Source organism: Monodelphis domestica, chromosome 5, assembly GCF_027887165.1.
Source record: "Monodelphis domestica isolate mMonDom1 chromosome 5, mMonDom1.pri, whole genome shotgun sequence".
NCBI classification, from domain to species: Eukaryota; Metazoa; Chordata; class Mammalia; order Didelphimorphia; family Didelphidae; genus Monodelphis; species Monodelphis domestica.
The window spans coordinates 252336133-252837935 of NC_077231.1; the positions used below are offsets into that span (position 1 = coordinate 252336133).

At 37.0% G+C, this 501803-nt stretch overlaps 3 protein-coding genes and 1 non-coding gene across 13 annotated transcripts; 1 reads left to right on the plus strand and 3 right to left on the minus strand.

Moving 5' to 3' along the window:
• Window positions 1-31322: 31322 nt before the first annotated feature.
• Window positions 31323-85650, plus strand: ITGB1 (integrin subunit beta 1). 2 transcript variants are annotated; one of them, XM_007504765.3, is made up of 17 exons: window positions 31329-31544; window positions 54222-54291; window positions 64201-64286; window positions 66709-66931; window positions 67743-67913; window positions 68668-68906; window positions 70673-70828; window positions 72148-72243; window positions 72669-72758; window positions 73761-73901; window positions 73991-74190; window positions 76054-76292; window positions 76500-76722; window positions 77263-77495; window positions 78642-78808; window positions 79490-79570; window positions 84360-85650. In XM_007504765.3, exons 2-16 carry the CDS (start codon window positions 54222-54224, stop codon window positions 79562-79564), a joined length of 2409 nt encoding a protein of 802 aa, XP_007504827.1. In that variant the 5' UTR covers window positions 31329-31544; the 3' UTR covers window positions 79565-79570; window positions 84360-85650. The 2 variants fall into 2 exon arrangements, with proteins under 2 accessions (XP_001366567.1, XP_007504827.1); XM_001366530.5 differs by lacking the exon at window positions 79490-79570 and having other exon boundaries at window positions 31323-31544.
• An 8351-nt stretch (window positions 85651-94001) lies between these two features.
• LOC103102612 (uncharacterized) lies at window positions 94002-166244 on the minus strand. 6 transcript variants are annotated; one of them, XM_007504768.3, is made up of 13 exons: window positions 165937-166242; window positions 162017-162259; window positions 139593-139638; window positions 138569-138625; window positions 133413-133478; window positions 127277-127348; window positions 114444-114530; window positions 113506-113619; window positions 110075-110185; window positions 109236-109373; window positions 98106-98204; window positions 96291-96346; window positions 94002-94175 (listed from the first exon to the last, which is right to left on the minus strand). In XM_007504768.3, exons 1-13 carry the CDS (start codon window positions 165976-165978, stop codon window positions 94098-94100), a joined length of 1209 nt encoding a protein of 402 aa, XP_007504830.1. In that variant the 5' UTR covers window positions 165979-166242; the 3' UTR covers window positions 94002-94097. The 6 variants fall into 6 exon arrangements, with proteins under 6 accessions (XP_007504830.1, XP_007504829.1, XP_016281797.1 ...); XM_007504767.3 differs by having other exon boundaries at window positions 138569-138622; window positions 162017-162270; XM_016426311.2 differs by having other exon boundaries at window positions 162017-162270.
• Window positions 166245-167227: 983 nt separating this feature from the next.
• Window positions 167228-167329, minus strand: LOC130454865 (U6 spliceosomal RNA). Its single transcript, XR_008912652.1, has one exon. It is a non-coding gene; the product is annotated as a U6 spliceosomal RNA (small nuclear RNA).
• An 11501-nt stretch (window positions 167330-178830) lies between these two features.
• On the minus strand, window positions 178831-470577 carry CCDC7 (coiled-coil domain containing 7). 4 transcript variants are annotated; one of them, XM_007504770.3, is made up of 18 exons: window positions 470347-470575; window positions 463123-463427; window positions 462504-462593; window positions 314925-315011; window positions 312967-312987; window positions 312034-312066; window positions 308227-308396; window positions 301803-301858; window positions 286422-286496; window positions 275084-275159; window positions 261916-261946; window positions 252693-252791; window positions 246774-246874; window positions 234372-234441; window positions 219594-219659; window positions 218729-218899; window positions 181875-181903; window positions 178831-178965 (listed from the first exon to the last, which is right to left on the minus strand). In XM_007504770.3, exons 2-16 carry the CDS (start codon window positions 463336-463338, stop codon window positions 218744-218746), a joined length of 1347 nt encoding a protein of 448 aa, XP_007504832.2. In that variant the 5' UTR covers window positions 463339-463427; window positions 470347-470575; the 3' UTR covers window positions 178831-178965; window positions 181875-181903; window positions 218729-218743. The 4 variants fall into 4 exon arrangements, 2 of the variants coding, with proteins under 2 accessions (XP_007504832.2, XP_007504836.2); XR_008912401.1 differs by lacking the exons at window positions 178831-178965; window positions 181875-181903 and adding an exon at window positions 222536-222594 and having other exon boundaries at window positions 218728-218899; window positions 470347-470576; XR_008912402.1 differs by lacking the exons at window positions 178831-178965; window positions 181875-181903; window positions 246774-246874 and having other exon boundaries at window positions 218728-218899; window positions 470347-470577.
• Window positions 470578-501803: the final 31226 nt, after the last annotated feature.

Genomic DNA, 501803 nt, shown 5'->3' on the forward strand with positions numbered 1-501803 from the left:
GCAAAAACTAAAAAGAGAAATCCCATTCAAAATGACCTTAGACAAAATAAAGTACCTAGGAATCTATCTCCCGAGACAAACACAGGAACTATATGAACACAACTACAAAACACTCGCCACACAACTAAAACTAGACTTGAGCAATTGGAAAAACATTAACTGCTCATGGGTAGGACGAGCCAATAATAAAAATGAACATCCTACCCAAACTTATGTATCTATTTAGTGCCATACCCATTGCACTTCCAAAAAATTTCTTTACTGATTTAGAAAAAAAAATAACAAAGTTCATTTGGAAGAACAAAGGATCAAGGATATCCAGGGAAATCATGAAAAAAAAAATACAAAGGAAGGGGGCCTTGCAGTCCCAAATCTCAGACTATATTATAAAACAGGGTCATCAAAATAATTTGGTACTGGCTAAGAGACAGAAAGGAGGATCAGTGAAATAGACTTGGGGCAAGTGACCTTAGCAAGACAGTATATGATAAACCCAAAGATCCCAGCTTTTGGGACAAAAATCCACTATTCGATAAAAACTGCTGGGAAAATTGGAAGACAATGTGGGAGAGATTAGGTTTGGATCAACACCTCACACCCTACACCAAGATAAATTCAAAATGGGTGAATGACTTGAACATAAAGAAGGAAACTATAAGTAAATTAGGCAAACACAGAATAGTATACATGTCAGACCTTTGGGAAGGGAAAGACTTTAAAACCAAGCAAGACATAGAAAGAGTCACAAAATGTAAAATAAATAATTTTGACTACATCAAATTAAAAAGTTTTTGTACAAACAAAACCAATGTAACTAAAATCAGAAGGGAAGCAACAAATTGGGAAACAATCTTCATAAAAACCTCTGACAAAGGTTTAATTACTCAAATTTACAAAGACCTAAATCAATTGTACAAAAAAATCAAGCCATTCTCCAATTGATAAATGGGCAAGGTACATGAATAGGCAATTTTCAGATAAAGAAATCAAAACTATTAATAAGCACATGAAGAAGTGTTCTAAATCTCTTATAATCAGAGAGATGCAAATCAAAACAACTCTGAGGTATCACCTCACACCTAGCAGATTGGCTAACAAGACAGCAAAGGAAAATAATGTATGCTGGAGGGGATGTGGTAAAGTAGGGACATTAATTCATTGTTGGTGGAGTTGTGAATTGATCCAACCATTCTGGAGGGCAATTTGGAACTATGCCCAAAGGGCAATAAAAGACTGTCTGCCCTTTGATCCAGCCATAGCACTACTGGGTTTGTACCCCAAAGAGATAATAAGGAAAAAGACTTGTACAAGAATATTCATAGCTGCTCATTTTGTGGAGGAAAAAAATTGGAAAATGAGGGGATGCCCATCAATTGGGGAATGATTGAACAAATTGTGGTATATATTGGTGATGAAATACTATTGTGTTAAAAGGAATAATAAAGTGGAGGAATTCCATGGAGTCTGGAACAACCTCCAGGAAGTAATGCAGAGGGAGAGGAGCAGAACCAGGAGAACATTATACACAGAGATTGATACACTGTGGTACAATCGAATGTAATGGACTTCTCCATTGGTGTCAATGCAATGTCCCTGAACAATCTACAGGGATCTAGGAGAAAAACACTATCCACAAGCAAAGGACAAACTGTGGGAGTAAAAACACTGAGGAAAAGCAACTGCTTGACTGCAGGGGTTGATGGAACATGTCTGAGGAAAGACTCTAAATGAACATTCTAATGCAAATACAAACAACATGGAATGGCACGTCAGATATAGGAGAGGTGAAGGTGGGGAGGAGGAAAAGAAAATGATCTTTGTCTCCAATGAATAATGTTTCGAAATGATCAAATAAAAAAAAGAAATAAAAATAAATAAAAAAGAAATTCAACACTTAATTCTGTTGTCTAAGCAACCAACTAACATGTTTATATTGTAGCATCAGAGTACATAATAAACTGAAAATGTGTGGGTAGCAGATTTAGTTCAAATGTTGATATTGCTTAATTTTTTATGGAGAACTGACCTATCAGCCACCTGCAGTAGATAATACTATGTCCACTTTACTGATCAGGAAGCTGTGGCTCCCCAGAGGTTGCTTAGACTCACAGAAGTGGTTCTGAGCCAGGGTTCAAAGCTAGGTCACCTTACCCTAAGGCCTTTCCTTTTCAACAAAGTATAAAGTAGTAGTTTTGCTCTACTTTGTAAATGACAAATAGAATGAAAGAGGAGAGGAGGGAGACAGAGAGAGGCAGAAAAAAATAGAGAAGAGAGGTGGGGGAAATAGAAGAAAGGATGGGAAGGAGAAGGGGGAGAAAGAAAGTTAAAAGAAGAGGGAGAGGGGGGAGGAAGGAAATGGGGGGAGAGAGAAAAGGAAGGAAACAGGGGGAGAGAGTAGAAGGGAAGGAGAGATGGGAAGAGAGAGAGAGGAAAGGAAGGAGAAGGGGAAGAGAGAGTGAAAGAAAAGGAAAGAGAGAAAGGGAGACAGGAAAGGAAGGAGAGAAGGAGAGAGAAAGGGAGGAATTAAGGGGAAAGGGGAGAGAGAATAGAAGGGAAGAAGAGAAGGGGGAGAGAGAGAGAGGAAAGGAAGAGGAGGGGAGAGAGAGTGGAAGGGAAGGAGAGAAGGGGAAAGAAAGGAAAGAGAGAAGGGGAGAAAGAGAAGAAGAAGGAGAGGGAAAGGGAGACAAAGGGGAGGGAATGAGATAGGAGAGAAACTAGGAGGGAAAGAAAAAGGGAAAGAGAGGGAGGTGGGGCAAAAGAGAAGAGAGATTTACCATCCTTAAATTACAAAAATAGTGTCATGGTCTAAATGAATGCCAACAGCCTCAAACATGTAACCTTCAAAATGCAGTGACTATGGAATACTGACAACAACCATTTCCTTCCTCTGCTTTTATATAACATACTGACTGTTTTGCCACAAGCCATGTTAATATTTAAGCAAGGTAGTTCTGATGTATACTGAAGTGCTGTTTCTGATTAGTCATCCTGCCTAAAAAGCTACAGCCTCCAGTGTATCCCATCTTTTTAGTCAGTGATGTCATTAAGTATTTCTTATAACATCTCAAAAAGCTTGCACTCATCTCTGTCTCCCTATGGCAACCAAACCATTACTCTTGTATTAACCCAAGGAAAAGAAAAATTGAATTTGTCAAAAACCACTTAAAATACCAAAGGGCTTGATAGCTCTAAAAATCCTCAAACTAGTGCATGTATATAAGACACTTCGAAACTTATAATTAGTAAGTCTTCAATTTCCTCACAACAACCCAATGGGGTGATATGGGGAATTTAGTATTACCTCTATTTTGCAGATAAGGAAACTGAGGCTTTAAGCAGTCAAGTCTCTTTCCCAATAACCCACAGCCACTAAACCCCATGGATTGTATCCATGCTTCTGACATCCCAGACTCTGTCCACTGTAGACATGGTACCTCTTGGGTTATCCAGTTTTTAAAACTGGAAGGAAGTCATTCTCTTAAAGCCAAATTGATCTTCCCCTTTGTTCAAAACCTTTAAGGAAAGAAATTTGATGTATATTGTTATTATTACAGAGTTAAGTCAGAAGAACCTGACCTCAATGGGATTTGGAGAAGTCACCTCCATGTACTAAGTCTCAAAAAGGGAGTCAGAGTGAGAGATAGAAACTGGGGACAGTCAGAAACGGATCTCCCACAGAGCCCCTATGTCAGACTTAAAGAGGCAAAGATCAGAAACATGTTGCTGTTGCTTGTGCCCACAACCAAAAGGGGTCTGGAGAGGATGGAGCCACATGATCGTCCTGAGCAACCAGAGAAAATTCATTTCCTTGGTTCTGTCCTCACCTGAAGGCAAAATAGCTAATAATGCCCCTCTCTACTAGTACACTCAAGGCCCCTAGGTGACACTTTGGATAGGGAACCAGTGCTAGAGTTAGAAAGAACTGAGTTCAAATCTTGTCTCAGATATTTCCTAGAAAACACTTCACCCTCTTTGCCTCGGTTTCCTAATCTGTAAAATGAGGTGGAGAAGGAATGGCAAAGCACTCCAGAATTTTTGCCAGACATGACTGAAATGTCTGAACAGCAACCAGTACGCCCTCATCCAGTATATGGAGAAAAACACTAGATTGTATGGCAAGGTAAGCTTCTGCTGTTCTGGCCCCTACTCTTGTCTTCCCCAAATTTCTACAGTATTATCTATTCTAATGATTCTTTCTCTTATTTTTTCACTGTTTTTTTTGTATCTTCTTCATTATAATTAAGTATATTCTGTTTCCTTCACTATAGTCCTACTACAATGTTTCATCATGGTTGGAAGATAACCCTGCGTCCTCAAAGGTTATGCCCACAAGTGTAAGTCTTGACAGGTCCTATCAAACCAGAAAGATTTTGAATTCAGGGCTGGCAGATAGCTTAATGAAATTTAGGGAGGTTTATTAACAAGTGTATTTTTTGACCACAGTAACTCAAGAAGAACTATATAATCAGTTATTATGGGGATGGAATCTATTTAGGTAGAGGAATACCCATACTGGTGATATTTTGAATTCAAAAGCTGATTCCATTCATGCCCCTTTTTTTCAATGGATATGGGTTCCAAGATATATTACATCTAATTTTGATGTTTACCTGTTATGCCACAGAATGAAAAAAATAGCACTTATCTAGATATTAATATTTTACATGTTTGAAGCCTGCTATTCAGGAACCATTCAGTCCTTTCTTCTTCAAACTCAATTAATTCTAGTTGCTTTAATCTTTGCTCCTTGGTTTCATTGTCCAATCCTTTAATCATTTTTGTGGCTCTCCTCTAAACTCTCTCCAAATTCACCAAATCCTATTAATTTAGAAGCAATTGAGAGTGCAAAATCTGCCCTTTTTTTAAGACCTGCAATTTCATTGGCAAAAGAAATGCCCCATTGGGAAATTTCCTTCATCGATGCAGATGGTCAACTTGATTGTAACTTAGACTTAAAGAGTTTTGTCTGGGAGCTTTGGGAGGTTACATGAGTCATTCATTATAACAGCTAGGCTGTGCCTCAGGGAGGGTTGAATGCTGGTCTTCTTAACTGCCTCTCAGTGTTTCTATATGGGTCTACCCAGTCCCATGTATAATTGAATGATCTGAAGAAGATAATAACTTCTCAGTGCTGAGAGCACTGGGGAAGCCCCCAGTGCCACTCAAAAGCCTTAATCATGTCCAAGAATCATAGTTCCAAATCTCTGTTTTCTAAGATGTATAGGCTGGAATATCCTCTCTAGAATTATAATATTCTGACTTCCCAGACCAAAACAGATCTTTCTGGCAACCAGCTCTCACATATGTCAGGCACTATTTATTTCACTATGTAAATTAGGTTAATATCTAGTGATATGGTAGTATTGTGATGAACTTGAAATTGGGAAGACATGAGTTCAAATCTTATCTCAGAAACTTCCCTGAAGAAATCACATTTCACCACTGTTTGCCTCAGACTCCTTATCTGCAAATCAGGAATAATAATAATAATAGTACCTACCACACAGAGTTGTTATACAGGGTTAAATAAAATGTCAAGTGATTTGCAAATCTTAAAGAGCTATAAAAATACTAGCTATAATTGTTATTACTTTTATTATTTTATTAATATAATTATTACTTATTTTATTAGCATTAGTATTGTCATCCTCCATTGGCATATAAGCTTTGTAAGGGAAAGAACCATCTTGCTTTTAAAAATATGTATCTCCAGCACTTAGCAAAGTGCTTAAAATATCACTTAACAAATGTTTTTTCATTCATTAATTAATTCAAGAAAAAGGACAGTTTCTTTAATAATTCAAGCTCATTGAAAAGGATAAAAAATGTTTCAATGAAACCAAAGGAAATTTCATTTTGTTTGACATATTAGGAGCATTTTGCTAAGGATATACTCTACTTGGGCCGAAGTTGGAGTAGTCTGATCTGCCTACAGGGTCATAGGAGTCCTACCTGGAGTTATCATTTCATTGGTCTCTCTCAAATTGCTCTGGAGGAGAGCTAGGGAAAAGAAGAGCAAGGATGGACACAAAAGAGACCCCCTACTCCTGAGTAGGTTTTAAGGAATGAGTGAATGATGAATGGAATCCCTACGGAGATTAGACAGTCTTAGTCACACTCCTTCTTGAGACTCCAGGACCTCTAAACCCCAATAATTATTACAGAAGGTATTCTTGCAAGTCTAATGGACGATACTCTTATCTAGACATGCCACCATCTTTTTTCTTTTTCTTTTTAAAATTTATTTCATTCTAGGTTGCTGGTTCATGACCATTTGGGCTCTCCTGTAGCTTATTATAATCATAACACATTTTCTATAGCACTTCAAAGTTAATAAGGTACTTTTCCCACAACAGCCCTTGGAGGGAGGGAGGATAGATATTATTCTATACTTCAAAACCAGTGACAACTTAGGGAAACCAGATGGCTCAGTGAATAGAAAGCTGGGCCTAGAGATAGAAGATCCTGGGTTCAAATCTGGATTTTGATACTTCCTGGTTGTGTGACTCTGGACAAGTCTCTTAAACCCAATTGCCTAACTCTTCCCACTCTCCTACCTTGGAACCAATATTTAGTATCAATTCTAAGGCAGAAGGTACAGATTTAAAAAACATAAACAAAAATGACAACTTAAAATTATCTCAGAAATATGAGGTAACTTCAAATACCTTCCATACCCCTCCACACACACACACGAAATCTCTTTATTGAGATATGTTTGGGAAGTAATGGAAGGAATACTAAATGAAATGAAACTTTGCATTCAAATCTGTTTTGCCATTTAGCTATCTCTTGAATGTTACTAATCTTCTTCAGACCTCAGTGTTTTCAGGTATAAAATGAAACCCAGTGATTAGAATGTTTTACTTGGAGTCAGGAGAAGACAAGTTCAAATCCTGCCTCTTCCATTCCAAATGATAGTTGAGCCCTTCAAACTCTTCACCATAAGGGATAGCTGCCCTGAAACATGCTAAGGATCCTGTCGCTGCACCTTTAAGATATCTAGGTCTTTCCATCAATCTTATTGACACACTCTCCTATATATGTTTTCCCCCCCAATTAAAGTGTGAGCTCCATAAAAATAAGATCTTTTAAATTTATTTTCCAAGTGCTTAGCACAGTGGTTGGCACATACAAAGTTCTTAATGTTTTTTCATTCATTAATTTATGAGAGAGAGAGAGAGAGAGAGAGAGAGAGAGAGAGAGAGAGAGAGAGAGAGAGAGAGAGGAGAGACTGAAAAGAGAGAGAGAGCAAGTGAGAGAGAAGAATAAGAAAAAAGAGAGAGAGAAAAGAGAGAGGAAGAGAGGAGAGAGAGCGAGAGAGGAGAGAGAGAGCGAGAGAGAGAGAGAGAGAGAGAGAGAGAGAGAGAGAGAGAGAGAAAGAGAGAGAGAGAGAGGAGAGACTGAAAAGAGAGAGAGAGAGCAAGTGAGAGAGAAGAATAAGAGAAAGAGAGGGAGAGAGGAGAGAGATCGAGAGAGGAGAGAGAGAGAGAATGGGGGGAGAGAGAGAGAGAGAGAGAGAGAGAGAGAGAGAGAGAGAGAGAGAGAGAGAGAGAGAGAGAGAGAGAGAGAGAGAGAGAAAGGGAGAGAGAGTAGTGCTGAAAAGGAAATAAAAAGGTTCATTCCTCATTTATTCATTTACTTACACATTTGTTAATTCGAATCCATTAACTATGAAAACCATTATCCCCTGAATTCAAAAATGGTGCCTGCCCATGACTCCAACATTCCCATTTCTGTTTGAACAGCCAAGAAGGCAATGTGCAATGGCCAATAAATTCATTTGCTCTTTACATTGAACTATCTGTGTTCAATTCATGGCTTTCCTAAAACCTGTGTAACTCTGAGTCATTTAATTGCTTTAAGTCACAGTTTCCTCATCTGTAACTTGATGAGGTGGGACTACAATGCAATCACTGGCTCATTCCAACAAGTTTAAAGCCTCCCAGACATTTCTTTATTTGTTACCTGGCATTTATCTAGTATTTAAGGCAGATGGCTCATCATGTACTATCTTCTACATGTACTGTCTACTTCATCCAAAGGCTCACTCAGTGGACCTCCATTTAAGGAGGGCACCCAGGCCACCCATCTCATCATTTCTCACCTGGCTATATGTACTCCAGACCCTTCCATCATGTCTCCTCAGATTGGGTGCCTCCCCCAACCCTCCTTTTTAAGTTCATTTTTATGAGTTATCTTGTCTCATTACAACGTAAGCTTCTTGAGGGAAGGGACTATGTTTCTTTTTGCTATATTCCCAATATTTATATTTATGTTATATAACATATATTTATTATAGGATTATGTATTGTTTTAACTTTTTAATATGCATTATTTAATATTATATCTTTACTATATAATTATATATTGTTAACTATTATATGTTAATACTATATAAATATCATACTATTATATATTTATATTTTTATTCCTAAAGTTTAGCACAGGGTCTAGCACACAGAAGGTGCTTCATTTATGTGGATTGATTGATTCAGTGTCTCTTCAAAATAAACCACCTCAGATATGTCAATCACTTTTGCTTCGGGCCTCTTGGTCATATGGTCACACATGAAGATTTAGCACACTGAAAAATATAAGTTCATTAAGGGCAGAAATCATCTCACTTTTGTATTTATAGCCAAAATGCCTACTATATGAGTGCTTAATAAATACTTTTTATTCATTTATTTATTTATTCATTTTTATTCATTATTCATTATTTATTCATTCATTCATTCATTCATTGTTCTTGACTTTAGCCATTTCCATTTATATGGGTTAAGGGAAGGGGATAAACATTTATTACAATGTGCCAAGCACTGTATACACTGTACTAGGAACTGTACAAATATTGTCTCATTTGATTCACACAACAACCCTGTAAGGTAAGTTCTATTATTATCTTCATTTTTCAGTTGAGGAAACTAAGGCAGCCAAAGTAAGTGACTTCCCCAGGGTCACACAGTTAGCAAGTGATTGAGATTGGATTTGAACTCAGGTTTTCCTGATTCTAGGACCCACTCCACTCCCTACTTGCCTTATATATATGTACTAACTCCTTTTCTGATTTCATCCACTTGTATTGTTGTGATTTTTTAAAATAAATTTTGAAATCCTAAAGATGATTAAAATTCTTAGTTTAGAGTATTTAAATATTATAGTCACTAACTACAGAGTGAAGAAAGCTATGTATTAATGCAATAACTCTTATGATTATAGGAAAGCTAATATATATTTATTCAATATGCATTTATTAAGCACTGATTTAGTATGAGAATCATAATACTTGCTGGGGACAGAAAGAGAAAAAAGAAATAGTTCTTTCTCTCAAGAAGCTTTCGTTCTATTTTAACTTTTTTTGATTTACATTTTGATGCAATTTTCAATGAGTTGTTGGGTTAACAAGATTTTATTTCTAAATACTGTTAAATTACTAACCACTGATTCAAATTCTTTGAATATTAGAAAAAATGTTGATCATATCTCCCAGCAATCAACACCAAATTTAGTTCCTGAAATAAATATTACATTGACAATAAATTCTGCTTAGACATATAATGCCTTGAGTATGATCTTATTTTAGTAATTATATGGCCTTCATAAACTCATACAAATAGACATGTTATCAAATACAGTAACAAAAAGAGACAGCATATTTTAACTGAAAATAACACTTAATTAATAGAAACTTACTGCAGTTTTTTGTCAAATTGTTAAAGGCATTCAGATTCATAATTTTTGGGAAATGAGACTTCTTGGAATATCACAATGTGTTCTTGCATTAGTCATCTCCTTCCGTCTATATTTACATTTCTCCATTGTATCATTCTCTGATTAATTCTTTTCTGACTCAAACAACTTGAAGCATTTGTTTCTGGACAATGTCCAGTACTAGATATTTACATTTAAAGTGACTACAGAACAGCTACATTGCTTAAAATTCTTTAACAGCCAAGACTAGGCTCGTGCTTTTAACTGTTTTGAGTAACCTGATGATTCAGGTCAGTAAAATAGCTGGTTAAACCAGTCCAGTGGATTATTTTCATGATCTGACCTTTTATTTGACTGCACTGAACAAATATACTGACTCTTTTATTCTCAGAAAGGCACAGATTTGCCAGGCCTTAGATGACTTTGTGGATGTTTGCAAGTGATACTCAACTATTGTTCATTAGAATTTTCTAACATGTGACATTTCACTCAATAGTTATTAAGATTATGTAATGAGATCAGAATCATTCAGATCTCCATCAGATCACTGATTAAACCCAGAAGAAGTAGCTAAATAATATTTTCTCTTACTTCCAATGACAAATGAGCATTTTAAGGATTTTATGTTTTGTCCCAATTACAAAAGTGAACATTTTGCTTAAATTACCTAAAACTCTTAAATAATAACTTCTAAAATGCAACTATTTTAGCTCTTAATATTTCATATTCTAAAACTTCTACTTCAATAAAAACAGATTTTTTTGTTTTTTTTTTGTTTTATTCAGCCCTTCCTTCCCCTTCCCACACCATAAAAGGCAACATCCAGCAAAATATATAGTTTTCATCTTTTTGTGTTTCCATTTCTCAGTTCATTCTCTGGAGGTGAACATTCACAAGTTATTCTTCAAATATTAAATCTGTAGCTCTCTATAATGTTCTCTTGGTTCTATTCATTTTGCTTTTCATTATCTCATGTAATTCTTTTCAGGTTTTTAAAAAAATTAATCTGCTCATCATTTCTTGTGGCACAGTAGTATTCCATCACTATCATATACCACAATTTGTTTAGCCATCCCCCAATTGTTTTAAGAGAGGCATTTCTACTTCCGAGTCAAGATACTGATATTATAAGAAAAAAGTCTGGGTAATATTTTAAAATTAGAAGTGCTATGGACCAATCATAGAAGAGAAGGAAGAGTGTGGGGAAAAAAATATGAGGTATAAACTCTTCAGATCATCCTACACACTATGCAAAGCACCACATAAAACCAAAAAAGAAAAAGCTGTGAAAGTCAAATTTCCACCCACTTAGTAACAGTAACGAGACCTGAGAAGCAGTGAGTAATTGTGTTCTAAGGGAAAACAAACAAACAGTTTATGACATCAGTCTACAATATCTAGAAACATTAGCTTGGAGTTCTGCCTACTGAATGCCAATGTAAAATCCTGTATGAATATAATCTACAATTTGTAAAGAATTCAACCAAACTCCAAGCATCCTGAAAAGTACTTTTACAAAATTATACACAAGGGATTATTTTTGACTATTATATGATAAAACTACAATAATTTCTTATTATAATTACAGGTTTTCAATTCTTAGAATATAAAATGAATGTGTGAAATTGAAGATTCTGCATTTTGTTTGAAGTTTTCTTTATAATTTTGAAAAAAAAACATACATATCAAACTTCAGCCTTGTGGTTTTAGTAGAAATGCTTTGTGCTTTTTTCTTTCTACCTACTACAAAGCAAATAACATAATGAAAATTTCAAAATAACAGAAAGATTTTTAATTCCCCCATGGTGACTCTCTTTTCTCCATCAATATATAAAATGTCATTCCTGGCAATATGGAATCTTAATAGACCAGACGATATAAGGGCTTATGTTATAACAACACAGAACTAGAATTCAATTAGCTATCACTCAACCCTTTCTCCTCTTTCAAATGTCTAATCTCATCTGAGACATTTAGCCGCAGTACCCTGGGCAAATATTCCAATAACTGAGCTTCAGTTTAGTCATCTGTAAAATAGTGATGGGCAACTAGGTTGCACAGTGGTTAGAGTACCCATCCTGGAGTTAGAAAGACCTGAGTTCAAATCCAGAAAGTCACTTAATCCTGTTTGTCTCCATTTCCTCATCTTTCCAATGAGCTGGAGATGGAAATGGCAAACCACTCCAGTTTCTTTGCCAAGAAAACCCCAAATGGAGTCACAAAGAATTGGACATGACTTATCAACAGAACAACAACACCAAGTTGGTAATAATAATAATAATAATAACTCACATTTTCATTGCACTTTAGGGTCTAGAAAGTGCTTTAAAATATCTGAGACTATAGGGCATAATACAGTCCTAGAAGGTTTGGATTCTAGTCTTGCCTTTTTTACACATAGTGTCTCTGTAACCCTGGACAATGATTTGACCTTCAGTGCTCTACAGAATTCTCAAATATGCCAACTGTCAGTGAAGATGCTCACCTACAATGCAAAGGGAGTCCTCCCACCCAGAGTTCTCTATGTTAATAAAATCAAAGGCACTCTTCTTTTCCCTCTACAATATGGAGCCTTTCTAGACCAAAAAAAAAAAATGTCAAGGTTCAAAGGAAAAAAAAAACCTATGTGAAGAGTTGTAAGCCCTTAAGTACAGGGTCTTTGCCTTAAATCATCTTTATCTCCAGTGTTTAGCTTTGTACCTTGTGTATAATCAGCATCTGAAAAATATCTGCTGCACTGAATTGAACTGAATGTATTTTTATACTCTAAAGCACAAAAAAATGGTATTGTTTGTTACCTCTTTCCTCCTGAATATCATTTGATGAACTTAACTGTTCTTTCTCTAACTCCTGACATGAACTGGAACTTGAAAGCCAAGTCAGCGCAACAGCAGCTTTTATAGTTGCAAAGATACCAAGAAACCCAGTTTGCTCAAGTTACTCAAAATTAGCTAAATGAGCAGAGAAATATTAGTTTATAAGCACTAACCACAACCTTTCAGCAAGGCCATCATTTCCTGTACTCAGTGACTCTGATTTCTAATAATAACTCCAGTGCTATTCTGCTGCTTATGTCTGGCATACTCCTCATTCTTATTTGGGAAGGCATGCTGACTTCTACAGCTAAAGAAACTGAGAGTCAGAAGAGCTGCCTGAAAATGCTAGTCCCTCTGGGCTGCTGGAAAGGATCCACATCTGACCATGATCAAGGAATGCTTGTGCCCAGGGTAGGCAACACCCTACAGACTAAAGAGGAGAAAAAGAATGGGGAGGCTATTTGTGGAAAGAAGGAAGCTTAGATATTTGGAGTGGTTTAACTACATGTTGCTCATATTTACAGCCAGAATCCCAACAGTAGCATACAATTAGAGATGGAAAAGGTCTAGTGATGGCCAAGGCTATACCAGGATCTTCTCCTGTGGTTTTTCCCAACTTACTCTTAAATTACTAGAGGAATGATGATTTTAACCATGCCTTGGTGCAGGTTGGCCAGTGTACTTCAAACTTGATGCATGATGGGACGGTGCCAGGCTTAGAGTGACCTCATACTCCACAAAGGTCAACAATTTAAGAGCAAAAACCAAAGGTTTTTTTTTTCCTCCAGCAAACTTAATTTTGAGTATTCCATTGATTATAATGGTATGCTAAAGGTATAATTAAATAGATATTTCCCTATAAGTAAAAATTTCAGGAGGTGTTCCTTTACTTCAAGGGTTCTTAATCTGAGATCTATGAACTTAAAAAATATTCTGATACTTATTTTCAGTATTATTAGTTTTCTTTGTAATCTTGTCTGAGTAGATGGGCTAAACCAGGTTGGGGATAATCTACAGTCCTCAAACCCATAGATGAATTAAGGGAGTGGCTACCCCAAGCTTCTGAAGGTTTCCCCTGGCAGAAAAGGCAGATGAGAACAATTTGTTCCAAATGTCATGAAGGCAGCTGAAGCAGGCACTATGGAATGCTTAGAGCTTAATCTGACATCAGTGATGCCAAAGTCATCCACTGCATCCCAGACCTTTTTTCTTGTCATTAGACTTTGAAGACTGGAAGAAAGAGAGACTGACAAGTTTGTCCAACTTTACTTCACTAAAATTCAATTCAAACATCCCTCAAGACATCACCCTGTGCCATCATTGGTCCTCTTTGGAACAGGGCAGCTGAGTGACTCAGTGGAAAGAGAGCCAGACCTAGAGACAGGAGGTCTTGGCTTCCAATCTCACTTCAGACATTTTTTAGCTGTGTGACTCTGGGCAAGTCACTTACTCCCCATTGCTAGCCCTTACCACTCTCCTGCCTTGGAACCAACACACAGCTTTGATTCTAAGAAAGAAGATAAGAGTTTAAAAAGAAAAGTAAGGAAGAGCAACAACACCACCTTTTACCTAAATTATAACAAAAACCTCTTTGCTGGTTTCCCTGCTTTCGTTTCTCCCTTCCTGAATCCATCCTCCACAAAGCTAATAAAATTGATATTCCTAAAAGCAAGATCTGATTGTCTTCCCTCCTTACTAAAAAATCTTCAATAGCTCCTCTGTGCTGTTGAAAGTCCTAGCCAATATGGCTCCCATCTACCCTTCCAGTCATTTTATTGTGTTCTTTTTCCCATATTCTCTATTCTATTCAGTGGCCAATTTCCTGTTCTCCTTGAATAACATTCCATTGCCTACCTCAATACCTCTGTTTATGTCTGGAATGTGCCAACTCTTCACCTCTGGCCCTAAGAATTTCTAGTTTCCTTCAGATCCCAGCTCTTGGTGCCACTTGGGCAAAAAGGCTTTCGTAATTCCATCAGTTGTAAACATTCTCTCTCAAAATTATTTTGTACTATGTGCCTTATCACATAGTAGGTAAGAATTGCTTGTTGACTGACTGTATTTGCTTTTCTATGTCCACTTTGTGTGTCCCCAGTAGAAGGTAATGGTCTGTTTTTGTTTTTTGTACCCCTGACATCTAGCACAATGCCTTCTTAGGCATCTGATAAACTTTTCCTGAATGGTTGTTGAATGGATAGTGAAGAAGCAGAGGCAGTGAATACAGATGACTACATACATAAGTGAATCCTTCAGAATATTTCAGTGAGAAGAAAGAAATAATATGAGGGTTCAAAGGAAGCTTTTGTTAGGTTTATGGAGACCCTGAACACTTTTATAGAAAAGGAAGGAATTAGTAGATAGGGAGAGAATGGGGATAGTAGAACTTTAGAGAGAGAGAAAAAAAAAGACTAGTTGGGGCTGACTTCCTTTTTCTGCAATTGTATTGTCTGTTTCTCTTTGGCTATGAGTTCCAGAAACTCTAGGTGGTATTCCCCCAACCACTGTCAATGCCAGGACATTGTATATAGTATAACTTCAGGATCAATATAGTCCTGCATGGTTAGCTCAGCAAAGGAACTGATGAGAAAAGCAGAGAAATTTGATACTAAGGTCAATGCAGAATAGAAAAAATGGGATGGAAGGAGAAAGGGAAAGAGCAGTTTAATGGCTCAGCTGAGTTCCAAGGTTCCTAATGGATATCCTTACTCTGGCTTTGGTTTGATAACACTAAGGGTTTTCTTTTCTCTTTTCTCTCCCTTAGTGTCGTGATATTTTGCCATGTTGAAATGACACTTTTCCAGTGCCATAAAAATATGGCAGGAAAGACAAGCTGGAAGTATACCAAGGAAAGTTTGAGTTTCCAGAATCATAGAGGAGGGAGCTGATCATGATGTGCTACTCATCCAGGAGCTATACATAAGAGGTCAATCAGCATGCCTACAATGTACCCCAGTTCCTGTGTGGCCACCCGGTACTAATGATTATGTCATTTCCTCTCTGATTCTCTTACCTACCCTCAAGAGGAGCAGGCAGCTAAAAAACCAGATTGGATGTCATCCAGAGAAAATGGAGAAGATGGAGGTTTATGGACAATATAAAAGTAAGGGCTGAAAAAACAGTTGAGCTTCTTGGAACTGCTGCTTTTTCCCAGGTAGACTTTTGTTCACTATACTATGTATCAAGGAGGAATCTAGAAGTCCCCAAACTCTTAGCCTAGAAAGATTTAGTGATTCCCTAGTTTTCTTTAGCTGGGAGGTGAAAGCCTCAGGCTGGAGCCTGTTCCTGTGAGAATCCACAATCCACTTCAGTTGGGGACTAAGCCCAAAGGGAAGTCCAGTGACTGACTATAGGTAGTGTGGAAGCTGAAGGTCTCTAGTTCATCCTTGATCCTAGGAGGGAGGGTGTGATATACTTGGAGAGACTTCTGGAGAGGAAGAGTCACTGGCCTTGGGCTTGAGCTTAGTCAACATCTGAAGTGGATTGTGGATTCTCAAAGGAACAGGCTCCAACCTGAGGCTTTCACCTGGGAGCTAAAGAAAACTGGGGAATCACTAAATCTTTCTAGGCTAAGAGTTTGGGGACTTCTAGATTCCTTGCTGACACACACATGCATTCTGAATGATTTGTTAATATAGCAGAGAGGTTTCAAATCATGGAAGATGAGAGAAAACCCTGCAATAACAGAAAAAGGCTATGATGGGGGAAATTGTAGCATCAAAACCATTATCATGCTTATAACCCTTGTTTGTTCTCCTTAACTCTCAATAAATTGATGTTCAACAAATTAGAGGGATTGTTTAAAGACAGCATCCAGGTTCTTAAGAAAAGGAATAGTTTGTGTTTAAATTCATTAGCCTTTCACCGAATTATAAGGACCCCTAAGACTCCACAAAACACAACCTTCATACTCCAGTTAAATCTTCTACAAGTAGCACCCTGCCCCCCCCCGCCCCCCCCCCCCCCCCCCCGCCACTGCTGTAGGGCTAGTGATCTAACTATGTTGCAATGAGCAGAAGATAAGGGATCCTTTCTTCAATGTTTGTCCAGGGTTCACATAGCACTAAGCTAAGATGCTGGTGTTGGGCAATGTATGTGGGAAAACATGGTTTCACTACTTCAGGTCAGAGGATCCCAGCCTCATAAATTTTTAGATGATCTCAAGTTCTTCCTCTTTTTTTTCCTTTTAAATGCTGCTACTTTCCAGGGTAAAAATAGGAAAATATTTTCTTCAATGAAAAAATAGTTACCTAGATCCTGGCTTTCTTCCCCAGTTTGGCCACCCTGGCTGGAGATTCTCTTCCCACTTTGCCTACTACATTCTAGTACACAGTAACAGTTTTGGTATGGGACCAAACTTTACTACAAAGTGAGGAAATTTCATGGTATCAATTTTACTCAATTGAGGTATATAAATACAGTTTCAGACTATTCAGTCAGATTAACTCAGGTTTAAAGCATTTTAACTGCATCATTGTGCAATTACCACAAGTACTAGTTTAAGGATTTTTGTTTGTTTGATTTTGCTTTTTAACCCTTATCTTCAGTCTTAGAATCAATACTGTGTATTGGTTCCAAGGCAGAACAGTGAAGGCTAGGCAATAGGGATTATGTGACTTGCCCAGGGTCCATAAGTAAGAAGTGTCTGAGTTCATATTTGCTCACACCATTAAGCCACCTAGCTGCCCCAGTTTAGGTTTAAGAATTATGGCTCTCCTATGCTAGTAATGGCAAACCTTTTAGAGACCAAGTACCCAAACTACAACCCTCATGATGCATGTGAGCTCCCTGCCTTATCCCAGGGAGGGAGGAATCACTCCCATTGGACTGCTGGGCAGAGGAATGGGTGATGTGAGAAATGTCCTCAGGTGTGATGGAGAAGGGGAGGTGAGCAGCCCCTTCCAGCATGCGTGCCATAGGTTTGCCAGCATGGTCTTATGCTAATCATTCTCTTCTGAGGTGTCACCTACCATCACCTCTTATTCCTTTAGAATATCCTATTTAGAAGCCCTGATTCTGATCCTGTGAAGTTCTTTCTTTAGATCAATATTCCCTCTAAATCAAAGTAAGCATATACAAATTAAGAATTTCATATTGAAATTGTGTGGATAGAATTTGCTCCCCAGGACTCTCCTATCCAGCATCCCATTTGTGTGTTTACACTACATTCATACATAGGGAGAATAAGTTTTGATCTGACCCCATCTCTCTCTCTCTCTCTCTCTCTCTCTCTCTCTCTCTCTCTCTCTCTCTCTCTCTCTCTCTCTCTCTCTCTCTCTCTCTCCCCCCCCCCTTGGAGGCAACAGTAGAGTCAGCCAGCCATGTGTAGAATCACATGGACAGAGTTAGGTTAGATTAGGCTTCAATCTGCTTTCTCTATCTTTAGTGATTATTAATAAAACTCTAGGGAAAAATAAGAACCTGGAATTTAAACATTACAAAATAAAATATAATTTCCAGCAAAGTCAATTTTGCATTGCAAGGCGAGAAGACTATTGGATTTAGAGTAAACAGAATTATGATCAGATCCTTCTCTGGCATATATTACCTGTGGGATCTTGAATGAATTACTTAACCTCTCTGAGATTTATTTTCCTAATTGCATAATAAGTGAGTTAGTAAATAATCTCTGAATTAGTAGATTATTTGGTTCTAAATCTGATGGTCCTAGGATATATTTCACTATTGTTGTATTGCATGGTAACTGATTATTGTGTAATTTATATATAGAAATAAATTTGGTTTTGTGGGTCATGATCCCATCAATGTGGGAGAGCTCCCTTTGTAGAAATTCTCTCCATCAGGGTTGTGGAAAAATTGGAACACTGATACACAACTGGTGGATCTGTGAATTGATCCAGCCATTCTGGAAGGTAATTTGGAACTATGCCCAAAGGGCTATAAAAGACTGCCTGCCTTTTGATCCAGCCATACCATTACTAAGTTTGTACCCCAAAAAGATAATAAGGGAAAATACATGTACAAAAATATTTATAGCTGTGTTCTTTGTGGTGGCAAAAAATTGGAAAATGAAGGGATGCTCCATGATTGGGGAATGGCTGAATAAATTGTGGTACCTGTTGGTGATGGAATACTATTGTGTGGTAAGGAATGATGAACTGGAGAAATTCTATGTGAACTGGAACGACCTCTAGGAATTGATGCATAGCGAAAGGAGCAGAACCAGGAGAGGACTATACACAGAAATGGATATATTATGGCACAATAGAATGTAATGGACTTCTCTACTAGCAGCAGTGCAAGGACCCAGAACAATTCTGAGGGACTTATAAGAATGTTATCCACATCCAGAGAAAGAACTGTGGGAATAGGAACACAGAAGAAAAATAACTACTTGATCACATGGTTCAATGGGTATATGATTGAGGATTTGGACTTTAAATTATCACTCTATTGCAAATAGTAATAATATGAAAACAGGTTTTGAACAATGATACATGTATAGTCCAGTATAATTGCATGTCAGCTCCAGGAGAGGGGAGGGAAGAGGGGAGGAAAAGAACATGAATCATGTAACCATGAAAAAATATTCTTAATTAATGAATTTTAAAAAAATAAAATAAAATAGAAAAAACCTGTATAAAAAATAAATTCTCTCCACCAATGCAAAGGCAATAGATCTACAACTTAGGAATGAATGAAAAACCTTTATTAAGAACTTGTTATGAGCCAAGCACTGGGCTAAGTGATGAGGATACAAATACAAGAAGCAAAACAGTCCTTGCCCTCAAGGAGATTAGGAGAAAGCAATACATAGAGAGGAGTGGTGACCAAAGAAGCATGTTTTGGTTGGAAAAGTCACAAGCTGGTGAGAGAAGACACAGGACAGCAGACTGAGATATCCTTTCCAAGAACAGTATGCTGATGAGTTGCTTTTCCCAAACTGGAGGTAAAGGGGTAAGGCAGAGTGGCAGGAAGCTGATATCCATAGGCAGGGGATGAAGGTAGGAAAAGAACAGCATGGTGTGACTGGGTTAAGTTAGATGTGGGGGCCTTTCATCACTTAGAAACCCAAGGACTCAGAATCAGGGCTGGAATGCTCCAAATATGAGTCAGAGACAGCACCTAGCCTGCCTGAGGTCATGAAAGGTTAAATGACTTACCTGTGAATACATAGCAGTTATGTGTCAGAGGCAAGACTAAGACTTAATGTCTTCTTGAGTCCGTGGCCCTGCCCTCTATCCACTATTTCCCATAAATGAATAAAGATTATATGAATTATATAAATGAAAAGAATTAATATTACTTTAATATATTCAAACCAAATACTTACTGGTATTAAATAAGAAAAGGAGTGGGCCCCATCAAGATATAAAAATCTTTTCTGTACTATAATAATCTTATTAAGGTAGGCTTAAGAAGTTTTCTTTTCCTGTAGTCTAGCACTAAGGAAATAGAAATTTGTTGGGGGAAGGGTTTGGGGAAGGAGATAAAAATTCATTTTGGAACACTGGTCACTGTGGAGAAAGAGCAAAGGATGGAGAGGTGTTCATTGGGAGAATTTATTTTTTTTTAATTAGTTAATTTAGGATATTTTTCCATGGTTACAACAATCATTTTCTTTCCCTCCCCTCCTTCCACCCTCCTCCCATAGCCAATGTGCAATTCCACTGGGTTTCACATGTGTCCTTGATCAAAATCTATTTCCATATTATTGATAATTGCACTGGAGTGATCACTTAGAGTCTACATCCCCAATCATATCCCCTCAACCTATGTAATCAAGCAGTTGTTTTTCTTCTGTGTTTCTACTTCTACAGTTCTTCCTCTGGATGTGGATAGTGTTCTTTCTCATATATCCCTCCAAATTGTTCTGGATCATTGCATTGCTACTAGTAGAGAAGTCCATTATATTCAATTGTATCAGTGGGAGGGTTTAAACAAAGAATATTAAAACACTAAGTGGTGGGGAATGGTGATTGGAGTAGTCATAGAGGAGGGATATAGAGGGCAGAGGGGAAATTTGTAGATGGGAAAAGAATGATACTTTACTTTAAAATTTTACTTGGGACTTTACTTTTGCCTTTCAGTGGGAAGGAGTATATTGAGTGTGTTGTGGCAATCAAGGAGCTTATGCTCCATATATCTGTACCTTATGTCTTTTGGGTCTTAAGTAATTTCTTCTAAAATAAACAATTATCTTATACCTGCTATTCATATGGTGAATTGAGTGTCTTTTCTAGAAAAGATCTAATTCCCTAAAAGAGAATGAATAATAATAAAATATTTTAAAGGAATTAATATTATCTACATTTGTAGGAAAACCCTAAGCTTTGTTTTAGAGATTTCCCAGTAGTTACTCAAAAGTGAAGCATTAAAAGCCAGTGAAAGAAAATTCTGAAGCCTCTCTTAGGACTCAGTTTTCCTCAGGTTGAACTCACATCCATGGGACATCAAATTTGGGATACATATCTACGATTTAACTTATTGTGTCCTATCACCTCCCAATCCCCATTCTCACATCCTTCTTTCTCTGCTCTAATTGGGAGGAAAGGAATGTAGGATAAAGCATGTAGGATAAAGAATATGCCAATGATCTCTGGATCTGCAATGATGCTGAAAATATGCCCTTGGAATTCTAGTAAAATGAAACTAGGTCCAAAGTAGTTTACCCTTTCCTGTCATTTAGCATAATTAGACTTCCCACTACCTCCCTTTTCTGATGACAGTGGAGAATCTTTTTCAGGTGTGGGCTTAATTAGTAATTGAAGTTTCTTCCAACTCCAAATTCTATGATTCCCTCTTTAGTATAATCCTGATATTCTAACCTCTTCACTTTGAAATCATCATCTTTGTTCTCCCCTGCATATTTCTCCCATCAGTTTGTTTTATTCCCTGGTGTTTCATGTCAATCATCCATATGATGATATTTTCCTACATCACTTTGCAGCTCCTTAATATCTTCATCAAAATAAAATTGTATTTCCAAAGTTACTTCTAACAGTCCATTTTTTAAAAAAATAGATACATACACTTAATTAGCCTAATTTTTAAAAATAAATTTAAATTTAAAAAGAAAACTCAGATTTCTATCTAGGATTCTCTCTCCCAAATTCATAATCACCTTTTTGTGATGGAATTTTTTTCATTATGGTACAATGAAGAAATTTAAATTGTGCTGGGTTGTCTACACAGAAAAGAAAAGGTAGTAGGAAAGGATTAGGTCCCTGGGACACATGAGACAAAAGAAAAAGAGTTGGAAAATGCAAAGAAGTGCTCCTACAGAGCTAGTTTCAATTCAATTCAATAAATATATATTAACCACCTACCACATGGGGATACAAAGTCAAGAATACAAAGTCTTTGGTCTCATGGATTGGACTGAGAAGAGAAAGCATCTATGCAAGTAGGTAAATAAAAAGGATATACAAAGTAATTCAAAATGGGGAGAATGACAATAACTGGGTCAGAAAAGGTTTTGTGCAGGAGGGGGCACCTGATTTGGGCTTTGAAGGAAGGTAGGGATTCTATAAGGTCAAAGTCAGAATGATGTGCATTCCAGATACTTGTGCAGTGGTAGAGAGGGAAAATGGAAAGTCATTGTAGGAAACAACCAGCAAGCCAGTTTAACTGGAACAGATAGGTTGTATGAAGGGGACTAAAGTGAAATAAGATAGGAAAGGTAGGTGACAGTTAGATTGTGGAAGACTTTAAATAGTCTGGGAATTTTGTATTTTATTTATGAGGCAATGGGGAACCATTACATATATTTTTCTGTGTATGTGTTTGTGTGTGTGTACGTGTGTGTGCATGCATGTATACATGAGGGCTTGCATATATGCACACACGTAGAAAATCATGTGACTAGAACACAAAGTTTGCTAACATTCAACTCCTATTGGACATTATGGCTAACTTGGCCCACTAGTGGATTATATAGTCTTCTATGGGCAAAGAATGACTCTCCATTTAAATATCAAACATGCAAATGCAGAACATAGAATATGGAGCATTCAAAATGCTGTTTAACATTTTTATCAATGACTTGGATAAAGATGTATATGGTAAGCCTGTCAAATCTGCCAATGATAAGGCTGGGAGAGGGGTAATTAACACTCTAGAAAATAGAATCAAGATCCCTAAAGATCTTGACAGGCCAAAGCATTGGGCAGGAGATGAATTCCATAGGGATAAATGGAAAGTCTTATCTTGAGGCACAAAAAATCAGCTTGACAAACTCAAGATGGGAGAGTGTGGCTAGATAATAGATGATATTAAAATGACTTCAAGTTCAACATGAGTCAACAGTATACCCTGGCAGCCAAAAAAGCTAATGAGATCTTAAGTTACATTAAGAGAGGTGTAGCTTCCAAGAACACAGAGGTGGTACTGTTCTTTGTCCTTGTTGGACTTCCTCTGGGGTATAAAATTCAGGTCTTGGAACCACAGTCTAAGTCGGATATTGATGAGCTGGAAAGTGTCCAGAGAAGGGTCATACTATGGCAAAGAGTGTTCAATCCCTGACATATAGTCAGTCTATAAACATTTATTCTTTTATTTTATTTATTTAGAGTTAGGGTTATTTATTTATAAATGTGTCTGGCACTATGTACAAATAAGAAAAAGACAGTCTCTGTTGTAAACAAACTTATGATCTAATGAGGGAAGACCACACAAAAGGAAGTTGTAAAGGAGGGGTTGGGGAATACTGGGGAAGAAGGTACCCTCCATGTAGCTGTATGGTAGAACCCAGTCCAAGGAGTACATGTGATAGGAAATGAAGAGTTGATGGCCTGGGAACTCTCTTTAAATGGAAGCTTTGGGGAATTCTTTGCTCTTTCTTCTAGCCTTCCAATCCAAGGGGCAGAAGGTGCTGAGGATAGTGATGAGATGAGAATTATCAAAGCTTTTATAATCTCTAAGAATGATGACTCTCCTGGTGATGAGGTTTCCTGGAAGCACAATCAAGGTGGAATCCAGTCCAAAGAGTACATGTAATGGGAAATGAAGAATTTGATAGATGTAAGCCATGTTATCCTGAAGAAAAGATGACATCTGTCTTCAACTATTTTAAGTAGTCTCATGTGAAAGAGGGATCAGACTTTTACTGTTGGCTATCAAGGGCAAAATTAGGAGCAATGAACGAGTATTTTAAAGAAGCTAATGCTCTTCTTGACTTTCTTACTTCGATGACCTTTATTTACTGGTTATATGTCTGTTAATGGCACCATCTTTCACTTTGCTGCATGTAGTCAATATAGTGGTCATCTCTGATTCCTCATAGCATCCTTCCCTTCATAATCCATTCAGTTATCCAGTCTTGTTAATTCAACTTCCACATTATCTCTTGCATCCATTCCCTGCTTCTACATGGCCAGCCTTTCTTTTCAATTTCCCAACTGTAATCTATCCTTCACAGTACTGCCAAATTACCACAGTATTACCAGATTACACAGTATTACCAATCTTCCCAGTGGACAAATAAGATCAAGTCACTGTGCCACTCAAAAAAACAAAAAAAACAAAAAACCAACAAGCCATTGATGTCTATGATTTGCATGCCAACTTCAGTCCAAATTCTTATTCTAGTACTTGTTGCTTTCCAGGCTTGTACTTTTTACTCTTTTCAAATGTTACTCCTCTTCACATGTTATACTATATTTATCTATACTAGTTCACAATCTACAATTATTACCTTATCTTTCCCTCTTCTGTGCTCTTTACCTGTCCATTTCTTCCATTAATGATCTCAGCTGCAACAGTAATTGCCACCATGGAATCTGGTGACTCCTGATAACTCAACTTTCTAACCTCTGGGGGAAAAAAAAGATTATCTCTGGTGTAGGAGTAGATGAAAAGTACATATTTGTACATGCACATATTCAGATCCACTAGTATAGACACTTAGACCTACTGATTAGCTCAGTTAGAACAAGTACTTTCCCTCCCTCCCCCTATAACTACATTTGTTGGTCTAATTAAAAGGAATAAAAAAAAGCAAGGAAAGTTTTTATATAATTTTTAGAGTGATCTAATGAACACTGATTAAAAACATTTTAAACAACTCAAAAGTTAACACAGCAGTTTTGGGTAAAGTGTGAAAAATTAAACTTAGAAATACAAAGATAAATTTAAGGGAAGAAGAATTTTGTGTCTGATCTTATGGTCAGATATGATATATTAACTCCTCCTTTCTTCATGCTTAGTTGTAGCCTCAAAGTTTACAAAATGCACAGAATATTAAGAGAGACACTGTGGCATAATGGAAAGAACTCTGGCCCTGAATTTAGAAGAGAGTGTTCTTTCTTCTATAAATAAAAATCTAATAAAGATCTAAATAACTAGGAAAATATTAATTGCTCATAGGTAGGCTGAGCCAATATAATTTTAAAAATTACAACTACCTTAATTAATTTACTCATTTAGTACTACACCAAACTACTAAAAGATTATTTTATAGAGCTGGAAAAAATAATCACAAATTTCATCTGGAAGAATAAAAGGTCAAGAATCTCAAGGAAATCAATGAAAAATAAAAGGGAAGGGGGAAGGGCCTAGCAGTACCAAAGCTTAAATTATACCACAAAGCTTAAACTATACTACAATCATTAAAACAATTTGGAACTGGTTAAGAAACAGAAAGGTTGATCATTGGAACAGATTGTATATACAATATAATATATGGAAACAAATTAGCACAGTAGACTGGTGTCTAATACACTCAAAGTTCCCAACCAATGGGGCAAATATTCACTTTCCAGCAAAAACTGTCAGGACAACTAGAAAGCAGTCTGGTAGCAACAAGGCATAGACCATCATCTAGTGAATATACCAAGATAACTTCCAAATAGGTACATGACAAACATAAAAAGTAGCATCATAAATAAATTAAGAAAGGAAGAAAGAAATGATCTAACATCATTTCTATGGGCAAGTGGAAAAGGTCATGATTAAATAAAGGATAAGAGAGGATCACAGAAGGTAAAATGAACAATTTTGAGGACACAAAATTAAAGTTTTTGCAAAACAAAACCAATCTTGCTAAAAGAAGAGAAGCAGGTAAATAAAAATACGTGCAACAAGTTTCTCTGATAAAGGACTCATTCCTAAGCTATATATAGATTCAAATTTATGAGCTATATCCCAGTTGATAAATGGTCAAAGGAAATGGTTGGTCATTTGCAGAGGATGAAATCCAAGCTATCAATAGTCACATGAATAAAATGTTCTAAAACAATACTTAGAAAAATGTAAATTAAAAAAACTCTGAGGTTTGACCTTATACTCATCAGCTTTGCAAAGTCAACAAAAGAAAAATGATGAATTCTGGAGGGACTGTGGGGAAAAAAGGTATATTAGTGCACTGTTGGTAGTTAAGAACTGGTCCATGTATTCTGGAAACCAATTTGGAACCATACTCCCGAAGTACAAAACTGAAGAATACCCTGTGACTCTACTAAGTCTATACCTAAAGGGATCAGATAGAGCAAAGAACTCATTTGTACTGTGAAAGACAACTACTGTACTATAAGAAACTGTGAAAAGAACAATTTCAGAGAAACATAAATTTGTATCAATTTAAAAGGATGATTTCAGAGAAAATTGTAAAAATGTATTCAATGAGATGAGAAGAATGGGCAAAATAACAATAACATTGTATAAATAACTTGGAAAAACTCAGGAATTCTGATCAAAACAACAACTAACCCTAGTTCCAAAGGACTCATGATGAAACAGCCTAACCACCCCCTAACAGAGAGGTGATGGGCTCTGCAAATGGAGACTTATTTTATGAGGATATGACTAACAAAAGAATTTGTTTTGCTTGATTATACAAGTTTGTAACAGGAGGTTTGGAGGGTTTGTTTTTTGGCTTTCGTAATGGGGGAGGGGTAAAGAGAATGGTCAAAGGGAGATATCTTCCTGAAAATAAAATTTAATAATTAAAAAAAAAGGACTGTGTATCAGTCCTTGTCTGCCATGATAGCCATGTAACTTTGGGCAAGTCACTTAACCTCTACTAATTTCAGTTTGTCCTTTATAAAGTGGGTATAATATTTGCACTACCTTCTCCACAGTACAACTTTAAGCAACAAATGAATATATATTAGCTTCACATAGTTCCATCACCAAACATAGCATTCCTAATAAAAAAAATCTTGCAAATTGTAATAAGGGATTATTTGAATGATAAATGATAACTAAAGATCAGACCTGCCCATCTCCTCCCTTCCTCCCTCTTTCCCTTCAACCTCTGGTTACCTCCCTCCTTCCTTTTTGTCCCTTCTTGTCCCTCCTCCCTTCCTCCCTCCTATTTCCCGTTTATTCTTCAGTTGGTCTCTCTCAATCAACTCAGAGTGATGTATCAAATAAATCACTCTTTTCACTACTCTAAGGTAAGTAAGGGATTTGTTGGAGAGAAAAGTAAAGATAAGAAAATGGAGTGAAAGAGGGTTTGGGGTTTCCCTAATACTAGGATAGTTCCTAGGTAGGAGGATGGTACAATATAGTTCAGATTGGGAAAATGGGTTAACAGGTCTGGAAATTCAGTCACTGTAACACAGCAGAGAAATCAGAGAGAGATGAACTTTGTCCTTCTTACTTTCTGTCACCCAAACCAAGAGACCCCTTCTCCTTTATGTCTCCAAGGCCAAAAGAGACCCCTTCTTCCTTTCTGTCTCAAAGGCCAAGAGACTCCTTCTTCCTTTCTGTCTCAAAGGCCAAGAGACAAAAATCTTGCAAATGCAACAAAGAACTTAAGTTAAAATACTGATGGTTGAGCAAAAATCTATTACCAATTCTGTACAAAAGTTGCATAAAGGGAACGAACTGATTATAGGGCAGCAGAATTATTTGCTTGTATGAAGGGTAGTAATACATATATATATATATATACATACAGATATGGGGTTCAGTAAATGAATCCATCTATACACCCACATTTGCATATATGTATATGTGTATATATATGTATATACATATATATACATATATATATATATAAAAGTTCTCTTAGATATCTCAACTGTTTTCAAGGGTGCAAATGATTACCAAATTTAAATATTCAGCCTTAATTTCTCTTCAGAACTGCCTACTAGATATCTTCTCTTGGATGTCCTATATTTGTCTCAAAATCAGTATGTCCAATATAGAATTTATTCTTCTCTTTCTCAAATCTATTCATCTTGTAAACTTCCTAATTTCTGTTCGGGAAACATACTGATAGTCATCCAGATTCTAACCATAGTCATCTTTGACCCTTTCATCTCCTTCATATTGAGTCACATACCAAATCAGCTGACTTTGAACAAGGATGGACTCCTATTTCCTCATTATTTCCTCATGTTGAGTCCTCAGATCCCTTCAAAGTCCTGAAAACATGCCACATCCTCCATGAGGCCTTTCCTAATCCTGTCTTCCTATTCCCTGCTCCCATTGGTGCCTTCCCTTCCAAAATTACTTTTTATATGCTTGACTCTCTACATATTGTCTCACCCAACAGAAGGTAAACTCCACAATGTCAGATAACTGGAGCTGTTTCTTTTTTGTCTTTGCATTCAGGTTGCCTTAAACTTAACAAGTGCCTGCTGAATAAAGCAACTACTGATTCTACCTCCACAAAAATCTTTCTGATATATCACTTTCTCTTCAGCTACAGGTCCATTACTCTAATTAGGACCATATTATCTCATCAGGCTATTGCAACATTCTCCTAATTGGTCTCCATGTTTCTAGTCTTTCCTTTCAATCCATTTTAAACATTGCTGCTAAAATGATCTTAAAACACATCTGATCATGCCACTTCCTTGCTCAAATTCTCTATTTGTTCCTCATTGCCTTAGAAGAAAATCTAAATTTCTTAGTTTGGCATTTAAGGCCTTCCACAGTATTCCCCACTTACTTTTCTAACTTTATATCATAGTACTCCCCTTCCTGAATTCTCTGTTTCTTGAACCCCTTTTCATACTTTATTCATACTTATCATGCCCTTTTCCATATCTGTAATTTATGCTTCTCATCTCTCCTTCTCAGAATCCCTTTCTTCTTTTCTTCACAGCTCAAGTTGGTTGCCATCTTTCTCTGTGATATCTTCTCCCAATGCCTTCTTCCATGTTACTGTTTGTTCTCCTCAGTTTTCTTTGTCCTAGACTTATTTGTGTAAATGCGGAGTCTCCAAAGCAGTATGTCAGTTTCTTTAGACCAATGCCTTTCACATTTTTGCCCTTTTTATCCCCAAGGCCTTTCATACAGTAGGCCCTTAAAATGCTTGATTGAACTGAAAGTCCTAGTAGCAGGTCTTGAGTAAATCAATGGTAACATTCTGGTGAAAAGAATATAAAGCACTGGATATTTTTGTTTTTCTAGCATTCAATGATAATTTACTCAACTCATAATTTGAAAGATGAAAATCTTCTGGATTCTGAAAGGTCACTTGACATTCAAGAATCCAAGATATAGAGGAATTTGAATTTACTTACTTGTCAAATAGCAACAACTAACCCAAGGCTGAACACAAGTTAATAATTTCCAATTTTTGGTTGAACATCAATTAAATAAAATATTATACTGAATGTCACATGTCAGTTGAGCAGGAATCAAAAAAGCTTTCTGTACATGTCTAGCTAAAAGGTTCAATCTAGTTTCAGAACTGAATCAACTATAAGATTTTCCCATCATGTAAAGGGAATCCTTTCCTCCCAAGGTCAAGAACTTCCCCCTAGCCCATTAGCAACCTGGAACCAGGAATTTCAGTTCAGGTCAGAGACTTTGATTGGTTCCTGAGATGTGTTAGACCTGTAAAGAGGGGAAGGACATGATGTGGAGAAGGAAGACAATAAAAATAAGACTGCAGATGAGGCTGGAGATTTTTAGCTGGGTGCTTGTCTGTGATTCTGTGTTGGTGACTGGGGCAGAAGACACTTTTGTGGGCTGGTTAAGATTAGAGTGGCAGGCTAGGAACTATTTTTTCTATTTCCTTCCCTCATTTCTTTTTATATATTAAAATTAAAATGTTAAAAACTTTGTGACATAAGGGTTATTTTTTATAAATGGTGACCACAATAATTTTTTAAACTATTATATTTCCAAACAAATTTCTAAATATTACATTTAGCATATCATATATGGTATAATATTAATTTTCAATATTACACTATGCTGTTGTTTCTAATTTTATATGAGTATAATCATCTCTAAATCAAAGGATCTATGTTCTGATGACTTTACCAGTAGGTCAAATTTGGAAATGTCATTTATTCTCTTCTAATAATAGCTACATTTGTTAAGTTAAGGTTTGCAAAACACCTTGAATACATTATCACAACTTTGTCCTAACACTAGTGTGATGCTTGAAAATATTAAATGCCTTGCACAGTAGAAATAAGATTTGAACCTATATCTTTTCTAACACCAAGTATAGGACTCCATCCATTGCACCACTGCTAATTCCAAGTAGGAAAAGTATTTCTCAACACCTAAGGGCAAAGGAATAGACTTAATTCTTGTCTTTCCAGTAAAATTTCCATTTTTTGATGCATTTAAACAAATACAGCTTTATTTATTTTTGAAGGCTTGGATTAAACCAGGCTACAAAGCATACAGTCATGTGCCCACCTTTCCATCGGAAGTATATTCTTAGAGTTTGCAGTTTTTTAGGTTACTGTTGCACATAAAGGCCACAGCTTTCCAAATAGCAGTATCTTCAGTTCAACCAGATGGTATCATGCCTAGGCAATATTTTGAATAACTGTGTCTCTGTATAATCTTGGCACAGGTTTCAGTCCCTTTATCTAAAACATACCCTGCCTATCCAGAAGTTTCATAATGAATAGTATTTCCTTTATTTTAATTTCTGTTATTTTTAATAAACGTAGTACCTCTTTTATTTTCGGAACCCTTAACTTCTCTCTTAAGATTCAGTATTTGTGCACTGGTTCCAAGGCGGAAGAGTGATAAAGGCTAGGCAATGGAGGTTAAGTGACTTGCCCAGGGTCACCAAGAATGGCAGTGTCTTAAGTCATAGAGAACCCAGAACCTCCCCCTCTCTAGGCCTGGCTCTCTGTCAACTGGGCCACTTCACTGCCCCTACCTAAGTGTTCTAAAAAATTTCTTTGACCCAAGAGCGGCTGGGCAGATCACTCATTGGGATACAGATCTTTCTTTCTTTCTTCCCCCCCACCCCACCTTGGGGTCAATGAAGTGCTTGCATTCTGAAAAGAAAAAACAAAAAAACAAACAACAACAACAAAAACATCACCTACTATTCTAATAGAAGGCGCCAGAGTTTCATCATCCTGTAGAGTTAGTGGGACCCTAGAAGATTACTTGGTTTAACCCAAGTCAGTGCCTTTATTTACCCAGATTAAAGGTCACTCTCCAGTCTCTTCCCTCTCTTTTTAAAAAATATTCCAGGCCCTCCCGGCAGCTGACTCCTAATTCACAAGCTGCTGGCCCAGAAGCCAGCTCTGGCTCTGCCTAGGGCGGAATCCCGGCCGACTTTGGCAGGTGAGTAAACTGAGGCTGGGAGCCTCGTAGCGGCCGCTCCCTCCGGGTCCTGGGGCCACTTCCTTTGTCCGCCCCTTCCTCCCCCGCAGTCTCCTCTTCACACAACTCCTCAGCCGCCAACGGAGCGGCTGACGCGACCCGGGAGGAATGCGTTTCCGGAGGGAGCGCGGGGCTGGGTTCGAAGACGGGGCGGGGAGAGAAGGGGGGGGAACGGAGGGGAGCGGGAGGGGTAGGAGAGGAAAGGAGAAGAATGGGGATTGGTTGGTTAGAGGAGGAGGGCGGTGGCCCAGAGGAGGGGCCCCGCGCGGCCGCCGCCGCCGCCGCCGCTCCTGAGGGGGAGGCGGCCGAGGGAGTGACTCGCCCCTCCTCCCTCCCTGGAGGAGGAGCCGCAGCCAGAGCTGGAGCTGCCGCCACCGCCCGCCCGCCCTCCGGGAGAGCCGGGGAAGCAACTCGGAGCGGCCGCGGCAGCAAGAGAGCCAGGCCGGGCCCGGAGCACGCGGCCCGCTGCCCAAGCGCGCGCGTCCCGTACAGCCCCGCGCGGACGGCTGCGAGGTGATTAGACGCCCCGGGGTCTAGGGGACTCGGAGGAGCGTGAGGTGGCCGGGGCTGGTCCAAGGAAGAGGCAGCCCCGGCCCGGCCCCGCTCTTTGTGTTGGGAGGGAGCAGTGGGGGTGGGGACTGCGGGCGTCGTCCGCTTACGGCTAGGAATTCCTGCCTCGGGGCGGGAGGGGACCCGGCGTGCGCTCGTCCTGCTCTGGCCCCGCTGGTCAGGCTCTACTGTCGCCTGCTTGGCCTTCACCCTCCTCCGCGTGTGCGCCCCCTCCCCCACTTGGTTCCTGCTCTTTTCCTTCCTCCCAGCTTTTTCTTCTCCAGCTCCACATCATCTTTTCCCTTTCTTTCTCCCCCACCATCTCTTTCCCACCTTCTCCCACTTTTCCTTCACTTTTTCCCTAACTTCCCCTCTTCTACTTATTTATCACCTTCCATTCTTTTCTTCTACTTATTCACCATCTTCCCCCTATTTCTCGGCACCTTCCCCTCTTCTCCCCCCTTCTCTTCTTTTTCTTTACTCTTCCACTGTCTTTTCTTCTACTTTTCCCTGGCTTTCTGCCTTTCTCTACTTATCCCTCTTTCCCTTTGCTTTTCCCTCTATTTCCAATCTTTTTCTTTTTTCTACACCCATCCATACACTAGCCTTCCTGTTTTTTCCTCTTCCTCTTTCTTCACCTTGGACTGAGAGAACTCTTGTCTAAACCACTATGTACCCTGCCTAGGGGGCGAAGGGGGCAGTTATGTGTGATTAGCCTCAGGGTAGGAAGACCGGAATCTTCTCACCCTTTCCTTGTGGAGGGATGGTTCACCAGGCCTGCCTGAGTTGTGGGTGTCACTTTCGTGGAGTTGTAGTCTGGAGATGTAGAATCTGGTTCCCGATTATCTATCTATCTATCATGAAGCTTACCATTTATAGATCCTTTTGCATTTTAAGTTCTAAAGTTCTACTACTTATTGATATAATTGGACATTTAAAGTAGAGTTTAGGGATATGCTTGGGGGAGAGCTGAAAAGGATTTGAGGGTCTTTTAAATTCTTGATCTTTCTCAGAACTTGGTGATTTTACAGCCTTTGAAGCTTAAGCAGCCTTAAATCTTCTTGCTATACTTTTCGTTGTTTTCTACTTTTATGATTTAGAAATTTTGAGCAAATGTTTTATTTACGGGAATAATTGACAATATAGTATTATTTTTAACCATGGGCCCTGGTTTTAGGTATGTATTAATGGGTACAGGACTAAACCTAACAAAAAAGTTGATAGATACTGAACATGGATCATCTAAGCAACAGTTTGGGCATATTTTCCCCTATTAAGATTTGTATATGTAATAGCAAACTTTGCTGAATTATAGACAAATATATACATACTTTTGTACTTATAATGCATTACTATACCCAAGATTTCATAACACTTAAAGTTTATTTTGGTTATGGTCTCTTGATTTCATCAGCATGGGGACACTCTCCTCTGAAGCAAATCAGCAAACTTCTCTTTAACTTAAGAGTTATTCTATGGGCACTGAGACTGTTGAGGGACTTACCTGTGGTTGTTGAGCCAGTATGTATCTGAGGCTGCATTTGAACCCAGGTATTCCTGACTCCAAAGTTGGCCCAGGCCACTGTGTTATTTATTCTATCCTGCCTTTCCAAAATTAAATTGTATGGGAAATGATAGACTTAACTGCTATAAACTAGCTGTGACTTGGGTCTCAATTTATTCATCTATAAAGTTGGGTTGTGATCTCTAAGCTTCCTTCAAACTTTGTGATATTCTTTGGTCTTATTTGTATACAAGTCTTTTTTGATCTTCTCATCCACCCCTCAGACCACCACCCCCAAAATTATAAATGACTTAAAATTGGGAGCTGCTTAGTTGAATTCTCAAGGTAATCTATTCATTTATTGTATCATAACCAAAATTGGATACTTAAAATTCTCAAAATTTGTCACTCTTTTGAGTCCCCAATTGTACTGTTAGTACTGTTAGTATTTTGAAGTATTATAGTATAACTAGTGATGTTTTCCTGAATACATTTTATGAACTAAATGTTTTGAGGAAGGCTGGATTATTAGTCTTTATTGTGTTTCACAAAATGATATATTTCTAAGGAATTTTTACTGGCATTTATTTTTCTGTGAAAAAGTATTAACCAAGGCACTCTTGGGCACTAGGAATACAATTAGCTCCCAACTTTAATCAGCAAGCAGCTCCCAACTTTAAAAAGTTTATAGACTGAGAAGTGAGGTATAGAAGGAGATGGATATGTACAAATCGTTAGAACAGAAAGCTGGAAGGAATCTTAGAGATCAGGAAGTCCAATTTGAGAGCCAGCATTAGTGACTTGTCCAAGGTCACACAGGGGTTTATAGCAGAGATAGTCCTCCTGACTCTGAGCTCAGCTTCTTATTCTTCAAAATGTGGCCACTTAAATACTTTTAAATGAATGACTTAAGTTTAAAGTGCCAAGTTAACAAGTACAGATGATTAAAATCCATCATTTTTACTGTGTGCTTAGGTCACTTTGGGATTCTAAGTAAGCCAATTTCTGTAAGACTTTAAGCTCCTATAGAAATGTTTGGTTTTATTAGATTATAAAGCAACATATAGAAAAGCAAAAACAATTTTAATTTCATTTAATTAGAGATTATATAGAATAAATTTGATTTAGACTTACCAAAATATAAATGACACAAGACTTCTAAAAATATAGAAATATTGTTAATACTTTATGAAGATGAAAATATAAGGGATTTGTTTCCTTCACTCAATTACACACTTTTGATTTCCTTTGACAGTTTCCCCCAAAAAGTTTAGTACATCAGAAATAACATGAGAATAAATAACTATGAAGATCATTTAGTTTAATAATTTTAATAGTCATGTAGCTTTCTTCATTCCCTTCTCCTACAATTAATGTTGAAATAAAATTAAGAGAAAAAAAAAGTACTTCCTTTTCTTTGTTCCTAGAAGGGTAGGAGTTAAAAAGACAACCCACTTGTTTTATTGAGACAACTGAATCTGCTGCTCTGAATGCTAATTTATAGATATTTGCCCTCTAAGGATTGATCTGAAATCATGAACTGATTTCTCAATGTGTCCAAACAAGTCCAAAAATGGAAATAACTTTATACTTGGTGATCTGAATCATCTTAAAATTTGGATCTTGAAGTAAAAGATTTCATCTCTCAGCTTAATTCATTTAGTATTTTCTTTAGATTTACCCCTTGACTTCTGTTTGAAATATAATTAGCATTTATATTTTTAGCTAATTGTTGTTTTGTAGAAAACTGGCAAGTTGGGGGCAGCTGGGTGGCTAAGAGAGCCAGCCCTAGAAATAAAGGTTCTGGATTCAGATCAGGCCCCAGACATTTCATAGCTGTGTGACTCTGGGCAAGTCACTTAACCCCTAATGTTTAGTCCTTCCTACTCTTCTGCCTTGGAACTAATACACAGTATTGATTCTAAGACCGAAGGTAAGCAGTTTTTTTAAAAGAAAAAAAAAAACTGGCTGGCTTTCAAAATTAGAACTAAATAAAATATTTTCACTTTACAGTAGCTTTACATCCATTCAACTCCAATTTAATGTTGAGACAGTATTCCTTATTAAAAATACAATATTGGAGGGTAAGATTTGCTTTGTCTCTAATAGCCATTCCTATATAGGGATGAGATGAGTTTTTTAGCTTCTGAGACAGTAAAAACCAAAGGGGAGAAAAAAATCATTTCTTAGGACAGTGTTCTCCCAAGTCAAATCAAAGTCTAAATTTAACAGCCAAAGAAAACAAAAAAAGTATATAAAACAGAAGTACCTTTTAGATACATTATATGTAGAAAAAATGAATATAAATATTTTGAGCCATCCACCAAGTGGGCTTATGTAGCCCTAATGTCTACTTTCAACATGCATATATACATAGATTTCAAAGGAATTCCAAATGAAACATTGAAATTCAAGTTCTTAAAATTTTTATTTGAAAAATTGATACAGATTTCAAGAAAATTACAGTACCTATTTAATTCTCTTCCCTCTAGGGAACTTTGTCATCTTTGTTTATTTGATTATATGTGATCATATAAAACTGATGTCATTTTGAAACTTTTCCTCTTTTTTTCCCCTCCTCATAAAAATCTCCACATTTCTTTTCTTTAGGAAAATTATGAATTCCATATCTTCTTTCATCCATTTCCTAGTTATTGGGCATTTTGATTGTTTCCAGTACAAATTTTAAAAATCTCTGAATGTTTATGTATGTAATCTTTTTTCTTCTAATTTCTTCTAATATTCTTACATGCATGACCTCATTTGTTTTGTGTACTATAGTAATTAATTATATAAAATTGAGAAAAGTTAGGAGAGTGTACCAGAAAACAAAAAATTTTGGAGACTTAATTTCATCTATTATATTCCCAAACTCAGTTTATCAGGGAAAGAATTTGTATGAGAGGCAAGATCACTCCTCCACCTCCAAACATGCAGCAAAACCAAATGTTCCACTGGTTGTAAGGCATTTTGTAGAAAGAATTAACTCTTTTGATCTATAGACTTTTTTTTCCCCTTAGTGTAAGATAAAGGAAACTCGCCTCTCTTTATTAAATAGCTTTGTTTTGATCTTGGTGATTCTTAATGAAATTATTAATCCTCACAGTAATCAGAAAGAAGTTTTTGAGTACATGCAGTATAGTCACATTGTACAATTATCTATGCTGGTCAGTTGAAAGGAATAATAAAAACTAAAGTTAGACTTAGTGTTTCTATAATGCCATGGTATCAGGGCAACAAGCATTTCTTAAGCAAGTATCATGTGAAGAAAAAATAAGTATTCTATTTATTTTGAATTTGTTTCACTTCAGAAGAGAATAAACTGCTTTCCATAATTAAATCTATAAAGTGAAAAACATGTATTACATACTTATTCTATGGTAGGCATTCTGCTCAGGTTACAAATATTAGCAAGCAAGACAGTGGCTATTCTCAAAGAGCTTGCATTTTAATTCTTACAACCTTTGTCATTCCTAGATTCCAAATAATTTATACTAGCACTCTTATACTACATTAACTTTTAAAGTATTAATTATATATTTAATGCTTTCTCAGACTTTAGAAAGAACATTTCCTAAGAACTTGGGGATTCGAGTTAGTATCTTGGGTTTTATAAAGCATTTTGCTCACAACAACCTCAAGAAAGGTGTAACCCAAGTAGTATTATCATTTTGCTTTGGAAAAAAACTGAGAAGAGATGTAAAGTGTTTCCACCTACCTAGCTAGCTTTGTTGACCAGATCTCAGGTCCTTCTGCTCCAAGACTGATGCTCTTTCTACTCTACCACATTTCCTCAGAAACCATGTTGATTATGATCTAACTTTTAAAACCCTTTAGTAATTGAAAAATAAAGCAACATATAGGACACATTTGATGTTTTTAGTCTGTAGAAAGAAGTTAAACCTGAGATGAATATCTGAAAAATAAAAGCACTAGAGAACATGCCAGCAGACTTGAAAGGTCAGTGCTTTCAATTCTTGCCTTAGACAAATTTTGTTTTATTAGTCAATTTCAGGAGCAGTCCTTTTGGGCAAAATAGTATCACCTATTATAAGCTTAAGTCAAAACCCTTTTAATTAATAGCAATTGATTTGACAACATATATGTTTAAAATGGATGATTATATTTTCACCCAGTATACTTCCTTAGCTTGCTATGTGTATTAGACATTTTAATTTGGTCCTGTCTTGAAATCCACAGGGGAAGTGTATATGATTTTAAAGTTTCACTTTTTGTAAAAATAGGTCATAACATATTTTTGAAACAATATATATAATTGGGAACATAAAGAATTAATTTGAAATATGCCACTTCTTTAGGAAGATGAAAATAGGATGTTCCTGAAGCTAGCTCATGCTTTAAAAAAATTTTTTTTCTCCTCTCCCCATCCTATTCCTTCTTTATTCTCCAAAGCTTTTGCTTGAAACTGCCCACTCCATTCAGATCTCAGGACCAGACCAGAATGAGTGTCTTCTCCTAAATTGCATATTTCTAATTTCCTATCAGTTTCATCTCTAGCATTCTCAGCTGTTAGTATCATCTTATTCTTATATCTCACTCTTCTGAGAAATCATGGTCCTATTCTTAATTACAGAGCTCTGTACTACACCATAATCAGTGAGGGGGAATGGTCAGAATAATCTGGGCATAGGTTTTTTTCTAATATATAAATGTCTTTTATCTTTTACATGCCTGAGGCAGGGTTTGAGAATTTGTCTCCTTATGAATTACAGTCCTCTAGAAGTATTGATTGTTTACCGAAACATGTATACTGTGACTTCTTTTATTGATTTATGATCTCATCAGTATGCTTATTCCCTCCACTGATATAGATAACAATCCATAGGTACTTTTTCATCCTATAGAGCAGATTTTTGTCCATATTTTCCATGGATCAATAGGCTGACATTAGATGCTAAAGAGCTTCTTCTGGCTCTTTGTATTATTTATCACAGAATAAAGACCTACAGACCATAGAAAGCTCAATTTTCTGGCAAAAAGCAAGTACTTTTTGATTAAAAATAATGATGGTGAGAGGTAGAGCTAAGATGGTACTGCTAAAAAGTACAGCACAAAACTCCTTTAAACAGCTCTAGAAAATATGCCAGACCAGATCCTAATAGAGAAATATAAGAAAAAGTTACAGTGATTTATTTTTGCAGTCCAGGTCATTATCAGAAGAAATAGTAAAGTGAATAGCTTCAAGAAACCTGTGAAGACTTGTTTGAACTGAGAGAAAGGTGGTCAGACCTAGGAGAACAGTTTATACAAAGAAAACAATGTGGTATGGTCAATGACTGAAAGATCTAGGAACTTTGATCATTGTTAATGACCACCTGTGATTTCAGAATACTCATGATGAAACATATTGCTCCTTGATATAGGTGAAAGATTGAAAGATTGCAAAGTGTGGTGGCTTTTTTTATGACATAGTCAATATGAAAATTGCTTTACTATATATGTTGGTAACAGGATTTTTTCCCCACTCAGTTGGAGAGCAGGGTCAGGGAGGAGAGATTTTGTTGCTATTTAAAAACTAGTATATGTCAGCTTACAGTCTAGCTGGGAAGAAAAAACAACATACACATAAGGAATGGCTTTTAATATAGGCATGATTTAAGGAAAATCTTCATGATAATTGGAAATGTCCAAAAGTGGAAAGGCCTGCCGTGGGAGGTAGCAGGTTCTTTCAAGGAGGTCGTCAGCCAAAAGCTGTGGCTAATTATTTCTCAGGTATATTATAATAGAAATTATTCTTGTTTCAGAATTGGTTAAGACTTGGTGGCTCCTTGGGTCTCTTTCAAGTCTGAATCTCTAAAACTCTTGGATGCACTCTATTTTTAATAAGTTAACACTAACATTCAGTTTTTATTGCATTCATTTGTATAGTCAGTGATTATGTATTTTTTTTGCTGTTGTTCTGCTTTTTTGATTCAGATACCTAAAATTTAGCTAATAAGTTGACACTAATATTCAGTTTTTATTGCGTTCATTTGTATAGTCAGTGATTATGTATATTTTTTGTTGTTGTTCTGCTTATTTGACTCAGATACCTAAAATTTAGCTAGTATGTGTCATAGTTTCCACTGTAAGTTTGCTGAAATATATTTGTGATCTCATCAGTGTGAATGTCCTTTCAGTGATACAGAAGGTATCCATGCCTGCCCATCAATGACCTTCTCAGTTCACCTGGGGGTACAATGATCCTAGAGTGATAGTAGCTTTTTTTTTTTTCTTCATTCTTCTGATATCGTAAGGATACTAATGGAACATATGAATTGTTCTCTCTTTTTCTCACTGTGTGACCAAGTCCCACATTCTTGTTGATCATATATCTTTTCATATATTCTTTTTACACTGGTTCTTCCTTGTTGGTTGTGTTTTGTCACCTATTCATCTTTATTGCATACCTCTCAATTTTAATTTCTTAGAGATCATAATGTTGAGTGAATCAGAGCCATATAGCAATTTAATATTGAAAAGATGGGCCTTTGTTTTAAGAAGTTTGAGGCTATTAGAACAAATTAACAAACCAACCAGCCAACCACAATTTTAGTCAATATAATAGTATATCATGGACATAGGCATTATAAAGGTGAAAAACCTTTCCACTTTGGGTATCATCCATGTCAGATATATAATGAACTAATTTTTCAACATCCTCACAATTGTTGCTTTCAGCTTAGTGTTCTTCTAGATTCACTTCCTTTAATCTTCCTGCATTTCTCATCTTGATTCTAACTGGTTTTTATCCCATTTACACCCTTCTATTTTAATAAGCAATACTAATAATCTACCAACCTCTGTGAAATTTTATAAGTAAGTTTTTAGTATGTATTTTCTATAATTTCTATACCTTTTCACTTTGTTACAAGTTGCCTGCTTTCTGTTGAGGCACTTTTTAAGATTTTGGTCTACCCTTATGAAATTGTTATGTTTGTTATAAATTCCATATTATATTGTCAATAGTATCTATAAATAGGACAGATTGCAGTTGTTTTAACTGTATACTGTTTTCCTAGGTAGCTCCTGGATAAAGGCCTTTTTGTTCTTTGCCCAGGGACACACATATAACTAATGGAATAGTTAGGATTAAACTTCGACTTTGTAACTCCAAATTCAGCATTCATTCTGCTTTCTCATGATGTCTTTTCTAATTTTCTTTTTTGTTCTAGTTTTGTATTAATTTTGACTTTTTTCTCTAATAAGTCAGTGGTCTGACTGTACACAGAAAGCCGATTCAGGAATGATACCTGTAGGAATTGTTTTCTTTCTGTAAAAATCAATTTCGTTTTTTTTGGATACTCACCATGATTGATACTATTTGTTTCTGTTTTTTTCCCCTCACAGAAAAACTCATAATGTATAGACATTTGGTTTCTGTAATCTACAAGTTCTTATCATGCCTTATTCCTACTTGATATTTTTCTCCATCTTTATTCTCATCTGTGCAATGAAATCCCCCAGAATTAATGTTGATTTAAGGATTTTATTGCATTCTTCACAGAATTTCTTTACCTCTTAATCATTTACAATAGATCTTGGTATATAAGCTACAATTATTTTCATAGTGGTATTTTTGTCAATACTTTATGGGTACTACAATGTGAAATGTTCCTTTTTGCCTTTGGACACATGATAAAACCAACTGCTGACTCCTTTGCCTTAAAAGGGGAATATCACCTCAGGTGTCTCCTAATTTTGTTTACAGTTCTTGACACAGTATGGCTGCCCACTGGTCTTTGGGGAGAGATCACATATTTAGAATACCAATAACTAAGTTAATATTTAGTTAAGTCACCAGGAATTTATTAAGCTATATGCCAGGTACTATGCTAAGGAAAGGGGCTACAAAGAAAGGCAAAAATAATCACTATCCTCAGGGAACTTAGTGAGCTAGGTGTCATAATGGATAGAGTGTTAGGCCTGGAGTCAGAAAGACTCATCTTACTGAGTTCAAATCCAGCCTCAGACTCCTACTACTTGTGACTTTGGGCAAGTCACAACCCAGTTTGTCTCAGTTTCCTCATCTGCAAAATGAGCTTGAGAGGAAAAACCTCAAAATCAAGTCACAAAGATTCAGACATTACTGAACAACAAGGAACTTGCATTCTAAGGGAGAAGACAATCTATAAATAATTAAGTATATATAAAATATATACAGAGTAGATAGAAAGTTATCTTAAAAGGTATATATAAGATGGTCATAGAAACGATGATTCTTAGTATTCATTTTCCCCTTTGGGAATCAGCATGGTATAGTGGAAAGGACCCTGCTTGGCTTTGACATCAGAGCATCCGAATTCAAGTCCCACCACTGATGCCTGTGTCGTAGGGCAAGTTATTACCTCCTTGGGCCTTAGTATCTACCTATAAAGGAGAGATTTGAACTAGACGGTCTCTGAAATTCATTCCCGCTCTAGATCTGTGGTCCTCTAAATCCTGCCTGCCATCATCATTCCAGAAGGGAAGGTGTCTGCATAGCATGGAGGGCCATTTTTTATTTTTCCTTTTTTTTTTCATGGATTAACAAATAATTCATCATAAAGTATCTATGCTACTGCTATTGAGCCTCTATATGCTTAGCCAGAAAAATAATATGAATATGGAATATTCTCCCCTACAATCAGATAAATGTGATGAGGGATGGAGAAGGTAAGAAATCAGAGTAAAGGGGGACTTTTAAAAAAATATTTTTCCTACCTGACAGTTGTATGATAGTGGTTAAAAGTTGTTATTGTAGCTCCCGTATCAATAGACTCTCCTGGGATAACTAGGTGGCTCAGTAGATTGAGAGCCAGGCCTAAATATAGGAGGTCCTGGGTTCAAATGTGACCTCAAACAATTCTAGCTATGTGACCCTAGGCAGTTCACTTAATATCCATTTCCTAGCACTTATGGTACTTCTGCCTTAGAATTAATATCTAAATATTGATTCTAAGACAGAAGGTAAGAATTTGGTGGGGGGGGGGGTTAAGAATATTCTATAGACCATTTTTGATTTTTGTATTTAATACTAATGTAGAGTTGATTGCACCCCTAAATGATTTTCAGGGGACATGTTTGTGACCATGGGGGAAAACCTCAAAAAGAGAGCTGTGCAGTAGGTTAGAAAAGGATGAGAGTCCATTTAGGAGCAAATAGTGACAGTAGCACCCTAGCCCCTGTGACCCTCTTTCTCCCAAACCTTCTGAAATCTCTTGTCCTTGCCCTGCTACAGCCCTTGCTATTAATGCAGCAGTAATGATTCAGGTGTCACAAGTTGGAACTATGCATTCATTTCCCCATTGGAATATTATGCATGGTGGTTTGGCACTAAAATACTCTTTCTAAAGTACTATAGCTATACAGCTGTTTCCCTTTGATAGAAATGTACTTCCCTTCACCTCTTCCCCAAACCATTCCATCCTTGCCTGTCCTTTAAATTCCAATTTAATTGCTATCCATTCCAGGAATTTTCTTTTTCTTTACTAATTTCCCTAATGATCATGACCTTCTCTTTTTACTTTGCACCTCTTTTATATACTTAACTATCTTGTTATTTTTGCATATATTTAATATGTCTCTGGATAGCATAGATAGATTTGTGAATTGGCCTAAAAGCCTCATATATATATATATATATATATATATACATATATATATATATATATATATGTGTGTGTGTGTATATATATATATACACACACACACATATAGTATTATTTCTTTGTAAAAATTATGACTTCCAAATCTTATTTTTAAATTTTTGGAAACCATTTTTTTTTTTTAGAAATTGAAGACTAGCTATATGATGTGGTCTACAAGTCAGCACATGAGAGCCTAGACTCAGAAAATTAACCTGAATTAGAGATATTTAAAAAGATAATAGATGACTTTTTTTAAAAATAAGATTTAGAGCTGGTAAGGAACTGAGAGTAGTTCCATGTCTTGCCTAAAACCATGTCCTCTTGTAGCAAATTCAGAATTTTTCTGACCATGCTGTATTTCTGATGTTAGGAAAGGGAGGCTATTGTAATATAGTGGAAAGAATGCTGGTCTGAAAATTGATCCTGGTTCATTGTTGGACCTTGGCTAAGTCACTTTCCCTCTTGGAGCCTCAATGACATCTGTAGGTTTCAGTGACATCTGGGAGAGAGTTGGAACTGTTGACTTTTAGGCCCTTCCAGATCTAATCACCAGTGAAGGATAAAGGAAACTTATCTACATCTTTCAGTTAGTTTAGGAAGACCTGTTAGAGGTGGGTTTTCTGAAGCTCTTAAATTTTCTGGACTTCTTATTCCTGAGAATTTCACAGGGACCTAAGATGTATGATCCTGTAAGGGAAAGGACTTCATGATTCTCTCATAAATCAAGCAAGAAAACCTTGCTGTTAAAGGGGTGGGGAGGTGGGAATAGTAGCTTTGAATAAACTCTGCACATAGTTGGTTTACAATGACTTTCCATCTTTTGTTGCTTTTCTAGGTTTAAATATAGGAGACATAAAGCCCTTGACCAAAATTTGTTTGGCTCTTTGGGCAAGGATTAAGAGCTGAGACCATAAAAAAATACCTATAATTTCAAAGGTGCAATCTGACTTTATATTACCTAGATGAGAAAAGCTAGATCTAGAAAAGTGAAATTTAGAATGGTTTAAAAAATTGTTCAACATCAATATCTAGGATTTGAGTTCCTGTTTAACTCCACATCCACTTGTTTCCTTTTGATGACAGTATTCGAAAAGGCCACAAGATGATGACGACAAGCCTTAAAAGTAAAAAGAGTAACACTTTTCTTAAAATGATTTGTGATTATATACTTAACACTCTCAGCAAATAAAAATAAATACTTAATCCCAGGTAAAATCATAAGATAAAAAATGTTTCAATAACATAATTATAGAAACTTAATACAGATACAAATTATTTGTCATGTGTGCTGATTCATTCCTTTTCTATTTCCTCATAACATTTTGTTATATATACATATTCATTTAAGAGTATATGTGCTTACCTGTAAATCAACTATAACTGCTGGATTTTCTCAGAGCAGGGGTTTTTGAGGGGGAGAGAAGAGGGAGTGGAGAAACAAGTTACTAGTAAAAATGAAGGAGGGGGGAAGAATTTCAAGGCTGATGTTTCCATAGGTTACATAGAAATAAAAAAACTGAATTTGAAAAATATTGAAAATAAGTTTTTTAAATTTTGCATTATGGGGCAATACTCTCTAATACTTGGAACATAGTAGACCCTTAATAAATGTTTATTGATAGATATACCACCACTTAACTGCCTGGTAGGTAAAGATCTGTTGACAGAACTGAGGATGAGAAGAGAGGGCTTGGAAGGAAGACAAGTACTTTTGAAAGACTGTCATGTGAAAGACAAATAATACTTAAAATAGACGAAAGTTAAAAGAGAAATAGAAGTGTGATGAAAGAAAAAAGACTTTCCTTTTTTTTAAGAACTATTCAGTAGTGGAATGGTATGAGAGAAATAGATATGCTCTTACTGTTTACCTGTTTGTTGGGTGTGTTATAGTGGGTAATTCTTTTCTAGAATGGTTGAATTAGATGGTGACTGAGGTCTTTTCCAGCTCTGTGATTTTGTGATTATCCCACTTGTTTTTAAGACTTTTTACATTACAACAATTCTGTGTGGAGGACAGGGAAGAAATTTCAGTCCCCACTTTGACTTTCAAGACTCTTCTTTTATTGAACAGGTTCCAATCTGCATTTAGAGAGGAGTTCCCTCACTGAGAATTCCCTAAACCAATAAAATCATAGGTCTGTACCAAAATAAAATCTTTTATGCCCTTGTCTAAATGTAAGTTGTGGTTGGTAATAGATCATAACCTAATTTAAAGCCTACCTTGCAACTCTGAAAAAATCAACAATTTTTAGGGGGGGTATTTGATTTGAGGGTATTTGTGAACATCTTTTAGCATTTCTTAAAACCCCTACCTTCTGCCTTCTGTCCTGGGGTCAGTTCTAAGACAGAAGAGTAGGAAGGGCTAGGCAAAATTGGGGTTGAGTTGACTTGCCCACAGTCACACAGCTAGGAAGTGACTTGAGGTCAAATTTGAACTTGGGTCCTCCTAACTCCCAAGTGTAGAGCCCTATCCATTCTGCTACCTCTTATTTATTTAGCTTTCTATTACATTGCATATTCTAGTAGCAAATATCTTGTTTAATTTTTATCTTCTCCTTAGCCCCCAGTACAACATGTTCTATAATAGTAAGCACTTAAGAAATCTTTGTTATAAGTATTATAAAAGTTGACATTCTAACTACTTTTTGTAACATTGTTTCAATGGAGAAAAGTGGATATTTATACCTACTAGTAAGCTGCCAATCTCCTCCTAGCATTAAAAAAAAAAATCCACAAATGAAAAAAAAAGCAGGGTATCTCCTTTTTCCATAATTTCCTGGCCTTTCTTGAGGCATTTATTCATCAGCTTAGGAGGAAAAATTATTTGCGAGCCTGCTTATTCTGGACTAATATTTTAAATTAATTGGTTAGGTAATTCTATCTCTTGAGTGGAGAGAAGAGCAGAAAAGAGTTCTGAATGTGGCCAAATTTGAGAAGTTCGGGGAGGTTATAGTTGAACCATGTCTTCATAGTATAGCTTACTTTTTTGTTTATAGTAATCTTATTAGATACAAATATTGACTACTTCCATCAAAAAGTTATCTATTCTAGTTTATTAATGTAACAAAGATACTGGTCCTCCTAGAACGTTTCCCCCCTCCTATAAATGCAAGGCCTTAAACCTAAAGAGTATTGTTGGCAAATTGTTCTGGGGAATTTGGAGGAAAAACACTTTTTTTTTTAAGCCAATCATATCATTCTTAGATAGTAGTCATCCCTGCCTGGGGAATTTGGATGTTTATTAATGTTGTTTAGTAATTTTTCAGTTGTGTCCAACTCCTGGATACCCCATTTGGTGTTTTCTTGGCAAAGACACTAGAGTAGTTTGCCATTTCCTTCTCCACCTCATTTTACAGATGTGGAAACTGAGGCAAACAGAGATAAGTGATTTGCCCAAAGTCACACCACTAATAAATATCTAAGGCTGGATTTGAACACTGGTCTTCCTGACTCCAGGCCTGGTATTCTGTTCACTTTGCTACCTCATCACTTACTTAGATCAGACCTGCTATGGCAGTGATGGCAAACCTTTTAGAGACAGTTTCAGGCCCCGCACCCTTGCCGCCCCCCAGACCAAGTGCCAGGCTGGACCCCTCCTGCCAAGTGCACCCTGCTCCCTTCCTCCCTTACCCCCTATGGGAAGGAGGAAGCACTTTCATTGGGCTGCTGGGGGAGGGGAAAGTGAGGAATGTCTTCAGGAGTGTTGAGAGGAGGAGGAGGAGGGGCTGGATCCCACAGCTCCCCTCCAGTTCTGCCTCCTGTGAGCCACCCACCTGACCTTTTGTGAACCCCCATTGGGCTGCTGGGCAGAGGGGCAGGGAGCAGCTTTGCCTGAGTCCCTCTGCCTTTCTAGTAACAAACTGGGGAGGGGAAGCCACATGCCCACAGAGAGCACTTTGCATGCCATCTAGGTTCCCCATCACTGTATGAGATATATATATATATAACAACTACATAGTAGTTATCCAGCTTTAGGTCATACCACTGTACCACATGCTTCCCCTTTCCCTCCTTGCTCTCAGAATGATAAAAATCATAACCATTCCTAGAAAGGACATATCAGTCCATTGTTCTAAGACTCACAAACCCTTTACTTCCCAGACCAAATCTTCTTTTCCCCTTTTGAGATAAACTCCTTGAAGGAGAAAAAGACTCTTGCTTTTTGTATTTGTATTTTCAGGTCTCTGCACAGATTTATATATAATACTTTTTCATTCATTCATTCATTCTATCAGTCATTCTTAAAGACAAATTCAAATAAATTCTTGAATGGAGTTGAATGGATGCAGAAAGAATGCTAATGCTTAAAAATTATCTTTCATTGGAAATAAATGGATGCAAAGCTATCTAGGACATCAACTGTGAATAATCACTAACATTCAGGGGAAAATGTAAATCATTTAACATAGTATAGTACCTAATTGGCTCATTAGAATTGTGTGTTGATTGATTTGAGTTTCTTTTGCTCTTCTATTTAAGTTTTTATGAAAATCGGTGTTTTTAGGAGACATCCATTTTCTTTAAACAAGAAAAGCTTTTTTATTTAGCTTTTGCAAAAACAAAAGTTCCTCCCCACAAGTATCTTATATTTTACTGGGGGAGAAATAGAGTTTATATAAAATAAATGCACAATGGCTGGGAATGGATCCCTCACAACTGGGAGGATCTGGAAAATCCTTATGAAGAAGGGAACACTTGTTGAGGCTTGAAAGGAGAATTTCAAGAGACATACAAGAAGAAAAAGCATTTCTATCATGGGATTCCACCTCTCCCTGCAAAGTAATTGAGGCAGGAGATAGAATGTTGCATGGGGTGTGGGGATAGCAATGAGATCTCTTTGATTGGACTTTAGAGTGTATGAGGAGTATATATGTAATCTGCCTAGAAAGAAAGGCTGGAGGCATATTTTGAAGGGTTTTAACTGCCAAGCAGAAGTTTTATTTTGTTCTAAAGGCAAGGGGGAGCTACCAAAGAATCTTCAGTGGTGAAGTGATGTGATCATACCTGCTCTTTAGGAAGACCAGTTTGGTGGCATGGAGTGTGGATTTTTATGGGGAAATTGGGTACATGGAAACCAATGAAGAAGCTATCACAAGACCAGGGGATGGATATAGGAGCCGAGACTTGGCAACTGATTTAGAAGGGACTTTTTCCTCCCTCTAGTCCAGCCCATATTGTATATTTCCCCATTACAATGCATGCAACAGATGATCTTTCAATTTTTTCCTTAAGACTTTTAGTAATGGAATACCCACTATCTCCCAAGATTGACTAGTGTATAGTTCAATGTTAAGTGATGTGGGTTTTTTTTTTTGTTTTTGTTTTTGTTTTTTATATGCTTCTATTTTCACCCACTGGGATAAAACAAAACAAATAAAATCCCTCTTTTATATGGGAGCCATTTAAGTACTTGAAGCTACTTTTTCCCTTTCCTATTAAAGATTCCTAGGCCCTTCAACATATCCTCATATATGGTGTCCAGAATAGAATAGAGTACTCAAGATATTATGTGGTCAAAGCAAGTTTAACTTTGACACTATGTGCTATGCTTCTCAGAGTTGCCTGAGATCTCATTAGCATTTTTGACTGCCATGTTACACTTCACTTGAAACTTGCTAACGTCCCTAAATATTTTTTTATTTAATTATTGTGTAGCCATACCTTCCGTCTTGTGCTTGGCTGTCAAGATCATATTTGTCTCAGAGGTTGATAGAATATCTTCTTTCTCTGTTTTGTTTTGTTTTTTGCAATTTATGTAACATTAGGATTAATTATTCTTTAAAGATTTGATAGAATTTACTTGTAGCACCATTTGGAGCTAGGTTTGTTCTCCCCCTACCCCCCAGGGTGGGGAGGTGGGATAGAGATCCTTTATGTCTTGTTGAATTTCTTTTTCTAAGATTGTTATTTAAATTTTCTTGTTCTAAAAAATAATAAATGTTCTTGTTCTATTAATACAGATTATGTTTCTGAAAATTTTCATCTATTTCACTTAAGTTCCTAGTTTTATTGGCATGTAGTTGGGCATCAATTTTTAATAATTTCTTTTGTTTTTCATCTCTCTTTAAATATCTTTAAAAATATGCTTGTCTACTTATGTGCTCAATTATTGAGCTATTCTTTTTGTAGATGAAAATATAGAGATATGAACTGTCCCCTAATGATTGTTTTGGCTACATCCCAAAACTTTTTGATAAATTGTATCAATATTGTCATTTACTTTGAAGTTTTCTTTGTTTCTCTGATTTGTTCTTTGGCCCACATATTCTTTAGTATTATGTTATTTAGTCTCCATTTTTAAGTTTGAATCTTTCAAATGGCCTCTATGGATTTTTTAAAATTGCTATTAACAATAAGGTCATATTTAATATTTCTTTCCCTTTATATTTCTTATGAGTGTTTTAGTGTCCAAGCACAAAGATACCATCCTAAACTGAGAAATATACACATTTCTTTTGATTCTATTTTGGTAGTTTCCACACATAGCTAACTTTTAAAAACATTCGATTCAGAACCTCAACTTCATTCTGTATCTTGTTGGATTTGTCTAAATAAGAATGGAGAATATTTAAAAATCTGACTATTAATAGTTTTGTTTTCTCCCTGTATATTCATTAGCTTTTTACTATACCATTTGTACATATAGCTATTTTAAGTTTTAATATTATTTCATTAGCTGTGTTGACTTTAAGCAAAACAATGGTTTCTTATCTTTTCAGGGTTATCTTTACTTTTTTGTTTGATATTATAATTGCCACCCTGGCCTTTTAAAATGGACAAATTGTTTTTCTTAATTTGGCCTACTTACATAAAAGTGTATTATATTACAAAATTACATTAAATAATTTCACCAGGAGACCTGGGGAAATCTACAGTTCAAAATCCTAATAAAAGAAGGGTTTCCTAGTGGCATTAAAGGGCTTTCCCAATATTCCTTGTACTGGCTATGTTCTATCCTCAAATGCTTCTTTAGCAGTGTAGTTATTAGGACATTTCCTAATATTCTGTTTGTGAGCATTTCCTCCTTCAGTAGTAGGATGGGGAACCGAAATCCTCAATGATTCCTTTGCTGTTTCCTCCTTATTAACATTTATCTATTACTATAGATAACAGAACTTCCATGGGAAATTGAATGAGTATAGGAATCCTAGGGTTTACTGCTGAGAAGACCTAAGAGATAGACTTATCTATATAGCCCAACCCATCTCATTTTATAGATGAGAACGCTTGTGTGAGTTTCTCAAAGTCACATAAGTTGGACAAAATTAGACATTTAACTTCTTATTTCTAATGACTACCACGGTCTTCTAACAGCTTAACATTCTTTGGTAATAGCCTGCATTTATATAGTGGTTTACATAGCATTTGCTGAGTAGGGTTATGTGAAATTATGAAGTATTATCCTTTCCATTTTACAGATAGAGAAACTGAAGGTCACAAAGAGCAAGTGACGTGCTGTGGTTATGCAGCAGTTCAAACTGCTGGGTCTGGAAGGGGACTGATTTTTTCCTCTTCTAAGTTGTCCTGTCTCCTATCATTTCAACCCTCTGCTTCAGAATAAAAATTAAAAGGATTGCCGTTCTTTACACACAATTGGCCAGAAAGATAATTCTTTCTTTCTATCTATCAGCAAACTAACCAACCATAAGAAGTCAGGTTATTCTTAGCTTTTCTCAGCTGTTGCCACTAAGGAAGATCCTGCCTTCACTGGCAGGGATTTCAATGTTTAAGCCTTTTCTTGGAATATTTGAGGACTCTGCAAAGCTGATTTCAAAGAGCTAATTTTTCACTATATACTAGGGAGAGAGAGGCACTGGATGTTGAGTAATACATTTTCTATTACTTAAAAAGCTTTCCTTTAGTTGCATTCACTGGAACCTGAAGAGAGAAAAGGAGTTATACAGAAGAAACACTGGCCACTCCATATATGGATCAAATATTTGTTCTGTTTGCTTTAGGTGGAAGCACGGTCAGGAACACCATCCATCACAGCATTTCATTTCCTCAGGAACTTTCATGGTCCAGGGCCATTTTATCATAGCTTAAGAACTGTTGTCACATTTTTTTATGGATTGCGTTCATAGCCTAAAAGAATCTTATACACATCAGAACTTTCAGGCAGTCCTTAAAAGGTGAGCTTTTGGCTAGTCATATCTAAGAAATGACCATCAGTAGTACTCTGTAACTTAACAGTGCTAAGATACTCTGCTTTTATTGGTGCCCCTGGCCATGTTATAGTATAGGCTCCTTGTGAGTAGGGATCTTTTCATTTATTGGATTCAGATCTCCAGTGCACAGTACATGGCACTTAATAAATCTTGTCAGGGGATTTATGAAGGAAAGACTTGCCTTAGGAGCTCAAAAGTGTCTGAACAGCAAGAATCTGAATTTAGTTGAACAAAAGCAAAACTTTTTATAATCTTGGAGAAACAATCTAAGGGTGGGAGGAGTAGACGCAGACAATAGGGGGTACGCTACAGAGCATAGTTGACTTTTCATCTAATTAGTGACAAATTGCTGAGGCCTAGTAGGCACTGGGGGAACCCCCCAGGCTCTTCAGATAAAGGTAAAATATTAATGGATCATCAGAAATTACATAAGCAAATAAATAAGCCTTTCATCATCCTGCCTGGGGTGGGGTGAAGAGCAGTCCTTCTATAATACCTGAGTTTTCCAGAGCCCTTTGTCTGATGTTAAATTTGTAGAAAGAGCCTAGTGGAAAGATCATTAATTCTGGAGGGAAAGGACCTGGGTTCAAATCCCACTTGTGACAGTTATTGTCCATGTAACTTTGGATATGTAATAATTAGAGCATTTATATAGCACCTACTGTGTGGTGGGCATTATGCTCTGAGCTTTACAAATATCATCTCATGTTCTTCATGACCACTCTGGGAGTTAAAAGCTGAGGGAAATTGCTTGCCCAGAGTTATACAGCTAACAGGTATCTAAGATTGGATTTTCCTTCTGGTCCAGCACTCTAACCATTGTGTCACCCAGCTACCTGATTGACTTTTGTCACCTTGAGCTTCAGTTTCCACATCTAAAAAATGAGAAGGCTGGATATTAGGATGTCTGAGGTCCCTCACAATTTTGTGCCTCTCCTGTTATATTCTACACAGTAACAAAATAGGAGGCCTAGAATCAATTAGGTGTAAGTTCCTTACCCCCAGTATTTCCTTTTTGTGCTTCTAGAACATGAATTGTAGTCAGGATGTCAGGAATAGCCGAGGCAGATATCCTCGGCTAAGGAGAAACAATATTTACAAAGATAAGGAATCATTAGGTAGTCTTCAGCGAGTAGGACAGAAGGATTCTCATTTGGTGGAAGAATCAGGATTCCAAATATGCTTAGTACTGAGGAGACTCAGCTAATAATTGTGGTTCCCAAACAATCAGGGCCACAACTGAAGGCTAGTCAGGGCCCACCTGCAGTTTGGAGTCCTTGCTTGTCATTTTAGCATTGCAGATAAGCTGTAGCTCCATGGGAGATATCTCTGAACCTAGAGTATCTAGAATAACAGTGCAGTAAGGCATCCCTAGGAAGAGGACACATTTCACCATGAGAGTCCAGGAAGTGGCTGCATGTGAGATGATTTTGTAGTGTAACCTCATGGGTAACTGAGGCTTGGGTATAGCAGGTGAGTTGTTATAGGAGTCTTGATGGCTTTGTCAAAAGCACAGGGCAAGTTGATAGTCTCATACATGGCAATTCCCTGCCCTTATTGGGAAAAAGACTAAGAAACATTCAAATCCAGAGGTGGTATGGTAGTTGTAAATCTGCCAAGATGAAGACAAGTATTCTGGATTGCAGAGGGAACATAGCCACAGGAACAGGTGCCATACCATTCAAGAATGAGTAACTTTAGACCGTAGAGTCACAAATAGAATGAAATGATTTTATGACAATGCCATTAAGTTAAGAAAGGGGCCCTTTGCCTTAACAGTCACCTCATACTTCTCTGGCTTTTATGAAGTAATCTAATTCTAGTTATTAGTATGACCAGGGAAGAAATACCAAAATTGAAATGGTATTCAACCCAGCCACAGTCCACTGTATTTATGATGTTCAGTGAATGAAAGACTCCAGGATATTTAGAGGACAAGAGAGAAAAAACAAGATACTTTGAACCAATTTCAAGAGAATGTGCCATAGCTTTGGACTCCTTGGAAATGATACAGCTAACAGATTCCCGCTATGTATAGCAACCAAGGCATGGGGAATCTCTTTTTAAACAATCAGATATTTATATATGTCACCACAGAGTCTCAAACAAAACAAGTTATTTACAAGCAGTTAACGATAGCTATAAATTAAGCAATCTTTCCATCTGTAACTTGTAGAAAAGATTGTCACCCATAAGTGAGTTTGACTTTGAGCACACCCTGATAATCATTATAAAATCCAAAAAAATACATAGGATAAAATAAAATAAAAAGTTAGCACTTTATCGAGAATAGAGAATAGGATATTTTAGTCAACTTTTTATTCAAGCTTAGCATATAATATGCATTACCAATTTTCAAAGAATTAGAACTACAGAAGATCATTTCATCTATTTTGAATGCATTCAGAAGTTACTTTAGTATTTTATAGTGCCTCAAAATCATCAGTTGGTGTATCAGTTAAAGTTTTATGGATACTAGGAATAAAGGTAATTGGGTAGTATCCTCTTATATAACCTTGACAGTACTTATATGAATTAAGCTTGTTATCAGCTTAATTGCCATTTTGCTCCCATAAAAATAGAGGAGTGAAATATTTTAGTTATTTAGGTTCTGAAGTTAGTGCAATATATTTAGTCTAGATTGTAATAAGCCCTCTTTTTTTTCTTTCATATCATTTACTGACCTCTTCTCTCCCCCAGAATTGAAAGGCTTGAAATACCAGGCAATTTGAAATCTTTTTGGAATGTTATATTCATTTCTGATATTAAAGCTTGCCTACTTAGGGTTGCATTTTCAAATAATTCAGCTGTTTTCAGTTAATCCATCCCATAGTATGATGTGGTTCTGAGATTTGTGATCACTACATTATAGAGAGGAAGAATTTGGTCATCTTTAAGCCTGACTTCTTTTCCATGCTGTTAACCCTATTTTAACTAGTGAATTTTAACAAGTAACAAATTACTTTCCTGTCTAGGTGTTTGTTTATTCTTCAGTTAAAAATGTTTAGAATCTGAATGTATTCCATGTATTTGTAGAGGCACAAGATAGCTTTTTATAGCCTTCAAAATTGTGATATGGAGAGCAGTCAACAATTTTCTATTTAAATATTTTTAAGGTTATAAAATGTCAGCTCTGCATTCCTCACAAATTTGTTCTCTTATTGAAACAATAAGAAACACTAGTTCATATAACTTGGAACTAGTTAAGTAAGTCTTCTCTTGACTTTTTTGGAAGAACAAAATCATAGAAATCATTGAGGAAGATATAGGAGATGTTAAAAATTGATTTTGTCATTTTAGTCCATTCAACTACTTACATGCTCTTCATTTTATTTTCCAGATGAGTTTACAACTAATTTTCTGGGTTGGACTGGTCAGTTGCTCAATTTATCAAGTATTCGGCCAAACAGGTAAATTAACCTATTCTTTGTTTCACTCTAATGATGAATACTAGGATTTGGCTAGCAATATTGCTTTTTTGGAAACCTTCCTTGTGCTCCTATATAATCAGCACATATGATTCCCCACTGATGGCTCTGCATATGCACTCTCAGGTTCTTTCTCCTTTTTAATTCTCTCCTTTCTGCTCATCAGCTCTGAAACCTCCCCTTTGCCTGATTTGTTAATTGTTCCTGTCAGCTTCCCAATTCAGCCAGACTTTTATTACCTGGGATCTTCTCACATAACGTTCTGAGGGACTTGAATATTTCAGTCTCTTCCTTTCTCTTTAACAGCACAATATATTGCATAGTATGCTGTCTCTGGAGTTCGAGGATTTGGGTTCAAATCCCATTCTGATGCCACCTGTGAGACTTAGGTCAAGTCATAGAACCTGTGGGGCTACAATTTTCTCACTTGTATGTTAAAGGTGTCTTCCAGCTCTTGAATTCATGATTACATGGCCCCAGCTTACCCAGAATATGAACTCCTACTAGGCCAGTCATTGTTTCATTAATCCAGTGTACTCTCCTGGCTCTATCCTAAACTAACTCATCACAGCATTTCCTAATTTAACCCAGCCCAAACCTAGAGGCAGCATACTGTAATAGAAAGCATACTACCCCTTGAAATGTATGTACACAAGAAAGTAAAAAACCTAAGCACATACTTTGTGCCAGGCACTGCTCTAAGTACTGAGAATACAAATACAAGCAGAAAAACAGTCCTGCTTACAAGCAGCTTACATTCTACTAGCAAATAGTTGAAGGAGGAGCAGGGAGAAATAAAGGTTCCCAGAAGAGGCAAGACTTTATTCTAAAGAGAATTGAAGATATTCAGAGAGAAAAAATGATGTTTATATGACGAAGTATGTTTGTTTAACCCATTGGAATTCTTTGAAGGGGCAATGGATACAAGTCTTTCATCAGAGGCTTTTTAAAAAATTAATTTATCAGAGAAGGGACTGAGCGGCACTATTTATTATGCATGGGAAAAAGTACCATAAGATTGATAGCATCATAAATTTAGAACTGGAAAAGATCTCAGAAATGTATCTTACATAATATATCTGCTGATGAAATGTATCTACCCATTTAATCAGACCCCCTCCTTTTTATAAATAATGGATGGAGTGTGAGACTTGGAATCAGGAATACCTGAGTTCCAGTCCTGTCTTAGATACTTACTGTGTGACTTTGGGAGTCATTTAACCTGTCTTCCTTACTTTACTCATCTCTAAAGTAATAATAACAATAGCCTATAAAATCTAAAATTATATCTCTTAATAAAAATATATTTTATGAGGTTTATTAAATGATCATTAGAAATCAAGGAATAAAGAGGATACAAAATAAAAACCATGTGCCCATGGCTGGTTAGCTAATTTTTAAATCCCCACTCACCACCATCACTGCTGATTGCTGCATTATCCCCCAAAAAGAGAGCGTCTGGGAGTCATTACCGCCAGTTAAATACCAATAACATGATCTTGCCAACATGGAGGCGCAGGAGAGATTATAGGGAATTTGGGGCAATACTAAGGACTTCTGGGGAATGAAGGTTCAAAATTTCAATTTATACAATTCCCCCTGAGACCCACGGAAGACTAGTCTCTCTGGTGGGTCTTGTAAACATAACAACTTTGAAATTATAATAATTTGCGGATAAGAGGAAAAGTGAACAAAGCAATGATTGCTAGACGTATTGATAAAAAGTCAACTAGTTAGGGGGGCAGTCCCCTTCGGCATAAGAGTATACATACAAAACAAATGCATTTAAACCCCACACAGTTCAAATCACCACATCCCAAAGTTCACTCTGGATCTTCTGGTGCAGGGTGTTGTCTGTGCAAGCATCTTAATGGTGTCTTCTCCAAACAGTTCAATTTCTGGATTCAGAGAGGTAGCATGTTTCTTATCCTAAAATTATTCTCAAAAAAGAATTTTAGCTTTGCAATTTAGCATAATTATACATTCCCTCCTGAAGAGGGTGTTGAAAAGCACAGGGATCACTTAGGAATGCATGGCTGAGTTATGAGGTTGTATGAATCAACTGGCAAGAGAAATAAAAAATATCAAAAAAAATCCAAATAAAAAAGAGAAAAGTTAACTTCTGGATGAAATATAGACTATCAAAGTCTTATGTGTAATAATGTTAAGTAAAAGAGAAATAAATTTATAACAAGTCCTTAAATCAGGGCCCAATTAAAGTAATGTCTATCCCACAACTCTGTAGGACAAAATGTAGTAATATTTCACTTACCCATTTGCAGCCAAGACTACAAGAAGTTGCCATACTATAAGAGAGAAAAAAGGACTAAAGGGCTGATAGGGAAGTGTCATTTCCTGGTCTAATTTTACCTTCATTCTCAGGGATAGGGGGAGCCAGGACGATAGCCAAACTCTGGTACTTGTCTGTGACTATTTCATAAAGAGTGTGGATACAAGGAGCCCTACGTCTTAACATATGTCAAGTGTCGCAACCTGGAGTCTCACAAGCTCTTTTGTGTTGACTTAGAAGTTCATCAATCCCACATGGATTGTTTTCTTTTTTTACCTGTGTGCTCTTTTTTTGGCATTGTTCAGGTTAAATTCTGTGCTTCTGTGGCACTGTATAGTGGCTCTTTTGTTCCCTTCTCCTGGAATCAGACAGTATCATTAAGCAACATCCTATGAACTTTTTTTTTTAAACCCAATGACATAATTTTTATAGTCTAAAGATTTTGGGGTATGCATTGACATTAGGGTAAATGTATCTTAAACTTGCATTACTGTAAAATCAAAAAGACATAAAGAAAATCTTCTCAATACTGGTGACATGTGCTTCAAATACAAAAAGGAGAGGAAAAAATAAAAAACTGAAATATTATATTGCACATGTAAGCAAAAGCAATAATAAAAGTTTTAAAAATTAAAAGAAATATGTATAGCTTATAATCAGGGACTGTCAGCCATATGCGAGTACAAAATGATTTTCATTATAAAATGATAATACAGAAGATAATGCACATTCAAAGAAGTCCCGAAACTTCACAATAGTGCAGTTAATTACAATAGCAAACAAAGCCACATTCATATTTTACATGAGTTTGCTGTATGACATTTAAAGAAAATGGATACTTGTCACAAGTTTTTCAGGTATAGCAATGTTTCAACCTTGGCTGAGATATTTTTTAAAAATTCTATTACTGCCATCATTACAAAAATGTGTCAGGAGTCTAGGAAAAAACAAACCTCTGTGCTGTTGTTGTTGAGTCTAAAAATGTCATCAAGAATCTAGAGATTATCCTAGTGAAAGGGTAAAGTGAGCTAAGGAATTATAAATGAGAGATGCTCCTCTCTATGGTATGAGACTGTAATGTCCTATCGGGAGGTGAGGATTATAATTGTACTTCACTTCAGCTACTAAAATGGGTCTTACCTCCTGTTAGAGGCAGGCAAATGATCAGTTATTGAAAAAAAAACCTAAAATCCATGTTTGAAAACCCCTTATAGTCAATTTGAGATATTTAGCTCATTAAATTTTCCAAAAGTTATTATATAATTGTAACCAGTTTTGATGAAGTCCATCCATCCTCTATGTGACAATTTACAAAGTCAAAATAGGAAAAAAATAAAGCTGTTTTTATATGGGCTTATTCAATAAGAACTGTTCAGTATAGTCATAGGGGAAAGGTAACAAAATATAACAGTAGTTAAAACCCAGTACATCAAAATGATTCAGTGTAACAGAATAGTATTGAATACATTTATATATGAACTTAAAACAACAAAATTAAATCTTAAAACAATCAGCAAAATACAATAAAATGCAGAGGCTTTTATAAAACATTGGAGTTTGAAAAGGCCTCAAAATTTAACCTCCAGTTTCTTTAAAGTTCCTTTTTCTATCCTTCAGGTTCCTTTTGTCAGTGCTCTGGGATTCTCCATAGTGGGAGAACATGGGTTTGAGGAATCCCAAACTGGATGAATCGTAGAGACTGGGCAGACCCAAATAGCAAAGAGTTGCAGGGATTTGAATTTCTCCCCTGAATCTCTGGCAAGAGAAGTAAAAGGATCAGTGCGTTCATGAATGGTAGAAACTATTTGAAATAGGTATTGCACTGCTCTTTCATAGAGTACGCCATGCTTGTAATCAACTTCCTGTTTGGAAGTGTATCTTCCTTCTTCTCCACCCCCCAGACCCCCCAGATCCTCTGCCACATGGAGGCTAATTGTTGCCTAAGGAAAGAACACCCCAGTTTTTTACCATCTGTCCTGACTCCTAGCTTCACAGTGGCAACAGTCAGCAACAGCGGTAGGGGTCAGGGTCCAGTCAGAGGTCCATTTTAGGAACAAAGCCACAGATCAGGAGGAGGATTGCTGGAGGCCAGGGGCTGGGGCCGGGGCCAGACCAGCTGAGTGATCAGGGTCGGGGTCTGGAGGAATCAGTATCTGCAACACCAGAATCAGCAGCAAGGAATTGAGGAACTCAAGCAGGTGGGCAAGAGTCCTCAAACTGAAAATAGCCAGGCCCATAAGGAGGGCAACTGGGCAAAAAGCGGGGATAGAAAAAAGGCAACAGTTCCAAAGAAAATTTGAGATCTCTCGCAGTTTGCGAGGGTGGGTGGGTAGGGTGGGTGAAAAACCTTGGCAGGAGAAACATGGCTTAAAAAAATTATCTAGACTATCTTAAAATTTTTTTTTGAGAGTAATTCTTGTCCTTTCTGGTCACTAAACTTTAAAAATTAAAATTAATGTGCAATAATAAAAATAATATATTTTAAGGGATTTATTAAATATCATTAGAAATCAAGGAATAAAGAGGATACAAAATAAAAACTATATGTGCCCATGGCTGGTTAGCCATTTTTAAAATCCCCACTCACCACCATCACTGCTGATTGCTATATCATCCCAAAAAAAGAGAGCATCTGGGCATCGTTACCGCCAGTTAAATACCAATAACTTGATCTTGCCAACGTGTAGACGCAGGAGAGATTATAGGGAATTTGGGGAAATACTAAGAACTTCTGGGAAATGAAGTCAAAGGTTCAAAATCTCCATTTATACAGGCCTCACCTTCCAAGGTTGTTGTCAGACTAAAATGAGAATGTTTAAAGTACTTTGTGAACCTTGAAGCATTATGTAAATACTAGCTATTATTAGATGAGGAAATTGAGGCTCAGGGAAATTTAATGACTTTTTCAGGGTCAAATCTGAACCAAGATCTTCCTATTTCCATTGTACCATATTGACTAGTCAGAGGGCCTAGTTTCTAATTTTGCTTCTGATGTGTATTCCCTAGGGGGCTAAATTATGAAACTCAAGAAATAAAGGGTACAAGTTAAGTGGATTTTTTTTTTGTGGATGAACATTAGGGAACAACAGGATTGCATGTAGTATCAGTGTTAGAATAACTTAGTTTTAGCTTTTTAATGACTTTTTAGTCCAATATCTCTTCCCAGTATAGATATCCTTTTAGCATTATCCCTAACAGCCCTATTCACATTTGCAGCACTTAATGCCTGGGAACCCACTGCTTAGAAAGGAAATCTATTCCCACTATTGAATAGCTCTACTTAGAAATTTCCTTCTCCAATTTAGCCAAAATCTGCCTAGTGTGGTCCCAAGCCCACCTCTAAAGCAGAAGAATTGTCTGTTTTAAACAGAATGAATCCACTTCTTTTTATCAAACATCAAATAGCTTTTCGACATCCCTCATAGTTGCTTTAGACACAACTAATTTCTTTAAATATTTCCTTATTACATAAGTTTAAAACCTACAGGCTTCATGGTTGCCCTCTTGGGGATACATTCTACTTTGTCATTGTTTCTTCTGCCCCTGTTAAAGTCTAGTGGAATTGGACCTGATTGCCCAGATATAATCGAATGAACATATTTTTATTTCATATTTTTATATATAACTTCCACATTAGTTACTAGTTACTTTCTGTCTAAAGATTTAGTCAACTTCAATTTGTGTGATACAATTCAGTACTCACCATATCCAGTCCTCTCTTAATTATAAGTACACACGAGTTATTGGTGCCTTTTCTTTTTGCATTATGATCTTTTATGGATGACCTTCCCTTGTGACAAATATAACCTGTGAACAGAAAACTGATTACATCTGACAACATATGCAATATTTTGTTTCTATAATCTCCCTTTTTCTAAGAGGAAGCAATTAACATTTCATTTTCTGTTTTCCAGGTCCAAGGTTCTATTGACTTTATCTTGTATCAATTCATATATATATATATATATATATATATATATATATATATATATATATATATATCTTCAATTCATTCCCTCTTATGCCAACCATTTTACTCTGAATTGCTCATATTTTGTCATCATAGTCATATGCCACAATTTGTACACCCAGTCCTCAATCATTTTTCTGGGTTTTTTGCTATCACAAAAAGTGTTGCTGTGAGTACTTTAGCACTTAGGCACCTGTATTTCTTCCATCATTGACCTTTTTAAGGGTCTATAGCCATTCTTCTGGGGATATGTATTCATTAGGTAGGACAACTACTTCAATATAAACAACTCTTCAATGTCTTAATCCTAAATAAAATTTTTCCCTCTCCTCCCCAAGCCAACTTTCTCACTAAATCTGGCTCATTGGGTTGGGAGGATCTAAAGTCTTAAAAGAATTTCTCTACCTCTTGAGACACTGGGACAAGTAACATCACATATTTTCAAGATTGTCTTTTTGCTTCTGTTCCTAATGATGAAGAGGTGAAGAAGTATCCTATGAAATAATATCCTTTTTCTTCCTCTTTGGATACACAATAAAACCAGTTCTCTCACTTCCTTTATATGTCACAGAAACAAACCTATAAAACTTTTTCTATGTGTTTGTTTTTCTCAAGTATTGACAAGATCCCTCTGTTTCATATTTAATTTTTTTTAATGTATCTAGACCCAGTAAGACAAAAACTGGCTTTAATGGTTCTACTTTAGCCCAGGGACTCTTAGGTATGTGTTTAGGTCATACAGAATTTCCTGACATATAACTGCTGAGATACCTTTGTTAAGTAATTCCCCAGTTATCCATGTGAAACAAGTTGAAAAGTGCTGCCCAAAGTCAAACTGCACAGGGTCCATATTGAAATAGAATTTAGGAGAAATGGTGATGTCTTATGTATGCCTCTTTGCAAGCGAAGCCTCAGAGTATCAAAAGACCTCTTAAGTAAATGACCACTTATGAGATCAGCCTCACCATTCATTCAGAAAGGGGAATAAAAAAAGATAAAATGGGTCACTTACTGTGAAAAGGGAATGCAACCTGGCTGAGGATTAAATAGAAAGAATAAAGTAGAGCAGATAGCATTTGGGAAATTATAAAGCACTATTCTCAGAGTGGTCTCATACCACTTCCCTACACAATCCTTTTAACACCAATATTTTTCTGTGTAAAGATTAAAATTAATATCTGATACTCCAAGTATTTTAATACTATTTATTAAAATCAACTTAGAGCAAAAGGAAAGTAAGGCCAGAGAAAGAAAAAGCTGCTCCCTTCCTCCACGCCTGTCCAAGCCAGGGAGCTTCCAGGGGAGAGCACCAGTGTGGAGGAAGCCAAAACTGAATACCAAATTAACCAGTGACACACATATGGGAAAAGAGGATTGTGGGAAATGTAGTTTGGGGTACAAATTCTAAATCAATACATATGATAATTCTTGCCATACGAGTTAAAAATCATGGAGTAACACAGTCTGAAAAATCTGATGAAAGAAACTTGGTGGTTATAAGTATTATATTGCCAGCAGTTATTTACTTAGCAGAAGTAGCAAAGATGTCATCCAGGAAATGTAAGTTCAGGAAAGCAAGTGGTCTGATTGTGTAGAAAACATGAAGCGTAACCCATGAAGGCCCAAGGGTTTTTCAGATATCAGGAATGATTGGAAGAAGTTCTTCACCACATTGACTTAACCCTTTCTAGAGGATTTGTGGGATATCATGAATAAGAATGACAGAGTAAGAAGGAAGAAATGATTTCTATTTCTATCATTGAAAGTAATCCCCCGCATTAATAAAATTAGTAAAGGGAGCATACATTCCATTAATGGCACTACCTGCATAAATTCATGGAGATCGGAAGCAGTATGCTGGTAGTCCAACTTAGTTGATGTAGTATGTGAAAAAAGGGGGTGGAAGTTGGGATAATGCAAAATGTGGTAGGTTGGAATAATGTTGTAAAGCCTAAAAGACCAAGCTAAGGAATGTATGACTTATTCTGAAAGTTTTTGATCAGATCTAACCTCTGTCTGCCTCAATTTCTTTAGCTTCAACACCCACTTCCTACAGTTATTGTGAGAGTCAAATGAACTATATTTGTAAAGTGCTTAGCACAATGCCTGGCACATAGAGGGTGCTATATAAAATCTTATTCCCTTATCTTTCCCCATCCCTCTTTATAGTAGCCAAATCTTGGAAACTAAGAGGGTGCCCACCTATCATAGAATTGCTAAATCATTCGTGGTATGTCAATGTAACTGTGTATTTTTGTGCCATAAGAAATGGACCGTTTGAGGAAATTGGGAGGATCTTTAATTTGGTGCAGAGTAAAGTGAGCAATTTATACAATAACAATATTACAGAGAAAAACAAATTTGAATTCTAAAACTCAGATTAGTATAAATGTAATCCACAAGTCTCGAGGTCTAAAACTTAATCACACCACCCACCTCCTTTCAAAGAGGTGATGGACTAAAAATCCAGAATGAGAAATGAATTCATGGACATGGCTGAATTATGAGGATTTGGGGTACATTTTTTAAGTTTTTACTTGGAAGCTATGTAAGGAAGAGATAATAAACAGAGTGCCTGTTGATTTTTAAGGGCTTGTTCTCTGTATATTCCCTATCATTCATTTCCTCTCTCCTCCCCTTTTGCCCTGGATAAATCCTCCAGGCCTGGACTACAGAAGGAGCAGCTTGAAATGTCTCATGCAGGTTGTCAACATGGGTCCCTATACAGAGACAGGACTTGTTCCTGCTGTGTCTCAGTTACTTGTTCTTCTCTTAGCATTGGTACACAGGCTGATCCCCCTGTTCCTAGTGCCTTCCTAAGCTGTCTTCTTTTCCTTCTGTGAATCAATGTAATGCCAGAATCCGATTTTTTTTCAGAGTTGGAAGAGTAGGGGGAAATGGTCTGGGCAAAACCTCTTTAACATTGGGGATCCCTAACCAGAGACAGAAAGCAACGTCTCTCTTCCTTTTTCCTTGCCCTGCCTCCATTCTCTTAGCATGCACATTTTTCACAATGTGGCTGAAGAGTCTTCATTGGAATCAGGGAACAAGCAAGGAATGTGGTACAGGAGGAGGTTCCAGCATGGACCCAGGCACAGGCCTTCTGCTCCTTTGGTGCTTCTCTATTACCTGTGACTGGAGACTGATGGGAGATATGTGCCAAGTGCTTTAAGGATTGGCATCTTCTACTTTTTGTTCATAAAAATTTTATATTGTCCTAGATTTCACTTTTTTGGTTCTGTGGTTTGTAATTGTTCAATTTCTAACATACAATTTCTTCTTTTGGGGAGGGGGAAGAGTAAGGGAATTGAGAGTCAGTGGGATCTGGGGAGAGTTTCTAGTTCAGTGTCTCATGACATTCATCCATGTGAACTAATTTCACCTTCTTAAAAGATCATGGGATCATAGATCTTGAGCTGAAGGAAAATTTAGAGACTACCTAGTCTAGCTCCCTTATTTTATAGATGAGAAAAATGAGGCCCAGAGAATAAACATCAGAGAGGTGGAATTTGAACCCAGATCTTCTTACTCTAGCACCATGTCTTTCTACTATCCCATGTATAATCTAACATTATTATATTTCATGATATTTTAACTTAAAATAACTTGGGTTTGATTTGATTTTGGACAGGTGGAAATGATTGCTTAAAAGCAAATGCAAAATCATGTGGAGAATGTATACAAGCAGGACCAAATTGTGGATGGTGCACAAATTCTGTAAGTAGTGTGAATTGGACATAATTTTTTACATTAATTATGATACCTTAGTATATATTTATTATGCCACTTTTAAAAATATTTTATTTTGCTTCATTTGGAGAAGAGGGAGATTCTTGCCATCCTATTCCATGAGTAAAGATTGGATAGCTCTTGATTCCCAGGTTTATTATTCATAGCTTTTCTTATAATTATGTGCCTCATAAATGACATTCTTTCCCTGAATCCCCTATTGAATATCCCTCCTATTCTTCAAAATATTTCATATCCATTACCTTACCTACCCTTCTAACTCCCAACTGGGCCTGAAATAATTACCTATAAAAATATGTATCCATATCTGGTCAATTATTAAAGTTTTCATAGAGCATTTTGTTTGGATCTCTGTCTGCTCTGCTCCACTTTTTATCTTGCTTTTTATCTTTACTTTGTATATGGCATATCTCACTGAGATAAAGAGAAGTACCTTCTCTTGTTTATCCTTCTATTGCTAACACCTAACACAAATGTTTTGCACAGAGTGGATGTTTGATAAATGTTTATTGCATTTTAACTTACCTAAGATAATGGGAGCAAATATCCCAAGTAGCACAAAACTTGAGATTCTTTTCTATTTAACTTAGAAATGCCCTAGAAATTTTGATTTTGTTATTAATGAATGTTCTTAATTACATTTGATTTGACTTAATTAAAAGCTAATTTTCATTTTCTGAGTATTCAACAATTAATTATGAGGGAGTCAGGCCAAAAATGGGGTGAAGCAATAGAGGGAACAAAGGTTGGTTATAAATAGACCATACACAGTGGATCACACCAAATTGCATGGTTTGATTGACATAAACATAGATACCTAAAGAACTGGAAGTATTTCTCACCATCAGCTCCACTTGGCTAAACTGGAGAATACTGTAATTTTCTCTAATTAGTCACCTCAGCATGTTTATAAGCATGAAGTTTGATTTTCTCCACTTTCCTGACTGTACTATACTGTTTCTGAAGGAGCAGTCCTTATTCTCTAAACCTCCAGCTATTCTAGGCATGTAGAGTTGGAAGCTGCCCAGAACCCTGTTCTCTTTAGGAGCAGTTATGCCAACCAACTGTTGGTATTCAGAGTGATGGTGGAAAGACTCAACATACCTAACAGTTTTATCCAGTCTCTTTACAGTGTGGACTATCTGTAGAACAAGAGAAACTATAGTTGGGGATTATCTCTACCAAACTATTTCTGAAGTAATTCACAGTTGGCTGTTGCACATGGTATTAAATAGTTCAATATCATTTCGAGGAAGAACGGTTCAAGATATTTTTATATGAGCCCTGTATACAGTCATAACCCTTTTGTTTATTGGTCAGTGTTTTGAAAAGCTTCTTTTACTAGTATACTTTTCTGTTGTGGAGGATAGTTTGAGTGTAATAATATCTAGAAGAGTAGAGGTTTGATTTAGCTTTTAGATCTTTTGTTCCTTTAATTATGCAAATATTCTTTAAACCATCTCTTATGTCAAATGCTATTTATATTCAAAGTTTCCCCCCCATACTGTCTAGCTTGAAAAAAATTGCCTATTTTGCCTATGGTGTCTACCTCACTGTACCTTATGCAATATGATAGATCCTATGAATCTCTAACAAATATTAATTAATGATCATCATCATAGCTATTATTTATGTAGTGCCAACTGTGTTCCAGGCACTGTGCTAAGTGCTTACACTTTACCTCATTTGATCCCTTCAACTCCTGGGACAGAAGATACTGGTATTTTCATTTTATAGTTGAGGAAACTGAGGCAAACAAATTAAATGACTTGCTGAGATTACACAGCCAGTAAATGACCAAAGCCAGAATTAAACTCAGATCTTTCTGACTCAGACTCTTTCTACTGCACCACCTCGCTGCCCCTATGAATTGTTATGTATTAGGAAGCAATGAATCAAAGATTCATTTAAGTTCCATATTTCTAGAAAAAGAAAATATGATTGTTAAAACACACAAACCAATCTTTTGTCATAGTGTCAGTATGTCTCATTTCACACCTGTAGTTCATTGCTTCTCTGCTAAGAGGGAAATGAGCCTCTTCATCAGTCCCTTGAAGCCAAGATGTCATCAGTACATTGACTTGAGTTTTGATGTCTTTCTGTTGCATTTCTTTATGTTATAGTGGGCATGTCTATTCTCTTAGTTCTGCTTACTTATCTCCTTTTCAGTTCACTAAGACCTCCCAAAGTTTTCCTAATTTTTGATTTTCATTCAGATTATTTTCTCCCTCCACCAAAAGTAAAAGCACTCATGTGAGCAGGAGAAGCTTGTTTAAAAGCCAGAAAATTAAATTAATACTTAGAGTGTGTTGAATCTTTTGTTTAATGAATAGTATTGCAGCTTGTGATTTTCACCATCATTTCTTATTTATATTTACATTTGATTTAGTCATTTTTACAAGAAGGAATGCCTACTTCTGCCCGGTGTGATGATTTAGAGGCATTAGAAAAAAAAGGCTGTCGTCCACAAGATATAGAAAATCCTCGAGGCTACAAAGATATCCGAAAAAATAAAAATGTGACAAATCGCAGTAAGGATACAGCAGAAAAACTCCAGCCTGAAGATATTACCCAGATCCAACCACAACAGCTAACCTTGAAGTTACGCTCAGGTCTGTGAGTCTTTAATTCCAGTATCATTAAAACTCTCATTGCAATTTCATAGGTGTCATTGAGGACTGATTTTCTTATTTTTATTTTTTTAACTGTTACCTTCCATCTTAAAATAAATACTGTGTATTGGTTCCAAGGCAGAAGAGTGTTAAGGGTTAGGCAGTGGGAGTGGGGGGTGGTTAAGTATCTTGCCCAGAGTCACACAGCTTAGAAAATGCCTGAGGCCAGATTTGCCCAGCTCTAGGCCAAGGACTGATTTTCATAAAGTGAGTTGGCATTCATTGAAGGGCAAAGAACATATTGAATTTAGGAATTGTTATTTTTAGCAGATTCACTAAAGAGATATCAATAGCTCCTTAATTTAATACTATAAAAAAGCTCATCAGTAGAGATTTTCTCCAGTGAAATAGATCACCTCTCCTGTGGAAGCATTATGGAGAAGGTATAGAAATGAGCAAATCGGTCTTCCTTCAGGGAGCTTATAGTCACTAAGAAAGTCATTATTTTAAACATTGTCACTTTGTCACCATAAAATTGATAAGATAATAGGGACATTTTTAGGAACCAAAGTGATATGAAGTCAATACTTGCATCTATTATTGTCTTGTAATCCTTTTTTCTAGTACTATAAAGGAATACTTAGTTTTTTAAATATCTGTATCCATCAATGACAGTATTAAAATGATAAACTGTTAGTAGAAATGGTGATAATTAAAGAAGAAATGAATGTAATAGTGATTTTTTTTTATTGATATACTTTGGGCTTCTAGTAATTTATTTGATTTCTTTTTTTAACATTTGTCTTATCAGGAGAACCACAAACATTCACATTAAAATTCAAGAGAGCTGAAGACTATCCTATTGACCTCTATTATCTTATGGATCTTTCTTACTCTATGAAAGATGACTTGGAAAATGTCAAGAGTCTTGGAACAGATCTAATGAATGAAATGAAGAGAATCACATCAGATTTCCGAATTGGTAAGTGTGTTGGAAAAATGCAAATGAATAAATTCTACTACATAGAATACATGCTCATTTTCACAGCACATCTTCAAAATCTTAGAAATGAACAGATAAATACTTTCTTTCCCCAAGACATACCCAAATCCCCTTTACCGTGTCTCTTGATATCCAAATTCTCATTTCAAACCTAGACTTCCATTTCACAGCAGTCTTATTTCTGATTTGTCCATGTTTTTCACTTCACAGATATAAAACTTCATGTCTTTCTCGCCCTTATGCTCTTGACAATACTACTGGAGCAGCAGGGACCATATGTTAAAATTGGCCTGCAACTTTTAGAAACCCCCCACAATAGCTGTTTGAAAAGACTTAACTTTTTTTTTTTTAATTGAGGAAATGTTATTCTTTCCAAATAATCCTTTTTGCTTATAAATCTAACAGGTGTGGGGGTGGGGCTAACCTGAGAAAATTTGGAAATAGCTCTTCGTTTCTTGATTTTATTCATATAACAAGCATTATTGATGCACACTAAATCGAAATGAGGCTCTTCATGATGAGAGCATTTCCCAGACTTTCTTCAGTCACCTTTTCAAAATGGTTAGAATTCTCAAAATATCAGACATTTCCATATGGTAAAGTGCAAATGCATATTTCATAGCCAGCATGCTGGGAAAACAAAGGGTTTTTTAGGTGTGGCATGTTGACTTTAGTATAACTTATTACTGGTAATTTTAAGTTTTATACCCACAAATTATCATTTTTCCAATAGGATTTGGTTCCTTTGTGGAGAAAACAGTGATGCCATATATTAGTACAACACCAGCTAAACTCAGGAATCCTTGCACGGGTGACCAAAATTGCACCAGTCCATTTAGCTACAAAAATGTGCTCCCCCTTACAGATAAAGGGGAAGTATTTAATGACCTTGTAGGAAAACAGCACATTTCTGGCAATTTGGATTCTCCAGAAGGAGGATTTGATGCAATCATGCAGGTTGCGGTTTGTGGAGTAAGTAATTAATCCTTTGCAATTGGTTATTATCCTATTATCAGTCAGTAGGAATAATAAACATAACGATATCATACTTTAGCTTCCAGAGTTGTATAGTTTAATGCTATATAGATAATGTGTGAGAAAAGCATTATTATAATAATAATTATGATTATTGTAATGCCACATAATGGGAGGGTGTATCCCCCATTACATAGTGTTTCAAAAATCTGTTTTTCAGTGATTTTGAAACAATAGAGGAACCCAGCCAGGGATCCTGATTCTTGAGCTCATGTCCTCTTCCTCCTTTTTTTTTTTTTTAATAATTAGCCCAGGTGTCCTGATATTGTGATACTCCTTCCTTTCTGGCTTTTCAGCATCAAAGGAGTTTTGGAAGGACAAAAGATTTGGGACTTATATCCCTAAGAATAATTTTTGGTTTTCTTTCTGTGCTACTGTACATTATCATAGATGAGAATACAAAATAATCTTTGTACCCAATATCTTAGTAAACCAAGAAATTTTTATTTTATTATGCTGTGAGTGCATGTTTGTTTGGTAATATGTTGAGGTGGTTTTTTGTTTTGTTTTTACCAAGTATGGTTTATGTTTTTTTATTTTAATTTATTCTAGAAGATTAGTTTTTCTATTGCCATGTACTCATTGGTAGTAAACTATATTCAGCATTTGGGAGTATATATTGGGCAAGGAATTAACAACAGAATCAGAGTTGACCCTAGGCAAAATTATGAAGTATATGAAGTTTCCCTTTAAAACATTCCTTTTTTCTTCCCTTCATCCTCTAGTCTCACTTTCATTACTACTTCCTCTACGAAACCAGCATGTTCTCCTTCCAGCTCTCAGTCAGCTAAGTGTTAATAGCTCATTAAGATGAAGTAATTTATTCTTTGTGACCCCATTCAGGACTATTTGTATTTTAAAGTGAGACTCTTTGATACTAATTTCTTTTGGGGTGATAAGATACAGAAATGCTGTGGCTGCAAAGCTAAAAATGGAGAACATTTACAGTATCTTTAAGAGTTGTGAGGAACTTCAGCAGTTATGGATTCACTTCCTTTAATCCACACTGGTGACTGTCCCTATCTCCTATTCTCTTCCCAAGGAACACTACTATCTGGCGGATAATTCCCCCCCCAATCCCTAGGCTTAGGAGAGTTAAAGAATTACCTAATAAGTACAGTTTTCACCTTCAAGGAGTTCACACTCTTAATTTTCTAATTGGAAAATAAGCCAAGACAAATTTATTCAGCAGATCAAGAAAAGTATGTGAATGGAATAATTAAATCTGTAAAGAAGCCCTGAATCAGTAATTATACTGGTAGGTTAGAGCATAAAGTAGAGTTCATCAAAAAAGAGATTCCTAGAATATGGTGATTTTTTAAATTACAAGCTCTAAAAAGAGTATAATATGGTGGCAGTGTAAGCAGAGGAGGAAATGTGAATTATAGTTTGAGAATGGAACATGAGGGAGACATAAGAAGGCCTGATTAACTAAAGGTTCAGGATAATTCACAATCAGAGATCAAGAAAATTGCTACAGGGTTAGGTAATGAGGTGTTAAAGAGAGAGTTCCTGCTTGATGCTCTTAGGCATTTTTGGTAGGCTTCTTTTAAATATTAGAGAATAGGAAAAGCACCCAAGACAATGGATAGAGAAAGAGCATCATAGAGATTAAAAAAGAAGCTGTACTGAAAGTTTAAACATGTACATTGAGTTACTTTTTATTTTGTCTTTAAAATTCCCTTTTTTTTTTCCTTTTTAAGTCATTAATTGGCTGGAGAAATGTTACGCGACTATTGGTTTTTTCCACTGACGCTGGGTTTCACTTTGCTGGAGATGGTAAACTTGGTGGAATTGTTTTACCAAATGATGGACGTTGTCACCTAGAAAATAATGTGTATACAATGAGCCATTATTATGTAAGTGCTTAATTCCATACTTACTAGATTTGTTGACATTACATTAAAAGAATGTGTTGATACTACCTACAAGTATTGTGGGCATCTAAATTGTGGGTTTTTCAGGGTTTGGGGTTTTATTATTTTGGTAATTATGGGGCCTAACCTCCATACACAGGAAAACTAGTATGACTGTTTTTAAAGATGTGGCTTTGTATCCACTTCCACCCAGACAGAGTTTGGGTAAAGAAGATGCTTGCTGCTTCTCCTCCACTTTCATTTATTCTCATGCAGATCACTGTCATGTGGATTGTAAAAGATGGGATTTTCCTTTTCCTTTTTCAACTCTGCCTACAATTTGCCAATTTTTTTGGACAGTATGTTTTACTACAATATCGATTTACATTATACTTTCACCTCCTTTTTCTTTGGCTCTTGCTAGCTCCTGTTTAAGACATACTTCTTGAGAACCCAGTGTATCTTATCTATTTTTGCCACATTTTTAATGGACCATTTGAGTCTTCATGTACTTCTTGTTCCTGCATACTGTGAATCATTCATTGCCTCCTCAGATTTGGAAAGCCTCCTCAGAGTCAACATCTGCTTTATTAACTTTTCATGTGATATAGAACAACCTTTTAAAAGATATTTGTTTTTCTATTATGACCATAAGAAATGAAAGTCTCCAACCTTTGGTTCATTATGATATAGCCATTCATTTCTTTAGATAGTTTCTATGAATATATTTCTCATCAGATAATGGTCCATACTCCCCAAAACTTTATACTCCTGGAGGAAATGTTTCTTCTGAAGAATGCTGTAATTATCACTATTGGTATTTCAAAAGATCTGTTATTTTTCTTTGATAGGACTACTCCCTTCGTTGACATATATCACAGCTCCTCTGTATCTTAGTAGATGGTTTCAAAGGTTCCTGTGACCAAAACAATACCTTTTAGTGATGCCCCTCTTAGGTTAGTCTTGGAATGAGAGGCATACGATGGTTGTCAGGTCTAAGCCTTTCTAGCTTGGTATAGGCCCTGCTAGGAACTTTTATTCCATTGGCACTTAGCCTTTGAGGACCCGAGGTTACTACATACCACAATAAAACTTTGGAGGACAAATTTAGTGGAAAGGTGCTATCTCATCCAGTCCAAATTAATACAAAGGTTGTGAACTTTGGAGTTAATTGGAAATTTGAGTTGGGTAGGATCCTAACAGATTGTGACTAACACATGTTATATTTCTGGTACTTTGGAATATATACTAAAGTAGAGAATATTATAGAATTACCTACAATGAGCTGACACTTTACCAAATATCGATCCTTTATTTTCTAGGATTATCCTTCTATTGCTCACCTTGTCCAAAAACTCAGTGAAAATAACATTCAGACAATTTTTGCAGTTACAGAAGAATTTCAGGCTGTTTACAAGGTAAGTATAAATTTGCTTTATATATGTTAAAATAAGCTATATATATATATATATATATATATATAACAATGAAAGTCAAGGTCTATATATATATATATATATATATATATATATATATATATATATATATATATAGACCTTGACTTTCATTGTTTAATGAAAAAGTAAAAATAAGTGTAAGTTAAACTGTAGGAAAGTACTCTCAAGGCAGATTGGGGAAAGTTGCTGATGTTTTAATCAACTTTTCAAAAATTCTCCCAAATATTTAGGCTTATAAATATCTTGAGTTCATCCTAGGATTTATATTTAGTATTCCAAAATTTATTATGTATTCAAAACAGGTGTTAAGAGATTTTTAATATGTTGGTATAATAAATGGCCTTGTGCTTTACACATATTTAATATTTTAAATTCTCTCTGTTAAGGAGCTGAAGAATTTGATCCCCAAGTCAGCAGTCGGAACATTGTCTGCAAATTCCAGCAATGTAATTCAGTTGATCATTGATGCATACAAGGTAAGTAAATGAAATTACCTTGTTCTCATATCTCTTTACAGTATGTTATTTTGATAAAAAAGGATTATCAGTCGTTTCTTGGGTACAATTTAGCAAGCCTAGAGATAGTGTGGAAATTTATCCTTAGCCTAATGCTAGCAACAACAACAAAAAAAAATTAGAGAAATAGGCCTTGTTTAGAGTTGTTCCTGCAAAACCATATGAATATTTCAAGATTTGTCTTCTGCCATCAAGAAAATTATAAGAAAATAGAACCTTTTATTCATGTTCTAGCTTCACCCCAATGGATACCTTGCCTTAGCTTGAGATAAATTTCACTTCCTGACTCCATGAGGCCATGAAAGGAATCTTTGCCCAGCTCTCCTTTGCTATTTACGGAGGATAGAGCTTCCCTTTAAAAAAAAAAATCATTGTATATGTTTCACCTAAACCTTTTGTTTTTGTCATTGGAAGAGGGAAGCTTCAAAATGGGGGGGTGGGGAGTGGGATGTTCTCCCTTTATGGTTCTGTTCCACATCCTAGTTCAATGTATTTTTAAGACCATAATAAACATGGTCGCTTAACAGATAACTTGTTGGTTGATTAATTCATAATCAGTGACAGAAAGCAACAATAAAATAAAAATATATTCTTTTAAGAAATCCAACTAAGTTGGATTTCTTTTTTCTTTTTTTTTTTAAACTCATACTTTCTGTCTTAAAATAAAGACTAAGTATCAGTTCCTAGTCGGAAGAGTGGCAAGAGCTAGGCAGTGGGGGTTACCTGACTTGCCCAGGGTCACACAGCTTAGAAAGTGTCAGAGTTCAGATCTGAGTCCAGGACCTCCTGTCTCCTGACCTGGTGCTCTTTCTGCTGAGCTACCCAGCTGCCTCTTGGATTTCATTTCAAAATGAGTTACGGAAGAGGACTTTTTATGAATTTAATAGTTTGAGATTTTTTTTCAATTAATACAGATTAGAATTCTTTTTTGTTTTGTTTGGCTAAAATTCATCTTTATTTTAGTCCCTTTCTTCAGAAGTCATTTTGGAAAATGGCAAATTGCCGGAGGGAGTAACCATAAATTACAAATCTTACTGTAAGAATGGAGTGAATGGGACAGGAGAAAATGGAAGAAAATGTTCCAATATTTCCATTGGTGATGAGGTGGGTGAAGATCACTTAAGTTTGGGCATTGGGTCGTAGATGAGGCAAACACACAGCAATGATATAACTCTTCATTCTTTATCTTACAGGTTCAGTTTGAGATTAGTGTAACTTCCAACAAATGTCCTAAGAAGGACACAGAAACCTTCAAAATTAAGCCTTTAGGTTTCACTGAAGAAGTAGAGATTACACTCCAGTTCATCTGTGAATGTGAGTGCCAGAGTGAAGGCCTTCCAAACAGTCCAGAATGTCATGAGGGAAATGGTACATTTGAATGTGGTGCCTGCCGGTAAGCAGGGGCCCTGGTCAGGGTGAGGTTTGGGGGGATGTGTATGCATGTTTCTCGAGAGGCAGAGAATATTACATTTTTATCTTTGTTGTATATCTAGCACTTTGCATGTAATTGCTGCTTAATCTCTGCTTGTTGAACTGAAATTGTCTGTTGAATTATTACTTGTAAAGCTTTAATAGCTCTCTATGTTTACCTATTTCCAAAGCACATAAACAAAAAGCCCACAGTGACAACTTTATAATAGTTTAATTGGCAGGAAGAAATACTGCTACATATAGACTAATTAAGCAATAAAGCCCTATGTTATAGTTTTAATTTCTTTCCCAGCTTTTTAAAAAATTTATTTCCTTCAAAACAAAAAGCTATGTGAGAAAATGAAGATTTATTTTGGGTTAGAATTAGCATTTTATCTCATTAAATAAGTTAAATTTTTTAAGCCAAATAAATTTATAAACTTAATGGTAGCCCCTATTAATGAGAAGGAAGCAGTCATTTTCTTTTGAATTTCATTTTCATTCTTATCAGGCGCTTTTCAAATGAAAAAAGTAAAACTCTTAGGAAAATATGCATACTCTGAAATCAGCTTTATTCTTAAAACATTAGAAGTAGGAAGCATCAGTAAATCAGTAAGCATTTTTTAAGTGCCTAATAGGAGGCAGCCACTGTGTTAGGTGCTGGAGATACAATACAATGAATGAAATAATCTCTATTCATAAAGATCTTATTACATTCTAATGAGGAAAATGACAAATACATATTTAAGAATGTAAAGAGAGGGCAGCTCAGTGGATTAAGAGCCAGGCCTAGAGACTGGAGTTCTTGGGTTCAAATCTGGCCTCAAACACTTTCTGGCTATGTGACTCTGGATAAGTGTAAAAATTAAAATTAGTAGTCGGTGGACTCCCAGGAAATATAGTTCTTTTTTAGGGTAACAGATTTTCAATTATACACAAGTCACTTAACTTCCATGGCCTTGCCCTTACCACTCTTCTGCCTTAGAAGCAATATACAATATTGATTCTAAGATGGAAGGTAAGGGTTAAAAAAAAAAAAAACTTAAAGAGAAATCAGAATAGTCTGGAAGGTGGGGGTACCACTAACAATTAAGAGGATGAGAAAAATTTTCATGCAAAATGTGATGCTTCAGCTACTCTTGAAGGAAGTCAAGAGTCTCTGGTAGGCACAGGGGAGGAGGGAGAGCATCTTAGAGAGAGAGATTCTCCAGGACAAAGGTATAAGATTGAGATGGAGTGCTGTCTTTGAGGAACAGAGAGAAGGTCCATTTGACTAGACCACTATTTTTATTTTAATTTACTAATATGTTGAAAAAAATAAGAAAGAAAAAATTTACTCTAAAAATATATATTATATCTTTTATAATCCTAAATATATTATAAATACACTTTGAAATTTCAGAAATAAAGCATCTTGTTACCGATGACCTATGGGTATTATAAATTTATTATTTATTATAATTATACTACTTATTATAATAGCAAGCAGTCACTTAAACATAAATTTGTCTCACTTGGGAAATTTTCTCTTTCATTCTCATGCTTTCCACTATATTGTAATCAAACTTTGAGCATCAGTAGCCTAAATATATACATTGCTTGATTATGTTTTCAGACTGAATTTAAAATGCTCATACATTCTAAGTTCAATTTCCTTCAGGACCTAGAGTAAAGACTTGTGTTCCTTTATAAGACTAGCCTAAATATAGAGAGGACCTTTGCTTTCCATAGTCAGTGCTGGTGTTATTTCCTACCCTCATCAGAACTTCTACATGATTCATTCTGAATAGATTTTTTAGACCTTTTATTTCATGAAGTTTAATCATGATGATCACTCTTCCTTTAGGTGCAACGAAGGACGTGTTGGGAGACATTGTGAGTGCAGCACAGATGAAGTAAATAGTGAAGACATGGATGCTTATTGCAGGAAAGAAAATAGCTCTGAAATCTGCAGCAACAATGGCGAGTGTGTCTGTGGACAGTGTGTGTGTAGGAAGAGGGACAATACAAATGAGATTTATTCTGGCAAATTCTGTGAATGCGACAATTTCAACTGTGATAGATCCAACGGATTAATCTGTGGAGGTAAGAAGTTCTGAGATGATGCTCTGTCTTTCTTCATTTTGGGAGGGGGAGAATAGAAGTCTTCAGCTTGGGAGAGAAGTAGGAGGTTCTTGAATGAAGGCTGCTTTCATAAATACCTAACCTGCTGATAGTGGCATGGATAGAGATTTTTTAAGTGCTTTTGCAATTGTGATATTATTATGTGAAATATAAAATTTTGAATTTCAGGAAATGGTGTTTGCAAGTGCCGAGTGTGTGAATGTAACCCCAATTTCACTGGTAGTGCCTGTGACTGCTCTTTGGATACATCTTCATGTATGGCATCAAATGGGCAGATCTGCAATGGCCGAGGAGTATGCGTTTGTGGCTCCTGTAAATGCACTGATCCAAAATTCCAAGGGGCAACTTGTGAGATGTGTCAGACTTGCCTTGGTGTCTGTGCTGAGCACAAGTGAGTGTTTCTTCATAACTTGTTTCTCCTTGCATTCTGTCACATGCTAAGTGTGACACGCTGAAGTTATAAATATGACTTAAAATGTTAGATCTATAGAAGACCAATCTAGAATGTTCAAAGTATTTTCCTTCTTAAATTATTTCCCTCTAATAGAAGCATAAAGTCACAGAATGATAATGCAACATTTTGGTTCTATTTCCTTTTCAATCAAAGCAACTACATAAGTTGAGTTTAACTCTTTACTTATACATAAGCTCAAAACCTTTGAAGATAGAGCCAGGTGATCATGTCTACTAACAATCTAGCAGCTAGACCACCAATGATTCCCTTTTTAAAATATGGATCATTGACTTCCTTTTAGACAAATGTTGCTTAGCCCGTCAAAGAATCTACCTTTGGATGTTTCAGAACCTACCTGTTCTAGTGTTCCCTTTCTGATTAAACTATTTTTAAAATTTTTAAGTTTTAAATGAATTATTTTTGCATGTTTGAAAAATTATTTCAAACACAAAATGTTACAAATTTGTGTCTTTACAGAGAATGTGTTCAGTGCAGAGCTTTTGACAAAGGAGAAAAAAAAGACACATGTTTAAAAGACTGTCCATACTTCAACATTACCAAAGTAAAAAGTCGAGAAGACTTACCACAGCCTGGCCAGCGGGAGGCCCTATCCCACTGTAAGGAGAAAGATGTTGATGACTGCTGGTTCTATTTTACATATTCAGTCAATGGAAACAATGAAGTTGTTGTTCATGTAGTGGAGACACCAGGTAGGAATCTTATGGTTTCAGAAGTTTCCTCCTAATTTCCTCCCATGTTCCATTCATATTTTCCCAATATCAGATTTCTCAGAATTCAGAATAGATTCCCAAAACCTAACTTGAAGAGAGTTTGTAAAAATATGTTGAACAATGTACAATTTAAAATAAGTTGTACTTAATTTACAAAATAACAGAAAACAATATTACAGATTAAGCAGGAAAAGAAAATCTTATGTACAATATATTTGGACCAAAAGGGAGGAGGAAAAAAACAGTTCAGCAAAACCAGCCAATATATCAAGTAAGTTTGCTCAGGATATGCAATTGTCTACATCCATAGTACCCTAGCTCTCCAAAGACAAAAAGGAGGGACATTTTGTTAACCCATCATAAGTCCTTAGAATTACTCAGCATTCAACTTTTACCCTTTTTCCCCCATTTATGGTGTTTTAATCTTTTTGTTTTCTTGGATTTGCTTATTTCTGCATCAATTCATGTGTCTTTTCTTGCCACTGAATTCTTCAAATTCATTGTTTCTTATATAGAACATCTTAAATTCACATGCCATAGTTTAACTATTCCCCAAATGATCTAGTCCAATCATAAAAGACCAAAAGGGATCAATATTTTCCACTCAGACCAGTAGGTAAATATCTTTTCCATCCATTTCTACCATAAGTTCCACTTGAATGAATGAAGCAAGCATCAGCTCTTTAGTAACTATCTGCACATATGGCTAAATACTAGGGATACAAATAGAAAAGTAAGCTGATCCTTGTTATTTGTTATAGATAAAATGCTCACATTTATAGGTTATTAGATACAAAGGAAATCTTTCATATTCAACCACTTTAGTGTTCAAACCTCATTCTTACAGATTCTCATCCCAAGAAAGGGAGATTAAGATTCAGAGAACAAAGGAAAAGTTTCATCAAGCAATTGAATACTACTGAAAATTTTTCCATGGAATGGCACAAATTTCCTTAGCCTAAGAGAACATAATAAAATTTAAGGATGAACCATTTGGAGAATTTTCTATTACAGATTTGTCTTTTTGTGTAAAAAATTTTCAGTAGCTTTTCATGTCACAGTATAACATTCCTGACTTTTCACTGGTTGGTTCTCTTTGTGTCCACCCTTCTTTTCTCCTTGTAGAGTGTCCCACTGGTCCAGACATCATTCCCATTGTAGCTGGAGTGGTTGCAGGAATTGTGCTGATCGGCCTTGCATTATTGTTAATATGGAAGTTGCTGATGATAATTCATGACAGGAGGGAGTTCGCTAAATTTGAAAAGGAGAAAATGAATGCAAAATGGGACACGGTGAGTTGAAAAACCAGAAAAGCAATGCTATTCATAAAGTGAATCTTAAAATCTCTAAAATTATACTTCACACACAACTTTAATTATTCCAAAATATCTTTTTATTCCTTAAAAAATAGAGAACATTAAAGACAATTTATATTTAGAAGTGACTAGATAATATGTCTGATTATAAAATGAAAGTATGTCTTCTGATTTTATATTGTGCTATATAATGGCATCTATTTCAAAAATTGCCTAATCCTAACTAAGCATATTAAAATTAAAAAGGATGAATGTGTGTTGGGAGTCCATTGTTCTTAGAGATCTATCTTTTCTGGGGGAGGAAAAAAGCCAAATCATTGAAATTGTTTTTTTGATGCAGACTTATGTTCAAGAAAACTCTTATGTGTTTAAAGGTCTGGGGCCAGTGTGCCTGTTTGATCATTCGGGATTCAGAACCTTGGGGAGGGAGATTTGAATGGACATCTGGCTAAACTTCTTTCTCTGGAATATGCAGCTTTCAGCTGTAGAGTTTATGATGTAATTTGCATTTCACTAATGTTAGAGGGGTTTTTTTTTAATGTTCCCTTTCTGTGTGTCTCCATAGATAATGAAACCTTTCATTTTTGTGGTATTTGAGATTGTTGCTTCATTTTCTTATTGTTGAAATCATTAGAAATTGACTTTTTTCCACTTCAGCAAGAAAATCCGATTTACAAGAGTCCTATAAATAATTTCAAGAATCCAAACTATGGACGTAAAGCTGGTCTCTAAATTTCCGTTCGTATTTTCTTCCATTTCTGCCTTTTCTCTGCATGTGAAGTTGATTCCTTTCATTGCCCTGTGTGTCCTCTCATCACTCTCAAGGCCTTCGCCAGAGTGGCTTTAACAGTCCTGCTGCTTTTTTCTTGCCCTTTTTGTAAGGCATGTGTGCCAGTAAGTTCTCACAGGCTTTATTCCTACTTGCAATTTATAATTTAAGGTCCAACAATATTAACTTATTTCATTGAAACCATAGGGTTTAGAAGGAACCTTCATGTAGTTCTAGTCCCTCACTTTATAGATAGGGGCAGCCAGATGACATAGTAGATAGACTGCTGGACCTGGAATCGGGAAGACGTAAATTCAAATCTGCCCTTAGAAACATACCAGATACATACCAGACCCTATCAAGTCCTTTAATCATTGTTTAATTCACTTCCCTCTTCTATAAAATGGGAATAATAATAGCACCTACTTTCCATAGTTGTTGTGAGGATCTCATGAGATAATATTTGTAAAGTGCTTAAAGCATTGTACCAAACATATAAATGTTAACTGTTATTATTACATAGAAATCAAGAATGAGGGTTATGACTTGTCCAAAATCACACAACCAATAAATAGTAGCGTCCAGATTTGAACCCAGGCCTTCTAAATCCAAATGTATTGAATTTCTTTCCACCATTATTACATCAAAGTCTTCAATCAGAAAAAAAAAAAAGGCCTGAAATCTTTTAATGTTGTCTCTTTACAGCTTAGAAAAATTTTAGTGCTTTCACCTTTGAGTTTGACAGATTAACTGAGGTGACAATATAAAATGTAAGAAGACTGAAAAAGTGATTGGGGCAGTGAGGGGAGATGATGCTGGTCTAATTATAGGGTTTTGAATGCCAAACAGAACATAAGGATTTAAATTTTATCTTGGATGTGACTGGCAATCACTATGGTTAATTGAAGATAAGTTCATAAGACATGGTTCACTTGCACTTTAGGAAGATCACAGTCAGCTGAATGGAGAATGAACCTTGGTGGGGAGAACCTGTTGCAACCAGCAAGTTATTATTCCATAAGAGTAGTAGCAGGATCTGGGGTGAAAAGGGGGCCATAGGCATATTGTCCTTGACAATAAGTTGGTTATGTATGGTGAGAGAGAGGGGGATGTTGTCCAAGATGATACCTAGATTTTAGGCCTGGAAAAATGGTGGTTCCTTTGACAGTAACAGGGAAGTTTTGAAAGGGAAAAGTGTTTGAGAGGAAAGATAATGAGTTCAGTTTTCTTATTTAATCTTTATAATTCTAGTGCTTTCATCTTTGAGTTTGACTTTTTTTAAAAAAGATTAAATTGAAAACCTTCAGTTGGAAATGCTTAGAAAGGAACTTTTATTAAAATAATTTGAAATTGTGTTTGTATGTGCTTAAGATGAATCTCATTTGACACATTCTTTCGACACAGGCACTATTAATTCTGGGAGGTAAGTCAAGTGGTAGTTAATCTCAGCTTATAGTTATAGAGAAATAGGACACTGAGGAGTTGTGTTACAAAGTCAAATTAATAAATGTACAAGAACTAGAATCAGAAATGAAACTCAGACCTCGTGGCTACTGGTTTTGGGGTCCCTTGTTACTGCCTATTTGATAGGACAGGCAGATAAACTACAGTGCTAACTATAGAGATAAACCTTTCCTTCTCGTGTATAATATAGATAGTACTTCGTTCCTTTCAAAGTTATTGTTACATAGGATCTTAAGATGGGAGCTTATTTAGACTTTGAAGGCTTTCTTGTGCCTTTCCCACCTTGATGCCCCTATTTTACAACTAAATTAGCAGGGATTTGGAGAAAAGAAGTAATCTGCCAGTGGAAACATAAGTAGTAAAGAGCAGAGCTGAGATTTGACCCAGATTTTCTTATTCCTGAGCCAGGATTTTTTCCATTTTACACACTGCCTCTTGGGCAAATACAGATAAAGTATTTCTTTGTATAGTGTTAGACCTTGCTGAGAATATGTAACTAGATCAGAAAAATTTGATGGGGTAGCCACTGAAATAGTTTTCATATTTGTACATACTGAGTTAAAGTCTTTTTCAACGGACACATCAAAGTATTGACCTGTTAAAAATAATTCTTTCTTAGGCATTTCTTAAGTTCTTGAGCCAGTTTCTGAATTTTTCAAATTATTAAGTTAATCTTGGTAGTAGAGAACTTGTAAATTCATAAATTTTAATGCAATTTTTTATGAAATACTTCTGTTAATAGACTTTTCAAAAGGTCTTCCTTTCATAGAATCTTTTAACTTTGGACACCTTGATGCCCATGCTCATACAGATATCCATGTTCATGTGCAGATACAAATTGAATTTAGTTTAGTGAAATGTTAGTTTAATGAAAAAAAGGAGTATCAGGCTGGGATTTAGGAAAACCAAGTCCTAGTTACTAACCAATTCTTTTACTTGGGGTAAATCACTGAATTTCTTCAGACCTTGAATTTTGAATTTTCAGATCAGGTTCAGAGCTAGAAGGGGCTAGATTTAGAATGATTTGAGGAAATAACAAATAATTTTATTCATAACCGTGTAGTCATGATGCACATTAGGACAAAGTAGAAGTCATTCTTTCCCTTAAAATATTCAGTCTATAGAACTTAAGAACCCTTTGGTTTTCTTGAATCATTCATGAAATCTTAACAAGTTACTTTAACAAGATACTCCCTAGTTGCCATTTCTCAGAGAAATAGAAGCAACAGTAGAAACTAGAAGGGAGCATCACACAGCTAAAGAGAAAACGGTATTCTAAAGCACTCTGGAAATATGGGACCAGACTGACAAGGAAGCAAGTGTTCAGTGTTTTGGGGGAATTATATCGCATCAGGAGAACTATGTAGTGTGAAGATTCAGTGTTAATTAACCAAGACACAAACTCCTTGGACTTGGATGGAGTTGAGAGAGGACTAAGTACTTCCCTGGATAGACTATATTTAGGTAGGAAAATAATGTAAATCAACCCAGATAACTTATATAACTGCCCTTTACTTACCCATTAAAAAAAAAATCCACAAAGATGACGTTTCATTTAGGATGAGAATCTTTATTTCTGAACATTACCAAGAATCTTTGATCTAATTATTGTGATATTAATGCCTCACTCCCCATTCCTACACCTCCTTCCTTTCTACCTAACAGAAACTAGTCTGGGTTATTTTTAGTGGGTTTTTTTTTTTTAATTAAAACCAGGCCTAATGATTCCATTTGGACAGGCATGTGCTCCTAGTTTAATTTTACCTGCTAACTTTGCATGTTAGGGGTTTTTTTTGCTCATTTGGCTTTACCTTCAAATTATGCAATGAAATGTTTGACTATGCAATGAATTTTTCTCATGAGGTAAGGTTTTCCATTTGAGTCTATCAATATCCAAACATTTCACTTTTTATAAGAAGTTATTTGTTAAATTGCCAATATATGGAAATCATAAATAGAAGGCATCTTCTTCCCTTGTTTGTAAGTACATAATATAATAACAATAATAAAATTATTAGAAATGGGCTGAGAGTACCAATAAAATCAATTCTTTGCTTTATAGTCTGCTATTTTAAAAAGCTAGTGTATTCATACTGCTGAACTGTATTTTTTCTTGGTTTCAACTTGGTAACTCATGATATAGGTGGCTTACTATGTAGGTTTTGAAAGTGTACTATATATGTGGTTTTAGATCTCTTTATCAGGATATTAAATAATACATTGCCATATTACAATGAAACACTTAAAGGAAATGAGTTTATGAAGGATATGATTATTATTTTATTTACCATGTAATAATTCAGTGGTACATTACTTACTGAATCAGGCCTTATGATTTTATGGTAGATTTACCTCCAGATCTCCTGAACTCTGGCCATATTGAAGAACCCTCACACACACACTCTCTCCCAAAAGGACCATTCTTACAGGATGGATGGGGGACCAATGATAGCTTTACATGTCTTTCTGTTTGGTCACTCACTAAATGTTAATTGGATACTTAAGATTAGTTAGATTATTCTCTGTCCAGTAGTAGAGTTAGTAGCCATACAGTCAGCTAAACTGCAGGACAGCCATACTTTCTTTAAGTCATGCCTAAAAAAAAAGTGGCTCCAGAGGACATACAAGTAGGAGGCCTTACTCAGGATAAAAAACTTAAATCTGCCTCTCAGGAAGTCATGAATGAAGTCTGAACAGATTTGAAATAGCATTAGTATCAGGATGCTTTTTAAAAAATGAATCGATTTTTAAAAAAATATCACAATGCCCCTTTTGAGTCCCAGCTCCATCCTAACACCACCACCAATGGAACTCTCACCTGAAATAAAGGAAAATTAAGGCAACTCAAACATGAGAGTCATAGAATGCACCATTCCATTTTCCTGTCTGCCCCTCTACTGAGAGGAAGCATGTGTATTTCCTATTAATTCTCTGAAATCAAAATTTGTCATTGCATTAATCTGAATTCTGATATCTTTTTGCATTTTCCTTTATGTTTTTTGTAATCCTTGCGTATTGTTCTCTTAGTTCTTTTGTACTGTATCAGTTTGTGCTTCTTACCAAGTTTCTTTGAATTCTTCACATTTGTTCATTCCATTTTATACCTTGAGAACCTTTTTTGTTCAATCAACAGAGAAAAGCTTTGGGCTTATTGTAATCTTTTCATTAGTGCTTATTCATGATTAAGGAATAACTCCAAAGGCAAAGTGGATAGAGTAATTTGTAGTTTTCCTATAATTTTGTCAAACAGCTTACTTTTACAATAACACTAATTATTTCTTTCTTTCTTTTTAGGGTGAAAATCCAATTTACAAGAGTGCAGTAACAACTGTGGTCAACCCCAAGTATGAGGGCAAATGAGCACGCTTATGCAAGTCCATAACAGTGTCTGCAGGGGCAGTTTTTATAGTCACAGTAAATAGCTTTAGGGCCATACCGCAGTGGTTTTACTAACTCATTACATATAGTTGTTTCCTATGCAGGTTTTGAAAATGTACAGTATGTATAATTTTTTGCAAATAGAGTTAAAATCAGTGCCAGGGACTGACAGAAAACTTGAGAATAGGATCTTTATCCTAGTCAGCTAAGGTCACATTGTGCCTTTTTGACCTTTTCCCTCCTGAACTATTGGTATGTAGAACTTTTGAAATATGATCCTGAAATGAACATGATGAGAGGGAAATGGTTAAAGTAATCAGCATGATGAGATCTATCCATTAAGTATTAAAATGGAATTTTAGCTTTACAAAAGTATCAGGGCTTGAGTTTGCGAATACATTGAATCCAAAGTAATTGCTTAGCTATTAGCTTAGTTAGAAATACTGCTTTTAAATGTATCTTACTGAGATTTGCCTACAAGGCACCTCTGATTGATTACATTGCTCAAACTTGAGCAGGTTGAAGATTAAATGTATAAAAATAGTTTTTACAGTATTTGATTAGTATTTTCCTACTATCTACAGAAGAACTAAAAAATGCGTAATGATTGAAAATATTAAGAAAGGGAAAAATAGCTTTAAAAGAAAATCCTCATGCTGTTTTCAAGAACTATTGGTGCCTAATAACTTTTAAGCCTTTATTTGTAAATTCAAGCCAGGGCCTATAATACTGCAAACTATCCTGCAAAGCAGTCCTTGAAAAATATTATTTACATAAAGGCCTTAATTCGTGTGGTGTCTGCTGACTGGGGACTTTTTAGTTTTAAATGCTTTTGTTTTGTTTTGTTTTGTTTTATTGAAAGCCTGGTGCTTTTGGTCACCATTTCTAGTCTTTTAATGTATTTGATTACCATTTTTTGTAAAATTTCGTATTGACACTTTTTTTGCCACTTGAGCTGTAAATTCTGCCTTTTCAGCAAACAGAAAGTTTTACTGTAATGCACAGGACGATCATTGCTCTTCTCTTTATTTTCAATAAGTGCCATAACAGAGCGTTGTACATTTGCCTCTGGCCATTTGAATTGCCCATCTTGTTCCCTACTAGTCACATTCTTGTTTTAAGTGCCTTTTTGTTTTAACAGTTGTTCACTTTTTACAATGCTATTATTGAAGTTATTTATTGAATAAAAATGCTTAAAATACCCAAACCAGATTTGATCTCTTTGTATTTTATGTTCTCTCGTCCCCACCCAACAACTTTTGACAAGTTGAACATAGAACGGGGTAGAGGGGGGATGTTAATTCCTTAAGGATGCAGATTTATGTTCTGGAAATGCTGGTGCTAGTGTTCTACAAAATAATGAGTCTCTGACTTGTTGCTTCATAAGCGTTGTATAGGCCTGGGGTAGGAAACTAAGGGTTTTGCTCACAGCTGGAAAGAATAGCTTCTTATAGAGCTACTAGAACAATCCTAATAACCCTTTGCAAGGTATACAGATTTGGAGCAGGTTGAGAAAGAGAGGAAATGGGGAGGGAACCCTGGAGATATTGAAGATAGAAAACCAAAAGGTGCTTGGAAATGGTGAGCCCATGTATCCAGGGATATTATAGAAGGCATTCCTAGCATTGAAAGGGAAACATGATTAAAACGATGTCTAAAGTTCTTTCCAGTTGTAAGATTCTATAGGGCAGCTGTTCTGTATCCAGTTGTGTTATGTTACAAGGCGTAGTGTTTATCAAGTGGCACGAGAAGTCCCATAAGTCGGAGTTAAGTATTCTTTCCATCTCATAGGTTGAATACTACTATCAGGTAGAAGATGTAACAATATTATAAAGTCCTTTCCTGCTATGTTACCAATCAGTTTTCCCCAATTATTTTGTTAAATAATAAATTTTCCCCCAGTTTTTATGTATAGGCTTATCAACACGAATCTTTATACATTTGATTGGCTATCCAATTTGTTTGGTGTTAAGTTTTTTTTCCCTCTAATGCAAATGGTCTTGGTGCTTTATATTATGGGAGATAAATTGCACCTCACAAATTGATATTTCATCTCCTTGTTTTCCTATATAAATTTTATGCTTTTGTTTAATTCTTAAATCTCTTTGGTTTTTAATTTTTCACTAAGACATATTAGTTTGGAAAATAGTGTCAGGTTTACTTGACCCATGAATATTGAATGTTTTTCAGGCTTCAGTTTTCCTGGTTTAATTGATATAATTTTATACATGTCTTTATATAGATCCTGTACATTCTTATAGGTTAATTCCTGAGTATTTATTAATTTCTATTATAGTTTTATTGTTAAAAAAGAATGTAGATTATTTTATGGGTTAATCATATACTACTCTTGTCTTCCTTGATTTTTTTTGCTTTAGGTTATTGTGTTCTCTAGGTAAACTATCCAGTCATCTATAAACAACAACATTTTAATCCTTTCTTTCCCATATTAATCTAACAAAATTACTCTATTTTAACTATATTTGCTAGAATTTCCAGTACTAGGTCAAATAAAAATGTAAGTTGAGGAATTCTTGTTTTGTTCTTATTGAAGATGCTTCCAAATTTTTTCCACTGTATATTATCACATTGATTCTTGACTTAGGGTAGATAACCTTTTAGTATGTTGAAGAAAAAAAATCTTATTGTTGGGGTTTTTTCAGACTATAGCATAATTAAATGTCGAATTTTATCCTTTTCTGCATATCAGTTGATACATTTTTCAGCTTTTTGGATTATGAATTTTAACCTGTAACATGTCTTTGACATAATTAGGCATGGTAGGTTTCTCTTGGCTAATACAAAATCATTTTCTTAATAAAGCTGCCCAGCTTCATGTGCTAGGGCATCCTTCGGGCAGGGCTTTGTGTCTTGGGGACGGGTCCTGGAGTGGGGGTGGATCAGCCTCAGCGGTGCTACCCCATCAGCCCTTGTATCTCAGCAGGGCGGGTGGGCGTGGGTGAGGGCTGGGTGTGCACGAAGATACCTCGCCCTGATTCTCACTTCATGGCCACGTTCCTGTTTCTGTATGGCACAAGAAGAGTTCTTGCATGTAAATACAAGCGAATGCGGTCAGTCCTCCCTTTCAGGGCACACACTTTAAGGGATTGGAAAATTGTACAACTTAATTTTTTAAAAAAGCTAGCTTTTGATACGCTCACAGCTGCTTTGGGGGGTGCCTGTCCATCAAGTATACATAAACAGAGCAGGTGATATTGTTGCCCATGTTCAGGAGCTTCAAAGGATTTGGAGGGACACTTAGGACACTCACTGCCTTAGAGATCCCTGTGACATCTGAGGCAGCACGGTGGAATCTCTGACGGCTACAGGGAACAGGTTTGTTAGTCCTGGAAATTTGTGTCCTTTTCAGATGTTGCCTCACTTGTTGTAGTAAAGCCTTTGCCAAGCTTTCCACCGGGAGAGAGGGTTACGCACTCGTACAGATCATGCCCCGCTTGGGAGACAACAGATTTAACTTTTAAGTATCAATCTGAATTTTTTAATACACGTTTGACTGTTACATTGCCTCCTGGGGTTCGAGATCGGATCTTTTCTTATTTTTCCCCTTTCTCATTGGTTTGATTTTAAAACGTGTTTATGGCCTTTCGGCTGTTCGATACCGAGGGATCAGATTACAGTGCCGAACACCCCACAACCCTGCATACCCCAAGGCGGAGAGGACTGAAAGCTGCCATGCCCTAAGGGCCATCCCGATTCCAAATGGACTGAAGAGGACAGCCATAGAGGATGCCCCCCAAATCGCTGTAAAACCCTGGTGCCCAAATGGGGAAACGCTCCGAATGGCTCCTTGTCAATGTGCCTCACAATCATTTTTTAAGGTTAAGAAACAGCCCTCTTTGTGCCCCCTCCTGGTGACACATTCTACTACATATGGGATGATTCAAGAATTGAGGGAATTGTGTGAATTTAATATAAAACGTATCCCGATTTGATCGGAAAACCCCTTTCCCAGGCACGCAGTCAGGACGCCAGCAAGGGTACCCGGTGGGAGTCCTGGCTTCCGGAAGGGGCTGGATGTCGGGACTCGGGATCTAGACGGCAGTGAAGCCTGGCCAATCAGAGGCAGGAGTGACGCCCTTGGCCTTAGCAGGAAGGGGCCAGGGCAGTGTCTCGCGTCTTTTCCCTCGGGACCCTCGATCCAGAGGGCTTAATGCTCTGAGCTGGAGCTGAGGAAGCATGGCACGGCTTGGAGGTTAGTTAGAGGTGTTTGGTGTTCTCTCTCACCTTTACTAATACAGAATTATAAATATACAGTCTCCAAGGACTTTTTATCATTACATAAGAGGAATGCAAAGCAAACCAACCCTGAGGTAAAACCTCACGCCCTGCAAAATGGCAAAAAAAAAAAACCCAAATGGCAATATTCAATGCTAGAGCATTATGGAATGCTACACACTAATACATTGTTGGTGGAACAGTGAAATGGCACAACCATTTTGTAAAATAATGAGGAATTATACAATGAATGTCCATATACTGAACCAGACTCCATTTCTAAGCTTATTCCCCAAGAAAACCTTTGGGGGGAAAAAAGTCCTTTTATACTCAAAATATTTACAGTAGCTAAAAATTTGACAGCTAAGAACTGGAAACAAGAAAGATGCTCTCACCTGGGGAATGGCCAAATGTAATGGAGTTCTGCTGTGTTCTGTAGGAAACAATGTGTGATGACCTCAGAGAAGCATGGAAGCTCCATGCAAGGAAGTAAATACACAAGAACTACAGTAATAATGTAAATGGAAAGAATGCAAGAAAGCAAAGTCCAACCAGGACACCCCCAGCCTAACCCTTCCTGAAGAAGAGAGGACCACAGGGGTGAGCCATATTTTCACACGGTTTTGAACATTTTTTTTATCAGTTGTGTTGTTTTTTCCTTTCTGGAAATACCATTTGTTATAAGAGATAGATCTCTGGAAAGAAGGGAAAAGGATACTTGGGATAATTATTTTGTAAGAAATAGGAGACACCAAAAAACTTAATTTTTAAAACGTTAATCTTTTACTACTCCACTATATTGAAATGCCACCCCTGGCTCTACGTCCCAACAAGTTACGGTGTTAAGAAAAGAACTATCTGTACAAAAATATACGTAGCCTTATTTGTAAAACGTCATCTTTGTGGATTTTTTTTTTTAATGGGTAAGTAAAGGGCAGTTATATAAGTTATCTGGGTTGATTTACATTATTTTCCTACCTAAATATAGTCTATCCAGGGAAGTACTTAGTCCTCTCTCAACTCCATCCAAGTCCAAGGAGTTTGTGTCTTGGTTAATTAACACTGAATCTTCACACTACATAGTTCTCCTGATGCGATATAATTCCCCCAAAACACTGAACACTTGCTTCCTTGTCAGTCTGGTCCCATATTTCCAGAGTGCTTTAGAATACCGTTTTCTCTTTAGCTGTGTGATGCTCCCTTCTAGTTTCTACTGTTGCTTCTATTTCTCTGAGAAATGGCAACTAGGGAGTATCTTGTTAAAGTAACTTGTTAAGATTTCATGAATGATTCAAGAAAACCAAAGGGTTCTTAAGTTCTATAGACTGAATATTTTAAGGGAAAGAATGACTTCTACTTTGTCCTAATGTGCATCATGACTACACGGTTATGAATAAAATTATTTGTTATTTCCTCAAATCATTCTAAATCTAGCCCCTTCTAGCTCTGAACCTGATCTGAAAATTCAAAATTCAAGGTCTGAAGAAATTCAGTGATTTACCCCAAGTAAAAGAATTGGTTAGTAACTAGGACTTGGTTTTCCTAAATCCCAGCCTGATACTCCTTTTTTTCATTAAACTAACATTTCACTAAACTAAATTCAATTTGTATCTGCACATGAACATGGATATCTGTATGAGCATGGGCATCAAGGTGTCCAAAGTTAAAAGATTCTATGAAAGGAAGACCTTTTGAAAAGTCTATTAACAGAAGTATTTCATAAAAAATTGCATTAAAATTTATGAATTTACAAGTTCTCTACTACCAAGATTAACTTAATAATTTGAAAAATTCAGAAACTTTATTTACTTAATTAATTTAGAATATTTTCCCAAGGTTACATGATTCATGTTCTTTCCCTCCCCACACCCTCCCGCTGCCATAGCCAAGGGCAATTCCACTGGATTTTACATGTCATTGATCAAGACCTATTTCCATGTTGTTGATGTTTGCACTAGGGTGATCACTTAGAGTCTACATCCCCAATCATATCCCCCTCAACCCATGTGATCAAGCAGTTGATTTTTTTTCTGTGTTTCTGCTCCCACAGTTCTTCCTCTTGATTGGATAGAGTTCTTTCTCATAAGTCCACAAAGATAGCAGCTATAAATATTCTTGTAGTGGCAAAAATTTGGAATATGAGGAGGTGTCCCTCGATTGGGGAATGTCTGAACAAATTGTGGTATTTGCTGGTGATGGAGTACTATTGTGCTGAAAGGAATAATGAACTGGAGGAATTCCATGTGAACTAGAACGACCTCCAGGAATTGAGGCAGAATGAAAGAGCAGAACCAGGAGAACATTATACACAGAGAGCATAGCTATAAATATTCTTGTATAAACCCAGTGGAATTGTGCATCAGATATGGGAGGGGGTTGGGAGAGGGGAGGGAAAGAACATGATTTTTGTAATCCTGGAAAAATGCTCTAAATTAATCAATTAAATAAAATTTAAAAAACAATATATAAAAATAAATAAATAATAAAGTCTTTTAACTTACTATCTCTTTGGGGTACAAACCCAGCAGTGCTAAGGCTGTATCAAAGGGCAGACAGTCTTTTATTGCCCTTTGGTCATAGTTCCAAATTGCCCTCCAGAATGGTTGGATCCATTCACAACTCCACCAGCAATGAATTAATGTCCCCACTTTGCCACATCCCCTCTGACATTTATTACTTTCCTTTGCTGTCATATTGGCCAATCTGCTAGGTGTTTTGATTTGCATTTCTCTAATTATAAGAGATTTAGAACACTCATGTTCTTATTAATAGTTTTGATTTCTTTGGCTGAAAACTGCCTGTTCATGTCCCTTGTCCATTTATCAATTGGAGAATGGCGATTTTTTTGTACAACTGATTTAACTCATTATAAATTTGAGAAATTAGATTGTCAAAGGTTTTTGTTATAAAAGTTTTTTTCCCAATTTGTTGCTTCCATAAAAGCTAGCTGGTTTTGTAGAACTGTCTGCTAAGGAATCACTCTTCTGAAGGAAGGAAGTAGTCTTAAAAATTCAAGAAGTGACTTAAACTGTATCCTGAGCCAATTTCTCAAGCTCAGCAGAGATAGTCCTAATAGAATCTATTACTGTCATCATCCCAAAAGTGGACATAGCATCCCAGAAAAATCTCTTCTCTTGTAGATAAAGTGACCTCCATGAATGCCACCAAGTCCCCAGATTCCTTACCCTGGGCTTGTCTAGGGGGCCAATAAAATGATTACACCAGTGGGGTAATAGGCCAAACCACAACTCCCATATTATAACCTTGGGGAAGAGAAGAGCAAGTTAAAGAGTTACAAACATAGAATTGCCCAGGTATCAACAAACTCCATAAGAAATTAGTCCAGCCGAGATGAAGCAGTTACTTTCATGCAACAGAAAAAACGGAGAAACGGAAAGAAAAAAAAGCAAAATAAAAGGCAAGATAATGTCCTACAATGTGGTCACCAAGCTATTATAATTAAAAATCCCTGGAGATTGTATATTTATAACTAACAGTAAAAGTTAGAGAGATCCTCTGGCCACCCTAATTTAAAAAACAAACAAAACTGCCCACTTCTTTGGCTCCAGCTCCCAGGCAAGGCTCCAGCCAAGGGTAGCCAAGCTCAGCCAGTCAGATGAAGCCAATGCCAGCTGAGAAGTACATTCTCCAGAGGAGGGAGAGAACAAGCTCTGGTCCTAAAAGAAAAAGCCCTCATGCTTCTCCATTGCTTTTAAAGCCAAGCTTTTCCCTATTGTATTGATGTTGGGGGAGGAGAGAATAAGGTGTAAGAAGTTTGGACAATGAGGCAGGGGCCAGGTTATGAAAGGCTTTGAAGCCAAGCAGAACATTTTTTTTTCTGGATACAATAGGAAGTCACTGAATTTTATTGAATAAAGGGATGACATGATGGAATCTGAACTTTTTTTAAAAATGACTTTTGAGGGCTGAAAGGAGGATGGATTGAAGCAGGGAGAGACTTGAGGCTGGTAGATTCACCAGCAGCCAATGCAACAGTCCAAGTGAAAGTAGAATGGAGGTAGTGCCAGAGAGAAGGGAAGATATTCTTGAGAGGCTGCAAAGATGAAATCTTAACAAGTCTTGGCAACAAATTGGATTAGGGCTTAGGGGACAAGAGAGGGGGAGAGAGAGAGAGAGAGAGTCCAATTTGACTTGTAGGTTGCAAACCTCAAGAACTGAACAAGGTAAAGGTGAATTATTTTGGATATATTAAACTTAAAACATTACCTGACACCCAGTTTGAGATTGGAGGCAGCAGAGGATTAGAACAGGATAGGTAAATTTGAGAATCATCAGCATTGAGATGGGGATGAAAACCATGGGAGCTAATGAGATCATTAGTGAAGGAGGGAGAGAGGGAGAGGGAGAGAGAGAGAAAGGACACCTATGGTTAAAGGGTTTGATTTGGGTGGTCACCATGCTGTGTCCTCACATGACATTCCCTCTCTTCTCTGAGCCTTTGTAAAAGCTATTTGCCATGCCTGGAACATGTTCCCTGCCTCACCTCCACCTCTTAGAATCCTTTGTTTACTTAGCAACTTGAGCAGATTCTTTGTGATCATTAATGTCCCCACTTTGCCACATCCCCTCCAACATTCGTTACTTTACTTTGCTGTCATGTTAGTCAATCTGCTAGGTGTGCGGTGGTACGTCAGGGTTGTTTTGATGTGCATTTCTCCAATTATAAGAGATTTAGAATGCTTTTTCATGTGTTTCTTTTCTTCATTGGTAGTTTTGATTTTTTTATCTGAAAATTGCCTATTCGTGTCCCTTGCCCATTCATCAATTGGGAAATGGCTTAATTTTTTATACAATTGATTTAGATCCTTACATATTTTAAGTTATTAGAAGCTTTCTCATTTTAAAATATATTCTTGTTTTTTCTTAATGATAATCCCTATTATCTAAAACTAGTTAATATGATATTCCCTGAACTGATTATCCATGAACTCTTATCAAATAAAGTCATGTGTTTTGTAATTCTACTAAGTTTGGGAGTATGTTCTGCAAACATATACATGGAGAATTTAATAAGTATTATATGAATGGAATTGGGCTTCAAATTTGCAGAAATATATAATACAAAATTATAATATAAAACACAATACAAAAAAAGGAAATAGCCCTAAAAATGCAATTCAAGCTTGATTTGATCAATAACTTGACAATGAAAATAGTGGCACTTCTGAAAATATGTTTTGAAATAGAAAAGGTAAACTGATAGGCAGGTTAGGTCCCCAGCTTGTTTCTTGCATCTTGGCTTATAAGTCCTCTCTCTCTCTCCATGCCTCTACCACAGTTTTTACAAATTTTGTTTCACAATCACATTTAACAGATTTTATTTAGTAATTTATACTGCAAGAGAAAAATAACAATCTTGGTAATATAATTACATAAGTTAATATCAATAAAGTAACATCATTTGAATGTTTTATTAAATGTAGTACGTCTTGGCTTTTGTGGCATGAAAATTTTTTCTGGAAGTAAATTGCCATCCTGAAAATAAAGCAACAAATAGTTATGGTTTTTGAAAATTCACATTCTGGAGCTAACTTTTTACAAAAGTTTAAATATATTATAACTCCTTGGGTAAATGCACTGGTAAATTGGGCGGTGTTTCAGGGGATTTTGCAAATCCTCATAAATGAACTTCTACTTTCAACACTACATAGGTCTGTCCTTTTAAAAGCTACAAACTAAATATTCCTGTCAGATGTCAATGCTATTAGATGGGAACTTGACTAATTTGACTCTATAGATAATCATCTGATAAATAAGAGCTATCGAATATATAGAACTGGTCAGTAACTCCTTTAAGGTCCTATGAACAAGTAAAAAGGTAAGCAGAGTTCCTGCAGAGCCCCAGCAGTCTACTTCCTTCTGATATCCTCTTGGCCAGGCTCATTGGCAAACCGTATCACGTTGCATAATCATCTAATTAATGTAGATCATTCTTTTCCTTGTTGGACTGAAAGGACTTAGTATTATTTAATAATCTTGTCTTAAAAAAAAAAACGCAACCCTTACCTCCCATCTTAGAATTGATTCTGTATATTGGTTCTAAGGCAGAAGAGTGGTAAGGGTTAGGCAGTGGGCGTGAAGTGACTTGTCAGAGTCACAAAGCCAGTCAGTGTCTGAGGCCACATCTGAACCCAAGACCTCCCATCTCCAAGCCTGGCTCTTTATCCACTGAGCCACCTAGTTATCCCTTTTCCATTCTCTTTTACTATTTCCCAGAGATATGGAATAATCTTGGGCTATTCAACTGTCTTTTCCTTAACATTTTTGGCATTTCTAGAGGATGGTTAGTTAATACTTAGTTTCGTTAATGAATTTCCTTCATAAAGAGCTCCAGATAAAATCTGACTTCTAAATGTTGAGGGTATTTTTTATGGAAATAGAAACACCTTTGTGTTTACTGATATCCAAATTTTCCTTAAACTAAAAGCCAGACTAGCTGGACTTTGGGGTTGGGAGTGGTGGGGTTGCCTCTAACCACCAAGTGTTTTGTCTTTTTTTTTTCTTACCTTTAATCTTCACATGTTGAACATTCTTGGCCTCCCTCTCTAAATACTCTCAAATGTTTGCATAAATAAGAAGCATTTCTGCAAGACCTGCTATGGATGCAAGGAAAGTTGCCCCAAAGTCATTGAGAAGAGTCAAGTCCTATCAGTGCGGTATCAGAAACCAAGAGACAGGCAGAGGTTGTGCCAGCAAATCCATATGAGAAACCTGTCACATGGCCAATGGGCCACTTCCGTCCCCACCATCCACCTGGAGTTCATTGCACTATGCTATCCTAAAAAGTAAAGAATGAGTGCCTGGAGACAGAAGGACCTAGCCGGATGACCCTGGTCAAGTCACTTCACCTCCACTGCCTAGTCCTTACTGCTCTTCTGCCCTAGCATCAATACTAAGATGGAAGATAAGGTGTTTGTTTTTTAAATAATAAAAAAAAGAATAGTTAGAATTTAAGCCTTCACTTCTTCCCTTGTTAGATCATAGAAGGCATCAATTATCTTCCAAGGCTACATCTATACCGTGTTCTGCCCTATGGTGTAACACTGCTATACTAAATGATGACAATGGATAGATACACAGTCACAATCTTTACATAATTATAATTGTTTGGGACCTAAATAAATCTTGAAAACATAACTGTTGAATATCTAAGAGAATGTAAGTCCAGAAAACCTAGCTGGGGTTTATCATTAAACTATCCAAATCCAATTGGCATTAAAAATCTGAGTGATTTATATTTCATTGATCCTTTGTATCTTTTACAGAAAAACAGCTAAAGGGAAAACTGCCTTAAAAACTTGACTAAATTTTTTTAATTCTTTGCAAAAATCAAGTGAGGGGGATAGGGGGCATCTGGGTGGCTCAGTGGATGGAGAGTCAGGCCTAGAGAGGAGAGGTCCTGAGTTCAAATTTGGCCTCAGACACTTCCCAGCTGTGTGACCCTGGGCAAGTCACTTGACCCCCTCATTGCCTAGCCCTTACTGCTCTTCTTCCTTGGAGCCAATACACAGTATTAACTCTTAAGATGGAAGGTAAGGGTTCAAAAAAAATCAAGTGAGGGGTTTTCACAAATAATTAGTATATGCTCACCTGCATTGTAGGCACTGGTTGTGAAACAGTCCAAGCATTGACCACACACATAAACCCTGTGAAAAGAACATTTTTCATTTCTTCTGTAACAATATAATTTTGACATCTCAGAAACAAAGCTAAAAGGAAAGCAATTCTAAGCTTTAATACTAAATTATAGGAGCAGCCAAGTGGTACAGTGGACCTGAGCCTGGAGTCAAGATCAGAATGAAATCCTATCCCAGACCTTAGCTAACTAGGTGACGGGAAGGCACTCAACCTCTCTCAGCCTCAGTCTCATCCCCAGTAAACTGGGATTATAATAGCATTTCCCTACCAGAGTTGCACATATAAAAGTGTCTGTAGGACACTTTGCAAATGTAAAAGTGCTATAGAAATGCTAACCATCATCATCCTGCTCTGTGACTAGTAGACCTACAGGATAATGGAAAGAGCTTTGTCTCTGGAAATAGGACTTTCACTTTGCTGGACCTCAGTTTTCTCATTTGTAAAAGAGGGAGGGAAGGATGCCACTAGGCACACCTTTGGATCTAGAGCTGAGATTCTAAATTCTTCTTATTTGATAATATGAACATGGAAGAACTGTAGAATTTTAGAGCTGGGAAGAAACTTAGAGATCTGTATTTCTTCTCTGTACATTCTGTATGGAGACTGGAGCATAGGTCTAAGCCTATAACGGAGCTCAGAGGTCATGGAAGCCAATCTCCTTATTTTGAAGTTGAGTAACTGGAGACTCCTGGAGATCACAGTCACTTGCCCAAAGTTACACCTGTAGTTCACATCCAAAGGAGGATTTGAAAATCCAAGTCCTCTGACTCCAGAGCTCCAGCTCTCTCCACAGAGGCATACTGCCTCACTTCATTTATCTATAAATATCTTATTCCCATAGTAGAATGTAAGTTTCTTATGGGCAGAAACTGTCTCACTTATGTGATAATATCCCTAGAGCTTAGAATATAGTTGATGTTTAATAAATAAATGTTCATCGATTGATGGTTTGACTGGCTCTCCTTCCAAAGGACACATTTCTTTTGGTGGTTCCTCTATTCTTCCAGGGTCTCCCACAAGAAACTTGGGATCAATTTGGTTCCTCCTTCTTGTTTCTGACATCCATAACCTACACCAAGTGCTCTCATTTATTCTCTTGAAATATCTCTTAGTTCTTCCACTCCACTTTTATGTCTTCCACCCTACTGCAGGTTATTTCAACAGTCTCCTAAGTGGCCTTCCTACCTGTTCTGCCCTTCTCTTTTCTCCTCTTCCTTTACATGATGCTTAAATCTTTTCCTTCTTCTGTCCTTTTTTTATTGCCTTGATAGGACCCATCTATTTTGTTTTGTTTTAATCCCAGTGACACTAACCTCCATGCACAGTAAGACACTGGAATAGGACTTTGTGGAGGGCATCCACATTTGAATGAATAAGGTACAGAATGTGGGAATTCCCTAAAGATAAGGGATTATTGTCTTTTATGAGTAAAACTATTCTAATACAGTAAGGAAATTTGTTACTTGTTTTCTAATTTAAAACTATAAGACGCCAAGAAAATAGTTAACTTTTAATTGTTAAATTTCCCAGTTGTTTGATGCTATGTTCTGCCAAATAAGAAATAATTCTGCCAAATTTATATGATTCAATAAAAAAGGGTCATAGAGGCCTGGAAAAAATATACAACCTAGATGAAAATAAGTTGAACCCAGTATTAATATTTCAAATTTCAGGCCTTAGTCTTTCCTAATTTATATTTTTCACAGCATACTTACCAGAAATATATGATGCAGTATTTTGTTAATACAGTAAATTAAATGTAATTACCTGAGCATAGTTCCTTTTTTCTAATGAAGGGACTGGTTGTGGGAGAAAAATCACTCTCTTGCTGACTCTGAAACTTGTATAATTCACTTTCCTTTTCTGCTTATATTAAAAAATGAGCAGAATATCACATTAAAAGAGAAAGAAATTAAACCAATAACTTGGAAGAATGCTCAAATGATACTTTAATGGCTTTGAAATTAATAGTTCCCTTTTTACTATTTTGAACATATCTCATACTTTTATTTCTTTCATCTGCAGTAATTGCAATGCTAAAGAATTATATTGATGATCATTTTAAAAATAGCACAAAGCCAAAATATAACTACACATGATGGCAACATTGCCACACAAGTTTCAGCCACTGAATGTTTACTAAATAAATTAAGCAATCAACAAATTGTGGCCCCAAATACCTTACTCAGTCCTGTGCCATGGGCTAGAAATGGGGATGAAGAAGGCTGCATGATCCCATAGAAAGGCACTGACAGCAATTTTAAAAAAAATAAACTTGCAGAGTAGTTCAGAATTTGTTAATAAAAGTATTTCAGCCAGATACAATTTTTAAAACTTATCAATGGAAATTTGACTAGACTCTTAGTACATTCAGATACCCAATGGCTCCTAATAAAGAAGACTACTTGCAACTTAGTATATTATTTAGATACTGTTCATTCATTTGTGATTTGTCCAGTTGTTTTTCCTCCTCACCTTAGGAGAATATTGTTTGGCTGCTTCACTGCAAATAACTGATACCTCTATCAGAGAATGTGATAATGGTGGGCGGGGGCATGGAGGAGGAGGAACCCTTAATTAGAGGCAGAATAATAGAAGAGAAAGCAGGAGCACATATGACCTATAGTAGCAAATAACAAAGATAATTTTGGCTGCTTTCGGTCAAGATGGCGGTTTAGAAGCAGCAGAAGTTCAGACCTCTGAAAACCCTTCCTTACTGATCACAAACTGAATGCTCCTAGGGGACTGAAATTCAAACTCAACAACAGGACAGAGTCGGGGAACCCTCCTTCTGGATTCAAATCAAAAGGTATGCCCCTCCCAAAAGCCAGAATCCTAGATCATTTGGGTCTAAAGGGAAGGCAGAAGGAAGGTCTCAGGACCCCTCCTCCACACCCAGAGCACTGAGCCTCCAGCAACAGCGGGAACCTCAGGGCCTGCAAAGGTGCTATTCTGAAGGGCACACCTTGAAAGCAACCTGGGCCAGTCTCAGGGCATCCAACACAGACAGCAGAGAAGCAGCCTGAGAGAGATGAGGGGGAGCATGTAGCCCCCTGGCTGGGTCCTTCCATCCGAGTCTCACTGAAGGTTTTTGCCTCGGGGCACATCCAGACTGACCCAGCTGAACCCAATCCCATCAGGAGCCCTATGATCTCAAGGAGGCCAGGACCCCTCCCCCCTTAAGAGTGCAGGGACCTCTGAAAGGACAGGAACCACAGGGCCTGCAAAAGCACTGAGGTACCTTTTGGACAGTGCTGTGCCAGGCTCAGAGCATGGAAGTAAGGCAGCAGAGAAGCAACTGGAGGGAAGTGAAAGCAGTAACACCCGAAACGTAGGCAGGCAGGGGAGGGCAGACCCTGGGCTTCCCCGGGAAGACAGCACAGCTGTGGAGAATGGACAATTTGCCTGGGGCTAAAGCCTCGGACCATCAGACAGATACACTAAGAGCCAGTCCTCCTCACTCAGATTTCTGACTGGAAAGGGGAAGAAAAACCATAGAGATGGCAAACAGTACAGAAGTGCAAAAGCCTCCAAACACCAAGAAAAGCAAAAGAAGGGGGTGACTTTGGAAACATTTTATGGAGCAAAAATACAAAATACAGAGGAAATAGAAGAGGAAACACAAACAAATAGTTCAAAACCTTCCAAAGGAAATGGAAATTCTCCACAAACTCTTGAAGAATTTAAATCGGAAATTATCAAAAAGATGGAAACCTTCTGGCAGGATAAATGGGAAACAATGCAAAAGGAATTCAGCAATCTGAGAGACCAAAAATATGCAAATACAGAAACAGCTTGAAGCCTCAAAAAACAGGCCAGACCAAACTGAAAAGGAAAACAGTCTTTAAAGGTCAGAATCAGGCAACTGAAAGACAATGATCTTGCAAAAGAGCAAGAATTAATAAAGCAAAGTCAAAAGACTAAAGAATTAGAAGATAATATAAAATATCTCACTGACAAGGTGACAGACCTGGAAAAGAGAGGAAGGAGAGACAATCTGAGAATAATTGGTCTACCATAAAAACCAGAAATAAACAGTAATCTTGATATCATAATACATGAAATCATCAAAGAAAACTGCCCAGAGATTCTAGAACATGGGGACAAAATATGCATTGAAAGAGTTTACAGAACACCCTCTACATTAATCCCCAAAAGACAACTCCCAGGAATGTAATTACCAAATTCCAAAGCTTCCAAGCAAAAGAAAAAATCTAACAAGAAGCCAGAAAAAGACAATTTAGATGTAAAAGAACACCAATCAGGGTCACACAGGACCTAGCAATTTCCACTCTGAATGACCGTAAGGCATGGAACATGATATTCAGAAAAGCAAGAGAGCTGAGTCTTCAACCAAGAATCAGCTATCCATCAAAACTGAATATATACTTCCAGGGGAAAGTATGGGCATTAAATAACATACAAGATTTCCAAGTATTTGTAAAGAAAAGACCAGAGCTCTGTGGAAAGTTTGACATTCAAACACAAAGATCAAGAGAAACATGAAAAGAAAAATAAGGAAAGAGAAAAGGAGAAAAATGTTATCTTTTTCTTTTATTCAAACTCTCTTCTATAAGGACTACATTTATATCAATTTATATATATTAATATGTGGGGAAAATATAATGTGTAACTCAAAAATTGTATGCATCTTAGAGTAATAGGAAGAATCACGCATAGGGAAACTTTGGATCATCAAGATGATATGGAGAAATGAGGGGAGATAGAAAGAAAAATGGAAAGGGGAATCGTTGATGTTACTTAGATATACTCCAAGAAATAGGGAAAAAAAACTAAATAGAATAATCTTTCTCACACAAAGATACACATGGGAAAGGGAGGGGAAGAATTCTCCTATAAGAAAGAGAGGAAGAGAGTTTTTACTTAAATCTTACTCTCAGTGAAATCAACTCTGGGAGGGAAGAACATCCAGATCCATTGGGATCTTGAATTTTATTTTATCCAACAGGGTAAGGGAGAAGGGAAAACCAAGGGGGTTAAGGGGGAAGGGAATACAAAAACGGAGGGAAGGAGAGAGGGGAGGGGAAGGGAACAAAAAGGGAGGGGCTAGAAAGGGAAACATATCAAGGGAGAGGACTAGGGGGACTGATTTAAAGTAAATCACTGGTTTAAAAGGTTATAGCTAAAGAAGAAAGGTCAGAGTTAGGGGAGGATATCAAAATGCCAGAGAATTCACAAGTGACAATCATAACTTTGAATGTGAATGGGATGAACTCACCCATAAAATGTAGATGAATAGCAGAATGGATTAGAATCCAAAACCCTGCTATATGTTGTCTTCAAGAAACACACATGAGGCTGGTATACACTCACAAGGTCAGAATTAAAAGATGGAGTAAGACCTTCTGGGTCTCAACTGATAGAACGAAGGCAGGAGTTGCAATCATGATATCAGACAAAGCCAAAGCAAAAATAGACCTGATTAAAAGGGATAGGGAAGGTAAATATATATTTTTTAAAAGGGACTTTAGATAATGAGGAAATATCATTAATCAACATTTATGCACCAAATAGTATAGCACCCAAATTTCTAATGGAGAAACTAGGAGAATTGAAGGAGGAAATAGTAAAACCATGTTAGTGCGAGATTTGAACCAACCACTATCAAATTTATATTAAATCAAATAAAAAAAATAAATAAGAAAGAGGTAAAAGAAGTGAATGAAATCTTAGAAAAATTAGAGTTAATAGACATATGGAGAAAAATAAATAGGGACAAAAAGGAATACACCTTCTCAGCACCACATGGCACATTCACAAAGATTGACCATACACTAGGCCACAGAAAACATGGCATACAAATGCAGAAAAGCAGAAATAATAAATACAGCCTTTTCAGATCATAAGGCAATAAAAATAATGATCAGTAAGGGTACATGGAGAACCAAATCAAAAATTAATTGGAAATTAAATAATATGACATTCCAAAATCAGTTAGTTAGAGAACAAATCATAGAAACAATTAATAATTTCATCGAGGAAAATGACAATGGTGAGACGTCCTTTCAACCCTTATGGGATGCAGCCAAAGCAGTAATCAGAGGGAAATTCATATCTCTCAGTGCATATATTAACAAACTAGGGAGGGCAGAGATCAATGAATTGGAAATGCAAATCAAAAAACTTGAAAGCAAACAAATTAAAACCCCCCAGAAGAAACCAAACTAGAGATCCTAAAAATTAAGGGAGAAATTAATAAATCGAAAGGGATAGAACTATTGAACTAATAAATAAGACTAGAAGCTGGTTCTTTGAAAAAACAAACAAAATAGTCAAAGTAATGGTCAATCTAATTAAAAAAAACGAAAGAAGAAAAGTAAATTAACACCATCAAAGATGAAAAGGGGGTCATCACCTCCAATGAAGAGGAAATTAAGGCAATCATTAAAAACTTTATTGCCCAACATAATGGCAATAAGTATATCAATCTAGGCAATATGGATGAATATTTACAAAAATATAAATTGCCTAGACTAACAGAAGAAGAAATAATATATTTTATTATTAATATTATATTAATTTATATATTATTATTATATTATATGTATTATATAATAAATAAATAAAATATTATATAATAAATAATATTAAATAATCCCATATCAGAAAATGAAATCCAACAGGCCATCAAAGAACTCCCTAAGAAAAAATCCCCAGGGCCTGATGGATTCACAAGTGAATTCTATCAAACATTCAAAGAACACCTAATCCCAATACCATAGAAACGATTTGACATAATAAGCAAAGAGGGAGTTCTACCAAATTCCTTTTATGACACAAACATGGTACTGATTCCAAAGCCAGGCAGGTCAAAAACAGAGAAAGAAAATTATAGACCAATCTCCCTAATGAATATAGATGCAAAAATCTTAAATAGGATACTAGCAAAAAGACTCCAGCAAGTGATCTGAAGGATTATTCACTATGACCAGGTAGAATTCATACCAAGATGGTTCAATATTAGGAAAACCATCCACATAATTGACCATATCAACAAGCAAACCTACAAAAATCACATGATTATTTCAATAGATGCAGAAAAAGCCTTTGATAAAATACAACACCCATTCCTATTAAAAACACTAGAAAGCATAGGAAAAGAAGGGTCGTTCCTAGAAATAATAAACAGTATATATCTAAAACTATCAGCTAATATCATCTGCAATGGGGATAAACTAGATGCATTCCCAATAAGATCAGGAGTGAAAAAAGGATGCCCATTATCACCTCTATTATTTGACATTGTACTAGAAACACTAGCAGTAGCAATTAGAGAAGAAAAAGACATTGAAGCAAGACTTAGAAAGAGTCACAAAATGTAAAATAAATAATTTTGACTACATCAAATTAAAAAGTTTTTGTACAAACAAAACCAATGTAACTAAAATCAGAAGGGAAGCAACAAATTGGGAAAGAATCTTTATAAAAACCTCTGACAGAAAAAACACTATCCATAAGTAGAGGACAAACTCAGGGAGTAGAAACACCGAGGAAAAGCAACTGCCTGACTATAATGGCTGAGGGGACATGACAGAGGAGAGACTCTAAACAAACACTCTAATTGCAAATACTAACAACATGGCAATGGGTTTGAATCAAGAACACATGTGATACCAGTGGAATCATGCGTCGGCCACGGGGGGTGGGAGGGAGGAAAAGAAAATGATCTTTGTCTTTAATGAAAAATGCATGGAAATGATCAAATAAAATACTATAAAATTAAAAAATATATATATATTAAGGATTACTTTCACCAACCAAAAAAAAAAAACCTCTGACAAAGGTTTAATTACTCAAATTTACAAAGAGCTAAATCAATTGTACAAAAAATCAAGACATTCTCCAATTGATAAATGGGCAAGGGACATGAATGGGAAGTTTTTCAGATAAAGAAATCAAAACCATTAAAATAAGCACATGAAAAAGTGTTCTAAATCTCTTATAATCAGAGAGATGCAAATCAAAACAACTCTGAGGTATCACCTCACACCTAGCAGATTGGCTAACATAACAGCAAAGGAAAGTAATGAATGCTGGAGGGGATGAGGCAAAGTAGGGACATTAATTCATTGCTGGTAGAGTTGTGAACTGATCCAGCCATTCTGGAGGGCAATTTGAAACTATGCCCAAAGGGCGATAAGAGACTCTGCCTTTGATCCAGTCATAGCCCTGCTAGGTTTGTACCCCAAAGAGATAATAAGGAAAAAGACTTGTACAAGAATATTCATGGCTGTGCTCTTTGTGGTGGCTAAGAATTGGAAAATGAGGCGATGCCCTTCAATTGGAAAATGGCTGAACTAATTGTGGTATATGTTGGTGATGGAATACTATTGTGCTAAAACGAATAATAAAATGGAGGAATTCCATGGAGACTGGAACAACCTCCAGGAAGTGATGCAGAGCGAGAGGTTCAGAACCAGGAAAACATTGTACACAGAGACTGAAACACTGTGGTACAATCAAACGTAATGGACTTCTCCATTAGTGTCAATGCAATGTCTCTGAACAATCTGCAGGGATCTAGGAGAAAAAACACTAAGCACAAGCAGAGGACAAACTGTGGGAGTAAAAACACCGAGGAAATGCAACTGCTTGACTACAGGAGTTGAGGGGATATGATCGAGGAGAGACTCTAAATGAACACCCTAATGCAAATACCAACAACATGGAAATGGTTTCGAATCAAGGACACACGTGATACCCAGTGGAATCGCGCGTCAGCTGTGGGAGGCGTCTTGGGGGGGGGGGTGGAGGAAAAGAAAATGATCTTTTTTTCCAATGAATAATGTTTGAAAATGACCAAATAAAATAATGTTTAAAAGGAAAAAAATAACAAAGATAATTTTGTATCTGGGATGCATTAAAGTGGTGTTTCGATATCAGGTTTATTTTCTCAATTGTGTTCTACTTAGGCTAACATTAAATCAAGTTCATTTCCTCATGACACTGCCTGCATAGTAGCCAGATGCAATCTAGGGTTTTGTTAGGTGTTAAAGGATAAGCCAACCTAGAATGAAGAACTGGGCAGCACAGGTAAGCCATCTGATCAAAAGCCAACATTCATTCATTCTGTTATCATTTCTCTGTAGAGTTGAACTGTTGGTGAACAGTTAAAACCAATTTGTAATTGGCAAAATGAATTTTTTTAGATGATCTCAGTTTAAATGATCTGTACCACCCTAATGCTGGTTTTTAAGACCATTTGAATCTTAGAAAATTTTTCTCAGAGCAAGAATGGTGTACATTCTGATTAGCTTACCAAGCCAGTCCACAGAGTCTGTTTAACCCATAATGTAGATGTGTCACATATAATACAATTGGTACCATAGAACAAAACAGTTCTACACACAGTGTTTCTCCACAGTGTTTCCAGTGGAAAGTGAATTTAGAGACCTATTGAAATGCCCAAAATACATATCCCAATGCGGTGAGAGATCTTCAGTGACTTCCCTCCCACTTAGTTACTGGTGACCTGCATTTTGATGGAGGGTTTCAAGGATTGGGAAAGAAGATGGCAGAGAAGGGGAAGAAATCCCAAAGGGCAGGAGCAATAGGTCAAAGAGAATTTCTGCCTGAAGTGGTCATTCAGATAGAATGACAGTATTTAGAACCAAAAGGAACCATAGAGATCTAGAAAGGATGCATGCGGATGTGTATTACCGTTAGTCATGGGAAAGGAGATTGATCAATATTCTTTAGTGATATTAGTCTGTAGTTTTATAGTTCTCTCTCCCCCCCACCCTTTCTATGTCTCTTTCTCTTTGTGTGTGTCTCTGTCTCTCTCTGTCTGTCTCTCTCTTTCTCTCTGTCTCTCTCTTTGTGTGTGTGTCTGTCTCTCTGTCTCTCCCCCTCTCTCTCTCACCTTTTCTTTCTCCCTTTCTCCCTCCCTCCCTCTCCCCTCCTCTCTCTGTCTCTCTCTCTGTCTCTGTCTCTCCCTCTCTCTCTGTGTCTGTCTCTCTCTCTGTCTCTCTGTCTCTCTCTGTCTGTCTCTCTGTCTGTCTCTCTCTCTGTCTTTCTCTTTGTGTGTGTCTCTGTCTGTCTCTATCTCTGTCTCTCTCTCACCTTCTCTCTCTCCCTTTCTCCCTCCCTCCCTCCCTCTCTCTCTCTCTCTCTCTCTCTCTCTCTCTCTCTCTCTCTCTCTCTCTCTCTCTGTCTCTCTCTGTCTCTCTCTGTCTCTCTCTCTCTGTCTCTCCCTCTGTCTCTCTCCTTCTCTCTCTCCCTCTCCCTCCCTCTCTCTCCCTCTCTCTCTCTGTCTCTCTGTCTCTGTCTTTCTCTTTGTGTGTCTCTGTCTGTCTCTGTCTCTCTCTCTCCCCATCCCTCCCCCCCCCACAGAGAAACTATCTAATACTTTGCATTTGAGAGTACAAGTGAATTTAACTTAGCTGACAAGCACACTAATATAGGAAATATTGTTCTTGAATATTCAAACAGTGTGTATTAAATAAAACATTCCATTGTAAGGGTCATGAGAATATCTACATTAAATTATTAGGAATTGTTTTATTAGGGTAAAATAAGATTTGAGATTTGCTAAGTATGTGACAGGAGTCCAAATCCTGTCAGGCTGACAGACTGCCTGAGATGGAACCTTAGCTAAGATCTTGCTTAGGAATTCTGGGAGGGGAATTGGAAAAGTTCTCTTAAAAAGCAATTGTCATTCAGAGAGGGGGCTAAACTTTGGCTCCTGGAAATTCCTTGAACCAGAGGGATAGTTGTGGAAAGAGGAGGAAGGTGGAAGCAAATCTGGGTTTCGCTCCTCTCTGGTTACAGAGTTGAGAGCCTGGCCTCGGCCTCTTCAGGCCTGAAACCACTAAGCCAGAACTTTGACGGACTAGAAGTTGAAAACCTAACTGAAGAGCGTCAAGGAGGCAGGACTGAATAACATATAATAACAATAAAAAGAAGAAGAAGTAGGCTCAGGTCGTTAGAAATTGGGTGAGTTAGTAATAAGGAGACAGAGCAGGCCTGGTTTTTGCCAGACCGAAGCCCCTGAGGGACCATGAGTGTGGGTGGTTGGAGGTAGTAACCCACTCGCTTTTAGGAATCTTTCCTGCTTTTATCTTTCTGTTAAACTTTGTAATCCGTATAACCTTAACTGTCTCCACAGTTGTGTCAGTCAAAATCCCCTGGAAGGTCCTCTGTTCTTTCCAGCCTCTATCAACTGTGTTACAAAGTTAAGACAACAGACCCTTCTTACTAACAAATAGACACAATCCCAAAATATCTACAACAGTTTCCTTCTGTTAAATTTAAATTTGTTCCATTTCCAACCCCTCTTCCCAGAGAAAGGATGCATGTAATTCAGAGGCAGATAGGCCTATGGTTTGTGCTCTTCAGTAGGACAGAGATTGAGGAAGATAGGAAATGAGACTCTCCTGCCATTGTTAGCTCATCTCCACCTTGACTCTCCAAATCATCCTTCCTTTTCTGTATTTCCTTTTTTCCTCTAACCCCAAGGATTGGTTTGTCTGCCTCCAGTCAGGTCTGCCTCCTCCTCTGCTCCTCCAGGGAGCCACCAAAATCCTTTTACTCTCCTATCTCTGAAGCTGCCACACAGAATTTTCTAATCTTTTCTAAATTTTTGACATCTGTGAAGATTAAATTTAACTTTCCCCTGATTGTGAATATGAAATTAATTAACTCTCCCCTGATTGTGAAGATTAAATTGTAACCCCTGCCTATTTTTAGATTTAATCACCAAAAGTGTAAACACCCTACTTAAAGTTGAGTGGGAAGATCTGCCCATTTTTAGATTGAATCCCCAGAAGTATAAATACTCCCATTCACACTTGATTGGAGGAGTCTGTGACCCATGTGTACAATAGTGGGTGATGAATCAGAATCGACTGACTGCCTCCTGGGCCATCCTAAAGCAGGACTTCAACTGTGATTGGTAGATGTAGAATTAGGGGAAGGCACAGGAAGTGATGCAAGAGAAACTGTCTTTAAAAGGGAGTGACACCTTGCTGAAGGAGTTCTACTGACAATTCTTTCTTTCTTTGGAGTGGAGGCTGGTGGAGAATCTGCTGACTAGACATGGTGAGTGAAAGGCTGACTCCCTTCATATTGGATTTTCTGAAGAGACTAGCCTCAGGAGAATCTTTCCCAGGTCCTAGGCTTTGCTGAGGCCTAAGGACTTTGTCTCCCTGCCTGGGTTGAGCCAGGGGCTGGGAGTAAATTACTTAGTGCCTAGGCTAGATCTCTTTCGCTGTTCTCTCTGATTTTCTTATTTCACTCTTTCTATATTTTGTAAATAAATTGTAAATAAATTTCTTTGGAATTAATATAAATTCCTAGTGACCCTATTTTTAAATATATCCATTCCAACACTTTTATATATAACTCCTTTTCCTCCTTATACAGCTAACCTGTTGAGAAACTGAAAGGGAGTTGAAACATTTTCTGTGCGCATTTTTTGGATGGGTATGGGAAGACAAAGGTTAATACAGTTCTAAAAAGTGGATCTGATTGTATAGATCATCTGCTTTTCAGGGGGAAAAACAGACTTACAGGTGCCAGGTGACACCTGTTTTGTACCCTGCGACCAGGGTAGCAGGAGTTTTTGAGGAAAGGGATAAGTGCTAAGAGATTGGGAGAGGGGGAGGGAGAGGTATTGAGGGGTCCTAGGCAGAAGCAGATTCCATAAAGATGGAGAAAAATCTCTAGCATGTTCCCCTGTGATGGCCATTCCAAAGAGCCACCGTAAGTCAGGTGGACATATGCTATATTTATATTCTTCCATACTCTGTCAACCAGAGAAATGAGGATGTGACATTAAGGCTTGTTCACCTGGAAGCTAACTTTTGGTTTCTCTTTAATTAAATTCCTTTCTACAATACCTCAATAAATCATTAAAATGTTATATTCCTTAATTACCTGCAAATTGTTTAGTTACTGAAAGAAAATTCCTGGTCCTGCGGCAGTTTCTGTCTGGAGGAGGCATTTTGGCCTGTAGCTCTAACCCAAAACTTGTCAAGGAGGAAGGCTGCTTTTTTCCCATTTGGAAAACTGGCTCTACAGATTCCAATAGAAAAACAGATGAAAGAAAGCATTCAATTTTTTAGTGACACAGCTAATTTATTTTATCTAAAAAGCTACGGAAGGGATGGTGGGAGGGGAGGAGGAAAAGAAAATTATCTTTGTTTCCAATGAATAATGTGTGAAAATGACCAAATAAAATAATGTTAAAAAAAGGAGTGTTGGGCACTAAGAGAAAAGGGGGATGTTGGCAAAGCAGATTTCCCCCCTTGGACCTGCCCACCTGTGTAAAGACAAAGACTGACTAGCCAGGAGCTCACTGGTTGGAAGAGAATTGGGACTATTTAGGGTTCCCAGCTGGCTCTGCATCTTCCACCCAAGGGAGCAGGTCAGGGGAAGAGAGGACAGAGCCACAAGCAGTAGAGGAGTACATAAGAAGAGCTGACAGGAGGTAGGAAAATCTGGGCCCCGTGAAACTACTCCCCTTTCCTTTTTGATTCCACAGAGTTCCTGGGGCTTATTTTCCCTTGGTGATAGAGAAAGTGCTTATCAACTAGACTGCATTATGGAAGTCTCCCAAGTAATATGGCATAAAATCAAATGCCTGTCAGAATTTATAGAAATAAAAAACTGAAAATACATAGGATGCATAGGACAATTCTCCAGTCCTAGAGCATGTATCACAAGTTTACAAATGTTCTGTTCTATCCACAGCTGTTTTAATATATAATATTTACCTTTCTTATGAAATGAAGAGAAAGTGGTCTTTTGTGCTGGATACATAGGTGGAGCAGAGGTGTGCTTGTTCTGACCTTCCCTTCCATTTCTAAACAAATCCTTAGTGACAGCTAAAGAAGAAAAGCAAAGTCACCTGCAATCGTCCCCTCATTGGCTCCATCCACTCATAACTTTCTTGGCATTTTCTCTGTCATTCTCACTTATACTCTCTATCTGCTCAATCCCAACATTTTACATGAACTCTCCTGGTCTTCCTGGTCTATTGAGCCTTTGCCAGAATATCCTTATTATGACCTAGTGGAAACTTCATCAAAACTACATAGGAGGGGGAAGCTACTGGGTGGCTCAGTGGATTGAGGGCCATACCTAAAGATGGAAGTTCCTTGGATCAAATTTGACCTCAGACATTCCTAGCTGGGTGACCCTGGGCAAGTCACTTAACCCCCATTCCCTAGCCCTTACTGCTCTTCTGCTTTGGAACCAATACATAGGATTGACTCTAAAATGGAATGTCAGAGATTTAAAAAAAACTGCACTGGAGACATTTTAGTTTGATTCTTCCCTCTGGCATGTGCCATAGCTAGTCACAGAAGAGGAGGAGGAAAGCAATGCCTCTAAAATCTACCTCTCAGGATTGATCTGAGAAGATAATGCCCATAAATCCTATGTTAATGTCATGAGGCTGGACTTGGAGTCAGGAACGCCTGAGTTCAAATCCCACCTCAGACATTGGCTCTGAATAAGTCACTTGACCTGTCTCAGTTTCAGATCCATCATTTGTAAAATGGGGATAATCATAGAATCTATATCTATACAGGGTTGTCATGAGGATCAAATGAGATGTATTCAAGTGCCCTATAAAACTTAGAGCACTATCTAAATGCTAGATAATGATAATATTATGTCCACTTTTATTATCTCATCCTCTTTTAGGAACTGGCAGTATCTAAGAGTGTTTATGCCTTAGGAACTACTAAAGAGAGCCTTAGCTGAGCCTGTAAGTCAATCAATTTACATTTATAAATAAAATAAATATATTAAGTACCTAGTCTGTGACTATGCTAAACCCCAGGGATACAAATAACAATCCCTCAAGGAGTTCACCAGCTAAAGGAGGAAGACAATATACAAAAGGGGGTAAGGGAGAAAGTCCTCAGCCAGGAGCATGATGGAGAATTCCAGAGAGGTCCAAAAAGCTGAATAGCTCATGGGAAATGGATTAGAGGGAGGAATCCTGGGCTGGATGGCTAGAACTATGACACCCTGTAGAGGGGAAGTAACTACCTCCTTATTAAGAGGATATAGAGGAAGGATAGTAAAATTCTTGGAGTCAGGACATGGATTGTCTTATATAAAGAATAGCAGGAGAGTGTCACTGGACAGCATCATATGTGGGAGTGAGGTAGAAGGAGGCTGGAAAGGTGGGAGGCAGCCACACAGTGAAGGGCTTTGAACACCAGAGGATTTTATATTGATCCCCCAAATGATAGGAAGTCAGTGGAATTTTTTGGGAAGGGGGGTTACAGGATCAGTTTTGCACTCGAAGAAGACCAATCTGACTGCTGAGTGGAAGTGAGACGAGTCGGGGAAGACTTAAGTCGGGGAGTGGAACTAATAGATTATTGCAATAGTTCAGAAGTGAGGCAATTAAGAGCCTACATCAGGATGGGGCCAATGTCAGAGGAGAGAAGGGGGCATAGAATTGACAAGATTCAGAATCAAGGATTGTATCTAGGCTAGGAGCACTGGGAGAATAACAGTGCCCTTATACAGAGGCATGTAAGAAGAGAGGGTTTGGTGGCTCTTGGGATGTCTGGGCTCCATCTGGGATATCCATCTGGGATAACTTTAAAACAACTTCTTTTTTTTATCCTTTAATAAATCTATATTATTTCCAAAGTGATAAACAAATATAATTCAATACCTTAAAAAGCCTTGCCTTCATTGGTGCTAGTACTTGCTAGACCAATACAGATTGATCCTCTCTTTGCTTTATTAGCTAACCATCATGAATTGCTAATTGTCTAAACAAATAAATTTATCACAATTTATCATAATTTTTACTGTATATGTTTTAAACTTTGTATTTTTATATGGATTTGGCTTATTTGAGTTTGTTACATTTGTTTCACTGCCAATTGGTTCCTCCACTACCTCCAAACATGCTAATGTCTCCCTCATTCACAAAAAAATTCTCATGCAATCCTTCCATCCCCACTGATGGTAATGCTATGTCTCATCTGCCCTTTGTGGATAAACTTCTTGGGAAGACTATCTACAATAAATGCCTCCATTTTCTTACTTCTCACTCTCTTAATCCCCTAAAATCCAGCTTCCAATTTCATCATTTAGCCAAAAGTGCTCATTTCAAAGTTATCAATGATTTCCTCGTCAAATCCATTGACTTTTTCTCAATCCTCACTCTTCTGACCTCTTTGTAGCCTTTTGACCCTGTTGATACCCCTTTTGTCCTTCATACACATTTCTCTCTAGATTTGGGGACAGCACTCTTTCCTGGTCTTCTTCCCTATCTGATCACTCCTTCACAATCTTTTTTGCAGATCACCATCCAAGTCACAATCTACAATGGTAAATGTTCCACTGGGCTCTGTCCTAGCCCCTCTTCTTTTCTCCTTCTATACTACTTCACTTGATCATGTCATTAATTCTAATGGGTTTAATTATCTCATGGTTCTCATACCTACTTTGCAAGTTCTCTCCAATGTACCCTTTTCTCGCTTCTGAAACTGCTAGCCTCCTGGTGCAGGCTCTCCTCACCTCACACCTGGACTATTGCAATAGCCTGATGGTTGGCCTGCCTGCCACAAGGCTTTCCCAACTCCAGTCCATCCTCCATTCAGCTGCCAAAGACTTTCTAAATTGTGAGTCCTATCATGTACTACCTCTCCCTTTGTCTCCCACTCAGTAAACTCCATTGGCTCTCTAGCACTTCCAGGACCAAATACAAAATCTTCTGTTCATCATTCAAAGCCCTTAATAACATTCATCTCCCTTTCTCAATTCTATTCTTAAAATTTACACCCTTCCACAGATTCTTTCATCCAAAAATCTGGCTTCTTTGGTATTCCATAAAGAAGACAATCTCTGGGTTCCCAGCATTTTCTTTGGCTGTCTTTCATACCAGAATGTTCTCCCTCCCTAACTCTGCCTCTCCAGCATCCTTTAAGTACCAACTAAAATCCCACCTTCTATAGGAAGTCTTTCTGATAGGAAGTCTTTCCCATTTACCAGTTTATAGCTTATTTGCATATATTTGTTGCTTGTTGTTTCTTCCATTAGTTTGAGAACTCCTCAAGGGCAGGGACTTTCTTTCTGCCTTGTTTTTTTTCTATATCCTCAGGTCTTAGCACAGTACCTGACTAAATAGATGCTTAATAAGTGCTTAGTGACTGACAGTGTCTTTTCTTACCAGATACTTTATTTTGTTGAAGAGATGCTTGGGAAGGTGTTGGTGAAACATCCATCCATGCTGGAGTTGGACTGACTTCTTTTGTGTCGTCTAATAAATCATCTATATTTATCTCTAAAGAGATTTTTTAAATTTTTTAAGATTTAAAAATTCAATCTTTTTCAAACTTTGCTGGGCTAGTATAGATTTAGTCCCACCTTGCCTTATCGGACACCTTTTATGAGTTACTGTTGCATAAGCAATTATTTCAATCATAATTTATCAATGTTACATCTGGAGATGTTCTATACTTTGTCTTCCTGGATGAATTTAATTTCTTTTATTTGTATTACATTTGTTATTGTATATTTCTGATCATCTCTATATCTGTAGATGTTCTAGAGAAATAATCTTGCCAATTTATCATTGAAACATATGAATCACAACATTTGCTGAAGATCAGCAGTTGTCACAAAATCCTAATGTCTGAAGAGACCAATAACTAGTCATCCTGTAGATATCACACTTCCCTCTATATTAGAATATGTTTGTCTGAAGTAAAACAACCTATTAGTAGTTTTTCTGTTATTATGTCATGCTATTATGGAAGGAGAAAGTCCAGACATGGGAAGTAATAGTTTCACTCTATTCTAACCTAGTTAGAGTTCAGTTCCTATTTTAACAGGGTATTTGAAACCATGCCAATTAAAGCACACTTGAAAGAATTGAGGCTATTGGCATCAGGAAAAGAGGACTTGGTGGCTATATCATAATTGCTATCACGTATTTGAAAGACTGTTTTATGGAACAGGATTTAAGTATTCTGTGTGGTCCAGAGAGCAGACCTACAGCCAGTGGGTACAATTTATGGGTTGGCAAACATGGTTAACTTCTAGGTCTTTTTCTATCACTGTCACGTATAAAATTTCAGAATCCTACCACTATAATTCCCTACTTACCAACTACTTTGTCTAAGGCTAATTGTTGTATTAGACTTGTAATTGACAGAGACACATCAGAAAGTCTTGAGGGTTTTCCTTTATTGGCTGTGATGAAGAAGAAAAAAGAAAATTGGTATAGTCACAGATGAAACAAAATTACTTGCTAATTATCTACTAACCTTTAACTTACATGTGAAAGCATGTATGTATGCAAATATCTGGCCTTTTGTTGTGTGTCCCCCCTGTGCCTACTTGTTTAATTTCTTTGAATATGTCAGCTCTCTATTTGGGGATATATGTTCAAATACACACATACATATATACGTCTATATATTACAGTGTCCCTTCCTCTCAAATTATTCAGTATTTAATTACTTTGTACAATTTTCATTTATTTACTTTGTTTTTATATTAACATTACATTTATGTATACTATGTATACTTATAAATATATTATAAGGGCATTTGTCATCTTCTCTATTAGAATATAGGACCCTTGTGAATAGAGCCTGTTTCATTCCTTGTATTTTTTCCCCAGTACCTAGTACAATGTCTGGCATATAGCAGAGGCGTAATAAATGCTTTTAATGTTTGTTAATTAATAGGGAAGTGAGAGGAATATTTTCTTTGCAGTATATTCAGCAGCATGAACAATTCTCACCATCTCTCTAAGTTTTCAGATTCTTAAAGACTATGTATAAAACGAAATCAGAACATCACAAAGTGGCATAATACTCCTGGTTTGCTCATTTAGATATTGTACTGAATTCAACATATGTACAGTGCTGAACCCTCTTACCTTACTTTCCACATCCTAAAAGAATATGAAGGTATAATAACAACCTGGAGAAAATGTCAATAAAAACTAAACAAGATTTGTTGGCATTCCATTTCTTTATTTTTCAACATCTATTTTATTTTTATTGATTCCTTTAGTTTGAAGATATTCAAGACAAAAATTAGATAAAAGACTATCCATTTGTAAAGCTAAGATCACATCCTATTGAATCAATTTCAAATAATTATTAAATATGTATGCTAATATTGTAATTACTGCTGATGATGTAGTCTTGGATAATTGTATTTGTCTGACCTTTTAACTTCAAAACTAGATCCAAAAGATTTGTCAATGATCTTACCCATGTCCGACCTACAAAATTACATATATTTTCTTCAATAGGTAAAAAAATTTAGCATGTATTTTTATTTTTTTTTAAATATATTTTATTTGATCATTTCCAAGCATTATTCGTTAAAGACATAGATAATTTTCTTTTCCTGCCCCCCCCACCCCCCATAGCCAACGCGTAAGTCCACTGGGCATTAGATGTTTTCTTGATTTGAACCCATTGCTTTGTTGATAGTATTTGCATTAGAGTGTTCATTTAGAGTCCATCCTCTGTCATGTCCCCTCAACCTCTGTATTCAGGCAGTTGCTTTTTCTCGGCGTTTCCACTCCCATAGTTTATCCTTTCCTTATGAATGGTGTTTTTTTCTCCTGGATCCCTGCAAGTTGTTCAGGGACATTACACCGCCACTAATGGAGAAGTCCATTACGTTCGATGATACCACAGTGTATTAGTCTCTGTGTACAATGTTCTCCTGGTTCTGCTCCTCTCGCTCTGCATCACTTCCTGGAGGTTGTTCCAGTCTCCATGGAACTTCTCCACTTTATTATTCCTTTTAGCACAATAGTATTCCATCACCAACATATACCACAGTTTGTTCAGCCATTCCCCAATTGATGGGCATCCCCTCGTTTTCCAGTTTTGGGCCACCACAAAGAGCGCAGCTATGAATATTTTTGTACAAGTCTTTGTGTCCATTATCTCTTTGGGGTACAGACCCAGCAGTGCTATGGCTGGGTCAAAGGGTAGATATTCTTTTGTTGCTCTTTGGGCATAGTTCCAAATTGCCCTCCAGAATGGTTGGATCATTTCACAGCTCCACCAGCAATGAATTAATGTCCCTATTTTGCCACATCCCCTCCAACATTCATTACTCTCCTTTGCTGTCATGTTAACCAATCTGCTAGGTGTGAGGTGATACCTCAGAGTTGTTTTGATTTGCATCTCTCTGATTATAAGAGATGTAGAACACTTCTTCATGTGCTTGTTAATAGTTTTGATTTCTTTATCTGAGAACTGCCTATCCATTTCCCTTGCCCATTTATCAATTGGAGAATGGCTTGATTTTTTGTACAATTGATTTAGCTCATTATAAATATGAGTAATTAAACCTTTGTCAGAGGTTTCTATGAAGATTTTTTCCCAATTTGTTGTTTCCCTTCTGATTTTAGTTACATTGGTTTTGTTTGTACAAAAGCTTTTTAGTTTGATGTAGTCAAAATTATTTATTTTACATTTTGTGATTCTTTCTATATCTTGCTTGGTTTTAAAGCCTTTCCCCTCCCAAAGGTCTGACATGTATACTATTCTATGTTTACCCAATTTACTTATGGTTTCCTTCTTTATGTTTAAGTCACTCACCCATTTTGAATTTATCTTGGTGTAGGGTGTGAGGTGTTGATCTATTCCTAGTCTCTCCCACACTGTCTTCCAATTTTCCCAGCAGTTTTTATCGAATAGTGGATTTTTGTCCCAAAAGCTGGGATCTTTGGGTTTATCGTATACTGTCTTGCTGAGGTCGCTTTCCCCCAGTCTATTCCACTGATCTTCCTTTCTGTTTCTTAGCCAGTACCAAATTGTTTTGATGACTGCTGCTTTGTAATATAGTTTTAGGTCAGGGACTGCAAGGCCCCCATCATGTGTGTTTTTTTTCATTATTTCCCTGGATATCCTTGATCTTTTGTTCTTCCAAATGAACTTTGTTATAGTTTTTTCTAAATCAGTGAAGAAGTATTTTGGTAGTTCAATGGGTATGGCACTAAATAGATAAATAAGTTTGGGTAGGATGGTCATTTTTATTATATTGGCTCGTCCTATCCATGAGCAGTTAATGTTTTTCCATTTGTTCAAGTCTAGTTTTAGTTGTGTGGAGAGTGTTTTGTAGTTGTGTTCATATAGTTCCTGTGTTTGTCTTGGGAGATAGATTCCTAGGTATTTTATTTTGTCTAAGGTGATTTTGAATGGGATTTCTCTTTCTAGTTCTTGCTGCTGAGCTGTGTTGGAGATATATAGAAAAGCTGATGATTTATGTGGGTTTATTTTGTATCCTGCAACTTTGCTAAAGTTGTTGATTATTTCAATTAGCTTTTTGGTTGAATCTCTAGGATTCTTCAAGTAGACCATCATGTCATCCGCAAAGAGTGATAACTTGGTCTCCTCCTTGCCTATTTTGATGCCTTCAATTCCTTTATCTTCTCTAATTGCTACTGCTAGTGTTTCTAGTACAATGTCAAATAGTAGAGGTGATAATGGGCATCCTTGTTTCACTCCTGATCTTATTGGGAATGCATCTAGTTTATCCCCATTGCAGATGATATTAGCTGTTGGTTTTAGATATATACTGTTTATTATTTTTAGGAATGACCCTTCTATTCCTATGCTTTCTAGTGTTTTTAATAGGAATGGGTGTTGTATTTTATCAAAGGCTTTTTCTGCATCTATTGAGATAATCATGTGGTTCTTGCTAGTTTGCTTGTTGATGTGGTCAATTATGTGGATGGTTTTCCTAATGTTGAACCAGCCCTGCATCCCTGGTATGAATCCTACTTGATCATGGTGAATGATCCTTCTGATCACTTGCTGGAGTCTTTTTGCTAGTATCCTATTTAAGATTTTTGCATCTATATTCATTAGGGAGATTGGCCTATAGTTTTCTTTCTCTGTTTTTGACCTGCCTGGTTTTGGAATCAGTACCATGTTTGTGTCGTAAAAGGAGTTTGGTAGAACTCCCTCTTTGCTTATTATGTCAAATAGTTTGTGTAGTATTGGGATTAACTGTTCTCTGAATGTTTGATAGAATTCACAGGTGAATCCATCAGGCCCTGGGGATTTTTTCTTAGGAAGTTCTTTGATGGCTTGTTGGATTTCAATTTCTGATATGGGATTATTTAGGAATTCTATTTCCTCTTCTGTTAGTCTAGGCAGTTTGTATTTTTGTATATATTCATCCATTTCTCCTAAATTGGTGTATTTATTGCCATATAATTGGGCAAAGTAATTTCTAATGATTGCCTTAATTTCCTCTTCATCAGAGGTGCTGTCCCCCTTTTCATCTTTAATGCTGTGAATTTGCTTTTCTTCCTTCCTTTTTTTAATTAGATTGACCAGTACCTTGTCTATTTTGTTTGTTTTTTCAAAGTACCAGCTTCTTGTCTCATTTATTAAATCAATAGTTCTATCACTTTCGATTTTATTAATTTCTCCCTTAATTTTTAGGATTTCTAATTTGGTTTTCTGCTGGGGGTTTTTAATTTGATCGCTTTCCAGTTTTTTCATTTGCATTTCCAATTGATTGATCTCTGCTCTCCCTTGTTTGTTAATATAAGCATTCAGGGATATGAATTTACCTCTGATTACTGCTTTGGCTGCATCCCAAAAGGTTTGAAAGGATGTTTCGCCATTGTCATTTTCCTCGATGAAATTATTAATTGTTTCTATGATTTCTTCTTTAACTAAACGGTTTTGGAGTATCATATTGTTTAATTTCCAATTGGTTTTAGATTTGGTTTTCCATGTACCATTACTAATCATTATTTTTATTGCCTTGTGATCTGAGAAGGCTGCATTCATTATTTCTGCTTTTCTGCATTTGTGTGCTATGTTTCTGTGACCTAATGTATGGTCAATTTTTGTGAATGTGCCATGTGGTGCTGAGAAGAAGGTGTATTCCTCTTTATCCCTATTTATTTTTCTCCACATGTCTATCAATTCTAATTTTTCTAAGATTTCATTCACCTCTCTTACCTCTTTCTTATTTATTTTTTGATTTGATTTATCTAAATTTGATAATGGTTGGTTTAAGTCTCCCACTAGTATGGTTTTATTGTCTATTTCTTCCTTCAATTCTCCTAGTTTCTCCATTAGAAATTTGGGTGCTATATTATTTGGTGCATACATATTGATTAATGATATTTCCTCATTGTCTATAGTCCCTTTTAACAAAATATAATTACCTTCCCTATCCCTTTTGATCAGGTCTATTTTTGCATTGGCTTTATCGGATATCATGATTACCACTCCTGCCTTCTTTCTATCAGTTGAAGCCCAGAAGGTCTTACTCCATCCTTTAATTCTGACCTTGTGGGTGTCAACCCGCCTCATGTGTGTTTCTTGAAGACAACATATGGTAGGGTTTTGGATTCTAATCCATTCTGCTATTCGTCTACGTTTTATGGGTGAGTTCATCCCATTCACGTTCAAAGTTATGATTGTCATTTGTGGACTCCCTGGCATTTTGATTGCCTTCCCTAATTCTAACCTATTCTTCTTCGGCTCTACCTTTTAGTCCAGTGATTTACTTTGAAACAGTCCCCCTTGTCCCCTCCCTTGATGTTTCCCTTTTTAGTCCCTCCCTTTTTGTTCCCTCCCCTTCCCCCCTCTCTTTCCCTCCCTTTTTGTTCTCCCTCTCCCCCTCCCCCCCTTGGTTTTCCCTTCTCCTTACCCTTGTTGGGTAAGATAGAATTCAAGATCCCAATGGATCTGGATGTTTTTCCCTCTCAGAGTTGATTTCCCTGAGATTGAGGTTTAAGTAAATCCCCCCCCCCCTCTCTTCCTCTCCTTCTTATAGGAGTTTTCTTCCCCTCCCCTTCCCATATGAATCTTTGTGTGAGAATGATTATTCTATTTGGTCTTTCTTTACCCCCTATTTATACATTACATTTTCCCCACATATTAGTATACATAGGTTGATATAAATGTAGTCCTTATAGAAGAGAGTTTGAGTAAAAGAAGAAGATAACATTTTCCCCTTTCCTTAATATTTACCTTTTCAGGTATTCCTTGCTCTTTGATTTTCGGTATCAAACTTTCCACAGAGCTCTGGTCTTTTCTTTGCAAAAAGTTGGAAGTCTTCTATTTTGTTGAATGCCCATACTTTCCCTTGGAAGTATATAGTCAGTTTTGCTGGGTAGCTGATTCTTGGTTGGAGACCCAGCTCTCTTGCCTTTCTGAAGATCATGTTCCATGCCTTACGATCATTCAGCGTAGAACTTGCAAGGTCTTGTGTGACCCTGATTGGCATTCCTTTATATCTAAATTGTCTTTTTCTGGCTTCCTGTAGGATTTTTTCTTTTGTTTGATAGCTTTGGAATTTGGCAATTACATTCCTGGGAGTTGTCTTTTGGGGGTTTAGTGTAGAAGGTGTTCTGTGAGCTCTGTCAGTGGCTGTATTGCCCCCTTGTTCTAGAATCTCTGGGCAATTTTCTTTGATTATATCTTGTATCACCATGTCCAGTTTGGTGTTTATTTCTGGCTTTTCTGGGAGTCCAATTATTCTTAAATTATCCCTTCTCCCCCTATTTTCCAGATCTATCACCTTGTCGGTGAGATATTTTATGTTCTCTTCTAATTTCTTGGTATTTTGGCTTTGCTTTATTGATTCTTGCTCTTTTACATGATCGTTGTCTTCCAGCTGCCTGATTCTGGCCTTTAAAGCCTGGTTTTCTTTTACAGTTTGGTCAAACTGGTTTTGTAGATGCGTGAATTTCTTTTGCATTATTTCCAACTTTTCCTCCCAGAAGGCTTCCATCTTTTTGGTCATTTCTGATTCAAATTCTTCATAGGTTTGTGGAGAGTTTCCATTTCCTTTGGAAGGTTTTGGAGCATTTTCTTTTATATTATCTTCTATCTGCTCTGTATTTTGTATTTTGGCTCCATAGAATGTGTCCAAAGTCGCCCCTTTCTTCTTATTTTTCTTGGTATTTTGGGGCTTCTGTGCTTCTGTGGAGTTTTCCATCTCTGAATGTGGAGGATTGGCTTTTCTTGTCTCTGTCTGGTGTTCAGAGGCTTTAGTCCTGGGCAGATGGTTCTATGACTTTCCCTGGGTTAAACTGAATATGCCTCACTGGAACTGGAATGGAAGGGTCGGACCATGTTGCTTTCCGGAAGTTGCCTTCAGAATCGCTGGCCGTGAGGCTGTTTCGTTGGCCTGCGGGGGGATGGGCTGCGGCTAACCCAAGCTCCGAGAGCACAGACTTTCACTGAGACTTGGATAGCAGGATCCAGCCCGTGAGGCTGTCTTGCCCGCCCTGAGGGTTGCTGTTGTTTTGACCAGCTCTCTGCAGCGGAGGCCCCAGGCAGTAACTTTCACCCTGACCGACCAGCTCTTTGCAGCGGAGGCCCCAGGCAGTAACTTTCACCGGGACTGTAGAAGGCCCTGAGGGTTCTGCTCTCTGAGCCCAGCTGGCAGGGCTGCGGCTTCCCAGAGCCTTGGACTCTGCGCTCCTACCCCTGAGGTCCGAGGGATCTCGGGTTCTGGCTTTTGAGGGGAGCCGTACCTTTTGAACCGGGTCCACGTCCAGGAGGAGGGTTCCCAGGGTCTGTGCTGTTGATCGTTTTGAATTTCGTCGCCTTAGGAGCTTATAGTTTGAGATCGGTCGGGAAGGTTTTTCCGGAGATCTGAACTTGAGCTTTCTCTAAGCCGCCATCTTAACCGGAAGTCTTAGCATGTATTTTTATAAGAATTTTGGGGAAAGGATGAAATACTTATTTTCTTGTTGCATTAATTTGTTTAATTCCTCTTCTGAAAATATGTGAAAGTCTGACAAAATCCCCCCTAGTTTTGGGGGGAGATAGGAGTAGAAAAATCATGATCAATGTGCCATTAAAAATGAACATATCAAATTTGACAAGAAAGTAGGAATCATTCTAATTATAATCATATGTAAAATAGTAATATTTATTATTTTCTTCCAAAGTTTCCTAGGCTATCAAGGGTAAAGCAAACCCATAGCATCATTAATGTAAGATAAAATATTCAGTTGTGATTTATGGATGCAGAGATAGCCATACTTGAGAAAGAAGCACTATGTCAAGTTGCCTTCTGTTTTCTAAAGATCTTCCAAATCAAAGGAAAATATTATAGTTTAATAAAAAATAAGATTGGTATACTTATTTACACACCAAAGAACAAATTTCTACTGAGTATATAGTTTTAAACCATTTATTTGGCCTTCAACCTCAACCATTTCTTCAACTATAAGAGAAATGCAGTATTATTCAATTCAATGGGGGGGGTATGGTCTAAACACATCTTCTATGAAAACTGTAGAGGATTAGATATCCCCTCCCCCTGCCATTTATTAATCTATTTATTTTTTCAAAAATCAATATTCAACTACCCAGCAGCCATGTTCCTTCTAATATTTTCAAGTTGTAAATACATGATAGTGTATGAATTTTATGAATCACCTAAAAAACAACTACTCTTGGTATATTATGCTTTTCTTTCAAGGTTTCCCAGGCTATCAAAGCCAAAGCAAATCTATGGGAATAGTATTGTAAGAAAGATTTTTCACATGTGATCTATGGACTCAAAGAAAGTTGTACTTTTCCCATTATATAATTTCCTTCTTTCTGTCTAAGAATATTCTAAACCAAAAGAAAATATTATGGTTTAACAACAAATAAAATTGGGACTTATTTACACACCAAAGAACAAATTTCTTCTGCTTGAAATATTTTAAACCATTTAGAATTTATTTATATCATATTTACTAACTGAGTCAGGTTAGATATCTTGTCCTTCTAACCCTGGCTTTCTTTGCCATTCAGTTTTAACCATTTTCTCCTCTACAAGAAATATTCACTCAGTTAACTGAACAGGAAAAAAATCCTTTTAAAATACATATACTGTGAAAACCATGGAGAAGGACAAAATGTTTCCTTGCTCATGTATCAATTGGTTATTTTTTCTTGAAAATCTGTAACTGAGAACTCAGTCCTGAATCTCCTTATATTTCTAAATCATGAAATGATTATATTCTATGAATCATGATACATTAGCACAGAGCTAAGAACTATGAGAGGACAAGATAAATCTATACAATTATGAAGTGAATTTTTTCTTTTTTATTCAACTTTATTTCTTTTTAGTTCCAGATTTTTCTCCTTCCCTCCTTCTATCCCCTGCTCCATTTAGAAGGTAAGAAATACAAAAGCCATTACAAATATGAAGTCATGCAAAAAAAAATCAGCATTATCCATGTTCCCTGAGAGAGAGAGAAAGAGAGAGAGAGAGAGAGAGAGAGAGAGAGAGAGGGAGAGAGGGAGAGAAAGGGAGAGAGAGAGAATATACCTTACTCTGTCACTACTTTGAGTCCATCTGTTCTCTGTCTGCAGAGGGATAGCATTTTTTTTTATCATTGAATCCTAAGGAACTGTGGTGGGTCATCGTATTGATTAGTTACTAAGTCTTTCACAGCTGAATAACTTTACAATATTGCTGTCATTATGTAAATTCTTCTTCTAGTTCTACTCACTTTACATCAGTTCATATAAATCTCCCCCAGTTTTTCCTGAAAAGAACTCCTTCATCATTTCTTATAGTACAATAGTATTCCATCCCATTAATATGCCATAATTTATTCAGCCATTCCCCAATTGATGAACATCTCTTCAGTTTCCAATTTTTGCAACCACAAACGATGAGTCTTTTTCAACTTTCTTTGATCTTTTTGGAGAATAGACTTGGTAGTAATATTGCTGGGTTAAAGAATATGCACAGTTTTATAGCAGGTTGGACATAGTCTTAAATAGTTCTCCTGAGTGTTTGGGCCAATTCACAACTCTTTCAACAGTATTTTCCCACATCTCCTCTAGCATTTGTCATTTTCCTTAGACAATTTGATTAGTATGTGGTCGTATCTCAGAGTTATTTTAATTTGTATTTAATTATAAGTAAATTGGAGCCATTTTCATATTATTACTATTAAGATTTCTTCCTCTGAAAACTGCCTGTTCATATCCTTTGGTCATTTATCAATTGGAGAATGGATCTAATTCTTATATAATTTTGGTTTAATTCCCTTTATATTTGAGAACTGAGACTTTTATCAGAGAAACTTGCTTAAATTTTTTCCTCCTATTTTCTTGTATTTCTTCTAATTTTAGCTGCTTTAATTTTGTTCAGATAGATAGCTCTAATGCAGTTTGTGGAATGGATTTCATTACTTTGAAGTCGTGATTGGGAAACCAACCTATTTGAAAATTCCATTTTTTTGTCTTAAAGTCAAGGGCAAAGTGTAATGGTTTGTTGTTTTTTTTTAATCAAGCACATAAATATTTATAAACCAAAGGAGAAACTCCCATACATATATACTAAATATAATATTTAAAATAAATGATTGGTGAATATTATCCTGATCACTAAATATCACTTGAGCTGTGAACCTTATTTGACCTTGATCTAGGATCTTTGACTAATTCTAGAACCACAGTCTTCCCATCAACCCTTCACCAACTACAAAATTAGAAGTTTATAGTCTATTTGACAAGAGAAAAATAATTTTAAAATCTATCCTGTCATTTTTTAAATATATAGAAACATTCTTTCCTTATTTTTAAATTGTACATCTATGATAATGAGGTAAGTAGCTTGACAACAAAGTAATGAAGATTTTCACGGGTAGCTTGAAAAATGAATCTGATTAAGACCAACATCTGAGGGACAGTCACATTATTTTCTCATCTCGGGAAATTTTCCATCAAGCTAAACCTTAAAGATTAAAATTTATATTTATGAATCAAAGAACTGCTAGATTTTACAATACTTAAAAGATATTTCTTCATTTTTAGTGCTGTCATCTTAGACAAATTCATGTTTGGCCTTTATGTAGCTCTATGGAAGTAATTTGTAGACCTCCAGAGGACGAACTTCTGTCTTTGACTTCATCCTTTGCCTCAATTACAAATGAGATGATTTTGGTTCACCCAGTAGAGAGAAACTATTTTTAACATGACTACTCTGGAAAAGGCTGAGACATTTATTTCTTCATTTTATTAGTTTGCTTTTCCCATCTGAAAATATGTAACTGGTCCCCAATTAGATGCATTTTCCCTTTTTCAAAGTTATGAGTCTTTATGATGAAAGATACCATGGAATATTGGGTAGTCTTGGAATAGGAAAAACTTTGGTTCAATTCCTGCCTCTGCCAACTATTGACTGAATGGGGGAGGGAGGAAGGAGAATAAGCATTTATTAAGTACCTCCAATGTACCAGTATTCTAAGTACTTTAAAAATATTACTTCACTTGATTTTCCCAACAGGACACTGAAGTAGATGCTATTATCATCCCTATTTTACAACTGAGGAAACTGAGGCAGACAGAGGATAGGTGAATTGCTAGGATCATGAAACTAGTAAATGCCTGAGGCTGGATTTTGACTTATCTTTTGGACTCTAAGCTTGGCACTCTGTCCCTAGGTCACCTGTATGCTTGGAACCATTTAGCCCTGCCTATGAACCACCATCTAGATGATTTTCTGAGATTCTGAGTTCTACAATAACTATCATTCTGCCTTATTAGCTTCCTCACCTGGGGTTGTCTACATTTATGAAATCACAAATCTGGACAAAAAGAAAAGTACTGATGGTTATTTTATATGATGGAGTATGTAAAGTTTGACAACAATGTTAATAAGGATCATTTTTTGTGCATAGCTCAGTCTGATAAGTTTGAGGGACATATTGTTCTTGTTGTTTAGTTGTGTCTGCCTCTTTGTGACCCCATTTGGGGTTTTCTTGTGTGAAGATTGGATTTAGCTAATTCCTGATTGTAACAATGAAGATACTTAGTTTAACAAAATCAGGAATGTCTTGGGAACTTTAAATTACTCCACCCTGCTTAGATGTACTTTAGGGGAAGATAAAGTTGTAATCTCCTGATTGAACAATGAAGGTATTTAACTCTTAACTTATAGTGAAGCTAGAACTTTAAGTTAAGTCTGTTTTAAGATCTTAATACAAAAAGGTGTAAAGTAACTATACAGGTTAAATTAATCACAAAAAGGTCAAGTAACTAACAAAAGGTAAACTTAACAAAGAAGTGTTAATTAACTTTAAAGATATAATCTAATCAAAAGAAGATGAGAACTAAAAGTATGGGCAGTCCTGGAGAAAAACCTTTGATGTGATTGTTAGGCGTGAAAATTTAGAGGAGGAGACACAAGGGTGAAAGATCTATATATTTGGATCACTTCCTCTCTCTGGCACCTTTTGCGGCAGAGAATTGGCTGATACCAGTGTGCTGGGCCTTTAGGCATCTTAGCATGGCTACAAGCTATTGTCTGGTTTGGTGGTGAGTTTCTGGCTGAGTTTCCCTCCTTTACTTTTCCAACTTTATCCCCTTAGAATCCTCTAATCTTCTTCAGAGACCTAGAGACAGGAATTTTAAACTCCCCCTGGCACAGGCCAGGCAGGAGAAATCCTATATCCTCTTCCCTCCTTCTACTTAATTTCCTTCCCTCTATATTAATTAAATTACCATAAATTTCTAGACTGACTTGTGTATTTTATTTGGGATTTCCCCTGGTGGCCAATTGAATCTAGATTTTAAGTCACAACCCTAAAATTATCTTCATACTTGGCAAAAATACCAGAACAGTTTGCCATTTCTTTCTCTAGATCATTTTACTTCAAATGAGGAACTGAGGTAAACAAATTTAAGTTATTTGACCAGAGTCACACAGATGATAAATCTCTGAGGACAAATTTGAACTCAGAAAAATGAGTCTTCCTGACTCCAGGATCACCACTTTATCCACTGTGCCACCTAGCTCGTCTGAATAACATAAATGCTTTCCATTTTTCTATTTTTTTCTGGGCTATCAAAAGACCAGGAAAAACTTTACAGAGAAAAGTGTAATATGGCTCTGACACATTTATAAAATATAAAATCGATTTTCTTTTAATATAATTTGAAAATATTAACTAATGTTATACTTACTGAATAGATCATCCCAGCTTCGACATGGACCAGGTAGAACAATTTTCTTTTCAATCTCATCTTCTTCATACACTAAAAAAAAATTATATATTTTTTTCAATTCAATAATGAAAACCTATTTAAACAGGACTACTGTGAGAATTGTAGAAATGAATGAGAGATTTCTCTATTTCCCGTGTTGAATTAATTTATCTATTTTCTCTTTTGAAAACCTAAAATTTGATACCATTCTGATCATTTTTATGTGAATAGATGACTACATTGTAAGCAGGTTGATGATGAAGAGTGAGCATAAAAGAAGAATTTTCATGTGTCTGATGAAATCATATACCAAATGATGGGGAACTTTCTTTTTTAGGAAAAGTATATCTAGACATCTGTTGGAGTTCTATCCCTGCTCCAAAGCAAGGTAACTAATAACCTTTGGCCCTTCCTCATTACTAACTTCATTCTTCAAAATAAGAAGGGAACTAAGCAAACCAATTATTCTGGACCTGATTCTAACCAAGATCTGGTTGCTAAAAAACAATGATAGAGATAACTAGAGCAGAAGTAACCACTCTAACCCTGGATTTCATAATAGATGTGAGGAAAACATACTCTAATAATTTACCATATTTTTAAAATAATATGTTCCCAAGAGTTCAGAAAAACTTTCTAAAATTATTAATTTAAAATTTATTTTAAATAATTTTAAAATTTAAAAAGTAGAATTGGCCAATGAAAAAAAAGGAATACAAAGGTAAACTAAAGAAAATAATTTCTTAAAAATTAGACTTGGGCAAGTGGAAGATAATGACTCCATGAGACATCAAGAAATAATAAAGCCGGGGAGAATTGGAGTGGTGGTGGGCAAAGTCCATCAATTTTCATTAAAATTAATTCAAAGAGGGGGCAGGAAGGTGGCTTACTGGATTGAAAACTAATCCTTAGAGACAGGAGGTTGTGGGTTCAAATCTGGCCTTATATACTTCCTAGCTGTGTGTCCCGGAGCAAGCCACTTAACTAACCCCCATTGCATAGTCCTTACCACTGTTCTGCCTTAGAACCAATAAACACAATTGATTCTAAGGAGTAAAGAGTTTTGTTTTTTTTTAAATATTGGTTCAAAGAGGAAAAAATACATCTACACATTTAGCTGGGTTTGGTAATCTCTCTTACCCAGTAGGGAAGTAGTAGAAAGAGATGAGAAAAGGAGGGAAAGGGAGGACATGATAAAAGGGAGGACAGATTAAAGGAGGCAGAAGCAAAACAGACACATCTGAAGGAAGGTCAGGGTAAAAAGAGAGAGAAAAGAAGAAATAGAAGAAAAAAGGATGGAGGGAAATATATAATTAGTAATCATAACTGTGAATGTGAATGAGATTAACTCATCCATAAAATGGAAGCAGATAGCACAATGAATTAGAAACCAGAATCTAACAACATGTTGTTTTAAAGAAATACAGTTGAAATAGGAAGATAATAAAATAAACCCACATAAATCATTGGCATTTCTATGCATTACCAATAAAACCAAGCAGCAAGAGATAGAAAAAGAAGTTCTATATTAAATTAACAATAGATAACATAAAATATTTGGGAGTCCACCTGCCAGGATAAACCCAGAAACTGCATGAACTTAATTATAAAACAATTTTCATACAAACAAGGTCAGATCTAAACAACTAGAAAAATATTGATTGCTCATGGCTAAGCTGATAAAATATAATAAAAATGACAATTTTGCCTAAATTAATCTATTCAATGCTCTACTAGTTAAACTGCCAAAAATTATTTTATAGAGCTAGAAAAAAATAGTAATAAAACATGTATGAAGAACAAAAGGTCAAGAATATCAAAGGAATCAATATGAAGGAAAGTAGCCTAGAAGTGCCAGATCTCAAATCATATTACAAAGTGATAATCATCAAAACAATCTGGGACTGGCTAAGAAATAGAATGGTGAATTAGTGGAATAGATCAGGTACCTAGCACTATACCTAGTAATAAACAACCATAGTAATTTATTGTTTGATTTATTAATAAATAAACCAAGCTTCTGGGACAAGAATTTACCATGTGATATAAACCGTTGGGAAAATTGGAAAATGTTATGGCAGAGACTGGGGATAGCACAACATCTGACACCATAGACATGGATAATGTCAACATGGATACATGATTTAGATATAAAGGTGATATCAAAAGCAAATTAGGGGAACATGGAATAGTTTGCCTATCAGCTCTATGGATAAGGGAAGCATTTTTGATCAAACAAAAGAGATAGAACATTATAGGATATAAAATGTATAATTTTTATTATATTAATTTTTTTGTACAAACCCTCTCCCTCCTCCAATACAACCAAGATTAGAAGGAAAGCAGAGATCTGGGGATGAGGGGGGAGGGAATTTTACAGCAACTCTTTCGATAAAGGTTTTGTCTCTCAAATATATAGAGAACTAACTCAAGTTAACAAAATTATGTCATTATCTTATTTATAAATGATCAAAGAAATTTTCCAAACTATATATACTTGCAAAAAAATGTTCTAAATCATTATTTTAAAAAATCTTTACATTGTGTCTTAGAATTAATTCTAAGTATTAGTTCTGGATTCAGCAATTGAGGTTAGGTGATTTGCTCAGGGTCACACTGCTAGAAAGTATCTGAGGCTGGATTTGAACCAAGGGCTTCCATTTCTAGGACTGGCTCTCTATCCAGCTAGCTGCCCTCTAAATCACTCTTGATTAAAGACATGCAAATCAAAACAACTCTGAGGCACCATCTCACACCTATTAGATTAGTCAATATGACAGAAAAGGAAAATGATAAATGTTGGAGGGGATGTGAGAAAATTGGGACACTACTGCATTGTTGGTAGAGTTATGATCTAATCCAACTAGACTGGAGAGCAATTTTGATCTATGCCTAAAAGGCTCTAAAACTGTGCGTACCCTTTGATCCAGCAATACTATTACCAGGTCTATATCCCAAAGAGATTTTTTTTTAAAGAGGTGGGAGTAAAAGGACCTATTTGGACAAAAATATTTATACCAAGTCTTTTTTTTGATAGCAAAGATTTGGAAATTGGGAGGTTGTCTATTAGTTGGAGAATGGCTAAACAAATTGTGTTATGTGATATATGGAATATTATTGTACTATAAGAAATGACAAGTATGATGATTTTGGAGAAACATGGAAAGACTTTCATGAACTGATGCAAAATGAAGTGAACAGAACCAGAAAGACATTATACACAGTAACAGCAAAATATTTTTGATGAATAACTGTGAATGTGACCTAATTATTAGTGATCCAAGACAATACCAGAGACTCATGATTAAAAATGTCATCTGCCTCTAGAGAAAGAAGTGATGCCAACTGAATGCAGACTGAAATATACTATATTTCACTTTCTTAATTTTCTTTTCTATATTTCTTCCACAAAATGACTAATATGTAAAATATTTTACATGATTGCACATGAAAAATATATATCAGATTGCTTATTATCTCAGAAATGGGAGAGGGGTGAGAGGGATGGAGGAAAAAAAGAAGGGTAGAAAGGACAGAATTAATTTGGAACTCAAATTTTAAACAATGAATGTTAAAATTATTTTTACATGTAAATGGAGAAAAACAAAAAAAAATATTTTAACAAAGAGACAGAAAGACTTCACCCAGATTAAAAATAAGGGACTAGAGAAGAATTTGTTTCAGCTGAAGTAAAAAAGGAAAGGAGTAGAATGAACTCAGACAAAGCAGAAGCAAAAAAGACCTAATTAAAGAGATAATCGGGGAAATATGTTTTGTTAAAAGGTACTATCCATGATGAATATTAAAAAGAGATGTATAGCAAATTTTTCTCACAATGGTCTTTTTCTCAAATATATAAGGACCTAAGTCAAATTTACTTTTTAAAAAGGCATTCCCTGAAATAAGTGGTCAAAGATATAAACAGGTGGTTTTTGGAAGAAGAAATAAAAGTTATCTATCATCATATGAAAAACATTCTCTAAATACTATTGTTTAGAGATGTACAAATTAAACAACTCTTATACCTATCAAAAATGATATATTCTGGAAGGAGTGTGGAAAAAACGAGACGCAAAAATGGAGAACAATTTGGAACTGCACATTCACTTAGATCCAGCAATACTACTAGTAGGTCTGTATCCCAAAGAGATAAAAAAATAAGGACTTATATGTACAAAAATATTTATAGCAGTATTTTTTATGGCAGCAAAGAATTGGAAATAGAGAGGATGTCTATTAATTTGGGAATGATTGAATAAGCTGTGGCGTATGATTGCCATGGAATACTGCGGTGCTACAAGAAATGATGAGGGCAGCGATTTCAGAAAAACCTGGAAATACTTACATGAACTGAAGCAAAGTGAAGTGACCAGAGCCAGGAGATTATTGTTCCCAGTAAGAACAATATTGTTATGTTGATCCACTCTCATCAATACAATGATCTAAGATAATTCTGAAAGATTCGTGATGAAATATACTATTTATCTCCAGAGACAGAGACTTGATCAACTTCGAGTGTAAACTGAAATATAACTGTCTTACTTTATTTTTCTTGGTTTTGTGACAACTAATATGGAACTGTTTTACATGATTTCACATGTATAACTGATATAATAGTGCTTGCCTTCTCAATGGGTTGGAGAGGGGCTGGAAAGAGAATTTATAACAAAAAAATTAAAGAATATATAATTATTTTTGAAGCTATATGAAAAGTTCACTCAAAAGGATAGAAAATTCTCAAAAATGAAATTGTGTACAAAAAGAAAAACAATTTTGATGAGGAAAAAGAAACTGATAAGATTGCCCAGAGAATTTACTGACTGATGTGTTATTAAAAGATGTGTAAGTAGAAGATGAAGGAAAGGTCAGGTAATGGAAAATGATTTTTTTAAAAGTGTGATAATCTTGGGAACATAGTCAGGAGTGGTGAAACTAATGTTAAACTATAATTATCTCTGAAGGCTAAGGACAACAGTTTGATTTCCCACCTCATCCCCTCCAAGTTATTATGAAGAAAGGAGGGACATAACAAAAGGGAGAGGACTGTGGCTTATGGTGGGTGGAACAATGATAACACACAATGAAAAGAAGGCAAAATCACTCAACTTGCACTGAACTGCTGTTTTTTATGCTATGCAAGTTGTGGGCAAAACATCAGATGATTATAATGGGCTTAACATGAATAAATAATGCAATATGACATCTGCCCTTTTCCCAAACCTACTTTCCAAGGTGGTTATAAGATCGATTGAGTTAATGTTTGTATATTGCTTAGCCCAGAACCTGACATTTGTAGGTGTTTATTCCTGCACTACCATGTTTGGTTCTGAGCTGCCACATTTTAGGAATAACATTGTAAAACTGTGGAGTATCCAGAAGTGAAGTCCAGGAAAGTGATGGGCCTCAAAATAATCAGTTGGAAAAAAAAAAGGAGATAAAGACCAAAGAAGAGGTTTATATACATGACAGCTTTCCTGATCAATGGAAGAGAGATCCAACTTGCTCTGCTTAATGCCAGAGGATTACCAGGAACAACAGTAGAAACTTAAAGAAGCAAATTAAAAACTGATATAAGGAAAAAGCAGCAAGGTGGCTCAGTGGAGAGAGCCAGGCCTGGCGATGGGAGATCCTGTGTTCAAATGTGGCCTCAGACACTTCCTAGCTGGATGACCCTGGGCAAATTACTTAAACATCATTGTCTGGCCCTTACTGTGCTTCTGCCTTGGGACCAATATTTATTATTGATTCTAAGACATATGGCAAGGGTTAAAAAAATCTTATATAAGGAAAATTTTCCTAACTATTAGAAATCTCCAAAAGCCAAATGAGGTATTTGAGTAAAGGTGGAATGATCGCATATACATGTCATAGATGAGATTGTTATCTAGATGGTCTCTAAAACCCCTTCTAGTTTTGAAATTTTGTCAGTCCATCATTTAATCTTTTTATTATAATTTAATTTAATCTCATTCATTCACAATTTTTATTCTGATATTCAAAATCAGAGGCAAAACAAAGGTTAAACATTGTTGACTCATCAAAAAGATATAAAAAAATCTCTTGGTTAACATAATATTAATACATAATTTAAAGACTTTTAATGTTATTTACTTACAACTGATAATTTCTATTTGTTCATCTTCGTTTGCTTGAGCTTCCTTTGGTCTGTTTGGCACCAATCCTAGGTGTGTAAGAGAAAGACTTTCATCAATAACTTTAACAATTTCCTGATCTATAAAATTAACAATGTTAATTTATACTTATATAGCACTTCAGAATTTGGAAAAAAAAATTTACAAACATGATCTCACTTGATTTTTACAACAATGCTATGAAGTAAACACTACAAAATTTATTATTTTCATTTTATACTCAGGAAAACTGAGACTCAGAGAGGCACTTACTTAGAGAGGAACAGAGACAGCTGGGATTTGCCCAGAATCACACAGCTAATTAAGCTGAGGAAGGATCTTAACTCAGGTTTTCCTGGCTCACACCCATGATTCTGTCCACTATACATTATTGTCTCATCCTTAGAGAACAGGATCTTTTAGTTTATTTATTAGGGAAAAGTTAATACCTACTGCAAAAACTCCAGAAAAGAACAAAAAAGCATTTCTTTCCTTGTTTATTAAACAATCTTCCACTTCTAAAATATGTAACTGCATTTCCAGCAAGATTTGTTCCCTCTACTTAAAAAAAAAAACATTCCTTACCAGTGCAATCTTTTTATCTCTGAGATTCTATCATAATCCAATTTAGTCCAAATGTATACTAAATACCTGTTATATGTAATTTCATAAATTGACTGTTCCAAACATAGTGATTCTATTAGGCACAATTAACATATCTAGCAGAGAAAAAATTTAAATACACATATTGTGGAAACTCTGGAAAAAGATGCTTTTTCTCTCTTTTATATATTTAGGGGTTTTTTAAATTCCTAAACTACATAAATGGTTGCTCAGCAAGGTTCTTCTTAGTTCTACTAATTCATGGGTGACCAACCATACTACAATAGCAACAAGCAATTAAAACTTATCTGTAAAATATGGGAATTGGGACCGAGAGAAGCAAGATGGCTCAATGAGAAGACTAGGTCCCCTTTACCACCTTAAGAAAGCAGGAAATGAGCAAATGTAAAAGAATAGTAATTAAAATAAGGGACCTCTTAATAATTAAATCCTCCCTCTGGGGAAAAACTCCCCATAGAAACTAAAGAAATAAAGGTGCTTCATATAAGTATGGTGAAGAAATGCTGTTCTTTAGTCATTTCCAACTCTTCATGGCCCCATTTGGAGTTTTCTTAACAAAGATATTGAAGTGGTTTTCCATTTTCTTCTCCAGCTTGTTTTACAGATGAATTAACTGAGACAGAGTTAAGTCACTTGCCCACAGTCACACAGCTAATAAGTGTCTAAATAAGGATGGATTTGAACTCTGGTTTTCTTGATTCCAGGCCCAATACTCTATCTACTGAGCCATCAAGCTACCCATAGAGTGAATAAATACTTCAGTGTAAAAGATGTCCAGGGCAAATCTCTAAAGAAAGAGAATAATTCTTAAGTAATCATTATTAGAAATGCAGAAAAAAAGAAAAGAATAGCTTGAAGAATATCTAAAATTGGAATACATAATTAAAGACTTGTAGGAAGAGATAAGAAATGGAATTAGAATTTTTAATTAAAAAGTTTAAAAGAATTGATGGCTTCAAACAGAAGCTAGAAATTTTTAATAAAGAAATGGATACCCTACAGAAAAAAATGAGGAAGTTGGATCTCAAAAAATGCAATGATACAATAAGAATTATTAGAGCAAAATCAAAGATACAAATTTAGAAGCACAATGCTGCTTCTAAAGTCATAAGATCAAAGATCAAAGGTTTAGAACTAAAAGGAACCTTTAAAATCCATTTAGTCTGTGAAAGGAAATTCTTGGTTCTCTTTGCTTATTCTGAATTTACACTTGTAAAAAAGGAAATCATTTATTCTCTTTGCATAGTTGGAATTAACACTTTCGTTAAAAATAATTTAAATACCCCTACTGAGTACCTCATTAGATTGTGATGACAGGATTAACTCTCCTTTGTCTTCCTTTTGATTGAATCAACACAAGCTTGAACTAGGTGGAGGAGCTTACAAACTACTTAGTGAATTCACACCCTCAGAAACTCAATCAACCAGGAACTGTGAACCCTTTTGATGAGAATTCACACCTCCAGAAGGTGTGAATTGGATCCCACAGACACAGCCCCCCTGGGCAGTGCTGGGCAATTTGGAAGCTGTGATTGGCCCCTGTGAAGAGGGCGGAAGGGACAAGAAACCAATAGAAAAGGCCCTGAATTTCTGAGGCTGGGAGGTTGGTTTCAATAAGGAAGTCAGCTTCAAGAAGAAAGTCCACTTAGGGAAGAAAGTTGACCTCAGGAATCATTTTCAGACCTGCCTCTTGGAAGGAATGTGGGTGAATGGAAAGCTGGCTTTCCCTTCCTGTCTTCTGGACAGAGTTTAATTCCAGTTGAAGATCAACAAGGCCTGGCTGTGTCAACCAGAACAATATTTAGTTAGATAGGCTAATGTCTTTTCTACCCTTTTGTATTTCCCTACTCTTACTCTTTCCACCTCTTTTGTTAATAAAAGCTATTAAAGGTCATTTTGACTTTGAGCAACAACATTTTAAATCTGTGACCAAAATTATGATTTATAATTTTCATATATTTTAGTCAAACTAATAATTTTTAATCCATACAAGTCCAATTTCCTCATTTTCCCTGTGAGAAAACTCTATTCCAGGGAGGATAAGTAGCTGGCCTGAGGTCACACAAGTAGTATCAGTAGGAGGATTTGAACCTAGGTTATCTGACTCTAGAACAAATGTATTTTCCACTGTATTCCAGGACTCAGAAATTTTAAGATTCCCTGTCTTCTCTCAAGAACCTGATGAAATAAAATATTCATATTTAAGGAAGTCAAGAAAGAAAATTCCCTATTAGCTGAAGAGCCAGTTAAGCAATGTCCAGAGCAGTACTGTAGGTGTGAGTTGCTCCAATATGCTCTGGTCACACATATACCCCAAATTTATTTCTGTTTCTGTTCATGTGCATGCTTTGCCACACTTAGAGTGTGGCATTTCATTAGTGGCACACTTAGTGTGCCATTTCATTAAATGCCTTTGTTTCAAGTTAATTCTATCTTCTAGCTCATTGTCATACTGTGTAAGCAAGCCTTGGCTAACACCACATTCCTCAGCTTCCTCTCTGCTCTGATTGGAAGGCTGAGGAATAGAATACCAAATTCCTCCCAGTGCCTCAGAAGTTATTGCTTTTCTACCATATGTTCTTTCTTATGCATTGCTTCTTTGAGAAGACATTTGGTAGATATATTTGTTGCACTCATTCCAACTCAAACTTTCCCCCAAGAAATATGGAGGTTATACTCACCTCCATACTGTATTCATTCCACTCATACTCTTTATTCTTTCTCTACATCATCTCAGATACAGAGAGGATGGGTTTCCCTATGATTTAGCAAAACATATGAAATATTTTTTACATGAACTTTTTTGCTTGTCTCCACCACAATTTCCTCATTACAAATAAGGAAATTATCAATTTCCCTATTACAGATAAGGAAACCATTTCCCCAGTTACCAGATGCAAAAGTCTGGAATAATTTTTAACTTTCTTTCCTTCATTTTCTACACTTGACAGAACACTCAATCATCTTTTTTTGCCCAGTTCTTTCTGTTTTGACTTTGCTTTTTCCTATTTTCACTTCTACCACAAGTTTTAAAAGTGTTCTTCACTTTATGCTGCATTACTGCTGCAACATCCTAGTAGGGACCCTAGCTCTGAAATCTCTCCATTCAAATCTGCCCTAACAAAACTGTTATGATATCCTTCCCAAAATTATATTTTCCATGTTATGTCACTGATCAAGAATCTAAGGGGGTCCCTACATTTTCATCTCAAATCCAAATCTCTCATGGTTTAGCATTAAATATTTTGTTTTATTTGTTGTTCAGGTTTTTTTTTTTTAATTGTGTCTGACTCCTCCTGATTCCATTTGAGTCTTTCTCAGCAAAGATACTGAAGTGGTTTACCATTTCCTTCTCCAGTTCATTTTTAGATAATGAAATCGAGGAAAACAGGGTTAAGTGACCTACCCAGGGTCTTGAACTCTGGAATATAAGTTGCTCTGAGAACTATGGTGCTCACTTAGCTGCCTATCCAGTCTATACTTCCAACTCTTCTCCCTTCTAATCTCTTTATAATCTTATCAAACCCATTTCCTGATAACTTCCTTGTATTTGCCATCCTTGGCATGTGATTTGCTCTCTCTCTTTGTCTGTGACATTTTCTTTACCTGGAATCCCCTTCCTCCATCTCTCTGCCAATCCTAATTCCCTAATTTCTTTCAAATCAGGTTCAAAAGGCTCTCCCAAGGAACTGAACTATCTCTACTTATATCATTATTCTTGAGCTCTTCAGTATTCTATTCTACTTGTATACACTATTATTTACTTTATGATATGTTGTTTTCTAAGTGTTCTTGGACCATTTTACAATGCATTTTTTAATTTCTAAAACTAGATGTAATATCATCAAGGGCAGGAACCTTCCTATTCTTCTTGTATCCCTTCTCATCCCTCCCATTCACCAGCCCCCTCAAGACTAGACTTAGTCACAGAATTGTCCCATAATATTATCACATGCCTAGTACTTAATCCAAAAGGAGAATAGATAGTAGTCCAGGGAAGAAAGCAGAAAGGATTAAATAGTTTTGAAATGCAGACAAGGAATGAGTGTATTTTCATGTGCCTAGTATAGAGAGAATCCTGATGATTCAGTGGATAGAGTGCTGGACCTGAAGTCAGAAAGACATTTTCCTGAGTTCAAATTTGATAGCTGTGTGACCCTGGGGAAGCCACTTAACCCTGTTTTCCTTAATTTATTTAACTACAAAATGATCTGAAGAAGGAAATTGTAAACTGTTCCAGTATTTTTACCAAGAAAATCCCAAATGGTGTCACAAAGTGTCAGATACAACTGAGATGACTAAATAAAAGTGCACACAGATGACATTGTGTAATGACATATAATGACAAGTTCTTTAGGTTGAAGGTTTGTCCATATGAAGAAGAGACTCTGATGTGGATGTGTTATATGCTAATTCATCACAAAGAATAACATTTTGGAAAGGTGAACCATATTCTAAAATTGTTTGCAAAAATACATCAATTATCAAATTTCCACTACTTTAGCATGATTCTTACTGGGTTCTGTATAAGTCTGCTCAATCTTGTTTTGCAGAGCAGCCAAATAAGTTGCTACTTTAAAAAAAAAGAAAGAAAGCAATTAATAGGTACTTACTACATATGTGTATGTTTATATAATACATGTATATATTATCTTATTCAAATATATCCAGAATTTAAATTAACCACTGATAAAAGAAAAGGACAAACAATGAGTTGCCAAAAGACAGGCATCCAAAAATGATTCCATGAAGTATAGATTTAAACATTTATCCCCTTAAGATATTAGGTTTGTCTTAAGTATACAATACTGTACTGGTCTCTTACTCTTAAAATGAAAATGGTATAAAAATGCAAAATAGATCACATATTACATAACCATTAACACTAAATCAATCTGTCAGATCAATTTTTAGAACCTATTCTTAACCATTTTGCATACATCACCTTCAAATCTCACAAATTTCCTTTTTCACACATATCTATTTTCACAAAGCTATTCTAAATAGATGTATCCATCTGTACATTCAGAAAGGTTAGGTGTATAATGATCCTTTTAAATGAACAGAAAAGATGACAAGAAAATGGTACAGCCCCAGAAATAGTGGTTTCAATAGGAATATGAATCTTCACACCTTTTTTCCCTTGCTCAAGTTAACTATTTTAAACTAATCATTATTGCTAATCTTCATAACTGATGGAGAGATAACCTGATTACAGACTGTGTTCAGTTTTATAGTGGGTATAGTATTAAATATTAAAATTATTTCAATTCAACATTTATTATGTGCAAAATAATTATTAGAGATAGAATCTATTTCACATTTCTTCAACATTCTACTTATTCAGTTCTCTTGTCAGGAAATCTTAATTTTATTTAATGTGTGCTTAAATAGAAAGAAAAAGATATACATATACACATATATAAATCCAAGCATTAACTAGTTAATAAATCATTCATTGCCAGAATGCTCTCCCATCTAACTTTACATTTCCTTTGTGGGCAGGATTCACATTGTAAAGCAGAGAGAAATGTGATTACCTTGAAGTTCATTTTCTTTGGGGCAAGGCCATGCTGGAATACGAGGCTTTAGTATAAAAAAAATTAATAATTTCTAATTAGACATGCCAAATAATATTAACTAATTCTATATTATATGGAGAAATGGTACATAAAAGATATAAATTTAAATATTGCATATTTTATACTTTAAATTAACATATACTTTAAATTAACAATATAATAATACAAAAATGACATAAAATCTAGTGCTACCTATAATGCTTCAATTTTCTTTTTGAAAAAGTCTTACCTTCTGTCTTGCAGTTGATACAAATATTGGTTTCAAGTCAGAATAGTGGTAAGGGCTAGATAATTAGGTTTGACTTGCCCAGGGTCTCATAGTGTTAGGGGATGGTTAAAAGGAGGGGTTAAACAAGCTATATATATATATATATATATATATATATATATATATATATATATACATATATATATATGTATATATATATATATATAAAATAAAAGTTTATTTAACTAAAAGGAGAAGGGAAGGGAAGGGAATCAGGGACTACCTTACTTCTAACCCCACTACAGATATTAAAACTCTAAACTATCTAAATTATCCTAAACTAACTAATTAAAAGAGTAATTCAAGTTAGAGAGGGATTTGTAGGGGGCAAAGACAACAGGGGCCCAAAGAAATCTCACAACCAAGAATCTTTTGCTCCATACAGCAGTTCCAGATGTCACCAGCACCAGTAGAAATCCACTTTCTCTGTAGCATCAACAGTAGGAACAGGAAGAAATATCAAGACAGCCAAAGAAAAGAAACCACTGGTTTTCTGGGTCCACCCCAGAAATATCAGACAGTTATCCTCTGGTTTATCCTGACAGCAAGGAAAAATCTCCATCCTATGGAATTCACCAACTGTCAGCAACTCCCTCAGTCTCTAGTCCCTGCTCCTGGGAATTCTAAGTAGAATGATGGCCCTGCCTGTCATAGCCCTGTGAGTTCTCTTTGCTTCTTGCTTTGTGCAAATTGCTTCTTGCTTTTTGCAAAGCGAATCCTTTATAACAATAGGTAGGAAATATCTGAGGCCAGATTTGAACCCAGGTCCTTCTGACTCCAGGCCTGGCATTCTTGCCCTGAGCCACTGAGCTGCCCCCTATTGCTTCAATTTTCAGAGTCCATCCATTATCTTAATTGATATTTTCAAAAGTCCAATGATGTAGGCAGGACAGTCATGGTAATCTTTGCTTTGATGGTCAGGAAACTAAGACTCAAAGAGGTTAAATAACCTGCCCAAAATTACCTAGCTCAGTGGCAGAGCCAGTATAAGCCCCAAGACCCAATTGCTCTTTGCTAAGCAAAGGAGGGGGTGGAGTCAGCACGTCTGGCTGGCATAAAAGCTGGTGCTGAAGACAGCCTCTCCTGGCTCTTCTGCCATATTACCATTTCACCTTGAGTAAGTTATAACTTTAAAAACTGATGTGCTTGATTTAGCAAAGTACTCTGGGGTGTTTGGCATTTTTATAAATTATTTGAATAAAACCCTAAGGGTCATTATTATCATATCTGCAGGTGATACAAAGCTAGTGAAATATGTATATTAAATAATGGGTATAAACTATAAATATATTAAAAAATATAACTAAGTAACAGTTTAATTTAGGTTAGGGGAAGGGAATTGGGATGATTTATCTAAAACCCCAAAAACCTATCTAGTAATTTTTTACCTACAAATCTACTTCATACAACTATTAAATTAACCCCTTTAGTTAATATAATATAATATATGTATATGTATATGTATATGTATAATATAAAATTGGGAAGGACTTGAAGGTAGCAGGAACAAGAGTCATAGGAAAGTTTCACTGACAGTTGTCCTCTGGAGTCTTGAGAAGCTCTGTTGGAAAACACTCTCAGCATCAACAGGATTCACAAGTTTAGGCTGGATCACAGGGAAAAGCCACAGGATAGAGGGTATCTAGCTATTTAGGTCCATCCTAGAAAGACTAGTCTCAGACTCAGCTCCTGGCTGCTTAACTGTTTCTCCCTGAACAGAAACTGTCTCTGCCCTCTTCAGCATTCCAGAATCTTTTTTCTGTCCTGCAAGATTTCCTGCTCTGGCTTTGCAGCAAGGAGCTAATCCCTATATCCTTATAACACTAGGACAGGTAGTTAATGCACTGGATTACAGTTGGGCAGGTCCAAAAAAGATTTCAAATGATTAACACAATGGACTGAATTGAATATGACATTTAATATGGATAAATGTAAAGACCTACAATTGGTTTCAGAATTCAACCATGCATGTACACAGAGGAGGTAGAACTGGAAAACAGTTCTCATACCATCTGAAGATTTTGATGTTATATAAGTAAAATAAGACATAATTGGGTGGTATAGTGGAAAGAGTGCTGGGCATCACAATGGATAGTGCACTGAGCTCCACAGTGGATAGAGAGCTGGGTTCAGAGACATTAAGACCTGAGTTCAAATCTAGCCTGAGGTGTTTACTATGTCACCTTGTACAAGTCCCTTAATTTCAGTGTGCTTTGCTTTTCTCACCTTTACAATGGAAATAAGAATAACACATACCTTTCAGGGTTGTTGCAAAGATTAAATGAATTATATTTGTAAAGCACATAGCACAATATCTGGCACACAGAAGGTACTATATACTTATTCTTTTCCCTTTTTCCTCCATCCCATATGAATTAACAGCATGACATGGCAGCCAAAGATGTAAGTTTTATACAAGGCTGTGTTAAGAAGGATATACTATCCAGAATGAGGGTAGTAATAGTTCCGATATACTTTGGTCTAACCACATCTGCATGCTGAATCCAGTTCTGGGTACCATATTTTAGTAAGGAAATCAATGAACCAGAGCACATCTAAAAGAATATGATAGTGCAAGGACCAGTGAATGTAGCATACTAGGATCAGTTGAAGGAAAAGAAGAGAAAGAAATATAACAGTTCTGGCTTCAGAGAGCAGACTGAGGGGGCCAAGGCTAGACTTCAGAAAAACAGGTTGCCATTTGGTATATAGAAAAATTTTCAAATGAGAATTGTCCAAAAGGAGAAGGGGCTGCCTTGGGAGGTAACGGGTTCTCCTCCGTGGAGGTCTTCAAACAGAGGGTAGACAACCAATTAGTTATGTCAAAGAGAAAGTTCTTGGGTTTTCAGTTCAGTGCAAATTGGATTGACCAAAGAATTTCTGAATGCTCTAATAATTCTTAGATTGTGAGATGCTGTTTGGGACTTAGTGAGCTAGGTTATCTCTCCCAGTTCTGTCATTCTCTGTTCTCCAAACTGAGACTCATACCTCAGTAGGATATGCTCCTCCTAACTGATTTCCTGTCATCACATTCCTTCTTTGCCCTTGGCACTAGCCAACTTTGTTTCACTCTCTGTTTTCATAATCTCCCCAACTCCAGCCAAATGGAGGTCTTTTGGTAGGTGATATCATCACAGATTCACAAACTATGAACCCAAAGAATCCATACAGTTCAGTGAGGCCAACCTCCACTATGACTATAGATTACTATAATAGAATAGCTCTATTCTTCTCTCATTTAGGCAACCATAATTGGGAAAGTTGTGCCTCCAAAAGATGTGAAGCTGCTCATGAAACCTCTTCCAGTCCCCAAAGGAAAATCAATCAGTCTATCAGCCTATATGTTTCTGCTCCTCAATTTGAACTTTTTGACTACCAGCTGCTTCTGATTTAAGAGACTTCATGAAAATGGAAATTTATGGAAATATTGTGGCTATGATCATTCATAATTAGAATCCATTTCCTCTTATCAAAAGCATTTGGGGATTCAGAACGATATCAAAATTTTTTTCACCACTTGAATTTCTTCATTCTCAGTCATTTTAGATGTCAAGTGGACTAATCATTTAGTGGCACCCAGGGAAGATCGTGATTTACTCTTCCTATTGCAAGCAGTATAATTTGGGGCTTTTTGCTTTTATGTCACTGTCAGCTACCAACTCCTGCTAGTCTCTAAGTTAATGCCCTAATTCCCAAAGTTATAGAAGGTCTTTAGTACTCCTAGAGATGGAAACTTTACCACCACGCCAGTCCTATGACTTCATCATTAACTCAGTTTCATGGTTCCAGATCCCAAAGGTTTAAGGACATTCTCTAACTTGGCCCAAGAATCTGAAGATCTAGAAGTTCTCAAAGAAGAAACTACAGAAAATTGTTCTGGCCTTTCATTTACCTTCTTTACTGGAACTCAAGTGTTATTAAGAGAAAAAAAGGGAGAAGACTATGCCTCTGTCATGATTACCAGATCCTCAATGTAATAATTATTGGGGGCTATTATTTCTGGCCCTTGATTCCTGTTTAGACTTTCTGACTCTGATTATTATATTTATCAATCTTGGCTTATGGGGAACATACAACTTATTCATTAATAGCATAATGAATGATGTAATAATACTTTTAAGACTGGGCATGAGCTCTTTGAACATGTGGTGATATGTTTAGGTCATCTAATGCCTTCATGGTGTTTTAGAAGTTCACAAATTGAATCTTTTAGGATTTACTTGAACATGGAGTGGTGTTCTGGACAACACATTTGGATAGTTGAAATTGTCCTCGGGTGCCTGCCACTATTTTTGAGGTCCTGTGGCAACATCACCTTTGCCAAACTTGAATAGTACCAGTTTAGGAGAGAGCATACAGTGTTTCTGAGGGTATGTTATTGGTCACCAAGAAACAAAGATGTATTCACACAAGATAGAGGCTTTGCTACAATAGAAGACCACTAAGGGTAGAATATATGTCATGATTCCTGGGTTTTGCATCTCCATTTTTTTTTGCCTTAATAATACCTCTCTTTAACCTAACCCAAGCACCAAAATTGTTCTATAATCTCTGAATTTTAATGAAAGGGTAAGCTGAGGCAGACTTATCTAAAGAAAGTTATATTTTATTAATGGTGTCACCAAACATTAATAAAATAGATCTCTTGACCCATTAAATAGCCAAAAGACCCAGATTTGAGAGTGTAATACATTTCAGAAAACAAATCACATCATTGGTCATGAGAATGGTAATATCATGAATTTAAGAAATTATGGTTAATTACATTAAGGAAGAGACATATAGTTCATTTGGGCATCAGACCCATTTTTTTTGTGAATATATAGGATCTAGCTGCATCTTGAGGTCATGGATACCAGAGAGTAGCACTAGACAAAATGGCTCCTGGCCATAAGGGAAAGCCAACTGAAATTTAATAGAATGAAGGCTTAAGATGGATCAAAGTCAACTTAAACTGGTGCCCAAGGATGGCACAAAAATATCATTCAGTTCCTCAGAATCTGAAGTTGTATGAAGTAACAAACCTCCCTTACTAGCAATCCTGATTTATAGACGTTGCCAAGATAATAGTTCCCATGCTCTGAGTTTCTCTTTGGTTATCTGTGTTTATGGGAAAGCTATAATTCATACATCCAGCCACTTTGGGGCTTCTGAACTACTTTGCCCAGATACAAAGAGAATGACTGTGCCTGTTAAATGGAACACAGAATATTATTTCAGAATAGAATCACTTACAGAGTGGAATAAAACAAAATGCAGAATAGAATAACAATTGAATATAAAATACCAAATCAAAATACTCCTTTTGGTTCATCATAAGCCGGTTATATCCCTGAAACAAGTTCAGAGACAAAAGGCTATAACCTAAGGAGTTACAGGACAAAATTTATAATTTTTAAATTCATAATTGTGAATAGAATCAATAAAAGATACAGGATCAACCTTAATCTTCTCAGTTCCATTGAAAACCTGTGGCACAGCCTACCTTTTAAATAACCCAAACAGAATTTTACAACTTCCTCTATCTTAGTTTGCCAAAATTCCCATCACAATATGTTCTTTATCTTGGAGACTGATGTATTTGATATCAATTTGGGAGCAAATTATTTTCCCGTCAACATGACTAACTGTCTACTTCTTCCAAATATTATCATCAACAGAAATAAACTAACACCTGGGAAAAGGATATCTTTAGTCAAGACTTTATTCAAGATTAAAAAACAATAGGACAACTGGAATCCCATACAAACTTCTCCCAAATAAATTCTATAAAATAAGTATAATTCTCCTAGTAATAACTCACAGGGTTCTGATGAGGCTCAAATGAGATACAGTATATTTAACAGTGGCCATCCCAAGTAGCCTATGTGGGGGATAGACCTGTGTCCTGTGGTTCTTTTAATAAAAAGGATGTACAATAAGATGGTTCTGAATGGTCCCCAGGTCATTCACTCTCCTCTAACTTTCAGAGAATCAAACAGATTGGCAGGATGAGCCTCTGACTCAAGAGAGGCTACTTGTGCACTCACAACATTTTCTCTCTCTTTTGACAATATGTTTTGGTATTTACAGTTCTCTTTTGGACTCTCAATGGAGGAAGAGTCATTCTCTACTTCCATTCTCCCTGGAAACTAGGGTGATTGCTCTTACATAGAAACAGAAGCATATGGAGGGAGGGGGGAATCAAGATGGTGGCTTAGAAGCAGCAGAAGTTCAGACCTCTGAAAACCCTTCCTTACTGATCACAAACTGACTGCTCTTAGGAGACTGAAAATCAAACCTAACAACAAGACAGAGCCAAGTAACCCTCCTACTGGACTCAATCCAAAAGGTATACCCCTTCCCCAAGCTAGAATCCAAGAACACTCTTGTTTAAGAGGAAGGCAGAAGGAAGGTCCCAGGACCTGTCCACCCCCCCCCCCCCAGAGCACTAAGCCTCCAGTGGCAGCAGGAACCTCTGGGCGGGCAAAGGCACTGGTCTGGAGGGTGTACCTTGTGGGCAGGGCTATTCCAGGCTCAGAGCATTGAAACAGATGGTGGGGAAGGAGCAGGAGAGGGAGCACAGAGATGGCAGCCTGAACAGAACTATGAAGACCCTCCATATTACTCTAGCCTTCCAGGAGGTTTTGGCCTCAGGGCACATCCAGCCTAACCCAGCTGAACTTAATCCCATCTAAAGCCTCCAGAGGATGGGGAAGCTCAAACTCCAACACTCCTCCCCCACAGGTCAAAGAGGGGAGATTGACAGAAACCCCCAAAACCAAAAAAAAATGAGAGGAGTAAGAGCACAGAAAAATATGGGGAGCAAAGAAGGGATAAATATGAGCAAACAACAGAAAAAGAAGAAAGAAATTACAATAGACAGCTTCTATACACGTAACAAGCAAAGACCGAATGAAACAGAGGGGGAGGGATCAGCAAAGGAAAAATCAGAAATCACAGTGAATTGGATATAGGCTTTGCAAGAACTCAAAATGCAATTCAAAACTCAATTAAGAAAGCCTGAAGACAATTGGGAAAAGAACTTAAAAACTAAGATAAGTCATCTGGAAACAGAAAATAGTGTCTTGAAAGCCAAAATCAACCAGCTGGAAAATGAGGCAAAGGAGATGAAAGATGAGGCAAAGAGGATGAAAGATGACCCCCAAAGAAAATCATACCAGAAGGAGAAGGATGACCAAAAAGACAGGGATGAAATCCAGTCTTTAAGAACCAGAATACAACAACTAGAATTAAGTGACTTCAAAAGGCAGCAGGACATTATAAAACAAAACCAAAAGAAAGAAAAAATTGAGGAAAATATGAAACATCTCATTCACAAAACAGAAGATTTAGAAAATCGTTCAAGGAGAGACAATTTAAGAATCATTGGTCTACCAGAAGAACATGACAAAAGAAAAAGCCTGGACATAATACTACAGGAAATTATTCAAGAAAACTGCCCCAATATTCTAGAACAAGAGGGAAAAGTGGAGATGAAAGAATCCACAGATCACCTCCTGTACTTAATCCCCAACTGACAACACACAGGAATGTTATAGCCAAATTCAAGAACTGTTAGACCAAAGAAAAAAATATTACAAGCTGCCAAGAAAAAGTCATTCAGATACCATGGAACCACAGTGAGGATAATGAAGGATCTGGCTTCATCTACACTGAAGGACTGAAAGGCATGGAATATGATATTCCAGAAAGCAAGGGAACTAGGTTTCCAACCAAGAATCAACTATCCAGCAAAACTGATTATTCTTACAGGAGAAAGTATGATCATTCAACAAAATAGAAGAATGCCAAGAATTCGTAAAGACCAGACCTGAACAGAAAATTTGATGTCCAAGCACAGAACTCAAGAGAACCATCAAAAGGTAATTTAAAAAGAGGGGAAAAATTTTTTTAAGAGACTCAATAAGTTAAAATGATATGTATCCCTATAAGAAAAGAGGTCATTGGAAATTCTTAAAAACTGTTGTTATCAGTACGGGTAAACATGGCTGCAATCTAGATGTGACTCGCTTCCCCTCCCTGACACCGGACAAAATAGACTACCTCAAAAGAGCATAAAAATCACCTTTGGAAGAATGGAGGAACTCCCCAGTACCCCACAGAAACAAAGGTACATGGGGTTTGAACATTTTCACACTATAAGGAGGAGGAAAAGTTTGCACAAAAACTTGAACTGAGCCGCCCCTCCCCCCCCAAACCAGAGTAAGCTATCAGAGCATTCACTGGGACAGCGAGTGAGTGAGGAGCTTCTCTGTCTGGGGGGGGGGGAGGGCGCACCAGGGTCCTTGGGATCTAAAGACTGCAAGGAAACAACCTCTCAGGGTGGTTTCATGGGAAAATCCTGCGCTGAGCAAAGGGGCGGCCACTCTGAGAGGCTGCGCTGAGCAAAGGGGAGGCGGCGCTGAGAGGCTATGCTGAGCAAAGGGGTGTTGAGAGGCTGCGCTGAGCAAAGGGGCGCTGAGAGGCTGTGCTGAGCAAAGGGGCGACCGTGCTGAGAGGCTGTGCTGAGCAAAGGGGCGGCTGCGCTGAGAGGCTGAGCTGAACAAAGGGGCACTGAGAGGCTGGGCTGAGCAAAGGGGTGATGAGCTGAGAGGCTGCACTGAGCAAAGGGGTGACCACGCTGAGAGGCTGAACTGAGCAAAGGGGTGTCCACCCTGAGAGGCTGCACTGAGCAAAGGGACAGCAGCACTGAACAAAGGGGCGCTGAGAGGCTGTGCTGAGCAAAGGGGCAGCCACGCTGAGAGGCTGTGCTGAGCAAAGGGGCTGCCATGCTGACCACAGGGGCCCACGCTCTAAGAAACCTCAGAGGCTGGGAAGAACTAGTCTGAGGCAACCTAAATTCACAGAAAACCCGCCCACATCACCCAGACCCCGGACCAAAAAAAGAAAGTGGAATAAAACCACCAAAGGGATGGCTCACATGTCCCAAAACCAAGCCTCCAAGAAGAAAGGGGGGGGGACTATTGAAAACTTTTATGGAGGGAGTACCCAAGGAAAAGAAGAGAATGAGGATGAAATACAAACAAAATCAGGACATGCCTCCCAAAATGGAAAATATCCACAAGCTCTGGAAGGTCTCAAACTGGATCTTACCCAAAAGATGGAAACCTTTTGGGAAAAAAATGGGAGAAAGAGATCAGCAGTCTGATAGACAAGACTTCACAATTGGAGAAGGAGCTGGAAGCATCTAATAGAAGGGCAGACAAAGCTGAAAAGCAAAACCAGTCCCTAATGACCAGAATTAAGCAAATGGAAGAAAGTGAGATGACAAAACAGCAAGAATCAATAAAGCAAAGCCAAAAAATTAATGAATTAGAAGAAAACATGAAATATCTCACTGAAAAGGTCACAGACTTGGAAAACAGAGGAAGAAGAGACAACCTCAGAATTATTGGTCTCCCCGAAAAACCAGAGATAAACAAAAACCTCTATGCTATTCTACAGGAGATTATAGAAGAAAATTGCCCACATGGTCTGGAGCAAGGGGGCAAAATAGAAATAGAAAGGGTTCATAGAACACCCTCTATATTAAATCCCCAAAAGACAACCCCCAGGAATGTAATCGCCAAATTAAAGAGCTTCCAAGAAAAGGAGAAAATCCTACAAGAAGCTAAGAAGAGGAGCTTCAGATATAGGGGGGCTCCCATAAGGATCACACAGGACTTAGTGGTTAACACACTAAGAGACCACAACGCATGGAACACAATATTTAGAAAGGCAAGAGAGCTGGGTCTCCAACCAAAAATCAACAACTACCCAGCAAAACTGACTATATAATTCGAGGGGAAAGTATGGGCATTCAACAAAATAGAAGATTTCCAAGCATTTGCTAAGAAAAGACCAGAACTTAGTGGAAAATTTGACATTCAATCACAGAAAGCAAGAGAAACATGAAAAGGTAAATATGAAAGAAAGGGGAAAGGAGATAAATCTTATCTTTTTCTTTAAATCAAACTCTTGTCTATAAGGATTACATTTATATCAAATTATATATATTAATATGTGGGGAAAATGTATTGTTTAACTCTCAAAAATTGTATGCATCATAAGAGTAGTTAGAAGAATCATGCATAGGGAAAGATTGGGGCATCAAGAAGATTTGCTGAAAGGGGGGGCAAAGAAAGAAAAAGGGGGGTCGTCAATAATACTAACATTTACTTCAAGAAATAGGGGGCGGGGACTAAATAGAATAATCTTCCCCATACAAAGATACACATGGGAAGGGGAGGGGAAGAACTCTCATATGAGAAGGAGAGGAAGAGAGCGTGAAGTGGTATTACTTAAACCTTACTCTCAGCGAAATTAAATCTGAGAGGAAAGAATATCTAGATCCAGTGGGATCCTGAATTCTATCTTATCCAACAGGGTAAGAAAGAAAGGAAAATCAAGGAGGGGGGGAGTATAAAAGGGGAGGGAAGGGGAGGAGGGAGGCGAAGGGAGCATAAAAATGGAGGGGCTAGAAAGGGAAGCATATCAAGGGAGGGGACTAGGGGGACTGACCTAAAGTAAATCACTGGGTCAAAAGGATATAGCTAAAGAAGAAAGGTCAGAACTAGGGGAAGTTATCAAAATGCCAGGGAATCCACAATTGAAATCATAACTTTGAATGTAAATGGGATAAACTCACCCATAAAACGTAGACAAATAGAAGATTGGATTAGAACCCAAAACCCTACCATTTGTTGTCTTCAAGAAACACATATGAGGCGGGTTGATACAAGGTTAGAATTAAAGGATGGAGTAAAACCTTTTGGACCTCAACTGATAGAAAGAAGGCAGGAGTTGCAATCATGATATCGGACAAAACCAAAGCAAAAATAGACTTGATCAAAAGGGATAAGGAAGGTAAATATATTCTGTTAAAAGTGAGTATAGAAAATGAGGAAATGTCACTAATCAACATGTATGCACCAAATGGTATAACATCCAAATTTTTAATGGAGAAACTAGGATAATTGAAGGAGGAAATAGACAGTAAAACCATATTAGTGGGAGACTTAAGCCAACCACTATCAAATTTAGATAAATCAAACCAAAAAATAAATAAGAAAGAGGTAAAAGAGGTGAATGAAATCTTAGAAAAATTAGAGTTAATAGACATATGGAGAAAAATAAATAGGGACAAAAAGGAATACACCTTCTTATCAGCACCACATGGCACATTCACAAAAATGTCACAGAAACATGGCACTCAAATGCAGAAAAGCAGAAATAATAAATGCAACCTTTTTAGATCATAAAGCAGTAAAAATATTGATCGGAAAGGGTACATGGAGAGCCAAATAAAAAATTAATTGGAAATTAAATAATATTATACTCCAAAATCGGTTAGTTAGAGAAGAAATCATAGAAACAATTAATAATTTCATTGAGGAAAATGACAATGGTGAGACATCCTTTCAAACCTTATGGGATGCAGCCAAGGCAGTACTTAGAGGAAAATGCATATCCCTGAGTGCATATATTAACAAACTAGGAAGGGCAGAGATCAATGAATTGGAAATGCAAATCAAAAAACTTGAGAATGAACAAATTAAAAACCCCGAGAAGAAAACCAAACTAGAGATCCTAAAAATTAAGGGAGAAATTAATAAAATCGAAAGTGATAAAACTATTGAGCTAATAAAAAAGACTAGAAGCTGGTACTTTGAAAAAAACAGACAAAATAGAGAAAGTACTGGTCAATCTAATTAAAAAAAGGAAATAAGAAAGGCAAATTAACAGCATCAAGGATGAAAAGGGGGACCTCACCTCCAATGAAGAGGAAATTAAGGCAATCATTAAAAATTACTTTGCCCATATATGGCAATAAATATACCAACCTAGGTGATATGGATGAATATCTACAAAAATATAAATTGCCTAGACTAACAGAAGAAGAAATAGATTTCTTAAATAGTCCCATATCAGAAACAGAAATCCAACAGGCCATCAAAGAACTTCCTAAGAAAAAATCCCCAGGGCCTGATGGATCCACAAATGAATTCTATCAAACATTCAAAGAACAACTAACCCCAATACTATACAAACTCTTCGACATAATAAACAAAGAGGGAGTTCTACCAAATTCCTTTTATGACACAAACATGGTACTAATTCCAAAACCAGGCAGGCCAAAAACAGAGAAAGAAAATTATAGACCAATCTCCCTAATGAATATAGATGCAAAAATCTTAAATAGGATACTAGCAAAAAGACTCCAGCAAGTGATCAGAAGAGTCATTCACCATGATCAAGTAGGATTTATACCAGGGATGCAGGGCTGGTTCAATATTAGGAAAACCATCCACATAATTGACCACATCAACAAGCAAATCAACAAAGATCACATGATTATTTCAATAGACGCAGAAAAAGCCTTTAATAAAATACAACACACATTCCTATTAAAAACACTAGAAAGCATAGGAATAGAAGGGTCGTTCCTAAAAATAATAAATAGTATATATCTAAAACCATTCCCATTAAGATCAGGAGTGAAACAAGGATGCCCATTATCACCTCTACTATTTGACATTGTACTAGAAACACTAGCAGTAGCAATTAGAGAAGAAAAAGAAATTGAAGGCATTAAAATAGGCAATGAGGAGACCAAGTAATCACTCTTTGCGGATGACATGATGGTCTACTTAAAGAATCCTAGAGATTCAACCAAAAAGCTAATCGAAATAATCAACAACTTTAGCAAAGTTGCAGGATACAAAATAAACCCACATAAGTCATCAGCATTTCTATATATTTCCAACACAGCTCAGCAGCAAGAACTAGAAAGAAAAATCCCATTCAATATTACCTTAGACAAAATAAAATACTTAGGAATCTATTTCCCGAGACAAACACGGGAACTTTATGAACACAACTACAAAACACTCTCCACACAACTAAAACTAGACTTAAACAATTGGACAAACATTAACGGCTCATGGGTAGGATGAGTAAATATAACAAAAATTACCATCCTACCCAAACTCATCTATCTATTTAGTGCCATACCCATGGAACTTCCAAAAAATTTTTTTACTGATCTAGAAAAAACCATAATAAAGTTCATTTGGAAGAACAAAGGATCAAGGATATCCAGGGAAATAGTGAAAAAAAAATACAAAGGAAGGGGGCCTTGCAGTCCCAGATCTCAGACTATATAATAAAATAGCAGTCATCAAAACAATTTGGTACTGGCTAAGAGACAGAAAGGAGGATCAGTGGAATAGACTCGAGGTAAGTGACCTCAGCAAGGCAGTATATGACAAACCCATAGATCCCAACTTTTGGGACAAAAATCCATTATTTCATAAAAACTGCTGGGAAAATTAGAGGACAGTGTGGGAAAGATTAGGTTTAGATCAACAGCTCACACCCTACACCAAGATAAATTCAAAATGTGTGAATGACTTGAACATAAAGAAGGAAACTATAAGAAAATTAGGCAAACACAGAATAGTATACATGTCAGACCTTTGGGAAGGGAGAGGCTTTAAAACCAAGCAAGACTTAGAAAGAGTCACAAAATGCAAAATAAATAATCTGGAATACATCAAATTAAAAAGTTTTTGTACAAACAAAACCAATGTAACTAAAATCAGAAGGGAAGCAACAAATTGGGAAACAATCTTCATAAAAACCTCTGACAAAGGTTTAATTACTCAAATTTACAAAGAGCTACATCAATTGTACAAAAAAATCTAACCATTCTCCAATTGATAAATGGGCAAGGGACATGAACAGGCAGTTCTCAGCCAAAGAAATCAAAACTATTAATAAGGACATGAGAAAGTGCTCTATATCTCTTATAATCAGAGAGATGCAAATCAAAACAACCCTGAGGTATCACCTCACACCTAGCAGATTGGCTAACATGACAGCTATGGAAAGTAATGAATGCTGGAGGGGATGTGGCAAAGTAGGGACATTAATTCATTGCTGGTGGAGTTGTGAATTGATCCAACCATTCTGGAGGGCAATTTGGAACTATGCCCAAAAGGTGATAAAAGACTATCTGCCCTTTGATCCAGCTATAGCACTGCTGGGTTTGTACCCCAAAGAGACAATAAGTAAAAAGACTTGTTCAAGAATATTCATAGCTGCGCTCTTTGTGGTGGCTAAAAATTGGAAAATGAGGGGATGCCTTTCAATTGGGGAATGGCTGAACACATTGTGGTATATGTTGGTGATGGAATACTATTGTGTTAAAAGGAATAATAAAGTAGGGGAATTCCATGGAGACTGGAACGACCTCCAAGAAGTGATGCAGAGCGAAAGGAGCAGAACCAGGAAAGCATTATACACAGAGACTGATACACTGTGGTACAATCGAAGGTAATGGACTTCTCCATTAGTGTCAATGCCATGTCCCTGAACAATCTGCAGGGATCTAAAAAACACTATCCACAAGCAGAGGATAAACTATGGGAGTAAAAACACCAAGGAAAAGCAACTGCTTCACTACAGGGGGGAAGGGGATATGACTGAGGAGAGACTCTAAATGAACACTCTAATGCAAATACCAACAACATGGAAATGGGTTCGAACCAAGAACACATGTGATACCCAGTGGAATCGTACGTCGGCTATGGGTGAGGGGGTGGGAAGGATGGGGGAGGAAAAGAAAATGATCTTTGTTTCCAATGAATAATGTTTGGAAATGACCAAATAAAATAATGTTTAAAGTGAAAAAAAAAAACCTGTTGTTATCACCTGGGCAGCTAGACGAAGTACACTTAGGGGGAACAGTGATATACTGTATAGGATGAAATAACAAGACATAAATAGGCATATAGATATATGCATGCATAAATACATATACGTGTGTGTGTGTATATATATCTGTATATATATATATATATATGAGCTAAAAAGATGTGAATACTAAAAGAAATGGAGAAAGAAACAAAAGGGGGTAAATTTATATGTCACAAAGAAGCTCATGGCGGGAGGGGGAAAACATCAATACACTGGAATGGTAAAGAGGTTGGAGACAGGAAATTCTCACATCATACATGCATTGAAATTTACCCAAAGAGGGAAGAACAATCCAATCCATTGGGGCAGAGAATAGATTTGCGTCCTATAGGGGAGTAGAAGGGTAACAAATGGACTGGTGGGGAGTGAAGCAGTATAAGGGAGGGAGAGAGTGGGGGGTAGTTTTTAAAATACTGCAAAGAAAATAAGGGGGAGGAATAAGAAGGGAGGGGGATAGAAGGGGAAGTAAAATAAGGGAGGGAACTAGGGGGACTGATTGAAAACAAACATTGGTGTAGAAGAAAATAGTGAAAAAAGAAAAGGCAGGACTAGGAGTAGAAATCAAAATGCTGGGAAATATACAGCTGGTAATCATAACTCTGAATGTGAATGGAATGAACTCACCCATAAACTGCAAGCAAATAGCAGAGTGGATTAGAATCCAAAACCCTACCATATGCTATCTGCAAGAAACACACATGAGAAAGTTAGATACGCATAGGGTGAAAGTAAGAGGATGGAGCCAAATCTATATGTGTAGGGTGTGGCAAAGTTGGGACATTAATGCATTGCTGGTGGAGTTATGAATTGATCCAACCATTCTGGAGGGCAATTTGGAACTATGCCCAAAGGGCACTGAAGGACTGTCTGCTCTTTGATCTAGCCATAGCACTTCTGGGTTTGTACCCCAAAGAGATAATAAGTAAAAAGACATGTACAAGAATATTCATAGCTGTGCTCTTTGTGGTGGTAAAAAATTGGAAAATGAGGAGATGCTCTTCAAATGGGGAATGGCTGAACAAATTGTGGTATATGTTGGTGATGGAATACTACTGTGCTCAAAGGAATAATAAAGTGAAGGAATCCATGGGAACTAGAATGACCTCCAGGAATTGATGCAGAGTGAGAGGAGCAGAACCAGGAAAACATTGTACACAGAGACTGATAGACTGTGGTACAACCGAATGTAATGGACTTCTACATTCATGGCAATGCAATGACCCTGAACAACTTGGAGGAATCTATGAGAAAAACCACTATCCACATTCAGAGAAAACTCTGTGGGAGTAAAAACACAGAAGAAAAACAACTGCTTGAATACATGGGTTGAAGGGATATGGTTGGGAATGTAGACTCTAAATGAACATCCTACTGCAAACAACAACATGGAAATAGGTTCTGATCAAGGATACAAGTAATACCCAATGAAATTGTGCATCAGCATCAGAAGGGTGGGAGGAGGGTAGGGCGGGAAATAAAGTGAATATTGTAACCAATAAAATAAAATGAAGTATGTTTAAAAATAAAGAAAAGAAACAGAAGCCTATGCTTGTCTTAAGTGAGCCTGAAACTGGATCTCTTTTGTTTTGTAATTCTTTTCCTGAACACACAAGAATGAACAGTAATTCTGAAGTGTGGGGGCCACCATGAGAATGTTTAGGAGTTCCTGAGTTTCTCAGTATTCACTGTTCTGAAAGAGGTGCTTCCCTGTAGCTACAACTTCTTAGAGAAGTGATCAGCAATAGGAGAATATGTCATTTGTGTGAGGCTTAAATGAGGTTATGCCAATAAGATGCAAACTCAGCAAGATACCATTTTGGAAATTTTTCAAGAATAGTGCTAGTATCAGTCTTTCCAAAGACCAGCATAATTAAATATGAAGGAACTTATCAGTAGTTTACTGGACACTAGATCATGAATTCTTTGGCCATGGCAATCCATGAAACAATGAAAAATACAAAAGACCTCCCAGTGTAATATAGCCCTCTTCTACTTATGCAGCGATGAAAACAGAATAAAAGAAAACATAAGGTGTTAAGAATCATAGTTTTTAGACCATCTATAAAGATTAACCATTTGTTGTCTAAATGTCTAGTGATCAAGTGGATATAATTTTAAAAGGTCTATATCATATCAATCTTGGTATTCTCACAATAAATGAAATCAGAAAACAATAGTAATTTGCAATGAAGAGGAAAAATGGCTCATGGATTTTTCCTGGTGAAGCAAATAAAAGAGATGGTGGACTTGGTATGCCCAAAGACAACATGAAACATAATTTTGTGGGAAACTTGGGCACCTTGTTTTGTAGTACTCATTATGAGCATTTGAAAAAGACCACCGGGGAGATAGAGTTCATGTACTATCTGTTACCAAGAGAGGAGGACGAAAAAAATGTAACAAACTCTTCCTTTTTACTCAGTGTTGTTCAATTTTCTCAGAAGTGATCAACTTTTCATGACCCCATTTGGGATTTTCTTTGTAAAGATACTGGAGTGGTTTGCCATTTCCTTGCCATTCCTCCAGTTGTTTGTATATGAGGAACTAGTAAGTATTTGAGGCCAGATTTGAATTCATGAAGATGAGTCTTCCTGACTCTAGACCCCAAACTCTATCCACTGCATCTCCTATACTTATATTAATTTGGTGACTTCACTAAAATGGTAGGAATAGAGGATTATAGAAAATATATTAGAAAATATGTCTCAGCACCAATAAGTGAAAATGGCCTTCCAGAAGTTTTATATACTTATAAATCAAGCATATGCCCCCTTCCCAATCAATGTTATTGCCAGAAAAAAAGGAAGTTGAGACAAAGCATTGTGTATCTTGGGTATATCTTATTTGCACATAGTTTGTATATTGTCTCCCCTATTCGATTCTGACTTCCTTGAAAATAGAACTTGTGTTTTGCTTGGTTCCCCATCACTTAGGACAGTGCCTGGCACATAGTAGGCAATTAATAAATGCTTTATAATTGATTGATTGTATTAATAACCAACAATCTATATGTTTTCTTTCCCAGTTGTACGAAATCGTTATAAAAAATAATCAACACAGTTGTAGAGGGAATCTTTTCTGTAAAATATATCAATGTGTTCTTTTTAGATATTAGTCACTCTCAAAATAAATACCTCCTTGCTTTGAACCCCCTCTTGTAAAAAGAAATAAACAAAAAACAACAAGCTGACAAGATGATTATATCTGCCAGTACATGCACCTTTTGCCCTTTCAGTTATACTCCTTTATACTATTATAAGGAAAAGTTAAGTTAAGGAGGAAAGTGTGTAAGTTTGCAAAGGGGAGTGACATGAGACCAGCAGAAAATATTCTGGAACTTTGAAGGAAGGGTTAGACTGGAACTGAGGGAGTAGGAGTCCTTTTCTCTGGAGATATCTGCAGGTCATGGCTGTTTTTCCTTAGATCCTATCCTTGTTCCTGTCCTGCTTGCTGTCTTGTGTGCTGTGTTCCATTGAGCAGAACCTGGAGATCCTGACCAACTGTCTGCAGAGATTGTGAGACCAGGTCTAGGTCCTTTTTGAATCCAGGACCTTCCCTAGGCCCTATCAGGCTTACACAGACCAGTACCTTAATACCATCTAAGGGGGGGGGGGGTTAGTTGTAGCTTATCAAGAACAGGGACTGGGGATTTTTAGGAAGTGAGGAAAGAATTAGTGTAGAACAACCACTCTGAAGAATCTCTGTCAAGAGACATTAGATCCTTGAGGTATTAGTTAGAAAATTAGCTTTAGGGTTATCCCATACACTTATAACCTTTTCAATTTAATTAAACCTACTTTCCCATTTTACTGAGTGGTCTGTGTGTAATCTCAGACCAGGCTCTATCCTGGTCAGAGTGTCTGTTACCCTTTCAACCCCACAGTCAACCAACTGACACTGGCCCAATTTAATCCATCACCCAAGCCCCCTCCCATCTACAATACTAACAAGAAAGGGAAATTAATTTCAATATCTGGCCTCCAGGACCAGGATTGTTTATTGTAATTAGCTATCTTTTATTGTTATTTCTGCTTACATTATTGTAGTCTTTGTGTATGTTGTTCTCTTAGTTCTACTTTCTTTATATGAACCAGTTAACACAAATTTACCAGCGTTTTCAAAGGTATCCTTAATGAAGGTATAAGAAGAAAATAAGAGGTGAGTTTTTCCCAAATAAAATTGAAGTACAATTGACCAAAAAATATGGAATATACAAGATCTCACTGTTCTTATTTTGTAAGTTTGTTGACTATGAGAAAGCATTTGATTACACTGACCATAATACCATGTTAAAGATTCTCCTCCATCAAAATTAAGTATGAAAAGTGAGACTTTTTCTCTCAAAGGAGATAAGTGGATATCTTATTCATACTTACTCACAAATAAGTAAATATAGGATATGTACAAGACAAATTTATAAAATTATTGTACTGGGAGATATTAATTGGGAAGGACTGAAAGGTCACTTGAAGTGGCAACTGAACTGAGTCATGAAGGGAGCTAGAAGTTGCAAGAGTTGAAGGTAAGGGAACATCAATGGCCACTTTGGTTCTAGAGTCCAGTGATTAGTGTTATCAAGTGAGGCATAAAACCAAGAGATCTGTACCCACCAAAGGTTACTGACATGAAGGATGTATAGAACGAAGTCCAAGTCAGAGAGGGATTTCCCTATATATGGCAGCATCCTGCTGGCTCCCTTTTGTAGATGATCTTGTTCTAACTGCACCATGTATCATAATACTATAACTCCTCCTAACTGAGATCCACAATCACACAAGAATTCAGCCTAACATCTACAGAAGTAAATGAAGCAAATTTGTTATCCAGATTGTGATGCTATGGTTAGAAAACTGACTGAGCTATCAGTATAATATCACTTAGATAGATAACTATAAATGGATAAATTATCTGGGCCCTGAATTAAATCTGGAGAGAGCAGATTGGGTTAGATTGGGAAATTGCATAGTGCTTTTCAGTAATTCCATGCTAGTGCAAAAATCTGTTTTTTAAATACCAATATTCTTCCAGTGATACTACATGGCTTTGAATTATGGAATACTACAGCATCCAAAGAATTCAAGATAACTTAATGAATGGTGGACTTGAATAAGCTATAGTATAGTAGCAAAGAAGAATCACCCACCAGAAATAATATTAAATACACTATCAAAGAGAAGTATGAATACAGTCATACCTAAAAAGAACAAGAGATAACAGATGAACAGACAGGAAAGAGCTGGCAAGTTAATATTGTGGGTTTTTTCCAGCTCCCTGTATCTCCAAAACTCATTTCGGGGGCTCTGCCAAGGAAACCTCAGAACAATGGTGAAGAAGCTGGGCTGTGAAATGCAATACATTCCTAAGAACCTCTTTTTGGGAAGGAAAACAAGATCATTATCCTCCCTTTTCTTGGCCTTTATTATGTGTATCATATAATAAGAACTTCCATTAGACAAAAAGAAGCAAAAACCCCTGGCTTCCATGTTTTCTTTTAAGGGGAAAACTCTACTGTTACCTCTCTGTACAGTTATCATCAATAGCTCTTTTGCCCCAGGCTGATAATGAATTTTAATTTCACTCCCACCTTCCCATAGGTACATTAAGAATAATAGCTCTTGACTTCTTGTGAGACATAGGAGACACTAGCACAGGACCATCCAGCATGACAATCCTGCATCAAAGAAGGCACTGCTCTCTATGAGCAAAGCAGAATTGCCATAGTTCAAAAGAAACATGAGATCTGCACATTTAGAGACATCCCCAGTCCAAATGTTTATATAGATTATTTGTGCCTAACTAGAGTGGAGCCTTCCAAGCTTGTATTACTCTGATCTGCCACAGACACACTCTACATTGGCCCCAATATAGTGATGCCATTTTGGTCCTCTTCAAATATGAAGGTCAACAATTACTACTAATTGTACTTGATGATTTACAAAGAGCTTTATGTACATTATAGAATTAGATTTTTGAAATGCAGCCATCAAGTAGGTGGCATAAGTATTAAGTATTTTTAAAATGATGAAACTGAGGCACAAACCAGTTCAGTTATGTCCCCAAGGTCACACAGTTGGTACATGGCAGACTGGGTCCTCCAAACCCAATTTTCCTTCTTAAATATCTTCTGAAATGATAACATACCTGCTGTATTGGAGATGACTGTTTAAAATGGATCTGTTCAATAACTTTTGAAACACTTTGTTTCAATATGTATGTAACAATATGTTTGAAACATTGTTAAATACATTAATAATACATTAGTTTGAATGTTATCTAAAGTATTTCATACTGGTTACGTTTTTCTTTGATGGGCATAATAGACTAGTATTCCCTTGGATAGGATTGGACCAGGGACTTCCCATACATACCCTAACCTTCAAAGTTATTATTAGGTTTGTTACATATTGAAATATTACCTCATATCTTTAGACCCAGGGCATTCCTTTGAATACCTTTAACATATAATTGGAATGTGAAAAGGGGAAGTTTTTTTATTCACTTAGATTATGAAGCTATAAAAGTTATAAAATTAAATATATTTATATATTTATTCAAGATGTCTAAGTGGCTTATAATCCATCCTTAAGTGAGCATTCTAATGATAAAATGTTCTAATAGCTGTTTTCAGTCCTTCAGTTGTATCTGACTCTTTGTGACCCCCTGGCAGGTTTCCTTGGCAAAGATACTGGAGTGATTCTCCATTTCCATCTCCAGTGGTTTAAAGCAAACAGAGGTTAAGACATCACACAGCTAGTGAGTTTCTGAGGTGGATTTGAACTCAGGACTTCCTAATTCTAGACCCAGTGCTCTATCCATTGAGCCACCTAACTGCCTCCATTCTAATACTTAGAGCTAACCAGAAGTGGAATGGACTAAGGAAGGAAGCGTTCTTCTCATCGCCTAAAGGCCCCCCAGCAGCAAAGCTCTGGGATAGCCATAGCTCAGCTAAAATCAGACATGTAGCCCATTCCTCACCCAAGGTCCAAAACCCCTCCTTTTCCACTCCTCCTGCCATAACTGAATGTTCTTCCAAAAACTACTGATACAAGTATTCTCTGGGAATCTGGGTTAGATGGTTATATACTGACATACTGATTTATCAGTCTATAGAAAACTCTGTCTAGATTCGATGAGGTAAACCTTTGTACCAAACTTATAAATCATTTACATTCATTGTGTAAGTGGAAACTTGTGCAAAATCCCCAGCTTGCTTCCCCCCATATAAAAGTACATGTAACTTCCAATAAAGTGCTGTTGATTGCGCCTCTAGCCCTCCTGACCCTGCACAGGTGTTTCGTCTCATCCTTCCTACCACACCTCATTCTTCTTACCCCTCTGGGACATCTTGACATGGAGGATGTGTATACCATACCTTAGATGACTTGCTCTTAGCCACTTTTAGTCCAGGAAGACGTACAACGACTGGAATTTCAAATGCAGATAGCCTCTGCATTTTATCACTTTTGTTCAGGGATCTTTTCCCCCTTTTTTTCCTTTTACTAGAATGTTCTTTTTTTCCTTTGGTGGATAATTTATCATTTTTCTTCTCAGGGACTGTCTGGGATGCCTCTCCTGTCATTGGTGATGATTTTAGTTCTTTATATGCATCTTTACTCTGTAAGAGAGCTAAGCCAGTAAGGACAATCTTGTCTTTCATTTGAGATTTAGAATTACAAAACATCTAGTATTAAATAAGAAAACATGAATACATTCTTATTTGAAATTGAAGAAAAATTTTCAATCAATTATCAAAAAGAATGCTAATTAAGCATTCTTGCTTTTAAAATCTCTTAATCACAGGGAAAACATGGATGCTTCCTGAAAAAAGATTACCATAGTAGCATATAATAATATCCAAAATTGAGAGCAAATAATTCTTAAGTAAAACACTCTGCCTGTGTAAAGATATGAGTTCCAAAGAATCATGGATGGGAACACTGCCCAATGAAGGGCTGAGATAGGAATTGGAGCATGCAGGAGGATACAACTGCCTTTTATTCAGATTTCTTCCTTCAACTCTTTTTCCATATTTCAGTTTAGAGTGAAATCTCTACCCTACCTCTCCCAAGATGTTATGCAAAGACTCAGCTTCTCAAAGTCAGCTCCCAAGCTCTGAGTTTACTTTTCCCAGAATCAGTTCTCTTTCCCCATATTATTCAGGCCCCATCCGCCCCTCTAGATATCACAGATACAGTTTCCAGGTTTATAGCAATTCCAATCTTTAGTCAGAGGAGAGAGCATTCCAAACTATTCTATACAGAAGCTGTCATCCTCTCAGCTGAGAATGTTGCCTCATATTTTACTGGAAAATAACTGAATTCATTCACTGAAATCTCCTTCACTTCTCTTCCTTTTTTTCATATAACCTAGGTACCTTATGCCACTATTTCTTCCTTCACTCTTGTCTCACATGAAAAAATGGCTCATCTCTTTGCCAAGGCAAATCCCTCTACATGCACAAGTGATCTCATTCTATCCCATATTCTGCCAAAGATTTCCCCTTTTATCATCCCCACTCTTATTTATCTTCAATCTCTCCCTGTCTACTTCCTTACTGCCTACAAACATGTCCTTGGTGGGGGCAACTGGGTGGCTCAGTGGATTGAGAACCAGGCCTAGAGACAGGAGATCCTAGGTTCAAATCTGGCCTCAGACACTTCCTGTGTGACCGTGAGCAAGTCACTTGACCCCCATTGCCTAGCCCTTACCCCTCTTCTGCCTTGGAACCAGTACAGAGTATTGATTCTAAGATGGAAGGTAAGGGTTTAAAAACAAAAACAAAAAAAACAAAAAAAAATGCCCTTGACTCCTCTGAAAGACACTCTCACTTAATCTATCCATTCACTCTAGTGATCATCTCATATCTCTCCTGTGGTGGAACTCTTTGAGAAGCCTAACTTTAATAGCTGCCTCCAGTTTCCTTTCCTCTCATTTTCTTCTTATTCTCTACAGTCCAATTCTCTACAATCCAACCTCATCATTTAATTGAAACTTCTCTCAAACTAATTGCCAAATTGAGTGAGTTTTCCATTCTCATCCTACATGGTCTTTCTGTACCCTTTGACTCTATCAATAACCCAACATCGCTCTTCTCTTTAATAGTCTTTCCCTAAATTTTTGTGACATTGTTCTCTCCTGGTTCTCCTCCAATATAACTGACCACTCCTCAGTCTCCTTTGCTGAAGACTCATCCAAGGTACACCAAATAATCCGGGGTGTCTTGTGCAACTCTATACTAGGCCCTGTTTTCTCCTTTGTTTAATACTATTATACCTGGTGATCATCATCTCAATGCTGATAATTCCCAAATCTACTTATCCATCCCAAATACTCCGCTATCATCCAGTCTTGAATCTCCAATTGCTTATTAGCAATTCAGTTAGATGTCCTACAAACATCCTAAACATCAATGTCCAAAACTGAACTCTCCAAACTCTCTGCTCAGATTTCTTTATTAATGTCAAGGACACCACCATTCTCTTAGCCAAATAGGTTCATCATAGCCTAAGATTTATCCTTCACATTTCACTGCCTCCCATATTCCCAACTCATATCCAATTTGTTGTCAGGGTCTATCGATTTTTCCTTCATAATATCTCTTGTATATGCCCCCTTCTTTCCTCTGACACTACCACCCAAGTGTAGACCTTTATGATCTCACACATGGATTACTAAAATAGGTTTCTGGTTGGTCTCCCTCCCTTATTCTTCCCTATCTCAGAATATCAAATTAATCTTCCTAAAGCATAGATCTGACCATGTTATTCCTCCATTCAATAAACTCTAATGGCTCCCAATTACCTTTAAGATTAAATATAAAATACTCTTTTATTCATAGCCCATCATATCCTGGTCTCTACATTTCTAGGATTCCTACATTTCACTGTAACATGCCCCTCAAACCCCCATCCCCAAGTACTATGTGATCCAGGTACATCAGCCTCCTTGTTAAATCTTGCAAAAGACACCCAATCTCCAGACTCTGGGCATTTTGATTGGCTATTTCCTATTGCCCAAAATATTCTCACTGCTTATCTTTAACTCCTGGCTTACTCTATAGGAAGTTTTTCTTTGTCCCCTTAAGTCCAAAGCCCCACTTCTGTTATTTATCCTGTATATAAGCTGTTTGGATATTGTTGTTTGCATATTTTCTCTCCCATTAGACTCTTCAAAGGCAGAATCTTTTACCTTTCTTCGTATGTGCATTGCTAAGCACAGTGCTTGGCATATAGTTAATACTTTCAAAATGTTTGTTGGCTAATTAACTTAGTTCTCTGATTTTAATCAACTATTGCTCTGATATTATCCACTAGCTAATTAAACTTAATGTTGCACCAATGCAGATGCTATATTTTATGTTTACATTTAATAAAATCAGGTTGAATTTTAATATTTACCCCTGGTCAGCAACCAGGTTTGCCTCTTTAGGGACCACCAAAATGAGAGTGGAAGAGAACCTCTTAGGAGATTGTATAGGGATAGTAGGAAGCCCCAGAGCCATTTGTGATATCTTAAAAATGAATTTAATGACAAAGGGTAGAAAAGTAGTTAAATATCTTAAATGATTCTTCCTCGTTATGACAGCTGGCCCCTAACTCTGACATCTGACTTTGTGGTTTTATCAATTATTTTGAGGCTAAAAGGGTTTTTTAAATTTAATTTTATTTATAAGTTCAGAAATATTCATCTTATAGTTAAAAGGTTTAGGATAGGCTTTAAAATGATAAAGGAGAAAGACTTCTTCCCAGGTTCTCCATAGAAACAATATCCCTAGTACACAAAAATGGTAGGATGATAAGGAAAGAAATAAAGGAAGAAAACAACCACCAAAAAAAAGAGACAAAAATTTAAATCTCCTGGATAAGGTGAGAATAGGAATTGCTGAGGTTGCTTTTCATTAGAGTCCCATTAGATTCTAAAGCTGTTATTGAGCTGCCCTAAAGGCCACAATAGATCTGTTATTTCTAGCATGGCATATTACCTCCACTTCTGTCTGCAACCTGGGCAGGGACATCTCTTCCCTTCTGTCCTTTCTTTCATTCCCTGCTTGTTAGGGATTTGGGGGCTCCAAAATCTTAGGTGGATCCTTCCCTCACTCTATATTCTACTCTGACCCACACCAAGCTTGTTAATCTTGAGTACCAAGTGAGAAATTCCTACAAACCCTTTCACCCAATGGGGCCAATTAGACCTTGGAAACTCTGTATAGAGAATTTCCCCTTTCTCCCTAACTCCAACCTTTTTGCCTTAGAACAATAAAACAAGCTCACACTCACACCCATGTATACCCACCTTCATAGTTCCAGCATCTTCCTGGTTTAATATAGTTTCCATCTATAGTCTTACCATCACCATCACTCATTTCCCCAGTTTCATCACCTCCCAGAATTCATATCATCCAAAGTGAAGCTTAGAATAGTGACTGAGTTGACTGCTGATTGTCTACTACCACAGTTACAGAATCCAGAGGTCAAGTGGCTAACAATGTTCTTTCTCTAGTATCTTGCTAGTTATCTTATCCTAAGCATCCCTCAAGTCAGCCTTCAGAGTAAGTAACTGGGCATAGGAAGTGAGTGTGTTTATGGAAGAATTTTCTTCTATGAAACACTATAGCCTGCACCTGGCAACCAGTGCTTTCCTTTCTTAGGTCATGAATGTGTATCTCTTGTTCCTAGAGAGGGTCCAGGAACATGGTTCTTGTTTTCTAGGCTCTTGAGAGTGGGATTTCTCTGAAGAGTCTTGATGGTCTATATGTCTCAAAATTAATTTCTTAACTCATCTGAATATGAGGGGTTGACGGGTAGAATGGGAATTGTCCACAACCTAAACTTCCATTAGTAGTTTTCTGGAATGTCATGTCTCTGAAGATCTACTCATATCTACTAGTGAAATCATTCATTATCAGTAAGAAAGAGAACCTGTCACAGAAGCCTTCTTTCTTATGAATTTTCCCATTAATCCCTCCCATTTTCAAAATTGCAGACACAAGCCCTAACCTGACTCCCTCAAAACTCTCATAACTAGTATTTTTCAGTCAATTTAAAATTGTTCATGCTAACAGGAAGCATTATTTTAGAAATTAATTAAAAAACAAATTAAATAATATACACTTTGTCTATATAATTTTATTTGGGGGTAGGTAGTAGAGGGGAGGGAAAGCCCAAGGGAAATTTAGGTGATCTAAAATCAAAAAAGATCAATAAAATTTATTTTTTTAAGATGTAAGGTGGGCAGCTGGGTAGCTCAGTGGATTGAGAGCCAGGCCTAGAGACAGAAGGTCCTAGGTTCAAATCTGACCTCAGCCACTTCCTAGCTGTGTGACCCTGGGCAAGTCACTTGACCCCTATTGCCTAGCCCTTACCACTCCCACTCCTCAGCCTTGGAACCAATACACAGTATTGATTCCAAAATGGAAGGCAAGGGTTTCTTAAAAAAAAAAAGTTAATGCTTTTTAGGGAACAAAAATTTATCTTCACCAATACAAGATGGGAAGCATTTAGTTGTAATTATCTACATATTAATATACAAGAAAAAATGGTCATAATGGAAAAGATAATGAAGTCCATAATTAGGCACTATTTTTTAAAATACAGAATGCTTCACAAATTTGCATGTCATCTTTGTATAGGGGTCATGTGAATCTTCTCTGTATCATACCAATTTTATAAGTGCTGCCAAAGGAAGCATAATTAGGTAGTATTTTAACAGTTTATGCCTGGCAATGAATTCCCAGTTTCCAAGAGAAATGTGTAAAGGAGAGTAAAAATTATAGGAAGTATTTGTTAATTTTGTTAGTTGCCCCAGTATTTAGATCATTATACTTAAAACTGGTCAGATTGTTTTCTGGAGTGTTGTGTTCAGCTTTGGAAGATTCAATAACAACCCAGAAAAAGACAATTAAAGGGCTGAAAGGGGAAATGATTAAAATAATTACTATTTTTTTTATCCTGTTAGAAAATCGAGGCTCTACTTAAACTCTTCAAATATGTGTTTAATTCTTATATGTTAAACAGCTGTTTTCCATCATTCTTGACAATGAACCCAAAAAGAATGAGTTAAATTACACGATTAAGAAAGTATGTTAGACATAAGGAAAATTTCCAAACAATAAGAATCATTACACATTCAAATGGATACTTTAAGTAGATGGTAGAATCTCCTCTAGAGTCTTTGAAAAAATGACAGATTTTCATTTGTATGGTGATCCTTGCCTAAGTTGGGAAGCCTCTAAAGGTACCATGTCATCCTATTACTATATGTGTTTCTAAGCCCTTTCTATTTCAACTATCCCAAGAACCCACATAAAGTGAAATCTCTGGTGGCCTTGATAAAAATAATATTTGGCAAGTTATAAAAATAGATGTGAAAACTATGCTAATACAGGTTCAAAACTGTTCAGATACTTTTGATAGATGTAATCAAAAGTATCTTCAGTGATGAAGTGAAGCTCATATGTGAATTTCCCTTCAGGGCCAGGCGCAAGAATGCTAAAGAGATTCTTACTATAAAAAATAAAATATTTGCTGAAATATATAAGGATAACAAGGATTTTTAATTCTAAGGGATTCTAAATCCACCGAAATAAACTCCCTGGTTCCACAAGGAACCGCTTCTCCTGTGTTTCACAGGCTACACTAATCCTCCCTGATCTGACTAACCCAAATTTATGCTATTCTAAATAAAACTACCACTATTATACTTATAATTCTTCACTTTGCTTTACAGTTATAAAATAACAAAGGCTAGCTGATTGAGCTTCAACAAGAATCACAGAGTCAGAGTCCAAACCAAAGACCAGATCTTTGTTTGGTCTTCTCAGATATAAACCAATTTATGAAAACAGAAATAGATAGTTAATAGTGTTTCCCAAGCTGGAAAAAGAAAACACTAAGCTCCTTCAGGTCTTTCCCTCAGACAGAGAGAAAGACAAAGATATTACCTCCTCTAGCACTGATAATCTCTGAGTGTGTGTCTCTGCCAACTGCCAGAGACCAACTCCCAACTGCCAGAGAGAGTAACTGACACAGAAAAATGGTTATAACTGTCAACATTTGAAATTAACATACTCTCTCAGTTCTGCTTCAAACTCCACTTCTTTCTCAAGCCAGTCACTCTACTTCTTTTCTCTTAATTAATAAAATAATACTTATTTTCTAATGGCATCCTTATAATTTCCCCCTTCGAGCACATGGAGAGATAAAAATTCTTGTATCTATACAACAATTTATACAACCAAAAAAGTTGTATTTATAGCTCATGGTCTTAGCAGAATCCCATGATGATTGCACAGCTTGCTCGAAGCTCTGGTGTTCTTGCCATGCACTCAGGGGGGTTGGTGTGTTTTGCCTAGTTGTCCTGTTGAGCATAACTTTAATCATCTTTGTAATCAAGCGATTCAAAATGTGACAAACACCCAAGTTAAGGTTATGTTTGTCTATAGTTGAAATATGTTTCTTTCTGACTGTATAATACTTATTGAATTAAAGTTACCAGTATTGGGGGAAAAAAATCTCTCCATATGCTCGCTATTCTATGTAATTCTAAAGCTATACCTAACCTTATTATTATATTTCCTAAAAATAGTCTTGATTTAACACTTATCTTATCCTATTCTTATTGCTACACTTTATCTATGCTAACCTGTACTAAGGATATAATTGAAGGAAAAGAAAATTTCAATGAAAACAAATAACCAATGAAAACACATTTGTACAAATGCAAGTGCAAAACATACAATTCAAAATGCAAAATGCAAACTTTTGAAAAACTTTTGAAACAATAAAATACAGTTACAAAATTTAAGTTATGTTTTACAAAAAAACTAAAGTTTATCTAAAATAATAACTATGGAAAACTCAAGCGAACTTCATTTTACAAATCCTATTTGAACAATTCAAATGAAACTTTTTACTATGCTAAGACCTTATCCTAGTGCTAATACAGAAAAACAAAACTAACTACATTAAAACTCAAAATCAACTTACTATACTAATAAAATAAAAACTTTGTAATAATTTAACTATACATGCATCTATATAAATATAGAGATCTGCACAATATCTACACCTATGTATATATTATGCATAACCTATTTATATGTTGCAAAAGGAAAATAAACTTCCCTCTTAAGATAGTCTAAGAAAACCTTAAAGATTTTCTATAGAAAGATATGTATGTTTTCTTGATTTTTATCTCCTAGCAATACATAAAGTCTTCCTGTGAGATAAGATCTTATTATTTTAATGTATACAATTATTATTATTTTCCTAAGGTGATTTATTTGTATTTATTTCAATGGATACTCATCACCTGATTATGATGTTGCAGAGTTTGTGAGAAATGTGTCCTATATGAGTATGTAATTTTGTAGTGAATACTAACCAAATCTTTAAATCCTCTGCTACTGTCTTCTGTCTGTGTTGTTACTATGTAGTGTTTATTTGCAACTATAGTGAAAATGTGTGATGTTAGAATGGCACAAAAAAATCTTACAGTTCATGTTCATAATCAGTCTGTGTTCCTCTTCTGTGCTGATTTTTTTTTGCAATGTCTTGTTTACAGTTCAATCATCCTTTCTGCTGTTATCTATGTTTCTTCTATGTTGTCTTCTCCTTTGTCTTGATCTTGAACTGTCTCCATTTCATTCTTCTTCTTAAATAATTTCTTCTTCTGATTTCTTTTTGAGTGCAGTTGTGTTTTCTGATGTAATAATCTCTTCTGTTGTTGCTGCTTTTTTTCAAATGTGAGCAATGCAGCCACGTTTCTTTCTTTAATACACGAATACCTGAAGGTGTTGCCAAAATAACGTGGAAAGGTCCTACCCATGATGGTTATGTTGCACTATTTCTATTAAAGTTTTTTATGTAAACTGAATCCCCAGGTTTTATCATATGAAGTGCATAATCTAATGGATCCCCTTGAGTTAAAATTCCCATTTTTGTAATACTTTAACCTTGTTTTGTAACTCTGTGATGTATTCAGCAAGTGCAAGATCTCCTCCAAGCATAGAAACATAAGTTGTTTTAAAACTTTTTACCTGCAATGGTGAATGTCCAAATAACATTTCCTATGGTGAGATATGCACATCTTCCTTGGACTAGTGCGCAGATAGAACAGTCATAGAGACAAAATCTCTGGCCACTTCAAATGAGTTTCCACGCATAATTTCCCAATCATAGTTTTGATTTTTCTGTTTAGTCTCTCCACCTGACCAGAATTATGAGGGTGATATGGGACATGAAATTTTGATTTTTCTGTTTAGTCTCTCCACCTGACCAGAATTATGAGGGGGGTATGGGACATGAAATTTTGTCATTATACCCAGATTCTCATAAACTTGTTTTAGAACAGAATGTAAAATGGCTGCCTTTGTCAGAATCTCTTCTTAGTGGTATACCATGTCTTGGAATTATGTCTTTCAACAAGATTTTGGCTACAAAGCTTGATGTGTTGTTATTAGATGGAAAAGCTGCTGGCCATCTAGTTAGTTGGTCCACTATTATTAGACAACATTTAAATTGTCCTGATTTAGGCATGTTGTTATAATCTATTTGTTTTTTTTTTTCATTTGAATTAGTTTATTGAGTCAATTTAGAACATTATTCCTTGGTTACAATAATCACATTATTTCCCTCCCTCCCCTCCACCTACCCTTCCTGCAGCCAATGCACAATTTCATTGGGTATTACTTGTATACTTAATCAGAACCTATTTCCATGTTATTGTTTGCACTAGGATGTTCATTTAGAGTATACATCCCCAACCATATTACTTCGATCCATGTTTTCAAGCAGTTGTTTTTCTTCTGTGTTTTTACTCCCACAGAGTACTCTCTGAATGTGGATAGTGTTTTTTCTCATAGATTCCTCCAAGTTGTTTAGGGTCATTACATTGCCACGAATGTAGAAGTCCATTACATTCGGTTGTACCACAGTCTATCAGTCTCTGGTTACAATGTTTTCTTGGTTCTTCTCCTCTCACTCTGCATCAATTCCTAGAGGTCATTCTAGTTCCCATGGATTCCTCCACTTTATTATTCCTTTGAGCACAATAGTATTCCATCACCAAAATATACCACAATTTGTTCAGCCATTCTCCATTTGAAGGGCAGCCCCTCATTTTCCAATTTTTTGCCACCACAAAGAGCACAGCTATGAATATTTTTGTAGATTTTTTTTCCTTATTATCTCTTTGGGGTACAAACCCAGAAGTGCTATGGCTGGATCAAAAGGTAGACAGTCTTTTATTGCCCTTTGGGCGTATTTCCAAATTGCCCTCCAGAATGGTTGCATCCATTCACAACCCCACCAGCAATGCATTAATGTCACGACTTTGCCACATGCCTTCCAACATTAATTACTTTCCTTTGCTGTCATGTTATCCAATCTGCTAGGTGTGGGATGATACCTCAGAGTTGTTTTGATTTGCATTTCTCTGATTATAAGAGATTTAGAGCATTTTTCATGTGCTTATTTATAATTTTGATTTCTTTAACTGAAAATTGTCTTCATGTCCCTTGCCCATTTATCAATTGGAGAATGGCTTGATTTTTTGTACAATTGATTTAGTTCTTTATAAATTTGAGTAATTAGACCTTTGTCAGAGGTTTTTGTAATGAGGATTGTTTCCCAATTTGTTGCTTCCCTTCTAATTTTGAATGCATTAGTTTTGTTTGTACAAAATCTTTTTAATTTAATATAATCAAAATTATTGATTTTACATTTTGTGATTTTTTCCAGCTCTTGCTTGGTTTTAAAGTCGTTACTTTCCCAAAGATCTGACAAGTATACTATTCTATGTTCACCTAATTTGCTTATAGTTTCCTTCTTTATATTCAGGTCATTCACCCATTCTGAGTTTATCTCAGTGTAGGGTGTGAGATGTTGATCCAAACCTAATCTCTCCCATATTGTCTTCCAATTTTCCCAGCAGTTTTTATCAAATAGTGGGTTTTGGTCCCCAAAACTGGGATCTTTGGGCTTCTCATAGACTGTCTTGCTGAGGTCATTTACCCAATTCTATTCCACTGATTCTCCTTTCTGTCTCTTAGCCAGTAACAACTTGTTTTGATAAACACCGCTTTCTACTATAGTTTGAGATCTGGGACTGCAAGTCCTCCTTCCTTTGCATTTTTTTCATGCTTTCCCTGGATACCCTTGATCTTTTGTTCTTCCAAATGAAATTTGTTATGATTTTTTCCTAATTCAGTAAAAAAGTTTTTTGGTAGTTCAATTGGTATGGCACTAAATAAGTCGATTACTTTGGGCAGGATTGTTGTTTTTATTATGTTAGCTCGTCCCACCCATGAGCAATCAATGCTTTTCCAATTGTTTAGATCTAGTTTTAATTGTGTGGAGAGTGTTTTGTAGTTGTGTTCATATAGTTCCCGTATTTGTCTCAACAGATAGATTGCTAAGTATTTTATATTGTCTAGGATGATTTTAAATGGAATTTCTCTTTCTAATTCTTGCTGCTGAAATGGGTTGGAGATACATAGAAATACTAATGACTTATGCGGGTTTATTTTGTATTCTGCAACTTTGCTAAAGTTGATTGTTTCGACTAGCTTTTTGGTTGATTCTCTAAGCTTCTTTAAGTAAACCATCATATCATCCACAAAGAGTGATAGCTTCGTCTCCTCAGTGCCAATTCTAATACTTTCAATTTCTTTTTCTTCTCTAATTGCTACTGCTAGTGTTTCTAGTACAATGTTAAATAATAGAGGAGATAATGGGCATCCTTGTTTCACTCCTGATCTTATTGGAAAGGCTTCTAGGCTATCCCTATTGCAGATGATGTTTGCTGATGGTTTTAGATATATACTGTTTATTATTTTTAGGAAAGGCCCTTCTATTCCTATACTTTCTAGTGTTTTCAACAGGAATGGGTGCTGTATTCTCTCAAAGACTTTTTCTGCATCTATTGAGATAATCATGTGATTTTTATCTGTTTGCTTGTTAATATGGTCAATTATGTGAATGGTTTTCCTAATATTGAACCATCCTTGCATTCCTGGTATGAATCCTACCTGGTCACAGTGAATAACACTTGTGATGACTTGCTGGAGTCTTTTTGCTAGTATCCTATTTAAGATTTTTGCATCTATATTCATTAGGGAGAATAGTTTATAGTTTCCTTTCTTTGTTTTTGACCTGCCTAGCTTTGGGATCAGTACCATATTTGTGTCATAAAAGAAATTTGGTAGAACTCCTTCTTTGCTTATTCTTTCAAATAGTTTGTATAATATTGGGATTAGTTGTTCATTGAATGTTTGATAGAATTCATTTGTGGATCCATCTGGACCTGGGGATTTCTTCTTAGGGAGTTCTTTGAAGGCTTGTTCAATTTCTTTTTCTGATATGGTGTTTAGGTCATTTATTTCTTCCTCTATTAGTTTAGACAATTTATATTTTTGTAAGTCCATCCATATCACCTAGATTTCCATAGTTGTTGCCATATAATTGGGCATAATAGTTTTTAATGCTTGTCTTAATTTCCTCTTTATTAGAGGTGAGGTCTCCCTTTCATCTTGGATACTGTCAATTTGGTTTTCTTCTTTGCTTTTTTAAATTAGACTTACCAGAACTTTGCCTATTTTGTTTGTTTTTTCAAAATACCAGCTTCTAGTCTTATTTATTAAATCAATAGTTCTTTGACTTTCAATTTTATTAATTTCTCCTTTGATTTTTAGGATCTCTAATTTAGTCTTCATCTGAGGATTTTTAATTTGTTCACTTGCTAGTTTTTTTTATTTGCATTCCCAATTCATTGATCTCTGCCTTTCTTAATTTGTTAATATATGAACTCAAGGATATAAATTTGCCCCGGAGTACTGCTTTGGCTGCATCCCATAGGTTTTGAAAGGATGCCTCATCATTGTCATTTTCTTCAATGAAATTATTGTTTCTACAATTTGTTCTTTAACCAGTTTTGGGGAATCATATTGTTTAATTTCCAATTAATTTCTAATTTACCTCTCCATGTACCCTTACTAATTATTATTTTCATTATATTGTGATCTGAGGTTACATTTATTATTTATGCTCTTTTATACTTTTTTGCAATGTTTTTATGCCCTAATACACGATCAATCCTTGTGAATGTACCATGTGCTGCTGAAAAGGTGAATTCCTTTTTGTCCCTATTTATTTTTCTACACATATCTACTAAGTCTAATTTTTCTAAAATTTCATTCACTTCTCTTACCTCTTTCTTATTTATTTATTAATTTATTGGTTTGATTTATCTAGTTTGGATAGAGGAAGGTTCAGGTCTCCCACTAGTATAGTTTTTCTATCTATTTCATCCTTGAGCTCCACTAGTTTCTCCTTTAGAAATTTAGATGCTATGCCATTATTGGTGCATACATGTCGAGTACTGATATTTATTTCCTCATTGTCTATACTATCTTTTATCAGGATGTAATTACCTTCCCCATCTCTTTTAACTAAATTTATTTTTACTTTGGCTTTGTCAGATATCATGATTGTGACTCCTGCCTTCTTTTTTATCAGTTGATGCCCAATAGATTTGGCTCCATCCTCTTACTTTCACCCTATGCATATCTACCTTCCTCGTGTGTGTTTCTTGCAGACAGCATATGGTAGGGTTTTGGATTCTAATCCACTGCTATTCGTTTGCATTTTCTGGGTGAGTTTATTCCATTCACATTCAGAGTTATGATTATTAGTTGTGTATTTTCCAGCATTTTGATTTCTACTCCTTGTCCTGCCTTTTGTTCTTTCACTATTTCCTTCTACACCAATGTTTGTTTATAATCAGTCCCCCTAGTTCCCACACTTAGTTTACTTCCCTTTCTACCCCCTACCTTCTTATCCCCCCCTTATTTTCCCTGTAGTCTTTCTAAAACTACCTCTCCTACCCTCTCCCTCCCTTGTACTGCTTCCCTCTCCATTAGTCCATTTGTTACCCTTCTACTCCCCTATGGGATGCAAATCTATTCTCTGCCCCACTGGATTGGATTGTTCTTCCCCCTTTGTGTCAATTTCAATGCACGTAAGAGTTGAGTATTTCCTATCTCCAACCTCTTTACCCTTCCAGTGTATTGATGTTCTCCCCCCTCCCACTATGAACTTTGTGACATATAAATTTACACCCATTTGTTTCTTTTCCCATTTTTTTAGTATTAACCTCTTTTTAGCTCTAGTATATATATATATATGTATATATATATATGTATATATACATGTATATGTATTTATGCATACACATATCTATATACCTATTTATGTATTGTCCTTTCATCCTATACAGTTTGTCACTATTCCCTCTAAATGTAATTCTTCTAGCTGCCCAGGTGATGACAACACTTTTAAGAGTTACCAATGGGGAAAAAAAAGTTACCAATGACCTCTTTTCTTATAGGGATACATATCATTTTAACTTATTGAATCTCTTAAAAAGGGTGGGTTGTTTTTCTTTTTTCCCTCTTTTTTAAATTACCTTTTCATGATTCTCTTGAGTTCTGTGCTTGGGCATCGAATTTTCTGTCTAGGTCTGGTATTTTCTTTACAAATTCTTGGAATTCTTCTATTTTGTTGAAGGACCATACTTTCCCCTGTAAGAATATAGTTAGTTTTGCTCGGTAGTTGATTCTTGGTTATAAACCTAGTTCCCTTGCTTTCCGAAATATCATATTCCATGCCTTTTCGTCCGTCAGTGTGGATGCAGCCAGATCCTGCACTATCCTTCCCATGGTTCCATGGTATATGAATGACTTCTTCTTGGCAGCTTGTAATATTTACTTTGGTCTGATAGTTCTTGAATTTGGCTATAACATTCCTGCGTGTTGTCAGTTGGGAATTAAGTACAGGAGGTGATCTGTGGATTCTTTTAATCTCCACTTTTCCCTCTTGTTCTAGAATATTGGAGCAATTTTATTGAATGATTTCCTGTAGTATTATGCCCAGGCTTTTTCTTTTGTCATGGCCTTTTGGTAGACCAATGATTCTTAAATTGTCTCTCCTTGAACAATTTTCTAAATCCTCTATTTTGTAAATGAGATTCTTCACGTTTTCTTCAATTTTTTCATTCTTTTTGTTTTTTTTAATAGTGTCCTGCTGCCTTGTGAGGTCACTTAATTCTGGTTGTTGTATTCTGGTTCTTAAAGACTGGATATCATCCCTGGCTTTTTGGTCATCCTTCTCCTTCTGGACTGATTTTCTTTGGAGGTCGTCTTTCAACTTCTTTGCCTCATCTTTCATCTCCTTTGCCTCATTTTCCAGCTGGTTGATTTTGGCTTTCAAGACACTATTTTCTTGTTTTAGTTCAAGTGCCTCTGTTTCCAGATGACTTATCTTAGTTTTTAAGTTCTTTTCCCAATTGTCTTCAGCCTCTCTTTTGTTTTGAATTACATTTTGAGTTCTTCCAAAGCCTATATCCAATTTGCTGGGAATTCTGATTTATCATTTGCTGATCCCTCTCTCTCTGTTCTGTTTGCTGAATAGAAGCTGTCTATTGTAATTTCTTTCTTCTTTTTCTGTTGTTTGCTCATATTTACCCCTTTTTTGCTCCCCATATTTGTCTGTGCTCTTGCTCCTCTCATTTTTTTGGTTTTGCGGGCTTCTGTTAGTCTCCTCTCTTGGAGCTTTAACAGAGGATCTCTCGATGCAGTTTGTGGGGGAGGGTTGTTGGAGTTTCAGCTTCCCTGTCCTCTGGAGGCTTTTGATTGGATTAAAGCCCAGCAGTCACTGAAGGAGGGGTTTTGGAGCCTGGGATTCCCTGAGTTCTGAAGACTTTTGATGGGATTAAGTTCAGCTGGGTTTGGTTGGGTTGCTCTGAGGCCAAAACCTCCTGGAAGGCTGGAGCAATATGGTGGATCTCCATGGCTCTGACCAGGCTGCCAGCTCTATACTTCCTCTCGAGCTCCTTCCTCGCTATCTGTGTTTGACACTCTGAGCTTGGCACAACCCTGCCCACAAGGTACACCCTCCAGACCAGTGCCTTTGCCCACCCTGAGGTTCCCACTGCCACTGGGTTCTTAGCGCCCTAGGTGGGGAGGGGGAGGGGTCCTGGGACCTTCTTTCTGCCTTATCCTTAAACCCTAGTGATCTTGGATTCCAGCTTTTGGGGGGGCATACCTTTTGAATTGAGTCCAGCAGGTGGGTTCCTTGGTTCTGTTTTGTTGTTAGGTTTGATTTTCAGTCCCCTTGGAGCATTCAGTTTGTGATCGGTAAGGAACGGTATTCAGAGGTTTGAACTTCTTCTCCTTCTAGGCCACCATCTTGACTCTGCTGTTATAATCTATTTGTAAATGCTCAAATGGTGTGTGAGCTAATGGATGACCACCAAAAGCCTTTTGCTTAAATATGCTTTGGTTAAATTGTGCACATACAGAGCAAGCTGAGCAGATTTTATTTGCCACAGTGCTAATTCCCAGAGCTAACCAACTTCTTTTAATAGTATACTTGTGTCCCAAAATGACGCTTTTTGTGTATTGCTTGGCAGATGTAAGAGTAAAATGCTTTCGGAAGAATTGGTTTCCCACTGACACTATCCAAATTCCATTTTCATTTCTAGCTCCAAAATTTTGTTCCTACTTCTAAACCTCTTTGTCATTGTATGCTTTTTCTAAATCTGTGGTATCTATAACTGATTCATAATGCAAGCTGGAGCATTTTGTGCAGAATATCGTGCAGCCACATCCACCCTATGATTTCCTCTAGTAACTAAGTTTTGTCCTAAAGCATGTCCTTTAGAGTGAATCACTGCCTGACAGTAATTCTTGAATAATTTCTACATGAGCAATTATTTTCCCACTAGATGTTAAAAACCCTCACTGAAGCCAGAGAGAGTAACTGACACAGAAAAAAGGTTATAACTGTCAACATTTGAAATTAACATGCTCTCTCAGCTCTGCTTCAAACTCCAATTCGTTCTCAAGCCAGTCACTCTACTTCTTATCTCTAAACTATGTAAAGAATGAAGCAGGGTAGGACTTAAACATTTATCTAACACCAGAAGTATCTTTTGTTAGGAGACATGAAAGGGTCACTATCTGCATTCATGGGACGAGTTCCTCCACAACAATGAATTCAAGGATTCTTGAAGTATTGGAGTCCTGAAATACCCTCTGCCACATGTATCCTTGGTATATTATAACATAATTTGAGTTTGATTAAATCTCTGCCACCAACTCTTCCCTATGGCCAAAGAAATTGCTATATGTTGTAAAGTTTAAACAAATGTACTTTATTGTACAGCACATCATGCATCTTTCAGGTGGGGCTCTCTCCTTCTTTCCCTTCCATTCTCTGCAGGTTTGGAAGATTTTCCAAAGTATTTCAGAAATCCTATTAGGATCTAAGAAGTAACCCAAAATAAATTTTGATAAATAATATTGTCATTGTACTTAAGTTTTCTGAAATTTTATCTTATTTAGTAATATTCAATTGCTTTTCTCAAGGGCCAAAAATGAATGCTACCTAGGAATTCTGAAATAATCTACCTGAATGAGACTAATCAGCATAAACTTAATAAAGTATTACCTGCATATGTTTGTATGAAATGCTATGGTTCCTTTTATATCTGGTATCCTTCACTGTATCCCCTACTTCTCATTTTTCTGCATTCCAGCTTTCTCCCATTTGCCCCAAATCTATCACTTCCAATAAAATATCCAGTTGTGACTTAAAATTCTACAGAAATTTTGAGTGCTGGCAAAGGTAGTAACTTATAGTCTTAGCAACCTCTTTACCATCTTCTGCATGAAGACATTTCCAAGCATTCATATGGTATTAATCTCACTATAATCTGATACTGTCTTGCAATGACTTCATGATGAAATTCAGGAGACTGACTATGTTGAACCCATTTTTACATGAACATATTGCATAGGGCATTTTTAAAACACTTTTGCAATAGCTGCTGTACTACATGTTTTGGTAATTCCAATTGCCAGTCACCTAGCTTGAAAGACCAAATGCCTAACATATTTAATAGTATCAATTTTCATTTTTAAAATGGCATCTCTACACAAGCAATTCATCATGTTCTGAAGTGCTGCAGTCTATCTTTATGGAAAATCCATGTATATTATATATAGAAATACTAAGTGTTAAAGTAATTCTCCTTCTCAAATCAGTCATTGACATCTACTACAGTGATAAATTGGCATCTATACAAATTCTTTTCCTTCAACAGATTATCTCCCTTAGTTTCAAAGCCAATACTTCACTGTGGTTACAGAAGAAACTGGCTTAAGTTGTAAGTGATGCAATACTATGAGGTCAACGTGAACACTCAGTATTATGTTATATTTATTTAATTCATGCAATAGGTAAATGTGTACATGACTACTGAATAACATTATTTCTACTAGCTATGAATTTTTTTCTTTATCTTTCTGCCTGTTCATTTTAAGGATGACACAGAATCAAGGTAATAAAGAAAGAAATGACAAATAATGCATTCATAAAATAAGCTTCATTACAATGAATGAATGAATGAATCCAAGTCTAATTTTTTGAGACCAGAATAGCATCTAATTTATTAAACATAAATTATATTTAAGGAACTGAGTAGAACACTTCATAAATTCTGACCTTAATTAGTAGAATGATCATCCCTTTATTCTTGAAAACCTAACCAGACCAGTACTTTTGGAACTCTTTTACAGATGAGTATTGTACATAGAAATGAATATTCCTTAGTATATTTTTTGTTTTCCTGATATCTTATCCACCAGTGTAGTAATTATAAAGCTAAAAAACTCTTAAATCCCCTAAAAATAATGCATAAATGCTTAGGATATATCAGTACTTAATCATCCAAGACATTTGGGATAACATTTGGGAACACTGACACAGAGAATATTTGTGGAAATCAAACCTCTCAGTGGCAAGATTTCCTGATCCTCTGATATAATCAGCTTGGTAACTTAGAAGTGTAAAAGGGATGACATTTTTATAGGTTCATAAACCAGTAGGCATCTCCTAGGTAAAATTTACTCACCAATGCAAAAAAGGATTATAAGTGAAAAGTCTGAATTGTTCAGTTGTATTGGGTGAGGAGATAAAGGGTAAAAAGGGTAATGAAGTGTAGGGGTATAAGCTATGTGGGGTTGTATATCAATGAGAGTTTAAATATTTTGGGAGGTGGAGTTTGAAAATAAATAAAAAGCAAAAATTCACAAAACAGATATTGATCTTGAGAGAAAGATTAAGAGGGTATCGATAAATAACAATATGCATAGGAGAGATTACAATCATCACTGAGTTCTTTGGTTCACCAAAGTGTATTTTCCTAGTTATTCTTCTTGGCAAGCAGTTCGAAGAGATATTTTGAATTCAATTAAACCTCTCCAATTTCTTTTTAAATCTTAGTTTTTACATGACCATTACACTTTGATTTTAGTAAGAAATAAAGAAGCTGCTTCTCCTTAATATTATTGCTTTTAAAATTTAACTGGTTTTTATTGGGAAATGAGGGGATGCCCTCCGATTGGGGAATGACTGAACAAATTGTAGTATATGTTGGTGATGGAATACTATTGTGCTCAAAGGAATAATAAACTGGAGGAATTCCATGTGAACTGGAAGGACCTCCAGGAACTGATGCAGAGGGAAAGGAGCAGAACCAGGAGAACATTATACACAGAGACTGATACACTGTGGTACAATTGAATGTAATGGACTTATTTACTAGCAACAATGCAATGCTTGGACAATTATGAGAGACTTATGAGAAAGAACGCTATCAACATTCAGAGGAAGAACTATGGGAAGAGAAACACAGAAGAAAAACAACTGCTTGATCACATGGGTTGATGAGGATATGATTGGGGATAAAGACTCTATATGATCACCCTAGTACAAATATCAATTATATGGAAATAGGTCTTGGTCAATGTCACATGTAAAACCCAGTGGAATTGTGTGTAAGGGAGGGAGCTGTGGTGAGGAGAGGAAAAGAACATGAATCTTGTAACCATGGAAAAATATTCAAAATTAATTAATTAATTAAATAAAAATTTCCAAAACTTGGGGAAAAAATAAAATTTAACTGGTTTTTAAGTCTTCACATATTTACCTTCTTTGATTAAGAAAAAAATTGATCTCCCTCCACAAGTAAATGACTGTGGCAAGGTATAATTCAGGACATTTTTAAAGGCTTGATCAGGATGACTATTGCCTTCCTTTAAGTTTGATGGAAAAACAGAAGAATTTGTGAGGGAAAAAATGAGAAGGCTAATGAATAATACTTTTTTTTACCTTTCTCCTGTTGTTTAGGTCTTTCCATCCTACAAAAAAGACAATAATACTACAGTGAATTTTTAAAAAATATACATGATAAACATCATTTTTTTCTTAATTTACATCAACTTATTTGGAAGAATCTAGAATTTGTAACATTTTTCATTTAATATCGCAATTATCATATATATATATATATATATATATAACTCAGAGAATTTTCAAACTAAAAAGACTCCTAGAGATAATATTCATCTATTTTACTGATTATACAGATGGAGAAATTGTTCCAGGAAAGGTTTCTAAGTTCCCACAGCTAATTCAGGTACAAGGGAAGAATAGGACCTATACTTCCTAACTTCAAAGTCAGAATCATTTTATGTATACCAAATTGTTTCACCACAAATTATGTGATATAGGAATGTGGATGTATACTGTCAGATTCTTTTATTGTATAATCTAATGATTCACTCAGGGGAAAAACAAAAATCCAGCATTGTCATCAGTTGACAAATCTTTCAGGAATCAGACTCCCTGCAACACCGAAAGTGAAAGCAAATCAAATTTAGATCAAATTTCTCTTTTGAACTACTTTGCTTCCCCCTTCAGCACTAATTGCCTCAGGCCCACATGATATTTAAGTCCAAGAGAGTACAATTATGCTTGATGGCTAACATATCCCTGAAAGCTAACTCTAATATTATATGGATCACCCTCTAGTTTCTTTTAGCAAATGAGGGAGCCAGGTAGAATTGTTGACGTTTGTCTTGTATTCCTGCAGCTATATTCAGATCACTTGTTTAGAAGACTGACTCTTCATGACCCGGTTTGAAGTTTTCCTGGAAAAGAATGGAGTAGTCTGCCATTTCCTTATCCAATTCATTTCATAAATGAGGAAACTGAGACAAACAGAATTTTTCCGAGGGTCACACAGTAAGAATCTATGGCCAGATTTGAACTCAGGAAGATGTTTTCCTGACTTCAGGCTTGATGCTCTATCCACTGTGCCAGCTACCTGCCCAGTGAGTCAGATCACTACAATCACAGAATTAATTAAAAGGTATGGAGAAAATAACAGTCCGTTTTGCTTACTGTTTATTGATTATTAAGAAATTTGGCTTGGTAAAACAAAACAGAACTCTAGAGATTCTCAAATCAAAAATCTCACATATGTACGTTAAAGTTATATCAGATTTTTGAGCAGCCTGGTAGCAGAGTAGATAGAGCACCAGACTGGAGTCAGGAGGACCTGAGTTCAATCTGACATTAGATATTTCCTAATTGTGGGTCTCTGGGCAAATCATTTACTCCTCTTCCCATCTCACCCCCAGTTGCCTAGCTCTTACCACTCTTCTGTCATAGAATTGATACGAAGGCAGAAAGTAAAGATTTTTTTCAGGGCATAAGTGTAAAGATACCTTTGTCATTAAGACTCTATGGCTTAATTATTGGTATGAAGAAAGGCATAAAACAAGGTGACATGTTCACTAGTATTATGGAAGATGCCATGTACAAGGTCCCCATGGGGAAAAAAAAAAAGATTTTCCATTGTTGATGGGAGTCTCAAGATGCTCTGATTTATAGGTTATATATAGCATACCCTCTACTTTAAGTCAGCACATTATAGAGCTGCATCAATGAGATCCAGGATTATTCAAACTGTCTGAAAAAAAGAACTAGTATTGTGTCCAGACTGTGACAGGTGCCTATTCTTTCATATTTTGCCATAAGATCATGTACCCTTTTGTGAGCAACATATTTTAGGAAAGGCATGTGGCACATGCAGAGGAAGATGGTCAGGAGACTGAGAGAACTGGGGCCCATCGTATATGGGAATATTTATCCTGGGAAAATAAAAGAATTAAGAAGGCATGTTTGTTGACTTTGTCAGAGATGATATGGAGGAGATTCTAGAAGTATAAACTACTTCATGGATGGGGGTGGCACTTTTTCATTTTTGCCTCTTTATTTCCAATCATAACATATTACTTTGAACACAGTAAGTCATTAATAAATGTTGATTATTGATTGTTGAAGTAAGGTTCTGAAGGAAGCAGGGCAGAGGAAGAGAGATTAATCATATCAAGTTGTTGGATTGCCTCTTCACTGGTCAACAGAAAGAAGAAAGGCATAGGTGATGGTACTGAGAAGTTTTAAGACTGGAGAAAGAGAATTAAGGGAACTATAATCATACAGCTTCCATCTTCTAATTAAAATATAAGGCTAAATCATTTGGTTGGGATCTAAGAAGAGAAGAAAACTTTTGGAAATGTCACTGAAATATGGGATAATGAGGCAATTATTTGATAAAACTTGGCAACAAATTAGATTTTGGCTTACATGGGCCAGGAACTGGGGATGCTTGGTTGTACTTGCTAGCTATATGGCCTTGCCTACAAGTGATCTAGACCCATAGAGAAAGAAAAAATAAGTAACTTGTGGTCTCTTGGAGGTACAGAAACATGCCTCATCTGAGATTACATAGAGGAAGTGACAGAGTTAGGAATGGACCTAGACTCTCTCCAAATCCAACACTCTTTCCATGGTATAACACTGCCTCAGTTACTATGAAAATCTGTAAGACAGGTGAGGAAGTACCTACTTCACTGTCATGAGAGGTAAGAGGATAAATGGCAAGATATTTATTTCCTAAAGTACAGCTCTCTAGAATTCCTAAAATTTTGACACAATGCATTTCTCAAAATCTGCATGGGACATTCTTAGGATGTAAGTGTCAGTGGTGTGGGAAGGAAATCACTTTAAAAGACTGATATATATTAATTTAAGGTTGCCAAGGAATTCAGCTATGTAATTCCTAAATGAAAACTCAAGTCAGCAGTCAACCTTTTATGGAGTTTAATTACAAACAGGAGGAAGAAAGGTATTAGAGAGAGGGAGAGAGAAAGGGGAGAGAAGGGAATAGGGCTTAAATACCCCTTCTGTTTAGGCTGGGCAAAAAGGCCCAAGCCCTTAGATAGCTGAGGCAAAGAAAAGAGATCAGTCCCTATCACTCATGTGACCAAAATGGAGAAACAGTCTCAGGGGCCTCCACCTCCAGCTTCCTTCCGAGCAAGCTTCTCAGAGCACCACCTCTCAGAGCAAAAACTCTCCAACCACCTCCCCACCCACCCCCTGTCCTCAGACCCCACTATCTTTAAGGAAACCATCCAAGTTCCCTCCCCTCAGTTCTCACATCTACCAATCACTGTCCATGTCTTCCCTGTGCCAATGGTGGCTCTACCTTAACCCAGGACCGCCCAGAGGTCTGTGGCTTTGCACATGTCTGTTGAAGGTCATATTCTCAAATAATTAAATCTTGATCCTTTGCTGCAGCCCTTCCTAAATCCTGTTACCCTGAGTAGGGTGGAGATTGGAATAATTAAATTTTGATCTATGCTGCAGCCCTTTCCATTGTCAGCAAAAGGTTTCTGTCCTAAAGTAATCTTAAGAAGGGAGGAGGAGGAACCTCCCTTGCCAATGGGGTTCACATTCCAATAGAGTTCCCACTATCAGTATGAAATTTTCTAAGTATGGAATTTCCCAATGGTGAAATTTCCAACATTTATAAGTCTAAGAAATTTTAAGGTTTACAATGGTTGTGGCCAAAACATAGGAATTTAAGCAAAATATAGCATCAGCAGAATAATGGCTACCAGTATATATCATTTACTTTTATAAATGATAATAGATTTCCTTGAAGGTAGGGACTATTCCTATTTTTTCCCTTTGTAACCCAAGAATTTAGCACAATGCCTTGCACATAGTGCATATTTTAGAAGTATTGAATTGAGTATCTCTATATGTATGTGTATATACACATGATTTATACATGTATATGCATGTGTGTATATATACTATAATTTAGCATATAGTGTTATATAGTAGAGCACACAGTATATATAGTATTTATAAATTTAGGACCAAAGCATTTCAAAGTGAAGCCTCTCTTTCTGTTTAGTGTAAAATAAATTTCTATTGCAGGACTTACTTGAATTGTAGTTTCCCAGTTGCGGTGATGTTTAGAAATTTCATTGTGATGCCTTATATTTTCTATTATTTGATAGTAAAATATACAATTGTGAATTTAAGTATTAAATCCCTTGCTTTAGCATTTTTTTTTCATCTCTAAATCATTCTTAGGGGAGAAGAGGTATCATTGGGGAATGCCCTCCAGGAAATATGGCTCTATCTCAACTTCTGCCTTCTCCTATTATAGTTAAGTAATCCCTGGGTCCTGAGAAAAAAGGGGTACTTTCACCCTTGATGAAGGGTAGGTGATGAAGTGAGGAAATAAAGTTGGAATGTCACAGCTTGACCATTACCAAACTATATATCCACCATGTGTGAACTCTGCCCACCAGAGTTCCAAAGTATTAAACTTTACCTCTCACCAAATAGCACATGAAATTTTTTTATCCTGTTCTACTCATCCCTATATTCCAGATTTTCAAATTCCCTGAACTCTCAAACTCCTGAACTGCTAGTAGATGAGAGAATCTTACTCTTAAATCTCTAATCTCTAAATGATTATTCCCTTTCAGTCTCTCTTCTCCCAGGTTTATGGAACATCCTCTAGAAAGAACAAATTTTTAGTCTTTATGATTAGGTTTTGGGTAAAGTTGCAATATTCCATTCAAGTCTCTTGCTTTTTGGTAGGGAAATCAAAACATTTGATCATTTGGGGGTCTTTTCCACATTTTATCTTTGGCTCTTTGACCCAAAGTATAAAAGTGAGCTCAAGGCCTTTTGAGGCTATAGGTAAAATGCAAGAATGTGTCTAGGCTGGAAAAAAGACACAAATGGTTTTTCCCTCTGAGCTTAGTTTTATCTCTCTGCTGTTTTCACTGATCAGTTGTCTATGTGGAAAAACAGATGTAAGGATTAAATTTATGGCTGGAATAAATATGAGAATGTGGTTGCCAATTTTAAAAATTAATATAGCTCAAGTCAAAATGTCTTTTTAGCAGCTTTATTTACAAAAAGAGAGAAAGAGTAAAAGTAGGGAAATGTAAAATGAGGGTAAAGAAGATATCTAACCTAACACACTAAATATTTGCTCTGGTGCCTGGCTCATTTTCACTCACCCAATCTGAAGTCCAAAGGGAGAAGATCCAAAAGCAGTCTTATAAGAAGCAGTTCAAGTCACCAGTCCTGGGTCCTTTATGCTGAAGATTCAGGCTGAAGACCAAAGTCCACTTCTTGGACAGGAAGTTCATCATCTTTTATAGTCCCCTTTTTTACATCACTTCCTGTCCCTTCCTTCACTTTATGGGGACCAACTGCAGTCTTTAAATTTTCTTAACACTGCCCAGGGTGCAGTCAGTCACTAATGGAGGTCTATCTCACTTTAGTAAGTGGTTTGTGAACCTCCCCTACTTATGGTTAAGTAGGGGTGTCATTGCTTTTCATTGCTTAAATTTAAAAGTAGACAAGGGGAGAGTCAATCCCATCTTCACACAGAAGAAGATGGAAGTTGTAAAACCTGGGAATCTAATACCTCAGAGCCATTTTGTGGTTCCTGGGAAAATAGGCTTCAGAAGTAAAAATTAGGAGGTATAAAGAACATTCATCATATTCTAGGGTGAGATCACACAGAGAGACCCAGCCCCTAGTCCAGAAAGTTTAATTGCAACAAGACATTATATTGAAACTGAAGGTACTAACTACTATGACTCTATTTGCTCTAAATATCTTGAGTTATCACTTACTGGAAATGAGAGGCCACATAGACAAGGCTCTTAAGGTAACAAGACAGGTAACTCAATAAGGACAAGGGGAAAAAATGAAACTTTCTCTCCCAACCGTCACCACAGTATTATTGTTGGTCCTATGCCTGAAGATGGCTGTTTTTCTAAAGTAGTCTTTAAAAGCCTCTTGCTTGTGCTTGTGTGCTTTTAGGTGAAAAAATATGCTTCAGTCCACTCAGAGTTTATTAGTTCTCTTTCTCTGGAAATGGAGAGCATTTTTCTTCATGAGTCTTTTGGAACTGCCTTGGCCTGTTGTCTTGACCAAAGTGGATAAATTATTCACAGTCCATCATCATATGATACTACAGTTACTTTGGATGGTGTTCTGCTCCTGCTCACTTTGCTATGTTCCTAGAAGTTTTCCCAGTTTTTTTCTGAAACCATCCGGCTCATCATTTCTTATAACACAATGGTATTCCATCACAATTATATACCACCATTTGTTCCATCATTCCCTAAATGGGGGAGGGTATCTCCTCAATTTCCAATTCTTTGCCACCACAAAAAAATGGCTATACAACTTGAAACTATACTCAAAGGACTCTAAAACTGTGTATATCCTTTGGTCCCTCAAGACCATTACTATATCTGTGTCCCAAAGAAATTTTTAAAAAAGGAGAAAGGACCTATTTGTTCAAAAATATTTATTACAGTTCCATTTGTGATAACAAAAAAGTAGAAATTGAATAGATAATTTCTTGAATTATGATGTGTAGGCTCTTTTTTGGATCATGACTTTCAAGTAGTACAAAAAAATTTAAATTATTTCTCTTTGATTTGTTTTCCAGATTATTTGTTTTTAAATTAAGATACTTCAAATTTTCTTCTATTTTTTCATCCTTTAACTCTATTTTATTGTTGCTTGATAGCACATAGAATCATTAGCTTCCACTTTCCCAATTCTAATTTTTTAAAAGATTATTTTTTTCTTCAATGAGGTCTCATATGTCTTTTTCCGTCTGGCCAATTCTGTTTTTTAAGAAGGTATTTTCTTCAGTATTTTTGTGCCTCTTTTAAGGAACTGTTAATTCTTTGTACATAATTTTCTTGCCTTGCTCACATTTATTTTCCCAGTTTGTCCTCTACCACACTTGACTTTTTTTTAAACCCTTACCTTCCTTCTTGGAATCAATACTGTGTATTGGTTCCAAGGCAGAAGAGTGGTAAGGGCTAGGCAATGGGGGTCAAGTGACTTGCCCAGGGTCACACAGCTGGGAAGTATCTGAGGCCAGATTTGAACCAAGACCTCCCATCTCTAGGCCTGGCTCTAAATCCACTGAGCCACCCAGCTGCCCCCACTTACTTGACTTTTAAAATAATTTATTGTTCTTTTTTTTATTCATTCCATGAATTCCTATTGGTTTGTGTCCAATTTGCATTTTTCTTTGAAGCTTTGCTTATGGATGTTCCCATGTTGTTGTCTTGTGAGTTTGCATCTTGAGCTTCCCTGTCACCATAGTTTCTCTTTATGGTTGGGTTCTTTTTGTTGTTGTTGGCTTATTTCTTAGCCTGTTTCTTGATTTTGAACTTCATTTTAAAGTTAGGCTCTACTCTTACTTGGTGAGGGGTAGTACTGGTGGGGTGTCACTGTCCCAATCTTTAGGCTTTTCTGCCTTGCTTCCCTAGAATATCTAGTTCTATGGCTCAGTAAGTTTTTGATGCTTCCAAGTTTTGTGATCCAAGGAGGACTATGGTCACTCCTCTCCTAGTCTTATTCTGGTCCATACCCAGGAAGGGCCCTTTCTCACTTGCAACATAAGGTGTTTTTATTCTTTTCTCTGCCCTGGGACTGTGCCCAAGGAATTTTTTTGAATTTTTTGAGACTATAAGTGCAACTCAGAACTGGATAATGTGCAAAAGAGTTTTCATATGGGGCTTAGTACTACACTGTGCTAAAACAGGTATCCTCTATATGTCTTTCTGACCATATGTTAATCTCCTTACTATCTCAGAGCAGTAAGAGTTCCTGATACTGTTGCTGCTGCCATTACCATTTCCAAGGTCCCCAATTGATATTACTTCCATCCTGTGCTCCGAAACAGCACCCTGGCCCAGTACCAAAAACCATTCCTTCCAACCTCCAAAGTTGTCAGACCTTTTGTTTGCTATGCTACTCTGGAATTAGCATGATATTTTGAAGTTGTTTGGAGGATAATGTTGGTAGAGTTTGGCTTGACTTATTCTTGTATTATGCTATCTTGGCTCAGCCTTTCTATATTCGGCTTCAGGTTTTTTAAATAGATTTGTTAACTAAAAGAACATTGTAGAGTCCACTCACAATTAAGAGATATCCAAGGACTTCAGATGAAGCCATAATCTGAAAACCAAGAGAAGTTCACATGCCTAGTGGTACTGGTTCTGGTAGCAGGCAATAAAAGTTGCATGCCTATCAAAGCAACAACTGGCACAGATAGAAAGTAATTATCAGGAACTAAACTCTTGTTTTGACTTAAAGACCAAAACATTAGTGGAAGCTCATTTAAACTCTGATTTTAGTGAATTTGGTCCACAGAGGCCCTTGAATCTGAGGTAGCCTTCCTCAGAATCTAAGACAGTAATATCTACCAACAGGAAGGAACCACAATCCACAAGTACCAAAACAAATAAGCTGCAACAGAAAAAGCTTTGACCCTGGATAATTTCTATGGAAAAAAGCAAAATACAGAAGCAACAGCAGAGAGTGGCAAGCAAGAATATAAATCCAAACTTTCCCCCCAAAATGGAAACTGGTCACAAGCTCTTGAGGAACTCAAAAAGGAGTTCAAGAAGCAAGTAAGAAAGATGGAAGAAAATGGGAAGAAAAGTGGGGGAAAGAAATGTAAATAATTAAAAAAGAAAATAACAGTTTAAAAGGCAAAATTTCCCACATGGAAAAAGAAGCACAGAAATCAAATGAAGTAATAAGCAAATTGGATACCAGAACTGACTTGCTGGGAGTCATGAAAAGCAGGATAGACCAAAGCAAAAAGTAAAATCAAAAGATCATAGCTAAAAAACTAGTCTTTAAAGACTGGAATTGGGCAAGTAGAAGCCAATGATCTCAGAAGATACCAAAAATTAAGCAAAGACAAAAGAATGACAAAAAAGAAGGAAACATGAAATATCTCATTGAAAAGACAACTAACCTAAAAAACACATCTAGGAGAGAAAATTTGAGAATCACTGGTCTACCCAAAAGTCTGGGGAAAAATAAAAGCATTGATATAATATTACAAGAAATTATCCAAGAATTATTCTTGAATAAAAGGACAAAATAGACATTGAAAGAGTCCATAGATCATCCTCTACATTTAGTCCTCAAAAGATAACCCCTAGGAATGTAATTGCCAAGTTCAAAAGTTTCCAAGCCAAGGAGAAAATATTGGAAGCAGCCAGAAAGAGACAATTCAGATATCAAGGAGTCCTAGTCAGGATTCCATACTAAAGGACCACCCACAAGACTTGGAATATGATATTCAGGAAGGCAAGAGAATTGGGTCTACAACCAAGAATCATCTACCCATCAACAGTAAGGTGAAATTGATTATATTTCTATAAGGGGAAATGATATCTGTAACTCAAAAATTGTTTTCATTATCAGAGTGAATAGAAGGATTATTCATAGGTAGAGGTTGGGGTACTAAGTTGTTTAAGATGATATGTAAAAAAAGGGATGGAATAGAAGATGGAAGCAAGAGAAACTTGAAGGAAGAAGAAAAACAGGACAAATAATACCACATAAAGGGGCACATGGGGGGGGGGTTGGAGGGAGAATACTATTATAAGAAGGAAAGGAAGAGAGTGGTAATAAGTAATACTTAAACCTTATTCCCAGTGGAATTAGTTCTGAGACCAAAGAGCAGCCAGGTCTATTAGGGTAAAGAATTCTATCTTACCCTACAGGGAAATTGAGAGGGAAAACCAAGGTGGGGAGTGAGGCAGGGAGCATTAAAGGAGAAGGAAAGGTAAGGTGAGGGGGCATTTAATAGACCTTAAAGAAAAATAAGAACGGAAATAAGAAGGGAGGAATGGGAAGGAAAGAAAAATCAGGGTGAGGAATAGGGGGGACTGATTAAAAATGGGAGTAGGAAAAAACACTGGGAGAGGTCTATAGAGATTGAGGCAGAAATGACAGTTGGAAACTGAACAAGGACTTCTGAAAAATTCTCCTGAGGAGCAGAGTCTTTGGTGCTGACACACACAAGGGACTGGAAGGAGGAACTGTTTCTGTGGGCCATTTTCAAAGACACCTGGGGAGATTTCTGACACTGACAGAAATTTTAACACCACGGGTTCCTATTTAAAACATTGCTGGGTCCTGTCAAGAAAACTTATTTTTCTTAAGGCTTTCATTGCATGAACTATTGAGATACTGAACTCAAATTGGTGAGCAGCACTCTCTCCCCTCTCCTGGCTATGAGAAAACCTTGTACTTCAGTAAATAGTTTTATTTAGAAAAGATTTAGGGTGACCTACATTCCCTCTAACCTTTATCCTTTGCCCCAATCAACAATTAAATCAAATAATCAGTCAGATAGTGAATTCAATCTCATTTATTTACAACTAGAGAGTAAGCCCATTGGCAGACTCCATCTTGTCAGTTTTCAAGAAGACATGAGGGGGAGGCTTGTGAGTGCCCCAAAGCAGTGTATATCTGAATTGAGGTCTCCTTGTAGAGGAGACTTCCCTGCTGCCCTTGAGGGCTGGCATGGCCATCAAGGGGCATGCTTAGGGGAGATATCCATTTTTGTCTCCCTCAAGTAATCAAGGAACTCTGAGAGGAAGTAGTGAGGAAGCTATTTCATCATCCCTTTCCTCATTGTCTTCAATCCTTATTTCTCCATCTAAGGAGTGTGGGTCCCCCCAAATTACAACAGCTGTAGAAGGAAATAGTGAAAGAAGAAAGAACAGGACGAAAAGAGGAAATCAAAATGATGGGGAATACACAGGTGGGGAATCATAACTCTGAATGGGAATGGAATAAACTCACCCTTAAAATGTAAACAAATAAGAGAGTGGATTAGAAAATAAAATCCTACCATATATTGTCTACAAGGAATACACAAGGCAAGTAGATACATATGATAAAATTAAGAGGCTGGAGCAAAATTTATTGTACTTCAACTGAGAAAAAGAATGCAGGAGTCACAATCATGATATTTGACAAAGTCAAAGTAAATATAGATCTGAATAAAAGAGATAGGGAAAGTAATTACATCCTGGTAAAAGGCAGTATAGACAATGAGGAAATATCAGTACTCAATGTGTATGCTCCAAATGGCACTAAATCTATAATTTTAAAGGTGAAACTACTAGAGCTTAAGGAACAAATAGATAGTAAAACTATACTAGTTGGAGACTTGAACCTTCCTCTATCAGATTTAGATAAATCAAACTAAAAATAAATAAGAAAGAGGTAAAAGATATGAATGAAGTCTTAGAAAAAAGAGTAAATAGATATATGGAGAAAAAGAAATAGAACAAAAAGGAATATATCTTCTTTTCAGCATCATATAGTACATTCAGAAAGATTGACCAAGTACTAGGACCGAAAAACATTGCAAACAAATACAAAAAAGCAGAAATAATAAATGCAATGTTTTCAGACCATAATGCAATAAAATTATAATTAGTTAGGGTACATGGAGAGGCAAATCAAAAATTAATTGGAAACTAAATAATTTGATTCTCAAAAATTGGGTGGTCAAAGAATGAATCATAGAAACAATTAATGACTTCATTGAAGAGAATGACAATGAGGAAACTACATATCAAAATCTATGGGAAGTAGTTAAAGCAGTACTCATTGGAAAAAGTACATCCCATCATGCATATATCAAAAAATCAGAGAAGGAAGAGGTCAATGAATTGGGCATGCAAATTAAAAAACTAGAAAGGGAACAAATTAAAAATCCCCAGATAAAAACTAAATTGGAATTCTTAAAATCAAATGAGGAATTAATAAAATTGAAAGTAAAAGAACTATTGAACTAATAAATGAGACTAGGAGCTGGTACATTGAAAAAACAAATAAAATGAATAAAGCACGAATTCATCTAATTTAAAAAAGGAAAGAAAAAATCAAATTAACAGTATGACCTCACCTCTAATGAAGAGAAAATTAAGGTAATCATTAAGAACTATTTTGCCAAACTATACAGTAATAAATGTGGCAATCTAGGTGAAATGGATGAATATTGATAAAAACATGAATTGCCTAGATTAACAAAAGAGGAAATTGATTCCTTAAACAATTTTATCTCAGAAAAATAAATTGAACAAGTCATCATCAAGGAACTCCCTAAGAAAAATTCCCCAGGGCCAGATGGATTCACAAATGAATTCTATCAACTATTTAAAGAACAACTAATCTCAAAACTATACAAACTGTTTGACAAAATAAGCAAAGAAGGACTATTAAAAAATAAACAAACAGCTAGGGAGTCAAGATTGTGGCATAGAGGCAGCAAAAGTTCAGACCTCCGAAAACCCTTCCTTACTGATTACAAACTAAATGCTCCTAGGGGACTGAAAAAAGGCAGGACTAGGAGTAGAAATCAAAATCCTTGGAAATATACAGTTGGTAATCATGACTCTGAATGTGAGTGGAATGAACTCACCCATAAAACGCAAGTGAATAGCAGAGTGGGTTAGAAACCAAAACCCTAACACACATGAAGAAGGTAGACACACTGTAAACCTTAAAATTTCTTAGACTTATGAATGTTGGAAATCTCACCATTGGGAAATTTCATACTTGGAAAAAATTTCCAACTGATAGTAAGAACTCTATTGGAATGTGAAATCCCTTGGCATGGGAGGATCCTTCTCCTCCCTATTTAAGACTACTTTAGGACAGAAACCTTTTGCTAAACAATGAAAAGGGTTTTGACCTATGCTTAAGCATAGAACAGGAAGTTCTTTGAGTCATGATTGATTTTAGAATTGATACAATAGAGATACTTGGAATGACAGAACCAGGTCTTGGAACATACAATCTCTACCCTACTCAGAGTAACAGGATTTAGGAAGGGCTGCAGCAAAGATTAAGATTTAATTATTTGAGAATATGACCTTCAACAGACATGTGCAAAGGAAACAGACCTCTGTTTGTGACCCTGGGCAAGTCACCTAACCCCCACCCTTACTACTCTTCTGCCTTAGAACCAATACACAGTGTCTATACATGTCAGAGGTCAGATTTGAACTCATGAAGATGAGTCTCCCTGATTCGAAGCCCACTCATTGCTCTAACCACTGTGTAACCTAGCCACCTTAAATATATGTCTGATTCTGTTCAGTGGTTGTTGTTCATTCATCATCAATTGTGTCTCTTTGTGGCCCCATTTTGGTGTTTTGCCATTTCCTTCTCCAGCTCATTTGACAGACATGGAAACTGAGGCAAATAGGGTGAAGTGATTTGCCCAAGGTCACACAGTCAGTAATTGCCTTAGACTGGATTTAAATGCAGGAAGATGAACCTTTCTGACACCATGTCCAGGGCTTTGTGCACTATGGGGCAAGCTAGCTGCCCTTTTGGTGATCCTGAGCTTAACTTAAATCAATTCACTATTTTAGGACTCAGATCTCACCTTTGAAAAGAGAGAGCCTTGGAAAATGCCCCTTTGGATTAAAAGATCTTTATGTTTCCTCCTAGCTCTAGAATTCTGATAGGATTATTATAAAATATTCTTTATCTGTTAACCAAACCAATTCCCCCTCAGGACCTCCAGGAGATACATTTTTTGTTTGTCTAGTTCTGCTGCCCAGGGATGTGAGGAGGATAAAACGAGACAAAGGGCTTTACAAACCTCCTTCGGGTTGCTTTTTCTCCTAGAAGAATTTAAAGCAAGATTATTTTTTTTCTTTTTTTGGCCAGATATGTAATGTTAGTGGAATGGGGAATTTCAGATGAGAACCTCCCTCCACCAATGCAGATCGATGCCTTCTATGTCATTTCAAGTCTTTGGGAGCTGCTTAGAGGCACTGAGTAGTTAAGTGACTGACATTCCCAGGTCACCAGCTGGGATCTGTCATGCTATCAAGGAGCATTTACCAAGTGCTATGTGTCAGCTGCTATCCTCAACAAACTGAGGATGCAAAGATAAGAGGAACAGTCCCTGCCCTCAAGGAGCTCTCTCTCTCTCTCTCTCTCTCTCTCTCTCTCTCTCTCTCTCTCTCTCTCTCTCTCTCTCTCTCTCTCTCTCTCTCTCTCTCTCTGTCTCTGCCTCTCTCTCTCTCTCTCTCTCTCTCTCTCTCTCATCTGTCTTTTTCTGTCTCTGTTTCTTTCCCTACCCACCCACCCCCAATTAGGGTCACATAGTTAGGAAGTCTGAACAATGGAAAGGGCTTTGACCTATGCTTAAGCATAGAACAGGAAGTTCTTTGAGTCATGACTGATTTTAGAATTGATACAATAGAGATACTTGGAATGACAGAGCCAGGTCTTGGAAAAGACAATCTCCACCCTACTTAGAGTAACAGGATTTAGGAAGGGCTGCAGCAAAGATCAAGATTTAATTATTTGAGAATATGACCTTCAACAGACATGTGCAAAGCCACAGACCTCTGGGTGGTCCTGGGTTAAACTAGAGTCACCATTGGCACAGGGGAGACATCAACAGAGATTGGTAGATGTGAGAATTGAGGGGAGGGAATTTAGATGGTTTCCTTAAAGATAGCGGGGTCTGAGGACAGAGAGGAGGAGAGTTTTTTGCTCTGAGGAGGTTTTGCTCAAGGAGGTTTTGCTCTGAGAGGTTTTGCTCTGAAGGAGTCTGAGAGGAGAGAGGTCCTGGAGGGAGAGCTCCTGGAGAGGTCTTGAAGGAGGCTGTGGAAGGAGAACTCAGGAGGAGTCAGGAGGAGGTTTTGCTCTGAGCAAGGTGGCTCTGAAGGAGAACTGAGGAGCTTGCTCTGTTGGAGGACCAGGAGAGAAGGCTGGCTCTGAAGGAGGAGAATTCTCTGGAAACATTTCTTAAAAGGAGGCTCTTTTGAAGGTGGAGCCTGAGGTTGGCATGAGAAGCCTTACCTAGAGAGATCTTGGGTGAGTGATAAAACCAACTGACTGATTTATTCATTCTTATTCCTTTCTTACTTTCTCTCTTTTTCTATTGATTAATCAGTGTATTATAAATTAAATTTCTCTATAAAACCCAGTTGGCTTGGGCATATTCATAAATTGGGAATATATTCCCTGGCAACCATCTTATATTTATATAAAACCAAGACACAGTAGAAAACATATTTCAGAGGTCATAATTGTTATATATTTCCCTTGCTCCCAAAACATTTTAATTATCACAACATATAGGGTAAAAGTAAGAGGATGGAGTTAAATATATTGGGAATCAACTGATAAAAGAAGGCAGGGGTCTCAATCATGATCTAGTCAAAAGAAATAGGGAAGGTATTCTAATAAAAGGCAGTATATACAATGAGGAAATATCAGTACTCAACATGTCCACACCAAATGGCATAGTATCCAAATTTCTAAAAGAGAAACTAGTGGAGCTCAAGGATGAAATAGATAGAAAAACTATATTAGTGGGAGACCTGAACCTTCCTCTATCCAAACTAGATAAATCAAACCAAAAATAAATAAATAAGAAAGAGGTAAGAGAAGTGAATGAAATCTCAGAAAAATTAGAGTTAGCAGATATGTGGAGAAAAATTAATGGGGACAAAAAGGAATACACCTTCTTTTCAGCAGCACATGGTACATTCACAAAAATTGACAATGTATTAGGGCATAAAACATTGCAAAGAAGTGCAAAAGAGCAGAAATAATAAATGTAACCTTCTCAGATAACAATGCAATAGAAATAATAATTAGTAAGGGTACATGGAGAGGCTGATCAAAAATTAATTAGAAATTAAACAATATGATTCTCCAAAATTGGTTAAAGAACAAATCATAGAAACAATAACTTCATAGAAGAAAATGACAATGATGAGACATCCTTTCAAAATCTATGGGATACAGCCAAAGCATTACTCAGGGGGAAATTCATATCCATGAGTTCATATATTAACAAATTAGAGAGGACAGAGGTCAATGAATTGGTCATGCAAATTAAAAAAAAACTAGAAAGTGAACAAATTAAAAATCTTCAGATGAAGACTGAATTAGAGATCCTAAAAATCAAAAGAGAAATGAATAATACTTAAAGTCAAAGAAGTTTTGATTTAATAAATAAGACTAGGAGCTGGTATTTTGAAAAAAAAAAAGCAAATAAAATAGACAAAGTACTGGTTAATCTAATTTTAAAAAGGAAAGAAGAAAACCAAATGGAGAGCATCCAAGATGAAAAGGAATACCTCACTTCTAATGAAGAGGAAATTAAAGCAATCATTAAAGATTATTATACCCAATTATATGGCAATAAATATGGCAATCTAGGTAACATGGATGAATATTTACAAAAATATAAATTGCCTAGAATAACAGAGGAAGACATAGAATATCTAAACAACCCCACATCAGAAAAAGAAAACCTCTGACAAAGGTCTAATTACTCAAATTTATAAAGAACTAAATCAATTGTACAAAAAATCAAGCCATTCTCCAATTGATAAATGGGCAAGGGATATGAATAGGCAATTTTCAGATAAAGAAATCAAAACTATTAATAAGTACATGAAAAAGTGTTCTACATCTCTTATAATCAGAGAGATGCAAATCAAAACAACTCTGAGGTATCACCTCACACCTAGCAGATTGGCTAACATGACAGCAAAGGAAAGTAATGAATGCTGGAGGGGATGTGGCAAAATCAGGACATTAATGCATTGCTGGTGGAGTTGGGAATTGATCCAGACATTCTGGAGGGTAATTTGGAACTATGCCTAAAGGACGATAAAAGACTCTCTGCCGTTTGATCCAGCCCTAGCACTGCTGGGTTTATACCCCAAAGAGATAATATGGAAAAAGACTTGAACAAAAATATTCATAGCTGCACTCTTTGTGGTGGCAAAAAAATGGAAAATGAGGGGATGCCCTTCAATTGGGGAATAGCTGAACAAATTGTGGTATATGTTGGTTATGGGATTCTATTGTGCTCAAAGGAATAATACACTGGAGGAATTCCATGTGAACTATCTAGACCTCCAGGAATTGATGCAGAGTGAAAGGAGTAGAATCAGGAGAACATTGTACACAGAGACTGATACACTGTGGTACATTCAAATGTTTCTTCTCCATTAGTGGCAATGCAGTGATCCTGAACAACATGGAGGGATCTACAAGAAAGAACACTATCCACATTCAGAGGAAAAACTGTGGGAGTGTGGGAGTAGAAACACAGAAGAAAAGCAATTGCTTAATTACATGGGTCGAGCAGATATGATTGGGGATGCAGACTCTAAATGATCATCCTAGTGCATACACCAACAACATGGAAATAGGGTTTGATCAAGGACATATGTAATACCCCGTGGAATTGTGCATTAGCTACGGGATGGAAAAGATGGAAAGAATATGATTCTTGTACCAAGGAATAATGTTCTAAATTGACTAAATAAATGACTTACAATGAAAAAAATAAGCAAAGAAGGAGTTTTACCAAAATGCTTTTATGACACAAATATGGTACTGATTCGAAAGCCAGTTAGATCAAAAACAGAGAAAGAAAACTACAGACCAATCTCCTTAATGAACATAGATGCAAAATCTTAAATAGAATACTAGCAAAAAGACCCCGGCAAGTTATCATGAGGATTATTCACTATGATCAGATGGGATTTATATCAGGAATGCAAGGATGGTTTAGGAAAACCATCTACATAATTGACCATATCCACAAGCAAACCAACAGAAATCACTTGATTATCTCAATAAATGCAGAAAAAGCCTTTGACAAAATACAACACTAATTCCTACTGAAATCACTAGAAAGTATAGGAATAGGTGGGCCTTTCCTACAAATAACAAACAGTATATATTTAAAAGCATCAGCAAGTATTTCTGCAATGGGGATAAGTTAGAAGCCTTCCCAATAAATCAGGAGTGAAGCATGGATGCTCATGATCACCTCTATTATTTAACATTGTAGTACTAGAAATGCTAGCAGTAGCAATTAGAGAAGAAAAAGAAATTGAAGGGATTTAAGTAGGCAATGAAGTGTGCATTATGATAAAATCCAAGATTTAAAAATTTTTTGTTCAAGAAAGATCTTCAAGGAAAGAAGTTGCTAACTCCTAAAATCCAGAGGATGAACTATTTGCAGAAAGATGCCTGAAAAACCTACACCACATCAAGAAGATGCAGAATGAACTTTGGGTGTGGTTGATTGAACTGAAGGTTGATTGAACATTTATTTTGAATGTATACTCTTATGACAAAAGGGGACTGCCCCCAATTGGTTTTTGTCAATGTGCCCAGCAAAATATTGGTTTTGCTGTCTCTCTTCTACTCCCTTCTTATCTCTTACTATTGTAGTTTCCTCTTAGAAGGTGAAATTTTGCATGCACCTGTAGTTAGAAGATTTAGAGGTACAATATGATTATATTTAGTGATCAATTGGGTAAACTAGTCTCCCAATCATCATCAGGGGGGATTGTGAATTTTAGATTTACTCCACCCTGCTTAGTCTTTAGAATTCTAGCAACCAGGAATGTAAACACCCACACTTAAGGATTAACTGTGGGGGAGAATGGTCTATGACTCACATGTGCTAGATAGTGACAAATCAAAAACAACTGACTGACTCCCTGGGCTGTTCAAAGCCAAGTTTAAGCCGCCATTGGTACATGTGAGACACAGGATGTGATGTAAATAACTGCCTTTATATTTTGTGTCACTTCCTGTGAGAGAGACTTTTGCGATCTTTGGAGGTGGTACTTGATTTGGAGGAGCTCTGGAACATGGGACCTCAGACTGCTTCCCTGAGATGTCTACATGGTGAGTGTTCAAGACTGACTTCCTTGGCCCCTCATCTTGGAAGAGGCCTCATGGCTGTAAAATGAGCTAGATTTAATCTGGGAGGCACTTAGGCTGAGGTCTCTGAACTCTCCCTGGCTCAAACCAAGCCAGAGCAGACCTTCCCTTTCTCTCTCTCTCTCTCCCTCATTTTTAATGTCATCCTTCTATTGTAAATAAGTCACCATTAAATTCCATTCTGGCTGAGTATTTCATTGGGATTTAGAATTTAAATCCCTGGTGATGACGAAAAAATATATTCAGTCTCAACCCTAAAATTTACCCTTAACAGTAGACCAAATTATCACTCTTTGCAGATGATACAATGGTCTACTTAAAGAATCCTAAAGAATCAACTAAAAGCTAGGTGGAATGATCAACACCTTTAGCAAAGTTGCAAGATACAAAATAAACCCACATAAATCATCAGCATTTCTTTTTTTATTTTAATTTTTAATTTCAAACAAACATTCTTCCTTGGTTACAAAAATCATTTTCTTCTGCTCCCTCTCCTTCCCCCATCCCTCCCATAGCTGACATGCAGTTTGACTGAGTATCGCATGTGTTCTTGATCAGAACTTCTTTACATGTTGTTGGTATTTGTAATAGGATGTTCATTTTGAGTATATTTCCCCATTCATATACTCTTCGACCCATGTCATTAAGCAGTAGTTTTTCTTTAGTGTTTTTACTCCCACAGTTTTTCCTCTAGATATGGATAGTGTTTTTTCTCCTGTAGCCATCTGGGATGTTCAGGATCGATGCATTACCACCAACTGAGGAGTCCATTACCTTAGATTGTACCACAGTGTATCAGTCTCTGTGTACAATGTTTTCCTGGTTCTGCTCCTCTCACTCTGCATCACTTCCTGGAGGTTATTCCAGTCCCCATGGAATTCCTCTACTTTATTATTCTTTTGAGCACAATAGTATTCCATCACCAACAGAGACTACAATCTCTTCAGCCATTCTCTCATTGAAGGGAATCCCCTCATTTTCCAATTTTTTTTGCCACCACAAACAGCGCACCTATGAATATTCCTATACAATTCTTTTTCCTTATTATCTATTTGGAATACAGACACAGCAATGCTATGGCTGGATCAAAGGGCTGGATTTCTTTTATTGCCCTTTAGGCATAGTTCCAGATTGCTCTCCAGATTGGTTGGATCAATTCACAACTCCACCAGCAATGAATTAATGTCCCAACTTTGCCAAATCCCCTCCAGCATTCATTACTTTCCATAGCTGTCATGTTAGCCAATCTGCTAGGTGTGAGGTGGTACCTCAGAGTTGTTTTGATTTGCATCTCTCTGATTATAAGAGATTTAGAGCATTTTTTCATGGGCTTATTAATGGTTTTGATTTCTTTAACTGAAAATTGCCTATTCATATCCCTTACCCATTTATCAATTGGGGAATGGCTTGATTTTTTGTACAATTGGTTAACCTCTTTATAAATTTAAGTAATTAGACCTTTGTCAGAGGTTTTTGTTATGAAGATTGTTTCCCAGTTTGCTATTTCCCTTCTGATTTTGGTTACGTTGATTTTACTTCTACAGAAACTTTTTAATTTGATGTAGTCAAAATTATTTATTTTATATTTTGTGAATCTTTCTAAGTCTTGCTTGGTTTTGAAATCTTTACATTCCCAAATATCTGACACGTATACTATTCTGTGTTCACCTAATTTACTCAGTTTCCTTCTTTATGTTCAGGCATTTATCTTGGTGTAGGGTAGAGGTGTTGACCCAAACCTAATCTCTCCCACACGGTCTTTCAATTTTCCCAGCAGTTTTTATCAAATAGTGAATTTTTGTCCCAAAAGCTGGGGTCCCTTATTACAAGTCTATTCCACTGATCCTCCTTTCTGTCTGTTAGCTAGTACCATATTGATTTGATGACCACTGCTTTATAGTATAGTTTGAGATTCCTTCACACTTTTTTTCATTATTTCCCTGCATATCCTTGAACTTTTGTTCTTCCAAATGAACGTTGTTATGGTTTTTTCTAATTCAGTAAAAAACTTTTTTGGAAGTTCAATGGTTATGGCACTAAATAAATAAGTTTGGGCCAGATATTCATTTTTATTATGTTAGCTCATCCTACCCATGAGCAGTTAATGTTTTTCCAATTGCTCAGATCTAGTTTTAATTGTGTGGAAAGTGTTTTGTAGTTGTGTTCATATAGTTGCTGTGTTTGTCTCTGGAGATAGATTCCTAAGTATTTTAAATTGTCTAAGGTGATTTTGAATGGGATTTCTCTTTCTAATTCCTGCTTCTGCTCTGTGTTGGAAATATATAGAAATGCTGATGACTTATGTGGGTTTATTTTGTATCCTGCTACTTTGCTAAAGTTATTGGTTATTTCGACTACCTTTTTAGTTGAATCTCTAGGATTTTTTTAAGTAGATCATCATATAATCCACAAAGAGTGATAGCTTGCTTGGTCTCCTCATTGCCAATTTCAATACCTTCAATTTCTTTTTCTTCTCTAATTGCTACTGCTAGTGTTTCTAGTACAATGTTAAATAATAGAGGTGATAATGGGCATCCTTGTTTCACTCCTGATCTTATTGGGAATGCATCTAGTTTATCCCCATTGCAGATGATATTAGCTGATGGTTTTAGATATATACTGTTTATTATATTTAGGAACGACCCTTCTATTCCTATGCTTTCTAGTGTTTTTAATAGAAACGGGTGTTTTATTTTATCAAAGGCTTTTTCTGCATCTATTGAGATAATCATGTAATTTTTGTTGGTTTGCATGTTGATATGGTCAATTATGTGGATGGTTTTCCTAATATTGAACCATCCTTGCATTCCTGGTATAAATCCTACTTGATCATAGTGAATGACCCTCCTGATTACCTGCTGGAGTCTTTTTTGCTAGCATCCTATTTAAGATTTTTGCATCTATGTTCATTAAGGATATTGGTCTATAGTTTTCTTTCTCCATTTTTGACTTGCCTGGCTTTGGAATCAGTACCATGTTTGTGTCATAAAAGGAATTTGGTAGAACTCCCTCTTTACTTATTATGTCAAATAGTTTGTATAGTATTGGGATTAGCTGTTCTTTAAATGTTTGATAGAATTCATTTGTGAATTCATCAGGCCCTGGGGATTTTTTCTTAGGCAGTTCTTTGATGGCCTGTTGGATTTCTTTTTCTGATATGGGATTATTTAAGAAAACTATTTCTTCTTCTGTTAGTCTAGGCAATTTATATTTTTGTCAATATTCATTCATGTCACCTAGATTGGTGTATTTATTGCCATATAATTGAGCAAAGTAGTTTTTAATGATTGCCTTAATTTCCTCTTCATTGGAGACAAGGTCCCCCTTTTCATCTATGACACTGTTAATTTGCTTTTTTTTCCTTTTTTTTAATTAGATTGACCGTTACTTTGTCTACTTTGTTTGTTTTTTTCAAAATACCAGATTCTAGTATTATTTATAAGTTCAATAGTTCTATCACTTATAATTTTATTAATTTCTCCCTTAATTTTTAGGATCTCTAATTTGGTTTTCTTCTGGGGGTTTTTAATTTGTTCTCTTTCAAGTTTTTTTTGATTTGCATGTCCAGTTCAGTGATCTCTGTCCTCCCTAATATGTTAATATAGGCACTCAAGGATATGAATTTTCCTCTGAGTACTGCTTTGGCTACATCCCATATGGTTTGAAAGGATGTCTCACCATTGTCATTTTCTTCAATGAAATTATTAATTGTTTCTATGATTTGTTCTCTAACCGATTTTGGAGTGTCACATTATTTAATTTCCAATTGATTTTTAATTTGGCTCTCTGTGTACCCTTACTGATCATTATTTTTGGTGCCTTATGATCTGAAAATATTGCATTTATTATTTCTGCTTTTATGCATTTGTATGTCATGTTTTTATGACCTAGTGTATGTTCAATCTTTCTGAATGTGGCATGTGCTGCTGAAAAGGTGTATTCCTTTTTGTCCCTATTTATTTTTCTCCATATATCTATTAACTCTAATTTTTCTAAGATTTTATTCATATCTTATACCTCTTTCTCATTTATTTTTTTATTTGATTTATCTAAATTTGATAGTGTTTGGTTCAGGTCTCCCAGTAGTATAGTTTTATTATCTATTTCCTCCTTCAATTCTCCTAGTTTCTCCATTAGAAATTTGGGTGCTAAACAATTTAGTGCATACATGTTGATTAGAAATATTTCCTTGGGTTAATCTGACTTCCGGTCAAGATGGCGGTGTAGAAGCAGCGAAAGTTCAGACCTCAGAAACCCTTCCTTACCAATCGCAAACAGAGTGCTCCTAGGCCACCGAAATTCAAGCTGAACAACAGGATAGACCTGGGGAAACCTCCTCCTGTACCTGGATCAAAAGGTACCGTACCCCAAAAGCCAGAACCCTAGATCACTCGGATCTAAGGGGTAGACAGAAAGAAGGTCCCAGGACCCATCCCCCCCAAACCAGAGTGCTGAGCCCAGGGCAGCAGTGGGAACCTCAGGGCTCTGAGGACTCACCTTGAAAGCAACCTGAGCCAGTCTCTGGGGTGCCCAACACAGACAGCAGGGAAACATAGAGAGAAGGGGGAAGCCTGTAACCCCCTGGCTGGGTCCTTCCATCTGAGTCTCAAGGGAGGTCCCAGCTTTAGGGCACCATCTGAACCCAATCTCATCAGGAGCTCTCAGAGCTACTGAAAGAACAGAAAACTCAGGGCTGGCAAAGGGGTTGCTCCGAAGAGCTTACCTTGAAAGTAACCTGGGCCAGTTTCCGGGCTTTCAACACAGACTGTGGAAGAGGAGGTTGCTGCTTTTTTTTTTCTTCCTTTTTTTGGCTCTGGGATCATTTGGTCCACACCACCTGAACCTAATCCCATCAGGAGCCCTCAGAGCTTCTGAAAGAACAAAAACCTCAGGGCTAGTGAAGGGCTTAACTTGAAAACACCCGGGCCAGTCTCCAGGCATTCAACACAGACTGTGGAGGAGGAGGCTTATTGCATCAGGGCTCATTTGGCCCAAACCAGGTGAACCTAATCCCATCAGGAGCCTTCTGGGCCAAGGCAAGCCACGACCCCTCGCCCCTTAGAGAGCAGGGTCTTCTTTCTGAAAAAACAGAAACCAAGAGGCAAAGTCAAGATGGCAGCCTAGAAGGAGCATAGACCTGGCAGCCTGGCCAGAGCTTTGGAGATCCTCCATATCTGCTCCAGCCGTCCAGGAAGTTTAAAACTCAGAGTAAACCCAGCCCAACTAAGCTGAACTCAATCCCATCAAAAGTCTCCAGAACACAGGAAAGCCCAGGCTCCTCACCCATCCTCATTGACTGCTGGACTTTAAGCCAATCAAAAGCCTCCAGAGGACAGAAAAGCTCAAACCCCCAACAACCATCCCCCAGAGATTACACCAAGAGATCCTCTGTTAAAGCTCCAAGAGGGGAGACTGATAGAAGTCCCCCAAAAGAAACAAAAAAAAATGAGAGGAAAAAGAGCACAGACAAATACGGATAGGAAAGAAGGGGTGAATTTGAACAAACAACAGAAACAGAAGAAAGAAACTACAATAGACAGCTACTACTCACCAAATGGAACAGAGGGGTAGAGATCAGCAAACGATAAACCAGAAATCCCAGCGAATTGGATACAGGCTGTGGAAGAACTCAAAACACAACTAAGAGAGGCTGAAGACAATTGGGAAAAGAACTTAAAAATTAAGATAAGTCATCTGGAAACAGAGGCACTTGAACTAAAACAAGAAAATAGTGTCCTGAAAGCCAAAATCATCCAGCTGGAAAATGAGGCAAAGGAGATGAAAGATGAGGCAAAGGAGATGAAAGACGAGGTAAAGAGGATGAAAGATGATCTTCAAAGAAAATCAGACCAGAAGGAAAAAGACAACCAAAAAGCCAGAGATGAAATCCAATCTTTAAGAACCAGAGTAAAACAACTAGAATCAAGTGACCTCACAAGGCAGCAGGACACTATAAAACAAAACAAAGAGAATGAAAAAGTTGAGGAAAATGTGAAGCATCTCATTCACAAAACAGACGATTTAGAAAATCATTCAAGAAGAGACAACTTAAGAATAATTGGACTACCAGAAGACCACGACAAAAGAAAAAGCCCGTTCATAATACTAGAGGATATTATCCAGGAAAACTGTCCCGAGATCCTAGAACAAGAGGGGAAAGTAGAGATTGAAAGAATCCACAAATCACTCCCTGTATTTAATCCCCAATGGACAACACCAAGAAATGTTATAGCCAAATTAAAAAACAATCAGATGAAAGAACAGGTATTACAAGCTGCCAAGAAGAAGCCATTCAGATACCATGGAAACACAGTGAGGATAACACAGGATCTGTCTGCATCCACACTGAAGGACCGAAAGGCATGGAATATGATATTCCAGAAAGCAAGGGAACTAGGCCTACAGCCAAGAATAAAATACCCATCAAAACTGACTATATTCTTGCAGGGGAAAGTATGGTCATTTAACACAACAGAAGAGTTCCAAGCATTCATAAATAAAAGACCAGACCTGAACAGAAAATTTGAAGTCCAACCACAGAACTCAAGAGAATCATCAAAAGGTAATTAAAAAAGAGGGGAAAAACAAAAACAACAACAACAACAAAATTTTTAAGAGACTCAATAAGTTAAAATGATGTGTATCCCTATAAGAAAAGAGGTCATTGGCAACTCTTAAAAACTGTTGCTATCACCTAAGCAGCTAGAAGAACTACACTCAGAGGGAACAGTGACAAACTGTATAGGATGAAAGGACAAAACATAAATAGTTATATAGATATAGGCATGCATAAATACATATACATATCTATGTATATATATATATATACATATATATATATACATGACTAAAGCTAAAAAAGAAAAGAAATGGGAAAAGAAACAAATGGGGGTAAACTTATATGTCACAAAGAAGCTCATGGCGGGAGGGGGGAGAACATCGATACACTGGAAGGGTAAAGAGGTTGGAGATAGGAAATACTCAACTCTTATGTACTTTGAAACTGACCCAAAGAGGGAAGAACAATCCAATCCATTGGGGAAGAGAATATATTTGCGCCCTATAGGGGAGTAGAAGGGTAAAAAACAGACTGGTGGGGAGGGAAGCAGTACAAGGGAGGGAGAGGGTGGGGGAGAAATTTTAAAAAGACTACAGGGGAAAATAAGGGAGGGAATAAGAAGGGAGGGGGGTAGAAAGGGAAGTACAAGGGGGGACTGATTTAAAGTAAATCACTGGACTAAAAGGTAGAGCTGAAGAAGAAAGGTTAGAATTAGGGAAGGATATCAAAATGCCAGGGAGTCCACCAGTGACAGTCATAACGTTGAACGTGAATGGGATGAACTCACCCATAAAACGTAGATGAATACCAGAATGGATTAGAATCCAAAACCCTACCATATGTTGTCTCCAAGAAACACACATGAGACGGGTAGACACCCACAAGGTCAGAATTAAAGGATGGAGTAAGACCTTCTGGGCCTCAACTGACAGAAAGAAGGCAGGAGTGGCAATCATGATATCTGATAAAGCCAAAGCAAAAATAGACATGATTAAAAAGGATAGGGAAGGTAATCATATTTTGTTAAAAGCGACTTTAGATAATGAGGAAATATCACTAATCAACATGTATGCACCAAATAATATAGCACCCAAATTTCTAATGGAGAAACTAGGAGAACTGAAGGAAGAAATAGACAGTAAAACCATATTAGTGGGAGACTTGAACCAACCATTATCAAATTTAGATAAATCAAATCAAAAAATAAATAAGAAAGAGGTAAAAGAAGTGAATGAAATCTTAGAAAAATTATAATTAATAGACATATGGAGAAAAATAAATAGGGATAAAAAAGAATATGCCTTCTTCTCAGCAGCACACGGCACATTCACAAAGATTGACCATACATTAGGTCACAGAAACATGGCACACAAATGCAGAAAAGCAGAAATAAATAATAAATGCAGCCTTTTTAGACCACAAGGCAATAAAAATAATGATCAGCAATGGTATATGGAAAACTAAATCAAAAACTAATTGGAAACTAAACAATATGATACTCCAAAATCTTTTAGTTAGAGAAGAAATCATAGAAACAATTAATAATTTCATCGAGGAAAATAACAATGGCGAGACATCCTTTCAAACCTTTTGGGATGCAGCCAAAGCTGTAATCAGAGGTAAATTCATATCCCTGAGTGCATATATTAATAAACTAGGGAGAGCAGAGATCAATCAATTGGAAATGCAAATAAAAAAACTCGAAAGCGATCAAATTAAAAACCCCCAGCAGAAAACTAAACTAGAAATCCTAAAAATTAAGGGAGAAATTAATAAAATTGAAAGTGATAGAATTATTGATTTAATAAATAAGACAAGAAGCTGGTACTTTGAAAAAACAAACAAAATAGAGAAAGTACTGGTCAATCTAATTTAAAAAAAGGAAGGAAGAAAAGCAAATTAACAGCATCAAAGATGAAAAGGGGGACATCACCTCTGATGAAGAGGAAATTAAGGCAATCATTAAAAATTACTTTGCCCAATTATATGGCAATAAATACACCAATTTAAGTGATATGGATGAATATATACAAAAATACAAACTGCCTAGACTAACAGAAGAAGAAATAGAATTCTTAAATAATCCCATATCAGAAAATGAAATCCAACAGGCCATCAAAGAACTTCCTAAGAAAAAATCCCCAGGGCCTGATGGATTCACCAGTGAATTCTATCAAACATTCAGAGAACAGTTAATCCCAATACTATACAAACTATTTGACATAATAAGCAAAGAGGGAGTTCTACCAAACTCCTTTTATGACACAAGCATGGTACTGATTCCAAAACCAGGCAGGTCAAAAACAGAGAAAGAAAACTATAGACCAATCTCCCTAATGAATATAGATGCAAAAATCTTAAATAGGACACTAGCAAAAAGACTCCAGCAAGTGATCAGAAGGGTCATCCACCATGATCAAGTAGGATTTATACCAGGGATGCAGAGCTGGTCCAATATTAGGAAAACCATCCACATAATTGACCACATTAACAAACAAACCAACAAGAACCACATGATTATCTCAATAGATGCAGAAAAAGCCTTTGATAAAATACAACACCCATTCCTATTAAAAACACTAGAAAGCAAAGGAATAGAAGGGTCACTCCTAAAAATAATAAACAGTATATATCTAAAACCATCAGCTAATATCATCTGCAATGGGGATAAATTAAATCCATTCCCATTAAGATCAGGAGTGAAACAAGGATGCCCATTATCACCTCTATTATTTGACATTGTATTAGAAACACTAGCAGTAGCAATTAGAGAAGAAAAAGAAATTGAAGGCATTAAAATAGGCAAGGAGGAGACCAAATTATCGTTCTTTGCAGATGACATGATGGTCTACTTAAAGAATCCTAGAGATTCAACCAAAAAGCTAATCGAAATAATCAACAACTTTAGCAAAGTTGCAAGATACAAAATAAACCCACATAAGTCATCAGCATTTCTATATAATTCCAACACAGCTCAGCAGCAAGAACTAGAAAGAAAAATCCCATTCAAAATCACCTTAGACAAAATAAAATACCTAGGAATCTATCTCCCAAGACAAACACAGGAACTATATGAACACAACTACAAAACACTTTCCACACAACTAAAACTAGACTTGAGCAATTGGAAAAACATTAACTGCTCATGGATAGGACGAGCCAATATAATAAAAATGACCATCCTACCCAAACTTATTTATCTATTTAGTGCCATACCCATGGAACTCCCAAAAAATTTCTTTACTGATTTAGAAAAAACCATAACAAAGTTCATTTGGAATAACAAAAGATCAAGGATATCCAGGGAAATAATGAAAAAAAAAACACAAATGAGGGGGGCCTTGCAGTCCCAGACGTCAAACTATATTACAAAGCAGTAGTCATCAAAACAATTTGGTACTGGCTAAGAGACAGAAAGGAGGATCAGTGGAATAGATTGGGGGCAAGTGACCTCAGCAAGACAGTATACGATAAACCCCAAAATCCCAGGTTCTGGGACAAAAATCCACTATTCGATAAAAACTGCTGGGAAAATTGGAAGACAGTGTGGGAGAGATTAGGAATTGATCAACACCTCACACCCTATACCAAGATCAATTCAAAATGGGTGAATGACTTAAACATAAAGAAGGAAACCATAAGTAAATTGGGTAAACACAGAATAGTATACATGTCAGACCTTTGGGAGGGGAAAGACTTTAAAACCAAGCAAGACATAGAAAGAATCTCAAAATGTAAAATAAATAATTTCGACTACATCAAATTAAAAAGCTTTTGTACAAACAAAACCAATGTAACTAAAATCAGAAGGAAAACAACAAATTGGGAAAAAATCTTCATAAAAACCTCTGACAAAGGTTTAATTACTCAAATTTATAAAGAGCTGAATCAATTGTACAAAAAATCAAGCCATTCCCCAATTGATAAATGGGCAAGGGACATGGATAGGCAGTTCTCAGATAAAGAAATCAAAACTATTAATAAGCACATGAAGAAGTGTTCTAAATCTCTTATAATCAGAGAGATGCAAATCAAAACAACTCTGAGGTATCACCTCAAACCTAGCAGATTGGCTAACATGACAGCTATGGAAAGTAATGAATGCTGGAGGGGATGTGGCAAAGTAGGGACATTAATTCATTGCTGGTGGAGTTGTGAATTGATGCAACCATTCTGGAGGGCAATTTGGAACTATGCCCAAAGGGCGATAAAAGAATGTCTACCCTTTGATCCAGCCATAGCACTGCTGGGTCTGTACCCCAAAGAGATAATGGACAAAAAGACTTGTCCCCACTCCGAGGGGTGGGGGGAGGAAAAGGAAATGATCATTGTCTTTAATGAATTATAATGCATGGAAATGATCAAATAAAATACTATAAAATAAAAAAAAATATTTCCTTATTGTCTATACTCCGTTTTATCAGGATGTATTTACCTTCCCTATCCCTTTTAGTCAGGTCTATTTTTTTCTTTGGCTTTGTCAGATATCATGATTGCAACTCCTGCCTTCTTTCTGTCAGTTGAGGCCCAATAAGTCTTGCTCCATCCTTTAATTCTGACTTGGGAGTATCTACCCTCCTCATGTGTGTTTCTTGAAGACAAAATATGGTAGGATTTTGGATTCTAATCCAGTCTGCGATTCGTCTACGTTTCATGGGTGAGTTCATTCCATTCATGGTCAAAGTTATGATTGTCACTTATGAATTCCCTGGCATTTTGATATCCTCCCCTAATTCTGACCTTTCTTCTTTTGTTATATCTTTTAAACCAGTGGTTTACTTTTAATCAGTTCCCCTAGTCCCCTCCCTTGATATGCTTCCCATTCTGGCCCCTCACTTTTCCCTTCTTGTTCTTTTTTGTTTTTTTTAGGGTCTGTTAATTTCCCTCCCCTACCTCTCCCTCTCTTTTTTACTTCCTCCCTCAACCACCACCCCTTATTTTTCCCTTCTTCCTTACCCCGTTGGATAAGATAGAATTCAAGAACCCAATGGATCTAGATGCTCTTCCCTCTCAGAGTTGATTTCACTGAGAGTAAGGTTGAAGTAATACCAATTAGCACTCTCTTCGTCTCCTTATAAGAGAATTCTTCCCTTCCCCTTCCCATGTGTATCTTTCTGCGACAAAGATTATTCTATTTAATGTATTTCTATTTCTTCAAGTACATCTTGGTACCATCATCGATTCCCCCCTCCCTTTTTCTTTCTTTCTTTTTTTTCTTTATATCATCTTAATGCCCCAATCTGTCCTGTGAATGATTCTTCTAATTATTATAATGCAGGTAAATTTTGAGAGTTACACATAAACTTTCCCCTATATATTAATATATATATATATATATATATATATATATATATACATATATATATATATAAAGTCCTTATAGAAAAGAGCTTGAATAAAAGAAAAAAATGTTTTTTCTCCTTTTCCCTTTCTTTCATATTTACCTTTTCATATTTCTCTTGTTCTTTCTGTTTGGATGTCAAACTTTCCACTGAGTTCTGGTCTTTTCTTTACAAATACTTGGAAATCTTCTATTTTGTTGAATGCCCATACTTTCCCCTGGAAGTTTATAGTCAGTTTTGATGAATAGGTGATTCTTGGTTGAAGACCCAGTTCTCTTGTCTTTCTGAATATCATGTTCCAGGCCTTGTGGTCTTTTAGTGTGGATGCTGCCAGGTCTTGTGTGATCCAAATTGGTGCTCCTCTGTATCTGAATTGTTTCTTTTTGGCTTCTTATAAGACTTTCTCCTTAGCTGGGAAGCTGTTGAATTTGGCAATTACATTCCTGGGAGTTGTCTTTTGGGGATTTATTATAGAGGGGGTTCTATAAACTCTTTCAATTTCTATTTTTCCCCTTTGTTCAAGTGCTTCAGGGCAATTTTCTTTGATGATTTCTTGTAGTATGGTGTCAAGATTTTTGTTTATCTCTGGTTTTTCAGGTAGACCAATGATTCTCAAATTGCCTCTCCTTCCTCTGTTTTCCTTGTCTGTCACCCTGTCAGTGAGATATTTTATTTTTTCTTCTAATTTGTTCATCTTTTGACTTTGCTTTATTAATCCTTGCTATTTTGCAAAGTCATTCTCTTTCAGTTGTCTAATTCTGGTCTTTAAAGACTGGTTTTCCTTTTCAGTTTGATCTTCCCTGTTTTTTGAGGCTCCCAGCTGTTTCTCCAATTGGGAGTTCTTGTCTATCAGACTGTTGAACTCTCTGAATTTTTTCCCATTTTTCTTGCCAGAAGGTTTCTATCTTTTGGATAAGCTCCAATTTGAGTTCTTCCAGAGGTTGTGGACAATTTCCATTTTTATGGGAAGGTTTTGTTTGAATTTCATCCTCTTTTTCCTCTGTAGTCTGGGTTTTCCCTATGTAAACGTTTTCAAGAGCCACTTTCTTCCTATTCTTCTTGGAGGGTTGGTCTTGTGAGCAATGAGCCACCCCTTTGGCAGTTTTCCCTTTCCTATTTAGTCAGAAATCTGAGTGAGATGGGCAGGTTTTCTGGGGAGTTATGTGGGGCTTTTGCCTCAAGAATGCTCTGGAGACTCTGTAGCCTCCACAGTTTGCTTCAGTGTCCATAGTCTGTGCTCTCCACTGTGCAGGGGTCTCCTGTGTAACTGCTCTCGGGAGTAGATCCCTGGCAGTCCTTGTCAGTTCCCAAGGACCCTGGGGTGCCCCCCACTCACTACAGAGAGGAGTGGGGTTCTCGTCTCAGGTATGTTCTGGAGTCTTCGCAGCCTCTGCGATTTGCTAAAGAGCCTGCTGTCTGTGTTCTCCAGTGCACAGGGGTCTCTTGTGTAACTGTTCTCAGGGGAAGATCCTTGACAGTCCTATTCAGTTCCCAAGGATCCTGGTGTGCCCCCCAACTCACTCCAGGGACATCTCTCACTCACTTGCTGTCTCTGGTGGGTGCACTGGTCCCAACTCTGGTTCCATAGGTGAGGTGGGGGAGGGTATCTCAGTTCACGGTTGGGTGTGAGCTTTTTTCCTTCTTATAGTGTGGAAATGCTCAACCCCATGTACTTTCAGTGCTGCACCCTACTGTAGAGTCTCTCTGTTTTTCCAAAGATGGTTTTTATTTTCTTTTTAAGGTCGTCTATTTCATTGGGTGCTGAGGAGAGGAAGCAATTCAGATCTAGCTTGCTGCCATGTTTACCCGGAAGTCCCCTAATCATCATCAGCATTTCTATACATTTCCAACACAACCCAGCAGCAAGAGTTAGAAAGAAAAACTCCATTTAAAATCATCCCAGACAATATAAAATACTTAGGAATCTATTTGAATTAAATGAACACAACTACAAAACACTTTCCAAAGAATTAAAACTATTTCTAAATAATTGGGAAAACATTAATTATTCAAGGATGACAATCCCACTCAAATAAATTTACTTATTCAGTGCCATACTACCAAGAAACTTTTTTTATGGAACTAGAAAAAATTATAACAAAGTTCATATGGAAGAACAAAAGATCAAGAATATCAAAGAAACTAATGAAAAATGTGAAGGAGGGGGGCCTAGCAGTACCAGATCTTAAACTATACTCTAAAACAGTGGTCTTCCAACTATAGTATTGGCTAAGAGAAAGAAGGGAGGATCAATGGAATAGTCTTGGGGTAAATGTCTTCGGCAAGATAATACACAATAAACCCAAAGATCCCAGCTTTGGGGACAAGAATCCATTGTTTGAAAAAAACTGTTGGGGAAATTGGAAAACAATATGGGAGAAATTCAGTTTAGATCAACATCTTACACCCTATAACAATGTAAATTCAGAATGGGTAAATGACTTAAATATAAAGAAGGAAACGATAAGTAAATTGGTTGAACATAGAATAGTATTCCTGTCAGATCTATGGGAAAGGAAAAAAATTAAGACCAAGGAAATGTTAGAGAATATTACAAAATGTAAAATGAATAATTTTGATTACATTAAATTTAAAAGGCTTTGTACAAACAAAACCAATGCAATCAAAATTAGAAGGGAAGAATTGGGAAAAAATCTTATAACAAAAATCTGTTAAAAATAATTTCTCAAATCTGATAGGAGCTAAATCAATTGTACAAAAATAATCAAGCCATTCTCCAATTGATAAATGGGAAAAGAGACATGAATAGGCAGTTTTCAGATAAAGAAATCAAAACTATTAATAAGTACATGAAAAAGAGTTCTAAATCTCTCATAATTAGAGAAATGCAAATCAAAACAACTCTGAGGTACCACTTTACACCTAGCAGATTGGCTAACATGACAGCAAAGGGAAGTAATAAATGTTGGAGAGGATATAGCAAAATTGGGACATTAATGCATTGCTGGTGGAGTTGTGAATTGATCCAACATTCTGGAAGGCAATTGGGAACTACATCCAAAGGGCTTTAAAAGCCTGCCTCCCCTTTGATCCAGCCATACCACTGCTGGGTTACATAGCTGTCTGGTTACCCACTGTTTGGGTACCCCAAAGAGACAATAAGGAAAAAGACTTGTACAAACAAATGTATAGCCATGCTCTCTGTGGTGGCAAAAAAAATGAAAAATGATTAGGTGTCCTTTGATTGGGGAATGGCTGAACAAATTGTGGTATCTGATGGTGATGGAATACTATTATGCTGAAAGGAATAATGAACTGAAGGAATTCCATGTGAACTGGAATGACCTCCAGGAATTGATGCAGAGTAAAAGGAGAAGAACCAGGAGAACATGGTACACAGAGACTGATACACTGTGACACAATCAAATGTAATGAACTTCTCTACTAGCAGCAATGCGCTGATCCAGGACAATTCTAAGGGACTCATGAGAAAGAAAGCTTTCCACATCCTGAGAAAAAACTGTGGAATAGAAATGCAGAACAAAAACATTTGCTTGATCTTGATGGGGATATGATTGGGGATGTAGACTCAAAACGATCACTCTATTGCAAATATTAATAACATGGAAATAGGTTTTGAGCAATGATACATGTAAAACCCAGTGGGATTGCTTGTTGGCTACAGGAAGGGGGTGGAGTAGGAGAAGAAAAGAACATGAATCATGTATCCATAGAAAAATATTCTAAATTAATTATTTAATTTAAATAATTTTTTAAAAAAGAAGTTGGGCTTGTCTCAAAGTTCATCTTTATGCCCCTCTTAATTCAAATATGAAAGGTAGGTTTTTTTGTTCTTATTTCTTTTTAAGATCTCAATTTTGATTTTAGTCTGTCTAGAGCACTGATCTCTAAAGTATGGGATATTGATCTCCCACCCCCAATCTCTATACTATGATATCACTGTAAACCTTAAAATTTCTTAGACTTATAAATGTTGGAAATTTCACCATTGGGAAATTTCATACTTGGAAAATTTCTTACTGATAGTGTATTGGAATGTGAACCCCATTGGCATGGGAGGTTCCTTCTCCTCCCTTCTTAAGATTACTTTAGGACAGAAACCTTTTGCTGAACAATGGAAAGGGCTTTGACCTATGCTTAAGCACAGAACAGGAATTTCTTTGAGTCATGATTGATTTTAGAATTGATACAATAGAGATACTTGGAATGACAGAATCAGGTCTTGGAAAATACAATTTCCACCCCACTCAGTCCTAACAGGATTTAGGAAGGGCTGTAGCATAGATCAAAATTTAATTATTTGAGAATATGACCTCCAACAGACATGTGCAAAGCCCAGACCTCTGGGCGGTCCTGTGTTAAGCTAGAGCCACCATTGGCACAGGGAAAATGATGGACAGTGATTGGTAGATGTGAGAACTGAGGGGAGGGAACTTGGATGGTTTCCTTAAAGAGAGAGGGGTCTGAGGACTGGGGGTGGTTGGAGAGTTTTGGCTCTGAGTGGTTGGAGAGGTGCTCTGAGAAGCTTGCTCTGAAGGAAGCTGAAGGTGGGGGCCTCTGAGACTGTTTCTCCATTTTGGTCACGTGAGTAATAGGGACTGATCTCTTTTCTTTGCCCCAGCTATCTAAGGGCTTGGGCCTTTTGGCCCAGCCTAAACAAAAGGGGATTTAAGCCCTATTCCCTTCTCTCCCCTTTCTCTCTATATATATCTCTAATTCCTTTCTTCCTCCTGTTTGTAATTAAACTCTATAAAAGGTTGACGGCTGACTTGAGTTTTCATTTAGGAATTACATAGCTGAATTCCTTGGTGACCTTAAATTAATATATATCAGTCTTTTAAAGTGATTTCCTTGTCACATCACTCTAAGGTATATATAATCATGTAGAGAAAAATCCTATCCCATCTTCAGTAAAATAACCAATAGGGAGACAAGAGCTAATTATTGGGTTTATCAACAATAGAATTACACCTCTCCTTAAACCCCAACATTCATTCCTCTTCCTTTGTTGCACAAGCTACTAACTAACCTTCCTCCTTTTAAGCCTTTTGCCAGACTCACATGACCAATGTAAACTGAACTGCTACCCACAGCAACCTGGGAGGTAACACTGGAAAAATGTGGACCATCAGATCATCTTGTGGCTACCATAGGTACATCTTGAAGGGTGGGCTCTGTATTATAGGGCAGTGAGTAAGAACCTGTCTCTATCTTTCTATTTTAGATGATACAGAGTGAGTCACAAAGGATAAGCATCAATCGTGATCTAAATCCTAAATAATACTACTTTCTTTCCATCACCATTCCTAAACCCATTCCTCTTTCAAACTTTTTCTATTACCATTAAGGACAACATGATCCTTCTAGTCCCCCAAATTTTCACAGCTTCAGTGTCATCTGGGCTCTTCATTTTCCCTCACCCCACATCCATATATCCAAACCAGTTGCCAGATCAGGTCATTTCTAATGCCCTGTCTCTCACATACACCCCATGTTCATCATTCACATAACTACCACCCTACCTCCATCACCTCTCACCTAAACAATGGCTTCCTCATTGGTTTCCAACCTCGTCTCTCCTTTCTCTAATCTATATTTCAATTATCAAAGTGTTTTTCTTTCTTTTTTTTTTTTAAACCCTTACCTTCCATCTTAGATTCAATACTAAGTATTGGTTCTAAGGCAAAAGTGCTGCCGGGGGTAGACAATGGAGGCTAGGTGACTTTCCCAAGTCTAGGAAGTATGTGAGGTCAGTTTGTTTTAAACCCAAGACTTCCTGTCTCCAAGTCTGGTTTTCTATCCACTGAGCCAACTAGCTGCATACTTCCTGCCCCACCCTCCCTCAAAGTACTTTTCAAGTGCAGGTCTGACCAAGTCATTCCCCTATTCAATAAACTCCAGTGCTTACCTATTAATTCTAAGTTCAAATATAATTACATTTTTGTCTTATCCTCTTAAATTTTTGTGTAAACTTCATTCTATGTAATTATTAGTGATAATTCTATTATATATTAGTAATAATTACATACATGCATATAACTGATGAGCAAATATATGCATTGTTGGTTCATGTTCAAAAATTTTTTAATAATGTGGTAAAAAATTTTGGAGATTCCTAGTCTGGAGAATCACTTGAGATCAGGGAATGTATAGGTTTCAAATTACTTCATTAGCATACAGATACTCAAAAATTGGTATTCTGCCTCCTCCTCTCAAGTTGGTATTCCCATAGGAAAATAGGCAGTGGTGAGGATAAAATTAGATGGACAAAACTCAGAGAGAACAAATAAGAATAAAATACATAACAATATGAAAATATATTTTTCCTGTACCTGTAATATTTCTCCTTAGTATGTTTTTCCTTTTTTGTCTTTTTTTGGTTCTTTTTTCCCTTTTTTCCCTTTCTTGTCCTTTTTAAGAGGTGAATTTTCATATGCTTTTTCACTTGCTTTCCGTGTTTGGATCTGTGCTGCTTCAAGATCTTTCTTAGCTTTGTCAACTTCCTGTTCAAAAATAGTTAGCCATGATCAGCAAGGTTTTTGGTCATTTCCTCCACTCTATTCAAAACTGGTTTCAGTTTCATTTTGCCTATCCTCTTCAAACTCCCTTTCCTATTTTCTTTGAAAGCATGACCTATGAGGTATCTGATATGACTTTATTTTCATAATATCAGAGCAAATGAAAGAATGAAAAAAAAGAGAAGCCCAACAATTGGAACCTTGGTCTTGACCCCTACAGCCTACCAGCACTAACATGAAACATTTATTACAGTGCAGTTGATGAATTGGCTAAGGTTAGAATAGTTTAAGATGAAGATAGCTGATATGACTCCTTTAATTTTGTATCACTACTATAACTGACATATTCCACCAAGTAAATAACAGTATTTGTCAATTTCTAGGCCTATGAGTAATTCCTTTGAAATGGAAAGTCCATAGGTGAAAGAAGAAATATTTGCACTCAAAGAATTGAGATCAATTCTTTAAAAAATTGAAAAGTAATGGAGAAAATTGACTAATCAAAAAAAATGAATTACAAAAAGTATTTAATGCATAAAATAACACAATTTCTAAATATATGTGGCCATTAATAGAATAAAATCTTCCTGTTTTTCAAAAAAAGGTATCCTGATTAAAAGTCCTTAATAAACAGTTCCTTAATTTGCAAACTATATCAATGTGCCTTGCTATCCTTTACCTGTAAAGCCTCTTTCAATTGTTCCAGTAGAAATTTGTTCTCACTTTCCAGAGAAGCTACTACTTTCTATAAGATAATAAGAAAATATTTATTTTTCTTCTTTATGCTCATGCTTACTTTAGAACTCTTAAAAAACATACATTTTACTTTTTTATACACCTTAAAAATGGAAATTTTCTTTGATTATTTTTATTCTTTGGAAAATATCATTTAATCATAATAATGATGAATTGAAGGTATTAGGATAGATAGACCTAAAAATATCTAACCTAGAAATGACCATTAATGTTATACTCACAAAAACTCATTGCATCCCACCTTGATGTTGAAATCTGACATCTCTACAAATATCAAGGGAAAAACAAAAACAACAATAACAACAACAAATGCCAATCCAGATCCCCTTTTAGACACTGCAAGACTTCCAAGCAAAGCTAATCACTTCTCAGCCCAAGTTTCCTCATCTGCAGATAACCCCTTGTTGACTGGCAAGTTTAACTGTAAGAAGGGAAACTGGAAGTAAAAGCTGCCCACCTTTACCCTGACTCCTGAGTGTGACCTTTCACTGAGTAGTTGGTTGCCCACTCTCAGCTTTCTGAAGCCACCAATTATCATAGAAGAAAGTATAGGGTGGCAAGCAGAACTGTGTTGTGCCTGCCTCTTTCTATGATTACTTTTAGACAAGTGTAACAATTTAAAAGTGTTTTGCAAGTCAGATATTATGAACAATTTAAAGAGCTAGCTGTGTGTTTGCATTGGTGTGGGAGCCCCCAGACCAAATCTCAGAGTACAGGAATTGCTGAAGGTATCCATAGTGCTGATCGGATGTCCTATGGAATAAGAACAGTTCCTGTAGGAATTCTGTGGAACCAAAAATAATTCATAAATTTACCCTGCTCCAGACCTGACCTTGTACATATGGTTATTTATCAGAGTGTGCTTTAATGCTGTAAGAATTGGAATAATATTTCTACCCAGATATATCTTTTATAAAGTTTATTAGGAAGGGTAGACAATCATTCCTATAAGTAACCTGACCAGTGGTCCCTAGCCTGCCAGTCTCTTCCTCCTTCCCTCTCACCTGCCTGCTCTGTTCCTGACTTCTTCCTTTTCTTTTCAGTTCTCTCCCTTTCAAGCCCCAAACCTTGACTTCTATTGACATACAACACATACAGCAATGCAAACCCAGCAAACCCAGCACAACTATGCTATGTCAGGAATGTTTGATAGACTGATACTCAGGAGGAAGGGAGAATGAACTCCCTTGACACAATACCCCCTGTGATCCTTTGGGAGACCAGTCTCCCCAATGGATCATTTAAATATAACTATCTTATAACTCTAAATACCTTCTAGCTAAAAGCACATACAATATTGCATTTTTCTAAGAGGGAGTTACAATAGTTAGAGATAAGAGTAAAATACAAAAACTGACTGATAGATGCATTGACAAAATGCCAACTAGGAGGTAGACCTCTTTGGCATAAGAGTTTACATTCAGAATAAGTATGTTCAACCTCCTTCAATTCAGTTCATTCTGATCTTTTGATGCAGTGTGTGGCTTCTTCAGGCATTTTTACATCACCTTCTCCAAAACAATACTCTTTCTTGATTTTGGATGTAGGCAAGTTTCTTTTCCTGAAATTTCTCCAAAAAATTTAAACCTTGGATTTTTGGATAATTACACAATCCCCCTTGAGGAGGGTGTTGACCAACACCAGAATTACACTGGGATACATGACTGAGTTATAAGGTATATGAAACAATTGTCAAAAGAAAAAACAAAACAAAAACAAAAACAAACCAGCCCCAAAATCCCAAATAAAAGAGTAAAAATTAAAGCCTGTCTAAAAATAATAATCACAGAAATGATAAGAAATAAAAATGTTACATATATAAAATCCTGAGTAAAACCTGTAACAACCTATATCAGGTCCTTGAATCACAGCAACGGCCAATTAAAATGACTTATGTCCCACAAGCCTGTAGGACAATAGCAGCAATACAGCACTTTACCCATTTGCAGCCAGTACTACAGAAAATTGCCAAACTATACGAGAGAAAGGACTAAACTTCAGCAGCAAATGGGAAAATCATTCCCTGGTCTGATTTTATCATCACTGTCAGGGATAAGGAAGCTAGGATAATAGCCAACCTGAGGTACTTGAATTAAAGTATTGAACATGGAGTGTGGTTCAAGGGAGTTCTGCATCTTAACATATGTCAAACACTGCAACCTCAATTCTCATACTAGGCTCAAGTACTTTGGTACTGGCATAGAAGTTCAACAATCCTGTCTGGACTGGGTTTGGTCCTTTTTGACCTTATGCTACTTGTCACTGTATGCTTCTTTTGTTCCCTTCTCCTGGAATCAGACACAATCATTTAACAAAGTCCCATAACATTTATCAATAAATGGCAGGTTTCCATAGTCAAAAGCCTTTGGGTATGCATAGTTACTAGGGCTAATAGATACTATAAACTTATACTGTAAATTTTATCCTCCAAGGCAAAAACAACATCAACATTAATACCGATTTCATATACTTCAAGTACACCAACATTAGGAAAAAGGAAGAAAAAAATCAAATATCCTATTAAAAACATAATGAGAAAAAGATAAATTAAAAAATTATAATTTCACAGCTCACATTCCATGTGACAATGTGTTAGTCAAACAGAGGAACAACACAAAAGGTGCTCACTCAAAAATGAAATTTATATCACTCTTAACTTGGCCAGGATCCACAGTGTGAGTATACATAATTTTTTTGTAAAAACCCTTTTTAAAAAGTAGTACAATAACTAATACATATTCTAAAAAGTACCCAAATCCCCAAAATTATAAGAGAATATTTAAGGATAACTGCAAACAAACCCATTCCTTTCAACCATGAAAGGTTCTACCAGCTATCAGGATTCACATGAGTCTCTATACCTACTTGCTGTGTCATTGAAAAGCTTCTGAATCTCATGGATATTTGTCACAAGTTCTCCAGACCTATTTACATAAGAATAACAAGACTGATTAATAAATGCACAAGCTCCTCCTGATGCTCAGTGAGCATGTTGAGGGCTAGTTGATTTTGTAAGACTGTTTTTGCAAAGGAGTCAATCTCCTCCTGCAGATAAGATATGGCTTTAGTGGTTTGAGAAATGGTTTGAGCTGTGTCTTGTGCCAATCATTCAACCTCAGCTGAGATATTCCTAATAGAGTCCATCACTGCCATCATTCCAAAATTTGGCAGGAGAGCCCAGAAAAACCTCTGTCCTGCTGATGAAGAGGCTACTGAATTTGGTCTTGACCTCTTGGATCTAGAATACCACCCCGAAACTAGAACTCCAGCTGTTGATTTGTCTATCCAGCCAGTATTGTGATCATGCATGGATACAGGCGGAATAACATAGGCTATGGTACAATCAAATGTAATGGACTTCTCCATTAGTGGCAATGCAGTGATCCTGAACAACTTGGAGGAATCTAAAATAAAAACCACTATCCACATTCAGAGGAAACCCTGTGGAAGTAAAAACATTGAAGAAAAACAACTGCTTGAATACATGGGTCAAAGGGATATGGTTGGGGATGTAGACTCTAAATGAACATCCTAGTGCAAACAACAACATGGAAATAGTTTCTGATCAAGGACACAAGTAATACCCAATGAAATTGCACATCAGCAGTGGTAAGGGTGGGTGGAGGGGAGGGAGGGAAATAAAGTGAGTATTGTAACAAAAAAAAATAAAATCAACTCTTTAATTTGATGTAATCAAAATTATTGATTTTACATTTTGTAATTTTTTCTAGCTCTTGCTTGGTTTTAAAGTCTTTCCTTTCCCAAAGATCTGACAAGTATACTATTCTGTGTTCACCTAATTTGTTTATCTTGGTGTAGGGTGTGAGATGTTGATCCAAATCTAATCTCTCCCATACTGTCTTCCAATTTTCCCATCAGTTTTTATCAAATAGTGGGTTTTGATCCCCAAAACTGGGATCTTTGGGCTTATTATAGACTGTCTTGCTGAGGTCATTTACCCCTAGTCTATTCCACTGATACTCCTTTCTGTCTCTTAGCCAGTACCAGATTATTTTGATAACCACTGCTTTATAGTATAGTTTGAGATCTGGGATTGCAAGTCCTCCTTCCTTTGCATATTTTTCATGATTTCCCTGGATATCCTTGATCTTTTGTTCTTCCAAATGAACTTTATGTTTTTTTTCTAATTCAGTAAAAAAGTTTTTTTGGTAGTTCAATGGGTATGACACTAAATAAGCAAATTACTTTTTATCTTATTTGATCCTCACTACAGTCCTGTGAAGTGGATGCTATTATTATTTCTATTTTATAGATGAGGAAATTGAGGCTGAGAGAAATTAAGTGACTTGCTGAAAGTAACATAGTTTATATCTGAGACATAATTTGAATTCCAGGTTCCCTGCTCTTCCCTCTAGAAAATGTTCTGGGTATTTTTCCTCTACCCATATGTCTTACGTCTGTCCTTAGATAATGTTTCATCTCAGATTCTAAGTCAATCTTCTTTTCTACACTGGTCATTAACCAAACTTTGTAACCATATACCTCCCCTAAATTGATAAGTAGTTGGAAAGAACTGATCATAAGTTGAACTAATATCTTAGTTGCTTCAAAATAATTAAAAACAAGATAAACTTAGTTGCTGTTTGATTTCATTTTAACAATTCTATTCATGTACCAATCAAGATATATCTTTTTTTAAAACCATAAGTTTGAAAAACCTCGATAAAATCCAAATATAAGGCATCATCATTGTATGGGGGATTCTGGATATTCAAAGACTATGCCAAGAAAGCTCAATCTCTTGCAGATTCTTAGAAGGGTAGGAAGGAATTCCCAATACTGCCCCAGGAACAAACACAGATATAGAGAAGTCCATTAGTAGAAAGTTGCCAATTAGTTGATAAATTCTTTGGCTATTCTGTAAAACAAAGGAAAATACCAAATGGTCCTCAGTGCATTTTCTTCCATTGTGACATTGGCAAAATGACAGAAAAGGAGTCAGAAGCTATTAAGAATAATAACAGACTTTAGACCATCTATCAACATTTATTTAGCTTTGGATATTCTAAATGTGAGGTCTTTGCAAAAAGACCATTCAGTAAACAGACAACTAGAAAAACAGAAGCCCACATTTTTTTAATTGATATTCTTGCTATTAATAGAACTGGATGATAAAAGGATGTGGATGCTAAATGGAAGGATGGCTCACAAGTTCTCCTTTAAGAGGAAAATAAAAGAGCTAAAAAAGTTGTTCTCATTTATAAGACAATGACCATTTCATAAGTATCTGTCTCATCTTGCAAAGCTTCATGTAACTACTTGCAAAAAAGACAGTCATTAAAATAATTGCAGATAATGTGGCAACATCTGGTATAGAGGATAAAGATATGAAGAAGCTGTATATGTGATTTTCTTTTTAATAGTAAAAAATACTTTAATGTGATAATAAAAATAAAGCTATATTTATATATTGCTTACTATGTTCCAGGCCCTGTGCTAAGCACTTCGTAATTATTATCTCATCTGATCCTCATAGGAATCTTGAGAAATAGGTGCTATTATTATCCCCATTTTATAAATGAGGGAACAAAGGCAAACATAAGTTAAGCAACTTGCCCAGGGTCACACAGCTAATGTCTGAGGCCAGATTCAAACTCAGGCTTTTTGACTCCAGGCCCAACACTCCACCAATTCTGCCACCTTGCTGCCCTTATCTACTGAATTCAAACAATGTAAAAATGTACATAGAGAAATATAGTGAAAAGCATGGTTCAAGAGTAAGAAGTTAGAGTAGCCAAAAGATAAAATCAAAGACATTAACATGGACTATCAACATTTCCTGAAGAAGTTTAAAATTTTAATGAATCACCATGAGGAAAATAAAAGTAAATAGGACTTGACCCAGACCCTCAAGATTGTCCCAAAAGCTCTGAGGTGAATCTATAGTCAGCTAACCTCTGAGTGTACCCAACCTGCAAATGTGAATGGAATTGGGAAAGAGCCTAGAGAGGGTTCTACAGTCACATAACCTCATAAGTGGGGTCCACAACAGACCAAAAGGGAAAAACTAAATGGGTAATGTTATTCTCTAAACTACAATATAGAGTAACTGTACTACAAAGGTATCAGGCTTATAGCCTATGAGTCACTTATAGCCTCCAAAACTCTTAAATAAATCAGACCAGATTAAAATGTATTTGGAAATGTTTAACAAAATAAGTAAAAATAATGTTAATTTGTGGTTTCCTAAATCAACATGTGGTCTTTAGGGATTCATTTCTATTTGAGGTCTACTGCTACCATTTGGGGAAAGGAGCATTAATAATTTTTCTGACAAAATATAGCAGCATGGTTTTTTGTTTTTGTTTTTTAAAATCCTTACCTTCTGCCTTATAATCAGTACTGTGCATTGGTTCCAAGGCAGAAGGGTGATAAGGGCTAGGCAATGGGAAGGGAGAGGGTAAGTGACTTGCCCAAGGTCACACAGCTAGGCAGTGTCTGAGGTCACATTTGAACCTAGGACCTTTGATCTCTAAGCCTGACTTTAACTTTAGTGAGTCACCTAGCTGCCCTAAAGCAGCACTGTTTCATCCTCCTGGATCTCTCTAAAGTATGATACTTTTGAGTAATTCTTTTCTTCTTGATATTCTCTTTACACTTGATTTTACTGAATCTACAGCCTTACAATTCTCCAACAGTTCCTCTTCCCTTCTCTGAGTGGGGCCTAGAGACAGGTAAACTCTTCTTCCTGAGTTAGAATCTGGATTAAATATTTCCAAGATGAGTGACTCTAGGTAAGTCACCTAACCTTGTTTCCCTCCATTTCTAAAATGAGCTGGAGTAGGAAATGGAAAACTATTCCAATATCTTTCCCAAGAAAACCCCAAATGAGGTCATGAAGAGTTGGATACAATTGAAAATGACTGAACAACAAAAACCCTCTTCTCCAATGTGGACATTCACCAAGGGCTACTCTGAGCCCTCCATCTTTTTTCTCTGTACTCTCTCCCTTGATTATCTGCTCAGTTCCAATGGACCATTCTGGCTTAGCTCCTTCAATCAACTCCTTCAATCATTCTTCCATAACCCTTGATTAGATTTAGCAAGAAAAACACCCAATTATCCTCCCGGCTAGACTGGGAGGAAGTTTGTCCTCCTACCCCTTGGGCCCCTACCCCTGTCAGACCATGCTCATTCCCTACTCCTCCCAACTCTTTTCCTCCAAATCCACCTCTCTACCCTCACTTACCATCTGACTCTCAATCTCACTATCCTTACCCTGGAGAGTTTCTTCCTCCCCACCCACCTTCCCTATTCCGACCCAAACCATCCTTCTCCTCACTCTCTTGGCCATTCATTTCCCAGCCCTCCTTCCCCTAACTAACCCCATCCATTCTACTATGTTTCCCCTCACCTCCCCACCCCTGCTTAATCTATCCTAACGCCTCCTCTTTCTCCTCCTTCCTCTCCTCCCAGCCCCCAACCTTGTTTTCCTCCTTGCCCCTTCCCCCAGCTCTACCCTGCTCCTTTCTGCCCCACCTCCAGCCCCTCCTCTCCACCCTGCCCCCATCCCCATCCCCAATTCTTTCACCATGCCTCCCGGCCCCCTGACCAACTCTTGTCCTTCTCTGCTCACTCACTTCTCCCCTTTCGCCTACCCAACTCCACTACAACCTAAACAAGTCAAACTACAACCCACTCAATTGCAACCCAGACCACAGGCCAAGCAGCAGTTATCACAGGTCTATTCCCTCTAGGAGATGGTCCCACATATAATAAGCCGGACATATTGGTGAACATTGGTCATCATACACCTTTCTCTCCTAAAGACATTTAGAACTTTAAGGAAAAGACCCCCCCTCCTTTGAAGATGAGCCCATTGTAGTCACAACTAATTTTGAAAGTATTTACCCCATGGTCTACTGCTGCACAGTGTATCACAGACACAGAAGCCATTAATGAAGGGCTTTCTGTTCTCCAGCTACCTGAAGCTCCAGCTGTAGTTCATTGCTCTGCCCCTACAGATGGAACTAACACTGTCTCTAGAGGGAACCACTGGGCAGATACTTCAGTAAAGCTCACTGTTTTAGAAGGACTTGAATTGATTTTAATTTTGACACCTAGTAATAACTCAAATTTCTTTCTTATAATGAACGGGGGAAAATGGAAACAAAAGATTAAAGCAAAACAGACAAATGGGGTGGGTGTCATTTGAAGGAAAACCCCTATTGTCCAAAAGCTTTTATCAACAAATATGCTTATTTATTCATAAAAATTATCACTTTGGCACTCAGGATATTGAAGACTCTGTTAAAAAGATATGGCTAGAGGGTAGCTGGGTGGCTCAGTAGGATTGAGAACCAAGCCCAGAGACAGGAGGTCCTGGGTTCAAATGTGACCTCAGACACTTCCTAGCTGTGTGACCCTGGACAAGTTACTTGACTCCCATTTCCTAGCCCTTACCACTCTTCTGCCTTAGAAGCAATACACACAGTATTTATTCTTAGACAGAAAGTAAAGGTTTAAAAAGAAGATATGGATAGCCTCTGGTATAACCACCATAATCTCTAAATTGTGTGTAGCCTGTCCCACTCAACACGCTTTTCATTACAAAGCTTTTGGTGGGTGTCCTATGGCTTACACACCTTTTACAAATTGACTTTATTACCACCCCTAAGGCTGAATATTAGCAAGTTTGTCTGGCCACAGCAACTTTTGTTGCTAAAGTACTCTTAAGGGAGATTGTCCCTTGCTTTAGCCCACCAAAACAAATTGATTCAGGCAGGGAAACTCATTTTACTAATTCAGTTTTGTCTCAGATTTATTCTTGTTTGGTAATCACTACCCAATTCCATGCACCCTCTCACCCCCCAGAGCTCAGGCCAAGTTGAGAGAATGAATTGAGATCTTAAGACTATGTTTAGAAAATAGTGTACTGATACTCACTTGACATGGCCGGAGGTTCTCCCCTCCAAGGGAGATCTACACATTGAACCATTTGAGATGTTTTTGGGGCATCCCCACATACAGGCTAAGCCTTTAGCTCCTGCATACACAACATTACTGGGGGTTGGGGGGGTTCTATTGCTCCTTATATACAGGATATACAGGTCAAATTGTGAGAACTCCACAACCCTGGAGGAACTCAGCCTACCTGGGATGGTCCATTTCAAGTACTGTTAACTACTCCATAAGTTATCAAAATTGGAAAAAAGGATTCTTGGATTCATTCTGACATGAGTACCTCAAATTGACATTGAATGACTATATTGTATCACATATAATGTATTTGCTGATTGTTTTAAGATTTAATTTTGTTTTTAAATTCACATATTAATCTAATCAATAACATTCCATTATACTATGTCACTTTCAGCTACTGTGTTTTGGCTAAATGTTATGTTACATTGTCTTCATTTGTATCCCCACCCATGACTGGACTGGAGAAAATACCATTATTAAAGACCATAGACAAGCTGGACAAACTTTTCTGTGGCAAAGCCATGGGGATATTACCACAGCTTGCTATACAAGGAGGTCACATGTTGCCTAAAAGGCCTTTTGTTACTTTTTACCTTTGTTAATTGTCACATAGATGAAGGTAGATAGACTCCATCAAACTGGTTACAACATGTATCAGTAACCTTTGGAGAATTTAATGAGCTAAAAATCTCAATTGCTTTTAATGGGTCTTCAGAAGTGATTTTCAGATAACTAGAAGCACCACTACCTCTGACTGATAGGTAAAGGTTCATTTATTAATAAGTACTTGGATGCACTATTGTATTCCTCACCTCCACATTTATAAAAAATGTAATGGATGAGATATCAGAAGTGATTTTCACTATTGTATTCCTTGTATCCACATTACAATGGATGGGACAAATAAATACATGCCTTTTTATGGATATTACAGTCTAATCCTGGAGGAGGGAGGGTTTCCCATGGGTCTTGTAACTCCTGGACAGTTTTACAGCCTCATTACATAGGAGGATGGTTTTATATTTATCTTACTCTATACTTCTAGCAAAGTGGCCTATGATGGTGGCATCAGCAGTACAGAGGTTTTTCTGGGTTCTTCTGCCAAATTTTAGAATGATGGCAATAATAGACTCTGTTAGAAAAATTTCAGTTGAGGTTGAAAGATTGGCTAGATTTGGAGACCTTGTGACAAATATCTATAAGCTTCAAAGGTTTTTAAATGACACACAGTAAGTGTCAATAGAGACTCATGTGAATCCTACTGATAGAGGGTTTGTTTGCAGTTGCCATCAACTAGGCTCTTATGATTTGGGGGATTTTGGTACTTCTTAGAATCTACATTAGTTGTTGTACTACTATTTTTAAAAAGCTGTTACCTGGTGAAAAAGTCATATGCACTTACACTGTGGATTATGACCAAGTTAAAAAAAGAAATAGAATTCATTTTTGAGTAAGAAACCTTTGTGATGTGCCTCTGCTTGGCTAGCACATTGTCACATGGAATGTGAACTATGAATTTATGATTTTTATTATTACTGTTTTTCTTCATATTTTAATTTTTTTTCATTTGAAGTACATGGAATCAGTATTAATGTTTTTTATCTTGAAGGATAAGTTTACAATATCTATTAGCCGCAATATAAATGCATACCCAAAAGCTTAAGACTACAGAAACCTGCCATTGATTGTTAAGTATTATGGGACTTTTACTAATAATTGTGTCTACTTTCAGAAGAGGGGATCACAAAATAGCCACTGCACAGTACTGGGAAGCACAAGGTCAAGGAGACTGCTAATCCCTGTGGATGAGAATCTGTACCAAGACAAAGGACTTGTTTTAGAGGTTTGAGGAAGTGACTGTTTGACAACTTCAGATGCAGAACTCCCTCATGCCAGATTTCTTATAAGTACCTTAGTTTGGCTTTCATTTTGGCTCCATTATACCTGCAGATAAAGGTAAAATCAGATCAGGGAATCATTCTTCCATTTTATCTCATAATCTAGTCCCTTCTCTCCTATAGTTTGGCAATTTCCTGTAGTCCTGGCCGCCAATGGGTAAAGTGCTATATTGCTGCAATTGTCCTACAGGCTTGTGGGACATAAATCACTTTAATTGGGCCTTGATGGTGATTCAAGGACTTGTTACAGGTTTACTCTTTTTTACTCATAATTTTATATACATAAGATTTTAATATTTTATTTTTCATCCAGAATTTAATTTTTGCTCTTTTATTTGGGATTTGGGGGGCATTTGTTTTCTTTTGACAATTGATTCATATACTTCATAACTCAGCCATATATCCCAGGGTGATTCTAGTACTGGTCAACACCCTCCTCAGGGCAGATTGTTTAATTATCCTAAAATCCAAGGTTTAAATTTTTTGGAGAAATTGTAAGAAAAGAAATTTGCCAACACTCTGAATCAAGAAAGCGGATCTTTTTGGAGAAGGTGCCATAAGGAAATCACACACACTTCATCAAAAGATCCAGAATGAACTTTGGGATATAATGAACTGAACTAAAGGGAGCTGAACATACTTATTCTGAATGTAAACTCTTATGCCAAAGGGGACTGCCCCTTAGTTGACATTTTGTCAATGTGTCTATCAATCATTTTTTGTTTTCTTCCTCTTTTTTTCTTTCCTTCTAATCCCCAAATTGTTGTAATTTCCCCTTTGCAAAGTATAACAGGTTATGCAGCTTTAGTCAGACTCTTTAGAGGTATAAGCTGTTTATGTGAAATGATTTATTGGGGAGACTAAGCATGTAAATCTAGGAGATTTCAACATGCTTATCTCCCAATAGAATCATGGTGGGGGATTGTGTAGAGAGAGTTTCATCCCCTCTCCCTCCTGGATTGATGATCCAGTTCATCCCATTTTGTATGCTGACGCTGCATCCATTAACATTAATAAAAAGTTGTAATTGTGACCCTATCAGGGTCTATTCCTTTGGAGGTGGGAGTGGAGCACCATGACTGAATCAGTCAGTCATGGAGAACCACATGGTTGGAGTTAGGTTAGATTAGGCTTAAATCTCTACATATCTTCTTTTCCTATTTCAAGAGATTATTAATAAACTTTATGGAAAATAAGAACTTGGAGATATTCATTTTAATCTAAAATTTGGTACCTCTCTCTATAGGACTCATTTTTTTCACTTGCACCAGATTTCCAGAGTTCTAGTATCACATTCTCAATTCTTTAAAATCTCCACATGGATAGCATACCTCAAATTCAACCTATTCAAAACTAAACTCATACATTGTCTCACTCTTCAGCCTTCTCTCCACAAAATTCTTATCTGTTAATAACACCATCATCCTCTCAGTAGATTAATCTTTGAAACTTCCTACTCCTTCCTAGGCTCCCAGTCCACTCCACCTCTCAAATGTCTCCTTCTGCCCTTTCCTTTCCACTCCCACTGTACCCCTCTCATTGCCTCTCATCTAACTACATTTCCTGATGCTACTCTCTCCAACCCATACATAACACCATCCTAAGGCATCACTAGGATTGTTTACTCTGTTCAAAAGCCTTCTACTCCAATGTCAAACAAACTGAAGCACTGGCCCTAACTGCTGTCCAAACTAGATAAAAATATAATTGGGAAATATTTAACAAAATAAGTAAAAATATAATAGAACATGGATAATGTTGACATATAGTTTTCTAAATCAAAATGAAGTCTAAAGGGTTCTATATCATTTGGTGGCTCCTATTTTTTTTAGTTTGAAACCATTGCTCTCTTCCCTAATGAATGAATTATAAGTTCATTATCTTGACATTTAAATACTTGTACAGTCTTTAAATTCTTTTCTCACATTATATTTCATCCAAATTAAACAATTCTTATTAGTAGTGATCTGCCCATTTTCTGAGTTTTGTTCATACAAATTTACATTTTACATTAACTTCATAATGAATACATATTATTGGTTTGTAATATAATAAGGAAGCTTTAATTTCAGTCAGATACCTATGGCCTAAAAGAATAAAGTGAATTTAACAAAAATCATGTACAGTGCTGGGAGCCATCAGGCCATGACACCTTGACAAAGTCACTCGTGGCAGCCAAGAGGTCACATAGTGGCTCTTTTGCAAAATGGAACTGCCCACTCAACACCCTCTATATGACTTCTCTCATCTACATGCCTCACTAATGGAACTGATATGATTCTTGTTCTCTCCCTAACCTTAGAAGAAATGTTATAAGAGCAATACATTGTATTTCCCTATAACATCACCAAAAGATCAGACTCTCAAATCCAAACCCAAAAGAACATCATGGATTAACTTTTATTTACATACATAATTCCTGGCAAGACCAAAATTTCCTCTGCTTCCCTGCACAGAAACTTATTCTCCTAAACCCAACATATAAATCAATCATAAAGGCCCATACAAAATGTACAAGTGCACCAAGCTTCACCATGCATCAGTGACTTGATTTCACTAACCAGAAACTCCCCTTGGTAGAAACTCCCTGCTAACCCTAAAAATTGATCAGCCTAGTAATTAATCTGAATTGTGTTCTCAATGCCTCTCTTATTTCTCAACTTGATGTTATGATTGTTGAATTGTCTTTAGAATTTCTGATTATTTCTTTTTATTAAAAGTAATAAGTAATTTTCTTTGATTGTTTGTAAGCTTGAACTCCTCACAGATTAATGAGAAAATTAAGCTACCTGTGATTAAATCATTTATCTTGTGTAGAATCTTTATTCATCCTGTCAAGAATCAATAGTTAAAATACAAGAATATAGAATGATCTCAGAATGTTAATCAAGTGATTTGTTAAAAGTTAATATATCACTTTCCCAATAATTTTTATTCAAATATGTGTGTTGAAAGATGTATCTGTGTGCCAAGAAAATGGGTATAAAAATAAGGATCAGACCTGGGCATGTCTTCCATTTTTTATTTTTTCACCCTATAATTCATTCACCCGCCAAGAACCCCTGGAGCTACAAGTAGGGCTGGACCCGGCTTATGGCAGTACAGGATTAAAACAAATTGATGTTTTCTGATTTTTCCATTTAAATTTTGTTTCCATTGGAAATTCTTTTAGATGCTGACTATATTTGTTGTGAGCCAAATAACTAACAATACAGAAATCAACAGGCAAAAGTACACACACAAGAGAGAACAGCACTGATATTTAGGTCAGGCCTAATATGAATTTTGTAGGCCAAATATAATTTTTGATGACATCACAATTTCTAAAATTTAAGGTTATATTGTGTTTCACACAAATTAAGTATAGAAGTTTAAATGATAGCTATCAAAATATAAATAAATTAAAAAAAACTTTTATAAAACATAATTAAATAACTGTCCCCCAAGACAAGTACTGAAAAAGAATTCTAATGTATTTTGGAAAGTATACCAAGTGGGACCTGATTTTTAATTTATATAGCTTTTTCAGAAAGATAACTAAAACTACAAAATAGAGTATTTAAAAGCAAAGTACATCATCAGTTATCTACTTCTGAATTATGTACTTTATACATCATTCTTGATTCATTTCCAAGTATCCCTGAGCATACATACTTCTGGAACTTTGGTCTACCAAATACCAACTACCTGATACTTTGGTCTACCCATCAACTGATACATGAAAGAAACAAATACAAAACATTTAAAACAGCTTAAACTAAACATAATTAAGGAAGTGTACTTATTGTAAAAAAAGGTCACACCACACATTTTGAAAGCAGAAAGAAACACATAGCACAAAAGTGAATAATATTTATTACCTGAGCTTGATATAAGTCTTCCTTCAATTTAAGAGCCTCAGGACTTGAAAAAGAAGATCTCTTCAAATTGCTATAATTATAAATATTTTTAAATAATCATTTTGTTTTGCTTTATAGATAAGGATTTAGAAAACAAAAACATTTAAATGTTAGTGAATAAATTGACATTTAAAAATAATGTTTATTAATTAAAACTATATCTTTATTTAATCAGTAAAATAATGCTTGGTTATTTTTAAAAGCCCTTCTTCTAAAGTTTTACTCCAAAACTTTTTGGCACAGAGATGACTGGGTTTTCAGAGACTATCTAGTAGAATCCCTACTTTGGAAGGTCCTTCCAATCTGTAGAGGCTTTAAGTATAGGTCCAGTGACAAACCCATATGGCTGCTGTCTAAGCTAGCTTAGCTAAGTTTGGAAAGGCTTACCACCAGGTCAGCCATAAGATGTTATGGGGGGCTTTTTCAGCCACAATTCAAGGGAAATTTGAATATTCTTTTAAAAAGTGGGCTATGGCTTTTATTTTATATCATCTTAATTTCCACAGAGATCCTTTCTTTCTCCCCTAGAAAGAGTACTATCCCTTATTTAAAAAAGTTTTTAAAGAGAATTTTTTTTCAGAGGAGTTCAGCAAACACAAATCCAATTCATACAGTTTGTTCCTTTTAATATACATTACATTTAATGTGGTTGTGCCAGGAAAAAAAGTTCAGCAAGATTAATATATCAACTAGTCCCCTACCTCTGGTACATTTTCTCATCTCTTCTTCAAGAACAATCTCAGTCATTATAATTATACAGCATTCAATCTCATAATTTTCATTCTGTTTAAATATTGTAGTCGTTGTGTCATTAAGTCAGTCGGTCATTCAGTTCATGAAAATAAATATTTTGTGCCTACTACTTGCCAGAAACAGTACTAAGGGCTGAGGACAGATGCAAAGAGAGGCAAAAGGCAGCCCCTACTCTCAGGGAGCTAACAATGGGGGGGGGGGGAAGACAACAAGCAAACAGATATATACAATCAAGTTACATACAGGATAAATAGGAAATAATTAAGAGGGAAGACCCTGGGACTAAGAGGAAAGGTTTCCATAAATTTGGGTTTTAATTGGGTCTTGAAGAAAGCCAGGAAGTAGAGATGAAGGAGAGCATTTATGGCATGGGGAATAGCCAGGAAAAATGCAGTCAGGAGGAATGTCTTGTTGGAAGAACAGCAACAAGGTTACAGTCATTGAAAAGAAAATTATATGGAAAGCTTTTATGCCTTATTCCGTGGCATGCATTCTTTGACCAAGTGACCCTAATTTCTTGGCAAATTCATGAACAAGACATTTCATCTCTGCTCCAGGCATTCCCTCAGGCCCTCCCCCATTCCTTGAACAATACCCCTTTTCTGTCCCCACTACTGAACTCCTTAGCTTTCTTTAAGTCCCTACTAAAATCCTATCTTAAATAGGGAACTGGAGTAGGTATTAGGATAAAAGACTGAGGCTAGGGATGCATGGGAGCATGGAGGTTTTTGTTTTTTTCCCTCCTGCGCCCTTGCACTAAGGTATCTATCCAAGAATATGTATATGCCAAATGCATATACTCCAACTGTATGTGAAGAGCTTTCAAAGGTAAAGACTTCTGGGCAGGTTTCCAGGGTGAGAGAAAGGGGTCTGCTCAAAGTTCAGTCTTCCTGTATTAGAGGGTTGATTTGGGTATAATGGAGAAAAAGTTGATGATAAATGCCCAGAAGGTAGAAGGAGGGTGAGATGGATTCTCCCCTTTGGTCTTCTTCAAATATATCTCCCCACTAACCCTGCCTTTGCTCACCTCTAATAGCTGATTTAATAGGTGAACCTCTTCCCTTGGGGAAAAAGAGAGAAATCAGCTCTCTCCCTTTCCCACTATGACAAGGAAGTCAATTTATGATAACTGACAACTTTATTCTAATAATTGCGATTAGGGGTAAAGTAAGAAAGATGTGTGAGAAAGAAGGGAAAGGAAATCCCTGTCTGTCTAAAATCTCCCTTTCCCTCCCTCCAAAGTTGAGAGGTCCAGGTTTGTGATCCCTGGTTTTTTATCACAGCAGAGTCAATGTCCAGACCCAGGGTATCACAGGAGCTGTGTGAGATCTTATTATGCTGTTTCTTATTCTTCTCAGGTTTCTCCACACTTCTCGGTATCTTTGGGGGGGGGGGGCGGGAATGGTGATTTAAATTCAATGAGGGATTTTGTATAGCTCAGGAGACAATCTCTGGTCAGACCTTTGCTGTCTCAAGATAGGGAGATCAACTGCCTCCTCACCTAGAATCTCTCTTCCTTCAAGATTCCAACCCTTCTCATTTACACTTACATTTAAAATACACATATATACACAGGCATACTTATATACATATGGAGATATGTATATTATATATATCCTCAAACCTCCCATATGTTCCCTTCCCCCTCCCCCAGAAGAGAATCTTGCTTCATATTTCACTGAAAAAAATTGCATGTCATTAGCTGAGAGTTTACCATTATTCTCTCATCTCATATCTCTCAGATTTCTTCTGCCACTGCCTCCTCCCTTTATCTGTGTGTCACACAAAGAGGTGGCCCTTTTCCTTGCCAAGGAAAACCCTTCTACATGCACAAATGACCCCATTCCATCCTATCTTCTCCAGTAACTTGTCCTATCATTCCCACTTTCTCATTAATCTTTAATCTTTCCCTATTTGCTGATCTCTTCCTTACTGTCTAAAAACACCCTTCCTCAAAAAACCTTTACTTTTTTTCTGATCCCCACTATCATTCCATATCTCTCCTCCCTTTTGTAGCTAAATTCCTAGAGAAGACTATCCATAACCCATGCCTCCCCTTCCTCTTTTCTCACTAATCTCTCTGCTTCTGACTTCCCTCTGGCTTCTGACCTCATAATTCAACTAAAACTGCTCTCCAACCTTATCAAGGATCTCTTAATCCCCTTCATCTTTTCTCTCTTTATTCTCTGTCTTGAAGATCTCAGTAGTACCCATGAGTTCAAGTGTATCTTATATAAATGGCTCCAAAATCAATCTATTCCAAATCTTTCTTCTAACATCTAACCACACATCATACACTGGAGAACTTTTTTCCTGGATGTCCCTTAGGTATCTCAAACTCTTAATAATTTTATATATATATATATATATATATATATATATATACACACACATATACATACAAACACACACACAAACATATATATGTATATACATACATATGTGTGTATATATGTATATATACATACATATATGTGTGTGTATAATATATACATATATACATACATATATGTGTGTATATATACATATATATATATGGGTACTACTGAGATCTTCAATATATATATATAAACCTGATTAACTTCTCTTCCCTTCAAACCTACTCCAAACCAAATTGTATCCTTTCTGTTGAGAGCACAACCCACTTCCCTGTCATCAAGGGTCAAAAAACCTCAGAGTCATCTCTTCACTCTTTTTTACTCATCAAGTCTCTCATCAAGTTTTATTGTTTCTATATCTGTAACATATCTAATTTTCACTCCTTTTGTTTCTGCTCACACAGCTACTACCATGTTTTGGACTCTAATCATATCACCTCAATCACTCTAACAACCTTCCTAATTAATATCCCTGCCAGTTTGTCTGTCTCCTCCCATCCATCCTTCACACAAATAACAAAAACAGTCTTCCAAAGATACAGGTCACTTCCTTGCTCAAAATAAACATGTATTAAGTGCCTACTATTTTCTAGGAACAGTGATAAGTATAGTCAGTCAATCATTCAGTTCATGAAAATAAATATTATGTGCCTACTATTTTGCCAGAAACAGTATTAAGTGCTGAGGACAGATGTAAAGAAAGGAAAAAGCCAGCCTCTGCCTTCTAGTAGCTATTAATCTATAGGGAGAGACAACAAGCAAACAGAAGTACACAATCAAGATACATACAGGCTAAGCAGGAAATAATTAAAAGAGAAGACACTGGAATTAAGAGGGATTGGGAAAGGCTTTCATAAGTTTCAGTTTTAATTGGGTCTTGAAGAAAGCCAGGAGGTAGAGATGAGGGAGAGTATTCTTGGTATAGGGATAGCCATCAGTCAGTGAAGATCATGTTATAAGGAGTAATTAGGTAGCTTAGTGGATAGAACACCAAATCTGGAGACAGGAGGTCCTCAACAATTCCTAGCTGTAGGACTCTGGGCAAGTCACTTAATCCCAATTGTCTAATCTCTCTCTTTCTCTCTCTCTCTCTCTCTCTCTCTCTCTCTCTCTCTCTCTCTCTCTCTCTCTCTCTCTCTCTCTCTCTCTCTCTCTCTCTCTCTCTCTCTCTCTTTCTCTCTCTCTCTCTCTCTCTCTCTCTCTCTCTCTCTTATATACACACACACACACACATACATCCATATCTGTTTTGTATGTTGTTTTCCCTATTAGACAGACTGTGAGACCCATAAGATCACTGGTTTTTGCTTTTCATTGTATCTCTGGTACATGGTTAAGCAATTAACTCAAGATAGGCTAGTGGATGGACTGACTGCCCAATCAACTTTCTTCATGACATAATTTCCTGTCCCTGGAGCTACTCTAGCAGGGACTGAATGGCTACTTCTCAGGAAGGTTGTAGGAGAACATTTGTAGATCAGACAGAGTTCACTTTCTAAGGTCTTTTCCAACGATAAAATTCTACAATTCTAAAATATCCACCTTTTGCAATTTTTAGTAACAATATTGTAAGCGTCCACAAGATGGCAATATTTCCCAGATTTTTTAAAAGTAAGTTTTCTAGAGTAACAGATTGAGAAGCTAACTGCTGAAATAAAGGAAAATACTATAGGTAAAAAGTAAAAAACAAAACAAACAAACAAACAAAACCTCACAGTAACAAAGGCAATGGTCTACTTGAGGACAAGAAAACATCTTAAGACAGAACTCCTTCATTCTTTTTTTTCAAAAATTCTTTCCCTAAAGAACTGTGGGAGTAGAAACGCAGAAGAAAAGCATATGATTTATCACTTGTTTAGATATGAATTTGGACATATGAATTAGGATTTTGGTTTTTAAAGATTATCCTATTACAAAAATGAATAATACGGAAATAGGTATCAAGTGATAGCACATGTATTACCCAGCGCAATTGCTTGTCAGCTGGGGGGAGGAAGGGGAGAAAGGGGACAACATGAATCATACAACCATGGAAGAAATTTTTTAAAATAAAAAGCTTTAACAGTCTCCTCAGGAAATCAAACATGTAATAAAAAGAAATATCCTTACTTAGATATCCACAAATATTAATAAAATTGAGAGCACTTATTTTGTGCTTGTCACTCTGTACTTTATATAATAAGGGCAAGTCTTTAAATTTAATTCAAATCAGAAACTATTACCAATGGCTACTCCATGCAGGGTAGAACTCTAGAATTTGGAAACGTGAAGACAATAAAAAGAAAAAGAAAAAAAGGAACTGCTCTTACCCTCAAGAAGTTTATCTTCTCAAAGTTGCAGAATACAAAATAAACCCAAATAAGTCATCAGCATTTTTATATATTTCCAACACATCTCATCAGCAAGAATAAAGAAGAGAAATTCCATTTAAAATCACCAAAGGCAATATAAAATATTTAGGAATCTATCTGCCAAAACAAACACAGGAACTATATGAACACAACTACAAAACACTTTCCACACAATTAAAACTAGATCTAAACAATTGGAAAAACGACTGCTCATGGGTAAGACAAGCTAACATAATAAAAATGACAATTCTACCCAAGTTAATTTATTTATTTAGTGCCATACCCATTGAACTACCAAAAACTTTTTGAATTAGAAAAAAATAACAAAGTTCATTTGGAAGAACAAAAAGATCAAGGATATACAGGGAAATCATGAAAAATTTCAAAGGAAGGTGGCTTTGCAGTCCCAGATCTCAAACTATACTATAAAGCAATGGTCATCAAAACAATATGGTACTGGCTAAGAGACAGAAAGGAGGATCAGTGGAATAGACTTGGGGTAAGCGACCTCAGCAAGACAATCTATGATAAGCCCAAAGATCCTAGCTTCTGGGATAAAAATCCAGTATTTGATAAAAACTGCTTGGAAACTGGAAGACAGTATAGGAGAGATTAGGTTTGGATCAACATCTCACACCCTACACAAAAATAAACTCAGAATGGGTGAATGACTTAAATATAAAGAAGGAAATTATAGGTAAATTAGGTGAACACAGAACAGTATACATGTCAGATCTTTGGGAAAGGAAAGATTTTAAAACCAAGCAAAAGCTAAAAAAAAATCACAAGATGTAAAATCAATAATTTTGATTACATCAAATTTTAAAAAGGTTTTGTACAAACAAAACCAGTGCAACCAAAATTAAAAGGGAAGGAATAAATTGGGGGAAAATCTTCATGACAAAAACCTCTGACAAAGATCTAATTACTCAAATTTATAAAGAGCTAAATCAATTGTACAAAAAATCAACCCATTTTCCAATTGATAAATGGGCAAGGGACATGAATAGGCAATTTTCAGATAAAGAAATCAAAACTATTGATAAGTACATGAAAAAGTGCTCTAAATCTCTTGTAATCAGAGAGATGCAAATCAAAACAACTCTGAGGTATCACCTCACACCTAGCAGATTGGCTAACATGACAGCAAAGGAAAGTAATGAATGCTGGAGGGGATGGGACCAAGTTGGGACATTAATGCATTGCTGGTGGAGTTGGGAATTGATCCAGACATTCCTGAGGGCAATTTGGAACTATGCCCAAAGGGCACTAAAAGTCTGTCTGCCCTTTGATCCAGCCATAGCACTGCTGGGTTTATACCCCAAAAAGATAATAAGGAAAAAGACTTGTACAAAAATATTCATAGCTGCGCTCTTTGTGGTGACAAAAAACTGGAAAATGAGGGGATGCCCTTCAATTGGGGAATGGCTGAACAAATTGTGGTATATGTTGGTGATGGAATACTATTGTGCTCAAAAGAATAATGAACTGGAGGAATTCCATGGAGACTGGAACAACCTCCAGGAATTGATGCAGAGTAAAGGGAGCAGAACCAGGAGAACATTATACATAGAGACTGATACACTGTGGTATAATCAAATGTAACGGAGTTCTCCATTAATGGTAATGCAGTGATCCTGAACAACTCGGAGGGATCTACAAGAAAGAACACTATCCACATTCAAAGGAAAAACTCTGGGAGTAGAAACAGAAGAAAAGCAACTGCTTGAATACATGGATCGAAGGGATATGATTAGGGATGTAGATTCTAAATGATCATCCTAATGCAAACACCAACAACATCGAAATAGGTTCTGATCAAGGAGACATGTAAAGCCCAGTGGAATTGTGTATCGGCTGTGGGAAGAGGGAGGGACTGGGGAGGGATAGAAAGAATAGGATTCTTATAACCAAGGAATAATGTTCTAAATTGACTAAACAAATTTTTCAAAAAAAAAGTTGTTTATCTTTATTTTTTAACACTGTGAGTTCCTTAAGGACAGGGTACTTTTAATTAGAAAAATAAGGTGTACCCAAGAAATAAATAAAAAGTATTGAGTAATTCCATATTTGTCTACAGGGCCTCCCCAAGGAAGAATGTATCCAGAGCTCCTTTAGACATTTCCAAGGACTCCAAAGACAAATTGATTCACTACTTGGACCTTTTGGAGATGATGAAATTCTGGGCCACATCTGGCCATGATGTTGAAAGGATTTTGCATTTTGCTATGAAATGGCAAACCCTCAGTCATCTCCTAGTTGTTGTCATTCCTCCATTTTCTCTAAGAGGATATTCTCAGGCCCCCATGCTCTAATACCACACCGCATGTAGCTTCCTCTTAAGATTACCTTCCATCTCTATTCTATATACCTTTATTATACTCTACACTTTTTTCTGTTTAACCATGTACATGATGATTTGCCTTTCACTTCCTTTATTAGAATGTGAGCTTTTAAGTACAGGGATCATGCTTTTGCTTTTCCCTCGATCTCCAGTCCTTAGAACAATGCCTGGCATATAGTAGGGACTTAAAATGCTTGTTGACTGATTATAAGGAAGATGGGTGCTGTAACTCTTAAAAGAAAGAAAGCTATGGTCCCACTCTAATACATTATTCAAATTCTGGGAATCTAGTTGCCTGACAGAAGAGAAAAGGAGAAACTAAAGAAGCTCTCCTTACTAAATGTTATATGTTCTTTCAGATAATTGTTTAGCAGGTGTGATGGTCTCACTAAGATGAGCCAGTCATAAATAAGCTATTGTGTATGGTTATTAGTATAGACTAGGACATCTTCCAGATAGGTTATACTATATAAAGTTGAGCCAGGGTCTTCCTTAATCAAGGAAGCCCTAATAGATTGATCAAAAAAAGTCTATAGAAAAAAGTTTTTAAAACATTTCTACACCATCTTTTATATCTGTTTCTTTCTTTCCAAGCCCACTGCTACAATCCCAGTTCAATCCTTATGACTTTATTACTACAATAGTCTTTCAATTGATTTTCATGCCTTCTGTCTTCCCACTTAAATATTTAGCATAAACTAATATCCATACCACCTAATTATTTTCTTCAGAGACTCTCCATTGCCTAGAGCATAAAGTCAAAATTCTTTTGCATAGCATTTAAGACTCTCTACAGTCTAGACCTAATATATCTTTCTTTTTTATCTTTTTTTCTACACCCCTTACACAAACCATCTCTTCTAATCAAACTAGTTCTTTTACTGCTAATATACCTAGCATGCCACCTTTGTGCTTTTGACCAAACTGTTGAAATACCCACTTCTCACCTCTCTTACTTACACAACCAACCTTCAAAGCTCAACTTGTCACACTGAGCTTGTCACAGTCACAACAAATTTAGCAAATGGTTAGGAGAAATGCTGAAAAATATTAAGGAAAACATAATTGAATAGCACAAGATTATTCCATTGCCCTGGGAAATAGTAAAAGAGAATGGACTGGGGGCAACTATCAGTGCAATAGAGAGCTAGGACTGGAGATAGGAAGTTCTAGGTTCAAATGTGGCCTCAGACACTTCTAAGCTGTGTGACCCTGGAAAAATCACTTAACCCCAATTGCCAAGCCCTTACTGCTCTTCTGCCTTGGAACCAGTAGTTAGTATTGTGAAGATTGGATTTAGCTATCTCTTGATTGTAACAATGAAGATACTTAGCTCTTTCTTTATTGTGAAGATAAAATTGTAATCTCCTGATTGTAATAATGAAGGTTCTTAGCTCTTCCTTTATAGTGAAGCTAGGATTGTAAACTACAATCTATTTTTAGATTTTAACTACAAAAAGGTGTTAAGTAACTACAAAAGGTGAATTAACCACAAAAATGTGTTAAGCAACTACAAAAAGTGAACTTAACAAAAGAGGGTTTAAGCAACCCAAAAAGATAAAATCTAAACAAAGAAGGTAAGAACTAAAGAATGGACAGTCCTGGAAAAAATCTAACCAAATAAGGTGAGAACTAAAGAATGGACAGTCCTGGAGAAAAAGTGTCTGCTGTGATTGGTAGATGTGAAAATTTAGAGGAGGTGACACAAGAGAAAAAGGTCTTTAAATAGAGAAAAAAAAGAGTGAAGAGCACAGTCACCTGGGCTTGGAGTGAAGGATCAGCCACTCAGAGCTGAAGGGAAGATGGAACATTCATTCAGAGATTCGGGCACTGACTCGGAGGAGCTACCAGAAAGAGACACCCAGACTTCTTTTAGACTGTCATCTTTGGTGCGTGAAAAGCTGACTTAGTGACCCCATCTTTCTGGAGGCATGAAGCCTCCAGATAAGGCCCAACTTCTTGAGACTATCTTCCCTTGGCTGGGGATTAGAAATTCTAACTGGTATCAGAAGAAGACAGAGTTTTCTCTCTCTCTCATTCCTTAATATCTTCCTTCTATTGTAAATATTGTAAATAGACTACCATAAATTCCATTTAGTTTAATAATTCATTTTGGGATTTATAAATTAAATCCCTGGTGACCACCTAAATAATATATTCAGAGTCCAACCACAATTTAAACAGTATTGATTCTAAGACAGAAGGTAAGGGTTTAAAGAGAGAGGGTAGAGACAGACAGAGATAGAAGAATAAAATATCCAAAACAGTAAGAGATTGAGGCAAATCAAAATTACATACATTATAAGATTAATCATGAATGAAAATAAAAAGAACTTCAACAAAGGAGATGCATTTTGAAGTATCCCTGGGGAAAAAAGCCAAACCTGAACAGAATATATGTTTTGCAGATACTCCAAATAAAAATAGAAGAAAGGCAAATAAGTATGGCAAGAAAGAATAAACAAGAAAGAAACAATGGAACTGCTTAACAAATAAATCAATTTTCTTATATTTAGAGATTGCTGTTTAAAACAAACTAAAGAACTGATATACAAAGTTAGTAAAAAAAGAATAAATAATTATCAAGGGATGTAAAGGGAAAAGGGTGAAAGAGAAAAAAAGAGAGGACAGAGAGAGAATGGAAGAGAGCAAGATGGATGAAGCAATTAACTTTTTTTTATTAAAGTATTAAGCACTTAATCTGTGCTAGGTACTGTGCTCAGTGTTCAGGCTAAAAACACAAGCAAGCAAGATAGTTACATCCCAAAAAGCCTACATTATAATGGGGGAAGAAAAGAGAAACTGAACGAAGAGTCAGGAAATACAATGGGTCATAAGCCAACTAACTATCCAGGACCCAAAGGATGGAAATTCCAGAAGGCTAAGGAAACTGAATTGTCAAAAATCAAAGCAAACCATCATGATCTACAAATGAAGGAAATGGGATGGAGCAAAGAGAAGAGAACACATGGGAGGTTCTTTCAGGGTTGTCCCTGTTTCCTATGAATAGATTGCCAAACTCTGGGAATCTGGGAAGGGAGAGAGCACCTGATTGGACTCAGGAGATGGTAAGAAAAAAAAAGTCCTGATCTAGCAAGTCTAATTTCTTTGTGGAACATAAACTCTTAAATATATACTGTCCACAGGGGATTAAAAATGAAATGCACTTTCTGGATAGTAGTGGATTAAATGAACCACATCAGTATTGGAAGCATTCTTATTCAGGTATGAATTAGACTAACCACAAAGCCCCCAAAATCCTAATTCTGAAATGCTGTCATTCAATGATATTACCCCAGAATTTTAAGAAATAAAAGTAACAAACATAACCTAAAATATAATAAAAATTATATGTATATATGTACATATATGGGGATTCATCTATAAAGACATATGACATATAGAGTCAACTGTAAAACATTTTTATAGAACTGAATAATTGTAACAGTATTCAATGTCATGGTTAGATAACAATATCCAAATTGATCTAGAGATCTGGTATAATACCAGTTGGAGATCCATACTCTCAAGACTCAAATAATACTTTAAAATAGCAATTATTAAAACTATTAAACACAGGATCCTTACAATAGTATTTATAACACAAACGAACTTAAAACAGGATGTAGTAACAACATATAACTACCATTACATTCTGCTAAGAGGAGAACATAGACTTCAGAACATAAGAGTGGTTTGTGAGGTTGCTCTTGGGATAAATTTAAAACTCCTCTGTATGATATTTAAAACCCTTCATAATCTGTTGTGAGTCCATTTTCCCGTATACAAATAGGGCCTCGTTTTACATGGCAGATTCTGAACTTTGCTATTATTTTTTAAACCCTTACCTTCTGTCTTAGAATCAATATTGTGTATTGGTTCCAAAGGAAAAGAGTGGCAAGGTTTAGGCGGGGGGGGGGGGGGGGGGGGGGGGGAAGTGACTTGTCCAGAGTCACCCAGCTAAGAAATAAGGCTAGATTTGAACCCAGAACCTCCTTTCTCTGGTCCTGACTTTTAAGTCACTGAGCTACCTCATTGCCCCCTGAAGTTATCCTTACTCTATGATAAAATATAGATTAAATATCTATTGTTCTAGGTCCCTGGGAAGATTTATAGTTCACATAAATTCCTACCCTCATGGAACTTACACCCTCATTGCAGTGAGGAGGAGGAAGAAAGAGTAAAGATAAAATACTAATTACTAGCACACACAACTATAATATTCAATGTTATATGATGAATACATTTACAAATTATAACACCAAGTTTTATGTCTTGTGTGGTAGGGAAGGCATATATACCAACTGGGAAGGGCCTCCTAGAGGAGGTGGCATTTGAACTAAAGGATGTATAAGGATTCAATAAGTAAAGGGAGGTAAGAGAATTCCAAGTTTAGGTAATAGTATGATCCAAAGTACATAGTGATGAGAGTGCCATGGTCAAAGGAGAAAGAACAGTAGAGCTCAGCTGAAATACAAAATACATGGAAGCAATGTGAATCTTTTAAAAAATTATCCTATATTCTGTTATTTCTTACCTATCTGGTTCTCCAGTTTTAGTTAAATCTTTGGTTGACCTTCTTTCTGATCTTTTAAGGCCTTGTAATTCTGAGTTTCTCTTTTCTCTCTGTAGCAATTGCTAGATAATGATAAAGCCATAACAAATAAGCACATATGATCATTTTGATAAATTTTTAAAAATCTTTATATGGTGCTATCAGGGGATACATTTTCCACTTTATACTTAGTCAATCCTGGAGTTAAAACCTAGAACATGATGATTAGGGCTTTGCCTCAGAAGAGAAAATTTTTCCCAGGGAATAAAATTTGTACTAGGAAATTTAAAGGACTAATGACATTGCTTGTACTCCCTTAAAGGAAAAGACAAGATCAGACACTGTTGGTTGAGTGAAAAGAGAGAAAATAGAAACCATCACTGGTAGGATGCAAACTAGGAGTGAGAGGAGAGTTACAACCCTAGCCTATGGAGCCAATTCCCTCTCTAACCAAATCAGTGATTTTTCACAAATCACCTCATTGACTAGAAGGAAAAGGAGGGAATGTTGAAGGATTATTCCTTCATCGGCACTCTTCTGTGTTCTATCTCAAGTATCTCAAAATATCTACCAAATCAACTCAAAGTTTCTCATGAAATAAAGGAGTAGGGATGAATTTGGGGCTAGGGTACATCTAAGAGGATGAGATTTTTCTCTTGCTCAGTAGTTTACCATGATTAACCCAGACAGTCATTGCTCTGTAAGAGTCAGTGCCTCTTTAGGCAGAGGCCAAATTTCAAAAGGTCACTTAAAGAAACTAGAAGTCAAGAGTTCTGGGCTCTGGTTCTTATTCTCACCCTAATCTAAGTTTATATTTTCTTCTTGTAAAATTGGGTGTGTAGACAAAGTGGTCTCTGAGATATTTTCTAGCTCCAATTATGAGCTAAGAGAGACTTGGCTTCAATTTGCTCTTCACCTCAGCTCAGCATCAATTTCAGAAAAAAATCAATCTTCCTTTGATCTTGGCCAAGTCATTTCCTTTCATTCAGTCCTCTTCTCAAAAGCATCTATTTATTTGCAGTGAGAATTATCATTCTACCTTCACCCCCTCAGTAATCAGGCTACTTATATGTCAAATATGATTAAACAATTGGCTCAGTTGCCTAAAAATAATGAGTTAAAGTAGGCACCTATCACATGGCTTAATTCTTCTAGGAGTAAGTAGTTTCACCAGCATTGGTTGGCTACATGGGATCCTAGAGTCTCCCATCACAGGGTGGTATCCTACCTTATTTTCCCCCTCCTATACCCCCCTCCTCATCTACTGAGGGTGTCTTTTAATCCATTTAACCCAACAATTGTTTGCTTAAGAACAGAAATCCTTGTTGTTCATCATAATGAAACAGAGGGGACAGCATTGGATCAGTGAATTAGAATCTGTGATGTGGTAAGATGTTTAATAGGAATATCTTACTCTTTGTCCTATTGCATAACTAAAGGAAGTTAAATAACCCAATTAGTTTGGTAAACAATAGTTATTACAACTTTATTTGAATATTATGATGAATTTGTGATTTCAGTGATGTTGACATGTACTCCACTGATGGAAAACACAGCCTCTCCACATTTTTCACCCTGTGTGATTCATGTTTTCTCATAAACCCTCCATAGAGGATCTTCCCAGTGTACAGGGGCTACACTCTTTTACTGTCTGGGTATATTGATAGAGATATGCTATCCTTTCCTTTTCATTACTTGATTGGTGGGCAACTTTCCCCATCCATATATGTACTCAAATAATGTCTTTTATTCTGATTCTCAGGCACCATCTTTAGTAACACTACAGGTTGATTATACTTACCATGTATCTTTAGACACCAAAAAACTTATAGATGTTATACATATGGAAAATATTTAATGCTTTAAATATTCTAGGAAAAATCATGCTTTTATTCGAGTCATATCACATTATTACAACATTTAGATTGAATAGGCAATATAACTCCCAGCAAAATGCCAGATAGGTTTTTGTCCCTTAGGGCATACCTTCCCTTTAATCAGAAATTCAGTATGTCAAGAATGCCCAATTTTAATCTGTGACTACTCATCAAATAATGCTCCCAATGTCACCAATAATGACAATAAGCCCCAATTTTCTTAAAGTCCTTTTTGTCCAGCCCAATATAGGCAAATGTCTATCTAGGTTCCTTTGTATTTTGTTTTTTAGTCTGCCGCTGTGATTTCCATCAATATCAAATAGTCTTAGTGTATGTCATGTCCTTAGAATAAAGTCTACAAGGCCTACTATTCTACTCTTCTGCTCTGCCAATGCTAGGTTCATTTTGTCATTCAGTTAACTACTATGGTAATTATTTTCATGATGATAGCAACACCCTCTTTATAGGGGACATAGCTTACAAAGAACTAAGATAAAAGGAAAACACAGCTTTCCATTAAAAAAAAACATGCTTTATCAGAATACTTATATCCATTTACTTGTTTCTAAAATGTTCTCTATATTCATTTATTATATTTATTATTATTATTATTATTATTATTAACTTTTCCCTTCAGTTTTGGGACACCTACTTTGTATAAGGCTTTGTGTCAAGCATATTTTGAAAATCTCTCAATATTCTGAAAGCCTCAAATAATTAGTAATTCACAAAAAATTAGTTATACATCTGTCTGTCTATCTCCTTTTCTCTTCCCTTCTTCCTATCTCTCTCCCCTAGAACCTTCAGGACTTACTAAAGAATGTCCTTAAATCCTCAAGACCTACCTCTCTACCAAAATTGTAACAGAAAGTATTTCCTGAAGGTACTGCCAATTTCAAGCTCAAAAGCTCTAGGAGCACCACAATATGTATAGTTTATTTAGCATGTCTTTAAAAAGAGGCAAGGAAGGCAGTACCAGAAATACTACATAATAATAACAATATATAGCATCTTAAGGTTTAAAACTGCTTTTATAAATAATATCTCATTCTATCCTCATAACTACTCTGGCTAGCTGTTCAATTATTATTCCTAGTTCATAGATGAGAAAGCTGATACAGATAAAAGTAAAATGACTTTCCCAGAGTTACACAGCTAGTAATTGTGTTAAGGCTATATTCAGGTGTCTCTGATGCCAGGTCTAGAATTCTATCCATTGAACTACCTGCATGCCTCAATAAACATTTATTAAACATCTTTTGTGTTTCAGGAATTGTACCAGGTGCTGAAAATACAAAGATAAAAAAGAAAAGAGTCTCTGCTTACATTCACCTTGTGGGGAAAGGTAATGTACAAGTATATACACAAAGTCAACATAAGTTAATTTGGGACATGGGGACACTAGCCTCATGGAGGAGGATGAACATGGAAGGAAGCCAAGAATTCCAAAAAGCAGAATGAGAGAGACTTCCAGGTCTGTGAAAATATGGGAAATGACATGAGCGAGAACCACCTACAAGGTCAAGTTGTCAAGACCACAGTTTATGATGGGGAATAACATATGATCAGCCTGGACAAATAAAGTAGAGATAAATTATGAAGGATTTTTATCACAGGGAGAAGAGTTGCTTATTATTATTATTAGTTACTGTAGGGTAATGGATGTACTTGATTCGTATATCCAATCTGTTAACAAATCTTGTGATTTTTACTTTCCCAAATAAATATCTGCCCATCATCCTCCTTCCTTCTCAACTTTTGCCTGGACTATTGCCATAGCCTTCTGGTCTCCCTGCCTCCAGTATTTTTCCGTACCAATTCACCCTCCACTCATTTGCCAGAGTAATCTTAAGGCTCAGGTTTGATCATATCACACTTCCTCCAAATCCCCAACACCACAAACTCCCGGAGCTTGGGGAGCAAGTAGAAAATCCTCTTTAGCATTAAAGTCCTTCACAACAGACCCCTTTCTATCTTTCTAGCCTTCTTTCATCATACTTCCCTTGATGTCTTCAATCATCCAAGTACACTGGCCTAATTCCCATTCCTTACATGTGACCTGAGACTCCCAGAGTCAGGGCATTTGCACTGGTTGACTCCCCAAGGCTAGAATGTTCTTCTCCTTACCTCCATCGGCTTCCTCGGCTTCCTTCAAGACTCAATTCAAATGCTATTTTCTACAGGAGACCTTCCCTGGATCCCTTGTTATTAGTCTTTTATCTCTGAGATAATCTCCTATTTACCTTGTTTATATCCTTAAAAAATAAACAATCTTTAGCTTTTGTCTTAGAATCAATACTAGTATTAACTCTAAAGCAAAAGAGCAGTAAATCCTAGGCAGTTGGAGACCGATGACTTATCCAAGATCACACAACTGGGAAGTGTCTAAGTGCAGATTTAAACCCAAGATCTCCTGACTAGACCTGGTGCTCTATTCACTGAGCCTTGCTTGTATCTTTGATGTACATAGTTATTTGCATGTGGTTCCCACCATTAGAACACTTCTTTGGGGCTGGGATCATTTTTTAGTCTTTAGTCTTTAATTTTTAGTCTTTTCTTTCATCATATTTTAGCCTTTCTTTGTATCCCAAAAACATAAAACAATGCCTGGGTCAAGGTAATTGTTTCATCAATGTCTTGAGATTTACTGCCTTATAATTGGCAAAGGCAAGGGGTGAGGGATAGGAGGCGAAGAGAGCAAAAGGAGATGAGGCAGAATTGTAATTTCATTGGTTTAAGGTATTCCACATGAGATTTCCTGACCCAGTACAAAGCAGCTATTGTTCTGCAGCCTCCAGTCCTGTGAGAATTACCTGAGGGTCTAAGAAGTTTAGCCACTTGCTCAGGATTGAACAACCAACATACTTATTAATTGCTTACTATTTGCAAGTCAGTGGGGCATATGCTATAGGGCAGCACTGGTGAAGTACTGGCATGCATGCCCAGATGGGGAGAGGGGAAGTGGCCCCATCCCCCCTCTTCCCATTGCCTCAGGACATTTTTGTATGCCCTGCCCCTATGTCCAGTGGCTCAAACATGTCCTCCCTCAGCTCTCTGGCTCACAGGTGGCTTGAAGTTTCAATTTAGTCACTTAGACTTGAAAACCTTCACCAATGCTGCTATAGGGAGAAGAGCGCTGACCTCAGAGTTGGAAAGATTTGTATATCATATGTGAGAAATCCTCGTTATAAACATTTATCACATGTAACATGTAGTATATGCTATAACATTATATATCACATGTCACAATATACTCTAACTTTCTTAATACCACATAAAACATGTACTGTATGCTATAACCTTATATATATATATATACATACACATCACATGCCATGGATAATATATTATAATTGTATATGTATATCATGTATAATATATTTTATAACCTTTTACATTCATGTATCTACTTATATCTATATTGTGTCATAAACAAATCATCTATATCTCCAGGGCAGGTGATGTAGGCACCCAAATCTTCCTAGCTCTAAGGTCAACTCTCTTTTCCCTATAGTATATGCCCTACTGGCTTGCATATTTTAGGCATTTAATAAATGTTGAATGAGTGAATAAAAGCTACTGTAGATAACAGTAATATTATTTTAAGGTTTTTTGTTGTTGTTGTTGTTCAGTCAGTCAGTCATGTCTGACTTTTCATGGTCCTGTGGAAAACTGTCTGTGGGGTTTTTTTGGGCAAAGATACTGGAATGGTTTGCTGGTCCCTTCTCCAGTGGATTAAAGCAAACAGAAGGTAAGTGACTTACTCAAGGTCACATAGTTAAATAAGTGTCTTGCTACCTAGCTGCTTCCTTTTTTAAGTTTATCTGACAGTTAATATCAACTGTTGAAAAACATTAGCTTGAGATAGTGGTGTTGTCTTATTTCATGATTTTAAAAGCTAAACTGTTTCAAATAGACATATTAGGGATAACCAAAAACATTTCTTGAAACATCTTTCTGATGCCCTGCCCCAAAATTACTATTATTTTTAATCATTATTTTTAAACTCTAAAATCATACTAACCTCTATTTTTTCAGGACCTTTAATTCTTCGTAGTTCATTCTCAAAAATCATTCTGTCCTCTGTTACCAGCTCTAAATCAGATTGAATCACCTTGTATTTCTAAAAGCAAATGTTACATTTTTAAAGCAATGAAAGATACAAGAAGATCTCAGATCACAAGTTAATAATAACAAGATAATAAGAAATTAATGCAAAAACAATGCTCAGTTTCCTATCTTTAAAACAAGCAGGTAAGTTGGGCTCCAAGTTACCCTTGTTTGGGACACTTGCTACCTAGTTCTATATCATAATGCTTGATGTAGAATGCTTTCAACATAAACATTACATAACTGGGAGTCCTTCAATACTTCAACAGATCTATGGTTTCATTATGGATACTCTCTCTATCAACATATTGCAAAAAGCTTATGCATGATCAGAATATTTTCACAGGTTACTCCAGCCAAGATAAAAAATAATCATTTGGTAGCTAAAAATCCTCTGGCAAAGAGTTCTTCTAATAGATATGCTGGTATGCATATGACAGTACCTTTCTGGGTTCTTAGTGGGAACCTCTTCAAACTGGACAGAACCTATCAGGGTTTGCATTCCACAGACAAAGATTTTGAAAACTCAAGATCATCCATACACTGTGGTGAAGTAGAATTTTAGTGGAATATAATAGCATTAAATTTTTTTATAAAATGTTAAATTTTGAGATTTATTTTTTTAACTACCACTTCCTTTTAAAACAATAAATAAACCTGAACAAAACTAGCAGGAGAGGAAGGACTGTGATTCTACATTTTTGGATTCTATGTAAATCTTACTTGGAAAAGTCTCGAATTTACTTCACTAACTTCTTGTCCTACTTATATTCATCAGGTTTACTGTAATATCTTCAAAATGAAAGGAGTGATTTTTGTTTTTTTTCAATAGGTTAATAATTACTTATTCATCAGCTATATCAAGCTGGGGACATTTAACATATAACCTCCTCTTCCTCAAAAAAAAAAATCAACACATATATTACCCTTTAAAAAGTGGCCTGCACATGCAGAAGTAGTAAATAAAAGAAAATGGATTATGTATTTAAGAAATAATTTTTGTTCTATTTTTTGGAGAAGAGAGTTTAGGAAATTTGGCTCATTTTTATATATAAATTTACCAGTAGTTAATCAAAGTACCTTTCCAAGCACCTGTTACATTTTGGAGTCTTAAAACATTGTGCTTATTCTGTAAATTTCTGAATCTGAGTGGTCTGAGGAATGCTAGGAAAGTCTTCTAAAACAGTTCCAATATGAGCAAGTTGGAATCAGTGGCCTTTAATCTATGATCACATGGTAACATTGAGGAAGAAATTCAAAATATTTTCATAAAGGGATTTCATTTCTTCACATTAAATTTTATTAAGTAATAGCTAGGAAAATATAAGGGTTACTTAGAACATAATTACTTCTTATATAAGCAGTGTGTAATTTAGTTTCAATAATGAGACAGAGGAAAATAGAATGTGTAGCCTAAAAGCAGGAAAAGGAGATACCTATGATTAAAAAGGACATTGTAACAGATTAGAGAATTTGGACTCAATACAATATTAATAGTATAATATGCTAGTGTAATAACTATACAAATATCCTGAATATTTTTATATCAGATCAGAAGTTTGTCCATGTTCAAAATTTAGCAATATGAAAAGTTATCTTTAGTAAAATCTTAAATTTAAATCTCTAAGTGGCTCATTATTGTATATTTTACTCTCCTAAATATACTTCAATATAATTGGGGCAGGGGGTTCTTCAAAAATATACTGTTGATATATTCAGCTTTTTCTACATTAGAATGTCTATTGTTATTCTGGTTAAGAGCAATAAATTTGCCCCATCAGAACTAGTCACAAATAGAAAAAAAAATCTATGAAACAGTACTGTGTTTCCAAGTCAACAAATCTACTTGAACTGCTTACCAACCAGGTCTATAATTTACAAGAATCTATAACAGAATCTTTTCATAATGAGGTATCAAGCCATTCCCAGGATTTTTCCCAAAACAGAACTTACTCCTGAGTTATAGAATTACAGAATCTTGGAGTTAGAATGAACCTTAGAAATCATCTAGTCCAGAGACTTCCGGGTAATCATGGCTGCAATCTAGACGCCGCACGCTTCCTCTCCCCAGCACCGAACAAAATAGACTACATCAAAGGAGCATAAAATCACCTTTGGAGGAACAGAAGGACTCCCCAGTACCCCACAGAGGCAAAGGTACGTGGGGCTTGAACATTTCCACACTAAAATAAGAAGGAAAAGCTTGCACAGAAAAGTGAACTGAGCCGCCCTTCCCCCACCCCACCTCCCCCACTAAACCAGAGTGAGCTACCTGAGCGCTCACCAGGACAGCGAGTGAGTGGGGAGCGTCTCTGTCTGGGGGGGCACTCCAGGGTCCTTGGGATCTGGGGACTGCCAGGAAAAAACGTCTCAGGGCGCTTTCACTGGAGAATCCAGCGGACCTGGACTTGGGGCGGGCTGCTCTGAACAACGCGCGCTGATTATCTGGGCGGAGCTGAATACCTGGGCTCGGAGGCTGGGAAGAACTAGTCTGAAGCAACCTAAATTCACAGAAAAACCGCTCTTATAACCCAGACCCCAGACCAAAAAGGAAAGGGAAATAAAACCACCAAAGGGATGGCTCACATGGCCCAAAATCAAGCCTCCAGGAAGAAAGGGAAAAAAGTGACTATTGAAAACTTTTATGGTGGAAGTACCCAAGGAAAAGAGGAGAATGAGGAGGAAATCCAAAAAAATTCAGAACACGCCTCCCAAAATGGAAACTATAAACAAGCTCTGGAAGATCTCAAACTGGAACGTATCCAAAAGATGGAAACCTTCTGGAAAGAAAAATGGGAGAAAGAGATCAGCTGTCTGACAGATAAGACTGCTCAATTGGAAAAAGAACTCGAAGCATCCAATAGAAGGGCAGACAAGGCTGAAAAGCAAATCCAGTCCCTAATGACCAGAATTAAGCACCTCGAAGAAAGTGAGATGATAAAACAGCAAGAATCAATAAAGCAAACCCAAATAATTAATGAATTGGAAGAAAACAGAAAATATCTCACTGAGAAGGTCACGGACCTGGAGAACAGAGGAAGACGAGAAAATCTCCATATCATCGGTCTCCCAGAAAAACCAGAGGTAAACAACAAATTGGATATTATTCTAGAGGAGATTATAAAAGAAAATTGCCCCCACGTTCTGGAGCAAGGGGGCAAAATAGAAATAGAAAGGATTCATAGAACACCTTCTATACTAAATCCCCAAAAGACAACGCCTAGGAATGTAATTGCCAAATTCAAGAGCTTCCAAGTAAAGGAGAAAATCCTACAAGAAGCCAAGAAGAAGAGCTTCAGATATAAGGGGGCTCCCATAAGGATCACACACGACTTAGCGGCTAACACACTAAGAGACCGCAAAGCATGGAACACGATATTTAGAAAGGCAAGAGAGCTGGGTCTCCAACCAAGAATCAACTACCCAGCAAAACTGACTATATACTTCCAGGGGAAAGTATGGGCATTCAACAAAATGGAAGATTTCCAAGCATTTGCTAAGAAAAGACCAGAGCTCTGTGGAAAGTTCGATATCCAAGCACAGAAAGCAAGAGAAACATGAAAAGGTAAATATGAAAGAAAGGGAAAAGGAGATAAATCTTATCTTTCTCTTTAAGTCAAACTCTCTTCTATAAGGACTACATTTACATCAAATTATATATATTAATATGTGGGGAAAATGTTTTGTGTAACTCTCATAAATTGTATCATCATAAGAGTAGTTAGAAGAAACATGCATAGGGAAAGATTGGGGAATTAAGAAGATTTGGGGAAAGTTGGGGCAAAACAAGGAAAAGGGAGGGGGGAACCGTGATAATACTAAGATTAACTTCAAGAAATAGGGGGGAATCAATAGAATAAACTTTCCCATATAAAGATACACATGGGAAGGGGAGGGGAAGAACTCTCATATGAGAAGGAGAGGAAGAGAGCGTGAAGTGGAATTACTTAAACCTTACTCTCAGTGAAATCAAATCTGAGAGGGAAGAACACCTAGATCCAGTGGGATCCTGAATTCTATCTTATCCATTAGGGCAAGAAAGAAAGGAAAATTAAGGAGGGGGAGGGGGGAGGGAGTACAAAAAGGGAGGGAAGGAGAGGGGGGAGGGGAAGGGAGCATAAAAAGGGAGGGGCTAGAAAGGGAAGCATCTCAAGGGAGGGGACTAGGGGGACTGACCTAAAGTAAATCACTGGTTCAAAAGGAGAAAGCTAAAGAAGAAAGGTCAGAACTAGGGGAAGACATCAAAATGCCAGCGAATCCACAAATAACAATCATAACTTTGAACGTGAATGGGATGAACTCACCCATAAAACGCAGACAAATAGCAGATTGGATTAGAACCCAAAACCCTACCATATGTTGTCTTCAAGAAACACATATGAGACGGGTTGACACTCACAAGGTTAGAATTAAAGGTTGGAGTAAGACCTTTTGGGCCTCAACCGATAGAAAGAAGGCAGGAGTTGCAATCATGATATCTGACAAAGCCAAAGTACAAATAGACCTGATCAAAAGGGACAGGGAAGGTAAATATATTCTGCTAAAAGGAAGTATAGACAATGAGGAAATATCACTAATCAACATGTATGCACCAAATGATATAGCATCCAAATTTTTAATAGAGAAACTAGGAGAATTGAAGGAGGAATTAGAAAGTAAAACCATATTAGTGGGAGACTTGAACCAACCACTATCAAATTTAGATAAATCAAATCAAAAAATAAATAAGAAAGAGGTAAAAGAGGTGAATGAAATCTTAGAAAAATTAGAATTAATAGACATATGGAGAAAAATAAATAGGGACAAAAAAGAATACACCTTCTTTTCAGCACCACATGGCACATTCACAAAAATAGATCATACACTAGGTCATAGAAACATGGCACTTAAATGCAGAAAAGCAGAAATATTAACTGCAGCCTTTTCAGATCACAAGGCAATTAAAATATTGATCGGCAAGGGTACATGGAGACCCAAATCAAAAATTAATTGGAAATTAAATAACATGATACTCCAAAATCGGATAGTTAGAGAAGAAATCATAGAAACAATTAACAATTTCGTTGAAGAAAATGACAACGGCGAAACATCCTTTCAAACCTTATGGGATGCAGCCAAGGCAGTACTTAGAGGAAAATTCATATCCCTGAGTGCATATATTAACAAATTAGGGAGGACAGAGACCAAGGAATTGGAAATGCAAATAAAAAAACTTGAGAATGAACAAATTAAAAACCCCCAGAAGAAAACCATACTAGAGATCCTAAAAATTAAGGGAGAAATTAATAAAATAGAAAGTGACAGAACTATTGAGCTAATAAACAAGACTAGAAGCTGGTACTTTGAAAAAACAGACAAAATAGACAAAGTACTGGTTAATTTAATTAAAAAAAGGAAAGAAGAAAGGCAAATTAATAGCATCAAGGATGAAAAGGGGGATCTCACCTCAAATGAAGAGGAAATTAAGGCAATCATTAAAAACTACTTTGCCCAACTATATGGCAATAAATATACCAACCTAGGTGATATGGATGAATATTTACAAAAATATAAATTGCCTAGACTAACAGAAGAAGAAATAGTTTTCTTAAATAATCCCATATCAGAAATTGAAATCCATCAAGCCATCAAAGAACTGCCTAAGAAAAAATCCCCAGGGCCTGATGGATTCACCAGTGAATTCTATCAAACATTCAGAGAACAGTTAACCCCAATATTATACAAACTATTTGACATAATAAGCAAAGAGGGAGTCCTACCAAACTCCTTTTATGACACAAGCATGGTACTAATTCCAAAGCCAGGCAGGCCAAAAACAGAGAAAGAAAACTATAGGCCAATCTCCCTAATGAATATAGATGCAAAAATCTTAAATAGGATACTAGCAAAAAGACTCCAGCAAGTGATTAGAAGGGTCATCCACCATGATCAAGTAGGATTCATACCAGGGATGCAGGGCTGGTTCAACATTAGGAAAACTATCCACATAATTGACCACATCAACAAGCAAACCAACAAGAATCACATGATTATCTCAATAGATGCAGAAAAAGCCTTTGATAAAATACAACACCCATTCCTACTAAAAACACTAGAAAGCATAGGAATAGAAGGGTCATTCCTAAAAATAATAAACAGTATATATCTAAAACCATCAGCTAATATCATCTGCAATGGGGATAAACTAAATCCATTCCCATTAAGACCAGGAGTGAAACAAGGATGCCCATTATCACCTCTATTATTTGACATTGTATTAGAAACACTAGCAGTAGCAATTAGAGAAGAAAAAGAAATTGAAGACATCAAAATAGGCAAGGAGGAGACCAAATTATCACTCTTTGCAGATGACATGATGGTCTACTTAAAGAATCCTAGAGACTCAACCAAAAAGCTAATTGAAATAATCAACAACTTTAGCAAAGTTGCAGGATACAAAATAAACCCACATAAGTCATCAGCATTTCTATATAATTCCAACACAGCTCAGCAGCAAGAACTAGAAAGAGAAATCCCATTCAAAATTACCCAAGACAAAATAAAATACTTAGGAATCTATCTCCCGAGACAAACACAGGATCTATATGAACACAACTACAAAACACTTTCCACACAACTAAAACTAGACTTGAACAATTGGAAGAACATTAACTGCTCATGGGTAGGACGAGCCAATATAATAAAAATGACCATCCTACCCAAACTCATCTATCTATTTAGTGCCATACCCATGGAACTTCCAAAAATTTTTTTTACTGATTTAGAAAAAAATATAACAAAGTTCATTTGGAAGAACAAAAGATCAAGGATATCCAGGGAATTAATGAAAAAAAAATACAAAGGAAGGGGGTCTTGCAGTCCCAGATCTCAGACTATATTATAAAGCAGCAGTCATCAAAACAATTTGGTACTGGCTAAGAGACAGAAAGGAGGATCAGTGGAATAGACCTGGGGCAAGCAACCTCAGCAAGACAGTATATGACAAACCCAAAGATCCCAGGTTTTGGGACAAAAATCCACTATTTCATAAAAACTGTTGGGAAAATTGGAGGACAGTGTGGGAAAGATTAGGCTTAGATCAACACCTCACACCCTACACCAAGATAAATTCAAAATGGATGAATGACTTGAACATAAAGAAGGAAACTATAAGAAAATTAGGCGAACACAGAATAGTATACATGTCAGACCTTTGGGAAGGGAAATACTTCAAAACCAAGCAAGAATTAGAAAGAATTACAAAATGCAAAATAAATAATCTGGATTACATCAAATTAAAAAGTTTTTGTACAAACAAAACCAATGTAACCAAAATCAGAAGGGTAGCAACAAATTGGGAAACAATCTTCATAAAAACCTCTGACAAGGGTTTAATTACTAAAATTTATAAAGAACTAAATCAACTGTACAAAAAATCAAGCCATTCTCCAATTGACAAATGGGCAAGGGACATGAACAGGCAATTCTCAGCCAAAGAAATCAAAACTATTAATAAGCACATGAAAAAGTGCTCTACATCTCTTATAATCAGAGAGATGCAAATCAAAACAACTCTGAGGTACCATCTCACACCTAGCAGATTGGCTAACATGACAGCTATGCAAAGTAATGAATGCTGGAGGGGATGTGGCAAAGTGGGGACATTAATTCATTGCTGGTGGAGTTGTGAATTGATCCAACCATTCTGGAGGGCAATTTGGAACTATGTCCAAAGGGCGATAAAAGACTGTCTGCCCTTTGATCCAGCCATAGCACTGCTGGGCTTGTACCCCAAAGAGATAATGGACAAAAAGACTTGTACAAAAATATTCATAGCTGCGCTCTTTGTGGTGGCCAAAAATTGGAAAACGAGGGGATGCCCCTCAATTGGGGAATGGCTGAACAAATTGTGGTATATGTTGGTGATGGAATACTATTGTGCTAAAAGGAATAATAAAGTGGAGAAGTTCCATGGAGACTGGAACAACCTCCAGTAAGTAATGCAGAGCGAGAGGAGCAGAACCAGGAAAACATTGTACACAGAGACTGATACATTGTGGTACAATCGAAGGTGATGGACTTCTCCATTAGTATCAATGCAATCCCTGAACAATCTGCAGGGATCTAAAAAAAAATACTACCCACAAGCAGAGGATAAACTGTGGGAGTAAAAACACTGCTGAAAAGCAACTGCTTGACTACAGGGTTGGAGGAGATAAGACTGAGGAGAGACTCTAAATGAACACTATAATGCAAACTCCAACAACAGGGAAATGGGTTCGAGTCAAGAACACATGTGATAACCAGTGGAATCATGCGTCGGCTATGGGAGAGGGAAAGGCGGGGGGGGGGGGGGGGGGGGGGGAGAGGGGAGGGGAGGAAAAGAAAACGATCTTTGTTTCCAGTGAATAATGTATGAAAACGACCAAATAAAATAATATTAAAATTAAAAAAAAAAAAGAAATCATCTAGTCCAACCCCCTCATTTTACAGAACAGGAAAATTGATCCTTTCCTAAGTGTTGAAATTACTCTGATTATCTTGGGCCACATTTCCAGCACCATTAAAAACTACAAACCCAAGTTCATAGATGCAAAGATCTGATAGTTCCTACCCAGAAAAAGAGTAGAAAAGTATTCTAAAATCTGTATATTAAATATGAAAGAAGAAGCTATCTCAAAGATTACATAAAAATAGCTGAATCAAAAGATTTCACCATAAAACCTAAACAGGAAATCTGTTGCTAATTTAAAATTTTCTGTAAGAGCTTAAATCTTGCATTTGCATAAGATTTTCCCCATGGTAAAAAGAAAAAGATTATTCAGTGTTTCCTACTTGTCCTTTCTAGGATTTCCCCAACTCTACTCCTCATGTAAGCCTGGAATATCAAGTAACATCAAATAATCAATCATTCTCTCCACTAAAGAAGAATTTTATGCAAATGAAAAGCTTGAGCCCCAGGTTATATACCTTTACTACTTACTCCAAGAGCTATGTAGCTCTCTTGAGGAATCTCTTCTAAATCACTAGAGAGCCTTGCACCTTTTGTGTTTTATAGGTGATCCAATCAATTCTAAGATGAGCTAAATGAGAGAGTGCTGCTTACACACTTACTAAAGGAAACTGACCATTTTACTTTGAAAGTAAAGCATACTTACATAGTCCAGATTATCTAGTTCAGTCATCATTCTAGAAAGAAAAAAGCAAATTTAAAAATGAAATACATTTTCTATCAATAATTGTTGTACAAAACCCAAATTTCCACAGAAGGGAATATTCTGAATAGTCTAAATTAAATTTAAATGTACCACCAGCATTCAAGTAATTAGGTTTCTTAATTAAATTTTAACTGGAGGACATGGTCACATACTGCATTTCTAATTTCTTGGTCAACAACTTCCTGCATAATGGTCACTTATCCATGTTCTGAATTTCTGCTTTTCTACCTAAGTGCCTATTTGGTAGTGATTAGTTTCCTCTAAATCCTGGAAAAATCTCCTCCCCACCTGACCTCTAAAGATTAGGTCTATATCTTATGTTATAAACACTTGCCTGCCTCCCTTTAAGTATTTGCACTTGACCACAGATGGAAACGTCACAATGAAACTGCCAGTATTCTTTTCCACCTAACCTTCCTTTTGGGTATAAAACCAAAGGGATAATGAATTATTCTTTACATAGAGGATTGGTCTTTACTTCTATCTGAACATTTACTGGTTATTTTACTTAAGGGATTTTCCATGTTCCCCATAATTGAATATTTAGAATTGGGTGACAAAATGGAGTTGGGTTGCCTAGGCAAGGTTTGTTGGACTTATACCACCAAAGCAAGAGACTGACGTATGGTCACTTTATGCATCTCTTAGAGTAGCATCCAAGACTGATTGGTTACACTCAATGGAAAAACAAACACATGAAGCTGACAAAAAGAAATATTTTCAAAGAAAACATAAAACTTGAAGACTCTAGAAAATACAGGCTTGCATATATTTCCTAGCTTCATCAAGGGTCACTGATTGTTTCTCCTAGTCATTTCCAGGAAGCTTTGAGAACATGACTACTATGTTATAATGTTTTCACATAATGTGCCTGCTGAAATCCAAAGTCTGTATTTTCTTTTACAACTGCTATATCACATGCTATATCATACAACTGCTATATCATAGGTCAGTCACTTTAAGCTTACAATCCAATAAAACTTTGAGATCATTTTTTACAGGAGCAAAAGGATACCCACAATAATATATCTTATAAGTAGTCCCCAGTTATTAAGAAATCTAAGGAGGCATGGACCAACATCTCATGCCATACATCAAGATAAATTAAAAATGGATACCAGATCTAGAAATAAAGAATACCATAAACAAATATGGGGAAAATGGAAACGTTTACCTATCAGACTTATGGATAAGGGAAGAATTTATGGTCAAACAAAACAGAAAAACATAAAAATGAAAGATACTTTTGATTACATTAAATTTTTTAAAGTTTTGTACAAATAAAACCAATTCAACCAAAATTATAAGGAAAACAACAAATTTGGAAAAAAATTTATAGCAGGCGCAGGCATCTCTCATAAAAGCCTCCTTTCTCAAACATATAAAGAACTGAGTTAAATTTATAAGAATGTAGGACATTCCCCAATCTAAAAATGAATGATCAAAGGATATGAACAGGTAGTTCTCAGAGGAAGAAATTAAAACTATCCATAGCTATATGAAAAAATGTTCCAAGTCATTACTGATTAGAGAAATGCAAATTAAAACAATTCTGAGATACCAACTTACACCTACCAGATTGGCTAACATGATGAAAAAGGAAAATTATAAATGTTAGAGGGGATGTAGGAAAATTGAAACACCAATACACTGTTGGTAGAACTGTGAACTGATACAACCATTCAGGAAAGCATTATGGAACCAGGCTCAATGGGCCACAAAACTATGCATACCATTTGACCCAGCAATACCAGTACTGGGTGTATATCAGAGTTCAGAGATAAGGGAAAAGGACCTACCTATACCAAAAACATTTTTAGCAGCCTTTTGTTGTGGCAAAGAAATAGAAATGAGGGGTTTTCCATTATTTGGGGAAATAGAAGAACAAGTTGTGATATGTGGTTGTAATGGAATACTATTAGCCGTAAGGAAGAATGAATACAATTGGCTCAAAAAAAATCTGGAAAGACTTCTTATGAGCTGATGCAAAGTGAATTAATTAAGCAGAACTTGAAGAACAATGTATACAGTAACAGAAATCTTATACAATGATCAACTGTGAAAAACTAAACCACTGTCAGCAAAGCAAGTCTCCAAAATGACTGCAAGGGAGCCATGATGAAAATGCTATCAACAGCCAACAAAGAAATTGTTGGAATCTGAGTACTGATCAAAGCACTGCATCTTCCACTACATTTCCTTCATGAGATTTCTATTGTATATGTGATATGTCTTCTATTATGACATGAGCAATATGCAAATATGCACAGTCATCCCTTGCTATATCACAGTTTGCTTATTGCAGCTTCACTGTATCACAAGTTTTTTTTAATATATCTAATTCTGTATCATGGAGTTTTTGTTATATTGCAGGATTTTAAAAAAATTTTAAATTAAAAATTGATTTAAGAGTATAGTGTTTAAGAACATATGAAGTATTTGTAAAAGTGTGGGAAAGATTAATAAGAGTGTTGAAAAGGTTTATAGGAGAGTGGGAAGGGTTTATAAAGTCTTAAAATATATATATAAAAGATAAAATAAATATAATGCCACTACTTGGCAGATTTTCACCTATCATGGGACTCTATAGGTGAGAGATCACTTCATTACATGAAAGTATGGGTATAACTATTTCAGATTATTTGCTGTCTTAGAGGAGGGGAAGGGAAGAGAAGGAGAAAATCTGAATTTTAATATATCAAAAATAGTCAAAAAGTGTTTCTCCATGTAGCTGGGGTGGGGGGAGAAAATAATTGGGCATATTCAAAGAACAAGCAAGCAGGTCATTTTGGCTAACCATAGAATATATAGAAAATGGTTGAAATGAGGCTGAACAATTAGACTGTCTCAAAGAACTTGGATTTTATTCTATAGGTAGTAGGGAGTCAAGGAAGGGGTTTGAATAAGGAAGTGTTCATCAAATTTATGCATAAAGAATAATAATCTAATGTGTAGAGGATATATTAAAGAGAGAACAATTGTGAGAGAAACAAGGCAAATAATACTTGACAAAACACTGTAGACATGCATCATCTCCTGAGTCATCACCACCAATTTTTAAAACAGGTATTCTCAGTCATTCTGGCCTATCCAGAGAGTTTTTCATAGAAATTCATCTCTCAACCACTTCTCATGTCTTGCCATTATTTCAGCATTTTCTACAATCCCTTCTGGCTCTATGTCAGATATTCAATACATACTCCATCAAAAGTTGTATAAAAAAGGACAAAAAAAAACTTTTTGTTTTATAAAAACATTTAACCCAAACTAAAGCATATTACATGTATTATTAATGTACTATGGCAATAAATAGTAGGTAACCAATAAATATTTTTGAATTAATGAATAAAGCTTAAAGTAAAAACTTGCCAAAAATAATTTAATAATTTAATTCCATGAACACTGCTTTATTAGAAAATTATATTAAATAATACAGTTGTTCAGTCATGTCTAACTCTATACCCCATTTAGAGCTTTCTTGCAAAGATGTTGGAATGTTCTCAATTTCCTTTTCTAGCTCATTTTATAGATGAAGAAACTCAGACAAACAGGGTTAAGTGACTTGCCCCGGGTCACACAGCTAGGAAGTATGTGAGGTTAAATTTGAACTCAGTAAAAGAAATTGATTTACTCTATGCCTAGCCCTTTATACATTGCACCATCTAATGGCCTTGATAATATACAATAGTGACTTTGAAATACTTAATATTTAATCTTGGTTTTTTGACTCCATAATTCTTTTATCGTGTACCAAGTGATTATTGCTTTATCCTAAATTATGCTGTAGATAAAATAATATTTATTCAATTTAGAAATAAAAATCCTTAGAAGGAGAGGATGCAAAAAAAAGTTCAGAAAAATGAATCATTGGTGGAGTTGTGAACTGATCCAACCATTCTGGAGAACAATCTTGAACTTTGCCCAAAGGACATAAAAAACTGCATACTCTTGTGTTCCAACAATACCATTATTAGATCTGGATCCCAAAGATATCTTAAAGAAGGGGGAATGCAGAATGAAATAAGCAGAACTAGGAGAACAGTGTACACAGCAACAGCAGTATTGTGGAATGATCAACTGTGATAGACTTGGTTACTCACAGCTATACAACAATCCAGAATAATTCTGAGGAATTTATGACCAAGAATGCTATCTACCTCCAGAGAAAGAACTATTGGAGTCAAAATGCAGATCAAAGCACATGATTTATTACTTGATTATTTGGGTATATGTTTTGGAGTTTTGATTTTATAAAACATCTTGAAAAAATGAACAATATGGAAATATGTTTTGGATGATAATATATGGATAAACCAGATTGCACTGCTTGTCAACTCTGTAATTTGTAATAAGTAAACAATAATCATTAAAAATAAATTTAAAATGGAAAGGATATATTTATACAAAATATTGATTGCAGCTCTTTTTGTGGTAGCAAAGAATTAGAAATTGAGGGGTTGTCTATCCATTGACCAATGATTTGAACAAGGTGTGAACATGTGATTGTGATAGAATACTATTGTGCTATAAGAAATGATGAGCCAAAAGAAAGGATGATTTTGGAAAAACTGGAAAGACTTATATGAACTAATATAAAGTCACTTCACTTTTATATCATTTTTATATCAAAATCAGAAGAACACTGTACACAGTTCATAGCAATAATTTTTTATGAACATTGAATATGACCTAGTCATTCTCAGCAACGTAATGATCTGAGACAATCCCAGAGATTCATGATGAAAAATGCCATTCACCCTCTGAGAAAGACCTGATGGCATCTGAATGGACAATAAACCATACTATATTTCATTTTCTTTCTTCTTTTTTCATTTAAGATATTTTCCACAAAATGACTAATGTAGAAAAATGTTTTAAATGATTATACATGTAAAATCTTTATCAGATTACTTACCATCTCAGGGAAAAGGAAAGGCAGAGAAGATGACAGTCAGGAAAAGGGAGAGAATCTGCTCAAAGTCCTAAAAAAGGTTTTAAAAGTGTTTTTACATGTAGTAAGGGAAAAAAATAAATTAATGTGGAGTAAATTACCTTATTATAAACTTCTAGTTGCAGAGAAAAATTATTCTCTAACCTTCCTTTTCTTTTCTTCCTGTGGAAGAGGCATGAAGAGAGAAAGGTTTTGAAGGAGAAGACAAGATACAAGAGACTGAGCTGGGGACATGTTTTGTCAATCAAGATGAAGATTCTAAAACGGAATGTTCCCAGGAGGTGTGGCAGTTGAGCTGACAAGGGGGAAGGGCTGGGAGAGTCTCTGTCTGTCTGTCTGTCTGTCTGTCTGTCTGTCTGTCTCTCTCTCTCTCTCTCTCTCTCTCGCAGTTGAAGCTAGCAGTGGAGGCTGACTGAAGACCCAGATTGTGCTGGCTTGTTTTTTGGGGTTTTCTGATCAAGGGAAGACCCCTGCGCTCTCTGAGATTTTGACTGACCAAGAGTTGAGGTTTTTCTGGCAACAGAGATAGAAGAAGGAGAAACTGGAAGTGTCTCTCTCTTTGGCAATTGAGGCTGGCAGTTGAGGAGTCACTCTCTCTCTCTGGTAGTTGAGGATGGCTGAAGACCCTGATTGCGCTGGTTTGTTTTGGGGGGCTTTTTGATCAAGGGGAGACCCCTGTGCTCTCTGAGATTTTGACTGACCAAGAGTTGGGGTTTTTCTGGCCACAGAGAGAGAAGAAGGAGAAACTTAGCTTTTGAGTTGGTTGTCTCTCTCTGAGAGTTTAAGCTGGCCAGGAGAAACTAAGAGACCTTGATGGTGTTGTAAAAGAAGAAAGAAGATCTTAACTGTTGTCCTCCATTTATCTAACTGTTTCTTTTCCCACTTTGTTACTGGACTATTTCCATAACCCTCTCAACTTTCTCCTTATAGATTAGGGAAATCCTCATCCCACTTTCCTCAGTTTCCCATCCTGTTATCCCAATAAACTTCTACTTGAAAAAGGAAAAGATCTTTATAGTTCACTTAGAGAGGAGGAAAGAAGCCAAAAGCTTCAAGAAAAATTGGGAGGTGAAGGGGGGCAGGGAGCAGAGGGTTGGAGAAGGGAGGGAGTGAAAGGGAGGAGGAGGTTGGAAAGATATACTGATCCATCAGCCATCAGTAGGGATCAATAGGAAAACCCCAGAGTAAACCCCAGAGCGGTCCTCTGTGTACCAGCATCCCTGTGTGCCAATATCCCTGTATGGCAGCATTCCCCTGTACTAGCAGTGTCTCTCATCTATCACTATTGTAACTAGGAGATCCTCAGGGTGTGTTCCCCTATAGCAGCACTCTATTCACAGCCAGCCAGAGAACAACAGTCATTAAAGAAGAAACAGGTTCCCTTTTCAATATTTCAACAAGTAACAGATTCGCCTCAGTTTACAATATTCTATTTCATTCCCTAGTATACTACTCTATTCTTTTTTTTCCCATTCTTCTTTTAAGATCAAGAACCAACCAGGCCTTATAATTAGAATCTCTCTATGGTCTAACTTATTCTTCATTGTAAATCTATATTCTTTGCCTTATGAAATAGCACAGTTCAAGATCTCTACTGAATGGTGGTGGCTGCTAAATCATGTGTGACTCTGACTATAGTTCCTTGGTATTTTAATTCTTTTTATCTAATTGCTTACTGTAATTTTTCTTTGACCTGGAATAGATTTTGGCTATGATGTTCATAGGAGTTTTCATTTTGGGATTTCTTTCTATTTCCATTTTGTCCCTTAATCAATCCAAGAGTAGCTGTTGACATTTCTGAAAAAAGGACAGAGCTGCTTTGACATGAGGTTTTACATCTGCAGCCTAGAGGACAAACTCCAGATTTTTCTGGACATTGGAGAAGCAATTTGCTATGAGACTGCACTGCTATTTTATCTCCACAAGATTTGTCTACTATCCTACAAAAATCTTTTTTATTCTGAAAGCACACTCCATTCCTGGGCTACCCCTTATGTGTTTTTCTCACTAGAAGTATTCTCTCCTCCTATGATCTCTCTCTCTCTCTCTCTCTCTCTCTGACTATATGGTTCATCCCAGAACTACCAATTTAAGGAGGCCTCTGCCCCAGATCCATCATCTCTTTATTCCTTTCTAGACTGCCAAACTCTATTGGACATTCTCTACAATTTCTTTCCCTACCCCACCCCAGCTCTGATCTGCCATTCCCCTTTATATTTTCAGCTTTCTTCATTAAAGGAAGATTGTCTTTCTATTTCTATTTGTACTTTCATCCTTTAGAACTGGTGCCTAGGGTTTGGTAAATACTTATTGTTCGACTCACCGGTTCTTCAAAATCTGGACAGCTTATGATTTCTTGAAATATGCAATCTAAGATTTTTATTTTGGTCATTAATTTCAAATAGTCCACTGATTCTTAAATTTTTCTCCTTCTGCTTTCCAGACTAGTTGTTTTTACTGTGAGATATCTTATTCTTCTATTCTTTCCAAATTTTTGATTTAATTATTTCTTAGTGTTTGGTTAAAGAATTGACTTCTCTTTGGTTCATTCATTCTAATTTCCAGGCAGTTTACTGCTTAAGTACAGTTTTTGTGCTTCCTCTGCAGAATTATTAATTTATTTACCAGTTCTTTCTTACATAGTTCTTATTTCTTTTCCTCTAGCACTATTTCATATATTAAAAACATGTCAGCTTTTATTTTAAAAAACTCTTGCTTCATCTCTTTTGCAAATTCTAGATAAATTTATGCCCAAGCTTTATTTCTGAGGCTTTGATTATAAATGTTTAGGAGCCATTTCCCTCCACTTGGCTTGGGTCTAGGTCATTCTTTCACCATATTGGATTTTTATGATGATTCTTTTTGATCATTGTTCTAGCCTGCTTCCTGACTTCAGACTTTATGTTAAGTCTGGGTTCTGTACACTTTGGGAGGGAAAGCTTGGGTTGGTCACCTTTCTACTTTCTTTTTTTCTTTTAAACCCTTACCATTTGTACAATACTGTGTATTGGCTCCAAGGCAGAAGAGTGGTAAGGGCTAGGTAATGGGGGTCAAGTGACTTGCCCAGGGTCACACAGCTGGGAAGTGTCTGAGGCCAGATTTGAACTTAGGACCTCCTGTCTCTAGGCCTCTCAATCCACTGAGCCACCCAGCTGCTCCAATCTTGCTACTTTCATGAAATATTGTATACTATGTTTTTCTAGACTCTTAGGGATTGTCCAGGCTTTCTGATCCAAGGAAAAGTCTTAATTCTGTCCCTTAGTCTTAGCTCTCTAAGTTTCTGACCTGGGTATTCCTTTGTAAACTTTAGACTGGGTTAGAAGCTGGAACTAAGACCTTGCTCTGCTCTTGGGGTCAGAGCTACACCACTGCTGTTTGTGTAGCCTAGGCTAGGGATTGCTACTTCTAGGCACAGGTCATCTTCACAATCTCCCCTGGAACTGTGACCCATAACTCTGAAAAAGACAATAACACTACTAGTTGGAATGCATTCTTATTGTTCTTGTATGGATCTGAAACGTCCTCTTGTCTTGGTACACAACTTCTCCTTGTATTGGAATGCCCCATGTGTGCTAGTGATCAGACCCAGTTCCTAGCATCCACAAACCTTTCTGCCTCGCTCCCTATACCCCATTGAGCTGGAAGAGTGACGGTGTGACTTGTGATGGATTTCCTCATTAATATTCTGGCTGGGTGTTTTCTTGATCAGTTCAGGAGAGTTTTCACAAGAATTTCACTGGTATGCCTTCCTGCTACTCTGCCATATTTGTTCCTGCCCTGAGGCAATCTCCTGATTGTCAAACTAGAAGATGCTTTCTTAGCTAGTAGAATCTGATATAGTCAATAATACAATCCTTTCCCTTCCTTGACTACTAATTTAAAAGTTAATAAAAATTATCTCTCATCATCGTTACAATACAAATCACCAGTAATGAAAATTTTTAAATGAAAGGATATTGTTGACTATATGAGGAAATAATAAAACAAAAAGGGAAAGTATATCAGTTGCAGTAATTTTCATCTCTCCTGCTCACATGCTAAATCTCTCTCTAGTCCCTTGCCAGAAAGATTTGAAAATTGCTGCTGCAGAGGAAACTGTCATCAGTTTTGATCTCAGAATAATTTTGTCTCTTCTGAAACTAGGAAGATAGCCCTCATGGTCTTCAGCAACTTATTCCCCTTTAAAAGGAATCCAGTCTAAGCTTTTCCTAAATGGTTATATGTCAACCCTACATGAATCTACTTTCTTCTCTTAAAAATAATTGTAGCCTCTATTCTCCAAAGTGTTGTTTTTTGTTTGTTTGTTTGTTTGTTTTTGGTTGTGGCTTTTAAGCTTTTAAATTGCAACCCAGCTAACATTTCCATGCAAAACTAAAAAAAGAGAAAAGAAAAAAGGATCATACATAAAGCCATGAATTGGTCATATGAACAGTTTGCTTTTTTCTTTAAGACTACCATAAATTCAACATATTATAGCTATGAAGCTGAGCTGCTTGTCTGTGTTTTCCAATGACCTTCACTCTGCTTTCTTTTATGCATTTTAAAATGCCTCACTGATCCTTTCTTCTTTTCATTTTTCACTTTGGTAATCCTATTGCTAATCTCCCTCCTTCTAAACTAAAAGAAAAATAAAATAAAATCCTTATATCATAAAAGTATAGTCAAGCAAAATAATTCCCACAAGCCATGAGTGAAAATGTAGATCTCATTCTGTACCTTGACTTCATCATCTCTCTGCCAGGAGAAAGGTGATGCACTTTTATAATTAATTTTTTGGAATAACAGCTGGTTAGTTGCATTAATCAGAGTTCTTAAGACTTTCAAAGTTGCTTTTTCTTTACAATATTTTAATTGTAGAAACTGTTTCCAGGTTCTGCTCGATTTTCTGCATTGCTTCATTCAAGTCATCTTGATTGTATCTGAAATAATCTCTTTAAGTATTTCTTTCATCACAATAATATTCCATTAAATTCTATGATATAGCAATGTTCTAATGGCCCTACCACCATTCCCATGTAACATAGGGCTATTTTCTTTTTAAAAAATGTATTTAAACAATCCTTGTGTTGAGCATGGGGGCTAATGACTCAGGCTATTTTTTGGTCATCTGTGCACAAAACATCTGCAAGGAGTTCCAGGTATTATCTGAGGCTTGGCAGATGGATTATGATGGGCAACTCAGAGATATGGCTGAATTCAGCTTCAGCTGAATCAGCTCAAGATATCATTGATGCCTCCTCCCACTGCTATAGTTAAATAAAGCTCCTTTTGTTAATGACTGAATGGCTTACAAATGTCTCATTTCATGATAACATCAGGGCTAAACTACTAGAGAGCATGGCCTGAGACAGGCATAGCCAGAACATAATCACATGCCCTCATTTGTTCATCTATACTCCAGTGGATAAGCACTCCCTTAGTTCCCCATTCTTTAGCACAACAAAAAGAGCTACTATAAATTTTTGGTACATGTTTTCCTGTTTCTTTGATACCATTGGGGGAATAGGCCTAGTATCAGTGTCTCTGGATTCAAAGGTATGTATAGATTTGGGAATCACAATTCCAAGCTGCTTTTCAGACTAGCTGGACCAATTTAGCAGCAACACCAGTGTAGGTTGTTTGTCATCCCACACTCCCTCCCACAATTGTCATTTTCAAAATTTTTTTGGCTTCTTTGCCAATCTGATAGATATGAGGTGGAATCTCAGTTGTTTTAATTTTCATTTCCTTAATTATGAATGATCTGAAGCATTTTTACATATTTTTTTTTATTTTTTTAAACCTTTACCTTCCACCTTAGAATCAATACTATGTATTTGGTTCCAAGGCAGAAGAATGGTAAGGGCTAGGCAGTGGGGATTACATAGGGTCACACAGCTAGGAAGGGTCTGACGTCAAATTTGAATTCAGGACCTCCCATCTCTAGGCTTGGCTCTCAATCCACTAAGTTACCCAGCTGCCCCCTTTCATATTTTTAAAAAGAGAATATAGTCTTTAATTATCAGACATGCATGAAGGAAAATCAAATTCCTCCACTACTCTTAGGATTCCTTTTCATTTGCCATAAGTTGCCACAAAATACTTTAAATTATTTTCTTTTTTAAAATAATATTTTATTGCTCCCATTATATTTAAAAATAATTTTTAACATTCATTTTTTAAAGTTTTGAGTTCCAAGTTTTCCCTTTTTTATATTATTTTTAAAGATTATTTAATTAATTTAGAATATTCCTTCTTTAGATTATTATTGAAAGCTTTGATTTCTTCAAGAACTATCCATTCATATCCTTTGACTATTTATCCATTAGAAAATGGCTGTAATTATTACATTTTTGAGTCATCAAAATATAATATTGGTATATTTGTTCAAATATTGATAATACATTTTGGATATTGAATCTTGTTAGAAATTTGTGACAAAAAAAAATTTCCCCAATTATCTCCCTTCTATTTTTGACTACATTGGTTTTATTTGAGCAAAGAACTTTTCCATTTTATTTAACCAAAATTTTCCATTTTATCTTTTATGATCCTCTCTAGACTTTGTTCAGCTACGCATTCTCCCACAAAGAGGCACAGGTTTATGGGGAAAATATTTTCTTGCTACTGTTCTTACTATGACATTTTATTAAATGCATTTAAAATGGGTATTTTGTCAATTAAAAGTTCATAATCTATGTTTTAGGAGTACAAATCCACAAAATACTTTGAACCTGAGATAGAAGCCCATTGGGATCCCCATTCTAAAAGAATATACTTGTCATGGGTCTTATCCCATCAATTCTCATGGATAGTTTTCTCAATGCTTTCTAAATTCTTACCCTTCTTGAACTCTTTGAAGTATTTAACATTGTTGACCCATACCCTCTTTTGGTGTTTATGACACGTCTACTTCCTGATTCTTCTCCTGTTTAACCAATTCTTCCCATTAGGTTTTGCAAGATCATTATAAATGATCCATCTCTTATGTGTGAGTATACCCCAGAGGCCTTTTCTAGACCTTCCTCTCTCTTTTTTTCTCTAGAGATTTCATTAAATCTAATTGATTTAATTATCATCACTAGGCAAATGACTCCCAAGTCTACATTTTGAATTTTTTTCTCTCTCCTGAGTGACTGGTTTACATGTTTATTCCCTGAGAGGTCCACCTCTCTTATCAAGATAACTCAATGATACCTCAACATTAATTTTTTTTCCAAAACATAATTTATTCTTCTTTTCCCTAAAACCATTCATTTCCCTTTTTCAATCTCAGTCATCCTTGATTCTCTCCTCTCCATCATCCCACACATCCAATCAGTTGCTAAGTTTTTTTTCATTCAATTTACACAATATCTCCTATATTCATCCCTTTAGCTCTGTTCTCAAGGTTATGGCTCTAGTTCAAGCCCTTATCCTCCCTCACATGGATTGCAATGGTCTTCTAATTAGTCTCTCTGCCTTTAGTCTCTTCTGTCTTCACTCCATCTTCCACATAGCTGCCAAGTTCCTGAAACACAGCTCTATGCATGCTACTGCTCTGATCAAAAGTTTTAATAGTTTTCTATTGCCCCTAGCATAAAAAGCAAACCACTGTTCATGTTCATGAAAATAGCCAAAGGATATAAACAGTTTCAGAGGAGAAAAAAAAGTAAATAAACATTTGAAATACAATCAACTTCACCAATAAAATAAATAAGTACATATTAAAACAACCAGGAAATAACACTTCACACTCATTTAATTAGCAAAATTAATTAAAATTTTAAAATTTGTTGATTAGCCTATGAAAAAATACTTATACATGGCTAGTAGCAAGGCAAATAAATGTTAGGGTTTTGTTTTTCTCTGAGGTCCTAGATCTACAATCTGTGGTATGTTAATAAATGGAACATTATTCCACCATTTAAAAATGACAAATCTAAAATGTGCATTTAGAGAAGCCTCTCTAGATGTAGTAAGGTACACAAAAGATAATAATTTAAATATGCCAAATGCAACTAGCTAAAAGTTATATTTATACAATCATAAAGGATCTGAAGAGGTTATAGTTTGGTTATTTGTTGCTGTTTTTTATTATGAGATTTATTTAATCTACAACAAAATAAGAACGATGCTACAAAAACAGTTAGCTACAAGGCATAAAATGTTTTAGCTATTTTAATATTTAAAGCTTACCGTTGCAACTTATTTGCCTGCTTTTCAAATATTTTAAACATTTCTTGAAACTGAAGATCCTTTGTTTCATTATTTTCTGAAGGGGAAATAATGACAACCAAAAAAGTTTAAAGATATAATAAATGTATTATTTAACATGAGAAAAAAGGGTTGAATCCTGCACAAAGCTCATTTGATTTCAAAATGAGCAAAAACAGGCATATAGACAGAGAAGATAGTTGCCATTAAGGTCTTACTATGTTTGATACTGAAAGATCAGTATGTCTTGTAAAAGCAATCTCTTTGGCATTCAAGAGTACTCAATATATCAACGAATTGGAAAACTAAATCAAAATGCACAGTTCCTACCTAGCACATAGCCACTTAATAAACATTTGTTGATTGATTGGTGCCTTTTTAAAGGAGGAGGAACAGGAAGATCCAAAATTTTAGCTAATAATAAGACTCATTCTTTCAAGATCCTATATTCTTTCCCCCAATGCTTTTCCTTAGTCAAGGGAAAAAGAGCTGTCAGATGATATTCTCAGGTACATGATAGCCAGCAGATTTGACAATGAATAAACTCAGCAGCAATTCTCCACAGTTATTTCTCTATCTTGAATGGATTTCTTAGCTTCCTTTAATCATCCCTCAGACACAAACAAATGAAGTCTCCCCAGAGCTCTTTATTCCTACCACTGTTGCCTTGAGATAGAAAATGCTAGGGAGTCACACTAACCTCTAACTCTAATTCTAACTTAATCAATGCTTATGCAAGACAATTGGCATCAGTATCTCCCCACTTAGTAGGATGGGAATCCTATTAAGGATAACATTCCATGTTATCCTCTGTGGGAGTGTGTGTATGCACCTCCCCTGGGTTTTACCAGCACCACACATTGTGCTCAAGTCAATGTCTTCCTGGAAGATTGAAGACCTCTGGTGGGCGGCTTTGGTAGTTCATATTGGACACTGGGTAGTATTCTGTTAATAATCAAAAAGTGTGTTGGGCACTGTGATAAGCATCAGGGTTACAAAGAAACACTAAAGCATGGGTCCTGTCCTTAAAAAGCTCCATTCTAATGGAGAGTCAACATATAAAAACATATATAAAACATATAAAAAAGTATGTAAAATATATGCTAGGTAGTGGACTGTGATCTCTTGGGGAAGATATAAGCAATGTGGGAGACCAGGAAAGGCCTCTTGAAGAAGGTGAAATTCAAGCTTATTCTTGAAAGAAGCCAGAAAAGCAAGGGGGCAGAGATGGCGGAGGAGAGCATTCCAGGCATAGGGAAAAAAGGTTAAGAGTCAGGAAAAATACTCTCATTTGGAAGGAACAATAAGGTTAGTACAGTTGGATTATAGAGTATGTAGAAGAGAGAAAAATATTTAAAAATAAAACTGGAAATTTAGTAAAGGGTCAAGTCATAAAGGGTTTGAAAACCCAAACAGAGAATATTATATTTTGTTATTGTTCAATTATTTCAGTCACATTGATTCTTCAAAACCCCATTTGGCATTTTCATGGCAATTTGTCATTTCCTCCTTCAGCTCATTTTACAGATGAGGAAACTTAAACAAATGGGGTTAATTGATTTACCACCCACAGTCATGTAAATAGTAAGAGTCTGAGTCTGGATTTAAACTCAGGTCTTCCTGACTGCAGGTCCTATACTCTATCTGTTGTGCTACCTAGTTACCCATTATATCTAATCCTAGATAATAGGGGGCCACTTGGGTTTATTCATTAAGGGGTGATATAGCAGACCTATACTTTCTGGAGATAAGTTTAGTAACTCAGTGAAAAATAAACTGAAGTAGGGACAATCCTAGGAAGGAAGATTCAACAGATGAATCCTATAGTGATAGTCTAGGCTTGAAGTGAAGGCTTATAATAGGAAAGTAGGTGGTATCTGTGTGATTAGAGAGGAGCATCTATACAAGAGATGTTGCAAAGACAGAAACAACATGTGGTGACAAATTGTATACATGGGTGAATGTCAGTATTTCTCAGCAGCAGGAAATAGGAATCTGGCCTGATACATATTAGGTAGAAAAGAAAGAGGTATCTTCACAAACCTGACCCCCTGAACCAGAGGATTTGCTAGAAATACAAAACCCTCAATGAGCCTCAAATCCAGACAAAGGATGTGGGGCTCTGTCTTTGCTATGATGCTTGAGGGTCTTAGGCAAATTAGAATAGGTATCCAAGGATTTAAACAAAACAAAACAAAAAACTCATAAGTCCAATAGTTTCTGTCTTCAGACCAACAACTTATATAGCTACTAATGATTCTGTCTTTGCCTTGGCTTAAATTCAGTATCTAACCACCCCAAGCCTAGTTTTCTGATCTGTCTATTTTCTCTTCCCCTCATATTATCTAGTACCTGGCTGACCTAACCTTTCTGCCTGATCTAAAATCTTGCTAGAGAGTATAGAGCACTATATTTGAAGTCCAATTCAATTTTGCTAACTACTGATTTGAATCTTGATTTGGCAAATTACTTATATCTCTTTGATATTAGGCTAGCCACAACCTCCCTGAGCCAGTGTCCTGGAACAGTGGGTGCTGCACTGACAGATAACTTCTATGAAAGTTATGAGAGAGAAGCAAATGAGAACATAGTCATCACATTCTAGCCTTTGTCCTGAATGGTTTACAGCAGTCTCAGTTAGAGGAGACAACAAATGTATGCCAGTGCTAAGAGGTCTGAGTCAAATGTGACTCAAATACCTATGGATCATTGATCAGTAATCTCCATTAAGTGATTCAATACTTTTAGGGAATGTGCCTTTTCCTTGAATCCACAAAGAACCTGATCATCTGAGCCAATATACAGTCCTTGAAAAGGGAAATGGCAAAAGCTATGAGTAAATGTGGATTCATCAATAACAATACTTACTTGACTTAACTACATTTCTGACAGAGTGATTATATTGTTATATAAAGAAAATGCTATGGAGATAATATACATAGAGTTCAAGCAAGGCATGTGTCAAAGACTTGCATTTTTCACTCACCCTCTGACCTTCGTGATATCCTTACAGATAAGATGGAGAGAAGTGGTCTAAGAGAGAGTATAAAAAAATGTATTTGAAATCTGAAAGACCAAAGAAAATCCAAAGAATCTGGATAGCTACTTTGCAGAAGATTCATGATCAGATATGGGTTAGATTAGATATCACCTTAATCTAATCCATCTGGGTCTACACCAACTCTGAAACTCAATGATTACATGATTTCCTAAATACTGAATAGGAAAGAATTTGTAGACAAACATATTACAAATAGTTCATTTGAGTCTCACAACATCTCTATAACATAGGCTAGGCAAAGTATTATTATCATGGATATGAAGGAGGAGGGATACTATTATGGAATAGATGAGGAAACTGGGGCTCAGTTTTTAAGTGACTGGTCGAAAGTCCCTAGGTTAGTAAGTGATACAAACAAGTCTTAAACCCATGTATTGGTTTGGTATTGTTTATTGTCATTTTTGTCATATTCTTTGGTGAATAGACTTATAGAATCTCAAAGCAGGACAGGTCCTAAGAGGCCACCAAGGGGAACTTATATCTTGGTCAAGAATGCCATCTACAGACTTCTGGGTCAAGATGGCTTCTGAGTAGAAGCAGAGCTCTTCTCCTCTCCACCAATTGAGACAGAGTGCCTCAAAACAACAAAACCAAAATCAAACAAGTGAAGGAGTTCCAAAGCAGAGCACAGCATAGAAGGTAGGCAAAGTTAGGGAATTTCCATGCTAAAAGGGGGAGAAATTTCCCCCACCAAGGGGCAAGCTCATCACCCTTCCCCCACTTCATGTGCCTTTCCAGAGTCCAAGCAAGCATCGGACAAATTTCTAAGTTCTAGAAGAGAGGCTGGCTGAGGTCAACACAGACTTACCCCTAAGAGAAACTAGACTTGGAATATAGGGAGGTTGAAGAAACATTGAGACAGGCCGCAGAGCTTGGGGAAAGGGGGCAGCTCACAGCAAAATGTCACAGAGAACCGAAAAAAGCCCTTGGGCACTCTCCAGTGCTCAATACAGAGACTTGCCTACACTCCACACCCAGACCTCTTCCCAGACAATCTGTAAGTTCTTAGGGGCTGGACCTGCCACTAAGAGCAGCTGGACACTGCTGAGGACTGGGGGAAAATATTCTCAAGGCAAAAACACCTCCAGAACCCAATACAAAGATCACCCACATTCCTCACTTAGACATCTGACCAAGAAGGAACAAGGCAATGGCCACCAACTCCCAGGAACTAAAATGCGCAAATAACAAAAAAAAAAAAGAAAAAAACTTTGACCCTTGATAATTTTAATGCAGAAAAAAAATGAGACAAAAGAAGAGACAGTAGAAGATGACAAAAAATCAAACCCACCCAAATCAAACACACTTTGAAAAAAATGGAAATTGACCACAAATTCTTGAAGACTTTAAATCTGAGATTGTCAGAACAATGGAAGAGATGTGACAAGAAAAGGGGGAAATAGTTCAAAAAGAAAATAACAGTTTAAAAGACAGAAATGACCTGCTTGAAACCATGAAAAGCAAGATAGATCAAACAAAAACAGAAAATCAAAAGATCTTAGCTGAAAATCAGTCATTAAAAACTAGAATTGGGCAAGTAGAAGCCAATGATCTCACAAGACAGCAAGGTTTAATAAAGCAAAGTTAAAAGAATGACAGATTAGAAGGCAACCCAAAATATCTAATTGAGAGGGTAGTTGACCTTGAAAATAGATCTCAGAGACAACTTGAGAATCATAGGCCTACCTGAAAACCTGGAAACAAACAGAAACCTTGACAGCATACTACGAGAAATTATCCAAGAAAACTGCCCTGAGGTTTTGCAACAAAAGGGCAAAATAGACATTGAAAGAGTCCATAGATCACCCACTACACTAAGCCCTCAAAAGAAAACCCCCAGGAATGTAATGGCCAAATTCAAGAGCTTCCAAGCTAAGGAGAAAATATTACAAGAAGCCAGAAAGACAATTCAGATATCAAGGAGCACCAATCAGGATTACACAGGATCTGGCAGCCTCCACACTAAAAGACCAAAAGGCTTGGAATATGATATTCAGAAAGGCAAGAGAATTGGGTCTACAACCAAAGATCACTTACCCATCAAAACTGACTATATACTTCCAGGGAAAAGTATGAGCATTCAACAAAATAGAAGACTTCCAAATATTTGTAAAGAAAAGAACAGAACTAAACAGAAAATTTGACATCAAAATACAAAACCAAGAGAAACATGAAACAGTAAATAAGAGAGGGTTCTTATTTTTCTTCTTCTTCTTCTTTAAGGGCATCAATAAGGCCAAATTGTTTATATTCTTATATGGAAAAATATTATTTGTAACTACCAAAAACTGTATTCACTATTATACTAGTTAGAAGAATTATCCAGAGGTAGAGATTGGGGTACTAAGTGGTTTAAAATTATATATTAAAAAAAAGAAGAAAGAAAGGGGGAGGGAAAGAAAATGGCACCAAGAGAAACTTGAAGGAATAAGAAAATTAGGATAATCTATAGTACACAAAAAGGCACAAGGGAGTGGGAGGGGGAGAATACAACTATAAGAAGGAGAGGAAGAGAGTGCTAAAAGGTAATACTCAAACCTTACTCTCAGTGGAATCAATTCCAAGAGGGAAGAGCATCTAGATACAATGAGGTATCGAATTCTATCTTACCCTTTAGGGAAGTTGAGAGGGGAAATCTAAGGGGGGAGTGCAGGGGAGTTAGAAAAAAGGGGGGAGGGAAAGAGAGGCTGAAGGGAATTTAATAGATCCTAAAAAATAAAAGGGCAAAAAAGGAGGGGGCAGAAAGGGAGGGTGGGGAGGGAAACACGACAAGGGAGGAAGAGGGTGGGGTAGTTTTAAAAAGACTATAAAGAAAATAAGAGGGGAATAAGAAAGGAGCAGGGGTAGAAAGGGAAATAAATAAGGGTGGGAATAAGGGGGACTGATTAAAAACAACAAACACATTGGTATAGAAGGAAATGATGAAAGGAAAAAAACAGGCTTAGGAGTGAAAATTAAAATCCTAGAAAATATACAGCTGGTAATTATAACTCTGAATGTGAATGGAATGAGCTCACCCATAAAACACAAGTGAATAGCAGAGTGGATTAGAAACCAAAACCTTTCCATATGCTGTCTACAAGAAACACACATGAGGAAGGTAGACACACATAGGGTAAAAGTAAGAGGATGGAGCCAAATATATTGGGAATCAACTGATAAAAAGAAGGCAGGAATCTCAAACATGATATCTGACAAAGCCAAAGTAAAAATAGATCTAGTGAAAAGAGATAGGGAAGGTATACAGATAAAAGGCAGTATAGGCAATGAGGAAATATCAGTACTCAACATGTCCACACCAAATGGCATAGTATCAAAATTTCTAAAAGAGAAACTAGTGGAGCTCAAGAATGAAATAGATAGAAAACAATACTAGTGGGAGACTTGAACCTTCCTCTATCCAAACTAGATAAATCAAACCAAAAAATAAATTAGAAAGAGGTAAGAGAAGTGAATGAAGTCTTAGAAAAACTAGAGTTAGTAGATATGTGGAGAAAATAAATGGGGACAAAAAGGAATACACCTTCTTTTCAGCAACACATGGTATATTCACAAAGATTGACCATATATTAGGGCATAAAAACATTGCAAACAAGTGCAAAAGAGAAGAAATAATAAATGTAACCTTCTCAGATCACAATGCAATAAAAATAATAATTAGTAAGTACATAGAGAGGCAAATCAAAATTAATTGGAAATTAAACAATATGATTCTCCAAAACCAGTTAAAGAACAAATCGTAGAAACAATTAATAACTTCATAGAAGAAAATGACAATGATGAGACATCCTTCCAAAATCTATGGGATACAGCCAAAACAGTACTCAGGGAGAAATTCATATCCTTGAGTTTATATATTAACAAATTAGAGAGGGCAGAAGTCAATGAATTGGGCATGCAAACTGAAAAACTAGAAAGTGAACAAATTAAAAATCCTCAGATGAAGACTAAATTAGAGATAATAAAAATCAAATGAGAAATGAATAAAACTGAAAGTCAAAGAACTATTGATTTAATAAATAAGACTAGAAGCTGGTATTTTGAAAAAAACAAATAAAATAGACAAAGTACTGGTTAATTTTAAAAAGGAAAGAAGAAAACCAAATTGAGAGGATCCAAGATGAAAAGGGAGACCTCACCTCTAATGAAGAGGATATTAAGGCAATCATTAAAAACTATTTTGCCCAATTATATGGCAATAAATACAGCAATCTAGGTGACATGGATGAATATTTACAAAAATATAAATTGCCTAGATTAAAAGAAGAAGAAATAGAATACTGAAATAATCACATATCAGAAAAAGAAATTGAACAAGCCATCAAAGAAGTCCCTAAGAAAAAATTCCCAGGGCCTGATGGATTCACAAGTGAATTATATCAAACATTCAAAGAACAGCTAATCTCAACACTATACAAACTATTTGACATAATAAGCAAAGAAGGAGTTCTACCAAATTCCTTTTATGACACAAATATGGTACTGATCCCAAAGCCAGGCAGGTCAAAAACAGAGAAAGAAAACTTCAGTCCAATATCCTTAATGAACGTAGATGCAAAAATCTTAAATAGAATACTAGTAAAAGACTCCAGCAAGTGATGATGAGGGTTATCCATTATGATATGGTAGGATTTACACCAGGAATGCAAGGATGGTTCAATATCAAGAAAATCATTCACGTAATTGACCATATCAACAAGCAAATCAACAAAAATCACGATTATCTCAATAGATGCAGAAAAAGCCTTTGACAAAATACAATGCTCATTCCTATTGAAAACACTAGAAAGTGGGGGCAGCTGGGTAGCTCAGTGGACTGAGAGCTAGGCCTAGAGATGGGAGGTCCTAGGTTCAAATCTGGCCTCAGACACTTCCCAGTTGTGTGACCCTGGGCAAGTCACTTGACCCCCATTGCCTAGCCCTTACCACTCTTCTGCCTTGGAGCCAATACACAGTATTGACTCCAAGACGGAAGGTAAGGATTTGAAAAAAAAGAAAGAAAACACTAGAAAGTATAGGAATAGATAGCCCTTTTCTAAAAATAATAAACAGTATATATTTAAAACCATCAGCAAATATCATCTGCAGTGGGGATAAATTATAAGCATTCCCAATAAGATCAGGAGTGAAACAAGGATGCCAATTATCACCTTTATTATTTAATATATTGTACTAGAAACACTAGCAGTAGCAATTAGAGAAGAAAAAGAAATTGAAGGTATTAAAATAGGCAATGAGGAGACAAAGCTATCACTCTTTGCAGATGACATGATGGTCTACTTAAAGAATCCTAGAGAATCAGATAAAAAGCTAGTGGAAATAATTTACAACTTTCGCAAAGTTGCAGGATATAAAATAAACCCACATAAATCATCAGCATTTCTACATACTTCCAACTCATCCCAGAAGCAAGAGTTTGAAAGAGAAATTTCCTTTAAAATCACCAAAGGTAATATAAAATACTTAGGAATCTAACTGCCAAAACAAACACTGGAACTATATGAACATAACTACAAAACAATCTCCACACAATTAAAACTAGATCCAAATAATTGAAAAAACATTAATTGCTCATGGGTAGGACAAGCTAACATAATAAAAATTACAATCCTACCCAAACTAATTTACTTATTTGGTGCCTTACCCATCAAACTACCAAAAAACTTTTTTACATAATTAGAAAAATGATAATGAAGTTTATTTGGAAGAACAAAAGATCAAGAATTTCAAGGGAAATAATGAAAAAAAATTGTGAAGGAAGGTGGCCCAGCAGTACCAGATTTTAAACTGTACTATAAAGCAGTGGTCATCAAAACCAAATGGTACTGACTAAGAGACAGAAAGGAGGATCAGTGAAATAGACTTGGGGTAAGAGATCTCAGTAAGACAGTCTATAATAAACCCAAAGATCCCAGCTTTTGGGACAAAAATCCACTATTTGACAAAAACTGCTGGGACATTTGGAAAACAGTATGGGAGAGATTAGGTCTAGATGAAATATCTCATGCCCTACACCAAGATAAACTCAGAATGGGTGAATGACCTGAGCATAAAGAAGGAAACAATAAGTAAACTAGGTGAACACAGAATAGTATACTTGTCAGATCTTTGGGAAAGGAAAGATTTTAAGACCAAGCAAGAGTTAGAAAAAATTACAAAATGGAAAATAATAATTTTGATTACATTAAATTAAAAAGGTTTTGTACAAACAAATCCAATGCAACCAAAATTAGGAGGGAAGTAACAAATTGGGAAAAAATCTTTATAACAAAAACATCTGACAAAGGTCTAATCACTCAAATTTATAAGGAACTAAATCAATTGTACAAAAAAACCATGTCATTCCCCAATTGATAAATGGGCAAGGGACATGAATAGGCAATTTTCAGATAAAGAAATCAAAACTATTAATAAGCACATGAAAAAAAATGTTCTAAATCTCTTATAATCAGAGAGATGCAAATCAAAATAACTCTGAGGTATCACCTCACACCTAGCAGATTGGTTAACATGACAGCAAAGGAGAGTAATGAATGTTGGAGGGGATGTGGCAAAGTTGGGACATTAATGCATTGCTGGTGGAGTTGTGAATTGATCCAACCATTCTGGAAGGCAATTTGGAACTATGCCCAAAGAGTGATAAAAGACTGTCTGCCCTTTGATCCAGCCATAGCACTGCTGGGTTTGTACCCCAAGGAGATAATAAGGAAAAAGACTTGTACAAGAATATTCATAGCTATGCTGTTTCTGGTGACAAAAAAGTGAGTGGTGACAAAAAAAAAAAGGAAAGTGAGAGGATGCCCTCCAATTGGGGAATGGCTGAACAAATTGTGGTATATTCTGGTGATGGAATACTAAGGTGCTCAAAGGAATAATAAACTGGAGGAATTCCATGGAGACTGGAACAACCTCCAGGAATTGATGCAGAGTGGAAAGAGCAGAACCAGGAGAACATTGTACACAGAGACTGATACACTGTGGTAAAATCAAATGTAACAGACTTCTCTACTAGTGGCAATGCAATGATCCAGAACTATTTGGAGGGACATATGACAAAGAACGGTATCCACATCCAGAGGAAGAACTGTTAGAAAAGAAACATAGAAGAAAAACAACTGCTTGATCACACTGGTTGATGGGGCTATGACTGGGAAAGGAGACTCTAAATGATCACCCTAGTGCAAATATTAATGATATGGAAATAGGTTTTGATCAATGACACATGTTAAATCCAGTGCAATTATGTGTCAGATACGGGAAGGGAGTGGGGGGAGGAGAGTGGAAAGAACATGAGTCTTGTAACCATGGAAAAAGATTCTAAATCATCTAATTAAATAAAATTTTTTAAAAATAAAAAAATAAAAGCACACACACAAAAGAATGCCATCTACATTCAAGCTCCACATAATACACATTAAGAAACTAAGGCTCAGAATTATTACTTAACTTGCTTAACTCTTACAACCTAGTTAATGGCAGAGCTAGTATCTTAACTCCCAATTCATAATCATATTATTTCACAAAAAAACCTTAAAGGGCACTGTGACATGACCTTTTAAAGGTCAATTTTTTCAAGGTCAATTATTTTTTACTAAGTTTAATTTCTACCTATCTTACTGAGCTATTCATTAAACCAAAAAGTACTATACATAGGTGAGTTATTATTAATGGTATTGCAATTATTTTCATTGAAATGGTAGTAAACCATGAAACTACATCAGGCAGGTGGTGTCATAGTAAACAGAGCACTGGGCTTGGAATCAGGAAGACTCATCTTAGATTCAAACCTGTCCTCAGACATTTACAAGATGTGTGACCTTGGGCAAGTCATTCAACCCTATTTGTCTCAGTTTCTTCAACTGTAAAATGTGCTGGAAAAGGACCTGGAGAAGGAAATGGCAAAACCACTCCAGTATCTTTGCCAAGAAAACCCCAAATGAGTTTAAAAAGAGTAGGACACAACTGAAATAATTGAATAGCAACAAACTACTAAGCTACATATATTCAATGAACTATAATTAGCTCAGTGAAAAATTTTAAAACTTATCTGATAGGGGCAGCTAGGTCGCTCAGTAGATAGAATGCTGGGCTTGGAGTTGGGAGGACCTAGGTTCAAATATGACTTCAGTCACTTCCTAGATGTGTGACCCTGGGCAAGACACTTAACTCCAACTGCCTAGCCCTTACCACTCTCTTGCCTTGGAAGTGATATTTGCATCAATTCTAAGATAGAAGGTAAGGATTATTTTTTTAACTCACCTGATAAAAACACTTTACTTGCAATGTCCATGATATGTTCTATGAACTCATCATTTTCATAAGTTGCAGCAAAATCTGGAAGAAAATGAAATTTTCATTTTGCTACTTTTTACAATTTTCTAATAGTAATTATAAGGGATAGGGAATAGATGTGATCTTATTGGTACAGGAAACTCTCTGGTGAGGAAACCCCCTCTGCCAACGCAGGTCAGCATCTTCTCTGTAACTGATAGCTTTAGAGGGGTGCTCAGAATACTGAGGAATTAAGAGACTTGCCCAGGGTCACATGGGGCATTTAAAAGAAATAAAATATATGTTCATCATCCTCAAAGAGTTTACATTCTCATTGCAAAGATAAGAATAATGCATATGAAGCAAAAACTAATATTTGTTTGAGTGTGTTAGAGATTTGAGTGTGTTAATTGACTATGTAGAGAAGAGAGACTTCATAGAGAAGTAAGCCCTTGAAGAATGTTAGTATTTGGCTAAGCAGGCTAAAGAGGAAGAGAAAAAGAAAAAAAAAGCAAATGATGTCCCTAGAAAATGTCCCATGGCTTCTGGGACACTGTACTCCCTTCCTTGATTGTACTGCCTAAAATCTCCCCTACAGACTCATTTGCTAGATCATGATCATTCATCTCATGATCTCTAACTATTATCCCCCAAGGCTCAGTTCTGGGTCCATTTCTCTACTCTATCTGCTTTTCTAAACTAATATCTTTTCAGTTTCAGTGAGATCAATATCATCATTATAGAGATCATTTCCAAATGTACATATTGAGCATTAAGCTCTCTCCTGAATTCCACTCCAATTATCTGTTGGATGTTGTAAATGAATGTCTCATTGTCATCCCAAACTCAATATGTCAAATACCCTAAATACTTTCATCCTAATCAAGTCCTCCAATTTTCTTGATGTCTACTGAGCACATCATTATTCTTCTAGTCTCCTGGGTTTGAAATCTTGAAAATTTCCTTGACTCTACACTCCATCCACCATCTATCTCTAATCTACTGTCAAGCCTTCTTAGGCAAATCTACATCTCATATATGCCCCCTTTCTTTTCACTATCTCAGCCTCCCTCCTTGTCCAAGGCTTCACCATCTCCGACCTTGACTATTACAATAGCCTTCTAATGAGCTAACATTTTATAGCACTTACTATGTGCCAAGCACTGTGATACTAAGTGCTTTATAATTATTATTATCTCTTTTGATCCTCACAACAACCCTTGGAAGAAGGTACTTTTAATATCTCCATTTTATAGATGAGGAAAAACTAAGGCAAACAGAAGAGAAGTGATTTTCCTGGGGTCACACAGCCACTATTTTGAACTGGGTCAAGGTCTGTTGCTCAAACATCTGTGCCACCTAACTTCTCCGTTACTGGTTGCCTTGTTTTGAGTCTCTCCTGTATCCAATCCATCCTCTATACAACTGTCAAAACAAATATCCTAAAATAGAGATTTTACCATGCCATTTCCTAAAATGAGTAATGACTCATTAATATATGATATGATATGATATGGTATAATATAATATAATATAATATAATATGATATAATATGATATGGTATAATATAATATAATATAATATAATATAATATAATATAATATAATATAATATAATATAATATAATATAATATAATATAATATAATATAATATAATATAATATAATATAATATAATATAATATAATATAATATAATATAATATAATAATAAACAACATTGTTGTTTAAAATAAAACTCCTCAGTCTGCCAGTTAAGGCCCTCCCCAATGTGGTTTATATCTGTCATTATGATTTTATTTAACATTACTCTTTTTCAGACACTCTATATGCTAGTAAAACTTATCATTTTCACCTGGACTTGACATTTAATTTCTTGCCTCTGTGCATGTGAATAGTGTGCTCCATGCCTAAAATATACTTTTTATCTCTGCCTCTCAGAATCCTTACCTTCCTTCAAGGTTCAGTTTATGTATCACCTACTCCAAGAAATCTACCTTAATCTCTCAGTTGTTAACACTTTCCCCCCCACATCAAAGTCTCATTTATTTACTTTAACTCCCTCACCATGCTCCCCACCATTATTCCAGTGTTGACCATCTGTCCTGTCTTTTTATTCTTAAGTTCTTTTTCTTATTAAGTTATTTATATTATATATTAAGTCACTATTATAATCTCTCAGGCACTCAAAGATGTATTAATCTTATATTAGTCTTTGCTTCATATGCATTAATCTCGTCTTTCCAATAAAAGTATAAACCCTTTAAGGATGAGGGCCATATATTGTATTTCTTTTATATACACTACAAGAGGCACAGTAGGGTATAATGGATAGAAGACTAGCTTTGAAACTAGAATAACATTGATCAAAGTCTTGCCTCTGACACATGCTGCCTATATGACCCTGAGCTCTATCTAGGCACCTCTCTAGAGCTATAAGTTACAGATAAGGTGCTGACTTGCATTGGCAGTGTAAGTCTTCTCACCTGGAAACTAGCTATCGTAGGCAATAAAAAAGGTTCAGAATTGAGCATTCCCTGAAAGATTATGAATCTTTGTGATTGAGCAAAATTGCTAAGAAAGTATTTTAAGCTATTATTTTCAGAGAGGACATAAACTTCTGTCCTTTGGCTCTTCCTTCTTATCTGGGAATATATGAATTTAAAGATTGACCTAATCAGAAAATATCTTTTGAGCCCCCACCTTTGTCAAACACTGACTCTTTCCTGAACTTACCTTTTCCTGAGCCCTAATCACATGACTTTGGTGCAATGGGGTTGATTTTTCACTATAGAGTCACTATGAGCAGCATTTCCTCTTAGCATTAACCCATTAACATAAATTTTGGGAACCAATGTGGGTTTATTGAGTCCTCCAGCAAACATATTTCCACCCACACAGGCAGAGATTCGCCAAAAGAACAAAAGAACACAGATTATAAAGTTTTCAACTTGGGCAAGAGGTGACTTGGATATGAGATACCTCAGGATGGGACAAAACTATTGCTGGGAAGCAAGGGTGTTACAAAGCACAAAGGGTAGGTGGTATCCTTTGACTGGACAGGCTTATTGCTGAGAGTTAGTAACCAGAAAAGTTCTTCTTCAGGTTAGCTATTTCATGTAAACCCACCCTAACAGATACAACTGACCTTGCTGTTTTAGCAGTAAAATAAAATTTCAGACAGGATAGGAGTTGCAATACAAACAGGGGAAAAAGATAAAAGAACTGTAGGCAAAATGTATTGGCTTTAGCTTCCTCTGCTACCCACAATTCCTTACTTTGAAACTATAGATATTCTCACAATTTTTTAAAAGCAATTCCCAAATCAGTTATCAGTCCAAGCAGAAATGATAATCAGCTTGTAGAACAGGGAATAGGTCTACAGCAAACAGAGAATTAATAAAACAAACAAAGGAGGATGGAAGGAAATCCAAAATAGTTGTAGCTTTAGGAGTGCCAGGTCCTTTGGTGGTATTCATGACCTCCAGATGTCTGGCAGGTATCTCCTACACATCTCTCAAGCATCTGTCCATGGATCGGGGCAAGTTTGTAAAAATATTTCTTTGACTGCTTCCAAGTTCCAAGTCACTTGAGGAGGTTCTCTGGATAATACAGCTAAAGTCTTCTAGGGAACAAGACTTATAATTTAGCAAAACTGACAAAATCTAATTAAATTGGCCTTCCAGTAATTAGTTCATGTGGTAATAACTTAATCAGACTTTATGGAGCTAACCTTATAAACAACAGAGCTATAGAAAGAACATCAAATAGGCTACTCAATAAGGTATTTTGTATTTGCAGTCCATTATAACAATCCAGAGGTGCTGGGACATTATAACAAGATTCATTATATTAAACAAAATTATAGTTTTATCTGCCATAGTTAAACAAATTTGTTATGAAAGAGAGGAAGGGCATAATTGTAATAACATCAAGACTAGGCCTCCAGGCCTAAGTCTAAGGGCATATAGTGACTTAACTTTGATTTTGGATACGAGTCACGTTAAATTTTTTGAAATAGCCAATCATACCATAAAATTCCACAGTATTCACAGGGCATAATAACCAGGCTTGGGATAGTATTCACAGGGCATAATAACCAGGCTTGGGATAAACCCATTGCGAAACATTTCTATTCAAAAAGGAAATAAGACAATGAGTCAAGAAGATTCTGCCTTTGCCTATACAAGGCCATCCCCTAAACTTTCACACACACAGACATCCAACTGTAGCATTTTGGGGATCACACTTCCTTTGAGTAGCTCATGGCATTTCCCTCTAATGGTGTATTACTGACAATGAAATTTTGACATTTATTCATAAATTCAAAACTCAGAACAGTATCAAAATATAGTCACATATAGTAAGTTTTACAAATCATGGCTTAAGACTAGATATAACTGTTATTATTTCTCTCAAGTTGTTGCAGTAACAGTTAACAATAAAAAGTTTACCAGGTCTTTCTAGAAGAAAAACTTCTTTTCCACATTCTTTTCTTCTCCATTTTTTTAAAATTTAAACTCATGCTGGTATAAAATTAATCATTAGAAATGAAGAAAAGTATTACATTCTGGAATTTCACAAAATAAATATATGATATTTCATTCAAAACCCAGAAATCATTGGCTACTTCCAGATATTATTTTATAATTTTTATAATCATAAATATAGATTACTTTTATACTATTAGCAAACTTGTAAATTCTTCCCTCCACTTTGGCAAAGGTTATTTGTGATGGAAGACAAGATCTCATTTTGTCAGTAAGCCAATTCATTACATAAGAATTTCACCACATTTAGCAAGCTTTTTCATAGAGTCAATACTATTTTATGAAATTTCCCAACTAGAAGATCCCAAGAAACCTGGAAAGTTTATAAATAAGAAGATTTTACATGGTTATCTTTTTTCCCTTTATCCACAAAGTAATTATTTTTCTTCCCCTTTAAAATATACCCATTTAAATATTTGATAGGTTTTTAAATTTTTACATCAGCCTCCAATAGCAATTAATCATTTTACAATATCCAGAGCAAAAGGAGTTAAAATTGTATCAAACTCTTACTAGTATTTCTTATATAATGGTTTTTAAAAATTCACTGTATAAGAAAATTTAGGAATACAATAATAACATATACAATATCAAATATTTAAAACATTAAAAGCCTTATTGCTTATCAAATGACATCATTTCAATTGACTGCATCTCCAAATTATCTTATATAGAAAATCACTTCATTTTATTACTTTTGGCATTCTGTAATGATTATGTTCAAGATCATCAAAGTGTAATTTTGATCAAATTATACCTTTAACAAAACATATTTTTGTAGATTCTATACATATTGTCTTAATTACAAATATTAAGTATCTTTTCTGTTAAGGATTGATTTTCTTATAGAGGATCAAAGATCACAATTATCCTAAGAGAACATTCTCACTTAAAGAGAAAGACTAGAATAAATTCAATCACATCTGGATCTATTTTTATAAATGGAATCATATAGAATCTCAATTTTCCCAAGGACCATTTACAACCAATACTTCACACTATAGAGCAGTTAGTGTACTACCATAGTTTTAGCAATCTTGAGTTCTTACCCCTCTTTTAGGGCCCAGGAAGATTTCATTTTCCTCACCTAATGACTAAAACATATGCTTTAAATGGTCTTTTCAGTACAGGCTTTTGGTATACTTATCTCCATATCCTTCATGTTTCATATTTCTCTTTTCCCATATCAAAAAGAATAACTACATAAAGTTTCCTTTAATCTACTTTTTTTTAATCTCATTGAGATAGAAAATCTCCCTCAAATCTCTCTTTCCAAAACTCCAAACCTTTTAATTTCAACTGTAAGAGTAAAAACTGGTCCTTAGAATTTTTATAAATTTTTTTAATTACTTAAATAGGTAAAGGCAAAGAGATAGAGAGAGAAAGCCTATTCTAGCTAACCACATGGGTGGTCTCAGTATGGCTACTACAGCAGCTCCCCCAGTGCTGTCACCTGAGATAGAGGAGCATAGAACACTTCCTCCATTCCCTCTTTTATTCTTTCTCTTTACACCAGATTGATTTCAAAATCATTTCTGGATCAATTGAGTAGGTTACCGTTCAGTGATCCACATTTGGTGGCGTCAGTGATGCAAACTCACACAGACTCAAGTGACCTAATTTACCCAATGATTTTTCTCATACCATTCTGGCTTCTGGGCCAAATGTTTGGCAGGAGTTGAGGTCAAGTGTGTGACCCCAGAAAAGTAAATTTCCTTCACACACTACCTATTCTCTTCTCATCCCTATGTGTTTAAACTTTCTTCTTCTTTTTATATACACCTAGTGGGCTTTGATTAAAATCCTTCGAACTGTCCTTTTTTGGTTTCTTTAAGATTCTGATTTGATAGTTGCCATACTTTCTTCTACTTTCTCAATTCCATCTCATCTTTAGTTCCCAATCATATGCTAGACAACCTATAGAATATGTTCTCACTTCACTGGATTTCTCCTTTACAATTTAACACATTTTTATTATATACCACCAATTAATTGTAATAGTGTTGCCTTTTGGGGATTCTTAAAAGCTTACAAAAACATGGTCCATTCTAAAATCATTAGGTGACTGCGCTTCTAGTTTACCTAAACAATTACATTTTGTTTTATCATTCACAGAAGAAAATCATAGTGGTAACACAAAGCATTTTCCCACATTACACTCTACATACTTTTAAGTTGCTCCTTGATTTAAACAAGTTTCTCTCCTTGCATAGTCAAAAGGTAATAACAGACAGATCTTTTTTTGTTGCTGTTGCTTAAATATTATTGAGGTACACAACATAGATATATATAGATATATATATAAGTATAAACAAAATAGATATTAGATACAAATTTTTTTACTGGTGGTTGTGGGTGAAGATATCAATAGCTGTGAGGAATCAGGAAAAGCTTTCCATTGAAGGGGATAATTAAACTGAGCTTTGAAGGAAACTAAGCTTTCTAAGAGGTAGAGATGAAAAGGAAAAAAGCATTCCAGACAAGACAAGGTAGCCTGTACTAAAGAAACAGAGAGATCAGAGATATAGTGTCCTGTTATGTGAAGATAACAACAATAATAATAGTTAACATTTACATCACTCCTACTATGTGCCAAGCACTATACTAAGTTCTTAATATCTTTGTTTCTTCTCAACTTTTCCTTTCTATAAGAACGACAAAAATTTTTGAAGAATCACTACGCTTAGTCTCAGTACTGACAGTTCTCAAACACTAGATAAATTCAAACTGCAAACCCATTTTCTCTCTCACTTTACTAGCTTCAGTTCTTTTTTTGTTCCCTCTAGTTGGTAAAATAGATGTCTTCCCTTGCACTAAAATAATAAATCTATCATTCTCCAGGTTAAGAGTGATAAAAGGTTTAAGTCCAATTTCCAAATAACTTTCACAAAGTTTTATTCTTATTTTTACTTAAAACAAATTTTACAGAGTAGTATCCTATAAGTCATTAAATATTTCAACATTTATAAAAACATTTAAACTACAATTTGGAAATTTGTAGTATAGAAATTTCATTTCAATTACAGATTTAATCCCTAATTAGTTTGCAGTGGCATAAATTTCTGTAGCCTGGGAAGAAGATTCCCTTCTCATATCTGACTTGTCTATATCCCCTACTTATCCAGTTAGAACTGAAGAGTGAGACTCTGAAAGTTTCATAGAAAGTTTTTTGCTCTTTACCCTCTTTTCATTGGTTGATTAGATCACAGGAAAAAGTTGATTGGATTTTGTACCAATACACAAAACAGACAGTACTAACAACATACTGAATATTGCACAAGTACAAACACTTAGACAGAAACAAAAACAAGATAGACATATATATGCACTCATCAGTGAAGTCTTTTCTAATTAATTCAGAGCCAGTTTCTAACTCAGAACCAAACCACCCAAATGGTCAGATTAGTAAAGATTGTAATTTGTGGATCAGGGTATCTTGGCCAATCTTTATCCACCCAATTACAAAAACTCACCAGGCTCTCAGGACTGATCAAAGAGATCTATCCTGGGCAAAGGAACCCAAGACATTTCCAAGTTGGAACCCCTAGAATACCATTGGTCTGCCCATCTGGAAATTCCTCTACTGCCACCATTTATTATAGGTAAATTGTTAGTGCACTGAAAAGCAGAATCAGAACCAATACTGAAACGCAAATTGAGGAAACAGGGAGCCCTACCGACACAGGCAAAGATTCCTTGAAGAAACAAAAAGGCAAAGTTTAAATTGGTTTTAATATATGTAGGAGCTGAATTGAATATGGAGTATCTTAGGATTAGACAAGACTATGACTGGGTGGCTATAATAGGGTAGGAATAGGGGAGATGGCATCCTTTGATTATACAGAAAATCTGGCCTCAGGGTCTTGACTAAGCCTGAAGTTTGGAATTTGGATCTGGTACATGCTGACAGCTAGCAGAAACCTTTGACAAATTCTGGCCTTACCTAAGACAACTTGAGTTTCTGGAATGGCCTTAACAGCCTGTCAGAACAGGAATATGCTACTGTCCCTGCCAAATGTCCACTGTCCACCTTTTAACACAGTAGTACTTAGGATGCTCCTCTCACTCTTTCTCTCACTTGCCCACTGGGCCAAAGCCCTAATGTTTTTAAAACAGAAAAAGGAGCAGATAAGTGAAAAAAGGTTGTTGCACTTATCTGTGTTTTATCTCCCAAGGAGAATATAAATTCCTTGAGTGAAGTTATCACTTAATTTGAGTCTTTGTACCATAGCACTGATCATACATAAGGTCTTAAACACCGCAGTTATTTAATACATATCAAGTATAATTATTGGAATAATATATATGGAATAGAAAAAAAATCTCCTTGATTAAAATGGGAGCTATGTTGGGATATATGGTAAATAAAATTGAACAAATGAGGTTAGATTATGGAAGGCCTTGAAAGCCAAGTACAAAAGTCAGACAATTTCTTGACTAGGAAACTAAGTATTTGTTAAGAGCACATCTGAAATAGTGTAACACAACTAACTGAAAAATGTTCATTCAGTCTTTTCTTTATGATGTCCAATTAGAGGGAAACTTCTTTAGCCCATGACGTTTTTGGACAGGGCTAATAGTTGGAAAGTTTTCCCTTATATTATGCTTAAATTTCTCTCTCTGCAAATATTAATTATTACTTCTAGTTCTGTTTTCTGGAAACATGCACAGTAAATCTGATCCTCTAATCTTCTTAAACATATAAATCTTGTTAATATTTCAAGACAGTTTTCATGACCCACTCCAAAATATTCTCCAAATCTTGTTTTCTCTAGCCTAAAACCCCTAGTTCCTTCAATTAATCCTACTTTGACATAAACTCTAAAGTCCATCACTATACAGGTCACCATCCTCAGCACCTCCTCCAAACTGTCCATGCCCTTCCTAAAATGTGTTAACACAGAAATAAACACAAAAGGAGATAATAAATTCCTGAATATTAAAAGTCTTCAAGGAAAGACTGAATGTCCACTTTTCAGAGGTGTTATTAATAGAATAATGAAAGGTAACACTATTTTTAAAAAATGCTTAGAAAGAGAACCAATTAAATAAATTACTTTTAAGGAACTTAGAGGTAAAAATGAAAGAAGAAAACAAACAAGAAAAATGGAAAAACTCTGCAAAGACTTGTATAACTATTTTACCATCAAGGACAAGAAAGCAACCACAACTGAATTCTAACAAGCCCCAGATATAATTATAGAGTAGGCAGAAATGGTACTAACGAGAACAAAAATTAGAAAAGAAGAAAGACTGGAGTAAGTCAACATAACATGCTAAAAGCAACATAATTTTGAGGTCACTGAGGGATTGGTTTATATGGTAAATAAAGGAGAGAATAACAACAAGAATGAAAAAAATCTCAGACCTTATTTAAACAGGAAAAGACAACTGAGAAACTATCACTAACTACTAACTTGTATGATAATAACTTTCTAATCTACATAAAATTTTTATCAGGTTAAAACTGTACATATATTAGATGCATTCTTAACAAGGGAATGAATGGGGAACAAACAAGCTTTCACAAATGATACTCCATAGTAGACAATATCTTTGTTATTGCCCAACTGAGCAAAAGACTTCTCATTTTGTAAAGTACGAAAAGCATTCGATTCAATAGAACAAAATCCCTCCTGTAAGGATCTTTTCCAAGAAGGTATCTCCCCTATATACATCCAAAATTGTTCTGAAAGGTACAACAGACATAATGTTGTTTAACAACTTTCTGACCACACACATTATGCAAGACATAAAACAAGGAAATATGTTTGTGTTTGTTGCTATAGTGTTTTCCATTATAATGGAGGTAACAATATAGAATCTCTGATGAGGAGAATACAATGGTGAAGTCCTCCAGTTGCTCCTGTTTGCAGATAACATCATTATGATTATAAAAAGTCATGAAGCATTGTAGAACTTTCTAAAAGAGATCCATAACAATTCAAAAGTTTGTTCTAACCATCCACACAGAAAAGATCAAGTAGATGAAGAAAGCCTATTTCCCAGATCTTGACATACAGTTGAAGTCACCAACTACAATGCTTTTCTATCAGTGTGTATATCTGGGACAGATAGTAGAAATGGACTATCACCTCAGTATTCCTGGACACTAAGCTTTCTTGGTTACCATATTACACTGCCTTGAAGTTGTAGCCCACTAAAACCCCAATATTCTTCAAATGTTTCTTCCCCTATATTGTACTTAAGATTCTTTTAATATAGTTCAGAAGAATTCAGAACTCACTGTACCAGGCCTGGCTCAGGTCACACACAGTGCTGGTTCACTTAGGGCTTACCTATACCCAGTTCTGGCTATGACAGGCTGCTGAAATTCTTCTGCAAGTTTCTGGCACAGTTATAATTCCACCTCCCTCATCCTGAAGATTTCTGTGCTCTTTACCCTGTGTTGTAGTTAGATAAGCTTTTCCAGTTCATCTTTAGAAAATTCTCTTTGCTACTGGCCTATGCTCTTCTACCCCACTGATCTACCTACTCCAGGAGATCTTTCACCTCATAGCCCTATATATAAATTGGAGCCTCAGCAATTCTGGACCTTCAACCAACGTGCACAAAATACTTTTTTTGGTTTAACCATTTAACCAGTTATGAATTCTTCTAATTGAATTCCAATTGAATTCTTCTATAGTTGAATTCTTTAATATGAATTCTTCTATAGTTGAGTCCTAATCTCTTTTTCTCACCACAAAAAAAAGCATAAGAGATTTTATAAAATGCTTTACTAAATCTAGGAAAATCATATTTTCAGTATTGCCTAGTTTAATAATCACATTGAAAATCACATTAAAAAATAAGGTTACTTTGTCCTGACTTGTTCTTAAAAACACTGCTTCATTTGTAGATTTAATGGTGAAGTTCAGAGGCTCCCCTGCTCAGCCAAATGAGTCTCTCCAACCAGATTATTATACAGAATAGATCATTGTTGGAAAGGGGTACCTCCCATGAACCTAGACAAATTCAAACAGGCTGGTACACCAACAGGACAGTTTCTACAGGAAGTTCATCAACCATCTTTTCTTATAGCCGTAGAAACATACAACCAGAATAGACTTAATAACCTAACCATTTTATTTTATTGATTTTATTGATTTAGCTTTAAGCAAGAAAGAAGTCTTTAAAAAGTTTGCATTATCTATTAATCCTTGCTTAGAGGACATTATGAATGCTTTTCATTGATCCCCAGTATCTGGGACTGCCTCTGAAATGCTTGGCAATTGAAAATGAGGAGTAAGAATTCAGGTAGAAAGAGTCTACCAGATTCTATAATATTCTACCAGGTCTATAATAGTAAACTGTGAAATAGCTCCTTTCTTTTATTTTGTGACATTTCTCTTCCTGGACTTCCAGAACAGAGTATAACAAAGAGGGGGAGGAAAGAGATTTCTCCTTTCCATCCCTTAAGGTTGGTTGAAGGGAAGGGTGTCATAGCAAGAAGTATAAGATTGTTTAAGTGATGCTGATACTAGAGTTTCTGACTTTTGGTACCTGTCTGCCACAATCTGCCTTTCTGTTTTCATTTCTGATACTAGTGATCCCGAAAATGACTGTCCCCAAGCTTAGAGTTTCCTCTTGGGAATAATTCTGAGTTTAAGGATCTCCAGCCTCAAAAATCAAATGAGGATATTCAAGAAAAGATTTCCTCAACAATGTGAAATTTGGAGAAGGAAGAGGACTTTGTCCAAAGGTGGAAGACCAAAGCCATGGCACAGCAGAGCAAAAAATCTGGATTTTACCAAACTTTCATGATAATGCTGTGAGTTATTCAGCTCCAAAGTGAATAGAAAATGTCCCACAAGTCCCACAAGGTCTTCACCTTCCAAGGGAGTCCAAGTGTAATGGATTATTAGGGTGTTTTATGATTTCTATACTTGTTCAGTCCATCAATCATCAGCAATAGTTAAGTTCCCACTCGGTGTCAAGAACTATGCCATAATTAAATCATTTCAATCTACCAGAGTATTCTAATATTCTAATGCATCTGTAACCAGCAGAGGACATTCAAGATCTGCTACACAGGGAAGGAAGTAATAGCTTTGTAAAATGGAAAAAGATCATTCCTCTCAAATTTTTTTCCCTCTCAACATGAGGGATGGAAAGGCTTTTCAGTCATTGCCATCCCTCTCTGCTGAGCATGCTTAAGGAGAAAAAAATGGGAAGCAAACAATATATTTCACATATTCACAGTCCTTACCTAAAAACCCTGGCAAACTAGCATAAGACTTCAACCTGAGGACAGAAAACCCTAGGTTGAGTTAAATTCTGCCTTTTAGAAAACTTAACATTCAAAAACCATTGAGGTTTTCTCTTTTGCTTGGAGCCCTTAGGAAAACAAACTCTACCCTTTTAAACAGAGGGATGGGATCTCTGCCTACCTTCTCACTATCTCCTCCCTTACAGTTCCTCCTATTGGAAATTAAAATTAGATTCAGAGAACATAACATTTATGACAATAGTTTTATATAAAATGTTAAATTACAAAAGGAAATACGGTAAATCATATATTTAAAATAACTCAAAGAACCAAAGGAAAATAAAATCTTAAGAGTGAAAGCCTACATTGGCATGCAAAGGAGTCAGAAAGGATTAAGCCTTTCACCACTTTCCTATAAGCAATTACAGTCAACAAAGTCTGCAAAAAGGACCAAAGGTAAACATGAGACTTGCCATCCCAGGAATCAGAAGTGGCTTTTCTCATTAGAGTCTCTATAGGCAAGATGCAGTTGGTGTCTATGTGGATTGCTGGGTTAACCTCTTAAATCCCATTGCAACAATGTCCCCACCAACCCTTGTGTACTCATTGCTCCTCTATGCTTCTGGCCAAAATTGCTAGAGAGACTACCAGACAAATTGCTAAGCAATATGCCAGTGCAATTGGGGGAAAAAAACTCCTCTGCTTTAGCAATTCCAATTCTCAGCTCTTGATAAAACTTCTACCAGGCAAGAGAACAGTACCTTTACGTCTGGACTATGATCCCCAGAAGTACCAAGATGTACACACATATACATGCATATACTTTTTAAAAAACAGATATCTACAAAATACAACTACAGAGACAAGGTAACCTTAGAGTGAAAGCAATAGCAGCCAGGGGGAGACCAGGAATGCTACATGAAGAAAATAATACTTGAACTGAATTTTAAAGAAAACCAAGGATTCAAAGAGATAGACAAGGGAAGATCTTTTAGAGATCTCAGACAGCTGTTTCAGTAATCACATCTGTCAGCTTTGGATCATGTGAGCCAATAATTCCTAAGTAGCTGCTAGATGCTCTCTTCCTACCTTTCTAATTTTATCAGGCATCAGTCAGCTCCATATTATTGATTTTATTCGACTTTCCAATCCAAAATTTTTTCTCCTTGGCAGAGAAAACAGAAGCAAATTTATAATTGAACTGTACTGTTTCCCCTATTTTCAGTTACCAGTATCTCCTCTACTCCATGCATCAGTCTTATCTCTTTTCCCAATGTTAAATTATTTTTTCACTATCCATAGTTTTCTTCATTAACTTCTTTCTGAACTTAGTGCTCCCATTACTATTCCTACAGGATTGTGCCACTTTTTTATTCATCCTTTATTTCCATCTTCTGCTCATATCTTTCTAAAACTTCTTTATCAGTGAGTTCCCTGTATATCCACAACGTGTTGGACAGTAAAGTTCCCAGTTTATCTGAATGCTAGCCATGAGTAATAAAAAGCAGTCCCTTTGTATCAAAAGGGAAACCTCTGACACAAGGGTTACAGCTTAGCTAAATCTTTCTTGGGACCAGGTAGCCAAATGGTCGGCTTTATCCTGTACTATTTAGGTAACCCAAAACCAACAAGGAACAATCATTTTTCTTGTTAACAGGCATTTATTACCAAGGCAGATATAGCCATTACTTCAGGTGTGTTTAAATTTCCTTGTGTTTTTAACTAGATGGGAGGAGGAATAGTTCATGCCAAGATTCTGATCCACAATCATGATTAATAATAGTTCTGAGGCCTGAGCAAGACAATTGTCCAATCTGCAGAAAATAGATCAGTCCTGGGTTATTCAAAACAGTTTTTAAGGGTTACAGGCTTTTCTGCATAAGGTAGTGTTCATAAAAACTGAGCAGTAACAAGATACATGGGACAAGAACAAATGAACACCTGAGGACCAAAATGTTAAGTACAATAGGAGATAAGGCTCCTAGGTACTCAGGTACAGGGACTCAGTTTCATCAAAAAGCATAGGGTGAATGATTTTACTGATTGGGTTTAAAGTCTATGGGCCTTGAAGATGGGAATCATAGAGGAATTATAGGGAATCACTACCTAATTGATCATAAAGTCAAAGGGGAAGGCAGATCACTTTTTTCCTCTAGATTCTGGGCAGCTATATTAGATTGGTGGCAGCCATCCTTTCATTTATTTTGTATGTGATTTATTGAAAGCAATCTGTCCTGGCATGTTAACCTGATGTCAAAGGATTGCTGAAGTTTTTAAGGCTAGTTCTAGTAGAGAATTTAAGGAACGATCTCACTACAAGTTGATCAAGGCAGATTAGGTATAAATTTCATAATCAAATATAGAGGAAAATTCATGAATTAAATTAGCAAATTAAATAAATATCCAACTCTAATATTTTATTAGTATGTAAATGTGAGCTCATAATTCTTTTGTACAAAGTAATTCATCACTCTGTCATATAGAAATCTCTACCTCTATAGGAAAATAAAGCCATATTAGATATTTTTAGAACTTTTACTAATGATTTTTTACTATAAGTTAACATTTAAAATGTTTTAAAAGCATTACTAACAAAAAAAGTCATCACCTTCAATCATCTTCTTTACTTCTTCATAAATTCGGCTTGTATGTGATCGGTTCTCCCTGTCAAAGTTTACCACAATGAAACCTAATTTAATATATATTTTAAATATTAAGAATTGAATTTTACATTTAACTGGGTTTCTTTTCAGTCTAAGAAGTGCTATGGTTGTCTGATTATAAAAGTAAGAGAAAAATCATAATATTTCACAAAAAACCTGTTGGATAGCACTTTTAAAAAGAAGAATTGAATGAGAAACAAGTAAAAGGTAGTATAGTAGTAGAAATATAAAACCAAATGGCCAACCCAAATTATGAGTCAAAAACAAAAATACCAACAAAGTAAACAATGGAAAATATAAAATCAATAGGAACAGAAAACTTTTATTCAAGGAATAATTTCAACACACTTGCAAATCAAAACTAAAACTCAAAATTTAATTAAGCAAATTTTGACACTTTCACTTGTTATAAAGCAAGGATTCAAATATGTATTCCACTTGGCAGCTAGCTCTTTTCTCCCTTTGCCACTAATTCTTTGTAAGTTAATGGAAGAAAGGAGTTTGAGGTTGCCAGGCAATAAGAATCAAGAAAATCTTATCTATAAATTGACTTTGCTCTACCATTAGGCATTTTAGTTGTTGTTGTTGGCTCATTTCTTCATAACTTTTCTACTGAATGAAGAATCTATAATAGCCTCTCACTCCAAGTGTGGAGTATGGAAAGGAAATGTTTTGTGTAAGTTTGATGTAATGTAAATTGTAAAAGTAAATTCTAAATGGATAAGTATCCACTATAGAGATGAACAAATAAGATGCAGAAAAGAGTAAGAACACACTACTGATAACTTAATAATTCACTCATTTATTCAATTAATATTTATTGAGTGGATTCAATTTGCACAGTCTTCTTTTGGGAACCATAAAAAATATCATGAAGGTACAACATTTCTCTCTTCAGGAAGAATTTATAATCTCACTATGAAGACAATATATCCCCATGGAAAGTTAATAATAATGAGTTTAACATCAAATTAGATGGGGCAAATAAAAGTGAATATGAGAACAGCAGGTAAGAGTGAAAAAAGAAAAATAAAGGGCACTGCTGGGATAAGCACCTAAAAGACAAAAAGAAATTAAAACAAAAAGTCTCAGTAATACTTTAAGGATGGAAATCTCAGAAGTCAAGAGTTTTAACTTCATTAAGGTTCAGCATAATGCTTAAATAGGATTGTTCAGAAAAGTCATTAGAAGTGTGTCTGGAGAATGTAAATAAATTGCCTTTGTTTCCTTAACTTCAATTCAGAAAACATTTAATGAATAATTAATATGCGTTAAGCACACCCACTTGAAGCTGGTTGGAAGGGAGAGCCAAGAGATGAATGATGAAAGAGAAAAGGAGACAAAGAAAGAGTCACATAGGAAAAGAAGTAGGAAGAAAGAGTATCATGCCACAAAATCTAAAAGAGGAGAGACTATCCAAGAGATGGGAAGGATCAACAATATCTGTAAAAAGAATGAGGATGAGGAGTGAAAAAATGCTACCAAATTGAAAGGAGAGACTAAAGGCATGAAAACCAGATAAGAAGTTAAATTCTGTAGTCCAGGTAGGCCAAAAGAAAAATAATAAAAGTTTAAACTAGGTAACAGTAGTATGAATAAAAAGGAGAGCATGGATGAGGGGGACATTGGATCTTTCTTATGTTTCTGTTGTTCAGAATGTTTTTCAGGTAAATATTCTGTTCATTTGGTTGGTTGTTTTTTCAGGAATGTCTTAAATCTCTCTTTTTTGCTAAAAGTTCATCCTTTTTTTGAGGATGATTAGTCAGGGGTCTGATGTGTATATCATTTCAGGTTACAGCATAAGTTACTTTGTCTTTCATAATATACTATTTCATTCTCTTCAGTTTTTAGTGGGTACAGAACAATTGTGTTTCATTTTTATTTGTTTTTTCTCCTGGCTACTTGAGGAATTTATTGTCAATGAAATTGCTAAATTTAATTAATAGGTACCTTGGAATTTGAAGTGTGGGATTTTTGTTATTGTTATTGAGACAATTCTGTGGATACTTCTTTAAAATTTTATTTTATTTCCGTATAATTTCATGTAAAAATAGTTTCCAACATTTTAAAAGAATTTTGAGTCTTGAATTCTCTCCTTCCCTCCTTCTCCCTTTCCCCAACAGAGATGATAAGCAATCTGGTATATATTTTAAATGTGTAATCATTTAAACATTTTCCCCTATTAATCCTTTTGTGGAAGGAAAATCAAACAAAAAAAAATAGAAAGTGAAAAAAGTTTTCTTTGGTCTGGCTTCAGACTCCATCAGTTCCTTCTCTGGAAGCAGATGAATCTTTTGGGATTGTTTTGGATCATTGTATTGCTGAGAATAACTAAGTTATTCACAGTTGTTCATCATACAGTGTTGCTGCCACTGTGTACAACGTTCTCCTGGTTCTGTTTACTTATGTCTGCTTCAGTTCATATAAGAATTTCCAGGCTTTTCTGACCTTCTCCTGCCCATCATTTCTTGAAGCACAATTGTATTCTATTACAGTCATATACTATAACTTATTCAGCTAATCCCTAATTGATGGGTATCCCCTCTTCCAATTCTTTGCCCAGACAAAAAAAGCTGCTTTAAATATTCTTGTACATATAGGTCCTTCCCCCTTTTTTTAAATCCCTTTGGGACAAAAACCTAGTGATGGTATTGCTGGTTCAAAAGGTATGTACTGTTTTATAGTCCTTTAAGCATAGGTCCAAATTGCTTTCCATAATGGTTGAATCTATTCACAACTGCCCTAACAGTGCATTAGTGTTCCAATAAGTTATTTCACATTTCTTATATTTTTAAAAATTATTTTTACTTTCTTTGATTATTTCTTGATGTCTCATGAAGTCATTAGTCTTCACCTAATTTTTAAGACATGATTTTCTAGGATGAGCTTTTGTAACTCCTTTTCCATTTGGCCAATTCTACTTTTTTTTAAAGAGTTTTCTTCCTCAGTGAATTTCTGTATCACTTTTTCCATAAGGCCAATTGTTCCTTTTAAAAAGTTCTCTTTGTTGTATTTTTGTGCATCTTTTACCAACTGGCCTATTTTGGTTTTTAAGATATTAGTTTCTTTGATCTTTTTTGTGCCTCCTTTACCAAGTAATTGACTCTTTATTCATGATTGTCCTATGTCACTTTGATTTCTTTTCCAAATCTTTCTTCTACAGCTCTTATTTGATTTTGAAATCCTTTTTGTGCTCATCCATTGATTCTTTTTAGGCCTAAGATCAATTCACATTTTTCTTAGAGGATTTTGAGTAGTAATATTGGCTTTGTTGTCTTCTTCTAAGTTTGCATTTTAGTCTTTCCTATCACCAAAATAATTTTCTACATTGTCTTTTTTAGTTGTTTGCTCACTTTCCAGTCATTTTCTTTTCTTTTAACTTAAATGTTAAAGTTTAGCTTCAGGTTCTTTGTACAGTTGCCTTCAGAGCTAACTCTAAGGATCTGTGAGCTTTCAGTTTTTCCAAAGTAGTATGATATATGGAAAGATGTGTATAATATTCTACCAGCTTGGATTCTTGTCTGTGAATAGCCACAAGCACTCTTCTGCCTTGGAACTATCACCAGGGTCCACCGCTTCCTATGGCTACGAGCACCAGTGTGTGCTAATGCTCTTCCTGACCCTGAGACTATGACCCAGGACTACAATCTATATCTGTGTATGAGCCATGTGACAAGATTCTTCCACTCAGAGCCAGTAATGGGACTCCTGTAATATCCTTCTGAGCAGTTTTCCAACCCCCCTACTGTCTGTGACTGAGAATTTCAGAGGCTTTTGCTGCTGATACAGCCATTCTCAAGGCCCATTGCCACAGTGGGGCCTGTGCTGGCAAACTGCTTTGTCTGTCACATCCACCCTGGTACAACAGATCTTTTGTGCCACTTTCTAAGTTGCTTTGGACTAAAAAATTTCTTCACCCTGTCTTTTTATGGGTTGTGCTACTCCAGAATTCATTTTGAGGCATTGTATCATAGTTTCTAGGCCAGGTTACTGGGTAATTCCATTTATAAAAATATGGTTCTTAGGAGAAGAAAATTTGAAAGATAATAAATTCAGTTTCAAAATGTTTAAGAGGATAGCAGGAGGATATTTAGGTAAATATAACCATAAACCTTTGAAAATGAAACCTGTAGAAAGTGGGGATAGGGAACAGGTTTGATATAGATTTAAACATTTAGGATCATCTTCATACAAGTTAAAAGTGAATCTGTGACAGTGCATGAGTAGCAAAAACTACAAAGTGGAGGTAGAGAGTGGAAGAGGGCCAGGATAAATATCTGCATTTAAGGAGTTAGAAGAACTAACCAAGGAGACAAAATTCTGAGGATTTGAAGGAATATTAGAAAGATGTAATGCCACAGCAACTAAAAGAAAAGAAGCTTTTTTAAAAAAGAGGTCAACAGTTTCAAATGATGCAGAGAAGTTTAAAAATTTGTGAGGACCAAAGATCTGGTTATTGGACAGTCATTGATGATCTTTTAGAAAACTGTTTAAATAGACTGGGGTGGGGAGGAGGGGAGATTTCAGGTAGTTAAAGAGCAAATTAAAGCTGGAGAAATTAAGGCATTGAAGGTAGTCTACTCTTTCAAAAAAGTTGTGGTCAAAGCAAAGAGAGGGACAGAATGATGTGGTAGGATCAAACAAATGTTTATTTTAGATGAGCAGAGATTTTTAAATATAGGCCAAAGGGTAAAGAGCAATGGAGAACAAGGGATTGAAATTGCAAAACTGGAAGGATATAATAATTGGTGGAACTAGTTTTTGGAGGAGGCAGAAAACAATGGAATCAAGGATACAAATACAAATAGAGGGATTAACCTCAAAAAGTAGAACACTTTGAAATAGAATAGAAAGAAAACTCATCATGCCAGATAGCATGATGAGTTTCAGTAAAGTAGTATGTTATCAGGAGCCTAATGACAGGCTCATGCCTTCATAGTAAGCAAATGCTCAGTGACACACTGAAAGCTGATTTCTCCTCCTAGTCTCAGTGAAGCAGACTGTAAATGCAGACAAAATTAAAACATAAAGATTTAGAAATATAGCTGGGGATACAGCTGAAAATAAAAGTCATCATTGATACTTCCAAAGCTATACTTTGTTCTGTTCATATCTCTCAGTCTTGTTTAAGGGGATCATTAGAAGACTGAAATGTCATAGTCAAGGAACTGTTATCTGGGCAATATCCTGTCTTTAGTTTCTAAGACCCCTAATTCAAGGATGACTGTCTGTCAGTGAATAGCTAGAATGAGGTGAGTAACTTTTCTGAGTAGTCAGATTGCTAAGAGTGATTTTTTTTGTTGTTGAAACCTTACCCCAATCTATTTAATCTTTTATCTAAGAGTATGGTTCTAAAGCTTCCTTGTCTCCTTTCTCAGTGGATGCCACACAGGGAAGAAAAAGTGGTCATGTCCATAAAGAAGGAATTAGTCTTACAGTTGGATGGGAATCATAAAGAGAGCTGAAAAAGTAGGAGAACAATCTCATCAGGAAATTTAAGAAGCAACTCCATTTTCAAAGCTCTTTTATTTGAGGGGTCTTCTCTGGTCTTCCCACACCACCTCCATCTCCATCTCCATCTCCCAAATAGAAAAAGTCTCTACCTCTTCTAAGCACTCACTGAGCTTATTGCCCTTCTTGTGGTGCTCTATTGTACCATTCTAACTGGTGAGGTGATTATCTATAGTACAATATAGAGAGATGAGAGGGACCTTAGAGATCATCTAACCCAATCCTCTCAGTTTACAAATGAAGAAACAGACATAAAGAGAGAGCTAATAATGACCCATGTTCACACAGCAATTAAGTGGCAGAGCCAGAATTCAAACAAGTATCCTACTTATAGGCTTTATAAAATGCTATCACTGGATCTTATTCTTATTTATATTAGTCAAAGCCTCTTGTATATTATAGACACTCAATAAATACTTAATGAACAAATGAGATGACTAAAACCATGGGAGAGCAGAAGCCCAGTGAACTTCAGTGGTATGAATTTGTGGTGGAACCCAACAGTATAATTTTATGTCTACTTTTCAACAATTCTTATACCCCAGGACCAAAAATGGAAAAAAATTAAGCAATGAGAGTTGGGAGGGACAAGGAAGGTGGGGTTAGGAAGAGGGAAGTGTAGAAAGAGGCAGAGTCAAGTGCTGAAATTCCACATAAAAGTGATGATAGATAGATAGATAGATAGATAGATAGATAGATAGATAGATAGATAGATAGATAAAGACATGGCAAGTTGATCATGTGTTCTAGTTGATCTAACTGACTTGTCAAAGTGTCTATGTCTCTTTCCCAACTTCAACACTAATTGCATCTCTCCTTTTCAAAGTCCTAATGTAATGATATTTACAATTCACTTACTGCATATTTTTTGCAACTGCAGCTCTTCGGGTAGCCATTGGCACTATACTGAGACAATCCCTTAAATGTTCAAGACGTTGCAAATGTTCTATCACTTGGGCAATACTTGAAGATACTGTTATATCTGGCAGAGGAAGTTCCCAGTCTGAAGCATTTTGTTCTTTAACTAACTAAAATAATAAAATTTTAATCAAATACTTTAAAGTTGCTATACCCACAGCTCTCCCCCAACATATTTCATTAACTAAAACAAAAGTATTCTTGGAATACTGTTCTTACCTGTAAAGATAGGTAAATGTTAAATTAATACTTTATAAACTTATAAGCAAATGTACAAGAAGAGCTCCTACTAAGTTTAGAACTAATATTGTTATTAGACAAACATTTTAAAAAGGAAAATAATAATAAAATTGTATTTTGTAAATACAATTATAATTATTATATATTTGTTCCTTTGGAAAACAGCATCAGAATCATATACTATTTCTAATATGAAAAAATAAAAAATTACATATGAAAACTGAATTTCATTCTTTAGTTTCTCTTTTAGATCAATATTTTCCTAATAATATTTGCATAATTAATATAATAGTAACAATTAAATGCATATTAAAGAATTGATAAGTGGTAATAAATTTGTCCAAAATTCTTTTTGATTGCTTCACTCTTTCAACCTGCAGTTGGATTTTATATATATATATATATATAAACACCATTGAGGGTAATCAAATGTCTTGGGTCATGTCAAATCACCCATCATCCATTTGATACTCACTCATTGAATATAGCTAATAGGGGAGCCCTAAAGGGCAAACCCACTGAACATGGTTGGAGAACCCCAGCCCTGATTTGTTGATCATCATTTGCCTGATAGCCTAAGATATAACCTATGCTTTGATGTTTTTCAGAAAAAAGGAGAAAGCTACTCAATTCTCCCAGGAGTCATTTATCTTCTATTACATAGCCAGAAATTGAGGAAAAAGTAGATGAAAATAAATCAGTCACAGTTTGGTGCTGAATACTGCATGCACAGCAATATATTAAATATTATAAGAGACACAAAGATATAGAGCCACAAGGAAGTCATCTGCCCCCAGAACAACAAAAAACACATGACAAACAAATGAAAAAATTAATCATACAAGAAGTAAGTATAAGTTTAAATTTTTTTAATTTCAAGTTTGAAATGCTACCAAAACTTCTTGTTAAAATTGTCATGTAAGAAATCCACATATTCCCCAGAAGCTATTTAAAAAGGTACCAGAAATAATAGCAATCAAAAAGATAAAAGAGAAATGGCAGCAGTGTCTTCCATCAAACCAGAACTAGCCAATCCCTGCATTCACTTCAAGAGAAGATGCAATAGGAGAGGAGACAACACCAACACCCAGCCAAAGATTGGAAGAAAAAAGGAAATGGAGAAGGGCGGAAGCCCATAGACACAATGGGCTACCAGAAGAAGAGGAGGCAAGAACCAAGGATGGAGGGAAAAGGGGTGACCTGATCCCATTCACTCCATCCAGAACGTCTAGCCATAGAATTCAGACTATAAGGGGAAATAGAACCAAGCATTGCCTTCTTACCTCATCCAAGAATAGGGTGGTAGGAAGGGGTAGAGCTGGGCCCTAACACAAAGTCCCAATCCCAAAACTGAAGCTGGAGGTATAGGCAAATACAAGAAAATACCAAACATGATGAGAAATACTGTGGATTAATAGAGTAATCCCACAACAAGGTCAATGAGACTCAGAGAAAGGAATGACTTAGCAAGAAGAATTACAAGAAAGACTGAAAGAAATAAAGAGATTAAAAAATTAAATTCAAACTAAAAAAATGGAAGAATAGATTGAAACAAAAAGTAGAAAATCTCACTCAAATAGTAGATTCACTAAAAGCAGAACACAGTAAATAAAATACAAATTCTATAAGACAATAAGAAATATTTGACTAAAATTTAAAAAAATTTTAAATAGACAACCATTTAAGGTATCTATTATCAAAAACAACTGACCTGGAAAGCAGGTCAAAGAAAAACAGAACAACTTTAAAATTTATATTGTTTATTACATATTTAAAAGGGAAAGCAAAATGTTCATAAAATAGATTCTCAGGTTTATATGTGAACCTTTTTTCTGTACTAAGATATATGTGGAAAGACTAATTTTATAAGGAGTTTGTTAAATTCAGAATAAAAGCAAATATTTTTTAAATAAAGAAAAAGCCATCCTTTCACTCTCTTTTAAATCCTCTGCAATCTGGCTTCTGACCCCATCATTCAGGTGAAACTGCTCTCACCACAATGACCAATAATTTCTTTATCACATAGCCTTTCTCAGTCCTTACCCATCCTGACTTGTCTAGAGCATTTGGCCTGTTCCTGCTGAATACTCTCTGCTTTCTGCCTTGTTTTTTCCATGATACTGCTCTCTCTTGGTTCTCTGCTTAACATTTCTCTGACATGAATGAAACTGTAGTCAAAGCAGATTAAGAAGAAAAAGCCCAGAAGTTGATAGGGAAAAAAAGAAAACACAGACTGTGTCTACCTGTTCCTTCTTGGGTTTCTTTGCTGGACCTTCATCCAAGTTATCCCCAATAATTATAGATGTTGCCCAAGGCTCTGTTCCTGACCCCCTTTCTCTTGTAGCCCTTTGTTCTCTCACTTGATGATCTCATCAACTCCCATAAATTAAATGATCATCTCTAAATATACAATTCCCAGATATATATATATATATACATATATATACATATATATATATATATATATATATATAAGAGAGAGAGAGAGAGAGAGAGAGAGAGAGAGAGAGAGAGAGAGAGAGAGAGTGAGCACTCTATTTTCTCTCCATTAACAGATATCTATTGGACATTTTGAATGGGATGTCCCATAGGTATCTCCCACATCCAAAACAGAACTTATTCTCTTCCCTTCTCTCACTCCAAACCTCTCCCTTTATGATTTTCCCTATTGTTGTTGAGGGCATCCTCCCAGTGACCAAGGTTTACATGTTCAGTATCCTCCAGAGCTCTTTACTCTGACTCAACTCACAATCAGTTACCAATCTTGTCATTTCTACCTTCACAGAATCTCTCACATATGTTCCTTTCTACCTCATGGAGTTGGACACTCATTCTCAAAAGTATCAACAGTCTATTAAGAACATTTAAATTGTCTACTTCAAATAGAACTGTTTGTTATTTCATCTTTAACTTCATGAAATACTCCAGTCTTTTCCCAATTGGGCTACAAGTTCCCAGAAGAAAGTACTATACAAGATCCTATCTGTTTTGTAATAATTTATTTTCTCTGGTACCACAGGAGTTGTGTGTGTGGCAAGGAGGGGGTGGGGAGGAGGAGGGAAGGTGTGGAGTGAGAAAGGAAGGAAATTTTTTTAAATGATTCCCATTTTTTAGAAATTATTCTCCCTATAATATTTAACCATTTTTAAAAAAGCTTTTCATTAATAGATGGGTTCTTCTATGATTCATATGCAATCATAAATAGCATTAAACTCCATTTTACAAATAATTGAGAGGGAAGTATAGTAGAATATTATTCACATAGCTAATTAATATGCATATATGAAAGGAGGAAAACTTACAGTTAATGAATACCTCCAGAATACAAAAGCCACTCAAAACAAAGTTGAAAAAATGTTACTATTTAATAGTAACGTGATCAAAGAGCATTCAAGAAAAGTTAACTATAATAAATTTGGTTAAGGCTTTTCACATATATAGATTTCTTTTTAGTGTTCAAAAGTTAGATCAAATATCATCTAAATCATTTGAAATTATTATATTTACCTCTTCCACATGATAGACTTCTTGTTGAAACCACTTTAAAAGGAAAAAAGAATATTAATTGCCAATTATGTTAAAATTCTGGAAAGAAAATATTAAGATGAGTATATTATGGCATCTTTGCCCATTCATCCAAGTATGTATCCCAGAAAGATTATCGCTTCCCTGATTTTAAACAAATCCCAAGCCTCTCCAAGGGTTCAATGAGCATACAGATACGTAACAAACTTGCAGGGGCAGCAGATAGGGAAGAAATATGGAGGAAAGTTTGATAATACTCTTTCTAGAAAAGAGCCTTACCAAAGACACAACATGGAAATCTTTAGCCCTTCTCCCTAATAAGGAATAGAAACTCTTTTGATGCAGACCCCAGTAATCAAGTTCCTTCTCACCTTGGGAGAATTATTCCAGAAATGAATGAACTAATCCACACTATATCTAGCAGATCTCAGTCTTATCCATCTCGCCAGAAAAACAGGATCTACTCAACAGAAGCATCTTGCCATCTGTCCTACTACATTAACCTTTCACCCCCACCTACCTTACAACTCTCCATCTAGCATTAGGCACAAGTGAGCACTGCCATTACAACTGGCCATGGCAGGAAATAGACTCCATTATGGTTTCACTCACAATCTCTGTGATTCTTCAGAACAAAACTTCTTTCTCTGCCTCCCAATGTTCCTGTACCTACTGAGTCCCTCTATTATAACCTCCTTAATGGCAGGGATAGCATCCTGTTTTAATTTCTGTTCCCACTGCCTGCCTACCACATGCCTGGTACATACAAGATATTTAATCAATACTTGTTTATCCATTCATTGATTCATATATAATCTTATGCTATAGCCTTACCTTTGTGGATTTTTTAAAAGTATAGTTTTATAAGTGTTTTATAAAAGCTTTATAAGTGTCAGCAACAATTCTAGTAATTACCATAAAAAGAGAATCCAATATCTGGAAAACAAAGCATATAATCAATAAATAGTATTACAACATCAAGTTTCAAAATGCAAAATATATTTCTATAGAATTTCTCTACTAGGTGAAAAGCTACCATATGACAATGAGTTTAAATCTAACTTTCAAAATAATAATTATAGTTGTTACAAAGTAATTTTTAAAAATTATTTATAAATATTATCTCATTTAATCCTCATAAATCAGAAAATACAAGTGCTATTATTATCACTATTTTAGAGATGAGGAAACTGAGGCAGTCAGGAATTAAGTGACTTTCTCAGTATCACACAGCCAATAAGAATCAGGCCAGATTTGAACTCCAGGCTTCCATACTCCAGATCCACTGCTCTATCCAATTCAAAGCTAGAATTCACACTCAGGTTTTCTAGGCCAAAATCTAGCACTCTTTCTGTTATTTATCCTCTCTAATACATTCTTCACATAGCTGCCAAAATAATGTTACAAATAATATATGTGTTTAACCAAGTCACTTACCTGCTCAAAACTCTCCGACGTCTACATAAGAAAAAATACAAACTCCTCATTTTAGCATTTATGTTCCTGTGTCATCTGGCTTTAACCTACATTTAATAGACTCTACTTTGTACAAATTGATTTTTTAAAAACTCTTACTTTCTCTCTTAGTGTCAGTTCTAAGACAGAAGAACATCAAGGACTAGACAATTGCTGTTATATGACTTACCCAAGGTTGCACAGCTAGGAAATGTCAGAGGCCAAATTTGAGCCCAGGTCCTCCCAGCTTCAGGTCTGGTGCTCTATCCACTGTGCTGTTCAGCTGCCCCTTGCTCTATGAAAATTGAACTAGCAACTTTTCTGGCGTCTCACTGTACCCTATCCTGCTTCCTTGCATCTTCACTGAACACCATTCCATAGAAACCATTTCAATATGTTTCTTCTTTGAGGCTCAGCTTGTGTACCACCTTGTCCTGATCCCACTAGACAACCCTCATTTTCTACTTTGTGCCCTCCTTGTCTTCAAGCATGTTCTCTTCCTTTCCTCTACCTTTAGACTGGGAATCTCCTTAACTGGAGATCCTGAATCAGTCAGGTAGGTAGTCAGCAATCATTTCTTAAATGCTTGCTGTGATCCAGGCATGGTTTTGTGCCTTGGGATACAAAGGAAGGTAAGAAAGATTCCCTGTCTGGATAGATTTTAGTGGACAGTAATATAAATAACTGAGTAATATAAGATAGAGAGAGAGTAGATAGAATGTAATCTGATAGGCATCAAGTGGATTGAGAGCCAGGCCCAGAGATGGGAGATCATGCATTCGAATCTGCGCTCAGAAACGTCCTAGCTGTGTGATCCTGGGCAAGTCACTTACCTCCCATTGCCTAGCCCTTATCACTCTTCTGCCTTGGAACCAATATACAGTATTGATTCTAAGACAGAAAGGAAGGGTTAAAAAATAAAAGAAAGTATTCTGAAAGAAGAAGCCTGGGGGTAACCAAGAAAGACCTCCTATAGAAGGGAGGACTAGAGATGAGCCTTCAAAGAAGTTGGAGAAACCGAAAGGCAGAGGTGAGGAAACTGAGTAAGTCATAGAAACTGAGTAATCCAGTCATAGAAAAGCATGAAAACAGGAGGAGTAGTATGAATGAGGAACCACAAGTGGGGCAGCATTGATAGCTGGATGGCAGAGTTTCTATAGGTGTTGATGGTAGAAGCCTAGAGGAATAGGCAGAGATCATGTTATGAAGAGCTTTAAATGACAAACAGAAAAGTTTAAATTTGATCTTAGAGGTATTGTCAAGTACTGAACTCCATGGAACAAGGTGATGATATGGTCGGAATTATGCTTAGGAAAGTCATATGAGCAACTAAATGGAAGATGAATCATTGCGTTCTAAAATATACTAAAGACAATTTAAAACATTTTCATTATTTGCAATTTGCAGAGGATAAATACCTGATGTTCTTCTCTAACTGCTTCTTCAAGCTGTTTCGCAAATGCTGAACATAATCGCAAGAACGAAGTCATATCCTCTGCTTCTGTCTGAAAGAAAATTAATGAAGAAATATGGCTTTTATTTCAGGCTCCATATAGAGGCATTTAGGTGGTACAGGAAGCCCTAAGTTCAAATCTGGCCCCAGATACTTCATTGTTCTGTGACCATGAGCAAGCCACTTAACCCCTATTTGCATCAGTTTCATCATCTACAAAATGGGGATAATAGCATTCATCTCTCAGTGTTGTAAGGATCAAATGAGATAGTATTTCTAAATTCCTTAGCAGAATGCCTGACATAGAGTAGGCATTATATAAATGTTAATCATTACTATTACTTACTCTACTCACATTTAGTTATATCATATTATATTTTTTACAATATCATTAAACATAATGTCAAGGATCCACTATTCTCTGGTTTTTGGAGAAAAAACATATGTACTACCCTCTGTCACCACAAATGGTGGTGGGAGGAGGCTGAAGGAGGCTCTAGTCAACCGGTACTTCCCAAATCCCACAACTAACAAACTTCTATTCCTTCTTCCCACATAGCTGTGATTCAAAGTTATGGAGCTAAAAACCCCTTCCACTGCTACCACTTCCTACTTTTGCATCCCTATTTGGTTTAGACTTAGCTCTCCTTCATCTCCTCTTTTGGAAGGTCATAGAAGAGATAAGTGGTAGAATCATAACTCATGAACTCAGATCCTATGACTTTGGATTCAGTCTTCCAAATTCAACGTTGCACTACTATCTTTGTATATATGTATGCATATATATCATATATGTATATTTGTAACATACATATGCAATGCTCACATACATATGTGTATGTCTATATGTCTCTATATAAAAATACACACATAGATATTAACCATGCACACACATTTCCTACCCACAAAATCAACCCTCTGGTTATAGAAACTCTGATCTTCAAGACATCTTGTGACTGAGCTGTCACTAGAATATTTGCCAAGTTAGGAATAAAAAAGTACTGTTTGGGGTCAATGGTTGTAGCTACCGCAACCTTGAGAAAAATGAGGTTTAGAGTCTTCTATACATGAAGCATCAAAATCCAGCAAAAATAGTACTGTGTGAATGACCCAATTACACAAGTAAATTTTAAGTTAGCCAACATTAAACTTAAACAAATACATTCTCATTGTATGAGTGTTTCAGGTACACAATAATGGGACAAATATTATGAAAGCCTATCAGCTCCATCTCATAATTCATCAGTCAACAAACATCTGGTGTCAATGACTTCCTCAAAATCCTACATAACAACTCCATTTTTGTATTTCCAATATCCCCAGTTCTTGAGATCTGTATTGTTTCCCAGGGATGCTCTAAATTCTATATTCTTATCATGATGTGCTTAAAGGTAGTGCTACAGTCATTACTTCAAATTGTTAGAAAAATAGGCAGTACTTTAAGCAACTCCTTTGTAATAGAGTTGTACTGAAAAGACAAAGACGAAAGCAAAATAATCCAATTTCTCAAAAAGCTTATATTCTAATAGGAGAAACTATATATATATATATATATATATATATATATATATATATATATAGAGAGAGAGAGAGAGAGAGAGAGAGAGAGAGAGAGAGAAAGCTATACACAAGGTAGACATAAAGTAGATACAGCATATCTTTGGAGGGAAAGGTACTCACATGAGGAGAGGGAAGAAGATTGGACTCCTGTACACTATGATGCTAAAGCTGAGTCTTAAAGGATTCACAGAGATGAAGAGAAAGGATATTCCAGGCAGAAGGGGCAGATAGTGTAAAAGCCTGGATAGGAGATGGAACATGGATAGGAGAAAGAGCAAAGAAAATAAGACCGAAACAGACATAAGGCAGCTGACAAAATTATAATAGTTAACATTCATAGAGCACAAGGTTTGCAAAATACCTTATATATATTTATATTTGCATATGTGTATATATATATATATGTTATTTCACCTAATTCTTTTTAATGGCCTTTGTGAACTAGGTGCTAATATCCTCATTTTACTGAGGCACAAAAAGTTTCAGTGTCTGATAAAGGATTCAAACTCAGGTCTTCTTGACTCAAAGTTAGCATTCTATCTACTAGGTGACCTAGGAAGGGATTAGCCTGTGAAGAGCTTTAAAAACCAAAAGAGCAGTTTTTTTTAGTTAAAGGGAAGGGACAGTGAATTGGCCTCTCTGGACAATGCTAATGAGGCTTATCTGACATCCAGTGTCCTTTTCTGAACCACCATCCTTGTCACTGTCATCACTGTCCTTTCTACTCCTGTACAAAGAGCTTGGATCATTAAGCTAAAAAAGGTCCTACATTTGCCAACAAATGACCATGAGTTGTCATTTAAATGAACCCCCTAGTGGTAGCATTCTCTACTAGTACCTAGAAGAATATACCATGATACAAAAGAAAAATAGGGCAGAAAGAATGACTCCTATCCCAAAGGGAAGACCATCATTCTTACAGCTGTTGAGAGCAAGTGGTCTGGCTATTGATCTATACCAATAGGACTAGCAATAGCTGTAAATGGGTCAGGAGGTCTCCTGGAGTCCAAAGGTCTAATGGTCACCACTGTATTATGATCACACTCACTTACCCTTGGTAGTCAAGCTCAATGGTATTTATTATGATGCCTCCTGCTCTGGAGCAAGAATTCAGCTGCTCCAAATGACCTGGCAGCAGGCTCACTTTGCAGTTAGAAGTGTACTTACTATATTTCCTAAGAGTTGTATTAGAGGGTTGGTTTGGATGTTATGGAGAAAGAGTTGATGATATATGCTCAGAAGGTAGAAGGAGGGTGAGATGGATACTCCCCTTCAGTCTTCTTCAAATATGTCTCCTCAATAACCCTGCCTTTACTTCCTTCTAATAACTGATCTTATAAACTTTCCCTTGGTGAAAGAGAGAGAAATCAGCTCTCTCCCTCTTCCACTGTAACTATTCCCTTCATTCACAAGGAAAATCAATTTAGGATAAATGACAAATCTTTATTCTAACAATAATGAGCAGGGGTAAAACAGGAATATGTCTGAAGGGTTAAGATCTAGAGGAAAGAGGATAAAGGAAGTCCCTGTCTTTCTAAATCTCCCTTTCCCTCTCTTGAAAGCTGGAGAGACCCAGGTGTGGCAGCCTGGTCTCTGAGAGGTTCGGTTTGTGACCCCTGGTCTTTTTCACAGCAAAGCCAATGTCCACACCCAGGGTGTGACAGGAGCTGTGTGAGATCTTGTTAGGTTGTTTCTTATTCTTTTCAGGTTTCTGCCACACTTCTTAGTATCTTTGGGGGGAAATGGTGATTAAGTTCAATGAGGGATTTTGTATAGCTCAGGATACAGTCTCTGATCAGATCTTTACCTTTGCTGTCTCAAGATAGAGACCAACTGCTTCTCCCCTGGAATCTCTCTTTCCTCCAGATTCTAAGCCTCCTCCAGACTCTAAGCCTTCTCAACCATCCCCTGCTGTGGATGGAAACCTTTGCATTTCTTCCAGTCTCTCTCATTCAAAGTCTCTGGATTATTCCTCTATCACAGAGTGCTGCCCCTTCATTGGAGGCTGGTACATCCAGGACCCTCTTATCAGGGAAGTAGGTATAATAAAATTGTTACTATCAGAATAGAATGGGTCTACTTTGTTGATACTTTTATCCTCAAACTCCATGAATTCTATGTGTAAAAGAGGTAGGGAGGGTTGACATAAACGTTTTAGAGAATTCAGACCCCACATACACACATCTCCTACTCTATGAATTGTGAAGTTTAAATCATTTGATGAAAATTCATTTTCCTGTGTTTTGTGCAGATAGATTTTTTTCTGTATAGCAAAATAACCAAGGATGGCAACCAATAACCACAGTTTAATAGTGTTGGTGCTAATGACTTCCTCTAAATTCTATATAACTATATAACATTTTTGCATTCCCAATATTCCCAATTCTTGAGATCTGTATTGTTTCTCAGGGGTGCTCTAGATTCTGTATTCTTATCATGATGTGCTTAAAGGGAGTACCTCAGTCAGTACTCCAAATTGTTAGAAAACTAGGCAGAGCTTTAAGATTTGTCATACACCTGGATGATGTGACTGAGACCTCTGTCAGAATAGTAGTGGTACTGGATTGCTGTTTTTCTCCTGTGCTTGGTAGTTTCTCCCATTGATGTCTTCCTTAACTTCAAAATCAGCTCCTTAAACACTGGATTACTCAAAGGATGATATCTATACTTTTCCCTCTTACTCATAAACAAACTCTGAATTGCATTCTCATTAGAACAGAGTCCCGATAGCGCTAGACTTCCGGTCAAGATGACAGCTTAGAGGAAGCTAAAGTTCAGATCTCCGGAAAACCCTTCCCAACCGACCTCAAACTATAAGCTCCTAAGGCGCCAAAATTCAAAACGATCAACAGCATAGACCCTGGGAATCCTCCTCCTGGACCTGGACCTGGATCAAAAGGTACGGCCCCCCTCAAAAGCCAGAACCCAAGATCACTCGGACCTAAGGGGTAGGAGCGCAGAGTCCAAGGCTCTGGGAAGCCGCAGCCCCGCCCCCCTCAGAGAGCAGGGTCCTCTGAAACAACAGCAACCCTCAGGCCGGGCAAGACAGCCTCACCAGCTGGATCCTGCTATCCAAGTCTCAGTGAAGGTCACCGTCCTCGGAGCTACGGGAAGCCGTGGCCCCTTCCCCGGCAGAGAGCAGGGTCCTCTGAAACAACAGCAACCCTCAGGGCCGACAAAACAGCCTCACGGGCAGCTATTCTGAAGGCAACTTCTGGAAAGCAACCCGACCCAGTCCAGTCGAGGGGGCACCTTAGCAGCAGGGAAACAGAGAGAGCCGGGGGAGAGTGTGGCCCCCTGGTCCACCCTTCCATTCCAGTTCCAGTGAAAGTCATTGCATTAAAGCATACTCAGTTTAACCCAGGGAAAGCTCATAGAACCAACAATCTGCCCAGGAATAAAGCCTCTGAACACCAGACAGAGATAAGAAAAGCTAATCCTCCCCATTCAGAGATGGCAAACTCCACAGAAGCACAGAAGCCCCAAAATTCCAAGAAAAATAAGAAGACAGGGGCAACTTTGGACACATTCTACAGAGCCAAAATACAAAATACAGAGGAGATAGAAGACGATACACAAGAAAATGCTCTGAAACCTTCCAAAGGAAATGGAAACTCTCCACAAACCCATGAAGAATTTGAATCAGAAATGACCAAAAAGATGGAAGCCTTCTGGGAGGAAAAGTGGGAAATAATGCAAAAGAAATTCACACATGTACAAAACCAGTGTAACAAAACAGAAAAGGAAAACCAGGCTTTAAAGGCCAGAATCAGGCAACTGGAAGACAACGATTGTGTAAAAGAGCAAGAATTAACAAAGCAAAGCCAAAATACCAAGAAATTAGAAGAGAACATAAAATATCTCACCGACAAGGTGACAGATCTGGAAAATAGAGGGAGAAGAAATAATTTAAGAATAATTGAACTTCCAGAAAAGCCAGAAATAAACACCAAACTCGACATCGTGATACAAGATATAATCAAAGAAAATTGCCCAGAGATTCTAGAACAAGGGGGTAATACAGCCACTGACAGAGCTCACAGAACACCTTCTACACTAAACCCCCAAAAGACAACTCCCAGGAATGTAATTGCCAATTCCAAAGCCCTCAAACAAAAGAAAAAATCCTACAGAAAGCCAGAAAAAGACAATTTAGATATAAAGGAATGCCAATCAGGGTCACACAAGACCTTGCAAGTTCTACTCTGAATGATCGTAAGGCATGGAACATGATCTTCTGAAAGGCAAGAGAGCTGGGTCTTCAACCAAGAATCAGCTACCCAGCAAAACTGACTATATACTTCCAAGGAAAAGTATGGGCATTCAACAAAATAGAAGATTTCCAAATTTTTGCAAAGAAAAGACCAGAGCTCTGTGGAAAGTTTGATACCGAAAAACAAAGAGCAAGGAATACCTGAAAAGGTAAATATTAAGGAAAGGGGAAAGGAGAAAAATGTATCTTCTTCTTTTACTCAAACTCTCTTCTATAAGGACTACATTTCTATCAATCTATGTATACTAACATGTGGGGGAAATATAATGTATAAATAGGGGGTAAAGAAAGACCAAATAGAATAATCTTTCTCACACAAAGATTCACATAAGAAGGAGAGGAAGAGAGGGTTTTTTACTTAAACCTTAATCTCAGGGAAATCAACTCTGAGAGGGAAAAACATCCAGATGCATTGGGATCTTGAATTCTATCTTACCCAACAAGGGTAGGGAGAAGGGAAAACCAAGGGGGGGAGGGGGAGAGGGAAAACAAAAAGGGAGGGAAAGAGAGGGGGGAGGTGGAGGGAACAAAAAGGGAGGGATTAAAAAGGGAAACATCAAAGGAGTGGACAAGGGGGACTGATTCAAAGTAAATCATTGGACTAAAAGGTAGAGCCGAAGAAGAAAAGGTTAGAATTAGGGAAGGATATCAAAATGCCAGGGAGTCCACAAATGACAATCATAACTTTGAACGTGAATGGGATGAACTCACCCATAAAACGTAGATGAATAGCAGAATGGATTAGAATCCAAAACCCTACCATATGTTGTCTTCAAGAAACACACATGAGGTGGGTTGATACCCACAAGGTCAGAATTAAAGGATGGAGTAAGACCTTCTGGGCCTCAACTGACAGAAAGAAGGCAGGAGTGGTAATCATGATATCTGATAAAGCCAAAGCAAAAATAGACCTGATCAAAAGGGATAGGGAAGGTAATTATATTTTGTTAAAAGCGACTTTAGACAATGAGGAAATATCATTAATCAACATGTATGCACCAAATAATATAGCACCCAAATTTCTAATGGGGAAACTAGGAGAATTGAAGGAAAAAATAGACAGTAAAACCATATTAGTGGGAGACTTAAACCAACCATTATCAAATTTAGATAAATAAAATCAAAAAATAAATAAGAAAGAGGAAAAAGAAGTGAATGAAATCTTAGAAAAATTAGAATTAATAGACATATGGAGAAAAATAAATAGGGATAAAAAGGTATACACCTTCTTCTCAGCACCACATGGCACATTCACAAAAATTGACCATATATTAGGTCACAGAAACATAGCACACAGATGCAGAAAAGCAGAAATAATGAATGCAGCCTTCTCAGATCACAAGGCAATAAAAATAATGATTAGTAATGGTACATGGAAAACCAAATCTAAAACCAATTGGAAATTAAACAATATGATACTCCAAAATCGTTTAGTTAAAGAAGAAATCATAGAAAAAATTAATAATTTCATCAAGGAAAATGACAATGGCGAGACATCCCTTCAAACCTTTTGGGATGCAGCCAAAGCGGTAATCAGAGGCAAATTCATATCCCTGAATGCTTATATTAACAAACAAGGGAGAGCAGAGATCAATCAATTGGAAATGCAAATAAAAAACTCAAAAGCGATCAAATTAAAACCCCCCAGCAGAAAACCAAACTAGAAATCCTAAAAATTAAGGAAGAAATTAATAAAATCTAAAGTGATAGAACTATTGATTTAATAAATAAGAGAGGAAGCTGGTACTTTGAAAAAACAAACAAAATAGACAAAGTACTGGTCAATCTAATTAAAAAAGGAAGGAAGAAAAGCAAATTAACAGCATTAAAGATGAAAAGGGGGACAGCACTTCTGATGAAGAGGAAATTAAGGCAATCATTAGAAATTACTTTGCCCAATAATATGGCAATAAATACACCAATTTAGGGGATATGGATGAATATATACAAAAATACAAACTGCCTAGACTAACAGAAGAGGAAATAGAATTCTTAAATAATCCCATATCAGAAAATGAAATCCAACAAGCCATCAAAGAACTTCCTAAGAAAAAATCCCCAGGGCCTTATGGATTCACCAGTGAATTCTATCAAACATTCAGAGAACAGTTAATCCCAATACTATACAAACTATTTGACATAATAAGCAAAGAGGGAGTTCTACCAAACTCCTTTTATGACACAAGCATGGTACTGATTCCAAAACCAGGCAGGTCAAAAACAGAGAAAGAAAACTATAGACCAATCTCCCTAATGAATATGGATGCAAAAATTTTAAATAGGATACTAGCAAAAAGACTCCAGCAAGTGATCAGAAGGATCATTCACCATGATCAAGTAGGATTTATACCAGGGATGCAGGGCTGGTTCAATATTAGGAAAACCATCCACATAATTGACCACATCAACAAGCAAACCAGCAAGAACCACATGATTATCTCAATAGACGCAGAAAAAGCCTTTGATAAAATACAACACCCATTCCTATTAAAAACACTAGAAAGCATAGGAATAGAAAGGTCATTCCTAAAATTAATAAACAGTATATATATAAAACCATCAGCTAATATCATCTGCAATGGGGATAAACTAGACACATTCCCAATAAGATCAGGAGTGAAACAAGGATGCCCATTATCACCTCTACTATTTGACATTGTACTAGAAACACTAGCAGTAGCAATTAGAGAAGAAAAAGAAATTGAAGGCATTAAAATAGGCAAGGAGGAGACCAAATTATCTCTCTCTGCAGATGACATGATCGTCTACTTAAAGAATCCTAGAGATTCAACCAAAAAGCTAATTGAAATAATCAACAACTTTAGCAAAGTTGCAGGATACAAAATAAACCCACATAAATCATCAGCTTTTCTATATATCTCCAACACAGCTCAGCAGCAAAAACTAGAAAGAGAAATCCCATTCAAAATCACCTTAGACAAAATAAAATACCTAGGAATCTACCTCCCGAGACAAACACAGGAAATATATGAACACAACTACAAAACACTCGCCACACAACTAAAACTAGACTTGAGAAAATGGAAAAGCATTAACTGCTCATGGATAGGACGAACCAATATAATAAAAATGACCATCCTACCCAAACTTATTTATCTATTTAGTGCCATACCCATTGAAGTACCAAAATACTTCTTCACTGATTTAGAAAAAAACCATAGCAAAGTTCATTTGGAAGAACAAAAGATCAAGGATATCCAGGGAAATCATGAAAAAAAAAAACACATATGATGGGGGCCTCGCAGTCCCTGACCTTAAACTATATTACAAAGCAGCAGTCATCAAAACAATTTGGTACTGGCTAAGAAACAGAAAGGAAGATCAGTGGAATAGACTGGGGGAAAGCGACCTCAGCAAGACAGTATACGATAAACCCAAAGATCCCAGCTTTTGGGACAAAAATCCACTATTCGATAAAAACTGCTGGGAAAATTGGAAGACAGTATGGGAGAGATTAGGAATAGATCAACACCTCATACCCTACACCAAGATAAATTCAAAATGGGTGAGTGACTTAAGCATAAAGAAGATAACCATAAGTAAATTGGGTAAACACAGAATAGTATACATGTCAGACCTTTGGGAGGGGAAAGACTTTAAAACCAAGCAAGACATAGAAAGAATCACAAAATGTAAAATAAATAATTTTGACTACATCAAATTAAAAAGCTTTTGCACAAACAAAACCAATGTAACTAAAATCAGAAGGGAAACAACAAACTGGGAAAAAATCTTCATAGAAACTTCTGACAAAGGTTTAATTACTCAAATTTATAAAGAGCTAAATCAACTGTACAAAAAATCAAGCCATTCTCCAATTGATAAATGGGCAAGGGACATGGATAGGCAGTTCTCAGATAAAGAAATCAAAACTATTAATAAGCACATGAAGAAGTGTTCTAAATCTCTTATAATCAGAGAGATGCAAATCAAAACAACTCTGAGGTATCACCTCACACCTAGCAGATTGGCTAACATAACAGCAAAGGAAAGTAATGAATGCTGGAGGGGATGTGGCAAAGTAGGGACATTAATTCATTTCTGGTGGAGTTGTGAACTAATCCAACCATTCTAGAGGGCAATTTGGAACTATGCCCAAAGGGTGACAAATGAATGTCTACCCTTTGATCCAGCCATAGCACTGCTGGGTCTGTACCCCAAAGAGATAATGGACAAAAAGACTTGTACAAAAATATTCATAGCTGCGCTCTTTGTGGTGGCCAAAAACTGGAAAACGAGGGGATGTCCATCAATTGGGGAATGGCTGAGCAAATTGTGGTATATGTTGGTGATGGAATACTATTGTGCTAAAAGGAATAATAAAGTGGAGGAGTTCCATGGAGACTGGAAAGACCTCCAGGAAGTGATGCAGAGCGAGAGGAGCAGAACCAGGAGAACATTGTACACAGAGACTAATACACTGTGGTATAATCGAACGTAATGGACTTCTCCATTAGTGGCAGTGTAATGTCCCTGAACAATTTGCAGGGATATAGGAGAAAAAAACACCATTCACAAGCAGAGGATAAACTGTGGGAGTAGAAACACCGAGGAAAAGCAACTGCCTGAATATAGCAGTTGAGGGGACATGACAGAGGAGAGACTCTAAATGAACACTCTAATGCAAATATTATCAACATAGCAATGGGTTCAAATCAAGAAAACATGTAATGCCCAGTGGATTTACACGTCAGTTATGGGGGGGGGGAGGAAAAGAAAATGATCTATGTCTTTAATGAATAATGCTTGGAAATTATCAAATAAAATATTTTAAAAAAAGGAACAGAGTCCCTTCAGTACCAATACCAAAGCAGAAGTTCCATCTAGCATCCTCATATTACAAGGAATAGCATTAGAAGATTGATCTTAATGGTTTTTATAGTTTCAAACTGAGGTAAGATCACTGCAAAAGTCAAGGGTGGAAGCTTTAAAATATCTTTGTTTTCATGGAGGACTAGAATTTGGTCTATTTTTCTAGCCACGTCTTTTAATTTGGCTGTAAAAAAAAAACAAACAAGAAAAAAAAACAAGCTATCAACCATTCCTATTCCTGGCTTGTACAATTTTCCTGGTTGCCTCCCCAGTCAACACCTGCTTAAGAAGGTTGGATTTCCCCCTGGATTTGCCATTAGCCAAACCAGGATTTATAGGTGCTAGAAAGTCAAGGTCATTCCTGAACTCACCAACTTAGACACCGCTACCAATTTTACCTAAAACAGTAGATAACTTTTTTTAATGCCACTTCCAGCACAGGTGATATCTTCTTTTATTTCATCATAGTTCAAGAAGTTATCAAGAGAACTGAATCAAATCAGGATAAATCAATACTTTCTAAGATTTGTTTCAAGTATAGTGATGAATCCACATTAATAGCTTGTCACTTTTCCATTTCCTCTCTACCATTTCTTTAGAAGATATTTGTAATTCTCTAAAGAAAGTTTTTCCAGAGAGATTCCTGAAATGAGTGAAATACATTTCAGGTGGGTTTTTCCCACTTCCAATTGTTCTGATTGCTTACTTCGGCTATCTGGATCAGAGGCTTAAAAAAAAAAAAGAAGTTTGTTCTTTGACCCATTGCTGGGATTATATCCAAAGTAGTTTAACTTTATGACAAGAAAATGGCCTGGGTACAAATATATTCATAGCAGCATTATTTGTTAAAATAGAAATTTAGAAAATATATGTTAAAAATTTAGAAAAGGACTTGGGTAACATGGGTGAACTAGCTATAAGGCCTATTTCTTGGAGTACATTTAGAGCTTGGGAGAAGCCAACTGCTGACCACACATTACTGAGGAGTAGGATGTCAGAGTCCCCTAAATGGCTCCTGAAACCAAAAGAGCTGAGAACACAGAGGTTGTTTAAAAGCAAGGACTGAGCTCTGAGTCCTCTCTTTTCCTTTTCATCTGTGAAGCATAGAAACTATTTCAAGATGGTCCCAAGAGTCAGGGGTGCGAGTAGCTGCCTTATTTCCCACCTAGCCTGTCTATGTGTGGCTATGAATGTGTGGTTAATTCTGTGACTTTTGTAATCAAATACATATCCTTTGGTGGATATGTCCAGGACTAATGGCAATCCTTATGAATTCCCAAAGGTCTGACCCTTTTTGAAGGTCTACATGCCAGGTGGTTGCAGTATCCTCAGAGTATAGTGGCTGACAGAATAGAAAGCATCTGAATGAAGAGTGAAGAAGCAGACATAGGTACAGAAAGACTATCACCCCAAATAAGCAGAAGCTACATGGGAAATGACCCTTCATGGTGGCAAGAAACACTGGCTATGGGCTCAGGAAGGATCAGATCCTGAGAGCTTCTCGAAGCACTCTCTCCAGAAGAAAGAAGCCGTAGAGAACTCTCCAAAAGGATAAAGATGTCTGATACTAAAACTTATGAGTTGTCCCTTTACTACCTGTGTGCCTTACTACTCTTATATTCTAAGTAAGAAGTCATACTTCTCATGCTCCTGTTGTGGAAGTTGTGAAAGAATAAACTCCAGACTTTTAGAAGAATGTTTTGTACCAATTGTTCTTACTCTGCCATCTAGTAAATGCCTTTGCTAAAAGTTAATTAAGCCTCCTGGCTGATTGCTAATGGGAGACTTATGAGCTGCAGTAACAAGAGTAGACATCCACAGGTTCACAGACCCAAGTGGGAATGGGAATTGGGGAATAAGTCAGAGACAGTGTCACCTGTAAACCTCAAAATTTCTCAGACTTATGAATGTTAGGGGTTTCCCCCATTGGGGAATCTTCTACTTAATAAAATTCCCTAGCAGATGGTGAGAACTCTACTTGAGTGTGGGGGCTCCTAGCTATGGGAGTTTCCCTGCTCCACCCTACTTAAGACTGCTTTAGGACAGAAAACTGTTTGCTAAACAATGAAAGTACTTTGATCCATGCTTATGGAAGGGACAGGAAGTTCTTTGAGTCATGACTGTTTTAGAATTGATACAATGGGATACTAAGTACCTATAAAGGTGGGGCAACTTGTAGACTACTTAAACCTAAAAGGGTGATAACTTATTCAGAGGTTTTTTCTTAATGAAATTTGTCGACACAGCAGCATTGTTTTCTGACTTACTAAAGAGATTAAAACTACTCAGCTGTGAATTCAAAATGGGCGGTCCTTTAGAAACATCTACAGTGATTGGTAGATATAAGGACTTAGGGGAGGTGACAGAGGAAATTTTGCCCTTAAAAATAAGAGCTTGGATCTCATTCAAGGATCTCGATTTCTGACTCTCATTCTGAAGGAGAGCTCCTTGAGGAGCTCCTCTGAGGGGCTCTGTCCCTCTGGGGTAGGAGCTCTGGAGGCTCTTGAGAGAGGCCCTTTGAAGCAATCTCTGGCTGGAAGACTCTTCAAGGAAGGACACTGGCCTGGTGTCACTAGTATCCTTGTTTAGTCAGACCTTGTGGTGAGTGTTAAAATAAACTGACTGATTTCTCTTTTAAGACTCAGGTCTAGGCCATATTGGCTTGAGGCCCTTCATACTTATTCCTTTCTTACTCTCTCTCTCTCTCTCTTTCTTTGATTACTCATTGTATTGTTAATTAAAATCTCTATAAAACCCAATTGACTTGGGTATTTGAATAATTGGGAATATTTCCCTGGCGACCACCTTATATTTGATTTTAAAACCCAAGACACTGTAGTTAAACATATTTCTGCAGTCAAATTTACTCACCCTCTCTTATATCTATCACAATTTATATCTTCCACTATTTTAATCACTACAGTTTAAGACCTCAACCATTTTAAATCTCGCACACCATACCTGTATTTTATCAGTGTGGGGAGCTTCTAGGGAAGAACTCCCTTCATCCATGCAGGCCAGACACCTACCCTTCTCCAAATCCTATAGTCTTAGGGAGTCATCCTAAGTGATCCAGGTAGGCACTAAGAGAGAGATTAATGGGATTGGCCAGTATGGGTCAGAGGTGGGATCTGAAACTAGATTTTCCTATTTCTGAAGGCAGATCCTTATCTCCCAACAATGCCATGCTGCCTCTCAACAATGTGTGTTGCTTAACCATTTTCAGGAAATATATTTTGTTGAATATGGTTATAAGCAATTTTTTAAGAAGTGTCTGTTGTATTAAAATGTGTCCATTAAATTTTTTAAAGAAAAAAAGTAGTATTCTTTAGTGCTACTTTGGTTAACTGGACTTAAGTCCCTTTGGGCTAGGCCCACATTTTTCATAACTTTTCCCCAATCAGTGTTCACAAAACCCTTTCCTCCAGCACTTATCATGATAATAACTGTTCCCTTTTAGGTTTGCCACTTCTGTCAGACTAATTTTAAATGTCATTTATACACTTAAGTATAAAAAAGACAGTTACCATATTTCTTCCATCTACTGACAAATATTAAGTGCTTAATAAATAATTATTACTTCATGATAGAAGTTCTGCTAAAGAATTTTGGTGTATTTGAAACACAGAAGGCAGTTTGGGATAGTGGATAGAGTATCAGCTTTGGTCAGGTTTACCCCACAAAACTTCTGATTATGTGGTCTTAATTTCCCTGGACCTAAGATTCCTTATTTGTAAAATAAGGGGGTTGGACCAGATAGTCCCTTCCAAACCTAGAAGTATGATCCTATGATCCCCATAAAAGCTATTCCAAACTTCCACTTCCCTAAAAAAAACATCTACACCATCCTCTCTCCATTATCTTTGAGCAATGAACCTTGCTTATGTGTTACTGAAAAAAATAAAGCCTATTTGCCATGAGTTACCTCTTCTCTCCTCCTTTATATGTCCAAGTCCCTTGACATCATCCTTCATTCTCTCCTTACTCCAGTCTTGGATGAATATTGTGGCATTCTTGCCAATGCTAACCCCTAAATATGTACCCTTGTTCCCATCCCAACCTATCTTGTATATGAGATTCCTCAACAATTATTCCCTTTCTCCTAAACTACACATTTTTCCTAAATACCATTTCTTTCCTTGGCCTACAAATATGCTCAAATCTCCTCCAACCTGATGAATGGAAAAACAACTCTCAACGCTATGCCATTCTTCCAAACTATCATCCTGTATCTGTCTTACCTTTCATTACAACCAAACTTCTAGGGAAAGCCATATATGCTCAGTGTTTCAACTTTTCTTTCTTTCACTCATTTCTTAACCCTTTGCAATCTGACTTTCAATTGCATTCCTGAACTGGAACTGTTCTCAAATTACCAATGATCTCTTAATTGTCAAATATGAACTTCTTAGTTCTCATCCTTCTTAACTTCTATTCTGCATTTGACACTGTTGGCAAAATGTTGTGGCAATTGAATGGCATGCCCTTGGAGTTATCTTTGCTTGAGGAAGGCAGGTACTCTCTGTGCTCCAAAGGGTTAAAGGAACCTAGGACTAACCTGGGAAGGGCTCTGACACAGGGTGCACCTTGTATTTAGGGAGAGTTTAATATTTCTCTAGAACAACCTTTGGTGTCAGAGAAAGGGAGAAAAAGGAAAAAGGGAATATGAGAGGGGGGCAGGGAGGGAGAAAGAGAGGGAGGGAAGGGGAGGATGGAAAAGGAGAGAGAGAGAGAGAGAGAGAGAGAGAGAGAGAGAGAGAGAGAGAGAGAGAGAGAGAGATTAACAAAGAAGTTATATTTACTATGTTCCAGTCACTATGCTATATTGAAGATAAAATTTAAGATAGAACACAAAACTTCTAGAGAGTCCTGGCCTGGGCCACAAAGAGGATCAGGTGTCTATCCAGTAATACTCTCTACTCATTAATCTTTGTAGCACTTCATATTTACAGAGCACCTTATGTATAATCATCTCATTTATAGGGATACTTTTGCAATCAAAATGTTGTTACATTTAGGCAGCATTTTCTTAGACATCTTCCCCAGTACTACTGAACTGTTCCCATAAATATGGAAATTCCTTACACATTTGGAAATCCTTACTTATACATACACAGCTCACATATTTGGATCATCTATTTTCTTTTTTGTTGTTCATGCAAGATATATCAGCCTAAAATGTAAGAATTTGTGAGTAGATGGCAATTGCTAATATATGACATGATAATAGCTTACATTTGTATAGTACTAAGAAACTTTTTTTCAAAAAATCTATAAAGCAGACAGTATAAATATGATTATCTCCATTTGACCAATGTAGAAACTAAGGCATAGAGAGAATAAAAAGATTACATTGCTAGTAAGTTGCACAGCCAGGACTTGAAAGGAGTTAAAAAAATCTTTTAACTCCAAAAACAGTGCACTTTTCATAATCTTATGTTGCCCATCATATGAGAGTCTTAAATTATATAATTTCAAAGTCTGTAAATTTATATATGTAGGGTCTGTAAAATGAGTCAGTGTTCTACTTTATCAATTCTATTCATTTGAAGTTCTATTAAAAATTATTTGCCAAAAATAAGCGATGTTTGTAATTAGGAAAAGCTTTGTGAAGGTAAAGCTTCAAGAGTTTCTTAGTATAAATGAGGAAATTTACCATATGAACAAAGATATGGTAAGCATTGGGTATAAGACATAGTGGGCAAGAAATTGAAAATAAAAGTATAATAATCAGAAAAAGGAAACAGTACATTGGTCTGGTTGGATCAGAGGTAAGAAAATGAATAAAGAAGATGAGAACTGTGCACATCTCCAGAATTGATTTGCTCACTTTGAACCAAACTTTCAAACACTGGTCCTCGTGTTTTCACATTTTAGAAGACAAGCCACTACCTAGACCAGTCTTTAATTTTAAAAACTTGACAAGTATTTTTAACACACATATACACACACACACACACACACATCCCAACCCCCACACCTGCAGTCCTCCATATACCTGTCCTCTTGGTAAAGGAAATCAAATGCATGGTAGAATCTTTCTGAATACTGAATCAGCACCTTCCCTGAGATCCACATAAATTAATGATCCAATTCTCTGAGGGGGTTCTGACTCCTTTAGAAATCATAGGATCCTGAAGAGACTTCAAAGCTCATCTGGTCCAACTCATAACTAAACAATCTCTGACAAATAGGCAGCTGGCCTTTGTGAGAAGATTCCTAGAGAAAGGCAACTACTCATTACATTCCAAGGCAGCTCATTCCTCTTTGGGACAGAGCTAAAATCTTCCTTTCTGTAGTGTTGACTCATTGCTCTTAGGTGAAGCCTCAAAGGTAAAGCAGAAAGTTTAATCCCCCTTCTAAGAATTCCAAATACTTGAAGACATGTATGTCCAAAGACTGAAATACTAAGTTATGAAATTCTATTTCCCCTTCTTTAACACTCAACTAAGAGCAAAAAAACCCAACAATAAAATTATAATCATAGAAATAAAATGTTGAAAGAATCTTAGGAGTCATCTAGTTCAATAGACATCAAACCATGAATCCAAAGAATTAATCAACAAATTGAACCCTAGAGTTGGAGTCAAGAAACTCAGATTCACTCAAGAAGAGGGAACCGAGATGCTAAAAGCTTTTTTTCTTTAAAGTATTTTTATTGATACTTTTTTGTTTTTATATAATGTGTGTGTATCTCTGACATCCCTCCCCTCCTCTTTCTCAGAGTCATCTACTATAAGTGTTTTTAAAAGGATAGAAAAAACCCCCGATTTACACATCTAAAAATGTTGATAGTATATGCAGTATTCCACACACATGGACCTCTACTTCTACAAAGGTGATGTCTTCTGATATTTCTTCTTGGAGCTAAATTTGGTCATCATAATTTTGCAATTTTCAGTTTATATTATTTTGTAATTTTTTTCTTGTTACATTGTGGTAGTTATTGTGTTTCCTGACTACATCCACTTCACTTTGTATCAGTTCATATAAATTAAGCATCTTTGTATTAATCCTGTTTTGTCATTTCTTAGTCATCCCCCAACTGATGATCATTTACTTCATTTCCAATTATTTGCTTCTACCAATATGTGTGAATGAAGCCTTTCTGTCAATGATCTCCTTTGGGTATATGCCTAGCAATGGAATCTCTGAATCAAAGAGTATGGACATTTTGTCCACTTTATTTATATAATTCCAAATCGTTTTCTGAAATGGTAGTATATGTTCACTGCTCCATCAACAATCCATTATTGTATCTGTCTTAACACAATTCTTCCAACATTGACTATTCTCTTCTTTGTCAATTTGGAAGGTGTATTTTAATGTGCATTTTTCTTATTATTAGTGATTTGGAGTATTTCTTCATATAGCTAACAGCTTATAATTCTTTTAAGAACTATTTGATCATATTCTTTGATAACTTATCTATAGAGGAATGGCTTTTAGTCTTATATTTGTGTCAGCTGTCTATATGTCCTGAATATCAAACCCTTATCGTAGACATCAGATATTAAGATTTTTTTCATTTGATTATTTTACTTCTTCTAGGTGCATTTATCTATGAAAAACATTCTAATATTATAAAATAAAAATTATCTACCTTATTTTTTATAATTGCATCTCTATCCTTTGGTTAAGAATTCACCTATCTTTAGAAATTCTTTAGCTTTGTACTCCCCAAAAAAACCAGACTTATCACAGTTTTGCCTGGACTGCCTCAGTTCCCTATACTACATAGACCAGAGATTCCTGGATAATTTGGCTCATTTTGTATCAAAGAAGCACAAGGGACTGACATCAGTTGATCTTTACAAAATAGGTTACAGATTCTCAGATATAGAAGATATAGAAGGGACCTTAAAGGTTTTTCTCTACTTGATTTGACCAGATTTGCCTCATGGAATTTCTTTATTTCTTCAAACAGTTTATTTGATGTCATGGTTGGTTTTTTAAAGTTGATATAATTCACTTGCAGATCTTTCTAGGCCTGGTTTTTCTTTTGTTTTTCCTTTTAGAACTCATTTTATGGCTTGTTCAACTTCTCTGAGTTTGAATTGTTAGCTTTTTTTTTTAGTGTTCTCTTTAAAATATCAACGTTCTTGATGAGCCATAGAACACTACAGTCTCTGAAAAATTGAAACTTCAAGAAAGGCAAGAAAAAATGAGGAAGACTTCTGTCTTTCTATCCCTTTACCCCCAGCAAAGCAAAGTACATGTGGCCCTGTGATACAATCACTGTGGGTATTCTTTGCAACAATGCAAATTACAACACATTCATGCCTCGCTTTACTGAGCAAAGTTTGTCCATGTCCTCCCTTAAGTTTTCCAGAGAGGAACCACTCAATATTCTGGATGGGAAAGGAAGAAGTTATACTTTCTTTCTTTGAATATTTGACTACACCAATGAAGCACACAGGCTGTCCATTGGTCATTCCTTATTTTCATATCATGCAAACCAGACTATCTTTTTATGTTCATACATTTTGTAGTTGGCATTCTTTATTGTGCTTCTCCTCCATGCTTCCTCATTTATTCAGTTACAACCTACTAATGCCCTTTGCCACTACTTTGCTGTTTGAATGATGCCCAAATTCAGTTCTTCAGAAAATCAGCCTTTGTTTCAGAGAGAAATTTGAGATCATGAAAATAATTGTCAATTTTCCAAAGACCTGTGCACTTACTCCTCCCTGTTCAATTCTGAACTAATTTTCCATTTACTGTGTCTGTTCAAGATAATATGTACTGATGGGATTAAAATTGATCTTGTGTTATTTTCTTATTGATCCTATTTACAAGTAATTAATTTTGTCCTGTACTGCTTTTGTCCTATTACTGCTTAAGTCATAGTTCTTTGTTTCTGAACTTAATTCAGAATTCAGCTTGTCTCTAATTGGTTGGCTAGAAATCAAGCTCTCCAGCTAATCACCTGTCAATTCTTGCCTCAAGGAATTTTTGCTGGCCTTGGAGATTGTGTGAGAAAGAAAGGAAGTTAGGCCTGATAGCTTTAGCCAGCAAAGGTCTCCTTCAAAGATGTCTGGTTTGCTGTCCAAAAGTCTGGACTGTTATCTCCAACAATGAATCTTAGTCTCATGGGGAAAGAAAGGGGGTCATTATTAGCCCCAGTTACCAAACTTCCAACCAATTGTGTTGTTCTGTGTGTCTCAGCTTTAAAACTTATCATTTTGTACTCAAACCTGTGATGTTATCTATTCTGCTCTCTGTACTACCCGAAACCCTATAAAAAAGGGCTGTATGTCTGTTCTGGGTCTTTCTCATGAATGAAGGTAAACCACTGACCCATTTATTTATAGGTAGCATGCCCCTGCTAATAAATGTTATCTTGTACAAAGATCTGCAAAGATAGGATAAACTCTCCCTATGTCTATTTTTAGCTAATCAAATCAAGAACTTAAAGTACCCCTACTTACCATTAAGTATGAGAGTTCACAAGTCACTTACTAGAGTAAATGACAACTCCAAAGGCTACTGTCCCCTCCTTGGTCAATGCTAGGCAAACTGAAAGACTGCAATTAGTTTCTGTGAAGAAGGAGTGACAGGAAAGGAAGGGAGTGACATGGGAAAAGGGGATATAAAAAGAGACCAACATGGTCTAGTATCATTCCTTTCCTGCTGTTTGGAGACATTGGTTCCAGGAATTCCTTTCCTGGCTTCTGGAGACTGGTTGCAGAGATTCCTGCTTTGCCTTTGGAGGAGGCTGCACTGGTGGAACCCTGGCTGAAGACACCACTGGGACTTCTGGCTTGGAGAGATTCCTGCGTGGTAGCTATGTGAGGAGACCCTCTCTGCTTGTGATGGGGCTTGTGAAAGGACACTCCCTTCATTGTGAGTTCTGAGGAGAGACTCTTTTCCTTGGATCCTGCATTAGCTTGCTGGTGAATGACTCAGACTTCCACATGGAGATTAGAACTTTGTAGGGGAGCAAGCTGAATTTCATCAGATAAGCACTTAGGATAGGCAAGGCAACTCCTTACCTTTTTCCCTCCTACATTTCATATTTCAACTCTTTCTCATCCTCATTATAAATAAAAACTGCTAACAGTTTTTTCTGCCTTAGAGATAATATTTTTTAATTTGGTGACCAAAACATTGAATTTATAACTCTCTTAGTCAAAACCCTAAATTAACCCTTACAGATCTGCCTCCGTTTGCTCTTTTGTCAAAACCCACTGTAATAGTCTTGCTGCATGGGCTTTATAAATTATCAATTCATAGAAAGTCATACTCTGGACAACAGACATTCTTCATCAGTTTGATTTTTCCTGCATGAATAGTTAGGTTGTACTCTTTTGAGTGATTACAAATCTCACTTAGGAAGCTCTGCAATATCCTGAGGCCTGATGCAATCAGTACAAAATCATTGGCAAAAATGAACATGTAGAATATGTCACAATATTGAGAGAATCCCTGCTAATTAACGTGGACTCTGCACTGGTGCTAAGATGAGGACAAATTCCTTTAACCACAGGACAACAAACAAATGAAAGATATAAAAGAACTTCAAGTATTTTAAAGCAAATTTTTTACCATCAAGTACTGTGAATAAACTATACTTTGGCTCTGACATCACTGACTAATGCTTTCAGAATAAGTGGGAATGGCACTGAAGGAAATAAAGATAGAAAAGCTGTTGACTAAACCAAGCAAACACAGTGGCTCATGCTTGAACTAAAACACTTTTTAAGATATTGAAGAACTGAGTCTCAAAGTAGCTGAATAAAAAGGAACTATAAAAAGGATGAAAAAAAAAACCTTAGGCCTTACCAAAAAGCAGCAACCAAAAACATCAATACCAACCCATGGGTATACTTTCATATCATTTGTCATTTTTTAGTATCATTGAGATATAATTTCTACTTTATGTGCTGTCAAATGAAACTACAAAAAATCACAAACCCACTCTGACTGGGACAATGACAAATTTATGTTACTTAATTTCAATTGGGCCATCACTGCAGTGAGATAATGCTATACTTCCTTAATTAACTCATTACCCCTCTCACCATAGCAACTCTTCCAAATATTTTCATTCCTCCTGAAATTTCCTTTGTCTCCCAGGCCTCCATCCTCTCATCTGGAAACCTTGCCTAAAATATAAGGCAGAGTACATATTTCATCTTCTTCTTCATCTCACATCACTCATTTGCCTTCTATTAATATATCATGCTTCGCATATTTCATAAGAAGAGGCTGCCCTTCTTGTCAACTCAAACCTCTATATAAGTAATCCAATTCTATCCCATCTTCTCCAGCATATTGCCCCTTTACCAATTTCACTCTCTTAGGAAGAAGTTCCTTGATGGCTTGTTGAATTTCTTTTTCTGAGATGTGATTATTTAAGTATTCTACTTCCTCTTTTGTTAATCTATGGAATTTATATTCTAAAAATGTAAACCCATTTCACCTAGATTGTCATATTGCCATATAAGTAGGGCAAAATAGTTCTTAATAATTATCTTAATTTCCTCTTCATTAGAGGTGAGATCACCCTTTTTATCTTTGATACTGTTAATTTGATTCTCTTCTTTCTTTTTTTATTAGCCAGTACTTTATCTATTTAATTTTTATTTTCAAAGTACCAGCTCCTCGTCTTATTTATTACTTCAATATTTCTTTTACTTTCAATTTTATTTTTCCCTTAGAAATTTCCTTTAGAAATCTAGATGCTATGCCATTTGGTGCATAAATGTTCAGTAATGATATTACTTCATTACTTTAACAGAATGTAATTTCCTTCCCTTTCTCTTTTAATCAATTCAATTTATACTTTAGCTTTGTCTGGTATCATGATTGCTACTCCTTTTTTAACTTTAGATGACACATAATAAATTCTGCTCCAGTCTTTTACCCTGAAAATGTATGTGTCACCCTGCCTCAACTGTGTTTCTTGTAAACATATAGTAGTAGGATTCTGGTTTTTAATCTACTCTGCTATCCACTTCCATTTAATGAGTGAGTTCATCCCATTCAAATTCAGTGTTATTACTATGTATTGTCCTCCATCATATTATCCCCTTTAAGTCCTGCTCTATTCCCTTTCTCTCTGTTCCTTCTCACAAGTGTTTTGCTTTTTATCACCTCCCCATTTCCTTCTCCCTCCAATTATCTCCCTTTTCCCTTGTCTTATTCCCCCTCTGTTTCTCTGTGGGGTAAGATAGAATTATATACACCACTGGATATAATTGTTTTTATCCTCTCTGAGCCCTTTACAATGAGAGTAAAGTTTAAGCATTGCCTGTCACCACACTAATCCTCCCCTCTCTATAATGATTTTTCACAACTCTTTACCCCATTCTATCTCTCCCTCCCTTTTGTCTCAGTGCAGCCCTCTCAGCCCTTGATTTATTTTTACATATCATTCATATGTATACATATCATATCATACATATCATTCCATATCTTCACATTTACATATATTTCATGTTATCATAATCAGCTTACTTCACCCTCTTTCTGAATACATTCCTATCTTCTCTACTACTAAGAGTAATTTTTGAGAATTATAGAAATCTTATTTCCATACAGACATATAACTATTTTGACCTTAATGAGTCCCTTAAATTTTCTCTTTCTTATTTACCTTTTGGGGCTTCTATTCTGTCTTGTGTTTGAACTTCAAATTTTTTGTTTAGGTCTGGCTTATTCCTCAGTAATGCTTAGAAATCTTCTATCTTATTGAATGTCCATCTCCCCTCCCCCCCCCAAAAAGAGAATATACTTAGTTTTGTTGGATAGGTGACTCTGGTGTGTAAACCCAAATCTTTTGCCTTTCTGAATATCATATTCCATGCCTTTCAATACTTTAATGTAGAAGTTGCTGGGTTCTGTGTGATCCTGATTGTAATCAGGTAATTGAATGATTTCTTTCTTTTTTTTTTACATTTTTTTAAATTTTTATTTAGTCATTTCCAAACATTATTCATTGGAAACAAAGATCATTTTCTTTTCTTCCCTCTCCCCCCCTCCCACCACCTCTCCCATAGCCCACACGCAATTCCACTGGGTATAACATGTGTTCTTGATTCAAACCCATTTCCATGTTGTTCGTATTTGCATTAGAGTGTTCATTTAGTGTTCTCCTCAGTCATATCCCCTCCACCCCTGTAGTCAAGCATTGCTTTTCATCAGTGTTTTTACTCCCACAGTTTATCTTCTGCTTGTGGATAGTGTTTTTTAGATCCATGCAGATTGTTCAGGGACATTACATTGCGACTAATGGAGAAGTCCATTACCTTCAATTGTACCACAATGTATCAGTCTCTGTGTACAATGTTTTCCTGGTTCTGCTCCTTTCGCTCTGCATCACTTCCTGGAGGTTGTTCCAGTCTCCATGGAATTCCTCCACTTTATTATTCCTTTTAGCACAATAGTATTCCATCACCAACATATACCACAATTTGTTCAGCCATTCCCCAATTGATGGGCATCCCCTCATTTTCCAATTTTGGGCCACCACAAAGAGTACAGCTATGAATATTCTTATACAAGTCTTTTTCCTTATTATCTCTTTGGGGTACAAGCCCAGCAGTGCTATGGCTGGATCGAAGAGCAGACAGTCTTTTATCGCCCTTTGGGCATAGTTCCAAATTGCCCTCCAGAATGGTTGGATTAATTCATAACTCCACCAGCAATGAATTAGTGTCCCTACTTTGCCACATCCCCTCTAGCATTCATTACTTTCCATAGCTGTTATGTTAGCCAATCTGCTAGGTGTGAGGTGATACCTCAGAGTTGTTTTGATTTGCATCTCTGATTATAAGAGATATAGAACACTTTCTCATGTGCTTATTAATAGTTTTGATTTCTTTGGCTGAGAACTGCCTGTTCATGTCGCTTGCCCATTTATCAATTGGAGAATGGCTTGATTTTTTGTACAATTGATTTAGCTCTTTGTAAATTTGAGTAATTAGACCTTTGTCAGAGGTTTTTATGAAGATTGTTTCCCAATTTGTTGCTACCCTTCTGATTTTAGTTACATTGGTTTTGTGTGTACAAAAACTTTTTAATTTGATGTAGTCAAAATTATTTATTTTACATTTTGTGACTCTTTCTAAGTCTTGCTTGGTTTTAAAATCTTTCCCATCCCAAAGGTCTGACATGTATACTATTCTGTGTTCAATTAATTTACTTATAGTTTCCTTCTTTATGTTCAAGTCATTCACCCATTCTGAATTTATCTTGGTGTGGGGTGTGAGGTGTTGATCAAACCTAATCTCTCCCACACTGTCTTCCAATTTTCCCAGCAGTTTTTATCAAATAATGGATTTTTGTCCCAGAACCTCGGATCTTTGGGTTTGTCATAAACTGTCTTGCTGAGATCATTTACGCCAAGTCTATTCCACTGATCCTCCTTTCTGTCTCTAAGCCAGTACCAAATTGTTTTGATAACCACTGCTTTATAGTATAGTTTGAGATCTGGGACTTCAAGTCCTCCTTCCTTTGCATTTTTTTTCATGATTTCCCTGGATATCCTTGATCTTTTGTTCTTCCAAATAAACTTAGTTATGTTTTTTTTTCTAATTCAGTAAAGAAGCTTTTTGGTAGTTAAATGGGTATGGCACTAAATAAGTAAATTAATTTGGGTAGGATTGTCATTTTTGTTATGTTAGCTCGTCCCACCCATGAGCAATCAATGTTTTTCCAATTATTTAGATCTAATTTTAGCTGTGTGGAAATTGTTTTGTAGTTGAGTTCATATAGTTCCTGTGTTTGTCTTGGCAGATAGATTCCTAAGTATTTTATATTGTCTAGGGTGATTTTGAATGGTATTTTGCTTTCTAATTCTTGCTGTTGAAATGGGTTAGAGATATATAGAAATGCTGATGACTTATGCAGGTTTATTTTGTATCCTGCAACTTTGCTAAAGTTGTTGATTATTTTGAGTAACTTTTTGGTTGATTCTCTAGGATTCCTTAAGTAAACCATCATATCATCTGCAAAGAGTGATAGCTTGGTCTCCTCATTGCCAATTTTAATACCTTAAATTTCTTTTTCTTCTCTAATTGCTAATGCTAGTGTTTCTAGTACATTGTTAAATAATAGAGGTGATAATGGGCATCCTTATTTTACTCCTGATCTTATTGGAAAGGATTCTAGTTTATCCCCATTGCAGATGATGTTTGCTGATGGTTTTAGATATATACTGTTTATTATTTTTAGGAAAGGCCCTTCTATTCCTATACTTTCTAGTGTTCTCAATAGGAATGGGTGTTGTATTTTATCAAAGGCTTTTTCTGCATCTATTGAGATAATCATGTGATTTTTGTCAGTTTGCTTGTTAATATGGTCAATTATGTGGATGGTTTTCCTCATATTGAACCATCCTTGCATTCCTGGTATGAATCCTACCTGGTCATAGTGGATGACCCTTGTGATGACTTGCTGGAGTCTTTTTGCTAGTATCCTATTTAAGATTTTTGCGTCTATATTCATTAGGGAGATTGGCCAAATAGTTTGTTTAATATTGGGATTAGTTGTTCTTTGAATGTTTGATAGAATTCATTTCTGAATCCATCTGGACCTGGGGATTTTTTTCTTAGGGAGTTCTTTAATGGCTTGTTCAATTTCTTTTTCTGAAATGGGGTTGTTAAGATAATTTATTTCTTCCTCTTTTAGTCTAGGCAATTTATATTTTTATAAGTATTGAATGGTTTCTTTCTAGCTGCTTGAAGCATTTTTTCCCTTGGCTTGGTGACTCTTGAATTTAGCTATTATATTCCTGGAAGTTATCATTTGAGGATTTCTTTCAGGAGGTGATCTGTGAATTCTTTCCATTTCAATTTTATTTTCTTGTTCAAGGATCTCTAGGAAGTTATCTTTAATAATTTCTTGTAATATGACATCCAAGGTTTTTTCTTGATCACAGCTTTCAGGTAGTCCAATAATTCTCAAACTGTCTCTCTTAGATCTATTTTCTAGATCTATTGTTTTTTCAATAAGATATTTTATGTTTTCCTCAATCTTTTCATTTCTTTGATTCTGCTTTATTGTTTCTTGATTTCTCATGGAATCATTAGTTTCTAGATGGTCAATTCTGATTTTTATGGCATGATTTTCCTCTGTCAGTTTTTGGTTCTCCTTTTAATTTGCCCATTTTTTTCTTGCATCATTTTCATTTCTTCTTGTATCACTTTCCTTTCTCCTTGCATCACTTTCATTTCTCTTTCCCTTTTTTCCTCTGCCTCTCTTAATTGGTTTCTGAAGTCCTTTTTGAGCTCTTCCAGAATCTGTGTCCAATCCATATTTTTCTTCTAGATTTTGGGTGTGTTTCCTTTGCTTGGACTGTCCCATTATGTATCTGTACCTTGCTTGTTGTCTCCATAAAAATTCTTTAGAATTAGGAGCCTTTTTTGTCTTTTGTTCATTTTTTCCTATCTAATTATAGGTAGATTTAGAGGGATGATGTGATGGTCTGAGCCCCCTCTGAGGGAGAGCCCCCTCCTCCTGATGATTCAAGTAATCCTTGTAATGCTGATAACTTAAAAACTTGCCTCAGGCCTAGGTATAAGCTTTTGATCTCACTCTGATCTTGATCATATCAGGGACTAATCGAATTCTAGCCTCAGGCTTAGTATCAAATTTTTGGTCTCACTGTGTACTTGATCCAATCAGGTACACCCTTGATTTTCCTGTCTTAGAGCTCCACTTGGAGTTTTAGTCAAAAAGATCAGTACTTCGGAATATCATCCACCCAGAAGTATGAATTAAGTCTTGGTCCCAAGCCTAGACTAGAATTCCCTGGACTGGGGCTCTGGACTTCTCCACAGGTTTGAAATTTCAAGAGGTATGGGTTAGCTTGTAGCTCTATTTGATCAGGCAAGGTCTCAGGGCCTTGGCTTGGGCATAGATTCCCAAACCTTGGACAGTAGATGTGGGGGTGGAGGGGGGGCTCACTCTTGGCTTGCCCTTCCCTCCTTGCTACAGCTTCTTGCTAAGTCTGCTCTCCTCTCATCCCAGTGCCCCAGATGTTTGTTGCCTACCTTTTGGGTTTTTCTTTGCTTGAAAGTTGTTTCACACTGTCTCCTTGTTGGTTCTTTCACTCATGTATTTGTTTTGGGGTGATATTTTAATCTTAGTTGGAGAGGATTCTCTTGGTAGCACAGAGCTGATGAGGATTACTCCACCACCTTGGCTCAACCCCCTTGAAGTCCAATCTCACTCTCTCACTTTATTTTCAATCTCTCCCTGTCTACAGGCTTCTTCCTTACTGACTACAACTATGTTTATGTCTCCTCCAACTTCATAAAAATTCTAACTTGGTCTGACCATCTCCACTAGCTTTCATACAATATTTGTTCTTCCTTTTATGGCTAAACTCCATGAGAAATCTGTCTACAATCTATGCCTCCACTTTTTTCCCCTCTCATTCTCTTTTTAACCCTCTGAAGTATGACTTCTATCTTCTGACCACTCAAGGTAGCAATTAGATGGCAAAATGGACAGAGAACTGTGTCACAGGTTGATAACTCTGGGCCCATCCAAGATAAAGATCTGAGAGCCCTTGTCAGAGGTTGAGACCTCATGGTCTGTCTGAGAATGGGTCCACATGCCCTTGCCTCCACGTTCTTTTAGCTTCCCATAACAAGACTACTAATTTACTCCCTTTCTCTTCTTTCATTTTATTAGATCTTTCAACCACTCAAAGATTCTTGTGGACAATATTTGCCTTTTCTAGTACTCCTTTTGTTTTTTCCAATTACTATCATGCTTTTAAATTTTCTGAGATTCCCTTAGTCTGTAGCATTTCTTCAATGTAGTAGGTTTGTCTTAAATTGTTCTTTCTCTGTGTTTCTTTGTATTCCCACCCACCCCCCAATCCTGTTAAGGATTGTAAGATTGCAGGTGATTCATTGCTAAGGTGTCAACCCAATAGACATAGTTAGTTGGCAAAGGTCTCTCATCCTATCATATCCATATTATCTCTTGACTCTTTAGCAGTAGGAACAGTTGTTCATATAATGAGCCCTCAGTTCAGAGGCATGAATTGAAAGAGGCCAATTGAGAGACAATATAGGGTCCCTAGCCCTCCCTCAGCCTCCAGATTGGGTGCAGCAAGCAGGCAGCCAGTCGTGGCCATGTAAAGCCCCAAGACTTCATCATGAAATGCTTACCTTTCACCTAAGAGCCCTTCCCATAAAGATCTGAAGTTGGCACAAGAGTAAATCATGCAGTCTTCAGCCTTTAGCCCAGAGCTTTCTGTCTTTAGCCCAAGAAGTTAGGGTGGGGATGAAGGGCTGAATGTAATTAGGTTTAGTGAACAGAGAGTTAATAGCAGCTGGGCAGAGCCCTCCCTCAGTCTTAGAGGGAAGGAGAAAGGGACTTGTAATCAGGATGACATTCAGGCAACATGTAGAGCTAATAGTGTAGCCCTTGGCTGATTCTTAGTTTTACCTGGATTGCTTAAAATGTTTCTTTTGGTTGTTGATCTTTTACTTTTTTAGGCACTTTTCTAATTGTTTTTGGAAAAAATCTAGAATTGTTCAGAACCTTTCATTATACCATTTGGATAGAAATACTGCCTTTCACTCCCTCAAATCATTTTTACAAAACTTGTCCATCAATCAACCCTTCCCCTATCTTGTAAACTGAACATTTTTTTCTTAAATCCAAATATACGATTTTACATTTATCACCACTGCTTCATTTTATTGGATTTGGTCCATCAATCTGACCTTTTAAGATATTTTAAAATCCTTCTCTGTAATCCAAATTATTAACTATCTATTCCAGTTATTCCATTTCATTCATTCATGTTCATTTCAGTATTGGTAAGAATGGCATCTAGATCTTCATCCAAATTTTTGATAAAAAGATTTCACCATAACAAAGCTGAGTACAACTCTCTGAGGCATTCCATTAGAGATTTCCTTCTAGGTTGACAACCTGTTAACTACAACTCTTACAATTTTGTGTTTCAACCAATTCTTAATTCACTTAAACTTATTATAGCCTCCATTTCTATTTGTTTACAAAGATATCATAAGATCATGACTTTACTTTTACTTTTCAAGAAAACTTGAAGTTTCCTTGTTGAAATCTAGCATGCTATGCCTGTGGCATTTCTCTGCTCTATCACTCTAAGTAATGGTTTCAAAATAAGAACCAGCATTAGTTTGGCATGATCCATTCTTCATGAAGACATGCTAGCTACCAAATCCTTTTTTAAGTGTTTATAAAATGTTCTTTAATATTATGCCCCACAATTTCACTAAAAATCACCAATTTGTAATTTGAAAGACTATCATTTTTGTGGGTGGGGAAGAAAATGCAGGACATTTGTAAATCTCTAGTTTTGTCAGATGTTTTCCATTCTCCAAGCATTTTCAAGGATAACAGATTAACAATAATATCAATAAACATATTGTGAATTAAATTGAATTGACAGATGCTATGAAGATACCATGGCCAGAATATGTCCTCCAATATACTTATGTCAACTTCTTGAACTTGTTAAACAATTTGTTGAACTCCTAAACACCTAGTAGCACTGACCCTTTCATGGAGGAAGAGGGAGAACTGCCAAATATTCACAGGGAAATCTGCCCACTTGTGTACCAGGTTTGGCTAGCAGACTGGCACTGACAAAACCATCCAAGAAGCTGACTAGAACTAGTCAACTCATTTTGGAGTGAGTCAGTATCAAACATATTTTTCTTACAATGTAATTAATAAGAGGGCTGCATGAGTTGATACTGAAAGATATTCTGGACTTTTGAAAACAAGAAGGTCACTTCAATAACCTGGTCAAGTGAGATGTCTATAAGTCAAACCAAAGAACCCAAGAATCTAGACCACATCTATAGCCTAGGAAAGTTCCAATATCACTTTCTTTTTACAACCAAGGTTCCAAATTTCACTTTCTGGTAATTGTGGTAGAGGCATGGAGAGAGAGAGAGGACTTGCAAGCCAAGATGCAAGAAAACATGCTGGGGACCTGCCTGTCAATCAAGAAAAAGGTTCTAAACGGAATGTTCCCAGGAGAGGCAATTGAAGGCCTGGCCACAGAGAGGAGAAGAAGCAGGATCTTAAACTTCTGACTCTCTCTGGCCCGGCAGTTGAGCTTGACTGAAAGGGGAAGAAGCTGAGAACTGATCCTGGTTAGCTTCTATCAATGAGTGAAGGACCCTTGTAGGACTGGCTTGGCTTTGGGCTTTCTGATCAAGGGGAAACCTCTGCTGTCTCTGAGATTTGACTGACCAAGAGTTGGAGGAAAGCCAGGCTGAAGGAGAGACTTTTCTTGGTGGCTTTGTGAAGAAGAAAGAAGATTTTAACTGTTGTCCTCCATCTCTGACTGTCCCTCTGTCACAGTTGTAACTCCCCAAACCTTCATAATCTTCATTTTAGATTTGGGACACCCTCATCCCTCTTACCTCAGTTTCCCACCCTGTTTCCCAATAAACCCCCTGACTTGAAAGGAAAAGAAAAGAGTATCTTTATAGTTTATTGAGGGGGGGAGGGAAGAAGCCAAAAGGCTTCAAGAAGAACTGGGAGGTGAGGGAGTCAGGGAGAAGAGGGTGAAGGAGGGAGGGAGAGAGGCTAGGAGGAGATTAGGAAAAATATTGATCCATTAGTCATCAGTAGGGATCAGTAGGCAAACCCCAGAGCATTCCCCTTGTGAATCTTAAAAATTCCCAGACACTACTTCATAAGATTTGGTTAAGACCATTCCCCATTTAAACAATGAAGGTACTTGATCAGGAATGTGAGAACTCTACTTCACCAATACTTAAGCATACTTGAGGGGAAGATAAAGTTGTAAAAGTACTTAACCCATACTTATAGTGAGGCCAAGCACTTAAGCTAAGTCTATTTTTAGGAAGGTGCTAAGTACCTATGAAGGTCAGGCAACTTGCAAACTTGCAAGTTGCAAAGAAGTTTTAGACTTCCCAGAAAACTTTAATCTACTCAGATGTGAATTACTCAAAAGTTTAGTCTACTCAGGTGTGAATTAAGAATGGTCTGTCCTTTGGAAAAGTCTACTGTGATTGGTAGGTGTGAGAACTTAGGGGAGGTGACATAGGAGAAAATTCTCTTTAAAAAGGGAGATTCAGCTTGCCAAAGCTGAATTGGAGAGAGGCAGCTTGCCAGAGCTGCCTTGAAGGGCTTGATGGCTGAAATTCAGCTTGCCGAAGCTGAACTGATGGGTCTCTCTGAACACTAGAATCTTGCTTGGGACAAATCTCATGGTAAGTGGATAAAAGACTGACTGATCTCTCTCTTAAGGCTTAAGCCTTAAGGCTGGCCTAAGCTGGTCTAGTCCTTTTCCTACTATTCCCTCCTACTCTGTTTCTCTCCCTTTCTTTAATTCCTTCATTTGTATTAATTAAAATCTCCATAAAATCCAGCTAACTTGGGTATATTTAATATTTGGAGAATTTTCCCTGGTGACCACTATATTTTTTATTTGAAACCATATTTCTGTGGTCACAGTTTATGGCAACTACTCTTTTAAATGCCACACCTTTTAGCAGTATCCCCTGTGGCTCCATATCTCCCTATCTCTGTAGTACTTCTATCTCCATTGTAACTAAATACCATCAGGTTTGTCCCCATACTTAGTAGCAGCACTCTCTAGTCATAAGCCAGAGCACATCAGTCACTGCAGCAACAAGTAATAGTGTCACAACAGATTACCAGAAATAGTTTCCACAGATTACCTTTCTATTTCATAATGAAGAACATATACTGTGTTTTCAAAACTATTAGTGACCTGTTTGATTAAAAATTAATTTGATGAAAATATTTTAATATTGTCATTTAAACTTGCAACTTTACTCAGTTGACAAATATTTATGAACTCATACTAGGTACCAGCTGGTATGCTTTGTTAGCACTGGGGATACAAAGGAATGAAAAAATATCATCTGCATTCAAGAAGCTTTCATTCTAACTGGGGAATGCAATATGTACAATAACTAAGTGCCAGTGAAAAGTGAGAAGAGAAAGAACTGATGGGGGATCTGTCCTCTCTCACAGTTGAGAATTGATATGTCTTGAAGTAAGTCAGAGAAACAAAACGGCATGGGTAAAGGACAAAGCATTATAGGCATGTAGAAGAGAGATGAGGGCCATGTCTGATAATTGCAGGCAAACCAATGAAACTGGTTATAGAGTACATACATGGTAAGGAGTAAAAAGCAAAAAGATCAGTAAAGTTGGAAAGAGCTTCAAATTCCAAAATTTGACCCTACAGCAAACAGGTAGTCACTAGAGCTCAACAGGCAGGATATCATCAGTGTCAGCCCTCCATTTTAGAAAAATCACCTTGGCAGCTTGTGAAAAGATGGCCTGGAGGAGGGAAAGACTTGTGGAAGGGAAACCACTTAAAAAGCTTTTGCTATAATCCAGGTGAGAGGTGATGATGACCTAAACTAGAGTTCTGGCTATCTGAATGGAAAGAATGTGGGAAATGTTGCAAACATCAAGACGTCAACATCTGGCAACAGATTGGATCCAGGAGATTATATGAGGAGTTGAAACTAACACTAATATTGTGGGCTTGGATGATTAGGAGGATGATGGGACTCGACAATATTCAGGAAAATTGGGAGTGAATGGCAATGAATTTTGTTTTATACGTGTTAAGTTTGAGATGCTAGGAATGACTATTCACTTGAAGGGACCAGGCATTGTGGCATATGCCTTGTAGTAACTACTTCAGGAGAAGTTGACAATGGCAGATAGCTCAAGTTCAGGATTTCAGAGTTTCAGGTTTTAAGCTGCAATAAGGTATCCTCCCTAAGTCACATATCAATATGGTGAACTCCCTGGCAAAATGGAGGTCACCAGGCATACCAGCTAGGGTTAGAAAAACTAGAGTCTACTAGAGCTTACATGTTGATCAGTATGAGACTGACCATGAGTGGCTGCTGCATTGCCAGCCTGGGCAAGTTAGGGAGATGCAGAATTAAGGCACATGCCTGAGTGTGCATGCACATCACACACACACACAAATTGGTGATGCTTGACTGCAGCTCAGGAGAGAGACTAAGACTGGATCTATCTATTTAGGAATAATCTGCATAAAGATGGACTCATGGAAACTGTTAAATTTATTTGTGGTGGAGACTTGAATATATTAATAGGTGGTCACCAGGGATTTAATTTCTAAATCCAAAAATGAATTATTAAAGTAAAATATAAATTTATGGTAGTTTTATTAGAATAGAGGGAATATGAGACAGACAGACAGACACAGACACAGACACACACACACACACACACACACACACACACACACACACACACACACACACAACTCCAGCTTCCTCTGAGCCAGGTAGAAATTCTAAGGCCCTAATCAGGAAAAAAAAAGTCTCAAGACTATGGGCCTTTCTTGGAGGTTTAGACCTTGGAGAAAGACAGGGTTACTAAGTCAGCCTTCCACTCACCCACAGTGACCATCTAAAAGGAAGGCAGTCTGAGGTCTCCTGCATGAGCTCCTCCAGGGGTCCAGTTCCTCTTTCAGTCTCTCCTCAAGTGTCTGTCCTCCAGTCCAACTCCGAGTCAGAGTTCTTCCATCTATCTCAAATCTCAAATCACTCCTTCTGGCCTCTGGTTCTCTTTTTAAAGATCTTTTTCTCTTCTGTCACCTCCCCTAATTTCACATCTACCAATCACAGCAGACACTCCTCTCCAGAATTGCCCACTCTTTAGTTCACACCTTCTTTGGTTAGATTATACCTTTTTTGGTTACTGAACACCTTTTTTTGTTAGTTCACCTTTTGTAGTTAGTTAACACCTTTTTGTAGTTCAAATGAGTAGATCTGCTTCAAATACTTATTTACCATCTTTTGGGGATTAAAATCTAAAAATAGACTGGATTATAATTCAATCTTCCCAATAAAGGAAGAGCCAAGTACCTTCGTTGTTACAATAAGGGAAGAGCTAAATTCAATCTTCACAAAACTGAAAAGATAACCAAGTAAACTTCAAATCAATCACCTGAATTTGAATTAAAAGATGTCAGTTTTTTAAATTTTATTTTTATTCATAAGAAGTTCAGAAGTAGACTTCCGGGTAAACATGGCTGCAATCTAGAAGCCACACGCTTCCTCTCCCCGGCACCGAACGAAACAGACTACATCAAAGGAGCATAAAAATCACCTTTGGAGGAACAGAAGGACACCCCAGTAATCCCTAGTATTCCACAGAGGCAAAGGTACATGGGGTTTGAACATTTCCACACTATAATAAGGAGGAAAAGCTTGCACAGAAACGTGAACTGAGCCGCCCATCCCCCCCCCACCTCCCCCACCAAACCAGAGTGAGCTACCTGAGCGCTCACTGGGACAGCGAGTGAGTGGGGAACTTCTCTGTCTGGGGGGGGAACTCCAGGGTCCTTGGGATCTGGGGACTGCCAGGAAAAAACATCTCAGAGCAGTTTCACTAGAGAACCCGGAGCTGAGCACGGGGGTCAGCAAAGCTGTACTTGGGGCGGTTGCACTGAACATCTCGGTGGAGCTAAACACCAGGGGTGGACCACGCACTGATTATCTGGGCGGAGCTGAACACCTGGGCAGTGTGGCTATGATCAGGGATCCAGCTCTCTTCTATAAGGACTACATTTACATCAAATTATATATATTAATATGTGGGGAAAATGTTTTGGGTAACTCTCAAAAATTGTAGCATCATAAGAGTAGTTAGAAGAAACATGCATAGGGAAAGATTGGGGCATTAAGAAGATTTGGGGAAAGTGGGGGCAAAGAAAGGAAAAGAGAGGGGGGGAACCGTCGATAATACTAAGACTTACTTCAAGAAATAGGGGGGGACTTAATAGAATAATCTTTCCCATATAAAGATACACATAGGAAGGGGAGGAGAAGAACTCTCATATGAGAAGGAGAGGAGGAGAGCGTGAAGTGGAATTACTTAAACCTTACTCTCAGTGAAATTAAATCTGAGAGGGAAGAACATCTAGATCCAGTAGGAACCTGAATTCTATCTTATCCATTAGTGCAAGAAAGAAAGGAAAATTAAGGGGGGGGGGGGGTTAGGGAGCATAAAAAGGGAGGGAAGAAGGGGGAGGGGAAGGGAGCACAAAAATGGAGGGGCTAGAAAGGGAAGCATCTCAAGGGAGGGGTATAGGGGGACTGACCTAAAGCAAATCACTGATTCAAAAGGAGATAGCTAAAGAAGAAAGGTCAGAACTAGGGGAAGATATCAAAATGCCAACGAATCCACAAATGACAATCATAACTTTGAATGTGAATGGGATGAACTCACCCATAAAACATAGACAAATAGCAGATTGGATTAGAACCCCAAACTCTACCATTTGTTGTCTTCAAGAAACACATATGAGGCGGGTTGACACTCACAAGGTTAGAATTAGAGGTTGGAGTAAGACCTTTTGGGCCTCAACTGATAGAAAGAAGGCAGGAGTTGCAATCATGATATCTGACAAAGCCAAAGCACAAATAGACCTGATCAATAGGGATAGGGAAGGTAAATATATTCTGTTAAAAGGGAGTATAGACAATGAGGAAATATCACTAATCAACATGTATGCACCAAATGGTATAGCATCCAAATTTTTAATAGAGAAACTAGGAGAATTGAAGGAGGATATAGACAATAAAACCATATTAATGGGAGACTTGAACCAACCACTATCAAATGTAGATAAATCAAAGCAAAAAATAAACAAGAAAGAGGTAAAAGAGGTGAATCAAATTTTAGAAAAATTAGAGTTAATAGACATATGGAGAAAAATAAATAGGGACAAAAAGGAATACACCTTCTTTTCAGCACCACATGGCACATTCACAAAAATAGATCATACACTAGGTCACAGAAACATGGCACTCAAATGCAGAAAAGCAGAAATAATAAATGCAGCCTTTTCAGATCACAAGGCAATAAAAATATTGATCGGTAAGGGTACATGGAGAGCCAAATCAAAAATTAATTGGAAATTAAATAATATGATACTCCAAAATCGGATAGTTAGAGAAGAAATCATAGAAACAATTAATAATTTCGTTGAAGAAAATGACAACGGCGAGACATCCTTTCAAACCTTATGGGATGCAGCCAAGGCAGTACTTAGAGGAAAATTCATATCCCTGAGTGCATATATTAACAAATTAGGGAGGACAGAGATCAAGGAAGTGGAAATGCAAATTAAAAAACTTGAGAACAAACAAATTAAAAATCCCCAGAAGAAAACCAAACTAGAGATCCTAAAAATTAAGGGAGAAATTAATAAAATTGAAAGTGACAGAACTATTGACCTAATAAATAAGACTAGAAGCTGGTACTTTGAAAAAACAGACAAAATAGACAAAGTACTGGTTAATCTAATTAAAAAAAGGAAAGAAGAAAGGCAAATTAACAGCATCAAAGATGAAAAGGGGATCTCACCTCCAACGAAGAGGAAATTAAGGCAATCATTAAAAACTACTTTGCCCAACTATATGGCAATAAATATACCAACCTAGGTGATATGGATGAATATTTACAAAAATATAAATTGCCTAGACTAACAGAAGAAGAAATAGATTTCTTAAATAATCCCATATCAGAAAAAGAAATCCAACAGGCCATCAAAGAACTTCCTAAGAAAAAATCCCCAGGGCCTGACGGATTCACCAGTGAATTCTATCAAATATTCAGAGAACAGTTAATCCCAATACTATACAAACTATTTGACATAATAAGCAAAGAGGGAGTTCTACCAAACTCCTTTTATGACACAAACATGGTACTAATTCCAAAACCAGGCAGGCCAAAAACAGAAAAAGAAAATTATAGACCAATCTCCCTAATGAATATAGATGCAAAAAGTTTAAATAGGATACTAGCAAAAAGACTCCAGCAAGTGATCAGAAGGGTCATCCACCATGATCAAGTAGGATTTATACCAGGGATGCAGGGCTGGTTCAATATTAGGAAAACCATCCACATAATTGACCACATCAACAAGCAAACCAACAAGAACCACATGATTATCTCAATAGATGCAGAAAAAGCCTTTGATAAAATACAACACCCATTCCTATTGAGAACACTAGAAAGTATAGGAATAGAAGGGCCTTTCCTAAAAATAATAAACAGCATATATCTAAAACCATCAACTAATATCATCTGCAATGGGGATAAACTAAATCCATTCCCATTAAGATCAGGAGTGAAACAAGGATGCCCATTATCACCTCTATTATTTGATATTGTATTAGAAACACTAGCAGTAGCAATTAGAGAAGAAAAAGAAATTGAAGACATCAAAATAGGCAAGGAGGAGACCAAATTATCTCTCTTTGCAGATGACATGATGGTCTACTTAAAGAATCCTAGAGATTCAACCAAAAAGCTAATCGAAATAATCAACAACTTTAGCAAAGTTGCAGGATACAAAATAAACCCACATAAGTCATCAGCATTTCTATATAATTCCAACACAGCTCAGCAGCAAGAACTAGAAAGAGAAATCCCATTCAAAATTACCTTAGACAAAATAAAATACTTAGGAATCTATCTTCCGAGACAAACACAGGATCTATATGAACACAACTACAAAACACTTTCCACACAACTAAAACTAGACTTGAACAATTGGAAGAACATTAACTGCTCATGGGTAGGACGAGCCAATAAATAAAAATGACCATCCTACCCAAACTCATCTATCTATTTAGTGCCATACCCATGGAACTTCCAAAAAAATTTTTTACTGATTTAGAAAAAACTATAACAAAGTTCATTTGGAAGAACAAAAGATCAAGGATATCCAGGGAAATAATGAAAAAAAAAATACAAAGGAAGGGGGACTTGCAGTCCCAGATCTCAGACTATATTATAAAGCAGCGGTCATCAAAACAATTTGGTACTGGCTAAGAGAAAGAAAGGAGGATCAGTGGAATAGACCTGGGGCAAGCAACCTCAGCAAGACAGTATATGACAGTATATGACAAACCCAAAGATCCCAGATTTTGGGACAAAAATCCACTATTTCATAAAAACTGCTGGGAAAATTGGAGGACAGTGTGGGAAAGATTAGGTTTAGATCAACACCTCATACCCTACACCGAGATAAATTCAAAATGGGTGAATGACTTGAACATAAAGAAGGAAACTATAAGAAAATTAGGCGAACACAGAATAGTATACATGTCAGACCTTTGGGAAGGGAAAGACTTCAAAACCAAGCAAGAATTAGAATGAGTTACAAAATGCAAAATAAATAATCTGGAATATATCAAATTAAAAAGGTTTTGTACACACAAGACCAATGTGTCCAAAATCAGAAGGGTAGCAACAAATTGGGAAACAATCTTCATAAAAACCTCTGACAAAGGTTTAATTACTCAAATTTACAAAGAGCTAAATCAATTGTACAAAAAATCAAGCCATTCTCCAATTGATACATGGGCAAAGGACATGAACAGGCAGTTCTCCGCCAAAGAAATCAAAACTATTAATAAGCACATGAAAAAGTGCTCTACATCTCTTATAATCAGAGAGATGCAAATCAAAACAACTCTGAGGTATCACCTCACACCTAGCAGATTGGCTAACATGACAGCTATGGAAAGTAATGAATGCTGGAGGGGATGTGGCAAAGTGGGGACACTAATTCATTTCTGGTGGAGTTGTAAATTGATCCAGCCATTCTGGAGGGCAATTTGGAACTATGCCCAAAGGGTGATAAGGGACTGTCTGCCCTTTGATCCAGCCATAGCACTGCTGGGCTTGTACCCCAAAGAGATAATAAGGAAAAAGACTTGTACAAGAATATTCATAGCTGCGCTCTTTGTGGTGGCCAAAACTTGGAAAATGAGGGGATGCCCATCAATTGGGGAATGGCTGAACAAATTGTGGTATATGTTGGTGATGGAATACTATTGTGCTAAAAGGAATAATAAAGTAGAGGAATTCCATGGAGACTGGAACAACCTCCAGGAAGTGATGCAGAGCGAAAGGAGCAGAACCAGGAAAACATTGTACACAGAGACTGATACACTGTGGTACAATCGAAGGTGATGGACTTCTCCATTAGTGTCAATGCAATGTCCCTGAACAATCTGCAGGGATCTAAAAAATACTATCCACAAGCAGAGGATAAACTATGTGAGTAAAAACACCGATGAAAAGCAACTGCCTGACTACAGGGGTTGAGGGAATATGACTGAGGAGAGACTCTAAATGAACACTCTAATGCAAATACCAACAACAGGGAAATGGGTTTGAGTCAAGAACACATGTGATAACCAGTGGAATCGTGCGTCCGCTATGGGAGAGGGAAAGGTGGTGGGGGGGGGAGGGGAGGAAAAGGAAATGATCTTTGTTTCCAGTGAATAATGTTTGGAAATGGCCAAATAAAATAATGTTCAAAATTTAAAAAAAAGTTCAGAAGTATTCATCTTATAGTAAACATGCATAATAACACATTGGCAATATCGATCTAATAAAAATATAAACATTTCAAAAAGACAAACTTCATAAATTTATTAATTACATATGTATTATCAAGAGTTTTTGCTTTATATTTAGCTTATATATAATCATACCCTTCATAATAATTTCACAAGCAATAATGCAGTAATATTATCAATACATTTTAATAAGATCCAACCTTAAGACATAAAACTCTTTTGGAATAACTATCCAAATAATAGCTCTCTCTGCCATCTGCACCCCAGAGAATCATGCTATCCTGATTAATAGTATAAAATCTGTAAATATACAAAATTATTTCTGGACATTTCTGGGTAGCATGAACAATTTACAAGAAGGGAATTGTGTCTTCCCCCTGCAATTTCTCTGGAGCCATACCCTTTTCCCTATAGTTTCTGGCTCAGTAAATTTTCCTTGCTAGAGTGGTTGGACTGATGTGCTAGTAGTTGGACAATAGCCACTTGAAGCTAAGAAGGCAGAAATCATTCTGAGAAAAAAGCTTGTATAAACTGAAAAGGCCTCTCTGAGTTAAGACCAAGGTATTTCTGCAACACTAAAGACAAGCAAAAATATCTGAGATAAGCAGGAAGACTGTTTGCTAAGCAAATGGGCTAAACGGCAGTAAAGTCCTTTTGAGAAGAGGAGCAAAAAAAAGGCAGTATATCAAGGAAGTCAATTGTCTATCTAACATTCCAACACTTCAGTCTTTTTATTAAAACAACCAGAATCTCCATCCTCTGACTGGCATTAATGTGGTTACATAGTCATGGGCTCTTGCTACCATACCTACTTCTGATTCAATTCTCTCTATCAAGCAATGGACATATACACTAACTCTTTACTCAGCACACCTTCTTGGCACTCAAGATTGGTTTATGAGTGAGGAAGAGTGCAGTGCCTATAAATGTACACATATTAGATCTTTATTCCTAATTAGAAATTGTGGATAGTTTGGAACTTGAGGGTAAATTCTGGGTCCTGTGACAGAGGCTGGCACTAGAGAAAAAGTGCCAAACTGAAGAGTATGTGAAATTGATCACCTCGATGGGGGGAGGGGCCCCAGGAGTGAATTTCCTGAGGAGAGAAGACTATAGCTGGAGACAGTGAGGGACTCCCCGTCTTGAGACATCTAAGAGAGAAGATGAATAAAGACTTCCTCCTGAGGATTACCCATTTTTCCTACTGGTGACTGGAAATCTTTCCCTCCAACACTTCCCATTTGAAAAGACTTTCTGAAGAGAAACCTGAGCAGACTTTACCTCAAATCCTGTTGCCCAGGGGTGAGTCAACCTGACTTTCTCTCAGGGGAGCTCAGGCTGCCAAGGCTCTGAGTTACCCCCAAACTTGAGGAGGGAGGGGAAAGGGTTTAGATAGAGACAGGGACCCCCTTTCCCCACCTTCCTTTTCCCATTCTTCCCTGCCCATTATTTCCTTTTGTAGTACCTGATTGGGTTATCATTAAAAGTTATCTGTTCCCCAAGCTGAGTGTGAGTGAACAGATCAAAGGGAGACCTTTGGGTCTCGAGTAGTGGAGGGGGAACAAAAGGGACAAGAGTGAACTGGGGAGAGCAGCTTTAGCTAAGGATGGAAGGCAGAAGGGGGAAAATCTTCAAAACCCCTTTCCTCTCTCTGAGCCAACTCTAAACATCAGCTGTCTCCCCTGAACCCTGCTTTGTGGAATAGGGAGTTCTCCTCTCTTTCCCTCCCTCTTGGGTACATCCCTTTCCCTTCTTCCCTTCCTTTTTTTAAAACAGCCCAAATAAGCACTGTAGCAGTCTGGTGGAAGGTATAGTGAAGAATGAGTTATGGTTGGCCTAGATAGCAGGCCATCAGACTGACCTAAGTGAAAAGAAAATGAACCACCTCCCTATCTGCCAGTTTCAGAAAATCCTGCTTGTGCAAAGGTTGCTGAAGTTCTGCTGGACCTGGCTCCCTGATTGAGAACTTCTAAGGATAAAACAATGATTAGTTTCCTATTTGTATTGGAGTTTATCTACTCTTAATGAAGACAATTTAGCCTTGTCAGTCTCAACACTCTTGATAAGGACTATGAGAATGAGGGAAGTGACAGAAAAAAATGAGTATAAATCACAGCTCTCTATATATATCTGGCAGATGACTATACAGTATCAGAACACAATTTGTGAAAAGACAATAGAGAAGCCTAGTTGTCCTAATGTGAATTTAACAACAAATACATGTATGAAATGTGCTCTCCCTGGACTGAAAATGATTTATAGTAAAAAATAAACCACTTGAAAGACTGAAGAGAGTAACAGCAATAAAACAAACTGGATGTCCCAGATGGGAGTGATTCGAGAAGGAAGACAAAGAGTGAGAAAATTTATTTTAGGAACTGGCAGGTAACCACAGTGTGAGGCCTAGCAAAGAGGAGGAAGTAACCTAACTTAGCTAACTTTTTACATAGCACTATACCCAAAAAATGAGGGAAGAACTATGGTAAAATCTAATGTAACCTCTTCACATTGAAGCAGAGTTGAATTCCAGTAATCCTGTTGGAATCCTTACCCAAACATATTCTGAATATACAGACATCATGTTACACGTAATTGAAATCATCAGAGGGCATAAACAAGCATGCATCAATCATTAAACAAATCTCCATGGGCCTTGAGAGAATGGAAATGAAAGAGAAAGACTTGAAGTGCAAGGTGAAAATATAGGATCCTGGCTGCAGTGGAAGCTGAAAGAATGTTTCTGGGTCTCTCTCTCAGAATTCTGGGAGAGAGAATCCTGGGAAGTTTACTGCCAACCTGGGGAGAACTTGGAGAGGAGTGAAAATTCAAAGCCTCTGAACTTTGTTCTCTTCAGATCCTGCCTGGTTTCTACCTGTGTACTTCTATGTGTGGTTCCTGTGGTCCTGAAATATTCCTGCCAGCCATTTTCCTGATCTGATTGACTTCTATTTGTGATATCTTAAAGAGAGAGCCCAGTGTGACTGACCTGAACTGTACCCTATCCCCACAGGCCTAGCCTGCACCTTTTGGTGATCAGGCCACTTTAATCACCAACCCTGATCCAGCCAACTTGTCTGCTAGTTTACCAAAAATGTATTTGGATTGGCAAAAGACTAGGGAAGCTAGTGATAGGGATTTTTTGCGAACTTGGAGCAGTCAGGCAGATTTGCAGAAAGCATCAAGAAACAGAAGCAGGACTTGTGAAAGTTCCTTAGTTTTGGGGCAAGCTTAGTTTTAATAGCCTATGGACTCTTAAGCCCTCCACTTTCACTGAATCCTTGTTGTTCTGATATCATTAGACCTGTTTCCAACCTTTTATATCAGTCAGATTGCAGTTTTTTGAGAGCTCCAGGCCTGATGGTAGCTATCTTACCTTCAGAGCCTGGGAGACCCAGAGACCACAGACTTTTGAGTTTACCAACCTTTAGAGTAATATACCAGCTTCTTTCAGTGTCCACTGAAGCAACATGAGAAAAAGAAGAGCATTATTCACTGAGCTTCATCAGAAGAGATTCCCAGTCCTATTCAAGATAGATCTTCTCTCCCTGAAATGAAAGCTGACAGTCCTACTTAAGAGGACAGAGTCTGTAAGACCCAAGAATAATTGTCTCTTGCCTGCTACTGCTCAAAAATATCTAAATGAGGTCTAAGGATGCAGAAATGATCATCCAGAGATAGACCTGTTAGGTTAATTGATCTATCAGGCATCTAAACTGAGGTGTTTACAACAATACAGCTGCTTACAGATTCTAGGATTCGGGAATATTAAACTGAACTGACTGAAAAATAATTTTAAGGGGATTTGCCATTGAATAAAGTACTAAAGACAGTCTGAAGGAACTTTAGGTTCCTGATATTAGTATGGACAAAGATGGGACACTATATCCCTCTGGCATGGTGCTGCTCCATAGCAAATGAGCCTTTAACTAGGAGAGTTTCTTTTCCATATTGGCTAATTTGTAAAAGTAAGAACAAGGCCAACATATGATGAAGGGTAGTGTGACCTGATAAAAATGACCCCCATGCATATAGGATGCTTCAGGCTTCATAATAGTAAAATATAGCAAACAAATGGAGAGTTTCCAAAGGTGAAGGTTGACTTTTACTCTGCATTTGGCTCATATAGCTCATGCTGTGGAACATAAGAAGAAAGATTCCAAAGGAATGTTAGGAATATTTGAAAAGAGCACCAGTTTACTGGAAGGGTCTCTTTGGGATCCTGTGTTTTGGAGTTGAAGGAAATGCTACTTCCTGTGAGAGAACTAACTGACTTTCTGAGTGAAGCTGTTAGATTCTGCCTTTGTGGTTCCTCTTTTCCATCTATTTGATCTACACTGAGAGATTTATCCACCAGAGATCATCTATTCATGATAGCTGTGGTCCTCCAGACTCTTAAATATATAAAATTTATTGACAAGAGCCAACCTTGAGAAGCTAAGATCTATTATCGAATGAAGCCTGCAGCCTCTTGGCTAGACCCTGTGGGGAGCTTGGCCAGTTCCTTCACTTTATCTGAGTTACCTGAACTATATTTTCTCTATATATGAGAGACTCATGCAAGTGTCTTAGTATTTGGAGGGAGGAGAATAGAGAATTAGAGTTACAGAAATTTCCCCAGCCTTCCTTCCCTTTTCCCTGTTTCAATCTTTATAAACAAACCTTTTGTTCTTAAGGAAAAGCAGTCAGATTTGCAGTTCATCTCAGGGTCAGGTCTGAGGCCTTCCAGTCTGGCCTTCTCGCCTGACCCAGACAGAGACACTAGAGTTATCAAATTATATCTTAAAAGTGAAACAACTCACTTTTTTCAATAATCATCAGTTTTTATGGCTTAAAATATATCAAGATAAAGGCAGAAATGGAGAACTTCAGGATTCAAAATGAACCTGTCCCTTCTAGTTTTCAAAAAGTATTCAAAAGCACCGACTTATACCTTTGGTAAATCAATGAGGTCAAAGTCAAAGAACCAAGGAATGAAACATATAGCCCATATAGCTCAGAAACCAGTGCAAGTCTTGCATGACAGTTATAATCTCTAGACAAAGACACAAACACATACAAACACACAAGAATATAGGCATTACCTTGTGTGGATCCATATAAACATCCTTGCTAACATAGTAAGTGCACTAAATTTCATTTCAGTCTGGTCAAATTGGCATTTTTTCTAACGAGGCAAATAATTTATCATAGAATAGGTGCTAAGGTTCAACTTGAATCAATTTAGCCCCATTGGATAAAATTCTAGACATAGAATAGGATATTATTGAGCTAAACCACCATTCCCTGGTCCAGAATGTCTTAAAACACTGAATTCATGGACCTCAAAAAAAGTATAGGACTATACAGCCCAAATGGCATCCAGTAGTCACTGTAAGGTAAGGAAAAGAGATGCCAGACTGATTGATAGATTGGCCTGAAAAGCAGAGGGGGGAGGGGAGAAAATGCTGTGAGTTCTGAGAGCTGGATGGAACTTTGAAGCCAACTGACAGGAGGAGTTACTTCCAGCCTGGGAAGTGAAGAGGGGGGTGGTTTTCTGGGAGCAGAGCCAAGAGCTCATTCAGTTGAGACCTGTTTTCCTTCTGGGACCCCAAATTACCTCCACTGAGACTGCCATGATAGCTATACACCTTCTTGAAAACAATTTAGCTTGGACTCTTTCTGATTAGAGCCAACCAGATCCTCCCCTGAGGGTCTCTCTCTTTCCCTTACCTTGTTCCTTGAACTGCACTACAATATTTATTTAACTTTAAGAATAAAATTAAGAAGTAGCTGGCAAGAGGAGGGGTCAAGGCACAAAAGCCTCTGACCTCCAGACTTTGAAAAGCCAATCTGCTAGGGGGGCAACTTTTAGGGCTCCCCTTCATCCACCTTCCTTTTTACCCTCACACCTTTGCCATCACCTACCCCCAAAAAACCTCAATAAACCATTTGAAAATATTTAGATTTGGGGTTTGGGTTTGTTTTGGGGATCAAGCAAGGAGATTAGGTTCTCACAAGGAAGAGGTTGATTCCAACCCCTGGGACTGATTGGCAACTGGTCATATGAAAACCCTTGGGAGCTGACAGTTGATGCCCCCTTGGGAGGTAGAAATTACAAGAGGTCATCTTGTTTCACAGGGACAATTCTGACCTCAGGGGCCATAACTTCTCTAAGAGAGACAGTGCCACCTCATTGATTCAAACCCTTCTCCAGTCTTCTGTCCTCCATCTCCCAGATAACATCCCTGTGACCTGGCTTACCTTTCCCCACAAGTAAAGGAGGTGAAAACCAATCCCTTCAGTCTCTTTTCCCCTCTCTCATCTCCCTCCACTCATCTCCTTCTTTACAACTGGCATCCCAGAAGGGACAGGAAAAGAACCACCATTGTCAGTGACAGTTAGAAGAAACTGGGGGGAGGGGTAGCCATCTTGGGACACAGAAGAATCCTATCAGCAGCACTGACTACTCCAAGGGGGAAGGTGCTTAGAGGGCAGTTTTAAAACGCAACTTTTTTCCTGTGGGAGGTTTTTGGAGTAAAAAGGGATAAATTTAGGGTACATATAAACAAAATATGTACAAAAAGATTGCCATCGTCTGTGCAATCCTGTTTATGATGGCACAGCTATATTTTTGGCTACATGGAATGATAGCCAACATCACCTCTGATTTTCTCTAGACAGTAGTCAATATGACAAACTACTGGGAACAGATGACCTTTGAAATAACGAATCTATAGCCAATGTTCCCTGACATATATGGAACAACAATGATAGTATGGCAATTCTATAACACCATGAGAATGGGATTCAAACTGATGTTGGGCAAGAATGACAATAAAGACACCACATTAGAATTGGTTTTCATTCAAATGGCCACCATGACTGAAATGTACCAAGGGTTTATGACTAAAATGGATAAGTCAGGTTTGGGGAATGACAATACTACAGACAAGGATACTAATAAGGACTGTAATAAGGGCAATGACACCACAACTGCTTTAACTATTGGTCTCTGCACAAACAAAACCAATGTAGACAAAGAAACCAGCACTAAATCTGCACACACCCAGGGTACTGAAGGAACACAAAATATCCTACCTTTATAAGACTTTGCAAAATTAAATGTAGATTCTGAGGTGGTCCATATGAAAATACACAAACCATTTTCAGCAATGGATCTAGAAGCACTAAGGAAAAGAATTCCTAGATTTTGCACCAAACCATTTAGATGTGTTAAGGAGCTAAAATGTGCCTTTAAGTTATATGAGTGGAATTTTGAGGACATGGAGATTCTTTTACAGGCATTATTTGCCCCCCCCCCAAGAGAAAACCCAATTTATAAAGAGAACCAGAGAGGATCCTAAACTTACAAGCTGGACTGAATTTTGAGGGGACACTGAATTTTCTAGACCACAAAATTTAACTTATCTTAAGAAAGCAAGAGAAGACCTTTTAGAGGCGATAAAATCCTTCTGTGTCCAACCAAATGCATGGGGAAAATTTGAAAGGATTAGACAAGAACCCAAAGAACACTTTCTATTTTTCTGGATAGGCTCCTAGAAAATGCAGAGGCCATATTAGGATTCCCCCAAGATAGTCAGCAAATGGCACAATATGTGAAAAAGCAATTTTTAAAAGGAGGTAGTAACACAAGACTTTTTTCAAGAGTTTTTGTCCTACATACAATTCTCTAATGTTGCAAGAACTAAGAGTCTGCTACTTATGTGTATGAAAACGATTAAGAACAGCAAAAAGAGAAAGATGGTCAGAAAAGGGACTTGAAGCAGAAATTGGAGGAGACTAAGGAATCAATAAAACAAAAAAAGATAGATGAAGTTAAAAATTTAACAACAGGGAGAACACTCAATTACCCAAGACCCCAATACCAACAAAGGGGACAAGGGGCTCCAAAAATACTTTTTGTGTGATAGATTGAGTCACATAGTCAAATTCTATCCTCTGAAGTCATAATACAAGCAGGGAAATGGCAAGAGATCAAATCATAATAGCAAATATAATCAAAACAGGAATAATAATAATACCAATGGGGAAACAATTACTATAACAATTCCAAACCAAAATGTTGTGATCATTGTGAACTAAGAACACAAAACACCCCTGATTTAAAAACAATGCAAAGACTGATTAATAACTGGACTGAAGCCCAAGTATTCAACAGTTTTATCAAGAAGGGATAAAGAACATACCTTAAGCCAGAGAAAGGCCCTACCTAGTTCAAAAACTGTACAGGGGTGCAAAGCACAGGCTAAAACACAAAAATTACTGCAAGAGTTCTTAGTAGAGCAAATAGAATTTGGGGGTGCAGAAATCAAAAAGAGAAACTTAAAACAGTGGGAAAAAGAAAAAGAAGAGAGTTGGGAAAAGATGTATCTGACATAAAAGATAAAATCTTGGAAACACACAGGGTCATACAAGAGAATAATGAGATGAACAAGTAACAAATCAAGAGATACCTAGAGAACTTTTTTATATGCAAATATGGGTGGGGAGCAAGCAACATAGTTTTGCCTCACAAGTTCTCAAACCATATCCAGCATCACAACAAAGAATTTGACAAAACCAAATCTTCCATATATCCTGCAAATTCCAAAAAGCTAGAAATGGGCAAAAAGGAAGAAATGACTCAAATAAAGCCCAATGCTAGACAGGGAGCAGATCCTAGCATTCAGGAATGTATACCCCCACATTCTCAAGAGCTAAGACTAGGGATTGTGAACAAAAAGCAAGTTTAGATCCAAATACAAAAAAACTTTTACCCCAAAGCAATAGCTAGTGTACACCCCTCAAGTAACAACAAAGACTTAAACAGTGGTCTCAAACCCCAACAAGAGATAACTGGGGAAAATAACTGGGGACTGGAAGGCATTGTTCCCATTTCAAAACAAAACTTCATACCTTTACATGAACCAGCTCTTTCTTTAAACTCTAGGGACATGGGTGAGGGAGAAAAGAAACACGATCAAACAATGTTTCCTTGTTGAGATGACTTTAACACTGAGCTTACAAAACAAAATGCAGCTTTGTTACCCTCTGCATTAGAAAACCAGAAATACCTTTTACAAGACAATTTGCACATACATAAATCAAGGTTTGGCACAAACCAAATTGCAGAAGACTGTACATTCATATCTCTTAACACAGCACCACTCTATAACAATAATCACGTAAAGACAAATGAGAATCAAGTAATGACATCCACACACAATAGTTTAGCAGATCAACACCAAGCAGAAGGGGAAAGATGTTTTCAAACCAAAATCATGGATCTAGAGCATAAAATCATTGGGAAAGATTTAAATCAAGGCTTGGAAAACACAGAGTCACTAAATGCCATGGTACCTGTCATTCAGAGCAAAGACAATCCAGAGCCTTATGTGTGGATGAAAGTTGGGGAACAAAACTACAAAGCTTTAATCCATACCGGGGCAACAATGTCCATGCTCAAATCATCCCCAGAGAACAGTATCTCTATGAAAATTTCTAGGGCTACCAGGGAGATACAGAGGGTTCTCAAACTAAAGCCAAAAATGGTTAAGCTAGGTCCTTTAACACTTGATCACACCTTCTTACTAATACCTGGGTGCCCAGACAATCTTTTGGGGAGAGATATTTTATGTAAAATAGGAGTGACTATTCAGTGTGAGCAATCAGGGAAAGTCTATTTATATCTACACAAGCAGTCACTAAAGCAATATCCTCTGTCATAGGCAGATGGTGGATCTCTGGACTTGAGGAGAGAGAGAAATGACTTCAGGTTCACTCTGAAAAGAACCTGACAGCCATATTTGATAGTTTATCAAATATATATTATTTTTTTTCTTTTAAAACCCTTACCTTCCGTCTTGGAGTCAATACTGTGTATTGGCTCCAAGGCAGAAGAGTGGTAAGGGCTAGGCAATTGGGGTCAAGTGACTTGCCCAGGGTCACACAGCTAGGAAGTGGCTGAGGCCGGATTTGAACCTAGGACCTCCCATCTCTAGGCCTGGTTCTCAATCCACTGAGCTACCCAGCTGCCCCCTCAAATATATATTATTTTAAGGACTTCAATACTAATTTAAGGTTCATCTTTTAGTATAAAGTAGCAAGGTAGATTTTCATAATTAGAGTGTATAGTTTAAATCAGACCTGTTTACAGCCAAGAAGCTTCATGAGAAGCTGTTGGTAATGGTACTGTTATTTAGAAATTTTAGTTTTAAGGTTGAGTCCTGTTCTATTTCTAAATCTTGTTTCGTATCCCTGCCTCTCCTCATATATATAAATAAATTAAGTTGGATCAAATTGCATATGGCCTTCAATTCACCATCTGAAACCAGCTTGGCCCTGACAGTTTTAGATGAATATAATAATTGGCCATTATCATATTATCATTAATATTATTAATAAGAGTTATAACAGTTTGGCCCAAATAAGATTTAATATATCCATTACTATTTCTCAATCTACAAATTTTAATTTAATTGTTACAATTGGCAAGCCAAAAAAGGAATTGTATTACCTGCAATCTTCTGTATAGTATTTAGAAATAGAAAAATCAAACAAGAGATCAGTTGTTATAGTGAGATTAAGGGACTAGAGATTGTCTTTAAAGTAAAAGGTTAAACACCTGCTAAAAACTTTGTGGACAGAATACTGAAGGCAGGAATGGAGTTTGTTCAACTGAATCTGGGCTTTTTCCCTTGTACCTGTTTGAAGGAGGAAGCACCTTGTTGGACATCTGCTGTTCCCCTGTGGATTTGACTCGGAAAACCTATTTCCTTGGAGTTGAAGATTCCTGGCTCTTACAGACTACCTAAGAAGAATATCTTGTCAGCAACATCTGGATTGGTTCCTGAGACCTGATTATTGAACTTTGAGAGACTTCCCTCTATGTATTGTTTCCCAGAGAGGGTTTGGCTATTTCTACACTGTAATATCAACTCAGAGACAACCTCTTAATTGAAGTCATCTGAGGGTTATTTAGAATAACTTACGTAGTTAAGGTTTGGGGAAACTGAGGTAGATCAGGGAGGCAATAGCAGAGGCAAGCAAAAGAAGAAATTGCTTTGCAGGAATTGTAGCTGATGGGATGAGAGAGATTTTTAGTGACAGGGATTCCCAATAACCCTCTTCTCAAGAAAATCTCTATGATACAGACATCAAATTTTTATATATTTCAAATCCAAGGGTGATTTTCTGCATACTGGTTGAGTGAGGGAAGAAAGTCGTACATTCTTCTTGTACATTAACGGGTCTCAGGTACTGAATACAGCCCTTTTGGTACCTGTAGGACATCCCTTACCACAATACTTTTAATATTTGGCAACCAGAAAGGACAGAAACCTGGAATATCTTGTGGTTCTGTGAAGAACAGTAGCCTTTTTTTTTTTTTTGGTCTCAGAATTTTCCCACAGCTAGGAATCTGGTGGCCATTTTGGAACATTCTTACAGTCCCTCTCTGGCTGTGGCTGAGCAGAAAAAAAGTTTTAAAGGCACAGTACCACAATAATACTGGTCTTTAGTTACAAAGTTTTGAAAGCTGGTCAATTCTACCGGCTACTGTATCCCTGCTACAGGGTTGTCTGAGTAAGAGTTAAAAGATACAATAATGCCTCAAATTAATATTCTGGGGTTGCTGGTGTTTAATTTGGTGAAAAATTATATGTTTTTAATGGAGAGTGTGTCAGATTTTTTCTACTATTTAATGACCTTTGATTATTTAAACCATTATTGGAGATGACTATAAGAAAGGCTTTGTCATACTGCCCAGTGCTTGTCCTGTTGATTTGTTTCTACAAGCTTGAATGTATGGCTATGGTCCTGGCTAAGAGACTTGATGTAGCAAATTGGTTTCAATTTGGAAACAGTGAGCTGAAGCTGCTAGTGCTACAAATGAAAGACAAGCTGGACCAAATGGAGCAAAATTATTTGGGATTGATTAAAAACAAGAGTAATGAACAACAGCTAGCTGCAGTAGGAGGGGCAGTAGCAAATTTAGGACCAATAAAGCTCCAGTTGGAAACTGAAGCTTTAGAAAGGGCCCTTGTAGGAATGTTCCCTCTCCATGATCTGCCTTATGTATCTCCTGAGTTGGAGTGGTGCCTGTAAAGACCCACAAACAATTCCCCAAGCAGACCTTGATAGCCCAAAGAAAAGATTTCCCAAATTCAATGACGAACCAATGGGGGTCATGCGGGAGTCTAAGAGGGTAATTAAGATCTTCAATCCTAGTTTTGCAGTCACAAATCTTGTTGTTGGATGAAGTTTTAACCCCCCTGGGAAAAAACAAAAGTTTGTTTCACAAACAGAGAATGAACCTACCTTAACACCATGGCCACGCACTGATCCTGAACTGGAATATTCCTCAGTTCAGGCACATACTTATCTGTCTCCGGCTAGAGATTCCCTGATAGAGGTCATGAAAAATAATTCCAAGCATCCTGGTGTGTGGGAAAAGTTTGAGAAATTGAGGAAGGAAACTGGGAAACACCTGCCAGTTTTCTGGACCATATTATTGACTTAGGGAAGAAATGACTAGGTTTGGACATTGAGTGAGAAAGGAATATTAACCATATTAGACGTCAATTTGTAAAGAATTCCTGTCCAGCAGTCAAGAATTACTTTCATATTATGAATTTTGGATTTTCTCCATTTTGCTTAGTCTATCACTCAGGAATGTAAACATTCACACTTAAGGATTAAGTGTCCGGGAGGAAGGCCTATGACTGGCATGTGTAGCAAGTGACAAATCAGAAACAACTGACTGACCCCTGGGCTGTCCTAAGCCAAGCTTAAGCCACCATTGGCACATGAGAGACATAGGAAGTGATGTAAAAAACTGCCTTTATATTTTGCGTCACTTCATGTGGGGAGGGAGCTTTGGCAAAGTTGACCCTGGAATTGGAGCCCGGAGGAGCTCCTCAGACAGCTTCCTTGATAAGGTCACGTAGTGAGTGATAAGCCTGACTCCCCTTTCCCTTGGCTTTCTGGGGAGGTCCCCTTGGCCAAAGCCTTAGAACTCCTGCCTGGCTAAGCTCAGGCTGCAGCAGTTTAAACTCTTTTCCCTCTCTCTCCCACTCTTAATTTCTTCCTTATATTATAAATAAACCACCATAAAATTCCATTCTGATTTGAGTGATTCATTGGGATTTAGAAATTAAATCCCTGGCAACTAACTAAATTTATATTCAGTCTCAACCCTAATTTTACCCTTAACAATACCCATTGCCCTACTTAGTATTCTATGAGTTTGGAGGACATAAAAAGGGATGCTACTTATGTATGCAATGCAGAGCAGGATAAAGAAGCTGAAGATAGAAATGATTTACTAGAAGATCTTAAAAAAGAAACTGAAGGAGGCTAATCAGAAACTAAAGAAATCTGAAATAAAGGAGATAAAGGCTGTAGTAGCTTTAAGATCACACAAACCTACAAAACCTGAGTATAGTCCTAGATCAAGTAGCCAATCTCTACAAAGGTACTACTTATGCAAATAAATTGACCATTTCATGAGAGAGTGTAGACTGAGGGGGCAATTCTCTAACTAGGGATTCAGAGGAAATGGGGAATGGTTTTGGAAATGGCTATTGGCAGAATGGGTTTAATAACAACTGGTTTGGGAATGGTTTCAATGGGGGAAGCAGTGCATTCCACAGATAAGATTGTGCCAACACCTGTATACATGCCTAAGGTCATAGCTCCCAACAAGCTCCTGACCTGCAGACATTGCAGGACTTTGTGAAAAGTGGTGCAAGACCTAAGTTTTCACAGGTTGCAGGGGGAAATTGCCAAAAGGGGGAAGTATAAAAGGGTGGAGCTCTGTTATGAAGGTTTGAACAATTTAGTACAGCAATGGTAACCATGGGAAATGAGATTGGAAAGGAGGATGTGGATGGTATAGGAAGAAATGCTAGGGATAGTGCAGTACCAAAGCAAAATGTATTGAAGTAGATCTCCAACAAGGTGCTTCCTCCTTCAAACAGGTCCAAGTGAAAATGCCCAGCTTCAGTTGAACAAACTCCATTCCTGCCTTCAGGATTCTATCTGCAAAATTCTTAGCAGGTGATCAACCATTTACCTTAAAGACAACCTCTATTCCCCTAATCTCACTAAACATGGTAGTGGGGGATCATGACTCAACTGATTCAAGAAGGTATTCCATCCTACCTTCAGCACCTGCCTTTGCCTAGATCCTGTAAGAATAGAAGGATAAGAGATAAGGGAAAATGCAAAATTGTCTCTGAAAGGGAGAGAGGAAAAATTAGCCATGAACCCTGGGAAAAAATTCTAGAGAGAGAAGGTACTGCAGAGAGTTTGGAGAGTTAACTGTCATTTCACAACTGTCCTGTCTCTGAGTTGGAAGGGAGAATACCTGTTACATCAACTCCCATAACCTGACTAGTTTCATGGAGAAACTTGTAGGATTTGGACTTGGAAGATACCTAGGAGGAGATCTGGGTTTCCCTGCAGTGCTGTGGACAATATGGTTGTAGCAATTTGGTTAAGGTAAACCAAAGGGTTTAACATCTGGTATTTTGGGGTTTTTTACCTAAGAAGCCAACCCCAGGTTTGGGGAAGGACTCAGTCCACTTATGAGTCCATTCTCACTAGTCCTTTTAGGGACAATTAAGTTTAATTAATTAACAATTTTGGATTCTTAGTATAGAAAGTTAGTCAGATGGTTTTGGGGTTTAGAAAGATCGGGGAGGGAGCCGATAAGAAGGGTTTAAGAAGATCTGAAGAGCTTTCTCATGAGAGGAGCATAGAAAGTGGGAGGCGATAGAGCTCTATATAGTCAAGGACATATTGAAACTTAACTATCGGATCCCTATCCTTAATAAGCAAAACAAAACTTTTGTTTTCATATAATTTCAAGGGGTTTGTGCTTCACTGGCCCTGGGAAGGTCCCCAGGTTTTTCATCACCAATCCATATGGGTCCTTCTCTATCCATGAATCTCCTTTTGGAGAGACATTTCTTTTTCAGTTGGCAAGTTGGACAGACTTTTTAATTTTCAGGAAAACTGTCATCTTGATCCCTTTAAAATTCTAGGGTCTGCTCCTGGCAGGGCTCAGTAGCCAGCAGAATCTTCATGGTTGATGGCAGAGGCTGTGAGCCCTGAGTGACAGGCAGACATTTTTTTTTAGAGTTCTGTGTCACAGCAGATCAGGGAACATTCTATTGGGAACTGCCAATCTGTAGTTCTGTTGGGAGGCATAGCAGAATATTCTATTTCTTTTTTTTTTAAACCCTTACCTTCCGTCTAGGAGTCAATACTGTGTATTGGCTCCAAGGCAGAAGAGTGGTAAGGGCTAGGCAATGGGGGTCAAGTGACTTGCCCAGGGTCACACAGAGAACATTCTATTTCACTCTCATTCAGCTTTCATTCTAACAGCTACTGATTAGCCATAGTGTTTAGAACAGTGTCAGGGAACAGAAGTTTTTGTTTCTATTGAGAAAAGCCACTTGAGAAGCCAGTTTTATCCTTAATAGAGCCTATCAGTAACCACAACATGGGGTTCTGGTATTATATCCCTTTAATCTCACAAATTTTTCTGGTAACTATGTCGGATTATCTTCATGATTTGGTTAAGTTTGAAATTTTGTTGCCTGTCACAGAACAGAGACTACTGTAAGAAGGGCTTTTTCTTTTGTACCATTGATAATATTGATCTGGGGTATTCACTATTTGTTAAAAGGGCTGAAATTGATTTTAAAGAAATGCAATGTACATGGTTGGCTGACTTTTGGAAATGAAGGACTGAAACAATGTCATTGCCTTGCAGTATGAATTGGACCAAACATTAACAAATTATGTGCAATTAATGAAAGGAAATGGAGTGGTACATGAAATAAAGCAACAGGATCTAGTTAAGCTTGGGGGAGGGGGCTAAATAACAACAAGCCTACTGTTAAAGGGAAATTACAGAGATAGAAATAAATTAATTATAGTGAGAAGTTGGTTTGCAGAGGTTGGTCTGGCTGCATGCTAGGAACTTTGAAACAGGAGATTTTAGAGTCTGGAAGGAGGATTTGAAGGAGCACTGACAAACTGAAGCCGCTTCCTGTCTTGAAGCTTAGCGGGGAGAGAGGGAAGCCGAGCTCTGCTGATCCTTGATACCAAGTCTATCAGTGAGAGAAGGGAAACCTTTGGACTTTTTTGCGGAGTACCTTTCCTCACAAGAAGGAAGACATCTAAGAAGATCAAACCCTGATATAGAACCTTGTTGCCAAGAGGCAGTTGGTGGCACAAGGCCTGAGATCAACATCAGGGCCTGGCCCAGCTGTGTAGAACTAAACATCTAGAGTTCATCCCTGTTGCATCTTGGAGAACTGTTATCTCTTGAGAAACCTACCAGGGACGATTTAACAGAGTCAGGTAGATTTAGAGAGGGTTTGAGGAAATTAGCCAGAGACAGGAAGGGCTTAGGGAGTGTCAAGCAAATAATTGCTTCCTCGTGCAGGGAACTTAGAGGAAGAGAGAAGTGAGAAATAATAGTGGTTAGGAAAACCTCATTCCTTAATTCTCCCTTCCTACCCTTTTATTAATAAAATTACCTTTTATACCAACAACTGCTTGGAAGCCTGGTTTGCGTACTGGAACCAGTAGGTAAGGCCTATTGGCCTTACTTCACTGAGGGGAACTGAGGTATCCCTTATACTTCAGTGTACCTTATTTCAATTTGAGAGCCAGCTAGGATCAGAACCTGGAAGATTTGGGGGGTTTGAGAGTCTAACAGTCATTTGGGGGCCATTTTTAAAACCTTGGCTCTCAGCAAGCAGAATCTTAAGAGTTCATAGGCCCAAAGGAACACTGACAAAACTGCAGGCCTATGGCTGAGTCAGTTCGTGGCTCCATAACCTATCAGTAGCTGTCAATTAAACAGACAAGAATTTTTTTTCTCTCACAGATTGCTTGGATTTTATAGGGAAGGAGAACCTTGTGTTTTCCTGAGGATATACAGCCTACTCAGGAGATAAACTACTCAAAGGTGCACAATGTAACTATTCTGGTATGAACTTATCATGATACTGTGTTTTTCCTGGTAGTTTTACCAGATTATTTGGACCAAATTATGGGATGTAAGGTTCTACTTCCCATTATGGATTTAAACCTCCAAAGAATGCTGTTGTACTTGCCTCTCGTAGTTCTCATGCTCGTTTGCTCCTACCAGTTTAGTAAGGTAGTTGTAGCTATTGCTAAAAGGTTAAAGAGTACTGAATATTTCAATTTTGGGGATAATGAAGTGAAGCAATTGGTATTGGTCTTACGACACAAATTGAATCAACTAGAAGTCCAATGCATAGAACTAGGCAAGGTAAAAGGGGTCATGCCAAGGCAGCCAGCTAATCAAGGGGGTGAAGACAATAACAAAGCACCCACCAAGCTTTAGTTGGAAACTGAGGCACTGGATAATAATGCTGCTAGTTTGTTCCTGCTCAGAAATATGTCTTACATTTCCCCAAATATTGGCTTAGTACATGTGAAAGCCCATAAGCAATTCATATCAGCTGATTTGGAAGCAAAAAAATGAAGAACCCCCTCAGGGGGATATGAAGAAGTGAGCCTGTGTTTTATGAAGTTGTCCCCAGAGCAGCACAGTAATAGACAGCAGGCAACAGGAGACAACTTGTGGGGGAAACTATAAAACCAATGAAATAGAAACTGAAAATAATAGTATAATTATGTATTGTGGGGAAGAAAACATCAATTCTATAATAATAGTGAGAACAATGAAACAGGAACAATAGGAAGCTGTGGTGAAGCAACTTAAATCCTGGCAAAATAATAGCAGTGCAAAATCCTGGCAAAGCAGTGAAGCAAAAGACAATGAGGAAATGGGATGTGATGGATACCTATTATAGAAACACACTCACCACCAAATAGCATGGAACCACATGTCTCCTTAAAAGTGGAGGAACAGATCTATGATCTTCTTGTGGATACAGGTGCTGATGATTGTAAATCTATAGGGACAATGGAAGTAGTACCCTATTATTTCACTACAAAGCTACAACTAGAAGCTAAGGCTTTAGAGAATACTCCAGCAAGGATGTACCCTCTAAGGGATGTTACGTATATCTCAGCTGACCATGGCATTATGGATATTAGACAATATAAGATTTTCACACAAAATAAACTGGAATCATTAAAAAGAATACCTCTAAATAAAAGAAGGAATTAATGCAGGTGGTGAAAGAACTTGAGAGAATGATTCAAATGTTTGACCCAAGTTTTCAGGATTTTGATCTTCTGATGGATGAGGTTCTAACAAAACAGGAGAAATAACAAATAATAGAGCAAACCAATAATAACACAGCTCTTTACTCCCTGGTTACCAGAATATAATGATTTAGAAATAAATTCAGTAGAAAGTTACAGACAACTGGGTATGGCAAGAGAATCTATCCTGGAAACCATGAGGGCAAATTCCAAACACCCCCAACATGCTCTAAATTTTAGAAATTAAGGCAGGATACAGGAGAAACACCTGCTAGTTTTCTAGATAGAATAATTGATTGTGGGGAATGCTGGATTGGATTAAGTTCATTGTCTGAAGGAAATGTGAGTTACATCAGGAGGCAATTTGTGAAGATTGCCTGCCTAGCAGTGAAGAATTTTTTTAAGAGTAATTGCTCCAACTGGTTCACCATGAGCTTAAATGAACTGAAGAGAATGAATACATATATTTACCAGGATGAATTAGATAGGTAATCAGAGGATCAAAGTGATGTAATTGACAAATTAAGAATGCAATTAAAAGAAGCCAATAAGAAAATAAAAGAGAGTGAGAGCCAACAGGTAAAGGCTGTGTTAGCTTTACAATCTTACAAGCCACCTAGGTATGATTTTAATTCCAGGCAGAACAGGCAAAAGTCTCCTAGATGTTACTTTTGTAATTGGGTTGGTCATATGATGAGGGAATGCAGGTTCAGGGGGTCAATTCTCTGAACAAAATAATAGGAAAAACCAAGGCAATACATTCAATAATTATAATGGTTACAAACAAAATTCCTACAGTTCCAAAAATAGGTTTAATAATGGTTTTAATAAAAATAATAATGTGTATCACAGACAAAAAAATAGTTGTTGTAATCATGTATGTTGTCATAGTTCCCAGCAAACCCCAAATTTACAGATGATGAAGGACTACATCAGATCAGAAGCACATCCAAAATTTTCACAAGTAGCTGTGGGAATACCCAGAAAGGGGACTTGCAAAAGGGAGCATGTTCAGCATGAAGGTGTAATCAGGATGGCATAGTTACAATAAATTTAAATGAGGATTGTGGGAAAGAAAATATAGATATTGAAGTACTAAAAGAATGTGCAAGTGATAAAGTAATTAATGTGGCAATGATGTAAATAATGTAATTTTAAGTGTGAGCAATGGAAATATAAAACTAATGGAAGGTATAGTATATCATGTGTTCCTTAGAAATAGAAAAAGCAGCAAAAGACCATGATACTAGGGATCATGGCTCAACTCATTTAAAAATATATTCCATTATACCTTCAGCATCTGTTTTGCCTAGATCCTTCACTTGAATACTACATCTTATAGTGAGTGACATTTTCAAATTACTACCTTTCAGTTATGTTGCTGGGATTAGTAATGGGGTATGTAGGAAGGAAAGAGAGAGAAATGAGTGGGAAAAAGTAGTAAAGAAAGAGTTTTGCAGAAGAGCTAGCCACATGCCAGGAACCAGATGACAATGGATTCTGAAACTCAGAGAGGGGACTTGAGGAGTCATCAATTGCTCCTGGGGGCTCTTGACTTCTTGTTTCTGGAGTTGAGTGGAGGTCTTGGCTTCCTGTCCTGGGAGCTGAGGAGAGTTAAGATATCTGATCTCTGCTGTTCCTGCTCAGAAAAAGCTATAGTGAAGTGAAAATAAAGTGTTCCTACCAGCTAAGAAGTGTTTTCCTTACTGTAAAGCTTAATCTAAAGAAGCTCTGTGTTAACAGGGAACCTGATCTGATCCAAAGAGTGTTGGTGAGGCCTGAGGCCAAACTCCACCCTGGCCCAGCTTGGTTGAACTCAGCCATCAAGAGTTCAATCCTGATTATATTTGGAGATGTGTTTCATTTTATAAATCAACCTGGGAGAATTAATTAGATTCAGATGTAGATAGTAAGGTTTGGGAATCTTAGCCAGAGATAGGCCAGGGCTTAGGGAGCATCAAGAAAACAAAGCAATTCCCATGAGGGAATTTTAGAAGGGGGAGGCTAGTGAGACTTTCTTAGAGCTAGGGAACCCCTGTTCCTTAATCTTCCCTTCCTAATCCTGTATTTATTATAATAAATCCCTTTTCCTGTTCAACAAAACTGTCTTGGAGGCCTTAATGCACACTGGCACTAATCCCAGTGAGTGATGCTATCAGCCTGACTTCACTGAGGGGTATTGAGGAAACAAATAAACCTCAGTAAACTAACTATTATTTCAGTAGGCTGAGCCAGAAAGGGTGAGAACATGAAGATTTGGGGTTTCTCGGATTCAAATGACCATTTTGAGGCCTGCGTGTCATATTGAGGCCTGCTTAGAATTTCAATTCTGTGAGCAGGCAGTTTGAGTTAGTTCAGAATTCTGAGAGCATTAGGCCCAGTGGAACACTGAAGATCTGTGGTTAAGCCAGAGGGAGCTTAGATACATTGTTTCAACTGAGCTGTGTTATGGGAGAAGAGAGAAATGAGTTGCAAGAAAGTAACAGAGAGGAGAGTTTGCAAAGACACATGCTGTGGAACTGCATAGGCTGTGTTCTGGAATGTGGGGAATGAATAAAAAAAAGACACTAGGAGTGCCTGGGTCCTTTTTAGACTTCTTATTTCTCAAGACATCCTGAAGCTACAACTTCCTCCTGCTTGGGATCTCTAAGAGCCTAGGAGGGGTTTGGTTTCCTTTCCTTTGAAGCTCCCAACTCAATCCTTCAACACCTGAGATCAACTTGTATTTCCAGCCCATTGAGAGTATTTCCAGCTGCTTTACAGATTTGTGTCTGACCAGTGAACCTGTCGGTCTGTCATAGAAACGCCTACATCCATCTTGGGCCTTTCCCAGAGTTGAATCTAAGATAAAAAGTTCAACCTTAAACTACTTTGAAGAACCTTGCCACAACTTATCTGGGAGGATTATAGTATCAGATAGTGAGATAGCTAGGATTTTTAGAGTCAATGTAGGGATCTAGCAACTGGAAGACAAATGAAGAAACCCTTTTGCAGGGGTCTTAGAAGGAGGAGGTGTAGCTAGAATTCTGAGATCAGGGCATCCTATCCCCTAATCCTCCCTTTCTGCTTACCGTGGTTCAAAATAAACCCTTGTCTTGTTTTGTAAAATCAGTATTAGGAGTCTGAACAGCACACTGGCCCTGTAAGGAGGCATGCAGGCCTTGTTCACTGGGGTTACCAAGAAAAATCAAACCCTGGTATCTCCCTATTAACAAAACTATAATCCAGACTATCAGCCCATTTCAGTTGATGGAGCCAGTAAAAGGAAGAACCAGAAAGATCTGGGAGCTTTCTGGGCCAAAATTACCATTTTGGGCCTACTGACAGTTTTGGGCCTATGTGCATAAGTGAAGCCTGTGTGGTAGTAGTTTACTGAGAAGGCAGTTTAGAATTATCATAGGAGAGCAAATGGAACACTCAGCAAGTGATACTTTGTAGCAGTTGGCTGTCAAGCAGCCAGCAGCCTAGCTGAGGTTTTTTTCTGTGAAATGTGGTTTGAAATTTTAAAGGGGAAAGTATGCCAATCTTGCTTTAATAAACTTTACTGATATCACCACAAGATAATAAGAGCTTCTCCATGGGGATGATAGCAACAATAGATATGGTTTACAACTACATTATAATGCTGCCCTACAAAACTGATAGAAATACCATACCAGTGTTAACATTCTGGGATTCCAGGTTATAAGTCCTGTCCAGGAACTCTCCTTATAGAAGATAGTGTTGTATGTACTTCTGTGAGAATAGAGTGAGAGGGAAAGTAATTGCAAAGAGATATAGGGTGCAAAGCAAAAAAAGATCTTGGTTGGAATTCAAAGAAGGATTCCAAAAGAATGTGAGAACAGAATAAAGGGAGGACTTGAAGCTGAAGCTTGGAGTTTCTGTTGAATTCAGAACTTGGCAAGTGGACTTCTGGGAATTTAATGGCCTGCCTTGGGAGGAATTGAGCCATATGACCAGTGGCCAGCTTCTGGACCAATTTCTCCCTCTGTTCCTGCTTCTGTTCCTGTTTGAGTTCCCGTTTTTGTTCCTGTTTTGTTCCTGATCTTGATTTAAAGCTCCTGTGTGACTGAAAAAAAAGCCAGCTTGAACCTAAAACTGTGATCTGTCTGTGCTTCAGCAACCCTGCAGGCCTTTGCCTGTAGACCTTGATGGCCCTATCATATAGCCATCATCCTTATCCAGTGGATCTGATCTATTAACACTTACCAAAGACTATTTTGGAGTGGCTTTAGAGAGTGAAGCTAGACCAAGGATTTAGGTTACAGCACAGAGAGGTTAGGGTGAAAATTAGCATCCAAGAAACCAAAGACAGACCTATGAAGGCCTCTTAGATTTGGAGGGTGGAATAATAAAAATATTAGATCAGGGAACTACTTTAGGCGTCCATCCTATCCCAGTCCTTGTTTAATTACTTTATTAAACCTTTTCTTATTGTATAATGCAGTCAGGTTGCGTTTGTGAAAGATCCAGGACTGAGAGCCACCATTTTGCTCTCTGAGCCTAGAAAGGGAGAAACAATAACTTTTTAAAATCACTAACCTTATAAGTGATAAGACTCACATCGTTCAGTTCTTATACTGTTATTCCTCATAGGCTTCATGTTTAAAGGCTCTGATTAGCCATTGCAGTATACTACAACTAAAGAATAGTGGATGATTGATCTTGGCTGACAATGAGTTAAGACAACTTGTCATGGCAAATGCAAGTGAAGCTGAATCAATTGGAGGATTACTATAAGGAAACAAGAAAGGGAACTGAACTAGAGCAAGGGACCAAGCAGGAAGGTGATGAGACATTCCAAACACCAACTAAGCTTATGTTAGAAGACAAAGCTCTAGACAATGCAACTGCAACACTGTATCCTTTGCAAGATGTTGCATATGTAACACCAGATGTTGGGATTGTGCATTTAAGGGCCCAAAAACAATTTACAAACAATTGAATTTCAATTCATTTGAGAGAGGGAATCCTAAATTCTATGATTCAAACAGGCTGTCAAACTTTTTAATCCCGATTTTGCAGACTGTGAAATTTCGATGCAAGAACTATTCACAAAAAGAAAAGACAGAACTTCCGGGTAAGCATGGCAGCAGATTAGACGCAGCTTGATTCCCCTCCTCGGACTCAATGATATAGATGATTTCAAAAGACCCCCAAAAAACCATTCTCATAAGAACGGAGGGACTCAACAGTAGGATGCAGCATTGAAGGTACATGGGATTCAGGCATTTCCACACTATAAGGGAGTGAAAAAGCTCCCACCCAAATTTGAGCTGATCTACCCCCCCCACCACACCTTCAGAGTCAGAGTTAAAGTCAGCATGCCCCAGAACCAACGTGTGAGTGAGAAGCACCCCTGGAGTGAGCAAGGGGCAGCTCTAGGTCTTGGGAGTTGACTAAGACCACCAAGGACTTACCCCCGAGAGCAGTAACACCTGAAACGCCAGCAGGCAGGGGAGCGCAGAACTTGGGCACCCCCGTGAAGGTAGCGCAGCTGCAGAGAATCAAGAGCTTGCCCCAGGCAAAAACCTTGCTCCTTAGCTCCATAAACAGAGAGCCAGCCCTCCTCACTCAGATTTCTGACTGGAAAGGGAAGGAAAGACCATAGAGATGGCAAATAGTGTCCAGGAACAACTTCCCAACACCAACAAAAGCAAGAAGAATGGGTTGACTTTGGATAATTTTTACAGAGGAAAAATACAGACTACAGAGGAAATTGAAGAGGAAACCCAAACAAATGCTCCAAAACCATCCAAAAGAAATGGAAATTGTCCATAAACTCTTGAAGAATTTAAATTGGAGGTTATCAAAAAGATGGAAGCCTTCTGGCATGAAAAATGGGAAATAATGCAAAGAGAATACAACAACGTGAGGGACAAGAACTACCAATTGGAGAAACATCTAGGCACCTAAAAAAGCAGGAGAGACCAAACTGAAAAGCAAAAGCAGTCTTTAAAGACCAGAATTAGTCAACTGGAAGACAATGATATTGCAAAACAGCAAGAATTAATAAATCAAAGTCAAAAGACTGACAAATTAAAAGAAAACATAAAATATCTCACTAATAAGGTGACAGATCATGAAAACAGAGGAAGGAGAGAGAATCTGAGAATCATTGGTCTACCTGAAAAGCCAGAAATAAACAGAAATCTTGACATCATAATACAAGAAATCATCCAAGAAAACTGCCCTGATGTTCTAGAATAAGGGGGGGGGGGGGATAGACATTGAAAGAGTTCATAGAACACCCTCTACACTAACTCCCCAAAAGACAACTCCCAGGAATGTAATGACCAAATTCCAAAGCTTTCAAGCTAAGGAGAAAATCCTACAAGAAGCCAAAAAGAGACAATTCAAATACCAAGGAGGACCAATCAGTATCACACAAGAACTGGCACCTTCTACACTAAAGGACCACAAGGCCTGGAACACGATATTCAGAAAGGCAAGAGAACTGGGTCTTCAACCAAGATTCACCTATGCATCAAAACTGACTATATACTTCCAGGGAAAAGTATGGGCATTCAACAAAATAGAAGACTTCCAAATATTTGTAAAGAAAAGATGAGAACTCAGGGGAAATTTTGATATCCAAACACAAAGAGCAAGAGAAACATGAAAAGCTAAATATGAAAGAAAGGGAAAAGGAGAAAAATGTTTTTTTCTTTATTAAATGTTTTTTTCTTTATTAAAACTCTCTTCTATAAGGACTACAATTAGATCAAATTATATATATTATATATATATTAGCATATGGGGAAATATTATTTGTAAAGCTCAAAAATTGTAAAATAAAGAAAAAGGGTGAAGGAGAATCAATGATAATACCAGGAGACACTTGAAGAAATAGAAATAAAATAAAAAGAATAATCTTTTTCATGCAAAGATACACATGGGAAGGGGAGGGGGAGGATACTCTTATAATAAGGAGAGGAAGAGAGTGCTAATGGGTAATACTTAAACCTTACTCTCAGGGAAATCAACTCTGAGGGGGAAGAACATCAAGATCCATTGGGATCCTGAATTCTATCTTATCCTACAGGGTAAGGGAGAAGGGTAAACTAAGGGGGTATGGGGGAGGGAGTACAAAAAGGGAGGGTAGGAAAGGGGGGAAGGAACTTAACAGACTCTAAAAAATAAAAGAACAAGAAGGGAACAAAAAGGGAAGCATATCAAGGGAGGGGATTAAGGGGATTGATTAAAAGTAAACCACTGGTTTAAAAGGTTATAGAAAAAGAAGAAAGGACAGAACTAGGAGAGGATATCAAAATGCTAGGGAATTCGCAAGTGACAATCAAAACTTTGAACGTAAATGGGATGAACTCACCCATAAAATGTAGAAAAATAGGAGAGTGGATTAGAATCCAAAATCCTACCATATGTTGTCTGCAAGAAACACACCTGAGGTGGGTAGATATTCACAACCTCAGAATTAAAGGTTGGAGTAAGACCTATTAGGCCTCAGCTGATAGAAAGAAGGCAGGAGTTGCAAATATGAAATCTGACAAAGCCAAAGTAAAAATACACCTGATTAAAAGGGATAGGGAAGGCAAATACATCCTGATAAAAGGGAGTATAAACAATGAGGAAATATCACTAATCAACATATATGCACCAAATGGAATAGCACCTAAATTCTGACCTTTAAAGACTGGTTTTCCTTTTCAGTTTGGTCTGACCTGTTTTTTGAGGCTTAGAGCTATTTCTGCATTTGAGTATTTTGGTCTTTCAGATTGCTGAGTTCCTTTTGCATTTTTCCCATTTTTCCTGCCAGAAGGTTTCCATCTTTTTGATAATTTCCTATTTAAATTCTTCAAGAGTTTGTGGAGAATTTCCTTTGGAAGGTTTTGCTTATGTTTCCTCTTCTATCTCCTCTGTATTTTGTATTTTTGCTTCATAAAATGTGTCCAAAGTCACCCCCTTCTTCTTGCTTTTCTTGGTGTTTGGAGGTTGTTGCCTCCAAATTTTTTAATGATGGTTCTTCTTACATGTATAATGGTACCTGGTACATTGGAGCTGCAGTAGTCACAGAATTTGAGACTCTATGGTATTCCTCACAACCATAAAACATAAGTGCTCAAGGGGCTGAGCTGATCACCTTGAAGCAAGCCTGCATTCTTGCAGAGGGCAAAGCAGCTAATGTGTATATAGATACGAAATATATATTTTCAATATACCATGCAACAAGTACAATTTTGAAAACCTGTGAGTTCATAACAGCTGGGGGAAAGCAAATAGCACATGCAAGCATCATTACAGAGTTGGTAGAAGCTATCCAGAAGTCAAAACAGACAGCAGTGTCAATAAGAAATTATAGGGCCAATGTAACAGCTAAATATGCTGTCTAAAAAGCTCCAGTCTATGTTATGAATCTATCCAAGAGTCAACAGATCTCAGAAAAGCTTATCTGAACTCTGAGATTCAAACATGGAAGAAAAGTTTAGAGCTAGAGAAGTAAATGGCATATGTGTCACTGACACTGGAAAACCAATCTTGCCAAAAGAGTTTTACTATCATATATGTCATGCCATATATAACAAAGGACACTTTATTATTCAGAAATTCAGGAATTAATGGATTTCATAAAACAAACTTGGATCACAACAGGAATCAGTATTGTTGCAAACAGAGTTTATATTAGTTGTTCTATCTGTAAAAGATTCAACCAGGGAGCATTTAGAAAGAAAAGTCTGGGAGGGAGACCGTTAGCATACATCCCATTTGAAAATTTGCAGATAGACTACATTACCATACATAAACCAGGGAAATAAAAGTTTTCCTTAGTTCTAGTGGATAAGCTAACAAGATAGCCTGAAGCATTTCCATCTTCAATGAGCACAGTTTTTGTAGTAAAAGAGTTGTTAAGGGAGCTTATTCCTAGATTTGGAATTCTGATTACCATAGATTCAAATAATCACATTTTATGTATCAAATATTAAATCAAGTGTATGAAAATGTAGGGATAAAGGTTAAATTTCAGGTGTTATACCATCAACAGAGCTCTGGACAAGTTGATAGGTTAAATAAAGAGATGAAAACCATGGTGGGAAAGCTTTGTACAGAGACTCATTTAAAATGGCCAGAAAGTCTCCCAATATCACTTTTCTATATAAAAACTAGACCTCATGCTGATTTACACATTTCAACTTATGAAATGTTATTTGGATATCCACCTTTGCAAGCTAAAACTTGGAAAACTGTTTTTGTTTCAACGCTAGGAGGGGATACACAGATCTCTGCCTACATAGTTGCTTTGCAATACAGAATGAAAGAACTACATGACATGGGAGTGTTAGTCTAATTGGGTCCTCTGGACTATTCATTGTACAATATAAAACCAGGAGATTCAGTTTATAGTAAGAACTTTGTAAAAACATCTGCCACAGGGAGACTTCCAGTCAAGATGGCGGCTTAGAGGCAGCAAAAGTTCAGACCTCGGAAAACCCTTCCTTACTGATCATAAACTGAATGCTCCTAGGGCACCAAAATTCAAACTGAACAACAGGGCAGACCCAGGGAACCCTCCTTCTGGACTTGGATCAAAAGGTATGCCCCCCGAAAGCCAGAATCCTAGATCACTTGGATCTAAGGGGAAGGCAGTAAGAACGTCTCAGGACCCCTACCACAAACCCAGAGCACTGAGCCCACAGCAGCAGCAGGATCCTCAGGGCTGGCAAAAGAGCCTCAGGGCCAGCTATTCTGAAGGGTGCACCTTAAAAACAACCTGAGCCAGTCTCAGGGGCACCCAACATGGGGAGCAGAGAAACTGAGAGAGATGGGGGGAGCCTGTAGCCCCCTGGATGGGTCCTTCCATCTGAGTAGGTTCCTGCTTCCATCTGAGCAGGTTTCTGCTTCCATCTGAGCAGGTTCCTGCTTCAGGGCACATTCAGTCCAACCCAGCTGAACCTAATTCCATCAGGAGCCCTCAGAGCTTCTGAAAGGACAGAAACCACAGGGCCGGCAAAGGGGTTGCTCCGAAGGGCGATGGGCTTATCTTGAAAGTAATCTGGGCCAGTTCAAGGCATCTAACACAGACTGCAGAGGAGGCTTTTTTTTTTTGCTTTGGGTCTCATTCAGCCCAACCTAGCTGAACTTAATCCCATAAGGAGCCCTCAGAGCTCAGGGAAGCCAGGACCCCTACCCCCTTAGAGTGCAGGGTCTTCTGAAAGAACAGAAACCTCAGGGCAGGCAAAGGCATTGAGGTACCTTGCGGACAGTGCTGTGCCAGGCTCAGAGCATGGAAGTAAGGCAGTGGAGAAGCAACTGGAGGGAACAGAGAGCAGTAACACCCGAAATGCCGGCAGGCAAGGGAAGGCAGACCCTGGGCTTCCCCGATAAGACAGAACAGCTGAGGAGAAAGGACAATTTGACTGGGGCTAAAGCCTCGGAGCATCAGACAGATACACTAAGAGCCAGTCCTCCTCACTCAGATAGAGATGGCAAACAGTACAGAAATACAAAAGCCTCCAAACACCAGGAAAAGCAAGAAGAAGGGGATGACTTTGGACACATTTTATGGAGCAAAAATACAAAATACAGAGGAGATAGAAGAGGAAACACAAGCAAATGCTCCAAAACCTTCCAAAGGAAATGGGAACTCTCCACAAACTCTTGAAGAATTGAAATCGGAAATTATCAAAAAGATGGAAGCCTTCTGGCAGGAAAAGTGGGAAAGAATGCAAAAGGAAATCAACAATCTGAAGCAAGAAAATACGCAACTACAGAAACAGTATGACCAAACTGAAAAGGAAAACCAGGCTTTAAAGGTCAGAATCAGGCAACTGGAAGACAATGATCTTGCAAAAGAGCAAGAATTAATAAAGCAAAGCCAAAAGACCAAGAAATTAGAAGAGAACATAAAATATCTCACTGACAAGGTGATAGACCTGGAAAATGGAGGAAGGAGAGACAATTTGAGAAAAATTGGCCCACCAGAAAAGCCAGAAATAAATAATAATCTCGACCTCATAATACAAGATATCATCAAAGAAAACTGCCCAGAGATTCTAGAACAAGTGAGAAATACAGGCATTGAAAGAGTTCACAGAACACCCTCTACACTAAATCCCCAAAAGACAACTCCCAGGAATGTAATTGCCAAATTCCAAAGCTTTCAAGCAAAAGAAAAAAATCTTACAAGAAGCCAGAAAAAGACAATTTAGATATAAAGGAATGCCAATCAGGGTCACACAAGACCTTGCAATTTCCACTCTGAATGACTGTAAGGCATGGAACATGATTTTCAGAAAGGCAAGAGAGCTGGGTCTTCAACCAAGAATCAGCTACCCAGCAAAACTGACTATATACTTCCAAGGAAAAGTATGGGCATTCAACAAAATAGAAGATTTCCAAGTTTTTGTAAAGAAAAGTCCAGAGCTCTCTGGAAAGTTCAATATCCAAACACAAAGAACAAGGAAAACTTGAAAAGGTAAATATGAAGGAAAGGGAAAAGGAGAAAATGTTATCTTTTTCTTTTCTTCAAACTTTCTTCTATAAGGACTACATATATATCAAATTATATAAATTAATATGTGGGGAAAATGTAATGTGTAACTCTCAAAAATGGTATGCATCATTAGAGTAGTTAGAAGAATCATGCATAGGGAATGATTGGGGCATTAAGACAATATGGAGAAAGGGGGGTGAAAGAAAAAGGGAGGGGGTGAATCGTTGATGGTACTAAGATATACTTCAAGAAATAGAAAAAAACTAAAGAGAATAATCGTTCTCACACAAAGATACACATTGGAAGGGGAGTGGAAGAAAACTCCTATAAGAAGGAGAGGAAGAGAGTTTTTACTTAAACCTTACTTTCAGTGAAATCAACTCTGAGAGGGAAGAGCATCCAGATCCATTGGGATCTTGAATTCTATCTTATCCAACAGGGTAAGGGAGAAGGGAAAACCAAGGGGAGTGGGGGGGGAGGGAACGCAAAAAGGGAGGGGCTAGAAAGGGAAACATATCAAGGGAGGGGGACTAGGGGGACTGATTTAAAGTAAATCACTGGCTTAAAAGATTATAGCTAAAGAAGAAAGGTCAGAATTAGGAGAGGATATCAAAATGCTAGAGAGTCCACAAGTGACAATCATAACTTTGAACATGAATGGGATGAACTCACCCATAAAACGTAGATGAATAGCAGAATGGATTAGAATCCAAAACCCTACCATAAGATGTCTTCAAGAAACACACATGAGGCGGGTAGACACTCACAAGGTCAGAATTAAAGGATGGAGTAAGACCTTCTGGGCCTCAACTGATAGAAAGAAGGTAGGAGTTGCAATCATCATATCAGACAAAGCCAAAGCAAAAATAGGCCTGATTAAAAGGGATAGGGAAGGTAACTATATTTTGTTAAAAGGGGCTTTAGATAATGAGGAAATATCACTAATCAACATGTATGCACCAAATAGTATAGCACCCAAATTTCTAATGGAGAAACTAAGAGAATTGAAGGAAGAAATAGACAGTAAAACCATGTTAGTGGGAGATTTGAACCAACCACCAACAAATTTAGATAAATCAAATCAAAAAATAAATAAGAAAGAGGTAAAAGAAGTGAATGAAATCTTAGAAAAATTAGAGTTAATAGACATTCTTATTGGTTTCTTCTACCTGTTCCACCGAAGCAGTCTTCACATGCTGGGTGAGCAAAGCCCTGGTTCACCAGGGGTCCACGACCCAATGGCTACCCTCACAAGGTTTAGCCGGCCTGTCGAAGCCGTTGCTCGGGGTGTGGCCACTGCCGCATGCTAGCAGCTACTGGGAGCCACAAGTGAGAGCTGGGTGTCAGGTCGGGGTCAGAGGCTGAAGAGCTGCCCTAGGAGGGCATGACAAGCCCTCCATACCAGAGATACTACCCCTCCCTGAACACCCCATACACCCCAGGATAGAGATAAAGTTACAACAAATAATGCACAAACAATACAACTGGTATTAAGAAATACTTTAGATAGGAAAGAATGCAAAGAAGCAGACTTTAAGTAAGGACAGTGAACTAAAAGAGAACTTAGCACTTAGCTAGTGTAACATAACAAATGGACATTATAAGATAGAAACTGAAAGTTTAGAACAAAGTAGAGAGCCAAATGTTAATGATTCAAAGACTTCAATATGCTATAATTCTTCCAAAACAAAACTTTACTTGCAGAAAGGGAAAAAGTGTCTATGCAAACAAAAGTAAGGACCAAGGTCTTAGAACAGACACCAATAAGTTCAAAGACCCAAATGAGCAGACCTCCTGGGGACATAAGCAAAGGTATAGCAAAGGGATATGTCACTAATCTAATACAGAAGTCAACACTGAACCCCCCTGTCAAAGAGTTCAATCCTTCAAAATTTCTAGGGTCAGTGCACAAGGAAAGAAGCATCCCAAGTTCCTCAAGTTCCCAAACTCAGTCAATCCCAATGCAGAAAACATATGGGTTACAAGGTGAAGCACAAGGTGACAATACAGTAGCTGATGTTGAAACTCACATAGCAAGTGACTGGGATCTAATCAAAATTGAATTTGAAGCACCAATGGTGGAAGTATTCCATCAGCCCAACACTTAAAAACCTCATGTCATAATTAAAGTAAGAGAAAAGATTTATTCAGCCTTAGGGGATACCGGAGCCACTAAATCAGTAATAAAAACATCTCCTGAGAATAGTAAAATTATGGGATCAGTGAAATTAATGGGAGCTACAGGGAAAACTCAGAGAGTACGAAAACTTCAATCCAAAATGGTAACTCTGGATCCTCTGACACTGGACCACACTTTTTTACTAATTGCAGAATGTATGGTAAACCTCAGGGGAGCGGGGGGGAATCTACTACGTAAAATTAGTGCAACAATTAAGTGTGATCCTTTGGGCAAAAAATTCCTATGTCTTCCTAAGGATGCACTAAAAGTTTATCCACTATTGTTTTTGGAGCAAATAGAGGATGAGCAAAAGCAAGAGATGAATTCAATTTTTGAGATACCCAGTGACATACCAAAAGGCATATGGGCTAAACATTCCACAGACATTGGGTTATTAAAATCTGCAACACCAGTGAAAGTCAAAACTATGCAAGGAATACCACCACAAATACTTCAATACAAACTTAGTAAAGAAGTCAGAGAGGGGATAAGACCAATAATCAAAAATTTGCTGGAGCAAAAGATACTTGTACCAACAATATTTCCAAATACAACACATCCATAATGTAAATCAAAAAACAAAGACAGACAGATAGCCAAAGAAACACACAATGGCAATTCATGCAAGACCTAAGAGCTGTTAATGATTTTGCAATAAAGTCACACCCTGTAATTCCAAGCCCCACACTTACTTTGGCAGAGATTCCAAGCTCTGCCTATTTTTTCAATACCAATAGATTTAAAAAAGCCAGAATATCTTTGCATTTACTTGGGAAGGTACTAAGATCACATGGTCCCATTTGCCCCAGGGGTGGTGTGAAAGTAGCAGTATATTCTGTCAAATTTTAAAGCAAAACCTAGAATCCATTGTATTTAAAGACAGCACCATGGTCCACTCCATGGATGACATTCTTCTCGCTAGCCCAACAGTGAGTATTTGTCTCAGAGATAGTACAAAGCTTTTATGTGAACTTTACAAAAGGGGTCATAAAGTATTCAAATCAAAATTGGAATGGGTAATGCCAAAGGCTGAATATTTAGGATTCATTCTGGAGAAGGGTACGAGGCAAATATCAAAGAAAAGGGTAGCTAACATCCCAACTCAGTGTCCCAAGAACCAAACGGCAACTGAGAGTGATTCTAGGAGTCACAGGGTTCTGTAAAAAATGGATCCCAGTCAAATAACCAAATGCCTGACAGATCTTACAAGAAAAAATGTAACAGAACCATTGAGACTCAATGCCAAAAACCTACAAGCACTAGCAAAGCTTAAAAAATCAATAACAACAGCCCTGGCCTTAGGTATCCCAAACTATGACAACGTTTGTCCATGAAGCACGAGGAATAACTTCAGGAGTCCTAGTGCAAACTTTAGGACCCAATTTCAGACCAATAGCTTACTATAGTTCACAATTAGACAATGTTGCAAAAGGCATGGTTCTGTGTCTCAGAGCAATCACAGCCACAGCACTTCTGATCCAGAAGTCAATGGATCTTGTGTTGGGATCCAAACTAAATGTCTATTCTGTCCACCAGCTCAAAGCAATCTTAAAAAGATGCAATATTCAGGCTTTCACTCAGCAGAGACTCTCCAAATATGAAATTATTTTGCTGAGTAATGAGAGCATCACTTTAAAGAGATACACTATATTAAATCCAGCAACTATTCTCCCAGATTTACCACTCCAGGGAGATACAATCCATAACTGTGAGGAAACAATCTCATTGGTAGAGAAACCAGGATGGATTTGAAAGATAAACCATTAACAAATCCAGAATTGGAAATTTTTACCGATGGTTCTTGTTACATGGCTGGGAATAAGAGATTTATGTGGGCAGCTGTGGTGGCACAAACAGATACATCGTGGTTTTGATCATTGTCCAGTAATATAAATGCTGAAGGGGCAGAATTGATTGCTTTGGTTCACGTATGTAAGACAGTAAAAGTCAAGAGAGTAAATATTTTCACCAATTCCAGATATGCCTTTTCAATAATCCATGGCACTGGAGAAATATGGCAAAACTGAGGATTTTTAACCAGTGCAGGCAAAGAAATAGCTTATGCCAAGATCATCTCTGAACTTCTGGAGGCCATACAATTGTCTAAAGAAGTTGCAGTGATGACACTGTCTCACTCATAGCCTTGGAAAAGACCTAAGTGTCCCTAGGAAACCATAGGGCAGATGTCACAAAAAGTTCACTGCAAGAAAAGGCCCAATGAATGTCCTAAATATTTCAGTCCTCAAAAAGGAAATTTTAACTAGTAGCTACGATTATTTAAAAATTCAGAAATGGAAAAATAACTAAGAAACCCAAAACATGAGGGATATGGTTTTCTGACTTAGGCATATCCATCTTACCTAAAAAGCTGTCTTATAATGTTCGCAAAGCAATGCATGAAAAAGAACATTTTGGGAGACAAGCGATGATTGATAAAGTGAGGAGATTTTGGCTGGCACCTTGAATTTCACCAATTGGAATAAGAATCTGTGGCAGATGTAATATTTGCATGAAGTAAAATCAAGGAGTATTCAAAAAGAAAGGTCTAGGTGGATAATTAGCATTCACTCAATTTGAGAGCATACAGATTGATTACAGCAATATGCCAAGAGATAAAAGATTTAAATATTGCCTAGTGATTGATAGTAGACAGACTTGCAAGATGGCCAGAAGTGTTTCCTTCCAGGAAAAACGCCACAGCATTCATAGTAAAAATGCTATTGAGTGAGAGTTTACCTTCTTTTTCCCTATGAAAACAAAGCTGCTTTCCTGGTGTCCTGGTGTAGAGATCCTACCTACTCTGACATTTACTTTGCCATCTAACTGTCTTCCTGTGTCCTGAGAGAGCATACTGATGACTGTGAAGAATTTTGCCAGCAAGTCAGTAAACTGACTGTGGAAAAAGCCTGAAGCCATCTTGGGTCTGTAATGATGGGGAGTAGGAAAGAGAACCATTGGGGGAGAATGGAATGTTGAGAGATATACAGGTGCATGAGGTGGGAATGACAGTTGGAAACTGGACAAGGACTTCTGGTAAATTCTCCATATGAGCAGGGTCTTGAGTTCGTAGTCACAGAAGGGAGTGGAAGGAGGAGCTGTTTCTCTGAGTCATTTTCAAGACACCTTTGAAGATTTCCATCACAGACAGAAATCTTAAATTCACTGTTTCCTATTACAACAAAACTGAATTATCCTGAAGACCTTCATTCATGAACTCTTGAGATACTAGACTCAAATCATTGAGTGGTAATCAATCCCCCTTTCTGTCTTCCCCCAACCCCTTCTACCTCTCCCCTGACTTACAAAAAGACCTTTTATTTCTATAATTAGATTATTTAGAAATATAGGATTTAAGATAGATTTGGGGAAGGGAAGGTAAACTTTGAGAAGTAGCAAACTCCACCTACTCAGACAGTGGACCTTTGAAAAGGGATTTCAGAAACTAGAGTGACCTACAACTCCCTAACCTCTACCAACTTCTCCTTTACCCCACAATTAAAACACATTTGAGCAGTCAGATAGAGAATTCAATCTTATTTATTTATATCAAGGGAATAAACTTATTGTTCAACTCCATCTTGCTGCCAGCTTTCAAAAATACATGAAGGGGCGGCTTGTGAGCACCCCAAAGTAGTGCATATCTGGATTGGGGTTCCACATACCTCTCCTTGTAGAAAGGACCTCCTCCCTTCTTTGAGGGCCAGCACAGCCATCAAGGGGCAATCCTTCACCGAGGAGAAATCTCTGTTGTGTCACCCTTAATCAGGGACTCCTGGAGGGAGGTAGTGAGAGAAGCCATTTCATCAACCCTGCCTCACTGCCTTCAAACCTCATTCTCCATCTAAGGAGTCCCCAAATTACAGGCCCAACCCAAAGAGGATTTGAACCCTCTGATAAAGAATTCAAATTAACTACTCTGACAAATAATAAACCCTAACCAAGCATTATTTGGGAGGATTAGTAGGTCAGATAGTTATATGGCTGGGGATTTCTAGACAGGAGTGTAGTGAAGAAGCAGCCAGAAGAAAGGAAGATGGGTCTTTGCATAGCACTTAGGAAGGGGGGAGGATTATCTAGAATTTATAGTTTAAAGTATTCCTATTTCCTAATCCTCCTGTCCTGCTTCTGTGGATAACAATAAATCTTTTTTTTTTTTTGCTTTATAACTTTGATCTACAAGTCAGATGACGTTCTGGAGCTATGAGAGGCCTGAAGGGCCCTAAACTCACTGTGGGATATCAAGAAACCAACAAAACTTGATATCACACTTCTATAAACATACCATCTATATTAGCCCCATATTTCAGGTGGCAGAGCCAGGAAAGGAAAGCACTAAACAATATGGGACTTTTCTGGGCTAAAAAAAACATTGTAGGCATGCTGACAGCTTAAGGCCTGTGGGCAGTGAAAAGGCCTGTGTAACAGTGGTTTTGAAGTGGCAGTTAGGCAGCCATTTATTTTTAAGAATTCTCAGGGAAGAGCTGTAGAACATTGAAAGTGATACATTATAACAAGTTGCCTGTAAATCACCCAGCCTGAGTTTTCCTGGCCCCTCCCCCAATTGCACTTTGAAATTTAAAGGAGCAGTACATAAAAACAAACTACTGAGAATATCAACACAAACTAAGAACTTCATAACAACAATAATGTCAATAATGGACATGCTCTATAACTATGTTATAATGCTCTATAGCTTTTAACTGGTTGAAATACCAGACCAGTGTTTCATCATTTTGGGATCTCAGGCTATACGTCCTCTATTGGATCTCTCCTTATGGAAGATTCTTTCCTATGTACCAGTACTAGTGTTCCTCCTGGGCTTTGCTTATCAAGGTTATCAATTAGTCATTACAGTATTCTACAAGATAAAGAATAGTGGGTGTTTGAGCTTCAAGGACAATGAGTTAAAGCAACTGGTCATGGCAATGAAAGTGACATTAGATCAAATGCAGATTATAAGAAGTCAAAAAAGGAAACTGAGTAAGAGAAAGGACAACTAGCTAAGCAGGAAAAGGACATGAAACAAACACCAACAAAGCTTTAGATATTGCTATAGCAACACTGTTTCCTCTAAGGGATGTAACTTATCTACAACCAGATGTTGGGATTATTCATGAAAGGGCAAATATGCAATTTACAGTTGGAGAGATCTCAACTCCATAAGGAGGCACACCCTTAAATTTTACAATGATCCCCATAAGACAATGAAAGAATTCAAGAAAGCCAGTGAAACTTTTTGACCCAAAGTTTAAAGACTGTGAAATTTTATTACAAGAATTATTCACAAATTGGGAATGACAGCAATTTATAGATGAGATAAATCCAGAACCCAGATTTAACATCGTGGCCTACATAAACCCAGGACATTGAATTGAATTCTGTGGAAAATTATAGATTCTTGAACCAGGCTAGAGAATCCTTGATTGAAGCCATGAAGGCTAATTCCAAAAGACCTGATATCTGGTGAAATAACTAATTTGACACTTGTATAAATATTTGGGATAACTGTAAATTCAAGGGTAGTATTATAGGACCAATAATCTGTTTTAGGAAGGGCACATCAGCCCAGGGCAGGCAGAATCAGACCCTGAGCTAATAAACTGTATAATTAATTGAATTCTGTGGAAAATTATAGATTCTTGAACCTGACTGGAGAATCTTTGATTGAAGTCATGAAGGCTAATTCCAAAAGACCTGAAATCTGATCAAAATTTGAAAAGATCAAACAGGAAGTTGTGGAGAATCCTGTGACCTTCCTTGTTAGATTGCATGAGGCCGAGGAACAGCTTCTTGGCATGGACAATCTTAAGAACCAAAATATAGCACACATTATAAGGCAGTTTTTAAAGAATAGTTATACTGCTATGAAAAATTATTTCAAGACCAGCTTCTCTACCTGGGAAAGCATAAGTTTAGAAGAATTAAAAAGGAATGCATATCTTTAAAGCAGACAGGGAAAAATAGGCTGAAGACAGAAATGATCTAGTTGAGGGCCTAAGAAAACAATTACAGGAAGCAAATAAAAAATTAATAGAAACTGAGATAAAGGAAGTAAAGGCAGTGGCAGCAACTTGGGCTCTTATAAACTGTGAGTGAGAGAGACAGAGACAGAGACAGAGACAGAGACAGAGACAGAGAGACAGAGACAGAGACAGAAATGAAGGCTTTGTATAAGAGACTAAATGCAAGCCTTTGCAAAGAGGGACTGGCCACATAAGGGCTGTTCTAGGGCCTGGGAAGAGTGAAAACCAGACACACTGAGACAGTTGAGGAGCTGTTGTTCCTGTCTTTCACGGGGATTGGAGAGGTTACTTCATGTGGCTTGATCTGTATAAGCCTAGTGGGAGTTGGCTTACCTGTTCCCTGAGAGCTGAAGGTTCCTGCTTTCCTGTTTATCCAGCTATCCTGAGTTCCTGTGAGATCCTGTGTCTTGTTTTCTGATTGCTGAGAGGAAACTGTCAGTACCCAGTAAAGCCTGTCTGTGAGAAAAGCCCAGAGCCATCTTGGCCTTTGGCCTATGAGAGTGAACTCACCAAGAGTTCAATATACCATATATTTGATGAACTTTAAACTTGTCTACCATTAATTTGGAGGACCAGTTAGGTCAGATAAATTAGGTGAAGTAGGTTTATAAATAGTGAAAGGAAGCTGGAAGATCTTTGAAGATGGTTTCTTGCGAAATCCATAGAAAAGAAGGGTGGAGTATCAAGAATTTTATTTAGGGACTCCTTGGTTCCTGGTCCTCCTCTCCTTTTGTATGTGAATATTAATAAACCTCATCATGAATGTTTTTACCAAGTTGTCAACTAGTCAGATAGTGTTTTGGCCTATATAGGCCCTGTTGGCCTACCCTTTAAGTGGTGTATCCAAACTTGATAATCACTTATATAAATCTTACCATCTATATTACACCCACCTATTTCAAAACCCAGAAATGAGTACACACCAGGCAACAAAGATCTAATCCATTCCATTGTTTCCTGTGCAATAGGCCAGGGTACTTTCTCTGTGAATGTAGATTTAGAGGCCAAGTCTTCAATCAATCAAACAGGGCAAATAAATTCTCTAATGGTTATGGGGGAGAGGGGGCAGAATGCATATTGAAAGAGGGAAAAGACAGGAAAGATCTCTTGCAGAAGTCAGATGCATGGCTTTGCAAATCAAGGTTGGCTCATGCACAGAACTAAGCAGGAGAAATTTCTACAGTGTCAGGAACAGATATAAAGAAACTTACAGAGTCAGTTGGGGGTGTTCCTGTCTCTTCAAAAGGTGGGAGAGAGCACTTCCTACCACGGATGACCAGACTTTCTGTGGGAAACCATTTGCCCTGATCCTGTAATTCTTCAATCAATCATTCTGTCTCTGAGTTAGAGAACCTATCCACCCAGATTTCTTCTATTCCCATCAACCTAGTTCCTGTGTTCCAGTATCCTAATAGATTTCATCTTTACTGAGAAGAAGCCACCAGAGCCCAGTCTGTTTGGAAGTGAAGCTATAACCATATTTGGCTAGACCCACTGGGATGACTTTGCTATCACCTTCAACCTATATATTCCAACTGAACTATAAACTTGTCCATTAATAATATTGGGGGGGCAGTAGTCAGAAAGATAGGTAGGGTTTGGGGGTTTAGGCAGACAGTGTAGAATAAGAAGCAGCAAGAACAGAAGAAGAATCCATGAGTATCCCACAGATTGGAGGAAGAAGAAATAGAGAAATTAGCATGTAGGGAATCTAATCTCTGGCCATCCTTCCTTTCCCTGTGTCAAAATATTCAATAAATCCACATACCTTTTTTTAAAAAAATCAACAGCAGTCAGATTGCAGTTTACCACTTAATCAGGTAATGTAGTAATTAGAATCTTGAACCCTAGAGACTAAATTACCCACAATTCCCTTTTCTCTTTCATGTATATGTGTCATTACCTTGACTGAAGTTTTAATTTTGGTTCAGGCAGCAGATGCTTTCTCTGGATCCATGTGGAGGAGGGAAAAGCACTCTTGGTTTTTGCTAGTCTTATTTCCTTATACTTCAAGTTAAATATTTAATAAATATTACTAAATAATACTTGGAGCATTGGATATTAATTTTAATCTTTAAAATATGGTGACCTTACAAAGGAACCTGAACAGAGAGTTTTTTTAAGAACTCCTCTGCTGGGGGGGAGGGGGGGGTTTCAAACCCCAGTTGTCACTGGAGCAACCAAGCTGCAACTCATTCCCCACCCCCACCATTGCCTAGAACAGCTGTCTTAGCTGCTACCCTCAGCAGCTGCAAGCATTTCCACCCTGGACTGGCTTCAGCAGAAGCTGGTGTTGCCCCATTCAGACTCCTACCACCTCTGCCTGCAGCTTGCCCAACCCACCTGGGCACTGCTGCTGCTTCTGCTAGTTCTGCTCCACATCTTGCTGCTTTTCCTGTTGCTATGCTTAGCTCAGTGCCAGCTGGTGAGTGAAAGACTCCCTCCCCCATCCCCAGCCCAGCAAAAGGGGAGTCCCCTTTCCCTGCAAGGCATCTGGTTGTCTCCGAACCTTTGCCAGGCTCTTTGCCTTGGGGGGGGGGGGGTTCTGACCCTCTTTCACCCAATCCAGACTTACTCCTAGGCCCTCTCCCTGTTTCACCCCAATCTTCCTTATTTCTGTCTCTTACTTCTGTCTCTCCTCCAGAGCCAGTTTGCTTTTGAGAAAAAACCATAACCCCAGGACCCTGCCCAGTTTTTTATCATATCCTCCATTTGGGTTTCTGGCAGAAGCTAACCACACTGCTTACTCTGAACACCACTCATAACCACTCCCCTAACCCCTCCCTGTTGTGGTGCTGCCTCTTGGTCACTAGAGGTCAATATTGAGCACTAAATTTTTACATTTTTTCTTTTTCTTTCTTTTTTTCCCCTTTTCCTACTTAGCCGCAGTGGCTATTTGCTGACACCAGAGGTCAGCAACAAATAAATAAAGTTTTACAAATTTTTTTCTTTCTTTTCAAATAAAAATCCAACAAAATCATAAATAAAATAAGCTAAATACCCCCTACCCTTGCCCTATCCCATCCCTAATAATAATTTTAAAATAAATAAATAATATACATTAAAATTATATTTTTCATTTTTTATTTCCTCTATATTTTTTTATGAAAAAGCTAAGTGGCATAAGTGCTACTTTGCATGAAATCCTCCTATTTTTGTCCAATTATGGACCTTTAACATTCTGAATTACCTCCTCTTGTTTCTAGGACATTTTGTTTTCTGATCTTCAATGTTAAGACAAAAAATGTTACCATATGAAAGATTAAACTTGAAATGCAGGCTGACATGCAAATTCAATTGGACAATTTTAAATACTTCTTACATGGTATAATAACAAACACTGGTCCCTTCCAAAACAAGTGTGAATTTTGCAAACCTGTTCCTGAACCACTGAGAGAGGACAATTTTAGTTCTCCCAAAAAGAAGACAAGACACCCCTCTCCTATATATCAGGTATAGACCCTTCTCTCTTGTACTCTGCAACATCTCTCTTGTGCTCTGCAATTCCTGGCTAATCTTACCCCCCCTGATCCTTCTAATCTCCCATACTTTTCTGTCCCATCTCTCACCCCATGACCAATCCCAGGCCTGAGGAAATCTCGTCCTCCTACCTACCTGTTCCTACCCATGTTGCCTCAGTATCCCCATAGTCAACTTCTAAGGAACCACAGCTATTGAATGATTCCAATGAATTCCTTTTCCCTTTAAGGGAAGTGCCTGAAATAGGACAAAATGGGGATGTGGTAACCCTAAGACAGCATATACCTTTCACTCCTCAAGATATTAGAGAATTAAAATATAACATTCCCCTTTTTGAGAATGAAACTATTATAGTCAACAAAAAAATGACCGACAACTTTTATCAATATGATCCATCTCATAAGGATGTTGAAAATTTGAGAAAAATAAGATCATCTCTCATGTTAATAAAGGTCCAGGGCATAATGCAGCACACTGGCCAGCTCAGGATCCTGAATGGGATTATAACAATTCCGAGGCCCATTTGCAATTACATTGTTGTAGGGATGCCATTATAACAGCAATGTGAGAATGCTCCAAAGATACAGAAACATGGCTCAAATTTGAAAGCCTTAAACAATCCAATAATGAGATACCCCTACAATTCATGGATAAGCTCATTGAGCTTGGGGGTTGGTACCTAGACCTTAATATTTCTAAAGAAAATTATATTAAGTAAATAAAGCGACATTTTGTCAACAACTCTTGCAGGGCAGTCCAGAATTATGTTCAAACACATTGCCCATGGTGGCCTGAGATTGACCTTGAAGAGTTGAAGAAAATTGCTGTTTATATCTCTAAAAGTCATAAAGAAAAACAGGAAGAGACTAATAATCTCATAGAAACCTTGCAAAAAAAAAAGTTGACTCTCAACTCTTTAAATGATAGGATTGGTAAACTAGACAAAGGGCATGATGTTCAACCAGTAGCACTTGTTCCTCTCCAAGAATCTAATAGTCCCTCACCTGCCACTTCTGTCAGAAGAAGGGCCACATAATGATGAACTGTAGGAATTTGGTCCAGACAATAATACTACCCACTGGAGAAATTCTTATAGAAAAAAATTATAGAAATAATAATTACATTGGTGATTTCAGGAATCATCATAACTTTAGGACTGATAATAATTCAAAGAATATCAATAAGGCACATGACAATTCATAACAAATGACCCTGCAGCAGTATATCTTGAGTGGAGCTCTTCCCTGAATCACTCAGGGTGCTACTACCCCTCAGAGGGTAACCCAAGGAACTACCCAAAAATTATGAAGGTTAATATGGGTGGAGGGGTTGGGGGATAGGGATCAAGGGAAACAACCTTTGATTTTCCAGACCCTGATGTCTTACTGCCCATTGTCCCTATCCACTTTCCCCCCATACTGATGAGCCCCATGTAATATTAAAGGTTGGTAACACCTATTATGGTTGTCTTTTAGACACTGGAGCTTCCAGGTCTGTATTGAAGAGTATACCTGATTCGGATTGCAGTTCCATTGGCTCAATAAATGTTGTGGGAGTATCAGGGACACCCCTAAAGGCTCCAAAGCTTTCCCCTAGAATATTGTCCATAGGACCATTTAGTGTGGAACACTCTTTCCTCTTAATGCCAGGCTCCCCTATAAATTTGCTGGGGAGAGATTTTTTATGCAAGCTTAGGGACACAATAACTTGTTCTTCAGATGGTTCTATGTCACTAGAATTGCCTGAGGATCCATAACTTTGCTCCATTTACTTCTTTCAGATACTCATGAGATGAAGGAGACTCCCTATTTTTGAGAACCCAACTGATATACCCGAGTCTTTCTGGGTCACATCATCTGATGTTGACCTACTTAAATTGGCTGTCCCTGTCCAAATTAAAACAAAATCTAGCCCACCTCCTTCCATTCTGCAGTATCCTCTTTCAAAGGAGGCAATTGATGGCATTACACCGATAATAAATTCACTGATTGACTAAGGCATCATAATTCCCTGTAACTCCAAATACAATATTCCCATCCTGCCTGTTAAAAAGCCAAAATTGGGGACCAATGGCAAGCATCTCTATCAATTTGTCCAGGATTTGAGAGCTGTGAACAATCACATTATAAAGAGACACCATGTAGTTTCCAACATAAATACTATTATTTCTCCTATTCCTAGCAAAGCTACATATGTTACAATAGTAGACTTGTGCTCAGCTTTCTTCTCTATATCTATATATGAGAATTCCAGGCATATCTTTGCTTTCACCTGGAAGGGTTCTCTAAGGACCTGGGCTCTTTTGCCTCGGGGGTTCATGGGCAGCCCTACCCTGTTTACACAATTCTTAACTGCTGATACAGATGCCCTAAAATTTAAATATAGACATTTAATTCAGTATATGGATGATTTACACTTGGCTTCACCAAATGCTGAAGTATGCCAAGAGGATAGCAAGTACCTCCTCTTAGAGCTACATAAGAGAGGTCACAAAGTCTCCAAAAACAAAGTTCAGTGGTATCCCCCCAAGATACAATATTTAGGTTTCATTTTAACTCCTGGGTCCCATTTAATTTCTCCTAAATATATTGAAAGTATCCAAAAATTAAGTGCTCCTACCACTAAAAAGCAATTAAGTGTGATTTTTGGAGCAACAGGATTTTGTAAGCAGTGGATCCCTTGCTATGGGGAAATTACTAAGCCCCTTGTATCACTCACAAAAAACTCAGTCCCTGAACCACTTAAATTGTTAACAGAACACCTAACAGGCTCTTTCAAATTTAAAACAAGTTATCCTGTCTGCCCCTGCTCTAGGCATCTCAAATTGTAATAACCCATTTACCTTATATGTTCATGAACAGAAAGGGGTAGCTTCTAGTGTTCTAACTCAACTTTTGGGACCTGCTCCAGGCCCAGGAGCCTATTATCCAGCCCCAGCTTGATCCAGTAGCTTCAGGAGCACCACCATGCCTTAGAGAAGTAGCTGCCACAGCTTTATTAGTAACCAAATCTGCTGATATAGTATTAAGATGCCCTCTGACCATAATGTGCCCTCATGAGGTCAAGGCATTGTTATTAAGACATAGGACACAGGCATTTACTGATCAAAGAATTACAAGATATGAGATAACTCTATTGAATAATGAACATATCACACTGAATCATTGTGGAGTTCTTAATCCTGCAACCTTGTTCCCTGATTTACAAATTTCCAGAAAACCTTTACACTATTGTACATCTTAAGTGTACATTACTGATAAACCACATAATGATTACCTGGACACTCCTTTGTACAATTCAGATTTAATATTATTTACAGATGGTTCTTCATTTATGAGGCATGGTGTACACTATACATGAACTATAGTAGTTACTGAATTTGATACTCTATGGTCATCTTCCTTACCCTCAAATGTAAGCACACATGGTGCAGAACTCACAGCTTTAAAGCATGCTTGTATCATTGCAAAGGATAAAAGAGTCACAATTTACACAGACTCCCACTACACATTTGGCATATGTCACGCCACTGGCATGCCATGGCTTCAGAGGGAATTCTTAACATCAGCTGGAAAATGTATTGCCAATGCAAACCTTATTACTGAACTTTTTTTGCCATCCAGATCCCCCAAACCATAGCTGTTGTTCAGTGCTCTGCACACACAGGTGGCACTGAACTGGTCTCCAGGGGAAATAGCCAAGCAGCCAAACTAGCAGCTTTAGAAGGCCCTGAATTAATTATGCCACTAACAACGACTGATTATTTGGATCTATCCCTTTCCTAAAATGACAAGGAAGTGGAAAATTGGGAGCAAAGCAGATTAATGGAGTATGGAGATCACCAAATGGCAAACCCCTGCTCCCTAGAGCTTTCTATAACCATCATTTGTCACTCCATTCATAAACATGGTAATTTTGGCACCCAAGGCATTGTAGACTATGTTAAAAGATAGACTGTTAAAAGACAGCTGAGTGGCTCAGTGGATTGAGAGCCAGGCCTAGAGATGGGAGATCCTAGGTTCAAATCTGGCCTCAGACACTTCCTAGCTGTGTGACTCTGGGCAAGTCACTTAACCCCTATTGCCTAGCCTTTACCACTCTTCTGCCATGGAGCCAATACTCAGTATTGTTTCTAAGATAGAAGGTAAGGGTTTTTTTTTTTAAAAGAGTATGGATAGCACCTGGAATGACTACAATTGCCTCCAAAGTATATACAGCTTGTCCTATCTCTCAGGCCTTTAATCATCATACCTTTGATGGATGTCCTCTTGCTTACACCCTGTTTGAGCATATACAAATTGACTTTAACTCTGTGCCAAAAGCTGGACAGTATAAATTTTGTCTGGTCAAAGTCGATCATCTGACCAGGTGGCCTAAAGCATTTGCTACTGCCCATGCCACAATGGCTTTTGTTACCAAAGTACTAAAGAATTTATTGCTCATTTTGGCCTGCCAGCATGTATTTATTTGGATAAAGGAACTAATTTTACAGATTCGGTTTTATATCAAATTTATTAATGTTTGGGGTTAACACCTAAATTTCATACACCATATCATCCCAAGAGCTCTGGCCAACTTGAAAGAATAAAGAACTTAAAACAATGACTGGTAAATTATGCATGGATACTCATTTAAAGTGGCCTGAAATTCTATCTCTGGCCCTATTTTATCTCAGAAGCAGACCCAGAGTTGATTCACACATCTCACCATTTGAGATAGTATTTGGACATCCACCTATTCAGACACAAACATTTACCCCTGCCTATATCTCATTGTTAGGAGGGGATATAACCTTTGCTACATATATCAGACAATTACAAACAAAACTGGGAGAAATCCACAACTCTGGAGCTGCTGTTTAAGCAGGCCCCATAGACTTCTTGCTTCATGATTTAAACCCAGGTGACAGTGTGTACATAAAGAATTTCAAACATACTGGGTCAACTGAACCTGCTTATGACAGAACATTCCTTGTCCTACTAAATAAACCAACAGCCATAAAAATTGGAGGGACTCATGGATTCATTATAGTGATGTAAAACGAGTACCTCCTATTGATAATAACTGCTTGTACTGATTGTATTTGACTATTGATCATAATAAAGACTTCTTTATTGCTGGATTTGTACTATTTTGTTGCACTTTGTTTGATCCTTGTACTTGAACAAATTGCCTTATAGGGAAACACATATACTACCTCAAAGAAGAATATGTATTAGTGACCTATATTGATCTGATGTGCCTTTTGTAACATTTTGTGCCTTTTCTAATTTTTTTTGTGAATATATTATTGCTTCATTTACCTCATTTGCACTCACACTGCAGATCATAGTAAATAAAAGAGGAAATGGATTTTATTTTTTTGAAAACTAGCCTCTATACTTTACCTCTAATTGTGAAATACACACAATTTTAATATTTTGTTTTCTTCCTACATATGTCATACAGTATTTGATTTTTCTCATTTTTGCCTTTGAAACACGTCACTAGTAATGAAAAGGTTTTTTAACTATTTTTCTTTTTTGTAATAGAATAAGCTAAGATGTCCGTTTATCTAGCATATAAGAACATACCCCAAAAAGCTTTGTACTATGGCAACCTGTCACTAGTTATTTAACTATTATGAGACTTTTGCTCGATGACTATGTCTAATTCAAGGAGACACAGACCACAAAAGGGCTCAGAACTTGACCTGAAAAGTGCCAAACGAGCAAACAAAGGTAAAAGAAACCAAGCCAATCCTATGGGGATTAATGACATTATTCACAAAAAAGCACAATGACTTGATCATGTGTGAGACTCGAGATTGCAGCTGTTTAGCATGTGTTAAATGCAGTACTTCCTTGTACCACACTCTATATCAAGCAAATAACATCAATTGTTTTGGTTCCATTATCCCAAAAAGTGAAGAAAAAGGGTTGAACCAGGGAATTCTATTTTCCATTTGTCTCAAAATCTAGTCTCTTTTCCTATTTTCTTTCATGATGTGGCCACTTACTGTAGTCCAGACTGCTAAAGTGGGTTGGTGAGTGATTGTCATTGCACCCTCGTGAGCCATGGATCTCTACAAGAACCTGGTGTGATTTGTGAATTTTTTTTCTGTCTTTCCAGAATTTTTTTCAACTTTACTTTTTATAGTCTATATTTCACTCAAATTTTATTTTTTAAATTTCTTTGACTTCTTTGTTGTTTTTGATACTTGATTCATATGCCTTATTATTCAACCATGTATCCCTGTGTAATTCCTATGTGTATCCCTGTATCCTCCTCAGGGAGGAATGTATTATTATTTTCCCCGGGGGAGGGAGGGAGTATGTTATTGTTGTGAACTTTGACTTGAATTTGAGCCTAATTTAGAATAAGACACTCCCCCAAAGAATCCAGAAGGTGAACTTTTGGAGAATGTGCCATGAAGATGCCTGCAGAGACTACACAGCACCAGAAGATCCAGAGTGAACTCTGAGATATGGTGAAATTGAATTTTGAAGGGGTTGAATGCATTTGTTTTGAATGTACACTCATATGCCAAAGGGGACTTCCCCTAATTGATTTTTTGTCCATGCACCTATTATTGGTTTTGTTCCTTTTCTCTTTTATTTTCCTCTCATTCCCAAATTATTATAATTTCTCTTCAAAAACTAATATTTGTATATACCTCTAGTTCAAGTTATAAGTTAATTATGTTTTCATGATCCACTGGGGAGACTGGTCTCCCAAAGGATCACAGGGAGAATGTATTAATTAGAATCTTGAACCCTAGAGACTACATTTCCCACAATTCCCTTTTCCCTTTCGTGTATGTGTGTCATTATGTTGATTGAAGTTTTAGTTTCAGTTCTGTCAGTGGACGCTCTCTCTGGATCCTTGTGGAGGATGGAGGAGTGCTCTTGGTTTTTGCTAGTCTTACTTCCTTATACTTCAAGTTAAATATTTAATAAGCATCATTAAATATAATACTTGGAGTATTGGGTATTAATTTTAATCTTTACAGTGGTGAGGCCTACCAGACCAGCCCATAGCCTGTTACAGAAAGAGCAGAGTACTTTACCAGACTACCTTCAGTCTAGGTCAAGTAAATAACTTCAATATGGATATGACAATAACAGATATCAACAATACCAGAAGGAGCAGTCAAACTGCTGCAATCATAATTGCTATCTATAATCACAACAAGCCCCAGATCTCTATAGCATGCAGGAATTTATCCAGACAGGTGCTAGGCCAAAATTTTCCCATGTGGCGGGAGTAGCTGGTTGCCAGAAACAAGAACAGAAAGGGACTGCGATTTTATGAAGGTTTACCAAGAAAGGCAAAGATAATGAAACCACAGGGCCAAAGGAATTGGAAAAGGGGGAAAGTGATAGAAACAAGGAGATGCAAAGTAACACCATTGCAATTAATACTAAATTTGTAGAAGAAAAACAAATAGCAACACCAATAGTACCAAAAGTAACAACAGTAGATAGTGTGAGCAAAGAACAAATAGTAACCAGTGAGCAAGAAAGCAATGAATCTAAAGCAATGATAGCAAATATGAACAATGAATCAAGATTAGTTGAAGGAAACTGTCAGAAAGATTTTTAAAAAGTCCTGGGAAAGCAAAAACAAGAGAAAATCCTGGCAGTGCAAGGAAATGAAAGAAAATGAGGAGATAGGTTTAGATGATCAGGGGTAGAGATTGACTTCCCAGACCCAATTGTGTTAGCCCCAGTGATAGAAACCACACATATCACTAAAAGTAGAGGAGCAAATTTATTATCTTCTTGTTGATACTGGCACTAGTAAATCAGTATTACAAACTCTTCCTGAAGATTGTAGAGTGATAAGGTCAATGGAAGTGGTTGGAGTTACAGGTAGAGATCCCAGAGAGTAGCCAAAATTATAGCCTAAATTGGTATCTTTGGGTCCTCTGTCTGTAGATCATGAGTTTCTTCTCATGTCTTCTTGCCCAATGAACCTAATGGCTGGAGACTTATTGTGTAAACTGAGAGCAAAAATTCACTGTACCCTCTCTGGAGATATATCACTTCATCTTCCAGAGGAATCTTTCAAATCCTTTCTAGTGCTTTTCTTATATTCAGTAGAGGCAGAGGGGGACACAGGATCAGTCTATCCAATACCTGATGACATCACTGAAGGTCTATGGGCTATTTCTTCTACAGACATGGGTTTGTTAAGGTCAGCAACACCAGTCAGGATGAGAATGCCCTTCAAATCTTCTCGGGAGAGACTCTATGTAAAATAGGGGCAACTATCTATTGTAATCAATTGGGAAAGATTTTCCTACATTTTCCCAAAGACTCTAAAACATTATCCATTGCTTTTCCTGGGGTGGTGCACAAGATCAAGATGCAGGCATGTAGCAGTCCACCCCTAGATATGGGCAAGGGAAACAGTTAGTATGTACATAGTGGCTTAGAAGAGAGCATGCTCAGTCTTGAGCATGCTCAATCTTGCGCATGGCTAGGAAAGCCTCTGACCCTTGACCCAAGCTTCCCCCAGGTGAGGTGGGAAAACAGGTTTCTTTGTGCTCACCTGGCTAAGAGAAACCACACCTATACCTTGTCATTAACCAATGATAATCATCCCTATGTATTGTGTATATTTGCATATCAAAGAGATTAAATACAGGGCACAGCAAGCTCCGCCTCTCTCTTCCTCACTTGGACCTCAGCTCTCACTGATTCCTGTCCTTGCTGGAGCTGGCCAAGCTCCATCTTTGATTCCTTTCCTGATCTACCTCTCCCACCTGGGACCTGGCCTTCGGCCGGGCACTTTCTTTTTTCTATCATATCTCCGACCTGTGTGGTATTAAAATTGGATCATTGGACGGGTATAAGCCTTCTGGTAGTCCACTGATTGGAGTTTTTGCTGTGGCTCCTGAATTTCTGATTCATTCCTGCCACCTCATATCTCTAATTTGGCTCTGCCATCCCCCTCGCGGCATACAGAACTTCAAACCTTCCTCTATCTTCCTATCTTGAGGCTTCTCACGGGTTCAAGGAAGCTTCAAGGCACAATATTTGAAATCCCAAGTGATGTGCCACAAGGGTTTTGGGCTAAACATCAAAAGATGCAGGAATTTTAAAATCTGCAACACCAGTAAAAGCAGAAGTGAAAGAAGAACACACCAAAGATACCTCAATATAGGTTAAGCTAAGAAGCAATAGAAGGAATTACCCCAATTATCCAGAGTCTCTTAGACCTGAAAATTCTCATCCCAACAATATCAGAGTACAACGCAACAATTATGTCCATAAGGAAAATAAAACTTGACAATCTAGGCAGAATACAGTGGCGAATCATACAGGATTTGAGGGAAGTAAATAATTTTGTAAAAAAGTCATATTCTGTGATTTCTAGCCCCTCCAGTATTATCACCAACATTCCAAGCAATGCAGGGTTTTATACTGTTGTAGATCTGTGCAGTGCATATTTTATCATACCCGTTGCAAAGGAAAGCCAAAAAATCTTGGCATTCACATGGAATGGAGCCCAGATAACATGGCAAAGACTCCCACAGGGATTCTGTAACAGTGAGGCTGCATTCTGCCAAAACCTAAAAAAGGATCTAGAAATGATAATATTTAAAGAAAATAATATAGTGCACTACATGGATGACATTCTTTTAGTTTCACCATCTTTAAAAGTTTGTTACCAGGACAGTAAAATACTCCTCATAGAGCTATATTAAAAAGGTCATAAAGTATCTAAATCAAAGCTACAATGGGTTATGCTTAAAGTTGAATACCTAGTATTCACCTTGGAAAAGGGGACAAGAAATTTTTCCAAGAAGAGGGTAGATGACATCCAAGAGCCTTTTTAGGAGTGACAGGTTTCTGTAGGAAATGAATCCCAGGCTATAGTCAATAATGAAATGCCTGACAGACCTGACTCGAAATAGTCACAGAACCTTTGCAACTCACCAAAGAGCATCTCCAAGCTTTGGCACAACTTAAGGAAGCAATAAGTTCCAGCCGTAGGTATCCCAGACTATAAAAAAGAATGTCATCTCTTTGTGCATGAGGTGTAGCTTCTGGAGTGCTAGTCCAAACTTTAGGACCTAAGGCTAATTGTGTATTATGGCTCACAGTTAGATGCTGTAGAAAAAGGCATGATTCCCTGTCTTAGAGCAGTCACTGCCACTGCATTCATGATACAAAAATCAACAGACTTAGTAGTAGGATCAAAGCTCAATGTCTACTCTGCACACCAACTAGAGGCAATACCGAAGAAATATAATCTGCGAGCATTTACACAGCAGAGACTTTCTCAGTATGAGATTGTGTTACTAAACAATGAAAATATCATACTAAAACATTGCAATGTTTTAAATCCAGCAACTCTTAATTCTGATTTGCCACTTGATGGGGAACCAATACATAACTGCCAAGAAACAATATCTTTAGTGGGAAAAAACCAGAAATGATATGAAAGATACCCCTCTCAAAAATCCCAAAATAGAAATGTTTACAAATGGTTCCAGCATGGTAATTCAGGGAGAACATTTTACAGGGACAACTGTAATAACAAGATCAGTGACATTATGGTATGCATCCTTGCCAAAAAACATGAATGCTCAAGGGGCAGAGTTGGTAGCATTAGTCAGAGCTTGTAAGATCAGAAAAGATATGAGGGTAAATATCTATACTGACTCCAGGTATGCTTTTTCAGTCATACTTGCCACAGCAGAAATTTGGAAGCATAGAGAATTTTTAACAACTGTTGGGAAATGAATTGCATATGCCAAAATCATAATGCAACTTCTTGAGGCCCTACAATTGCCTAAGGAAGTGGCAATAGTCCACTGAAGATAGCATGCAGGGGCTAAAGATCAGGTATCCTAAGGAAACCATAGGGCCAATATAACAGCTAAATTTGGAGCAAGAAAAGCCCATTCATGTACTGAATTTTTCACTAGTTGAAGAGGATAATCTAACTAACGCCTACAATGAACAGGAAAATCAGACATGGAAAAAAAAAACTTGGGAGTGAAACAGATAGGAGGCATATGGTCAGAACTAGGCAAACCCATCCTGCCTAGGACTTTATTCTATCATGTGTGTAGTGACATACATGCACAACGACACTATGGGACCCAAGCCGGGATTGACTCAGTGAGACAATTTTAGATTGCACCTGGAATATCCTCATATGCCATAAGGACCTGTCATAAATGTAAAATTTGTATGCAGTTCAATCAGGGAATGTATAAAACCAAAGGGTTAGGAGGTTGTCCCTTAGCATATACTGCATATGAATGTATACAGATTGACTTTATAAACATGCCAAGAGACAAAGGGTTTAGATATCACCTGGTCATCGTAGACAGACTAACTAGATGGCCAGAAGTTTTTCCCACCAAGAAGAACAACACAGCATTTGTGGTTAAAATCCTACTTGAAAAAGATCATTCTTAGATTTGGGATGCCTAGTAAATTAGATTCAGACTGTGGAACTCATTTCACACATTATTATAAAAACCTAGGAATGGAAGCAAATTACCACACACACCGTATCACCCCCAAAGTTCAGGGCAAGTGGAGAGAGTGAACAAAGATATTGACACTCATTGGAAAATTCTGTGTAGAAACACCTTTGAAATGAACAGATATTCTACCATTAGTTCCCTTTCATCGTAGAACAAGACCAAGTGGGGACTTGCACATCTCACCATATGAAATTCTATACAGACATGCAATTTGGCAAGGAAGAACTTGCAAACCATCTTACATAACCATGATAGGAGGAGACTGTCAATTAACAAAATATATTCAGGTCTTACAAAATAGGATTCAGAATTGCATCAAACCAGGAGATAAAGTTTACATCAAGAACTTTAGCAGAAAAACAGCTACAGACATAAAATGGGTTGGACTATATGAAGTTCTGCTAACCACCCATAGTTCTATAAAATTTGCAGGAAAAGAGTCTTGGTTCCACTGTTCACATGTAAAACCTAAAAAATCTTACACCAGTGCAGAAGATCTAGACAAAGCAAAAGAGAAATAATATAGATAGTGCTGAGAAATGACAAAATTACTCATAAACATCAAAATACATCACTATAAAAGATTAGATCCACAAAATGTTCCATATCAAGAGATCTCAACAGTCAACTATAAGACAATAGTCAAGCATGGGACAACAAAATGAAGAACAAGAAACCATCCCAAAGGGAAAGCCAGTAAGAAAAGCTGCTAGAAAGAAACAAAGTTTGCAAGATGAAATGGACAGCTAAGACTTTGAACTTTGTAAATTTGTACATACAAGAAGAGGACAAAAATGGCCTAGGCCTGAGCTTAAGGGAGAGCGAGTCAGTCTTTATCACTCACCACAAGATCGTCTCCAAGAAGCAGTCTGAGGGGGAATCCTCCAGGCTAAGTTCCAGTTCTCCACTGAACTCAAAACTCCCGAACTGAGTTCCAAAACCACAAACTCAATTAAACTGACCTTCTTTTAAAGAGAATTTTCTCTTATGTCACCTCCCCTAAATTTTCACATCTACCAATCACAGTAGATGCTTTTTTCCAGGACTGCCTATTCTTAGTTCTCACCACTCTTTAGTTCTCACCTTCTCTGGGTAGATTATATCTTCTGAGTACTTCACACCTCTTTGTTAAGCTTGCCTTTTGTAAGTTACTTGACCTTTTAGGTACTAATTTAACCTTTATAGGTACTTAGCACCTTTTTTTATTAGATCTAAAAATAGACCACCTAGATTAAGGTTTTGGCTTTACTATAAGGTATGAGTTGGGGATTTTCATTGTTCAATCAGGAGTTAAAAACTTTATATTCCCCTAAGGCACTGTCTGAGTAGGATGGAGTAATTTTAAAAGTTCCCAATACATTCCTGATCAAGTATCTCCATTGTTACAATAGGAGAAGTTACTTAACCAAATCTTCTAAAGTAGCGTCTGAGTAGTTTTAAGATTCACACTGAGTAACATCAGGATTAGGGAACAATGTATAATATTGTATCATATGTACATAACCTCTGTCAATAGTTATAAATACTTGTAAAATAGGTTGGCAAATATGTTTATAGGATCTGTAGATATGTATCATAGTTTGTACATGTATTGTACATAGAAGTAGTGTATAAAATAAAATAAGGGCTTAGAGAATAGTATGTAACAAGTAGTAAATAGATTAAGAGTTAAGATAAACATAGACTAGATTGTTACTTTTACTTAGGAATAGAAGTAAGCTGCATTGGCAGAATAGTTGAAGTTTATTGATTATAAAGCTCATGCTGAAATTGTGTTCATGGAAATAAATAATATAGATTGCAAGTATATATAGAAAACTTTGTAGTAGTTTAAGATTAGCAAGAATGAGTATTACTATTGTAGCATCCCAGGTATATTATCATCTTGAAAGTATCATTGATGTATTGATATTGTAACCTATGTGCTCATGTGCCAGATTCACAGTAACAGTATTTTAACAGTATTTCTCCATCACAGTATTTCCAAATCTACTGGCCAAAGGTCAAAAGAATTCCTGGGCAGGACATTAGCTGCCACAGGGCCCTAGCTACCTCCTTGTTAGAACACATTCCATACCAAGTCACATATTTGATTAACCTACTCCTCTATGATCACATGGTTGTCAATTGAACTAATCCCATGCCATCTCACATATTCATTAGCTACCTCCCACTATTCTTCAATAAAAGTTTGGGAACACATGTAGATCTCTCTCAATACCACCAGAGAAGCAAGGACAATGGAGCCCATGTTTTTTTTTTAATTTCTTATCTCTGAGTCTTTAGTCCTGTGTGTGTATCTCCCTCCACCCCCACCCCCCCTCTCTCTGTCTCTCTATCTCTCTGTCTCTCTGTCTCTCTATCTATCTATCTATCTATCTACCTATCTATCTCCATCTCTTCTTTGCCCATTTTCCCTCAGTTTCCATTCTCTTTCTCAGGTGTTCACCCCTGAAAATATTAATAATAAGTGGTTGCAGGCAACATCTTTAACTCTTAATAGGGTTGATATTTCTTTGGAATTATATTGAAACATTTGTTGTACTTGCATTGTTGTAAACCCCAAAACTACCCTTACCCAGAACTTTCCTACAAAAATCTCTTAGAATAGGTAGACTTAGCATAGCATAGCAATAGAGTAGGAAAAGGGACATTTATAATTTTGGGGGATAGTAATTAGAAAATAGAACACTAAGCAACTTGGTAAGTATAACAGGTTCATGTAAGTGACCTTGGGAAGGTCACAACATAAAAGAGGACAAATATAGGAATAAGCTTGGCATAGAAAAGGACCCTTTGGAACGTTGCAAGCCAGTTTGAAGGACATGAGTGTGACAGCTGGAAGGAGCAAAGAGGCTTGTTTGAAATAGAACAAAGGAGGGAGTCTTTGTTCTCTGGACTTGGTAGGAGATGGGGGACTGAGACAGGACCCAACACTGGGATACCTGAGGATTTCTTTATCTTTCCCTTGTACCAGAAGATCAGAAAGCATTCCTGAATTCATCTGGACATCTATCAAAGGAAAAGAGTGACCATCACTTGCTGTGTGAGGGGTGTTAACCCCGAAACCTCATGGGGATCACTGAAGACCTGTTCCAACCTGTGCCTTCTCAAGAAAGACACTAGCAACCTGCCTTTAGATTAGAAGAGCAGATAGTTTAGAGGAAAGGAGGAAGAACACAGAAACCACATCTGTTTGGCGTGACTGAGCAGAGGAGATACAAAGTGCCTATATGTCTCTTAGGGTCTCCAAATCCCTCCATACTAACCTTCCCTGTTCCTGTTTAATACATCACCCCTTCTGAGAAAACGCAGTCAGAAAAGGATTTTCTTTTAGAGGATTAGGAAGAGGAATAAGAATAGAAAGAGGGAACTGGGGAAAGACTGTCTAGTAAACTTTGGTCATATCAAATCCAAAGCTGAAAGTCATTCAGTTTTCCCCAACACGGACTGTGTCCAGGAGAGGATTCTAAGGTCCCAGGCATTACGCAAAGCCCTGGGGAAAAGTCTATAGAAGCCCCTTACCTGGATATTGGTCCCTGTCCATCTCTGTTTGCAACATCATCACAGGGATACCCCTCTTGAATCATTTAGTGAGGGGGAGGGAGAGCTAAACAGACTTTGACTCACTACTGTTCATTTCTACCACACACCCTTGTTCTCTCTCCTCCATCATCACTCCCATTACTCCTTTTTAGATCCCCCTCAACAGTTTCAACTTAACAACACACTGTGAATCTTAAACTACTCAGACTCTTCTTTAGAAGATTTGATTAAGCTATTCCCCATTTTTAACAATGGAGATACTGATCAAGAATGTATTGGGAACTTTTAAAATTACTCCATCCTACTCAGACAGTGCCTTAGAGGAAGATAAAGTTGTAAACTCCTGATTAAACAATGAAAGTCCCCAACTCATACCTTATAGTAAAGCCAAAACCTTAATCTAGGTGGTTTATTTTGAGATCTAATACAAAAAGGTGTTAAGTACCTGTGAAGGTTAAATTAGTACCTAAAAGGTCAAGCAACTTACAAAAAGCTTAACAAAGAGGTGTGAAGTACTCAGAAGATATAATTTAACTAGAGAAGGTGTAAACCAAAGAAGATGAGAACTAAGAATGGGCAGTCCTGGAAAAAAAGCATCTACTGTGATTGGTAGATGTGAAAATTTAGGGGAGGTGACATAAGAGAACATTTCTTTAAAAGGAAGGTGTAAAAAGTCAGTTGAGCAATTTAAGTTCAGAGTTGAATTGAGTTAGATTTCTGAACTCAGTTCAGGAGACTGAATTCAGGGAAGAACTAGAACTCAGTCTGGAGGACTCCCCCCTCAGACAGCTTGCTTGGAGACGATCTTGTGGTGAGTGATAAAGACTGATTCGCTCTCCCTTAGGCTCAGCCCTAGGCCACTTTGGCCTAGGACTTTTCCTACTGCTCAGCTCAGCCTGAGCCAGAGCAATTTAAATTAATTCTCTATCTCTTTTTCTCTCTCTCTCCTTCCCTTAATTCCTTCTTTCTTTATTAATTAAAATCTCCATAAAATCCCAGCTGACTTGAATATTTTCATATTTGGGAATTTCCCATGGCAACCACTTATTTTAGATTTTAAGTCAAAACACTAAAATTATCCTTACAGTTTTGGCCAAATCCTTTACAGTTTGGGCATTACAGTTTTTAACATTTACAACACACATGTAAACATATGTAGATACTTGTAACATAATTAGTAATGATATAATTGTAATATAGGGAATGTACATACATGTAAATATATGTACATATGTGTACATATGGTTATATATATATGATTCTACATTTTGTAAATTCAATGTCCATAGTTGCTATAATACATTAGTTTTGCAGGTCTGTACATATATGTATGTATACATATGTAACATATAGCTGTGCAGATATATGTAGATATATGTATAGATTATGAAAATACATGTGTCCATAGTTAAATTGTTGGAAAAACCTTAAGATTCATAAGATACTCAGTTCAAAGTTCTATGTAGACAGTTTGGTTTTATGTAATAGTAATTGCATTTAGCAAAGAAATAGTTGTGTTTTAAATTGTTTGGCTTATATTTTTAACGTGTTTTGTATATGTTTATTTTTTAGTGAGACTACATTTTTTTTAAACTTATGCTACATTGTGTTTATTGTAATTTTTATATTTTTATATATTGCTATAATTTTTTTAGATAAGATTGTGTATTACACCTTAGCATCACAGTGTTTTTTTTACAAACTGTTTTTGCAAAAGTTTTATATTTCCATTTAGCTTTTTGGATTTTACTGAATTCTTTTATACTTTGCATTTTGTATTTTTATTCAGATATTTTCTTGCTTGTTTTGTTTTTGCAAATGTTTATAATTTGTTTTGTAAATGTTTACACTTTGTTTTGTCTTTTTACAGTTTGTTGTAAATCCCTTCCTTTTCTCTTCCTTTCCCTAGTTAAATCCTTTGTGTATGAAAGTTAAGACAATAAGATAATTGAGTATAGGCTATTTGTTATTTTGGGTAAGAGTTTAGATTAGGAATACAATAAGGGGAATTAAGTTTGTTGGTGCACAGATACCAAAACAATTTTTGTCAAAATGAGTTTTGGTCTGTGCAAAGGGAGGACTATAGGGAGGAAAGGACAAAGATCAGTTTGAAGGACTTACAGCATGCTGCAGAACTATATAGACCTCTGTTCTGCAATGTAGGGAACATAGAAAAGGAAACACAGAGATCAGCCCAGGGCTTTTGGTTTCCTGTCTCTGGGAGAGCTGAAAGTTGGAACTTCCTGCAGCTTGCTTCTTTCTGTGTGAGGGAAGTGGGAGTTTAACTTCCTTTTCCTTGTGGAGCCAAAGCTGCTTTCCTGGTGTCCTGGTGTCCAGGTATAGATATCCTACCTACTCTTACATCCACTTGGCCATCTAACTGTGTTCATGTGTCCTGAGAGAGCATCCTGAAGGCTGTGAAGAATTTTGCCGGCAAGCCAATAAACTGACTCTGGGAAAGGGCTGAAACCCCTCTAGGGTCCAACACAAGGAGGATTTGAACCCTCTCATAAAGGGTTTCAAATTAACCACTCTGACGAACTATAAACCCTAATCAAACATTGTTTGGGAGAATTAATGGGTCAGGTAGGTATATGGCTGAGGATTTCTAGATAGAGAGTGTAGTGAAGAGGCAGTCAGAAAAAACGAAGATGGTTCTTTGAAGAGCCCCTAGTGAAGAGATGGTGTTTTGGAAGAAGAAATGTGTGTGCAAAGAGATTCTGTGGAATGTGGTGGAGTGGTGATTGACAGGTGAGATTCTTAGAATCTTGGAGGAGGGGGAGAATGAAGGGATTTTGAAATTGCCAGTTTCTGGGAGTTGAGAGGAAAGTCTGAGGGTGAAACAGCTCAGGGAGAACTCTTACTCAAGCCTTGGGAAGTGAACCCCACTCCTAAGAAGGATTCTCCTAACAAATCAGTGATCTACAAAGTTCCTAAAAGCTTTCCTGTCACAAGAAGGAAAGACCAACAAGGGAGCAGATATGAACTCCTGAGTCTATCCTCAGGGGTTTTCCCTGAGGTAGACAGAATCACCCTTGGTTCCTTATTCCTCACTCAACTTAACCTGATACTCTAGAGACTTATCCCTTTGTGAATTAGCCTAGTGAAGACAGATTACGGAAAAGAAAAGGAGGGTGGAGAGGGAAGCAATACTATGGAGGGAGAGTGTGTAGGGTAGCTTAAAAAGACCCCAAAAGGAAAATAAGAGAGGAATAAGAAGGGAGGGGGAAGAAAGGAAAGTAAAATAAGGGTGGGGAACAGGGGGACTGATTAAAACAGAACACTGATATAGAAGGAAAGAAGAAAGGGCAAGAGAAGGAAAGAACATCAAAATGTTGGAGAATACACAGGTAGTAATCATAACTTTGAATGTGAATGGGATGAACTCACCCATAAAGTGGAAGCAAATAGAGTGGATTAGAAACCAAAATTCTATTATATGTTGTTTATAAGAAACACACATGAGGCAGGTAGACACACACAGGTTAAGGGTCAAAGACTGGATCAAAATCTATTGGGCTTCAAATGAGAAAAAGAAGGCAGGAATTGCAATCATGATATCTGACAAAGTCAAAGTAAAAATAGATCTGTTTAAAAGAGATAGGGAAGGTAATTACATCCTGATAAAAGGCAGTATAGACAATAAAGAAATATTAGTACAAAACATGTTTGTACCAAATGGAATAGCATCCAAATTTCTAAAGAAGAAATTAGAGGAGTTGAAGGAGGAAATAGATAGTAAAACTATACTAATAGGAGACCTGAACCTTCCACTATCAGATCTAGATAAATCAAACCAAAAAATAAATAAGAGATAAGAGATGTGAGTGAAATCTTAGAAAAAAAATAGGGTTAATAGATATATGGAGAAAAATTAATAGGGACAAAAAGGAATACACCTTTTCAGCAGCACATGACACAGTCACAAAGATTTGACCATGTACTAGGGCATGAAAACATGGCAAACAAGTGCAAAAGAGCAGAAATAATAAATGTGAACTTTTAAGATCATAATATAATAAAAAGAATCATTAGTAAGGGTGCATGGAGAGGCAAGTCAAAAATTAATAGGAAATTAAATAATATGATTCTCCAAAATTGGTTAGTTAAAGAACAAATCATAGAAACAATAATTTCATTGAAGAAAATTACAATGATGAAACATCCTTTCACCATCTATGGGATGCAGTCAAAGTAGTACTAAAGGGGAAATTCGTATCCTTGAGTTCATATATTAACAAATTAGGGAGGGCAGAAGTCAAAGAACTGGGAATGCAAATTAAAAAACTAGAAAGTGAACAAATTAAAAATCCCCAGATGAAAACTAAATTAGAGATCCTAAAAATTAAAGGAGAAATTAATAAAATTGAAAGTAAAAAACTATTGCATTAATAAACAAGTCTAGAAGCTAGGACTTTGAAAAAACAAAATAGACAAAGTACTGGTCAATCTAGTAAAAAAAAAGGGAAAGAAAACCAAATTAACAGTATCCAAGATGAAAAGGGAAACCTCACCTCTAATTAAGAGGAAATTAAGGCAATCATTAAAACTATTTTGCCCAATTATATGGCAATAAATATGGGAATCTCAGTGATATGGATGAATATTTACAAAAATATAAATTGCCTAGATTAACAGAAGAAGAAATAGAATACTTAAATAACCCCATATTGGAAAAAGAAATTGAACAAGCCATCAGAAAAAATCCCCAGGACCTGAAGGATTCACAAGTGAATCTATCAAACATTCAAAGAACAACAAATCACAATATTGTACAAACTATTTGACATAATAAGCAAAGTAGGAGGTCTACCAGATTAGAAAGCCTTTAGGTAGAGAGGAGTGAAAAATTTAGCCTCGGTTTTGGCCAAGGGCTAACTAGACCCAACATCTTTACTTGCCACTTTTAGTTTAGGAACTCTTTCAACCTCTTTCCTGCCCCTACCCTTGTTCTGAAGGAAAAGAATTCACATGGAGGAAGTCATGAGAGCAAGAGAACTGTGTAAAAGGCCAAAGGTCATTAGAATCCTGATGGAGGGGCAGTTGTAGGGTTCTTGGCTTCTGTAAGTACCAGAGAGGATTGTCCTAGCTGTGTTTCCCAATACCTCAGTGAACCCAGCAGCCTGACTATCTTGCTTTGAACTGTAAGGGGATCAGTGTGAAGTGATCAGCAGCTAGCTTCTCATGGGATTTTACCTGGAGAGGAGCTGGAACCACTGAAGACTTATTTCTCTCTCCTTGGGTCTACTTACACAATTTCTCTTAGATAGTTTAGAAGAGCAGAAGCAGTTCCATCTTTAGGCAGAGAGGACCAGACAAAACCTCAGTTTTGGCCAGGGGTTTCAAAGAGTTGAACTGCTTGATCTTCATTCTAGTAAGGGACCCCTCATCCCTCTTTCCCAAACTTTCCTTGTTATTCATTATTTAACCACATTTCAACTAAAGAACAAATGCAGTCAGATCAGTTATCAAGAGGGTGAAGGAGCACTAGTGGGAGAAGGGTTACTTGGAGGGAGATCTCTATTAAATCCCAGGTTAAGCCAAATCCTGGGTTGAAAGCCATTGCTCTTCCTCCAGCAGGGGGTTTGATCAGAAGGTTAACCTCCATTGAGGAGGTTAGGTTTCACAAAATACCTAACCAACCCACATTTCTCCACTCTTGCGGTGTTCCCTACCTGGTACAGGACCTCTGCATTTCCCTGTACCTCCACCTCACCCAATCAAGGACAAAGGGCAGCCTCTGTCTGGTTAGGGGGAAATATCCTTGAGGGTCAGCTCACTCACTCATTCTGTCTAACCATTCTATCATCATCCTTTGACAGTTCTCTTTATACAAATAAATTTTAATACTTGAAAGCAGTCGGATTCATCAGATATAAAAGGGATACCAGTTAGGGGGGTTATCCTAGAGAGAGGGTTTTTACTTCGATTGGGTCAAGCCTGTCCCTGTGGATCCTGTTGATGCTGAGAGTGATTTCCAACAGAACTTCAAGACTCCAGAGGACAATTGTCAGTGAGACCTTCCTTTGAGACCGGTTCCTGCTACCTTCAATTTCTCACCACTTTTATATATTAACTAAGGGGGGTTAATTTAGCTAATTGTAGAAATTAAAATATTAGGTAGGAAAGTGTTAAATAGTGTAGGTTATCTACTTGATTTGGGGGGTGAGGTTATTTATAGTTTTAAGATAGATCATCCCAATTTCCTTCTTTTCCTACCATATCTAAATAATTATTTTAGTCATATATATATATATATATACATACATATACATATATATATGTGTGTGTGTGTGTGTGTGTGTGTGTATATATATACACACACGTATATATATTTCTGGTTACTATTTCAGTTGGCGAACTAAGTAGGGCAAACCTAGAGAAATCTGGTTTAGACCATAAGAGTTTATAGCAGTGGAAGTTAGATCATCCAGCAATATTCCATTTCCCCTTGGGAGTGACTACTGCTCTCCAGGGTACTGCAAAATATAATTTTAGGGTGATTGACACTGGGGGGGGTTAACATTATTAAAGGGTCAAAATAGCACATGTGCTAAGGGAAAATAATTTTTTCTTTTTCTTTTTTGTTTTGTTGTTGGTTCTTTTTTTTGGTAATCAAAGTGGGTTCTAATACCACCTATCCAATACTGTATTATAAGATCCTGCATAGCTATAACATCATGACAGGGGATATGGTTATGGCAATTTTATGTGTGTGTGTGTATACATACATACATATATATGTATGTAATTGTTTCCTTTACATCCCATATGGTATTTTTTAAATGTTTCCAGATTTTTGTTACTTGTTATTAAGCTATGACTGGATGAAACCAGTAATGGGTATAACAATTCAATCAATTTGTTCTTATTTTCCTCTTTTAAGTTTGTTTTCTGGTTTTGTACAAGTGTCAGTGGTTGTTTTTTGGAATTGTCTGTAAACTAAAGGCTATGTTTCAATGGATGTGCAGGGATTCTGAACTTAAACAAATGTTAATACTGATGCAGGCTAAGATTGATGCTATGGAGCAATGTTTTAAAAATGGCCTGGTACCAAATAATTTTGCTGGCTATGGCTTAAGGAAAGATATTATGGTTAAGCAACAAACTAGATTAGAAAGAGGCTGCTGAATTGAATAAGAATGCAGTAAATTTGTTTCCAATTATTAACCATAATGAAGTGTTTAACATAAAATCTCATAAACAATTCATCTCTGCAGAACTGGAGGCTATGAAAGGTAGACCCCCTCGTTTCTTTGACCAACCCAACAAGATCATCAAAGAATTTCAAAGGACAATTAAGATCTATGACCCAGATTATGCAGAATTTTCCCCTTTAATGGAGGAATTGCTGACCAAATGAGGGAGGAATTAATTCATTGAGGAAACAAGAAATAATCCTCCTTTAACCCCATGGCCAGAAAATTTTGAAGATCTGGATATGAATTCTGTACATAATTACAGAATGATGAAGCAGGCCAGAAAAACAATCATTGAGATTATGAAGAGATACTCTCTTTGTCTCAATACCTGGTCAAAGTTTGAGAAAGTAAAACAGACTCCAGATGAAACACCTGCCAGTTTTCTAGACAGACTTATTGAACCTGCTGAGTTACACCTAGGTTTAGATGTGATGGCCAATGAAACCATTGCCCACATCAAGAGACTTTCTGTAAATAATGCATGTCCCACAGTAACATGGTTTTTAAAGAATAATTGCTCAGACTGGGAAGTGCTGAGTTTGGAAGATCTGAAAAAGAAAGCTACATATGTATATAGAGAGGATACAGATAAATCACATGATAATAAAGATTCAACGATTGAGGGCTTAAAGAGAAAACTAAGGGATGCAGAAAGTAAGGCCTAAGGCAGAGAGTAACCATTTTTTTTGCTCTCTGTCTCTGGAAGGGAATACCCTGAAAGGTCAGGTTGCTCAAAATATCTGATCACTCGTCTTGTTATAGGGAAATCACAGGGAAAGCAGGAAGTACTAAAGTAGAAACAGAGAGAATTCCAGAACCCTGGAGAGTCACTTGGTGGGATTTACTCTCTGGAGTAGGACACTGTGGATGGAACCTTTCCTTCAAGCATGTTTCACCTTCTGGTAAGTGGTTAAGATTGGTTTAAACTCCACGGGTGGACTGTGTGAATTAAATCATTACTGCCCTTTTTATTGGATCTGTTTCTGTGTGTTCCTGCTGCTGCTGTGATTTCTATGAGGACTCCTACCAGACTCCAGAAGACAACTGTCTGTGAGACCTATCCTTGAATCTGTGTATCTTCCAGTCTTCCCTTACTCTAATTACCAGCAAAGTGGGGAGGATTCTGGTTAGGATATTACAGGTAGCTGGAATCTATAAGTACAAATTCAGTGTAGATAACATCTATTCAGTTCTCTTGGATTTTGGTGGGATGAATCAGTTTTTATACCTAGAAAGATCATCCCAATTGCCTTCACTTATCTTAAATAAGCAATTATTTCAGTTTATTATTTCAGTCTGTACCAACAACCCAGGGTCCCTCTCCCCTTTTATCAATAACCATCTCTAAAACCCAGCTCTGAACCTTGGAAAGTTCAAATTGTTCCTGAGAGATAATTTAACAAGAGCCTAAAGATTGCTGAAGTTGATAACTCCTCTTACTCTGGACAAGACCAAATCTATAAGGGAGTTGATTGAACTAGTCAGTCTGCCTTTGGGAGGCTCAGCCTCACTGGAATAGACATGATTACTCCTGACTCCTGACTTCACTTTTATTCAATCTATATTCTAGAAACTTGTTCCTATGTGGATTTAGCCTATATTTAGTTAAAATAGAGGGGAAATTATCAGGCAGAGAGCTTAATCAGAGTAGCCCTGGCTTGCTGAGGACTAAAAAGACTTTAAAGCAAAGTCAGTTTGGTGGGTAATAAGTTAGAGTTTAGGGAATAATACACTTCCCACATCCCTTATCCCCATATCCAGTAACAAACTTTATTAAACCTTGTTAACTTGAAGAAACAGTCAGATTGGTTACTTATTGGTCTGAGGCAGAGTGTGCAGCCATTTTTTCTCTCTGGTCTTGAAGAGACTACCCTGTCACACTAGGTTAAGCAAAACCCCAGTCACCCATATATACCATCTTCACAGGGGTTCTCTTCACCATAACAGTTTGGTGAGCTAAGGTCAGGGTCGAATCTACTCACATTTGAGCAGATTTGAAGTCAGGAAAATAGTTTTTGAGTCACAGAAAGATCAAGGCTGTGAAACCAGGGTTGCAATAGAGGTGGCCATTATGGTTTCCCAGAGCTTAGAGCTAAATTCCACCTAGCAACTGAGCCAGCCAATCAGAAAAGATCATCACTTCTGGGAGCAGGGATTTCTTAAAGGGCCAGATTCAAAGAAAAATTTTCCTGTGGAGAGGTTTTTAGGCAAAAGACGGCACCCAAAGTTATTCTTATTATGGGACTAATAGCAATGTTTTGTCACTTCCTATGGATGTGTTGCACTGATTTTCATTACTATTCCTGATTACATATACATTTTGCTGAATATTTATGATGGCTTCCAGTAGATGAAAATGGAAATAGACAGACCTCTATCCTATATTCCTGTGGTGGCAGGTGTGTGTTTTTTCAGTGTTGCAACTCTATTATGCACTGAAAAGATATGTGAAACTGATTGTTGGGGAAAAGACTCAGGCTGATTTAAAGCTAATGATTTTGACACTGAAAGAAAAGATAGCACAACTGGGAACTAAGGTAAAAATGTTAGGAGGAATTAGTTTTAAAAATGGCAAATCAGAACAGCAAGAGACCCCCCACTAATAAAAATGAAATCAAAAAGACTCAGGAAGACAGATCCCTACTCTATAGGTCTGGAGCAAAAGAATGTGAATGTTATGTAGTAAATGATCACTGATCCCCATTCTATCTGTCTGGGGCAAAAGAATGTTCAGTACAAAGTCCCCAGAACTACAGGGTCCTTGAGTATGTTGACACACTCCCTCCTTTCATCAGGGACCCTGGGTATGTCAATATCTCTCCTTTCATGCTAAGATCATTAACCATAGAATGTCTCTTGTTGTAAAGATTAAAATTTAGGGGAGACTGATGTAGGTAGAAATTAGTTTCTCTCTGCAAAGAGTATTATATTTTTTAGAGGTTTAATGAAGATTAAGGATTAAAGAATATACAAGTAAGAAAAGCACATACTAGGTAGGCCATGAGGCCCACCCAACTTTCACTCACATCATGAGACGTGTCTATTTGCCAGCGAAGCCAGGAAGAGAAGAGGGGCCACCATGGGCGGAGACCCTCTAAATAATCATTTTGCTCTCAGCCCATTTGAGAATTCAGTGAGATTAGAGGGCATTCTGGGAGCTAGCAAGGACTCCTGGGGAATGGAGTCCAGAATTCAAATCTCAATTTTACACTGTTAAGTAACCAAAACTGACTTTAACTTATATAAACCCCACTCAGACCATGCTTCCTCGGAACTCTCTTTGCTGAGTTTCCCCTAGTGCGCTAGTAATAAAGACTTCCCCTTCCCTGCCCTGCATTGTCTCCATGTACTCCTTGGGTGGACATCCACTAGGACCCTAACAATGGGGCAACACCAGTGCTTCCATTATACAACATTACCAGTCTTCAGCCAGATCAGGGAATGATACACATAAAAACACATAAACTATTTACAACCAGGGATCTAGAACACCTAAGAAAGAGAATTTCCAGATTTTTCAAGAAACCAATGAAGTGCATAAAGGAATTCTGCCATGCCATCAAATTATTCAATCCTTCATTCGAAGACACTATCCAAACTTTTTTTCCAAAAGGGAAAAAAGAACAATTTTTCAATGAGACTAGAAACACCCAAATTTAATTTCATAGTCTGAGGATGGGCAGAATTTAGTGTCCAAATCCAGTGTCCAAAATTTAAGATTTCTAGTCCAGGCCAGATGAGGTTTAATTGAAGCAATGAAAAATTTTGCTATGAGAACTAATACGTGAGGAAGATTTGAAAAGCTCAAGCAGGAAGCAGGGGAACATCCTTCCACATTTTTAGAACCTTTTGGGATTTCAGATTTATCTGTGGCTAATTACAGCACATAAGAAGACAATTTATTAAAGTCAGTTGTGTACCAGTTACGACATATTTTTAGGCTGCATTGCCCAGGGTGGGAGACTCTAGGTCTGGAAGACCTAGGAAAATAGCTATTTACATATTTACTGGAGAAAATGAACATAAATCTGAACAAAGGGAAAGCTTGTACAGGAGTTAAGAACACAGCTGAAAGAAGCCAATAATAATATTAGACAAAAAGAAATAGATGAAAGTAAAAAATTTATCCACAGTGCAATCATACAGACCTAGAAGAGAATTTGCACAAAGACGACAAAGACCAAATCAACCCCAATGTTACCACTGTAGCAGAATTGGGCACTTTGTCAGAAACTGCAGACTAAAAGTCCAAATTGACACAGGGAACAACAGAAAGGGAACTTGGAAAAGCAAAGCACATTACAACAATACACAACAACACAGGCAATGCTATTCTCAAATATGCAGTAACTTGGGAAGCCAAGCCTCAGATCTAAATACAATGAAGAAGTTTATCCAATAAGGAGACAGACCGAAGTACTTGTCTATTTCCGCTGTGACTGAAAAACAAAATCAGTTATGAAGTCATAATCATGGGGGAGTTAGAAATAAAGAGTGTGAGCAGGAAGAAAGATGAAAATAGAACCAAGAGCAAAATAGTAATACATAAACAGTGGAAAATGAAATAAGAAAGGAAAATTAGAAAAAGAGGAGAAAGAGTTAAATGGGGAAAAGTATTAGTGCAAAAACCTGTGAGCTAAATGAAACAGTGATAGAAGGTGCTGATGTTACTGGAAGGGAAATAGATAGAGATAAAGTTACAACAAACTGAACAGATGAGTTTAATAGTGAGCAAGACTGTAGCTGGAAATCATTGCAAAGATACAGAATCAAGGGACAGTGACCTAAAAGAGATCTTATCAATGAGCCAGTGTAGTAACACAACTGAAAAACACTGTGGGTTAGGAATTGGATCTCTGGCAGAAAGTGCAGAAGCAAATGTAAATGATTCAGAGTTCTTGATGTCCTCAAGCTCCTCCTGTGACAAGGAAATCACTTTAAAAGACTGATATATATTAATTTAAGGTCGCCAAGGAATTCAGCTATGTAATTCCTAAATGAAAACTCAAGTCAGCAGTCAACCTTTCATGGATTTAATTACAAACAGGAGGAAGAAAGGTATGAGAGAGAGAGAGAGAGAGAGAGAGAGAGAGAGAGAGAGAGAGAGAGAGAGAGAGAGAGAGAGAGAGAGAGAGAAAGGGGAGAGTAGGGAGTAGGGCTTAAATACCCCCTCTGTTTAGGCTGGGCCAAAAGGCTCAAGCCCTTAGATAGCTGAGGCAAAGAAAGAGATCAGTCCCTATCACTCACGTGACCAAAATGGAGAAACAGTCTCAGGGGCCTCCACCTCCAGCCTCCTTCAGAGCAAGCCTTCTTAGAGCACCACCTCTCAGAGCAAAACCTCTCCAACCACCCCCTCAGTCCTCAGACCCCGCTATCTTTAAGGAAACCATCTCAGTTCCCTCCCCTCAGTTCTCACATCTACCAATCACTGTCCATGTCTTCCCTGTGCCAATGGTGGCTCAATGGTTATAGAAACCAGAATTCTAGAAATTATAATAATGACCATGGAAATAACTATAATGAATATAGAAATAAGAACTTTAGAAACCAGAATTATAGAAATAGGAATTGGGAAAATAATGACAATGCTCCAAATGAAGAAAATTATAATGATAATGAACAACAACAATATATGAGAAATGGCGCTCGTCCAAAAAAATACTCAAGGTACTAATGACCCTCAGAGAGGTGCCCTTCAGGGGGGTGCCCAAGGAATATCCCAAACACAATGATGGTGTCCGGGGGGTGGGGCACAGGAATCAGAGGATACAACCTTTGATTTCCCAGACCCTGATGTCCTACTACCCGTTGTCCCTATCCACTGCCCCCCCATACTAATGAACCCCATGTTACATTAAAGGTGGGTAACACCTTTTATGATTGTCTATTAGACACCGGAGCTTCCTGGTCTATATTAAAGAGAACACCTGATTTACAATGTTATTCTGTTGGCTCAGAGAATGTAATGGGAGTATCAGGAATAATGTGAGTGATAGGGACTGATCTCTTTCTTTGCCTCAGCTATCTAAGGGCTTGAGCCTTTTGGCCCAGCCTAAACAGAGGGGGTATTTAAGCCCTACTCCCTACTCTCCCCTTTCTCTCTCTCTCTCTCTCTCTCTCTCTCTCTCTCTCTCTCTCTCTCTCTCTCTCTCTCTCTCTCTCTCTCTCTCTCTCTCTCTCTCTCTCACCTTTCTTCCTCCTGTTTGTAATTAAATCCATGAAAGGTTGACTGCTGACTTGAGTTTTCATTTAGGAATTACATAGCTGAATTCCTTGGCGACCTTAAATTAATATATATCAGTCTTTTAAAGTGATTTCCTTGTCATACTCCAAAACAGAATCTCTACCTAATAAGGAAGAAAAACTGTCTTTTCCAATAATAGCAGGAGCTAAGGGGCCAGAACAGTCACAAACAACTGAGCAGACCTCCTGGGGACTAAGCAATGGGGACAACAAAGAAGAGAAACCTGTCATTGATCAAGTGCAAAAATCTACATTGAACCCTAATGTCAAGGAGTTCAATCCTTCAAAATCTCTGTTGTCACTGAACAAGTCAAACACTACCCTAAATTCCTCAGGTCCCAAACTCGTGCAATTCATTTAATCCAAAGGCAAACAACATATAGGAAGCAAACTAAATCGTTAATGGAAAGTGCAATAGCTGATGTTAATACACACCGCAGATGATTGGGTTTTAGGCAAAATTGAAACTGATATACCAATGGTGGAAGTCTTTGAGACACCAAATTCAAGTGAACCTCATCTGGCAATCAAAGTAGACAATGAAATATACTCAGTATTAGTTGACACCAGGGCTTCAAAATCATTTTAAAAAAACATCTCCTAAGAATGGCAGAATATTAGTATCAGTGAAAGTGATGAGAGCTACTGGAAGAACAGAAAAGGTTCCAAAATTACAATCCAAAATGGTAACCCTTGGTTCTCTAACTGTAGACAACACATTCCTATTCCTGAATGTCCCTCCAATCTCTTGGGAAGAGACCTTTGTAAACTTGGTGCCACGATCCACTGTAATTTTTAGATATAATGGTAGGTGAACAGGAAGTAAATTCATTTTTCCAATCCCTAGTGAAATACAAGAGGGAGTATGGACTAAACATTCCACAGATATTGGGTTGTTAAAATCTGCAACACCAGTGAGAGTCAGAACTAAGGCAGGAACATCACCAAGAACACCTCAGTACAAACTTAGTAAAGAAGTCACCAAGGGCAGAAAACCGATCATCAAAAGTCTATTAAGCCAAAAGATAATAGTACCAACAATCTCTGAATACAACACACTCACTATGCCTATCAAGAAAACAAAGCCAGATAGTCAAGGCAAAACATCATGGAGATTCATACAAGATATACTGGCAGTAAACAAATTCATAATAAAGTCACATCCCATCATGCCAAGACCTGCAACCATATTAGCCAAAATTCCTAGCAAAGCATAGTATTACACAGTTGTGGATTTATGTTCAGCCTATTTTTAAATCCCGGGGTGTATGGAGTGCTCAGGGAGGAATAATATCTTTGGTATGGAGGGCTTGTCGTGCCCTCCTAGGGCAGCTCTCCAGCCTCTGACCCTCAACTGACACCCAGCTCTCACTTGTGGCTCCCAGTAGCTGCTAGTACGCGACAGTGGCCACACCCCGGGCAACCGCTTCAATAAGCTGGCTAAACCTTGTGAGGGTAGCCATCAGGTCGTCTTGGACCCCTGGTGAACTAGGGCTTTGCTCACTGTTTCGGTGGAACAGGCAGAAGAAACCAACAAGAAGGTTCAACGGCTGAGATGGCGATGCAGCAAGGCACTGTGGGGTACTTAGGGCGTGTTGGAGCACAAAAGACAACACAGCCATCCAATGCAGCTGAAGAAGTCTCCAGATGTAACGACTTTTCATGCCACTGGACCCAGGCTTCCAACGCCGAGAGAGTGGGACTGTCTCTGTGCATCGACTTTTCCACTTAAATCTTCATGCACAAGTGTCTTTGTGCACAAAAACGCACAAAGACAATCATCATCCTTGGTTACCGAGAGACTACTACCATTTTTAAATCCCTGTCCATGAAGACAACCAAAACATCCTTGCATTCATGCAACAAGGGCCCAGATGACCTGGACTAGTCTTTTACAGGATTGGTCCAAAATTCTGCCAAATCCTAAAGCAAGATCTGAAGTCAGTTGTGTTTAAAGAGAGCACTGTAATCCATTTCATCGATGATATCCTTTTAGCAAGCTTCACAGCAAAAATTTATCTTAAGGATAGTCCTAGACTCCTATGTGAACTGTATAGAAGAGGCCATAAAGTTTCAAAAGCAAAATTACAATGGTTTTTACCCAAGTTGAATACTTGGTTTTATACTGGAGAAGGCAGATATCCAAAAAAAAAAGAATCGATTACATTCAAAAACTCAGTGTGCCAAAGACCAAATAGCAGCTGAGAGCGATTTGGGGGGGTCACAGGGTTTTTCATATAGGGACCTCCTATTTCCCTCTCTCCCAAACATCAACCCTTGTTACCTTTAATAAACATCTTCAAACTTTAGGCAAGCAGTCAGATTAATTTACAAAGAAGAGCAAAGAGAGATAGGTGGGTGAAGGGGTTATTCAGAGGGAGGCCCAGGTTAAGCCAAACCCTGGGCTGTCCGTTGCTGTTCTACTTCCAGCAGATTTCTTCAGAAAGGAGTTTACCAGGAAAGCTAAGTTTAAGTAAAACATCTTAGCCAAAAGAATAGAGGTGTTTTCTATTTTTTTTTACTGTGCAGAGGTTTCTAAGCCTAACAACAGCAACCAAACTCATAATAGCAATGGGGTATATGGCATTAGTGTGCCAGTTTCTGTACATGTGTTACAGCTTCTTCTTCATCATGATACTTGACTACACATATTTCTTTTTTTTTAACCCTTACCTTCCTTTTTGGAATCAATACTGTGTATTGGTTCCAAGGCAGAAGATACACATATTTCTCATTAAATATATAATAGTTTCCAATGGTTGAAGATGGGACTTGACAGATGTATCTCATTCATACCAACTGTTGCTGAAACAATTTTTTCACTGTTTCAGCTATGCAATGCAATAAGGGAATGTGTGAAGAGGGTGACTGGGAAAAGGGCAAAGGACAGTGAGTTAAAAATAATGATAGTAACTATGAGGGAAGAAATTATTCAACTAAGACAAATGATGAAAGAAGTGACTGCAGAAAAGGAGAAAAGCAAAGCAAATTAAAAACAACTAGACATTCCCAAACAAGACAATGTAGTTAATGAGGGCAAGAAAAATGAAAGAGGGTAGCAACACAAATTCTGCCATTACAACAAGTTCAAGGCATAATTCATATAAAAACTCATTAGCCTTTTATAGCTGGAGACTTAAAAGCTTTGAAAAAAAGAATACCCAAATGGCTTAATGAACCTATGAAGTGCATCTAGGAGTTCAAACAAGCTATCTGTTTATACCATCCCAACTTTATGGACATGGAAATACTTTTATCTGAATTATTTTCCCAAAGAGAGAAGGATCAATTTATAGAGGAAATGAGAACTAAACCAAATTTTTTATCATGGCCAGAAGAAGGGCAAGATCTAGAACTTTCCCATAATCAAAACTTAACATACCTCCTCAGAGCTAGAGAAGATCTTCTAGAGGCAATGACACATGCAGGAAGATTGAAAGGTTAAAACAGGAAAGTGGTGAAAATCCCTCAACATTTTTAGATCTGGTGGTGGAAACAGCAGAGAATGTTCTCAGATTTATAGATTTATCCAAGCAAAATCGCTAACACATCAGGAGACAATTTGTGAAAGGAAGTAGTCTTTCAATCAGAACTTATTTCCATCTCCATTGTCCTGATTGGGAATCACTGGGACCGGAGGACTTAAGGAAAACAGTTATGTACATTTTTACTAGGGAGAAGGAAAATCGTGCTGAATATGATGAGCTTGTCCAAGAGCTCAGAACACAGCTTAAAGAGGCAAATAGCAAATTAAGGAAAAAAGAAATAGACAAAGTTAAAAATCTGGCAACATTACAAGCATACAGACCTAAGAGAGACTTTGCACAAAATGAACAAAGAAACAACTTGCCTAAATGCTTTTTACGTGGTAAATTGGGCCACATAGTGACAAACTGCAGGCTTAAAGCTCAATTAGACACAGGAAATCATAGAAAGGGATCATGGAAAAACAATGCATCAAATAATAACAATAGACAAACAAATAGACAATGTTTTTCCTATAACTGCACAAACTTTTCAGCCCAAGTGCCCAACTTAGAAACTATGAAAAAATTCATCCAACAAGGTGCCAGACCTAAGTTTTTGGCAGTGGTTGCTAATAATAACAAACAAAGCCAGTTATGAAGACAGATAATAGGTAGAGAAGAAATAATGATAGTAAAAGGAATGGAGGAAAGGGTATTGAGGGAAAATGCATTGAAATAGAACCAGTGGGTACAAAGAGGAAATATAAAAGAATAGAACAGGAGGAAGAAGAACTACAAATGCAAAAAGATGTTAGTGGAATAAAGTGCAAGGTATATGGAACAGTGATAAGGAAAGAAAAGAATGGAGATATTATTACAATGAATAGAGCACAAACAATACAGTTATCGGTGAGCAACAATTTAGAAAGCAAAGAATACAAAGAAACAGTTTCTGAGGACAGTGAACTAAAAGAAATCTAAGCACAAAATAAAAACATTGCAGAAAGGAAAAACCATAGGCTGGGAACTGAAAGTCTAGAGCAAAAGGAAAAAGCAATGATCACATGGGTCAATGGGGATATGATTGGAGATATAGACTCTAGATGATCACCCTAGTGCAAAAATTTAATAATATGGAAATAGGTCTTGACCAATGACACATGTAAAACCCAGCAGAATTGCACATCAGCTATGGGAGGGGAGGGAAAAAATATGAATATTGTAAAGACGGGAACATATTCTAAATGAACTAAAAAAATTTTTCAAAAAAAAAAGGAAAGAGACTTCTGGGTAAGCATGGTAGCCAGCTAAATGTGGCTTACTCACCCTCCCTGACATACACCGACATACACTGATAAGGATCACCCCAAAAGACCTTAAGAATCTTTATCAGAGGAGCAGAGGAGCTGTAGACTGAGGCGCAGCAGTGAAGGTGCGTGGTATCGGGGCTATACCAGCCTAGAAGAGGGGGAAAGGGCTTCCATCAAAAAGCAAACGGATCCACCCTCCCCACCCCCACCTATAGGGCCAGAGACAGGAGCAGTGCACGCTGAGATGAACGAGCAAGGGACACCTCTGAAGTGGGGAGAGGGCACTTCTGCCCCCTTGGGAGCTGACTAGAACAGCAGGGGGACACCCCCCCACCCAAGGCAGCTCGGTAGAAAAACTCAAGATGTGAAAGAGTGCAGACTTCAGGTGCCCAAAGCCAGCACGCCTGCCGCAACCAGGAAGTGAGACAGGAGTACCTCCAGAACAAACAGAGAGCTTTTTTGGGGGTCCTTGGGAATTGACTAGGTCTGCAGGGTACCCACCCCCCAAAAGTAGCTAAACCAGAGAACCAGGAAGGCAAGAGAGTGCAGACACTGAGCGCCCCCTGGAGGAAGGTACTGTGACAAGGAAATCACTTTAAAAGACTGATATATATTAATTTAAGGTCGCCAAGGAATTCAGCAATGTAATTCCTAAATGAAAACTCAAGTCAGCAGTCAATCTTTTATGGAGTTTAATTACAATAGGAGGAAGTAAGGAATTAGAGATAGAGAGAGAGAAAAAGGGAGAGAAGGGAATAGGGCTTAAATACCCCTTCTGTTTAGGCTGGGCCAAAAGGCCCAAGCCCTTAGATAGCTGGGGCAAAGAAAAGAGATCAGTCCCTATTACTCACATGACCAAAATGGAGAAAGTCTCAGAGGCCCCCACCTTTCAGCTTCCTTCAAAGCAAGCTTCTCAGAGCACACTCCCACCACTCAGACAAACTCCTCAACCCCCACCCCTCGAGTCTTCAGACCCCCCTATCCTTAAGGAAACCATCCAAGTTCCCTCCCCTCAGTCCTCACATCTACCAATCACCTTCCATCAATTTCCCTGTGCCAATGGAGGCTCTAGCTTAACCCAGGACCGCCCAGAGGTCTTCTGGCTTTGCACATGTCTGTTGAAGGTCATATTTTCAAATAATTAAATCTTTGATCCTTTGCTACAGCCCTTTCTAAATCCTGTTAACCTGAGTAGGGTAGAGATTGGAATAATTAAATTTTGATCTAGGCTGCAGCCCTTACTCAATCCTGTTAGGACTGAATAGGGTGGAGATTGATTCCAAGTATCTCCATTGTATCAATTCTAAAATCAATCATGACTCAAAGAAATTCCTGTTCTATGCTTAAGCATAGGTCAAAGTCCTTTCCATTGTTCAACAAAAGGTTTCTGTCCTAAAGTAATCTTAAGAAGGGAGAAGAAGGAACCTCCCATGCCAATGGGGTTCACATTCCAATAGTCAAGACCCACTATCAATAGGAAATTTTTCAAGTATGAAATTTCCCAATGGTGAAATTTCCAACATTTATAAGAATAAGAAATTTTGAGGTTCACAGTACCAAGAAAAGCCGCAAAGGACTGAGGAAAATCTAGTGCCTGCTCATTAACTCCATACACAAAAAACCTGCTCAGCAGACTCTGATTTCTGACTAAAGAGGGAACTGAAAACATCCATAAAAAAATGGCTAACTGTGCACAGGAGCCTCAAAATCCCAGCAGGAAATCAAAAAAGTTGTCACCCTCGAAAAATTTTTGGAGGAAAAACCCAGGCTACAGGGGAAATACTGGACGAAACTCAAACAAAGGCAAAACCGAAAAAAAAATGAAAATTGTCCACAAGCCCTGGAAGAGTCTCAAATGGGGCTTTTCATCAGAAAGATGGAAGCCCTCTGGAAAGAGAAGTGGGAAATGGTTCAAAATGAAAACCAACAAATTATATTAGAGAACCAAAAAATTACAGCTGAATGCCAAAAGATTAAAGCAGAAAACCAGGCCTTAAGGACCAGAACTGAGCAACTGGAAACCAATGAACTTGCAAAACACCAAGAATTAATAAAGCAAAGTCAAAAAATCAATGAATTAGAAGAAAATATAAAATATCTCACTGACAAGGTGACAGACCAGGAAAACAGAGGAAGGAGAGACAATCTGAGAATCATTGGTCTACCTGAAAAACCAGAGATTAACAAAAATCTTGATGCCATACTACAAGAAATCATCGAAGAGAATTGCCCTGATGTTCTCAAGCAAGGGGGCAAAATAGAAATAGAAAGGGTTCATAGAACACCCTCTATAACTAAATCCCCAAAAGACAACCCCCAGGAATGTAATCGCAAAATTCAAGAGCTTCCAAGCTAAAGGAAAAAAATCATACAAGAAGCTAAAAAGAAGAATTTCAGATACAAAGGAGCACCAATAAGGATTACACATGACCTAGTGGCACTAAGAGAATGCAAAGCCTGGAACACTATATTCAGAAAGGCAAGAGAACTGGGTCTTCAACCAAGAACCAGCTACCCATCAAAAGTGACTATATACTTCCAGGGGAAAGTATAGGCATTCAACAAAATAGAAGATTTCCAAGTATTTGTAAAGAAAAGACCAGAACTCAGTGGAAAGTTTGACATCCAAACACAAAGAGCAAGAGAAACATGAAAAGGTAAATATGAAAAAAAGGGAAAAGGAGAAAAATGTTTTTTTTTCTTTATTCAAACTCTCTTCTATAATGGCTACAATTAGATCAAATTATATATACTAACATATGGGGGAAATGTTATGGGTAACTTTCAAAAATTGTATGCAATAATAGAGTAATCAGAAAAATCACTCATAGGGAAAGATCAGGTTATTAACATGATATGGAGGGGGGAAAAACAAAAAGAAAGAAAAAGGGAGGGGGAGAATCAATGATGGTACTAAGATATACTTGAAGAAATAGAAATAAATAGAATAACCTTTGTCACGCAAAGATACACTCGGGAAGGGGAGGGGAAGAATTCTCTTATAAGAATGAGAAGAAAAGAGTGCTAATTGGTATTACTTAAACCTTACTCTCAATGAAATCAACTCTGAGAAGGAAGAGCATCTAGATCTATTGGGATCTGGAATTCTATCGTATCCAACAGGGTAAGGGAGAGGGGGGAAAAGGGGGGCATGGGGGAGAGGGAATACAAAAAGGGAGGGAAGGAGAGGGGGGAGGGGAAGGTAAAAAAGGGAGGGGCCAGAAAGGGAAGCATAATAAGGGAGGGGACTAGGGGGACTGATTTAAAGTAAATCACTGGTTTAAAAGGTTATAGCAAAAGAAGAAAGGTCAGAATTAGGGGAGGGTATCAAAATGCTGGGAAATTCACAAATAACAATCATAACTTTGAACATGAATGAGATGAACTCACCCATAAAACAAAGACGAATATCAGAATGGATTAGAATCCAAAACCCTACCATATGTTGTCTTCAAGAAACACACATGAGACGGGTAGATATTCGCAAGGTCAGAATTAAAGGTTGGAATAAGACCTATTGGGCCTCAACTGACAGAAGGAAGCAGGAGTAGCAATCATGATATCTGACAAAGCCAAAGCAAAAATAGACATGATTAAAAGGGGTAGGGAAGGTAAATACATCCTGATAAAAAGGAGTATAGATAGACAATGAGGAAATTTCACTAATCAACATGTATGCACCAAATGGGATAGCACCCAAATTTCTAATGGATAAACTAGGAGAATTGAAGGAGGAAATAGACAAAAAAACTATTCTAGTGGGAGATCTGAACCAACCACTATCAAACTTAGATAAATCAAATCAATCAATCAATCAATCAATCAATAAATAAATAAATAAATAAATAAATAAGAGGTAAAAGAGGTAAATGAAATCTTAGAAAAATTAGAGGTAGTAGATATATGGAGAAAAATAAATAGGGATAAAAACGAATACACCTTTTCAGCAGCACATGGCACATTCACAAAGATTGACCATACACTAGGTCATAAAAGCATGGCATACAAATGCAGAAATGCAGAGTTAATTAATGCAATCTTTTCAGATCATAAGGCAATAAAAATAATGATCAGTAAGGATACATGAAGAGTAATCAAAAATCAATTGGAAATTAAATAATATGATGCTCCAAAATCGGTTAGAGAACAAGTCATAGAAACAATTAATAATTTCATTGAAGAAAATGACAGTGGTGAGACATCCTTTCAAACCTTATGGGATGCAGCCAAAGCAATACTCAGGAAAATTCATATCCCTGAGTGCACATAATAACAAATTAGGGAGGGCAGAGATCAATGAATTGGACATGGAAATCAAAAACCTTGAAAGCAAACAAATTAAAACCCCCCAGAAGAAAACCAAATTAGAAATCCTAAAAATTAAGGAAGAAATTAATAAAATTGAAAGTGATTGAACTATTGAACTAATAAATAAGACAAGAAGCTGGTACTTTGAAAAAACAAACAAAATAGACAAAGTACTGGTCAATCTAATTAAAAAAGGAGAGAAGAAAAGCAAATCATCAGTATCATAGATGAAAAGGGAGACCTCACCTCCAATGAAGAGGAAATTAAGGCAATCATTAAAAACTTCTTTTCCCAATTATATGGCAATAAATATGCCAATATAGGTGATATGGATGAATATTTACAAAAATATAAATTACCTAGACTAACAGAAGAAGAAATAGAATTCTTAAATAATCCCATATCAGAAAAAGAAATCGAACAGGTCATCAAAGAACTCCCTAAGAAAAAATCCCCAGGGCCTGATGGATTCGCAAACATTCTAAAAACAACTAATCCCAATACCATACAAACTATTCGACATAATAAGCAAAGAGGGAGTTCTACCAAATTCCTTTTATGACACAAACATGGTACTTATTCCAAAACCAGGCAGGTCAAAAACGGAGAAAGAAAACTATAGACCAATCTCCCTAATGAACACAGATGCAAAAATCTTAAACAGGATACTAGCAAAAAGACTCCAAGTGATCAGTAGGGTCATTCACTATGATCAAGGAGGATTTATACCAGGAATGCAGGGCTGGTTCAATATTAGGAAAACCATCCACATAATTGACCATATCAACAAGCAAACCAACAAAAATCACATTATCTCAAAAGACGCAGAAAAAGTCTTTGATAAAATACAACGCCCATTCCTAGTAAAAACACTAGAAAGCGTAGGAATAGAAGAATCTTTCCTAAAAATAATAAGCAGTATATATCTAAAACCATCAGCTAATATCATCTGCAATGGGGATAAACTAGATGCATTCCCAATAGCAGTAGCAATTAGAGAAGAAAAAGAAATTGAAAGCATTAAAATAGGCAAGGAGGAGACCAAGTTATCGCTCTTCGCGGCTGATATGATGGTCTACTTAAGGAATCCTAGAGAATCAACCAAAAAGCTAATCGAAATAATCAACAACTTTAGCAAAGTTGCAGGATACAAAATAAACCCGCATAAGTCATCAGCATTTCTATATATTTCCAAGACATCTCAGCAGCAAGAATTAGAAAAAGAAATCCCATTCAAAATCACCTTGGACAAAATAAAATACTTAGGAATCTATCTCCTGAGACAAACGCAGAAACTATGAACACAACTACAAAATACTCTCCACACAACTAAAACTAGACCTGAGCAATTGGAAAAACATTAACTGCTCATGGGTAGGACGAGCCAATATAATAAAAATGACCATCCTACCCAAACTATCTATTTAGTGCCATACCCATTGAACTTCCAAAAAAATGTTTTACTGAATTAGGAAAAAATATAACAAAGTTCATTTGGAAGAACATAGGATCAAGGATATCCAGGGAAATAATGAAAAAAAAAAATACAAAGGAAGGTGGCCTTGCAGTCCCAGATCTCAAACTATATTATAAAGCAGTGGTCATCAAAACAATTTGGTACTGGCTAAGAGACAGAAAGGAGGATCAGTGAAATAGACTTGGGGTAAGTGACCTCAGCAAGACAGTCTATACCAAACCCAAAGACCCCAGCTTTTGGTACAAAAATCCACTATTTGACAAAAACGACTGGGAAAACTGGAAGACAGTGTGAGAGAGATTAGGTTTCGATCAACACCTCACACCCTACACCAAGATAAACTCAGAATGAGTGAAGGACTTGAACATAAAGAAGGAAACTATAAGTAAATTAGGTGAACACAGAATAGTATACATATCTGACCTTTGGGAAGGGAAAGACTTTAAAACCAAGCAAGACATAGAAAGAGTCACAAAATGTAAAATAAATAATTTTTATTACATCAAATTAAAAGTTTTTGTACACACAAAACCAATGTAACTAAAATCAGAAGGGTAGCAACAAATTGGGAAACAATCTTCATAACAAAAACCTCTGACAAAGGCCTAATTACTCAAATTTATAAAGAGCTAAATCAATTGTACAAAAAAATCAAGCCATTCTCCAATTGGTAAATGGGCAAGGGACATGAACAGGCAGTTTTCAGCCAAAGAAATCAAAATTATTAATAAGCACATGAAAAAGTGTTCTAAATCTCTTATAATCAGGGAAATGCAAATCAAAACAACTCTGAGGTATCACCTCACACCTAGCAAATTGGCTAACATGACAGCAAAGGAAAGTAATGAATGTTGGAGGGGATGTGGCAAAATTGGGACATTAATTCATTGCTGGTGGAGTTGTGAATTGATCCAACCATTCTGGAGGGCAATTTGGAACTATGCCCAAAGGGCAATAAAAGACTGCCTGCCCTTTGATCCAGCCATAGCACTGCTGGGTTTGTACCCCAAAGAGATAATAAGGAAAAAGGCTCGTACAAGAATATTCATAGCTGCGCTCTTTGTGGTGGCAAAAATGTGGAAAATGAGGGGATGCCCTTCAATTGGGGAATAGCTGAACAAATTGTGGTATATGTTGGTGATGGAATACTATTGTGCTAAAAGAAATAATAAAGTGGAGGAATTTCATGGAGACTGTAACAACCTCAAGGAAGTGATGCAGAGTGAAAGGAGCAGAGCCAGGAGAACACTGTATACAGAGACTGATACACAGTGGTACAATCGAACGTAATGGACTTCTCCATTAGTGGCAATGCAATGTCCCTGAACAATCCGCTGGGATCAAGGAGAAAATAAAAACACTACCCTCAAGCAGAGGACAAACGGAGGTAGTAAAAACACTGAGGAAAGGCAACAGCTTGACTACAGGGGTGAAGGGGATATGATTGAGGAGAGACTCTAAATGAACACCTTAATGAAAATAACAACATGGAAAAGAGTTCGAACTGAGGATACATGTGATACCCAGAGGAATCATGCATCGCCATTGGGAGGAGTGGTGGGAGAGGGTGGGGAGAAAAAGAAAATGATCTTTGTTTCTAATGAATAATGTTTGAAAATGACCAAATAAAATAATGTTTTAATAATAAAAATAAAAGAAATACTGTTCCATTTCAGAAAACATCCAACTGGGAACTTACATCTATCTCCATTTGAGATGCTATATGGTCATCCAAATTGGGAAGGGAAAATATGTAAACTTTGCCACATTTTGATGCTAGGAGAAGATTGTCAGTTGTCAAAATACATAAAGGCATTACAACCCAGGATAAAAGAGCTACATGAAATGAATGTGATCCAACAAACAAAACCAGTGGATTATTCATTGCACAACATAACACCAGGAGATATAAAGTGTATGTAAAGAAGTAACATAGCATAACATAGTGTAACAATTTAGCGGTAGCTTAAGAGTTAGTGTAGTCAATTCATAGATTATTAGATTACTTAGTGATAAAATTTACACTGCATTTTCAGAACAGTTTTCCTTGATGACGTTCTTTGGGAAAGCATTGGCTGAAATTGTTTTAATGGGATATTTATAGTCAAGGTTTGTTTTTGCATAGTTATAAGTTTAGTTAGATAATTGTTGTATAAATCTAGAATTATAAGAATAGGTAATAGTAATTGTAATATTCATTGATTATTTTTATTCTTATGTTCAACATTGGCATTTTATTTTCTGTATTCATTTTGTAAACCCCAATCCCTCACCCTATGTTTTTTTCTGGGAAAAACCTAGAAGTAGGAATAGTTACATAGAAATATCATAGCATAGTCTTTTAGAGGGGGGGTTTATTTTGGGAGATCAGCAAATAGCATAAAGCTAAATATCAAGATTCATGACATTGACCTTAGGAAGGCCAAAGTCATGAAAGGAGACAATTGAAGCAGAATGGAATTTTACACAGAGAAGTCATGAAGGCAGGAGAACAGTGAGAGGTGGCCAAAGAGCATTTAGAATCCTGAAGCAAGGGACTGGGGGGAAACCTAACAAAGGGGAGAGTCTGGTCTTAGACTCTGAAAGATTGTGAGCTCCCATAGAGACTTCTGGGGACTGGATACACCCCTACAGCCATTATTCCCAATCCTTCAGAGAAATCATCAGCCCTGAATCATCCTGCTGTTCTGAACTGAGAGGAAACTTATGTATATTTGATCAACTGGCAGTTGTCTCAAACGAGTCACCCTGAGAGGGACTGAGTCAAGCCCAAAGATCATCCTTTGTCCCAGCTAAACCTAGAGACTAAAATCTTTCTCATAGTTAGCCTAAGTTAGTCATAAAAGATTTGAACTACTGATCATCTCCTTCAAATAGGGACCTCCTATTTCCCTCTTTCCCAAACATCAACCCTTGTTACCCTTTAATAAACATCTTTAAACTTTAGGCAAGCAGTCAGATTAACTTACAAAGAAGAGCAAAGGTGGGTGAAGGAGTTATTTGGAGGGAGAGCTTTCTCAGGCCCAGGTTAAGTCAAACCCTGGGCTTTCCATTATTGTTCTCCCTCCAGCAGATCTCTTCAGAAAGGAGTTTACCAAAGGAAAGCTAAGTTAAACATCCTAACCAAAAGTCTATTCTTTCTATAAGAGAGGAAACTTAGACTCAATCTGCCAGAGGAACAAGACAAGCAGGGGAAGGATAAGAGGAACAAAGAATTCCAGAGGAAGAACAGAGAAAAGCTAAGAAGATCCAACCAGTTAACTTATTTCTCTTTGGAAAGCCCTTCAGGAAGGTTGCTCTGAAAGAACCTCTGAGCTCTCTCTGGTCATCTTTGTGTGAACCCAAACCTCCTGAATTGAGCAGAAGATAACAGGAGTGGATAGCACTTTTGATATAAAGCTATCTACCCCAGGAAGATTTCCTTTCCAAACCTCCAAATTAGTTCTTGAACTTCATATTATCACTAGAACATTTGGAAGTCAAAACAGCTCTCACAATTGACCCCAGAGGGTCAGGCCTGACCCAATAGGATTTGGGGAGAAGGGATTCAATTGATAGATTTTAGGGACTTCCCATTTTCCATTTTCCCAATACTTTATCTCTCAATCACACTTACCTTACCATTTGGGTGTTCCTCAAATAAATAGCTGTTCTATAGATCTAGTGCCTGCTCATAATATTAAGGGAGAGGGACTAGAAGCTTTGGGGAAGAGAACTATATTTCCTCCCCAAGGAAGAAGAAGCTGTTTAGTCTTGGATTTACTTCAGCCCTGCCTCTAAAAAAAAGTAGTCAATAAGCCTGAAGACAGCTAGTGTGGGTTTACTGAGGAAGAAGAGAGGAGAAACTATCCTCTATCTCCACCCTTTTAAGCTCCATTTCATCTCTGGTCTCTACCACTCTGGTCCTGAACTCAGTGGTGGGGGACTCCATCCCTTTTGCCCTTCCATTACAGTGGCACCTCAGATTATAAAAGCCACTCCTGGCAGTTGGAAGAAATTGGGAAGGGTAGTCATCTTGGGGGGGTACAAGAATTCTAAACAACTACATACAAAGATCTAAATAGACATCTTGGTTCCTATAAAGAATAAAGACTAACACAAATAACTGAGTGAGGGGAAATACAGGAAAGAAAATTACAAAATGCTCCAGAAAGCTTTGTGGACTTTACTGGTTGGTAGCCATTTTGGCACTCTGGTATTGGTCTATATTTGGTACCATCACTAACATAATGATATGACAGGGGCAGCAGTCAACATTACAAAATATTGGGACCAAATATCACTGGAAATATCTACAAAATGGCTAACCCTCCCAGCTGGCTATGGTACCATGGTGGTTCTCTGGCAATTATATAACACCATCAAAAAGGTAATGAAGAAAATTACAGGCAAAAATATAATCAACAACAACATGGATAACAGACTAGATCTATTGTTCTCCCAAATGGCAACAATTACTGTGATGTGCCAGGAATTCACAATGAAAAAGAATGAGAAACTGGGGAAGGGAAAGGAGCTAGTTACAGGGGAGGATACTAAAGATGATAATGACAAAGACAAATGCAAGGACATTGAGACGCCTATTACAACAGCTCTAACAGTAGGAGTGTGCACCAAAAAAATAATGGTGGACAAACAAACAAACACTGAGCCTGAGGAAGTCCCAGGGGCATAAAAGATCATGCCTCTCAGGGATTATGCCAAAGTCACTCCAGACCCTGGCATTCTCCATATGAAGGTACATAAGTCTTTCAGCATCCAAGACTTGAATTCCCTGAAACGGAGAATGTCAAAATTTTGCTCTGAACCATTCACAGTCCCCCACAACTAAGTTCAGGACCAGAGTGGTAGAGACCAGAGATGAAATTATATGACCCCCAGTTTCCAAGATGTAAAAATCCTACTTTCAGAACTATTTAACCTCCAGGAGCATGCACAGTTCATTACAAGGACAAGGGAGGATGATAACTTGATGAGCTGGCCAGAATATTTTGAAGATCTAAATTTTTCCAGACCTTGAAACTTGACATCTAAGAAAGGCACAGAAAGACTTATTGGAAGGAATTAAAATTTTTTGCAATAGACTGAATGCTTGGGGAAAATTTGATAGACCAAGGCAGGAGCAGACAGAGCATCCTTCTGTCTACATCGACAGATTGATGGAGAATGCTGAAGCTATATTGGGATACACTCAGGATAGGCAGGAAGCCATCCCCCACATTAAGAGGTAATGTTTAAAAGGATGTGTCCAAAATCTAAAACATTTTTAAGAACTTTTGCCTGAATTCAAATCTTTATACCTCTAAGATCTGAGAGATTCCTCCACATATTTGCATGAGACCCATACAGAGCAGCAGAAAGAAAAGGAGGAACTAAAGCAGAAACTGAAAGAGACTAAGAAAACCCTCAGGCAAAAAGAGATAGAGGAGGTCAAAAATCTTGCTATCATCAGGACCTTCCCACACAAAAGACCACAATATCAAGCAAGAGGACAAAGAGATAATAGAAGATGCTTTTTATGCCAAAAAGTGTGACTCATAGTAGATTCTGTCCTTTGAAGGCAAAATATGAGCAAAGTTACAACAAAGGCTCACAATATCAAAACAGGGCTACACAGAACAGAGGGTACAATAACTTGGAAGCAGCAGACATGCAATGATACATATAAGCCCAAATGTTGTGACCATTGCAAACTCAAAGAAGAAGCAACTCTTGATCTCAAGACCATGAAGCACCTGATTAGTCTGGGAACAAAGAAACCCAAGTATTCAGAGGTCCTTGCAAAAGGAAACCCCCAATACTCAGCATGAAGCCAGAAGAACATAAGATTTAATAATGAACAATGGGTACAAGGGAGGAAGACAGGGGATGCCACACCAGGAAGAAAAATAAAACAAGTGGTGGTGGGAGAATTAAAGTCTGTAGAAAAAGAGGGAGGAAACAAGAATTCAAAACAGAAGAAAATACAAGAGATGGAGAGGGAGTTACAAAGTAACACATCAGACATGAAGAACAAAGTATATGAGTCACATAGAGGCATAGAGGAAAGTAATGGGAAAACTAACGAGCAAATCAAGAAATACCTAGAAAATTTCTTAATATGCAAATATGGGTTGGGAATGGAAAGTACAAAGAATTGTAACAAATTCTACAGTCACAAGCAGCATCACAAAATAACATTAACAGCGAAGGAGCATTGTGTTGATTCTTTAAACCCCAAAGACAAAATAGCAAATAAAAACTATGAGACAATCCAAGAAGGATTCAAAATAGCAAATCCCACTACACCTACATTCATACCCCCACAGGCTAACGTGCAAGAGCATACCTTAACAATCAAGGAACAGGAGAAACTAAAGGAAAGTATACACAAATCACTTTAGACCAACAGCAAAAGATTTTTATCCATAACACCTAGAAATCCATGATCACAAACCATCAATACAAACCAATGAAAAGGGACACTGAAAAGGGAAGAGCTCAGTTCAAAATCTATTCCATAATAACAAGCTCTCCCTTGAACCATAAACTTCAACACACTCTGAGGAAATGGTTAAGACAGAACAAAGTAAAAAGTTAACAGATAAGCTCTCTAAGCAGCTCTGAGCCCTAGAATTCTAACCGGCTAAATGCAGGGGGACTGTTGGACTCAACATTCTGAGGTTGTCAGAATCTAACACAGACTCCCAAGCTGAAAATCACAGGGGAGATAATCAAACCATCAAACTCTCACAAAAAGGGGCAGAGAATCAGAAACTAATAGAAGGGGAACCAGATTTATCAACAGAACACATATTAATAAGCAAGAGCTGGTACAGGACTTGGGGGAAATAGAACAATTGAACACTATGGTACCCGTCCTACAGGAACACCAAATTCAAGAACCTTATGTGTGGATTAAAGTTAGGGAACAAGACTATAAGGCTCTAATTGATACTGGAGCAACAAGATCTGTTTTAAAGTCATTCCCAGGGGACAGCACCATAGAGGGATCAGTTACAGTAGCTGGAGTCACCAGGGAAATATAGCGAGTTCCTAAACTTGAACCTAAGATTGTGAACTACATCCTTTATCTATAGATCATACATTCTTATTGATACCTGGGTGTTCCGACAACCTTCTGGGGAGAGACTTCCTGTATAAAATTGGGGCAACCATCCACTGTGAGAGGTCAGGGAAAATCTATTTGCATGTACCAAAGCAATCTTTAAAGCACTACCTACTGTTATTCTTAGGGAAATTAGATGAAACACTTGATCAGCTGCACACAAGAAACACCAATGTTTGATATTCCCAAAGACATCCCACAGGGCATATGGGCTACACATCCAAATGATGTAAGAAGGATAAAATCAGTAACACCAGTGAGAATTGAAGTGAAAGAAGGAACACCTCCTAATATCCCTGAATATAAATTAAGCAAAGCCTTATAAAGGGTACAACACCTGTCATCAATAGTTTGCTGGAACAGAGTATATCGAGACCCACAGTCTCAGAATTCAAGAGCCCAATATTGGCAATTAAGAAGAAAACAGATGGCATAATCTCTTGGCAATTCATTCAGGATTTGAGGGTGATCAATGACTTTTATAAAGAAAGCTTACATGATCACTCCATCCCCAAGTGCCATTATATCAAAGATCATTGTCAACCTTGAAAATGCCTATTTTATTGTCCCATTGCATCCAGAGAGTCAAAATATTTTTTGCATTCCAATGGAGGGGGGGGATCATCAACTCTGTTGGACTTGACTAGTCCAGGGCTATTGTGAAAGTGCCTCAATATTTTACCAACTATTGGAGATCTAGAATCCATCAAGTTCAAGCACAGCAAGATAGTGCACTATGTGGATTATCTTCTTCTTGCATCCCCAAATGCTAAAACATGCCTGAAAGACTCAAAAACCTTGCTTATAGAATTATACAAGGGCATAAAGTCTCAAAGAAGAAATTACAATGGGTCTCATCAAGAGCAGAATATCTGGGATTCATCTTAGAAAAGGGCACTAGGAAAGTCTCCAATAAAAGGATAACTGACATCCAAAAGCTGGGAATCCCTAGAACAAAAAGACAACTTAGGGCGTTCCTCAGGATTTGTGTGCTTTTTTGAGGCAGTGGGTCATAGGTTATTCTAACATTTCCAAATGACTCACTGATTTAACAAAGAATGAGGTAGAAGAACCCCTCCAACTTACAAAGGAACACCTACATGCTTTGTCACATCTGAAGCAAGCAATTTTATTGGCTCCAGTGTTGGGAATCCCAGACTATTCAAAAGATTTCCACCTATTCGCCCATGAAGCAAAGGGGATAGCTTCTGGAATCTTAGCCCAGAACTTTGGACTACAGATGAGACCAATGTCATATTATAGTACCATTCTAGATCCAGTAGCCCAGGGCATGGTTCATTGTCTCAGAAGCATAGCTGCTGCTGCTGCTGCTATGGTCAAAAAGGCAAATGACTTAATGCTGGGATGCAGATGTTCACTCTGTCCATCAAATTGAAAAACTGTTAAAGATGAGTGACATATTACTAGGAAATGAAAATCTGTCTTTACATCAGTGTGCACCATTAAATCCAGCAACCCTAATCCCTGATTTGCCCTTGGGAATGGAACCATTACCCGATTGTACACAAATTATAGACATTTTACGGAAGACCAGACATGATTCAAAAGACACTCCCCTCATCAATCCTGACTTAAGAGTTATTTTCAGATGGATTGTCTTACATACACAAGGACAAAAGAATTACAGGTGCATCTGTGATCACACAAGATGAGATGCTCTGGCATACTTCTCTGCCTAGCCATGTCAGCGTTCAAAGCTCTTACCATGGCTCTCATTTTAGGAAAAGATAAAAGAATCAATATTTTTTGTGACTCGCAGTATGCATTCTTGATTTTGAATGGGATTGGAGATATATGGAAGCATAGAGGGTTCATTACAACTGCTGGAAAGAAAATTGCATATGGAAGGCTTATATCTCAACTCTTAGAAGCAGTGCTTTTGCCAAGGGAAGTAGCAGTCATGCATTGTAGAGCTCTCTCCTTTGGCAAAGAGAAGATATCCCAGGCTAACAATAGAGCTGATATAACAGCAAAATGCTTGCAGATAGATTATATCAACATGCCTAGTGACAGGGGATATAAGTATGCTTTAGTAATTGTAGACAGATTAATCCAATGGACAGAGGCATATCCAGCTAAAAAGAATAACACAGCCTTTGTGGTGAAGACACTCTTGAAGGAAATAATCACCAGATATAGCATTCCAAATAGTATTGACTCAGATAGAGGAACTCACTTTACATCTAAGATCTTGTAAGAAATCCATCAAAATCAGGGTATAAAAGGGAATTTACACACTATCACCCAGAAAGTTCAGGACAGGTTGAGAGGATGAACAAAGAATTAAAAACGGCAGTGGGAAAATTATGTGCACAAACACACCTAAAGTGGACAGCAGTTCTCCCACTTGCACTGTTCCACCTTAGAACAAAGCCCAGAGAATATCTGCACATATCATATGAGATATTGTTTGGACAACCTCTTTGGCATAGCAGGACCACAAAACCATCTTACATTTCCATGCTAGGAGGAGAATGCCAATGACACATCTATCTGACAGAAATTGGCTAAAAGAACTGAGAAGCCTAGGATTGTTGGTGCAAAGAGTACCACTGGACTTTTCACTATATAACATCAACCCAGGAGATATGTATACATGAAAAACTTCACCAGAAGCACACCAACAATGTCAAAGTGGAATGGACCATTCCGAGTCACCATCACTACAACCACTTCAATTAAAATCATAGGGAAAGAACCATGGTTCCATGCTTCTCGTGTTAAACACAACTTTGCCTCAACTAGCTCAGAAGAAACTGAACCAGAAATTGCCCTACATCACACACAAGATGTTCAAACCCAAAGAGAAAGTGACCAAGAAAAGGACACACAAAATAGAAAGTGATACTGAAATTGAATAATGTATAACGATAGACAGACATAATCCAAAAGGAATAACATTTATCTAACTATCTCAAGCCTCAATCACTATAAATAATAATACAAAAAGACCATGATATACATTCATACACATAAAGCAAACAAGATAAATTTCATATAAAGTCATACTCACATGCACATGATCTGAATCACTCTTATACACACTCACACAACAGCAACTATTCTTACATACATGCATGCTCTGGTAAAAAGAAAAATCTATAACCAAAGTAAAATGACAGTCAAGATGGAGTTAGCTATAAAGTGAAGACATCTGGACCTGAGAAAACTTCCAGGAAACACCAGAAACTGCAAATGAACATAAAGAACACCGGAAAGAACTGTTAGCCAAGAACTATATAGGAAAAAGAACTTCTATAAAGCCTGTCATGTAAGATGAATTGTCATATATATTAACATCACACTAGGGAAATGCAACACAACATGCACATGAATCCTATATAAGAAGAAAGGAAAATAGATTCAACAGACAACAGGTGAAGAGGAGAAATTGGCAAGGACATAAGTATATGCATGCAACACTACACATCTAGAACATAAACATGATAACAAACTGATTTAGGGACCTTTGTTGTAGATGAGCAAGGTCAACATAATTAATAATGTATATTTTGTAAATAAAATTCTTGCAGGACTCAAAACAAGCAGAAAAGACAATACCTTTTATCTGGTTGACTCCAAAGCAGAATTCATGTATATATGTAATATGTATCATAGGTAATAATGTAAATATTAGAGCACTAACAGACTAACTTAGAACAGGAATGAACTAACAAATTTAACCCTTATTAAATTAGGGACAGAGATAGTCAAGGTGGAAAAGGGAAGTTCAGATAACCTAGATAGCTACAAATAGGGAAAGAAAATACTAACCTAAAAGACACATGTAAAAATATTATAGGATTAAATGAATTGAGATAGTTAGAAATATTAAGAAAACATAAGACACATAAAGAATTTGAGAAATTTCACATTAGTATAGAGGGTTTTATTTTTCTCCCTGGTGTGGCATCCCCTGTTTTCCTCCCTTGCACACTTTGTGCATTAAATCTTATGTTCTTCTGGCTTCATGCTGAGTATCGAGTTCAGAGGGGCTTTTGCCCTGTGAACTCATGAGACATGGGAGCTAAGGACTGGAGCTCAGGACCCCAAACCTGTGGTGCAAGAGCCTTGCCTCCATTTCCCTTTGCCCTGGAAGACAGAAGATCCCTGATATCTTTAGATCAATAATTAAAGAAGCAAAAAGAACAACTGCTTCTGAGGGGTACTGGACCCTTGAATCTCACAGGGGTCACCTCGAAGACCTGTCCCATCCCATTGCCTTCCCAAGAAGGACACTAGTGACCTGTTTAGAGTAGAAAGTGATTTTAAAGGAAGGAGGAAAAGAAACGCTGAAGCCTGAGCCATTTGGCTCAGCTGAAGAAGGAAGTGACAACCTGATTGCTTATTCCTGTAGGATTTCCTGTTCCCACTGACTTATTCCCTCCCTTGTTTCTTGAACTATTAAATCACCCTTGTTCTGAAGAAAACCACAGTCAGATCTAAATTGTTACAGAAGTTAAGGAAGAGAGTTAGGAGGAGGAAAAGAGGATATTTTGGTAGGCTGGCTATTTAGCCTTTGCTAAACAAGGAAAGAGCAAACAAGGACATTCAGCCTGGCAGACAAGACAAGGGGCTTCTTAGGGCTCAGGCACCAGCCAAGGCCTGAGGACAGTTCAACACCATAATCCCACAGATGCCTACTTATTGAGACACAGTCCCTGTTCATCATTGCTACAACATCTGCTCAGGGGTACTCCTCTTTTGTGTTTAAAGTGTGAGGGAGAGAGAGAGTTACACAAATTTTCAGGTCCAGTGGTTCTCTCTCTCTTCCACATGTAAGGGCAGACTGCAAAAGGGAAGATGGAACATTGAAAGAAGAGTTTATTGACAGCAAAGACCATTGGTAGCAGAGGATTCTGGGAGAGAAGAATGGACTTAGAGGAGTTCCGTGAAGAATTCTGGGCTTTTGAACTGAGATCTCGAAGAGGCAGGAAGCATATGCCCTGCTGAAGATCTTGCCAAGAGCCTGTGTTTAGTCCTGAGACTACTCCTACAAAATTATTTCAACAACATAGTACCTCAAGGAACATCTCACCAGAGTGTCAATACTCTTCAGACCCAAGAGGGTCATGGACTCTCTGCTCCAGAGCCTGGCTCTCTCCCCATTGCCCTTTGCACCTGTTCAGACTATTCCTTATCCCAGTAGTATTAAAAAAAAGGAGTGAGAGAAATAGTGGGAAAGGGAAGGAGAAACTCTGGTTTGCTTGACAGCTGCCAGAGTGAGAGACCTTTTGGGGCATAGATCAGGAACCACAATTTCCTCATTCCAACTCCCCAATTTTCATTGCCCAATAAACCTTACACGCAGTCAGATATTTCTAGTGGCTTATTTCTAGGAGCTAAAAGGTAATTTGCTGAGGCTACAGATCAGCCATAACAGAGTGCTAATCAAGACCACTCCCCTGCTGAGTCAAAGACTCCTGGAGGCTTGTCTCCTTGACCTCCTTCTGCTAGGGAATTTGGGGATACCTCTTACATCACCTGATGGCAGAGACCTTCTATCATCTTCCCATCACCCTCACATAACAGGGGAACCCCACTTTCCTGAGTAGCATCCCTTGATAGCATTACCCAGGAGGAGTGAGTGAGAGAGGGTAGGAGCCAGCCCATCAAGGCTCCTACCATACAACACCTACCTCCTACACAACAAGCTCCCTTTAGACAATCTTTAACCAGCCTTAAAGTTACATCACTGTCAAGTTCATATATAATCCTTACACATACCAACCCTCCTATCCCTTTACCTCCTCTATCCCTATTCCTCTCTCTCTCTTTCATCTATTCTCCCCTTATAATCATAACAGTTTAAAGAGAAACCCTGGTGTGGGGGAAAAGCGGTAGCCATGTTGGGGAGGAGCTGAAGGCTTAACAACAAAAGCAGCCAATCAGAACATCACTCATTCTGAAGGGAGGAGGCAGCTCTTAAAGGGGTAAATTTAAAAGAAAAAAAAAAAGCTTCAAGTCGCTTACACCAGAGGCTTCTGTCACTTATAAAGTAATAGAAAGAGGAAAAACCATTACAATCACAAAGAGACAGATACTTATAACCATGGGCTATTTTGCTCTGATGGAACAATTTGGATACATGATATATAGTCTGTTTTTCATAATGATTTCTCTGTATATTTTTTTCTTAAACTTACATGAGAATTTTACATGGCTGAAAATTGAACTGGATAGGTTAATATGAATTCCTGGGACAATTGGGATTCTGTATTCTACAATCCAATTATATTATGCCATCAAAATCTGCATTAACAAGATCTTGGGCAGGAAACAAAACAAAGTAGACGTTGACAGTCATGATCCTAGGAATTGGGTGAAAAAAAGTCTCACAATTAGCAGAGATAGTCAAAGAGTTTAAAGAGGAAAGGAATATCAATAAGGCAAAGGAACAAAGCACAGAGAAAGCAGAACCTGTAGCTAAGGAAGACAAAGTAGAGGGGACTGAGGCACCAGTATCAATCCTACCAATCAAGGCCCAGACAACTCTACAAGCAGACTCCAGGACAGTTCACCTAAAATTACATACGCCTTTTACAACAAGGGACCTGTACAGTTTAAAAGTTAGAATGCCTAAATTTTTTGTAGACCCATTGAAGGCAATCAAGGAATTCCAACATGCTATTCACTTGTTTGATCCAACTTTTTAGGATTTGGAAATTCTGTTGATAGAGCTTTTTTTTTTACCCCACCCCACCCCCACCCCCGAGAAAAAGACCAATTTATACAAGAGACCAGGAATAATGCTAGCCTTACTTTCTGGACTGAGCAGTGGACAGACTTAGAACTGTCCAACAATCAAAACCTATCATATTTAAGAAGGGCATGTGAGGACTTGGTAGAGGCAATGAAATCATTTGCAAAAAGACTTGATATATCGTCAATACACAGTATTGACTCCAAGATGGAAGATAAGGGTTTAAAAAAAAAAGACTTGATAGTTGGGGCAGATTTGAGAAATTGAGGCAGGAGACAGGAGAGCACTCATAAATCTATCTAGATAGGGTCATTGAGGCAGCCAAGAACATCTTAAATTTTCAAAACCTAAATGAAGAGAATCTCTAACACATCAGAAACTTACTTTAGATTACACTGCCCGGGATGGAGGAACTTAAGTCTTGAGGACTTAAGAAAGACTTCCACATACATTTACTCAGGGGATAAGGAGAATGCAAAGGAGAAAGATGAGATTATCAAACACCTCAAACAGCAGTTTAAAAAGGCAAATGATACCATCAAACAAAAAGAAATTGAAGAAATAAAAAGCATAGTCACTTTACAAGCTTACAGACCAAAAAGAGATGTCCAACAGCATAGGGAAATAACCAATGGCCAAAGATGGTTCCTTTGTGGGAAAATTGGGCACATAGTGAGATTTTGCAACCAAAAGGCACAACTAGACTTAAAAAAAATGGCAAGAGATAATGGAACAACAACACAAGATACAATACAAAAAATCATTCTCAGTGCTGTGACCATGTATGTAAAAAAGCTCATCTCACGTGCCCGATCTGCAAAGCATGCAAAAATTCATTCAGCAAGGCACAAAGCCATGTTATTCATAGGTCCTATTAGGTGCTGTCAAACATAGCCAATTATGAAGCCAGATGCAAGAAGTAACACCAAAAAGCAAAGAGGGAAAGAGAAATGGGAAAAATAAAGGGGAAGGAAAGCACATGGAAATAGAATTAGGGGGTCCAAAAACAAAACACAAAACTAAAGAGCAGACAGAAGAAGAAATCCAATTAGAAAATGATATAACAGATTAGAGATAAAATCTTTGGAACAGTGAAACAAGATACAAAGAAAGGGGAAGTGAAAACAGATATTGTAACAATCTCTGGAACACAAGCTTTGAATTTATTAGGAAACTATAAATTAGAAAGCAAAAAATACAAAAGATTAGATTCAAGCAACAGTAAACTGCAACATTTCTCAGCACAAAACAAAAGTAACTTAGCAGAAAGGAAAGTTATACCTTAGAAACAAAGTTCAAGACAAAAGGAAGTAGCAAAAACAAAAGCATTAGAGTGTTCCAGAGACACTAAAAAAAATGCAACTGAATTAAAATTGAAACACATAAACAACAGAATGGTCCAATGGGAAGGTTAAAGCAATATCTCAAAACATTCATATTAGCAGGCCTCCTAGAGACAAAGACAACAGGGATAATATTACAAAAAAGAATACCAATAACATAATAGCAAAGTCAACCTTAAATCCTTATGTCAAAAATTCCAACTGTAATGATTGTATATTCACTATACTTTTGATGTTATTATAGTGAAGTCCTAAAGGGAGCTTGTTGTGAAAGGCAGCAGAGTGTAGTAAGACAGGAGCCTTAACAAGTAGACTCCTAGTCTCCATCTCTCTTGGGTGATGCTGACAAGAGGTGTTGTGAAGGTAATAAGGGATCTCCTGTTGTGAATGGATGATCGGAAGTTGCAGGAAGGTCTCTCCTATCAGGTGAACCAGGGGGTACCCCCAGATTTTCTGGCTCGAAGAGGTCAAGGAGGCAAACCTCCCCCGTGTCCTTGCCTCAGCAGGGAAGGGGTTTTGGTTGCTCTCTGTTAAGGCTGATCTATAGGCTCAGCAAGTTACCTTCCCTAAACTCCAAGAATATACCACTTGAAAGAATATATGACAGCTAAGTAAAAGGTTTAATGGACTATGGTTATAAGGCAAGTAGAGGAGTTGGAAAGAGGGAGTCAGGGTCCCTGATTTGTCCCCCTAAATACGGTCCATCACTCAAGTAGCTGGCCAGTCAACTTGAGTTTCTCCATCCTGTCCAACTAATTCTCCCAAACTATAATATAACAGGGCTAAGGAATAGTCAGAACAGGTACAAAAAGGAAAAGGGAGAGTGCCGGGCTCTTGAGCATAGAGTCCACGACCCTTTCAAGTCTGACGAATCTGACACTCTATTGAGATGCTCCTTGAGGTATCATGATTGATGAAATGACTTGGCAGAAGTAATTTCTGGATAAATGATGAATCCTTTTAAGGCTCTTGGCCAGGTATCCAGCAAGGAAAATGTTTCCTGCTTGTTCAAGGTCTCTGCTCAAAAAGTCCAGAATTCCCCATAGACCTTTGCCTCTTCTTTCTTCTTTCCCAGCATCCTCTGCTTCCAACCATCGTTGCTGTCACTCAACTCTTCTTGCAAAATTCCATTTTTTTTCTCTTTTTACAACCCACCCTTACACAACCAATAGCAATTGCGTAGGAAAAAACAAACCCAGACATTATTACACCATCCCCAAGTCTCCATGCTAATGTAATTCCATTGCAAACTGCTGATGGATTGCAAAATAAATCTTGAAAACAATAAGAGAATACTGTAGCTGAAGAACAAGACTGGGATATGGGCAAAATAGAAATACAAGCACCTATGGTCCAAGTATGCCAACAAAATGAGAATACTGAGCCTAGAGTCATGATCAAAGTGGGTAATGAAATCTATCCAGTACTCATACTGAGGCAATGAGATCTGTTCTAAAAACATCTCTTGAAGACAGCAAAATCATAAGTTACATACAAATCATAGGGGCAACAGGGAAAAAATAGAGGGTACCCAAATTAAAATCAAAGATGGTAACTCTAGGACCTATAACAACAGAACATACATTTTTATTAATCCCAGAATGTCTATCTAACCTTCTGGGAAGAGACTTTTTATGCAAAATTGGGGCAGCCATACTGTGGGAAACTGCCCGCAGCTCCCACAAGAAAGGAAAGATAGAAGTTTATCTCTTGGGGGGGAAAGGAGCTGAAGCCCTGGGGGATGGTAAGAGAGAGTCAGACACCCAATAGTATGTGAAAATCCAGCTGCACAGACTTAGCTCAGCAATTCACTTCCCAAGGACAGGAGACAGTGAAGTGTGCTTTAAGTACCAACTGTTAAGGCTTAATGATAGGGGTTAGAGAAGCAAAGGTGATTCACAGAGACAAAGGAAACTGCATAAGGAAGATTGAGCATGGCCAGAGGCCGAGCTCCAGGAGAGAGAGAGAGATAGGTGAAAGAAGTGGAAGTAAGGAAGGAAGATAAGTGGGTAAGTAGTGGGCTGGTCCTGTGTTACTCATCTTTTATTGACATTCATATGCAAGGATACATAATGCATATTAATTGGAGACACAGTGGATTGTCATTGGTTCAGATGTAAATCGTGACAAGATAGAGGCATATCTTTTCTCAGCCTGGTGAGAACAAAGAAACCTGATTTCGCACCTAAACCTGTTGGGATCAAAGTGCCTCTCTTGCCATGCGCAGAACTGAGTATGCATTCTCCTAAGACAATCTTTACATTTTGATTATTTCCCTTGTCCATACATAGGTGTGGACTGCTACACATACATTCTGATTAATCGGGGAAAATTTTTCTACATCTACAGAAAGACTCTTTAAAACATTATCCATTGGTTTTCAGGGGGCAAGTGGATGATGCAGAAGAACAGAATGCAGGTACCATATTTGAAATACCAAGTGATGTACCAGAAGGGGTTTGGCCTAGGCATTCTACAGATGTAGGGATTCTAAAGTCTGCAATGCCAGTAAAAGTCAAAGAAGAAAAACCACCAAAGATACTAAAATACAAATTAAGCAAAGAAGCAATAGAAGGAATTACTCCAATTATCCAGAGTCTGTTAGAACAGAAAATTCTCATTCCAATAATTTCATAGTATAACACATCAATTATGCCCATAAAGAAAAAAAAATGTGACTCTGTATGCAGAATACAGCGGAGATTTATTCAGGATTTGAGAGCAGTAAATAATTTCGTGAAAAAGTCCCATGCAGTGATTCTAAGCCCATCTAGCATAATTGCTGTCATCCCATGCATATCCAGATTCTACACTGTTGTGGACCTGTGCAGTGCTTATTTTAGCATTCCAATTATAAAGGAAAGCCAAAAAATCCTTGCTTTTACAGTGAATGGATCTCAGATAACTTGGGAAAGACTGCCACAAGGTTATTGCGACAGCTCAACAACATTTTGCCAAATACTGCGACAAGATGTAGAGACCATAAAATTCAAAGAAAGCAAAATAGTGCATTACATAGATAATATTTTTCTTGCATCACCATGTGCAAAAGTTTGTTATCAGGACAGTAAAAAACTCCTCAAAGAGCTATATTCGAAAAGCCATAAAGTATCTAAATCAAAGCTACAATGGGTTATGCTGTGGAAGAAAATGGGAAAGCATGCAGCAAGAGTTTAGAGCAGCTGAGACTGATGACCTGTCATTCAAATGAGAATATTCTTTTTGGGATGTGACCAGGAAAAGCAGCTTAAGAAAGGAACAGACCAACTGGAGGGTTATGTCTTTAACCTTGAAGACAGAAAGGAGAAGTTGTCTCTAATCTTTGAAGACAGAAGGAAGAAGGACAAAGTTCAGCTCTCTCTGATTTGCTCTTTTGTGATAGTGAATGAACTTCCAGACCTATCAGTCATTTCTCCCAAATTAAATATTCCACCATCCTCCAACCTAAGACTCATTGTAGTATTAGGGAAATCCCCAATCCTCTTACCTCCATTTCTTATCCTTTCCTATCTTCCCCAAATAAACCCCTTACTTAAGATAAAGAAAAGAAAGAGTATTTCATTTGAGGCCCCATAAACTCACCCTGAGTTGATTTAGAAGAAGAGGAGAGAGGAAGAAGGAATGGGGAGTGGAAGAAAAGGGAGGCTGAAGGAAAGAAGAAAGAGGGAGGAAAGAAGAAAGTAGGTAACAGCCTGATCTTTTAGTTATCAATTACTAATCAAAATAGTCCCTTATTATAATTCCTAAAGTTGGATATCTAGGATTCATCTTGGTAAAGGGGATGAGAAAGATTTCCAAAAAGAGGGTAGATGACATCCAAAAGCTTAGCGTGCCAAAGACTAAGAAACAACTGAGAGCCTTTTAGGAGTGACCGGTTTTTTTAGACAATGGATCTTAAGCTATAGCAAAATAACAAAATACCTGAAGGACTTAAGCAAAAATATAGTCACAGAACCTTTGCAACTAACAAAAGAGCATCTCCAAGCTTTGGCACACCTCAAGGAAGCAATAATAACAGCTCCAACCATGGGTATTCCAGACTACAACAAAGAATTCCATCTCTTTGTACATGAAACAAGAGGCATAGCTTCTAGAGTGTTAGTTCAAACTTTAGGACCCAATTTTAGGCCAATGGCATATTACAGCATACAGTTAGATACAGTGGAAAAAGGCGTGATTCCCTGTCTGAGAACAGTTGCAGACACAGCAACCATGATTCAAAAATCAACAGATTTGGTATTAGGTTAAAAAATTAATGTCTACTCTTCATGCCAACTAGAGACAATATTGAAGAAATGTCATCTGCAAGCATTCACACAGCAGAGACTTTCTCAATATGAGATTATATCACTAAACAATGAAAAGATCACACTGAAACATTGCAATCCGTTGAATCTGGCAACCTTAATTCCAGATCTGCCTTTTGAAGAGGAACCCATACATAATTGCCAAAAAACAATATCTTTAGTAGAGAAAACCAGAAATGACTTAAAAGACAACCCACTGGAAAACCCCAAAATAGAAATGTATTGTGGAGAAAAGTTCACCGGGGCTGTTGTAGTAACACAGAGACATTATGGTATGCATCCTTACCAAAGCATGTGAGTACTCAAGGGGCAGAGATCATGGCTATATTAAAAGCTTGTCAGATTGAGAAAAATAAAATTGTCAATATTTATACTGATTCCCAGTATGTGTTCTCAGTAATTCATGCCACAGCATAAATTTGGAGACATAGAGGATTTTTGACAAGTGCAGACAAAGAGATCATATGTGCCAAAATCATAATATAACTTCTTGAGGCTGTACAACTGCCTAAGGAAGTGGCAATAATCCGCTGCAAATCACACACAGGGGCTAAAGATCAGGTGTCCTTAAGAAACCAGAGAGTTGACAGAACAGCTAAATTCAGACCCCTCTGTGTATTAAATTTTTCACTAGTTGAACAGAACAATCTTACTAATGCCTACAATGAACAAGAAATTCAAATATGGATAAAAAAAAACTTAGGGGCCAAACAAACAGGGGGCATATGGTTTTCAGAACTAGGCAAACCCATCCTGCCTAGGACCTATTCTATCATGTGTGTAGTGCCATGCATGCATAAGGACACTATGGGACCCAAGCTGTGATTGACTCAGTGAGACAATTTTGGACTGCACCTGGAATATCCTTATATGCCATAAGGGTCTGTCAGAAATGTAAAATTTGTATGCAATTCAATCAGGGAGTGTATAAGACCAAAGGGTTAGGAAGTTGTCTCTTAGCATATAGCCCATTTGGATGTATACAAATTGACTTTATAAACATGCCAAGAGACTCCTACTAAAAGAAATCATTCCTAGATTTGGGATTCCCAGCAAATTAGACTTGGACCGTGGGACTCATTTTACTCAATCAATATTGTAGCAAGGTAAACGTAGCAAGAGAATGATTGACAGGTCTTGCTTGAGACATAGAATCTTTCCTGAGCTGGTTGAGTCAGAGTTCCAAGGGGCAGTTTTCCAATTGACACTCTGGAGCTGGAAGGAGAAGGAGAAAGGTGTGTAGTTGAGATATCCTAACCATCCATCCATCAAGCAACTGGCCTTTGAGGATCAACTGGCTGTGGGTGAGAGGAAATCTCCAGTCTTCTAGTGGATAGTTACTGGAGAACAGACCTCTACTTTGCTGAGACCACCTGAAAACACCACAACCTGGGATTCCTGATATCTGACCAACCATTGACTCTGTGTATGAGATTCTGGATTTGCTGGGGAATTTAGTCTTGATAGTCTTTAGTTAGATAGTTAGTCAGAGTAAGCTTAATTAGATAAGTAAATATAGTGGGTAAAAGTCAGATGAAAAAAACCCTTTCCCTATTCCATTCCCAAACCCTTTCCCTTACCTGTTAATAAATTCAATTTTATTTATATGTGATTCTTCCCTTATGTATACCCTTCCTTCCCCCTTTACTAAAAATCATAAAAAAGAATACTAAATGAAACTTATAAAAATCTAGGAATAGAGGCAAATTACCACACACTATATCATCCCCAAAGTTCAGGGCAAGTGGAGAGATTAAACAAAGACATCAAAACACTAATTGAGAAATGTTGTGCAGAAACACACCTAAAATGTACAGACATTCTACCATTAGTTCTGTTCCATCTTAGAACAAGACTAAGTGGGGATCTGCACATCTCCCCATTTAAAATGCTATACAGACACGCAATTTGGCAGGGAAGGGCTAGCAAACCAGCTTACATAACCATGACAGAAGGATACTGTCAATTAACCAAATACATTCAGGCTTTACCAATGAGAATAACAGAATTGCATGAAATGGGCTTAATTCAATAAATAGTACCCCTAGATTACAATTGATATAACATCAAACCAGGAGATAAAGTGTGCATTAAAAACTTCAATAGAAAAAAAACTACAGACACAAAATGGGTTGGACCACTCAAAAGTGTTGCTCACTACACCAAGTGCCATAAAAGTTGTAGGAAAAGAGCCATGGTTCCACTGTTCACACAGAAAACCTGAAAAACCTAACACCAGTGTAACAGAGATAAACAAAGAAGATAGACAAAATATAGTGCTGAGAAATGAAAACAGAAACTGTTTAACTTAAAAAAAAATACACCACAATGAAAGAGTAGTGCCACAAAATGTTCCAGACAAGGAGATCCCATCAGTCAACACAGATGACTGTCAAGTATGTAACATCGACAGAATGGAGGACAAGAAAGCTTCCCAGAGGAAAAGCAGCAAGAAAAAATGCCAAAAAGAAGAAACAAAAGATTGCAAGCTGAAATGTAAATTTGTATATATAAAAAGGACAGATGGAAAATGGGAGTAGCATGTAAGACTGGTGCAGCGTTAGCATGAAAACACACAATTAACTTCACATATTAGGGAAAATGTGCAACACTACATAGCTTGGAAGAAAGAAGGGATCTATCAGAGAACACAAGAAGTGAAAATCTGAAGAACAGCAGAAGGTGACAATGACTTTTAGGCCAATGCTAACAGGTCAAAGCACTTGGTTAACAGACAGCAACCATGGGTCCACTTGCTCTCAAAAAGACTTGGACTCTACAGAAACTGCCTCTAGAAGATCTATCCCAAGCTGTAGTGTGAGATGCAATATCCACATACTTGAACACAGCTGAACAACAAGTCTTCTGAGCTCCAGAATTGAGGTTCATGAATTCTCAAGAGGACACTATATGAGATGCCTTTGAGCCAACTGCCATCATGTAATGCAGTACAGCTTACTGGAGTTTGGTAAATAGGCTCAATTTAGAAGAAAGTGGCACCTTTTCCCCAGCTGACCAGTATAAGCACTACATGAACCTGCAGTATTGAATGCCATGCCCTAAACATCAATGACACCCTACTTTTGTGTTATGACAGCTGAGAAGAAATATAGGGCTTCATTACATCAATGAAGTGATGGCATCTGCTCTAAGATGTACCCTCTCTGGTTATAATGAAAGGAATGTCACTACCATCAACGAGATCAAGTAGAATACTAGAATCAAAAGAATTCAAAACTGATTCAAAACTGCATTCACTCACAAGTCCAACCTCCAGAAACCCAATAATCAAGATACTTTTATTCCCAAATTGTGAGAAGAGAACCAGTCACTATTATCACTGAAAACTATGTAAGCCACTGATAGTAAATCTGCCTCTAAACAAAGGAATCCCTGTATGAAAGAATATGTAAATGCTTTTATCTTCTGAAAGACTGTCTTCATATTCAAGCAGCACCAAAGAGCCTAGATGACTAGACTAAGAGGCCCTCACCAGAGTCTTGGCTCCTCTGAAGAAATAGGTAGAAAGACCCTTGGAGATCTAAAATGTCCCCAAAATCACACTGAACATCCTGCCATCTCCTCCTATCCATATTGCTTCTAGTCTATGTTCTGCAATAAATTCAAGGTAAACTTTTGGCTTAAGTCCTTATTTATATGCAATTATTTACTGTCAACAACTAATAGAAGCTCTTTTAGATTCCACAATGCCCTGAGCTCCCCTTGCTTCCTTGCTTCCCTTTGTTTCTTATCCCATGATAGCTTCATGTCTCCACAATGATACAGGCAGCTGATTTTGTTTTCTTTCTTTTACTGTGTTACTGAATTTCTATGTTCAGATAATAAAATCTTTCTAGCAAGCTGCTACCTGAAGTAGGGAGTTTCTGTGCATACTATATTCACAGAAAAGTGCATGCTTCCCATATTCTAATCTAGAATTTGTGAATTCATCCAGCTGACATTTATATAGCATTCTGAACAACAATAGTAATAGGTTAGTAACATATAAGTATATGTTACAATATATAATAAAATAATAATAGTAATACTCTTAAGGTTTATAAAACATTTTGCATACATTATCTAATTTGACCCTCACAACAACCCTATGCGGTGGGTGCTATTATAAACCCCATTTTATAGAAGAGAAAAACTGAAGTTAGGAGATTAAATGACTTATCCAGAGTTACTCGACTATTAAGAGTCTGAGGTGAGATTCAAACCTAGATCTTCCTGACTCAAAGTTGAATACTTTAACCCTTATACCACATTGTCCTTGAATGAGGCAACCAGGTATTCATTTTATTTACTGCCTTCATGACCAAAGAAGATGCTACTACTTTGTTTCTAATTAGCATCTGACAAGAAAGTAAAAATATTTTTAAACCACACCAAGTCATCTTTTCCCTTTCTCTCTCAAATAAGGAATGGGAGCATGTAGGTACATATTCTTCACAACAGAGAACTCAAGTAACCACTAGGATCCTTCAGACCTGAATAGACAATGTTCCATTCCCTCCATTCCAGACTCAATAGACCAACATCTCAGGTACTCTAAGACGACAGGGAACAAGGTCTGTTCCTTTCTGTATCCATACAGCAGCCTCCATTTAATTCTAACAGCATTTCCTTCAAGATTCAAGTACACACAGTTAAAAGGAACTATCAGAGATGAGGTGCTCTACAGCCCTGGGCAGGGATTCATCCCTCAAAGCCACAATGCTAGGTACAGCGACTAGATTGATGGTAAACACAATGTCATTTCATCTGAAAATTCTATGATCCTAGAAAGCAAGAGATGAAAAATGAGTCACTGCTTAGGTGTCTGTTTAGCTTTCAAGGTGGAAGCCTGACTTCCTAAGTGAATTTTTAGAATTTACAGCTATGAAGTTAAAACAATTTTAAATGACTTAAGTTTCTGGCCCTTAAGAGCATTCATTATCTTTAAGTAAACATTTGCAGACTTTTAAGAAACAGGGATGGCTACCTTAAACTGGCTCTTCTTTCCTTGTTTACTTTTTAATTTGTTTCACGTTTCATTTTAAGAACAATTCTAATATTCAAATGTTAAGTGTTTATTTATATGGGGCAACTAGGTGACTCAGTGGATAGAGAGCCAGACCTACATATAGTCCTGGGTTCAAATATGGCCTTGGGTATTTCCTAACTGTGTGACCCTGGGTAAGTTATTTAACCCCCATTGCCTATCCCTTACCACTCTTCTACCTTGGAATCAATATACATTATTGATCCTAAGATGGAAGGTTAGGGTTTTAAAATACATATTTAAGTCAAATCCATGGGTGATGAATCTTTTGGGTTACTGATCTAGAATGGTGTGGGTGTCCTTCAATTATTATAACTGCTAGTAAAGTGGCAGTAACAAGGGCATTTCAGGGTAATATCAAGTCCATGATACCCACAGACACCCCAGAGTCCACTATAGTTTGTATCCAAAATACTTGGGAACCTGAAATTTTCAAGTCAAGGATCAAACGAAAATGGGGCAAAAGCCATGAGGAGAAGTTGAGATCAGTATAAAAAACAGAAGTAAAGCAAGAGTCTAACCCTCACTTCATCTAAAGCATCAGGCAAGATGGCCTGTGTGTGATTCCTTTCTTGAGTAGATTTCTGGGCCTGAATAGTAGTATAATGGAAGACATAATGGAAGTATAATGGAAAACCTGAGCTATATAATGACTTATTGCCAATGTACACCTCCTTTTCTATCAGGTGGGCTGGAAAAGTATGGAATATCCACTACTAATTTGGCCATGACCAAAGTTGGATCTTAATGAAGACACATTATTGAATAAATGCAGGCAAGTTGGAAGCTATGTTCACCTATGTTATAAAGGTATATCCAGGTCCTACAAAAATTGATCCACTAAGACAAAGATAATTTCCACACCAAATCATGTCTCAGTGTCCATAAGGAATTGGCATATTTTATCCAACTTCTTTGTTCTAAACAGGGTTACAAAAATCTCCTGGACAAACCGCCCCTCCCCCCCTCCCCCCGCATTGTCCAAAAATGACTTGGTATTTGTAAAAGAGCAACACAAGGAATAGCTTATTCTACTAGGCAAGATACCACATATGCCACCTTGGCCTGGCACCATGAGGAAGCCCTGGAGATAGAGGTCCAAAAACAACCTGCATTGGGACCAGAACCCCAAGAGGTTCTTACCTACCTGGCAAAAATATCTGAGAGATCACTGCTTCTAACTGTAATCTAAAGAGGTTTGAAGTACTGATCATTCTTCTAGAGACCTGAAGCAATTTCCATCACAGTTCCACAATCTCTGGCCCCTAACTGCCAGAAGAAGTATAGCAAGAATCTCTGCCATTATGACTGCAAGCCATCCATCTCTGTAGCTACCCAATATTGTCACATCCTGCTGCAACACCTACAAGGGTCAGTGTTTAGGCAAAACTCCAAATAGGGTAAAGATAATCCTCGCCTAGTTCTAAAGAGGGGATATAGAAAAGGATGGGGTGATACCAGAGCATCTGCAGATTGCCAAGATCCAAACACTGAGAAAAATGGAAATACTGAGATCCATGCAAACAGTCGAAGTCTAGATAAGACTGGGAAGCAAACAATTCAAAGAATTCCATGGAGTTGATTGTCTGACAATCAGATTCCACAAAGTTTTATATTGTGGTTACGTGTGTTACCCACCTCCAGGCATCACTAACATGGCAGCATGGTCTCCCATGGGCTCCCCCCAACTCAACCATGCACCACTGACACAAAACACCTGTAGTTTCCAAGACAATAGAACTACCCATTTTTCAACATGCAGTTTCTAATCTCCTCTGCTCTTCTCTACTACCAAACTCTAATAGTATAAACTTTGGTGATCCAACAATATTCATAATATTGTTCCTATAGAACTAATCATTCCCTGAAGTGTTTCCTTGCAAGTCTCAGACAGAGCTCTGTGACAGTAGCCATGGGCCATGCTCCTTTCTTCCTGGAAAATTTTTGCAAGCAGTGAAAAGGGAGGTAAACCACGTAAGGCAAATTTCAAGATCAACTGTAGGATTATGATCAAGCTGTTGAGAACCAATGACTAAGAATTGAAAAGCCAAAGGAAATATTTTTCATTTCAGAAGACTGCTGCTGAATATCCTAGAAGAAGCTTACTGTCAGCACACTGCTAGGTGAAATACAAACCCAAAGATTCATAAATAACCAGTGGAGAGAGAGGGAGGTAAAATGATGGACTTAGCAGGGCAGTCTCTGAAGAGGCAGCTGGTAGGTATAAAGAAGACACTGCAATCATCTAGCCAACCAAAAGATCTTGTCTTGGAGCAGCATAGAAGATCCCAGTAGATAACATCCCTGAAGTACTGTCTGGGTAGCCAGTGGATCCTGGATAAATTAGTCCATCCCTCTAGACCTGAGTGACTTTAGAGACATAAATTACTGAACTCTGCAGATGAAAAAGGACAGTTTCATCAGGGCACCTCTTTGACAGAGCTAGCACTACTGAGTGTCCTAGTATGGTTAGTGTTCCACGTGAGGATTCATTCTGTTTATAAATCTGGACTGCAAAAGAAAACCTAATTCATTATTACTGTTAATACCTGGGCAAAAAAGATTACATATACATACAGGTGTCCTTTCTTCTTCTGACTTTGATACTTTCTCTGTCCATTCATGTTCAATGTCAAGTCCATAAGTTTGTTCTAAATTAGAAGCAATCTGCCAAACAAAAACAATAATAATAAAATAATGTGATTACAAAATTTAATTTCAATTAAAATATATCTATAAACAGACATATAACCAACCAGGAGAAGATTTATTTTGCATAGGCAGTTGTCTATTCTAGTAGCACAGTTAATTCTCTCCAGTGACACACTTCCTAGTTAATGTAATTATCTAAGTTCATTTCAGTTCACTATATTTCATTGCCTCCAAACCACTGACCCTCAAACACTTTCAGATCCAGCAAAAAAGCAAGCATTTTTTAAGTTCCTGTATGCCAGGCATTATGCTGGGCAACAAAGACACAAAACAAAAATGAAACAGTTCCTGCCCTCAAGGAGTTTGGAAGTCTATTTCCAGATAATAATAATAATAACCCATATTCTACCTACAATTCAAAGAAAGTAGTCAAATGAACTAGACTTTTTTTTAGATTTGGAAAATAGAACAGGTCTCTGGAAAGCAAGAGTTATAAGAGAAATTCAGAAATCAAAAGAATTGCAATTGTTTTAGAGTTTCTTACCTCTGTAAGATGTTTAGTAACTAGCCTAACAATCTGCTCATCATCTAAAACATTATTTGGATTTTCAGATGGAATAGCAATGGCATGTTTTAGCATTGATTCTCCTGTAGGTGGAGGAGCCAGAATCATTGGTTCAAGTTCCTGTGTAGCTTTTGCAATACTCCTTTTCTTTGCTTTAGGGAAAACTTTTTTGGAATCCGCTTCTAAATGTTCCATGTCTAGACAAAAAGAAGTTTTAGGAGCCGATGACTTCCTTTTGGTTTTTGATGTATCTTCCTAAGTTTAGATGGTAGGTTCCTGTTCTTCTGTAGAAAGAAGATTAAAATAATCAGAGAAAACTATGTTTGATTACTAAGAAAATCATACTCTTTTCAATGTACTCTACTATAAATTATATTTTAATGCAATAACTCAGAGTTATCCCAATATCTCAGCTATTTACCCTGGGTATAAATTAAGCACCTTTGAATTAGCTCTTTCAGATCAATAGAATACACATTAGCAATAAACCACAATATGCTCATCAATGTGCTTGATCTACTTTAGGAAATTTTTTAGGGATCAGTAGAATCTGGTTTAGTGAAAATTTGGAAGCCTTTGATTATCTAGATACAGATATATACAGAGAGAGATATAGGTATAGACATATATAGATACATATACATGCACACATATGTAATATGAAGTTGAGAGTATCTTCTATAATTAGGTAGAAGAGGTAAAATGCTTCCAGATTCCAGATTAAGGAACACCTAAAACATTATCACATACCTATATGAATTTTATATAATTAATAGCTAACATTTATATTGTTTACTATGTACCAGGAACTGGTCTAAACACTTGAAAATCATTATCTTATTTTGTCGCACAGCAACCCTGAGAAGTAGGTAATATTATTATCCTCATTTTACAGATTAGGAAACTGAGGCAAAGCAGTGGTTAAGTGATTTGACCAGCATCACACAGCTAGTAGATGTCAGAGACTGAATTTGAACTCAGGTCTTCTACATTCCAGGCCTTGAACTCTACCCACTGTACCATATGCATATATGTGTGTGTGTATATATGTATGTGTGTTTATATGTATGTGTATACATATGTGTGTATAAATATATACCTAGCACTGTGTATAATACTATGCAGAGTTAAAGCTTGCCTTTTCGAGCATTTCAAATTCTATATACTTCTCAGGATTCCTCCTCTCCCTAACTCAGAAGTGTGAATTCATACCTATTAGCAAGAAGGAAAAAAGTTCCCTTCTGAAGGAATGTTGAAGCTAAGGAAATCAATTAGTACCTAATGCTCTTGGTTCTTAGCTGTGAGGTCAAGAACACATCTAATCCTTAACCTACAGTAGTTGCCTTCAGATACTAAAACACCGTGAAAATGTCCCCAAGACTTCTTTTCTCCAGGCCAAAATCTCTATTTCCTCCAACTGAAGTGTATATGACATTACAATGACTCCTAAAATATTTACATTAAAACAGGGGTTCTTAACCAAGGGAGCCTGTGAACTTTTAAAAAAACATTCTAACAAATATTTTTCAATATATATGTTATATATGCAAATAGAAAGAATACAAAGAAATTACACAAGGAAAACTTTAATATTAAACACTCCACCATAGCCTATGTAGTTTGACTTAGTCATTTAAAAATTTTTTTTTTCTGAGAGATCCACAGGCTGCTTCATGCTACCAGAGGGGCTCATGACATACAAAAAGGTTAAGAATATCTACACTGAATGAAAACTTTCTGATTTTCACAATGTTTTTCTCAAAACTCCATGAAGGAGTATCATCATCCTCTTATACATAACAGAAACTTGGGCTCAGAGATGCTTTCTGTAGTCATGTGGTATAAAACTTTCCCCAAAAGATTTAAAATTATTTAAGAATAGATTGTTTGCCAGAGAGAGAAATTAGAAGGGAAGACGTGGGGTATATAGGGAAAAAAGTAAATACAAAAGCCATATTAATGACCAAGAAAGGATTGCTAAGGAGGGGGTACATTCTAAACTATATACAAAGCGAAATTTCAGGGGGTAGGAAACATCTCTAGACAACAAGTGTCCAGTAAAGTAAATTCATTTAATTTTATGTGAATTTGGCTATTCCATCAATGCATGTTGGGCTCACCTACATGAGCAAGTGGACTACAAGGTGCTCTGAATCAGTGTTAGGGCAATACCAGAAAAGGTTGCTAAACCAATAAAGACAAGTTCAACTTATAAGCATTGTACTGTTGACACAGAACAATTTTGCATTCTGAATTCATCACTTTCAATTGGGTTATACTTAATATGTTTTCAATATGTCTATAAACCCAAAGGTAAAGGAAAACAGGTAAAAACATACAAGATAATAAAATCTTATCCAAACAATGTGCAAAGTGATAACATGTTGATATAACAAAATCCTACCAAGCAATTAAGTTTAAGATGTATCTCAAGTGAAAAAAAAGTAACAAAACACTCCAAAAAATCTTCAAATGGATAAACAAGAGAATTCAAGCATGAATGAGTTTTAAAAATCATACAAAGAAATTGAGTAAGAATATGCTAAAAATGATCAGGAGGAAATTATTAAAATAATGATCAATATTAAGAATATTAGAAAATCAGAAACGATACATAAAAGCAACAAAGAGGCTCACTACAATAGAAAAGAAAATTGTAGACAATACAAAAAATATAGAAAACAGAAAATGGCTCAATTAGATACATGCCATGCAGATAAGTCATGGTTCTGGAGGAAGAATTCAAGACCCAGCAATCAAATGATTACTAGAATTTCAGGAATTTAGAAAAAGAAAACTATCTCAGCACTATATTCTAAGAAATCATTAAAAAATACTTTACAGAATTATTTTTAAAAATTCAAAGAAACCACAGGAACCTCACAAAGAAAACCTTAAGATTTCACTCGTCCAAAGGGTTGTAGTAAACAGAGGCAATATTTTCAGGTTGCAGGAAAAAAATAAAGGTATGACTTACATAAATCATAATTATAATTTTTTCAAATAAGATTAGAAACAACTGAACAAACTAGAAAAGCTATTTTTAAAATTAAGTCATAAAGCTAGAATCTGGCAAAACTGAGAATGCTATTTGAAGATGAGACAGATTTGCAAAGCACTGACTGAAAAATTCACAAAGATAGGCACTTCAAAGAAATTTTTGCTTACTAGTCAAGCTTAGAGCCAGAAAGTAAAATTAACTTAAATTCACACTTTTCAAATTAAGAAACATTAATTGGCAAAATATGAAGATCCTAACCTTTTTTACCTCATGAACTAACCAATCTGCTGAAACCTATTGACCTCTTCTCTGAATGTTTTTAAATGCATAAAATAAATACATAGGATTACAAAGAAAGTCAATAAAGTGGGGTTTACCCCCACTTTAAGTTTAAGTTTAATTTCACTTAAGTTCACAGACTCACTTAAATTTTATGCCAATACCTTGTATTAGAACATAACACTGGCTAAAACACTGTGTCACACCTGTTGGTGAGAACCAAAAGTAGAGGTTGGGAACTCGGAAAGTTTAAATCCCAAAAGGAATATGCTAACTTTGTTAATAAAGAAAAAGAAGTCATTTGACCAAGGAGTTCTGCAGTCTTTGAATTAGGTGTAATGGAGAACAACCCATAATTGGCAAATCTGTAGGTCAGGACACATTTGGGTTAGAATTTCTCTAGATGTGGAAGATTAAGGGAAACCGGGGTTCTGGTCCAGGAAAGAGGAATATTTGTTAAGGATCATCATCATAGTTTATAAATTGTTTCTTTAGTTTATATTCTTGGTTTTACAAATGAAAATATAGCTATGATTTATCAAAATATGTATTTGACATATCTTGATGGAACAAAAATTGGGTATTTAATATGATTCTAATTGGATCTATTTCATCAGCTAGGCAGGATCAATGGCTCATTCAATGGTATTAACTCATACTACAAGCATTTTAAAGCACCTACTATATGCTTGGGACTGTGCTAAGTGATGGTGATACAGACAAAAATGAAACAGTCACTGCCCCAAAGGTGCTAGTGAGACATATACATATGTAAGTATATAAAAATTTACAAAGTTAATATCTTACTATTAACACTTGATGCAAGAATGATGCCTATGTCAATAAGAGAAGTCATTTTAAAATCAAAGGTATATATAATCAAATGAAAAAATGTTCTAAATGACTCTTGATTAGAAAAATGCCAATTAAAACAACTCTGGGGTACTACCTCACAACTATCAGATTGGCCAATATGACAGTAATGAAAAGTAATAAATGTTAGAGGAAATGTGGCAAAATCAGGACACTAATGCATTGTTGGCGGAGTTATGTACTAATCTAACCATTCTGGAGGGCAATTTGGAACTTTATAGCCCAAAGGGCTATAATATGGTATAGACCCTTTGATCCTGTAATAGCACTGCAGGGTCTACATAACAAAGAGATCATAAAAAAAGAGGAAAGGACCTACTTGGACAAAAATATTTATAGCAGTTCTTTTCATAGTGGCAAAGAATTGGACACTTAGGGGATGTCAATCAATTGGGGAATGGCTGAACAAATTGTGATATATGATGGTGATGGAATAATATTGTGCTATAAGAAATGTTGAGCAGGATCATTTCAGAAAAAATGGAAAGATCTACATGAACTCATGCAGAGCAAAATAAGCAGAACTGGGAGAACACTAACACAGTAACAGCAATATTTTATGATCAACTGTGAAAAATGTTGTTACTCTCAGCAATACAATGGGACAATTCCAAAGTACTTATGACAAAAAATGCTGTCTACCTTCAGAGAAAGAACTCTTGGAGTCAGAATGCAGATCAAAGTGTACTATTTTTCATTTTAGCTTATCTGTGTTTTTATTTGGGTATTTTGGTTTTATATGAGTATTCACTTACAAAATAGAACAATATGGAAATATGTTTTGCATGATAATATATGTATAACCCAGATCAAATTGCTTACCATTTCCAAGAGGGGGATGGGAAGGGAGAGAGACAATTTGGACTTTATAATGTCAGAAAATATTTGTTGAAAATTAATATTGCATGTAATTGGGAAAATAAAATATCTTTGAATTTTAAAAAAGGAGTCATTTTTATCTATTAAATTCTGCAATACATTACAAATAAGGTCTTACCAAAGAGAGCTGATTTAATGGGCATATCAAAGAAATGTACACATGAAATAGTCATATGGAAATAATCATATGCAAAAGCAAAATAAAGCCACTGGAATAGCTGGTTGCATGCTCCATTAGAATCCTCAAACTATCAAGGGAAGACAAGTAAGACCTTCAGTAATTTGGGTAGATTCCCTAAGATGAAATCATGGGCCAAAACAGACAAGAGTGGAAGAAGATGGGCAGACATTGATAGATTGTGATCTGCATCTCTGGAAGGAATGCATAAATCATTGAAATTATAAAGTTCACTTGATTATTTATGAAGGATGAAATGAGATCATAGAGTATAAAATGAGAATGTCAGTTCTGCCTCAGGAACCAGGAATGGCAAAGAAGTAGAATTACCACTGTACACCTATACATTTGGCATTATTACATGAAAACATTAATAAAGCTAATTCAGGAGCAAGAGGCAAGATTAGTCAGAAAGTTAAAATAGGATGTAGAATTTCAAACATTTGTGTAAAAGCACTATAGCTTACCAAATGGAGAACCTAACAAGCCATTTTTTTTTAAACCCTTACCTTCTGTCTTAGTATCAACTCTAAAACCGAAGAGCAGCAAGGGCTAGGCAACTCAGGCTAAGTGACTTATCCATGTCACACAGCTAATGAGTGTCAGAGGCCAAATTTGAACCCCAGTCCTCCTGACTCCAGACCTGATCCTCTAGTTACTATATTACCTAGCTTCCCCTTATTTTGACATAGACTTAGATCTAAGTAGACTCAAGATAAAGAACATTCTGAAGAGTGCCAGAAATGGAAAATGGTGGATGCTAGGAATAAAGGTTATTATAACAAATAATGTGATATTCTCTAATAACTGCCTCAGATGAGAATGGTTTGTAAGACTACTTGGCCTTGGAATGATAAATGAAGTAGCACAAGAAGAATCCTTCCTCATCCTTTATATAACCAAGGAAGCTAAGCAGGGTATCATGAAATGGACGAATGAATATTGAACTAGGAAAGATAGCTAACTATACATTCCAAAACAATAGGTATAGGTTTTTTTGTGATAAACTCCTAAACGGAACCATTTCATATTATTTGTGATGTGTTTTGATGGACAGACCCAAGAAGAACTGGATATTTGCATTTACAAAGTTTGTGATGGGCAGAGTGGATAGGTTGCTATCTGCTTCTTTGTAAAGAAAGAAATAAACCCAATAAGATTGTGGAGTTGAGTATTTACATAGGAAAAAATGGGACTAGAAATGGCTCACATCTCCAGCTGCCCTTGAGCTTCTCAACAAACAAAAGGTCTATTCTAGGACTGTTACAAGTTGACACAACAAACTCAGATCACAGTAATGAGTATTCGCCAAGCACTAAGGGTTAAAGTGATCAGAGGGAGGGCTTGAAATACGAATAGCTATCAGTATGGAGCTGATAAGGAAGCAAAGGTAATAAACAAATATGGGGAAAGGCCTAGCTTTAACCCACTCGTCCATAGTCCCCATTGACAGTTGTGCTCTGCCCATACTGTGATGGATGGATGCTCAGCTTGGAAGTTCAGAATCATCTAAGTGGTATATTCTATCCTATTAGCTTCCCTGGGGGGAGGAGGGAGGAAAGAGGGGAGAGGGGAGGGGAGGGGTCGCGGTCGCTGTCGTCCCCGCCCCCCCATTAAGGAGGGAGGGGGAAGAAAAGTTGAGGGAGGAAAAATAATTAAGTGAAAGGGTGGTGGGAGGGGCAAAAAGGGAGAGAAAGGGAACAGGGAGAAAGAGGGAGAAAAAGAAAGAGGAAAGTGAAGGGGAATGGGAAGAAGGTAAGGGAGAAAAAGAGGGAGACAGGAGTAATTAGAGATTCTTCTCCAGAAATCGGAGGAAAGCCCGGAAGGAAGAGGGTGAAATAGATAAAGGAAGGGGATGAGGAGGAAAACGGGGTAAGGAAAATGGGGCAGGGACAACGGACTGCCCCGACGCTCTTTGGCTGGCCGGGAAGGGCAGGCGTCGCACCTCCCGACACACGCTGGGGGAGGGCTGCCAACACCTCTTTATACCTACTCGAGGTTGTTTGAGGTCAAGGAGAATGCTAGCTGGTTGTCTGGTGGTTAAGGCGGTAGAAGAAGCCCGTTTTCAGGGGGTGATGGTTTTTTGGAGGGTCTGAGTAATTTCGGGCCTATCTAGCCCGCCCAAAGGGGGGCACCCACTGCCCCCTCACCCCCCCCTTGACCTCCCGCTTAGCTGACATCAGCGTGGGGCCCCTGGGTCAACAACGGCTCCTAGCTCTCCTCGCGCATGCGTAGCACGGGCTAAGAGGCTCAGCCGTGTGCAGCAGGCAGTGAGTAGAGCGAACCCGGTAGGAGCTGAAGTGGGGAACTGAGCTCGCGCAGAGGATAGCGCAAGCGCAGACTGAGCCTCTAGGCCTGCCACTTCGCCGCTAGGGCATCCCCTTTTTTTAGGTCGTAAGAGCGTGGTGTGGCAACTTCGGTCACCTCGCCCTTCAGGCAGTTCATGCCAGCTTCGCCGACGACCTTAGGCCCCATGCCCGCAAACCATGATAAAAATGAGAGCGAGAAGAGTGTCGGAAAGGAAGCAACCGGAGTCCTGCGGAAGGAAGGTGGCCTCCGCTGCAACGCCCCATAATGGGAAACCGAAAGGACCGGGCCCTTCCCCGCCCTTCTCCCTCCTCCCTTCCCCCACAAGTTCCTGTTCGCATAGCAGGCATCTGACAGTGCCCCTTGGCTTCTCTTAACCGTTCAGAAGCTCCCAGCGGTCCCCCACATTAGGATTTTTTAACCTAGCGACTTGTCAACATGGAATCTAGGAATCCCAAACTTGTAGCCTAGTAAGATCTGATGACTAACTTGTAAATTGGAGACCCCAAAGCTTGTCCTTGTTCCCTTTTCCCATGAGAATCCACCCTGAAAGGAAAACAAGGCTAGCAGCTTCAGATTGAGTGGGGGACCCTCAGGGGAATGACAATCCTAGTTGAGGGGGACTAAGAATATTCTAAGGACCCCCTTTGTTTTAGGTAGTCTCCCCTATTGTATCATACTCTTTTTCCAAGAAGATCCACACCAAGGCAGGAACCATCCTTTAGTATCCATTGTAAGTAGCCCCTTCTCTTACACTTTAGCCTCTAACTATGATTCCTTTCCCAAGCTTGATTGTATCCTGTCAATGCAGTTTGAACACTCCCATTTTCCTTGTAGCTATAGCAAGGTCAATGATCTTTCCCTGCTCCTGGATTCCCCAAATTGTATATAAGTTCCTCAAATTCTTTTGTTCCCTGGAGTGTCATCTAGTGTGGTGACACTCCCAGGGGTCAGTGACCAGAGGGGCCAGAGTTCCATCGCCAGTGGAGGCCTACTAGCACTGAACCCCTTTTGCCCTTGCTTAAAGAGTGATTTTGACTATTTAATAGTTCTGTGTTTTTTCCCAGGCAACAGACTGTTAACCTTTTTTTAAAGACTGTTGTGATTACTGGATTTAATCAATGGTTTCATTTGTCATCTTATGTATTGAATGCATTTAAGAAACATTAGTTCTGGGACCGGCCAGGGGTCTCAGTGTGTTGACAGCCAGACAGGAAGATGGGAGGTCTTGGGTTCAAATGTGACCTCAGACACTAGGTGTGCTCCTGGGCAAGTCACTTAGCCCTCATTGCTTAGCCCTTTCCACTCTTCCATCTTGGAACCAATACATAGTATTGGTTCTATGACAAAGGAAGGGTTTAAAAAAAATTAATTCTGAAAGAGGGTCCGCAAGCTTCACCACACCACCAAAGATTTGGTACCTCTGTTCCAGAAGAAAGTCTATAAACTTTTTAGTCTTAACATTTATTCCACAATATGTCTCCCACCTGCCTGTTTTAATTTTATTTCATATTCTGGCCCTCCAGGCACTCTCCATTTTTTATTTTAATTTGAACTGGCCTACAGGCCTGATGGGTTGTTCCTTGTAAGCAATATACAATCTCCTATCTCCATGTCTTTGTACAAGGGATCAAAGGTGGCTAGAACACCCTCCAGCCATGCCTCACTGCTGTAATAAAGCCTTTTGAAATAATTTTGTTTCTTGGAGCCAAAGGTTGGGTGAAAGGTGGATACTGGGGGTAGACCAGCAGCCCTAAAAAAGGGCTTGGTATACCCTTATGTCAGAGGGGCTTAAACATCCCCCTCCACCAACCCCCAGTGGAATCATCATCATGATAGCTTGTATTTAGAATAGCCCTTTTATAAATGTTCTCATTTGATTTTCAAAATAACTATTAAATTTTCACAATAACCACAAAGTTAAGCCGGTAACGTTGCACCTAGGTCATTAAGATGTTGTGACAGTCAAACGATTTATTTATAAAATGTTTTTCATCTCACTCCCATATACCAAGATAAAGTCAAAATGGGCATATGATTTAGACAGTAAGGGTGATAACAAATTAGGGGAGCATAAAATAGTTCACCTGTCAGATCTATGGAGAAAGGAAGAATTTATGACCACCCAAGAGTTAGAGAACATTGCTTTGCAAACCTTAAAGTGCTGTTGATATATAAATAAATCCATATCACAAAAGTAATTATAACAAGGGCCTTTAATGAGAGCAGACAGTTTATAATCTGAGAAAGCACACAGAATGACAGACCTGTGACGCCTCACTTCCAAGGAATTTATAGAAAATAAAGACTCTAATTGGGTTAATTGAATTCACTGGGGCATGAATGAGTACAATGTGCTTGAGGTTTTGATTGTCTTCAGCTGAGATTTGGCTGGGGGTGATTGATAGGTCCTTGAGAATTTAATTTTTGATCAAGGACAAAGGTCATTCTGGAGGTTTCTTGCAAATAAGGTTGTCAGTACTTAAATACTAGTTATTACTATAAAGGTTATTTTGCATCCTAGGAAACTGAGGCAGAGTGAGATTAAGTGACTTACCCAAGGTCATATATCCAGTAAGGAAAGAAGGCTGAAGTTAAAATGAGATTTTTCTGACTTCAAGACCAGGTCTCTCTCAATGGATGAGGTAAGTAGATAGGTAAGCTAACTGCCTTCAAGAGAAGGGCGCTGGTTTGGTTTTTATTAGTTTCAGGGCTTTTTGTTGTTTTTTGCTTAGTAGCTCCTAGCACTTAGTACAGCCTCTTACACAGGTAGCACTCATTTAATAAAGGTTTATTTAATTGAATTGTTGAATGAGGCGTGGAAGCTCTCAGGCAACACCTACATACCCTCCTCTGCAGCCCTTCCACTTACAAATCTCCCAGGACCAGTCGCTGGTACCACTTTTCCTCCAAGCAGAATATCAGATGCAAGAGCGATCAAATTCTGTTTAAATTACTTTTTGTCATGGGAAGGGGTTATGTTTCTTTTTTTATTGCTAGAAGTGACAAAAGAATGATGAAAGAAGATCATTAGCATGGAAAATGTTATAACAGGATGTCAGAAAGGGTAATAACTTCTTTGAATTTAGCCAGGAAGAGAACTCTAAGGAACCTTGCAGAGGGCAGTTTCATTTGAGTAAATGAAGTCAAAAGCCAAATTGCAATGGATAGAAGAATCTCAGAAGAAAAGAAATGGAAGCAACAAATGTAAAACGAGCTCCAGATCCTTTGTTACTTTATCCTGCTTAGCTAAGATTAAATATAGGCTGAAGTGATTAAATACAATGATTATCCCATTTACATATATATACACACACACACAAATATATGCCAGTGTATGTATATATGTGTATACATTTACAGATATGTATGCTTTACATATTTCTTATGCCTGCTTTATATACTTCTAGATGTATATATGTATATATAAACATCTAAATGTGTATATATATGTACTCATACATATATAAGCATATAAAGCAGTCTTCAAAAATGCAAGAAGACCTGTGCTTTGGATATGATCGATTTGATCATAGGTTAAGTGCTAATCGGTAGAAGAATTCCAGAAAAGTTACAAAGATTTTTTTCAAATTCTTAATTGTTCAAAATATTTAAATTGTCACAACTTTTGGGAAGTATATGTAATGGTAGGTAAATACTAGTTATTACTATATGGCACAGGTAACTGGAGGACACTTAAGTCCAAGAATTGGGAACTTAACATTCCTAGTCATAGCCCTAGTAACAAGATGGGAGTATCTTAAAATGCACAGGTAACTGCCCACTTGCCCTTCATTCCATGAACCACCATACTGGTCAAAACCACATACTCCTGAAGTCTGCATAAAGCTAGAGAATTCTAGAACCTCGAGGCTGGAAAAGATCCTAAAGACCAGCTACCCTGTGCCCTCATTTTACAGCTGAGGAAAATTTGTTTATTCTTGGCCCTGCCCCCAACCCTCTGATAGTACACATTTGTGGAAAAATAAAAGTGTTTTCAGCCTCAATACAACTTTTTAAATTCATCAGTATTACTAGCAAAAGTGTACCCTTTCTTTTTAAAGGGTAAAAGAAACAAAATAATTTAGGTTAATTTGTAATGAATTTGAGATCCTAGATTGAGAACATCTAGTCTAACCCCTTCATTTTACAAATAATGAAAATGAGGCCCAAAGATGTGAAATGATTTGCCGAAGGTCAACTTCTCATAAAGAAATATTAGTCCTATGTATATTTGTATATATAGGGGGCAGTATCCCTGCCCCCTAACCCTGCTCCCTCCATTTTATGTTTCACTAATAAAAATAAATGATTTTTAAAGTATACAGTACTATATATACTTATTTTATGACTATACAACTATAATGTGTTTTGACTCTACAATATATTGCATTGTAGTTTCTGTTGCTATTGTTTTCCTTTAAAGTTGAAAATTTTATTTAAAATATAAAAGCAAGATATGATACCTTCATAAGAAGTTAGAAAGAGTAGCTTGTTGTTTTATTATACATTGGGAGAGAGAAGAGTGGAATATAACCAATGTTGATGCTCTTAACAATCATATCCTTAGAATACTAATCATCTGATAATAAAGGAAGTTGTATAATATAAAGTCAGAGTTTTCACCATATCTGCTTCATAATAAAAAAATAATCACTCACTGATCACCTCTTACACGCTATTAGTGTTTAATACATTATGTACCGGTGATTTAATAATAGCAATAATAATTAGCATTTATATGGCACCTACCATATGCAAGCATTGTCCAATATCTTAATTTGTCCTCAACACAACCCTGAGAGGTAAATGTATTATCCCCATTTTAAGTTCAGCAAACTGAGGCAAACAAGTTAAGTGACTTGCCTCCACTTACAAGGTATGAGGTCAAATTTGAACTCAAATCTCCCTGACCCCAACCCCAATATCCTATCCAGTGTACCATCAACTATTAGTACAAATGACTCCATTTATCCAACTTTCTAAAAACACACACATAATTTTAACATTAGTATGTTGAGATAGTTACTCCAATTACAGAGAAGCCTCAGAATTCCTATCATACATTTAAAACATTAATGTGTATTCAGTTCAACATGTCCAAGTTCAACTTATATATCATTTTTCAAGAATATGCTGCACAAATTGAAATCGATTTTTATGTAAGTAGCAAGGACCCATAAAAGGGAAACTTCTCAGAGGAGGTAAGTTTGCAGCTAGATTTTGTGGGAAATGAGGATAATGTATTTGTAAAGACAAGTGAGAAAAATGTTCCTTATGGGAGAATGGTATATATAAAAAAACAGAAAAGGAGAAACAACCAAGTCACACTGAGGGAATAGCAAGTAAATTGGGTGGTCTGGAGAAAAGTGTTTATGGAATTAAGAGATGATATGGTATCGAAGGCCAAAAATAGAAATCATCTACTTGTTTATAGCACCTTGTTTTCAAACATATATTCTAGCTCGGAGCTTCTGGAATTCAACATTCTGGAAGCTCTCCCTTCAAAAGTTCCACTGCCTCAAAGTTTCATTCAGTGAACAGATTATGTGAAAAATTCCCCAGGCAATTCCAAGACCCAAATCAAATTATATAGGAGGGCAATGACAAATCCATAATCACAAGAAAACTAAAAAATAAAGACAACCTCTAGAAATAGAAATGCCCTAAGTTTTATGAAGAAGAATCAAGGGAAGTATTTTTAAGGGAGTATTAAAAGAATACAGTCTTCCTTCAAAACACACACACTCCTGTCCCCCTCTCCTCCTTTTGATTCAGACCAGAAGGATCTCTAATAAATAATAATATTAATAATAATTCTCTCAGAATTTAAAAACCAGAGGAGTCAGAGTCTAGAAATTGTGTCTTTAATTGGACAGGAACAGAGGATGTGCACAATGTGACACAGCAGGTACTGTCTTCCCAGAGTGCCCAGCTCCCACTGTCAGGGGCTTTTTAAGCTAAAACTACAAAGAGGAGGGGAGTGGGGAGCATACAGCACCGAGCAGGATAAATGACATCATGAGATTAAGTACAAAATGATTGGTTGCAGAATTGAGGCATAAGGATCAACATGATTGGTTGGAAATTTGGTAATTGAGAACCAGCAATGAACCCCATCTTTCCCACAGGACTTAAGCTTATTGTTGGAGTTCAGGTACAAGATAATGACCTAGATTTTTGGACAGCAAATCAGACATCCTTGAAGAGTGGTTTGGTAGTTAAAGATAACAGACCGGACAACTCCTTTTCTTTCACGTACAGTCCTCCAAGGCCCGCACAGATTATTAGCAGAAAAGCTGAATTTCGAAACTTAACCCATTACAGACCAGCTGAAGCAATCATAATTATAGGAAACAGGCAAGAGCACAACTTTGGTCCTCTGCTCAGACCTGTGATGAATCATTCTAAACCTCTTCAAAAAAACAAGAGCTCTACTAAGAATGGCAGAATTAAGTTCATTTTACATACTTAAACACACACCAGAAAAGAGCTCTAAGAAGCTCTTACATTGAGGGAGGGAATGGCAAAGAACATATAAGGAGAAAGGAAATGCACAATGGGGTTTCTCAACGGAAAAGGCCAAAATAAGAGGAATAAAATAAATGCTATGAAGATAGTGGTTCTAAAGTCCAAAGAACATAATTAGATAAATCTAAATAAGTACAGAATGAATATCTATATAAAAATAAATTAGGATATCTTGGTTTACAGTCTCTCCACAAGAAGAGATATTAAGGTAGGGGCAGGGCTCTTGGTCCGGCATTGAATAACACTTCTTAGTTGATTGGTAAGTTAGTGGGTATAAAAGAAGAAAACCAGTGCTCTATATTATACCTAACCAAAGTATCTGCCTAATGTTTTTAACTGAAATGCAAACTAGGGCTATTCTCTTGGGTTCAGCTCTGTATTTCCTTGATTAGATGAGTAGCAGGAAAAATACTACCAAGCCTAGAAGAAATCTTGTAAATTTGTCCTGAAAAAGTAATCTGTATGTATCTATATGTATGAAGTATCACATTAGAATAAATTCAAATCTATAACTAATAGAAAGTCTTAAAAATGTTTTCTTATTTGAGAGTGCCCTCTGGCTGTAGTTATAACAACATTCGCTGTCAATCATTTTTACTGTCTACATTTTAATAAAAGTTCAAACAAAGCATAATAATTTTTAATCAGGAAATTATTTTTCTGAATGAGGTTTCAAAGAACTGCCTTGTCCATTCTGCTTCTTTTTATGGAGAACAATATCTATTCTATCTCAAGAACACAATTAGCTAATGCTTAATGAACATGGATGGATTCCATGGCCTCCTATAGTAACTAACTGTTCAATTCCTTGTCCATTTCTAAATAATTACAGTGCTAAAAAGACACAAGATACCAAAACATTTTTCATTATTTTGTATTATCCTCCCTACATCTGTACAGAAGCAATGTATTTGTACTGGTGTCCTGATATATTTATATGTGCACATATTGCCAAACATTTGAGGGACAGGAATACAAATCAGTGTCTTTGAACATTCATAGAATCTGGGATCCCTGGAGATTGAAAGAGGTCATAGAAGTAGTCAGATTCAACTTCTTGTCTATATGGAAATCCCTTCTATTCCAACCAAGATATTCAGCTTTTGCTCAAATGCCTTCAACAATGAAGCACTCACTTTATGAGCCAGTGTATTCCTTTGTTGGACAGCTCCATTTATTAAAGCAGTTTTCCATTTATTAAGTCAGAAGATGCCACCCTGTAATTTCTTTCCCTTCATCCTATTTCTATATTATAGAACAAAACAAGGTAAATAGTCTTACTATATTAATAAGCCCTGTTTATTTAAAGACAGTTATCATGATTCTTCATTTTTTTTTTTTACAAAAACATACCCATATTTCCTGGAATTACATGGCTTCCAAATGTCTCACTATCCTAGTTCCTTCATGTCCCTTCCCTCCCCATACATTTTCACTTGTCAAAGTTCTTTTTCTTTTCATAGTATACTGTAGAGGGCTTCAGAGTTTATAGGTTATTTTAATTACTCTCTGAGGTCTATGGAGCCAATACAATTATACCCATGTTCCAAAGGAGGAAACTAAACCCCAGAGGATTTGCTAAATGACTACACCAAGTCATAACCAGGACTTCTGTATTCATATTCAAATGGAATCACTACTTCAAAATTGCCTCACTTATTAAAATATGGCACCCCGAATTGTACATATGGTCCAAATGTAACCTGACTGAACCAAAGTAACTCTGGCATCTATTATTTTCCTACTCTGCTTTGTATCATGATTTTGTATCATCTGTCAGTTTGATAATTATGTCTCCTATTCAAATCACTGATAAATGGAACAGGAAGAAGGAAGGATCCTATGAGCTAGAGACCTCATTCTAAGCTTATTTTACAAATGCTTTTAGTCAACACTTTCTTTAAAAGATAACACTCTTGAGATAATAGCTGTCAACTCAACTGTGAATTTCATCAACATCATAATTAGTATTTATATAGGGCTTTATATATTTAACTCATTTGATCCACATCACAATACTGGCAGATAGGTGCTATCAATATCCCATTTTACAGATTGGGAAACTGAGGCAGATAAAGGTTAAATGATTTTCCCAGAATCACACAACTACTACTTAAGGCAGGATTCAAACACAGTTCTTCTTGACTCCAAGTTCCACACTCTTGATTGTGCCACTGAGCTGGTTTTTCGGTTTGTTTGTTTTTAATTAATGCTTTCATTTAACTTGCACTTTGAGATTTTATCCACAGAATATAATTGAAGACATTGTCAAATACTTTGCTAAAATACATACTATGTCTAAAGGATTCTCCTAATCTACTAATCTAGCAAACTCATAAAGAATGTAAATGTTTATCTGGCTATGAGTTTTTTTTTTTATCAAATATGTATTGGCCTCTAGCAATGCCTTCATTCTCTTCTCTAAATGCTCACAAAGCATCTGTTCAATAATTCATTCTAGAATTTTCTTGAGAATTAATATCAAGTGTATAAATCCACAGCTTCAAAAGTCTACTATATCTTCTATTTAAAATTAAAATTTGTAGCTCTCTTTTGGAAATTTTTATTTTTTCCAGTAATATATTAAAACAACCTTTTACATTTTTTGTTATAAAGGGTTGTTGTTGTTTTTCTTGCCAATTGCACATAATAACACATTTCCACCTAATTTTCAGAAGTTGTATGATCCAAATTGTTTCCCTCCCTTGTTCCCCACTCCAGGAACTAGCAAGCTATTTCATCTGGATTATACATGTATTTTCATGCAAAACATATTTCCATATTGTTCATTTTGTAAGAGAATAATCATATAAAATAAGCCCCTCCCCATCAAACAAGCAAGTGAAAAATAGCATGCTTTCATCTGCATTCCACCTCCAACAGTTCTTTCTCTGGAGATGGATATTATTCTTTATCATAAGTCCCTCGGAATTGTCCTGGGTCATTATATTGCTGAGAGTAGCAAAGTCTATTACATTTGATCGTTCCACAACATTTCACTTTCTATGTACAATGTTCTCCTGGTTCTGCTTATTTTACTCTGTATCAATTCATGTAGTTCATCATTTCTAGCTCTTTCTGAAATCATCCTGTTCATCATTTCTTATCGCACAGTAGTATTCCATCACCACACAATTGATGGGCATCTCCTCAACTTCCAATTCTTTGCCACCACAAAAAGAGCTATTAATATTTATATATAAGTAGGTCCTTTCTCCCTTTTTATAGTCTCTTTGGAATACAGACCCAGTAGCAATATTAGTGGATCAAAGGGGTCTGCACAGTTTTATAGCCCTTTGGGCATGGTTCCAAGTTGCCTTCCAGAATGGTTGGATCAGTTTACAACTCCACCAACAATGCATTAGTGTCTTAATTTTTTGCCAAATCCCCTCCAACATTTATCACTTTCTTTTACTGTCTTATTGGCCAATCTGATAGGTGTGGGGTGGAGCCTTAGAGTTGTTTTAATTTTCATTTCTCTAATCAAGAGAGATTTACAATGTTTTTCATGTGAAAATAAGAATATTATTAATATTATGTTAATGTTAACAACATGAAAATAATTAATAACTTTGATTTCTTCATCTGAAAACTTCTTATTTATGCCCCTTGACCGTTTGTCATCTGAGGAATGACTTGTATTCTTATACATTTGACTTAGTTCTCTATATATTTGAGAAATGAGACCTTTATCAGAAAATGTTGTTATAAAATTTTCCCCAGTTTGTTGTTTCCTTTCTAATCTTGGTTATATTGGTTTTGTTTCTACATAAATGTTTACATTTAATAGAGTCAAAATTATTTATTTTACATCTTATAATGTTCTCTATCTCTTGTTTGGTCATAAATGCTTCCCTTCTCCACAGATCTAACAGGTAAACTATTCTATGTTCCCCTAATTTGCTTATAGTAGCATCTATTACATCTAAAGCAAATGCCCATTTTGACCTCATCTTGGTATAGGATATTTACATTTCTTTTTAAAAATTTGAGTTTTAAATGCCCCCCTTTTGCCTTTTCCTCTCCTGCTCTTTGAGAAGGCAAGTAATTTGATATAGATTCTACATGTTCAGTCAAGCAAAACATATTTCCATATCAACCAGGTTGCAATAGAAAGCAGATCAAATGAAAAAGAAAATTTAAAAAAAAAGTAGATTTTGATCTGCATTCAGTCTCTATCAGGTCTTTCTCTGGAGGTGGATAGCATTTTTCATCATAAGTTTCCTCCAAAATTGTCTTGGTTTTCTGAGAATAGTTAAGTTATTCACTATTGATTATTGTACAACATAACTATTTACTATATATACTGTTCTCCTGTTCTGCTCACTTCATTTTTGCATCATTTCATATAAGTCTTTCCAGGTTGTTCTGAAACCATTCTGGTCATCATTTCTTATAGTATATTCATCACATCTTATAGTATTTTCATCATAATAATTTATTTATTTATTCAGGCATTACCCAATTGATGGTCATCCTCTCAATTTCCAATTATTTGCCAACACAAAAAGAACTGCTATCAATATTTTTTGTACATATAGGTCCTTTTCCTTTTTCTTTGATTTCTTTGGGATATAGACCTATTGGTGGTGGTATTGCTGTATCAAAGGATATGAACAATTTTATAGCCTTTCAGCCACAATTCCAAATTGCTCTCCAGAATGGTTGGATCCATTCCCAGTGCTACCAACAATGCATTAGTATTCCCCCTTTTCCACATTAGCTCCAATTTTGTTACTTTCCTTTTCTGTCACATTAGCCAGTCTGATAAATGTGAGGTGATAACTCAGTTATTTTAATTTACAGTTTTCTAGTCAATAGTGATTTAGAACATTTTTTGATATGACTATAGGTAGCTTTCATTTTTTTCTGAAAACTGTTTAGTCATGTCCTTTGACCATTTATCAATAGAATGACATATTCTTATAAATTTGACTCAGTTTTCTATGTACTTAGATCTCTGTTCTTCTTATAACTCTCATGTTTTCTATTATTCATCAAAATTTGTCACCAGTTTTCTGAGATCACATATCTCTAAGTTTCAGAAAACTGTGACATAATTCACCTGGGTCTAGAGTCTTAAACTCATTTCTAGTAGACAGAAACTCTCTTCTCATCACTTTGCCTACTCTCATTCCTTCTTACTACTGTTTTTCTATTTTTTTCTACTGTATTCTATTATGTTCCTTCTATCATTTTGAAGACTATGCTTCATCCTTGAGTTTTTTTAAAAAGTGTTTTATACCCTTACCATCTTAGAATCAATACTGTGTATGAGTTCCAAGGCAGAAGAGCTATAAGGGCTAAGCAATGGGGGTTAAATGACTTGCCCAGGGTCACAAAGGTAGGAAGTGTCTGAGGCCACATTTGAACCCTGGACTTCCCATCTCTAGGCTTGGCTCTCAATCCATGAGCCACCAGCTGCCCTCTTAAATCTTCAATAAAGAGAGTTTTAATAGAGAATTAGCTCCCTCTGATATATTTTCCATTAACAAATCAGCCAAGATTCACATTAACTCAACCCAAAACACTTATTAAACAGAGGTCCAAAAATGGCATAACATTCAAGAAGTATTCACAGCTGCTGTAACAGGATAGGAGATAGGGGCTGTCATGTCACCCCCACCTGACTCTTGGAACTAGCTCAAAATGGTCCGGCTTCCATCAAAGCTGAGATTTAGCTGAGAAAGAGAGATGGACAGGTCACTCCATTTGTGTGCACAATCAATTCAGGTTCCTGCACCCCTGAGTCTTTAGGTCCTCTAATAGCCAATTAGGAGATTTTTTTTTTCATTAAGCTCTGAGTCATCATAACTGAAAGTGAGCTAACCCCATGTTTATTTAGGATTGAATTCCACCTCCCACAATGACTAGGTGTATGACCTTAGCCAAATCATATCTCTGAGCCTCAGTTTCCTCATCTATAAAATATGTAAAATCTATAAAAGCTATAGTCTATAGATTATCTATAAATCTATGAAATGTACATAATAGTTCCTACAGCACCTAACAGACTTATTTTGATGACCAAATGAGCTGGTGGAGGTTTTGTGCTTTCTTTTGTGTCTTCAGAGCTTGACCTAATGGCTGGCCCATAATGATTATATGCTTTTGGGCTTGATATAATGTATGCAAATCTCATTGTAATCTGTAAAATTCATAGTAGTAACTTAAGAGCATCCTATGTGTCATGTTTCTGCCTGTCAAGATTATTTTGAATCTTGACTCTGCCATCTGTCTTTGTACCTACTCATCTATTTGAGACATGTTAAACTAGGGGAAATGATCAAGTTTGAGCTAACTTCTGATGACTTCATCATTATTATGAGGGAAAGGAGGTCCCCAAGCATTATAATCCAAGGCTTCCACAATGAACATACATAGTGAATAGTGAAGAAACCCATTTATCCAGTCATAGTAAAACAGGAATTGGAGGAAGTATATGTAGGAAACTATATACCAGACAACACAGAGTGAAGGAAAACTACAGACATTATAGAGACTGCCAGCTACACTGATGATTTGGCAAATTCACAAAGAGATAGCTTAGTCCCAAACATGAGATTTGAAAAGATACCTCTCCCCATAACTTTGTAGAGGAAGGAGAACCATGAATATGGACTATTGCATATAATATCACTTTTTTCTGTGACTTGAATATAATTGAATTTTTTTCTTCTTCCTCTTTTTCTTTAAAAAAAATATATGTATATATTATAAGGAAAGGCTCTCTGGGAAGAGAGAGATGAGTTCCTACAGGGAGAAAACAAAAGATATTAATAAAATGTTCCAAATTGCTCTCCCAGAATAGTTTATTAGTTCACAACTCCACCAATAGAGTATTAGTGTCTCATTTTCCCATGTCCCCTCCAACAATTATCATTTTCTTTCTTTGTCATATTAGTCAATCTGATAAGTGTGAGGTGGTACCTCAAAGTTATTTTAATTTGCATTTCTCTAGTTAACAGTGGAGCATTTTTTCTACCTTTTGCCATTAATATCATACATATTTCCCTCATGTTATTAATAAATGATATCATCTCAAAAAACCATGAAGAGTAGTGGAAGAAGAAACTGCATACTGAAAGTTTCATATAAGATCCTATTAAGTCAGATCATCCCCAAAACATTTTAAGATAAAACAAAAGAAAAGAGTCAATAAACAGATGAAAAAAAAATGGAACAAATCTGTCAGAATCTCAGGAGCAAGCTATTTTCATCCTTATTAATGACAATAGAACCAACATATTCGGAGTCTAAAATTTCATTTATAAATATGCCAATACAAGTGGAAATAACACTAAAAAGACAAAAATGGAGGCAGAAAGTAGACCAGACAAAGCATATAGAGATTACAATGCAGGAGAAAACATGATTTGGAAAGCACTGAGAATTAGCTCAATATATCTGGAAAGGAGAAAATACCAAATGATTGGTGGGGATGGGATCACTGATTACATTAACAACAAAAGAAACGATCAAGAAGACGTTAATAACTTCTCATTTCTATAAAAATCTTGATTAGAATGAATAACATATGTAGCAGATATTCCCTCAGGCTAGTTACATGATTCTAAGACTCTTATTTATTTCCTAGGTTTGGGGTGCTATTTGACTAATGCCAAAAGTGTTTTCAAATCACTATCTTCAGATAGATAATCATCATCAAGGTGGTACCAATGGAGCAGCTGGGTAACCCAGAGGATAAAGTCTTGGACTTGGAATCAGAAAGACCTGAGTTTAAATCATTCCTCAGACACTTACTAGCTTGTGTGACCCCAGGCAAGTCAATGAATCTCTACCAGTTTCAGTTTCCTCATGGGTAAAGTGAGCATAATAGTAGCACATACCTCATACAATTATTATAAGAATCAAATTAAAGAATCTATGCAGAAGACCTTGCAAACCTTCAAGTTCTGCCTTAACTGCTAGCTATCAGTAATGACAACAGAATAGCAGAAACAAAAACAGAATAGCAAATAAATCGTGGGCACTAAGTTAAGCATGCACACCTCTGGCACCTATTTCACATGACTGCCTTCTCCAAATGTCTCTCAAAGAGTGCTAATCTATTCCTTTTTGATTCCCTTCTTTCCCCTAACCTAGTAGGGACAGTTCAGTCCACATTTATAGCTTTGGGGTGTTAAAATGTCAGAATTGGCAGTAATTTCTCTAAGGAAACACTTCTATTTCTTCTCATTGAATTAGCAAATCTTAAGAGCCCCTAGTTTTTTGTCCAACCTTTAGACAAACCCTTCCTGCTACTGCAACCAAATAACCCCTTTTGGAAATAGAAGATATTGTAGACAGCACTGCCCCCTCTTCTTCTCTAGCAAAACCTAGGCACTACCATGTCCTGTCATGTCTCTCCCACCAAGTCTCCTCCATATTTCACTCTTAATGAGACTTTTTTTTTTTCTACAGCACTTTTCAAAGGGCCACCTTGGGGCCACCTCCAGCTAAAAACTTACACATAACTTCTTCCTATGGGATGAAGCTCCTCACAGACACAGCATCTGTGCCCACATATAGCCCTTTACACATGTAATTGTCACAAGGGAATTTTATTTGTTGCATCATCAACAGAGAGGAAAGACCAGAATCTGGATTCTCTGCACCATTCAGTCAATTGAGAGTCTGTGAAACTATGGTTTGCTAAAGAAAATAATTCTCAAAAGCCTCTTTATGCCATTTATATTTTCATCAAGAAAGAGGGACAATCTGACTGAATTTGAGAAATTATATTGTGTTTTTTAGTATACCAAACTATTTCCTAAAACAGCAGTATTCTTCCAGTCCTTCTATCTATGAGGTTTGAGGCACTACAATATCCAAAGAATCAAAATTGCAGGTGATGTGCAAAATGCAATGTAGAGCACAATAAACAGGCTATACATCTACCTATAAGAACTTAAATGCAAGAAGTGGTGTAAAGGGAATCATCCAGGAAATATATGATCAGAAAAGGAAGAGGGCCAGTCATCTAGAAAGAGTGAATACAGCTGCTGGAGAACCCAAGTAGTAAACATGAATGTTTAAGGACAAAAACTTTTCAGTCGATCCTTTTTGATGCATTTATGGGAGGACAACATTAAGAGTTGCATAGAGTGATAATAAATGGACAAATTGTCAACTATATTCCTTTAGAGAGTATTTACATCAATGAGATCATCATCTCAATTCAGTCGATTCCCAGACTTAAAGACCTTGTCCTATTCCCTCTTCTAAAGCAAAATTATACATCATCATCTCCCTGCTAGACTTCTCCGTCTCAATGTCTCATAATCATCTCAAACTCAGTATCTCCAAAATGGAAATTATCTTAACCACTAAATCTGACTTTTCCTTCAAACTCCTCTGTTTCTTTTGAGTATACTAATGTCTTTCCAGATTCACAACCCTTTAATCATCCTTGATGACCCTTCAAACTCCTTTATCCTTCATATACAATCAGTTAGCTACCAAGTCTTGTCAATTCTACTTCCACTATATCTCTTACATCTATCCCCCTATCTCTATTTTGCCACCACTGTACTTTAGGCCCTCATCTATTCTCCCTAGGATAACAATAATGGTCTCTTAACTTGTCTCCCTAATTCCAATCTCTCCCTACCCCACTTCATCCTCCACAAGGCTTTCAAAATAATCTTCCCAAAGATCAAGAAGCATCAGTGGCTCCCTATAACACAGGGATAAAATATAAATTCTGTAATTTGTTAAGTCCTTCACAGTCTGGCTCAAGTCAAGATCTCCAGGTTTATTTTACAATATTCCCCTTCATCTACTTTATATTAGAGCTTAACTTGCTTATTTCCTCTTACCCAAATTCAGCATTCCATCTCTTACCTCCCTATGTTTGTACAAATTATCCTACATTCCTGGAATGTATTCCTCCCTTACCTTTTCCTCTTAGAATCCTTAACTTCCTAAAAGTCTCATCCATGTGCTACCTCCTACAAAAAAAACTTTCATGATCCCCCTAATTATTATTGCTTTTCCATTTTTCATATCATCTTGTACTTGTTCATCAATATACATGTTTGTGTATGTATATCTATGCATATCTTTGTGCATAAAAATGTGTTTATACATATGTATGTATAGCATCCTCCAAGAGAATGTTAGCTCTGAGGGTAGAAACTGTTTTTTTGTTTTATCTTTTGTCTGAATGCTTAGCACATAGCAGATATTTAACAAACATTTGTTGAATTTTATTGAGTGTCATTACTTTGCATTTAATTTGAATTTTTATGTGCACAACATATGTGTATAACTTCTTCCTTCCACCCCTACTCCCCAAGTTAGAATGTAAGCTCTTTGAGGTCAGGTACTGTTTTGCTCTTGTCTCTATATTAGCCTGGTTTCAAGCATATAGCTGGTGCTTAATAAATGCTTTTTGAATTTAATTGAAAAATGAATCCATTAAAATATTATTTTCCTATCTTCCTTCCAAATCTCTCCACCATCTTACTCTTCTATCTGATTGAACTAAGTAGACATTGCAATATCTCCTTAAACACTATGTAATCTCTAGCAACCATTCTATTTGAAAATAATTTGTAAACAATTTTTCTATGGTTTGATTAATGATATTACCAAATAGTCTAGCCAGTAGTTCTCCTCTTCCTTCAGAACTGTCTTCCAAAATAAATCATAAATTGCCCATAACTGAGCTTATTTTTTCCCACCACTAAGCTTATGTCACACTATTCCATTCTTGGCAACTGAACATCTGTAAAAATGTCTCTCAGATACCAGGGATGCAGGGCTGGTTCAACATTAGGAAAACCATCCACATAATTGACCACATCAACAAGCAAACTAGCAAGAACCACATGATTATTTCAATAGATGCAGAAAAAGCCTTTGATAAAATACAACACCCATTCCTATTAAAAACACTAGAAAGCATAGGAATAGAAGGGTCATTCCTAAAAATAATAAACAGTATATATCTAAAACCAACAGCTAATATCATCTGCAATGGGGATAAACTAGATGCATTCCCAATAAGATCAGGAGTGAAACAAGGATGCCCATTATCACCTCTACTATTTGACATTGTACTAGAAACACTAGCAGTAGCAATTAGAGAAGATAAAGAAATTGAAGGCATCAGAATAGGCAAGGAGGAGACCAAGTTATCACTCTTTGCGGATGACATGATGGTCTACTTAAAGAATCCTAGAGATTCAACCAAAAAGCTAATTGAAATAATCAACAACTTTAGCAAAGTTGCAGGATACAAAATAAACCCACATAAATCATCAGCTTTTCTATATATCTCCAACACAGCTCAGCAGCAAGAACTAGAAAGAGAAATCCCATTCAAAATCACCTTAGACAAAATAAAATACCTAGGAATCTATCTCCCAAGGCAAACACAGGAACTATATGAACACAACTACAAAACACTCGCCACACAACTAAAACTAGACTTGAACAATTGGAAAAACATTAACTGCTCATGGATAGGACGAGCCAATATAATAAAAATGACCATCCTACCCAAACTTATTTATCTATTTAGTGCCATACCCATTGAACTACCAAAATACTTCTTCACTGATTTAGAAAAAACCATAACAAAGTTCATTTGGAAGAACAAAAGATCAAGGATATCCAGGGAAATAATGAAAAAAAACACATATGATGGGGGCCTTGCAGTCCCAGATCTCAAACTATATTACAAAGCAGCAGTCATCAAAACAATTTGGTACTGGCTAAGAAACAGAAAGGAAGATCAGTGGAATAGACTGGGGGAAAACGACCTCAGCAAGACAGTATACGATAAACCCAAAGATCCCAGCTTTTGGGACAAAAATCCACTATTCGATAAAAACTGCTGGGAAAATTGGAAGACAGTGTGGGAGAGACTAGGAATAGATCAACACCTCACACCCTACACCAAGATAAATTCAAAATGGGTGAGTGACTTAAACATAAAGAAGGAAACCATAAGTAAATTGGGTAAACACAGAATAGTATACATGTCAGACCTTTGGGAGGGGAAAGGCTTTAAAACCAAGCAAGATATAGAAAGAATCACAAAATGTAAAATAAATAATTTTGACTACATCAAACTAAAAAGCTTTTGTACAAACAAAACCAATATAACTAAAATCAGAAGGGAAACAACAAATTGGGAAAAAATCTTCATAGAAACCTCTGACAAAGGTTTAATTACTCATATTTATAATGAGCTAAATCAATTGTACAAAAAATCAAGCCATTCTCCAATTGATAAATGGGCAAGGGAAATGGATAGGCAGTTCTCAGATAAAGAAATCAAAACTATTAACAAGCACATGAAGAAGTGTTCTACATCTCTTATAATCAGAGAGATGCAAATCAAAACAACTCTGAGGTATCACCTCACACCTAGCAGATTGGCTAACATAACAGCAAAGGAAAGTAATGAATGCTGGAGGGGATGTGGCAAAGTAGGGACATTAATTCATTGCTGGTGGAGTTGTGAACTGATCCAACCATTCTGGAGGGCAATTTGGAACTATGCCCAAAGGGCGACAAAAGAATATCTACCCTTTGACCCAGCCATAGCACTGCTGGGTCTGTACCCCAAAGAGATAATGGACACAAAGACTTGTACAAAAATATTCATAGCTGCGCTTTTTGTGGTGGCCCAAAACTGGAAAACGAGGGGATGCCCATCAATTGGGGAATGGCTGAACAAACTGTGGTATATGTTGGTGATGGAATACTATTGTGCTCAAAGGAATAATAAAGTGGAGAAGTTCCATGGAGACTGGAACAACCTCCAGGAAGTGATGCAGAGCGAGAGGAGCAGAACCAGGAGAACATTGTACACAGAGACTAATACACTGTGGTATAATCGAACGTAATGGACTTCTACATTAGGGGCGGTGTAATGTCCCTGAACAACTTTCAGGGATCCAGGAGAAAAAAAACACCATTCATAAGCAAAGGATAAACTATGGGAGTGGAAACACCGAGAAAAAGCAACTGCCTGAATACAGAGGTTGAGGGGACATGACAGAGGATAGACTTTAAATGAACACTCTAATGCAAATACTATCAACAAAGCAATGGGTTCAAATCAAGAAAACATCTAATGCCCAGTGGACTTACGCGTCGGCTATGGGGGGTGGGGGGGGAGGAAAAGAAAATGATCTATGTCTTTAACGAATAATGCTTGGAAATGATCAAATAAAATATATTTAAAAAAAAATGTCTCTCAGAGTCATCTCTGATGACTCTACAGTCAAAGCTCAGAAAATTTATTCTACATGTGGGAATTTGATGATTTCTCTGAATTGTTACTGAACAACAAATCATCCTTGGAATAGCTCCAAGGACCTCTATGAAGGAGACCTGGCTTTCCTTTTTTTCTCCTTTGATGTAAAAACAAACAAACAAACATGTCACAACTGTAACTGTAATAATAACTCTCCCTTCTTTATCCTGTAAGTTCACAAAGAGGACACAGGCGCAGAGAGGAGAGCAAAGTAACCTTGAGAAAGATATGGAAAGCAGACAGAAATCTCCTTCCTGGCAGAGGCCAGGACCTAGTCAAAACTATTTGGTGATCATTTGCTTCCCTTATTGAGCTACCTTGGTAGAGTAGATAAATATGTACATTGCTTCTAGCTGAGAGGCTGGAACAACAGAAGCCTGAGAGAGCAAGTAGAAGCCTGAAGCCTGTTGAAGGAGAGTAAAGACTGAGAAGCCTGCTGGTGACAGGTGTCATTTCTTTTAACCCTTTTGTGTTACACTGCCCCCCTCCTTGAACAGGATCCCAGACAAGCCCACTATACAGACCTAGTAATGGTGTTGCTGGATCAAAGAGTTTGCACAGTTTTATAGCCCTTTGTACATAGGTCCAAATTGTTCTCCAGGATGGTTGGACCAGTTTACAACTCCAAAAACTGCAATTTTTCCACATCCCCTCCAACATTTGTCATGGTATTCATCTGTTATTTTAGTCAATCTGATTTGTGACTAGTTTCTCATAGATGTTTTAATTTTCATGTCTCTAATCAATAGTGATTTAGAGCATTTTTTCTTGGGATTATTGATAACTTTGATTTCTTCTGAAAACTGCCTTTGACTATTTATCAACTCAGGAATATTTTTATAAACTTTGCACAGTTCCCTATATATCTAAGAAATGAGGTCTTTGTTTAAAAAATGCTTAAATTCCCCCCCCCTTGTTTCTTGCTTTTCTTCTTATTTTGGCTGCATTAGTTTTGTTTATGTGAAACCTTTTTTTTCATGTAATCAAAATTATCCATTTTACTTCCCATTTAATTCTCTTTTTCTTGTTTAGTTATAAACTTTTCCCTCATCATGTCACTCTATATATCAAGAGTGACATGATGATCTATGTTTTGTTTTACCAAACAGCTCTCTAGTTTTCCTAGCATTTTTTGTTGAATGATGAGTTCTTGCCCCAAAGCTTGTATCTTTGGGTTTATCAAATAGTAGAAAAATTTATTCATTTACTACTGTGTATTGTATACCTACTCTATTTCACCATCATATCCACCTAATCTGATTGACCATACTATTTCTTACCCAGTACTAGATTGTTTTCATGATTACTATTGTGTAATATAATATAAAATCAAGTACTTCTTGACTGCCTTCCTTTACATTATTTTTCATTGAGCCCTTGTTATTCTTGTCCTTTTAGATTAATTTTGTTACTGTTTTTTCAAGCTCTATAAAATAATTCTTTGGTAGTTTGATTGGTATAGCACTGAATAAGTAAACTAACTTAAGTAAAATTGTCATTTATTAATTTTGGTTCAGCCTAACCAATGATCAATTAATATTTCTATAATTGTTTAGATCTGTCTTTATTTGTATGAAAAGTATTTTGCAATTATGTTCATATAGTCCTGAATTTGGTTTGGAAGATAGACCCTCCCCAAGTAATTTACATTGTTTGCAGTCCTCTTTCTCTCTTACCCTTCTGGGTTTCATTGGTAGTATATAGAAATACTGATGATTTATGTGGGCTTATTTTATATCCTACAATTTTGCTAAAGTTATTCATTGTTTCAATTAGGGTTTTTTGGTTGATTTTCTAAGGTTCTTTAAGAATGTCATCATATCATCTACAAATGGACATACTTTTATTTCCTCACTCCTTATCTTATTCCTTCAATTTCTTTTTCATATCTTAATGTAATAAGATTACAATAATAATACAGTTTTGAATAAAAATTGTGGTTATGGCCATCCTTGCTTTTCCCCTGATCTTATTGGGAAGGTTTCTAGATTATTTCCATTACAAATAATATTTGCTTTTGGTTTTAGACAAATACTACTTATCATTTTAAGGAAAGCTCCATTTATTCCTATGTTTTCTAGAGGTTTTTTCTTAATAGGAATGGATGTTGTATTTTGTCAAAAGCTTTCTCTTCATATATTAATATAATCATATGATTTTTTGTTATTACTGATAAGGTCAGTTATGCTTACAGTTTTTAAAATATTGAAACAACCCTATGTTCTTGGTATAAATCTCACCTGGTCATAGTGTACAGTCTTTGTGATATATTGCTATAATCTCTTTACTAATATTTATTTTTTGCATGAATATTCTTTTGAGAAATTGATCCATAGTTTTATTTCTCTATTTTTGCTTTCCCTAGTTTAGGTATCATGATTTAGGTATTTTGTCATAAAAGAAATTTGGTAGGATTCATTTTTTATGCTTTTTTTCAAATAGCATATTAAGTTGTTTCTTAAATGTTTAATAAATTTCACTTGCAAGTATATCTGGTCCTGGGGATTTTTAATTAGGGAGCTCATCTATGGCTTGCTCAATTTCTTTTTCTAAGATAGGGCTATTTAAGTATTCTATTTCCCCCTTCTATTAATCTAGGCAATTTATATTTTTATAAATATTCATCTATTTCACTTAGATGGCCAGTTTTGTTGCATTAAAATTAAATAAAGTAACTGCTAATAATTGCTTAAATTTCATATTAAAAAAATCTTATCTTCCATCTTGGAAACAATACTAAGGGGGTGGAGCCAAGATGGAGGAGTAACTAAAGCAGCAGCTCCCTGTCACCATGAGAATCTTCTAAAATATCACCACATAACAAATACAGGAGTGAAAGGACCAACAAAGAGACAGAGTGAAACAACTTTGAAGAAAAGAAAAACCCAAAATGTAGGCAGAGAACATCTGGGACACTGGGGTGAGAGGAGATCAGAGCTAGCAAGAGGCTATAGTAAGGGGGGAGGAGCTAGCCAAGAGCAACCTCCCACCCCTATCTGCTGTCCCAGGTTCCAAACTGAATCCCAAGCCAACTTTTAGATCCTGAGATCCTGCCTGGGCACTATCAGCATCTCAAGGGTCAATTGAATCATCAGGGGGAAGGGGATTTCAGAGCTCTCAGAGAGAGTTGCACTGAGAGAAAAGGGAATGGAGAGGTAGAATGGGGTAAATTATATAACATAAAGAGGCTTGAAAAATCATTTAAGAGAGGGGAGGATAAGGGTGATGATGTGCAATGCTTAAATTTTACTTTCATTGTAACTGGCTCAGGGAGGGAAAAACAAGTCTACTCAGCAGGGTATAGAATTCTATCTTACCCTACAGAGAAGTAGAAGGGGAATAACACAAGGGAAGGGGGAAGTAATTGGAGGAATGGAGAAGTGGGGGAGGGGTGACAAAAAGCAAAATACTGGTGAGGAAGAACAGAGTGAAAGGGACTAGAGCAGGATCTAAAGAGGATAAGATGATGGAGGGCAATACACAGTTAGTAATCATAACACTGAATGTGAATGGGATGAACTCACCCATTAAATGGAAGCAGTGGATAGCAGAGTGGATTAAAAGCCAGAATCCTACTATATGACATTTACAAGGAAACAATACTAAGGATTGGTTCTAGGACAGAAAAGTAGCAAAGGCTAGGCAAGTGGGGTTAAGTGACTTACCCAGGGTCACACAGCTAAGAAGTGTTTAAGGTCACAGTTGAATCCAAGACCTCCTATCTCTAGGCCTTGCTTTAATTTCATTTTTTATTGGTGGTGGACTCTTAATTTTTGATACTGGTAATTTGGTTTTCTTCCTTCTTTTTTTTTAACCAAATTAACTAGTGTTTTATCTATTTTATTAGGGGAGTTTTTTCTTCATGAAACTAGTTCCTAGTTTTATTTATTCAATTTTTTAAAACTTTCACTTTTATTAATCTGTCCTTTCATTTTCAGGATTTCCATTTTGGCATTTAATCAGGAGCTCTGAATTTATTCTTTTTCTAGTTTGTTTTTTTTAGTTGCAAATCCAATTCATTAATCTGCCCTTTATCTCTTTTGTTGATATTAATTTTCTGCTAAATACTCCTATGCCTGTATCCCACAACTGTTAGTAGATTGTTTCATAGTTTCATTTTCTCTAATGAAATTATTCTTTGTATGATTCATCCTTTGACTCATTCATTCTTTAAAATTAGTTATTTAGTTTCCAAACAATTTTTAATCTACGCTTCTATAGTCCTTTGTTAAATATAATATTTATTGCATTATTGTCTGAAAAGGATATATTTAATATTTCTGCTTTTTAAAATCATCATAGAGGTTTCTCATTTCTAACTTTTCCAAGATTCCATTTACTTCCTTAACATCTTTCTAATTTATTTGTTAGATTTATATAGCTGTGAGAAGGAAAAGTTTGGGTGACCCACTTCATTTAACATTTCCTTTAGACTTTGGATACTATAACATTAGCTCCATATTAGTATTACTTCATTGTCTATGGTGCCTTTTAGCAAGACATAATTTCTCTGCTTATCTCTTTTAATCATATCTATTTTTCCTTTTGCTTTGTCTGATATCATGATTGCTGTAGTGTTATTTTCTTTAGTTTTTTATTCATCTTTTATGAAACTGTGAAATGTCTTTTCATAATTTTCTTCCCTCAAATTCATTTCTTTACCCAACTTTTTCTCTAGCACTCTTCATTTGATTTTGAAAATAATTTTTTAGTTCTTCCAGTTATTTTTGGAGGTCTTATGTCCAAATCATTCTTCTTTCCTTTGAGGCTTTTAGCAATTTTAACAACATTGTTTCCTGTGTTTGTGTTCTGATCTTCCCTGACATCATAGTAATTTTTATGGTCATTTTGTTGTTGTTGTTGTTGTTGTTGTTGTTGTTTGGTCAGTCTTCCAGTCTATTTCTTGACTTTGAGCTTTATGTTAAAGTTAGGCTCTGTTTAAGGAATAGGGTAAAGAGTGAAGGGCATTGTCCCAGCCTTCAAGTTGTTTTGTTTTTTTTACATTGATGTTTTCAAGACTAATTCTGAGAGTTTGGAAATTTTTGGTGCTTCAAAGGTGGTGTCTTCTGGAGAGAAATATTGTCACTTCTTTCCTGACCTGTGTTCTGATCTTTATCCAGGAAGGGCCCCCTTGATCTCCTGGAATTGCAATTGATACTGCTTCTCAGGACTCTTGTTCCCTTGTGACCAAAAGTGCTTCTCTGTGTCTTGGAACTGTGAACCAGAAGTGAGTATAGGTAATGGAGTTGCCAAATAGCTTCTAGTTTTGTATCCAGTGTAGCACAGAAGTCCTCTATAATTTCTTTCTAACTAGGTCACCTTAATGACTCTGGCTTGGGAGCTCCTGAAGCTATTAATGCTTCTGTTGCTACCACAATTCTCACCACTATTGTTGCATCCATTTCTGCTCTGAACCAGCCTCCACTCTTGTGTCACAAATCTCTCCTTCTGACTTCCTAGTTTGTCCTAGGCTAGAAGGATGTCTTACCTTGACCCTTTCTTAGCTCTGTCACTTCAAAATTCAATTTGAAACATTATTTTAAAATTGTTTGGAGGGGAATGTTAGAGAAGGCATCTGGGAGCTTCCTCTGCTCTACCATCTTAGTTCTTCCCCAGAAATTCCACTTGTAGCAACTTCAACTTGACCTATTCAAATAATTCTTCGATTGCAAAAATAAGGGGAAATTGTTAAACTATTTTTTTCAGGGTTAGCAATCATCTCTCTTATTTGCTAAATCTAATAGTCCCTTTTATGGTTCACATTCTTCTTGACTTCTATATAATTTGATATGATAAAGTACCCCTTTTGTCCTAGATGCTCTCTCTTATGATTTCTGTGATACTATTCTCTTCCAACTGTTCAACCATTCCTTTTCAAACTCTGTCTCTAAATCCTAACCATCTCCTATCACTTAACAACAAGGTTCCCTCAAGGCACTTTTATGGGCCTTTCTTCACCTGTCCTTTAGTGAGTTCATCATTCCCAAATCTATTAACTCCATTTTCTCTCTTAAACAGTGGTACCACAACGCTAAACTGCCTTCAAGATAATACCTGGATGTCCTATAATCCTTTCAGACTTGTCTTCCTTTAAATCCCACCCCTTCTCTAAACTTCCCCATTTCTGTTAAATGTATTGCTATTCTTCAAGTCACTCAAGTTTGTAATATTGAGATCTTCATTCATGACTCTTCCTATCTTTTAGTGACCAGAAATTGATGTTTCTGTACCTTGGGTCCATTACCTTACTAACAGGAGGTGAATATTATGCTTTAGCATGGGTCTTTTGGAGACATGGCTGGGCATTTTATTGATCAGAATTTTTCCATTTTTTCAGAGTTGTTTTTCTTTATAATATTGCTGACTTTTTATAAATTGTTTTACTGATTCTTCTCACTTCACTCTGACTTAGATCATGCTACTAGGTTTCTCTAAAATTATCTTTTGTCTTTTATTACAATGTAATTATATTCTGTTGCATTCATATTCTAGATTTTTTTTTTGCACATTCCTCAGTTGTTTAAGGGGCAATCGAAGGAATCATCTAGTGGTTTTTTTTTTCTTTTTTCCCTTTTCATCAAGATCAGGAAGTTTGTCTCCTTGCAACTTTGTCCAGGCTGATATTATCCTCCCTCATAACTATCTTGCCTCCTTATCTCCATGTGTTTTCTTGTGTAATTTGATGTGTTTCTACGCCCAATTTTGTGTGTGTGTGTGTCTGTTTAAGCTTCCTTTGCCTATTTTAGACAAGAATGAAATTTATCTGATGTCTACTTCCCTCATCCTTTCCAGCAGTGAAGTCCAGCATTCTCTTCACTGATAGCCCTTTCTTCCTCTCCTGTACCCTGTAAGGGCAGGATGAATGGAAGAGAGGATGGAGTGTTCAAAGGGAGTTTGATGGACAGGCATGGACTATTGGAGTGGGGGAGCAGAGGAGCCTGAGAAAGAACCAAGGGGACATGGGAGGGATCCCAGGAGGAGATGGGGATTTTGGACCTGAGATCTTGGGGTGACAAGAGGTTTTCTTGCCTTGCTTGAGATTGTCCAAGAGTCAGCCAAGAGATTATCCCAGAGAATCAGCTGTGCAGTTTCCCAGAAAAAAAGATTCATTGTTACCTAACATCTTCATCAACATCAGAAGAGAGATTGAGGTCCCGCCAGACCTGAGGGTCTTGGGCTCAACAGCCTTTGAGCCAGGCCCCCCCCCCAAAGACCCTCAACACCTTCCTTATTACTGTCTTGATTTCCTTAGTAGCCTAGTATAGGTTAAGATAGGAACTGGGAAAGAGTAGGAGAATTCCTGCTTTGCCTTTTGAGGTCTATCAGGATGAAGGACCTTGGGGAATAAGAATTTAGGAACACCTTCCATCCTCTTCCCAATCCCCACTCTCAGATACCTTGAATTATTAAAGCTTTTACTTCAAACTGTAGTCAGATAAAAGGGAAAGACTTGTTCTGGGGGACATAGAGGGAACCGTTATTTAGTGAGAACTGATCAGTCATTATTCAGGGCTGGTCAGGCCCCTCTGCTGAGTCGGTGAACAGAGGGGAGGCTTGTACTTCTAGAGGGCCCATCAATTTCGGGGTATCCCCTACACCACACAATAGGGGAGACCTCCCTCCAGTATATCAGCACAAGCCCCAAACCCGAAATCCCCATCTTTCTGAGATATACCTCTATAGTCTCAGCCCTGAAGTGGTGAGGTTGGGAGAGCCACTGGCAGTCATTCCATCTTGACACCTCCCTTATACTCACTCATCTGTCAACCATAACAGCTCCCTCAGAACCATTTGTTACCATCTTAGAATTAACCCCAATTATGAGAAACAGCAAATTCTATTCCCATTCTTCCTTTTTCTACACTAGTGTGTTATTTTTATTTTCCCTTTCTTTCTCCCTTTTAAAACCCTCAGAACCCAACCTGTCTACCTCCAAGATGTCTGGTTTTTAAAAATTTCTTCAGGGCCTTTTGAAGATATTAAAGTTCTGAAGGAATGCATGTTTATTCTCCTTCATTTGAATTTTAGCATTACCTCATCTTACATTCCAGGCATTATATGTCAAGAAATCATAAATTAAACCTACCCAGTCTACTAGAACCAGAAGGGAAAATCTGGATAGAACAATATTAACCAATAATCTTCTGAAAGAAATCCCAGAGAAAAAATCCCAAATAATTTCAGTACCAAAACTCAGAGTTCCCACAAGAAAGAATATCTAGATGACTCAGTGGATAGAGAACTAGGTCCAGAAGCAGGAGATCCTGGATTAAAATTTTACCTCAGATACTTCCTAGTTATGTGATCTTGGATAAGTCACTTAACCCTCTTTGCCTCACCCTTCCTGCTCTCCAGTCTTGGTACTCAGTATTGATTCTTAGATTAGATAGAAAGTAAGGGATTTTTGAGAGAGAGAGAGAGAGAGAGAGAGAGAGAGAGAGAGAGAGAGAGAGAGAGAGAGAGAGAGATTTTTTTAATTATAGTTTTTAGGGAATTCAATGATTCATAAATTGACTATACTTGATCTGTTTTCCAGATCAATTATCAGATATCTTACTCTTTTATTTTTAAATCTTTTGACTTTGTTCTATACTTTTGTCTCATGGAGAACTGTTTCTTGTTCTCATCCAGTCTTCATGTCTTATATGAGATTTACCACTTTCTCTCCTGAGCTCTTTATCCACCTTCCATTTCTTTCCTCCAAAGATTTTATTTCCTTTTTTTTGTTTATCTCTTACCTCATTTCTTCTATGGATTTATGTCGTGCTTGTGGAAAATATATTTTTACCTTGAGTCTATGTTTATAGCTGTTATAGAGTTACTTTTCCTTTTTTTAAGGGGGTGTCAAGATTTGCAATAATTTTTTATATTGGTTGGTGTTATATTTGATTGCTTTCCCTCTGAAGTGTTAGTCCCTGAATTGGTACCTTGGGCCAAATAAATCATGAAGCCCAGGTTCTACCTCTTCCTATGCTTTTGGGTTTATGGCCTGCCTTACCTGCTCTCACAAGGAGTCCCCTAGGTTTATTCATTGATCTCCACTTTCTGAAGTTAAGCCTCTTTGGATCTTTGAGGTTCAGAAAGTTGAATCTTCAGGCTCCTCTGTGGTATTCAGACAGAATTTCAAGGACCTCAGATATCCTTCATAAATGTCCTCTAACTCCTTAAAAATGTCCTGTATCTCCTTGTATTAAGGTTCATAAAATCATAGTTTTTTTAACTAGAAGGGACCTTAGACAGTGCCTAGCCTAGAGGTCTTTAGCCTTCTTTGTGTCAGTCTGGTGAAACCTATGAATTCTCGCGAATAATGTTTTTAAATGAATAAAATAAAATTCATAGAAGTATAAAGGAAACCAATTATATATTTAAAAATATCTTAAAAGTTCTGAGACCCTAAGTTAAGATCCCTGGTTTCGTCCTACCCCCCTTATTCCACAGCTTTGGAAACTTAAGTCCAGAAAGCTTAGTGACTTGTCTAAAGTCACACAGGTCATAAAAAGGAGAGTTTGGATTTAAACTCATGTCCTTTGACTAAATCTAGCATTCCTTCCACTACTATGTTTACATGTTATTTCCTCCAAGAGTTGAAGAACTAGAGGGCACGTTTGTCGGCATTCCCAATGTCTACCACATAGTCTTGACCAGAGGAGTTAAAAATTTTTTTTCAGTTAAATCAAACCTACACTAGGAAAACAAAATGGATGAAAAAATCTATTGTTCCAATTATGGCATACAGTCAGAAAACCTTTTAACTGATTTTGCTCATTAGTACTTATGTATAGGACAATCATTATAGATAGACTATGAGACTATGAGGTAGACCCAAAATAAAATAAAAGGAAGAGAATGGAATGGGTTGTATTTGAGAAATTTTATAGCCCTCTCCTGAAGAGCTTATAAGAAACTAGGGAGCATATGACATAAATGTAGATTAACATAATAAAAGGCATGATGTGATGGCCTAAAAGGGGTCTAAATAAAGTGGTCTATGGAATATTTGGAGAGAAAGGAAACATTCTATATTTGGGGTCATGAGCTGCTTTGCTTAAAGGGACTGACAACAAGCCAGTCAGATTGCAAACCCCTCTTACAGTGAAAATCAGAAACTTAAAAGAAAAAAAAATTGCTTTTGGATAGTCGTTGGCAATCAATGTAACAAAAGTTGCCTGAAGGGCTTTTTTTTTCTGGCTAAAAAGTTAGAATGAGTCACTTCAGTGTGTATGATTGAAAATCTGTTACCCAAAAAAGAACTACATATCCCAAAAGCCCACTGACTTCCTGTCATTACATGCTTCCTGTAGACAGAGGATAAAGGGCGTGGGCTTTGGAGGCTCCGCTCTCACTGATATAGAATCAGCATTGATGGTGGTGAGTGGGGTTGACTAAAAAATGGCTAACCAGCCATGGGCGCGTGGTCTTTATTTTGTATCTTCTTTATTCCTTGATTTCTAATGATCATTAATAAATCTCTTAAAATATAATATTATTATTGAGATTTAATTTTATCTTTTACAAGTGGCACTCTAGAAATTACCTGTCAAGACTTCTTCCTTTCTTAGCCAATTCAGCCGCTAAAAAAAAAGTTCCCTCTCTTTGCTAGGATCGTAACACAACTTAGAATACAGACAGGTCACATCCCAATACCTGCTGCCAGGTACTCCTTTGAGAAGGGAGAATTGAATTCAGTAGTTGAGAGTAAGATGCACAGAACTCTGGCTGAATCTATGACATGCCATTTTTGCTGAGATCCTCTTTGGAAGCACAATTTATGCTGGAAAGACCATTAGCTTCACTTTCAGAAGATGTAGGTCTAATGCCTGTCCCATTCTCATTTTGTTCATCTGTAAAATGAAGAGGTTGAAGGTCTTTTGCAGCTCTACATTTTTGTTGTTGTTATTTTGAAGATATCAAAGGATCAGAATGATAGAGAAGTGGCCTGAAAGTCAAAAAGACTGGCTCAAGGCCTCAAAACTCTGAGGACCCACACTGGCTGTGTGAACCTGTGTGAAGCAAGTTGCTTAATCTCTCTGAATTCTGGGTGACTCAGCCTAGAAGTTGTAGAGAAGGTATTACCTATCCCAGGGGGTTAGGGGACTGAGGAAGAGACATACACAGAGAATAATACAAATAACAATCACAGGTCCAATCTCTAATGTTTTCCTATTATTATGAACTTGAACATTTCAATATACCATGAAAAACAGAAAAGGAGAATTGTATGTGAAATCATAGATTTTTTTCCAAAGCTATCCTCTAGCTCTAAATTCCCTTTTCATCTGCCCTTTGTAATTTGTGGTTGTTCAGTTGTAACAGTCATATCCAACTCTTCATGATCC

Excerpts from the sequence above, each read along its gene's own strand:
- ITGB1 (XM_007504765.3), top strand. The coding sequence starts at position 54,222 with ATGAGTTTACAACTAATTTTCTGGGTTGGACTGGTCAGTTGCTCAATT. Across the intron at positions 54,292-64,200 it reads TCAAGTATTCGGCCAAACAG|GTGGAAATGATTGCTTAAAA; the intron begins GTAAATTAACCT and ends GATTTTGGACAG. Across the intron at positions 66,932-67,742 it reads AACCTTGAAGTTACGCTCAG|GAGAACCACAAACATTCACA; the intron begins GTCTGTGAGTCT and ends TTGTCTTATCAG.
- LOC103102612 (XM_016426311.2), bottom strand. The coding sequence starts at position 166,006 with ATGAGTGATGGTGATGGTAAGACTATAGATGGAAACTATATTAAACCA. Across the intron at positions 138,626-139,592 it reads CAAAGAAAATGAACTTCAAG|TAGCAACTTATTTGGCTGCT; the intron begins GTAATCACATTT and ends TTTTTTTTAAAG. Across the intron at positions 127,349-133,412 it reads ACAAATAGAAATTATCAGTT|TGTATGAAGAAGATGAGATT; the intron begins GTAAGTAAATAA and ends ATTTTTTTTTAG.
- CCDC7 (XM_007504770.3), bottom strand. The coding sequence starts at position 463,338 with ATGGAACATTTAGAAGCGGATTCCAAAAAAGTTTTCCCTAAAGCAAAG. Across the intron at positions 234,442-246,773 it reads AAAACTGGAGAACCAGATAG|CAATTTGAAGAGATCTTCTT; the intron begins GTAAGAAATAAC and ends TTATAATTATAG. Across the intron at positions 219,660-234,371 it reads AAGACTTATATCAAGCTCAG|AAAGTAGTAGCTTCTCTGGA; the intron begins GTAATAAATATT and ends ATTATCTTATAG.